The sequence below is a fragment of the Abramis brama genome (genome assembly GCF_963993115.1).
Source record: "Abramis brama genome assembly, chromosome: 21".
NCBI classification, from domain to species: Eukaryota; Metazoa; Chordata; class Actinopteri; order Cypriniformes; family Leuciscidae; genus Abramis; species Abramis brama.
Window position 1 is genome coordinate 9310946 of NC_139983.1, and position 576716 is coordinate 9887661.

General features: G+C 37.4%; 28 protein-coding genes and 1 long non-coding RNA gene across 48 annotated transcripts in view; 13 read left to right on the top strand and 16 right to left on the bottom strand.

Annotated features, from left to right (window-relative positions):
- Nucleotides 1-374: 374 nt before the first annotated feature.
- Nucleotides 375-6974, top strand: LOC311072692 (gap junction epsilon-1 protein). The gene is made up of 3 exons (XM_084097880.1): nucleotides 375-459; nucleotides 5069-5251; nucleotides 6270-6974. The coding sequence occupies exons 1-3, from the start codon at nucleotides 421-423 to the stop codon at nucleotides 6672-6674; spliced, it is 627 nt and encodes a 208-aa protein (XP_083954006.1). The 5' UTR covers nucleotides 375-420; the 3' UTR covers nucleotides 6675-6974.
- A 400-nt stretch (nucleotides 6975-7374) lies between these two features.
- hivep2b (HIVEP zinc finger 2b) lies at nucleotides 7375-25001 on the bottom strand. Of its 4 annotated transcripts, none has more exons than XM_084097134.1 (9): nucleotides 24870-24994; nucleotides 18429-18515; nucleotides 16733-16824; nucleotides 12350-16578; nucleotides 12087-12229; nucleotides 11810-11985; nucleotides 11637-11732; nucleotides 10653-11356; nucleotides 7375-9933 (listed from the first exon to the last, which is right to left on the bottom strand). In XM_084097134.1, exons 4-9 carry the CDS (start codon nucleotides 16298-16300, stop codon nucleotides 9499-9501), a joined length of 5505 nt encoding a protein of 1834 aa, XP_083953260.1. In that variant the 5' UTR covers nucleotides 16301-16578; nucleotides 16733-16824; nucleotides 18429-18515; nucleotides 24870-24994; the 3' UTR covers nucleotides 7375-9498. The 4 variants fall into 4 exon arrangements, with proteins under 4 accessions (XP_083953260.1, XP_083953261.1, XP_083953262.1 ...); XM_084097135.1 differs by lacking the exon at nucleotides 24870-24994 and adding an exon at nucleotides 18628-18649; XM_084097136.1 differs by lacking the exon at nucleotides 18429-18515 and having other exon boundaries at nucleotides 24870-25001.
- Nucleotides 25002-32659: 7658 nt separating this feature from the next.
- On the bottom strand, nucleotides 32660-48290 carry fuca2 (alpha-L-fucosidase 2). Its single transcript, XM_084096184.1, has 7 exons — nucleotides 47894-48290; nucleotides 42553-42740; nucleotides 41042-41381; nucleotides 37280-37490; nucleotides 35346-35536; nucleotides 35087-35195; nucleotides 32660-33823 (listed from the first exon to the last, which is right to left on the bottom strand). Exons 1-7 carry the CDS (start codon nucleotides 48076-48078, stop codon nucleotides 33686-33688), a joined length of 1362 nt encoding a protein of 453 aa, XP_083952310.1. The 5' UTR covers nucleotides 48079-48290; the 3' UTR covers nucleotides 32660-33685.
- Nucleotides 48291-48353: 63 nt separating this feature from the next.
- Nucleotides 48354-52814, top strand: LOC311072564 (putative deoxyribonuclease TATDN3). 3 transcript variants are annotated; one of them, XM_084097658.1, is made up of 10 exons: nucleotides 48354-48508; nucleotides 48595-48627; nucleotides 48708-48781; nucleotides 48853-48931; nucleotides 49016-49078; nucleotides 50533-50642; nucleotides 50731-50786; nucleotides 50883-50995; nucleotides 52247-52321; nucleotides 52393-52814. In XM_084097658.1, the coding sequence occupies exons 1-10, from the start codon at nucleotides 48455-48457 to the stop codon at nucleotides 52534-52536; spliced, it is 801 nt and encodes a 266-aa protein (XP_083953784.1). In that variant the 5' UTR covers nucleotides 48354-48454; the 3' UTR covers nucleotides 52537-52814. The 3 variants fall into 3 exon arrangements, with proteins under 3 accessions (XP_083953784.1, XP_083953783.1, XP_083953782.1); XM_084097657.1 differs by having other exon boundaries at nucleotides 48364-48508; nucleotides 52244-52321; XM_084097656.1 differs by having other exon boundaries at nucleotides 48373-48508; nucleotides 52241-52321.
- An 848-nt stretch (nucleotides 52815-53662) lies between these two features.
- coq8ab (coenzyme Q8A-b) lies at nucleotides 53663-67392 on the top strand. The gene is made up of 15 exons (XM_084097637.1): nucleotides 53663-53872; nucleotides 56018-56137; nucleotides 56266-56511; nucleotides 56664-56730; nucleotides 56817-56891; nucleotides 56974-57099; nucleotides 58593-58678; nucleotides 61828-61968; nucleotides 62067-62148; nucleotides 62226-62319; nucleotides 63814-63955; nucleotides 64054-64161; nucleotides 64249-64314; nucleotides 64403-64489; nucleotides 66499-67392. The coding sequence occupies exons 2-15, from the start codon at nucleotides 56033-56035 to the stop codon at nucleotides 66790-66792; spliced, it is 1719 nt and encodes a 572-aa protein (XP_083953763.1). The 5' UTR covers nucleotides 53663-53872; nucleotides 56018-56032; the 3' UTR covers nucleotides 66793-67392.
- Nucleotides 67393-67396: 4 nt separating this feature from the next.
- On the bottom strand, nucleotides 67397-76121 carry LOC311072560 (proton-coupled zinc antiporter SLC30A2-like). The gene is made up of 7 exons (XM_084097652.1): nucleotides 74898-76121; nucleotides 74578-74724; nucleotides 71122-71275; nucleotides 69728-69914; nucleotides 68526-68631; nucleotides 67753-67887; nucleotides 67397-67677 (listed from the first exon to the last, which is right to left on the bottom strand). The coding sequence occupies exons 1-7, from the start codon at nucleotides 74914-74916 to the stop codon at nucleotides 67538-67540; spliced, it is 888 nt and encodes a 295-aa protein (XP_083953778.1). The 5' UTR covers nucleotides 74917-76121; the 3' UTR covers nucleotides 67397-67537.
- On the bottom strand, nucleotides 75602-92180 carry dnajc5gb (DnaJ (Hsp40) homolog, subfamily C, member 5 gamma b). Of its 3 annotated transcripts, none has more exons than XM_084097659.1 (7): nucleotides 91969-92180; nucleotides 84688-84809; nucleotides 84284-84497; nucleotides 84026-84173; nucleotides 79429-79497; nucleotides 77257-77298; nucleotides 75602-77107 (listed from the first exon to the last, which is right to left on the bottom strand). In XM_084097659.1, the coding sequence occupies exons 2-7, from the start codon at nucleotides 84798-84800 to the stop codon at nucleotides 77061-77063; spliced, it is 633 nt and encodes a 210-aa protein (XP_083953785.1). In that variant the 5' UTR covers nucleotides 84801-84809; nucleotides 91969-92180; the 3' UTR covers nucleotides 75602-77060. The 3 variants fall into 3 exon arrangements, with proteins under 3 accessions (XP_083953785.1, XP_083953786.1, XP_083953787.1); XM_084097660.1 differs by having other exon boundaries at nucleotides 84688-84812; nucleotides 91969-92127; XM_084097661.1 differs by having other exon boundaries at nucleotides 79429-79485; nucleotides 91969-92106.
- Nucleotides 92181-92677: 497 nt separating this feature from the next.
- tp53i3 (tumor protein p53 inducible protein 3) lies at nucleotides 92678-95793 on the bottom strand. Its single transcript, XM_084097650.1, has 7 exons — nucleotides 95605-95793; nucleotides 95197-95273; nucleotides 94825-94956; nucleotides 94483-94750; nucleotides 94205-94417; nucleotides 93928-94124; nucleotides 92678-93696 (listed from the first exon to the last, which is right to left on the bottom strand). Exons 2-7 carry the CDS (start codon nucleotides 95221-95223, stop codon nucleotides 93514-93516), a joined length of 1020 nt encoding a protein of 339 aa, XP_083953776.1. The 5' UTR covers nucleotides 95224-95273; nucleotides 95605-95793; the 3' UTR covers nucleotides 92678-93513.
- A 647-nt stretch (nucleotides 95794-96440) lies between these two features.
- On the bottom strand, nucleotides 96441-103968 carry cenpo (centromere protein O). Its single transcript, XM_084097655.1, has 6 exons — nucleotides 103824-103968; nucleotides 102992-103137; nucleotides 100070-100208; nucleotides 99692-99960; nucleotides 98750-98912; nucleotides 96441-97684 (listed from the first exon to the last, which is right to left on the bottom strand). Exons 1-6 carry the CDS (start codon nucleotides 103852-103854, stop codon nucleotides 97575-97577), a joined length of 858 nt encoding a protein of 285 aa, XP_083953781.1. The 5' UTR covers nucleotides 103855-103968; the 3' UTR covers nucleotides 96441-97574.
- Nucleotides 103969-103993: 25 nt separating this feature from the next.
- slc5a6b (solute carrier family 5 member 6) lies at nucleotides 103994-118771 on the top strand. 2 transcript variants are annotated; one of them, XM_084096463.1, is made up of 16 exons: nucleotides 103994-104374; nucleotides 107672-108112; nucleotides 108242-108307; nucleotides 108409-108460; nucleotides 108545-108612; nucleotides 108837-108991; nucleotides 113308-113448; nucleotides 113536-113665; nucleotides 113781-113869; nucleotides 114493-114602; nucleotides 114770-114840; nucleotides 115845-115931; nucleotides 116294-116451; nucleotides 116546-116652; nucleotides 118123-118244; nucleotides 118324-118771. In XM_084096463.1, exons 2-16 carry the CDS (start codon nucleotides 107765-107767, stop codon nucleotides 118441-118443), a joined length of 1824 nt encoding a protein of 607 aa, XP_083952589.1. In that variant the 5' UTR covers nucleotides 103994-104374; nucleotides 107672-107764; the 3' UTR covers nucleotides 118444-118771. The 2 variants fall into 2 exon arrangements, with proteins under 2 accessions (XP_083952589.1, XP_083952590.1); XM_084096464.1 differs by having other exon boundaries at nucleotides 116549-116652.
- A 9527-nt stretch (nucleotides 118772-128298) lies between these two features.
- On the top strand, nucleotides 128299-141032 carry adgrf3a (adhesion G protein-coupled receptor F3a). 2 transcript variants are annotated; one of them, XM_084096465.1, is made up of 18 exons: nucleotides 128299-129239; nucleotides 130412-130479; nucleotides 130597-130609; nucleotides 130722-130856; nucleotides 131585-131734; nucleotides 131820-131929; nucleotides 132456-132514; nucleotides 132632-132741; nucleotides 132842-133072; nucleotides 134233-134466; nucleotides 134602-134745; nucleotides 136390-136574; nucleotides 136674-136859; nucleotides 138603-139901; nucleotides 139992-140033; nucleotides 140219-140257; nucleotides 140388-140468; nucleotides 140552-141032. In XM_084096465.1, exons 1-17 carry the CDS (start codon nucleotides 129212-129214, stop codon nucleotides 140448-140450), a joined length of 3096 nt encoding a protein of 1031 aa, XP_083952591.1. In that variant the 5' UTR covers nucleotides 128299-129211; the 3' UTR covers nucleotides 140451-140468; nucleotides 140552-141032. The 2 variants fall into 2 exon arrangements, with proteins under 2 accessions (XP_083952591.1, XP_083952592.1); XM_084096466.1 differs by lacking the exon at nucleotides 130597-130609 and having other exon boundaries at nucleotides 130412-130483.
- Nucleotides 141024-146635, bottom strand: ankrd66 (ankyrin repeat domain 66; the record flags this gene model as incomplete). Its single annotated transcript, XM_084096291.1, is given in 7 exon segments — nucleotides 141024-141147; nucleotides 141505-141518; nucleotides 141639-141739; nucleotides 141742-141778; nucleotides 141780-141852; nucleotides 142085-142247; nucleotides 146632-146635. Coding segments are annotated over 7 exon segments (516 nt in total).
- A 2686-nt stretch (nucleotides 146636-149321) lies between these two features.
- Nucleotides 149322-155075, bottom strand: tdrd6b (tudor domain containing 6b; the record flags this gene model as incomplete). The annotated part of the gene is made up of 1 exon (XM_084096292.1): nucleotides 149322-155075. The coding sequence occupies exon 1, from the start codon at nucleotides 155019-155021 to the stop codon at nucleotides 149322-149324; it is 5700 nt and encodes a 1899-aa protein (XP_083952418.1). The 5' UTR covers nucleotides 155022-155075.
- Nucleotides 155076-157220: 2145 nt separating this feature from the next.
- LOC311072330 (uncharacterized protein) lies at nucleotides 157221-160645 on the top strand. The gene is made up of 5 exons (XM_084097290.1): nucleotides 157221-157782; nucleotides 158477-158539; nucleotides 158717-158865; nucleotides 158993-159085; nucleotides 159817-160645. The coding sequence occupies exons 1-5, from the start codon at nucleotides 157689-157691 to the stop codon at nucleotides 160090-160092; spliced, it is 675 nt and encodes a 224-aa protein (XP_083953416.1). The 5' UTR covers nucleotides 157221-157688; the 3' UTR covers nucleotides 160093-160645.
- A 15638-nt stretch (nucleotides 160646-176283) lies between these two features.
- On the top strand, nucleotides 176284-198066 carry smc6 (structural maintenance of chromosomes 6). The gene is made up of 27 exons (XM_084097625.1): nucleotides 176284-176388; nucleotides 176790-176948; nucleotides 179592-179709; nucleotides 180248-180353; nucleotides 180430-180566; nucleotides 180654-180715; nucleotides 180929-181009; nucleotides 181102-181203; nucleotides 181327-181446; nucleotides 181536-181631; nucleotides 182501-182647; nucleotides 184026-184114; nucleotides 187310-187477; nucleotides 190545-190723; nucleotides 190841-191042; nucleotides 191136-191250; nucleotides 191970-192133; nucleotides 192350-192485; nucleotides 192609-192689; nucleotides 192775-192945; nucleotides 193206-193343; nucleotides 193485-193630; nucleotides 194904-195029; nucleotides 195157-195262; nucleotides 196226-196378; nucleotides 196480-196577; nucleotides 197484-198066. The coding sequence occupies exons 1-27, from the start codon at nucleotides 176374-176376 to the stop codon at nucleotides 197554-197556; spliced, it is 3288 nt and encodes a 1095-aa protein (XP_083953751.1). The 5' UTR covers nucleotides 176284-176373; the 3' UTR covers nucleotides 197557-198066.
- vsnl1b (visinin-like 1b) lies at nucleotides 197946-208484 on the bottom strand. 2 transcript variants are annotated; one of them, XM_084097664.1, is made up of 4 exons: nucleotides 208405-208484; nucleotides 204578-204744; nucleotides 202449-202664; nucleotides 197946-199649 (listed from the first exon to the last, which is right to left on the bottom strand). In XM_084097664.1, the coding sequence occupies exons 2-4, from the start codon at nucleotides 204737-204739 to the stop codon at nucleotides 199452-199454; spliced, it is 576 nt and encodes a 191-aa protein (XP_083953790.1). In that variant the 5' UTR covers nucleotides 204740-204744; nucleotides 208405-208484; the 3' UTR covers nucleotides 197946-199451. The 2 variants fall into 2 exon arrangements, with proteins under 2 accessions (XP_083953790.1, XP_083953789.1); XM_084097663.1 differs by having other exon boundaries at nucleotides 208060-208467.
- Nucleotides 208485-219404: 10920 nt separating this feature from the next.
- On the top strand, nucleotides 219405-228231 carry afg1la (AFG1 like ATPase a). Its single transcript, XM_084096467.1, has 13 exons — nucleotides 219405-219553; nucleotides 220925-221142; nucleotides 221248-221299; nucleotides 221410-221511; nucleotides 221923-222053; nucleotides 222203-222302; nucleotides 223460-223518; nucleotides 223690-223772; nucleotides 224232-224302; nucleotides 225048-225148; nucleotides 225235-225375; nucleotides 225454-225570; nucleotides 227753-228231. Exons 1-13 carry the CDS (start codon nucleotides 219445-219447, stop codon nucleotides 227879-227881), a joined length of 1413 nt encoding a protein of 470 aa, XP_083952593.1. The 5' UTR covers nucleotides 219405-219444; the 3' UTR covers nucleotides 227882-228231.
- A 1271-nt stretch (nucleotides 228232-229502) lies between these two features.
- foxo3a (forkhead box O3A) lies at nucleotides 229503-239792 on the top strand. The gene is made up of 2 exons (XM_084096621.1): nucleotides 229503-230774; nucleotides 236018-239792. Exons 1-2 carry the CDS (start codon nucleotides 230202-230204, stop codon nucleotides 237377-237379), a joined length of 1935 nt encoding a protein of 644 aa, XP_083952747.1. The 5' UTR covers nucleotides 229503-230201; the 3' UTR covers nucleotides 237380-239792.
- A 3870-nt stretch (nucleotides 239793-243662) lies between these two features.
- LOC311071753 (uncharacterized protein) lies at nucleotides 243663-274898 on the top strand (the record flags this gene model as incomplete). The annotated part of the gene is made up of 42 exons (XM_084096293.1): nucleotides 243663-243799; nucleotides 244384-244456; nucleotides 244562-244672; nucleotides 244938-245051; nucleotides 245139-245333; nucleotides 248279-248363; nucleotides 248585-248736; nucleotides 248852-249004; nucleotides 249106-249207; nucleotides 249660-249818; nucleotides 252432-252502; nucleotides 252584-252713; nucleotides 253821-254024; nucleotides 254113-254305; nucleotides 256468-256592; nucleotides 257102-257302; nucleotides 257387-257508; nucleotides 258421-258649; nucleotides 260017-260153; nucleotides 261412-261564; nucleotides 261797-261890; nucleotides 261973-262181; nucleotides 262435-262546; nucleotides 263316-263365; nucleotides 263483-263659; nucleotides 264134-264251; nucleotides 265990-266152; nucleotides 267319-267457; nucleotides 268184-268331; nucleotides 268461-268556; nucleotides 268645-268809; nucleotides 269120-269328; nucleotides 269432-269570; nucleotides 270393-270513; nucleotides 270717-270829; nucleotides 272057-272206; nucleotides 272653-272706; nucleotides 272784-272951; nucleotides 273122-273274; nucleotides 273797-273931; nucleotides 274028-274180; nucleotides 274677-274898. 42 exons carry the CDS (start codon nucleotides 243663-243665, stop codon nucleotides 274896-274898), a joined length of 5934 nt encoding a protein of 1977 aa, XP_083952419.1.
- A 508-nt stretch (nucleotides 274899-275406) lies between these two features.
- LOC311071696 lies at nucleotides 275407-276748 on the top strand. Its single transcript, XR_014603913.1, has 4 exons — nucleotides 275407-275628; nucleotides 275715-275765; nucleotides 276267-276385; nucleotides 276610-276748. It is a non-coding gene; the product is annotated as an uncharacterized lncRNA (long non-coding RNA).
- On the bottom strand, nucleotides 276748-288969 carry zbtb24 (zinc finger and BTB domain containing 24). The gene is made up of 6 exons (XM_084096185.1): nucleotides 288911-288969; nucleotides 284213-285053; nucleotides 282187-282354; nucleotides 281208-281375; nucleotides 281055-281136; nucleotides 276748-278400 (listed from the first exon to the last, which is right to left on the bottom strand). Exons 2-6 carry the CDS (start codon nucleotides 285033-285035, stop codon nucleotides 277596-277598), a joined length of 2046 nt encoding a protein of 681 aa, XP_083952311.1. The 5' UTR covers nucleotides 285036-285053; nucleotides 288911-288969; the 3' UTR covers nucleotides 276748-277595.
- Nucleotides 288970-289430: 461 nt separating this feature from the next.
- ddo (D-aspartate oxidase) lies at nucleotides 289431-292808 on the top strand. Of its 2 annotated transcripts, none has more exons than XM_084096356.1 (5): nucleotides 289431-289590; nucleotides 290809-290992; nucleotides 291121-291229; nucleotides 291312-291488; nucleotides 292243-292808. In XM_084096356.1, exons 2-5 carry the CDS (start codon nucleotides 290821-290823, stop codon nucleotides 292799-292801), a joined length of 1017 nt encoding a protein of 338 aa, XP_083952482.1. In that variant the 5' UTR covers nucleotides 289431-289590; nucleotides 290809-290820; the 3' UTR covers nucleotides 292802-292808. The 2 variants fall into 2 exon arrangements, with proteins under 2 accessions (XP_083952482.1, XP_083952483.1); XM_084096357.1 differs by having other exon boundaries at nucleotides 289434-289596.
- A 750-nt stretch (nucleotides 292809-293558) lies between these two features.
- Nucleotides 293559-299510, bottom strand: LOC311071811 (uronyl 2-sulfotransferase; the record flags this gene model as incomplete). The annotated part of the gene is made up of 8 exons (XM_084096355.1): nucleotides 299104-299510; nucleotides 298089-298126; nucleotides 297771-297926; nucleotides 297474-297553; nucleotides 296009-296162; nucleotides 295160-295257; nucleotides 294858-295015; nucleotides 293559-293830 (listed from the first exon to the last, which is right to left on the bottom strand). The coding sequence occupies exons 1-8, from the start codon at nucleotides 299321-299323 to the stop codon at nucleotides 293559-293561; spliced, it is 1176 nt and encodes a 391-aa protein (XP_083952481.1). The 5' UTR covers nucleotides 299324-299510.
- Nucleotides 299511-300314: 804 nt separating this feature from the next.
- Nucleotides 300315-405622, bottom strand: sash1b (SAM and SH3 domain containing 1b). 4 transcript variants are annotated; one of them, XM_084097617.1, is made up of 21 exons: nucleotides 405508-405622; nucleotides 404813-405393; nucleotides 323366-323494; nucleotides 322717-322764; nucleotides 322559-322608; nucleotides 319937-319974; nucleotides 318884-318970; nucleotides 318658-318770; nucleotides 318421-318522; nucleotides 315953-316085; nucleotides 315066-315451; nucleotides 314196-314270; nucleotides 313933-314076; nucleotides 313341-313473; nucleotides 311724-311893; nucleotides 311436-311645; nucleotides 309392-309542; nucleotides 307688-307819; nucleotides 304726-305441; nucleotides 302603-302734; nucleotides 300315-301150 (listed from the first exon to the last, which is right to left on the bottom strand). In XM_084097617.1, the coding sequence occupies exons 2-21, from the start codon at nucleotides 405311-405313 to the stop codon at nucleotides 301109-301111; spliced, it is 3492 nt and encodes a 1163-aa protein (XP_083953743.1). In that variant the 5' UTR covers nucleotides 405314-405393; nucleotides 405508-405622; the 3' UTR covers nucleotides 300315-301108. The 4 variants fall into 4 exon arrangements, with proteins under 4 accessions (XP_083953743.1, XP_083953744.1, XP_083953746.1 ...); XM_084097618.1 differs by lacking the exon at nucleotides 405508-405622 and having other exon boundaries at nucleotides 404813-405420; XM_084097620.1 differs by lacking the exons at nucleotides 404813-405393; nucleotides 405508-405622 and adding an exon at nucleotides 332717-332851.
- Nucleotides 405623-406724: 1102 nt separating this feature from the next.
- Nucleotides 406725-457269, bottom strand: stxbp5b (syntaxin binding protein 5b (tomosyn)). 4 transcript variants are annotated; one of them, XM_084097621.1, is made up of 28 exons: nucleotides 456753-457269; nucleotides 454072-454169; nucleotides 435647-435728; nucleotides 434819-434919; nucleotides 433479-433613; nucleotides 433263-433326; nucleotides 433093-433176; nucleotides 431202-431325; nucleotides 430100-430178; nucleotides 429638-429792; nucleotides 429193-429265; nucleotides 428971-429118; nucleotides 427965-428032; nucleotides 427748-427788; nucleotides 427206-427426; nucleotides 425638-425825; nucleotides 424643-424768; nucleotides 423965-424116; nucleotides 422965-423027; nucleotides 421321-421377; nucleotides 421190-421237; nucleotides 420244-420288; nucleotides 416501-416740; nucleotides 415354-415711; nucleotides 415105-415270; nucleotides 414255-414366; nucleotides 412305-412525; nucleotides 406725-409970 (listed from the first exon to the last, which is right to left on the bottom strand). In XM_084097621.1, exons 1-28 carry the CDS (start codon nucleotides 456897-456899, stop codon nucleotides 409929-409931), a joined length of 3438 nt encoding a protein of 1145 aa, XP_083953747.1. In that variant the 5' UTR covers nucleotides 456900-457269; the 3' UTR covers nucleotides 406725-409928. The 4 variants fall into 4 exon arrangements, with proteins under 4 accessions (XP_083953747.1, XP_083953748.1, XP_083953749.1 ...); XM_084097622.1 differs by lacking the exon at nucleotides 421321-421377; XM_084097623.1 differs by lacking the exons at nucleotides 421190-421237; nucleotides 421321-421377.
- A 33542-nt stretch (nucleotides 457270-490811) lies between these two features.
- rab32b (RAB32b, member RAS oncogene family) lies at nucleotides 490812-496348 on the bottom strand (the record flags this gene model as incomplete). Its single annotated transcript, XM_084096849.1, has 3 exons — nucleotides 490812-491511; nucleotides 494505-494782; nucleotides 496135-496348. 3 exons carry the CDS (start codon nucleotides 496346-496348, stop codon nucleotides 491374-491376), a joined length of 630 nt encoding a protein of 209 aa, XP_083952975.1. The 3' UTR covers nucleotides 490812-491373.
- Nucleotides 496349-496396: 48 nt separating this feature from the next.
- On the bottom strand, nucleotides 496397-525908 carry grm1b (glutamate receptor, metabotropic 1b). 2 transcript variants are annotated; one of them, XM_084096055.1, is made up of 9 exons: nucleotides 525843-525908; nucleotides 524493-525313; nucleotides 523122-523371; nucleotides 516736-516971; nucleotides 512265-512511; nucleotides 511911-512079; nucleotides 511652-511778; nucleotides 506286-507216; nucleotides 496397-499763 (listed from the first exon to the last, which is right to left on the bottom strand). In XM_084096055.1, exons 2-9 carry the CDS (start codon nucleotides 525211-525213, stop codon nucleotides 498938-498940), a joined length of 3507 nt encoding a protein of 1168 aa, XP_083952181.1. In that variant the 5' UTR covers nucleotides 525214-525313; nucleotides 525843-525908; the 3' UTR covers nucleotides 496397-498937. The 2 variants fall into 2 exon arrangements, with proteins under 2 accessions (XP_083952181.1, XP_083952182.1); XM_084096056.1 differs by having other exon boundaries at nucleotides 499491-499728.
- An 11034-nt stretch (nucleotides 525909-536942) lies between these two features.
- Nucleotides 536943-569864, bottom strand: LOC311071754 (NACHT, LRR and PYD domains-containing protein 3-like; the record flags this gene model as incomplete). The annotated part of the gene is made up of 8 exons (XM_084096294.1): nucleotides 536943-537475; nucleotides 537614-537660; nucleotides 538876-539037; nucleotides 543512-543685; nucleotides 562892-563065; nucleotides 564533-566458; nucleotides 567458-567619; nucleotides 569719-569864. 8 exons carry the CDS (start codon nucleotides 569862-569864, stop codon nucleotides 536943-536945), a joined length of 3324 nt encoding a protein of 1107 aa, XP_083952420.1.
- Nucleotides 569865-575111: 5247 nt separating this feature from the next.
- The window catches only part of shprh (SNF2 histone linker PHD RING helicase), a 20262-nt gene continuing 18657 nt past the window's right edge, over nucleotides 575112-576716 (top strand). For both annotated transcript variants that reach the window (XM_084097587.1, XM_084097588.1), the window contains exons 1-3: nucleotides 575112-575240; nucleotides 575783-576376; nucleotides 576497-576626. In XM_084097587.1, the coding sequence (XP_083953713.1) occupies nucleotides 575792-576376; nucleotides 576497-576626 (715 nt within the window). In that variant the 5' untranslated portion in view covers nucleotides 575112-575240; nucleotides 575783-575791. The remainder of the gene's footprint in view (nucleotides 575241-575782; nucleotides 576377-576496; nucleotides 576627-576716) is intronic.

Below are 576716 nucleotides of genomic sequence, written 5' to 3' on the forward strand. Positions count from 1 at the left end.
ACAACATCCAAAGTAGAATAAGTGATATAATAAAAACATTTACATTGTTTTGAAAACATCAGCTGTTGCATTGTTTTATTGCCATGTCTTGGTTTCTTTAATTTACTTTGTCTTACACTTTTTGTCAGCTGCTCCCCCATTATGCCTCAAAAGGCCTGTTTTTTTCTGCTGACGTAGTTGAATGGGGATTATGTGAGGAGCACATGTTCAGTTCTTTTGTTTTTGCCTTTTTGTTGTCTTTTTGTACCTCATGGGTAAATCGATGAAGGTAGAGCAGATGAAAGGGAAAATGCATTGACCGGAGCTGCACAGGTCAACAGGAACAGCAGCGTTTGAGCTGGAGCTCAGCAGAAGGACACAGGTCTGAAATGAGGGCAAAGCATTACAGAGTATTTGAACTTAAAGAAAAAAGACATTATCATGTCCTTAAACTACATCAAGAACTTTTACGAGGGATGCGTAAGTAAGACAGAACTAATGTGTGCTGGTGATGTTTTTATTTGCATTTTTCCTTTCCTTTATTATTTTTTGTTGCAAAATCAAGTTAAGTTCTCTGCATTGATTATATTCTGTTTTAATGGATGCTTTTAATTTATTGTAATAAATTAGTGACAGCCTTGCTAACAGATTTTGTGTGTGTTTGTGTGTGTGAATTTTGAGTAAACATTTGATTTCAGCAGTTTGTTTGTCTCAATTTTTGTACATATTTGCTTGAGGTCTTCTTTACTTTCAGAGTTACTTTGTCTTGTAATTCAGTACAGCCACGTTTATATGGACACCTGTATGATGAATCCGAACATAGTATTTACCGGAACACTAAATAAAGAGCGTTTATATGTCACAAAAGGGATACATATGCTTCAAAAGGGATAGTTCACTCAAAAATGAAAATGCTGTCATTAATTACTCGCCCTCAAGTCGTTCCAAACCGGTAACACTTTCATTCATCTTCGAAACACAAATGAAGATATTTTTAATGAAATCTGAGAGCTTTGTCCCTCCATTGACAACAACCACTTTGAAAAAGTTCATAAAGAGATTGTAAAACTAATCCATATGAATTGAGCTGGTTTAGTCCAAAATTTCTGAAGAGACTTGATCGCTTTATATGATGAACAGATGGAATTTAGGCTTTTATTCATATATAAACATTGATCAACAAACATAAACATTTCAACCGAACCTGGTTGACGCACAAGAAGGCTGGATCCGAAAACTCAGGCAGCTAGTCAGCGCACAAAGCTATGAAACAGTTTAATGAGTGAGCTTTGGTGAGAACTAAACAAATATTGATTTACTACAGAAGTCATTTTTTGAGGATGGCGTCCTCGCAAACTGACCAACAACCGCAACTTTTAGACACCATCTTTCTTTTTCTAGCTCAACTGTCTCCGAATGGAAAGCGCACATGATTGTGGGAAGTCAAAGGCAGTGAAGGACACATCTACTGTATGTTGTCTTCAAAAATCCATCAGATGAAGGAGAAAGGAAGGCAACATTTTTACATTTTCTGAAGCCCAAACGTGCTGTGTAACACAAGAATGAACCTCATTGGTTCTTGAGGAAGCTTAAACGTGCTGCGTTACACGATATTGAACGTCACTGGTTCTTGCTGAAGCTCAAATGTGCTGCGTAACACGAGAATGAACGTCATTGGTTCTTGCTGAAGCTCAAACGTGCTGCATAACACGAGAATTAACCTCATTGGTTCTTGAGGAAGCTTAAACGTGCTGCGTAACACGATATTGAACGTCATTGGTTCTTACAGAAGCTCAAACGTGCTGCGTAATGCGAGAACGAACCTCATTGGTTCTTGTGGAAGCTCAAACGTGCTGCGTAACACGAGAATGAATCTCATTGGTTCTTACAGAAGCTCAAACGTGCTGCGTAACACATGAATGAACCTCATTGGTTCTTACAGAAGCTCAAAAATGCTGCGTAATGCGAGAACGAACCTCATTGGTTCTTGCTGAAGCTCAAACGTGCTGCGTAACACGAGAATGAACCTCACTGGTTCTTACAGAAGCTCAAACGTGCTGCGTAATGCGAGAACGAACCTCATTGGTTCTTGTGGAAGCTCAAACGTGCTGCGTAACACGAGAATGAATCTCATTGGTTCTTACAGAAGCTCAAACGTGCTGCGTAACACAAGAATGAGCCTCATTGGTTCTTGTGGAAGTTCAAACGTGCTGCGTAACACGAGAATGAACCTCATTGGTTCTTACAGAAGCTCAAACGTGCTGCGTAACACAAGAATGAGCCTCATTGCTTCTTGCTGAAGCTCAAACGTGCTGCGTAACACGAGAATGAACCTCACTGGTTCTTACAGAAGCTCAAACGTGCTGCGTAATGCGAGAACGAACCTCATTGGTTCTTGTGGAAGTTCAAACGTGCTGCGTAACACGAGAATGAACCTCATTGCTTCTTGCTGAAGCTCAAACATGCTGCGTAACACGACAATGAACCTCATTGGTTCTTACAGAAGCTCAAACATGCTGCGTAATGCAAGAACGAACCTCATTGGTTCTTGTGGAAGTTCAAACGGGCTGCGTAATGCGAGAACGAACCTCATTGGTTCTTGCTGAAGCTCAAACGTGCTGCGTAACACATGAATGAACCTCATTGGTTCTTACAGAAGCTCAAACGTGCTGCGTAACACATGAATGAACCTCATTGGTTCTTACAGAAGCTCAAAAATGCTGCGTAATGCGAGAACGAACCTCATTGGTTCTTGTGGAAGCTCAAACGTGCTGCGTAACACGAGAATGAACCTCACTGGTTCTTACAGAAGCTCAAACGTGCTGCGTAATGCGAGAACGAACCTCATTGGTTCTTACAGAAGCTCAAACGTGCTGCGTAATGCGAGAACGAACCTCATTGGTTCTTGTGGAAGCTCAAACGTGCTGCGTAACACGAGAATGAACCTTATTGGTTCTTACAGAAGCTCAAACGTGCTGCGTAACACGAGAATGAACCTCACTGGTTCTTACAGAAGCTCAAACGTGCTGCGTAACACGAGAATGAACCTCACTGGTTCTTACAGAAGCTCAAACGTGCTGCGTAATGCGAGAACGAACCTCATTGGTTCTTGTGGAAGTTCAAACGTGCTGCGTAACACGACAATGAACCACATTGGTTCTTACAGAAGCTCAAACATGCTGCGTAATGCAAGAACGATCCTCATTGGTTCTTGTGGAAGCTCAAACATGCTGCGTAACACAAGAATGAACCTCACTGGTTCTTACAGAAGCTCAAACGATCCTCATTGGTTCTTGTGGAAGCTCAAACGTGCTGCGTAACACGAGAATGAACCTCATTGGTTCTTACAGAAGCTCAAACGTGCTGCGTAACACATGAATGAACCTCATTGGTTCTTACAGAAGCTCAAACGTGCTGCGTAATGCGAGAACGAACCTCATTGGTTCTTGTGGAAGCTCAAACGTGCTGCGTAACACGAGAATGAACCTTATTGGTTCTTACAGAAGCTCAAACGTGCTGCGTAACACGAGAATGAACCTCACTGGTTCTTACAGAAGCTCAAACGTGCTGCGTAATGCGAGAACGAACCTCATTGGTTCTTGTGGAAGTTCAAACGTGCTGCGTAACACGAGAATGAACCTCATTGCTTCTTGCTGAAGCTCAAACATGCTGCGTAACACGACAATGAACCACATTGGTTCTTACAGAAGCTCAAACATGCTGCGTAATGCAAGAACGAACCTCATTGGTTCTTGTGGAAGCTCAAACGTGCTGCGTAACACGAGAATGAACCTCATTGGTTCTTGTGGAAGCTCAAACGTGCTGCGTAACACGAGAATGAACCTCACTGGTTCTTACAGAAGCTCAAACATGCTGCGTAATGCAAGAACGAACCTCATTGGTTCTTGTGGAAGTTCAAACGTGCTGCGTAACACATGAATGAACCTCATTGGTTCTTACAGAAGCTCAAACGTGCTGCGTAACACATGAATGAACCTCATTGGTTCTTACAGAAGCTCAAACATGCTGCGTAATATGAGAATGAGCCTCACTGGTTCTTGCTGAAGCTCAAACATGCTGCGTAACGTGAGAATGAACCTCATTGCTTCTTGCAGAAGCTCAAACATGCTGCGTAACACGAGAATGAACCTCATTGCTTCTTGCTGAAGCTCAAACGTGCTGCGTAACACGAGAATGAACCTCATTGCTTCTTGCTGAAGCTCAAACATGCTGTGTAACACGAGAATGAGCCTCATTGGATCTTACAGAAGCTCAAACATGCTGCGTAACACGAGAATGAGCCTCATTGGTTTTTGCAGAAGCTCAAACGTGCAGCGTAACATGAGAATGAACCTCATTGGTTTTTGCAGAAGCTCAAACGTGCTGCATAACATGAGAATGAACCTCATTGGTTTTTGCAGAAGCTCAAGCGTGCTGCGTAACACGAGAATGAACCTCATTGCTTCTTGCTGAAGCTCAAACGTGCAGCGTAACACGAGAATGAGCCTCACTCGTTCTTGCTGAAGCTCAAATGTTCTGCATACCATGAGAATGAACCTCATTGGTTTTTGCAGAAGCTCAAACGTGCTGCGTAACACGAGAATGAGCCTCACTGGTTCTTGCTGAAGCTCAAATGTTCTGCATACCATGAGAATGAACCTCATTGGTTCTTACAGAAGCTCAAACATGCTGCGTAATGCGAGAACGAACCTCATTGGTTCTTGTGGAAGCTCAAACATGCTGCGTAACACGAGAATGAGCCTCATTGGTTCTTGCTGAAGCTCAAACGTGCTGCATAACACATGAATGAACCTCATTGGTTCTTGCTAAAGCTCAAACGTGCTGCGTAACACGAGAATGAGCCTCATTGGTTCTTGCAGAAGCTCAAACATGCTGCGTAACACATGAATGGACCTAATTGGTTCTTGATGAAGCTCAAACGTGCTGCTTCAACAACAGCATCAGCTTGTTTTGTGCATCATTGCGCCATTTCTACGTCATTGCACATGCGCAAAATTTTCCATAAAACCGATTGTAATCAGAATATACTGCTCCATGTAAACGCACCTATACTGTTTTCATTTTGTAGCTCCGGCCTCCAACTGTGATTGGTCAATTCCACACCCTGTTTTTTGGCTCCATCCGCATGTTCTTCCTGGGTGTTCTGGGATTTGCGGTTTATGGGAATGAGGCTCTTCACTTCAGCTGTGACCCCGAAAGAAGGGAGCTCAACCTCTTCTGTTACAATCAGTTCAGACCTGTAACACCCCAGGTAAAGTTTAAAGGTCATTTTTAAGATAAAAATGAAAGTCTGAAAATGGAATGTATCTCAGTTATTTATCAAAAGTCCAGTTATAAAAAGGTTGAACAGTGTTCTCAGGACAACAGTATTTTACATAAATTTCAGGTGCAGTTTAACATTTGTAATTGTATTATTCATACTCTCTGTTGGCCCAAACTATGTGTAGGTTTACCTTATCCATTTTTGTTTTTCATTACTTTTGCTCTGCATTATCATTTTTATTGTTTTATTTTATTTTAAACGAAATGCTAAAAAGCGATTGAGACTGTGACAACATGCCCCGTTATTGGGGCATTTTATTTATTTATTTTGTACACTTCCAGTCAAAAGTCTGTAATAGTTTCTGTGATGAGAAAGGTAAATTAATTGTTAAACCAGTGGTGCTTGCTTAATATGTTTGTGTAAATGTGATACACTAGCCTACCATTTAAAGTTTGGGCTACGTAAAATTAAAAAAGAAACAAAGAAAGAAATGAATATTTTACTTAGCAAGGATGCATTAAATCAATGAAAAGTGACAGTAAATACATTTATAATTTTACAAATATATATATATATATTTCAAATAAATGCTGTTCTTTTGATTTGTCTATTTATCAAATATTTTTTATTTATTTTTTACTTATTTATGTATTTATTTATTCTTTGCAGTCAAAAATGTAAGCTTACAAAATAGAAATATTCATTGGAGAAAATGTGACAACTAGCCCCAATCTATGCATCATCACACTGTAATAAAAAAAAAGTTTTATTTTAACTGTAAAATATTGTAAAAACACTACAGAAAAAAAAAAACTGATAATAGGTTAACAGTAAGTTTTATACTGTGAAATGTCCAGGTTGTTTGGTAAATATGTTTACATTTTTACTGTATTTTTTTTTTTTTACGACCACAGCTGCCAGGATTTTTTTGCAAACAATGGGAATTTTATTTTACAGTGCAATTAAGTTATGTTTTTTTTTTTTTTTTTTTTTTTTTTTTTTGCAGGTGTTTTGGGCCCTGCAGCTAGTGACGGTTCTCGTTCCAGGGGCCGTGTTTCATCTGTATGCCGCATATAAAAACATAGATCAAGAGGATATTCTGGAACGATCAACATACACAGTGTTCTACATCATTTCTGTACTGTTACGAATCGTCCTGGAGATGGCAGCATTCTGGCTCCAGAGTCGTCTCTTTGGATTCCTGGTTCATTCGCTGTACTTCTGTGACGCCAGTTCACTAGAGAAGACATTAAACTTCACCAAGTGTATGGTTCCAGAGCACTTTGAAAAGACCATCTTCCTCAGTGCAATGTACATTTTCACCATTATCACCCTGATTCTGTGTATGGCTGAGATTTTTGAAATCCTCTGCAGAAGGTTGGGCTATTTAACAAATCAATTACAATCGTAAACTTCAAAATAACAAACAAAAGAATGCAAATTTAGATAATTTTCACATCATCAAACTGCATGATTGCATGGCATCCATCCAGGTGTTTACATTATTCTCTACCTCACTGTCAATAAAACACTGTGAGACGCAGAAATAACTGTTTGTAAATATTTTGCACTATAATAATCGTATTACGTAATTTTACGTATTCTCTAACATAATCACTGCGTAATGCTGACTGTTATTTCTTTTAATACTTTTGTCATTAAACTTAATTGTATTATGTATTATTGTAGATGTATGTCATTGCAAACATTAAATCTCATTAATCACTCATGACCACATATGGAGTCTTAAATTCATTAGAAAATTCCCAATTAAATTTTTTACTGAAATTAATATATAATTTGTAATGAAAGCTGATAATGAACAATACTTATACAGCATTTATTATTCTTAGTTATTGTTGATTTAAACATTTACTAATACATTGTTAAAACCAAAAGTTGTATTTGTACAAAGGGGAATTATTACTGTAATAAATGTATTGCTCATTGTTCATGTTGGTGAATGTTAACAAATCGAGACCTTATTGTAAAGAGTTACCAAACAAAATAATGCAAAAAGAAGCATATAGTAATGTGCTAAAGTACTTTATATGGTAAAGAAGCAAAAACTTATTCTGAAACTTAAATTAAAGATGAAATTTCATTTCCTTAATCATCTGATTTGTTTATTATAATTAATACGAATATTGCATTTTGAGGTAAGAACATTGTCAACAATTTTTTATGATAGAACTTTAATATTTGTTTTTTTTTTCTTCTTTTTTTTCTCTAAAGGACATCTTGTAATCAGAGTAAAACAAAAACAAACATTTAAATAAGAAGAAATCAGCTGCCTTTATGGGCAAAACAAAAGAAACATTCATAAACTTCTATAAACGAAGACCATGTACCAGTCCAAAGATAAATAACAGTTGTAACTTCTAAAATGCCATAAACTGAAACTAGATACCTCAAAATCTTTAATATGTAATACTGTAAACATGACATGAAAGTTCCTTCAGTATAAACTCAGTTTAAATTTACCATCTCAGCATTTTTAAATACTCAGACTATTAATATAAATACCATAAACTGACTGCTACTTCATATGATATCAATATGTTTAATATGAGATAGCACTTATACCTTCTTTAAAGACATTTAAAATGACTTAGGTTAAAAATTCATACATTCAAACAGTCAGACAAGTTCACCAGACAAACCCATTCATCTGATGACAAGAAAAACCTGAAAAAAGCAACTATCCCTTCAAATATACCATTTCATTTTTGTTTACTTCTACACAAGACACTCTTCAAAAGTAATTACAGTACATGATAGCGATTATGTGTGTGTGTTTGTGTTTGTAAATATGTACGTGTGTGTATAAACATGTAAATATGTATGCATGTACTGTATGTGCACATATAATTGACTTAACAGTGACTGGAATGTTGTGTCAAGATTAATTCAATGAAAAAAAAAAAAAATCATCTAAAATGATTTAAAAGAGCTCCAATATTGATGACACGGCATTCAGTCTATCAGCTACCTAGAAAGTGCTTCAAATAGTCATCTTAATGCACAATACTTACCACTTTTTATATAATAATATGCAGATCTATATTAAAAATGCCTTGTAATGACATTTCTTTGCTTAAGTGCAGAAAAATCTAAAGTTTAAAGGAAACGAGGTATGATACATTTAGAAAAATACTATACGGTGGAGAAGGTTTAAACAAAAGGGCTTTTTAAAGAATTTATCATCAACACTTTTAGGTTCATAATCTTGAACGCTCATAATGCAGTTAAGTTATAAAGGTGCCAGCAAAAATATACAACAGCATACAAGGCAATGTCATAGCACAGCTTAATGCAATATGCAAACTTTAACATACTGTACGTAATACTGTAAGTGCAATCTCAAAAAGCAACCACGATATCTCATTTTAGTTAACCTTTATGACCACCACTATTGTTAAGTGCATAAATAGGGTACATCGAATGACTTTCTCTCTTTGAGGGATATCCAAACATCTTCTTAAAAGGCACAAGCATAAGTCAATGGAGACGATGTCAGTTAGAATTGCGATCAGTGCTTTGTATTATACTTGGGACTTGATGCACTTCCTGTAGGAATTGTTTAAATTGTCCTGTTAGATGCAGATCTGCAATTTAAATAGTTTTCAGGAAATACTGATCTAATATTTCTTTTTGCACGTATTGTTGTAAATTCAAAGCTACACATTTATAGTTAAAATTGGTATGGCAGGTATAGAGAATATGGCATGTGCATTGAAATGAATGAAAATGCGAGATGTTGTGCATATTATTTGATTCTGCCCACGTTACCAAAACTCCAAATAATCTTGGTCAGACTCCAAGGCCAAAAACACACTCTACACACAAGTTACACAAAATGATTTGTGTGCATTTTTACCCTCTGAAATGTGTCAGACTGCAATGTATAATGCTGCATGGTGGCGCTATGAGTCATTGAGTCATTCAGGTCAACTATTGAGAATTCAGCTGAGCAAGTTAGTTAAAGTTTGTTAAACTTGGCTTGTTTACAGCAGCTACCTGAATAATAACACATCCAGTTTAATGGCACAGACACTTAAAGGTAACTCTATCGCCCTTAGAGTACAGAAGAACCGCCAGTGCAACACAAGAACGCACATAAGGTATGTTCAACACAACCATTCACTATGTTTGAATACTTGCATAAAGTATGTTTCTGGTCTGAGCTTGGATTTAGTTTTACTTTTGAATGCGATTATACAATGCTTACAAAGTCAGCTTTTAGGTGGTTTATCAACGGCATCTTCAGATGTGATTCTGAGGGATGCAATAGCTTTTGCACAGATGTAGACGCTCTCCTCCTTTTTATCATCTTTGCTATGAAGGCCAGTGGAAGAGGTTGCTATTTCTCCACTGTAGGCCACTCCAGGATCTAGGACAGGGGCTGAGGTCCGGCCAGAACTAGCCGTTTCTAATATTTTCCCCTGTGGAATTGATGGGAGCGTATTTCTCTCCCCAGCAGCACCAGATATTGAAGTGGAGGGCATTCTTATCCCCCCAATAGGGATCATCGGAACAGGTGTTGGCACCTGTCCTTGAGAGTGCAAAGGCAAATGGCTGAAGATGTCTGGCAGCAGGGTTGTGGACAGATCCCTACTGCTGCATAGGCCAACAGGAACATACAGATTCTGAGGAGTATCCCCTTGATCCTGAAAAAGAAGAGAGGATAATGTTGTTCATGGTGCTGACCAGTTCATTCAGGTCTGTAAGCTATTTTCAGAAAATGAAATACAGGCATCAGACTTGGTGTAGTTTTGGTATGAACATTTGTTTTAAAGTATTTCATACTGTTATGTCATTTAGTTGCACTGCACCTGGCCTTATAGCAATATTTCAACCAAAAATTCTGCCATTATTTTGAAGGATCTTCATGCATCTTTCAATCTACACAAAGACAGCTCAAGCTGTCAAAAAGGACCAAAAAAGGCTATTTGTTTCCCACATATGTTTCAGAGAAAAACTGCATAAGAGTTATGAACGACATGAGGGTCAGTAAACAATGACTGAATTAAAATGTTTTGGGTGAACTGTGGCTTTAAGGCTGAAAACTGTAGAAATGCTACATTACAAAAACAGTTAAGAGGTGTACTCAATGGTTTTTAGACCTCACTAATATTTCTGATACAAATAAAAATGATTAGTTAACAGTTATACAAATTATAAGGTTTTGTATAAAATGTGTATAAAATTATACTCCAAAATGTATAAAAAGGCAATCTTTCCATCAGTAGAGCATGGCATTAGCAATGCCAAGATCATGGATTCAATTCCCAGAGAAAGCAAGAACTGTTAAAAATGTGTACCTTAAATGCAATACAAGTCACTTTGGATAAAAGTGTCTGCCAAATGCGTAAATGTAAAAGCATACCATTCCCACGTCTGAGTGCATTCCGATGATTGGTCTAAGGGGAGGAGCTTGAAATCTCACACTCCTTCCCGGATCCATGAGAGTCCTATGCTGATAAGATCCTCTCCGTGGAGATACGGCCCTGAGCACCCCTTTATGTCGACCCAGCGGAGACTGTGCTCGCTGCCCCGATGGGTCCGAACCTGTAAGTCTTACAGGTGACAGCTGCCGGATGGGGGAAAAGTCCCCTCTGATGCTCAGATCTCTCCTTGGAGAAATGGCCCTTAAAGGAGACGAATCACGGCATGACAACAGGTGACGTTGTGGCGAGAGATCTCCTCTTGGGGATATGTACCTCTGGCGAGGTGAATCCCAACAAGGCGACAGCAGCTGAGGTGGGCAAGACTCAAAGGAGCTGCTTGACTGCTCAAAGGTCAGATCATCTTCAATACTCTGAGAGGAAACTTCAAGCTGTTCCTTCAGTAGATTGCGGCTTGGGTCAAAATGTTTAGGGACACAACCAGACAGACATGGCTTGTTGACTGCATAGGACTGAGGACTTGTGCTTCTGGACAGCGTTTTTGGTGTAGAATCACCATCACATTCATCATCTTCATCATCGTCTGGTTCATCGTCATCAACACCATCAGAGTCTTCCACATCTGAGAACTGATGTTTAATGGCTGTTTCCAATGGCATTATGCCAGAGGACTTCTGGGTGTCATCTACACAAGCAGCAAGAGCAAAAAATGAAGATTAGCAATTTTTTCATAATTAGTATCATGTACTAAAGTTAGGCTGTAAGCTATCCTTTAAATATGCATGAAAAAGTAGTTTTCTACAGTAAAGCTATAGTATTGTCAATGAGAATCACCTACTTATAAAAAAAAAAAAAATGTCTACGGAAATGTTCCACAATTACAGTGATGCTAACACCTGCAGCTAAACTAAAAGCTTTGCTATTAGTGATACTACTGCCCAGCATTACTGAAGTAAAGTTCCTACCAGCATCCTCTGTATTGTCCATGGCTGTGGGTGAAACCCCTAGTTCAAGGCATTTTTTCATGTGAGCTTTTGACTTCATATGCTTGGTGAGATTCCCTGAAAAAAAGACAGGGGTTATTTTTCCATCCCAAACTTTTGCAGTCATCCTTGAATAAGAACATGGTAAAACCAACCTTTAGTTTTAAAAGCAAAGTTGCAGCACTTGCACATATAGGGTCTCACATCCGTGTGCGTTCGAATGTGTTTTTTGAGCATGCTTGGCTTCTTACAACGAATGCCACACTCTTCACATATATACTTTCCCCGACCACGACCCCTCACATACACATATTCCTCATTGGACTTGTACCTGATAAAAAGTGAAAAAAGAAAATAAAGAGAGCACTTTTATCAGGGGGCATTTTTACAGTCACGCATCAACATTAGCATTATCAAAGTACATATCCATACCCTCCTTCAAATATCTTCACACGGACTGGTTCTATTTGCCGTATGGTAGATGCAACATCCTCTCGTAAAGATTTGCACCTCTGGCTTATGTCTCTTATCCTCACGTCCTGTTTTGTATCTTCCTCTCTGTAGTCCGGAGTTACCTGCAATACCACAGAAGGCTCTTTGGAACAGATGGCTAAACAAATATCGGATCATCGTAAAGGTAAATATAGCATAGTAGCAAGTGGCAAATCAGCAAAAACCAACAACGGACAACATACTTGTTCTTGCTTCGGTCTCCAAGGGGTGGAGGTCACAAGTACTCCAGGCTGATGCATGGTAGCGATTGAATAAATAGTATTCTGCCTCCCCTGTTTGGATCGGAGAAGAGCAAGAACCATCCCAGTGCTAAGGTCGGGTGGGTTAGGGTTATGGCATCTCACAAACCACGAGGCATACTCAGAGAAATGTGCAACTGTTTGGGTGCTATTTGGCTTAGTGGAGTTGAGATAGCACCAGCTCACACAAGTAGTAGTGTGAAGACCTGGAAACTTGGAGAAAAGTAAAGCACCAGTGATTGCAGAGGGCATTGCACCTATTCCAGAATGATAACTAGCCATCGTGTGTTCAGGTGTTGGTTTACGCTCCATCATAGCAGTGTCTTGAGGAATTATGGCAGAAGACTGTAACTTTGGATTGCTGTAAAAGTCTTGGCTGGCCTCATCCATGTCTACTACCTCAGTGGGCTCACACAATTCTGGGGTGCTTCCTGATTTGAAACCTTTCTTGGGACTTTCTTTTTCACCTTCAAGATTTCCTAACTCGACAGCACTAAGCTCTTCAACAATCTGGCCATAAATGTTCTCATCTTTGACTCGTTTTTGCTGTTTCGCTTCAATAAAGAGTTCAATGCTACTTGCAGGTGAGAGCATGCGTTTGTTTGCTCCACCACTGGGGGCCTCTGTAGTAGAGATGGTTTTGGAGGTTAATGATAGAGGTATGCCTGTATTAAGCTTTGCTGGTGATGCCTGTGAGCTTTGCAGTAGTCGCCTTGGGTGCTCTGCCACTGGAGATAGATCACAACCTAAGATATTTTGTGGCAGGTCAATGGCAAGATTTTGACAGGAGGAAGTTTTGTGTTCTATGCACGATATAGGATTGTTTGTTTGAGAATCCAGAATTTGAGATATGCTAGTGTACGTTATGTTTCCGTAAGATGGTACTTGCATCTGAATTCTGACAGGAACTAACAAGCTGGATGTGCTTTGACTTGCTAATGCTTGGTGAGCGTGTGAAAGCACTGCTATCGTTGACAAAACATTGCCTAAACTCTGAGAACAATCTTCCTGGGGTTTTCTTAAGTTGATATAAGATTCAGATGCATTGGATTCTTCAGGTTCTTTCTTAATTAGAAGCATTATGCTATCCATGTCTTGAACATTGCAAACATTTGGTTTAACATATTGAGATGAAGCTTGCACTGAGCTATATTGTTTGTGTTGTGGAAATGGACTACCGGAAATCATAGAGTACTTCATTTTCTCAATGGATTCCTCAGGTATAAATGGTTTGCATGGTGAGGTTGTTCTCTTGCTCATTTCATCTGAGACTGTACCACCTTGCATCTCGGGTTCACCACTTAATGATGCCTGCCTAACCAAGAAGGCCCTTCTACGCTCTTTAACCTCCTCCTGCCTAGATGTAGATGAAGGAGAAAGACTGCCATAATCAAAAGACTTGCTTCGAAATTCTGGAACCTCTGAGGGTAATTTATAGGGTGCCTGCTCTGAAGCAGAACGTCTCATCTCTCTGTGATGACTTTGTGAACTACCTGGCACAGATAAGAATTCCAAAGGCTTATTAAACTCATCTGGGTTGGCCTGGCACACAATGTTAAGGGTCTCCTCTCTGTCAAGGGACTGGGAAAAACTTGAGCTGTGAGATAAATTGCTATCTTGACTCGGGCTTCTGGAGAGACTTGTGCAAGCAGATTCAAAACTAGATTCTCCAGAAGAACATTCCAACTCTGCTAATCTCAAGCGTTTCTTTTTGGGTGGTAGTTTTTCCATTGGAAACTGTGACAGGGTTTCACTCCTCTGTGGCCACTGGAACTCTTCAGTGTGTTTTTCCTTCTGCTTGACCCCTACATCCTGAACTTTTTCTGGTCTGTCAGGCTCCACAGTTACTCTAATCTCTGGAACTTGGATACTGGGCTGAGATGGTGGCTGTTTAGGCATGTGGAGTTTCTGGTGTAGAAAACCGCTGCTTCCCCATTGCCAGTCTACTCCTTCTGTTCTGTGACCCTCCATGCTATGCTCCTTTTCCATGAATTTGTAAGTGCCAATTTTGTCTAAGGGATGTGATCTAGCGTCACTTGACTTTTCTGACGAGTTTAGTTTGTTTAATGAATTTGTGTGCTGAATGACAGATATAACATTACTGCCAGCCCTTCTCTCAGTGTCAGAAAAGGCAGTGTCTAAAGTAGTTTGCTTTGTTTCAAGTTCCTCTGAGTGTCCAGAAGGCTTGACTTGGATATGAAAGTCTTCTTCCTCCATGACATTTTTGTCTTTTCTTCGTTTCCTTGTAGAATTTTCAGATAAATAACTTGAAGATATGGAACACAGATCAGCTTCTTGACAGTTTTCTGTACCCATTTTGGAATCATCTATGCTGTGAATTTTCAAGTCTGATTTTAGGCTACAAGCCAGATGAGCATAGCAGTCTGATTCTGCATGTCCTTCGTTAGCAGAGTGCTCAAACGCAGCTTGCCGCATTAGTCTTCTCATACCCATTGCACCCCTGTAGGTGACATCAGCACCTGTCAATCTTTCATCAAATGAATTACTGCTTCTTAGCCCTTCTGGTGCATTTAGATTCGAATTAGATGATGTTGGAAGAGAATTACTGCGCAAGAATACACTACTCTCTGATGCCGTTTCCAGAAAGTCAGAGCTAGGGTTTTGACATTCTTGGTAATCTTCCTCTTGGAAGGACTCTGAATCAATTTTTATTGATCGAACTAGGTCTTTTTTGCCTCTGTGAATGGAGGAGTCTGTGTCACCAGGGATCATGCCTTTGTTCAATGTTATCATGAAGCTAGATGTGGCTTCATTTACGTCTGTCATGCAAGTTTGTACAGTGATTGATTGCTTTGGCCTGGTCGTTGGTCTATAACATTTCCCAAACATAATTTCTTGATAAGATTTGGCATTCGCGCTCGACTGGTTGAACTGTTGCTCTGCACTCTCAGAACGTGAGAAGTATCCTGAATCAGTGCTGCCTTTACTGTATGAACTGGGCAGGGAAAGAGACTGATCAGAGTCTTGACTTTTCTTCTCCGAAAGCCGAAGTGCCAGTCTTTGCTTGATGGAGGAGAATTCAATCATTTGGTCCACCTGAGCAATAGCCGCAGGTGCCGACATTTCCCGGAACTGCCATAAAGATACTTTTCCTGATGACCCTGTTTCCTTTTTGACTGAAGACTGAGCAGAGCACATGGTTTCCCGTTTTGCCTGTTTCCCTCCTTTTTCTTGCACAAAACCCTCTGTGTCTTTGATATGGCTTGTTGTATCCAAGGACAAGTCCTCCACAACTTCTTCATCGGTGTCACTGCTCTGTTCAGCATCAAAACGCATCTCGCCCTCTGCCACAGTCAACTCCTCATCCATATGCTTGCTGTCTTGTTCTGAAAATGAAACCAATCCTGCTTTCACTGCATGGGTGTGAGATTTTCTGTGTTTGTAGAGGTTGCTCTTAGTTTTAAATGAGAAACCGCAAGGAATGCACGGATACGGTCGTTCGCCAGTATGAGAACGGATGTGCTTCTTTAGTACGCTGGGTTTGGCACATGCTCTCCCACAATACTGGCATACATACTTCCCAGTCTTAACAGACTTCTGCTCCTTTTTGTGAAGGCCCTCTGACAGCAGCTCATATTCCGACTGAAGATATCGTTTGTTTGGGAGAGGAACGTTCTTCCTCCTGAGCTGGATGTGACACTGTTCTCTAGATTTTGAGGTAAGAATATTTCCTGAAGCAATGACCTGTGACTCCATACCAGGAGATGGATTTACAGCTGGGGTCTGGGGTTGCTCCACAAGTCTTATTTTGTCCTCTGAGCCAGAGGATTGGCCTCTTTGGGTCATCTCGGATGGCAAGTGTTTTTCTTCATCTTTGAAACTGATAATCTGTTTGGAACGTTCCGCTTCACCTGAGGTTTTAGTAGCCTCCATTATAAGGATTTGCTAACTACAGTTGCTACATTGCCCTTGGTTTTGTGACAACGAACATCTTCTTGCTTCGATTAAAGTTTCTCACTTAACTTGGAAGTTTAATCCTTCAGTCCTTTAAACAGCTCCCTATGATTGTACAGCAGTCAGTCCACCAGCATCATTTTCAAAAATGATGAAATAATCCTTTCCATATGTTCAAGAGCATAGTTCAGTCAAGCTGTTTAAAAATGGTCTCCATCTCTACATACATTTAGGCCTGGGCACCACATCCAAATTGTCTGCAAACAGTAAAACACATGTTATCAGCAAACAAATTAAAAACATTTCAATTACTGTATAGTGAAGTATAACTTGAGTAGTATAATGAAATGTTACTTATTCATGAAACAAGTACAAAAGCCATCTTCAAGCCAAAATGGCCCATAAACTCACCATGCCCTGAGTAGAGTGTTTCTGAAGGCAGTGTGCCAGCACCATCTCTGTGTCTTTCTGGGGTTTGTGATTGATGCGAAGGTCGTCTCAAACTGTAAGGTCAGGAATTCCTCCATTAGAGAATTGACCAAAAGTACAAGTACAACAAGTACACGGCTGTGCAAGGATAATAAGGACGTATAATCTCTATTTGGAATGTTGTTGTTGCTATTCAAAGAAATCTAAAAAGAAATCTGGCTAATCCTGAAATATGAATGAATAACAATAACTCAATTATATACATTACCGTTAAAAAGTTTGGGGTCAGTAAATGTTTTTGAAAGAAATGAATACTTTTATTCAGCAAAAATGCATTAGATTGACCCTTCACAGTAAAGACATTTACAGTAAAGACATTTACAAAAGCTTTTGAAAGGATGTATCCAAATGCTCAAGATTCAGGGGAACAAATGTAAAAGATCTACCAGTGAAAAACCCCTATTGATGCACTATTCTGAATATTAGGAAGAATGTGTCTACATCAATATACAGTGTATGGTGGTTACGGGTTTAATGACTGTGTACCTCATTAACCAAACAAATATACATGTCAAGTACCCTGTAGAATGTCAAGAGAGTCTAAAGACTAGTGAATGTATCTACATCTATTTTGCAAAGCAAGACAAATGTCTGACCAAATTCCATTATATTCAAGTTAAAATTTTACTGCTCAAATAAGTCAACAGGTAGTGCCACAATATGAACAGGATATAAAACAATAATATTGCATCTTATACCACCTCTGCTCACACAATTTGATAAGACGTGCAAATATAATTACCATCTGCATACATCAGAGTGTGTATAATGAGGTTACATAAGGTTATCTGGTTCAAACCTCTTAATTAGGACATTCAAACTCTAAAGCCATTAGAGAAGAAATATCAAGCTCTGCCAGGCTATAAAACCTAAAACTGAACTTTGACATGGTCCACAATGAAGTCAAATGTTTCCCACGGGTCGAGTTAGTATCTAAACAGCCTGTCTGTCTGATGATAGCGAGCAGAGAAGAGAGTGGATGTAGGAATGACAAAACACAGCGATCAGATGTGCTTTTTTCAAGGTCAATCTCAATCCTGCATTGTCCTCAACACAATGAAGGAGGAATATGGTGGATAAACCTGTCAGAGGCTAAATGCACCTTTAAAAACTGGGCTGACAAGTGTCAATGGTGCCACAGAATTCAGTACTAAGACTTGGGGCAATGATCGCATTAAATCTGTCAAAGTAACACAATGTGAATTTATCCTTTAAGTAAAAACATCGAAACTCGTCTGTAATAGTGACCATAATACTAGAAGTATCTAAGTTTGACCTTCGATCATCCTTTAGATGATCACACATGCATCTGCATTAATTCATCCACACTACAACAACAACAACCACAGGAACATATCAAAGCCAGAGGCGGGAAAATATAACCAGACTCCAGAGAATGCCATTACGTCATATCAGCCCCCCCATGGCATCACTACCCAGCGGAATGCCTGGCATCTCATGAAATACAGCTGTGTTGCATCTTAAAACTATAACAGGCACATAGAAGAGCTTATCGTACTTCAAAAAAGCAGAGCAGTCAAGGACCGACTTTGACGAGTCACCTGCTTTTGAGTCCCAGTAAGACATATAACACACTGATTGCCATCAACCTACAAACCTGGAGTCCAAATTCAGCCTTGTCCAATGTCTCCAGTCAAATGCAGATGTTCTCATAATTCCTGCCTCCCGTATTGCTGTACATCACCTTCAAAAAAAGATAAATGTGCCAGGAATAAGTCTCAACAGTCATCCATGTCTTGCTCAATAAGAGTACATTAGAAGACCTACAGATGTAAGCGAGTCACCACAGAAAATACCTCACTGAGACGCGTATCCAGGAACAAAAATAGAAAAGGGACCCTGTGAAGGGTTATGCAACGGCCCACATTCGAGCCACTTTTGCATCAGCGCAAAGAAGTGAATGGCCATGCTGCTGTCTTACTGCTTGTGAAAAGGGACTGAAAGCAGAAAGGTTTTGAATAAAACAAAATCTAAATTGCACTGAAATAAAAGATTCAAGCTGTGTATAGAATTACATACTCTTACTATTTCTGTAATATACAGTAACTATGGCAGAGATTCTAAGAGTAGTATGATAGTACGCTATTCCGAACACATAACTGGAACTGAAAGTCCTGATAGTTGCAAAGCCAGCTATCATTAGCCATGTAGCTCATGAGTGTGATAAATGATCAGCAGCACCGTCTTAAAGTCAAAACGTCAAAACTTTTAATATAGATGCTCCTGGTTTTGTTTTACCTTATTTATTGATGCACATTATTTCAAAACCACATTTGCATTCATAATGTTTCATCAAAATGGAATAGTGCAACAGTGTCCATCCACTTTTTCAAGTGCCTTGGTTCCGGAAGTATTTTTCCATTCATTTCAAGTATTATTAAAAGAATTAAAAACTGAAAACTTAAAAACGTTTGATTTAAACAATGTATTTTAGGTTTATTATGTAACACACACACACACACACACACATAAATATTTAAGTAATTTCAGAGCGCTGGAGATTGACATTCACAGTGCTTCATGGGAGTGGGCGGTTCTTCTGATGTTTTGTTTGTTTTGATTCTCTGATTGGCTTCAAAGATTTATTTGCAGAAACATTGGTAATGTTGTTTTTCATCAGGAATTAAACTATTATAATAATTTTTACGATTATTATAAGAAAGAGCTGAAATAATGTGGGCTGATTGCTTCAACAAAAGCATATACCATAAACCTCTTAGCTCACGGTAGCTCTGTCTTTAAATGTATAATTGTATATAATAATTATTGTATATAATATTATTAAATATTATTTAAATGTATATCATAATATGTTCCCTAGTGAAAAAAAAAAAAACCTATATCAAAATGTATTTAAAATGCATTTATTTCATACTAAGTACAAAAATCGATTAACATATTTACTGATTTATAACTGCTTGAGACTTAATGATATAAATATTATAAAACTTTATTTGGAGTACATCTTTATTGCACAGTGCACATTTATTAATATTAAGCCTAAAATGTGTTTTAATATCACTATTAGTAAGGATAGTATGATCTCTGTATAATATCACTCTTTAAATGCAAGATATTTAAAGTGCTCCTAAAGTATACTTGCAATAGTTCCATTTTACCACAATCAAATATACTATTATCTTTAGTTGGACTTCAGCACTATTTCTGGAAAACTAAAGTGAATTTTAGTTGTACAAAATTAGTTGACCCAATTTAGCAGATTTTAAGTATACTAATTTAGTATACCAAAAGTACAATTGCAGGATATTTATATTACATAAATATGTAAATGTATTTGTAGCATAGCATAAAATAAATGTATTTCAAATACATTTTAGTATTTATTTTTCACTAGGGTTATCATTAAAAATCAATACCACTATGGAGAAAATGAATGGGACTTTTACTTTCGGAACCCAACTGTTACACTCCAAATCGCTCCAGCTCTGAACATTCCTTTTATGCTGACATCATGAATTCCTGTCAGTCACCATGACATCATGAATTTCCTTTCAACCACCTAACTTTCTCAACACCGCTTTTTATCCAAAATCAAGTCGTGGAAGCAAATGTGGATAGTTTTTATATGACATTTTAATACAATTTTAAGTAAACAAGTAACTGAAAGTAAGCCCTTGTTCAGGGTAGTAAATCCTCACTACCTCTCAATTGGCGTTTAACCTTGACCTTTCAACACAATACAATTTACACAGCTAAAAATACTTGACCTGCCGTGACCATCATCTTAAGTTACAGCGGGGGAAGACAACTGCACTGCATTAGAGCGGAGGGGGTCAGGATAACATGATACACTACAGATACCGTCAGTGAGTTGTAGTCTCAGTCTATTAAGTAACGTTGTAGCCTGCCAGTATTACAAAAGCAAGCATCACTATTACTATTGCTTATACTCAGAGCAAGTGATTTGATCAAACCCTTACTATTGCATTTTGGCAGGTAACTAATTTTCACTCATGCGTTCTCCGGAAAATTTAGCTTAAAATTGAGCTTAAAAAAATAACAAGTAGCCTATATCTTCCTGTGTGGTGAGGGAAATAAACTTGTTTTCCCTTTAAATTAATTTGTTCACGATTTTTCTGACCCCACTGGCAGATTTTTTCTTGTTTTAAACTTAAACTCACTTCATTTTGATGTTTTTTCAGAAAATGAAACTTAATATCGTATGTTATTTTGCTTCTTAAGAATCTTGATATAAGAATGTTTAGATATTTGTACTGGAAAACAAGATAAAATACTTGAAAATCAGAAAATCAGATATTGCAGTGTATAATTGTCATTTGTGAACAAACAACAACAACAACAACAACAACAACAACAACAAAAAACAGGGCAAACAAATCTCATAGACTTGCATTGAAGAAGGGAACCGAGCTAAAGTACCAGATTTAGGCAAGCAAGCAACCACCCACAATATACCCTACATGCTAAAAACTCACACAGAGCACTTTATAAACAGCATAACACTCAAGCAATAGTGCAACAAGTTTTGAATGGGCAACTAACACTCTATTCTTAAATAATGCTTTTTTGCTGAGTCAGGAAAGCTGTGTTTACGTCCAGTTTATGTGAAGCATTAATAGTACAGAAGCAGTCCTGAACAACAGTTTATTTATTTTCACAGTATGCAGTAATTCATCATTGTGACACGACCAGCCATTGGAGGAGGAACGTTTGCACACTATCAAATCACATGCAAATGTGCAGATTTCCGCTGGTCAGCAGACTCGTGTGGAAAAGCCGAGCAGGAGGACCCTCTGGGACAGACCATCATATTTATAGAGAGACGAGAGACTTGACCTTCAATGCTTGTGGAGGATCAGCCATTTCAGGGCAGTTCCACATATACTTAATGCAGAATATAGAAAGCTGCAGTGCCTTCTCTCTCTCTCTCTCTCTCTCTCTCTCTCTCTTTATCTATCTATCTATCTATCTATCTATCTATATCTATATCTATATCTATCTATATATATATATATATATATATATATATATATATATATATATGTATATATATATTCCTGTGATGCAAAGTTCAATTTTCAGCATCATTACTCCAGTCTTCAGTGTTGAATATATTGTCACAATAAAAGTCACTTTTGATCAATGTAATGCAACCTTGCTGAATGAAAGTATTTATTTTGTTAAAGAAAAATCTTACTGACCTCAAACTTTTGAACAGTAGCGTACATATACAAACACATATAAATAACATATAACAAGCTTTACAATGCGTTCTCCCAGAAACATACATGTACAGTACATTTATTAAAATGTCTTACTCTGCATGCCATGTTTACATATTTAAAGATCTAATATTTTAATATGAATCGTTAACTGATTAATCATCATTTTCATCAAGTGTGTGCACAAAGGTTTGATGGTTGCACTAAAAGTGTGCCATATGCAAATGGCCTTGATCTGGAAATTATACTGTAAATGTCACTCACCACGCATGTGTTGTGCAGAAATGAGGAATGTTCCCATGGCAACAAAAACGGCTATTTCTGCTGCACTTCACGTTCTTTGTCTCACATAAGTGGATATTCAATAGGCTAACAGGCATCCTCAAGTAACCCTCGTGCACCTGTGACATCACATGCTCACTAAACCCCCTCACAGCACACAGGACAGATGAGAATCTGTAGAATCCATACATAGTTCACCTGGTAACCTAAAATGGTTGATATAAAGCACTTTTTTTGAATGGTTTTAATCCAGTAACAGTACACTGCGGTAGGCTACTCTAGAAATAGATATTTAAAGGAAATGTTTAGCCAAAAATGAAAATTGTATCCTTATTTATTTATTTCCATTTTGTTCCAAACCTGTACTGTTATATTTTCTATGGAACACAAAAAGTTATATTCACACAGTTCTTTTTCATAGAAACAAAGCTCCAAAACGGGGGAAACGCCTTTAAAGCAGTCCACATCTGAAGCCATAATAGCTGGCAACAATAAAAACATTAGTAAACATTAGTTAACTTAAAGGGTTAGTTCACCCAAAAATGAAAATTCTGTCATTAATTACTCACCCTAAGACTTTCATTCATCTTTGAAACACAAATGAAGATCTTTTCAGTGAAATCTGAGAGCTTTCTGTTCCTCCGTTGACAGTCTACGCAACTACCACTTTCAAGCCCCAGAAAGGTAGTAAAGACATTCAAGTAATCCATGTGACTCCCTTGGTTTAACCTCAGTTTTATGAAGTGACACCAATGCTTTGTTTACACCCAAAAAAACCCAATAATTTACCAATTTACAAACTATTAATCTCCAACGCCTTCAGGAGAGCACCACAACCCATGCATGTTGAGTTGAACCGAGAGCAGGGGTTGTTGTGTGAACACACGTTGGCAGTAGCGTGCACAGACCTCTGCTGGGGCAGGGGCGAAATTGCGTTCCGCGGGGCACCGCAATACATGCAAAAAGGGCACTTTCGCTTTCACTATTAAAGGGGCAGTGGCTCAAGACCCCCACCCCTGCCTTTAATGCATTAACTAAAATTAGCATTTCTGTCACGTTTCAGTCCAATGATGATGAAGAAGATAAACACTTCTTGTTTTTATTGAAATAAAGTCAGCTCAGGTAATCCACAGGTGCGAGACAGAAAAAATAAACTGCATTAGACTAATAGATACTTCAAGCATTCATGTATTCCTCTTCTTAGCTTAATTGTTTACTTGTATTAAGGGATCAATTTAACAATCACCAGAAGAATTAATGTCATTAAAGTAATCTATGAAAGGTTGCCAAATTGTTCTTTCTTTTTCAAGGAGAATCTGGTTTCTCATAGCTCAAAAGGCTTCATTACATCCCTCATTTGATGTAGGCCTACATGTGTAGGGGCAGCTTTCTGTTTCCAGTTTAATCAAATTAATCTTCACGCTAGTAGACTGCAAAATCCATTTTCTGTTCTGGTCTGGTATTCTGTCACGTTTCAGTCCAATGATGACGAAGAAGATTTAAATAGAAGTGTTTTTATTTAAACAAAGTCAGCTTAGATAATCCACAGATGTGAGACAGCTTGCAAGCACAAACACATGAACAATACATGACAATAAATGTGAACTAAAGAGGAACTTAAATACACAGAGAAAATGAACTGAATACAGACAGGTGTGCTCGTTAAATTAAAGTCCACGAAAACTGATTAGTGGCGGGAAACTACAACAAAGGAAACAGGTAACTGAAGAGAAACAAACATGAAAATGAAACTAAAGCTAAACTGAACGTAATGTTGACAATTTCATTTGTAACAATATTTATTCATCTTTATTAGCATAAAAGGAGGAGCGACGACAGTGAAGGACGAAAGAGGACCAGGCCTGGATTTTACGTTGTGTTTATGTGTGTGCGGCAGTCGTCCATGAGGGGCTGCCGCTTTACTTTCGTTTTGTGTTTATTTATTTATTGAATAAAGTGTTTGTTTGTTTTAGAGGTATGGAGAAAATGTCAGGATTTTCATTTTTGGGTGATCTATTTCTGTAATGCCACAACTGTATGTCTTCAGTCCTCACAGTGCATCTTCCCAGTATTTCTCAGACTAGAGAAGGTCACAAGCTTTAGATTTTGAAATAAATGCCTTGGGTTTCTCAGTGTTATTCTGAGAACAGTGTTCTCTGATCACCATGGCAACACATGCTAAGTGCTATTTCACAGTGAATGAAGAGGCAATGAACAGGCTTCCATTGAAGTGTGCAGGACTAGAATCATATGACTCATGATCAAAACCATTATAACATGTCTAGATGAAATGAATGCATGTCCAAACATGCCCATACAAGCTCTGTTGACCAACACCACCTCGGGTGACCAAAACTATGCCAATATTTACTGTATTTAACAGTTGTTTTACACATTAATCACTCAAAGAATATTTATAAACACAACATCTCTCTTACTGGATCTCCAGAGCATCAACAGCAGCCAAAGTCCAATACGTCATGCATCCCAACCATGTGCCAGGATAAAAAGCCTTCACATTATCATGTTCAGATCGTATCTAACTCTCTCACCTGGCCAGATCTCCTCATTCAAACCCATTCAGCTCCCTCAGGTCAGGTTCCCATCCTCAGTGTATGACTGCCAAGAGTCCTATTTTACACTGACTTCTTTCTGTTAGGCACTGCTACAATCCTCTCTCACATGAGCAATTGGAAGTAAGTGGAAAATGATCATGTTTCTTGGCATTAACACGTGTCTGTTGATTGGCTGAGGGCTGATGTCCATCACCGTGACAACATGCTGCTGGCAATGGCAGCAGCCGGAGAGGAATATACACAGGGACAGAAATAGATTTCTGCTCACTCCGGAGCACCACGATCCCAGCACAGAGGAAGGGAGGGAATCTGAGACGGAAGATGAATGCAGACATAAGAAAGCAAGGACATTAGCTTAGAGTATCACACCTGCAGTGTGCCACTGCTCAATGCTTACTGTGTGTGCAGAGACCTGTTTTGGTGAACATTAGTGTGGATCACTTTGTACAATTTACTCCCGGTTTCTTAACTAGTCGCAGACTAAAATGCATGTTTGAGCTGAAAGCAACTTGCAGTGACATATCTTAAAATACATCAGTGCCATTGTTTTGTCTCAAGATGCATACCAGTAATGTTTTTTTTTCTTTTTTTCTAAAGCTAATTTATAAAAGCTTCTTAAATGCCCTAATTTAACTAAGGCTTAATCCTGACTTAATCTAAACTCTGTATGTGAAACCGGGCCTTAAAGGGATAGTTCACCCCAAAATTTAAATTTTGTCATAATTTACTCCCCCTCATGTTGTTCCAAACCTCTATGAGTTTCTTTCTTCTGCTGAACACAAAATAAGATATTATAAATAATGTTGGTAATCAAACAGTTTATGGAATCCAATGACTTCCATAGTATTTTTTTTCCTACTATGGAAATCAATGGCTACCGTCAACTCGCCCACGATCACACCATCACAAACTCGCCAGTCTGATCGATAACCAGAGGTTATGGCAGTTTAACAATGCCGCCCATGCTTGCTATTGTTAAAAAGTACCTATGTAGCCCCCTACAGTACAATATATAACAACTTAGTTAAAGCCCAAACAATAACCAGAAGTTATGGCTATACATTAAGATAATGCCGCTCCAACGCTTTCTATTACCTCAGTAACAGTAATAGTAACAGTGTGCTTGCCGATGAAAGTTTCTGTAAACAAAACAATTGTGTTTAAAAATATTCATTCATTTGCATTTCAATGATCATCTTGATTCAGGTCACAGACAGCAACAGTCATGGTTTAATGGACTAGGTCATAATTCAGTGCATTGTCTGTCATCCTGTGATTTGTAGAAGGTCAACTTGTCCAAACGGCTGAGACATTAAATCAGCAGCTTGTAGATCCAGAGCCACAGCTTCTGTGCATCTGAATATAACTGACATCAGCAAAACCTTATCATTTAGTAATCTGGCATATTTCTGAGTGAGGCAGGATATTTATGTAAAGCAACACTTGATTGAAAATGTTGCAGTTACATACCAGAACGAAGTTTGGTGGTTGGAGGGAACTAGTTGAAAAATGAGAGGGATTCGTCAGTCATTTCAGAGCAAAAAAAGATATTATCATAAACAAAAAAAATATATGTTTTTTTAAAGTAACTATTTTTGTCTTGTTTTTCAGTAAAATATCTAAACATTCTTAAATGAAGATGCATTTACTTGAGAAGCAAAATTATATCAAGTTATTTTGTGGAAAAACATAAGTGACTTTATGCTATAACAAATATATAACAAATATCCACCAGTAGGTAAGAAAAATTAAGTTGAAATAAGTTTTTTCTTACCCCAATGGCTGATATTTCTCTTGGTTTAAGTGTAAACTCACTTAATGTTGAGTTTTTATTTATAGACTTGATACTTTAATTTTGCTTTCTCAAGTATTCTTCAAGAATGTTTAGATATCTTTACTCTAAAACAAGGTAAAAACACTGGAAAAAAAATCATGTTATGGTGTTAAGTTATTTCATTCTGTTAAAAGATTATGAAAAGAAATGTAACCCCCCCCCCCCCCCCCCAAAAAAAAAACAAGAACATTCACATTTTAATTTTGTGTTGACTTGAATGTTTTCAGATGAATGTTTTAGAACGTTTTGTTTCAATTTTAGAACAGCTTACTTTTCAAATGGAATTGAATAATTAAAGAAATAATGAGGGTTAGTAACTAAAAACTATTTAGCTGAACTATTTATTTTAAAAAACAATGCATAATGCATCCCCTATACGTTTTGGTAACCATCCAGAATGAGTTTCCCCTAAGTCTAATAATGTCATTGCTTCTATGTCATATCACATGTAGTGCACAAATAGGAAGCAGGACGAAATCCCCTCGCAGACCCCCTCATTCTGTCGTACTACACGTAATGGAAGATTGGCTCTGGAACCCCAAAGGTCCTTCCTACTTTCCCTCCCAGCGGCAGACCAGACACCAGCACAAACACCATCCTGACACCTGCCAAAACAGACACAGTTGCATGTGGAAACCATGAGGAAATATGGAAAACAGACCAAAAAGGGAGTTTCACATACATGAGGAACATTCTGTTGCTAATTCTGAATTTCCCCCCTGCCGAGTGAGATGTTCATAAACAGTGCAGGACTATTCTTGGCACAACTGCCCTGAATAACTCCGATAGGGAGTTTCTGATATGGGAGCAGTGGCCACGTGTGTCTGAATGCAGCATGTGATGCTCTCCAATTCCAAAGACGGCCATAAGCAGAGCATTATGGGTAGCCACACACTCTAATACATGTCTCAAAATACAAAAGACAGAATGCATGTCCTTTACATTTTACACACATAACTTTTAAGATAAAAGTCACTTCACTAAGGGAGTTACAGAGTCAGTTCACCCACAAATGAAAATTCTCTGTCATCATTTACTCACCCTCATGTCGTTCCAAACCTGTAAGACTTTCGTTGATCTTCAGAACACAAATGAAGATCTTTTTGATGAAATCTGAGAGATTTCTGTCCCTCCATTGACAGCTACGCAACTACCACTTTGATGCTTCAAAAAGTTCATAAAGAGATTGTAAAACGTACTCGGTTACTAACGCAACCTCGGTTCTCTCTAGAGAGGGAACGAGTACTGCGTAATAGCTTACGCTAGGGGAAAAACTCTTTTCCACGAGATACTGAAGCCAAAAAATGATCCTTAATTTTATAATACTGTAAAACGCGTTGCGGCAGCAATCTCTCGTACTGCGTAATAGCTTACGCTAGGGGAACACAGTGTAAAACGCCGTGCGTGCTGAGATTCAGCAGTAAGGTCCCAAGGGCAGGTGCCCGGGGCTCATACAGTGCATAATCACATGGGACTCACTAGAATCCGGGAAGAGGGGCTAGAATAGCATCATTCCTGTAAAATGTAGTACTCTACTAAGAGTAATTATATCAAACGTTCCACACAGCCAGGGCGAAGTCGGCCTGGACTGATGAGTATTAGGGGACTTACACACTGCCCACAGAGTCATATAGTCAATCAGAGATCGATGCTCTAGCAGTTTCAGCATCCTGAGCCGATAGCATTGGGCAGAAAATACTGAGTTATTAAACCGCGAGCAGCCTAGCCTGCAGAGCGGGAACTTCTAGGTTGTAAAACCTAATAAATGTAGACGGGGAGGCCCAGCCTGCCGCCATACAGATATCTTGTAAGGCAATCCCACTAGACCAAGCCCACGACGAGGCCATGCCTCTCGTGGAGTGCGCTTTAACACCTAACGGGCACTGCAGGCCCTTAGATGTATAAGCCAGCGCTATTGCATCAACTATCCACCTTGACGTTTTGACGTGGCTAGTCCTTTAGAACGTCCGCTGAACAAAACAAAGAGCTGCTCCGTTTGCCTAAAAACGGATGAGCGAGACACGTAGGCTCTTAATGCTCTGACCGGGCAAAGGAAGCCCCTTCCTCCTCAGAAACCGGCAGGGCTGACAGGGAAATCACCTGTGCCCTAAACGGTGTGTTGAGGGATTTAGGAACATACCCGTGCCTTGGTTTGAGTATGACTCTTGAGTCATTAGGCCCAAATTCCATACACGTCGCGCTCACTGAGAGCGCTTGTAAGTCCCCCACGCGCTTCACTGAAGCGAGAGCCAGAAGAAACGCTGTCTTGACAGACAAGTGTTTTAAGTCTATTGACTGAATTGGCTCGAATGGGGCGCCTTTCATGGCTTCCAGAACCGTGGAAAGGTCCCACATGGGAACTGAGGGAGGTCTGGGAGGATTCATCCTCTTAGCTCCTCTAAGGAAGCGAATGATCAGATCGTTCCTACCCAATGACTGGCCAAGCGCTGGTTCAGCGAACGCTGCTATGGCCGCCACGTAAACTTTGAGCGTGGATGGGGCTCTGCCCTTATCCAGTAGCTCTTGTAGAAAAGAACGAACCTCCGACACACCGCAGTCTGAGGGTGATATGTCACGAGCTGTACACCAGCTAGAGAACACAGACCATTTCGAGGAATAGAGCCGCCTAGTAGACGGGCTCTAGCCTGTGTGATCGTGTTTAACACTCCCACTGGGAGGTTAACGGGTACCCGTTGATGGCCCACGCATGTAGGGACCAAAGCTCCTGGCGAGGATGCCAGATCGAGCCGTTGGCCTGCGAGAGGAGATCTCTCCTCACTGGTATCGGCCATGGGGTGGTACTCGTCAGCTGCATCAGAACTGGGAACCACGCTTGGTTCGTCCAGAACTGGGCCACGAGTAACACTGAGCATCTGGTTTCCCTGATCCGCTCTAATACCTGGGGCAGGAGCGTGAGAGGGGGAAACGCATAGAGCGGGCAGCGGGGCCAGACGTGGGCCAGCGCATCCCTGCTCTTGGAGAAAAACTCCGGACAGTAAGCGTTTTCTTGAGACGCAAACAGGTCTATCTTCGCTCTGCCGAATGTTTTCCACAGCAGTTGGACTGTCTCTGGATGTAAAGACCATTCTCCTGCTGGAACATTGTTCCTGGACAGTCTGTCTGGTCCCACATTCAAGTGACCTGGCACGTGCGCTGCTCTCAGCGAGCGCAGATTGTGCTGAGCCCAGATCAGGAGGCGTTCCGTTAGCCTGAAAAGGGCTTTGGATCTGATACCCCCTTGGTGATTTATATAAGCCACCACCGACATGTTGTCCGAACGGACCAAGACGTGGTGCCCGTTTATCTGGGGACAAAAACGCCTCAGCGCGTTGTCGACTGCCATCATTTCCAGGCAATTTATGTGTAGAAGCTTTTCCCGTTCTGACCACTGGCCGAAGAACGGTCTGCCCTCGAGCAGCGCTCCCCATCCCGAGGTTGAGGCGTCTGTAGACACCACCTTCACACTCGAGGAAGTCCCCAGGCTTACACCTGACCGGTACCAATCGGTCGCTGACCAAGGTTTCAGAGCTGAGATGCATTTCTGATCGACCTTGAGGCGCAAGAGACCGGAGGTCCACGCTCGGCGCGGCACGCACGCTTTTAGCCAGTACTGCAGTGGGCGCATGCGAAGCAGACCTAACTGAAGTACTGAAGAAGCTGAAGCCATGAGACCCAGCATCTTCTGAAACTTTTTGAGCGGCACCAGAGCGCCGTGGCGAAAAGTTTTCATCATGCGCTGAATACTGAGTCTGCGCTGTGGCGACAGTTGTGCTGTCATAGACAGCGAGTCCAGTTCTGTACCCAGAAAAGATATTTTCTGACTGGGGGACAGCGAGCTCTTCGCCCAATTGACTTTGAGACCTAAATTCTCGAGGTGATCGAGTAATATGGTCCTGTGTTCTATGAGCTCTGAGTGTGATCGAGCTAGAACCAGCCAATCGTCCAAATAATTCAGAACTCGCATACCCCGGAGGTTCAGGGGTGCGAGTGCTGCGTCCATGCACATCGTGAATGTACGAGGTGCTAGGGACAGGCCAAATGGCAGGACTGTGTATTGATATGCCTGGCCCTCGAAGGCGAATCTCAAAAACCGCCTGTGACGTGACGCTATTTGTATCTGGAAATAAGCGTCTTTCAGATCTATTGACATAAACCAGTCCCCTTGGCGAATTTGCGCAAGGATTTTCTTGGTTGTGAGCATTCTGAACCGTCGTTTCAGAAGTGCTTTGTTCAGCCATCTTAGATCTAAAATGGGTCTGAGACCCACGTCTTTTTTGGGTACCAGAAAATATCTGCTGTACATGCCCCCTTCGCTCTGAGCTTGTGATAAGGGTTCTATAGCCCCTTTGCTCAATAATTTCGCTATTTCGGCTCGAAGTAGATGTGCTACTTTCTTTTCCACCGTAGCTTCGATTCGCGCCGCTTGACGTTGCGGGCGTCGAACGAACTAGCGAATAGCCTCTCTTTATAATGTTCAGCACCCATTCTGATATCCCGGGAAGCTCTGCCCACGCGTTCGTGTGAGTAGCTAGGGGTAGAATGAAATCTGGGCCTGGGCAGACTGTATGTGCGTTGGTTTCGTTTTTACAGAAACCGTGAGACATGCAGCGTGTAGTGTTTGTGGGCACTGGGTTGTGGGCACATTCACTACATCTAGTGCATGAGTCGACTTTATTTGTGCGAGCCGTGTGTGGCGGGCTGTGCTTGTGTGTAGGAATGAGCACTGGGCAGTGGGCATTTTTACTACACTCATAACACCATCGGCCGTGGCCGGGACACCAGAAAATACACTCTTTATGGGATTTATCTGGGTCGCCGTAAAAACGGCGTTTGTGTGCAGGCAAGCAGGCTGTGTCACCGACGTTTTTACTGCAGAATACACTGGAACAGTCGCAATTACTGGAACTGAACGAGCGAAATTTTTCGGTGGAAGTCCAGCCGTGGCGGGACTTGAACACCGTTGTTTTCCTAGGCTGGCTAGGAAGACTTCGAGGCCTCAGGCTTTAACTCAATCTTTGGCCGTGGTCCACGCGGAAGGGGGCGGCGGCCGGTAGAGCGAGAGCGCTGCCTCTGTTCCCGGTTCTGACGGCGCTGCGAAGCGCTATTTCTTATCAAATGCATTGTTTCGCTTCAGAAGGCTTTTATTAACACCCTGGAGTCATATGGATTACTTTTATAATGGATGGATGCGCTTTTTTGGGCTTCAAAATATAAGTTACTATTCACTGCCATCATAAAGATTAGAAGAGCCAGGATATTTTTTTTTAAATATAACTCAGATTGTGTTCGGCTGAAAGAAGAAAGTCATATTATACACCTAGGATGGCTTGAGGGAGAGTAAATTATGGGATAATTTCATGTTTGGGTGAACTATCCCTTCAAGTATATCGGGGCATTAAGACCCAGTGTTGTTATTGCTAACTAAAACTATTAAAATTCTTGTTGAAGTAAAGCTGAGATCAATTATAAATAATACATGAAAAACCTATCTTAAAAACTTCAATGAAAATTAAAAATGTTTTCTTGGCAACTAACTGAAATAAAATAAAAAGTTTAAGTATTAAAATGACTAAAACTGAAATAAAAATAAAGATTAAATAGTATAAAAGATAAATAGAACTATTGAAAAAAAAAAACTAATAAAAATGACAGAACCACATTACCAAAATGACTAAAACTAAAATGAAAATAAAAATGTAATATGTAAAAATACAAGCTATTTCAAAATACTATAACAGTATAAATAATAAATGATCCTCTTTCTTTATCTCAGTGCACTGTACAATCATCATGTCACAGACTGCAAATTGCCTTGCAAGACACTAGCATAAAATATTGCTTTTACATATAATTATTAAAATATTTAGCTCACCTGTTTGTGTGGATATTCAGAAATATTAAAAAAAATAAATAATTTAAACGGACACAGTGATGCTAATCAAACAATTCATTTGTCAGTTTATTCATTTTAAAAGATAATTATGCACACACAAAACACCAATAATTTATCTCATGTGGTTATCAAAACACATCTGGCTTCACATCATTTTTATTTTTTTATTTTCATTCATAGATTCTTTCTTAAGAAACGATTAGCCTATATTTTTGCCAATGCAAAAGTCACCATCATGACTTTTGATTATCATGACACCATCATGTCATAGGATGAAGCAGGTGTGTAACAGAGATGGCTATTGTTAGATCGGATGGATCTCCACGTCAGAAATATCCGATCCAATGATCCTGTCAAAAGATACATATTTAGTCTATTGAATAATCTTAGTTGTGCGTGTTTAAATGCCCAGATTTTCATCTGAAATTGTCATATTTCTCTCATCTCTTATTTGTGAAGACAAACATTGCACATTCTATAAAACCCCACAATCAGTAGATTAAACAACAAAAGGAAGTAACAAGATATATAAAATGAAATAAATGATCAGATGATAAATCAAATGTGATAACTACAAAAATTACTCATGATGAATAAAAAAAACAAAGAAAATAAAACGCAACACAGGTATATGGTAGCTCTCTTGAAGTAACACACACAGGTTATTCAAAATTCTTAGATCCGTCACTATATGGTTGCTAAGGTGTTCAGAGAGATAAGTGTGTTCCTATGCGGTTGCTAGGATGTTCTGTCAGGTGGTTGCTTACTGGCCCAATAGAGTGCACCATCACATCTCCATGATCTTCTGCTTGCTAGGCTCAGGGTTTTTTCACTCGTCTTCCATGCAAAAATGTCTGATCACATAGCAAAGCAACAGCACCACACCACTTTGAGTGCCTACTAGGATACACTAGTGTGTAACAATTAAAAAATTATAAAAAAAACTAATAAAGATTATTTTTGTATGATTATTATTTAAATGTAAAAGTTGGGGGAAAACAGTGCATTCCATCTTTGGCTTCATTCGTCCTAAAAGCAGAAACTAACAGTGCCGGTATCCTCAGGTTAATTGGCACCAGTCAGTCGCAGGGTCCAAGCCCAGGAGCAGGGCATCTGACTGGGGGCCAGCTGGGGTAGATGAACCTTCAGACCTGTGGGACTCATGGACTCCCATGAGACGGACTTATAGCCAAGCAGCACCACCTGATTTGGAAAAGGTTTGAAACAAGAATAAGAACAGTTTTGCTTCAGATGTGAATGCTCTGAAACTTCTGCAAACAGTTCTAAATAATTAAGGACAGTTTTGAGTGTCGTTGTTTGTCTGGAGCTGATGTGCTACTGGCGACTAACAAACAACTCTTGCTTGTATTTACTTGTGTATTGTATGTTAATTTTTTGTTCTTCCTTGTTGTTCATTCGTCATCTTCGCTTTATTTTTCGTTCACTCTTGCATTGTGACATTCACTCTTGCATTGTATGTTCGTGCATTTTGGAGGCGGAGCAATGAAGGGAAGGGTGTGTTTGTTTATTTAAAAAAAATAAAAAAAATTTTTTTTTTTTTTTTTTTTAAATGTAATGTGATGCAAAGCTGAATTTTCAGCATCATTACTCCAGTTTTCAGTGTCACATGATCCTTCAGGAATCATTCTAATGTGCCGATTTGCTGCTTAAGAAACATTTCTGGTTATTATCAAACAGTGCTGCTTCATATTTTTGTGGAAACCGTGACACCTTTTTTTTTTAGGATTCTTTGATGAAGAGAAAGTTCCAAAGAACAGTATTTATTTGGAATAAAAACTTTTATAACATTATAAATGTCTTTACTGTCACTTTTGATCAATTTAATGCATCCTTGTTGAGTAAAATTATTAATTTATTTAAAAAAAAACCCTTTTGAACGTTAGTGTACATGGAAAAAAGAAGATAATCTGATGAGATGGCAACAGCTGCTAGTGACCCTGGACCACAAAACCAGTCACATGGGTCCATTTTTTGAAAGTGAGATTTATACATCTAAGCTGAATAAATAAGCTTTCCATTGATGTATGGTTTGTTAGGACAATATTTAGCCGAGATACAACTATTTGAAAATCTGGAATCTGAGGGTGCAAAAACATCGAAACATCAAAAGAATTTTTTTTTTTTGTTCTGTCAAAGATTTATGTTCGCGATTGTGCTGCATTCACTCACAAAAATAAATGTTTTATATATTTACGGTAGGAAATTTACAAAATATCTTCATGGAACATGATCTTTACTTAATATCCTAATGATTTTTGGCATAAAAGAAAAATAAATAATAATTTTGACCCATACAATGCATTGTTGGCTATTGCCACAAATATACTCGTGCGATTTGTGACTGGTTTTGTGATCCAGGGTCATAATATGGTTGGCAGGCTTTAAAAACAATCAATTATTCAATAAGAATCTTTTTTTAAATATAATTTCTACAATGTACATTACCTGAGTCTTGGCCGCTGACACAACAGGGTCGTTCAGAACAATGTACCCATCAGTGGGCCATGAAAGAAAAATAGCATAGATTGCTTTCTCCTTCGGATTCATTGTATACCTGTTAGGACAAAACCGAATTATACATTGATTTAAAAGCAAATAAAGGTGAAAGAGATTAAACAGAAGAAGAGAGAAACAGAGGCAAAGAAACAAACAGTTTCGCGTAACACGTTACTGTACATGAGAGAGAATTCATAATGTAACTGACCAGACTCCAGGAGTGGCAGTGTCGTTCTGAGCTCTCCATGCGCTGCTGTTGTAAATGGCTTCTCCGTTCACCTGAAGCCACTGACCAATCTGCCGCAGACGCTCCTCGAATATGGGCACGATGCGGCCGTCATGTGTGGGACCAACGTTCAACAGCATATTCCCCCCACAGGACACGGTCTCCACGAGACTCTGTAAGACAAACAGAGGACTTCTAAATGCTCGCTGCATATACATATATACACACACACTACCGTTCAAAAGTTTGGGGCCAGTAAGATTTACTTTAAGAAGAAGGGATGCATTAAATTGATTAAAAGGGACAGTAAATACATTTATAATGTTACAAAAGATTTCTATTTCAAATAAATGCTGTTCTTTTGAACTTTCTAGTCATCGAAATATCTGTATCACAGTTTCCACAAAAATATTAAAGGGGTGGTATAATGCCCTTTTCACAAGATGTAAAATAAATATCTGATGTCCCCAGAGTGTGTGTGTGTGAAGTTTTAGCTCAAAATACCCCACAGATATTTTATATAGCATGTTAAAGCAAAAACGCACCGTTTTGTGTCTGGCCCTTGAAATGCAAATGAGCTGCTGCTCCCGACGCAGAGGGCGGAGTTTCAAGAGCTCGTGTATGTTAGCAGCTCCCATTACCTCACGCAGACACACACTAAAATGTCAGTAACTGTTCTGCTTTTTATGTTCAAACCGGAGTCAGACAAAGACGGAGAGACTCAAGAAGAAGTGACAACACTTAGAATGCAACAGGACGTCTCTGAATGGTTAGTTGATGAATTTATATTGCTGATGTGGAGTTAACTATGTTCAATTAGCATATTCTGTCAGTATAATCTATAAATCGCTCGTATAGGAACTGTTGTGAGATGCACACAGAGTGACTTTCTATTGCATGTCCCCGGGGGCGGGGTTTATGCAAATTTTAGGGTTGGTGATGTCACTAACCCAGAAGGAATGTCGTGTAGTCCCTACCAGCTGTTTGTTGTAGTCCTTAAAAAACGATTTCTTCAAAAGCAAATATCTCCCTTTGCTTTGAACTTTGAGCATTGTAACTTTGCAGATGTTGTTTATGCTCAAACAGCAATATTACACACTAACTAAAGTTAGAAAAGTGAAAACATAATCAACCACCCCTTTAAAGGGATAGTTCACCCAAAAATTGAAATTAGCCCATGATTTACTCACCCTCAAGTCATCGTAGGCTCCACACGGCTCTGGGGGGTTAATAAAGGCCTTCTGAAGTGAAGCGATTTGTTTGTGTAAGAAAAATATTCATGTTTAACAAAGTTAAATTCTAGCTTCCAGCCAAACAGCCATACGCAGTCTACTTACGCCTAATGCGCAACTTACATAACTTGTGACGTCAGAAGTAGCGTAAATATCAGCAGTACTTCGCATAGTTGCGGTTTACACTTAAGTGAAATCCGTATGTTCGTTTGGCCGGAAGCTAGCTATTTTACTTTATACAGTTTTAAATATGAATATTTTTCTTACACAAACGCATCACTTCTCTTTAGAAGGCCTTTATTAACCCCCCGGAACCATATCGAGCACTTTTATGATGGACAGATGCACTTTTATGGACTTCAAAACAGAAACAGCAATTCACTGCCATTATAAAGCTTCGAAGAGCCAGGACATTTTTTAATATAACTCCGATTGTATTCCTCTGAAAGAAGAATGTCATATACACTAAGGATGACTTGAGGGTGAGTAAATCATGGGCTAATTTTCATTTTTGGGTGAACTATCCCTTTAAGCAGTATAGGCGTGTTTTTTGTAATGTGAGGGACATACCCGATAATGTCAGATCGCACATAGCAACATAACAGCAATTACGATATTATCGTAGACGATATAAATCGCACACCCCTAGTCAACTGCGTGAATGAATGTAAATGTAAAACTCACTCCTATCAGCTGTTCGGTGGTGAGGAAATCACTGAGTTTGGCCTCTCTCCTGTAGCCCCATGACTTGACATCAATGGTCATGCAGTTCTCCCACTTGTGCTTCAGCAGGTGTCCTGGGTTGTACCGATCCGAGCAGGTGTAATATCCGCCATGTTTACATATGCTGCCATATCCCCAGCGGTCATTGGTCACAACAGTGTCACGCACAGGGCTGAGAAAACACACATTTGCCATCAGTTAAGCTACATGACTTTACATACACAGTTCTAGTATGCAACTTGTTTGGTTCACTACAATGTTATTGTGAAATTAAATCAAAATGAAAGTCTTTAGTCTATGTCTGATAGCTTTGAGTTCATCTAGACTCTAGTGTACTCCAAAACATTGACAAATAAGCATTTAGGAGAAAAATGCTATTGTATGGTGCAAGGGGCAAAGTTTAGTGAGCCCCTCTGCTGGTAGATGCAGCAATTACACTATCCTGTTTCTCACGTTTCTCCATTGACGGCCATTCAAAAGTAGCCGTGTATTCTAACAAAATAAAAAAGAATGGCAAAGAGTATATAAATCACAAAATTTTAAAGCCTTATAGTAGATGTTTATTATAGCCTTATAGTAGATCAGTGATTGATTTTACAGAGGGATCTCAACTCTCTGGTGGTCTTTGGTCATTTTAAAAATTGTACATTTTGAAATTATTTGTACATTTTGAAAGTACAATCTACAGCCACAATGAAGTAGCCAATGTGTCTGTATAAATACAAATGCAAAACCTAACCTGTGTATAATACACACACACACACACACACACACACAGGGATTAAAGTGAAAAAAATTCTTCTGACTGAAATTTTTTTTTAGGCCAAGTCATATTCCTTTAACTTTTTACATAGTCGAGACCAATAGCGTTTTAAGGGGAGACGTTTTAAACCGCTTTAATATTGCCAGTAGGGGTATTTTAAAAGCTATTTTCATCTATGAAAACCAGGCAGGGAGCATGTAGGCTACTGTAGAGCACGAACGGCAGCATTGTGACTAGCTTCTGATTGATGGTGACCTAGCACTTTTTTACCATTATTGCCATATTGAAGTCTCCTGTGACATACTGTGCAAAGACACGTACCTGGCTGTTTGATTTTTTTAGTCCACGAACTAAAAGGCTTGCCATTCTCCCCCCATTTCGCTAAGCCTTCCCCTTTACTTAAACTTTCGTTAAGTAAAGGGGAAAATATTATATATAGGCAAATTATAACACATGTTTACACAAAATTTGTGTTAAAAAAAGTACTTTTCCCCTTTACTTCACATAAATTGTAAGAATATGACTAATAGTAAAGACTAGTACTAATACATAAACATTAGGCCTATGCTAAAGCTATTAAATAGCAGTCCCAAACTAGTTTTTGTTAATACAATGTTGGTATGAGCCACTACAGTCATTTAAAAATATAAAAAATAATACAAAGAAAAATAGTGGCATTTTGGGGTTAATATGGAAACGACAGTTACGATGGTGAATACACAATATTAACAATAACTATTAATGAAACATGGAAACTGCTCCTGGTGAATAGAATGAAAATCATCCCTGCATTACTTTTATTTCGGGTAATTTACAACGTAACGGCGTTGCATGCTCGTAGTTTCTTTTGCACTTGATCAGTGAGGCGATACAGCGCGCGCCGCCGCATTTGCGCGTGCAATTGAGTGTGCGCTACGAGAACAGTATAACGGCTGACAGGACAAGAACGTCCGTTTTTCTGAGGTGAAAAACTTTATTTCAGCGTACACTTATGTCACTGCCTGGTAGTTCCTATTGTGCTGGGTTTTCTGAAGTAGTCATGATTCGCCTCTCATAACATAACGCTCTAAAGTTAACACGCACGCAGAGTGGAAAAGGAGGAGCGGAGGAGAGGGGAGCAAGGATCACAGCGCAAATTTGAACTATATCGATATATTTTTTATATCGATATATCGCCCAGCCCTACCTGCATTATAAGTGTGTCCATGATAACTGAAATATAGTTCTACCTCAGCGCTCAGCTGTAGCCTGACATGCACTTTCCGTGAGCGGTAATTGAAAACCCGGAGTGGACCATCAGCGAAGTGATTACAGAATGCTTAGAGTGGAGAGAGGAACGTGCTTTTGCTCCACTCCAGGCTTTGATCACATCCCACTCAGCAGGGTGAATACACCTCGTCTTTCCTTAATTTAAGACTATTCAAACTAAAGTTAAGACATTTATTACACTATTTGAGAAATGAAAGCCTATTTACGGCCTTAAAATTATGAAAAGTGAATTTAAGACATTAAGGTAAGACTGGAACCATATTGACGGAAATCCGTCATAGACTTGCTGCAATTAACGGAAATCCGTCGTAGCGACGGAGAACTTTAATCCCTGCACACACACATACAGTGAGGAAAATAAGTATTTGAACACCCTGCTATTTTGCAAGTTCTCCCACTTGGAAATCATGGAGGGGTCTGAAATTGTCATCGTAGGGGCATGTCTACTGTGAGAGACATAATCTAAAAAAAAAAAATCCAGAAATCACAATATATGATTTTTTAACTATTTATTTGTATGATACAGCTGCAAATAAGTATTTGAACACCTGTCTATCAGCTAGAATTCTGACCCTCAAAGACCTGTTAGTCTGCCTTTAAAATGTCCACCTCCACTCCATTTATTATCCTAAATTAGATGCACCTGTTTGAGGTCGTTAGCTGCATAAAGACACCTGTCCACCCCATACAATCAGTAAGAATCCAACTACTAACTTGGCCAAGACCAAAGAGCTGTCCAAAGACACTAGAGACAAAATTGTACACCTCCACAAGGCTGGAAAGGGCTACGGGGAAATTGCCAAGCAGCTTGGTGAAAAAAGGTCCACTGTTGGAGCAATCATTAGAAAATGGAAGAAGCTAAACATGACTGTCAATCTCCCTCAGACTGGGGCTCCATGCAAGATCTCACCTCGTGGGGTCTCAATGATCCTAAGAAAGGTGAGAAATCAGCCCAGAACTACACGGGAGGAGCTGGTCAATGACCTGAAAAGAGCTGGGACCACCGTTTCCAAGGTTACTGCTGGTAATACACTAAGACGTCATGGTTTGAAATCATGCATGGCACGGAAGGTTCCCCTGCTTAAACCAGCACATGTCAAGGCCCGTCTTAAGTTTGCCAATGACCATTTGGATGATCCAGAGGAGTCATGGGAGAAAGTCATGTGGTCAGATGAGACCAAAATAGAACTTTTTGGTCATAATTCCACTTTTTTAGATTATGTCTCTCACAGTGGACATGCACCTACGATGACAATTTCAGACCCCTCCATGATTTCTAAGTGGGAGAACTTGCAAAATAGCAGGGTGTTCAAATACTTATTTTCCTCACTGTATATTAGGGGTGTGACAGGGGTGTAGTAATTATATTTAAATAAGATTTCAATAATAGTAATTAAATAATATGAAATGTTTTTTCTAATATTTTTATTATTTGAATTTGTATAAATTAGATGTGAATATTGTCTTATACCATGAAATATCCAAAATATCATTGAAAATAATTCAACCAATATTGAAATACAGTACATTCATTTCATTTAAAAATGAATGTTGACTGTTGAGGATCAAAAGTGTGACCCTTAAGGGAGAAAATGGACATTGAATTTGATATTTTTTCCTATCTGCTGCCTTTGGACCTCCTCTTGGTTTCTTGGTTTGTAATCATAACACTCATGTTAAGGTGTCCTTACCTCTCGTTATAGAGCCAGGCGAGGAACCCTGTGCTGTTCCAGTAGGTGTCGGGCGCATCTCCGTCACCATCAGACCACAGTAAGTCAGGTTTGAACTTGTTGACTATCTCGTACAGCTCAGGCAGGGTCTTGGTAGTAGGGAACACATTGGTTTTGAAGAAGTTGTTAGCATCGGCTCTGTACAGAGGGTTAAACCACTCAAACAAGGAGTGGTAAAGCCCCAGACGCAAATCACTGTGTTTCCGCAAAGCAGTGGCGATCTCATCCACCAGATCCCGCTTCGGCCCAACCGCCATGGCGTTCCAGTTCCACGAGTACTTTGAGTCCCACATCGTAAAGCCTGAGGAATTGAAACCCATGAATGAATAACTCTTTAAAATAAGGTTCATTTGTTAATATTTGTTAATGTACAATGTAATGTAACAAGTGTTACCTATTGACCTTAGTTAGTTCATTTCAGCATTTATTAATACATTATTAAAATCAAAAGTTGTATTTGTGAATGCACTATGAATGACATAAATGTCACTAGAACTTACATAAGTGAAAAAACGTTGGTCAAAAACGTGGATTTACAACTTTCAGGCGCCATCTTTATTTTTAGCTCAACTGTCACTGAATGGAAAGCGCACAGGATTGTGGGAAGTCAAAGGCAGTGAAGATACATCTATGCTGCCTTCAAAAATCCCTCAGATGAAGGTCTCTCAGGAGACAGGAAGTGAAGCTAACATTGGATTTAGGCGTGCCTTGATGCCTTCCTACATTGGAACGTGTCATCCGAAGTCAGTGGTTTTAAGCTTTCGGACGCATGTTTCAAGTATTGCGGTATGGCATATTGGTGCCTGTATATTTTAAGTTATATAATTTTAATTTCCCAATCTACTTGAACAGATAAAATCTGCATTGTATCTTGAAATGTACTAATAACCACCATAAAACATGGCCAATACTCATATATAGACAGGGCACAGGGTCATACACACAAAGACCATCAGAGTAACACAACTGAAACTAAAATACTGCAATAAACATTAACTAAATAACAGAGAATGTAACAGAAAACACCCTAATGTACAGTACAGTACAGTACATCACTGATAACCAAAAATAAAAAGAAGAAACAAAACTATTTAAAGAAAATATTATCATTCTGTATATGGTGTGTCACATAGGGGCTTCTGGAAATGGCCTTTTACTGTTTTTCACTGTAAGCTATATGGTAAACCATACTTTTTACTTCAATAAGACCATAAATTTGACAGTATTTTATAGGAAATGCACATAGAATGTGATGTTAAACCATTTATAGAAGGTATTTTACAGTTAACCAATTAACAGGTTTTTACTATGGCATTTTTACAGTATTTTTATTGTAATTATACATAATAAAAAACGGTAAAAAACGGTTAATTGGTTAACTATAAAATAACTATATAGCATTAAAATAATTAGAGTTGACAGATATGCACAAATTAAATGCATTGCAGTCTGTGCAGTCATTCCTCACAAACCTTCATGGTGTTTGGTTGTGAGCACAATATATTTGGCTCCAGACGAGGCAAAAATGTCAACCCACTCTACAGGATCAAAGAGTTCAGCGTGGAACTGAGATGCAAAGTCTGCGTAGGTGAAGCCAGGTGGATAATTCTTCTGCATAAAGTTAACATAAGATGGGTATTTCTGGCCCTGCCAGTACCACCTGTTGGAAAACAAAACTATTAAGCACAGTTAACCTCAAATATTCAAAAACACTGTCATAAAGTGACCATGGCCATTTAACTTCTTGATTAAAGAAAATAAAGCTTACTTTATAGAACGATTTGGATTATTTGCATTTCAGATATAATTTTTTAATTAAGATTATGCACATTGTAATGTATAAAAAATATAAATCTTATTACAGTATTTTTTTGCTATATAACTCAAAAGTAAACTGTCTGGAGGAGGGAAAATGTGTTCACATCATGCAATATTTTCATGGAATTAAACATGCGAAATATGATCATTTTATAAACATAGGCTTCATTGTCTTTGCATTTTTGGGGTTGTATGACCTGTTTTAATGTTATTAACTCACATTCACATTCACTACTGTAGCATTGTAAGGTATCAGATTATAGAAACATGGTACTTTGATATGCCATATTGTAGTAATGAATGATTAACATTAATGTACAATGATAATTACATGGTATTCATGGGTATTTCAAACAGTAACATGGTGTTGTACAGCATATGTGCAAAACATCACAATATTGGTAGTGCCATGATACTTTGTGGTACTTTTTATGTTATTGTCATTCACATTATGTTAGTGTCATTTATATAACTTGCCGGTCATGTGACCTGATGATATCACATCAGTTGTAATATCTTCACATATCACATATCTTACATGACTTGGATTTAGGAAATATCCTGTATTTTTAATGTTTTTTTTTAATATTAAAATGTATTTAACTTCCTGGTCATGTGACCTGATGATTGCACCTCCACTGTATTATATTCATAAACATCTGTCACACATCTTACATGCACCTGTTTTTGGGAACATGTCTGTTGATTTTATGTAATTTTTTGGAATGATTAAAATCCATTTAACTTCCTGGTCATGTGACCTGATGTTGGCAGTTGGCACACCCACTTTATTATATTAACAAACATCTCTCAAACATCTTACATGCAGTTACATGCATGTGGAAACGTGTCTTTGGTGATTTCATAACAATTTTTTAAACATTTATATATTTTGATTTAAATGTAACAATATCATATCACCTAACATCTGCAAACATATCCTATTATACATGTCTTATTTTAAGGAAATCTTATTTTGTGTGTTAATCCCAGTTCTTGAAATAATCAAATCAATTACATATTTTAATGCTTATGTTATCTAATGATGTCACATTTCATCCAGCATAACCTGTATGCCCAACTGGCAACTAACTGCCCAAACCAACTTGGATATGATTTCAAATAATCAAAAATAGATTTTGTCCACATCCATGGAACCATAGTGGAAATTTCTCTTCACTGAAAGTCGTCCATGGCTTTTAAGTACTGCAAAAACTCATGACATTTGTGCATGAACATAATGAGTAAACTTGCACCTGATGTTGGGTCTTTAAACGTATGTTTTCTGCACACAAACAAAAATATGACATAAGCAAATATTCTAAGTTTCTTTGTGAATTAAAGGTGCAGTAAGTGATTTCTGATGAACTCTGTTGAGAGCGGATTGGACCGAGCAGCACAACACACTTGTAGCCAATCAGCATTAGAGGGTGTGTCACTCACGATGGGGGAAGAGAGAGAGTGAGCCAATCAGCAGCAGGGGGCGTGTTACTCATGATGTGGGAGGAGAGAGAGTGAGCCAATCAGCAGTGGGGGGTGTGTCACTCATGATGGGGGAGGAGAGAGAGTGAGCCAATCAGCAGTGGGGGGCGTGTCACTCATGATGGGGGAGGAGAGTGAGCCAATCAGCAGTAGGGGGTGTCACTCGTGATGTGGGAGAAGAGAGAGTGAGCCAATCAGCAGTAGGGGGTGTCACTCGTGATGTGGGAGGAGAGAGAGTGAGCCAATCAGCAGTAGGGCGTGTCACTCGTGATGTGGGAGAAGAGAGAGTGAGCCAATCAGCAGTAGGGGGCGTGTCACTCATGATGGGGGAGGAGAAAGAGTGAGCCAATCAGCAGTAGGGGGTGTCACTCGTGATGTGGGAGAAGAGAGAGTGGGCCAATCAGCAGTAGGGGGCGTGTCACTCATGATGGGGGAGGAGAAAGAGTGAGCCAATCAGCAGTAGGGGGTGTCACTCGTGATGTGGGAGGAGAGAGAGTGAGTCAATCAGCAGTAGGGGGTGTCACTCGTGATGTGGGAGGAGAGAGAGTGAGCCAATCAGCAGTAGGGCGTGTCACTCGTGATGTGGGAGAAGAGAGAGTGAGCCAATCAGCAGTAGGGGGCGTGTCACTCATGATGGGGGAGGAGAAGGAGTGAGCCAATCAGCAGTGGGGGGGGGTGTCACTCATGATGGGGGAGGAGAGAGAGTGAGCCAATCAGCCGTAGGGGGCGTGTCACACATGATGGGGGAGGAGAGAGAGTGAGCCAATCAGCAGTAGGGGGCGTGTCACTCATGATGGGGGAGGAGAAAGAGTGAGCCAATCAGCAGTAGGGGGTGTCACTTGTGATGTGGGAGGAGAGAGAGTGAGCCAATCAGCAGTAGGGGGCGTGTCACTCATGATGGGGGAGGAGAAGGAGTGAGCCAATCAGCAGTGGGGGGGGGGGGTGTCACTCATGATGGGGGAGGAGAGAGAGTGAGCCAATCAGCCGTAGGGGGCGTGTCACACATGATGGGGGAGGAGAGAGAGTGAGCCAATCAGTAGCAGGGGGCGTGTCACTTGTGATGTGGGAGGAGAGAGAGTGAGCCAATCAGCAGTAGGGCGTGTCACTCGTGATGTGGGAGAAGAGAGAGTGAGCCAATCAGCCGTAGGGGGCGTGTCACTCATGATGGGGGAGGAGAGAGAGTGAGCCAATCAGCAGTAGGGGGCGTGTCACTCATGATGGGGGAGGAGAAAGAGTGAGCCAATCAGCAGTGTGTGGGGGGGGTGTCACTCATGATGGGGGAGGAGAGAGAGTGAGCCAATCAGCCGTAGGGGGCGTGCCACTCATGATGGGGGAGGAGAGAGAGTGAGCCAATCAGCAGTAGGGGGCGTGTCATTCATGATGGGGGAGGAGAGAGAGTGAGCAAGAGGGAGATTTAAAGAAAGACTGTATGAAGAGAGATGGCTGAGAGACATTACAAAAGAGAAAAGTTCAGGGCCTGGTTGCATGATACCAAAAAATGAAAATTATCCACTCTCCCTCAAGCCATCATAGGTGAATTGACTTCTTCTTTCAGTCAAACACAATCAGAGTCATACCGGTATTTAAAAATATCCTGGCTCTTCCAAGCTTTATAATGAGAGTGAATAGTACCTTAGATTTTGAAGCCCAAAAAGCACATCCATCCATCATAAAAGTAATCCATACGGCTCCAGGGGTTAATAAGGGGTTTAATAAAGCTTAATGAAGGCCTTCTGAAGCGAAGCTATGCGTTTGTGTTAAAAAAATATCCATATTTATAACTTAACTATATAAACTATAATCATTGGCTTCCGGTAACTTCCGTACGCGAGTCTAGTTCCGGCGGAAGAGTGACCTCTGACCCGACTTCCATGGGGTCCATCATCAGTCTGGTTACCGACATTCTTCAAAATATCTTCCTTTGTGTTCAGCAGAAGAAAGAATCTCATACAGGTATGGAAAAACTTGAGAGTGAGTAAATGATGACAGAATTTCCATTTTTAAGTGAACTATTCCTTAAAGTGGACCCTTAGGTTTTTTCTTGCAACCCATGTTTCACTAAGGGTACCCTTAACTTTATAACTAAGGGTTTTGCTATGTTTCACAGAACAAAGATATGTGTGTTTGTGCATTTTGGAGGCGGAACAATGAAGGGAGGGGTGTGGTTGAGTGTTTCTTAGAAATTATGCACCTTTAACATTCCTTTACTAACCGGCTTTTTGAATGAACGCATGGCGCAGAGCACAATGCACATGGTTCAAGACTGACCAGAGTCATGTACTGATCTTATTCTATCGTCCATGTGAACACTCCACTCTTTTTCAACATAATATTCTTATTTTATGCATTTATTCAGAAAAAGCCACCAAGGCCTAGACCCATTAAATTCTACAAAGTGCCAAGTTTATAGTACAATTGGCTATAGTACTACTAATAAAAATACTTTATAAGCATTTGCTTAACATAGTAATGAAATTACTTTTGTGTGAGAAAAGTCTGACAATTTAAACAGGCCTTGTGTGACACCATTAGGTCACATGACAGGGAAGTTAAATGTTTTTTTAAAAAAAAAACACATTGAGGAAGCTGATGTTGCTATATTTTAAATGTTTTGTTTAGCAGTTGACAGGTAGGCTATGTGACAGATCAGGTGAGTTCATGTAGACAACCACATCATGTGATTTGAAACAAAAACTAGTACCAAAGACACTCCAGTGAAGCATTGTGCTGCACAACACAACACCGTTTTCAACTAAAAACGTTCAACTTTTTATGAGTTTTGGCCTCTCATTTAAACGACAACAGCGTTTTGGGTAGCCTGACTACGTCAGACTTCGTACTTCACATGATCTGTCACATATCTGTTAATATGTAATGAGTAAGCTTTTTTCATTCTGAAAAAAATATGCAAAATAATAATACAAAACGGGTATGATATATTTAGGCCACATGACCCTAGCAATTTAAATAGATTTCAATAATTCAAATCTTTTTATATAAAATTAACAGACATTTTCCCAAAAAACAAATAGGCTACATGCAAGATGTGTGAGTTATATTTGTTATTATAATACAGTGTGTCTGGCAGCATCAGGTCACATGACCAGGAAGTTAAATAGATTTGAATAGTTCAAAAAATATGTCTAATCATAATTTTTTAAATCACACGGTGTAAGATATGTGGCAAGAGCTAGTGATTGAATTACATGTGGTTTGACATCTGTAGGTCAAAACAATAAGAAATTAAATAGTTTAAGCATAACACTTACATTAAACAGTTATAATAACACATTTTTAAATCATATATAAATTATATAGCTACTTTGTTTTTGACTAAATTAGTAAAAAAAAAAAAAAAAATGTTGAATCGTTACATAGAAAAGCATAATTCATGTATTCACAGAAAAAATACCTTGTATATAGTCATGCACTGTTGAATGTTTTGCACTTTTGCGACACTCCCTAACTCTGATGTCAAACTAATGTCCAATATAAAACCAGACGCAGACTTACCAGAACCATTCACTGCCAAAGCTGGGAACTGAAAACACTCCCCAGTGAATGAAAATGCCGAATTTGGCTTGATCGAACCATTCCGGTAGAGGTCTTGAATCAATTGATTCCCACGTTGGCTTGTATTGACAAAGACAGCTGCCGATCGAGAGTAAAAAAAGGGACAAAACACCCCAGTGATGCATTGTGCTGCCGCTGTCTCTTATTCACAGCGATCAAATGAGAGTTGTTTCAGATCACATGATGTGCTGTGGTTGTCTACATAAACTCACGTGATATAGCTGCCAAGTGCAAAACAAAAAGTTTAAAATACAGCAACTGTAGAAACTTCCTCATTCAGAAACCTTGAAACAAGCGCCACCACTGCGAAGGCTCGATTTATGAATATTAAGTTGGTAACACGACGTTCGCCGATGATTGGCTAAAGCAACGCTGGAGGACCTAATTAATATTCATGACAAGCCTTCGCTGTCGTGGGATTCGTCACATCCTGTTCTGTTCTAGTTTACATAGAGTGATCCGTGTGGACTGTGGTTTTCAACGATCTGAAAATATACATCTATGCAAGGATATATCGACTGTCACTGTCATATTTCTGCCGAGGATTTTGACAGTGTAAGAAAGAAAAATAGTTGCAATGTTCATAATACTATGGAACTATCTGAGAAGTTCCCTAATGATTGTGTGTTGTGTTTATTTAGGACATTGATGATGTCATTGGAGAGTCTAAAAAGGTACCTCTTTCAATCTATATTCTCTGTCAAATCTGATATCCATATTAAGAGTGCAGTAATGTTTGTTTTAATTTTTTTAGGCTGGGCTTGTTGCCCTTCTTGCTGTAGCAGAGCATGCTGGTGAATTTGAGAAAATTATACAGCTCTCACAAAGGTATGTCTTACATATTATCTTGTGTATTATTTTCAGCAAACTCAATATTAAATGGCTTTAATTTCCTATAGGTTCCCTGGATTCATTATGCCATGTCTTGGAGTTCATCCTGTCCAAGATCCAGCACAACCCAGAGGAGCCGTACCGGAGGTCTGAAACTTATGCGTATAAAGATACATTTATTTTATTCACTGTCTCACAGCTGACACGGTTTCCTTATTTTCTGCCCCACAGGATTTAGATGCTGCATTACCGCTGATTGACAAATACAAAGAGCACATTGTGGCTATTGGTGAGGTTAGACATATACTGTATGTCTAACTAGTTGTTATAAGTAGAGAATAGAGTTCTGTAAGATTTTAATCCCTTAAAGGTAGGGTAGGCAATTTCGGAGAGGCTAGCAATAGCAAGCTAGCTCTGAAAGCATAAGAACCCACCCTCTCTTCACAGCGTCTCCAAAGCCACACCTCCTTCATGAACGCGTACAGCCAGAGCAAACAAAAACGTCACGAGAGAAGGCGTTAAATTACCTCATGTCTCAATGCACATAACATTACAATAATAATGAACGTAAAAAACTTAAAGAGCTAGCTGTACCACCTGACTGCTGCAGGTTCATTTCGCTGTTGATAGTGTTGACATAGAAACACATAAATGCAAAACTGAGGACGTGAACAGCGGGTTGCCATGTCGTAATTACGGTTATGACACAGCGTGAATGCAGCATAAGCTCGTTGTTTTGGTTCAGGTGGAACTGTAAAAGGCGGCGGCTGCTGTTTGTTTGTTTGTGACTGTCTGTCTAAGGCCCCGATCACACCTAACGCATTTTTCAGGTTCGAAAACGCGAGGTGCAGAGAACTGCCCCATCACACAGAACGAGCAGTGCGCTGCGTTTTTATTTTGCCAGGCAACCACTGAAACAGCTGTCCTGTCAGTCAAGTACACGTCAAATCAGCCTTTTATTAACTTTATTTACTTTTTGTTAACATTGTGGTATTTAAGTTTCGTGAAGTCGTTAAGCTCCTGGTAACCCGCGAGGGCACCACAAGTTTATCCTCCATCATCGCACTCTCCGGGCGTTCAAGCAACTGTAGCTTTCATCACTAAAACGGAAGGCCCGCCTCTCCATTCATTCGATTGGACACAGTGGAAAAAAACGCGATGACGTCGGGGCCTTTTTCCACTCTTGAGTTTTTTTCAACAAAACGCGAGGCACATAAACAGTGCGCAGAACGCTCACTGCCATAGGAAACCATTTGAAAAAAGGCGCCTCTCTGTGATCGGGGCCTAACTCTGCATAACCTTACGAAACGCGCTGATGATGTGTGATGTCTGCGCGAGAAGCAGATGTATGGAAATACACATGTTGACAGACAGGTAGGATATCCTATCATTCCATTCGGACCGAATGCAATGATTGAACGAACATCTTTTGGTCCTGAGACTTCCACAAAAGATATATGTACATGTTTTAATATTTAGACCACTTCTATTATTAATTGCTATCTGGATGAGAAGAGAGTTTAAACCAGTATAACTAAAAAATATTTGAATTATTGCATACCCTACCTTTAATTGTCTAAAAAATTGTTTCACCACTGCATAATGCAATGAGCCGTCCAACATTTGTTGGTCAAACTTTTTGTTAATGCAGGCAAAAAACAAAGTCTTCCTCTTCCACCAGTACCTAAATTAACTATTTAGTGTTATGATGTTTTTATACATGTTTAAATATGTATCATTACATATAGGTCGGCCTGGATTTCACGCCACGTGTAGTCAACAGTGACGCTGGGAAAGACGGACAGAGACAGGTACTCATTCGACAGGCTGAAATCGCGAAACAGTTAAATCTGCCTCTGTAAGTGTCATGCTTCTGGCTTTGTATATTTGTGCACATAAAAAATGACTTTATGATCTTTCATATAGCAGTGAGTTTTGTCTGTTAGGAATGTACACTCAAGATCTGCTGGAAGACCAACCATCCATCTTTTGAAGGAGCTGGGTATGCATACATACCAAAACATGCATGACAAACAGTGCCTGCTTATTCATAAATCTGTTGCTTTTCATGATTTCAATCTTGTCTGTTTTCTATAAGGTGTAGAACATGCACTTCTTCATGCATTTGACGGAAAACCTTCGGTTGCAATGGAGGGTGTGAAAGCTGGTTATTTTTTCTCAATACCTCCATCCATTGTAAGGAGTGATCAGGTAAATATAACTTACTGTTAAAAGAATTATGTAGTGACCAAAATGTCAAACAAATAAAACCTCTTTTTTATATTTTTAAATATTTGGGCTTCTTCATTCTCAATCAAAATTTGATGAATTTATTTTTTAAAGATTTTACAAAATATATATACAGTACAGTAGGTCAAAAGTTTGGAAACATTACGTTTTTTTTATATTTTTGAAAGAAGTCTCTAATGCTTATCAAGGCTGCGTTTATTTGATCAGAAATACAGAAAAAAACAGTAATATTGTGAAATATTATTACAACTTAAAATAATAGTTTTCTATTTGAATATACTTTAAAAAACAATTTATTCCTGTGATGCAAAGCTGAATTTTCAGTATCATTACTCCAGTCTTCAGTGTCACATGTGACATCCAGTCTATCACATGATCCTTTAGAAATCATTCTAATATTCTGATTTATTATGAGTGTTGGAAACAGTTCTGCTGCCTAATATATTTGATGAATAAAAGGTTAAAAAGAACTATCACTTTTTATCAATTTAACACATCCTTGCAGAATAAAAGTATTGATTTATTTAAAAAAAAAAAAAAATACTGACCCCAAATTACTGACCAGTAGTGTATATTGTTGTTACAAAAGATTTCTATTTTCTAAAAAATTTGCTTTTTTTTTTTTTTTTTACTTTTTATCCATCAAAGTATCCTAAAAAAGTATCACAGGTTATGAAAAAATATTAAGCAGCAGAACTGTTTCCAACTTTGATAATGAATCATCATATTAGAATGATTTCTAAAGGATCATGTGATAGACTGGAGTAATGATCCTGAAAATTCAGCTTTACATCACAGAAATAAATGATAATTTAAAGTATAATAAATTGAAAAACAATTCTTTTAAATTGTAATAATATATCACAATATTACATTTTTTTTCTGTATTTTTGATCAAATAAATGCAGGCTTGATGAGCAGAAGAAACTTCTTTCAAAAACATTAAAAATAGTAATGTTTCCAAACTTTTGACCTGTACTATATATATATATATATATATATATATATATATATATATATATAATTTATATTTGTCTACAAACTAATTTCAAGCATTTAAGCGAAAGTCTTCATATGAAAATGTTCTTAAGATCTTAAGATCTTGTCCAAACGTTTAACTTGTAGTGTATATCTGTTTCTATAATTTACAATAACACCTCAGTGCATTTCTTAGTCACACATCACATGATATCCACCTTTGATAAGAAGCAGAAGCTGGTGAAGCAGGTTCCTCTGGAGAGCATGTGTTTAGAGACGGACGCTCCTGCTCTGGGACCTGAGAAGCAGGTACGGCAGCTTTTAGTTTTTCTGTCATAAACATGATTTGACGTTTATTTACATCTGTGTTTTTACTCTAGGTGAGGAATGTACCAAGGAACATCAGCATTAGTGCCGAATATATCGCCAAAATCAAAGGAATTCCCTTGGAGAAGGTCATAGAGGTCACTACCCAGAATGCCCTGCACCTGTTCCCCAAATTAAAAACATTTATCAAAGCTTGACATTAATACCGCACCTCGGCAAAGCTGCTTAAAGCTGTCCTTTAAACAAACAAATGTGCATTGTTGTGTAGAAATTAAGATCAAGAAAAAAAAAATGTTATTTTTTTCAGAAGACATTGCTTATTTTCATTTATTTGACTGAATAATCATTTGGGTGTTTTGATTCAAGATGTAGCCTATTGTTCCGATTCGGAGGACTGACTGCAAATGACCACAGTTTTTTGTTGTGATGTCAAAAAAATATTGTATCAAAAGCTGTATTAAAAACAAATACCGTATGTACAGTGGGTCTCAAACCTGTTTATGAAGTCATTGAGCAACAAGTTTACTACGAGCTAATGTAAGCATGTGAAGATTTTTGCAGCATATTTATAGGATAGTCAAAGACACCATTGTTCATTAGGGTAAATAGAAAGAAATGGAAGGCCACACAAAAAAAAGTTAGTGTAATGAAAAATAAAAACGCATAACTTGCTTTTACCAGTAGATGGCAGAAAATACAATAATAGTTCCGTCTCTAAAGTCAGGGTTGCCAAGTCCGAGGTAATTGGGCTACTTTTATTGGGCTACCCCCAATACCCCCAATTTTGACATATTGCAAAAATTATATTAGACTAAAAAGCTTGTATACATTTTTTTTATATTCTACCAGTGATAAAACTGCTAGATGTTAAGTTTTCTGATCACTACAATATAGGATAGTGTTCTTCATTTTGCATAACAGGGACTATAAAATATGGGAATGTCACATTCACAGAGAGGGCTTATATTAAGCCAGGATTGTGCCTTAGTTCAATTAAGGCATTTAAGTAGCTTTTATAAACGTGCATGAGAAAAAAAAAAACATTACTTATGTGCATCTTGAGCTACAGTCTATGATCTTGAGACATAACAACAGCACTTATTTTAAGATATGTCACTGCAAGGTGCCATATGTGCCAAGGTGCCATATGTTCAACATGTATTTTAGCCTGGGACTAGGTTTAATAAGCCTTGTTTGTGAAACCGGATATTTTGATATTTGGGAAATGGTAATTGGTCTACTTTTGGCCTATTTTTGATTGGCCTTTGGGTTAGTTTTGTAACGCAGACTTGGCAACCCTGTCCGTAGCGCCACCTGGAGGAAGAAGCGTTTAGTGAATCCGTTTTTGGCTGCCTGTAACATTTGCTGCTGTCTCAAGATCCTCACAGATTAGATCACTGTTTCCACACTGTTTCATTGCATGTCATCGTATGTTTGGACAGCTCACGGAAACTTAATGGAGTTTGAGCATAGTCTAATGTAGTTGTAGCCTATCATAAATGAAGACTTCAGTGAATGGCATTAAGGATTAAAGTAAGTCGTTTTATTGCCTTAAAAACAGCGATCTTGTAGGCGATCAGAAAGCTTTGTTTGGTCTGTTCACTTCACGCACTAATTTGTTTAATGGAGGTTGAATCTCTGTAGAATTGAACAGGGTTCGTTCTGAATCCAATGGAGAATGCATTTTTAATTTCTGAACTGCTGTAGAGTGTAGTTTATAGGCTATATGTGTATATACATTTTATTCAAAATATGAATAAAAATATAATAGTATCTCAATATAGCAGTGTTTTATATATATATATAAATAAATTGTGTATATGAGTCATTTTGTGTTTTGCCATTTATAGCAAAATTTATATATTTGTCTATATAGTTTTTTGTTGTTATTTTAGTGCTTCAATATAAATTAAACTGATTTAATGTTTAAGGATTTAGATTGCAGGGATTAAAGTTCTCCGTCGCTACGACGGATTTCCGTTAATTGCAGCAGGTCTATGACGGATTTCCGTCAATATGGTTCCAGTCTGTCCTTAATGTCTTAAATTCACTTTTAATAATTTTAAGGCCGTAAATAGGATTTCATTTCTCAAAAAGTGTAATAAATGTCTTAATTTTAGTTTGAATAGGTCTTAAATTAAGGAAAGACGAGGTGTATTCACCCTACTGAGGGGGATGTGATCAAAGCCTGGAGAAGAGCAAAAGCACGTTCCTCTCTCCATTCTAAGCGTTCTGTAATCACTTCGCTCATGGTCCACTCCGGGTTTTCAATTACCGCTCACGGAAAGTGCATGTCAGGCTACAGTTGCGCGCTGAGTTAGAATAACTATATTTCAGTTACCATGGACACACTTATAATGCAGGTAGGGCTAGGCGATATATCGATATAAAAAATATATCGATATATTTTTGAAATGCGATATGGAATTAGACCATATCGCATATATCGATATAGTTTGCGCTGTAATCCTTGCTCCCCGCGCCTCCGCTCCTCCTTTTCCACTCTGCATGCGTGTTTATTAGAGCATGTTATGAGAGGCGAATCATGACTACTTCAGAAAACCCAGCACAATAGGAACTACCAGGCAGTGACATGAGTATACGCTGAAATATAGTTTTTCACCTCAGAAAAACGGACTTTCTTGTCCTGTCAGCCGTTATACTGTTCTCGTAGCGCACACTCAATTGCACGCGCAAATGCTGCGGCGCGTGCTGTATCGCCTCACTGATCAAGCTAGTGCAAAAGAAACTACGAGCATGCAACGCCGTTACGTTGTAAATTACCCGAAATAAAAGTAATGCAGGGATTATTTTCATTCTATTCACCAGGAGCAGTTTCCATGTTTCATTAACAGTTATTGTTAATATTGTGTATTCGCCATGGTAACTGTCGTTTCCATATTAACCCCAAAATGCCACTATTTTTCTTTGTATTATTTTTTATATTTTTAAATGACTGTAGTGGCTCATACCAACTTTGTATTAACAAAAACTAGTTTGGGACTGCTATTTAATAGCTTTAGTATAGGCCTAATGTTTATTTATTACTAGTCTTTATATTCTTACAATTTATGTTAAGTAAAGGGGAAAAGTACTTGTGTGTGTTAACAAATTTTGTGTTAACGTGTTATAATTTGCCTATATATAATATTTTCCCCTTTACTTAACGAAAGTTTAAGTAAAGGGGAAGGCTTAGCGAAATGGGGGGAGAATGGCAAGCCTTTTAGTTTGTGGACTAAAAAAATCTAACAGCCAGGTACGTGTCTTTGCACAGTATGTCACAGGAGACTTCAATATGGCAATAATGGCAAAAAAGTGCTAGGTCACCATCAATCAGAAGCTAGTCACAATGCTGCCGTTCGTGCTCTACAGTAGCCTACATGCTCCCTGCCTCGTTTTCATAGATTAAAATAGTTTTTAAAATATGCCTACTGGCAATATTAAAGCGGTTTAAAACGTCTCCCCTTAAAACGCTATTGGTCTCGACTATGTAAAAAGTTAAAGGAATATGACTTGGCCTAAAAAAAAATTTCAGTCAGAAGAATTTTTTTCACTTTAATCCCTGAGATTGTATCTAAGTTAAAGTTTATTTTTTAACTGAAGCTCTTTTGTGTTTTAAGTAAAGTTTTAGTATATATATCCAAAAGCAATAGTCTGACAGTTCTTCTGCTTTTACAGCTCTGAAAGGTAACAATGGCAGCTGAAATGTTATTGATGAGGGGAATCAACAGGTTCAGAAAAGTTACACTCGGAGGTCAAAAACGAGTCCGTTTTAACACGCCTCACCTGAAAGAACAGGTAAGATTGACAAGCTGCTGTCTGAGTTGAGTTTATATCTGCCATTATTTGAAGTCAACATTTCCAAAGCTTCATCTATTTATCCAGACCAGATTTTTACTTTGTTTGTCCTGCATGCTTGGTTTCAGGATTATGACAGCCACCGAAATGCCTCCAGCTTTAGTGGCGTTGTTGAATGTGCCAGGGGTCGTGACAGGTATTTGGGGAGATCTGGACACAGGCTATTTGGAGAGATTCGTCCAGCTCAACAGCTCGTCTATGGACAGATCTGTTTATTCCATCAAGATAACAGATATTACAGTGGACTGAAAAGAGAAGGTGTCGACACAACCAAAGATGCCAAAACACCTGATTCCAGAAAACATAAGCAAATGGTATAGCACACTAAACTGTAAATTCTTGTTGATTACACAGCCCTGATTAAAAGTGTTGAAGTTCAAATATTATGGTCTGATTTACTTTTATCTTAAAGCAGTGACTATAAAAACACCTTCTCCAATTATATGTTTTACTGTTGTTTTCTCAGTTAAGTGAGAGTTCCAGAGAGAGAAAAGTGCCAGTCACAAGACTGGGAAGGCTGGTGAACTTTGGAGGTGAGATAGTGTGATTGCTTGTTTAATTAGCTAAAAAAAAGGCTTTGGCAAACAAGCAAATGCAAAATATTTCATGATTCCCACAGGTTTAGCAGTTGGACTGGGCATTGGAGCCATTGCTGAAGTCGCAAAGAAGAGTCTTACATCTGGAGGGAAATCAGGTGGGAACATGTGGTTGGTTCAGTAATTGATTGGCTGTGATTTACAAGTTGGGTTATTTTATTCCTCTCTCCTCTTTGGCAGGACAGAAAAAAGCAATTCTGGACTCAAACCCGTTCATATCAGAAGCCAATGCTGAAAGGATTGTTCGGACTCTCTGCAAAGTGAGAGGAGCCGCACTTAAACTAGGACAGATGCTCAGCATTCAGGGTGAGAGATTCCTCCAAACACATCTGTCTGTAGAGATAATGAACGTTATTACAAAAATTGTAAATTCAGTGCAAGCTAAATTATTTATTTGAAGTACCCCAGATCAGGGATGTGTCCTCTGAGGAGGCTAGGGTGGCAGTGTCTCCTCAAAGAAATTGGATGAGAAAACAATCGATATTTCAAAAATAAAACAGCATAAATATAACAAAATACGACATTTAAAAGTGTATGAATCACTTGTTTTTCTAAAGTAACACTGTCCCACAGCGACACCAGCAGGTAAAGTTACAACGGGACGCCGAGTCTATCGCACTATGATTGGTTATGAACTGTTAATTCCGCCTCTTGTTTACGTGCGAGTTCACGAATCGGTCTAAATGAACAAAATGAGGCGTTAATAGGAAGACTAATTAAAACGCCTGAAAACATGATTTTTTTGTGAGCAATTAGAAATTTAAATATTTTTTATTTAATATTTTTTAACAATTATTTTATTTTATATTACTGCCTTTAGTTATTTTAGAATAAATGTAAAACTGCGTAAAAACACTGACTTGATTAGATTTATGCTTGGTTTTAATAAATAGAACATTAATTACATAGTGTCAAAATACAAAATAGAATTGAATGAATTTACATTTGATATACAATTATTATTTATTTTTTTGTTAAACTGCAAGGACTTTGCCCAATTTTAAAACACCACTGCAATATATATATATATAATTATTATTTTATTTTTTTTATGAATAAATTCTAGAATAATTTTTTTTTTATTAGAGGTGATTGCTGATCAGGGATCTGGTCTGAAGGGATTTGGTCATTTGACTTCTGATCAGTAAATAGCAACACCCTGGTAACCACACACAACTGTTTAGCATCATAATGGCACCATTCATTTAAATTTAATTTGCCATTACTAATTTATCACAATTATTTAAAAATAGGATGGAATATGTGTTGTCAAATGCTTGTTTTTACCACTTGTTTTCTCTGATTCGGCAACTACCCTTGCCTTTGACCTGTTTGCTATACTGTTACACACAGCAGGGATTATTCCTGCTAAGAATCTGACACAAATGTCCCTCTGAAATATCATTACACCCCTTCCCCTCGACACGGTGTATGTTGCCGACTGCGTTCTGTATCTTTCCACTTGTTAAAAAAGAAAGTAGTTCCAGACAGATAGCTGATAAGGTCACATTAAGTCTCTTTTAATCTGTTGTTGTCTTTTAAAAGGGCAATAATGTATTATGTGCAATGTCATTAAGGTGTATTGTGTGCCATGTCATTGAGGTGAAGGACGCATTTAGCTGGAATATGTCACGACCCAAAATAAGAAAACCAGCTGGCCACAATAACCATGCAAAGCTTTTTTTAGTGCTTCATGCCATTCATGCTGTAAAAGTACATGTTCAGAGTTCACCTATAGCGTGTTTGCATGATCTGCTACACATTGATCTTTGGTTCTGCTCATGTTTTCTTGTCCATAGACGATGCATTCATCAACCCTCAGCTTGCAAAGATCTTTGACCGTGTTCGACAGAGCGCCGACTTCATGCCCACCCAGCAAATGATGGTATAGCCTCAAATGTGAGAGTTGAAAACACAAACCGCTTTTACATCTTAAAGTCAGTGTTGGGGATAATGCATTACAAGTAAAGTGAGTTACGTACAGTAATAAGATTACATTTTTCAAGTAATAAGTAACAGATTACTTTTAAATTTACAACAAAATATCTGAGTTACTTTTTCAAATACATATAATACAGTATATAACACAAGTTACTGTAGTTTTAAAATGAATGTGAGCATGCATTTACTCATCTCATTTGCACAGAAACATTCACTATTCCTCAAAATGAATAATATACTTTATGTATTTAATCTCACTTTATTAACCAATGTCTTTGTATGTAAAGAGAACTTTGAGAACTTTCTTCTCCTGCGTCATTTCACTAATGAAATTTTTCTTCTTCTTCTTCTTCTTATTATTGTACTTATTTCACTTTGGTGTGAAAGGGCCCAAAAGCAGAACTTTTTATTTTATTTTATTAAAAACAAACGACCAAGTCCAGCCCAGGTGAAAAAAAGTAATGTAACGCATTACTTCCCATAAGAAGTAACTAAGTAATGCAATTAGTTACTTTTTATGGAGTAATTCAATATTGTAATGCATTACTTTTAAAAGTAACTTTCCCCAACACTGCTTAAAGTCGACATTAAAAAACATTTGCAAGTTATTTAATGTCTGTAATTTGAACTTTTTTGCTGTTGAGCTGAAATTAGAAAGTAAGTTTCTTTCTTCAGCTGAACACAAAAGAAGATATATTGAAGAATGTTGGTAACCAAACAGTTGATGGACACCACTGACTTCCATAGTATTATTATTATTTTTTTCAATACTAAAGAAGTCAGTGGCTACCATTAACTGTTTGGTTACCAACATTCTTCAAAATATCTTCTTTTGTATTCACATACAGGTTTGGAACAACTTGTAAGTAATGATAAAAAGTAATGTTTTTTGGGTGAACTATCCCTTTAAGAAAGATAATCAATGAATGACTTTTAAGGCTACGTCTACATTAATCAAGATATATTTGAAAATGGCGTTTTAAAATGCTCTCCGTCCACACTATTAAATTATTAAATTTCTGTACCTGCAAAACCTGAAAAGCACTGTTTATTTTATTTCTATCTTTGTTATATTGTATTTATTTGTGCTTTTTGCTTGTAATTTGATTATTTGTTCTTATTTTATTACTGACTTTTATTACTTGTCTTTAATAATGTTTTAAATTTATATTAGGCTAGTAGTTTTAGCTCACTAGGTCGCACTCTGGCCAATCCATTTATGGTCTAAAACGCAATTACCTTCATGTTTTACAGCAGCACAGCAATTTTCAGTAAATTTCATTATACAATATGCATCACATGACTAAACATGCATCATCTTTTTCAAAGATGCATCATCTCAGTTTTAACAGTCCACACTAAATGTTTTTGCAGGGGAAAAAAAAAAGCCAAAACAGAGAAATCTGGATTGGTGTTGACGTAGCCTGAGATAATAAGGACAGCATATACAGTGAGGAAAATAAGTATTTGAACACCCTGCTATTTTGCAAGTTCTCCCACTTGGAAATCATGGAGGGGTCTGAAATTGTCATCGTAGGTGCATGTCCACTGTGAGAGACATAATCTAAAAAAAAATAATCCAGAAATCACAATATATGATTTTTTAACTATTTATTTGTATGATACAGCTGCAAATAAGTATTTGAACACCTGTCTATCAGCTAGAATTCTGACCCTCAAAGACCTGTTAGTCTGCCTTTAAAATGTCCACCTCCACTCCATTTATTATCCTAAATTAGATGCACCTGTTTGAGATCGTTAGCTGCATAAAGACACCTGTCCACCCCATACAATCAGTAAGAATCCAACTACTAACATGGCCAAGACCAAAGAGCTGTCCAAAGACACTAGAGACAAAATTGTACACCTCCACAAGGCTGGAAAGGGCTACGGGGAAATTGCCAAGCAGCTTGGTGAAAAAAGGTCCACTGTTGGAGCAATCATTAGAAAATGGAAGAAGCTAAACATGACTGTCAATCTCCCTCGGACTGGGGCTCCATGCAAGATCTCACCTCGTGGGGTCTCAATGATCCTAAGAAAGGTGAGAAATCAGCCCAGAACTACACAGGAGGAGCTGGGACCACCGTTTCCAAGGTTACTGTTGGTAATACACTAAGACGTCATGGTTTGAAATCATGCATGGCACGGAAGGTTCCCCTGCTTAAACCAGCACATGTCAAGGCCCGTCTTAAGTTTGCCAATGACCATTTGGATGATCCAGAGGAGTCATGGGAGAAAGTCATGTGGTCAGATGAGACCAAAATAGAACTTTTTGGTCATAATTCCACTAAACGTGTTTGGAGGAAGAAGAATGATGAGTACCATCCCAAGAACACCATCCCTACTGTGAAGCATGGGGGTGGTAGCATCATGCTTTGGGGGTGTTTTTCTGCACATGGGACGGCAACTGCACTGTATTAAGGAGAGGATGACCGGGGCCATGTATTGCGAGATTTTGGGGAACAACCTCCTTCCCTCAGTTAGAGCATTGAAGATGGGTCGAGGCTGGGTCTTCCAACATGACAATGACCCGAAGCACACAGCCAGGATAACCAAGGAGTGGCTCTGTAAGAAGCATATCAAGGTTCTGGCGTGGCCTAGCCAGTCTCCAGACCTAAACCCAATAGAGAATCTTTGGAGGGAGCTCAAACTCCGTGTTTCTCAGCGACAGCCCAGAAACCTGACTGATCTAGAGAAGATCCTGTGTGGAGGAGTGGGCCAAAATCCCTCCTGCAGTGTGTGCAAACCTGGTGAAAAACTACAGGAAACGTTTGACCTCTGTAATTGCAAACAAAGGCTACTGTACCAAATATTAACATTGATTTTCTCAGGTGTTCAAATACTTATTTGCAGCTGTATCATACAAATAAATAGTTAAAAAATCATACATTGTGATTTCTGGATTTTTTTTTTTAGATTATGTCTCTCACAGTGGACATGCACCTACGATGACAATTTCAGACCCCTCCATGATTTCTAAGTGGGAGAACTTGCAAAATAGCAGGGTGTTCAAATACTTATTTTCCTCACTGTAAGTTTAAAAACAAAATATGGTTTTGTTTTATGGTGTGTCACTGTTTATCATTCGGACAGAAAACAGTGGTCAGTGATCTGGGTCCAAACTGGCAGGATAAACTAGAGTACTTCGAGGAGCGTCCGTTTGCAGCGGCCTCCATCGGTCAGGTTCACCTGGCCAGAATGAAGGACGGCAGAGAAGTGGCCATGAAAATCCAGGTTCGAGAGCTGCTTTTGTCTCGTAGTGTTTCACATGTATGTGCTTTGTGCTGCCAGATCTAGGCATTAATTAATTGAACATTATTATGTGCTGTCAGTATCCAGGAGTGGCCAAAAGTATAAACAGCGACGTGAACAACCTAATGACACTCCTCAGTATCAGCAATGCTTTACCTGAAGGTATGAATTATGTTGTGTCACAATGCTTTTGATATCAGTTCTACTGTAACCGTGTCTGTCGTTCTGTTCGCGTGAAGGTTTGTTTCCTGAGCATCTCATAGAGGTCATGAGCAGGGAATTGGCTTTGGAGTGTGATTATGTACGGGAAGCCAAATGTGCCAAGAGATTCCAGTGAGTATTTGAATAACTAGATCCAAAATGTGGACCATATCTTAGCATAGTTCATTTGATATTTAAATGAGACTCAAATGAGATTTTATACTCAAAGTTTAGGCTGTAATTTTAGTATTGTTTAAATGCTATAATAATACTTTTTTTATTTTTATATTTTCAGTTTTCATTTAGTTAAGTTTGTGCTTTTGTCATTTTTTTATTTCTATTTAGCTTTATTTTAATTTTTATTATGGTTTTAATCATTTTAGTATTTCAACTTTATTTTATTTTTTTAGTTAGTTAGTTTCAACATTTCTAATATTCGTTTTGAAAATGATTTTTTTTTTAAATTAACAATATTTTGTAAAAAAATAAATGTTTGCATCACAGTAAGTGTATTGTGATTGTCAAAACATTTTGGTAACTAAACAGAATTTTATTAAGTTCCATTTCAATGACAACATGTTTCAACATGGTACAATGACTGGTAGGCCACTGTTTTTATTATTGCTTGATTTCAAATTTACAAATTTCACGATTTCAATTCAATTCAATTCTTGTGATTTGATTCCGATCTTGATTCAATATCGATTAATTTAGATAAATATTAGGTATAGTGGATACATGTTAATAGATAAAGGTTAACAATAACAACTCAAATATAAATATAATGTGTTTTTTAATTATAATAACGTAATAATATTTTAAATATATAATATGTTAATATAGTGCACATTATATTTAATTCATCATTTCAAAGCAGCTTTACAGAAAGTGCATGAGTCCACATTACAATTTAGAGTGATCTGTTATCAGAGGTAACTGTCTAAGTTATGTATTTCAGATTGTCACAGTTCGCTAAAAACGTATTAATTTAAACAATGTAATAATTTAATGCAGAAACAATGAGCTCATTGTAGTAATGAATACTTGTTTGTTAACAAATGATTATGACATTTAGAAAATAAAGCATTGGTGCAAAATTTAGCAAAATACTCCTCTCTATGGCCATATTTTTCTAGCCAATAACGTGCTATGGTCATTAAATGGCTTTCCTGGGGTAAATGTAACGTTATGTGACGTTCTCCAGCTGTTTTATTGACCATTTCCATGGGTGAAAAACACTGATTGATCGATATTATGTATTATGCATATACATTTCGGTAAGTTGTACTGTATCTTTCAACATACCTATTACTCATTCATGTTTATTTACTATTAACTAGTAGTAGTAAGAGTAGCTAAGAGATGATCGGTTCACGTGCCGCTTGAACTGAGGCGCCAGCGCCTCAAAACGGTATTTATAGTTTGAATTTCGTTATAAAATTGACAGAATTTGAGAGGTTCATATTTGTTTCATATGTAAAGTAACCTACTCTGTCTTTGTCTGTCGGTGTAAGTGTCCTCTTCTTTGCGATTTTTATCTGTGTGAGAAAATGTATGTGTGGCGTGAGAGCGTGTGAAAAGTGTAAATTGCGTGAGAGTTGGCAGCCCTGGTTAATATCATTACAGGGAGTTACTGAAGGGCCATCCTTATTTCTACGTGCCAAATGTTGTGGATGAACTGAGCAGCCAGCACGTCCTCACCACGGAGCTGGTGTCCGGTTTCCCTTTGGATAAAGCCGATGACCTGTCACAGGAACTCAAGAATGAGGTGAAGCCGGCCACACATGCTTCCAGACTGATTTAGTCTTTAAAAAGATCTTTTTGTAGTCCTGAACATTCAAAATGATCATATCTGCTCTTTGTCAGATCTGTGAGCAGATTCTGACTCTGTGTTTGCGTGAACTCTTTGAGTTTCGATACATGCAGACGGATCCCAACTGGTCCAATTTCTTCTTTGACCCACAAACACACAAGGTATTTCTCTGTTTTCATTGTATATCTGGAATTGTTTAATCTGCGTTGTTTTGATTGCAATAAGTATTGTCTGGGATTCATATGCAGGTTGCTCTGTTAGACTTTGGAGCCACTAGAGGTTTTGATGCGAGCTTCACTGATGTCTATATTGAGGTAACACTGTAAACTTTACATTCTGCATATTTTTGAAATTGTTTTATATTTAAATTTGTGACAATTCTTGAATTTTTTTCTTGATCAGATTATCAAGGCTGCTGCAGACAGGAACAAAGAGGGAGTTTTAAAACGGTCTATTGATATGAACTTTCTGACCGGATACGAGTCAAAGGTACAGTAATTCACTCCAAAGAGCCCACAGACCTAAAAATTACATGTTTCATCTGCCCAAAAAACTATATGATGGTTTTGGACGCATCATATCCTGTTAGGTCATTGCCACACACATTTTGTAGCTTGTTTGAGAGAATCCATTTGCATAGTAAACACTGAAAAATCATAAGTGTGAATGGAATTGACCCCATATTTACTGAATTATAATTTACAGGAACTTTACATAATTAACCAACAAAGGAGTCAATTTTTTTATTTATTATTTACATTATTATTATTAAATTACCATTATTTGAATTATTAATATAAATACCCAAGTTTAGTCATGAAACTCTTCCATGCAGCTGATTGGCTGTCTCGTCGCCGGTTCTGCAGACAATCATTCGCTTCTTCCTGACTATACTCCCAGTTTATTTTTCCGGCCCGACTTGATGGAGCTCAGTTCTGCCCCCCTCCTCCCCAGCACCACATGTCTAGATTTGTATGGGGTTCTTCTTTATCTTGCAGCAGCATAACCAAACCTATTTTTATTTACATTTATATTTCTCATTAACAAAATGTAGTAAATGTAAAAACAAACTACTCTGAGAGTTGTCATGACTCATGACTGAAATGTTTTCTAAATCTTAAAGTCCCCCTGTATTCAATAATTTTATCCCTAAGAACTCATCTTTGATCACCATTATGATATATATATTTTAAAAAAAATCTGTATGAAAATATTTTTTTCATGCCTTAAAATAGCTTTGATATAACTCTCCACCCTTGCTTCATTTAGTATATATGGATCCATGAATATGCAAATTGGTCATGTCTCGACTCAGGGTACGTTTACACGACAACGATATGCTTAAAATGGAGATTTTTCTTTTGAGTTTTCCGCGTACAGACGACACCATTTTCAAAACGATCCCCATTCACACGGATCCGCGAAAACGACTAAAAACGCTGTATTCTGCTGCCAGGCCATTAGATGGCGATGAAACATTAAACTGAACTCGTAATAAGCATGTGCATAACGTCATCGTCTTCACAGATTTGCGTTTTTGCTGTTTACACGGAGACCGTTTCAAAAACGTGAACTTTTATAAAAACTCATTATCAAAACTTTGCGTTTTCAGGCACCCAAAACGCTGTTGTCGTGTAAAACGAACGGCCAAAATGCATTAAAAGTTTTACGTTTTTAGTTGAAAACGGTGTCGTGTAAACAGCCCCTCGAATCACAAGAGCTTAGAATACCTGATCAACTCGCTCAACTTAGTAAACGCTACACAATGGCAAGTAGAAATACTGGTTTAATTCAGCCATGTATGTTTGAACCAGAAACTGATTCAGAAGAAGAAGTGGAATATTGAATTATACAAGTCGATGTATCACAATGGTTTTTATGCGTTTTATGTATCGCTCTCTACAACGCCGGACTTCATTATCAAACAGCTAATAATGTGTTGCTTATGTTACACAAACTATGTTCCCGTTCGCCATCTCAGAGTCAGACAACTGCCTTTTAACAATCATCAGAAACGCTTTGAACTCAGAATGTCAGTGGAGAAAGGCATATAGTCCATCATAACATCGTAATATACATCATATGCTTAATTCACCCGCTATATGCTAAATGCACATGAAAATATACTAGGATAACCTGGCGTCTCTTGAGACTCGCATGCTTCAGAGTGGTCATAGTTAATGATATACTTAAGCTCGCCCCCTTTGTGACATGATTGGTTACAAGGTAGTTTGTGACGTCAGAAACACCAGTGATTTCGAACCACATTTTTGAGACTGTCTATTTTCAATGCTGTTTTAAGGAGAAAATACTCAGCAGTGGTGTTGACTGGTGAATTTGCACATGGTTTGTCTTAAAGCATAAAAACACCACATAGACATTGTATTCCCTTATTCCTACTTGACCTCAGTTCAAATTTAGAACTGAAATTCTTAATTCAGTTCTGAATGGCGCACAACCTTGAGTGCAATTTCACTTCACTCTTTTCAACATTTCAGGCGATGAAGGACGCCCATGTGGATGCGGTGATGATCCTCGGGGAAGCATTCGCGTCAGACGAGCCGTTTGACTTCGGTTCCCAGAGCACAACGGAGCGGATCCACAGGCTGATCCCTGTGATGCTGAAGGAGCGTCTGACTCCTCCGCCGGAGGAAACCTACTCTCTGCACCGCAAGATGGGCGGCTCCTTCCTCATCTGCTCCCGCTTGAAGGCCAAGATCAGCTGCAAGAACATGTTCCACGAGGCCTACGCTAAATACTGGACAGATCGGCAAAAGGAAACTGCAAAATGAACCAGTGGGCATATCAATGTGTGTGTACCAGACAAAAATGGATTTGAAAATAATTAAATGCACTATGCTAGAATGATGAATATGCACTTTATTTGGCTTCAAGCTTAACTCAGTACGCAGTAAATGGAGGATCTTTGGCTGTGGATTATACTTGAATAATATAAGTGAAGATGTATATTTATGAACCAGGAGAAAAATGTTAACTTGTTGTTTTGTGATGTGTTGTTTGCATTTCAGTCTTGAGTAAAATATACATTTGAATTTGCAGAACCAAATATGACCTAAATTGTCAAGATGACATCAGACATAAAATCTGTCATTGTTTGAACTCATTTACTGATCGCTCATGTCGTTCTTGAGCTTCTAAAGTCAATCGTTTCATTTCTTTTACAGTCTGCATGTTCTAAACCTATGTTTTCTTTTTCTTCCATGAAAACCAAAAAGAGAAGAGGCTTATGCTGGTTTTGAAAGTTATTTTCATTAGGGTTCATAAATTTTGACCACAATGTCTGATAAACAAAATGCTGACAAAAGTGACAGTTTGTCTCTAAAACAAAATAGCATGTTCTCAGATAAAGCATATTTACATCTTGCCTTTTGAACACATAATCTTGTCACTGTGTTATTATTCTGTCTTTCAAAGTGCACAGTACAGTCCTTTAATGACACAAACGTGTGCCTTAGAAAACTATGTAAAAATGTATTAATTTATAATCATGTTTATTACACTTATTGTAATGAGGAGCTAAAATCCTATGTCAGTCCTATGTTCCTGGCACTGTAAGCAATAAGACTCCATTTGAACAGTGATATTGCTGAATCCATATTCTATCTGGAGTATTTTGGTCATGTCCATAAGCACAGTCTGTGGGCTGGTTTGCTCATCTGGAAATTAAATCATTTGTTTGGGTTAAACAACAGACATTTTTAAAGAAGCATTTAAACGTGTACATGTATTACCTATGACCGCGTGAACGGAGAGATGCGTTTCACTCGCAGTTAAAGACCACATGCGCAGACTGTGTGTAGATTTGACTCCGCCCACTGCCAGCAGAACGTCATTCACAGAGTCAAAGTCAATGCCATGCGGGACTCCTTCAGATAAAACATTAAAGGGTTAGTTCACCCAAAACCAACACGGTTACTCACTTCATGTCGTTCCAAACCCATAAGACTTTCGTTTATCTTCAGTACACAAATGAAGATCATTAAAAGATTGTAAAACTAATCCATATGGATCAAGCGTTTCATTTAGTCCAAATTTTCTGAAGAGACTGGATTGCTTTATGTGATGAACAGATTAAATTTAGGCTTTTATTCACATAAATATTGACCAGCGAGCATAAACAGAAGCTCAACCGTACTTGCTTGGCAAGCGAGAACAAACCTCATTGGTTCTTCAGGAAGCTCAAACGCGCTGCGTGACACAAGAATGAATCATTGGTTCTTGCAGAAGCTCTCTTACACAATTTTTGTAAATGTTTTACGATCTCTTTATGAACTTTGTCAAAGTGGTAGTTGTCAATGGAGGGACAGCAAGCTCTCAGATTTCTTTAAACATCATTCAGTTTTGTTTCAAATATGAATGAAAGTCTTACAGGTTTAGAATGACATGAAGATGAGTAAATGATGACAGAATTTTAATTTGTGGGTGAACGAACCATTTAACCATTAGCTTTTGTGTCAAAATTTAAGGGCATTTACAATCATATACGGATCAACTAATCACTTGCCTTCCATGAGTATTTTGAATATGTCTTTCAGGATGGTGAATGTTGTTCCGAGCACAAGTATTGAAAACAGAAAAGTACAAATTGGATCTGCTATTTTCCATTCAGGCTGTTTGGACAAAGAGACGACAGTTATGGAAGCATTTTAAATTGCATATGCAGCTGTTAAAAAGTATTTGCACATACTCTCTTAAAAATAAAGGTTCCTCAAGGGGATTTTCAAGACGATGCCATAAAAGAACCATTTTGGTTCCTCAAAGAACCTTTCAGTTTTTTTAAAGAACCATTTTTTCATAGTGTGAAGAACATTTTAAAACTCTAATGAACTATTTTTCACTATAGAAGGGGTGTCCAAACTCCAACTTCCATCAACACACCTGCCTGGAAGTTTCTGGTATGCTTAGTAAGACTTTTATTAGCTGGTTCTGGTTTGTTTAATTGTGGTTGAAGCTAAACTCTGCAGGACAGTGGCCTTCAAGGAGCATTTTGCACTATAGAGAAGCTTTTGTTCAAATTTATTGGATGTTAAAGGTTCTTCATGGAGCCATGCCAATAAAGAACCTTTTTTTGTCTCTGTTATTTTTCATGTAGGGGACATACAACATATATCAGACGCAAAACACTCAAGCTCCACAGAGAGAGGCCTCGAACTTGGTCCTCATGTTTTGGGTGCGGTAGTCTCGCGCAGCCAAACCTTCAGACTGACTGCAGAAGGACCGCCCAAGAGGACATCTGACTGACAAAAGCAACCAATCACAATTCGTTTTGCTTAGTGTCATGTTTAGGGGCGTGACAATGTAAAGTCGATGTACCCACAATAACAGACTGGCATGCAATTAATTCAAGAATGTTGTTGAAGTTTACTGCAACAATGGTGCTGGGAACTTCACATAATTTTGAAAACCCAGAATTTAGTTGATCTATCACGACGGCTTTGTTTCCAGGCGGACCGCTAAAGAACGCGACACACGTCTCACGGAAATCCTGTAGAATTCAACCAGATCAGATAATGACTGGACAGACTTTGAAACTACCAAAAACATCTACAAAAAATCATGAGTTAGTGTTAGCGTTAGTAAGGAGGAACTTTCCTGCAGCATTCGAGACACACTGATCTGATGAATCACATTAACACATTTATAAGTCTGACTAAATGTCCATAAAAGGGAAAGTCTGAGAACTTTTGTAATAGTAATGTTACTAACCCTGAAGTAGATGATAGTGGCAGCCAGCAGCACACCTAAACTTTGCAGTAAATCCCCCAGCACATGAATAAAAGCGGCCCTCACGCTGGTGTTCCTGTGCTCTTCTGTGAGGCCGTGAGAATGACCCGAGACACTGAGAGAGCTGTGAGAGTGACGGGCCGGAGACTGGTGGAGAATGAAAGCCAAACTGATGGAAACAAACATTAAAACACTGTACAGGAAGATGCCATTTCCCAGCATATGCATAATAATGAATCTAATGTGGGTCTACAAATGTTACAATCACTTAAAGAGGGACATCTTTAAGTTAACATTTTGCAAATTTAGTATTTTTGTCTTGTTTTCCATTACAAAGTCTTAAAGTCCCCCTGTGGTGAAAATCAAGTTTTTAATGTTGTTTATATGTCTATGTGGTGTTTTTAATATGCTTTAAGACAAACCATGTGCAAATTCATGAGTCAACACCATTGCTGAGTATTTTCTCTTAAAAACTGCGGTGAACCAAAGAGAGTCTCAAAAACATGGTTTCTGACGTCACAAACTACCTTGTAACCAATCATGTCAATGTGCCGGCGGGCTTTAGCATATCATTAACAGCGTTCTAGCCAGGAGAAGCCAGGTTATCCCGGTATAGTTTTTTGTTGATATGAAAAATTGGGTTGATTTATGTATGGTGTATATTACGATGTTATGATGAACTATTTGCCTTTCTCCACTGACATTCTGAGTTGTTCAAAGCGTTTCTGATGATTATGAGAAGGCATCTGTCTGACTCTGAGATGCCGAACGGTAACATGTTTCTTGTAACATAAGCAATAGCTGTTTGATAACATAGTCAACCAAAAGGATAATCATATTAATTAACCTTATGTGTCCGACGTTGTAAAGAGCGATACCATTGTGCAGTGTTTACCTCAGTAAGTTGGCCAAGTGAATCTCTGAGCTGGCGAACGAGTGGAGGCGGGGCTAATTGGCATATTTATAGAACCACATATACTAAATGAGGCAAGGGTGTAGTTACATTCAAGCAATTTTAAGGCATGGAGTTCTTTTCAAAGGAAAAAAAGGATACAATTATTGACTACAGGGGGACTTTAAATAAAGATATGTTTAAATTTTTGGGGTCAATGGGGTCAGAAAAATAAACTTGTTTTCCCTTTAAATTAAGTTTATCTTTCTGACCCCAATGGCAAGAAAAGTGAGTGGTGCAATGCAATACACAATTGCTGAAATCATTCATGCTTATCACTCAAATGGTGTAGAATGAGCTTCATGCCAAAGTTTAACATTTAGGGTTAGTGTTAATTCCCTTACCTAACTATGAGTATGAACAGTTGTAATAGTGATGCTTGATTTTACAAACACCACTAATGAAATCAAATAACATCACTCACAATATGTTGAGTGCTACAGCACATCCAGCTGTGATTATCATGACATCACTGTGTATTTCATAATCATCACTGATGATCCTCTGAACAGCAAGGAGAACGAGAACCACCGTCACAGTCCAGATGGACATAACAGACAGAAGAGCTCCTAAAACCTCTGGACAAAACAAATGACAGAAACACTGTGGAACAGTTGGCATAGTTGTTAAATGTAATTCCTAAGAAAGGAATAAACATTAGTGACATCATATAAATTTTTTTCCACATTTTGTTATGTTACACAAACTCCTCAAAATTCTACAAACAATACCCCATAATGACAACGTTTTATAAAAAAAAGAAAAAAAAAGAAAGACATTTACATAAGTATTCACAGCCATTGCCATCACACTCAAAATTGAGCTCAGGTGCCTCCTGTTTCCACTGATCATCCTTGAGATGTTTCTACAACGTGATTGGACATGATTTGGAAAGGCACACACCTGTCTATATAAGGTCCCACAGTTAACAGTGCATGTCAGAGCAATAGTGATGGCAAAATGAGACCTCGCAGCCCATTGCTTCACCCAAAGGTTCATTACTCGAAGCTTCATTCAGCATTGCTCACTAGTGACACCTAGCAACTGTGTAAAGAAATAGCAGACAAATTAATTAATTTTGAACCAATGACCAGAGCAGACATTTGTCCATTGCCTGGGTATAAAATAAAATATGTATCTTTTTCTGTCTGAATTTACTTGTGCAGAGACAACTGTCACACACACAATTAATTCATTATTCTTAAATTGTTTGGATAGTGACAGTATGAACAGCAAAAGTGACACTGTGTTGAGTGCAGTGCTTATGGTGGAGGGAGTGTAATAAAGTAAACTGCAACAGAATAGTCTGGGGTGGGAAAAGTTAAGAATTGTTTGTGGGGGGTTTTGTGCAGTGAACTGTTACTAGCTTTAGTGCAGTGTTGTGCTTATGGGACTGGGGAATTTTTTCAAGTGTGTTGGGGTTTAGACGATTCCTCTTCTTGGACAAAACCTCTCCAGCCACAGAGGATGCAGGGGAACATAAAAATGCCAGTGCCAGCTGGTATAAATGAGGACACTGATGCTTCTGTTGAGCCCAGACAGGGGAGGATTTCCTCTTTCTTGCTGGTTCCATTACCAGGAAAAAGGAAGAGGTCACAAAAAGCAAACAAATCAAAAAGGGCAATCCAAATCAAAAAGCAGTCCAGTCCAGATCCAAAAATCCAAAGCAATCCAAATAATCGTATCTAATTAATATAACAAGACTATAATATAGCTAGCTATAATTAATAATAACAATATACTATAACTATTCTAACCTGATATAATGTAATAATATACAGCCCTAACACATATATGACACAATAACGACAATGACAATGGGAGTTCTCTAACTCTCTGACTCTCTGACACTACTACAACTGCTTCTACTACTCCTAACAACACCCACAAGGTGGCACGAGTTTCGAACCCCCTTTATCCGGAAGCGACACTCAGACCGAACCGATGACGTATCCACACAAACCGAGGCCTCGTTTGTCATTAGTCACGTGATTTTCACATTAACAACAAAAGCCTCGAATCGCGGCTTCATCTGGCACGCCCATTTTTTCTCAACACAAGCTCCGACGCCTCGGTTCAAATGTCACATCACTACAGAGCACAAACCAAGCCATGAAGTCCAAGGAATTGTCTGTAGACCTCTGAGACAGGATTGTATCGAGGCACAGAATTGGGGAAGGGTACAGAAAAATGTCTGCAGCATTGAAAGTCCAAATGAGCACAGTGGCCTCCATCATCCGTAAATGGAAGAAGTTTGGAACCACCAGGACTCTTCCTAGAGCTGGCCGTCCGGCCAAACTGAGCGATCATGGGAGAAGGGCCTTAGTCAGGGAGGTGACCAAGAACCCGATAGTCACTCTGACAGAGCTCCAGCATTTCTCTGTGGAGAGAGGAGAACCTTCCAGAAGAACAACCATCTCTGCAGCGCTCCACCAATAGGGCCTGTATAGTCGAGTGGCCAGACGGAAGCCACTCCTCAGTAAAAGGCACATGACAGCCCGCCTGGAGTTTGCCAAAAGGCCTCTCAGACCAGGAGAAACAAAATTGGATTGAACTCTTTGGCCTGAATGGCAAGCATCATGTGCTGGAGAAAACCAGGCACTGCTCCTCACCTGGCCAATACCATCCCTACAGTGAAGCATGGTGGTGGCAGCATCATGCTGTGGGGATGTTTTTCAGCAGCAGGAATTGGGAGACTAGTCCGGATCGAGGGAATGATGAATGCAGCAATGTACAGAGACATCCTTGATGAAAATCTGTTCATGAGCGCTCTAGACCTCAGACTGAGGCGACGGGTCATCTTCCAACAGGACAATGACCATAAGCACACAGCCAAGATAACAAAGGAGTGGCTACGGGACAACTCTGTGAATGCCCTTGAGTGGCCCAAACAGAGCCCAGACTTGAACATCTCTGGAGAGATCTGAAAATGGCTGTGCACCGACACTTCCCATCCAACCTGACAGGGCTTGAGAGGTTCTGCAAAGAAGAATGGGAGAAACTGCCCGAAAATAGGTGTGCCAAGCTGGTAGCATCATACTCAAAAAAAACCCTAGAGACTGTAATTGGTGCCAAAGGTGATCAACAAAGTATTGAGCAAAGGCTGTGAATACTTGTGAATGTGAATGTACGTGAATATACTTTTTTATTTTTAATAAATTTGCAAAGATTTCAAAACTTCTTTCACGTTGTCATTATGGGGTATTGTTTGTAGAATTAAACAAGGAAAATAATGAATTCAATCAATTTTGGAATAAGGCTGTAACATAACAAAATGCGGAAAAAGTGAAGCGCTGTGAATACTTTCTGGATGCACTGTATATTATCGGTCAAAAGTTTGGAATTATTATTATTTATTTTAAATCTCTTCTGCTCACCAAGGCTGCATTTATTTGCAAAACTGCAAAAATGTACGTACCTCTTGATGGAAATAAATGTTGTGATGTTATTTCCATCAAGAGGTGCATACATTTTTGGTCAAGATCTTGTATTGAGAATGCAAGAGTCCAGCACTCTGTAAAGTCTCCTCCAGCACATCCCAAAGACTTTCAATGAATTTAAGGTCTGGACTCAGAGATTCATGTGTGAAAATGATTCTTCATGCTCCTCCCAACCATTCTTTCACAGTTTGAGCATGATGAATCATTGTCCTCCTGGAATATGGCCATGATGTGTCTTCCTACATGGTTGTTTAAGAAATGAAAAGCTACACACTATCAAATAGGGTTAAAATAACTGCTACCAAACATATAACATGATAGAAACATAATCACTGCAATAATAATCCAATCATAGACTCTTAAGCATTTGCCTATTTAAATCCCTTTTTTTTTTGGCCAGGCAGTGTATATATCCAGCAGACTAAAGGACCCACACACACCTGATCGATGCCATCCAAAGGTCAGATGTTTGGACGGCGGTCTGGAGGAAATCCACAGCGAGAAGAGACTGATCAAAACGCTGCCAAAGTCAGTGAGAAGATGAGCAGCATCAGTCATGATAGCGAGACTGTGAGCAGCGTAACCACCTACGAGAACACAGTACCACACACAGTCAACACAGTACCACACACAACCTGCTACAGGAGATGATAACATCTGTTACTATAGACTATTCAAGTTTGATTGGTCTCAAATGCATCTAGAAGTAACAGTATGTCTGTCTAGGTTGTTTAAACTGTGCACGTCTTATAATTCTCACCAATGACTTCTCCGATCATGAAGATCAAGCACACAGCACATGTGATGAGTAACTTTCTCCGGGCCTGTGTTTTGTCCTGGTGCTTCAAGCTTGTGTCTTTCAGGCTGTGACAATGAAAAGCGTGTGCGTCATGTTGACACTCAAACTGAGTGCTGAGGTATTCATCCTCTGAATTATCCAGCAAACTAGAGGAAAGAATCAAAACAGAATGAAGAAAGCGAGATCAAACACTTGGAATAACAGCAGAACGGGTTTGAGAGACTTACCCCAAAAGTTCAAGTGAGTCTGTCAAGGTCTTGTTCTGCTTGCTCAGCTGGACTTTCTCCAAATTCACCATGGAGGCCATTAACAAAAAATCCTTCCAAATAGTAAATTCCAAATAACTAGTGCTTGAAATTACAGGACAGATTGTTTTGAAAAGCATGCAATAAAATCGCTAGAACTTTGAAGATGAACTAATGTGAAACTTTAAGTTTCCAGTCAATTTAAAGCCATATGCCGTTCCACACGCTGCTACTATAACGTGCCGGAAAAGTTAGTTGGTGCCGTGAAACTATGTTTAGTTTTCACCAAGGTCACTTTCCAAAACTAGCGATAAAGTGAGATAAAGCTTTTGGAGGGTTTGGATAACAGATGTGTACATATAGCATTTTCACTGCTGTAAGAGCAAATTCACATGTACAAACTCACATGGAAAGCTTGAGTAGATACAATAATCGACTATTTATTAATCTTTCATAATTAATAATATAAATGAATATTGCAGCAGCAGTCATTTGCCAACAATTACAATTATAAACAAAAACATACATATACATACAGAATCGCAGACAAAACCATCCCTGAGGCTGTGCAATATTACCCCAATGAAAACAGCAACAAAATATTAATCTCTTTTATTATTAGCCGCTAAATGGCAAAATTTCAGTGGTCCTTTGAACTCAGCGGGACAGTCCGTACCTGAACCCCTGCCCTATTGATCATATGTTCATCATTTATATACATTCATTTGAAACTTTTAAAAGATTGACACCATAGTAAATGATCATGTATCATAAAATGGTTATTTAAAAGTTTGACTGAAACAAAATAAACCACATAAAATTGTCTGTTAGATAAAATGTCAATGTTTATGTACATAGAGATAATAAATTACTAATGGATTTATTGGTAACACTTTACAATAAGGTTTCATTATTAACATTAGTTAATGTATTAACTAACATAGACTAACAATGAGCAAAATATTTGTTACAGGTTTTATTCATCTTTGTTAATAAAAATATAGCTGTTCATTGTTTGTTCATGTTAGTTCACAGTGCATTAACTATGGAAGCTTGTTTCCGGCAAAGAATAAAATATAAAAAATGTAACTGCGACTTTTTATCTCACAATTCTGACTTTTTATCTCAGAATTGCATGATATAAAGTCAGAATTGTGAGATATAAACATCCGATTCTTAGATAAAAAGTCGCAATTATCTTTTAATTTTTTTATTCTGTGGAGGAAACAAGCTTCCATAATTAACTAATGTTAACAAATACAACTTTTGATTTTAATAATGTAGTAAATGTTGAAATTAACATTAATTTAGATTAATAAATTCTGTAGAAGTATTGTTCATTCTTAATTCCTGTTAACTAAAGTAGTTAACTTATGAAAACTTGTAAAGAGTTATGAATTTATTCGTTATCACTGTATTAGAATCTTAACGACTTCACATCGTACATATACAATATTAATAAAGCTTCCAAAGGCTTTGTGTTTTTAAGAATTATTGTGACGTACAGCACAGAAAGTGCATAAATCGGTTCACACTGGGGGAAAAAAAAATAGAGATATCAATAAATATGGTGTTGTTATAAAAACAGCAGATTCTTATTTTATTTGGCAACTTTTTTAGGCAAGCATGTATATGTTTGATTGTGCTCCAGATGTCATTTAAAGAGGTGCATCTGATCTGTGTGCCTCATCAAAGAAGCATTAGAAAAAGTGTTTTTGCATTAAAAATCAAGCAATGATGTAAACAGAAATAGCATTATGCGTGGAGATCAAATGATCCACATATACTGCACAGACACCGTGTGCAACACAAAGCCTTCCACTGAAACACATTTCAACAGCCGTGTGTTCATTTCTAGGACGAGGAAATCTTCAGGTTGTCATTTGCTGTGTGCTTCTGGAGCGATCAGTATAGCAGTGTCTCTATCTGCAGGAGAACACAAACTATCAGCATTTCATTGCAAAATAACCCTCAGAATCACAACTCTCTTGCCATTTTATTGCCAAAAAAGAACATTATCCAAACATCACACAGAACAGAACATGCTAATGCTAATAACTGATGCTGATATTCACCTGACTTTTCAGGAATGGGCATTCCTACAAACACAGGGTGTCCTGTTAAACAACACAAAAAAGTAAACTTTCTTTATTTATTTTTGAGACAGCATAGAACTATTACATGAGAGAGCAAAATGTTCTTGTGTTCAGTCATATGTGCAAAAAGGTAAACTAATATATATCATAGATTAATTTAAAGGCCTAAAACATTAAAACACCAATGCAAACAGACAGAATCAAGCCATACTTATAGTTGCATTGATTTCAGGTGTGCCGCTCTGGCACTTGCAACACAATTTCTTGGCCACTAGAGGCAATAGTTCAGGTCATGACTAATGCCAGAGGTTAAACCATACAAATACAAGAACAAATGAGAGAAGTGGAAAACGCCTTGATGCCAGGGGTGGGGATATAATCAAACGCCTTAAACAGAGGGAGACATATTGGATCTATTCCTTGAGGGCCACTAGTTATCCAGGTCTCAATGAAGATTTTGACCTTTCACACTTTTTGTAATTGTTCTGTATCAATAGGGACAGTGTATTGCTGTTTGTAAATGCTGACTAGTTTTTGAATGCAATAGACCCAATTGCCATTTTTGTAAACTATTCATGTTGTTTTAGAACCATCTTGACTATTGTTGAGCTTGAAGTTTCAATCTGGATTCAGGTGATTAGCTATATCCGGGTCACGGTTCTGTACACTGTGTTTTACATTTTGAGGCATAAGATGATGAGATTCAAAGAAGATTAAGTCAAGCAACCCAGGTGTCTGACATTAACCTTTTGTCTTTATGCACCTCCTGAACAGTGTCATTGTCCCAAGTTATGCGATGATAAAGTGAAGGTATGGGTGATACTGTCAGGCTGATTGGATTAGCATCTATGTATTTGAATGGCACTGTTATGCTGATAAGATGAGAAATTGGCTGACTCCTGTACTTCATTTACATGCCACCTCTATGTAAATCCCTCCCCCTTGAAAGGTATACAATGTACACTGCCATTAGTTAGACTTGATGACTGCAGCTACCGACAGCTCGTGTTCGTGTAAAGAATCCTGCTGAAGAAAGAACCAAGTCTCCTGGTCTCTGCTTTGACGAAGGAAAAGTTTCCAAGAATTATGATGTGAAACTAGCTTATTCATATTTATTGACTTTTGGTTTATGTTGTGTGGAGTACACTAGATGTTTGTAGTGGTGCCACTCCTATTTTTCCACTTGGAGATCTCTCATTTGTTCTTGTATTTGTATGGTTTAACCTCTGGCATTAGTCATGACCTGAACTATTGCCTCTAGTGGCCAAGAAATTGTGTTGCAAGTGCCAGAGTGGCACACCTGAAATCAATGCAACTTAAGTGTGGCTTGATTCTGTCTGTTTGTTACCAACACCCTGATGAAGGCCAGTGGGCCGATACGCGTTGGTGTTTTAATGTTTTAGGCCTTTAAAACAATAAAGGCTTTTTAACTTTTACATCCTACTGAGTGCCTGGACTTTTTCCTATTCTTTTTTATTAACATTTAACCCTTCCAAAAGCACCAGAGGATACAAGGGATACCAGCAGCGCTTTTAGCAGGGAAGATACAAATCTGAACCGGTCTGACTGGATCAGTAGAAAAAACCCTTAGCATTGAGCCCTGCTATATTAAAGGCACAGCTAAATGTGACATTCATTACAATGGGTTTATGTGAAGATTGAAGAGGTTTACTTAAATCAAAAGTTGTTATATTTTTAGCCTATTATTAAATGTTAAAAATGATAGCTTTCAATTTTACTGTGGATAAAATTGGCTAAAACTTAGGGAAAATTTATTTTTTTAATGGTGACATCAGTATCAGTCACAGTATCAGTGATTCATAGTGCTTAGTAAAAAGATGCTATTAAACAAATATTTAAAATATACTGTCTTTATGTTGTTTCTACATTATTTTGAAGATCCAATGTGAAATTGAGTATTACATCATAAAAATATATTAAAAACTTGTATGTTAGGTGCTATTAATCATGATTAATTACAGAAAAATGTCTAATTAATTAGTTAAATTTTTGTAATTGATTGAAAGCACTAATATATGTATATCTATATACATATATCTATATATATATTTATATGAGATGTCTAACAAATACACAAAATGACTGAACAAGTTAAATATGCATCTGTTGGAGGAAAGAATAAATATTCACCGGAATCTCCAGGCGCTGGACAGGGAATAGGCTGTCCTGTTATTACTGTGTCATTGCCTGTGTCATTGCCTGTGAATCACAAGTAACATTGTACAAGTTACAATGCGCCTTTCTTTAATAACAATTGTTCACCCAAAAATGAAAATTACCCCATAATTCACTCTCCCTCAAGCCATCCTAGGTGTATATGACTTTCTTCTTTCAGCCGAACACGAGCAGAGTTATATTTAATAATATCCTGGCTCTTCCAAGCTTTGTAATTGTAATGTTTACTCATTTGCACACTGGCTAAACTAGCTTATACAAAATAACTGGAACCCATACCGGACATTCTGAACTGGGTGTTTATTTCGGAATCTTGATTTCTGCACAATCTCAAGAGAGTACAGGGATCTTGCCCGAGGGCTACAGTGTCCCTTTGAGGACATACAGTCAGGATGTTACATCTCCCTTCTTAAGAGAAAAATGGCATTACCTAAACACACACAACATTAATTCCATGAACAGAACACTTGTGCTTAAGGCACATATAAGGAGTCTGAATACATTCTGTGGTCATTAGTGTCATTGCTGTAATGTAAACAGGTACAGGCAGCAGTTAAATTACATAAGGCGTTGGTGCAAACAAGTCAATAGTGTTCAAGTTAGAAAGCAAGGTTTTAATTTCTTGTAGGATTCAAGTAACTTGTAAGTGAACTTGTTGTTTTCTTAGTGAAAAGGCAAGACGTAACAGGCAGTCAAAGTGATTTCACAGTGTTTTCGAGGTAACAGGTAAGTAACAGGTAAGTAAACTCATTTTCTCTTGTTTTTGTTTTGTTTTAACAAGAGGCAAGTGATCAGAAAAAACAGTTGAACTACAAGTTTGTTTGTTTTTTCTATGGCAGCGATCGAGGACTTGTCTTGGCCTGGAGATGCTGCCAAACCTTGTTGTGTAGTTGGGCTGTTGTTAGTTTGCTGGTTGCGGGTGGTCCGCAGGTTCAGGTTGCAGTGATTGTGTGTTGTTGGTGTGTGTGTCTGCATGTTGTGTGTCTTTGGTGCCTCGAGCATCTCTGCTTTCGTGGAGGTGCCAGTGGTTGCATCGTAGAGTCTATCCATCTCCTGTCTGGACGTGGTTGCTCTTGTGTGTGTGTGTGTGTGTGCATGTTGTGTTACTGTTGCAGGTCTCCAGGAGCCATCCTCCTGATGGAAGTGAATAGGTTTGCCAGCAGGTAGGTGAGACAGAGGCTTGGTGCCTCTGTTGAAGTATGCTTGCTGGCGGTGTTGGCATGCCTTTCGCCTATCTTGAACGGCTTTCTGGGGTACTAGCTGTGGCTGCAGATGCCTGCTGGTCGCTGGGAGTATGGAGCGTAGTCGTCGGCTCATCAGAACGTGGGCAGGTGACTGGAGGCTGTCCACTGGAGTATTCCTGTACTCCAGCAGAGCGAGGCAGGGGTCTGTGTTCCCAGCTTGCCTTGTCCAGGATGCGCTTCACTGTCTGGACAGTCTTTTCGGCGAGGCCGTTGCTCTGTGGGTAACGCGGACTTGTGGTGGTGTGGGTGAAGTCCCACGCGTTTGTGAAGCGGCAGAACTCCTCAGAGCTGTAGCATGGTCCGTTGTCGCTGATGACTGTCTCTGCGATGCCGTGACGAGTGAACGCGGACTTGAGCTTGGCGATAACTGCAAGTGAGGTGCAGCTTGTAAGCCGCTCCATTTCAAAGAATCTACTATAGTAGTAATATGATGTGTTATCAGTTTTTTCGTCTGCATGAATGCTTTGTGGTGGTTTTTGTCCCATAGGAACTCACTGTCCTGCTTCAGTAGTTGACGTAGTGGTGCATTTATCTCGGAGAGGCGTGGTGCAAATCTGGCCAAATAGTTAATCATCCCGGATGGTTTCCAACTACCCTCTGCTTGTGGGTCGCTGCATTTCTCGTATCGCTTTCACCTTCGCCGGGTCCGGCTTGACGCCTTCACGCTAGAGCGTGTGGCCTAAGTAGCTAACCTCTGATACACCTATTTGGCATTTGTCAGGATTTAGCCTTACCCCTCTTTCTCTTGTGCGCCTCAGCATGGCCCTGAGGTTGTTGTCGTGTTCAAGCTTTGTCTTGCCGAAAACGAGTATGTCGTCGACAATGGCGGCTACACCTGGGAGGCCTTCATACGTCTCGTCCACACGCCTTTGGAATTCGTCTTGAGCTGAATTGATTCCGAACGGCAGCCTCAGGAACCTGTATCTGCTGAAAGGGGTGTTGAATGTTGTTAGCAGGGACGACTCTGTACTCAGCTTTATGGCCCAATAGCCTGATCTGGCGTCAAGGACGCTGAAGTACTTCGCTCCGGCGAGCTTTGTGCTGATGTCTTCTAAAGTTGGTAAGGGGTAGTGGGGATTTTGTAACGCCTTGTTGAGGTCTGTGTGGTCCAGGCAGACTCTCAGCTTGCCAGTCTGGGGTTTTTCTACGACTACGAGGGCGTTGACCCATTCTGTGGGCTCTGTCACTTTGCAGATCACGTTGCTCTCTTCCATCTTGTCGAGCTCCTGTTTCAGTCTATCTCGCAGAGCAATCGGTACTCTTCGTGGGGGGTATACTACTGGTGTGGTGTGCGGGTCGACATGGAGGTTGCACTCCCCTGGAAACTCTCCTATGCCCTGGAAGACTCCCTAGAATGGGAGGTGCTTTGGTGTCTACTTTGTAGAATTCAAGAACAAAGGAGGTGTTCTTTTACTTGCACCACTTCAGATGACAGGTCCCCTTCACTTTCAGGAACTCACCACCATAGCCGGAGATCTTTTGGGTGGCTGGTTTTATGGCAGTCTCTCTAAACAGTCTTTCAAATATGTGTACGGGAATGGCATTGGTCTTTGCGCCAGTGTCAGTTTTGAATTGAACTTTCTGAGTTCCGATTTCATTTTCAGCATAAGTTTGTTCGTTACATTTTCCTGTGTTTTCAGTTGTAAGTCCATCAATAAAAAGTTATACCTGCTCATCTTCAGTGTCTTCATCCACAGTGTGTCACTTTTCTTGTATGGGTGTTTGTGTGTTGCTTTGACTTGCAAAGTGATTGAGTTTTTTGCATTTCATGCACTGCTTGCCTTTGGCTGGACAGGCGCCGTCTTTGGTCACATCAGTCACATTCTCTGTGTGCTGTGGTGTTCGAAAGTATCCCCATCTCCTTGCGTTTTCTCATGGAAACGATATCTTGCGTATATCGGGTTAGACTTTGGTGTGAGATATGCGGTGTACTTATCGTAGTATGTTTTCAGTTTCTTTGCATCTTCATCTGTTAGTGTCCATGTGTTGAAAACGTCCTGTCCTTTCTCCCCGATCCATAAGAGAAGGTAGCTGCATTTGTCCTGTTCGCATTTCTCCTGTAGGGGTCCGGAGAATATTAGCTCTGCGTGCTGCTTGAAACGTCGCCACGCTTCCGGTAAATTAGCTGAATCCCAATCCATTTTGGGTGCTGGGACGCCGAAACTATCCATATTTCTGTCGGAACGTGAGTATTACAGCCTCTACTCTTGACACCATGTAATGTTTCCTCGTTTGCGCACTGGCTAAACTAGCTTATACAACATAACTGGAACGCACACCAGACATTCTGAACTGGGTGTTTATTTCGCCATCTTGATTTCTGCACAATCTCGCGAGAGTACAGGGATCTTGCCCGAGGGCTACGGTGTCTGTTACATGTGCATGTAGTTTGACTGGTTACTATTTCCTTTCCTAATGTCTGTCTGCCCTCTAGTGATTGGAAGTGTATTTTGTGTCTTATTAGGAGTAGATTCTCTACACCTGTGGACTGTGTAAGAGGAGCGTGGATATAAGGAGCCCCGTTGTTACATCTGGGAGGCTGGATTGGTGCGGCGGTCGAGTGGTGCTTGTTTTCCCCATTTCTTTTCTCCCCGAAGTTTATGTTATGATTATTGTTTATTAATAAAAACCCCATTGGACCGAGCCTTCCGTGTTGACCCTCTTTGTGTTATGGCAAGGGCCGTAACAGTGTCCCTTTGAGGACATACAGTCAGGATGTTACAGTAATGGCATTAAATAGTGACAGAGTTTGTGAAGCTCCAAAAAGCGCATCCATCCATCATAAAAATAATCCATACCGTTCCAGGGGGTTAATAAAGGCCTTCTGAAGTGAAGCGATGGGTTTTTGTAAGAAAAAGATCCATATTTTATCACTGGCTTCCGGTAACGGCCGTACGCACGTTCATGAGAGTTGAGTTCTGGCGGAAGAGTGACCTCTAACACGACGTATGATGTAGATGTAGCGTAAGCTTAGGTGAGAATAGACACATCTCGCGAAAACCATGTAACCCTCTTGTGAATGCGTGTACGGCCATTGCCAGAAGCCAGTGATTATAGTTTATAAAGTTATAAATATGGATATTTTTCTTACAACCATATTTTGCTTCACTTCAGAAGGCCTTTATTAACCCGTCGTATGGATTACTTTTATGATTACTCAAAAACTCAGTCACTATTCAATGCTAGTCATATATACCTAGGATGGCTTGAGGGAGAGTTTTTTGGGTGAACTATCCCTTTAAGCAGGCCCAAGATGGAAACTGGGAAACTTTGCAGTCTCCAAACCTGAAAACATGACTGCTCCTCACCTCCGTTCTCCTCCTCTGCCGCCAGCTCATCTGGATCCATATACTGAAAGTTTTCTTCATGCTCTGAAGCACCACATTTTCCACAACAAAAACAACAGCAGCACAAGCAGCAGCAGCACGTGAAGATCATCCCTAACGCAAGGAGCGTCTGAACAAAAAGGGATTATTATAGTGATCAAGTGCATGCAATGAGTTGTATTATTTATATAACTAAAAGCAAAGAACATAGACAGATTTGCATGCACACAAATGACTCACCTTAAACCAGCACTTGTTCATGAGGAAGTAGTATTTAACGCTGTCCTCTCCGAACTGTTCTGCAATGTAGAGGCCCATGGAGCCGTACTTGTCGTAGATCTCTCTTTTGGTGTCGTCGTGGAGGATGGTGTTGGCATTGTTGATCTCTTTGAACTTCTCTGACGCTTCTGGGTTGTTGGGGTTCTTGTCTGGATGATACTTCAGCGCCAGTTTTCTTATGGTGAGGATTTATAAAAACAAAGCCTTTCAGGGATGTTGCATTTATGATTTCCTGAACTGACATGAGTTATTTATCAAATAGAGTGCCTTATTATGGAGCAATACCCTTTTCGATTAGCTAAACATATTTGGATTGTTTTCAATAATAATTAAACAAAAGATTTGCATTATTTGAACAAACATACCGGTATGCTTTCTTAATTTCGTCAGATGTCGCTCCTTTCTCCAGGCCTAATGTCTTGTATAAACTCTCTCCAGCTCTGGACAGCTTGCGTTGAGGTTGTCTTGGATCTGCCATTGTTAAATTCTGCTAAAACAATCAAGATCAGAAGAGTCATTTTTAGTTTTCCTCTCTATTACTCAAAATAACAGAAAAACAGGACAATGGCAATGTAAACAAAATATCTGAATGTCACTGTATTAAAAAAATTAGGTTAACACTTCACAATAAAGTCCCATTAGTTAAAGGGTTAGTTCACCCAAAAATTTAAATTGTCATTAATTACTCACCCTCATGTCGTTCTAAACCCATAAGACTTCTGTCATCTTCAGAACACAAATAAAGATCTTTTAATGAAATCTGAGAGCTTTCTGTCCCTTCATTGACAGCTGCACAACTACCACTTAAATGCTTCAAAAAGTACATAAAGAGATTGTAAAACGAATCCATATGAATTGAGTGGTTTAGTCTTAATTTTCTGAAGAGACAGGATCGCTTTAAATGATGAACAGATTTAATTTAGACTTTGTTGTATAATATCAAGAAAATGCAATTACCTGCCTCCTTGTTAATTGTAGATGCATATTTAGCCAATGTATTGAATATAATGCATTGCATTCAATGTTGTTATTTATTTTTGTTTGTAAAAAATGGCTTATATTGTATTGGCATAGATGTACAGTAATTGTTCGTTATGTATATGTGTGTGTGCCTACCCATGAGAAAGAGGAGCAGAAGTGTGTGCAATTATGTGTGTGCTCAAGGACACAAAGAACTGTGGTTCTACTGTGGTTATACTCCTAGAACGTTAAAGGAAATCAGCCATCTTGGTTGAGTTTACTGGAGTTCAAGGACATGAAGAGGTGGACAGCTTGCACCTGTGAGGCCTTGAAAAGGATCTGGGAAACTTTGGGAAAGTTACAATTTATGTTCAATCAAGAGGATTAGAACCTAACCAGTGGTAAACAACAGGAGTATAAAAGACTGATGAGCTGATTGACTTGGATACTGATACGTCATTAAACCCCAGAGCCCAGAGCTGAGGACAAGAAACCCAAGTGGAAGACAAGAAGCCCAGAGCTGACTACATCTTTGATTCATAACATGATTATTATATTTTATACTTTAATGATGAAGTTTTATTTGCCTTTACATTTTTGTTTATTATAAAAAGAAAAGTAACCAATTAAAATAAGTTTAATTGATAACAAAAACTGCCTACCGAGACTTCGATTTATGGTGTTGTAAGACTTCTAAGAAGAACATACCCCAGAGAAGTCTTCTGACCAAATTATAACTGATTTTAAAAATGCTTATAATTAAGGCCAGACGCAACTTACTTTACATATACTTACTATACATTGTTCTGCAAACATAAAAGCTCAACCGCACTTGCTTGATTTGTGAGAACAAACCTTATTGGTTCTTGCAGAAGCTCAAACGTGCTGCGTAACACGAGAATGAACCTCATTGGTTCTTGCAGAAGCTCAAAGGTGATGCGTAACACGAGAATGAACCTCATTGGTTCTTGCAGAAGCTCAAACGTGCTGCGTAACACGAGAATGAACCTCACTGGTTCTTGCAGAAGCTCAAAGGTGATGCGTAACACGAGAATGAATCTCATTGGTTCTTGCAGAAGCTCAAACGTGCTGCGTAACACGAGAATGAACCTCATTGGTTCTTGCAGAAGCTCAAAGGTGATGCGTAACACGAGAATGAACCTCATTGGTTCTTGCAGAAGCTCAAACGTGCTGCGTAACACGAGAATGAACCTCACTGGTTCTTGCAGAAGCTCAAAGGTGATGCGTAACACGAGAATGAATCTCATTGGTTCTTGCAGAAGCTCAAAGGTGATGCGTAACACGAGAATGAATCTCATTGGTTCTTGCAGAAGCTCAAAGGTGATGCGTAACACGAGAATGAACCTCATTGGTTCTCGCACGTCAAGCAAACATGCTTGAGCTTCCATTTACCACAACTAATGTGTAATCTGATGAATGTTTATATGAATAAAAGCCTAAATGAAATTTGTTCATCATTTAAAGCGATTGAGTCTCTTCAGAAAATATGGACTAAACCGCTCAATTCATATGGATTCGTTTTTACGATCTCTTTATGAACGTTTTGAAGTGGCATAGCTGTCAATGAAAGTTCTCAGATTTCATCAAAAAGATCTTCATTTGTGTTCCGAAGATTAACAAAAGTCTTACGGGTTTGAAACGACATGAAGGGGAGTAATTAATAACAGATTTTTTTATTGTTGGGTGAATTATCCCTTTAATATTATTTAATGTGTTAAAGGTGCCGTAGAATGGATTATTTTATTATTTTATAATGTTTTCTGGGGTGCCCTTATAATGTTAGTATGTTTTTTAGATCAAAATTTGTTATAATTTAGAAATAAAAGGCATATTTCCTAGCCTGATTTCATCCCCTGATTTGAACACTCAGTTTGAAGGGGCGTGTCTGCTGTAAGACTTCAGTGTTGTTGCCCACTGCTGTGATTGGCTGACATGCTTGCATATGAAATATCTGGCATTACATGTAGAGCTATCTGGAAAACTTTTACTATTACAGCTTTTATACGTTTTTACTATTACAGCTATCGGGATTAACGAATCATGAGAAGTTTTTTAAGTATTTAGATCTATTCCCATCACATAAAAGGTTGCAGTGATGACCATTGAGCAGATGACAGCCTGTTGATCACGTGAATGAAGATCTTATCACTGCAACGCGATTTACTGATGCATAAACAAGATTATCTGTCTGAACTTGAACAATTACACATCAGAAATTCACATAACCCACTGGTTCTCCAGAGGCTCGGATGAAGGAGCTAAAAAAATATTTTTGTGTTCATTTGTACATCCAAACACTGAGCAACTGCCATGCTTCGTTCGCTCGTTTGCAAGCCACGATTAGGCCGCTGTCGGTAGCCTAAAAGAGGCCTAGAAATAGGGTTTCGTTCCGACAAACGGGGCACTAATTTTTCTTTTGCTCAATATGTTCAACGTTAATAAAAGATATCCAAGCAAAAAGTTCTCCACGCATTATCCTGCAGTTAATGAGAAAAGTGTATTTATTGGCGCACTATATTGACTGCGTATTGAGACATATAAAACTGTTGTGCTAGATTTTCAACCAATCAGCATCGAAAATGTAAGTAGGTCACAGCCGAAATCAAGCCAATATCACTACGCACATGTAAACATGGAGGAGGACGTAAGCAGCGCATCTTCATCTGATAGCGATCAAGCTCGATTAACACCCGTAAAGTGTATTCTTCATGTCGGAAAAGATGGTGGGAAAGGTCCGAAGCCCTTTACTGAAGTCCGATGAAAAAAAAAAAAAAAAATCAAGCAATGTGCGTAGGAATGGCTCAAAACGTCGGACACTACGGAGCTAACGTTAGCTAGTGCTAATAAACATGTTGCCCTCCTGGACAAACCGGTCTCTGATGTCCCAACAACTACGGGTTTCACCCGGCCTGCTATCGGCGTTTTATAGACAAAAAACGCTTAACTTGTGTGTGTGATGGGTAGGTTTAGGGGTCGGGTTAGTGCGTGTGTGTGTGTGAGAGAGAGAGAGAGATAGGCCGCTGTCGGTAGCCTAAAAGAGGCCTAGAAATAGGGTTTCGTTCCACCAAGTGGGGCACTACCTACTTTTTTAACATCAGAAATATATATAGATTCCTTAGGAAAAAGTTCTCCACACACAACCTTGCAGTTTTTGAGAATAATGATGCTAAAGGTGCCCATTTTGAAAAAAAGGGAAAACATAGGGAATTTTGCACTTTCAAACCTGTTTATCATATAAACCCAAAAATGCCGAATTACCACTTGAAGTACAAAATAAACCAGTTTGAAATGTGTGATATACCTGAAGTTGCTATCTAGGGACAGTAAACATGATAAGATTATCAAGAAAACTTCTACTGTAGCATTAACATCCCAATTACTTCTCATTATGTTGTTCCAATTCAAAGGTAATATTTGAGGTAAAATCTGAATAACAAATAGAATAAAGCCAAAATATAATAACAGAGCTGCCAACTCTCACGCATTCACCGTGAGACTCACGCAATTGACACTTTTCACACGAAGCAAAGAGGACATGGAGACCAACAGACTAGACAGAGCTGGGGTGCGTTTCCCGAAAGCATCGTTAGCCAACTATGGTCGCAAGTTCCCTCGTTACCAATAGAGTTCAATGGACATTGCGATGAACTTGCGACCATAGTTGGCCAACGATGCTTTCGGGAAACGCACCCCAGGTTAGTTATGATATGAAAAAAAATCTCAGCTCTCAGATTCTGTCAATTTTATTACGAAATTCGTTTTGGCGTTTGTAATTGTGACGCGACAGATCCCTAGCGGCACGTGACCCGATCATCTCTACTAGCTAATAGTAAATGAACACGAATGAACAATGTTGAAAGAAACAGTAACGTTACAGCTTACCGAAATTTATATTCTTCATACATAATATCGATCAATCAATCAAACAAAGGGGTCAATAAAACAGCTGGAGAACAATTGTCACATAACATTTACCTCAGGAAAGCCATTTAATGACCATAATATAGGCACGTTAGTTGGCTAGAAAAAGAGCTATAGAGAGTATTTTGCTAAATATGTGTACTATATTACATATTTATTATATTTGTACTTATATCATTAAATAAAGTTGTTATAATAAAAAACGCATTATATTTAATTTGAGTTATTTTTAACCTTAAATAATACTACCAGCTGATAGGGCTGTCTGTATGTATGTAGCCTATGTTTTTTTTTTCTTGAGAAAAATTAACGCCTATCTTGTGTACCTAATATTTATTCAAATGAGTCAATATTAAATCAAATCACAAGAATTTAATTGAAATCGTGAAATTTGTTTCAAGAAATTTGTAAAAAAAACAAACAAAAAAAAACACCTAGCTTACCAGAAATTGTACCATGTAACATGTTGTCACTAAACCTAATACAATTCAGTTTAGTTACTAAAATGTTTTGACAATCACAATACACTTATTGTGATGCAAGTTTTTTTTTGCACCCACCCACATCTCACTCCAAGTTAAACTCAAAAGTATACAAAAAAAAACACAATTAATGGTGAATTGTTAATTTGCATACTCGAGCAGTAACTGCACTACATGTACATATTCACAGGAATGATTATTGTAAACAAGATTTAATTTTGATTTATTTATTTACCTACCCATCTCTCTCTCGCACACACACACACACACACACACACACTAACCCGACCCCTAAACCTACCCATCACTCTCACACACACACACTAACTCGACCCCTAAACCTACCCCCCTCTCTCTCTCTCACACACACACTAACCCGACCCCTAAACCTACCCATCACACACACACAAGTCAAGCGTTTTTTGTCTATTAAACGCCGATAGCAGGCCGGGTGAAACCCGTAGTTGTTGGGACATCAGAGACCGGTTTGTCCAGGAGGGCAACATGTTTATTAGCACTAGCTAACGTTAGCTCCGTAGTGTCCGACGTTTTGAGCCATTCCTACGCACATTGCTTGATTTTTTTCCCCATCGGACTTCAGTAAAGGTAGATGGTGGACCTTTCCCACCATCTTTTCCGACATGAAGAATACACTTTACGGGTGTTAATCGAGCTTGATCGCCGCTATCAGATGAAGATGCGCTGCTTACGTCCTCCTCCATGTTTACATGTGCGTAGTGATATTGGCTTGATTTCGGCTGTGACCTACTTACATTTTCGATGCTGATTGGTTGAAAATCTAGCTCAACAGTTTTATATGTCTCAATACGCAGTCAATATAGTGCGCCAATAAATACACTTTTCTCATTAACTGCAGGATAATGCGTGGAGAACTTTTTGCTTGGATATCTTTTATTAACGTTGAACATATTAAGCAAAAGAAAAATTAGTGCCCCGTTTGTCGGAACGAAACTGAACGATACAGCTCACGTACAGCGGCCTAACGTTAGATGTCTCTCGAGGAAATATCGCGCTGGATCTAGATAACACAGTGTAAATTATCGTTAATAAAATCACTACTTACCGCTTGCGGGAATATAACGTTAGTTGAAATTGCCCCGTTCGTCAGTATGAGACGCTGAGAGAAGCCTGGCTGCTTGATATTGTTCCAGGTTAGAAAAACAGTCCGTGGTGAAATGGGCAGACCAAACTAACAATTTCGAATTAAACTGTAGCGGTATCGGATTATAGATAGATTATAGATAGATCTGCCATTTTCCCTATAATCCTCGCTTGTTTCTTCACCTGCAGAACTTCCGATGATTCGGCTGCGCAGTTCCGCCTGGCACTGAGCATGGGCTGGCATATGCAAATTTTTAGAGGCGTACATATTAATGATCCCGACTGTTGCGTCACAGTCGGTGTTATGTGGAGATTCGCCTGTTTTTCAGGGGTGTTTTTCAAAAATGAGATTTAAATAAGAAAGAGAAAACTATGGTGTTTGAGACTCACTGTATGTCATGTCCATGTACTAAACTCTTGTTATTTAACTATGCCAAGATAAATTCAATTTCACATTCTAGGGCACCTTTAACTACAATTAGCTTGCAAGATAAATTGGTTTCAGTATTTCTTTTTCTATTCATGTTCATTTTCTTTGTTAATACAAATTTGGTTCATATTAGCTCAGGTCTATTAAATAGGATAATTTTAACAGATACAACTTTTAAATGTAATAATGTATTAGTAAATGAAAAAAAAAACATTAACGAAGATTAAATGCTTTAAAAGTGTTTTACATTGTTAGTTCATGTTAACAAATAGAACCTTAATGTAAAGTGCTACCAAAAATAGCACAAGCACATTTTGTATATGACTGGATTACAGCTGTGCGAGCTTGAAGAAGAAACGACTTCACACATTGACTAAAAATCAGCAACACCCAGTGATTCGAAGGAAGACGCAAAGGTAAAAATGACATTCATACATTAAAAGTGCACCCAATTAGGGCCATTGTTTTTATATATTTTAAAACAAAATACACTTATTATTTAATAAGAGATTAAAATATGTACAGGGTTAGCAATTCATCATCAGAAAGACTAATATTGAATTTGGTGATTGCTGTATTTCCGCAAACAACATTATCACGACTAGCTATATTTTCATTTTCAGGTCATTTGCGCTTATTTGAGCTCAGGCCTGTTGTATCATAACTTGACTAAAATAATTATATACCGATTCATGAAATCGATCACTTACCGTTTAAGAAGAGAAGCTGAAGTTTGATGAAGTTGTGCGTGTATTCATTTCTGATTATATTTACAGCGTTTTTACATGAAGTTGATCATGAGCAGCAGAGTTTACTTTAGACCAGGAAGTAGGAAATAAAGTTTCTCTTACGTCAAAGTACGAAAACTCATTGCCAGAGAGCAGCCGTGAACTAGTAGGCTGTGTGTGTGTGTGTGTGTGTCACAGTTAGAAAAACCCAAGTATTTTAGTAACGTTATCTACAATTCCAGTAGGACATTATGTATCTGGGTTGGTTGACGACAAATAACACAAACGGTCTTTTTATTTTAACATAAAATTTGATATTAGTAGTAGTAGTAGTAGTAGTAGTAGAATACGATTTAACGTCCAAATGTTTCATTCCATTATCAATGTGAGGTAATGCATAGTAATTATTCAAAGATTATGAAAATGTTGCTTGATGTCAACTATGCTTTTTAGAGATCACATAGTCTGTTATCATTACATAGTAAAGCCCAATAATAAAAAACAATAAGCAATCCACATTACTTTAAAATATGAATATTTAATTAAAAATGAACTGAGTTCAAGTTTTTGTGGTTGTAATAAAAAATAGTGACAAATCCTTCCCTCACGGGTTAATTTGACCCCCATAAGAATGAATGGGAAATGGTGGGAAGTGTTTTTTTTTTTTTTTGTCCATTTAAACACACACACACACACACACACACACACACACACACACACACACACACACACACACACACACACACACACAGCATATTCAAATAAAAATTCTTCAAAGATTTACTTTTGTTTTGAACTTTTTCCCCCTGCTGTCCACCTTACTAACTCGAATTGTTGCCAAATCTGACACCTCCGTATAAATACAAACCTAAAAAATGCTCAAAATGGAAAGAAAAGTGCTCAAATATTTCCAAATAATTATTTTGAAAATGTCTAAATATATATACCTGAATGCATACCGATACTGAAGCAAACTGACTTTAAATGGGACTTCAGGATCCAGGGGAACAGTTCATTTGCTCCATATAGAGCAATAAGGCCATCTAGTGGTAAGAGTCATTTAATATCATGTTTTATTTTTTCACAAAGGTCGGCAGAGACAATGAGATTTCTTTGCTGATTTAACAGTTATTTTGTATTTTAGTGAAATAATGTGCTTATTTATATAAAAATTATTGATAAAATCTAATAATTTAGAGGAAAATAAAATAATAAAAATAACAAAATATCTCCAAAAAATGCATTAAAATATATATATATTAGTATATTTTTTAGGGCTTTGGGTCATGAAATAAATCGAAATGGAATAACAGATATTAGGAAGATTCAAACCTCTTACAACATTTGATCTCATTAATCTATTATAGGAACTTTACATTTTTTAACATTGACGACAGTTTTGTAAGTGGTCGTAAATCAAATCTGCTGATTGTTGCTCTATGAAAACGCATAGATGTTATTCTCAATGCCGCTGCACAGGGGCAGTTCGGGTGATGCTACTGACTGTATTCCATAATAATACTGTGATCAAAAGGTTCCAATTTTGATAATGATTTTCCCAATATTCTTGTTGGCCTCCATGTGTTGATGAGCCATTTCAACATCTTCCATGTTGAACATGCTGTCAATCACAGGCCGCAGAGAAGGATCTGTCGACTGGAAGTGTGGCAAAACCTGCTCGGTGAAACTCCTGACCAGCTCTGCTTTATACTAGAAATAAAGACACAATCATTCATACAAAGCGTATAACCTTTAACGCTTCAAACTGACAATTATACATCATTAAAGGAGCTAAAACAGGCCACAATTAACAGCATTATGGCTTGGAGTGACATGAGGTTTGAATAAATAATGACAGAATGGTCTCAGACCATTTTGGGGTGAACTATTTAGTCTACATCAATTTATCAATAAAAATGGTTTCTGGAAAATTCCTCTTACCTCTAAACTTCTGTTTCTGAGGAGACTGCAAAGCAGATGCCCTCTTTTCCTCAAAAGCTTGCCAAATAAGTCTCCATCTGCTGTTTTACCTCCCAATACACCATAAAGCACCCATCGTCCATCCATCGCAAGGCTACAGATGTTCTTCTCCCAAAAAGATCCACCAATGCAGTCCAGAATCACATCGGCTCCCTTCCCTAAACGAGAATACACAATTCGTTTAAATGCATTCATTGCAACGTTTAACAAAGATATTTAGTATACTAAAATGACTGACCTTCAGTGAATTGCAGCACTTTTTCTGAGAAATCCTCCTCTTTGTAATTGATTCCCACAGCTGCTCCAACCTGCTCTGCGAATGTTAACTTTTCAGGGCTCCCTGTTGTTACTACTGGAATGGCACGACATAAGCGAACCAGCTGAACGGCAGCGGTGCCGACTCCACTCGCTCCAGCGTGAATCAACACCGTCTCATTCGCCTTCACTTTGGCTAAAAAAGGGCAGCATATGGGAATATAGTGGGCATAAAAAGCATTCATAAGCTGACATTGTTACCTATGAAGTGCAGAAGTTGGTAGGCAGTCAGCCAGGCCTCAGGAAGAGCTGCGGCTTGATGAAGATTGAGGTTTGACGGGACAGGCATGATGAGTTCTTCTGGAACAGCTACATATTCTGCATAGCCGCCTCCTCCGAGTAAAGCCATTACTTTACTTCCCAGCATCCAGTTCCCCTTGACCCCAGGACCGATGTCAGCGATCACCCCGCTGGCCTCCAGTCCCAAGATTTCACTCTCTCCGGGGGGAGGTGGGTAAAGACCCTTTTTCTGTCAATTAAAATGAGCCATCAATGGGGTTGAATTTGACCAGGACTCAAACTTCGGCAGGATTTGCGCTTCACCTGTAGAAGATCAGCTCTGTTTAAAGCGGTAGCGGCGACTCTGATGAGGAGCTGCCCATCTTTGGGTTCAGGCCGAGGAACGTGTTTCACACCCAGTTTCCCAGCTTCATCAACACAAACTGCCTGCATTGACTTGGAAATGAGAAGAAATAAAAGCTGTTTATCATGCTTTTTTATTGGATTTTTGATGTCTATTTTTTAACATTATTTTATTATTTCATTTAGTTTGTTTCCCTCTGTAATACTTTGGCAATATACAAGGTTTATTATGCCAATACAGTAATATGATTGTGAATACAAAACAACAGGGGGAAAAAAAGACAATTTGAACAACTTTAAAACACTCTGGAAAACACTATAATTTCTACTTACTGTTTTCTCTTCGGACATTTGTAACATTGCGATCTAACAACACAAACAGGATATCAGCTTTCCTTTTAATTTAAGGCCTAAAATTAAAAACACAAACGTGAATTAAAAGTGAAACTTTATATCACACATAACACTGTAACGCAACGTAACTTGAGATACACACGATTGGAATGAGTGACTTTTATTTACACCAGTGTCTGATTTTCTGCGCAATTTCGACGCACATATGAACTATATCAACTATTCTGTGCGTTAACGAAAACAAAATCTACAGCACTGATCAATCATATATATATGCATATCACTGCAATATAGCTTGTTTCTGTAGTGAATGCACAAATTATGACATAACATCGTCTTTAATCTGTGTTGTCTGACTACATTAAAACTATAATTTAAACAGCTCACCTTTACATTCACTGTGGAAGAAAACAGCGACGAACTCAAATTTAGGCTTTTTATTTTTAATTGAACTAACTTAACTGAACTAACATAAAATTACTCATTTAAATCGCTGTCTTTGTTGTGAACGTAGTTGATTGGACGTTGGTCTGAACTGAACATAAACTGATGTCAAATGCTATCCTAGTACCTCCCATATTAAAAACTACTATGGCAACCAAATACCATTGTTACTATAGTGAAACTACATTCTATCGAACCACGTTCTAAAAGAACAAAACATTCTGTAAGCTTCTTTGAGCTTTGCGACGGTTTGAAGGAGATTCCAAATTAATTTACGATTCTGTAATGCTATTCCTTCAGTAGCAATAACCGAAGTAATCGTATTTTAGTGTAAACTATACTATGGAACATTATACGAGTAAATTTATATATCTCAAAATATACATAGGCTAATGCAAGGCTTAAAGTGATAGTTGACCCAAAAATGAAAATACTGGCATTCATTACCTCAAGAATATGGGTAACCAAACAATTAATGGGCCCGATTGACTTCTACAGTATGGGGGAAAAAACAATACTGTTTCAATGAAGTAAGTTCATCAACTGTTTGGTTAACAACATTCTTCAACATATCTTCATACAGTAAGAAAGAAAGAAATTCATACAGTAAATGATGACAGAATTTTCAAACGTCTTAAATGAGTTTTGAGCTATTAAATGTAGATAAGGCCTGAATTTGGTCTGAAGAGTCCAATCTTCCAGCTTTACATTGTCATTATCAACACAATAGTGATCATGTGATCGAGTGACTTTGAAACTCAAAACTCTGAAACCTGACAGAAGGAAAGACATGTTATGTTTAAGTGTCATAGCAGCAGATGAGACTAGAAAACATACGCAGCAGTTTCAGGTACAGTAAACTTGCATTCATTATGTATACACAATGTCCATACACATACATATTTTCATAAAATAAGTTAGCCTTCGAGCAATCATTGTGGTCTACAAGTTTGAAGCTTCTGAGACATTTGTGTGTTTGTAAAATAAATTCGGCTTGGAACAATCTGCATGTGTGTGCTTAACCAAAAAGAAAAAAAAAGGTTGTGTGTTCGATTTACAGTATTTGTTTCAAGAAACATCTCGAAATGACAACACAGCCAAGCATTAAGAAACCCAAGTCTTTCATTTACATGGACGTAAGACTGCTGAACCACAAAGAGGACGTCTATCTTCAAAGGAAACTACACAGCATCAGCATCAAACACAGACTCAACCTCAGACTGCTGGAGCAGGAACGACAGATCGTGCTGAAAGAGCACAAACGGCTGCTGCAATTAAAGTTTTGCGAACCATACGCGACAATAAACAACACAATGAGGACCATATCAGAGGTCAGGATGGCAAACGACCCAAAGACCCGATTCTCAAAATCTGCCCCAGCATTCAGAGCTTTGTCCTCTATTCAAACCTTTGAGGATGATAACCAACAGAGGTTTGCTAAATCAGCATCATTTTTTGTCAAGCAAGATGATTCATCTCCATCTATGATATTCACAGAGAGACTCAAAGCGTCGGAGAATGGTCAGCTATCTATTCTACAGCTGAAAAACCTGGCGTTGATCGACAGCATCTCCCAGAGAGAGCTGATGTATCAGGAAGAGTGTTACCGAGGGTATAAAGAAAGACTGAAACAACTGCAGAGAGAAAAACTACGACAGAAAATAAGGAGCTTTCTCAATACTATAGAACATATTTAACAACGTATGCTTGTGAATATGGTTGTCAGATGAATCTTTATTTGTCCTTAAGGAAATTTTGAACAAATAGATAATTCTAAATAGTTGTTTGTTTCCTCATCTGCATGCTAATCTACCTCTGACACATCTCTCTGTTATATGAGCTCATTGATAGAGCTGTCAGGTTTTTAACTGCACTATCACAGAACATTATTTACATTAAATGAATTGATTTCCTTAAGCAATGCTTCCCATCCTCTTCATGGTCAGGAGAGCCGTATGAGCTGGAGACTCCAGGAGCAGCGACTGGTTTTTCTTCCACTGTGGAGATTCCGAAATGGTTTTATCTACAAAAATAAAAGCAAACATACACAAAATTAATGTAAACTCAGTTCCTTTTCTTTTTTCAAATCTTTAAATAAAGAAAGTGCATGCTTTGGATTAAACTGTGTCCGCCCTTATTGCCAAATGAACGTAAGCACATACATTTACCCTAAAACAACTTCATAATCTGATAAGCACTTCATTTGATTTAAATTTTTTAGTGCATGAAAAATAGCAGATACAAATGGTTTGTAATCTCACACTTCATCCCAGCCCATGTAAGAATAATATCCATTCAATGTTTAACAGACCCTGAGTGATTTTACTGAAAATTGTTTCATATTAAAGAGGTAGTCCCTCCATTGAAAGTCCAGGTAACAGGCTTGTGAAATGAATCAAGTGGTTTAATCCAAGACTTGTTAAGGGATATGATTACTTTATATGATGGACAGATTTCATCTAAACAATGATCGACACACATACACAGAGCACATCATATATGGTAAAGACATGTGTGATGCATGGAACCGATGAGGTTTGTTTGTTCTAGCACGTGATGCACATGTATCATGAGTTTCCATGTACCATATGCATGTGTATATGAGAATAAAGCATTAGCAAATGTGTTCATCACATGAATCGATTGCGTCTCTTCACAAGCCTTGGATTAAACCGCTTGACTCATTTTACAATGCTTTATGATCTTCTAAGTTTTGGTTACCTGAACCTTCAATGGAGGGACAGAAATCTCTCAGGTTTCCTTGTGTTTCGAAGATTAACCAAAGACTTACAGGTTTGGAACGACCTGAAGGTGAGTATATGATGACAGAATTAAAAAAAAATTGGGGGTGAACTGTCCCTTTAAATAATTCATAATAATATGTTCTGTTAAATTTGCATCTATTTTATCCAAAATGACTTATATCACATATCACACAAGCAACACATTTTTTTTTGTCAGTTCATGCATTCCTTGTTGCTAGTGTCATGCTCTACTGTTTGAGCTACAGGAATGTTCTCTTCCAAGCGAGAAATCGTAAGCGCGGGTCAAGCTTAGCCCGGGTCAATTAAATTGCGATGTGCCGTACCTTCACTCTCAATGCTGACACGTGTTGGGAGACATTGTGTGAGATCTCCATACTCCAGTGAGCACAGAACAGCTTTGGGAGTCTCTCCTTGTTCTGTACACATGAGCACGAGAATATTGCACAGCTGATTGCTCTCCATCACCTCCACCGAACCAACGAGTTCCTGTGGCAAAGACAGGAGAGAATGCAAGGATGCATTAAATTGATCAAAAAGATTTACAAAAGATTTCCAATTCAAATAAATGCTGTTCTTTTGAACTTTCGATTAATCAAAAAATCTATTCACTGAAAAACTGTATCACCATTTCTACAAAAAATATTCAGCATTAAAGTCACCAAAACTGACAATTCTTCTTTTTTATGGAATCTTTTTTTTTTTATAAATGATTTATCCGTGCATATCACAATTTAAAAATAATATGCCCTCATAATCTTTCATCAAAATAACTTCCCCTCCCTCTTGCAGTGATATCTCTTCTCTGACTCGAAGAAGGGACAACCTGTCACTCACATGAGATACACCAATAGCAAACCACAACCATCCAATCAATTCCTGATGGACAAAGTCAAGTCCCGCCCTACATTTTTATTGTTTGAGAAGCTGTTTCACTCGGATATACTTCACATTAGGGAAGCAGCAAATCATTATTTTAGAATGGTAATTTCAGCTTTGCGCCACAGGAATAAATTACATTCTAAAATATATGTTAAAATAGAAAACATTATTGTTTTTACTATACGTTGATTAAATACATGTAGCCTTGGTGAGCATAAGAGAGCATGTACTTTATTCCTGTGAATGATATATATATATATATATATATATATATATATATACTGTATATGTATATGTATATATATATATATATATATATATATATATATATATACAGTTTATACATAAATATGTATAAAAAAAGAAAAAATCTATATATAAAATACCTTGACGAGGGAAACCTGCTGTCTGCGACCAGCTAAAGCATTGAGGTTCTGGCTGAGGGTTTGCAGGAAGGCTTTCAGGTCTTTCTGCAGGTTCTGTTTGGCAAAACTCTCGAGTGGTAATGACGGTGGGATGTTATGCCGGGAGATCTGCACGGTGCGCGTCAGATCAAGCTCCATGTTATATGTGTCCAAATACACACCCTCAAAAGCTGTGTGAAAAGACACACAAACACTTTTCCCTTCCTTACACTCCACCAAATCATAGCCACCTAATAAAAATAAATTAAAAAACAGAACATACAATCAGGCCTAAACAGAAGCATGATCAATCTAGGACTGATCAATATCACCATTAAAACGAGATGTGAATATAATTACCAATTAAGTGATGAGCACGCTGAAGGTCTTTCAACTGCATTTTCCAAGCAGTTAACAAAGACTGCTGCATTTCTATGAGGCCGCCAGCATCATCATCATCTTGTAAAGGAAGATCTTTGCTGATTTTATCTTTAAGGATCTGCCATACAATGACAATAAGTTTACAGTAAGGCCCATTTACACCAAGAATAACTAAAGATAATTATATTAGCATTCACACCGTCGCACAGTACACCTTGTGTTTGCTATAAGCACGTGCTGCAGTTGCCATCTGCCGCTTTAAAAGTTCGAGTGGTTTCTGATTGGTTATGAATGTTGTTAATGTTCATGAGCTGGAAAAAAAATCGTTCTAAAAGTGAATCCAATGATAACGTTTATCTGTGTTGTTTGATTCATTACAGTTGTGTGTTGTGAACATCACTATTATCATAGAATTAGAACCATTATTAACATTTTAGAGGTCAATCATGACAACTCTCTGAATAGTTTTAGCATGTTATTGAATATGGCAGTGTTAATGTATTTGGGCTTGGTGGACTAGATCTGGGGCCTGTTTCAACAAGGAGGTTCAACCAACTCTGAGTTAAAACTTGAACTCTTGAGTTGACTTACCCTGAGATGGGAAACTCTGAGTTTTCGGTTTCAGAACAGCTGAAATTAGTTAGTTCAATCAACTCTGAGTTGACTGAGTTAAGCGCGTGCACCACAACTATAAAAAGCCATTATCAATGGAGCACAGATATTATGAGTCACCATGGCAACAGCGCCAGACAAAAAGAGGTCTTCATATTTCTTCACATTTTAATTACTGTTATACAGTGATGAGTGTAATTAATTACCAAGTAATCTAAATACTGTAATTTAATTAAAGGGATTACTCTTAATTCTTCTGTAATTTAAAGTTAAATCTGATGTAATTGTATTAGACTATAGAACAATTCTGTATAGGCTATTTAACATACATTTTTAAAAGTTATATTTTTAATGTAACCTTCTCCCTCTACACACTTTGGTCAATTCAATAATAATTCATGCAATTGTATATTGTTTATTTGAAAGCATTAAAAGTGCAGTTTCTTGTCTCTCCTTGTATTGTTCAAGTGGTTAAGGTTGATATGGGATTTAGTAATTAGTAATAAGTAGACCAATAATTTCTAAAGATAGTCATTATTGCATTAATCTAATTACACAGTTGAAGATGTCATTTATAGTTAGTAATACAAGTAACTTGCCCAACTGTTATAATATCAGAGGTGAAACTGGAAGAACAGTTTGTTATTCAACCTAATTTTAATTTTCATGTGGAGCAATCCTGCAGGCATTAAAAGAACATGGCAGCAGCTGAAATTTAAATATAAACACATAATTCAGTCAAGTAAGGCTTGAGCATATCATGGGTGTAGGCTACCTGACTTTACAAACATGTGGCATATTAAATAACCAAAGCATCCAGTGTCTAGCAGTGCAGCAGCATTTTTGGCTGAGGGAATTCCTGGACGGACTTCAGAGCCAGTCCCAAAGATCCAAGGGCCTTCATAAAATGTAAGAGGTTTACATATGTGTTATTTTTTATATAGGCTATGTTTGATATTTCCATTTATTTTACTTTGGGTTAGGATTTTTGTTGGTCCCAACAGATTCTGATGGTAATATCTGTCTTTTGGAGCCTCCTGTCCCAACAGAACCCCAGGCAGTTGTAAGTCGACAACTCAATACACCAGAAATTATGACAAATAGTGTTATAAAGTGTACTCGACCAAATGCTCATCACATGGGGATAAAGAGTTTCTGCTGCCACAGAAAGGCCTACAGAGGTAATGTTAACATTATGTGTCTACACATCAAACAAGCTACACATTCACATTTTTATGTGGAGTAGCCTATAGAATCTAAGTTTAAATCTAAGTATAAACGGGTATTCTTATCTCTCCGCGCCCCCAGAGTGTGGAAGAACAGCAGGAGGACGGTCCATCAACTTCTGGTGCACAGACGAACACAGTTCAGTGATTTCCAGTAAATGCCACAGTTTAATTCTGTAGAATTTGTTTAGAACTACATTATGTAACTCTAATCTACTACTGTGTTTTCAGTTGCCAGTTAAGGAGTTATATAGACTTCATCTTATTAAAAATAAAAAAAATAGCAATATTTTATTTATTAATAAAAGATTAATTTTATTAATAAAAATGTACTGAAAGAATGAATGAGGTGTTTAAACACCACTTCCTCTTTAAAAAAGGGGAGGAGACCGAAAGAAACTCTGGGTTAGGTTCACAGAGTAAGTTACCATGGTAACTGACTCCGAGTATAAGTTACCTCTCTTTCTGAAACAGGCTTGACTTACTCTGCTTTCTCAGGTTTAACATACCTCCCATTCTGAAACAGAAAACTCAGAGTTTCCCTCATTTCAGGGTTAACATACTCAGAGTTTTCACTTAACCTCCTTTCTGAAACAGGCCCCTGCTATGCTGCTGTTGTTGTTGATGATTATTGCTGCTGCTGCAGAGCAAGTATGGACTTGCTCAACAGACACACTACTGCATATATAGACATACTGTACAAAAATCACATTGCAGATCTAGGCAGGTGGAGCTGGGGAGCTGGAGGGTTTCATAAGAATTCTGATGGCGCACTGCAGGACTAGCTTACAGCAAACAATGGACCAGACCATTTAAATGTTCTCATTGGCTGCAGGATCAATAGAGGCCAATCAGCTTGAGCCATGCAGTAATGATGTGATTGCTTGCAGATTGCATGTAAAGGACATATCAGCCTGCACCCTCAAGAGTTTCATGACTGAATTAGATATTTATGCTACTCAGTAACTACATTAAAAACTAAATTTTTACATTTTCTACCAAATATCAAAGAGAAAGTCAGATATTAGATCAATGTCTCTTTACTATTTCAAAGCAGTCTTACTTTGATGGCGTCTGTCTGACGTTTGAGTTGATCTCTTTTGGCACGGAGGGTCAGAGATTTGACCTTGAGCATCTCTAACCTCTCAGACTGATGCTGGTCCTGCTGTCTCATACCTCTCTCTAAAGCCATCAGGTGATTCAGAACACCTGATATATGACATGACACATAAACACAGGGTGCATTAAAAAAAATTACAGAGTAAGTGAAAATATGCTTACACCACCAGACAAAGGTTCGGACATAGCTACTCATTTTTAGTAGGAATATTTTCCGCATTGTAGAATAATTGTCAAAATAAAAATAAAAAGTCATCAAAACTATAATAATGATGAATTCATTCAAATTTTTCTCACCTTAGAAGTTATCATATTTTAATAAGAGAAAATTAAATGAGATTAATCATCTTTTATGGATTATTATGAAAAATGATGTAGAAGACTTTGATGTCCGGATGAAGAACATATATATTTATTAACTCTTTATGAATTGGATTAAACTGACTGAACAGAATCTGTAAAACAAAACAAGTGACATTTTGACTGTAGTGTAATGTTACTTGTTGATGCATTTACTTTTTTTGTCAATGTATTAAAGTGAGTTGCGTTGTATAACCCTGTAACAGTGTCTGCCATATTAATTCCAGGCATGTAAGCATACACTTAAAAATCAAAACGTTTTTGTGACATCTAGAAAATAATAGAAAAGAAGAATAAATTTAGTCATGCGTGTCCATAAGGTATACACTACTGTAAGTAGCCTAACACATACAAGCTGTTTTCAAAACGTCTTGCTATATGACACATTTAGATGTTAACAAACTGCCTAAGTTTACCGTGCTCCATTGGTTCCATTTGGCTGTCCATTACTATGTTCTTGACGCGCGAATATTTTACTTTTGCTTATTTTGTTTCTTTGTAAATCGAATGTTTGGAATTATGGCGCGCTGTTGTGTCACGTGTCACCTCGGAAGCTAAAACACAAACCGCGCTCTAGAGCGTCATCACTGCGCCCTGTTTGCGCAGCCACGTAAGCTGGGTTCATTACTACGCTCTATTTTTCCCCACGTGGATGCATTTTTTATTGTAATGCGAATATTATTATTTCAAATAAATTTTATATCGAAAAAGAAAAAAACAGCTGCATATGTGTGTGGTGGGAAACACGTTAACTATCACTGAGTATAGATCGTAAATTGTAAGGTGCACAGGTGTTTGACTGTGACAAAGTGGCTCCGTCAGTCAGTAACCTTCAGGCGTGATGGCAACTGTAACACACTAGGAGGAGTGTATTAGTGCAACACTGACAGTGATTCTACTGTCTGTCTGTCGCGCGGATGACACATGAAGTGTATGAAGCTCCATCTGATCTGATTGACTACTTTAGGTAAGAACACCAGCATGTGGAGCAAACATGTAACGCACTAGTTGTGCTTGTGTTGATGAGGAACACAGCATGCGTCCAACAACTAACCAACGATAACAAGGAAGTGAAATTACATTTCACTAACTAATGGTAGGGATAACTGGGTAGATCATTCTAGATCAGTAAATGCTAACATATTTACACTTTTACATGAATTATGGTCCAAGGGAGTGCATTTGGGGTAAAGTTGAAATTGCAATCTAGTACAACTGCCAGGAACTGTTAACCCTGCAGTGGTAGGGAAGTGTTTCACCATCCTTTATTAACCCCTTGGACTCCTAAAAAAACATGCTAATACCATCGCACTGTGATGGTACTTTAAAATGACCGTACTCTTTAGAGTATTACTGTTGGGTTTAGAAAATTATATTTTCTCTGTATAGAATTTGATATATACATACATACATGCATACATACATATATGTAAATGTAGTTTAAAGTCCACATGAAATCAAAATTGACCATATTTACTTTGTTCGCCTAAATTGATCGTTTTGTGCTGAACAATTCATCCATGCAAGTCAATCCACACAAAAAAAAAATTTTGGCTACATAATCTTTAATCAAAATCTGAAAATGCCCCTCCCCTCTGCATTGGAGGACCTTCACTGATGACGTAGGTTTGAGGACTTGGGTTGGGAAACGCTTAACCACTCCCCTCAAACTGTTAGTCTGCTATGAGCGAGAGATGGAGAGGAGGAGCGCTAGAGTAAAACCCTGCCCTCTGTTCAATATTCCTTTTCACTGGGAAATACGTCACAACACTGGAGAAAAGTCGTTTGCAACTTCCGGTTCACGCAGACTTTAAATCTTTCTTGACAGTCTCACTTTGAGATCTGAGGTTGTTAAATGATGTTATACACCTGCATTTAAGCCATTAATCTGTGCAATTTTAACATACAGAAAAATATAATAATTGCTGATTTTTGCAATACAGCACATTTGAATTGAGATCCACCAATCAGACAAAGTACTGTAGACATGGTATTTAAAATAAATATTATTGATGCTAATTCAGGTCACAATTCACAGTACTTAAAGGTAGTGTAGGTAGGGTTGTTATAAAAAACTTTTTTCCAAATTTGTTTAAACTTTTTATATATATCAATGCATAATTAAAATGTAAGTACTCTGATAAAAAGAGTATAAAAATCGAGTGACTCTAGACCGTTTAATCTGTATTAAACACAGCTCATTATTTCCATTCGGGACGAAACAAAGGATTGGCTTAGGAGACTGTCACTCTCTCGCAACCATGGCAACCACCCTTTTGCCACACAGGATCTGCCCATATGCGCGCGCACCCGTTTGATTTGAGGAATTCAAGAGGCACGGAACCTAGGAATAGCAAAACAATGGCAGAGAAAGAGCAATCAAAAATTCACATTACCGGCATATGCAGTTAGCGAAGGCAAACAAGGCAAAAAAGGAAGACAGTACTAGAAAAGGAAATGAACAAAAAGTCTTTGAATAAAACGCGTGTCAATATCCTCGGACCCTAGTTGCACGGCCTCTTGCACGACCTCCTCTGCTTCGCCCTCGACCCCGGACCTGTCCTCGAGCTGACGATGCGGTAGCAGTACTTGTCTCTGGAGTGTAGTCCTCATCAGAGTCAACAATGCTTTCATCATGGAAACTCTTACATGCAGAACACCATAAATGTTATGAATCTTACACGAAATTCATCTTCATCACAGTGTAAATGATTGTAATGGAAAAACGTGTATCATGCAACCTGTTTTTAGCTTTGCCTTATAGATAACTAGCTCGTTAGCGAATCAAAAAATATATATTTTAAACTTTACCAATATCAATATGCTAGCCTGATAGTGAGTACTAAAATACATCTTATTTGTTTATCTTCATAATGATAAAGTTCGATTTTTTTTATTACATGTGATTCTGACATGATGTCACTACATGCACTGCGCTCCTTCCTCTCTGCTGGTCTCAGGTAAATAATGCGTCTTCAGCTCAGCGGTCGGCGTCGCGCGTTCATGTGTTTTGGGGGCGTGGCTTTGGAAGGAGCCCAGAAGGGAGGGGGTGGAGTGAATGGAAATAATGAGCTGTCTTTAAAACAGTCGTGAGAGGTCTACAGACACTCGATTTTTATACTTTCTTTTTCAGAGAACTTACATTTTAATTATGTTTTGATATATAAATAAAGTTTAAACAAATTTGGAAAAGAAGTTTTTTATAAAAATCCATTTATACAATACCTTTAATGGGATGACATAGATTGTTTGCTCCCGAAGTCATTATTTTATTAGGCCTATGTGACATATTTCCAAGGGAAGAGGATATTCAATGAGTTAAAATGGAGGCTGGGATGTGATTTTATTAAATGGGAATTGTGAAAAATATGTTTCTGTACTACTAATTGGTTGAACTTTAACTAAGGGTTAAAAATAAGAGAAATTGGTGATGCAATTCTGCACAATAATACCAGCTATGTGTTATAGAATGGGGTCCTTTTTGATTTCATGTTGACGTTGGGTAGGTGCACAGTCAGTCATATTTCGCCATTTCCAGATTTTTCGAATACTTTCTTGCTTCAATTGAAATTCATCTCAGAGCTGCTTGGTTTGATTCAAGGCATCCAAAAACGCCTAGAACTAAGGCCACTAAAAAGTGGGCAGTAACTGTGCTGTGGTATAGTGGTACTTTCTTAAAGTCACAATGAAAACGAAGTAGAGACAGATGTAACTTGCATCCGAGATTATGCGAAAAGAAAAAATGTAGGGCGGGACCTTGATTCTAAGCATCAGTTGTTGATTGGATGGATTTTGAGATGTGGGCCTGGCAGTCAAAAGCAGAGGCAGACAAACGTGAACTTGCAGGCGAGTTTTAAGCGGACTAAGACCTGCAAACGTCACCAGAGAGAAGTCCAGACTAGAAGTTAAAAAAATGAAATGCAAACATGGATGAATCGTTCACAAAAAGATCTGTAACATGCATTTTGTAAAATAGATAGGCGTGAATTTTCATTTAATGTTGACTTTAAGCAGACTAAATTATTGCAAAAGTTTTCATCAGAAGGTCTAGTTATAAAATGTTGATTATACAAATAAGACGTATACAAGTATGAAATGTTCACCAACACATAACATGCATTTGAAAAATAGATGCCAACTTTAAATGTCAACATACTAGCATAACATGAAATCCTAACCTGATTGAGTAAGTACTGAATGTTCTATCTGTGTGTGTGTGTGTGTGTGTGTGTGCATGTGTGTGTGTGTGTGTGACATGTTTCAGGTCGTCATCAGATTTGGAGGCCGATGGCTTTGACCTTTGTCCTGATCACGCAACAGAGACTTTAATATCACGCTTCATGCCTGAAGTCTCAGTATGGATCCATCGGCACCCAAGTACTTCACTATTATTGATTATGTGATATTTGCGTTGCTGTTGGTGGCCTCCATGTCCATCGGGCTGTACTACGCCTTCACCGGAGGTCGCCAGAGCACCACGCGAGAGTTTCTGTTCGCAGACAGGAGTATGAAGTGCCTGCCGCTCTCTCTGTCTCTCATGGCCACCTTCCAGTCGGCTGTGGCCGTCATTGGCACGCCGGCTGAAGTCTACACCAATGGCACGCAGTACTGGTTCATAGGCTGCTCTTATATTCTGGGTCTCCTGATACCAGCACACATTTTCATTCCTGTGTTCTACAGACTGCATCTCACCAGTGTTTATCAGGTACACATATTATTTAGAGACCACCCTAGTAACCCCATAACAACACTCTAGGCGAGTTTTTGCACCGCTAACCTGTTCTTTTGTCATTGATGCCTTTATTAAACATGCCCACGTCTCATTCGCCTGCAGTATTTGGAGCTGCGCTTCTGTAAAGCCGTCCGTATATGTGGCACTGTTACATTTATTTTTCAGATGGTAAGCTCTAGCATCTCTGTTGTGAAATAAAGTTTCCATTTTTGCATATTTAATGCATTCAATGGCTCACTGTGTGGTTACTGTGTGGGTCTTTTTTGCAGGTCATTTATGTGGGTGTTGGCATCTATACACCGGCTCTTGCACTGAATGCAGGTAATGTTGCAACAAATTTCCAATAAATATTAACATTATATTTAATACATAAATGTCTCTGCTTTGACATATGTCTGTCTCTAGTTACTGGTTTTCACTTATGGGGAGCAGTACTGGCAACTGGGTTAGTCTGCACTCTATATACGGCACTGGTAAGATCTTCTTTTTTTTTTAGTTATTTAAGGTCAACACGATATGAATTTACTTTACAGATTACATACAATTCATCAGTGCATGAAAAATGTCTGTCTTTGTAAACTTTCATCAGCTTGCACTACATCTAAACATTTATACGTCAATCCATTTTAATTTGCTAGTTTGTTTTCATTGTCTGAAAGAAGTTGTAATGATTTTAGCACGTTTGTCCTCCTGGTAGGGTGGGCTGAAGGCCGTGGTGTGGACCGATGTTTTTCAGACAGTAGTCATGTTTACTGGTCAGCTGGCCGTCATCATTGTGGGCGTTCAGCAGGCTGGTGGTCTGTCTGAGGCCTGGGTTAAAGTCAGAGACGGTGGACGCATCTCTGGCTTCGAGTAAGTTCACTTGAACTGGTTTGGTGTGGCTGGCATTGCACATTTAACCATAAGGTTGCTCCAGAGCGAGTCACTTTGGATAAATGCATCTATTGAATCAGGGGAAGCCAGGGCCCCCTAAATATGACGATGATCCCCTTTTGAGGTTATGCCCTCCTTTTAATATTTACTTTGTGTTAAGTTGGCAGTTAACCTTTTTATTATTATTAAAGGGATAGTTCACCATTCTGTCATCATTTACAGCCACATCCATTTCACTCTGTATCCCAAGACTGGTTGCTTACTGAATCTAAGCAGGGCTGGTCAGTCCCTGGGTGGGAGATGTCCTGGGAAAACCAGGTTGCTGCTGGAAGAGGTGTTAGTGAGGCCAGTAGGGGGCGCTCACCCTGTGGTCTGTATGGGTCCTAACGCCCCAGTATAGTGACGGGGACAATATACTGTAACAAGCACCACAATTCGGATGAGACGTTAAACCGAAGACCTGACTCTCTGTGGTCATTACAAATCCCATGGCACTTCTCGTAGGGGTGGGTGTAGGGGCAACCCTGGGAGTAGGGGTGTAAGGAGGGGGTAACACGGGAGTAGGGGTGTAACCCTGGTGTCCTGGCCAAATTCCCTCCATTTGGCCCTTATCAATCATGGCCTCCTCATCACCCCCATCCACTGAATTGGCTCGATCACTGTAGCTGGTGTGTGGTGAGCGCACTGTGGCTGCTGTTACTTTATCTGGGATGCTGCAAACAACTGGTGGTTGAGGAGAGAACCCTGACATGATTGTAAAGGGCTTTGAGTGTACATTAGTACATATGAAAGTGCTATATAAATGCTTCATTCATTCATTCATTCATTTACTCACCCTCAAGTTGTTCCAAACCTGTATGAATGTCTTTCTTCTGCTGAACACAAAGGAAGACATTTTTGAAGAATGTTGGGAACCAACCAGTTGATGGACCCCATTGACTTCCATAGTATTTTTTTTCCATACTGTGGAAGTCAATGGGGTCCATCAACTGTCTGGTTACCCATATTCTTCAAAATATCTTCTTTTGTGTTCAGCAGAAGAGAGAAATTCATACAGGTTTGGAACAACTTGAGGGTGAGTAAATGATGACAGAATTTACATTTTTGGGAGAACCATCCTTATAATGTTAGATAAATTTAAATGTATATATGTGACACTGGACCACAAAACCAGTCAATGACATGGGTATCACATGGGTCAATTTTTTAAATTGAGATTTATGCATCACATGAAAGCTGAATAAATAAGCTTTCCATTGATGTATGGTTTGTTAGGACAGGACAATGTTTGGCCGATATACAACTATTTGAATATCTGGAATCTGAGGGTGCAAAAAAATCGAAACATTGAGAAAATCGCCTTTAAAGTTGTCAATTTATGTTTGTGTTTATGCTGCATTCACTCACAAAAATAAATGCTTTATATATTTACGGTAGGAAATGTACAACATATCTTCATGGAACATGATCTTTACCTAATATCCTAATGATTTTTGGCATAAAAGAAAAATCAATAATTTTGACCTATACAATGTATTGTTGGCTATTGCCACAAATATACCCGTGCGACTTGTGACTGGTTTTGTGATCCAGGGTCACATATATTATACCATTTTTCACAATATTGTTCCAAAGCAGATAAACTATTTTCTACTGATAAAACTAGGTCTGTTATAAATAATAAATGTTTAAATAAATATTAGTGCTGTCAAATCGATATATATATTTACACACGCATATATAATAAATAAGTTAATAATTAAAATAATTGTGATGTTCATCTCATAATTTCTATCTGGCTGAAATTTGAAATTGGTCAATGTGTTAAATTATTACATTAATTTAATATCTTAGTGTAATGTGTTAACTTTTACCTTCCCTAACAAATATATTTTCTGCTTCTATTTTTATTGAGGTTAAAAATCCCTGTACTAAATGACTTCTCGCTTTAACACCAAATTTTGACTTTGAGACATTTCTAAATTTAGACATCTTCCGACTGCCTCAGCACATGTGTAGTTAAACGAACTGAAAGTATTAAATCTAGACATGTAACTCATCCAGAGGGTTGTTCCATAAAAGACGCTTAGAAAAGCGGGGATTAAACTCCAAATCCGGACTTGAATGAGCCTAACAAATAAGTTGGGGCTAAAGTGGTTCCATAAAAGGTAATTGAAGTTCACGCAATCTCACTAATTTGATCCAGGTTTATCAAGTCTAGATAATTGCGTGTGCACGCGTTTCTGAAGCAGCCCTAGAGGTCGATCGTGGATCAAATCGATCCACCATCAAACAGCGTATATTATGTTTTATGCCTTTGTGACGTTTTTTTTTTCCTCAGTGCAAAACGTACATTTTACAGTTATATTCTCCATCTGTAAATGTTAGAAAGTCATGCAAATGTATCCATTTTGCTGCTAATCTTCATATTGAACGAGCGCTGCTGCGCGCATGCGCGCCAAATAGGAGCGCAATCTGACTAAAATATACATTTTGCTTGGAAAATTAATATGCGATATTTTATAACACTAGAAATATCTTCTAATTATAATAATTTATCTTTAGGATGTTGGATAAGTTGCAGTGAACTTCTAGCGAACAGAAGTACTTCAGTGAACAGAAGTAGCCTAATTCAGGGAAGATTTTTTTTTAAGAAACTAAATATATAAAGATAATATAGTTTTGGGTATAGGACCTATGCTACTTAATAAAGATGATGTATACTTATTTAGAATGCTGAGAATTACAGCTTTTAATGCAATAATTTTTTGGAGAAAGCAAGAATCCCCAGTTTTAAATGAGTAGATGTAATTTCTAAAGTACATTATGGAGAGGATAACATGAAATTAAGAGCAAATGTATACATTTTGAAAAGATATGTGCAACTCTAAAATCAAAGAATATTCCATAAAATAAAGGAATATATATTAGCCTACATTAACTACATTTTTATATAACCCTCCCTCCCTTTTATTTCTAGTTATTTGTTATTTTATTTATTTACTTATTTAATATTGAATATTTGATATTCAAATAATATTACTTGAATAACTATTAGGAATTATGTGTCATTATAAGAGTTTGATATAAATATGTGAATGTTAAATTTTTATTCATATTTATTTATTGTTTTTTGTCTTTTACCCCTTAAATCATATGTAAAAGTGTCTAACTATGTACTTTTTGGTTATTGTTCTAATCATGTGTGTTGGTGGGTATTATCACAAAAGAAAAAAAGTAGAAGGAAAAATAAGGAATATTTATTGGGGGAAAATATGATGTATTGATGAACTGTCAATTTGTATAATTGTGTTAAATGTGTTTGAATTGAAAGACACAATAAAGTACATTTTATATATATATATATATATATATATATATATATATATATATATATATATATATATATATATATATATGCAAAAATATTTGTTATTTGGACATTAGATGTGCCTTATTTAGAATTTTAAACCTATAAGTGTATTTTTATGATAGCAATAACTGTAAAGGGACTATTGTAATGGGGTAAATCAAATGTAGGCTAATATACTGTTACTAAGCTCAGATTCATCTTACCAGTTAAAATTTATACTGTGCTTTTGTAATTATTTATTTTTTATTTTGTGATTTTTAACTTCTGCATTACACATTACAAAGCTTATATTGTGTTCTAATGTTCTTCTAATAATCATAAACATGTACTACAGCTGCCAAACAAAACCAGAGAGAAATGTATTCATAAATCTTTAAAACAATCTAATTAAATCTTGGGCACAAAACATTCAGCCAGTAAAAAAAGAAAACCTGTAGTATATATATTATATTTAGGCCTATATATATATATATATATATATATATATATATATATATATATATATATATATATATATATAGGTCTATCTCGTCTAATTTATCATTGTAGCCTTATTTAAGTTGATTTTCTGTATACTGGGTATTTATTTTTGGACTAATAGTGGTTAATAAAGTCCAATAATGGCATGAGAGAGTGTCAGAGGATCTGTGTAACAACTGAGGCTTAGCCTGACAGTTAGCCTGCCCTGGACCAGGCTAGTTTCCCAGCATAAGTTGCCAGGGTAACTGAGTTTGAACTATTTTAAGTTTGCTTTATGAAACAGAATCCACCGACAATAAGTCTGACTAACCAAAATAAGCCTGGCTTGTATTCTAATCTTGTTTTATGGAACAACCCTCTGTACTGTTTGTGCTACAGACATGAATGATATTGTGTTGATACTCAAAGTCATTTCTCCAGTTGACTGACTCTGTCTGTTCAGCCTGAATCCTGACCCAACGGTGAGACACACGTTCTGGACGTTAGGTGTTGGAGGAGTGTTCCTGATGCTGTCTCTCTATGGAGTGAACCAGGCTCAGGTTCAGAGGTACCTCAGTTCTCGCACGGAGAAAGAAGCCGTCATGTAAGCGCTCCTTTTACCAGACCCCAAAGACTCTCAGATGAACTTTAGAGCTGTCCTTCTTACTTATGTGTCGTAATTCTCGTGCAGGTCCTGCTATATGGTGTTTCCGTGTCTTCAGGTGGCCTTAATGCTCAGTTGTCTCATGGGGCTGGTCATGTACGCTTGCTACGGTAACAACAGCCCTTTAGAACAGCAGTACATCACATCCAAAGACCAGGTCAGCAGCACCAAACTAGTACCACATTTACAGTGATCTTATAGTTGAACGACAGACTGCATATATAGCTCCTGAATGGAATAGTGAATTTCTATGATGTTCTTTGACTATATAGATGGTGCTCTACTTTGTCATGGACATGTTACAAAACTTCCCTGGACTTCCTGGATTGTTTGTGGCGTGTTTGTTCAGTGCATCTCTCAGGTAACATTATTAACCCGCAATCATATTTCACAAATCATATTTAAGTAAAAGAAAAACGACTATTATAGTAAGAATCTAATGGAAATGGTCAATGAGAATGATTTTGAATAATCAAAATGCCCCCCAAAAATAATGAAATGCAAAATGATCTGCTAAATGCATAAATGTAAATATTCAGATGTAATTTATTGCTGTGATCAAAGCTGAGTTTTTTTAATCATCATTACTCCAGTCTTCAGTGTCACATGATCCTTCAGAAATCATTCTAATATGATGATTTGAGAGTCAAGAAACATTAAGTATTATTAATGTTGAAGAGTTAAGCTGCTTCGTATGTTTGTAGAAAATTGATTCTGAAAATGATTCTTTGATGAATAGAAAGTTCAAAAGTAAATTTATTTGAAATTGATATTTCCATTAATATATTAATGGATCAATTTAATATCTCAAACTTTTAAATGGTAGTGCATATTCATGCAAATCTGCTTTGTTTACTTTTGTCTCTATAATAAACTTACATTCTGCTAAAGACAATTGTCGGTACACAAGCATGCTTAAAAAAATTCAAAAAAGTAAACTTTATTTGTAAAATAAAATGCAAATGTTCTCATTCTCATTCACAGTACAATATCCTCAGCGTTGAACTCACTGGCCACGGTGACCATAATGGATCTGATCAAACCCCATTACTCAATGACGGAGGCCAGAGCCACTCTGCTCTCGAAGATGCTGGGTGAGACATTATCTTGAATGTTTAGCTCTTTATTTGAAATGATTTCTGTCTTCCCACTGATGCACAATGATAGAATATGTTTCATCTGATTTCCCCTTTTGCTCAAAGTGATCAAATGAAGCTTTCAGTGAGCATGTTTATAATGGATGATTATATTCCTCATCCAGCCGTATCATATGGGATTATATGTCTGGCTATGGCTTATGTCGTCCATTTGATGAACAGTTCAGTTCTTCAGGTAAGCATACATGCTTTTATAAGCGCTGATGAATTATTGCTGTAATCAGCTTATTTTAAGAAATCAAAAATGTATCCTGTCTGTGTAAATTAAAAAAACATTAATTCTTATTAAAGCTACAAAAGTGATTCAGTCAAGAGCAGTGAGAGATTTTCTCTCTTTTGTTGTTTGATTAACATTAATGACAGACGTCAGCAGGTTTATTAGGCTGCTGTCACTTTAAGACCAAATGCATGGATCCAATATACTGTTACACATGCGTTTTCTTTCTCAACTGTTTACGTTCACTTAAGACATAAGTGACTGTGTTTACTAGGATACTTCGAAAGACGGGCATTTTGACACATAAGTGTGTGTATTTAATCGTTGAAGCCCAATTTGGTGCCAAAAAAAACTATTCAGTACTCGCATACTCTATATTCAGCGGCTTAACAATCTCACAGCGAGCACATATAGCGAAATAAGTTCTCTTTCGCTGCTTACTGCGCTTCAACTGTTTAAAATCACTTGTTTTTAAACTACAATGCTTAAAAATGCACAATTCTGACTCTTTTCAGAATTGCGAGTTTATAAACGTTCATCTTGTTAGAACGATTGCTTTGTACACTGGGTTAATAAAAAGGTGAGATTTTAAAACGGTTTCTTCTCATTTCAATGTTTCATGTTCCCATCTTTATTTATTTAGTGAAAATCTGGGTAATAAGTGAAACACTATCCCTTAAATGTCCACTTAGTTTGAACTTGTTCATTCGTCTGGCCTGAAAAATCGGCTTGCTTGGAACTACTTCTTCACAGAAACTTTGCGGTTTAATGAGATAATAATTTTTTTTTACGCGAATCAATCATGTAAAAAGCAGAATAATGTACATCCAGACGTTTGTTATCGCAAAATAAACCAGATAATACAAGACCCGGCACAATCATCCTGTCAGGGTTTGTTTTGCGATAACAAACGTCTGGATGTCATCGCTTACTTAACCTCTAGTTGTGTGTTTCGCTTCCAGGCTGCTCTCAGTATCTTCGGGATGGTTGGTGGGCCACTGCTCGGCCTGTTCTGTCTCGGCATCTTTTTCCCATGCGCCAATAGCATTGTAAGTCCATTCTTTCAGTTCATCAAACCATCCGAATTGTTTTTTCTATTGATTGTGAGTTTCTATCTCACAATTCTGAGTTTATTTCTCGCAATTCCAAGTTTACATCTTGCCATTCTGACTTTTTTCTTGCAATTGTGATTTTATATCTCAAAATTCTGACTTTATTTCTTGCAATTCAGAGTTTTTACTCACAATTTTGACTTTTTTTTTTCCACAATTCCGAGTTTAGCTATAAGATCTGAATTGCGAGATTTGTGAGATAAAATGTCATAATTAATTACCTTTTATGTTTTTATTCTGATGTGGAAATAAGCCTAAATCATTTTTTACATTTTTGACGTTTTCTCTTTCTCATTCAGGGAGCTGTAACGGGACTTGCTGCAGGTCTGCTCATAGCTTTCTGGGTTGGCATTGGTGGCTTTTTGTCTCGGATGTCCAGTTCTGCAGTTCCTCCATTCAACTCTACTAACACAGTAGCAGCCGGCCCTGACAACATCACCATCATAGATGCTGCCAGGTGAGATCCGTAGATCTTGTAGATCCGTACCATGCAGTGTAATGTAGAAGCATCTGTTGAGGGAATGAATTGAAATGCTTTGTCTGTTTTTCAGCAGACCTGTAGGGCTGCATGGCTTCTACTCTCTGTCCTACATGTGGTACAGTGCGCTCAACTCCTCCACTGTGGTGCTTGTCGGACTCATTATCAGCTTCATGACAGGTGAGAAACATTCACCTCAAGAGCTTCTGATAGTATTATTACAGCGCGAATTAGCATCTGGTTTAAGACATGCTTTTTTGTGGGTGGTAAATAATGGTAGCCTGGTAATACCAAACTCTGCTACTTCGCTTTGCTTCGTACACAGAGTCTGGCATGGCATAATTGAAAAGCGTTTTCTTTCTCACAGGGGAGCGCTTGTCTGAAGTTTAAAATCATTGGTTACCCGTAAGCCAATCACATAACGTTTGGTTATGGCGTGTGTTAAGCGCATGCTCAGCCGCATCTAACTTCCACTGTAAACACATGTATGATGCGAAAACAAAACCATCGCGCGAAATACCAGAGTGAACATGGCTGTGAACGACTTTTGCAGATTATGTGAAGTAAAACTACGCATCCACGGTACAATCAGCGTCTACGTCACGGCTCTCAGCCCGCCCTCTGTTCATTGATTGGCCGGCTGTTTTGAGGCCGGAGGAAAACGGGGAAAACGGTCACTATCTCAGACTGAGTACAGAAGCGAACTGAAATTGAGCGGAAGTACGAAGTCTGACGTAGTCAGGCTAAAATAATGGCGCAAATACCAGTAAATTGACTAGCGCAAACCTTAGTAAATCACCCTGTATGATTGATTTAAATACTCTCCTCTTATAAATGTAAGTCTGAAAGGGAAACTCCTACAAATGCATATGCAATAAGATCAGCCACAAAAATAACCCTGTTCACACCTTTTCAGCACTAATTTGTCACTGCTTGTCTTTAGTAAATTCAGATGTTTTTTAACGCCAAAAGAGGGTTTGCATTGGCGTAAGCTGTTAGTAAACCTGGCCTTTAGTCTTGTGGACTAGATTTTCAATAGAGAAATCACACGCTTGGATTCGGAAAGGCCTAGCAACCACTCCGTAGCAACCAGTGTTATGGTTAACTCAAACTATTAAAAATAGTGTAAATTGAACACTTTACAATAAGGTCTCATTAGTTAACATTAGTAAATGCATTAACTAACATGAACTAATAAAAAGCAATATATTTTTAAAATAATTTATATTAATGTTAGTAAAGGTTAGTTAGCTAATGTTAACAAATGAAATCTTATTGTAAAGTGTTAGCATAAAGCTGAAATAAAAAAATGAAAAACATAAATATTAGAGTGGTTTCCTTGACAACTAACTGAAAAAAAATTGTTGAAGTTGTGAAATGACTAAAACTAGCAATATAAAAAAAACTAATAAAATTAAAAGTGACAAAAGAACTTAAAATTGCTCAAATTAAAATGCTAAAAATAAAATCAAAATACTAAAATAACACTGATAAATAAAAACTGTGGCGACCACCTGCTACAACACCCTCGCATTGTTGTGTTGAGTGTTACAATGGGCAAGCATCATTCACATCTTCAGAAAACGTAAAAATACATTTTTTATTATTTATTTTTATATATATATATGCAAAACATTTTCTACTGCAAAGGCCGAACAAAAGGAGACGATGTGGCGTCTGGCACAGTGTATCCGGTGGTGAGAACCGCACGTTCCCTTCTGCACAAGCTTGTGGAGCCGAGCGCTTGCTGCACGTCCCATCCTCAACACAAGGTAAGGCGCTACTGTGACTCCACAATAAAATGCCTTGATGCTTTGGGTGATTTTACTGTAGTAAAACTGCTTCTGGCAGATTGATGGTCATAAAGAAATAAATGGGAACGTAAATGAGGATGCTGGAACACAGGAAGAGACAGAAACATTTCTCCCATCAAACCCAGTGTCTCCTGTGGAGCAAGAGACCTCTGTGTAGCAGAAATGCCATAAGTGCTCTGTGCTCTAGTGATAAGTATTGTAAATATTTTGTATATTGATGGTGTCGTTAATGCTAATTACAGAGATGTGTAAGAGTTCAGTTTGACTGTAATTATGTTGAAGAGAGAATTGTGCCTGGGTGTACATTTTTATAATGGACTGTATATTTCTGTCACGTTTGTATTCTTTTGTATGTGTAGCTGCTGTATACAAAACCAATGAAAGCTATTTTACAGCATGCACTAAAATGTTAATATCTGTAAAGATGTAAAGTACAAATGCAGTGTTCTGCAAATCAACTTTTCTAATAAAACACGTGTGCATTATGTGCCGCTGCTGTTGTGGGTGAATCTCTCTGGTCTGGCTTATATTTCACCCTAAAATTAAAATAGGACCATTAGCATTTTTTCCCATTGTGACATTAAAATACAAATAAACAACACAATCCAAATTAATAAATTTTTGTTTTCATATTACATGAATCACATGTTTCATGTTATGGTAATGGGAATTATGGAAGAAAATGTGCTTAATTATCGTCAAAATAAAGATACAATGCAAAAAAGTAAAATGTAATGTCTTATTTATTTATTATTTTAGTCAGTTTGATTTTGGGGTGAAATATGACCTGGACTTGTTACAGAAACAATGTTTATTTCCTAGATGAATGAAGATTTTTATATATATATATATATCTCAAATAGGCTAATGCTTAAAAGTATATGACTGGATCATGATTGCAGTGATTATTATGTTTCTATCATGTTATATGTTTGGCAACAGTTCTTCTAACTCTAATTGATGGAGTTTGTAGCTTTTCATTTCTTGAACAACCATGTAGGAAAACACATCATGGCCATATTCCAGGAGGACCATGTCAAGGTTCATCAGACTCAAACTGTGAAAGAATGGTTGGGAGGAGCATGAATAATCATTTTCACACATGAATTGGTGGAAATAACATCACAGCATTTATTTCCATGAAGAGATGCATCATTTTTTGGTCAAGATCTTGTATTGAGAATGCAAGAGTCCAGCACTCTGTAAAGTCTCCTCCAGCACATCCCAAAGACTTTCAATGAATTTAAGGATTCAGGATTCGGAGATGCCAATTCATGTGTGAAAATGATTCTTCATGCTCCTCCCAACCATTCTTTCACAGTTTGAGTCTGATGAATCTTGACATTGTCCTCCTGGAATATGGCCATGATGGAATCATGATGGTCTTCCTACAGGGTTGTTTAAGAAATGAAAAGCTACACACTACATCAATTTGAGTTAGAAGATGATAGAATGATAGAAACATACTAATCACTGTAATAATGATCCAATCATAGACTCTTAAGCATTTGCCTCTTTAAATTCAAAAAGCGACTTTATTTTGGCTTTAAAAAGTATATGCACTATATATAATTTTATCTAAAAACTAATGCAAGTATCTTCCCAATTTCAAGCCTCTGCATTGTCATTGTTTTGGTGGTTCTTACATGTGACCAGCAGATGTCTCCAGTGTGTGAAATCCAGAAAGGCCCCACATGTGCCTAACATTGCACTGTAACAATGAAAAGATACCCAAGGAACCATTTGGGGTTTCTCGAATTGCTACATCGGTAACACCTCTAGACCCATTTTGAAGACAGACAGAAAAGGATAAGTTCCCGTAACATCTCTGAAGACAGAACTCTGAATCAAAGTGAAAATAGAAGGAAAATGCAGTGGTTTATTAAAGCAGATTGTAGGTTTCATGGTCAGATGCTCAGCTGAGATGTCGTAAATGCAACTTTATAAATAGACAAATGTCACGCTGACATTTCAGAATGCCATTTCTTGGCTAAATGTCAGTTCTCTTACTGAAGAACGGAGAGCTGACGGTGGCAGTCCAAAGAGTCTAAATCACATGATAGCCATCAGGAAGGAACTTCCTGTTAAATGAAGCTTTCAGCAGCACTTTCTTGTCCAACAACAGTCTTAGAATTAAAGGTTCAAAAGGAATTTTTCGCAGCGATGTCATAGAAGAACCATTTTTGGTTCCCCAAAGAACCTTCCATGGAACTGTTCTAAAAGAACCATTTTTTCTTAGTGTGAAGACCATTTTAATAAATAAAGAACCTTTTGTGCAAAGGCAAGGTTCTTAACGTTCACCACATAGAGAGCCGATAAATAATCTTTATTTTTAAGAGTGAATGTTGCCTATAAAGGGAACAGATACTGACTTAAAGACACAGCAACCACGGGTCAGAGCCTTTTCTGTTCAACCTTTAATCATTTTTATTACTATGCTATTTAAAATGTGTGCATAATTTGCAGAATACACTCACATGGCACCATAAACTAGTCAAAGCAGAAGATACCGTGACAGTAACAGCCCGAGTCCTCACAACATGTAGTGTTCCTTTTATTCAGATTAGATTTTGTCTTGTGTTTCTCTGATAGATTTGCATTGTAAAATAGATGCATGTTGTAATGATGCGGTTTTGCATGTACAAGCTCAATGGAAAGCCGTTTTTAAAGTACCAGAAAAAAAAACATCCTCACAGCATTTTCTTGGCTATTTAAGGGATTAAGACAAAACACTTTCTCTTAATCCCTTAAACAGCATAAGGAAAATCTCATCTGCATTTACATGTTTTCAGAGTGCTGACTACTGTAAACATAGTGTTTATTCTGGATCATCCCAGAGCTTTTCCTTGCCAATTCCTGTTTCCTCACCGGGGCTCGTGTCAAGCTCTGGTCTTTGTCCGGCTGCTTTATAACATATGGATTATGAAAAACACTAAACAAATACATTGAACTTACATCTGCCCCAAAGTAACCAGACCACCATAGGAAAACTTTTGATCTCGAACTTCTCCTTAGTTGTTAAAGTCAGCTTAAAATAAAAATTGACCATATTTATTTTCTTCTACATGTATTGCATATCTGTGCATGCATTTTATACATATATATACACATATATACATATACACATATATACATATATGTATGAAGAGTTCAGATGCAAAAGCCTCTACTGTATGTGCCATCTGAAATTTTCTTCTTGAATGATCATTTTTATCAAGCTCGTATATTTAAGTTCAGTAGTTTCACTTAAATGACAATTAATAGGAAATTTTCATTGCTATTTAAGTGAAATTACTGAACTTAAATATACGAGCTTGATAAAAATGATCATTCAAGAAGAAAATTATAATATATAGAAAATATATATATATAAAATGCATGCACAGATATGCAATACATGAATATATATATATATATATATATATGAATATGAATATATATGAATATGAATATATATGAATATGAATATATATGAATATGAATATATATGAATATGAATATATATGAATATGAATATATATGAATATGAATATATATGAATATGAATATATATGAATATGAATATATATGAATATGAATATATATGAATATGAATATATATGAATATATATACATACATACATACATACATACATACATACATATACACACACACACACACACTATGCAAGTAATTGTTACTACAAATAAGCATGAAACATTTCTGCCTTGTCAGTTTTTAAACCAGGGTTTCCCAAATTGCAGGAGGTTTGTGAAAGTTAGATAAGCTAATCATTAATTAAATCATAAAAAATGTAAAATTTAAAAATAAAAACAACCAAAATAAAACGCTTATAAAATATTCAATCTTTTTTTAGTTTGTTTACCTGTATGTCATGTGACCATTAACGGACATAAGAGAACCGGTAATGTGTCCTTAAATTATTGAAATATTAACTTGAGCAAAATGAAATATTTCAGGACTGCAAATAATTTGGCTGACAAAAAAGTTTGGAAAACGGATAAATAATTTTTCTAGTTTGAGTTTGACACAATTTAATAAACTAACAAACAAATGTTCCTGTTATTATTAATATGACAATGTTTTGAATATGCACAAAAGCAACAGTAAGAAGCATGTAGTATCTGCCAATAATTTATTGTTGTAATCCGTTATCACAAAAAAAAATCATAAAATGCCATGAGAAGCAAACATCAGTAGGCTTCATTTCATAAAAATTATGAGGGAATGCAAAGTAAGATGCAAATACAGCTGTACTATTTTGAGCAGTGTTTGTGAGCATCGATTATATCTTGTACTTTTGTTTATATACTGTAAATGAATGAGCCTGCTGTTGACCGGGTCTGTTTCCTTGAGGGTTGATTCCCCAAACAACTGAATTTTACTGGTATTCAAACTAGCATCTGATGGACACAATGTTTCAACACAATGTTTCAATCAAACAAATGAACAAACTTTTGACCAAAAGGCTTCTGCTTAAATCCTTGAAACGAGCTTTTTACACAATAATAAATAGTGCCTCCAAGTGAGTTGGATATTTTTTTGTTTTTTGTTTTTTTATGGTTTTGATGACTTCACCATTATTCAAAAGTGTTGGAAAATGATGTAAAGAAAGTAAAAGATTAGATGTGTTCAAACTTTTCTTTCCTCAACTTTTGTAGCCAAAGAACTGAACCAAACCAGGTTAGAAAACAAAACCTGCTGGAATTTTTTCAAAATAAATAGCTAGACCAGATAAAGTTTATTACATGACCATGAGGAGTAAATGTTGCAAGTTAGCAAAAAAAAATGCAAATAAAGAATGCTGTCCTGGAGATATGAGATAAGCCGAGTCATCTGTGGGTTTCGCAGGGCAGAATTGTGTCTTTGCTAAATAAATAAAATTTACATTCTAACAAATCAGATGACGTGAATGACCAGGAAGTTCACGGTGTTGCTCCCTGAGAAGGCGAAAAATGCTAATAAAGCAAGCAAATATGTCAGTATAGTAAGAAAATGTGAGTGGTGTTTGCACATGAAGAAAAAAAAACACCAAAATTGTTATCTTACATCAGCAGGTTTACTTCTATAAAAAAAAACAATGACAATAGTTTCCTGTTGCATATATCCTATATATTGTAAACGTCATTGCTGTGAGTTAGTATAAACACACACACTGGATCTATGGCAAAACCAGAACAACTGCCACAGTTTTTTTTGCCACACTGGTAAGAGGTTGTTTTACGCTATTCTTACAATGGAATTATAGCTACGAAAGAAATTAAGCATGACTAAAAAAAAAACACTCTTAGGGCAGGTGTGGTGAAGAGATGAGTCCCACCTCAGGACCCAAGCAATCCGATTGGTTCAGAGCTATAGATTGTGAAATTAAACATTTCTTGTTCTTATTGGGTTTTTTTATAGTTGGCCTACATATACAATTTAATTACACAATAGCTGTCTGTCTTTCTGTAAAGCTGTGTGTACTGTGAAAAGCGCTATACAAATAAATATAATACTTGATGGTAAAAAACTACTAAACTACCTGCTTAAAATGTTTTTACAAACTGCTTTTATCTTGTTCATAGCAGTGGGATTTAGCTGTAGGCCTATATAGCAGTGGGATTTAGCTGTAGGCCTATATAGCAGTGGGATTTAGCTGTAGGCCTATATAGCAGCGGGATTTAGCATGCTACATAAAGCTAAAACAGCTCACGTTAGCTAGAACAAGTTATCATGAGAACAACTTTAGATCAGGCATTCTACTGGGGTCCAAAGGTGGGACTCGCCTGTGCGCACAGAATGCTGTTAAAAACGTAAGACGCAGGTCAGTAGAATGAAAAAAGCGCAAGATCTAGACACGTGTTTTTTTTTTAAAAGTTGAACTTGTTTTAAAAGGGCTATTCGTAGAATTCAGAAACCCTTGAGCCGTTAAATAAACTGCAGCAAGCAACTTGTTCACACTTGGTTAAAACGAACTCTGGTGCGATTGCAATGTTAGTGCGGTTCATTTGAATAACTTGTAGTTGAATAACTTTCACACTTGTAGTTCGGTTCTTTTGGTCCTAACCAAAAAAGAAAATAATACATTTAGTCCTGGTTCGCTTAGCATTTACATTGTCATTTTTAACTCTGAACCTAAAGATAGAAAATAAAAAGTGGCTTTTATGACGTATATTTTGCGACAGAACTTGTTGAACATCCAAAACACTGCTGTGTCCTGGGCTATACGAGTACATATGATGTTCGACAAATTCCGTCGTAAAATATACACCATGAAAGCAGGGTTTTTGTTTTGTTTTGTATCTTTAGGTTCAGTGTTAAAAATTACTGTGTGAATGTTAAGTGTTTACTTTTTGGTCTGGACAAAAAGAACCAAGAGAACCGAACTACGAGTGTGAACACCCTCTTAGCCTACAGCTCGGGCTCACACTCGTGCACTATAGGAATGGACAATACCACTAATTTTGTTTAGGATACAATACTTTCAAAGTCCAATATCGTTGTTATCGATAACGATAACTCTAAACTGAACTTCAATTATTACTAAGAATAAAATGGGTAATGATACCCACTGAATATTATATCTGAAAGGCATTTTAACATTTAATATGCCTTAATTGCAAATTATTATTTGTTTACACATGGTTAAAATATGTTTACGATAGTGGTCTGCCAGTGACAGGTTGTTGCACCCTGTGATCCATCCAACTAACGTTCAATTTAAAGGCACACTATGTAATTTTTCGCCACTAGAGGTCGTTTATTCAAAACAAAGGTGTAGCTGGATGACGCTTGATTTCGTGGAATCATGGGAGTTGTTGTCTTCACCTCTAAAGCCGGTGGAGAATACGACGGGACTCATGCAGAAATCATATTCATTTTCTCTCAATGAATGTATCCAAACAGTTGCTCACCCTTCTAATAAAACACATAATATATATAAGCTTCTTTGGTGTTTCCATGGTTTCTACAAAATAAAACCAGAAATCGAGGGTAACGCGGGTATGACACGGTCCGTGTCCTGGTTAAAACTGCTTATTTAAACTTTCTTAGATACATTTGGGATAATGTTAGTGTACAAATCAACAAAATATATAACATTTTCTAGTGGTTTTTAGATATTTTGATCCAAAAATCGTACATAGTGTGCCTTTAAATAAATTGAATTGCACAAACTATGTACAGTTTTAATTTGTTTATTGTGAAATAACACAAACTAATGAATACATATGTTTGTTTGTCCTCTGATAAGCATTGTTCTGGGCTGAGTTTACCAAAAGCAACATGTGAATAAGCTGATTGCAAAGATGGAAGTGGTTTCTTATTATGGTTTAAAGAAACGCAGCCTGTTCAGCAGTAAGCGAACACTTTCTGTGGTTGATTGGTTCTTGCAATTGCGTGTGAGCAAGAAATAGTTCTATCCGAAACAGGTGTTGTGGCGGGGTTGGGTAACTGGGGTTAGGATTTGGCAATCAAGTAGCAGCTTCAAAAACTGAAGTGGGTGTAATAATTTGATGGGGAGTTCAGGTCAGGCACAACACCGGCTCGAGTCCTTCACATTAAAATCAGTCTACAGGCTTTCTTAGACAACCTAGGAAGTCAGGAAAGTTTAGTTTTTTAAGATTCATTACAAGCGGTTCACACATTAACTTGAGCGTCGCGTATGCTGTGTTTTGCTCGAGACCAGAGTGCGAATTACCCCACCATAATTGGGGGGTACTGCTCCTTCACTTCTTCTATGACCATCATGGTCCACTACCATATCAATCCCCACCGTGATCGCCAAGTGCAACATGTGTTGTGCAACACATATACAAGGTCTAAACATGCGACAAACTGATAATCAGTAGGCTACAGAATATCTCATTGTTATTATATATCCAAAAGAGAACTGTTTTGATCAATCCCAAAAGTTAGAAGTTAAGTGCACTGAAATACCATTCTAATTACTAGTAAAAGTAATACCTTTACAAGAAGCCTGTTGCCTATTTCAGGGCTTTCCTGGCTCAAAATGAGGCGGAGCTGGTAAAATCATAATAATGTATTTTAATAATAAGATAATTAAATGTGTATTTTTTTGTAGATCATCATATAGCCTAATGTGTTTCCCACATTTTTTTGTTGGTGGAGCTTGGTATCTCTAGGGGGGTCCAGGGGCATGCCCCCCCCCCCGGAAGAAAATTTTGTACATTTTAAAGATAAATTCATTAATCTGGTGCACTTTGAGTCACCCGAATCCACTATTAAAAATAAATAATCCACCCGCAAACCGCCCATATTCTTTGATTTAGATATCTGCATCTGATCATCACATTACAATTATTCAAATTCTTAGTGTTAAGCATGATAATATGGTAACATATCACACTGAAGTAGGCTGCTTTAAAATTAACATTTATTTAAAATAAAAGTTCTTCTTTTGGCAAAATTACATTTCCTTAATAGCCTAAACAGAGGCTTTACTCCCTTCAAACTTAAATTGTCAATGTTTCATTACATCACTGTTTGAAAACACTCAGAATAATTTTTTGTACCTTTATAAAGGGCATTTTCCCCTAATTTTATTAAATGTATGCTCCATCTTTCATTTCAAATTCTTAAATTTGATAAATATATTCAATTAAAATAAATAGACACTAGGCTGTTACCAATAAAATTAAATAATTTACATTGAAAAATAACTGTATTAAATTAATTATTAATTATTTTAAATATTTTTGAATATACAATAAGGAATGTTGAAAAGAATGATACTTTATGAAACTAGCATTTTGTCATTCAACATTGACACTTGCTTGAGAAGTTGAAGTCGTTCTCTATCTCCGTTGCTTCTAGCCATGGTGGTTAAAAATGGTACGGTCCACAATAGGGGTGTCTGAAATCGCTTTACATTAAAATGTTCCTACAGTGAAAATAGGAGTTGACTTGTATTGTAACTGTAATTATATTTTTTCACAATATCAGAAAAATTATCTGACCCCCCCAAAACTGATATTTCTGTCCCTTTGGGGTACTATAGGGGTAATTCGAACTATGTAACCCCTGTAATTCGAACTATGCTCGAGACGATGCAAAAGATGCCAGCGCAATGGTTAAAGACATCCATCTAGAGCAGTGTTTCCCAACCCTGTTCCTGGAGGCACACCAATATCACCAGAGATTGTCTTCTTATGGGGAGATGAATGGCTCTTACCATTGGAGAAAGCGTAACGACCAACTTGGATCAGCCTATCATACAATGGATGTGACATCAGTGGCCAGCATACAGTTTTACAGTTTCTTGTCTATTGGCGTGTTCGTCTTGTGAATAATGTTCTATATTTGGTTGTTATATCGCTAATAAACGTACAGTACTGCAGTGTTTGTGGAATATGCTTTACTGAGCGAAAAAAAAAAAAAAAAAAGCACATATTTCTCACTACTGTGCGCATTTATGCACTGCCCACTAATCTTAAAACCTTATTCAAGATTAGATTTGAATCTGTTCATTAAATAACTGCTTTATTGGGCATACATAGCAGTGGTACTAGTCACTAAAATGTAATTGTAATTTAATTGTTGAAATCTGGAAGCCATAGAAAGAATACATTTATTTTTTTAAATCGTTTTATTTTGTTTACCTTCATTCATCAAAAAGCGTTTTCGTTAGGCATACACTGCAGTCATAAATCATTACAATTTGTTGAAACCTGGAAGCCATAGAGAGAACACATCGTTATTTTGTTTACTTTTTTCATTAAACAACAATATAATACAATATTTATAATTAATAAATAATCTAATTTTTTTTCATTAAAATGCATTATATCAGCATCATAGACCTTGACAGTCATAGTCATTCAAGTCTTATTATACTTGGTAAAACCTGAAAGCCAAAGAAAACATCGATATTGTTTATTTTCTTAAGACAATATACAATATCACTCAATATTTAATGCCATGAATGAGTCGCACATTCCCTACTCTGCCTTATCTTAAAAAAATATCATTTTTATCAAGGGAAAATCTACATATAGTTCCCAACAAAAGTATTGTTTATTGTAAAACATTAGATCAGTGAACAGGCTGTTAATTCATTAAATAAACTATTTCCATACAAAAGTTGTTTATTCAGCATAGTGAAGCCTCTCCTCCATTGATATCCATTTAAAAAAGAAAAGACCTCTTGTCTCCTTCCCTGCGTATCGACAAAGTCACAGCTTTAGCTTTTTTTGGCTAAAGGTTGCAGGCTTGACTTCCAGTGGTTTGGCCAAAACTACACGTTTTCAAATTCTTTCTCATCAAACACACTTGATTCAACTCACCAGTTAGTACACACTCCAAGACCAGATATATATGAGTCAGATGTGGGAGACATCCAAAATGTGCAGTGTTGGAGTGCCTCCAGGAACAGGGCTGGAAAACACTGATCTAGAGTGCATTTACATTGAAAAATAACAGAAAAGTAGCGCAGTGGAATGGAAAAACACGTCCTGTGTGAACGGCCCGAGAAATTATTTTCACGATTTGTTATCACAACTTTTTTCTTCTGTCAGATCAACTTGGATTCACTAATGTTTCTCAAATAACTCATCATATTTTTAGTTTTTGTTGATTAAACCAAATCTCTTGCTTTGTATTAACTCATTTTTAGATTCAATGAACTTAATTTTAAGGCAAGCAGATAACTTGCTTAAGTTAAACCAGCAATAATTTTTTACAGTGCATCACACAGTAGGCTGTATTTTTAATCGAGAGGAGGCATTTTTTATGGTGGAGAATAATTTGAATCAAGTCTCTGATGCTTTTGAGTCATGTGACCTGAATAATGCAAATCAGGATGGTTATTGGGAAAATCCGTTGACTGGGATATCATTCCTTCCTCTCAGTCTGTCTGTATGGACACTCGTAACTTTTTTTAATGAAGTGCGATTAAATTACGGGCTGAATCCAGAGGTTAATAATGCTGTCAGGATTTACAAGCAAAAGAGGTACGTCAAAACGCTTAAAGGTTTCTAGCCAGTTTTCTTCATTTCAGCTCCATGTATCAGGACACATTTAATGTTTTTGAAATAAGTCTCTTATGCTCACATTTATTTGATCCAAAATACAGTAAAAACAGTAATATTGTGAAATATTATTACAGTATAAAATAACTGTTTTCTATTTGAATGTATTTAAAATGTAATTGATTTCTGTGATGACAAAGCTGAACATCATTACTCCAGTCTTCACTGTCAACTAATCATTCTAATATGATGATTTGCTGCTCAGTTATGAATAACGTTTCTTGTTATTATGTTGAAAATGTTGTGGAAAACATGATAAATGTTTTCAGGATTCTTTGTCGGAAAAGTTAAAGAAAGTTGATAGAAAGTTTTTCCATTTCGATTGAAAGTTATATTTATTTGAAATGGAATATTTTGCGTTGTTGCTGAATAAAATAATTAATATTTATTTTTTATCTTATTTAACCCCAAATTTAACTTTTGGCCATAAATATTATTATCATAGTCAATGATGATAATTATAGTTTCATAGTATCATGAAAATCTATCATACAGTAGTTTTCACAAAAATATGAAGCAGCTGTTTTCAACATTGATAATATTAATAAATATTTCTTGAGCAGAAAATCAGCATATTATAATGATTTCCGAAGGATCATGTGACACAGAAGACTGGAGTCATGATGCTGAAATTTCAACTAGAAATAAATTACATTTGAGAATATATTCAAATAGAAAACAGTTCTTTTAAATTGTATTAATATTTTTCATAATATTACTGTTTTTACTGTATCTTTGATCAAATAAATGTAGCCTTGGTGGGCAGAAGAGACTTTTTTAACAAACAAATTCCAAACTTTTGATTGGTAGTGTATCTGAATGCATATTGTTGTCGTCAATTTATTATTTAAAAAAGTCAACTTTGCTTTCACTTCTTGAAACCCTCGCTGTTCCAGTTTGTTCTATTCTGAATGATGTTTGAAACTTTCATTTAGCACTTCTCGCGCTATTGCCTCCTTAAGATGAATCTCTTGTTGTATTCCTCATTTGCAAGTCGCTTTGGATAAATGTGTGTGATAAATGAATAAATGTAAATGTGTTGCCTGATTGACGTCACTGATACGTTCATGACTGCGCTCTGTTCCATTCACCAGAAATTGATGGCACAAAAATGAAATTGTCTAAAGGCTTCATTCTCATTTTTCTGGCATTGATTTTTAAGGTGGGTTGATATATATATATATATATATATATATATTTTTTTTTTTTTTTTTCAAAGTTCTTTAGTTATACAAACAATTTATAAGTATTAACTCTTTTACACATTTTTGATTGATAGGTTGCTGTGGCAGGTAATATATAGATTTTTTTTCTGCTCATCAATAATAATCTATTGAATACATAATCGTTTTTTTGTTTTTTTATCATCGTCAAACTGAATACTGTCACAATGCTTCATTCCAGATAATTCCACAAAGGTGTACTTGCTTGAGCTTGAATTTGAGAAATCAGTGAATCCCAATGTAACTGAGCATCTGGGAACGCTTACACGAATAAATGTGAACAATGCGATTGTAACAGAACTCACCTGGACAACAGGTAAACAAACATAGAATGCTTGAAATTACACAACACCACCACTAAGAAAAAGTACATTGGGCTGTTCAATGTTTTCCTTAAGAGTGCCGATAAAAAAAGAACATTTAAAAAGGGTCTTTCCTGTTGTGCGGTAGCATTTAATTGTAAAAATGTAAATACTGCTGTAATTTTAAGGATGTATTTCTGTAAAAATGAATAAGACTTTCAGCATTATGCTCTGATCAAGTTCAGAAACATCAACATTAATAATGATAACTTATTAGTTGGCTTGCATTGATGACGTTAAAACTCATATTTTTAAGCATCTTTGAAATGTTGAAATTATCAAACTGATTTATGTATTGATCAAACAAGACGGAATGGTTGTAGATGAAAAAAAATAAAAAATGATGTCAGTTCCTGGAGGATGATGTCCAATAGTCTATAATGATGGAAAATGATTTCTATAGTTAGGAAAAACCTATAAATTGATAGTTCGTTTACCAACTTCACCCCAATGTTCACTTAAATTGATATTGAAAAAAGAAAACTAATATGATTTATGAAATGGTCTTTTTAAATTAGGGTTTAATTCAATATATTATGGGTACATGAAAATGTTATGCATAAGGGGAATGATCCAAAAATTGATTTAACAAAAATAAATTTTATGGACAATTGTTGCATTTCTGATCAATCAATTGGTGACATTACGGAAGAAAAAAAAAATCAAATGTGCTTGTTTGCAGATTGCACACTGAATGAGATGCAGAAGGCTTGTTCATGTATGCCACAATACACATGGAGTGAGGACATATGCAAAACGTATGCCTGCTGCAAAGGCGAGGCCTGCATGATAAAAGTTAATGACACTGCTGTCTGTCTGTCTGAAAAAAGAGGTAGAGTATTGTTTGATATGGGCACAGGATTTCTTAATGATTTCTTAAATGTTTATTGAATGCTGTAATTATTTTTTTTGTCCAGTAAGCATCAATGGAACTACTACACTGAATGATACTTACAAGATATTACTTGATTCAAGCAAAAAACAAAATTCTGAATACAAGAGAACGGAAAATGACGTAATTATTATGGTATGTACTGCTGAAAATCCACCCAACACTTAAGAAAATGTGTTTGTATGTTTTGTAATAATTTTAACAAGCAAGATGAAAAGAAAATATGGCACACAGATTTAAGTCCATACATGACATTATATTAAAGATTATGCTTCTAACATACTTTCACCAGATTTTTTTCATTATGGTATTTTATGTTTTACATTTTATATTGTTTAGTTAATGTTTATTACATCATTATTGTGTTAAGTCTATGTGTCTTCTAGCCATTGTTTATGGAAATGAAAAATATGATTAACTTTAAGTCATCATTCCCTTTTGCCTGCATGTATTATGGTGGTAGGCCTGCGTTTCAAGGTTCAAATCAGCTTTAAGTAGTCCATAAAGTATGAACTGTAAAATATACAGGCAACAAACTGTCATCCTGCAAAGACTAAAAACATAATGTAGTTTTTTTTTTTTAGTTTGATTTAATTTCATCAATAGAAATACTTAAACTGTTTGTACATATACCTTACCTGCATGTTTTCATTTCTTTTAGTTAAAAACACATTTCAGCACATTGAAATATTTTGATTCTCTGATTATCAACGGTTACAGGTAATCATGATAACAAGCACCTCTGGCAGCTACTGTTTCTTGCTCTTTCTACACACATAAAACATTAGAAATAGCTAAAAGACAGAAAATGTAGTTACGTTTCCCATTTATTTAAAGGTATGGCAGTGTGATTGTAGATTTTACGGTGCAGTTACTTGGTTCAGTCAACTCTACAGATCTTGTGAAAGTAATCAAGCCACTGGATAATTCTGAGCTGACAACAACAGGTAACCTATTTATTTATTGTGAACTCTCTCTAACTTTTTACACACCATTAAGCGATAAAGAAGAGTTTGTTACAGTCACATCTTGTTATTTTCTCCAAAGGCCTCGTCACTATTTTCGTACCTCCGGACCAACCGATTGATATAGGCTCCTCTCAAAATATAACTTGTACTCCACCAGAAGAACTCGGAGAGGTACAGTGGTACTTGACAAATGTCCAGAATAAAACAACAGAGATCACGTCAGGAAAGGAGGCCGACCTGAAAAACGACACCACCTCCACCCCGACAAAGGACATTCTTAATCTAACGGACATTTCAGGAAGCTGGAAAGGTATGTTTCTGCACACATAATTAAGATGCTTAATGCTAAAATATTTAGATAATTCAATCTGAGTTGGCTAATTTCAGTGTAAAAGTGATGTCTTGTTTCAGTAGCTATGCTTACATCTTCCTATTTTTATATGAATTTTGGGTTATCGCATAAAAAAAAAAAACGCTGGATGGAAACACTATGCACATAAATTCTACAAAAGCACATAAAAAAAAATGGATGTGCTCAATTGAGGTGGATAATTTTATTGTCCAATAAGAAGACATGCGAATAAACTGGAAACACAAACACATTATCTGCGTCTCAATTCAGAGGCTGCATCCTTCTTCAAATGCGTCCTTAGCTTAGCGGGCAATGAGGGATACAACAGATGGATCCTTTGTGGCCTTGCCTACCCCAGAATTCATTGCGCGCTGGTGACTAGAGATTTTGTTTTTTAAATAAATTGCCGATTAAACTTTTAAATCTAAGTATTGGGTTTTAACTTACTAAAATATCTAATGATACAAATGTAAAATAATAATAATAATAATAATATATATATATTATGTATTACTAAGATGCGATTTTATAATTTATACTCTTTATTATGTACAGAAATGGACCAAGGTAAAATATTTAGATAGGGTGTGAACCCGGTTTTGTTTTCAGACAGTTGAATATAACCAAAGTCCCTTTACAAGTCATTTCACTCGGCGGCCATCTTTGAAACACCTCTCGGGCATGCAAGTGAATGGGGAAATCTCTTTGAATGGGGAAACATCAAATTCTCCAAAACTGTTCGCCAAGCTTACGATTCAATTTTATATTTGAAATCAACAGTGAAATCTGACAACAACTGTCTCATACATTGTTTCCAAACGCTCAAATCATGACAGAAAACAACATTTTTTCAGGCAAACTTCCATTTTTATTACAGATATTTTGCACCAGTTTCCCAGGAAGGCAAATTTTGGATGTAAACGGCACTTTATTAGCAAATGTTTAATGCTATATTCCAATTTTTGTTAAATTCGCAACTTTGGATGGAAACATTCTAGTGTTAAAATCTTTATCCAGTTATGGGGGTAATATGCAGAATCATTTATTTCTATGTTGATTTGTCTGAGAAATGTAAATCCTGACCATTAAAGTCTGTCTGTCTATCTATCTACCTATAGGAACACTTACATGCGTGTACACAATTGGGTCCATAAAACACACAGCAAGTAAAAAGTTGGACATAGCACTTTTGCCAGAAATTCAGGCCATGAGCAACCCCCAATTTCCTGACTGTAGTAATGCTAAAACAATAACGGTTACAATTGTAATTGAGTGTAGGATTTCTGACGACAACGAAAATTACAATGTTACATGGAACACTGCTCTTCCTGATTTGACACAAAAAGATCCAGGTAAGCATATCTCATTACCATTTTTGCTCTCTCAGTGTAAACACAACCAGCATAAACAATGTGATGAAAAGATAAAATATCTATGTTTTTTACACACTTGATGATAAACAATTTTCATATCACTGCATTCTTTAGGAATCCAGAATACTTACCAAGCAGAGGCGACTATAGTTTGTAGAAATATGGAGGAGACAGTTTATGTTAACTGTACATTCACAAACAATAGATCTAGATCAAAAAGAAACAGAACGGCGAATGTTCAGATCCCTATCATTCAACGTAAGTGTTGGTGTTTAACTATTTTCTTAATTCTATATCTTTTAAAGTTGCAGACAATAATTCAAAAGTGAAGTGTGTGATTTTTTTTGATTTTTTTTTAATCGACTAGTACAATACAGCAACATTGATTCAGTTAATAGTGTGAGTTTGGGGACAAGTCAAGTAAGTTAGTCTGACCAGTGGTGGGTGGAAGTAGACATGTTTGGGACAACTCTTGGGGGAAAAACCTTTTTTTAGAATAAAAAATGGTGCTAATGGTTCAGAAATGAACCACTTCACCTTATGAATTTATATTTATTTATATATATATATATATATATATATATATATATATATATATATATATATATATATATATATATATATATATATATATATATATATATATATATATATATATATATATTATATTATATATATATTTAGTACAGGTCAAAAGTTTGTAAACATTACTATTTGTAATGTTTTTGAAAGAAGTTTCTTCTGCTCATCAAGCCTGCATTTATTTGATCAAAAATACAGAAAAAAAATAAATGTAATATTGTGATATATTATTACAATTTAAAATGATTGGTTTTCAATTTATTATACTTTAAATTATCATTTATTTCTGTGATGCAAAGCTGAATTTTCAGGATCATTACTCCAGTCTTCAGTGTCACATGATCCTTTAGAAATCATTCTAATATTCATCATAAATATAATGATATAAATCATATACACACACACACATATATATATATATATACACATATATATATATATATATATATATATATATATATATATATATATATATATATATATATATATATATATATATATATATATATATATATATATATAACTATTAAATTAGGAAATTATGAGATACTAAGTCATAATTAAAGTATGAGGAAAAAGTTGAAAATATTGACTTTGTATATGTAATATCATCAATCTTTTATCTCATGAATTAGTATCTCATCATTTTGACTTTTTATATTATAATTATCACTTACCAAACTATGATCTTGTTTTTCGTATGTGGTGGAAATGGGCTTTCATACCTGTATGACTTTTTTTTTCGTCTTTGGACAATTGTGAAGGACACTCAGGGCGCTCTTTTCCATACAATAGGTGTTTCAAGCTCCAAAATGTCGAAAAACTACAAAAATATATCTTCCGAATCCATACGACAACACTTAAGTCATTATTCACTGATAATCTTGATCACTGTCACTGTTAAAGTACTGACTACAGAAACAACATTTGAGAGCTTTGGTGGAAGATGAATGACGTTCAGACTGTTCATTACATAAAGCTATTGTATGACTTGGAATTACTGTTGTGGTGCTTTTTTGTCATTTTAAAATTTCACTTTCACTTATATGGAAAAGAGTGGCTAGGATATTATTCAAAAAACGTCCTCTGGAGAAAGTCATTCAGGTTTATAACAGCATTGTGGTGATTAAATGGGGACACACATTTCATTTTTGAGTGAACTAATGCTATTGGATGTGGGTGAACAGCTGAATTATTTTGCTTCTTCCAAACAGATGCATATTATACTTACTAAAACCTAGTGAATGTTTTCTGATTTATAATTGTGAAAACAAAAATGACAAGAAAAACAAATCTGTCAATTTTCATTCCTTAATACAGCCACATCAACATACTGTGCAGAAGAGAATGGCTGGCCCAACACAAAAAGCAATTACAGTGCCAGCAAGTATTGTGACAACAATGCTGTTGGTTTGAAAACGAGAGCATGCAATGGCAAAGTCTGGGGAAAGGAAATCTCTTCTTGTGTGAATGGTGACCTGAATGGCATTGAAAAGGATGTACAGGTATCACTCTTTTATATTCATTTACCCATTCCTCATTGCTGGCCAGATTTTCTTAGTACTAAACACTTGATTTCTTATTTTTTTTTACCTTCATAACAGGATTTAAATAAAGGTATTGGCTTCATTAAGGACAATGCCATAGACATTTTCACACGCATAAAGGAATCGACCACCAGGAAAACATTCAACGCATATGCAAATATTAATGTATCTGTAAATATTTTAGGAGTCATGAATAATATATCTATACGCCAGTCAAATCAATGGAATGATACTGTCCTACCTGTAAGTATGTTTTCTCTCTAGATTTTCTAAACCTCTTATTAATTTTTTATTCTTCTTTAAACCTTTAGTAATATTTAACCTAGGGTTGGGTCCCGTTCACATTTTAAACGGTACCCACAAGTACCTTTTTTCGGTACTTAAGGCATGTTTACCTCAATAACTGTAAATTAAAAGTAATTTATAGACGTGTTATTGACACTATGCCAGAGCTGCCTTGGTTGCTGTCTGCCATTGTTTGTGATGTTTGTATATTCATAAAAAACCCATACACACACATACGTGTGTGTGTGTGTGTGTGTGTGTGTGTGTGTGTGTGTGTGTGTGTGTGTGTGTCTATATATATATATATATATATATATATATATATATATATATATATATATATATATATATATATATATATATATATATATATATATATATATATATATATATATTTCGATTCGATTCAATACTGATTATTTTGGATATCAGGTACAATACATGGCAAATTTTCTCAAGGAAAACAAATCTCTTAACTAATGCTGTAAACTATGGGAGTCAGTTGTAGCCTATAGGCTTCATTAGCCTACTATAATATTGAAGGTAAAAATGTACTGTTTATTTCATGCTATAACTGGTATTATTAAGGTGGAAGAGAAGATCATGTGCTGCTGCTTCTCTTGAGCTGCAAACGGTATTTATGTTTTTGAATTTAGTAAGAAAATGGACGTAATTTGAAATCTGAGACTTTGTTTCATATCATTAGTAACAAAGCACAAAGATTATTGCAATTTATTGGATGGGATGCGCGCTACAATGTTCCATTCATTCATCAACTGAAAACCGGATGACTAGCATAATCGATTCTTGGGATTTAAGAATCGATATTTTTTTACCCAGCCCTAGTAAATGCTGATGTACTTCAGAGTCTCTCAAAACAGCTCTGGAGATGAAGTTCATGCATTCATGCCAGTGATTGAAAAACACTGCGAGCGGCACGCGTGCTTTAGTGTGTGTGGTAAATGAAACCGCGCGTCTGTGCCATTCATTCACACAGAGACATGCAGAACATGCAAGATTCGTATTTAAATGTCTTACTCTCACGTCCAGATGCGTTCTCATGTACCAAATTTTGGCACCGATTGATTTAATGTGAATCAGTACTCCGTAGTACCGACCCAATTCGGTCGGTGTCTTTTAAAGTACAGAGTTCTGTACCCAACCCTAAATTGACCCACATCTAAACATTTCCAGTTCAGGAACAGGGTTATTTTTTCTGATCTATTACAATAAATTGGAGTAACAACCCATGTGAAAAATGTCATAGAACTTTTCAAATTGGCAAACATCTCAAATAATTTACAGTCTTAACATTTGTGCAATTATCACAATTGTTTTATGGGACTCTATTGCATGTATGCTAAATGTATTAAACTCACCCAAAAACATTTACTTCATGCTTCAAAACTTGGCCAATGCCACCAAAATGAAACTTTTTTGTTTGTTTTTTGTTTTTGCCATTGTGTGATCTACTGGTCAAAATGTTTAGATACTTTTTTCACCATGGCGGTCAACCCTGGAAATGTTTAGACAAAACTGATGTCTATCACTTTCATTTGTATGATTACAGTATTTTTTTTTTTATCTTGTAGCATGTAAAGTCCCTTTCACTTCAATTCATCGTTCATTCAAAATGACAATTAATCAAATTCCTCTGTTCAAAGTCTAATCGCATTTCACTTTCTTGTTTTTACATTGCAGGACTTTGTCAGCTCTGCAAGCAATGTTCTGAACGATACAGGAGCCTGGAAAAACCCTCAAAACGACAACACAAATTTATCTGTAACATATCTAAAGACTATTGAGGAAATAGTGAACAACACAAATCTGTCCTCGAATGCTGCTCAGAAGTATGGAAACGTTGAACTGCAGCACTGTAATGGCCCTTGCAACTCCTTCAATGCCAGCGTCACAACAGACGGTGGGGTTATTGTCGTAGGATTCCGGAACCTTCATGAAATTTTACCACAACCCAAGTTGCAAGAAAACACCACCTCAGAGACCACCATCTTGTCAGTTACCACTGTAAATAATACCAGTGCGACTAAAGTTTTTCTGAGGTTCGATTATTCTAAAACAAGACTGCCAAATCATGAAATGTATTGTGTTTTCTGGGATGAAAATAAGACTGAGTGGTCTAAAAAAGGGTGTGAATGGGGTGGTGCGGACCGTCCAGAGTTATGCACATGTGACCACAACTCTGCGTTCACCATACTGATGTCCAAAAATGAAGTGACCCTTCCCTACATGGATACACTGACCTACGTTGGCTTAGGAATATCAATCGTTTCACTTGTTCTGTGTTTAATCATTGAGATTTTGATATGGGATACAGTTGTAAAATCAGACATCTCCAATTTTCGGCATGTAGCCATATTCAACATCTGTTTATGCTTGCTGTTTGCACACTGTGGATTTTTAGCATCAGCTGAACCTAAGAAGATCCCCCAATGGTGCAACATTATCACATTAGTCAAACACTTTTTTTTCCTAGCCGTCTTCTTCTGGATGCTGTGCTTGAGTTTTGTGATTCTTCACCAAATAATATTTGTCTTTGACCATCTGCGGAAAAGGGTTTTTTGGGGATTGTCTATCACTCTTGGTTACGTATGCCCAATATTATGTGTGGCAACAACCTACATTACATTTGAAAATGGTAAAGAGGGTCGATACTATTCCGAAAAGACTTGCTGGCTCGTTTATGAGGGTATGTTGAAGGGCTCCATCTATGCTTTTATCCTTCCTGTCGGAACTATTGTGTTTATAAACTTGTTCACCTTGGTTGTGGTGATCATGAAGATAGTAACCCCTACTGTGTCAGAGGCAAAGGCACGGGACGAAAAGGATGTTGCCAAGAGTATGATTAAGACAATAGTCTTCCTAAGCCCTATCCTCGGAATAACTTGGATCATTGGATTTTTTATAATGTATCTTGACCTTACAAAGAAACCTTGGGCCCAAATCGTGAACTACACATTTACAGTACTTAATTCACTACAGGTGAGGGTCAAGCATCAAACACTATCTACTTATGTACTCATACTGCATTCATGCATGTCCTTTAAAATATCTTATTGTATTTCATTACAGGGCTTTTTCATACTGCTGACAAACTGCTTTGGAGAGAAAAAGGTAACTATGCCCACTACGTGCCCTCAATATGATTGTTTTTAGGAATTAAGGATGAAAATATAACATTTTAACCACTTTAATTTTGCTTACTGGACCATTACTGAACAAATTTGCTAGCACAAGATTTCAGTCTATGAAACCTTTACAGTGATGCTCAAAATGTGCATATTTGATTTTCTCCAAAGGTTCGTGATGCACTTCGGAAGCGTTTCGGAGGTTCCAAGGTTAGTGCGTGCAAAGGAAATATACACTTTTACAGATGCAAACTGCATCACAAACACAAATATTATATTATATTATTTAATATACATATAGTAAACACCGTGCTAATATTCTCACATTTTCTTACATTAGCCATCAGCACATTCTAAAAGTGAAAGCTCGACAAAAGCAACATATTCGATTAAAAATAAATAAAGATTGAAGAGATTTAAGGTAAGTTGCATTTGTGTTGCTGAGAATATTTTTATTTCGTGTCTACATATTTTGTTCTAATGTTGTTTTTTATCCCAAATCAGCATGTGAATGGTTTAGTCGGTGCATTCTAGAAGTACCGAAAGAGAAAACATGGAATACGAGGAAACTTTTCATGGATTAAATTGTCACATTCAATGCAGATTAAAATAGTTATAAAGAGTTCATTGTTTTCTAAAACACTGTAAATTTATGATATTGTACTTCAGAGGATAATATATATCGATGTAGTTATGTTAGTTTACTGTGTTATGAATGCATTTAGATTTCTGTTGGTGAGTGGCTAATTTTTCTTTCTAAAAATGGCATATTTAATTTTATGTATATTCATGGAAGTGTATTAATGCTTTTGTTTCTACATCGACTACTTGGTATAAATATAAAACTGGTGACAGTCGTAAATGAATGTAAATTTTAGCATGCAATTTTACTGTCCTTTATATTTCATTTAGATGCACAGCAAATAAAGCATATTCGTTTGTATTTTTGCTCTCATGGCATAATAAAACCTACTTTTTAATTGTTTTTTCCTTGCAGTCTGGTTTCTTTTTGCTTCTGTTCCCATTCTTCATCAGTATCATCTAAGGGCAGTCCATGTAATGTTGCCATTTGCCAAAGGTTTCTGTTCTCAATCTCTGCCCTGAAAATACAGGGAACACCACGTTATTAAATGCCTAACATCACAAATCTAGTCCACACATCAACAGAACATAGTACAGAATATACCAGAAAAATAATATAAAGTGAGTACAAACTTTATTTGACCTCTAATTCTAAGAGTCAATCCAAGGAGGACTGATTATATGACAAATATAGTTAAGAAATATAGTTAAAAATACTGGGTTATATTAGATAACTACATGGTTTAAGGTAAGGTACAGGGTTAGTACCTAGTTATTACCCATTTCTGTAATAATTACTGTAAGTATAATCGTATAGGACTGTAAAATAAAGTGCTACCCACACTTCTGCTTAGAGATATCTTGCTTTTAAATACCTCTGAACAAAACTCTATTAAATATCATACTATTAATTAAATTATATCATAAAGTCAAACACATAACTGGATGTCAAAAGTGTAATGGCCAATTTGAGGGGTAACAAAGCTACTAAATGCAAAAATCATCATACTTTAAGAAAATGAACGCATTCTTCATGTCCATAGATTTGAGCAATCCTGACAGGTTTATCCCCAGGGTCCTCCTCGTCTAAAGGGAGATGTGGGAGTCGTATACGGCTAGTCTTCCAGACTCCGCTGCAAAGTGTGCAGCCAGCCATCCATCCATTATCCGTCCTCAAACAAGCCCTTGCTCCATTTTCAATCAGTATCCAATCCAAACCACTTCTGTTTGGCCTTAGACAAGATCAGAGCTTAGCATCACACAACTGGGTGAATCTCAAGACATCAAGTCCAGAGGTCACACTTCACCTCGATTCAACATTCATTTTCATGACCTTCACAGGACACACTACTAGTCTACACTAGCATTACTAAGTTTAAGTTATGATAATGATCACTCCTTTAAACATTTAGCAAAAAAAGCAATTAACATTTAGAATGGCACTTTTTTTATAACCTGCCTGTGGACAGTGCCAAGTGCAGCGGCGTCTCCTTGTTCCAGTCCAAGTCTTTCTGATTAGGGTCACATGAATGTTTCACAATTTCTTCCACTAGATCATAATCACTAGCAGCTGCTGCCTCAGTAACTGTCTTTTTTTTTTTCCCCGGTACATTAAAAACTTAGAAATAATGAAACTGCAATTTGGATTACATGCTCTTGTTGCTGTTTGCACATGTACATCAAAGACTTGCAACTTGTCACCACAGCAACATGACCGCAGCTTTTTCCTCTAGAAAGAACTGTATAAACAAACATTTAAATTCTATTTTAAAACTATCCACTGTATAATTGTAATGAGATGTCAATCAAGATTTCACTGTCTTTAAATTACTGTTCAGAATAAGTTAAGCTGCATGTCATACATGTGATAGTCTTTTTTTTTTTGCACAGGTAATTGACCAATCAGAGCCATTTGTGATAATTGGGTATCTAATCATTCCATAGTGATTTCTTGGGCGGATTTCTGTCAGATATTTCGCCCAAATTGATGCATTTAAACGATTATGCGTTATGTACAAATGTTTTAGACAAAGAAAAAAAAAATGCTCATGGCATCTGAATACTACTCGAAGGCTTTTTGAGCCGCATTGCGCCCCCTCGAAATAGAACCTCGTTTGTCTCATGCATTCATTTTCAGGTGTCATGGTGCAACTTTTAGTGCACACTAAAATATTCAAAACTACAGCAAAACCATCTATATGAACAGTTTTTATTCCAACAAATTATTCAAACACGAAGAAAAATTAATACAAACCATTTCACAAAAAGAGAGAAAAAAAAAAAACTCCCATCACACATGTACCCCAAGTGAACACCACAACTGGGTGAAGGGAGGGCAGAATTAAGGTCCAAAATACTTGTACTTTCTGTACAACCATCATTAAATTCACAAACACTTGTGTAAAAAAAAAAAAAAAAAAAAGATTATCAAGGATAAACTACGGTATCAACAAAACACAATGCAATCAGACAAGCTTCATGCTGCGTTTTAAAATGACAATAAACATGGCAAATACAATCTCTGATCTTTCACAGGCTTAGTTGTCCACTTGAAACAATGTTTTGTTAGTTGCACAATTTTCCCCATGGGAAAAAAAAAATGGATTATACCTTTCCATAATAAATAGTTTAAAATTTTACTCATTTGAAGATGCACTTAGAGTCACACGAGTCTTCAGTGCAAACCTATAATGTAACAAAAAAAAGGGCGGGGAAGTTATCAGTAAGGATTACTGAATATAAAAAATAAAATAAAAACAAAACAAAAGAGGAATACCATAGGTACGATTTTTTTTTCTAAACTAGCAACCCAATCTGAACTTCTGCTTGGTGTCATCGGGATGCCTGTTGAAAAATAAGCAAAGTAAAAAAATAATCAACCATGGACAACTAAAGGCTGGAATACACAACTCGACTTTTAAAATCTGAATAGATTTAAAAAGTAGTGTAATGTATTCCAGCCTTAAAGTACTCATCAAGAGAAATTAGGTGGATGGATAGGGGCTAAAAAAGCCTAAAAAAAATTAATTGCCCTTAAAGGGATAGTTCACTTTGAAATTAAATTTTGGTATGTTTTAGCTTACCTCAAGGGCATCCAAGATGTAGGTGTCTTTGTTTCTGCAGTAGTTTCAATTTTGATATTATTTGATATTTGATATTTTTGATATCTGCGGAAACAAAGACACCTACATCTTGGATGCCCTTGAGGTAAGCTTAAACATACAAAAATTTAATTTCAAAGTGAACTATCCCTTTAAAGGGATAGTTCACCCAAAAATGAAAATTAGCCCATTATTTACTCACCCTCAAGTCATCCTAGGTGTGTATGACATTCTTCTTTCAGACAAATACAATCGGAGTTATATTAAAAACAAAATGACCTGGCTCTTCCAAGCTATAATGGCACTGAATGGACTGTTTCGGTTTTGAAGTCCATAAAAGTATCTATCCACATAAAAGTGCTCAAAGCGGCTCCAGTGGGTTAATAAAGGTCTTCTGAAGACAAGTGATGTGTTTGTGTGAGAAAAATATCTGTATTTAAAACACTAGCAGCGCCAGCCCAGGATTTTGATTGTAGGTGGGCCTCCAGATAACTGAATGGGCCAGTTAAAATAAGCCAAAAAAAAAAAAAAACCCAGGTTCCCCTTCATCTCCGTTTCAGCGCTTTACTGCGGCATTGAGAACAGCGACTCAGTAGCCTACCTGAATTTAATGTGTAATTAAGCATCGGTAAAAAAAACAAAAAAAACAAAACACTTTAATACAATTACAATTAAAATTTCATTTCATTTATTGTTTAATAAAATTATAGGCCTATTATTTTTAGTTTATTAACAGCAACAACAACAACACGCACTTCTCTGCATATCTTCAGACGAAATCAAGATATCTGACAAAACAATGAAGATATTTTACAAACCAACTGCCAAGGATGTGCAAATAGTTCCTCAGAGGCAAGCGCCAGGGCTCAAAAGTAAAAATTGATCACTATAATTTATATAATTCAAATTCAAAATATAAATGCACAATATAAGTTACTGAAGACAAGAGTTCTGGTGCAAGCATACCGATGTGTTTCTTGCTGAATTGAAATGAAAACAAGCTCCTTTGCTTAGCTAAGAGCTACCATCTGTTAGAGCTTAGATCGCTGATCACTGAGTTTCAGTTAATTTATGCATTATACATTATGTATTATATTACAACACATATAGTAGGCCTACAGACTCTCTATTTGTACAAATTGCTGCACATTCATTTACTTTTGAATTTTGCACACATAAGTTGAAAGGAATTTGTTTGTGCATAGTAAAACATATCTGCAACATTTATCAAGTTCACTGATAATTGTGCGTGCATTTATTAATTATTATCTTAATGAATAATGTAACAAGGACAAATTATGTAAACTGCGTTGTTTATTTAGAATGGAATGGATCGCAAATGCATCCGAATGAAGAAAGGTACAAAAACAGTAGAAAATGGGGGGCCCAATGGTAGCGCCGCGGCTGATTTAAAACTAGCGACTAAAATAACTAGCTTTCAGCAGACGGTCATCGATTTACAGCGAAAGAGTAACCCTTGACCTGATGCACAACGTAATGACACAACCAACGTAATGAACGTGCAAACGGAAAAAGCAACAAAAACAAAACAAAAACACCATTAGAAGACTAAAAAGATTTTTTTAAAGAAATGTCAGAGGAGCTTGAGTTTGTTGCCCAGCCCTGTTTGTTTGAACCGCGAGAGGCATCAAAGATTACGCTACTCCTACGTCAAACATTGTCAAGTGTTACTCTTTTAGCTTAAAGGAGAGCCAGAGCGCCTGACAAAGTAAATTTAAAAGTGCTGGCTAATGCTAATTGTAAATTTTCTAAGATTATTATTCACATCGGCACTAATGATGTTCGACTCCGCCAGTCGGAGATCACCAAAATTAACGTTAAAGAGGTGTGTGAACTCGCAAGTATGATGTCAGGCACTGTAATTTGCTCTGGCCCCCTTCCTGTTCAAAGGAGTGATGAGATACTTAGCCAGCCAGCCATTGAGTGAGGACAATCTACTAAGTGGTGTCTGCAAAATAATATAGAATTCATAGACAATTGGAAAAGTTTCTGGGGCAGACCTGACCTGTTGAAAAGAGATGGTATTCATCCCTCCTTGGATGGTGCTGCTCTTCTCTCTAGTAATATGGCACATGGTCTTAGAGCTCAAACATGAATTGGGGTTCAGGTCAGGAAGCAGACAGACTGGCTAAACCGACTGTCTGCTACCTGTCTCACGTCACCAAGGTCAGATACATCTCATCACATAGAGCCTCTTTCACCTAGCTATCATCATATAGAGGCTGTGTCTGTTCTCCGAATTAGGACATACAAAAATCTTCTAAACCCATCTAAGGGTTAAAATTTAACTGATGTTCAACAAATAAGAAACGGATATAATACAAATGAGCAAATTATAAAACTTGGGTTGCTGAATATTCTATCCCTTACTTCAAAAGCACTTGTTAATGATATGATTACAGACTATAACCTAGATGTGCTGTGTCTGACAGAAACCTGGCTAAAACCAAACGATTACATTACTCCATTCCACAAGATTACGTTTATAAACATTAACCTTGTCTGAAAGGCAAAGGGGGAGGTGTTGCTGTAATTTATTACTATTTAATACTATTTTCAGAATTACTAAGAAGTCTAGTTTCAAATATAATTATTTTGAAGTGTTGGTGCTTAATATAGCAATATATAGTGTAAATGATAAATCACTTTTGAGATTTGTGCTGGCTACTGTATACTGTATACAGGCCACCAGGGCACCATAAAGATTTTAATCAAAGAATTTGCTGATTTTCTATCAGAGCTAGTACTGGTTGCAGATAAAGTCATAATTGTTGGTGATTTTAATATACAGTACATGTAGAAAACGAAAAAGATGCATTGGGATTGGCATTTAAAGACGTTCTTAACTCTATTGGAGTAAGACAACATGTCAGGACCTACTCATTGTCGTAATCATACCCTAGATCTAATATTATCACATGGAATAGATGTTGATGCCGTTGAAATTCTGCAGCAGAGCGAAGACATCTCAGATCATTATCTAGTCTCGTGTAAACTTCATTTAGCCAAGGCTGCAAAGCTGACTCCGTGTAACAAATATGTTAGACCTATCACTTCTGCCACTAAAGACTGCTTTAATAATAATCTTCCTGATCACTTTCATCATCTCAGCATCCCAGATAGCTTAGAAGAACTCGATATTGCGACAAACTTTTAACTCTTTTCCAGCACTTTAGACACAGTTGCTCTGTTGCACTTTAAGAAGATTAAAGAAAATAGTCCAACACCGTGGTACAACGAGCACACTCGGGCCCTTAAGAGAGCAGCCAGAAAAATGGAGCGCAACTGGAAGAAAACAAAACTAGAGTTATTTCGCTTTTCATGGAAAGAGAACTCGATTGCATACAGAGAGGCCTTAAAAGCTGCTAGATCTGCTTATTTTTCAACCCTGTTAGGAGATAAACAAATAAAATAAACAAAACCCTAGGTATTTATTTGAAACAGTGGCTAAACTAACAAAAAATAAAGCTTCAAGCCCAGAAATTTCCAAGCAACAGCAGTAATGACTTTATGAACTTCTTCACTTACAAGATTGATAATATCAGGGAGAAAATTATAACTATGCAACCGTCTACTACAGTATCGCATCAAGGAGTGCACAATAGTCTCCCTAAGGAAAAAATTTGATTCATTCATTGCTATAGAAGAGGAAGAATTCATTAAACTCGTTAAATCATCTAAATCGACATGCATGTTAGACCCTATACCGACTAAGCTACTAAAAGAGATGCTTCCAGAGGTCATAGATCCTCTTCTTAATATCATTAATTCATCTTTGTCATTAGGATACGTACAAAAAACTTTTAAGCTGGCTATAATTAAACCGCTTGTTAAAAAAAAACTTAACTTGATCGTACAGAATTGGTCAATTACAGGCCGATCTCGAATCTACCCTTTCTGTCAAAGATACTAGAAAAGGCAGTATCTTCACAACTATGTTCCATTTTTCCATCTTAAAAATATATCTAAATTACATCATGTTCTCATTGACAAATGCAGAACATTAAGTTCATGCGTTCATGATATCAAGGCTAGATTATTGTAATGCTCTTATGGGTGGTTGTCTTGCACGCTTAATAAATTACAGCTGGTCCAAAACGCAGCAGCTCGAGTTCTTACCAGGAAGTATGACCATATTAGCCCCGTTCTGTCCACACTGCATTGGCTCCCTATTAAACATCGTCCCTATTAAACATCGTATACATTTTAAAATAGTGCTGATTACTTACAAAGCACTAAATGGTTTAGCTCCACAGTACTTGAGCGAGCTCTTAACGCATTAATAGTCCTTCACGTCTATTGCGATCTCAAAATTCCGGCCAGTTAATAATACCTAGAATATCAAAATCAACTGCTGGCGGTATATCATTTTCCCATTTAGCACCAAAACTTTGGAACAGTCTTCCTAACATTGTCTGGGAAGCAGACACACTCTGTCAGTTCAAAGCTAGACTAAAAACATCTCTTTGACCTAGCATTCACAGAACAAATTATAGACTTCTATAATTCAGTGTTAGGCTGCAAAGATTAGGTCAGCCGGAACCGGAAACACTTCCCATAAATCCTGATGTACTCGTTACATCATAAGAATGTTAGGTCTACGCTAATATTAGTCTGTTTATCCTGAGTCTTTACCGCAGTCTGCCGGATCCAGGCCGTATCCAGATCTGATGAAGGACCTGCGCCTGGACATGACGACAATGCAGTCCTGAAGTGTCAACCAGTCTCTCCCCTGTGAAGGCCTCCCTCCCCTCCCTTTACCTCTCTACAGATAAAGCGTTGTCAGGATAATTCTGGTTCGCGTGGCTAAGCGGAAGCGATAAAAATTCTGTATTATACATTTTAAAGCCAGACAAGTAGTTTATTAAGGGTTGGTTTGTAGGGAAGGACTACACGCTTGCGCACTACACACATATATTCAAACGCACATACCTATAGACTGAACTCGTAATACACATGTGCACGCCATCAGCGTTCTCACAGGTTTGCGTTTTTAAAGTTTGCGCAGAGAGAACTTAAGAGTTTTGTTAAAACGGTGTCGTGTTAGCGGCCCCTAAGTTAATAACTAATGATTGTTGCGAGGGAGGTGAATCAATCAAAACTAACTTTAGCTGGACAATAACTTTATTCTAGAGCTGATATTAAGCCAAAACAATCTGTTACTTTAATTTCCTATTATCACTGTAAGGCCGCTTTGGAACAATCTACATTGTTAAAAGCGCTATATAAATGAAGATGACTTGACTTGACTTGCGTACGGCTGTCTGCCGGAAGCTAGTTATTTTAGTCAATAAAGTTTTAAATATGGATATGTTTTACATGAACACATCACTTCACTTCAAAAGGCCTTTATTAACCCACTGGAGCAGTGTGGATTACTTTTATCATAGATGGATGCACTTATGGACTTTCACTGCCATTATAAAGCTTGGAAGAGCCATTTTTTAATATAACTCTGATTGTATTCGTCTAAAAGAAGGTCATATACACCAAGGGTGGCTTGAAGGTTAGTAAATCATGGGGTAATTTTAATTTTTGGCTGAACTATTTTGTTGAAGATTGTCACAAATTTACGAACCTTTTTCAGAATAGTCCATATCTTTGCCATTTTCCACAGTATGCAGCAGCATTGGCTCAGCTGATCCAACAGGAACTCCATCGTCAGGTTCATGACAAACTTTTTGAATTTCTAAAACTGAATTTGTCTTTGTAGAATCATTAGCAATGATATCTCCAAGCTGATCATTCACCTTGTTTTCAGGTACATCATGCAATTCACCATTTACTACTAACAGTTCGATTCTATTACCTCCATGTTGTCCATCACAATGAGGTTCAGTTGTGTGATTTTCCGTTAAGACTGCAAGATTCACACTTGTTTTATCCTCTGAAATAGGTTGATCTACAGATGCTGATGCAGTGTGACTTTCCTCTGTTGCGATTGAAAGGTTCACACTTGTTTTATCCTCTGAAACAGGTTGATCTACAGATGTTGATGCAGTGTGATTTTCCTCTGTTGCGATTGAAAGGTTCACACTTGTTTTATCCTCTGAAACAGGTTGATCTACAGATGTTGATGCAGTGTGATTTTCCTCTGTTGTGATTGAAAGGTTCACACTGGTTTTATCATCTGAAACAGACTGATCTACAGATGTTGATGCAGTGGGTTTTTCATGGAATTCAATCACCTCTGCAGAGTTCTGATTATGTTGTGCAGAATTACTCAAAAACTTTGCCATGTGCTCATTTACAAGACATTGTGGAGACTCAACTTTAACATAATACGGAGGGCTGTTAGGGTCCAGCATATTAGCAATGCACTGCACAGTTACTTTCAGAGGTTTATCCACTACAAGCTCATAGAATTTATCGGTAGCTACACTGTCGCACGATCCGGATGATAGATCAAATCCTTCTAACTGACACAGAAAAGCTTGAGCTGGACTTTGCAGCAAGTCATAAGGTAGTGCTTTAACAGAGCCTTCACTGATTTCCGACTCATTTCCGAAGTCAACAAATAGGACAGAAACAGTGTTTTTGCATTTATTAACAACCTGTGCACGATACCACATTTGATCATCGCAAAAACGAGCCAAGCACAGGTTTCCAGGATCCAAATTATCCAGCAGAATTGGCTGCGTCTCACTAGAGTTTCCAAATTCTTGGGCAACGTGGGTGATTTGGTCAAGTATTTCAGAGTTTGAAAACTGGCACCAGAAATAATTTGGTCCAACAATGCATGATGCAAAAGCTTCAACCGTCTGTCCTAAAGACACATCTGGTTTCTTGAAGAGCAGCTGGAATGTCTCCATCACAGGTTTGGAAACTGCCAGTAATGCATTCAAATCTAAATGATCACTTAACGAATCTGATGAGCTGGGAGTCATTTTAACTTCCCAAGTGATGACATCATCTTTGATAAACTTGCAAGAGAGAATATTCTCCCCAGCATCACCAAATAATTTTTTGAAGAGAAATATCTGTTCCTTCATTTCGTCTATTCCCTGAGTCTTGAATCGATCATCTACACTACAGCTGCAGTGAATGCTGAACCTTGGGTACATCAGTAGCAGATCATCAAGTTGGCGAATTCCAAGGGGAGATACAGTTGCCTCATTTCCAAAATCTATGAATTCTACCTGAATCTTGCCATTTGCAGTTGTATCCTTCACAATGGCACGATACCAGGAACCATCTTCAGAAAACATGGCCTTAACCAAACTTCCCTGCTGAAAACTGAATGCATTCCTTTCATCTTTCTCAGATGGCTGCGGGGAATTCAATAGCTCGCTGAGGGAGAATAATGTATTCTCATCCATTGCCAGTTGCACAAAAAAACTTGTCAGGCTGTTGATGTGAGAAATATACACTTCAGACACTGTACCTGGTTGTATCACACGAGGAGGAAGATCTCCAACTTGAGGTAAACACTGCACTGATAGTTCAGGAACCACGGTGTGTCCATCTTCTTCAGTAGACGCTGGGCTTGTAATGCTTTGGTCTTGGGTCATGGTTGCAACACATTCTAACTGACAACCATCATGGTGCTGTAATCGATCTTCTTGATTGGATTCATTTTGAGAAATCTGTGACTCAAAGTTGATAAGTTCAGGGTTAACATTTGATGGTCTTGTACTAGAATTAAGCTTGGGAGTTTTAGCGATCTGAACAGTTTCAGAGCTTGTTACTCCAAAATTGTCTTTACCTAAAGAGGGTTTTGTTTTAGCGGCCACTCTCACATTGCTAAAGACTTGAGGTCTGGGGTCACACCAGTAATCTTTCATAAGATCATTAACAATAAGCCCCTTGCTTTCAACAAGAACGCTATACATAGGACACTTTGAAAGGTCAGAGGACATTACAGTGTTCCGAATAGTCACTTTTAAAGGCTCATCCACCAGAAGCTCAAAAAATGTATCAGTTGCAGCGTCACTCCAAGTGCCATCTACGGACCCCAAAGCTTCTAACTGACAAAGAAATGCTTGTGGTGGGCTTTCCAGGAGCTTGGTGGGCAGGAACTTAATGAAGTTCAGATCAATTTCAGACTCATTTCCATAATCTATAAAAAGAACAGAGACCGTTTTATCATGTATATTGATAACCTGTGCACGGTACCACTGCTGGTCAGAAAAGCATGCTATGCACAGTCCTCCTTGGCGTAACTGATCTGGCTGAATTGGTTGAGTTCGACTACAGTTTCCAATTTCTTGTGCAAGCAGAGAGACTTTGTCAAGTTCCTCTGAGTTTTTGAACTGGCACCAGAAGTAATTTGGTCCGTCAATAGATGAAGCATATGATTCTACAATTTGACCTTGAATTATAGCTGGTTCCTTGAATGTTAACGGCTGGGTATCTTCATTGCAGCGCATTTGCGATTCAGTTTGAGCACCTGATTTGAGAGCAGTATTAAACAAAGGACCTTCCAATACAACACCATGGTGTTCTAAACTGACAAGCCAAGCAGATGTGTCCTCTTGGATAAACTTACATTGAATTTTCTTCTCACCATTTTCACCTGCTGACTTTTTGAAAGTCAAAATCTCTTCCTGGGTCCAATCACCTTTTTTTCTTTTCCTACCATCCTCAAGTATGCAACAAATACTGAGCCTGGGGGTGCTAAGAAACTGCTTGCCAAGTTGCCTAATTTTAAGGGGCAGAAGTGTTGCCTCATTCCCAAAATCAATAAACTGCACTTGAACTATGCCATCTCTCTTGTTTTGAACAACAGCACGATACCAGGCCCCATCAGCAGGATATTCAGCTTTCACCAGGTCACCTGACTGCAACAAGTTTAGTTCAACTTGTGCATCACTTAACTGACCAGAATTAAGTTTGTCGAGAATAGAAAATATTTCATCTTCATCACTTGTCAATTGTACAAAAAAACTTGACGGACTATTACAGTGTGAAACATAGATGTCTGAAACATATCCTGCATCCAAGGCTTTAGAGGGAAGATCAGTGAGCTTTGGATAACAAGTTACCTGTTGCTGTAAAACATTAGGCCTAGCACTACTGTGTCCACTTATTTGACTAGTAACAGACTGGAAGTTTTGTTCCAATGTACCTTGAAAAACTGGTTTCACGGAAGTTTTCTCATGTGCTTGTGATGCAGTGCTTAAATTATTTCTTACCCCTCTAGACTCAACTCCTGAAGACTCCTTGAAAGTACTAGCCTTATCGGTTCCTTTGCCAATGTTTCTTTTGGTCTTGTCCGACTGCTCTTGAATTTTTAAGTTGAGGTTTGTTTTCTCATCATACATTTCCACTGATAGTTTGCCTGAGGAATTTTGTTTCACGATGACAGTGAACATGCAGTCTGTAGCGTAGTTTTTAAACCACTCATTAATCTCACATGGCTCAGGTAATGTTACATTAAAAAGTTCAAACTGAACAGCCTGAATGGGAGTGGATGCAATCGCACTAGCGTTTGGGGGAAATGGTAGAATATCACATTTATCCAAAACCACCAAGTCACCATAGTCTACAAATTGGACAAGTATGTTTGGATGCGTTGATTCAATTTGTCCTCTGTGCCACTGCCCATCTGTGTATTTAGCAAGACACATCATCTTAGGGGAAATTGAAAACTTTGCTTGTGGTCGCTTGCGGCACAGTTGTTGAATATCTTTGGTCATTTTCCTGACCGTATCAGTATTTTGTGCAAAATGGCCAAAGAACTGGTTTGCACTTTGGACACATGTTATTTGTACCTTATCCTTTGCGCCCACTTCAATTTTAGGTGGTGAATCAACATATGAATCAGTCTGAAGGAGTGGAGCTGCACCAATATTCAGTGAGTGCCTTCCCTCTGCAGGTTGTAGGTTTTCTTCAGATTTGGAAGGTCTCACTACCGAGACATTTTCAAGAGAACTGGAGCATCTGGTTAAATCGGGTGAATGGAGAGAATGTAAAGACACATTTCTGTCATGCATATATTTGCATGTCACTTTGTTTAGAGTCTCAAGAGTTGGGTCACCACAAATCCTCTCCGTCACTGACAAACACTGCTCTCTGTGGCCAAATGTGGTGTTCACATTTACATTGTCATTTACATAAAGCGTTATATGATAGACATCCTCTTTCACACTGTGATGCTCAAATTTCCCAACAAGGATTTTATTGAGTACAACAGACTTCAGATAATCTATCTGATCAGTCCTCCATCCAACTCCTTTGTCAATGACACCATGTAGAGAGCATGCATAGGTGATAACTGGCAATTGGAAGAACCTTGCAGACAAGGGTCTGATATTGCAGAGTTTAACAAAATCTCCAATTCCATAATCGACATGAAAGACCTTGACAACATCAGAGATGTTGTTCTGCTGAAGTACAGATCGATACCAATTGCCATCACTTCCTTTGGTTGCACATGGAGACCCATCAGACAGCGGCATTGGCATCTGAGCAGAGAATGCATCTTCATAGTATTCGTGGAGCTGATCACTTAATTTCTTGAGCTCATGTGAAAAGACATGCAGTTTGCAAAAGATCCTCAATGGATGAACAACTTGTGTTACAGTTACAATCTCAATTGTTCCAGGCAACAACTCTGGATTCAAGTATTGATGCAACTTGTCAGGGTCACTGGCATGCTCCTGCTGACCATTTGTAATCGCAATGTTTGTCTGTATGGAAGGATTTCTTGGCAAATCCAGTGAATGCATTACAAGGCTTTTAAAGTCTTCATTAAGCATCTTTCTAGCAAATCCAAGTTCATACATTTCTTTGGATATGCTTGGAATGTCAAGGAGAACAATTCTGGAAGGCATTATCACATCCTGAACACATCCAGATATCTTTTTCCCACACAAAGATCTGATGAACTCTGAAGCGGCCTGAGACCATGCACTCTCAAGACATAGAGGTGATGCACTGGCCAGAATACAAAGCTCTACTTTGGGAGGTAGACTGCAAAGGTTGTGTGGACATTTTGTCAAGACTTTGCTTGAGGTCCAAAGTAATTTACCATCATCAATTAGGAACACCTTGTATTCATGTTTAGATTTTGAAAGTATCCTTGCTCTGTGCCAAGCTCTGTCTTCATATACTAAACATACTTCTCCAGGATCGCCTTCAAAAGTTTGCTGCTGTTTCTTAAGGGCTTCAATGTCTTTTTTTAGTTGTTGATATACATCAATGGCCTCTTGTCCATGATTTAAATTCCCTCCAAATTCCACTAAGATAGTGTGTTGGTTTAAAGTGACTCTTGTGATATGAACAGTCGTATTGGATCCAACTTCTGGCAAACCAGGAATTGAACACATCTTGATTGAGAATCTTGCCTTTCCAAATGGTTAAAGATCATAAATGGGGAAAATCTGAAGAATGAAAAATAAGAACTTATTAAAAGTTCACCCAAAAATAAGTCATTTACTCCTTTACAAACTCCATATAAAGTTATTTTCTTTTTTTAAATGGAACAAAGCCTAAACTTAGGTGTTATATTGTTATATTTGCAAGAAAGATTTAAACTATGAAATGTTACCTCAAAAAAAAATTAAGTGATAAAGAAAAACAATTTCTTCATCCTGTACATTACAATCTCTCTACTATGGAAGCTTGTTTCCGAAACGGAATACTTTTTCTTCTTTTCTTTTTTTTTTACAGATAATTGCGACTGACAATTCCGACTTCTCACAACTGTAAGTTTACATCTCACAATTCACTGACTTTTTAAACTTGCAATTGCATGAAATAAAGTCAGAATTGCAAGACCGTCTAATTCTGAAGGGAAAAAAGTAAAAATTGTGAGATTCTGATTAGTCTTTTTTCCTTCAGAATTAGACTTTGACCCAATTGTGAGTTATAAAGTCAGAATTGTATTACTCATCTTTAACTTAAAACTCATCTTTGATCACCAAAATTACATTTAAACATTTTTTTCCTGTGAAACATTCTTCATGTCTTAAAACAGCTATATTGTAACTCTAGACCCTTGCTTCATTTAGTATTAGGGGTGGAGGACAAAAAAAATTAAATCATTAAAAAAAGTTGACATTACAGTGTTATTAAGTAGTGGTCGACCAATATTGTTTGTTTTTTTTAGGTGATGGAGATAGATAAAGTTTGTGCGCACTGGGAATCATATTTTTACAAATAAAGACAAGGTAACACTTATTTTACATGCAGCATACAGTGAAAATGACAGTGGACATAGTTTGACATCAAGGGTTCAAAGTTTGTCGACCATGCGTCAACAGTGAAGCTGAACTCTCTTGTCCGCATTCAAATCACACACAGAGTAACGTGTTCATGCAGGCTGCAAATGCCTACTTCAGAATATCTGACAGCTAAATTCAACTAAAGACCTATTCGCACGGGATTAGTATTATCTGGGGACCACGTGTGATTTAGAAATTACCCACCCACATCTGAATTTCATTCGCACAGGATAAGCAAAGCCTGTGATTTTACTGACTTATCTCCTGGATATGATGTCAATAGGCTATTGCTTGGAAATGTCTCATCTAGGGTTGGGAACTGAAAATCGGTTCTTATCCAAAACCATTAGTGTTTTTGAAAATCCTAAGTTTCAGTCCCAAAAACCCGTGTGTGGGCGAAGTGCTGGGAGCTTATTTAATAGCAACGTCTCACCTCATGAATATTAAAATAGAAATGAAAGCACTGGCCCCGCGCTCCTCATATACGTTTTGCGTCAGATATCAACGCAGAGAGAGAGAGAGAGAGAGAGAGAGAGATGCTCGATTAATCTTTAAGCGATCTCGATTCAAACACCCACGCAATCTTATTCCTAAATGACTAAAACTTCACACTTTCAAATCTGTTTGCATTGTCGTTTAGAGAACAAATGTCAATATATATGAAACAGCTTTACTTTCAGTCTTTTCAACAACACAGTATCGATATTTCTGTATTACAAATATCCAAATGATCACAGAAGTACTGAGATAAGTTTATTGTTGGAGAATTTTCCTTGATTCATGTCTAAGTATCATGTAATGAAAATGACAAGCATGAAAAAATAGGTCTGAAAAAGATGAGAGAATGGAAAAATACCCAGACATGCAGAGTGTCGAAATACTGTATGAAACAAAGCACCATTATGTGAGGTTTGACCAATAGAGAAGACATGTCTAACTGTGCCAAGGTCACCAGGCGTGACAGAGGGGAAGAGATAGATTTGAGGGTGCCCAATGGGCACCTAGCGATAAGAAAAAGTATAAGACATGAACACTGGCCACTGTAACTTTAGATGTCCGGATGGGCAGCCGGCTTCTCACTTTGTTGCTAGTCAATAAAGTTAATTCTTCTGACCTGGAACCTCGACTCTGAGAAACTTCTTTGAGACCTGAACCAAAAAGAACTATGAATTTGCCACAACAGGGGTTGCGACATTCGTCTGTTATAGGACAACTTAGTTTGAATAAAATTAATATTTGTGTACACTGTAAAAAGTAATTGCTGAATCTACTTAAGAACAACTAGTGAATTTAACTTACTTTGGAAAATTTGTTGATTTAACTTGATTAGACTTTGTACTCTGAACTTTTAGGTGGATACTAAACAAATCTAGTACATTGTACTTAAGATTGTTAAGTGTATTGTACTAAAGGCATGTTCACACTATTGCAAACTTCTTAAGCACAGAATTTGCTAATAATAATAATAATCCTAATAATAATGAAATGAATAAACATTTTAGTAAATACCCTACAATTAGAAACGGTTGTTAAGTTTATACACACACACACACACACACACACGTGCGCGCGCGCGTGCACACGTGCGTGTGTTTTTTCCTTTGCACTAAATAACTTGGAAACTACTAAGATTAAAGCTTATTGGCAAGCCCATTTGCTGCTGCTGTGTCACAATCCATTATATTTTTATTAACAGATATATTTACTGCCCTTTATTGGTTAAGTTTAAGCCATGATTAAATAAATGCATTTTCGTCTCGCGCATGCGCAATGGGAAGGTTTGGTTATTGTTTGAACTTGAAGACGACAATCAACGAAGAAGAACTTCAGCTCGCTCGTGTTCGGGATGCAACAGCAAAATTAGGTAAGCTATTTATAAACCTCAATGTCATTGTATTGCTTATAAAAACGTAAATAAATGTAATTAGATTCTCACGTAAGTGGAAAAGGCATAAGTTAACTGTTACTTAAGTAGTTTTATGTCGAAATAATGAGACCAGCTGAGAGACCAGTGGCTTAACTTACTAGCTAGGTTGCAAAAATCGATTTTTACTGAACACTTTTTATGTAACTTAAAGTTTGTAAGCTATTTTACTCGGTTGTAAGTTCGGGGTTTATCATTATGTAAAAACCTGCGCGGCCTACTTTACGAACATTCTTTCTAGAACGTTCGATGCTCACGTGTCGTTCGTTCACATGGAAATGATCAACAGTTAAGAAAGCGTCACTAACAAGTAATTATTACCTTATTATTTTTGTCTTTTTCTTTTGTGTATGCTTATTTTGGAGACTTAATTGGTGCACTGAACGTGCAAGTTCTGCTTGTTTTCCTGTGAAAAGAGGTCTCAGCTGTTGAAACACTTTAGATTAAAACATGGAAGCTAACGTTACTCTAGAAGTACTCCGATTCCATATGTCTACAAAGTTTGTCTGTGTTCATTAAAATAATTAAATGCACTAAGAATGTACTTAATAAAAAATCATTAACATAAGGTACATGGTAGCCAATCCAGTTCATGTGATAACATCCTTTTGATATTTTACTGCCCACTTTGCAGTTTTGAGGAGCTTTGCTGTGAAGAATAGTGGAAAGGTGGCCAGCCCTCTTCACTCAGAGTCAGGTGAGTAAATATTCCTGTCTTTATTGTTTTCCTATATAATTTAATCTTCAACATTTTCAAAGCAAGTTGATCATTAACCACTTTTGATGTTTAATTTATACTCTGACATTTCAGTGAAAAGTGCTTAATGTCAGTTTGTCCTACTTTTTTTGTTTTTGTTTTTTTGGATCCTGGCAGAGTTTAGTCTTGTATTTGGCAAAAAACGTCAAACTGAATTCTTTCAAGAACTGGACCGATTCACTCTACGTTTCATCGATATCTTCTGGGCTAAAGGTGGAGACATTGGCTCCAGACTTAAGAAGATATTGCAGCAGATTGAAAATAAAGTAAGCTCCTCGACATATTACAATTATTTTCCGATAGCAAAACAACTGTTACCTTTGCTGTTTTTGTTTGCTCTTTGTTGTGTTAGTGTCATGAGCGTTATTTAATATACATTTTATAATTTTGCAGAAATCCAACATCAATGCGGTACGATCAGCCGTTCTTCATGGCCTACCACTCCTCCAAGGAGAGGACCCTTCTGATTTTTACAAGATAAATTTTGTAAGTATTTTCTTCTCTGATGTTATTCTTATTTAAAAGGCAAACTGTTCTTCAAACAGTTTTGACATCTGGCAAGAAGAGTAATGAAGGCAAGATAAAACAGTCAGACACAGAAACAAAGTAAGGGATAGAGAAAATAATTAAGAAATTAGAGGAAAAAAGACACAAGATACATTTTATATTACATAAAGAAATTAATGAAAAACAGTTGTAAGAAAGACAATTTTTTTTGTGTGTTATTTTTAATTTGTATAGCTGGGCTTCAGTTTTATTTGTCTTTTCATGCAGTGGTTTGATGCATGTATTCCTCCCTGCATCCACTGCTGTGTCCTGTTTGAAAGGGCCTTTACATTTAGTGATTTTAATGCACTTTGTGATTTTATCTGTGAAAAGCGCTTTATAAATACATTTTACTTACTTACTTTTACTTAGACATAATACAGTGTTATTAATTTAGTTTCATGCTTTAATTAGAATATGTGCTCTTAAAGGGATAGTTCACCCAAAAATAAAAATTGTCATCATTTACTCACCCTCATGTTGTTCCAAACCTGTATGAGTTTCTTTCTTTCTGCTGAATGTACAGCAGAAGAAAGAAACTCATACAGGTTTGGAACAACATAAGGGTGAGTAAATGATGATATAATTCTTTTTGGGTGAACTATCCCTTTAAAATAAGTTTTGTGGCTTGATTTGACCTCATTTTTGTTATATGCTATTCCCATTTTTAGGACTGTGATGACAATGAAGATATTTCCCACACTGAAAAAGGCATTCTTACAGTGATTCCAAAGGGCTCTGCAACCATACCCTACTCCCTGCATCTTGATGCCACAACAACAGCAGTCATTTTGGAAGGTACAGTGGTTGTGGATGAACATGAAAATATTCCACAAGCAATTTGTTTGCTCTTTGGACTAATTTATGCTCTAAACTTATCCTGCAACACTGAAGAGCACATTCGACTTCATACAGAGAGTGATTTTGTCCATTGGCCAAAATTTTAAAGAGAACTGTAGTAGGAAATGTGTCCTGTACTAAACTTACAGACTTGTAAGCTCTCCTTTTGACCACTTTATAAAGATGTTAAAAACATTGATCTTTTTATTGTCTTTTTGTTTTCCTGAGTGCAGTATGTGCTTTTTTTTTCTTCTAAAATGTTGTAGTGGGCCATGTTGATTGGCATGCCTTAAGTAATGTCTCAAATTAATATTGTTTTATGGAGCAAATAAACATTCTAGTGTTGTGCCAAATCTGCTGTCTGTCTTTGTATTCTTAACTTAGAATTTTGAGTAGAACTTGCTTGAGAAATTTAAGGCAATCAGTTTCCACATATTCCTCTAGTAAAATGAACAAGCAGACATGTTCAAATAACTGTTTTGTTTAAGTTCACCTTACTTAAATCTGTAAGTTGCCTAAACTTTTGAAATTGAGTTACCTCTACTCAAGTTTTATGGTAATCTGTACAAATGTGCAAGTTAACTCTACAAAGTAATAGAGAGTAGTATCAAATCAAACATTATGACCTAATTCACTTGAAAATTTTGAGGCAATCAGTTTCCACAGCTTTTCTAAGTAAAGTCAACTTATTACTTTTTACAGTGTAGTGTTCAATGTTGTTATCAATAGAGATACGCGGATGGGGTATTAGTTCATCCGCAACCGCATCACAAAACTCATCCGTACCAACGTTTTTTGACCAGATTTCAAAGCCACACCCGCCCGCCATCCGCTGATTGTTGTGCGGTCTATGGACGATGCAATGCTCTGCTGATGCGAGCCGCAAGAAAGCCCTTGTCTGTTCTAGAAAGGATGCAGCAAAGATATTTAATGCTAATGTATGAGGCATAGACCTATGCTGAGTTTCATTCATTTACGATGAGATGCGCTCTAGTTCAACTTCACAATGCAATGCAAGTGAACGCGGCGCATCGGAGCCTCGATGTCACGGTTATTATATTGTCTCCTTTTTATTTATTAAATACATGCAATTGGTTGATGAAACATTTATTAAAATTAAGATACAATTTGTACAAAATGAAATTCACTTTAAAGAAAGGCTTTCTACAAAGCAAAACTTAAGTGGTAAAAATCATGTCTGACGATTTACAAAACAAAACTTCATTAAGTGGTAAAAACCATGTCTCCCGATTGCAAATGTTCATTGCTAATGTTTATTATTGCAAATGTTTTTCATTTGTTTAATAAATCTCATAATGATGGCACATCACTATATCATAGCTTTTATTTCTATCCCAAATGATTGGCGGTCGGTCAAGGGGTAGGCTCACTTGGCAAAGAATCAAATACAGTTGGAAACGACGAGGACCATTAATAACACAGACTGTTAACAACTGTTTTTAATTAGCATTTAAACATTCTCTATGATAAAAAATGTTTGTAAAAAATATTTTAATAACACGGTTTTGGCGTTCTTCTTTTGTGTTCAGCAGAAAAAAGAAATTCATACAGGTTTGAAACAACTTGAGGGTGAGTAAATGATGACAGAATTTTAATTTTTAGGCGAACTATCCCTTTAAGATCACAGTTATTACAGCAATTATTACAGATGACTAGAGGTCACCAGGTAATGCTTATCCCGTGTGAATAGGGCTTTAGTCTGCAAGGTATGTGAAATGAAATGTTTATTAAATATTCAAAGATTTGTTTCAATGATATATGCGGATTTGCTATATGCTGACAGTAAATGACAAAGTATTACAGTGTAACAGTGATATTTTTTCATTTACAGTTTACTTTGTTTACAAGTTCTATCTGAATCTAGTAACGTTTTAGACAAAACGGTTAAAAAAAGCCATAACTAGGTAATGAAGACGGAGAAGGGGAGCGCTGTGTGCTCAGTAGGGCTGGGGCGGTTACCGCATTACCGCAATCACATGATGCCTACCGCGGGTCTGAGCTCGTCACCGTCATCACCGCAAAAAAAAAAAAAAAAAAAAAAACATTGGCCTGCACGTGTTCACAGCTTACAGCCCTACGCGAACAAACAGTTATGAGAAAACTGTGTAAAAAAGTGTAAAAGAATATTAGAACATTTCATTAGTTAAAAAAAAATAATCACTTTTGTATCTTTAATATGAATCAATTTAATTCATACAGTGAAGACTATACAGTGTTTTATTTTTACATTTGATTATTACATTTCTGTAGTATTTCTGACACGTTAAAGGAGCCGTATGTAAGATTGTGGCCAAAACTGGTACTGCAATCACTTTCAAATTACTGTAGAGCGGTGTATCCCCTCCCCCTCCCCCCTGACTCGAGGTTGCCAGATAGGCTGCAGGATCCAGCACGAACGTTTGTAGCTGCAGCTGTGGTAACTATAGCAGAGCTGGCAACCCGGATGCTGAAACACTACTGACTTCGTGATTGGTAGATAGGTGGAGGGTGGAGCATCAGGCCAAAACACAACATGACAACATCAACATCAGTTTAGGGCTGCAACTTCACTTTTTAAATGACAATATCCTGGCCGGACTACTGTTATCAGTGATATAAGTATTTGAAATGAAAATGATTTCTTAATGTCTAGTGACATATCAGGGCCATTTTATGATTAATTGAAATACATTTCTTACATACAGCTCCTTTAAATAAACCTAGGCAACTGTACCTGAAAAACTTTAATTTGTATAATTTTTTTCTAGGGTATTTGTCCTATTGTTTGCAATTTGCTTCTTTGTTCCTATTTTTATTATCAAAAATAAAATTGCCTGCTTTGCTTTATTACAGAAGACTGCCAGTCATGCATATAATGATTGCAGTCATCTTAATTTTGGTTTGGCTAAAATTGTAAGAAACACTTCAGTTTTTTTAATTCAGTGAGATTTTTCTTCTAGACCTATTAAACAGTCAAATAGTAAAAGTAACAACAGTAAACAAGAATCAAATCTATGCATATATCAAATTGAAATTTGATTCAAAATCAAATAATCAAATTTTTTATCAAATCGTGAGGTACCAAAAGATTCCCACCCCTATTTAGGAGTAAACTTTAACTCTATGATGGTTAAATTTAGCAGTTAATCCACGAATCGCATGCATGCCGAACCGTGGGGCCTGATCCGTAGGGATCACAGATTAACTGCGATCTGTTCCACCCCTACTAATTAGATACATTTACTTAATAGACAGCCTTGTTTTTATATCCCCATTATACTCTCTGTTGTCAGCGTTTCTTTGTCTGGACAAACACTGTACACACGCTGCCTGGTCTCGGAGCATTTTTATGAGTTTGAGTACGTGAGCTCAGTATCGGGACCGATACCGTGAATCCCTAGTAAAAAGCTAATGAAGTAATTGCAGACCTAGTAGTTAGGGTGGCACTCTTAAAGCCCATTCACACCAAGAACAATAACTATAAAGATAAATATAATAGTAACTACAGTATATAAGTGTCCACACCAATGAACGATAACAGTTCATTCAAAGTAGGGATAAAATATCGTTATCGCGATAATAGTACATGCGATATCCATATCGCAGAGAGGTGCGATAAATTGCATTTATTTTATGTGCCAAGCATTTGTGTGATGCATGCATGGGTTGTTTATCCAAATTCAACCAATCAAATGGGGCCTTACTATCTTTATACCTGCCTCCCCAGTAGGTGCTATTATGCTATTGGATAGATCGGGCCCAAAGAGGAACCTAGTGGCTCAGAGCAGAGAGTGGAAAATAAAAACTAATGGCGGGAGTAGAGACAAGCGAGGAAAATGACAACAATGAAGAACCTGTGCCTAAAAAGAACTGTACGTCTGAAATATGGCAATATTTTGGCTTCAATAGAGAAGACGACAAACGCAAGTACTATGAAAGGGGCCGTTCACTTATCGCGTCTAAAAATGCATGGAAAGCAGACCGCCACCTCCTTTCCACAAGCGCTTGCGTCTGTTGTTGCTATGCAACCATGACCTGCGTGAGCTTGCGGAATTCTGAAAAGTTGAGATGTTCTCATCTCGTCGCAGCATAGGCGGGCCTGGAAAAATGTTCTTCCATTTTGAGCGCGTTTGCTGCGCGCCTGCATTTGAAATAACGAATTTGCACGCGCAAAAAAAAGCGATATGTGAACATACTGTAAGTGTCACTAAGTCGTGCCGAAAAGTTTTGGCCACGTCGAGAGGAAACTAATCTCCAGTCATCTGGAACGCAATCTCAGGGAGCTATATGAAGACTTAAAAGTAAGCCCAAATCTACCAAAACTGCTACGAAATGCCAAGAAACAATAACAGAGTCTCACAGACAACCATTAATAAAAGTTTCATGTGTAACATTAACTCCTTATGAAAAAACTGAGATATTCTTCTGAAGATCAGAAGAATATCTATTAGCCTACCTGTTTATTTTAGTATGATCATTTCATATATAGCCTAAATGGTTAATTTTTTTTTATAAAAATTGCATTTCTCTAGGGAAATGTTATATCGCAAGAAATATCGTAATACTCAATATCGTATATCGCATATTTTCCCAGTATCGTGCAGCCCTAATTCAAAGCATGTACTGCAGTTTTGTCATCTGTCACTTTAAATGCTGGAGCTCTTTAAAGCAGAATGGATTCTGATTGGTTGTCAGTGTTTTTCTCATTCATTAGCTGGAAAAAAAAAAATTTACAAATAAAAATTGCTCTGAAAGTGATTCCATGATATTGTTTCTCTGTGCCGTTATCATTATAGTTGTGTGTGGACTCTACTATTCTTTTATATTTAGCAGGGCTGGTCCGAATACCATTTTTTGAGCTTCGAAGCTTCGGCAGTAATGAAGATCGAATATTCGAAGCTTCGGAGAGAGGGTGCTGAACATATTCTTCTCTCTAATAAAGGCAGGAATCTCTGTGTGTGTGTCTGTCCGTTTGCATTTTGATTATTTCGAGAACCGTTCAACCAATCGACTTCACAAGGGAGTGCAGTGTCGCATTTAGCAATATACAGCAGAGTCCTGCACGGGTCCGATTTTGTAAATCCGCACCCGCCCGTACCCGCAGTGCTTCAAACCGCATCCGACCCGTTAACCGTCAACAGCACTAATTAAAATCCGCACCCGACCCGCTTAAAATAGAACCGACACCCGACCCGCACCCGAAATAAAATCACATTATAGCCACAATTACAAAAATGTTTATTGCCAGGTCATACAGAAATTATAACGACAATTAACACAAGGACAACTTCAGCCGAAGCGGTCAAAAGGCCGGTAGGAGAACATGGCAAACGTTACCACAAAACTGAATAGCCTAACAGACGCGGCTACAACACTATATCTGCCACGTAATTTCGTCTAGCCTACATCTGACAATTTTGGGTTCAAACACGCCCTGCACACCACATACACATACTGAACAGTGTTAAATTTGAAAAATACTGTTCGATAGAACTGCTTGGTTTGTTACCACAGTTATCTGCGTGCTTCCTCAGCGATTAAGTTCCACATTTGCGGCTATCCAACACGAAAATGCATGCAGCAAAGCCTTTCACAATATTGTTTTCTTCAGATAACTCCAAATTTCTCCCACACACTGGACTTGACTTTTGATGACGTATTATCGACAACTTTACAATCTCCACACTAGCTATTCTTTTCTTCAACTCCAGCATCCATCTCGACTGCTGCAAGCAGATCGCACGCGCGGTTATGAGGAATTTTTAAAAGTGAAAGTAGCCTAGGTAAGTTAACGTTATAGATTATGGGAGGGCGTGGGCACAAATAAACTGATGTGGATTTTAAATTATTTTATCAACTTGAAATACAGGAATATTTTTGCATGTTCCTAAAAATATGCAAATATTTTTACGTTTGCATGTGATCGTTTTAAACCCGTGTTTAGCCCGTGTCCGACCCGACCCGCACCCGTATCCGACACAGTTGGATATTTTTCACCCGTTTGAGCAAAATTTCACCCGTTTGAGTACCCGCGGCTACCCGAACCCGTGCAGGACTCTAATATACAGTGGTGTGAAAAAGTGTTTGCCCCCTTGGTAAATATGATCAAATATGGCTGTAAAAAAATAAATCTGCATTTTTAATTTTTTTAAAAAATTGTAAAAATCTAACCTTTCATTGAAGTAAAATAATTGAAAGTGGGGGGGGGGGGTATTTAATAAAAGTACTTTTATTAAATAAAAGTACTTTTATTAAATACTTTTTGCAACCTCTTTTTTCCAAGATAACTGCTCTGAGTCGTCTTCTATAATGCCTGATGAGTTTGGAGAACACCTGACAAGAGATCAGAGACCATTCATCCATACAGAATCTCTCCATCCTGTTCTCCGTTATAAGATTTCTAGAACAGGCTGTCAGGTTTAGATTTTTTATCTGTTGGTATTTGATCGAATCCGTGATGCCATGTATCTGAATAAGATGTCCAGGACCTCTGGCAGAAAATTAGGCCCACAGCATTAAAGATACAGCAGAGTATTTCATTTTACACATGGGGTACTTTTTTATCCCTGTGTGCACCAAACCCATCTTAAGTGTTTGCTGCCAAAAAAGCTAATGTTTTTGTTTCATCTGACCATAGAACATTTGAAAAGTAACTGACACTACTGGAACTTCAAACGGGATGGGTTCTATAAATCTATGTTTATAATTGACAACATTGACCCCACTTTTTCTTTGTCTTTAGAAAACATTATATTTAGTTTTAATAATATAATATTATTATTAAATATAATTAATAATATTTAGAAAGAACACTATATTATAAATTTAATTTTAGCTAAATTCCATATACATAAGTGTATGTACAATAAATCCCAACCTTTGTTTTTGTTTCTTGAAAAAGAAATACAAATATATAAAGACTCTTTCATTCCCACAATAAAAAAGCAATTAAAACTGTTTCTGAATTCTTTGATATTTTTATATAATGTTTACAATTTTCTTACAATTGATTGATTGAGTCCTTACATGCACTTCGTGGGGCACACTAGCACACACACGCAAGGTCTCTCGCTCCCTCTCTATACACTTTCTTCCCCCGGTAGAATCCACAGCTAGATCAATGAGAAGTCCTATGATTACAACGACCATCATTTGAAGTGTCACACAGTTCTGAAATTATCGTACATTATAGGATTTTTACCATTATTGATCGTACATCGTACAGAGGTCAAAATTATCGTTCAAATACGATAATTATCGTACATCTGGCAACACTGCAGCAACAGCTCATTTGCATTTAAAGGGATAGCCTACACTAAACCTGCACGTTGATCTCAGACCCAAAAAGTGACAATTTAAACATGCTTTAAAAAATATGTTGGGTATTTTGAGCTAAAACTTCACATACACACGTTGGGGACAGAGACGTATTTTACATCTTGTGAAAAGGGACATAAAAGGTGCCCTTTAAATATTTTTAAAGAATTAGTAAGAAGTCACGTTGATTCTAATGACAGAAGTGAGAGGGAGAGAATTTTTCAGGAGTGACTTTTTACTGCGCAGAGTCGAAGTGCTCCCAACTTCAAGTGCTATTCCGCCATACATTATAGTTATCCTTTTTACCCGCTTAGAAAAGCACCACGTTTTATTTTGTGTCACCATACTTGGTCGTGTAACTGTATTTAACCCTCTGATGGTCTTTATTTATGTCTACACTCTGGGTTTTGGGGTCTCTAGAGACCCCAGAAAATAACATTTAATTTTGTAACAAGATAAGGGCGATTCCACAGTATCTGTCCACAAGGGGTGTAATGAACAATATTAGGGGTGTAACGATACACCAATGCCACGGTTCGGTTCATATCACGGTTTTGGAGCCACGGTTCGGTTCGGTTCGGTTCTGTTTGCTGTGGGGGCAGGGTTCATGGCAGGGCACCAGCAATAATAACACTAGATTCACTTTTAACTTAATAAAAACAACAACAACAACAATAATCTAACTTATTAACTTTAACTTTATTAACTTAACTTTATACAGTGGCTTCACGTTTTCTTTAGAGCAGTTAGCACACCTGAGTTAACTAAAATGAAATAAATGCCTCCACTGACTAGTCAGAAATAAACTGCACACCTGAGTAGGGTTGCCAACTTCAGAAAAGGAAAATGCGGGACAATCGTGGTTCTTTATAGGAAAACGAGGGACACTCAAAATATTTGTACTGTATCGCACAATGTACATAATTTCAGTGTCTGCAAACTGTAGTTAAGTATATGTTTAAAAGGTTATCAGACAAACACATTTGTATTGCTTAACCTATTTATGTACAATTTAATTCTAAAAATAATTTTAATGTCATACAAACAAAATGTCACATTACAAACAAACCACCATTCAAAATAACAGCATTTATCTGAAATAGAAAGCTTTTTTAACATTATACATAGGCCTACAGTTCAAAAGTTTGAGGTTAGTAAGAGAATTTTTTTTGGGAAAGAAATTAAAGAAAGTAATTGCCTACTTTTATTCAGCAAGGATGCATTAGGCTAATCAAAAGTGACAGTAAATTATAGTGTTACACAAGCTTTCTATTTCAAATAAATCTATTATGATCTTTACATTCTTCAAAGAATCCTGGGGGAAAAAACAAAACAGTTTTAAACATTAATAATAATCAGAAATATTTTGCGAGCATATTATTCCCTCAGGTAGATTTCATGTTTTCTTGCGTGGCTGGATGTTGGACTCATGAACAATAATCACGTTGTTTGCATTCGCCAAAATTGATTTGCCGAAATCAAAACGTGGACAGTGAGAATTACCGTTAGCGCGAGACGAGTCCGGCTTGAAGCGGAAGCGACCAGACGGCAGAGGATTATGTTCGCAAATCAAACAATGATTTGTCTCAAAACGATGATTAAAAAAAGCTGTGATATGTCATATTGGATGATGACGGTGTCGGTGATCATTCTCAAGTGTCGTGATCAGCACTGCTGCTGTTGTATCAGTCAGTGGTTGTGACCGGAGGGTCTTCAATCTCAATATGCCGCGGAGTTGCCATCCTGAAGTGCGTATGTAAACTCCCGAGCGTGATCGATCACCCAAATCACGTGACATGCATTTTATTTAGTAAATAATATTTAGTAAAACTACAGCTCTTATTAGTTGTTAAAAGTGTACTCATTAATAACTATTTAATCAAATGTCAAGGAAGAAAAAAATAGTTTTGTGACAAAGTGATGTGAGAGTTGGGCCGGGGCAGCAGGGGGCGGGGCGCGTTCGGTTCGACATGAGAGTATCGCGGTTCGAACCGTGGCTGTTGTATCGCGGTTTTTCGGTTCGGTTCGAATATCGTTACACCCCTAAACAATATAGATTGAATAATACCCAGTTGTTGTCATTTTTTTTATTTTTAGTTAACTATTTTGTTAAAGATAGATGTAAGAAATAATAAAGTTACTTTTATCCCACTAGGCCTTGGCATTATCGTGTAATGAGACTTTATTTTATTTCCGTCCCCAGAAATTGCGGATGTCACGGTGGGACATTCAGTGCATCTGGATTTTTCCTAAGTCATTTCTTTCATTTCCTTTAATAAAATCCTGAATTTTGGCGCAAAACATTTATTTTGGTGTGTCTTCTACAAAATACTACTACTAACACTGAAAGTAGAATTCCCTTAATCCACCACGATGCAATGGAAACATTTACTAACGTTCGTTACACTTTCTGTCCAAGCAGTTACGCACGTTAAACTATGATTCTAAAGGAAGCGGAGATATAATTTTTCCATGTAGTTCTATCAGTAGCATAACGATACAACCATCTTGTGTGGGTTAAATTCTCATATGCGTTGCTACATGATAAATTGTTAATAAATCGGGATAAAACAGGGGCCGAGATTTTCTGTCCAAAAATCATAACGCTCGAACATTTTATTCTGGCGCTGAATTTCCATCTCCTAATGTCTCAAAGGTTCTCATCAAAGAAATAAGATTGTCTAGGTCACGGTTGCTCTGCGTGTGAGAAAGTGTTAACAGGATTTCACGGATTTCGACGAATGTGGGTAAGTTTGTGGATTCTGTCCAAAAGGTTACGAACGTTAAAATGATACGAACGTGGTAAACTTTGGTTAAGTAAACATTAAATAGGATCATTGTGGTGAGAAAGGATAAAAGAGTGTGCAAGTCGGATGATTGCGAGTGGTTTCGGACCGAAAGCGTCGTTCATCGTGAAAGAGCATGCATGAATGGTGGTTTTATACATTTTGACAGATTCTGCACATCTTGTTCGTAACTTAGACGGAAATTTTCAGTCTGTCCAACTTCCAACGTTGTTTTCTGCGTATTTTTGACTCAATAAGCTGTTCATGAAAGTCAACATCGTCAATGACATTTTTCTGTGTTTTTTTTGTTTGTTTTTTTGATGATTTTTTTTTTCTGTCCAATGTTCGTAAGAATATAGCTTAGGCTGACGAAGTTAACACGTTAATAGTGCGTTAACACAATCTGTATGATCTTTAAATTTGATAGTATGATGACAGGTTATTTTAATGTGTTATGAACTTGTTCTATTCTTGTTCTATTCTATGCCAGTTTTCATGAAATGGTATTATTTTGTGTTACAAAGGCAATCTTGCAGGATTGTTTAATTTTTTCCGTCCCCGTTACACACGTTATAACTTAGCACACTTGTAGGAGTTCCTTTGTCTTCTACATTTGGCAAATAAATTAGAAAAATATACCTGTGGTATTTGTTAGTAATTTTGCTGGCTTTCAGTTTATGAACATACCAGACTCAAAAATGCACCTTTAAGTTTATAGAACAGATAATATTAGATGGCCACCCTGCCTGCATGGAAGTCCTATTACCAGTTTTGTGAACTATACACAACGCATGACTCATAACTATACCAAATTAGGAACAAAGTAAAACATGAACTGGGATTCAACCAGATTTTATTAAACTGAATTAGATTAAGTACACTTTCTGCTTGAACTTACATTGTTTTTCCGTCCATGTTACATACGTTAAATTTGACATCAACTCAACACTGATCAAAGTTTACTAGTTTACCATTGCCAGATTTATCCTGCCTTTCACACAGCTGTACCCCAGGTTTTCTCAGGATGTTAACCTGAGGACAATGGCTTTCTCCATGAAGATTGATTTTTGCAGGCTGTTGTCCTTGCAGTTATTCCTATGGGCGATTCCTAAACTGTGGAATCGCCCATAATAGTTTTTTTTTTTTTACAAATGTAATTTTATTCTGTTTGTTAATGTTTTTACTCAACATTTGTGCAGTTTTTGGAGAATTTATGATATTTTTTAAATTTCTATAAATAAATAAATAAATATTTAAATAGCCTTTTTACAAAAAAAACAGCATTTGATGTAAAATTCACTTTATAAAAGACCCAGATTTCTAACTTTCATTCATGGGGATAACATGGATGATTTTAAATGGTTTAATGTAACATTTTTGCCCATTTTTTGGAAAATGCAGTTTTAAAATAAAAAATAATAATTTTAACCACTAGATGGCTATAGAGCTCCAGTATATGCTATTTGCTATTAGACTACCTGAAAGATATCTTTTCACAAGTTGGATTCAGTTGGATTCATATCTAAATATTATAAAATCACAATTATAACAAAAATAAAATATTTTTGTCAAAGTTTAGCATTTTTTTGTACCAAAAAACCCCCCAGTTTTTCAATAATGTTACATTATGATTAGAATCAAACCTGAACAAAATGTTACAAAGAGAAATGTTGGAGTCTTAAGATTTTATCATTTATTTCAATCATTTATTTTTAATCTAATTCTAGATTCTAGACACACACAATTGCGTGTGTGTGTGTGTGTGTGTGTCTGAGAGATAAAGAGAGAGAGAGTGTGTGAGTACACATTGTCGATGTGCCAGTGTCACCACTTTATATTTGAAGTGGTTTAGCATTTTGGATGATTTTATTTGACAAATTATAGCCTTACAAATGTTCCTGTGTGTGTGTGTATGTGTGTGTGTGTGTGTGTGTGTGTGTGTGTGTGTGTTTACATTTTCAATGTGTCAGTGTCACCAATTTATTTTTGTGGTGGTACTGCATTTTGGATGATTTTATTTGACAAATTATAGCCTTACAAATGTTCCTGTGTGTGTGTGTGTGTGTGTGTGTGTGTGTGTGTGTGTGTGTGCGTGCGTGTGTGTGTGTGAGAGAGAGTGTGCGAGTACACATTGTCGGTGTCAGTGTCACCACTTTATATTTGTGTTGGTTCTGCATTTTGGATGATTTTATTTGACAAATTATAGCCTTACAAATGTGTGTGTGTGTGTGTGTGTGTGTGTGTGTGTGTGTGTGTGAGAGAGTACACATTGTCGATGTCAGTGTGACCACTTTATATTTGTGTTGGTTCTGCATTTTGGATGATTTTATTTGACAAATTATAGCCTTACAAGTGTGTGTGTGTGTGTGTGTGTGTGTGTGTGTGTGTGTGTGTGTGTGTGTGTGTGTGTGTGTGTGTGTGTGTGTGTGTGTGTGTGTGTGTGTGTGTACGTGTGTGTGTGTACATTTTCAATGTGTCAGTGTCACCAATTTATTTTTGTGGTGGTATTGCATTTTGGATGATTTTATTTTACAAATGATAAGAGAACAGTTTTTATAGTCTCAAAAATGTATTCCTCTATATGTGTGTGTGTGTGTGTGTGTGTGTATACACGTGTTGTGAGCAATATAATTTAGCATTGTGGATGTTTTTTGCATTGGTGGAAGTGTGCCACTTTATTTGTGCCATTTCTGTCGATGTGTTCTGCGTTGTTTCTGATTTTGATGATGAATTTTGTCTATTTTGATTGCGGGGTCTCCAGAGACCCCGAAGACCACGAGTGTCACAATTTTTGTCACGCTAACATAAAAACAGATATCATTCCACTTTATTTTTTTTTTTGTAGATCTAGAAAGTGTTGAGAGCCGTAGAAGGTTTCATACCATTTGGACAAAGGGAACATTTTTTTTAATTTGAGCAAAAGTCATTTGGGGTCCCAAAAGACCCCATAAACCATCAGAGGGTTAAATAGGGAAAATGTGGAGGTGTTTGGTTGCTTCTAGCTTCATCTGTTTGGTCCCTAATGAATGAACTGGGCTAAGCTAAGTGCTATCAAAGGGTCGCCGCGCGCCAGAGCGATTGAATGCACGCACTGAGACGAGTGAGATATGCATCAACTCGTCTTAGTTAAGGGAATAACATAGTTTAATATGAAAAAACGGTGGAGTATCCCTTTAATCTGCGCACGCGTGCTCTACACTGCAGAAAAAGCACTGATCTCCACAGCGATATTCTGTTATACAGCCAGCCAGTGTTTCTTCACAAGACACTTGTGGTGTTTGTGTGACTAAATCTGTTTCTAAATGAGTTTCACTGTTCTATATATTGAAGTTTAAGTTTACCAGTTTTCATGATGTGAATCAGTTGAAAATGGCCGCGACTCTGGAGGACTTGGAGTTAAGCTTTTCTTTGAGAAAAGAACAAAGAACAGCACTTAAGTCATTCTTAAAGATGTGTTCGTAGTTTTGCTGACCAGATACAGCAAAAGTTTAATCTACTAGCTCCGCTGGTGGGAAAACACTCTGGTTGTAGCGCTATCCTATTGTGGGCAGAGGGAATTTGAAAGACAACCGTTTATCCGGCCCCTCGGATTGAGCCCTGCCAATGGTGAGTTGCCAGAGACCTAACATCTTGATAGGTCTGGCTTGCCAGGCTACATTTTTGGTAAAAACGATGAGAATGAATGAGGGAGGAGATTGCTGGATGACAGGCTTTTGTTTGAATAAGAAATTAATGTATGAAATCCAAATTTTAATATAGCCTTATAAATAACCTGTGAAATTTATTTATTTTTGGCTAGTAGAAGTTCTGAATTAGGCGGTAACTTAAATTTTGTAGCCAAATTGGCCGGTGGATGAAAAAGTTCATTTCAATCTCTCTCTCTCTCTCTCTCTCTCTCTCTATATATATATATAAACTTTTAACCATCTCTTCTCTTTCTCTGTAGTTTCTCAAATGAGAATAACTGATGATTAATCATCACAATTATAACTGAGCAAAATAATCGTGATTATCAGTTTAACCATTATCGTGCAGCCCTAACGGCAAAATGCAATCAAGGATTGAAAAATAAATAAATAAAAATATCGAACACTCGAATTTAATCGTGACAGCCCTACAATAATCATATTATACTGAATGACACAGTGCTACTTTCAGAGTATGGATTACCATTGGTTTCGAAATTTCATTGGTCCATGAACCCATGGATCATGCGGATTCACTGAGATCACCCCCCAGCTCTCTATGGTTTTTAGCTGATCTCTGATCAGTTTTATACATTTGTAGACGTTTTAATGGGCCATTTGTATAATTTACAAGGAATAGGCTAATAGTAGTTAATTTGGTCTCTTACTGGCCTGTTTAGAGCAAACAAAACAAGCATTGGAAATTGATAAATGAACATAATAGTTAATGCTATTAGTTAATTACATTTAATACTTTAAATACAACATTTACAATGGGTTTTTTGTGCATGTTTGACTTGTGTTTGTTGCATTTCCACTGTTTTGACCAGCAGGGGTCACCAGCGTGTGGCGTTTCAAACGCTTCGAAACAGCGAATCATTTTGGGAAGCAAAATCGGTTAAATCGATTCGAAGCTTTGAAAATCTTCGTTTCTCCAATCACGAATTCTCATATGCAATAAAATAAAGAAAAATATAATTTCTTCTTTATTAAAAGTAATAAATAAGTAAAAGGTTGCGCTCATGCTGATAATATAGCTTTTCACCTCGACGATAAATATCGTCACGTTTTAATATCGCGTCACACCCCTAATTCAAGTTAATTAAATCATTTTTAAATAGACTGCATCTTATTTTGTTTAGTTGTCGAATCAGAATCGAAGGAGAATTGATTCTCAATTTATCCAGAATTGTGCAGCTCAAAAATATAATACAGGCCATAACACAAAAATACAAAAACAAATCAAATGTTAGTCATCCTGGTGATGACGCATAAAATAAGCATAGGCTATGCTGTGGACCAGATTGAAAAACAAACAAAAATAACAAAATAAATCCTGAGTATGCAGGTCTTAAAAGTACAACAGAGGGAAGCCACAGCCATACAACCACGACTAAATTAAGCAATAGGACTTAAAATTATTAATTTAGCTGCATGCCTTTATCCAGTTAAAGATATTGGGCCTTATTCAATGGCTCATAAATCAAGCCTTTGGGTTTTGAACCTAAACACTGTTTTAATTGGTTAATTCGATCGCGTACTTGAAACAAACGATGAATTTGTCTATAAAAACTTACCAAACATGAATTTCTCCCCATCGTTTACGTGGATGCCACGACTGACTGATTTTACAGCGCTTATAGTCAACTGAGAACAAACGCCATTAAAAAACGCCACTGTGTTTTAACGAATCAAACACGTGTACGTCGATTGAGAGAGCGCGAAAAAATAAGATCGCGCGTCACGTGACCAACGCGTGATTTGAACGCTGGAGAACAATCATCTAATCCTAATAAAACATTATTCTTGGAAAAATGGGAAAATATTTTTACAAGAATAGATTCCCAAAAACACTTCCAAACTTTTACGTTTTTCATAAGGAACTCATTACTTTATCGTTAAAATTAATGAAGAAAAAGAATGCCTTAATCTTTGATAGAGGATCTTAAACTTGCTGCTTAAACTTAAAACTTTTTTTTACAGTCTATGCTGAAAACCCCAAGTCTTTTATTTATTGATTTATTATTAATTGAATGTTTTTTTTTTATTATTTCTTCATTTTACTTCATTATTTATTTATATGTTCTTTATCTTGCAATGCTTGTCTGTTCTCTGAAGACATTTCATATTTTGTACCAGGCCATTTATGTTTATATTTTTCAATAAAAGTTCTAATCCAAATGATAATTTTACAATATAATCTAGTTTAAATACGAATTGTTAATCGGCCTCAAAATTAATAAATGCAAAAATTGTCTTTTCCTCAAAAACACCAGTTACTTTATATATATAACTGTACAATAGCCACAGTGTTATCGACAAATAATCATAGAAAATAACTCTGTTTGTAGGAAATCCATGACTAGTATGACTAGTAAATCCATGAGTAGTAAAATTCTATTTTAACAAAAAAAGAAAAAAGGTTAATGTGGTAATTTGCTATCAGGAGGATATTCTACTAAATACGTTAACGGACATATTTTGCCTATTGGTGGGCTGGGCAGAAGTTTTGCAGTCATTTTCAGAGGGTGGAGTTTGTTGTAGCTGCGCGCTGTCTGTCAACCAGGAAGTCCTCAATAAGACATATTTCACTTTCCAGATGCAAAGGAATGGCGTAAGTACAATCATATTCATCATTAATTTAATGCAATTTATGCGCTATTAAACTGTGTGTACTTATGCGAAAGCGATTCTGATGTGCTGTTCACCTGTTCATCCATGTCAGTTGATTTATGTCACGGTAGTTGTTGTTGGCATATTTCCAAGTGCATGTGTTTCCTCTTTGTGTTGCAGTATCTGTTGTTATTAATGGATTTCAGTGACATTTTAAAATCGTTTCTGACATCAAGTATGAAGTACGTTGCTTTTGCCTGCATAAAGCTGTGCAGAATTAATGGATAGGTTAAGTGGATAAAATATTTTTGACAGCACGAATCAGATGCATGCTGTTATCTGTGATGTGTTTCTGTGAAATAGCATATAATAGTACAGTATGTCCTTTCTGCTTTCTTCTAGTTTGGGCATCTTTCTGCCATGAATAAGAGGAAATCTTGTGCTCACAATGTTGTAAAACCCTCTAAGACTCCTAGGACAGATTGTAAAACGCATGTACAGGATGAGGAGGAGGTTGATGAGGAAGATGGAATCCAGCAAGATCACTCACTCTCTTCTTCGGTCAGTTTAATGATTTCCTGAACAGAACCTGATAGTGACAATGGTGCATTCATAATGAACATTACTGTGACAGTTCTGGTCCAAATAACATTTATCCAGATGTGTAAAGAGTACCTGAAAACCATTCTTGAGTAAAAGTACAGAAAAATGTCCTTACACCGAAAATGATATTACATTACAAGTTACAAGTCACCTGTTCGTTCCAATGCGATCTGATTTTAACAGTATTAAAGTATTTTACTCGTTCTGAGCATAGGCTCAAAGATGCACAATTTCTCAACAACTGAGAGACACGCCAGTGAAAAACAAGAAACAGTTGTTTTGTGAGGAGAGTAATCACATGTTCACAAAACTGAACACCTCAAAATTCTAATAAATCAAGGTTGACAGAACAGCCTCAGTTAAGTCTCAGTTTAGTTCAAGTGCTCAAAAATGATTAGCCCATGATTTACTCACCCTCAAGTCATCCTAGGTGTTTATGACTTTCTTCTTTCAGACAAACACAATCAGAGTTAAATAAAAAAAATGTCCTGGCTCTTCCAAGTTTTATAATGGCAGTGAATGGCCGGTTTCTGTTTTGAAGTCCATAAAAATGCATCCATCGTGCAAATCCAAAAGTAATAATCCAAACGGCTCCGGGGGGTTAATAAAGGCCTTCTGAAGCGAAGCGATGCGTTTGTTTGTGTAAGAAAAATAGTCATATTTAACACGTTATAAAGTAAAATTATAGCTTCCGGCCAAATGGCCATACGCAGTCTACTTGCGTCTAAAGCATAACTTGTGACGTTGGAAGTAGCGTAGTGCGTCATGGCGTAGCGTAGATATCAGCAGAACGTCGCATTACTCGCATAGTTGCGGTTTACACTTAAGTTAAATTTTACTTTACTTTATTTTACTTTATAAAGTTTTAAATATGGATATTTTTCTTACACAAACGCATTGCTTCACTTCAGAAGGCCTTTATTAGCCCCCCAGAGCCATATCGAGCACTTTTATTATGGATGGATGCACTTTTATGGACTTCACTGCCATTATAAAGCTACATTCACTAGCCTTGTTGTCAAGTTTGGGTGAGTAAGGACAAAATGCACAAGAGATACTGTGCGTTCACACCGCCGCCGGCGAGAACGTCAAAGTGGCCGGAAGTCATTCGGCGGCGAGCTCCGGTGAGGGCGGTGAGAGCGGCGAGGAGAGTTTAAGTCAGGTCAACTTTATGGTAATGAGCTATGCCGCGGTTCGGCGGCAACCAATCAGAATGTAGAAGTCCTCCGCTTGAGAGGATTCCAGAGAACGCAGTCCTGTAAATTTTGGTTCCGACCACATTAGTTTCCAAGCAAAATAGGGGAGAGGTTGATCATGTGAATTGGATAAGAATGCTTGTTTTTCAGTGGGAATGCAAATTAGATTAGCATTTAACCATGAACACAAAAGCCACACCAGACTAATGGCTTTTAATTGGTTTATTTCGTTAGCAAACATGTCACTATAATTGTTGAAGTCCTCGTGAACCGGATGTTGCAAACGACTTTTCTCCAGTGTGACGTATTTCCAAATGTAACAGAATATTGAACAGAGGGCGGGGTTTTACTTTAGCGCTCCTCCTCTCCATCTCTCGCTCATAGCAGACTATCGGTTTGAGGGTAGTGGTTAAGCGGAAGTAACTTTTCAGATTTTGATTAAAGATTACCACGGCAAACAATTTTTTTCTGTGTATTAACTTGCACAGATTAATTGTTCACCACAAGACTAGTAATATGGGCTAACAAAGTAAATAGGGTCAATTTTAATTTCATGCCGACTTTTAAGTTCTTTCCATCGATCAATTTCTTAGTTTCACATTTAAAAGATTCCATGAGGTTAACTTATACCCTACTTGGTCAGTCTGCACAAATAACGATCAACATGTGTGTTTGCTTTGCAGCCCCTTTAAATAAAGTTGAAAAAAAGACCAAGCATTCGTTATACGTCAGAGCATCAGAGCGTCCATAAATCTTTCTATGGCGTCGTTGGTAGGGCGGCGAGAACGACTTTTGCCGCTCTCGTCGGCGGAGGTGTGAACGCACAGATAGGGTGCTTCTCATTTCTTATGTGTGCATCCTCGTTTCCATTCCTCGCTTCCTTTCCTTGCCGTCTTAGCTCCATCCCCTTAGGAAGCGAGGGAAGGCTACACTTGTGTATCCTTGCTCATGACTCCTCAGGAAGCTTTCTCACTCCTTGCCTCCTCATGGCGCAATTAGAGAATTGAGATGTCCTTCAAGATGACTGAGTTTGATCGGTTTCCAGGTCAAAGGCTGGAGGACGGAGGAGCGAGGAAACAAGGAAGCATCAATTTTAGTATTGAGAAGCACCCATAGTACCTTCAACGCCTAGTAGATAGTAAAATCACTTCTTTTGTAGCAGAAATAAACTGCTGCAGAAGAAAATAGGTGATGTGCAAAATGTAAGGAGTAATTGCATTACTCATCACAGATGTATTGGAGTAAAAAGTACATATGCTTATTCAAAAATGTAGCCAAGTAGAGAGTAAAAGTAATGTTGATGCTCAGTAAAACTACAAAGTAGCCAAAAAGATACTTAAGTACTGCAACTGATTACATTTACTTAAATACTTTACGCCACTGCATTTATCTTGTGCTGTTTCAGAGTGCCGGAGACATCGGCGTGATAGAAAGTATCACTTTAAGGAACTTTATGAGCCACCATTCGCTTGGACCTTTCAAATTTGGACCAAATGTCAACTTCATTGTTGGGAACAATGGAAGTAAGAATTTCTTTAATTCAAATTTATATAATATGAATTATTTGAATGTACAATACCAGTCAAACATTTGGAGACACTGGAAAGCATTTAAAATAAATTGTGCCTATATATTTTTTAATGGCTGTTATTGGAGCAGATTGTGAAGGAAATGCTTATTTCATAGTTTTGATGACTTGACTTTACTGCTGTGTTAAGTGTGCAAAATACTTACAAAATGATGGGTGGATGTGTTCAGACTGTATAAATAAGTGGTTCTCAACCCTTTTGACTCCCAAGTCCCCACTTTGTCCGAGACAATATTCAAAGGCCCTCCTATCTAAGCTGATATGTACCTCTGTTTAATGTTTTGCATATTTATTTTAAGTGTTTTTTTAGCATTTTAATTAAGATTGTTATATACCGGTAACTAAATTTAAATAATTTTTAAGAGTGGGTGCTGCCCCCCTAGTTGAGAACCACTGGTATAAATGTCTCAAAAACATGAAAGTATTAACAATGTTCACTCTTTCCTCAATGTATTTTGTAATGCTACTCTAAGCTGGGAAAAGTGCCATTCTGACAGCACTTATAGTGGGTCTTGGTGGAAAAGCAACTACAACCAATAGAGGAACATCTTTGAAAGGCTTTGTGAAATATGGAGAGAGGTTAGTGTATTTTAAGGAAAGAAGCACTGATATATCTGTATATTATAAAATAATGTATTGATCCTTTTGTTTACAGTTCTGCAGACATTAAAGTGAAATTAAAAAACAGAGGAAACGACCCTTATAAAGGTGACATTTATGGAGACAGCATCTGCATTGAGCATCGGATCTCAAGTGATGGTTGCAGGACTTGTAAAATCAAGAGTAAAATTGGTAATAGCATGACTTCTGTCGACAGGTTTTATCAGAAACGGCTTCCTTCTCTGTTCACACATATATTGAGATTTGCTCTAATTTTAGGGCATGTCATTTCCACAAAGAAGGAGGAGTTAACTGCTATACTGGATCATTTTGGCATCCAGGTACTTTTTGTATAAAAAACCAGCTCGCATATAGTGCAATTTTTATAAAAGATTTCATGTTCTTTTACCTATTTGTAAGTAATTATTTTTGGTGACATTTTGGCACAGGTCTGCATCAGTCAATTTAGTTAAAAATCTAGTTGTAATAATTTTGTTGTTTAAAGCAAAGCACACAAATCTGTAATGTCTTTATTTCTGTATTTCATATTACAGGTTGACAATCCTGTGTCAGTCCTTAATCAAGAAATGAGTAAACAGTTCCTGCATTCAAAAAGCGAAGCGGACAAGTATAAGGTGATTTATTTTTCATATACCATACACCAGTATTTAAAGCAGTGATATACATCTAACTACTTTCATGCTTTTCATCTTTTTTTTCCCTGAAGTTTTTCATGAAAGCAACTCTTCTGGAGCAAATGAAAAGAGACTACATTCACATCAAGCAGACTAAAGCCTTGACACGTGACCAGGTGGAAAGACAAGAGGAAGTGAGGCTTTACTCATATGCTAATTCATTAGTCATGTATCACCCTTAGTGTTTTTCACACTTATCTACCCACAATGCACCACTGTGGTAACATCACACATATGTCATATCTCTATATTTTTAGTGTCTCAAAGATCTCAGGCAGTTGTTCTTGCAAAAGAAAGAAAGATATGAACGCTTGTCGTCGCTCGACGATATGAGACAGACTCTAGAGGAGCTGAAAAAGAAGATGGTGTGGTGTTTGGTGCGTTATTTTAGTGTATCTTACTGAAGTGTGAAAAATTCTCTGTTAGAGAGTCTCTGTTAAACAGTGTCTCTGTTTGTTGGTTATAGGTGAGGGAGAAGGAGAGACAAGTTGAACAGCTGAAGGAACAAATTGAAAAAGAAGAGTCTGATTGTAAAAATGAAGAAAAACTGCAGCTCTGTCAGGTTTGTGTGATTAGTTGTATTGATTTGGGTTTGTTTTATAGTTTTTAGTACCAGTTAAACATCATTGTCAAAGGTGAAGTGTTTTAATTGATGATTGTTACATGTTGCATATAGCTATATACAAAAAGAAACAATTAACTTCTTAAGAAAAAAAATCTACTGACCCCAAACAGCAGTGTGTATATATATGTATATATATGAAGACCTCAGATGCAAAAGCCTCTAAAGCCACCTATGTCAAAAATGATAATAATATTGAGTGAATGCTCTCCACACATAGTAGCCTATACGTTCATCAAATACTTTCACTTCAAACCCACTAAATCCCAGCCTCAGCCCATTCAGAAATGCCTGTACTTGGGTATAAACCTATACATAGGAGCCTGATAAAAATGTTAATATTAAAGAAAAACATTAGACAGACTTCGAGCCTTTTGCATCTGAAGTCTTCATATATATTCATAACAGTATATACACACACTACCGTTTGGGGTCAGTAGATTTTTTTTATTTTATTCAGCAAGGACATTTATAATGTTACAAAAGATTACCATTTTAAATAAATTTATATTCGTCAAGAATATAGAGCAATCCTGAATCCAAGAATCCTGGAGCATACAGCATTTAGAATGAGTTCTGAAAGATCATGTGACACATGAAGTCTGGAGTAATGATGCTGAAAATTCAGCTTTGCATCACAGGAATACATTACATTTAAAAAATATAGTTTTTTTTCTGTATATTTGATCTCATAAATGCAGTCTTGGTGACCGTAAAATACTTATTTCAGAAATATTAACAAATCTTACCAACCCCAAACATTAGTAGTCATTTTTTTAAAAAAATGTAAAAGTCTTTTTGCTTTTCAGAACAAAGTTTCCACTGCTGAGAAGAGATTGCAGGACATCCAGATGAAGCTTTGCACGCTTAGAGAAGAGCAGGAACAATTGGCAGAGGAGAGCCATAAAATGAAGGAGGAAATTAAAGTCAAAACAAAAGCACAGAAAAATCAGGAGGTGAGATGTCTTTGTTTTCTCTTTCTGTTTGTTATTGCTTCTTCCAATAAAATCATAAATTGACACATGCTCACATGTATATTTTAATATCTCAAGCTACATAATACCTGCCTTTTGTTTTGATGAAGACTTGCATCTCTCCACAGTTAGAATAAGCATTTAACATAACAACTGAGCAACTTTGCCTGTTTGTAGTATTTGTTATTCTTAAAGGAATATTTCACCCAAAAATTAAAATTCTTCCTTTTGGCATTGTTCTGTGGATCACAAATGATGTTTTGAAGAGCGTTTGTACTTTTTTTGCCCATGCGGTGAAAACATAAAGTGACAAGGGGCTGTCAATAGTTCTACATCATCGCACCATAGGCCCCTCCCACTGGCATTCGGTCACTTAATGGCTAACATTTGCCTACACTGGATGTGAACGTTGTGTCGCGATACAGTATACAGATGCGTGGTCAGTTTCTGACATAATACACGCAATTGAGTCTGTCGACAATAGGACAAATGGAATAGGCAAAGAACGTTAGCTGTGACGCGTTCAATTTAAATAGCTCAAGGATCCCAGTGTCAGGAAAAAGTGGATAGTTTAATCGTCGGAGGATTATATATTATATGTTTGTTCGGAGCGTTTTGTAAACGAGCCCAAGGCACAATGTAATGGAGAGTTTGCAAAGAAACTTTAAAAATAATTAAAAAATCCTTGACATGACCCCTTTAAATAATGGCAAAAGACTAAAAATATTGCTCAACACATGTATGGACTACTTTTATGCAGTTTGTTTGTCAGCTCAAGTCATTCGCTTTCTTTCTGAATGGAAAAGAGCAATGTGAACCATCTCATTTTGTGTTGAAAAAGAAGAAAGTTTTATGGGTTTGGAAAGATCTGATGTAGAGTAAATGATTATACGGTTTTAATTTCTGGGTGAAATATAACTTTAAGTTAGCTGCTTGCTTAAAGGTGCTCTAAGTGATGTTGGGTGACGTCACTTCTTGTTGACGTTAAAAGTATTGTCAAACAAAATGGAGGCTAGCTAGACCCTCCCTCCTCCTCATCCGCGCACTAACCCCCCAAACCCCACCCCAAATCCTTCTTGTCAGTTATTGGCTGAAACGGTTTGTTATGTTTCGTGGTGCAGGTTAGCCCAGTTTGTTTTTCTTGTTGTTTGTGGAACCTGGGCTGTCTACAGAGACCGTGTTTTTTTTACAGTTTGTTCAGGGGACAGGCAGCTAGCGGATGGTGAGGAGATGTTTGCTGTATGTGTCAAAAAAATTTTGACCTAAAAAACGCGTGACATCGCTTAGAGCACCTTTAAAGCAGGGTCCTTGTTGATTTCTGAAGAGTTTGTATAGGTTTTTTAGATTGCCAGTTTTTCAGGTGGTTTACTTCCGCGCTGAGAATAAATTGAAACAATTAGAAAAGGAGCAATGCCTTCTTCAGGAGAGAATTCACAAAATAAGTCATGGGTGAGTCCATTTGTTGAGGGAACACCTCTAATTTTAGGCTTTCTGTTTTTCAAATTTGATGACAGTATGTTTCATGTCATACTGTAGGGCGTTTTCACACCTATCTCATTTGAAGAGTTTGGTCAAGAACCGGTTGCATTTTCTTCCTTAGTTCAGTTCGTTTAGGCATACAGTGAGGAAAATAAGTATTTGAACACCCTGCTATTTTGCAAGTTCTCCCACTTAGAAATCATGGAGGGGTCTGAAATTGTCATCATAGGTGCATGTCCACTGTGAGAGACATAATCTAAAAAAAAAAATCCAGAAATCACAATGTATGATTTTTTAACTATTTATTTGTATGATACAGCTGCAAATAAGTATTTGAACACCTGAGAAAATCAATGTTAATATTTGGTACAGTAGCCTTTGTTTGCAATTACAGAGGTCAAACGTTTCCTGTAGTTTTTCACCAGGTTTGCACACACTGCAGGAGGGATTTTGGCCCACTCCTCCACACAGGATCTTCTCTAGATCAGTCAGGTTTCTGGGCTGTCGCTGAGAAACACGGAGTTTGAGCTCCCTCCAAAGATTCTCTATTGGGTTTAGGTCTGGAGACTGGCTAGGCCACGCCAGAACCTTGATATGCTTCTTACAGAGCCACTCCTTGGTTATCCTGGCTGTGTGCTTCGGGTCATTGTCATGTTGGAAGACCCAGCCTCGACCCATCTTCAATGCTCTAACTGAGGGAAGGAGGTTGTTCCCCAAAATCTCGCAATACATGGCCCCGGTCATCCTCTCCTTAATACAGTGCAGTCGCCCTGTCCCATGTGCAGAAAAACACCCCCAAAGCATGATGCTACCACCCCCATGCTTCACAGTAGGGATGGTGTTCTTGGGATGGTACTCATCATTCTTCTTCCTCCAAACACGTTTAGTGGAATTATGACCAAAAAGTTCTATTTTGGTCTCATCTGACCACATGACTTTCTCCCATGACTCCACTGGATCATCCAAATGGTCATTGGCAAACTTAAGACGGGCCTTGACATGTGCTGGTTTAAGCAGGGGAACCTTCCGTGCCATGCATGATTTCAAACCATGACGTCTTAGTGTATTGCCAACAGTAACCTTGGAAACGGTGGTCCCAGCTCTTTTCAGGTCATTGACCAGCTCCTCCCATGTAGTTCTGGGCTGATTTCTCACCTTTCTTAGGATCATTGAGACCCCACGAGGTGAGATCTTGCATGGAGCCCCAGTCCGAGGGAGATTGACAGTCATGTTTAGCTTCTTCCATTTTCTAATGATTGCTCCAACAGTGGACCTTTTTTCACCAAGCTGCTTGGCAATTTCCCCGTAGCCCTTTCCAGCCTTGTTGAGGTGTACAATTTTGTCTCTAGTGTCTTTGGACAGCTCTTTGGTCTTGGCCATGTTAGTAGTTGGATTCTTACTGATTGTATGGGGTGGACAGGTGTCTTTATGCAGCTAACGACCTCAAACAGGTGCATCTAATTTAGGATAATAAATGGAGTGGAGGTGGACATTTTAAAGGCAGACTAACAGGTCTTTGAGGGTCAGAATTCTAGCTGATAGACAGGTGTTCAAATACTTATTTGCAGCTGTATCATACAAATAAATAGTTAAAAAATCATATATTGTGATTTCTGGATTATTATTTTTTTTGATTATGTCTCTCACAGTGGACATGCACCTACGATGACAATTTCAGACCCCTCTATGATTTCCAAGTGGGAGAACTTGCAAAATAGCAGGGTGTTCAAATACTTATTTTCCTCTTATTGGTAATACTGCAAATACTTATTGGCAATCGCACTCGGATCCGCACCAAAACAATCACTCCGAGATCGCCAATTGAAAACGATCTCTGGGGTGGTTTGGTTGAGGTGAGAAAGCAATCTGACCCAACGGATCAACAAACCAAGCGGTATCACAATTCATAATAGGAAAAGTTCAGTAATTTCACTTAAATGACAATTAATAGGTAATCTTCATTGCCATTTAAGTGAAATTACTGAACTTAAATATACGAGCTTGATAAAAATGATCATTCTAGAAGAAAATTCCAGATGGCACTTAGAGGCTTTTGCATCTGAACTCTTCAAATGTTGTTTTTTCATGGAATTTTACAAAATAAATAGATACATTTATTAATTAATTAATTTAATTAATTAATAATTAATTACTTAAAGGATTAGTTCACCTCAAAATGAAAATTTCCTGATAATTTACTCACCCCAATGCCATCCAAGATGTCCATGTCTTTCTTTCTTCAGTGGAAAATAAATTAAGTATTTTGAGGAAAACATTTCAGGATTTTTCTACACACAATGGACTTCAGTGGCAACCAGAATGTTGAAGTGCTTCAAAGGGCTCTGCACGATCCCAGTCGAGAAATAAGGGTCTTATCTAGCGAAATGATCGGTCATTTTCTAAAAAATAAATAAATAATTATATACTTTTTAACCACAATTGTTTTTCTTGTGCTGGTCTGCGACGTGCCACATATTACGTCATCACGTTGCGTGGCGTGTCGCAGACAAGCACAAGACGAACAATTGTGGTTAAAAAGTATATAAATTTAAAAAAATTTTAGAAAATGACCGATCATTTCGCTAGATAAGATCCTTATTTCTGGGATTGTGCAGATCCCTTTGAAGCACTTCCTAGCCCTTTGAAACTGCATTGACTTGACCTTCAGCATTCTGGTTGCCATTGAAGTCCATTGTGTGTAGAAAAATCCTGAAATGTTTTCCTCAAAAAACTTAATTTCTTTCCCGCTGAAGAAAGAAAGACATGGACATCTTGGATGGCATTGGGGTGAGTAAATTATCAGGAATTTTTTTATTTTGAGGTGAACTAATCCTTAAAGTAATTATTTCAGAATAAACTGGTGCATTTAATTGTTGTTTTATTGAATTCTTTATTTATTGAAGTATTTCATTTTGAGTAATTTGGTCCTCCATAACACGTGACATGGTACACTTTGAAATGTTGCCTTGTGAAAAGTGAATGAACCAAGAAGAAAATGCTTCATTGTAACAAATTAAGTCCCTGTTTCGGAAAAAAGCAAATGATCTACAGGTCTGAAAACGCCCATAGTTTGTTCATTTGTTCTACAGTATCTACAGGATTCAAATGAATATGTAGTTAAAGTAATAAACTAATTTGACAATGCTGTCAATGTCACGTTTTTAGCAGTGGCAGAAGAAGTCATGAGACTGAGCACGCACAGCATCTAAAAAAAATATCTACCTTCAAAAAACAACTGGAAGAGCTTGAGACAGAGTCCAGCGCTCTGAATCAAGAGATTAAGGACAAACAACAAGCTCTGTTTAAAGGAAGAGAGGAATATGATAAACTGAGGTAAAGTCTGGCAACTGTATTATTTATGGGGCTTGTGCCTTTAATTGACTGGACAGTGAGGAGGAAGACAGGAATGTGGTGGGACACAAGGCATATTCAAACGTTACGTGAACCGCTGCAGTACAGCTTCCACAAAGTCTTAAAATGTACCTAAAATGTAAAAAAATTCACCATCTTTTGTGATTTAAACAATATTTTATATTGTAAAAATATTCTAAGTTGCAAAAACATCTTCTGTACTTCCAGAAGTAGCGATAAGAGTAAAATGTAGTGAAGTCTGTCAAATTATGATTTTTTTTCATTTGTGTAAAAATGTGTGACAGAACCAGCTTGACTTGCCCAAGTGAAGAAAAAAAATTACCAAAATGTATTTGAAATACATTTATATTCTACTGAGTATACTACAAAAACATTAACATATGTATGTACTTAATATAAATACCCTACAATTGTACTTTTGGCATACTAAATTGAAATACTTAAAGTGCCCCTATTATGCTATTTTAAAGTTTCCTAATGTTGTTTTGGAGTTTACATGCATCAAAGGTCAAAGGTTTCATTTCCTCATAATATACATTTGCACATCACCACATTTATTCAACCCGAACCTCCATCGCAAGGACGACTCGAGCAGGACGTTTCTCAGTGATAGATACTTAGTTTGAGGAACATTATGAGATGTTGCAACTGTAATTCCTCACCATCAGCATTAACAAGTGCATGTCCATCAACAAACTGATTATTTTACTTGTACTAATTTATTTACAGAGTATTTTTTCTAATTTATTGCGGTGAACATGTGGAAACTGTATCAATAACAGTGCATGCATTAGACGAGCTCTAGCGTGAATGACTGATGTAACATTAGTTGGTAAAACAAATCTTGCTCCATGCTTAATCTTTCCTCAAAGTAGTGAGAACGACAGGCAATCTGAATTAATAGACAGTTATAGGTAATAGTGGCAACTGTCTAGCAGAAGTATTTCAGTAAGACAGTGAGAATGTCAGCAGGAGACCTACACAATATAAAACTGAAACTAAGCATTTTGAACACTATCTTTCAAGAGCAAGCGGTGTGCGAATCCTACCCTGAACTCCAAGATTTGAGAAGCAAAATAAGTAAAGTGTCGTAAGTAAAATAAAGGGCAAAGAGCAAAAGTTTAGAATTATACTGCTGTGGTATCGTGGTAAAGATGAATTTTGACCACTCGTCACATGCTCGTCCTTGCGCAGTGGAAAAAAACTGGCTTTACCTTCACATTGTAGAGCACAGCGTGTTCTCGACATGATGCTGTCCAGTATCCACAGGAATCAGCTGCAGGTTTGAGGGGGTTCAAGTCTTCCCTGGTGTCTGTGCGTGCAATAAGTGGATGGGCAATATGCTAATGTTTCATCTTGACGTCACAACGAAACGGCTTATGACTCGTTTGAAAACGATTCATTTCATTGACTCAGAGTCAACTCTTACTTTTGAAAGACAATAACTTTATATACAGTGCACTTTCAGATTTAAAACTTTGCAGTATGTTTTCATTCACTTGTAGCTATGTTACACACTACGTGAAAGGTCAAAAATCCATAATAGGGGCCCTTTAAAGTCTGCTAAATTAGAACAAACTAATTTTGTTCTTAATGCATTTTAGTTATCCAGAAATAGTGCTGAGGTCCAACTAAAGATATACTTAAAGGGGTCATATAATGCCATTTTTGTACAAGCTAAAATGATTCTTTGGGGTCTAAATTAAAAGTTTGTAATATACTTTAATTAAAAATTCTCATTAGTATTGTAAGAAAACACTAATTTTACCTGGTCAAAAACAGCTCTGTTTTCAGCACGCCGTTTAAGTGCATGTGTCTTTAAATGATAATGAGCTTTGCTCACCCCGCCCCTCTGTTCTGTGCGTACACCGTAACACAATAACACAATAACCATAACGTGTTGTTCATTATAAACATGGGATTATGAATTATATTGAGAACGTTGTATATAGAAAACATGCCGTAATGTACCTTGAGTGTAAACAGCCGCATTTATCGTGAAGCGTGCAGCAAGCGATTTGCAAAGATTAATATAAAGATTAATATAAAGGTTAATAAAACGTTACACTCACTTCAGTTATTCTGGAGGTGCAGCAGGAACACAAATAGTTGGTACCGATCCTTTTTTCAGGAGCAGCTTCTTAGCAAAACCAGCTTTATACTGACCCTCGTTTGTAAAGCAGTCTGGTGTGTGAAATGATTCGCGCAAACATGAAAGCATTGACGTTGATCGTGGGGAATATTCCCTTCGAAAACAAACTCAGCCACTGGGTCTTCAGCGGTTCGGATTTAGGAACATCAAAATGACTGCCGTGTTCTTTATTACACCCAAGAACAGAACACCACAATCGCTTAGACGCCATTCTGCTGTGACCGCGCGGACTTTGATTGACAGCTCGCTCACAAGCGAGGGCGGGTCTGTGTTGAAACGCTGCTGTCAATCAACAATCGTGGGAGGGGCGTCGATTTGATACAGGGGAAAACATAAGAAGATTTAAAAAAAAAACACTGGATGGATTTTTATCATTTTATGATGGTTGTGTACAGGCACTGCCAACACACATTTCAGTACAATCAACTTGTAAAAGTGCATGCACCATTATATGACACCTTTAAGTATATTTGATTGTGCTAAAATGAAACTATTGCAAATATACTTTAGGTACACTTTAAATATCTTGCATTTAAAGAGTGATATTATACAGAGATCATACTATCCTTACTAATAGTGATATTAAAATACTTTCTTAGGCTTAATATGCTTAATATTGGCTTTAATATATGCTTTAGGCTTAATATGCTTAATATGCCAATAAAGAGGTCCTCCAAATAAAGTTTGATGATAATATTTATATCAGTAAGTTTTAAGCGATATGTCAGTAAATATGTTAATGTATTTGTAGTATACTTGGTATGGAAATAAATGGATTTTAAATACATTTTGGTATAGGTTTTTTCACTAGGGTGATCCTTATTTCTTGCAGTATTTTGATATATTACAGTATTGGAGTTTTTCTTATTTTTTTAGCATGGAGGAAAAAAACATCCAGGTCTCTCTGGAGTTCAAACTGAAGAGAAAAAAGCAGCTAATGGCCAGCAGATCCAACAGACTGAAACGGTTTGGTGATCACATGCCAGAATTGTTGGAGTCTATCGACAAAGCCTTCGCTCAGGGGCGATTCATCAAGAAACCTGTGGGACCAATAGGTGAGAGGCACGCCGACTCTTCAGATGATTCACTGAAATCTTAAACACAAAACAAGTCATTATTCACCTTTGTTGTTGAATTTACCATTAATAAAATGTTTTTTTCTTCTTCGCTAGGTGCATGCATCAGCCTAAAGGATCCCAGTTTAGCCGTGGCTGTGGAGAGTTGCTTAATAAGTTTCATCAAAACCTTTTGCTGTGACAATTACAGGGACGAAAAAGTCCTGCAAGGACTGATGTCATCATATTTCCCAAAAGGCAGTAGGCCTCAGATAATCGTGTGCCCATTCACAGACCGTGTTTATAACGTTCAAGGCCGGTAAGAAATATTTGTGTCCAGAAATGGGAGTTTCTGGAGACCGAGGTCTTATGCATGTACGGTAATTATGACGTTTCTCTGTTTTCTTGTCAGTGGAGTCAATCATCCTGAGTTTCCATCAGTGCTGGACTGCCTCAATGTCGAGAACCCTGTGATAATAAACTGCCTCATTGATATGAGGGGCATTGAGTGCATTCTGATTATCAAAGTAAGTCGACAGCAAATGTTTTTATGCAAAACCATGCTTTTTCATTGCAGATTTAGTATAGTAATGAAAAAAATATATATACTGTATCTTATGCTCACAAAGGCTGCATTTATTTAATCAAATATACAGTAAAAATCATGACAACTCTGGCAAAGGTGGAGGGTTTTAGACGAACTCTGAAAGCACGCTGCAAACTACTATAGTGAATGATAACCAGCCATTTAAATGTTGAGCAAGCAAGCTCATTGGCTGCAGATGTGACATGAACCAATCAGCTTGTGCCAATTAGTTAATGTTGCAAAAACCATCAGCTTGATTTAGGGACCCATCAGCCTGCGGCATATAGAGTTTCATGACAGAACTATGTATTAATATTGTGAAATATTACTACAATGTAATATAATTGTTTTCTATTTTATTTCACATGATCCTTCATAAATCATTCTAATATGCTGATTTAGTGTTCAATTATTCACAATTATTATTGATAATATTGATATTCAAATTGTAGTAATATTTCACAGTATTACTGTTTTTACTGTATTTTTCTTAAGATAAATTCAGCCTTGTGTACTGTAAGAGACTTCTTTTAAAAACAACAAAACTTTTGAGCGCATGTTTATGTGTATTATATATATATATATATTTTTTTTTTTTTTATAAAATGTTATTGTTGGTTTTTTGTTACTTGATTTGAGACCCTGTTTTTTCTAAAAAAGGACCATGCTCGTGCAAGGAAAGTAATGCAGGGTTCGACACCGCCGAAGAATTGCCGTGAAGCCTTCACTGCAGGTGGTGATCATGTGTACTACAATCGGTCTTACACCCCTGACAAGGAAGTACTGGTCAAATATCTTGGTGGTGACCCAGAAGCAGAAATACGGCAAGTGCAATCTTCATAAATATAATAATCTTTCATCAAGCTGCATTTTTTTTTCTTCATTTACTAGCTCAAGTCTGTAAGGCTCGAGGAGACAGCAGACTGCAGAAAGAAACAGAGACACAAGAGACAACACAGAGATAGCAGACTCCAGAGGGATATTCGTGATCTAAGGCAAACGATGCTTGAATATATTTGTTCTTCTCTATTGATTCACAGCCTAGTGGAGTCAGAGCTGGAGAACAATCAGGCTCAGCTTTTACGGTTCCAGCTTCACTTGAGCTCTGTAAAGGAGGACATTCAGTTGATGGAGGAGAAGTTGCGTAGTGTCATCAGGGCCTGCAAAACAAATCAGGTACTGAACTGCACAGGCTACACCATTATGCCATCCAAATTCACTTCTCTTGTTATTCCATGTCCAAACATACCTGCGTAATTGATGCTGGCTTTAATTTAAACTTTATTTTTCGGTTTTTAGCAATGCATAAATGAGGTTAAAGCTTCTATAACAGAACTTGAGAACATTGAAGAGGCACAGGCTGAGGACATCAGCTCCCTGGTGAGATGTCTATGAATATAATACAGGCTAAAAAAAAAATCATTTTTATAATTTTATGATAATATGTGATTTGTCAAATGTACAGGAAGAAGATATACAAGAGAATGAGCAGAAGATCGAATCAGAGACGAAAAATGTGAAAGAGGCTCGAGACGAATTAAAGAATCATGAGAAAGAGCTCATAAATATTAATCAGAAGTATAAAGATGTGAAAAATAAAATGGAGCAACTGTCAGATGAGACAGAACAACTGAAGGTGAGAGACAGCATTGGGTGATCGGTGTACATCGCAACACTTAACTTAAATATTATAGAATTAAAGACTTGATTGAAGAATTGACAAATATTGTTTCCTTGCCACTATTGGTGGTATCAGTAAAACTATTACCGCTGGGTTCTTACAGTCATAAAAAACTCTTTTGATTTGAATTATTTCTGACTCTAGCATTAAAACCCCTAAGTGTCTTGTGCAAAAAAAAAAAAGTGATTCATGAAAGATGTATTTTTCTTGACTAGGAGGAGCAAGTGAAGGCAGAGACTGTGTGCAGTAAACTTGATCAAACCATGAAGGTCTTGGAGAAGAAACTCGAGGATCATCAGGCCAATATTCAGGCCATGAAAGACGAGCTGTCACTCAGAGAGGACGAAACACAGGTATTCACTCCATTTTTTTCTGCCGTATAATATAATACTTAGAATTGTTCTGCCATAAGAAAATGTACACATTGTTCATCCAAACAGCAGTACAGTGACATATTGGACTTGTTAATTGTCTGGAAATTGTTTGTTGTGTAGGACTGTGAAGCCAAAGCCAAAGAAATCTGTCCTGTGCGACAGCAGGTAGAACAGAGTGCCAGAAGTATTGATGTTGAGATCACACGCCTGCGACAAAAAATCACTACGCAAGAGAGCAGCCACGGTGACAAGGAACAAGTTATCCGGTATGCAAGGCAGTGGTTAATAGGATGTTCCAGGTTCAATATAAATTAAAGGGGACCTATTATGCCCTTTTTCAAAGTCTTGATTTTGTTTTTGGGGTCTACTAGAATAGGTTTTCATGCTTAAATGTTCAAAAAAGTAAGAAATGGAGTAATAAGTGCTAATAAGTGCATTAATGCTAGTTATTTCGCTATAAATTACGGACATGGCATCTGAGGACTATTTCTCATTTTTCTCAGTTATTTCGCTTTATTTCTAGATTCAATCATAGGCTCGTTCTTCTGTACTAGAGCATGTTCGCACATGCGCACTCTTCAAAAATGACGCTTTAAATCTCTAGACAAACCTAAAAGTCGTGAATGACATTTGTATGTATTCTAAATAAAGTGAGTGTCAGCTTGCTTATTTTGCTGAGTCTTTATTGGAGTTATTTATTGGATTATTTACAAGGATTTATTGAGTCCACATGTCATGCAAACAAGAAACTATGCTTCTAACCACAGGTTGAGAAATGTCGTTCCAAACACACAACTTTGCGATGCTGTTTGCGAATGTTCGTTGGAACTATGGTTTCGGGAAACACCAACTCGTTGAAGTATGCTGATAACGACAGAACTTGCGACCATAGTTGGCTAACGACGCTTTTTGGAAACGCACCCCTGTTTAGTTCCAGTCTTTTATGTGCTCTGATTGGTCAGCTGGAGCAGTGTGTTGTGATTGGTCAGCCGCTTAAAGCGTGTTTTGGAAATGTCCCGCCCCTTACCACAAACCAAGTTTCAACACACTACTAACTAACTCAACCAGGCCCCACCCCTTTATATTGCATATGCCTTTGGCAGGAATTATTATAATGAGGAATATTGTGACGTGTTCGTTCCTGGAAGAAAACTCAAGACTACAATAGAGGCGTTTCAGGGAGTTCAGAAACTGATATAAACTGATATAGAGAATAACTCTCTTTGGAGTGATTTTGTGCTTTGCAACTTTGCAGACCTTTTTCATGCTCAACATTACACACTAAAGAAAGTGGAAAATGTAAAAAAGCATAATAGGCCCTCTTTAAGACATTTCGTCCCAATTTTCCAAACAATTTTTTTTTTTAACTGGTTATGTAACATACATTTAATGGAAATGGAAATAAATCATGTCAGCGTTTAAAAGAATATACTGTATGTGAAGCCTGTATTTATTTTTATTTTTTTCAATTGATTAATTTTTATTTATTTTTTTAATCAAATCTGTAATAAATTGACAAATATCTTCTTCTTTTTTCAGAGAGTACGCAGAAGCTCACAGTAATTACAAAAGCAAATCCAGCCAGCTGAGGGATCTCAGGAAGTTTATTGATCGTCTCGACAACATCATGATTGACCGTCAGGACCGATACAAATCACTGCGACGGTAACTTACTTAGGCTCCAACTGTGACTGTGACTCCAACTGTGACTTAACAGTGACTGTCCTTTATGTTTGCAGGTTTGAACACAACAGTAGTTTGCATCTGTTTGAATTGTGTGTTGTTTCGTCAGGTCACTCTCTGTGAGGTGCAAGCTGTACTTCAACAACTTCATGATGCAGCTGCACTGCTGTGGCTCGATGATATTTGACCACGTCGCTGAAACCCTGTCCATTTCAGTAAGTTACATTTTCCCATCTTGCTTGTTTTACTCAAATGCTTGACTGTTTCAAATGAATCTTTCTCAACTAATAGGATGAATCTCGTGAAAACGTGTCAATGGTCATGTTTTTTTTTTTTCTTCTCTAAAGTCAGAAGTAAAAAGAGTTTTTGTACCATTAAGATGTTTTGCATTGTAACATTATTTCCATGGATATTAAGTAAATTTTCCCCTAAATTCTTGGTACTACTGTATAGTGTAATGCATCCAGATGTTTTACTTCTGAGTTTTTCTATATATTCTAAATATTCTCATTACTGAAAAAAAAGCATTTTATTTTGTGATTTTATAAAGCATAAATTAAGTACAACAAATACTAAAATGATGAGTAAATAAATACTTGACAATATTTACACAATACTGTAGAGAATGCTTTTTCTGCATCACAGAGATACATTAAATGTTTTGACATTCAAGAAGTCTCTTATGCTTATCAAGGCTGCATTTATTGATTAAAAATACAGGAAAACAGTGATATTATGAAATATCTTTCAATTTAAAATAACTGTCTTCTATTAATGTAATATTAATGTAAATTATTCCTGTGATGGCAAAGCTGAATTTTCAGCATCATTACTCCAGTCTTCAGTGTCACATGATCCATCCTAAATATGCTGATTTGCTGCTCAATAAATATTTCTTATTGTCAATGTTGAAAAAAGTTTTTATTGAAAACTGATTCAATTTTCTTTTTCAGGATTCTTTGATGAATAGAAAGTTAAAAGAACATAATTTATTTGAAAAAATAAATTGTAACATTTTTGTCTTTACTTTCTTTGATCATTTTAATGAATCCTTGCTCTTTCTTTAAAAAATAATCTTACTGACCTCAAACTGGTATGTAATGGAAGTAACCTAACCCTAACCCTGAATGCTAGTATCTGGGTTCTTTTGTCATGTTTGTTAAATTGTTTTTTCCCAGGTGAAACCACCAGGTCAGGAAAAAAACAACGTCAGTGACATGCGTTCCCTCTCGGGAGGAGAGCGCTCTTTCTCCACTGTCTGTTTCATTCTGGCACTCTGGGAAATTACTGAGTCACCCTTCCGGTGCCTAGACGAATTTGACGTTTATATGGTACGTGCCTATATAATGACTTTGAGGACCTGTGTCATGTGTTGAACATTAGTATTTCATAAATAAAGGAAGGTTTACTAAAGCTCTTTTGTGTTTTCAAGGATATGCACAATCGCAGCATTTCAATGAACATGCTTGTGGCGCTTTCAGAACGTCAACATCTGCGGCAGTTCATCTTCATCACCCCTCAGTCCACCAGGTAGAAAAATAAAAGTCCTCAGACTGTTATAAGGTTAATCTCACTGAAACGTCTCTGATTGATCTCACCCCAAAAACCAAACAAAGAATTAAGATTTTGAATTAACAAAAAAATTCTAAATTTTAAACAAAGTCATTTAAATAATTGGCATACGTAAAAAAGGGGCAAGGCCTGGTTGAGTTAGTTTGTAGTGTGTTGAAACTCGCGGCTATGGTAAGGGGCGTGACATTTCCAAAACACGCCTAAAGTGGTTGACCAATTACAACACACTGGTCCAACTGACCAATCAGAGCACATTGCGCTTTTCGGAAGGAGGGGCTTCATAGAGACTTGAAATGATCAGGGCTGCGTTTCACAAAAGAGTCGTGGGCTAAGTTGATTGTAGAAACCAATGGTGGCAATGGTTTTACAATCTTTGGGAAAAACAGCCCTTAGTGTTACTGACAGACTGAGAAGTGAGGTGCTGCAACAATGTCAGATATGTGAAAAATAAAGTGTTTTTTGAACATTCAAGCATGAAAACCTATTATAGTAGACCCCAAAAACACAAGACCCCAAAGACCACAATCTTTGCCTAAAGCCGGTTTCTTGACTACTTGCTGAACTAGTGCTTGCTTAAATCATTTGCAGACTTTAGTTAATCAAATGCGTAATTGTAAACTGAGCAAATAACAAGCCAAAAGCGTATTATTCCTGTAATGAGAACAATTTCTTTGAAATGCCAATTTTCGCCCGGGGTCTCATTTGTTAAGATGCTCATAATGTGTTGCATTCAAAGTCATTTTGAGATCCAAAACACTGCCTGTCCAGGCAGCACTGAATTCTAAAGTTGATATAGTGTTATTATATTAAGTTTTTATACATATTATATATAAATATTAATGGGGTTTTTTCATTATCTTTCAGCCATCTGCCTAAAAGTGCCAATATTACAATCCACCAGCTTCAGGATCCAGAGAAAGTAGCAGAGGAGGAGTGAGATGTGCGATAGGCATTGCCTGGAGAGACTGTACTTAGAAGTTTGCAAAGTTTATATGCCATGCCTGTACAGTTTGTTATGCGTTTGCTTTTATTTATTTTTAAAGAACGTTTTATGGTTCTAGTTCCTTTGCAAAGGACGTTTTAAAATTTCATATGTGTGATTGTGAACAGTCAGTTCAGTCATCTTGCTTCATTCAGAGCATTTCGTGTTCATCTGGTCCTTTGGGAAAAGAAAAAAGGAGGTTCAGTTTTTGTTAGCACCTGTTCATGACGGTTTGAGTATGTTTACAGCTAGTATTTGTCAGTTTAAGCCAGCATCCTCTGTAATGAACCACAATGCTTTTCCTAGTTATTTCATTTGTGGTCACACACGACTAAGCACCTGCATTCTGAAAACAACCCATAGATAGTTTATTGATTTTAATCACAATGTCTTCAGTGCAACTGTTACATACCGAGCTTAAGACATGCCACAAATAAAACACAAACCTCATATTACACAATTAAATGACTGCTTGAATTTGGCTTTACCGTATTAGGTACAAATATTTACAGGGCAAAGATATACACTATTTATTGGGCATTTGCATTTTACAAAGATCTCTCTATTCTCCGTCAAAGGTATTGACGCTATCCTGAGTGTCACAGGAGGTGAAAGGGTTGCAAAAAATCTGGGATGCCATATATTTATGTACTTCTCCGGAGAACATAAAATATGGAGGATACAAAATTTTGAGAGTAAATTAAAGAGGGTACTGTGTAGCTAAAAATCATTATTTGAAATGTTGAGAACTCGAGTAGAAATATTGTTTTACAAAAAAAACGCAGCACACTAAGAATAAATGTGTACCAAACCCATTCTGGATAAGGTTTTGTTGTAATACTAGGGGAAGTGGATCTATTACTAAACGCCCTCCAGGGAAAATTCACTTAAAATGTTATATTGCCCGTTCTGTATTATTACTGAAAACAATTTCATAGGCAACCATTCATGCATGTGACAGTGATACCGCGCAAAGTAAAAAAAGAGCATATCGCAATAAGAACGATGTTAGTGGTCGTTTAATGTTTGAAAAAGAAGCTTTTGTTTTATACTGGTTATTATGTCCTTGTGTCAGTGCAAAATATGGTGAAACCAGCAGAAGCCAATGGCAGATGCAAATAATGCAAAATTTCAACAAAGATGGAGGCAGGGCTGGAACGTGTGTCTTACTGAAAGCTTTTACAACACAAATGGTAAGTCTTTTAAGAGGAAACATGCACCCAAGGGAGGACATCTAATGGATAGATGAGTAACAAATGTAAATCTCACACATTAGTATTGTTATTGACACTATCGTTTATATAAGGCCTCCCTTGTATTATTTGTCAAGGTTGCCAAAATGAAGAGAGAGTAGGTTTTACACTTAGGACATGCATGCAAATAACTTACATTTATATTCTCAAGTACAAGCACGTTTGGAAGGAGGGCTGCATAAACCTCTCCACCCTCCTTAATTTTGAGTATTGATGTTCAACACTGATTTCATCGTAACATTTAGTGTGACACATTTCGATTTCGGTAACCCAAATTACTGCGTGAAATACAGCAGTAAACGTAGTGTGTGTGATAGGAAGTATTGCAGCTAGAAATGAAATACGGTGGAGCACTTCACTGACGATGAATGCGTGAAAACAACTGGACTTGTCTGATTTAAACGTCTCACGTTGTTGCATGTTGGAAATTAAATGGATATACTCTAAACTCTTTAGCATTTAACATTCTCATGCATACTAGTTGTTCAATCACAAGAAGAAAGTTCATTTAAAAGTAGTCCAAACATGTTACTCTTGTGGAAATGAGAGTGGAAACAGATAACTCGATCAGTCCGGAGCATGCTAGCATGCGCAGCCTCACTTCTGCATGTCGCACTGCAAGAGCAGTACGATGGATGGGTCGCTCTTGGCGGCTTCTTTGAACTCATCTAGTGAGATCTGGTCGTCGTTGTTTTTATCCATCTTGCTAAAGATCCGATCCACTCTTTGCTCTGGTGTCAGACCGTCCTCGTTCATCTTCATCATTATCACGGTTCCGACCATTTTATAAATAGCCTTCACACAGAGGGGAGAAAAGACTCAGGTTTAATGGCATGAGAAGGCTTTAAGATTCCGATATACACAATCAGAGCATCATTCTTATAAAGTTGAAGTGTGTGATTTCTGTGCTACTGGCATCACCAAACATATTAGGTCGTGTTTATGACGTCAGGTGCTTTCAAGTCACTTTCGTCAGAGCAAGATGGTGGTGTACCTTCTCTTAAGGTTCCCTTTCGAAGTGGAACTTCAACACTGTGTCTTGGATTGAAGCTATGGGGAACGCCAGTGTCTGAAGCACATGTGACAAACAAGCCAATTTTATTGGCCAACGACAGTCCATGACGTAAATAACGGAGCACCTGTGAGTATTAGACGGTGCCTATAATACACTTCATCAGCTTTTTTGTCTTCTTTTGTCATGTTTGTATGGGCGTGTATAATAAACACTGTTGGAGGAAACTGGATGTGCACCATTATGATGCATTCATCGTAATAAGCTCTGTTCCTGTTTGATTCTCTCCCGAGGGATAGGAATCCAGCGTTTACACAAGCGTTTTCGGCCCTCGATGGAGCTAGAGGCACTCAGTTATGCGTTCACAGTCTCATTTGATTCTCAATAGATTGATAGGAATTTAGTGTTTGGCTCTAGAGGGAGTTGAATGCATTCTTTGTGTCTACCCACTCTCTCTTGGCGATTGAGAGTCGATCGTCTACACCTCGCTTGGCCAAGACGGCAGGGCGGGATAGATCAGCGGGATTGTAGGCGAAGCATGGGAGGAGTCTTACAGTAAGTATTTCCCTTTTTGGGCTTCTACTGTCAGCTCTGTTGCTTTCATGTCAGTTCAGGAAGCCACTCTGTGGCCACTTCTGACCTGAATGATTAATGTGGCATGAACATGTGACATATGTGAGTATGCCCCAATTGAAGAGTTGTTTGCGAGATATATCTCTCCTGGTGCTGCATCCTCTTTGAAGGCTTCTGCCTTGCCAATGGAGCGAGTGTGTTTGCCTCTCAAGGAAGCTGAATGCACTCACTGTGTGAAGCCGCAGTGAGGCCCCTGTTTCTGATAAAGCAACGTAGCGATCGTGGGGTCACAGGTGGGCAGAGAAGAAGCAGAAGTTATTAAATTGGTCCGTCTCCTCTGCTTACCACCTTGCGGCTCATGGCAAGGCATATATGGCCCCCACACCATGAATTCCACTCAGCAGTGCTGCTGGAACGTTGCTTACGCTGAGGCTGGGGTCTGCCTTCATGGACCTAAACCACAGAGCATGAACTAACGCTAAAAGTGTGAGTTGCAAAAAAGTTGTTACGCTATCTTATCTGGTCTAGATTACTGCTGGGGTTCAGCATGCTGCTCTGGGCCCTCTGTCCAGGGTCAGATTGATGGAATGTAAAGGACCTCATTATACAGACTCTACATTACCATTCATGGCCCCCCAAGGTGAGAGTGGCGTTAATCTGTAGTTGTGGGCACAGGTTTATTGTCTCTGGCATCTCTCTTGGTCCACTCCAATATCCTGAAGTGTCTTTTTCCAGGGTTAAACTATATTCTCCTATGTTCTATGTAAATATATACTCCCCTATGTTAGGGTCTAAAGTAGAATTGTACGTTCCCTTATAAATGGTTGCTTGGGATACCCCTTTAGGGTTGATGCAGGGTGAACAGAGTTATGTAAGGCAGTATAGATTCCCTCTACTTCGTTTACCTCCCTTCCCAACTACTGTTGGGTCTTGAAGAAGGGATGTATACTCTCTTTCGGATGGGTGTTTTATAGGCCTCTCTAGTATGACCCAGGTAGTTCGCCTGATAAAGAGCATTCCTTCTTGTTATTTTGCACTCAAGTGAATGGAGTCTTTTATGGATCCTGGAAAAGTACCCTAATTGTTCCAGAGCATTTAAATAGAGCTGGAGCTCCCCTGCGGTTTCCCTAGGGGTTGGAGTTTGATGACAATAATCTTTGGCAACTATATTTTGCCACTCTCATATTTGCATCCCTTTGGATGAAAATTTTCATTGCATTCCCCCTGGAATTAGTGGTAATATCCAAGCTTGTAGATACTCCCTAAGCCTAAGGGCTGTGTCAAGGCAAAGAAGCTGACATAGCTGAGCCATTTATTCCTTAGAGCTCTGCTCTTGGCTGACGACCTCCCTGCTAGGGAGGGAGGAAGTTTGTAAAGGCCAGGACTTCGCTTGTTATAAGAGCATAGAAGCTTGAGTATTTTCTATTATTTGAAGATAGTGGCTCAGGGAGTGGTACCACTTGACAATCTACAGTATATGAGTCTATATGCGCTCTTGATTGACGCTCTGATTCCGGCTAAGTAATCCGTAGAGTCAACTTATACTATGCCCATTATGCTTTTGCATATTCACAACTTAATAAGACAAGCATTCCTTCAGCATGGTGTCGTGGGTATTTGTTCCCCATTGCGTCAATCCAAGATTTACTGTTGAAGATCCACTTCAAAAGGAAATGTCTCAGGTTACAACTGTAAGCATGGTTACATTCGTAACCTGAGACGTTTTTAACTCTACTTCCAGAAAATGAAGAACAAAGAATGTGCATCAGGTGTGTTTTGCTTTTTATGTTTTTTAATTCTTTTAGGAAGCCAATGTAAATTTGATTGTTACATTTTATATAATATATAATATAATATTAGGCTACATATAATATTTTGCTCTTTGTTGTTTTTTTTGTTTTTTTTATGTTGACAGTACTGTTGTACAAAACAAATTGTGGAAAGTGTTTATTTAAACACAGGTTCATCCAGTGGCATTCGTTTCATGCAAATAAACCAATTTTTGGTACCTCTATAATCTCCAGCATCTCCACTCGAGTGATCTTGCCATCTCCATCCAGGTCATACATGTTGAAAGCCCAGTTGAGCTTTTGCTCAAAGCTTCCCCGTGACGTGATGGACAGGGCGCAGATGAACTCTCTGAAATCGATAGTGCCGTCACTATTCTTATCAAAGGTCCTGAATGCATGCTGCGCAAACTTTGATGCGTCACCATAAGGAAAGAACTGCAAGGGAAAAAAACAAAGATTTTAGTCCGTTGATTGGTTTGGCAATGTTTCGCTTAAATTAGTAATGATGGTCTTTGATTAAATAATGATCTTTCATTCAATTTTAAAGTTTAAAGCCCCACCTAGTGAATCTGGACAGACTGGGTTTCTTAGAAATTGCTGTGATATGTTAAAAGAATAGTTCACCCAAAACTGCATGAAAATAATTCTTCATGCAGTTATTTTTGACAGTATATCTCTATATTTCATAGTGACTTTGGCTGTCAAGCTCCAAAAAGCACAACATTTAGCACTATATTCCAAGTCTTCTGAAGTCAAATAATAGCTTTGTTTGTGTTAGAGTCCAATTTAGTTTAGTTATTCACCGAAAATCTTCCTCTCTGCTGCAGTCAAAGGGCCAGATTTACTAAACAGGGTAAATTAGCAAGATAGCGCAATTCCATAAAAGCGCAGATGGGAGTGTAAAGTTCTGCACATGATCTACTGATGACGATGCGCAAATGAAAGAACACAGACGCAGCCGGATCACCAACGCAATCTACAAAGAGCAGTGCAAATTAGCGTCTGGTTTAAGACATGCCTTTTGTGTGTTAAATAATGGCTCAAATACCAGTAAACTGACTAGCGCAAACCTTTGTAAATCACCTTGCATGATTGATTTAAATACTCTCCCCCCCATACATTTTGCACCTGTAAGGGAAACTCCTACAAATGCGTATGCAATAAGATCAGCCACAAAAATAACCCTGTCCATGCCTTTTCAGGACAGATTTTTCACTGCGTGTCTAAATCCTGACCAAAAGACGGTTTGCTCTGGCACAAGCTGTTAGTATATCTGGCACAAAGAGTATTAGTGAATACTCGCTTACATTTTAGTCACAAAGCTCTCATGTGGCTTTAGATGTCTTGGGATACTTAATATCACATGTCATTCAACTACTTTCATGGTGCTTTTCTGTCTTTTTGGAGCTTGGTAGCTGTGGTCACTATGACTTGTCATTGTATGAAAAGTTCTGCTTAACGTCTGTCCACATACAGCTTTGGATTGACGTGAATAATGACAGCAGTTTTATTTTTTGAGTGAACTGTTCCTTTAAGAGGGATTTGTGTATGTTTATTGATTTTCATGTCTGATTTTTCTATAGCAGGCACAGCAGGTTCTGTTCTTTGCTTCAGGTCCATTCCATGGCAATTCATTAAAAAATAACTGGCCGCCGCACAACGGGTAGATTGAGAGTCCTCACATCTCACAATGTCACAGTTGTTCTATGAATAACATTTCACAGACTGCAGCTTTGATGGTACTTTGTGCTTAACTCTACTGTCTTCAGTTAAACATACTGTCACAGTCACTCTTTTTTGTTAGCTTTCTCCTTTTTACTGACCTTTAAAAAAAAATCCAACTATATATACATATATGTATAGTTGGATAGGGGATAAGATAAAACCAACACACCTCTCTTAAACATGAATTATGATTTGAGGAACCATTCATGTCTTGAGGGCAAACGCTGCTGGAAGAGTTAACTGCCCAATTTCAAAGGGACAATACATCCCAAAATAAACATTCTGTAATAATTTACTCAACCACATGCTGTTCCAAACATGTATGACTTTCTTTCTTCACCAGAACACAAAAGGCAATAATTTGAAGAACGTTGGTAAATTGGGAAGAATTGCAGCTCATTTTATATGGACACATAAAACACAGAGACATTTCTCAAAATATAAGCTTTTTTGTTGAACAGAAGACAGACATTCATACACATTTAGAACAGGATGAGGGCTTGTAAATGATGACAGAATTTTCATTTTTGGGTGAACTATCGCTTTAAGTCCCAAGTATGCGCACCAATAATAGTGATGTTTGACTTGTTGAAATGCTAGACTAAACGCCCATGGTCTCTCACCTTAACATAGAGCTGCTGAAACTCATCCAGGTTTAGTCGACCGCTGGGACAGTCTTTCAGGAAGCCCTTGTACCATTGCTTGAGCTCATGTTCATTAAACTCTGTGTTCTTCACAAGGTCCTCCATCACCTCAGGGGTCAGTTTGCTGTTCTGTTTTCCCATGATTACTGCATAGGAAATAAATGATATGGTGATAGAAAGTTCTCCAAAGTAGTTCTATAGTGGTGTTTTAATTAGAGAGTGTTAATGGTTACACTACAGCATCTCTGACAGCTGCCCTGTTCCTGAATAGTGAATTTGAGTCTGAACTGTAATCTATCTATATGCACTGATCCCACAATGGAGCAACAACGTAAACTGTCACAAAATAATCTTTTTTGATTAGCAGTTGATCGTATGTGTTAAAGGCCAATGATGATTATATCAGCATTTGGTCATCAAAAACCTGCATTGATAAATCTATTGATATAGAGGCTGATATATACATAATACTTTCTAAATTTATTTATACATTCTAAACTTAATGATAGAAATATATACACTGTAGAAAATGATTTTTTTTAGGAGTATCGTACAGGAAAATACTATTAAAATACCCATTTTTTTCAGTATGAAGTTAGCACTTATTTTAAACAATATTTATCCAAAAATCACTCAAAATATTAGAAAATGTGTGCATTGAAAAGGCTGTCCGAATATTTTGGAATTGACACTTCCAATATCTTGGCAATATCTATGTCGATTTTTTTTTAGAAATATTATTGCAATTTAAAAAAATGTTTTTCTATTTTAATATATTTTAAAATGTAATTTATTCCTGTGATCAAAGCTGAATTTTCAGCATCATTACTCCAGTCTTCAGTGTCACATGATCCTTCAGAAATCATTCTAATATGATGATTTATTATCAATGTTGGAAATAGGTATGCTGCTTAATATTTTTGAGTGATAGTTAAGATTTATATGTTTAGAAAAGATTTGTATTTTAAATAAATGCTGTTCTTCTTAACTTTTTATTCATCAATGAATCCTGAAAAAAGTATCACAGGTTCCCAAAAAAATATTAAGCAGCACAACTGTTTCCAACATTGATAATAAATCAGCATATTAGAATGATTTCTGAATGATCATGTGACACTGAAGACTGGAGTAATGATGCTGAAAATTCAGCTTTGCATCACAGAAATAAATTATATCTTAAAGTACACTGTAAAAAATGATCGCAATTTTAACGGTAAAAGACTGTAAAAATGCTACAGTGAAAAACTGTTAATTGGTTAACAGAAAGTAACTGTGATAGATCTAATGGTACATTAAATACCGTTAAATTTACAGTTTTTGAAAGTGAAAAAGAACAACTCATTGTATAATTTACAGTGAATTCCCACAATTCCCTGTGTGACACTTCACATTTGTTGTATTTTTGTTGAAATAACTATGTTTCTTCATAGTTTTCTTCGTTTTTTTCCTAATCAGTTATGTACATTAGGGTTTTATGTTACATTTAATGTTGTTAAATTAATGTTTATTGCATTTTTAAAATTTCATGTGTGTTACCGTGATGGTGTTTAATGTTTGTGTGAATGACACTGTGCAGCTTCTATAGTATTAACTTTCTTGTAGAAGAGCTGCTTGTGATGAGCTTTGATTCATCATGTGACTATCATCACTGCTGTGATTGGTGGTTATCAGTGTATTATGGTACAAAACAGATATTAATACTTCAATAGGACTAAATTAACATTATATCAGATAATAAAATACGGTTTATTACTGTAAATTTTAAGTTAAGTCTGTAAAACCAATAACGGGTTGCTACCGTATTTTTGACTGTAAAGTTCTGGCAACCACAGCTGCCGTTTTTTTACCGTAAAAATCACGGTTAAATTTTTTACAGTTTTAAAATAGAAAATTATTATTTTAAATTGTAGTAATATTTCACAACATTACTGGTTTTTTTCTGTATTTTTGATCAAATAAATGCAGGCTTGATGAGCATAAGAGACTTCTTTCAAAAACTAGTAATGTTTCCTAACTTTAGATAGATAGATATCTATTATAGTAAATATAGTATGAAAGAAGCCAATATGTTTGTGCATATCATGAACTGTTATTAAATTATGATCACATATTAATTAAATTGGCCTGTGCTGTTCTAGATGTGGTTATCAGCATTGACCATTAAAAAAAAAGCCTATTGATCGACCATTACCCAATATAGGCCTACATAAAGGAAAAGAACATGATGTCATGCATAGTAAATGTAAATGATTTCAAATATGAATTCAAATGTATATTTGCAACTAGCTCCACAAAATAATGGTACACAATGTACAAGTTATAAAAATATGAACACAAGGATGTCAAGTGAGATCAGATCATTGCAATCAGCCAGACTGTGTTGTGTTTCTCTAAATAGATCACAGTCACAAGAGTTTATGTGTAAAAATGGGCATCAGGTAAAATAGGCTACAAACGGGGAGGGGTTGGAGAGGAGCTTTTTATTTCCATGTGGAGTGTCTAGTCTGTATTTGCAGCTTCTCCTGCATCAAATGTGCCGAGCGACTGAGCATGAAAAACCGAGCAGCCTCGAACACATTTTCTAAGAATGCAGCTTTGATTAAAGAGACTCAGGAATTATTACCCACGTCCCAATCGTCATTCTTATGTAATAGCACTGGGGCTTTTTCGAGCACCAATGGCTGAACGAATGACCTTGAGAAGGGAAACCACTGGGAAGCGATGCAGAAAAATGATCCATGATCCTAAACGGAGGAATTAAAGGTCTTAATGACGAAGATCTGTTGAAGAGCACAGTGTCACCATCTGTGCGTTTGGTTAACATGCCATTAATTCTACATCTCGTCAGCCCGAGCCTTTTGATGTGACAGAATATGAGTAGAACATGATTTGTATATAGGCTACATATAACCAACCCTACTATAACATATAGCATCCCATTTTGAATCTTTCAAATGTGTTTTAATGTTGCACCAGTGTGAATGTGGACCACTCCGACAGACCGCAGAGAAAAGACGCAGTCCCTTTTTGCACTGCGCTCAAATCGCATAATAAATCTCTCAAGTGAAGCTGAGAAACATCAGTGCATCTCTTAAATTCATTACACAACACCATAGGTTTGTCCATTAACAGAGAGTAACAAGTAACCACTAAGCTTTCGTAACAGTGGCTGTCAGGGCTTTAAATGCATCAAATATACAGTTTTTAATTCAAGCGTAATACACCCTTAACCTGCGCAGAGTGTTCTATAATCAGGCCATGTAATGCATGCGAGAGAACCTTTTCATTCAGTCACATGCAGGCATTAATTCATTCACTCACTCACTCATTCATCCCTGGCGCCTGTTAGATCGTTTCGATGCATTAAATGGCAAAAGCAGAAAATTAAACAAACACGACCACGACCGCGACCGCACATTAATATCTCACAGCTGCATAAACACGCATGCATCGCCTCTTACCTTCAAGTAACGCGTTAGAGGCTAATTGAAATGTGCTGGTGCTCGCAACCCGTCAGCTTTTGCGTGTGTCGAACCCAAATTCCTCGGATTCGTCGCGTTTACTGGACGCCAAATAACGCGTAAAGGTGATTCCAGCTGACACGAGCCCGCTTCCGTCTGTGTGTGTGCGCTATGCGACGCAAGACATGCGGCATGCAGCGAGCATCACCACCACACCACTGCTGCTCCTCGCGTGCGTTTGCGCAAATTGTATGCTTGCAACCCTGCTCTTAGGGGGCTCGTGTCAGTAAACACTCTATTAACCATCGTATGCATGCGTATCTATTGGTCAAGGGTCTTTATTACCTATTGTGAAAGGCTCCGTGTGCTGTATGTTCTTTATGTTCGGGCTCCCAGAGACCCCAGTGCGTTGTCTGTAGGAATAATAATAGTTATTTTGAAGCCAACCTTTTTATATACTTCCTTATTCTTTAAATATGCTCATCTGACCTAGTTAAAATCCAGAAGAGAGATAGTAGGCTATTCATGTTTTGTTACATAGGCGCACACTTATAGAAATGTGACGAATCCAATAACGTTGTTTCAATTAGTAGAAAATTCAGTAAAAAAAAGAAAAAAAGAGGTAAAAGGAAACAGCTGGCAGGTGCATAAGGTCCAATCAGAGAATCTCAGCATGTGTAAATGCATTTATGTTTTAGAGCTGGAGTATCAGAGACCCCAAACATACACAATGTTTTTTAATGGGTGTTTGAAACATAAATTGCAGTTGCATTAAGAAATAGGTTTTTTTTAAGCTAATAAAAAACACATTTAGAAAACCTAAAACGTGGCTTTTAGTTTATACAAAGATACTAAGTGATTTCTAAAAGGCTAATGCACCAGAGATAATTCATGTGTGGTTTTAAAAATCATCAAGTCATATCTCTTGGTTAATCACTTGCAAACATGGTCTGTTACTTTTTTCAGTCTTGCCTAATTAAGCAATTGGAAAACTGTTGTGTATATCATTTTGCTCAAATTAATTTTAATTGGCTTCAACATTTCAAGTAAATTTCATTGGAAATGGTACCTCTGTTTTCACAGTCAACAAAAGATTCAAGTCAAGCCAAATGTATTTGTATTTATTTACAGAAAGTCATGATGTTAATTATATCAGGGGTGTCCAAAGTTGGGGACACTGTACTACAGAGGGCCACTGTAGGTCCTGAGGGCCACTGTACTACAGAGTTTAGCTCCAACTTGCCTCAACACACCTGCCTGGAAGCTTCTATCCCAGACAGCAACATTGTCGGCCCAGATCCGGGCCACATCTGGTACATGTGGATTCCATGCGTACCAGATGTGGGCCGGATCTGGGCCGACATTGTAGCTGTCTGGGATAGGTCACCGTGATATTTGCCAAGACATGTTCCTATAAACATATTTTGGTGATCTTAGAACAACATTCCTACAAAAACATAGTCCTAATCCTTTCCCTCTAAACCCTATACCCATAAGTTATCCCTAAAATCCGAGGGAAATTATAGGTGAATAACACTGATGTAGAAGCACCTAAACTTGCTTGTAAGCCTAAACTTGACATAAACTGTAAACTTGTCCCTCAAATCTGATTGATAGATTGGAATGTTGTTCCAGGATCAACAAAGATGTTGAGGAACATGTTGCACTTGGTGAAATCACATTCACCAGAGCTGGGTCTCATTTCGAAGGCTGAGTCCTCCAGAGGTCACATTTTGAAGGCTGCTTCGTTTCAGTAAACTGACCACTACATTCCAAAAGAAATCACAACAATTTATGCTTCCCATAGGAATAACAGTCAATTTTATAATGGTTACTGTTCTGAAATTAGGCATCCTTTATGACATATGCGGCCAACAAATGCAACCTCCGAGGATGCAGCCTTCGAAATGAGACACAGCTCAAGGTTCTAGTATGCCTAGTAAACTTGATCAGCTGGTTCTGGTGTGTTTAATTGGAGTTAATTGGAGACAGTGGCCCTCCAGGAGCAGGATTGGACATCCTATAAAAATTGGACGTTTTATATTTTCATCATAGGCGCATTTAGCAGATTAGAGCTGGATGAAAATATAGTTACATTTTGAGATGATATAAACAATCAAGCAGTTGAGATTTGCTTAAGAGGATTTATTGCTTTACATGAGTATACAGTAGGTAGTACGTATACTATGCATGTAAAGTACGATGTATATATCCAACTTATTCTGTCACCATTTACTCAACCTCATATCATTCCAAACCTGTTCATCCTTGTGTGAAATAAAGAAGTTTTCTTGCAGGACGTCCACGCTGCTCTTTTCTATACAGTGAAGGTGAATGGTGACCACGTCTGTCCACTTTTAATTTTTGATGACTGTGCCTTTAAGATGTCTGATACTGAAATTTAAATAATGAGTCAATGCATCATCAATTCTTCCTCCACAACGTGTTTTTTATCTTACCCTGATTCACTATGCCTATTATAAGTTATATTTTAGATCGGTTGGGATGGTTTTTGCAGGAAAGTGCGTACATACATCACTCAGCTGTGCGTGTCTTGTCATATCCATAAATAGAGAAAAGTAGCTCCGGCTACTTTGACGCGTGTATGACGTGGGAGTGTCATAGGTTAGTTGTCACAACAAGCGAGAAATGTTGACATGCATGGAGCAGCTAAATCTCAATCCTCCGGGGAATCACCCTTTTTAAACAAAAGCCGAACAGAGGAGCGTCTTCTGGCAAAAAGAGCACGTAATAAAACCAGAATCAACATTGGCTTGGCTTTCCGGAGATGGTGAGAACTGAGGGATTTCAACTGTTGTAAAAGCGACGCAGAGATGGCGTTTTTACTCAGGTGATGAGTAAGGTATTTTATTAAACAGATAAATTGCCATATGTAGCTCTCTGGAGTTCATTGTAAAGCATTATCTATTGTGAAGGGTCATATTCATCGGCACAGTCACGCAGAGCCGAAGCACAACCAAAACAATGTTCTTCCGCAAAATGCATGCAGTTTTGTTTTTTAAACGCTAGAGGGCCAAAAGTTACATAGTGTACCTTTAAACATGACTGTAATGCATTCCTAAGTAATAATATGAATAAATGAATAATTCACTCAGGAACCCCGTATAGAAATGATTGAATCAACAAATTTAGATAAAATGTGAAGTAAGACATTTGTTTTAATCTTTCAATGTGGTAGCAGGGCAAGTCCCAGTGTCAGTCATTTATGTTAATATCACTCCTCAAATGCAAAGCATTGTTATCAGTCTCCTGTGAGAAAAAGTTAAGTATTTATTTAATGCATTAAAAGTTTACATGCTTCCAGCACCAGCATTTGAGCCCAGCTTGATCCTCGTTGATGAACCAGACAACAACATCCACCAATCACGTGGACTGATCCTGCTCTGTGGTGGTCTGACGTCATGAGGATGAAAAACATTTGGAGAAAAAAGGAAAAATCTGCTTCCCCCCCTGATGTAACCCAGCCTGTATTCTGTCTATTTCTGCTTGTGTTCTCGTCACCGATAAAGCAAGGCTTCCTGAGCAGAGATGCAGGGTGAAGGGACTGGCCTGCTCTCGCTGCAGGTGCGTCTGCATGAGTGAAACTCACAGGACCTTAGTGAATCACTGGGGTTCACTGAATCTGACGGCTGTGCTGAATAATCCTCGGGATCCGGTGACTCAGCTGGGTTTACTGAAGTCAAGAGGAATCAAGTTTGGTGAAGAAAACAGTGAAGTCAGGAGAAGGCACAGTGCTTTCATATGAATTACATTGGAAGCACCATATCATTAACACATTCACTCATTATATTGTCATATTTCATGCCTGTATGACTTTCTATCTTCTGTGAAAACACAAAGAAAATATTTCAAAAATCACCTCAGTGCTTTTGGCCATAGAATGGAAGTCAATGAGGTCCAGTGTTGTTTTGACCCCATATCCTCCCGAAATAGTTTTTTCTTTAATGGATGTTAATGGAGCAAAGCCTTGACTACGCTGAATAAACTGCTTTTGTGAGGAAATAGCTTATCATTTAATTAACTGACAGCCCATAGGCTAATCTTCAACAAGTTTGCTCTTAAACAATTGTTTTGAATTGATCTGTTTTTAGAGTAGTTTACGCCGAAAAACAAAATGCTGTTTTATAGGAAAATATAAGGATAATTGTGTGACAGGTACGATTCAGTTTATGGCACTTCTCATTCATATCTATGGTATCCGCAAACAGTGATTGACTGTCGCACAATTCTGAAGAAATTCAATGACGTCAAGGCTGCACTGAAAAAACAATGAGTAAAGTTGACTGACTTTTTCTTTTCCAAGTTTTTGCATGCAGATTTTTAAAGTAAATTTCACTTATGGAATTAAGTCAAATTACAGTAACAAAGAAAATAAGTAACTTTAACTTGACCAGTTAAAATTTGTTGAATAATTTCTACTTAGTTGAAGTTTACTTTGCTAAAACTTTACTTTTTTACTCAAACAATATAACACTAAGCCACACTTTTATGCTTTACTCTCAATATCTAAGTAACAATACAGTAAATATTGAATAGGTAACATAATATGAAAGAAGAAATGTGGTACTGACCCAAACAGGGAGATCTCAATAGTCACAATAACGGTAACATTCGTTGGATCATTTTTGAGTATGAATGTGTCATTTTGAGCTGAGTAGTACTGTCACAAAACAGTAAGTTATAAACCAAACAACAAAAACAACGACAAAATAGTTAAATACCAATACAGCTAGAAAACAGTGAAAAATGCAACCTTATTAATTATTCATGCCCCATTGCATGATGGGAACACCAGTATCAGAAAGTTGAATAGGTTTTTCTTCATTTTAAAATGTTGATTATTTTTTTGCAAGCTAAAATTGAGTACTAATATAGAATTTAGTTGTTTTTTTTTTAAATTCTTGCCTGAACTAACTTTTCAGGTAGAAATCATATTAGTTTTTTCTGTAGCATTTACTTTGCCACAGAATCCTTTAGCCGTTGTGTTTTTTCCAATGGTAGAGCCACGGACCCTCGTATCTCCCAATAATGAGACCATCTCTGCTTCAGCAGCTTCACGTGGCAATGTGCTGAATGATGTCAAGTACAGGAATGGTGCATTGTTGGAAATACCCATGCTGACATTATTCTTGCCTTCAGCTGCCAGTGGGAGAATCAAGCTTTCAGTATACATACAGCCATAATGTCTAACTGAAGAAGGTACTCAGCCGGGTCAGATGACTTAATCAATAAGAGACGTGATGGATGAATGCAGCAGCTGCTTTAAAGAGCAGTGTGGACACATAGAAACAGGGTGATGCATAGATGACATAAAATCAATTTTGACCTTCACATTTGAAAATGTGGTTGTCAGGGTGTTGCTATGTTGTTGTTTATGTGTTGCTATGCAATTGCTATGGTGTTTAGATTGTTCTGGTTGCTAGGTGGCCAGAAAAGAGTCTGATATTCTGGTCTGAATATGTCTTTTCTTTAGTGCACATCAATCTGAATTTTCAGGTGAAAGTTTCATCATTTATAAAAACAGACATTGCAGAAAATGGCATACCAGTTCTGTACATAGTTTTTAGAAGGAATAACCTTAAATGCTTTTCTCTCCTTTTCTCCATAACCGTCATTGCCGGGAGAGACTCAATGGCGTGTGATGTGGTTCTGCCACGCTTGTGGCCCGGGATCATTCCTGTCTGGCTGGGGACGAATGAGCCGGTCAATGAAGCTGATTGCATTTCACTCCTGTTGTCTAGCCTTTGTGCTGAATCCACAAGAGCACACGTTAGATCTATAGACAACAAACAGAGACTATTGACATGATGGGTTACTGGCCATTAGGCTTCACTCTGTCAAAATGTGCTACTAACTAAATTTTTTTGAGTAGGGGGGAATTCAAATGTATGACTACCAGTAATGGAAATTTCTACAGTGAATACTTGTGCTCCATTGTCAATTATTTTGTGCACTCTGAAACTCTTTATAAGTGCAATCTGCATAAAATGAATCTTAAACATTCAAATTCAGTCAGCTCAAGCATTTGCAAAAGCAAATGCAAATTAATCGGTTCAAGGGAATCGTAAACATCAAATTGTCAGTAATAACTATAAAGAGGCTTGGGGTGAATCTCATAAAATAAAAGTAATTAAAAGACATAAAATAGTTTTCTACTGTACAAACATGTAAAAATACATTCCAGTTTTGCCTCAATCGCTTTGGCTCAATTCTTAAATAAGTTTTTTTTTCTCAAAACAATAAGTTCAGATCTCTGGACAATTAGTTTCTTGTTCACATCAGATTTGAATTTCGTATTGACTTACAGTCGCTTTGGTGCATTTCTCAGATCACAACTGAAATTCTCAAAACGTGTTCAACCTCCACATCATCTAGTCACTTGTGCACATCATAAAAGCAATTTCTCATTGTTTTGAATCAAATTGCAATACATTAAGTTGTCTGCTGTTTCCTACATTATCAACTGCTTATGTCATGTTGCTCAAAATGTATTATACTGGTTCTCTGTTAGTCTGACCCCTCAAAGCATCTAGGAATTAGTTCATTGCATAAGTCATTAAGTGCTAAATGGTTGAACTGTTCTCATAATGCATCAAGTATATTTTCTATGCATTTCCATTAGACTTTTGATGATTGATGATTTGCAGAGGTGAATAATGAATTTCCTTAATGAAGGGAAATGCAAAGCATTTGATCAATCAATGATCAACCAGTTCTCTAAAATAGCTCAGAGATGGATGCATGAATCTTCAATTGGAAAGCAAATGCATAGAGCATAACAAAGAGTTGAAATTTCTTAGAATGAAAGAACAACAATGATCAGGGTCAACAGCCGGGAAGAAGAATTGGATGAAGGATGTGTGGTGGAAGGGTACGGAGGCAAAACAGAGGAAGTTTCTGATGAAATAAGAACCACTATTGAGGACCGTGTTCTCAATCATGACCTTACAATGGCCGAGGCGGGTCAAAAGGTGCAACCGAATGTTGGGAGAACAACCATTTCCTCAATCATTTGAACATTTCGTAGACAGAACAGGTGTGTATTTTGACAATGTTATCTGTATACTATAATAGTGTATACTTATTGTAATGCTTCTTATTACTAGCATTTTTACACTTGGCATATTACACATGCATTTGACAGTGTGTAATAAATACACTTTACACTTTATACAGATACATTCTATATCACACACACAAGTGTGTGTGTTATATACAGTGGAGTCTTGTCTTTATCACAATGGCATAGTACTGTAATTTGTTGCCAGACCAACTGTAAAAGCTGTGAATCCTGTCCAGTCTCTTGCAATCAATATCCCACAGAATAATGTGTAAATTTATACTGTTAAAATTGATATGCCATACAGGAAAAGTGCAGTCTTGTGCATTTTCAATCATTGTCCTCAAAATTATAGCCATAGTTTACATCTGAAAATACACACAGAGTAGCCTACACTGTTATATTGACAATGTGGCTAAACAATTTGACTATCTTGTTTGTGAACAATGGTGCAAGGACTTGTCATTTTGATGGCACTGATATCTTCATTGATATAAAGACACTGAGAAGAACAAGTAACAGGCTTTTGCAGTTAATCCATTGTGTGGTGCTGTTTAGTTTGTGTGGATTATGTCAGAAATAAACTTACTGGTTTGCAAATGTTACGGATGATTCGAGAAAGTACCAAAGCGACTGAGAAAAACAAAGCAAATTGCATTTGTTTTGGCACATGTGCATGTCATGAAACAGGAGAGGAGACACCGAGGTAAACATCATAGGTCTTTATTTACAGGTTGGTTGTGATCTCTTGGATCATCAAACAGGTAAGTGAAGAGCATAAGCAGTTAGTCTCACTTAACCGACAAGTCTTTTGCTTGGCAGGATGGACAATGAACATCAGGTCTGAAGGAATGAGTAGCTTGAAGAGGATAAAGAAGGTACTTCAAGGTGTGTAGTCAGGTAAGTCCACCCTCGCAAAGAGATTGACGGGATCCTGTGTGTGTGTGTGTGTGTGTGTGTGTGAGAGAGAGAGAGAGAGAGAGAGAGAGAGAGAGTAGTGCTGAAGTTGACAGAGATTGTGACAGTGCAAAAAAGTACAATTGTCCACGATTTGCACAATAACTAGTTTTGTCGATCAAAATGTTTTGTTGATGAACAGATGAGCTGATCTCAGTGAAACTGTCAAACTCTTAACAACTTCTAAACATTCTTTTATCATGTGAGCCTTTCACATGCAAAATGATCCATTCACAATCTGTCAGACATGCATGTATATTCCATAAATATCTGACATGTAATGTTTGTAATGTCTGCTAAATTGGCAAATGACCTGCCATTGTAATAAATAGGAATCATACAAATCTTAAATTTGCGGCAACACTTTACAAAAAGGTTCATTAGTTAACATTAGTTAACTTCATTAGTTAACATGAACTATGCATGAACAATACTTCTCCAGCATTTATTAATCTTAGTTAATATTAATTTCAACATTTACTAATAAGTTATTAAAATCAAAGGTTGTATTTGTTAACATTAGATAATGCACTGTGAACTAACATGAACAAACAATGTTCATAAAACAGCTGTATTTTTATCAACTAACATTAACAAAGTTGAACTAATATAGTAGCAAATGTATTGCCTATTGTTAGTTCATGTTAGTTAATACATTATATAAATACAAACCTTATTCTAAATTTTACCGAATTTGCCACCAGCACAATCACTATACCATTTTTGATCATGGAGGAACGTCACAACCCTAAAAAGCAGCTGCTACAGTACTGTACTGTAATACATTTGTATTTATACAGTACATTTATAAAGTAAAATGAAAATTCAGACAGACAGACAGACAGACATATAGATAGATAAATGACAGACAGACAGATAGATAGATAGATAGATAGATAGATAGATAGATAGATAGATAGATAGATAGATAGATAGATAGATAGAATTAAATGGGTTTTGGTGATCAAATGTGGCTAAACAAACAGTGAGATAAATATTGAATATGCAATATGTTCATTTTTATAAACAAGCTTTTCTTACAGTTGCATTTTTAGACTCTCATTAACTCTCATTAACATGGCAGTTAATTATAATTACCTAGTCGAGCTGCTGCCTGTGACGTGTATTTTTCTTCAGTAACGCCCTCCCCAAACATGCATAGATCTAAAGAAGGCTTCAGTCGTCTCTCTAGACTAAAGCATTGAGTGAAGGGGAAGACAAGTGATTTTGCCATGGATACAAACACATAAACATCCATCTCCCTCACGGCTTTCAGCATGCTCCTGCATTAAGTAGCTACGGACACTGGCTCTTTGAGAATGAAAGCACAGCTAAAACTCTTCTCACCTTATCTTCCAGTCAAGGGCAAAGTAGGTGAGAATATGTCAAAAAAAGATGAAGATGCATGCAAAAGGTGAAGGAGGAGACCTTTAGTTGCTGCTGAATGAACTCGGATCATCATCATCCACAGTAAGCTAAGCGAATGGCAACGCATGTCATAAAGCCAGAGCGTGTGTTACAGTGTGGATGATGCGGCACAGTCGCGGGCCTTCAGGCTCCAGGAGCTCAGTGGTTGTCATGGCAACAGGCATCCAGATCCTGGGCTGCTTCCCATCACATGTTCATAAAACATTCTTCCGTAAAGATAATATAATGCCAGAGGTGGATGGGGTGATGGGATTATAGGCTGCTGGCTGTCATTATACATACGTCAACATTAACTGTATTATTCAATGAGAGCATCTCATTATGAAATCCTTCCAAAACATGCAAGATAAAACATGCAAACATGTTGCAAAACATGCAACACGGACACACACACACATCATACTAACATGGCTATTGTTTTATTTAATAATTAAGTGAAGAAACAGCACTGCATTGAAAAAATTAAGAAATCAAGAATAAACTTAACGGGCCCTATTTTAACAATCTGAAACGCAAGTGTCAAAGCGCAAAGCGCAAGTAACTTTGTGGGCGGGTCTTGGCGCTGTTGCTATTTTCCCAGCGGGATAAATGACTCTTGCGCCAGGCGCAAATCTAAAATGGGTTGGTCTGAAGTAGCTTCATTATTCATAGGTGTGGTTTGGGCGTAACGTGAAATAAACCAATCAGAGCATCATCTCACATTCCCTTTAAGAGCAGACGCGCTTTGTTCTAAAGCGGATTCCTATTATAACGGCGGATTTGCCAGACGCGCGCCAGGAGCTGTTCACAGCCAAGGAGAGCAACGCTCTCGTCAGGGACGTTGGGGATGGAGAAACCCACCCAAATTAACTTCGGTTAAAAAGGTGTATGATAATTTGGGTAAATGTGTAAGCTAGATGTATGCTTTTATAATAAATTGTCTATGCGCGTTGTGCACACGCTACATTGATTATGGCCAAGCATGCGCCCTTAAATTAGCATATGAATAACATGCACAACGCGCCACTGACTTTAAACTATTTTTTCCTGGTTAGTGGCGCAATTGTTTTCTAAACCTGCAAAATAGCATGAAGGAACGTTTGCGCCGGAACACGCCTCCTTTTTTGCGCTGAACCGCCCAGGGAGCGCAAGTTCATTCCCTAGTTTAGCGACCTGCTTCTGTGGAGGGAAAAACGCGCTTTGCAAAATAGGAATGATACATGCGTCAGTGTACAAAGTCAATTGCGCTGGGTGCAAGATAGGGCCCAACGTAAGGAAGGTAAAAGTACAAATTACAAACCAGGTAGGAAGCTATTTATGAGTATTGAAGAGAGTTTGTGGTATCTTTATTTTTTTAGAAATACAATATTGTTCAGAGAGTAATTATGTTTTTTCAGTGAACAATAACATACACCTAGGGGAGATGGTCCTCACTGCAGAACACGAAATCCAGGGGGAGGAGTTGGATCCAGATCCAACTCCTCCCACCTTACATATACCTAAACCTACCCATCTCCACCCCTTAGATCTGGATCCAACTCCGCCCCCTGGATCTCGTGTACTGCAGTGAGGTGCTACTGATGTGAATAACATGGGCATAACAAAATGTGAAAATCTCGTTTAGTTAATGTTAACCACAGACTTTGTTTTACTTAACCTTTAAAAACACATAGAAAATTATTGAGGAAATGATAATTCTCTTTCAGGTTTTTCCGGTTGTAATGTCTGCATTTAAATGCATGTGTAGCTTGACAGGGGAAGGCCGTCTCAGCTTATGAATATAAATTAGGTCAATCTGACGTTGCTCGCTGGTGGAGCGGAAATAAGAGTCACGTCAAAAGTTAATTATCCATGAGTCGTACGGCCCCTTACACAAAGACCACGCCCATTCCCACTGTTCAGAGCGCCCTTTCAATAAAGCTTCCGCAGTTTGAATCATCATGGCAGCCGGCGAAGCGCCCTTGGTGGCGCTTGGACTTCAGTTCTGTATGAAAAACAAGCTTCTGTCGAAGTCAACTTTGCCTAGTATTATCAGCTGTATTAGAAGAGGTAAGGGTTTTCTTGACAAGTGAATGACAGTAATGTTTTATATGAAAAATGTCGTTATGTTGACTTTTGACACTGACATGACAACCTGACAAGACAAGAACACCCAGTTTTTGACTTTAGATAAATAAGAGAAATGTAAATCGATGTATGTATGTACAGTACGGTATGTATGCATGTGTGTGTGTGTGTGTGTGTGTGTGTGTGTGTGTGTGTGTGTGTGTGTGTGTGTGTGTGTGTGTGTGTGTGTGTGTGTGTATATGTATATGTGTGTGTGTGTGTGTGTGTGTGTATGTGTATGTGTATGTGTGTGTGTGTATGTATGTTCAGTACGGTACAGTATGTATGTATTTACAGTATGTATGTGTATGTGTGTGTGTGTGTGTGTGTGTATGTATGTATGTATGTATGTTCAGTACGGTATATGTATGTACAGTATGTATGTATGTATGTACAGTATGTATGTATTTACAGTATGTATGTATGTGTGTACAGTATGTGTATATGTGTGTGTGTATGTATGTATTTACTGTATGTATGTATGTATGTATGTTCAGTACGGTATATGTATGTACAGTATGTATGTATGTATTTACAGTATGTATGTATTTACAGTATGTATGTATGTATGTACAGTATGTATGTATGTGTGTACAGTATGTGTATATGTGTGTATGTATGTATTTACAGTATGTATGTATGTATGTATGCATGCATGTTCAGTACGGTATATGTATTTACAGTATGTATGTATTTACAGTATGTATGTACAGTATGTATGTATGTACAGTATGTATGTATGTGTGTACAGTATGTGTATATGTGTCTCACACACACACACACACACACACATATATATGTATATATATGCACACATGTATACGCCTAGTTGTCAGGCTTTTTGTTTCTCAGGGTGTTTATTACATTTAAATCACGTTTGACAACTTCACCAAACCAGACATTTTTATAATACTATTATCTTGAGGACGTAGTCTTGAACTCCATTTGTATGTAGTTGAACTTGACTCTTGTCGGTATGTGTCAGTGTGTTTTTTTTTTTGTTTACGCATTTTGTACTGAAATTATAATAATAATATAATTTTAGTTTGTTGGACAGAATTCACATACATTACAGTTTTAAAAAATGTAAACTCTTGAAAAATGTAACTCTTGATTCAAAACCTTGTAGTTAATGAGATATAACCTTCTTGACAACTAGCCCCTAGTCTCTCCTAAAACTGATGTTAAATAAGAAGAAAGTTGACAGTGTTCCTTTAATATTTACATATAACCAAGAGAAATAGACATGTTGCAGTCATGCAGATCAACACATGCACTCTTGTTTAACTCATGAAACACTTTTCTATCCTGAAGGGCTTGCCACAAGTGTGCTGTCTCAGACCGTTGAAGAGCCCAGCGCCACGACCTCTCCAAGCAGCAGTTTTGGCGGACCCTTGGAGCATTACAACAGTCTTATTCGAGATGGACAGTTACGAGAAGATCTGCAGCAAAGGGCTGTTATGGAAAAACTGGAACAGATGCAAAAGAATCTTCGAGGGTACAGCAATGACCGCTCATCGCTTTTTTCAAAGGTAAACTGGCCTAAATCCGCCGACATATACCCTGCAGATACTTTGAAAGTGTTTTTTAACTAATTCTAACTTATACTGTATATGTTTTTGATTCTTTTCTAACAGTTCTTCTCCCAGAGAAAGCCACCAAAAGGTTATTACATATATGGAGACGTTGGTAAGTTTTGCATTGTTATGTCGTGGCTGTCACATAGTGTCAGATAAACTTTATTGTACTGGAAATTAATTGCTCAGTTCTGATATCAATGTGAATTTCCTCAATTACAGGCACAGGAAAAACTATGGTTATGGACATGTTTTATAATCATGTAGAGACAGAGAAGAAAAAAAGGGTCCATTTTCATGGATTCATGTTGGATGTACATAAACGTAAGTTTGTTATGACTGTTCTTTTTAAGTTTAGTTTTTAATAAGATTCGTTAGACTTTTAATATACCTGAACTCTATTAATGTTTGTGCACTGATAATTCTGGTTATTTTATAATCATTTATGTATTTATTGTTTTTACTGTAACTTTATTTAATACATTATTTATGACTACCCCATAACATCTGGCATTTATTAAACTCCCAGCGCAACATATTTTTATTATCATATATTATTTTTTAAACAGAAGCCAGAAATTGATACAAGGTCCATCATTCAATATATATTAAAAAATGTTTGAGGGACTGAAATATTCCTGGAGCCCAAAAATGACCCATGTATGATTAAACGGATGCCAAAATAGTAAAGTTCCCATTATCTGCTCTCACTCAGATAGAGTCATGTTTATGTAGGAATCCATCGGCTCAAGCAAAGTTTACCCAAAAGAAAAGTGGGTAAAATGGCAAAGGCGTACGATCCTATCGCTCCGGTTGCAGAAGAAATCAGTGAGGAAGCCTGCCTTCTGTGTTTTGATGAGTTTCAGGTGAATGTTTAACTTTGTAATTGTATCGTTGCAATCTAATCAAGCTTTGTGATCGCTTCAGTGTGCTGAGATCTTCCTAAGTTATCAGAGAATACAGAGAATAAACAGTATTGATTTTTAAGGTTTCTTTTGCTTTCTCTGTTCATTAGGTCACTGACATCGCAGATGCCATGATCCTTAAGCAGCTCTTTGAGAACCTCTTCCTTAAAGGGGTTGTTGTTGTTGCCACGTCCAACCGGCCTCCTGACGGTATGAAGCAAATAATCAAGAGTCAAAATATTGATATGTTGTCACTGGAGTGTATGTAGGTGTTATACACTTTCATTCGGGTGTATGGGTGACATAGTTGCTTGTAATAATCAAGACTCTTTGGAAAGCCTATTATCATTTCTTCAGTGTGTTGCGTTTGCAAGTTTGATTTATGAACCACCAATAGCTATGTTTCCATTTACCTATTTTTATGCGAATTTTGGGATATTGCACAAAAAAAAACGGTTAGAAATGCCAAGATGCATATAAATTAGAAAAATGTGTATAAAAACGTATGCGCTCAATTGAGGCAGATCTTTTTTTTAATCCGATGAGTATACATGCGTATAAACTACGATTAAAACACATTTACCAAATTAATCCCTTGATGTGCAACAAAAAAACTGACTTTGACTCAACAGAGGATGTGTTTGGACAACAGGACTAACCAGCAGATCAGTTTCATCACACAGCATTTCAAATGTTGGTTTGGTCACTCTGAAATGCCTGAGCCAAAGTCTGCCATCAAAATGATTTGGTATAATTACCTCTCAGAACTGTCTCACACGATTGCGTTCCCAAACATCAGGCATCTGAACGCAAGATAAATGACATTGCCTTTCGTCTGTGTGCTCTGAGGCGCAAGTCATTTATGATGTACTGTAGAAAAAAAACAAAAAAACAGTGGCTTCCGCGATTGAAGTGAAGGGAAAGTTTGGCAAACTATACTTGGAATTTGTCCTCTGTATTTAACCCATCACACATTAGGTGTAGTGAACACACACACACACACACACACACACACTGCAGTAGCCAGAGCAGTGGACAGACATTTTTGCTGAAGCGCCCGGGGAGCGATTGCGGGCAACCTTCGGGTTACAAGTCCGACTGTCTAACCATTAGGCCACAACTTCCATTTTTAATAAAGACATTTTGCACGAATTTCCCTGGAAGTGACTATTTTCTTCAAGAGAACACATCAACTGTGCTTTATTTGCAAATATTTTATACTATATTACAATCTTGCACATAAGTTAAATCCACAACTTTAGATGGAAACATAGCTAGTGACTGTCCTAGCATCACAGAAGTGCAGTTTTCTTTCTGCTTACCTTCCAAATTCCAGTTTGTACTGAGAACAATATCTTGTTTTACAGATCTGTACAAAAACGGATTGCAGAGGGTGAACTTTGTGCCATTCATAGCTGTGCTAAAGGTAAGCACTTCAGCATTGTTTATTATCTAATACATTTAGCGCTGTGTTCATTGCTCTTACTTGCTGTACTTGATGCCCTTGTTGAACTTGATAATGATAATGCCTGTTGATTTTGTTCTTTTCTGTTGGAAGTACTGCATGTAATTCACTGATCAAATGTCTTTTAAACAGGAGTATTGCCAAACACTACGCTTGGATTCTGGAATAGATTATCGGAGAAGAAATTGCCCTGCAGCCGGGAAACTCGTCTACCTGTGAGTAAATGCATTATGTTGTACAAAATGAGATGTTACCGCATTAGTTTAGAGCAGTTTAGTTACGCAAGTTGACTAATTCTTTACAAGACATGCATCTTTAAATTGATTCCAAGAGTATTTAAAGCTGTGTAATAAAGTGTAATTTCTGCGTCACTAGCATTACCAAACAGGGTTTCAAAAATAATCATAGTCTTCAAACAATCCAAACTTGCAACATTATATGAGACTGTTGCTTGGGCCAGTCAGGAAGCGCCGCTTTTCGAATATCCTCATATGAATTACATCCTTATATTAGCCTCTTTATATTAAGATGGAATAGGAATAAGTATTTAACATCCAAAACATGTCATGCTTCTGCCTGAACAGTGAGTATTAGCCCTTTGACTAAGTATCTGTGAATAAACAAAGTTGTATTATGAAGTGATGAATTATTTATCAAATGTTTTTTTGATTTAGTTCCAGTGAACCCGATGTTGATGCAACACTCGACAAGCTGTTTGATGAGATGGCCTTTAAACAGAATGACAGTAAGTTGGTTGCTGATGTGTTCTCTGAAGAACACAAAACAGACTTGTTTAAAGCCCCTTTCACACAGAGATTCCGGAAAATACACGGATAAAGTGATCCGGGATCGTTTGATTTTGGTTCATTCACACTGCTAGTGATTTTCCGGAATCAGAGAGTGCGTTCACACACAACCTGTAAAAATCCCGTAAAGACACGTGACATGTATCTCAGCAGCGTCTTAAGTTTGCTTATGAGCTGAGATTTCTCTCTCGACAAACTACGCTTGTGCATTTTTTTTCTCTGATTCTATCATAAACTTGCGCATTACGTACCGTTTCACTAGCTGGTGAACGATCCCGGCTTCAGCGTCATCACTACGACACAGCATTATTACGGCTTTTGTTCACACAGCGCACGTTCCGGGACTGAGCACGGCAATGTTACTAGGTCCCCAACACGGCATCGATGCCGGCATCAATCCCGGGTCGTGTTTGCGTTCACACAGAAGGCATTCTGGCAATTTCCCGGCAATTTGATCATCAGGATCATCGCGCTGTGTGAAAGGGCTTAAGTAGCTGATTGTGGATCAGTAAAAACACCCTATCAAAAGAATTTCTAATGACAGACCATTAGATGTCATAGTTCTACAGATGTGAATGTGAGTTGCCATTATATGTTTCAAAGTAATTGCATCCAAAAAAAATGTACCAGCCATGAAACTTTTTGTTATGCATATTTGATTCAGGTTCATTTTGTTTATCACAGTTACCCGACCCAGATCTCTAAAGGTACATGGAAGGATACTGACGCTTGACAAAGCATGCGGGACCATAGCAGACTGCACCTTTGAGGAGCTGTGTGACCGGGTAAGCTTGTGTTTTCCATGCCAACTCACATTCAGTCATTAAAATGAACTATAATCGGTGAGTCTTGTGTTGTTTTTAACTCTTAGCCTATAGGAGCCAGTGACTACCTGGAGATGTCTGCTGTGTTTGACACAGTTTTCATCCGAAACATTCCTCTGCTTACTTTGAACAAGAAGACGCAGGCCAGACGCTTCATAACTCTCATTGACGCACTATATGAGCACAAGGTAAGTCGTGAAACACTTGTGATTTTTGTTGGAAGGTCTTGAAGGAACCTCTGACGGTTTGGTGGAATATCTCCACAGGTTCGTGTGGTGCTTCTGGCAGAAGCTCCATTAGATGAGCTGTTTGTTTGTGAGCATCACGAAGATCATGATCATCACGACACTCATGTTTTATTGGATGACCTGGGCATTTCAAGGGTAATTTACAAATCATTTTCTATTTAAATTCTTTGAGAATGAAAAACGAAAAAAGAAAAAAAAATTGCAAGCTAAATTTTGCCATTAGAATTTTATCATTAATTAAATTGTATATATATATATATATACATATATGCTTTTGAGTTATAGGATTTTTTTGTAATACAACTATGTCATAATTATTCAACGCTGCTGTTTTTAAGTTTCTTATTTGTATGGTACAAAATTGTGTTAAAGCACAATAAAGCCTTTGGAAACTCTAAAACAAAACTGAATTAGCTTGTGCTGTTACACACTCATATATATATATATATATTTATTATTTAGCCCATGCATGTACTAAAGTTCAGTAGCAAATATGGCCAAGTCAAAAGAGCTATCACAAAAGTTATAGAGAACAAATTGTTTTATTACATTAGAAAGTCTGTGGCTACAAGATTTCCAAAACACTAAAAGTTCCTAGAGACTCAGCTGGCAGCCTTATTCATAAGTTTAATATTTGTTGTACCAGAAAATCTTTGAGGGTGTTGAAGAAAATATATTTACACAATATTATTAAAGGGAATAAAATGTTTGATTAGAGCAACTGAGAAAAACCCTCAATTTACTATCAAGACTTGCAAGATGACCAAGATGACCTTAGATAACCTTTCAGGGCATAAGAAGAGCACTAGACAAGCACGACCTTCATGTTGGGACATCTTGCCAAATGCCACTCTTGACCAAGAAGAACATAAAAGGACAACTTGAATATGCTAAAATTCATTTGAATAGACCTGTGGAGTTCTGGAAGAATGTTTTATTAAGTGATGTGACGAAACTGGAACTTTTTGGACCCAGCGGTATGTCTGGTGCAAAAAAGGCAAAGCTTATGAGCAGAAGAACACCATCTCTGTGGTCAAACATGGAGGCGGTCCAGTCTTGTTATGGAGGAGCTTTGCTGTTGCAAGAAGTGGAAATCTTGAGTGTATGAAGGACATCATGAATTCTTTGAAGTAAGCCATTTTGGCAAAGATGGTGATGTCTTCGGTGCAGAGACTGAAGCTTGATGATCAATGGACTTTCCTGCAGGACAGCCATCCGTATACATCCAAATCTACTGAAGCTTGGTTCAGGGATCAGTCGTAAGATGTTCTTGAGTGGCCTCTACGGTCTTCAGATTTAAATCTGAATTTGAAGAAAGCAGTGGTAACGTGAAAACCAAAGATTATCAGTGATCTGGAAGCTTTTTCAAGCGAGGAATGGGCCAAGATTGCAGTAGAGACGTGACAGAAGCTTCTAAGCACTTACTGGCAGCGTTTATTGGCGGTTATAAAGAATAAAAGATTCTCCACAAAGTTTGAATTTTGGGTGTTGAATAATTTTGAACACAAATGTTTAGAGCCAATTCGATTTTTTGTTCCTTTTCTCAACAACTTTACGTTCTCAAGAGTCACTCATGTGTATTAATAAAATTTCTATAATAGTTTACTGATGCCTTCGTTGAATTGTTTTCATAAAATGTTGTTCTTGGCAGCAAAATGTCTTGCAGGTCAAGGGCATTGAATCATTTTGAATGCAACTGTATTTCATTTTAATTTGCTGCTCAAGAAACATTTCTTCTCATTATTTATCAATGTCGGAAATAGTTATGTGGCTAAATATTTTTTATAGACACAGTAATACATTCTTTTCAGGATCCTTTGATGAACAGAAAGTTCAAAAGCAACAGCATTTATTAAATAGAAATCTTTTGTAATGGCAAAAATGTCTTTACTGTCACTTTTGATTAATTTAACGCATCCTTGCTGAACAAAAGTATTAGTTTAATTAAAAGAAAAATCTTACTGACCCTAGTAAAACATATTTTGACCAAATTCCATCCCATGAACTAAAAATATGAAGAAAATAGAAGATATATTTTGATAAAATAAAATGAAGACTATTTTTGTTTCTATTACCAAACCAAATTACCAAAGATTTTTTTTCATTTTTATGGTAAAATATCTAAACATCATGTTACTGCATGCAATTTAATGCTAATGACACTGTTGAGAATGTTCAGATTCGTTACGGTTGGTGGCGTGTGATTAATTGTCTTTAAAATGTCACTGCATGAACCTACAAACGGTAGATATTTAAATATTTGAACTGTGTAGTTAATCTCTTCACATTGATTTGATTATCTCTTTTAATGTGTCAGGATTCAGGCAGCTCGCTGGCGATCTTCACAGGAGAGGAGGAGGTGTTCGCCTTCCAGAGGACGCTCTCTCGACTCACTGAGATGCAAACAGAGGAGTACTGGGTTGCAGGAGAGCGGAGCTCTAAGTAGCTTTTATCATTACTAACTCCATATACAGCAGCCATCTCAGCTATCATAAGACTCAGCCTCTCGTGAGGTCTTGGGATCAACTCCATTTTGATTTGGTGAGGATTGTATTGTATTTTAATCAGAACTGTATGGTATATTGCTGCACTTTATAAACGCACATGCAAAAATGAACATGACACTTGAAAGATGGGCAGGTTTGTAGGAATCTGGATGCAAATCTGCCGAAGATATGTTTTAAAATCAGCCTGCCTTTTTGGTTTGTAAAATGTTTTATTGACAACCTATATTGTCAAATTATTGATATGCAACCTATTTAAGATTAATGCTTGCATTAAAATTATTTTAACTTATTGATGTCTGATTGTTTGGAAGCTTTCTATAGTGCTTTTGTTTCAGGAATGTGTATGAATTTGGTTAATTCATTATTGTTTGTGTCCATAAGAGAATATTAGTCATGTATATTTAGGTGTAAGGAAGGAGACATGGTAACTTAGACCTAGAGATTCATTTATTCATTGGTGATGCTTGCTAAGCCAAGCTCATACTTATAATTTGGGGTTTGTTCAAATCCATAATTCTAAGTATTACGTTTTGGTGTTTATCTTACCTGTGCAACACATCGTGCATGAATGATACTTCAAATTGTGTGGCTTGTTGATGAGAAGTGTGCTATTACTATCTTTTGTGATCACTCATGCCTGCTACAGACTGTGTGTGATTTCATTACAAATCACACTGTACAACATGGATCTATGGATCTGTACGATATATCATGTGACCTATTGAATCGTAGGCTACGACACAAGTCATGTTAGTACAGAAGAATAAAACATCATCAGCATGCACTAGTGGTAAACAAATAGAGCAAGATGAATCACACTTTTGCAATTGTGGTTTTTATGTGTGCTGAAAAAGAGGAGGAAGCAAAAAGAGAATATGGACGCGGTCATGGCTAGGGAAAAGAGGCCGACTTGGCATGCCAATTTTGCAAATGGAGCTTGAGGTAAGTAGTTTTAAGTTTTAGTTCCATGCTGTGCTGATCAATATGCCATTTCATGTTGCATTTTAATTGGCTAGTCAGTAGATGTAGGTCGCAGCATGTGTTTATGTTTTAAATCAAGTAAACTTATGTGAGATAGACAAGAGCAAAGGAAATTCTAATATGATTCTAAGATGATCTAAGATTTACCTTTCATGTCATCTGCTACAATATGCTTATTTTAAATAAACACACACACACATATATATATATATAAATGCTCTTAATGGCCATAAAACAGGTTAAATTTTAAATGCACAATGTAATTTGTTTTTTCTTTTGGTATAAAAATATGAGATTCTCTGTTTTTGTGGCAGGTTTTGAGATTCACCCAGTCACATTTTCTTCAGAGGATGAACACATTTAGTTGCATTCTATTGCAATGCTCTTAGCCTGTCTAGAAGCCATTTATTGGAGAGAGTGTATGAAATAAGAGCTCTTGATGGCATATCTGTGTAATGTGCAGATGACGTGCGTGGCAGTGGATTGTGAGCTTCAGCTCGGCTCTCCGGCCCTTTAAGAAGCAGTTCCTCTGACTGGGTCCAGGGGGCGCACGATCTGTGTGTTACTGTTCTTTTCTTTAGTTTGCAGCGGAGCAGCAGCGCATTAGGGGCTTTGGTAGTGCTGGATCGCCCGGGTTGCGGGACGCAACGTCCTGCTCCGACATGGAACAGGGATCATGGAGGTTTATAGGGAAAAGCGGCGCGTTCGGTAGGACTTATTCGTGTTGATTTGCGGAGGGACGGATGTGGAGGTATGGCTTGATGATTTGAGGATACTTTCGCGAACGTACAGCCTTTCTGATCGCTTTAAATCAAAGATTTTTTTTTTTTAAGACGGCAGCTGCGTTCTGAAACGAAGTATCTTTTACATCATGATGTAATGTTACAATGTAACACGCTCGCAGTGCGACGTCATGCAACAATGTAACAAATTCGAGCGTCCGCTCTGTTACAGTCTTTATGCTTTTTGAACCGCGGAAGCTTTATTAAACGAGCATTTTCGCTGGTTTATTTGTTGTCCTACGGACTCTTAAAACTAACCAAATCGAGCGAGATTCCCATACGAATCCGTCTATATGTTGTAAGCGGACATAATGCACTTCAACGCATTTGTAAATATTCCTAAACATCTCATAACATAAATTCGATTCTCGAAGTGTCCCGCATTGAAATGTGGACTCTAGAAGTGATCCATTAATGGCATGCACGAGGGCACTGCTGCCGTTGTGTTCAGAAAAGCCGTCCATTTATATCATTCATTTGAAGGAGTCGAGAAAATATGGCAGATGAGATAGATAAGCCCTCGGCTGTGGACGTGGACGTCGACATAGACCCTGATTTCGAGCCCCAAAAAAGGCCCAGGTCTTGCACCTGGCCTCTGCCCAGACCGGAGTCCAATGCTGGCAAAGCAGAACCAGGAGAGGTGGGGATCATTCCCGAGGAAGAGGTGGATGAAAATGGCACTGATGATGCTTGTGCATCTGGTGACATTACAGGCGCATCAAAGCCCGTCAGTGTCACAGAAGGAAATGAGAGTTCTGCTGCTCTTGCCATAGAAACCAATGCTGCTTTCAGCGATAAAGACACCTATGGCTCTCCTGTTTCTTCCCAGCATGCTCTGCCCTCCGCCTGCAGCGACTCCGGCATCAATGGTCTGATTCCTCAGCAGCCCAGAAAATCCTCTGCCCGCAGGAACGCCTGGGGAAACTATTCCTACGCAGACCTCATCACTCAAGCCATCGAGAGCACGCCTGAGAAGAGGCTGACATTGGCCCAGATTTATGATTGGATGGTCCGGAATGTGCCATATTTCAAGGACAAAGGTGACAGCAACAGCTCTGCGGGATGGAAGGTACGTCAGGTCAAAGAGACGGCTTGGCTTTTAACCTTGACTTGCTTATCAGTAGTGTTTATGTTTGTAATGTATGTATCCATTTGTTGCAGGCAGACTTTTGTAACGTAGTGCTTCATGGCCTTATAAAAACGATGCTTGTATTTTTACAGGGTGGTAAAATGGCACAGATGCTGGAAATGTGGACTACTAGTCGTGTCATGTGTGGTTTGCTGATTAAGTAATGCTGCGTTCATGCCAAAGGGTGTAACAGCAGATACATTGAGAAAGGTGCCACTGATAAACAGGACCTTTTAAATGACCCCTTGCCTTATAATTTCCAAGCACTGAAGCTTGATAAAAAACATAGTAGCTATATAGCCAGTATCTATAATATTACCAATAATCATTTATTGTATCATCAATATGATCGCACTTCCATGAATTGATTGGATATCTCTCTTTTTTTTTTTGAGCGTTGGCATTTGCAACGCTCTCTTCTCTTGTCAATGTTTGATTTCAGGGATTAGCTTGGCCTGGAAAAACATGGAATCAAGTCTAATGAGTGCTCTTGGTATAGCTAGCTGCATTTGAATTAGAGAAAAACCTCAGGAAATCCCTGTGCAATCCCGCAGATGTAATGCTGGTGAACTGCTGTTGTGCAGATATTACATTTTAGAAAGATGATTCGGCAGCTTCACAAACAAGCTATGCCAAGTGCATTGTAAATGCTTGTTATTTTTTATATGATTTTCATAGGCCTATAATATGCATAATTATTTGAATCAGTCTCGAGTCAAAGTTGTTTCATTTGAAATTTCACTGAAACCAATTCTGTAGTCCATAGTAACATGTAAGTTAGTCGGCAAAACTGAATGTTTTTTAAATCCTTTCAATTTGCTAAAGCATACATTTTGGTACTTCAAAGAAAAAAGGTCCGTTCTTCCTACCAATCAGATTTTAGGAACAGATAAAGCCATCCTGCAGAGTGTTTGCATCTGCCTGCCACTGAATGAGGAAAAAAGAGAAACCATAGGAATATCATCAGTGTCAGGGTTTCTATTGGCTGTTTGGTCCCCACCTCCACTTTCTATTGGCTCTCGGGTACAGCATAAGAAGCAATCAGCTGACTGGAAACTATGTAGGTCAGTGTGTAGCAACGTGTGAAGAGCTTTGGTGTTTGACTCTGAGATACAGCATTGTGTGTAAACTGGCAGCGCTCCAGTGCTGTTCTGAGTGGTGCTTTGCTCAAAAGGGACTGCATCATGGCTTTCAGATGATTTCAGCCCTTATTTTCATCCATTATAGTTATGGTCCTGTGTGGATTTAATTCAATAGAAAGCGATACCACAGAATTTAAAAATATGATTTTCATTGCTAAATTTACAGTCTCTGACACTCTATTTAATGAAATGGGCTACTAATATGAGCATTTTATAAGCGGGTAAATCTGTTTTTATCTTTTGTCTTTCCCCTCAAATTCATGTTATCGTAATGCTGAACCCTCATTATATATCAATATTAAGCTAATTTTTCAGTGTAATGCTGAAAATGTGAGATATTTAAATTATGAAGTGCATTTGTACAAATGTAAGTATGCATCATGGTGGTATTTGCTCAACTGAGTTTAACTTGTTAAATGTTTTCCTCACATTGCAGTAATCAGGATAAAAATTGTTAATTGTCACAATGCAAAAATAGGCTTCATTTTGAGCATGACATTTAGTTTTCTTCTTTTGAAGTGAATTGAAGTGAATCTGCAATTTTATATATTTTTTTTATTTGTGTGATTTACTCTTTGGCTGCATAAAGTCACAGGGAAATATGGGGTTCTGGTGGCCTACAGGTTAATGATCAAGCCTCTTAATGCTAAACTTCCAGATTTAGTGCCCAATGTGGGTGAGCTGTGTCTGTTGCACTTGTGCCCTTATTCAAGTTGCTTAACCTTAAGATGATTGAGAAGAGCTGTAGCTGAATTTGCCATTTCGGGAGATACTTTTCTTCCATCATTATAGTCAAAGCAGGTCAGAACAGCACTACTTCATCTCGATTTCTTTTTTGAAGTCTTAGATGAGAATTTTCAAGAACATTAGAATATTATAAACATAGATGTGTGTGAAATGATTTTGATTGCAACTGCAGAAAAAGCTAACATGGATCAAATAAACATTAAAACTGGTTTGATCACTGATTCAGTTTGTCATTGAAGATACTGTTCTCATTGTAAGCCTACACTGTAAAAAAATTGCTGTAGTTATGCAGCTGTTTGCCAGTAACTTACTGTAGATTTAAATTTGTTATTTACTGGCAACAGTTTGTTCAAAGTTAAATTAACATTAAACATTAACAAGTCTTTGTCTTTACAGAATAAAACTATAAAATAACAATCTAATGCAAAGCATTCTGGGAACCAGAAATCTTCATCAACCTTTTTCTGTTTTTTTTCCTTCAGATTTTGGTTCCCAGAATGCTTTGCATGAGGCTGTTATTTTAGTTTTATTCTGTAAAGATAAAGACTTGTTAATGTTTAATGTTCATTTAATTTTGAACAAATTGTTGCCAGTAAATAACATCAATTTAAATCTACAGTAAGTTACTGGCAAGTAGCTGCCAGTAATACTGTAATTTCTACAGATTTTTCTAACAGTGTAGTTTGTAATGATCTGTTTTGTAATCAATGTGTGATTGTCAACAAACAATCTGATGCGTGTGTCTTAGATTAGATTCTCAATCCAATCAAATCAGTTAGCCAGCTTAACAAAGCAAAAAAGGAGAACTGCTTATACATGTTGTTCTTAGAATAGGAAAAAGTTCTGTCACGGATTAAATCCAGTAATCCAGTAGGCTTGAAGCAAAGGCATTAATGGAAGTGTAGTGTCATTCACTCTTTTGAGAAGTTCAAAGGTCAGTAAAGTGATGTTCACGGGATAATGTTGAGTAGAGACCAGCTTTCTTCAAATGTTTCAGGCACAGCATTGGTAAATTCACACCATTTTGTCAGACTGCTTGACTTCATCAAAAAGGAAACCCATTTCTCGCTTGTGAGTTTTATCACATCTCCTGATGCTGCATTATGGATTGCTGTACCTTCTGTGCTGCAGTCCACATTAATGCAGCTTCACTGCGCTGCACTCTTAAACTTTGTACATGATTGAGGAATTCTCGCTCTGCTTTCTCTGCACTGGAAAAATACATTGTTAGATGCGTAGCTTGAACTAGAATAATGTCATATTACTGTCTTGAGAAAATCTTGGTCAGCAAATGTTAAGTTATCCAACAGCTTTACATACAGTAGCAGGCTTTGTGTAGGGTGGTTTGTAAATGTCTATTCAGAGCTCCAAAATGTAACAATTTTGTTCGTGATTGCACTGGAGTACCTACAAAATTGCCTGTTTTCTCATGCATGCATATTTGAAATGTCAAAAGCCGAACCCTCAAAGTTACCCAGTTGAACTGCACAGCGCGGACCAATTATCTCGAAAGCCCAATGGACAGCACAGAGTGCGTTGATTTACTTGAAGTCTGGTCTTGACCACACAGCCCAGACCAATTTGAACAGTGTGAGAAATTCAAATGGGCAACCTCCCTTTTTCTGTTTTCTGTATTTTCTCTGGACTGGTGTCTCTTTGTTAAAAGTGAGAACTACAATTAAGAATTATTGTTACACAGTTTTCAGCCGTACACTGGTTACATCACTTGCCCACCGTGGCACCGCCCAACAACACCCCCCACCATTATGATTTTTTTTTTTTTATAGCAAAAAAATAATTTAGTTCAGTTGGAGAAAAGCATTTGCTCAATTCAGCGTGAACCGAACGAGAGTCGCAGCAAAGATCAGCAGCAGGAGTCACATTTCATTTATCAGCATGGTGAATGCTGTGCTTATTCGTTTTGTTAATAAAGCCGTCTTACTAGTTTTGTTAGTAAAAGTTCTGTTTAAAGGATTATTTCACTTCAGAATTAAAAAATTTCTTTAGTCGAAAATAAATTTAAAGTTTTTGAGGGAAACATTCCAGTTTTTTTCTCAGACTTCAAGTAGACTTCAATGGGGTACCACGGTTTGAAGGTCCAAATTGCAGTTTTAATGCAGCTTCAAAGGGCTCTACAGGGTCCCAGCCGAGGAATAAGGGTTTTATCTAGCAAAAGGAAGGGTCATTTTCTAAAAAAAAAAAAATACATATACATACATGCATGCATACATGCATTCTTTTTAACCACAAATGCCCGTCTTGCACGTCCACGACTTCATGCATTACGTAATCACGTTGGAAAGGTCAGGCTGTAACCTTATGTAGGCAGAAAATGTGGGGTAGGGTGAAAAACTAAATTTTTTAATTCTGAAGTGAACTAATCCTTTAATATAAGCGAGTTTGTCATTGTACTGTTTTGTTTTGTTTTGTTTTTCATTTTGAATAATAATGAACCCACCATTCAAGCAAATGTCGCTCCAAATTGCCGTTTATTTGAAAGTGTAAGTAAAATGCACATGGCCACACTGGCATTCATAAGTGATTTAAAATCAAGGTGGAAAAGAGGGAAAAAATCCTATGTCCTTCCCCCTGTACCCATACCGGTATTACTGGTGTTATCACACATCGATTACCCTATGGCAGGGATGAGCAACTTCGGTCCTGGAGGGCCAATGTCCTACAGAGTTTAGCTCCAACCCTAATCAAAGACACCTGAACAAGCTAATCAAGGTCCTCAGGATTACTAGAAAGTTACAGGCAGGTGATTTTTTTCAGGGTTGGAGCTAAACTCTGTAGGACAGTGGCCCTCCAGGACCGAAGTTGCCCATCCCTGCCCTATGGAAACCACAAATGCCTAGTTGTTAATTAGTTGCGATATACACAACAGCATTGAAATGGAAATAAGGATTGATTGATTGATTGATTGATTGATTGATTGATTGATTTTATTTGTTCACTTACTAACTTGTGTAAACTCATTGAAAGTTATTGAGTTATGCTTTACTTTTTTTTTTTTTAACAAAACACATGGACCCTATTGGTCAGAGGGGTCACATGACTCTTCAGTCTCTGAGTAAAGCAATCAAGTCAAAGTGGCATTGTTCCTTACTCAGCATTATGCACTATTGATTCCAAGATTATTTGGCCACTATCTAACATTAGGCCATTATTCTGCTTTTTAAAGGCCAATTGGTTAATGAATAAAGCTGAGGGATTTAAAACAAGCTGTATACATGTATGTTTTAAGCATGTCTTATGATGCACAGCTCACCATCTACTCTTCTCTTTTCACAGAACTCAATACGACATAATCTGTCACTCCACAGTCGCTTTGTCCGGGTCCAAAATGAAGGAACAGGAAAGAGTTCATGGTGGATGGTCAATCCTGATGGCGGAAAAGGGGGAAAAGCCCCACGGAGACGTGCAGTTTCCATGGACAACAGTAATAAGCTCATCAAGAGCGCCCGTGGCCGTGCCGCAAAGAAAAAGGCAGCTCTTCAGGCTACTCAGGACGGAAGCTCAGAGAGTTCCTCCAGCCTGTCCAAATGGACCGGCAGCCCGACCTCCCGCAGTAGCGACGAGCTCGATGCTTGGACAGATTTCCGTTCTCGCACTAATTCCAATGCCAGCACCCTAAGCGGACGCCTTTCTCCGATTCTGGCCAACCTCGAGATGGACGAAGTTCCTGACGACGACTCTCCCCTATCGCCCATGCTGTACTCCAGCCCTAGTAGTATGTCTCCATCCACCGGGCTGACCGAACTGCCCCGTCTAGCTGACCTTGCAGGAACCATGAACCTCAACGATGGCCTCTCCGATAACCTAATGGACGACCTTCTAGACAACATCAGCTTGACAGCTTCCCAGTCTCCAGGTCAAGATGAGAGTGGGGCCAACCTCCAGGGAAGCCCTGTGTTTACCTTCAGCTGCTCTGGGAGCAGTCTGGCAATTCCCACTGGCAGCTATGGCACTAACTCCATGTTCAGCCCTCCGTCTGTCACCGCCCTGAGGCAGTCTCCAATGCAAACAATCCAGGAAAACAAGCAGGCTACGTTCTCCTGCGGTTCCCTCTTTAGCGAACAGAGTCTGCAGGACTTGCTCAGCTCCGAGTCCAACAGTCGCAGCGATGTCCTTCTTACCCAGTCTGACCCACTTATGTCACAAGCCAGTGCCTCCCTTTCCTCCCAGAATGCCCGTCGCAGTGCGCTGTTGCTGCGTAATGATCCCATGATGTCCAACCAGGCTGGGCCTGGAGGACAAGCAGGGCTCAAGAAGGCTTCGCCATCTGGATGGCGGATGAACTGCAGCGAGTCAGACTACCAAAGCTTGATGAAGCAGCGTCTCCAACAGTCTCCCTTCAGAAGCACATCTATGCAGCTCAACTCCTCTGATTCGTTGTTGGCAGGTCTCAATGGCAGCGTTTCCTCGGTTCAATTGGCATCTCAGGACCGATTCCCATCTGAATTGGATCTTGAGGCATTAAGTGGGAGTTTCGATTGCGACATGGACGCCATCACTCGCAACGATCTGATGGATGCCGATGGCCTGGAGTTCAGCTTCGATTCCCATCTTATCTCCTCTCAGAATGCTAACCTGACTTCAGAGAGCTTCTCCAGAACCAAACGAACCTCCTCCCAAAGCTGGGTACCAGGTTGATCCGGCCAGGCCCAGGAATGTAGGGACGGACTGAACACCGCATTTGAGCCAACTGTCCACTGTAAAGCAACTGTACATTATGCTGTAGAAAAGCTATTTGACATCCATTGGAATCAGTTTGAGTTAACGTCAATGATTTACCCAGTCGGTGTTGTAGTTTTGTGTTTTGTATTGTCATGATTGAGGCTGGTTTAATGGACGTTGTAAAGTGTTTCAACCGATTTAACCTTGAAGAGCTTGCAGGTTAATCTAATTGCCAGTGACTAGGTAATGAACTCTGCTGCTGGAATATGGTAGGTGTAGTATCGTAAACAAAAGGTTGTCTATATATGAAGACTTGAAGGTCAGTAGTACTTCCCTTAGGCCATCTAGAATACAAAATCCCTGAATCCACCACTGTGTATGAGGGTGCCTGCACACTAGAGAAAGCTCTTACAAATGCATTTGAGAGTGTGGAAAGAGTTGGGTCAGTTTGACAACCAAGTAAGAATCTTGAATTCTCTAGTACCTACGACAGAAACTGGTACCTGCGACTGGCATTGCAGTGAAAGTTAAAATATTCTCAACTTTTGGTCGTCACTTTGGCAAACCCTAACGATACGTTATCCCAATTGGAATCAAGTCTAGTCTGTACTCTAGTCTGAAGGTGCCCTTAGTTTGTTGTAATTTATTGTAACCGTAATGAAGATTAATAGATTTCCAGTCCTCACATTGAAACAAACACTTGCCTTTTGCCAAACGTGTCCTCTACTGGACAATTGCAACAATGGCCTGTTTACAATACGAACTATTGAGAATGTTTTTCGTTGTCCGAAAAAATGGCCATGAAAAAGCTGTCTGTTTTTCAGATTATGTTTCATAAAACTGAAAAGGGGAAGTTATTGTGTTTTTGTGAAACCAGTGAGCATAATGTATCCTTGACTCCTTTTATGGAAAAGTGAACTATGATGATAAGCTATGTATTTAGTGTTCTGCTGTATGAAACTAGTTTGTCAGTGTTTCCCATGGATTTCCTAACAAAACCTGTGCATTTATCCTGCTCGAGTTCTTGAACACGAGCATCTCAATCACCCCTAAACCGCTTTCACTTCCGATGTCAACCATTTTAGAATAGATTATGAGCTATATATTTGTATTTTTGTATGTGTTCATACACTCACACACATAGGGCCTCATTCATGAAGTAATTGCTGTATAAATTATTTATAAAATCTGAGTAGTTCATTTGGAAAACAAAATTTTGTTCATTAATTGATACTTTCAATTCGATTAGTGATTATGTGTGCATATATACTGTACAGTCTGTATACATGCAACCATTTACGTTGCCTAAATCATAGATTTCTGTTGTACTTGTATTTCATAAATGAGGCCCATGGTGCATATGTGTATGTGCTGTACACTGAATATGTGTGCGTGTGTTTACACATAAATATTGGATTTATTCTAAACATAAGGTATATTAACAGTTATAAATTTTGGAACGCTGATTAAGGACCACTAGATGTTTGTGTATTTGTAGCAGGAAAAAAATTAAGCTAAGAGCATTTGGTGCTAAGTGAAATTGTGTTGGGTCAGTTAATATGGCTGGCATGTTACTTTCTTAGCATTTATGTGTACCTTTCTACACAATGGCTGGTGCTAGTAGAACGTGTCCATCAGTTGTTACGGCAGTGTGTTTGAAGCATCCTAACACTTTTAAAATGAAAGGCAGCCACATTGTAGTATATGGATAAGCTATGTAAGAAAGCACCTACGTTGTACTGTATTTCACTGTTGATCTTGAACATGCCAGACAACCAAATTTGAGGCTGCTGAAAAATAATGCTATTACTATAAACTATTCAGTCTGATGAAATAGTAGTGCCATTCAGGGACAACTTGCAGTCGTTTTCAATAGTTGTAACCTAATGTTGTTTTAACATCACAGTCGAATGTACCTTTTGTTAAGGTCAGTTTCACACCCAGAATTTTCATAAGCCTCTTATAAGCAATGCTTTTTTATAATCTGCTTTTTATAATCAGCTGAAGTCACAGAATTTAAGATGACTATAAAAAGTTGATTGTGCTGTGTTTACCTTTGTTTACTTACTGTAATTTCACATTGTGTAATCCGTTTCAGCATCATCAAAAAGCTTTTAATTCTTGGTTTTCATATTCTTTGGGTAAGATCATTGTACTTCACGAAATAACTACTACAATTTTTATTCATTTTGAATTGTAATCTTTACGAAGGAATTAACATGAATTGTGAAGACGTAATCTGCGTGTGTAGCACCTCACACCACAGTTGGCCGTTAGTTAGCATCCACTCAATGTTTGCTTGACTTTATCTGTGTATTTCCATTTTGGATAATGTAAACAAGGTAGTGCAAGGCAAGGTGCATGTAAATAAAGCTTGTATTACACAATATATTTCTCTAGTCTTTATTTTAATATGTCATAAGCAACTGATTTAATGCTTGTGCGTCTGTCTGGTCAAACTGATCACTTTTTGCAAAAAAACATGCAATGTGCCCTAAAATTCTAAAGCCACACAGTATATTGAAAATTTGTGTACAATTTAATCTGGACATTTTTGTTATTCCAAGTGAATGTATTAATTTAGTCATAGCTACTGGTTTCAGTGGAATCCTGATCAAGGGGCTCTTGTTGGCAAACATCCTCTCATTTATTTGATTTTAGTGGCACAGTTTACTGTGGATCATGACTTTAAAGGGATATTTCACCCAAAAATGTAATTTGTCATACTCACATCGTACGTCAATTTGGCATACGTACTCACCCTCATGTTGTTCCAAACCTGTATGAATTTCTTTCTTCTGCTGAACACAAAATATGATATTTTGAAGAATGTTGGTAATCAAACAGTTGACGGTAGCCTAGCCATTGACATCCATAGTAGTAAAAAAAAATGTATGGAAGTCAATGGCTACAGTCAACTGTTTGGTTTTAATCATATATATATATATATATATATATATATATATATATATATATATATATATATATATATATATATCTAGCAGAGGGCCATGGAGACCCATTCATTTTTCTGGATGTTTCAACTGCTCCTATCACAACTTTTTTATATATATATTTAGCTAATATATGTTAAAACATTATAAAATACATTACAAATCAGTATTTTTGTGAAAGGTTAGAATTGTTTGAAGTGTCTGTTTTTGCAATAATGCCACATACATTTGCAAAAATATAATTAAAATGCCACTAAAAAAACCTAAGAGTCAGATTCTATTCACAAATTGTATTTATTTCAATAAACCAAATGTAAAAAATTTACATTTAGAATAAGAAATTATAAAAAAAATATATGTAAATAAAACCAATAGCAATAAGCAGAAATGAGGAGTGTGTGTGTTTGTGTGTACATGTTTTTCTATCCCGGTGGGGACTTCAACCTGAAAGCACACAGACTCATGGGGACTCGTGTCACAGTGGGGACCTAAATTGAGTTCCCCATGAGTACACAAGCTTATAAATCATACAGAATGAGTTTTTTTGTAAATGTAAAAATGCAGAAAGTTTTCTGTGATGGGTAGGTTTAGGGGTAGGGGTAGTGTAAGGAGATAGAATATACAGTTTGTACAGTGCAAAAAACCATTAAGTCTATGGAGAGTCCCCACAAAGATAGTGAACCAGATGTGTGTGTGTGTGTGTGTGTGTGTGTGTGTGTGCGCGTGTGTGTGTTAGGTCTCACCCCTTTGGGTGAGACAAATTTTTTTCTGCATTTGTGGCTGATTTTTTTTGCCAAATTCTATACAAATGCTGTCTGTTACAGTCACGTGTGTGTGTGTGAGAGAGAGAGAGAGAGAGAGAGAGAGAGAGAGAGAAAGAGTGTGAGTGTGAGTGAGCATGTTTGTTCCACACTGCATTTGTGCTCTAGAACCAGGCCTTCATTTCTGTGTGAAAGTTTTCAGATTATTCTAGATTTATTGATTTTATTGAAAAACGAAAAATAAAAAAACTCACAAAATCTTATGCCACTGAGATTAATGGATTTTTTTTTTTTATATGAGGAAATATCAAAAGGAGTCCATATGAGGGTTAATGAAAACCCTGTTTACTTTCCAGGAGATATAGCTAAAATACAGTTGAAAAAGAACAAGTCCAAACTATGCTCTAGTCTTGGCTATTTGGCTTAAAGGAATAGTTCACTTCATAATGAAAATTCTGTCATCATTTACTCACCCTCAAGTTGTTTTAAACCTGTATGAATGTCTTTCTTCTGCTGAACACAAAGGAAGATGTCGTAACCAGACAGTTGATGGACCCCATTGACTTCCATAGTAGAAAAAAAATAAATACTATGGAAATCAATGGGGTCCATCAACTGTTTGGTTACCGACATTCTTCAAAATATCTTCCTTTGTGTTCAGCAGAAGAAAGAAACTCAACTAAAACAGGTTTGAAACAACTTGAGGGTGAGTAAATGATGACAGAATTTTCATTTTGAAGTGAACTATTCCCTTTTTAAACTTGTTTATCAAAGGCCATAAAGTTATCTTTGGTTTTCGTATTTGCTCAAATATCATGTACATTGACTGTTTTCTCACCCCATTTTCTTCCTGTTATGCCTCAGTTTTATCACTTTAAAAATAACCTCCAGAGCATGATGTATCCAACACTGTTCTTTTACAGTAAGTGTGATGCGACTGAGGTGTTTGATTTACACTGAACAGTTTTGCTTTCCGATAACAACTCATTTTCCCCAAAAGGTTTTGGGTTTTGTAACATGGCTTCTAAACACGCTCCCAAAGTGACAAAGTCTGTGAATGACAGAAGAGATTGTTGGTGTCTGGACAGTTTCATTTCAACCCAGACTTAACAAGAGGGTTCAAACCTTTGTCAGTCTTTTTTTCTCTCTAGCTTTTGCTTTTCCCTCTATGAAGGGCATCCAGATTGTCTATGGTTACCAAGGAGATGATGTGTCTTTTGAAAATGTATGAAATGTAGCCCCTGTTTGTTGTTTGATTGCTGATTTATTTTATTTTTTAATTAGTGTGTATTCATGCACGTGTAGCAATCACGCTCATTCATATTCGCTGTACAATCAGTGGGATTGATTGTGTTAAGAAAATCATTCATAATGTTTTACTGCTCTCTGCAGGGAGGAAAACAACCCCCTAGTGACAATAGCTGTAAAATGTGTCCCGAGCCCTTGTGCACTCATTGGTGGGATGGCACCTTGGTGATGATCTCTCATTGGCTACCGGCTGCTTTTGCCACGAACCAATCGGAGCTCCTGTATCCAAGTCAACTTGGAATGTTGTGCTATTTAAATCCAGAGAAGGTGGATCTGATTTATTAAATTATACATTGAGAATCAACTGATTGAAATTATTCTTGCTGTATAGGTTTAAAGTGACAATATATATTATAAATATCTGACTGTCTGTCTGTATATCTATCTTTAAATATCTCTGTCTGCCTGCCTGCCTGTCTGTCTGTCTACCTGTTTGTCTGCCTACCTGTCTGTCTGTCTTTAAATATCTCTGTCTGTCTAAGGCTTGACTAACTCGGTCAATGAGAAGCTGTTTGGGGTCTTGTAATTAGTATAAGGACTATTTCATGTGAAATCAAGTAAATAAAAAAGATGCTGTTCATGACTTCATAGAGCTGACAGGTCTGTCCTCTTTGCTTGTGTCAGCACAATACAAATGAGTCACTTGTCTGAGTTTTCATCGCCATCTGCAGGTTAAAAGCCACATTTAGGCCTACATGTAGACTCACTATATAGTACCTTCAATGAAATTTGCTGCACACAAGTTAATTTTAACACAATACTATTATTTTGTATTAAGATTTACTGAACGTGCCTAGGAATGCTACTGGAAATTCTAATGGGGAAAAAAAATCTAATAACAGTAGGCTACAATACTCGTTTATTCTTTTAAGGATTCTAATTTGAGCCCTTTAATATATTAACTGCGTGCGTGCGTGCGTGCGTGTGTGTGTGTTTAACAAACCTTGCTTGAGTTCAGATTTGTAGCTGTGATTTACCGCTATTCATTTGAAGTGCGCGTCTGTTTCTATAACAACTGCGTTGCGCCAAACACTCCGACACAAATACTGGAGCAAAAGTTTGGAACGTATCTCACTCTTATAAAGTTCTTTTCATTTGCATTCTTTTAAAGATTTTTTCTATCTATTGAATCAGACTTGTTCTAAATGCAACTAATACAGTCAGCTTTACAGCTGCAAGGACAGAACAGAACGACTGCATGAGTTTCTGAGCACAAACTGGGATTGTGAATTGAAGATGTCACAGATATATAGACTCGGCTCTTCGGTGAAGGTGGAGCAGCTGCAACAAGAACTATCCGCTCAGATTCAGGCTCTGAGGACAGAGATCGAGGACAATAAGATGTTACATCAAATATCCTCAAAACCATACAGGTAAGACCGCTGAAATAGGGTTCTTATAGGGATAGTTCACCCAAAAATTAAAATTTTGTCTCTATTAACTCACCCTCATGTTGTTCCAAACCTGTGAGTTTCTTTCTTCTGCTGAACACAAATAAAGATATTGTAAAGGATGTTGGAAACCAAACAGCTGATGAACCCCATTGACTTCCATAGGCGACTGTGGGGTATAAGCTTGTTTCCGCCACAGAATAAAAATGAAATAAAAAAGGTGTGAGTTTTTATCTCACAATTCTTACTGTTTACTCACAATCCCCCCAAAAAAGTCCCCCAAAAAAGTCAAAAGTCGCAATTATCTTTTAAATTATTTTATTCCATGACAGATACAAGCTTTCATGGCTACTATACTAGTAAATGATGACAAAACCTTCAATTTTGTGCGAACTAACCCTTAACTCCTATAACTTTCATTAATGAGTCATTATCAAACATTAATTGAATTATGTAATGCTTAACATTAATGTTCATTCACATGCTCAAAAATGCCATGGAACTTGATTCACCATTCATATTTTGTATCCAGTAGACCAAACTGTTACTCTTGCCAAATTTTTCAGCTCTGTCCATATTCCAAAAGATGTGTCTTACTTTCGTATGGAGAGGCAGCAGGTGCTCCTTAAAGCTCTGCAAGTGAGTTTGAACAGTTATTTGAGTTCTTAATAAGTCTTTTAATCTCCTGCATCTGTTTATTTGACATCCTTTGTTGTCGTTGTTGCAAATGACCTGTGACTTTAGGTTTCGTCCACAAAGCCTGTTGTGTCTCAAGCAGAAGTGGCCGAGAGAGAGATGGAGAGCTGTCTGACACAAGAGCACACACCTGACGCTCTGCCCTTACTGCTGCATCAGGTCACTTATGAGCTGTTTTATTGTGCTTCTTTCATAACTGATTAATGACATGAACTGATTCAACACTGAACTGACTGAACTCAACACTGAACTCTTGTCTTTTTTTAGAGCTGCTTTGCATCAGAATTTGCATCTGTTATTTTCCTGTTTATTCACTGTAAAGCTGCTTTGGAAGAATCTGTATTGTATAAAGTCATATATAACTAACACAATTATAATCTTGTATTAAAAGCATTTCTGAAAATATTGGCTCCTTTCTTAACAGTTTTACACAGATCAAACGTATAAACTGGCACGGTGCAAATACCAGCTGATGCTGAGATGGAGGAGATTCGGTCGCCATTCCACTGTCTTGGAGAAACTATATCCTCAATATAAAGTAATCTAAAATTCTGCATTTTAGAATATTTTCATGCATTCAGTGGCAAAAGGAATCTATTAATCCTGTCCCCATTGCTTTGTGTAGAAACAGATCACACATTTAAGCAATGAATTTGAGGACTCTGTGCACCGGGCACGTCGCCTTGCCGTGTCCAGAGAGAAGGTCCTGGCAGGTGTGGAGAGCCCCGTCGCTGTGCTCACACAGGAAGATGTCCTCATTTACCTCCAGTGGCTTATTTGCCATCTGCACTCCATCAAAAGCATCTTCAACTTTCTGCATGTGAGAATACATAAGAACACTGGGTAACACTTTAGTTTGAGGACCAATTCTCACTATTTACTAGTTGCTTATTAGCCTGGATATTACTAGCATTTTGGCTGTTTATTAGTACTTATAAAGCACATATTAATGCCTTATTCTGCATAACCATATTCTATATCCCTTAATCCCACCCAATACCTAAACTTAACCACTTACTAACTATTAAAGGGATAGTCCCAAAAATGAAAATTGTGTCATCATTTACTCACCCTCATGTTGTTCCAAACCTGTATGAGTTCCTTTCTTCTGCTGAACACAAAAGAAGATATTATAGAGAATGTTGGTAACCAGACAGTTGACGGTAGCCATAAGCTGGGTTTACATCCAAACGGGAAGCAAATCTTTTCAAAGTTCACAAAAACAAATGCGTTTTCATCAAGTTGTTCGAGCTAATGACAGTGGTATTGGTAACCTAGAAACCAACAGTAAATAAAGCACCATCAGCAGAAACAGCCGAATAGTCACGTGGGTTTAATGTTCGCTACGTCAGAATTTATTTGGCAAATGTGTTTCCATCTCCCATTATTCGTATTAGCTCTTTTTCGCACAAGTCAAAAACCAACTCAAGCGAATTTTTCAGAAACTTGCCCTTTCCATCACTCATTTCGTATGCAATACTTCAAAATGCACATAAAAACAGGGTGATGAAAACATAGCTACTGATTTTTTTCCAGTCAATGACTATAGTCAACTGTTTAATTACTAACATTCTTTAAAATATCTTTTGTGTTCAACAGAAGAAAGAAACTATTACAGGTTTGGAACAACTGACAAAATGACACATTTTTGGGGTTAACTATCCTTTTAACAAGCAGTATATTAGGAGTTCACTGAGGTAAAAATCGTAATTAATAGTGAATATGTGTTCTTCAAACTAAAGTGTGACCGAACACTGTAGAAAGTGGTAACTTGCCATTTCTACCTGATTTAACCACTCAAAATGAGTTTTGTTGGTATAAAAGGTTCAGATTTTGGTTGGTTCAGTGAGGTTATATAATTTTTTTAAACCAGTTAATTTACCAATTTTCAATGAATGTAACCAAATAGTCAAGACTGGCTGTCAGGATTCAGAGAGGGGGGTTCCAGACGCAGAATGAGCAGGGGAATGATATTTATTAACAAAAGACACAGTACAAGATCTGTGAGATGGGAGGTCCGAACAATTAGGCCAGGGCAGAAACAACTGGAGAACAGGCTGGTCTGGGAAGAGACAGCTCCAGACACTATAGCAACAAGGCAACAGCTTGAGGAACCAGAGGCTTGGCACAGAGAGATGTAACTGCTGAAGCACCAGAGCTGGCTGCCAGGTCAAAGAGAGTCAACGACCAGGGAGGACACAAGAAGCAGGGCAGGAACCAAGACAAGACAAGACTAGAGACAAGACAACATGAGATAAACAGAAACAAGAACAAAAAAAATTAAAAAAAATAAAAAAAACAGGCAAAACTATGACTAGAGAATTAACAGGAATTAGAAAAGAAAGAAATAAGAGAAATAGAATTTCTTGAAATAAATTTGCCACAAGAGGAGAAATTAATTCTAGAAATAAATTACTGTATAAATTACTAGTATCTGTAAAACCGCATTTTTCCATCTTAAAAATATATCTAAATTACGTCATATGCTCTCAATGACAAATGCGGAACAATTAGTTCATGCGTTCATGACATCAAAGCTAGATTATTGTAATGCTCTTATGGGTGGTTGCCCTGCACGCTTAATAAATAAACTACAGCTAGTTCAAAACGCAGCAGCTTGAGTTCTTACTAGAACCAGCAAGTATGACCATATTAGCCCAGTTCTGTCAACACTGTATTGGCTCCCTATTAAACATCGTATAGATTTAAAAATATTGCTGATTACTTACAAAGCACTAAATGGTTTAGCTCTGCAGTGAGTGAGCTCTTAACGCATTATAGTCCTTCACGTCTATTGCGATCTCAAAATTCCGGCCAGTTGATACACGGACGCGATAAATAATTATGTATTATACATTTTTAAGGCCAGACAAGTAGTTTGTTGAGGGCTGATTTGTAAAGAAGGACTACACGCCTGCACACATTTCAAACGTGCACTGAACACGTGATGCGCATGTGCGCGACGTCGGTGTTTGCGCAGAGATAACTGATAATCGCTTGCAGCCTTGCACCTTGGAACCTATTTCCGGGAGTGCGTTCTCGAGCCACCAGGCACTGTTTTGTGCAGATGGGCGGCCGGAGCGCGTTGAGGGTTTTTTGTTAGAACGGTGTCGTGTTAGCGGCCCCTAAGTTAATAACTAATGATCTTTGCAACAGAAGTGAATCAATCAATCAAACTAACTTTAGCTGGACAATAACTTTATCCTAGAGCTGCTGTAAAGCCAAAACAATCTCTGTTACTAAAAATTTCCTATTATCACTGTAAAGCTATATAAATGAAGGTGACTTGACTTGACAAAACAGACAAGACTGTCAGGGCAGAATCCTGACACTAGGGGAGAACAAATGTAAAAGCAGTAAGAATTCTGAATTCTTTAATTCTGAGTCCTAATACACTCTAAAAAGAAATTCAGTTGACCTATAAATGTTAAAAATAAAATCTGATTTACTTATTTAATTACAAATTTAAGTTGCAAACATTATTTTGATGAGTTCTGTTGACATAAAATTGATCACTACATAAATTTAATATTATGTCATTTAAACTCAAATTTCTGTGTCAATTGATTTTTTCAATAACTTAATGAAATTGTCTTGATAACTGGGCAGTGGATTTCTATTTAGCATATTTTGCATAGGCCTGGATGAGGAGAGTAATGTTGAAATTAAGTGTTATTTTATGGTTAGGTTGTGTGTGGCTTCATGAAGGTATACACTACACAGAGCAATGACTGTGCTGTTTTCGTTTTTATTATTTGGTTGTAGGTTCTTCATTATCTCCCTTCGACCGAGTGGAATGAGGATCAGATGTCCAGCGCTGTAGATTTGACATCTCCTGCATATTTTGCTGGTAATGAATGTTATCTATCTATCTATCTATCTATCTATCTATCTATCTATCTATCTATCTATCTATCTATCTATCTATCTATCTATCTATCTATCTATCTATCTATCTATCTATCTATCTATCTAGATCTTTTTCATGCTCAAACAGCAACATTACACACTAAAAGAAAGTTTAAAATGTGAGATCTTTAACTGATAGCTACTCTGTTTTTGAGCCATTAGGAGAATTTGTATCAATGTCAGAGGTCCCCTTGCACTCGACCAATATAGAGGATTTTAAAGCGCAGCTGGACTTCCTCCTGTCACATTACAACATCCAATATGATAGCAGCACCATCAAGACAGCTGGAGATGAAATGGAGCTTTTTAGTCTGGTAACCCTAATCAAATTACTTCAATGATATCTAAAAGATTCTACAACATGATGAATTCTTGTGCATTATGAAAATTGTTACTGTCAATAATGTGATTTGTTTCTATTTTATGTAGGTTAGTTACCTGTTTCAGACTGCTTTTAAAAACCAGGAGGAGATGAAGACCTTCTTGCAGTACGACAGCACTGAAGCGGCAGAGAGGAAGTTTGGGAGAAAGAGTCCGAACATGGCGCTCAGAAAAGAGTCCAACTGGATTCCGCATATACAGGTGAGACAAGCCAACTGTATTTTTTATATGTGATCATTTATGAACTATGTGATGGAATATGATATCTAAGCTCTATTGTGCCTCCTGTGGGAAACAAACAGATGAAACCAAAGCGAGATCCTTGGCAACAAAAACAAATAGCCAAACTCAAGGAGCTCAGATCAATGGATGAACTTCTCCAGATGCACAGCAAGTTCCTGGAGGTGAATGGGTGAAATTGCCACTCATATATTAATTATTTCATATATACTAAACTTTTTGTCAGGTTTGCTTTGGTTAATGTCAGTATTAGTTCAATCGCACTGAAGTTTGTCAGAGCACATTATATCGGCAACACTTTACAATAAGGTTCCATTTGTTAACTTTAGTTAACTACATTAGTAAACATGAACTAACAATTAAAAACTTCTAAAGCATTTATTAATTTTAATAAATGTTAATTACATTATTTACTAATACATTATTAAAATCAAAAGTTGTATCTTTAAATATTATTTTTAATGGACCTGAGCTGAAATTATCTAACAATGATGAATAAATTCTGCAACAAATGCATGGCTCATTGTTAGTTAATATTAGCTAATGAATTAACCAAAGTTACACTACTATACTCCAACATTACAATAATGGTCTTGTTTTGCACTTTCTTCTAAAGGAGTCAGATCTTCATAAAGTGATTGATGCTTTGAAGCATTACACTGCATCTGTTCGTCAGCCAGAAAGACCCTCAAAACCTCCATCCATCAGCACAGAAACTCTCAAAGAATCTTCTGCTATATGGAAAAGCATTTATAACACAACAAACATGCCTCAGGTGAACATCTGTGTGAATAGTAAATTATATTCTCCAAGTCAACTGTTACGTAACATGGTAGTGGAAATAGCACGAAGATGAAGGATGATTTTGAAAATAGTCTTAAATGTCAAAACTCAGGAACCAGGAGAAAACCACACTTAACATGAACGAGAACGGACGAAGACTGAGGGAGAACACAGGGTCTAAATACACAGGGTGCTTCTCAATTCTTATTTGTGCATCCTCTTTTGCGGGGAAGGCTGCAAGGAAAGAAAAGGAGGACGGAGGAATCGAAGGAAAGCTTATACATTGGAATACTTGATCACTCGAGCTTCACTTCACAGCATCATCAGCAGCTCTCAAAGGATCTGCCCTTATGTTGTTAAAGTTTGATTATTTAAGAAATTCATAATAAATAATAATAAAGCAAGATACCCTGTTGAAATATGTGAGATATGTGGTTAATTTAAACTGCAAAGGTAAAGAATAAATTAAAATTATTGTGACAGATGTGAAGGGGGAGGAGAATTTATTTGTGCGTCACGTTTAGGCGATAAAACTCTTCCGGAAAGGATACACCCGTGTATCCTTGCTTATGGCTCCTCAGGATGCCTCCTCACTCCTCGTTCCTCGCCTCTTCGCGGTGCAATTAGAGAATTGAGATGTCCTTCAAGATGGCTGAACTCGATCGGTTTCCGGGTCATAGAATGGAGGACGGAGGAGCGAGGAAACGAGGAGGGATATTGAGAAGCACCCACAGAGCAAACAAAAAGAACTAAATTAGATAATTAACAGGAGACAGGTGAAGGAGATGACTAATTAGACAGACTGGGGAAAACCAAAAACACTATGAAACAAGGGAGACAGTTCATACATGTAACATCAACATGAATTTTACTTTTTAAATACGTGTTCCTGGTCTTGTTATGAACAATTCTTTGGTGCACATTGTTCACAAGTTGGGAAGCGTGTTTTCACCACAAAACAAAAGATAAAAAAGGTAATTGTGACTTTAAAAAAAGATTTTTCTCCCAGTTATGAGTATATATCTTACAATTCTAAATTTATCTCTTGCAATTCAGAATTTATAACTTGCAATTGCAAGTTTATATCTTATATCTAAGTTCAGAATTGTAAAAAAAAAAAAAAAAAGAGTCAGAATTGCTAAATATAAATTCAATTCTAAACTCGGAATTGCAAGACATAAGTCAGAATTGCGAGAAATAAAGTCAGAATTGCTAGATAAAAACTCGGAATTGTGAGAAATGAAGTCAGAATTGAGAGAAATAAAGTCAGAATTGTGAGATTAAAAACTCGGAGCTGCGAGAAATAAAGTCAGAATTACGAGAAAAAAGTCAGAATTGTGAGATAAAAACTTGGAATTGCGAGAAATAAGGTCAGAAGAATTGCGAGAAATAAAATCAGGATAGTGAGATATAAACTCGGAATTGTGAGAAAAAAGGCAGAATTGCGAGAAATAAAGTCAGAATTGCGAGAAATAAAGTTAGAATTGTGAGAAAAAGGCAGAATTGCGAGAAACAAAGTCAGAATTGCGAGATAACTCAGAATTGTGAGAAATAAAGGCAGAATTGCTAGATAAAAACTCGGAATTGCGAGAAATGAAGTCAGAATTGAGAGAAATAAAGTCAGAATTGTGAGATTAAAAACTCGGAGCTGCGAGAAATAAAGTCAGAATTATGAGAAAAAAGTCAGAATTGTGAGATAAAAACTTGGAATTGCGAGAAATAAGGTCAGAAGAATTGTGAGAAATAAAATCAGGATAGTGAGATATAAACTCGGAATTGTGAGAAAAAAGGCAGAATTGCGAGAAATAAAGTCAGAATTGCGAGAAATAAAGTTAGAATTGTGAGAAAAAGGCAGAATTGCGAGAAACAAAGTCAGAATTGCGAGATAACTCAGAATTGCGAGAAATAAAGGCAGAATTGCGAGAAAAAGGCAGAATTGTGAGATATAAACTTGGAATTGCGAGAAACAGTCAAAATTGCGAGATAACTCGGAATTGCGAGAAGTAAAGTCAGAATTGCGAAAAAAAAGTCAGAATTGTGAGATAAAAACTCGGAATTGTGAGAAAAAAAGGCAGAATTGCGAGAAATAAAGTCGGAAGAATTGCGAGAAATAAAGTCAGAATTGCAAGAAATAAAGTCAGAATTGCGAGAAGTAAAGTTAGAATTGTGAGTAAAAAGGCAGAATTGCGAGAAACAAAGTCAGAATTGCGAGATAACTCGGAATTGCGAGAAATAAAGGCAGAATTGCGAGAAAAAGGCACAATTGTGAGATATAAACTTGGAATTGAGAGAAATAAAGTCAGAATTGCTAGAAAAGGGCAGAATTGCAAGATTTAAACTTAGAATTGTGAGAAATAAAGTCAGAATATTGAGATATAAACTCTGAATTGTGAGAAAAAAGTCAGAATTGCGCAATATAAACTTGGAATTGTGAAAAACAATTCATAATTGCGAGATATAAACTCGGAATTGCAAGAAATTACGTCAGAATTGCAAGAAATAAAGGTAGAATTGTGAGAAAAAGACAGAATTGCGAGATATAAATTTGGAATTGCGAGTTTATTTTTTATTGTGTGCTCATTATTTTCCTCTTTTTTTTCTCCAGGTGGCCACTGGACAGGTTTCTCATTTATCTAAATATGCAGATCAGAAATGCTCTGAGAAAAAGAATAAAGGGTAATTTTCCAAACACCAAACTGTGTCTATAATGTGTGTTAGGGTTTCTTTTAACAACTCTTTGTCTCCTAACTGTTCTAGTCAAAGCAGCAGTGCTTTTCCGCATGAGAAGTATGAAGACACTGAAGAAGCTGACAAGGAGCCTATAACAGTCAGAGGAGCTTATGAATCTTTAATCTACCTGAGACATCTCCGGATCAGAGAACTCAAGGTAAAACTCAGCCAAAAACTGTCATGAGAGATGTGAAAGGTTTGAGAGATTTTGGTCTTTCCTATAAAAGCACCAAAATGTACATGTAAGTATTATCACACTTTTTTAGATGTGTACCTTTTTTGGACATGTACTATGGTAATACAATAATTTGTTGAAAGTCTATCATGCAAATACATAACCATTATACATAATAAAACTTGTTTTGGTCATTCACTATACTGATACTATGGTTTCCTGCTTTTTTTTTTTGTAATATATAATTTTATTATTATTACAGACAAAACATACAAATGAGTACTTCCTTAGATAGGAAAAACATTATTTAGTATATAATTTTTGGTATATAAACTATGAATTATTATTATTATTAAGCTGTTCAATAGGTTGGTAAGTTTTTTTATGTTTTTATAAGAAGTCATCAGTCTCATCAATCAGTTTAAAATGACTGGTTTGAATTGTAATATATTTTAAATTGTAATTTATTCATGTGATCAAAGCTGAATTTTCAGCATCATTACTTCAGTCTTCAGTGTCACATGATCCTTCTGAAATCATTCTAATATGCTGATTTGATGCTCAAGAAACATTTCTTATTATTATCAATGTTGAAACCTATGGAAGCTTTTTTTCCGCCATGGAATAAAACAATTGCGACTTTTTATCTCACAATTCTGATTTCATATCTCAAGAATAGCATTTATTTGAAATCAAAGTCTTCTGTAAAATTATAAATGTCTTTATTGTCACTTTTGGTCAATTTATTGCATCCTTGCTGAATAAAAATATGAATTTATTTTAAAATATATATATTACTGACCACAAGCTTGTGAACGTAGTAGGTCTGTGGCTTAAAATTACCATAAATCAGGAGAATTATGACCATACCCTACTAAATTCTTTGTTTTGGTAAAAAAAAATAAGTTCATAGGTTAATTTTTCAAGAGGTAAGAAACTTTTTTCTGGTGTCACATTTGAAATGCTTTTCTGAAAATACCAGGGTATTACCATCACAGTGCTGTTTTGCATGGGTTATTTCTCCTACTATATGGGCTTTACTCACTTAAATACTGTTTTTTATTGAGTCCTGGCCTCTTGTTTGTGTAGCGCACTTGTTTGAGCATGCTGAACTACCTGCGGTCAGTGGAGAGGACTCTGGCGATGGACACCGCGGGTCTGGAGCTGGTCGGAGGAGATCTGGTGAGAAGGATGGAGGAGACGGGCTGGATGAGTGCTGCTAGAAGACACGATAGCTCTACTGGAGCTCTTGGATCAAATCACTTCATCTACAACAGTCTGGTTGACCATAAGGTTCCTAACTTGCAGATTCACCCAGTGTTTTATGGAAAAACCAATGCAATGTGAAAGGCAGAGAGGGTAAATCTCTGTTCTGTTTTAGGTTCACTTTGCCGAGTTTATGGAGTTTCCCGAGGTGGAAAACCTCCATGATTACTACAGCACAGATGGGAGCTGCATCCACACGCAGGACCAGCGGGGTCTCTACATCATCTATGACGTGGCCCTGGTGGACCTGCAAGAGTTGGAGCAACATCTGCTGCTCACTGCGTCTCATTTCATACAGAGGAGCAGAGGTCAGGGCAGATGTTTCCCCCCTCCCCTTAATTATGCTCATTTTCCAATATCATATACAATTCAAGTAAAGTTTATTTGTATAGCGCTTTAACAACACTCAGGGTCCTATTTTAACGATCTAAGCCCATGGTCTAAAGCGCAAGTGCACTTAGAGCGTGTCCGAATCCACTTTTACTATTTTGACGAACTGAAAAATTCTCTTAATGAGTAATGGGTGTGTTTTGGGCGCAACGTGATAAACCAGTCAGAGTGTCATCTCCCATTCCCTTTAAAAGCTAGTTGCACTCACGCTCACTATTTACATGGCGGAATTTGATAGTGGAAAGACTGAACTCTTCTCCAGAGAGGAAACGGAAGCACACAAGTAGACCATCTACTGTATAAGCAGAGTATACATGTGTAATGGACCCGCCTGTAGACTCATTTGACTAACGTGCTCTATAAATAACAAAAAAAAATATTGCGCCAGCCATTGACTTTAGACCAGGTTTCAGTTGGTCAATGGCGCAGTATTTTTCAGTTGCCTCAAAATAACAACGCGCCAACAATGCGCCTGAACACACCTCTTTTCAGACCAGCACACCCATGGGCGCATAAATGGGTGCAAATGCATTTGCTATTAACCCTCTGGGGACCAAGCTGTTTTTGGGGTCCTTGAGATGTTCTGACATGCCTTGACATTTGTGCTTTTTTCAGTTATTTATAAACATGTTAATGGCAAAGGTGTAAATTCACTCTATATAGCACAAACAGGGCTACCATAATATGCGAGCAACGTGTATGTAGATGTTTGTATTTTTAAGAGAATAATGTTTATGCGTGGTTATTGGAAAAAATTAAAATGAAAGTTGCTGAATTAAGACCACAAAACACATATTAAATATGTGTCCACAAGTCTTTTGACTAATGGATGTTGTCCATTTGAGTTCTAGCTTCAAAATGATGTAAAAATAGTCTTGCTTTATCGTTCACAAAAAAAAATACATTGATTTAAATGGTGTAAAACAGGTTTTGCTTGGAAAGCCAATATGCGAGGGGGAGGAGTGGTTTACACCTTAGATTATGAATGTCCCACCCACTCTGCATAATGATGAGCCATTCACTCAGGTGTGAAACTGACTGAGCCACAATGCAAGGACAAAAGATGTATTTAGAAGAAGACTTATATTGACCATTTAAGATTTCGCTTACATCTCTCTTATAAATATGTTTTGCTATTTTATTAAAAATGTTACAATTACAACAATAATTACAATTTCAACAATATTTCAAGTGTACTCTTTCTTTGTAAAAAAAAGAAGAAAAAAAAGATTATAGGCCTACATTTTATCATATGTATTCATTAGTTTGAATATAGCCAACATTGGAACATCTAACATCTTAGTCTATGAATTTATTTTTGACAAAAATAGTATTTTTTTTGCAGTTTAATATAGTTTACATTTTGCAATGATACAAGCAATCAAGCAGTTGAGATTTGCAACATACTATACATTGATATATGTGAGTGTGCTGTACAGCATGTATGCGGATAAGGTTGGATATACTAATATATCCAACTTTTTAATAAAGAGCTAGGCGATAATATAGTTACATTTTGCAAGGAAATAAAAAATCAGGCAGTTGATTTGCTATATAGTATTTATCACTTTACGTGAGTGTATTGTATGTTTGCGGACAAGGTTGGATATAACATATATCCAATTTTATATATAGAGCTGTGCCAAATATAGTTTATATTTTTTGATACAAACAATCACGCAACCAAGATTTGCTCTATAGTATTGCTTTACATGAGTGTATTGTATGTATGCAGGTAAAGTAGGATCTATATATCAAACTTGTTTCAACTGTTTATAACTGATATGTTCACTTATATTGCAAACATTAAAAAATCAATTAACTTAAACTTATGACAACTCATTTTACTTGATAACCAGAACAATTTCCAAGTGATAAAGGATATTTAACAAGAAAACAATGTAGGTCGGGACTGTTTTTTTATCCTTTGGGAATTCATGGTGAAAAGTGTTTCTATAATGTATGTTAGGTGATTCATATTTTAGTACGATGACACAGAGCTGCCATAACTAAGAAGTTTAAAGACACCTTTAGTTTGTAATCTGTGTTTCACAATTGTCATTTCATGTTGTTCTGTCAGAATCACGTGCATCTGATGGATCTGGAGGAGAACTTCACTCTCTGGCTAGAATGGATGTGGATCGGTTGGCTGTACTTTTAGACATATGGACATGTGAAACAGAATTTCTGGAGCACAAAATACAGGTATGTGATGTGTGACTGCAATTCAGTGTAATTTTAATGATACTGTACACTACCGTTCAAATGTTTGGGATTGTTTAATGCTTTTAAAAGGAGCTCAGCCAGGCTGCTTTTATTTGATCAAATACAGATTAAAAACAGTAATAATGTGAACTTGTTTTCTATTGTAATATATTTTTAAAATGTAATTTATTCCTGTGATGCAAAGCTGAATTTTCAGTGTCACATGATCCTTCAGAAATCATTCTAATACGCTGATTTGCTGTTCAAGAAACATTTCTTATTATTATCAATGTTGAAAACAGTTGTGCTGCTTCATATTTTTGTGGAAACTAAGGTACATTTTTCCAGAACAGCATTTATTTCAAATAGAATATAAATGTATTTACTGTCACTTTCACAATTTAATGCATCATTGCTAAAATTAGAATTATATATTTCTTTCAAATTACTTCCCCAAACTTTTGAACAGAAGTGCATGTCAATGATAAAATGCCGTCTTGTATTTACAGCTCTTGAATTGCTATTTGGAGGCGTATCAGCATGTCACAGATCCAGAGGAACAGTTCAGATTGGCTCAGGTCATCACAGATGTCATGCACAGAAGGCCACAGATTGATTTTACTGCTGGATATTTTGTTCGAGCTTACAGGGACACGATCGTCTGCCTCCACAGCCACCAACAGCTTATCAAACTAGTGCTGAACAACCATGTAACCAAGCATTTGCTGTTTAATCATGTTTAGCCCACCTAAAATGTCAGACTATTTTATTCTCTGATGTTTCCTGAACGTTAGATTGATGAGCAGCGGCAGTATCTCGAGAGAATATGGAGGGAGGGACAGAATGGTTGTCCTAGTGAATACGGCCTGCCACCAAACTGCATCCCTAAACATTTGGTATCAGTCGGTGGAAGCAGGTAAAGATTAAAATAATCAATCGTAAATTCAGCATAACTCAAATTAACTGTTTACTTTAGTAAAGAGGACCTATTATGCTTTTTGTTTTTACATTTTCAACTTTCTTTAGTGTGTAATGTTTCTGTTTGAGCATGAAAACAGTCTGCAAAGTTACAAAGCACAAAAGTCACTCCAAAAGGAGTTATTGCTATATCAGTAAGCACTGTTTCTGAACTTCCTGATTGTAGTCTTGAGTTTTCATCTGGGAAAGTATGTCACGATATTCCTCATTTAAAGAATTCGCAAAATAAATGAGGTGAGGCCTGGTTGAGTAAGTTAGTAGTGTGTTGAAACTCACAGTTATGGTAAGGGGCGGGACATTTCTGAAACACGCTGGAAGCGGTTGACCAATCACAACACACTGGTCCAGCCGACCAATCAGAGAGCATATTGCCCTTTTCAGGAGGAGGGGCTTCATAGAGACCGAAACTAAACAGAGTGTTTCTGACAGACTGGGAAGAGAGGTGCTGCTACAATATAAAATATGTGACAAACCATGTTTTCAACATCTAAGCATGAAAACCGATTCTAATAACCGATTCTTATTTAGCACAGTACTTGTAATTCCTGTACTTTAAATAATTGAGCGTGACGCTAGCAATGCCAAATTCATGTGTTTGATTCCCATTTGATTGCATTTGATTGGGAATGCAATGTAAGTACAGTGGATAAAATCATCTGCCAAATGCATACTTCTAAATATAAATGACTGCATGTAATGGATAAATGCAGACCTTTTATTCTTGTTAAATATGATATCACATTAAGGGATGCATCACAAAATGAATTGCAAATCTTATTTTAAATCTAAATCTAAAAGCATAAAAGGCAAAACACTTGTTTTAGGGTGTGTCTTTGTGCCTTCTTTGCAGGCCTTCTTTGAAGAGTGTGTATTTTTTAGAGATACACCCCTCATTGTGTTTGGCGTCTCGGCTGTACGAGGATCTTGAGCGGTCCTGTACTGAACTATTTGAGCTGCACAGAGCGAAAACACCATCTCAGAGAGTCAACCTTGAGCAAAGGCTCTTGAAAACGGCCCTGCATCGTTGGCACATGCTTGCAGCTCCTGGCACCACCTACAGTTCTCAGATCCAGAGAGACGTATGTGTCTTTTTTTTGTGCTCCAAATAAGCTGAGATGCCACTGTCAAACTTGCTGTAACGTTTAGGGGGGAAATAAAAGGAAAAGTGCTTTATTAATCTTAATGTATTAATGAGAGAAATTTCAGTACAGCATCAGCCAGACACAGCTTCTGTTTTATTTAAAGAGGGTCATGAATTGAGAAATAAAATTTTCCATGATCTTTTGACGCATAAGAGGTCATTGTACTATTAAAAATATCCTGCAAGTTTCAGAACTCAAAACTTCCTTGTTAGTCCAAAAACAGCTTTTATTGAAACCAATCTGCTCAAACGACTCGTTTTACATTTTGTATCAGTATGATGTATGTCATAGTGCGACGAAAGACCGCCTCTGCAGAAGATCAACGCCTACTTCCACATCATTGCCTCTTTAGCCCCGCCCACCACTTCATGGATGTCATGTAGTAAATACGAGACAGACGCAAACACAGGATTTCTCACGCAACAATTTTTTTTTTAACATGTGTCACTATTGCCTTGTTTGTTACAGATCGTTTGAAATGTATTCACTTTACTGAAAAGTATGAACAATGAATATAAGAAGCGATGGTCATTAATTCATATTTTGTTATCATTTGTCAACTATAACTGTGGTAACTCCAAGTACTTTAACTTTATTTGCCATATAAATTGGTAAATGTTTCAACTATGTAACTATGTAAACACATTCTGTAGCGTCTTCGTTTCAATACTAAAATAATGTTATAATATACAATACTATCTCAAAAATACATAAGGAATAAATATAAATATAGATAATTAATTACCAAGATGTCGCAGCCTTGGTATTTGAGGTGTAGGTTTGTCTTCTGATTCAGGGTCAGACTCTGGCTCAATGTATAGCGAACATCGGAAGTTTTCAAAACAATTCTACAAGTGTGATGGCGGGGACGTTGAAAATTATTTTAATGTGCAAAACTAACTCAATCATAGCAATGGGCGTTTACTTTCAAGTCTTGAAAATTACGCCTATCAAAACAAGAGTGTTTCAAAGAGAGGGTCAAAAATAGCCTAATCTAAATCAGGATGTTTTTGTTGTAAAAATTTTGCTAACATTATAAGTGGACCTTATAATGAACATTCACATTTATTTTTTAAAATGCAGTTCATGACCTCCTTTAAGAGTATGCAGTGATTAACATTTTGAGCAGTAGTATTCAACATTGATGTCGCACTTTCAATCCAGCAAGTGGCATCTATTTATCAACTAACAAAGAAATAAATAAGGTTGTTCTGCATTATTTATCCAATTTTGTGTTAAATGTTCATTTGTTCATTCATCCTTTAAGAGGTGCCTGATACAGTCAGTGTTCTGTATTGTTTCAGTTGTTCTCAGATGGGTTCATGGAAGATCCTGTTCTGGTCAGAGAGCTGGGAATGTCCGTTGTGAGATCTTCCGAGGAACAGGAGAGGAAACAAGGCAAAGACAGACAGTTGTTCATGCTGAAGATGTTCTGCACATTGTTAGAGCTCGTCACACTCCGCCACCGCATCATTGAATCAGCTTCAGAAACTGAACACCTGTCCCAGTTGAGTTGGAAAGCAATATTGCTGAGCAGTTAAAATTTTCCTTGATTTTTTTCCTTGATTCCTTGAAACTTGGATGCAAAAATGGTTCATTACTTAATTTCCACAATGAAGGATGGGGCAGAAATAGCTTAAGCCGGTTTGGCAGAAATTACAGCATGCAAATCGACTGTTTAATTATTCATTAGTCAGAGAGGGTGGAAAATGATCATGAAAAATCTAATCATGTTTTTGGAACATAAGTGGACCTCAGTGAGGAAAAAAGATGAAAAATGTATAATGTGGCTTGTTGCATTTTGAGATTATTTTCATGACAGTTAAACCTATAAATATATATAATATATAAATATATATTAGTGCTCCTAAAAATGACTAAATAATTGCATATTTTTCATCATATCAACCTTAATGTTTTTTATATATTTTTATATTGCTATACTTTCACATTGAATCTCCAAAGTAATGTAAAAACAACATAAAGATGATAGATGTGAAATATTTTTAATGCCATTTTTTCACTAAGCACTCTGAATCACTGATACTGCACTGATAGTGATCACAGTATATTGATGTCTCTATTAAATTGATTTTTTTCCTCAATATTATCCATTAATTGTAGCCATTAAACGTTATGGTAAAATTGAAAGCTATCAATTGTAACATTTAATAGGCTATAAAAAATAACAACTTTTAATTTAAGTGAACTTAAAACATTCTTCACATAATCCCATTGTAATAAATGTCACATTTAGCTGTACCTTTAATATATCAGTGGTCAATGCTAAGGATTTTTTCTACCGGTTCAGATTTTTACCTACCCTGCTAAAATGCACAAAAAAGTTAAGTTATTGTTTTCATTGTTTTTGACCCATGTAACCTTGTAAACAGCACTTTTTAGGTTTAACCGGTAAATATACAGAAATTGAATAATCAAACACTGGATAAATTATAAATTGAATATAGATTAATCCTTATTAAAGCTTAATATAGTTATTCAGTCAAGAGCAGTGCTCGTTTAGGGTGTTTGTTCACAGACAGTGAATATGTATATATACACACACACACAATTATATTTTATACAATTACATATTTTTTTGCTGCCTTTAATCTTTCCTTCAAATGATGACTGAAAAAACAGCTGAAATGATCTAACTCTCAGCTGAATGTCTTTTTCTTTCTGTCATGTCGCTCTAGATTATATAAATCAGTGGCCAGAGTGATGGGCTTTGATGATGTTCATTTGTACATGCGGCCGGTGCAGTTTGAGTTTGCTGTGAGGAAAGAGACTCCAAAACAACTTCCCTTGTTCATCACCGCCCTCCAGGACGACAAACAGAATGCGGACAGGTAAAAGTCTGCAGGACCAATATTGACCTGTCATGCAGATTATCAGAATCTGTTGTAGTGTGTTTATAAGGTTTGTTGCTGCCTAAATGCTGTAATTAGTGATAGCTTTTAAGGTTTGTATATCTATTACTATTTCTCAATATATCAAATTATAAGTCCTCTTGCACCATTGGTTCCGAATGTGTAAAATCTAGTTGATTTTAGTTTATCCCATTCCCTTCCTGTTTCATAGGTTTGTCCCAAACAGCCTGCCTCTGTGTGTTCAGGAACTTGATGAGAGTCATATGGGCAAATTTAGCTTTCAATCTAACGAAGCAGTTCTACAGGTAATCACATGATTTATAATTGTTATGCACATTATTTTTGTTCAGCATATGAATCATTTGACTCTTTGTCTCTGTGCATCAGCTCATGAATCAGTCCAGCTTGGAGAACCTGCATGTGGTTCTGGTGTGTCAGGTGGTTCAGAAGAATGCTCTGATTGGAGCGCTTAAACAAGCGTCCTTGTGCTATAGGATAGAGAAGCTGGATCAGTCCTTAGATACAGACCTGCCATTGCAGCATGAGGGATCGACTTCCTCTGAAACCAGGAGACGTGCCTTTGCTACTAGAAACAGGTCTACATGCATGAAGAAAATTAAACTTTTCAGAAAGATTTTAGTGTCGATTTAATGCAAAAGATATTCTGATTTTAAATACTTTACAGTGTTTTATGCTCGTATATGTTTTTCTGCCTTTAATTTATGTTAATTGAAATAAACAGAAATCACTGTTCTTACAGTTCTTATTTATATTCTTAATAGAAAATACAATGCAATGGTTTGTGAGATTCACCCATATGTAAAATGTGAAATGTTTGTTGTAATTCAGGCTTGCAGGTGCTTTTGTGTCCATTCAGCTGGAGAAAGTGGGAGTTCGAGATGAAATGCTGAATGCATTTATAAAGAAGAAAGAACAGACGAGTTCGCTGAAGCTAAGCTCTGTATGTAAGCATTAGAGCTGCACGATTAATTGTTAATAATTACAATCTCGATTCAAACACCCACACGATCTTATTCCTAAATGACAACGCTTTGTCTGTGTCTATTAAACCTTTGACAAACCTGTGTTGAATTAAACCTGTGTTTGCACTGCAGCTGAACCAGAGAGAGTTGTCATGTATCAAACAGCTTCACAAACAGTATTTTCAACCACACAGTATTATTATTTCCATGGTAGAAATATTCAAATTATCACAGAATTACTGCCATAAAAGTTTTTAGTTTGGATATAAACACTGAGGTATATGGTAGCAAACAGAATAAAGTAAACCCCCTTTTGAAAGTAACTTAAAAAAATAAATAAATATCAATTACATAGTTACACCAGTAGATGGCGACCAGTGGCTGATAAAAAATGTGTTTGTCATTGAATCATTCGTTCAAGAGATTCGTTGACAAACGCTGATTCATCCAGTTATGAAACAAGTCAAGTCTTTGAGTAAGTCATTGAATCATTCATTCAAACCATTTTTTTTATATATATATATTTAAATATTCTGTAGCAATTAACATTTTGTCAGAACCTCTAGTAAATTGCATGTTATTTTGTCTACTCAGAATTGTGGGAGAATCATGATCTCTATTTAAAACAAAAAAAAACATGATTCTCTATCCAGAATCGTGCAGCTCTAGTAAGCGTTAAGAGAAAACTGATATTAATTTCTCAATTAAATGGAAATGTTCCTTATTCCTTCATTCTTCTCTCAAAAGGAAGAAGTGTCCAGGATCAAGAGGAAACTGATTCTGGAGTTCTGTCACAAGTAGGCTTCGTCACAGAATTATGTTTCCCACATTTTATTTTCTATAAAAGGAGGAAATGACCCCAAATCTTTATATTACAGTGTTCTTTGCTCTAGGACTGGTTATGTCTCTTTCAGATTTAACATGCGAATGTCACAGAGTTGTGTCCGAGGGCAGGTGGTTGCTCTTTGCCACAGTTTCACTTCACTGCTCCACGAGGTGCCACATATCCGCGACAATCACTTTGTGATGGGAACACCCAACGAAACCAGATCAGACGTGCAGTCAGAGGACAGATTGTGTCCTGATCCAAGGTGAAGCATATAGAAGAAAATACATACAAAGAGTTCCAGTTTAATGTGATGTTGAATCTTAGACGAACGATTTAGACAACGAATTCATGTGCTTAATGAGCTTCAAAACCTTTTGAGCTTTTAAACATTTTGATCATTTGGCTTTTGCTTAAATGCTTGAACATTTAGTTTTGTAGACAAATAAATTGTTTAACAAGTAATTTTGTTAATGTATGAGTTGGGCTGAATAGTGAATGATAAACAATTAAGTGTCAAAGGATGTCAAAATGACAAACAGTGGTAACTATTAAGAAACAAAAATAAAACGTAAATGTATATTTCATAGTTTTGATGGATTTCGTATCATAAAAAATTTGGAAAATGCATGCAAAACTAAATGCACAAATAAATACCTAAATGCATAAATAAATATATAGTCATTTCTTTTCACAATGTAAATGCCTTTCTAAATCAAAACTGCTTCTGGCTGTTCAGGACATTTCAGCCTCGTCCCAGAAGACTGTTAACAGCCGATGGAAAGACTCTAGTGAACCTGTGGTTCATCCCTCATTATACAGAAGTGCTGCTCATGTTCAGAACTCTGGAGGAGAAGGTGAGAAATGCATCTGTGACTAATAAACATGGCATAGTGTCCCATTTCTCATTAAAACACAGGGGCCCCAAAAAGTGTTTGCATATTTAAAGTTGAAGTATGTATTTTTATGATAAAAAAAAAAAAATGACATTCCCTTAACCCAGTTTATTGTTCATTGACTGCTATTAGTTTGCCATCCATGGGTTTATCCCCCCCCAAAATTGTAAACATTGAGCCTCCCATGCACCATCAGAACATTGAGAGTTTGGGGCATGTAGCAGGCGGAGCCAGAGGGTGTTTAGCTGGTGTGGGACCACGACTGATGTGTGTCACATGAGAAAGATTCAGCTCCGGTTACAGAATTGCCAGCAAATATTTAAAGATTAAACAGGTCATGAACAAGTCAAAGAGAAACAAAGCATTGCAATACTGTCCGCTACAATGGATGCTTCAATACATCATCATCGTGCACCCACTGAATACCAGTTTATAATGTTTACTTTGACGTGTCCAGTGTTGAGGTAGAGAGCCTTAAACAGTTGCAGATATGTACGTTGGATGGGTTTATTATAAGTGAGATGCTTGCATTCGCTCTATATAGAGTTTTAGTCTACTTTACTTACTCAGGACACATAGCAACACAGCTACAAATATTTCTAAGATGTTGGACCTTTTATTGAGAGTAGCCTAATTTGACCTGTTGAGTCATGCCTTCACAAGCACCTAAGAGTTGTGTTTGTAGTGTTTGAGTTGGGGGAAGCGTGACGCGTTTGCAAAATAAGCTGTATTTTTGTAATTCCGCTAGTACCACTAGTGTCGCGGAAACTACATACTTTACCTTTACACCACAACTTAAAGTATAACTATAGATTATACTTCCACATTTTTGTATCCCCGCCCACGGACAGTCAGATCAGCAGAGGGTTATTAACAGAGCAGTTATTGTAAGGGTAGATTTATCACTGAAAATGTTATCATACTATGTCTAGTCTTTAAACAGCATTATGGTCAAATTGAACACTATGGCAACAGCTTTCTTACCTGCATGCGACTGTCGACTTATTTTTGGATTCCACACGTCAGTTCTGCCTCTAACCCGAAAAAGAGCGCAGTCAACCACGGACACAAGGATCAACTCAAAAATGGCCTTTCAATAAACTTGTTTCAGGCTTAGTTGGTTTACAGTGTGTTGACATCCATTCCATTCAATTTTACATGATTAGAACAGCTTTCCAACAGATGAACTTAGTTTGAAGTTAGATAAGTGACTTGAAACAGTAGTTAGCCATTTCAGTAGAAAAAGTTTCCTTAAATTCAAATTAGGTTGATAACCTTCAGAAATCAGAATAAAATACCTGATTATAATCAAACATTTGACATCCTATGCATTAACACATGTATACACTCTTTTAAGTACACATATGAACCATATGCACTCTAATGCAACAATATCATACACAATATAAGCTATAAATATCTCTTATGGTTCAAATAACACACAAGATGGCATTTATCTGAATATAAATTGGCAATTAAGCTTGTTCAAACACTGTCACCTTACCAGCAGCGTCTCGGGTTGACTAATCACTGATGTGCATCCGATTTCTGTCATCCTCATACACTCATAACTCTTTTCAGCCACGTAATCCTTTCCTCAGAAGAGACATTGTGCAATTGTACACTCATCGTGCAGGCTGCTTAATGTGTTTGAATCAGCCGGTGTTTTTTAACGGATGTATGGATGTTCTTGTTACAGGAATGTCACCAGGCTCTTCAGAACACACTGCAGATTATTTCAGCTCTTCATGACATTGTCTATTACCTGGTGAGCTTTGCTCGACTGGGGAATCCAAACACTTCCTTCAGTCCCGACAGCGCTCAGAGGCTCACAGCGGACTGGGGCGGCTTAGAGAGCATCGGTATATGATAATTCTGTAAAACAAACAGTGGTGTGGCTCATATTCAGCTTAAAGGGGTCCTATTATGCTTTTTCACTTTTTCAACTTTAGTTAGTGTGTAATTTTTCTGTTTGAGCATTAAAAAAATCTGCAAGGTTACAAAGGTCAATGTCGACTCCAAAGGGAGATATTTTATTTAACAGAATCCCCTTTCCAAGAACTACAACGAATGGCTCGTTTGGACTACTATGCGGTTTTCTGGGTCTTATGAAGTCACAATGTTACTCATTTAAATAACCCACGCCTTTGGAATACACAAAAAAGGGGACGAGGCCTGGCTGAGCTGCATTAGAGAAGACAGTGATGTCGTTGCTATGTCAAAGAAACACTGTTTGTTTTGACCTTCCTAAGGCTGACAAACGGTTACATTTTATTTTAAACATTGTTCCTGAACATTCAAACCCCAATGTTTATCTGCTCTGCACATTTTATGGAGAACAGCTTGTTTTCTGTTGCTTTTGTAAGCTCTTGCTTTTGTAAGATGGGTCAACACTCCCTAGGAAAATTAACCATGGTTTTGTGATCGATTACTGTTTGTATAACCATAGTTTTCCGACAAATATCACAATTAAATGGCGGATAACATTGTATTTATAATGTATAAGAAAATAACAAGAAACATACCACTCTGAATCGTCCTGTGAAATCCGTGCTTGTGTCTGTGCATGAAATCCGTTCTGCACGATCCTCTTGTTAACATTGTCAGGGTCTGAATCAGACGTGAATTGGTTTGAAATTGACACCATCCGTATTCATATTTAAACTAGAGCTGAACTCGCAGTGATGGAGGGGCGGGGCATTTCCCAAACATGATTGTGCCAATCACAACACACTAGGCCAACACACTTGAAACCAAAAACTAAACTGCGCGTTCGAGACAGATTGGGGAGAGAGGTGCTATAATAATGTAAAATATGTGAAAAATAATGTGTTTTTTTGACCAATCAAGCATGAAAACATGTACAACTACACCCTAATTCTAAACATTCTAGTACACCCCAAAAACAAAATCAAAACTTTGTTAAAGGGCATAATAGGACCCCTTTAAAATATTCACTGTACAGTTTTTGCTGATATTGTGCGACTTCCAGCCCAGTGTTTCCTTACGCTCTGATGTTTGTCCAAAGGGGCTGAACTGTGGGACGTCCAGCGACAGATTGACTCTCTCTGTGAGCCCAGAAGTTCAGAGAATGTCGGGCGGCTCCTGCAGCTACACAGGGATGTGCTCTTCCTGCGCTTCGATACCGCAGTGCGCTACATGATCAGGTGCTTGTAAATGACAGATTTCACAGCATTAGTCTCAATGGCAAATAATAACCTTTGAGATGATGTAGAGGAGAACTTTTGTGAAAAATCTTAAAATGCATGTTACTGTCACGTTTTGAGTATTCATGTCTGTTTCTAGGTTGGTTTTAGTTCTGTTCTCTATCAGTTTGTCACCATGGTGTCTGATTTGATTAGAGTTTGAGTTCAGGTGTTTCTAGTTAATTAGTCTCAATTAATTATGTAACTTTTATATTCATGTTGGTTTCATACATTTTTTAAATGTTTTTTTTTTTTTGTGCTTCCACTGAAGTGGTATAACTATAAGGTAAAAAAAATATATATTATAAAATAATATATAATCACATTTGAATGTATACAGTATTATTATTACAAAAACATTTAAAAAAAAATTCAAGGTAAAATTATTTGTAAAAATATATTAACATTAGTTGTCTTTTGCAGGTTTTTTCATATGACAACCTGAATTAACCTTTTAAAACACTACCCCCCCCCCCCCCCCCCCCCCCCCCACTTATTTTAGTGTCATTGAGATACATAGTTTTTATTTTTATATTTCCTTTTACATTTTAATTTGAAAGTTTTAGTAATTTTGTTGTGTGTTTTTGTCTTTTTTATGTTTTATTTTTAAAATGTCGGTATAGTTTTTGTTTTTATAAAGTTAAACCAAATGAAAACGCAGTATTTCCATTCTTGTCTCTTCACAAGGGAGGCGTTCCTCTCCTCTGGAAACCTCTCGGCCTATCAGAGCGTGAGTGAAAACATGAGCCACGCCCTCCCTATCATGAGTGACAGCGCGCTGAGAGGAGCCAGTTTCCTCCCTGTTCCTCAGCCATTAGATCCGGCCTGCCTTCTGGTGAGAGACCACCAGGCCTGTCCAGCATCTACATGCTCATCCTTCACTAGTGTTTAAAAGCATCACAGAATGTACTTCATGAAGCTGGTTGATTCCAGCAGGTTCTGCTTATTTTACATGTGGTTTCAGGCCCAAAAATGGTATCCATGGAGATCTTTTCTTGCAATCCATGGATCGCACCCTTTCATCATATGGGACGTCTCGCAGATTGAGCATTGCATGCAGGTGTGTAACTTTGCAAATGCTTTTTGTTTTTTAGTCTTCATCTGTTTTATTAGCATTAGGATCATGCAATCCTTTGGTTTTTTTGTAGCTCTGCCTCTGTGATCTGAATGACCGCTGTAGAATGGAGGCTAATGGGGCGATACTGGGCGTATCTTTGATCATTGATGATGTGCTCAGTAGTGGAAGAGATGCAGCGCCCCTCCGGCTACAGACCACAGGAGACCCCGACATCACCGCGACGTCTGATAGAGAAGTACTTCAGAAATTGAAATGAAGCCAAACGCTACAAGAAGTTAATTTGGAATGAAAGGAAGAGAAATTCAAAGCGTGGAGATATTGAGATGTTAATCCTGCATTCATGTTAGCTCAAACAGTAGAGCATGTTTTTAACAACACCAAGGTCATGGGTTTCATTCCCAGGGAATGCATGAGCTAAAATAATGTATACCTTGAATGCAGTGTAATTCACTTTGGATAAAAGCAAATACAGTGATCTATGTATATTCAGTTTGCTCATACATCTCTGTTTGGTGAAGCACATTTATCTCATTGTCATCTTTCAGGTCCTTAATGAAAACATGGAAAATGAGGAGAGAAAAATGGAAGTTGCGTCTAAAACTCAAGACCCCGTACAGTCCCTGATGAACCAACGGGGATTTTTACTGCTCTGGAAGCAGATGGAAGTTTTTAAAGAGAGCTGGACTCAACGACAGATGGGTGTTGAGACAATAAACAGCCCTGCACAGTTTAAACACTTCTCTCAGCTTTACAGGTCATGAACATTTCAGCACTATTTCAAACACTCACTCTTTCATAATAGTTTGTGGTGAAACAAATATGTATGTGTTAACCTGCCCCATGATCTTGTGTTTTAGGGTGGAGATTTACTTTCCCAGCATGCAAGCTCTGGCCCAGCAGATGGAGAAGGAGAAGGAATATGAGATTGTGCTATCTCAGACTCAGTCTGTCCTCCCACCACCTGGAGCAGCAGAAGTTGACGTCAAAGCATGGCAGGTACTGTATGTGAACCAGGGTTATTATCATTTACTAAAACTCAATTTAAGTTGAAATAAAATAAAATGAAATATAAATATTAGATGACAACTGGAAAGGATGTCTTGGCAACTGGAAATAAAATGGAATAAATCTTAAATAAAAATAAATTGAACCTACATAGTAATATAAAAAAAAACTAATAAAAAGGACAAAAGAACATGTATTGTGTACAAAATATTAAAAAAAAAAATGAAAATAAAAAATGAAAAAATAAATACAAGCTAATTCTAAATATTAATAAAAACTATAATAGTATATTATTATAAATTATTATAGTATATAAAGTTGACTCACTAAAATTAATAACTGGAAATGAATTAAAACTTAACTCAATTAAAATGGAAATAAAAATAAACAAACCTCAATAGTAATATATAAATAAAAAAAATGACAAAAGCACAAAATTACTAAAAAGAAAACTGAAAATATTAAAAATATTCATAAAAACTATTAGTATAAGAATTATAAATTGTATATAAAGTTGAAGTACTAAAATTATTAACTATAAATAAAAAATAAAAAATAAAATCTAAATAGTACTATTAAAAAGACCTAATAGTTTGAAACACTGGGATCTATAAAGCAAAGATCTGAACAATCATCAGATTAATATTCTGTGGCTACGAAACCAAACAGCCATGATGCGTTCTTAAAAGTAAAAAAAAATTATACATCCTTAATAGTCAGGCCGCCTTTTGACAGTTCATTGATGTGATTATTTTGATTGATATCTTTGGCATAGTCCACATGAGGCCGGTATGTTTGCTGTGTTTGTTGTAGTTACTGAGACTCTTGGAGATCACGGAGTGTGACATGATCCGAGCGCTTCAGAAGAGGATTAACAGTGAAGTGACTCTGGTGATGTCGGAGCGCTCGCGGCACGACCCGGGACTCCCCACAGGTACACAGCAGCCTCTGCATGAACCCAGAGGAGATCACAGAGCACTATGGGAGGACTGATTCTCCCTGGAGGCTGTCTCTAGAAAGACAATAAACTTCATCACAGCTGTCCTATATTTAGGATATTATAATATTTTCATCTCAACAAAACAGTAGTCCTTTGTTCATCCCAAACTTCTTCTGCTGTCTTCACATGTACTGAAGAACTGTGGAAACGGCCATCAATGAAACACAGTGTCTCTCTAGAGAGACCTCAGATCGTGGAGGATTTCATCCAGCGGTTGATGAACGGTGCTGAGGGTGAGACCGATGGACAGGTAAATATTTCTCACTAAAAACAAAGGTTCCTAATAGGGGCTTTTCACAGCCATGCCATTGAAGAACCATTTTTGTTCCCCAAAAAACCTTTCAGTAAATTCAGTTATTGAAAGAACCATTGATTTCTTAGTGTGAAGAACATTTTAAAGTGCCTCCATTTCAGTTATTTTAAAGGTTCCTAATTTAAAGGTTCTATAATAGGTTTACATGCATCCAAGATCCAAAAACCCTTTAATTTTCTCATAATATACATTGCAGCATCACCTCTTTTCTCACAGTGTCTGAAACGGTTGATAAAGGATCCAGTCTCTCTAAACCCCTACTTTCCGAGAGCCTCCTGTGATCTGATTGGTCAGATGGCCCAGTCTGTTGTGACTGGAGTACAGCTTACAGCATGTGTTGGAAACTAAACGCCCATTACCATTTCTGAATTTCAGCCTTGGAAGATTTCCTCACTAGGCCTGTCGCAATAATTACTATATTGACTTATTGCACGATATATCTTGACATTACCTAAAATTTTTGGTGGCACGATAATTTGCCCATTATGCTTATATAAAAACGAATGTCACCAACATTTTAGGCGATCACGCTGCCTCTGTCATCTCATCTGCTCTTTGTGTTTTATACAGTATAAAACTGTATAAAGTTTTTTTATACAGCACGGCTGTGATTGTGACAGCATCTTCCCGACAATTCGACAACACGCACCCAACTCCTCTAGTTTCAGCTACAACTACAGTGTTTGAGGGCAGGTCAAAGTAAATGTTGTTACTGAGCAGCCAATGAAGACCAAAGGCTGGCATTATGCAAATGTGTTACACACCTACGTAGGTTCATGCAGGAAGTAAGACTTGACTTGCAGATGACTAATTTCAGGCAGTTCAGAATCTATTCTTTCTTTTAGGACTCCATTTGTCGTGCACTTTGATCTTTAAAACTTTGCAGACCTTTTACATTCACAAACAGCTATATTACCCAATACATGAAAGGTAATATCCAAAAAGCATAATGGGGCACTTTAATAATCTAAAGAACACTTTTCTTCTATAAAAAACCTTTTGTGAAATGGAAAGTTTCTAGGGATGTTAAAGGTTCTAAATGGAACCATCAATGCCAATTCAGAACCGTGATTTTAAAGAGTGTAGCGCTATGATAGCGTTGTTCAATCTCATGACCGATATGCCGTGTAATAGTCTGAAATATAAATATGAATTATTTTCTAGGTGACGTTCTCCAGCACTCATCTGCAGGAGTGTTTGACTGAACTGGCTTGTGCTGTAATGAGTCGTGAGCGGAGCGTCTTCCAGAGCTATTCTCAGTTTTATGAGCACATCCTTCAACAGCAGGAACAACTACTCTACCAGAGAGAGCAGGTACGTCTAGAAATTTTGGGGTCGGTACGTTTTTTAAATGTATTTTAAGTCTCTTATGATCACCAAGACTGCATCTATTTGATCAAAATACAGTAAAAACTAATAAATGTAAAATGTTTTAAAATGTAATTTATTCCTGTGATGCCAAGCTGAATTTTCAGCATCATTTCTCCAGACTTCAGTGTCACATGATCCTTCAGAAATCATTCTAATATGCTGATTTGCAGCTCAAAAATAATTTCTTATTATTGGCAATGTTGAAAACAGTCGTTCTGTGGAAACCGTGATACATTTTTTAGGATTCTTTAATGATTAGAAAGTTCAAAAGGCACCTCATTTATTTGAAATAGAAATCTTTTGTAAATCTATTAGTGAAGTGAGAGATTCAGCAGAGCTGCAGCAAGATGCACGTATCTATCTCAACTGTGAACAATCTGTTTCCGCAGGACATTAAAGAACTAGAAGCCGAAGAAATGCAGGCCAGTGACCCCTACAGAAAGGTAAACTCGTGTTTGTGCATATAGTACCATATAGCATATAGTAACTCTGCATGACCAGTAAACATGTCTAATCTCAGGTGGCGGACGTGTGTCGGGGGATGATGATTGACATCACCGCTCTGCGTGCCAGAGTAAGTCAGCTGGAGGAGGAGAAGAGAAGCTTAGGTCAACATCTCAACCTCAAACACAGAGAACGCTATGACACGCTGGTCCGCCAGCTCTTTTCCTCAAGTGTTCTTTTGAAGGTGTGTAAGCCTGATCTGAAGACCCCATCAAATGCTCAGACATGCATAGGTTTCAGTGTTGACATATGGACTAAATCCATTTAAGTTTGATTTTTTTATTTCATAAAATCATTAAAACATGCAATGGTTTGTGTGACGTCAGCTGGCTCAACTCTCTGTGCCGCCCACAGTCACGTCTTGACAAATACCACATGAATATGGACCAAGATGTGCGACAGCTGGTGAGCAGCGTGAGGAAGGAAGGCGTGGACAGAATCATCAAACTGAAAAATAAATTGTCCTCCACTAATGATAATGAGACCCTCATTCACACACTTCAGGAGGTGAACTGCTAGAATGAGCTTTGTTATAAAGGAGTAGTTGTTGGTGTATCTATCTATCTATATATGATCATATTTTCTTGCCATTACTGTAATGTGAAAAAATATCACTTTAAATTGTATATATATAAAGTACAGTTGGAAATATAATGGTATGTTTTGTAATTGGGCAATGTTCTGCTCGGTTTGGCCATTCATGTGGACATGAGATGAGTTATTGTGTAAAACCGAAGTTAGATGATCTACTTCACAGTAGTAGATTGTTCTGAAAAAAGAGCTTGCTACTTATTATTATAATAATTATATAATTATTTACATTACAGTAATGTTATGTTGGGGGAAATGTGCTTAATTGTCATGAAAGTAATGTTGATATGCAGAAAATCTAAATTGGTCTGTATAAAATCGGTTTGTTTTCTTTGTGCAAAATATCATTTCCAATTTTTGTCTGATTTTTAGGGTGAAATGTGACTTGGAACGTTCTTTGCGACATTGATCCTACAGTATTATCTTTGTTTTATTCAGAAAGAGGTATTAGAAGATCTTCATGCAGAGAATAGCAAGCTGGCTGGGCTTCTGTGTAAACTGAGAACCTTTAGCCACTGGAGGCTGGTGGTCGGTCAGGAGAAACTGCAAAAAGAGCTGCTGCAGTGGCAACTGGTATTAATAACATGTTTAATAATCCCAGGCATTGCTTCATCGTTTCTCCTCCTCTTTTGCCTGTAGTAATGCTGAATGTTGCTCCTGTGTGTCCAGAATGAGGTGTCATGTAAAACTGAAGCACTTAAATTGAAGATGATCTCAGAGCAGCAGGAGATTGTTCAGAAACAAGAGCTTGATGCTGTGAAGGAGGCCATGCTACAGTGTAAGAGTGACTATGAGCAGATCAGGAGACAGATCATTCAGCAGGTACGACCCTGAGGCTTCTCATCTACATGTCCATTCTTTGGTGAAGACAAAGACAGGTATCTGAAATATACTGTAATTATGATGCTTCCAGAGTGATGTGGATTAAAAATGAACTTAGTTATGATTTCAGTCCAGGATTTTAAAAAGTACTGAGAAATTATACTTAAGTTAAAGTATAGTTACAAATAGTTTACTCAGTTAAAAAAAGTCTAAGTACCTACCCCCCCAGATAAAAATGTAAATGTGTACCTTGAATGCAAAGGTGCTTTGGAAAAAGGGTCTGCTAAATGTAAAATGTTATGAGAAACAATTTAAGTCTAAATTAAGTCATGTAGACTTAAGTCTACATGATATTGTAATGAAGTAAAACGTATTATTTTTATCTTGTAAATGTAAAAGTTCAAGTATTCTGTCTTAACAGAACTCAAGCGAAGTACAGATTCCACAGCATAATACTAAGTCTAGTAGTGAAGTATAGTAGACTCCTCTGTTTCAGTCTCAGAAGCTGCAGGACGTGGAGCATCGCTTTACACAAGACGCACAAAGCCGACAGGAGCTGGAGAGCCTGAAGAGGCAGAGCCTGGAGCAGCTGCAGGAAGACGTGGAGGACAGAGACAGTCAACTCAGGACTCTGAGCGCACAACTCGAGAAACACAGCAAAGAGACGGAGCTACGGCAACAGCGCAGACACAAGCAAATCAAACAAGCGAGTCCATAAAACCAACTTCACCGTTTCATCATCAAAATGAAACCATTTAAAATATTGTTAAAGTCTTGATTGTAAAAGAGCACTCTTAGAAAAAGGTTCAATGGGGTTCTACCCAGACAGCAACATAGAGTCGATCTTCCACACGTGCCAGATGTGGGCCGGATCTGGGCCGACACCATGTTGCTGTCTGGGTATATAGGACTCACCCTAGGGTTCTTGAGATAGTTTTAAAGAACCTTTTATGCCAAAAAGGCTCTCTATAAAGAGAAATGTCTTAAATGATTGCATGTTTAAAGGGTTATTTATTTATTTATTTTTCTAATTGGTGTTTACAATCCAATGAATTCAAACAAATTAAAAATGAATTAAAACTAAATTCATAAAATGATCCCATGATGGGAACCCCTAAAAAGTTATATATACTGTATGAAGTGCCTGACAGAACCTGACCTTTAGCATTTTATATAGAGCCTTTTCTTCTAAGAGTTTGGCGCTAACAGTGGGTCTGATTCCCAGGGAATGTATGAACTGATGAAATGTAAACCTTTACTGCAATATTAGTCGTTTTGGATAAAAGCGTTTGCCAAATGCAAAAATGTTAATGATTGTATTTTGAAGGTGAGAGGTCAGCTTCATCAGGAGCGGAGCCTGAAACATGAGGCGTTCCAACAGGTGGACAAACTACAAAGTCAGATGCACAATTTTGAGGCAGCATTGTGTAAATCTACATTCGCTTCAGGTGCTCACAATAATACTGTTTTTATTGGACATTTTTAGAATTAAGGAAACATTTTTATTCATGTCAATTACTTGTTCATGCTTCAGGACGCCAAAGCTCCTCCTCGAGAAGGCTACATTTAAGAAACGCATCGGCAGGTAAATCAATTTTCAATTTAAAGTACTATACTTTATTGGCATGATTGAGTTTACAGTATTGCCAAAGCATTATACACAAAACAAGTAATGGCAACAAAAATATGCAATTTAACAATAAAAAATATTAATAAAAACAATCTAAAAAAAATAATATATATATATATATATATATAGTATATTAGTGCTGTCTAATCGATTAATCACATCTAACATAGAAGTTTGTGCTTATTTGTGTGTGTGTATATATATATATTTGTGTGTATACTGTATATATACATACACAAATAAGCAAAACTTTTATGTTAAATGCGATTAATTGATTAGACAGCACTACTACTACTATATATATGTATATATATATATATATATACAGTACATATACACAGACCCTGTATTATATGCATGTAGATGTCTGATTATATTGCTCAAGGCAGTAGTTCACTTCGAGTCATTTTCTCTGTATCTTTTTGCATCTACACAAAGAGACTTGTTGTATTGCAGGTTTGCTCAGGAACAACTCAGTTATGTCTACAAACAGTAGCTTTATAAACATAACCGATGACATGAACACTGAATCTGGTTGGATAGAGTCTTGGACACCTCTGGATAGACCCAAAACAGTGAGTTAATTGATTCTGTAGTAAAAGTCATTTAACGTCAACCATTACAGGAATAGTTCGCCTAAAAATTAAATGATTTCTTCTTCATTCACTCATGTCTTTCCAACCCCTCTTGACTGTCCCTTTAAATACAATTCTGATCATATAACAAAGAACATCAGTTATGTGGTATGAATTTAATTTGTAATTTTTTTTTTTTTACATTCCATTGTTCTAATTCACAGAATTGCAGTCGTCTTCGTCTGGACATTTCAGAGGCGCTGTTGCCCAGTCTTCCTGATGGAATCGCATCTTCTAACCAACAGTCATACCAGAATCTTAGATTGGGTCACAAGTAAATGATCTGAAACCACACAAACTGACACCTTTTGAGACTTTTATTGATAGAGATTGTAGAGAGAAGACAGGATATTAGTGGAGAGAATGGAGGTAGTTGGAAGTTGGATCTGAACACGTCTTCCACTTTTACTTGTGTCCAGACTCCATTCTAGCCTAAATGGCCCTGACAGGTCTGATTATTTGTAATTAAAACTGTGCATTAATCAAAACGTAATGTTTAACCATTATTTGGTGAATATCACATTTCACCACAAAATCCATATACATTTTGACCATGAAGATTGTTTGTATAATTTCCATGACACATTTCAATTTCATTTCATTAACTTACTTTAACTGACATACAAATGTATTGAAACTAAATAGACATTTTAAAAATAATAAAAATGACAAAAACATAAAATTAAAAACTAATGATGTCAACACATTTACATGATTTTATAAATAAAAATTATATGTGCAATATAATTTTTTATTGCATTACAGTAAAGAATATGAAATAATCATTTATATGACTTTTTTGCATTACAGAAATTACAGTGAATGTTTTTGCATTATGGCAATAAGCATTGGTTAGAAAAACTCTTGCCTTTGAGCCAAAGTTACTGACATGCTGGACAATTACTCTTAAATAAATTGATTTTGGACAAATACATTTCAAGTTGTATGTATGTGAACCATTTATTATCTTTAAAAACAGTTTAATAATGGTTATACTTCATGATCCATATTGCAGCCATTATCTAAAAAAAAGATGTTTCTGCTTATTCTCAATCAGCTTTACTGTATTAAAATATAACCATTTGCATCCAAAGAGAACAAGCGTCAGCACTGTGAGCGAGTCCTAAAGGGTTTAAACGGTTGTGTGGGTTCAGTTTTGCGGGGTCATGCTGGTGGTGTAGAGGTATGAGACCGTTCCCGCCTGGATCTGGAAGGTTTGACCCTGAATCTGATGGCTGGGGATCTGCTCGCTGGTCTGGCTGATGGAGATGGGCTGCCCGCTCTGACTGCTGACGTGAATGCCTCCTGTTGGACTCGGCCGGCCGGGATTCGCCGAGGTTTCGGACAGCTGGTGGATCACCTGTAGCTGCTGTGGAGCTCCGTGGTGAACCTGCAGTTGCTCCATGGCTTCTTTGGTCAGCGTGATGACGTGCATTTGCTCCGGCTGCCCGCTGCTCACTTGACTTCCCAAGACGCTGATGGTTTGGATCTGAGCGCTGCCGTCTAACCCGTCCGGTGCGACCAGTGCCAGGTTTTGTGGTTGGGTGAGAAGGGTGAGACCCTGTTCCACTGAAGTGTCTTCTGCGGTGATGATGCTGATAGCTTGATCCTGACCCAGGTTGATGTTTTCCACCTCGCTGGTCACCACCAGCTGGATTTCCTGCTCGCCGTGGGTGGGAAGTTGGTACGGCTGGAGTTGGAGGATGTTGTGCATTTCTTCGGCCCCTGATGTGGCCTGCACCTCCGCGGGGCCCGTGCTCTCAGCTTCTCCTGGTTGACGCTCTTTGTTGTGAGTCTTGGTGTGAGCTTTAAGGTTGTCCAGTCGGGCAAACGACAGGTTGCAGACAGAACACGTGAAGGGCTTTTTACCCGTGTGAGACGCCACGTGACGCCGCCTGGCACTGGGGTCCGAGAAGGTCTTATCGCAGACATTGCAGACGTATGGCTTCTCTCCTCTGGATGACAAGAAAGTTTTTTTTTTAAACATGCAAATATTTAACATTAAAACTAGGGCTGTCAAAGTTAGCGCGTTAATAACGCGTTAACGCAAAATCATATTAACGGCACTAATTTTTTTAACGCGCGATTAACGCAGCGCGTATTTTCTGTTTGACCCGTGGCCCAACCCCTAGTTGGAGAAATGGAGATACACAGTGTTGCCAACTTAGCGACATTGCAGACCCATTTAGCGATTTTTTTTCCCTTCAACAAGCGCCCAAACCTTATTTAGTTTCTGAGAATCTACCGGTAATGCCGGTACTGCTCTACCAGCACGCGCGCGCGCGCCTCTCTCTCTCTCTCTCTCTCTCTCTCTCTCTGCGTCTCGCGCGGAGGAGCAGCTCTTTAATTCACAGATATTATGTTGCTTCTCTAATTTTACAAGTATAGCCGAAATCAGAGCACAGATATTGTCTTTATCTTATGTGTATTTGATTTCACCAGACGACGGCTCGATTATCAGAATTTTTGTGCAGATTAACTTAACATCTTAGAAGGAAGAGCTGGTTATGTCTTAATGGGTCGCGTTTCAGTCACCATTTCAAATTCATTCCGTTGACAACAGAAACAGTAAAATATACCAATGAAAACATTTTTATTGAGAATTTAGCTTCATCAAAATGGGCACAGAGAAAGACAAACTACAATGTAATAATAAATAATTAATGAAGCCTACATTTAGCATTTTTAGAAGAGCTGCCCCTGTCATGCAAAAATCTAAACATGTTTGTGTTAGTAAATTGCTCAGTGCAAAGAAAGAGAAGTAGTGGTAACCTGGCATTTTTTTGTTCTTTCTACATGTCTAATAGACATGAACAAGTTCTTTGAAAAACATCTATGACCTTTGAAACATGTCTCCTCCTTATGCTCTATATTGACTATGGTTTCAATAATAAACATACATTTGCATAAAGCATCTATTTATCCATGCCCACGTTGATTAGAGTATTACAAACTTGAAAAGTATTAATTTAAGGTACATTTAGAACAAATAAAAAAACGTGCGATTAAATGCGATTAATCGCGAGTTAACTCATGACAATCATGCGATTAATCGCGATTAAAAATTTTAATCGATTGACAGCCCTAATTAAAACGCAATACACTATAGGCAAAAACATTATTTCATGCACTGGTCAGTTTTGAGATTTTGTTCCAGACTAGTGGAAAGAAAACATCCACAAATCACTTTGATTGTTTATTTTATTGCACTTTATCTATTTGCATCCGCAGATTTCAATTACAATACATATCTTTGAAGGCCGTTCCATCAAAGTATTTTTCAGAAATCTCCACTTAAGCAGCTTTACATCCACTAAACTTTACAGGTTTATTCCTATCTATATTCTCAAGGTTTTTACTGAGCTGTGTGTTTATTTATAATTTGTCTGATTTATATTCACTTCTGATTTGGGGAAGTTCCAATCAAAAAGTCTGAAACAAATCCTTTCAAAGGATGATCATTATCCATCAGTTTGTCTGAATGAGCTGTAAAATGTCTTTTGTCCGGATAATAACAGATAATAGCTTGGTATTTTAATGTGATATGGTGTATCAAGAATATCTATGGCAAGAGCTCTTTTCAGTCGCTGCATTCTTTTCCTACTGATTATTTTCTTGTTTTCTTTTATATTCTGCTGTAACAGTATGAAAAAGGACAACATATCCTGCGCATTTGTGGTCTGTTCTCCTGATTTCATTTACGATATATCCCATGAATAATTCAATGGAATGCACTAGGAATCTCTTGTTTTTCTCCCCAAATCCTCACGTCTCTTTCCAGGTTTGTATTCACACGGATGCTTAAAATATATTTGTCTCCCCTTTTCACTTCTAATCCATATTAACAGTGTTTACTGGAGTATTTCTAACGCAGGTAAATACAATTTATTGTGTTTACTCAATGTTCTAAATGAACATGTTTGATGTACTTTACATAATACAGACATATATTACTACAGTGATATTTAACACACCTGTAATATTTCTGCAGAAATAATCAAGTTTTTGGGGTTATTCATGGTCTGTTGAAAGTACTTTGTTAATGCCTTTTCACTTTTAAATTTATTTTTCACTTTTAAATTTCACTTTAAATTTTAAAGGTGGATAACATTTTATTACACCGTCTATTTGCATCTGTAGATTTTAATTACAATACATATATTTAAAGGCCAAAAATCTCCACTTCAGCAGCTTTACATAAACCAAACTTTACAGTTTTATTTCTATCTATATTGATATTCTAAAGGTTTTTTACAGAGGGGTTTGTTTTATTTCTAAAGATATGGTGAATATGTATTCTTTTTCCGGCTGTTGACAGTATTTTCTGATTTATGTGTGAGTGATAAAGAGATATCAAAAATATGTAAAAAAAAACCTTATGTCAACAAAATGACAAGAATTTATCCAATGATCAGATTTCTGTTCTGGAAATGTATGTGCAAATTAGTGCATATTTAATTACACAATGCCTCATTTGCATATTTAAACAATATTTCAGAAAACTTAATGTAATCAGTCAACTAGGGAAGTAAGGTGATATCTATCAGTTTTATTTTGTTTCCTCTATTTACCGGCGGTGTCTTAATATGTTAACATGTTGATTTCTGACCTGTGTATCCTGATGTGTGTCTGCAACGTGCTCTTGGCTGTGAAACACTTCCCACAGATTTCACATGTAAACGGCTTCTCACCTGAAATGATAACACAGGTGTTCATACAGCACAGATATGCAAACTGCTATGAAGTGTGATCTGTTTGTTACCAGTATGAGTTCTCAGGTGCTTCTTCAGTTGAGCTGCATCCATAAATTTATGATGACATTGCGCACACTCAGGTAAAGCTTTTCCCGTGTGAACGCGGTAATGGCTTTTCAGCTGCCGCTTCTGACTGAAGCTTTTCCCACACTGGTCACAACTGAAAGATTTATTCTCTGTGGAAAGAAAATGGAGAATTTTATAGACCATCAGGCAGTATATATTCAGTTATTTGAATATATACTATGGTGTTTTGGTCATGTACTGTACCATGATATGACCAATGTTGTTGTTTTTTTTGTAAATTTGCCATTGCATTACCATGGGCTTTTGGACATCATGTATTATGATCATACTGAACTATGGTGTCCTTACAGACAAATATGGTCATCAAAATGTACCATGCTTTACAATAAAATGCTGTGGTATACCATCACATGGTACAACTTCATAAAATTGAGGTTAAACGACTGGAGTCACATGGATTGCTTTAGTGATGTCTTTACTATCTTTCTGGGGTTTGAAAGTGGTAGTTGCGTAGCTGTCAATGGTGGGACAAAAAGCTCTCAGATTTCATCAAAAAGATCTTCATTTGCGTTCCAAAGATGACCGAAAGTCTTACGGGATTGAGGGTGAGTAATTAATGTCAGAATTTTTATTTTTGGGGTGAACTATCCCAGGTAGCAACATATGTCGGCCCAGATCCAGCCCACATTTGGTACACCCAGATTCCACACGGCCCAGATGTGGGCCGGATCTGGGCCGACACTATGTTGCTGTCTGGGATCCTTTTAAGTGTCACATGACCGTCAGAAATCAATTGCTGCTATAGAAACTTTTCTTATTATAAAATACATCTTTAGTAACATTCTAAATGTCTTTACTGTCATATTTGATTAATTTAATGCATCTTTGCTGGATAAAAGCATTTTAGTCTTAACCCAAACTATTGAATTGTCATGTATAAGTAGTTGTGAAGTCCCTCACCTGCGTGTAGGTTCATGTGCTCCAGTAGGGAGTGTTTGGTGGACAGCGCTTTGGAGCATATTGTGCAGATGAAGGGCTTTTCTCCCGTGTGCATGCGCTGATGAACCAAAAGAGTGTGTTTCTGGGTGAAACCCTTCCCACAAACACTGCATCTGAACGGTTTTTCACCTGCATAAAAAGAAGTCACTTTATATTGAGATTTCCAATGGACACGTGACCGTCACCACGCTTATTCTAAGTCTTTTCACAGACTCTGATGACGCATTTCCACAGTTATTAAAATCCTAAATCTATCAACGTTTTTTTTTTACATTTTCTAAACACTATCTTGTGTTATAACGCATTGGCGTTAAATGGTAGAAAAACGGTAAATGCTACTGAGTGAGTGTTTGTAATAACAAGGGAGTGACAGCAAATTTCTTTCTCTCTTCTGACCAATGTAGCTAATCAATCTCTCAATCATTTTGTTCTTCCTTTTTTGGAAAGTCAAAACGCTATCGTGGATTTTCTTTTTCACAAATGGAGTAAATGGGAACACAAAAATATATAATTTTTTCACATTAGCCTATGACGACTTCCGCTTCTAAGAACCCCAGAAATGTGAAAAGGGTCTAAAAGAGTCTTAAAGGGGTCATCGGATACAAAATTCACTTTTATATGATGTTTGCATATAAATGTGTCTTTGCAGTGAGTGGACAAAACCACCATACAATGAAAATAATTCATTCACTCTGAGCCATTTTCTGAGCAATATGATGTCATATTGATGATGCTCCGCCCACGACCACTGACGGACTGTCCCGTATTAGCATATTTCTGCCCTCAGCCATTTGTATAGTGTCAGTCAAGGCAGCACTTTACCTGTCTTGTGTGGACACGCCCCATGGAAGAGAGGGGTGGGGTGAGCAGTTGCTCATTATCATTTAAAGAGATATGCACCGAAATGGGTCGCTGTGAACAGAGCTGTTTTTGAGGAGGTAAAAAGGGTGTTGTTTTACACAACAATTGAGGAATTTTAACCAAAGTATCATAAAGAATCATACCAACTTGTGGAAAATGGGCATCCGCTGACCCCCCTTTAAAGGGGCTATATGCGTTTTTCTGAAATTTAAACTCGCGACTGACACCTGTGGCCAAAAAACAGAACTGCTCTTCCTTTCTGCTCGCTCTCGCAGAGCGCGCTCGTACGTGCACACTTCACAAGTCATCTGCTGCAAGGAGGTCAACATTATGTTTACTGAGGTAAGAACAGTCAAAATACATATATTGTTTGAGATAAGTGTTCTCTTATCATCCATTGCACTGCTTGCGAGTGTAGGCTACTTGCTGACTAGCGGTGGTGGCAGAGTGATCTGAAACGTTTAACATGAACGCGCTTGACGTCACATCCGCAGACAGCGCGGGAAAAATCCGACCCGACAGAAAATAGGAAAAATAGGATACAGGCTTATAGGTGCACCCACTGTGAGCGGACAAGGTGTCAGTATGCTCATCAGGAGATGTTTGAGTCATAAATGGTAAAATAAAAAGGCTATTGTTACGTTTATTTTGGGGAAAAAGTTGCATATAGCCCCTTTAAAGTCCCCGTGAACCGGAAGTTGCAAACGACTTTTCTCCAGTCTTTCACAGTTCCTCCTGAACCAAAACCACGGGCGCACTGACCTGTTGCAGATTCATTTCAGCGTTGATAGTGTTGCCATTGAAACGCATAAAGTCACAAACCGTTCCAAATTACAGTAGTAATGGTGTGAACGCAGCAGTCAGGTGGTACAGGTCAGTGCTCTTTAAGTTGTTCTCGTTCATTATTATTGCAATATTATGTGCTTTGAGACAGAGGTAATTTAACACTGTCTCTCATGGCGTTTTTGTTTGCTCCCTGCTGTGAGCGTTCATGTGTTTTGAAGGAGGCGTGGCTTTGGAGACGCTCTGAAGGGAGGGTGGGATCTCATGCTTTCAGAGCTAGCTTGCTATTTCTATTTGTTACTATTTAGTCGGTTATTTAGTATAATAAAAAAATGAGGCACACCTGTATGAGTTCGTTGATGTATCTTCAGAAACAGATGGTTTTTATAAACCTTCCCACACTCGTCACATCTGGCCTCTGTGTCCGGGTACTTCCTCTTTCGCCCTCTCTTCCCCGGCTCCTTGCGTTCAGTCAGATTGTCTCCTAACCTGTACCCCTTCAGTTTGACAGGCTGCCGTATTTTGCGCTTGCTGTGACGGGGTCTGTCCTCCTCTCTGGGGTTGTAGTCGCTGTCACTTAAGTCTCTTGGAGGTGAAGTGGGATCTAAGAGAGGTTCTGTGGGCTCTTGAGCCTGTGCTGGTAAACCGCTCTCTGGATTCTCTGTCTGGATTGAATCCTGAGTGTACATGCTCTTTTTCGGGCGCCCTCTTTTACGCTTTGCCTGTATGCATTCATCAACACCTTCTCCCACATTTTCAACCGTTGAACTGTCCTTTTGAAGGTCCTTGTGGGCTTTGAGCAGATCTGGGATGTCCAGAAAGCGGGCCATGTCAAACAGCTGCTCAGAGCTACTTTGGTCCACCAACACATTTGCGCTGTAGATGAACTCAAGCACGGCCGAGAAGGTTTTCGCAGACATGCCATCCAGCTTATACACCGACTGGCTTACCTGATCTTCAGCAGTGAACATCACTGAGAAATATTCACTGCTCGCTGCTAAAAGAGCCTTGTGTGCCTTGAAGTGGACGTCTTCTACGATAAGGGTTGTGTCACAAAGCAGTTCACTTCTTCTGAGTTTGTCAAATTTATGCAGGATAGTGTCCTTGTGTGTTTTTGAATGCAGGGCGAGGACAGGTGATGCTGGCGGGAGAGACGGCGCAGACATGGTGCTGTTACAGCGAATCTAAAAAGGAAAAGGTTTTAACACATCTTTTACGTTTGCAATTTAGCAGTGGTTTTAAATGGGCATCAGGTGGTGAACAACACAATTCCAAACCCATATTTAATGTATAGTTTGCGTGATATCATATTTCATATTTTCTTTTTCTGTGAATAGTCTTGTTCACGGTTTTTGAAGATGAGGGCATGTCAAACAACCTGTCCATGTTGGCATCTGTCTAATTTGACTAGCTTCTACCAAGTAACATAAACTTGGACACACAGTCTGACCTAAAATAAAAGATATGGGAAGCATTTTCTTCTTCCCTTTAAATACCTATTTATTTACATTTACATGCATTTAGCAGATGCTTTTAATATTCATAATATATTGTAAGTACACAAGTCACCAAAATATATAACACTGTTATAGTGTTTTTTGTTGTTGTTGTTGATATTTTAATACAAAAATCTTACATATTGTGCCTTTAAATGCCCTAATTGAACTAAAGCCTAATCTTGGCTTAATCTAAACCCTGTCTGTGAAACCAGGCCTTAATAATACAAATGATATAAAAGGCCTACTTAAGTGGTTTAAAAAGAGTACACTTTCTTCACATAATTTATACTTTTAAATCACACTTTGTAACAATGTTTTAAGTATTCTGAGTCATTGTTTTAATCTTTTACACTTTGATGTATTAAACATACTAAAGCACATGTAAAGTTGTACATGTAGTGCTATTCAATATTACATTTACAGTTAATATATTTTATATTTTCTAAATTGCAGCTTTATCATTAAAAATGTGTAGTTATTATAAATGGGTCATTGACGAATAAGGTTTTTAAAAGTGTAAAAGAAAAACATTAATCGAGATATAATTAATTTAAAAGCATTTTTTTAGTTTTACTAAGTGTTAACAATGAGATTATGTGGTTTTTACAATCAATTAACACTGCTAAGGTCATTTTTTACAAGATGGACAAAATTTGTCACTAAAAAAGTAATTCGGTTTAACCATGAATATTTCTAAAATTATTAATTTGCAGATAATTATTCATGAAAAAAACTGATTTGACATTGATGTTGAGATAGTATATAGTGTGTACCATGGAATAAATATAAAATAACATTATCACTGATCTCATAAATGTAATCATTTTATTGGACTACTCTAAACCCTCCTACATATTCAAGTAAAACATTGCACAGGGAAATGACAAAAGGGTAAATGTAGAAAAAAAAGCCTACTCTGCTTTATATTATTATTGTAGTTCCTTTAGTTATTAAAAACAATATTATTCTATTTAAATATTTACTATATATCGGTTTTACCGAATGACCAAGGCTGGTTATACCGAATGACTATGTCTGCTGCCCTTGACATTATGAATATTTAAGACAATACACAGACAAAAATAGTTACAAAAGCACATTTTATTTTTAATATAATGTTAATGTAAAAAAGTACATCAAACATGAAAACATTTGTCAGGACCACTATCATCAAATACGATTGACAATTAGCATTAGGACTGGCGGTCTGATTCTGTTCTAGGCGAGAACTCCCTGTGCATCCGTGCAGCCTAGCATGGATAAGAGCAGGGAGAGCAGCAATAACCTCCCTTAGGGTAAACAGAACAGAACCAACATGAATGTACAGCAGATATCATTAATTTAATATTTTAATGTACAACATAATTCGAGAATTTAGTCTTGATTCAAAGGGGAATCAGAATGCAAAATCCTGACTGACGAGAGGAGCTGAGGATGGAGGAGGGTAATTAGCTCCTGAGAAACGCGATGGCTGCTGATAATACTGAAGGAGCTTATATATGTATACTACTACTACTACTACTACTAATAATATAATATTGGCAGGTGTTCCTAATAAGCCGATTGTATGCATTGTAACAGTGTTATGATGCAATTACTACTATATATAGTATTATAATAATAGTAATAATAATAATTAAATAATATAAATAATAAAACAAATTATACTTTTCTCTTCTTTTGGCAAGTATCTCTTCTTTTTTAACAGGATCAGTTTTGATTCTTTCCCAGTTAGCAAGCTGCTTTTTCCTTATTTGATAAAGGCACCTGTAAAAGTAAAATTCAGTCAGAATGATGTAATAATATACTCTGTACATTTCCTATTGATAAAATGATAAAATATTTATTTATTCCAGATATGTACAAATATGACCTACATACATTGCTGTCATTCATTCAACCAAATTTTCGGTATTACCGAATGACAATATTTTCAAACAATGCTAACAGGCTGATATCTAGCTAGCTAGCAAGTTAGCTGGCTAGCTAGCTAGCAAAAAGATAATCAGACATTTTATATTTAGTCCAAGTTTTTAAAATATTACAACATTTTCCATGTTTTATAGCGGTTGTACCGAATGACCTGATATTTCCAGACATGCGTATAAGCAAGCAAAAACATGAATTTTTCAAATAGTTAAGAGTGAGTTACTTACTTTGCTTCACGACCGTGTGGTCCTTTGCAGGTGTCTGAATGAATGATGTCACATCCTGTCACATGATATTGACCACATGACTTTATCCAAAATGGTGCCTTTATATCGGTTACTCCAGATGACATCAATGAAATTCATTTTTCCGGACATTCTTTCTCATAACAAAGCAATGACTTCTACACACAATTTTAATACCATTTTGCACTACGTTGATATATAATGTTACAAAATCATGCCAGAATAAAAAATATGTATAAATTTATCACATTTTAAGATATTTTAATCACAAATGAAATGGCTGTATTGGCCTTCGGACATTTAAACCGAATGACCTTTTGACACTTCAAAATCAAAATGTAGTAAAATATAATTAAAACCTTTTGGATTCAATAAAAGAGATAAAGTTGTACTACCTTATAAACTTTGGATGTCATATCTTTGTTTTTTATTATTATTATTAAGGCCTTTGGACAAAAAAATTACCCGTCACGTCATTGACCCAAATATATTTCAATAATTTTTTTTACAAAAAAACAAACAAACAAAAAAAACCATTAAAGTATGTTTTAGTTAAATAAAATGCTTGTCAGTACATTTTGGCAGTACTCTAAAATTCTGCTAATTGCATTTAATAGCATATACACACAATCAAGCGTCCAAAAACATTATTAAATTTGCACTTTACAGTACATTCTTTTAAAGTAGGACTATTATTTGCGTAATAAGTACTCCTTTAAAAAAAGAAAAAAAAGAAGAAGAAGCTAAAATCAAGTATATTTTCACCCATCAGACCAACATTTTTGGGTTGTGCGAGACCGTTGTGACCAACCAGTCAGGAACCATGTACCATATAAATCCATGGTGGTGCATTCTTTGTAGAACCATGTAAATTTTTCTTTTACTGTCTATGGTAAATCCTGGTAATCATTCAAAACCAAAGTCTATATTAAAGGACAATGGCATTTCCGTTTTCACGCCTAAAACTGTATGTAAGCATTGCATTTTTTGACACATTGTCACAAAGATGTCTGTCACTGTATCATGCACTGCATGCGGTCTGCAGCTGTAAACACAAGTATGCTGTAGAATCTCACACTGCGTTTTGTACAAAAGGGTTACACACACACGTGCGCGCGCACTGTAAATCTTCATGTATATCTATGTCAAAGGTCTTTGATCACAGTAATAAAAGAATAAACTGGTTTAAAACCAGCGCCATGTGTAGCAACAAAGAGCTCCTTTGTTTTCCCTTCTAAAACACGCTCATGGCTAAAAGGCTGGCGCTAATCAGTAAATCACAATGTTTATTCTGCGAAACGCACTTGAAATAATAATTATACTACTCCCTAAAGACTATAATGTACGATTAAGCTTTCAGGACCTTACCTTAAAGGAACCGTTTCAGGACAGCCACATCTCGCGAGAATTAGCCTACGTTCCGTGATTTCAGGATCCATCACAGAAGTAGGCAGATAGAACATTATTGGGTAGAAAGGCAGCATTGCTAGCATTGTGGCGTGGTTACCATTTTTAAAAGCGCAAGAGATTTCATGTAATCATATTATATAGATTGTAAGAGCACTTTTCATATTTGCCTCCTTAGATTGCTGCATGCATTTAAAAGATTTCCCGTCCTGGGATTTGAGGATTTGAAGGAAGATTCGTCTGTGGGCCTCGATGCGCCCCCTGGAGGAACAGAAACATTTGTCACCCAGTGTTGTGTTTGCAAACAGCGCCTCTGTTCTGATGGCGAAGCATTACACACGAACAAAAATAGCCCTTTATTTATAACTGAAGGAATTAAAAAGATTGGACTGAAAGATTAACTGTGTATAATGTTGTTCCGTTAGCAGTTGTACACTAACTCGTATGTTAAATATTCGCATCTGTGCTTCAGCATCCCCTCAAAATAAGACACTCCATTTCCCATGATGCGTTTTAAATAGGACAAACATAACAGTCCCAGTCAGTGTCGTCCTTCTTATACTGTCTATGGTGTCGTCCCGGAGTGTGTCAAAAAATCCACAGACTCTGTTTGTTACCGCAGGTTTACCACAAGGCTGGAGGTATTGGTAAATGTGTGATCGAAATATGTGCACCTGCTGTAACATGCTGTGTGAGATGTATTTTAAATACTGTAACTGAAATAGTAGGCTACTTGTTCGTTTTAAATTGTTAAATTTAACCTTAGTTTCTAAATCTGTATTGAACTTTATTATTACCGCTTCTTATTACTGCTATGGCAGCTGTAGGCCTGATTTCTAAAAATGTTTAAGCTATTATGGTTGCTGTATGAAAAGAAAAGTATGTTTATTATTATTATTATAATTATATTGGATACTAAGACTGTTTAAAAAAAGTGATTCGTTGCATAATATATTTAGACTATAATAGTCAGGTAAGTAGGACCCCAGTCTGTCGTTTATTGACTTTGTTGGCACAAAATCTGATTTTATGTTTGTCTTGCATGGTTGTAAATGTCTCTGTATTGTGTGAAAGGGAATATATTTTTTGGTAACACTTTACAATAAGGTTCATTAGTTAACATTAGTTAACTACATTATGAACTGTACATATACAGCATTTATTAATCTGTGTTAATGTTAATTTCAACATTTACTAATACTTCATTAAAATGTTGTTAACATTAGTTAATGCACTGTGAACTAACAATGAACAGTTGTTACCATTTTTTTTTTTGTTAGCTTTAAAAAACACACGAATAACAACATTGTGAACGGTAATAAAATCAGCAAGCTTCTTCAGTAACAATTGATATAAAAATGTATATTTTGATGGCTGCTATTAAATGTGTTTATTAAATGTTGTAAACCTCAAACAAATCGCATTTAAATGTTACATTTGTAAATATTTAATGATGTTCTGACCAGGGAGTGCATAAGGTATTGTAATTGTATTAAAGTGAATAAATACTAGGCCTATATTGAGTTGGGCTGTGAATCAATTAATTTTTAATCAAGTTAATTACATCATCCCCAGTTTCACAAACGAGGCTTAAGCCTAAAACACATGTTTGAGCTGTTTTAACTGAAAGCACCTTGCACTGACATATCTTAAAATAGTTTGTCTCAAGATGCACACCAGTAATGTTTTTTTCTAAGGCACGTTTATAAAAAAACTACTTAAATGTCCTAACTGAACTAAGGCCTAATCCTGGCTGTTTGTGAAACAGGGCCTAAATGATAATAATTGCAGTTAATTATAGATCAATATTTGCAGAGGCGTTTATTAGCTCACTAAAGCATCTCTTCTGGATCTTGTAGTTGAGCTGAGAGATGAAGCGTGTGAAAGTGCTGGTGGTCGGAGCAGGTGTGGTGGGTTTATCCACGGCAGTGTGTGTTGCTGGGACGCTTCCACACTGTTCTGTAACTGTTGTTGCTGAGAAGTTCTCGCCCGACACCACCAGTGATGGAGCTGCTGGAATCCTCCTAGCCACTGAGTTTCCTGGTGAGATGAACACTGACAGATGCAGCAAATTTGCCATTGTATTGTGTGTTTGAGGTTATGCCCTTTTTATCTTTTAGGCCCGTCTATGTAAAACGGTCAAATTGATTATTATTGAACTCTTTTACTAGACATCCCTCTTGAACGGCAACGGCGTTGGTTCAAGGAGTCATTTGATCATCTTCTGGCCATCGCAGATTCCCCACAAGCGGGAGATGCTGGCGTGTACTTGAGCTCCGGGTAAAACCCTAGTGATCACACTAAAAGATAATGTATTGATGTGGTTTTCATTTATCATAATCTCAACATTGCATCCTCTTAGGTACCACGTTTTCAAGGATGTACCCTGCGACAAAAAGCCCTACTGGGCAGATTTGGTATTTGGATTCAGATACATGACGGATCATGAAATGAAGCGTTTCCCTAATCATAAGTTTGGACAAGCGTTCACCACATTAAAGTGTGAATGTCTGAGCTACTTGCCATGGCTGGAAAAAAGGTACTAAAAAGTTTTATATAATTCATGTAATGGACCCTTTTCACAGACTGTAATGACAAGTTCTCTTATTAACATCATAAAACTTAGCCAAGTTTTTTATATAATTATTTTTTTTTTTAAATGATGTACATTTATAACACTATACTTTGTGTAATATTGGCATTAAATTACAGAAAACTGTTTGAAGTCCACATGAAATCAAAATTTCATCAGATTTTCTGTCCAATCAAATGCTCTCTAGAATCTAAAGCGTCCCGCCCCCTACATTATAAATAGACGCTGAAGCTGCTTGCTAAAATCAATCACTTGTTCACACATTTACTATTTTCTACATGGTGAATGGCACATAGTGCACTATATAGGGGATAGGGAACGATTCAGACCATGTAAATATGCTTTCTATTGGGGCAAATGAAGTCTGGTTTCACGTTAGCGTCATGTGAACCGCCATAGTCAGTGGGCCTTTAACGCTGCTGTGTGAGTGTTTCTAATATGGCTGAGGGAGTCTTCTTTCTCTTTTCTGTCAATATTTTCTCCTGTTTTGGAAAGTCATAGAAAAGCTGTCATGTATTTTTTCTTGGTAACACAAAAATGATTATATAGAAAATGATTGAAGTTTACCCAACTATGATAACTTCTACATCTGAGAACCCCAGACATGTAAAAAGGGTCCATTTTTAAAACAAATATAAAGACTACAAGGGTAAAGTGTATACTAAATAAATCAGTAATGTTCATCTATATTTCCCAATAGGTTTAGAGTAGCTGGAGGTCAGATCCTTCATGAAAAGGTGACTGATCTTCATAAAATGGCCCTGAATTACGATGCCATCATGAACTGCTCAGGTGTCGGCTCACGTTTTTTGGTGAATGATGATGAGGTCTATCCAGTTCGAGGACAAATGTTGACGCTTAACGCTCCTTGGCTGAAGAACTTCGTAAGAGATGGAGATGGCAAGACCTACATCTACCCTGGAGTGAGGTACGTCAACATTGGAGGCACGCGGCAGGAGGGCGACTGGCGTATGGAGGTGGATAAAGAGGACAGCGAGGGGATCCTGGAGCGCTGCATTCGACTGGAACCGTCCCTGCGAGCGGCTCAGGTGATGGGGGAGTGGGTGGGACTGCGGCCAGGCAGGGCTAACCTGCGGGTGGAGCGCGAATATCTGTCTGTACAGGGCCGTCAGGTGCCTCTGGTGCACAACTACGGCCATGGAGGCTGTGGTGTTACTCTGAGCTGGGGGACGGCACTGGACGCGCTCGATCTGCTGAGACAGAGTCTGTGCGAAAAACCACCTCTAGCCAGACTGTGAATCTCATGTGTCTTACACTTATATTGAAGTTTTAGACTTGATTTGATATGATTTTCATACTGATATCTTTGCATTTGTGCATGAGAAATAGCACTTTCATGTTAATAATAGATCAATCATGAAAAAAAGATCAATCTGATGTCATTTTGCATCGAAAATATTTATCAAAATGATTGATTTCTGTATTACTCAATTTTTTTGATCATTTCTACATGTCATCAGTTTATAGGATGTTTTCAATTAGGAGGTAAAATGTATTTAATCTTGAAGATAAAATGTGTAAAATGTTCAATGTTGAAATATATTTAAATTCTATAAGTGAGTGTTTGAAAATCGTCTTTATTTGTGCTATTCAAACTTCACCTTTGACTACTTTAACTATACATGAACAAATTGTCAGTGTGACACTAAATATTTTTATGAAGAATATTGTCTTACCATTAATGCTGTCAAGTGTCTTATTTTCCACTAAACAGAAGTACTCTTCATAAGCATATCAAATGATCTCTAAATTCATTCATTTTATTATTAAGGGAAACAACAGTTGCAATGTGACCAATATGTTTTAAAATTGTTCAAAGAATCATAAAAAGGAACAAATTATTAAAATTTGTTAAATATTCAACAATCTAAGAATACTAATGACAACATTTAGTGTAACTGTTTTTTTTACAGATAAAACATAAGAAATGCTGATAATTTTCAAGCTTTATCCAGTTGCATGGTTCACCTGAATGATTTTAGATTATATCTGATCTCAGGTCTGTTGGGTCCAGTCGAGCGAGTCTTCTGGTTCCTCTTCCTCCAGTTCCCCCTGTAGGTCCTTCCTCTGAATCACACTAGAATAATGTCTGGAGGGTTGTGGGCCTGTTCTCAGACCGATCTTCCTCTTGGTGAGGTGGAACTGAGCTTTGACGAAGTTGTAGAATTTGTACTCGTACTCCATGCGCTGATAAAGCACCTGCAGGGCCTCTAGATTAGGAGTCTGTTTGTGGACGGTGCCCGTCATGTTCCCCAGCTTCCTGTATTCTGAACCGAGACAGACACGGAGCCACATCAATTATTTTTAATAAAGCTTAAGCCATCATCTCACCATCATCGAGTCTGTCTGTGATTACATGAAGGATTACATGAAGAAACAGAAAAAAACTGAGACAGACTAAATTCAGTAGAACTGCGACAACGTCTCCAAGACGCTTGAAGAAGCCTAAAAGCAAAGCTACCTGAGAAGTGCAAGTGTCCCTCTGACAAAGGCTGTTTTAAACGCAAAGGGTGGTCACACCAAATATTGATTTGATTTAGTTAGTTAATTGATCAATAAAATCTATTTATGACATTATTTTTTGAAAGCATCCTCACTTCACAGCATTTTTATGCAAGTGCCTACAACTTTTCACACTACTGTAACTTCCCAGATGGACTCGATGATGGTGAGATCATCTTCTATCTCACGATTGGTCATCTTTTTTTCTGGGACAGCCCAAAATCATACATAAGGCTGTGGCTGGAAGTCAGTTATAGGCTAGTTCTTGCGTTTCTGCTCGTCTCTTCTCTTCTCTTTGTTCTGTTCTTGTTGTTTCTCTTTCCTTCAGTGATTCTGTTTGTTAACAGCAGGTGTTCATCACTAATGTTCAATCATCACTTGATAAATCACTTAATTATCTAACACTGGATTTTACTGTGTGATTGGTATTGGTCTTGGAGGTCTATATAATTATATTTTTTAATATTAAGTTAAATAATTGAAAAAAAATACAACATTTATTGAAATACTTTTTGTATTTTTAAGTAATTTCACTTAATATAAAAATGTATTTTTTATACAATTATATAATTTATATAAAATGATATAAATTATATTTATATTTATTAAAATGTTTAAGTAATTTTTTTGTATTTATTAATATAATTTCTGAGCAACATTTCAGATACTGCCATGCATTAAATAATTAAATTAATTAAAATGTGCAAAAAGGTTATTAAAATGGTGGCAATTTTTTTTTTTTTAAATGGTGACCAGTCAAATCATTATGCAAAATTATATGAAAGGTCTTACCTGGACTTTTGTAGATGTTCAAGACGTCAGAGAAGAAGTGTGGAAGGAGTCTCTCCAGCAGAAGCAACACATCCTGAAGTTCCTCCAACACCCCTACCAGCAGGTAATGATCCAGAACATTCTGCTTGGCCATTTCCAGCGCCCACAAACTCGGCTCTCTAGGTCATTACAGATTATTGATCAGTTCCAGTGATCACTCATGGGAATCTATTGATTCAGAGTTGATAAAAAATGCTGGAACCATTAAAAATGAATCACATAAGATGTACAGTAGCAGTAACGTCCGGATATAAATATATCACCTGCACTGAGGATGCTGCCCACAGAAATATGGGATAATGTAGAAGAGCCGGGGATTGGAGCATTCTGGGTAGCTTTCCAAGATGCATGTGCTGATGTCCTTTGGTCCAGAAGAACATTTACATATATGCATTTAACAGACACTTTTAGTCAAAGCAACTTACAAAAAGAAGAACAAAAGCAATCTGTCAAAGAGCCAACATTAACATTTCAGTTAGTTACATCAGTGCTATTAAACTGATTTGGTTGTTGAACTGGAACTGAAGCTCTGAGAACAGTCGTTTGTTTATATATTCATCCACAAGGGGTCTGAACTATGGGGTCATTCATCTAAGTCTCCAACCAAAGACCCACGCCTGGCTATTTCCTGCTGCTATGCAAACAAATCCAGAACATTCCAGGGAAAGTTGCAAAAAATGAACAAATGAAAATTACTATTTGAACAGAAATCATGGATACCCATGCATGTGATGTATGTGATGAATATGACTGCATTGGTATCTTTAGAGAAACTGTAAAAGTCTAGTTGTGTTTCCCCCGGTGATGTCATACTGTATGTACATACACTGCCTGTAAACGATTACCACATGTCACACTAATAAATGACAGGAAAACCAGCAGCACAGTCAGTCTCACACTAAATATAGACTGAGTAAACCATGTTCATAAACGCTGCCTGCTGAGTTGTGAAGGAAGCATTCATCATGCGTATCACACAGAGCTGTACAGACTTCATTTAGGACAGTAATAGTTCATTCAATGCTCATTCACTCAGTTCTCTGTTTCTCTAACCTCGCTTGGAGATACTAACTTACTTTCTTAAGAAACACGTTTGTTTTTAAAGCTCTTACTAAGTATCTTTCGTCGTCTTTCATCGCAGGGGTTCGTACGACGTGATTCTCTTCCCCTCTCCAGTCGCCGAACCGCCGGAAGAAATAATTGGATAAGAATCGGTTGATCGGATCTCTGATGATGTTGATGTGTGCGGGCTCATCCGTTCTAAACCTGATTACAGTAGAGAGAGGAATCATATTCAAATATCCATTATTTTATCTCTGTTAATTAAGGCCCGTTCACACCAAGGAGGATAACGATAAAGATGTAAGTTTACAAATCGTTCTAGATTTAAACAAATAGCAGAGTCCACATCACAACTATAATGATAATGACATTATAGGAACGATATCGTTGGATTCACTTTTTAGAAAGACATTGACAGCCAATCAGAATCCATCCTGCTTTAAAGAGGTCAAGCACTGATCTGACTGTACTGACACTGTTGTATGAGAACTGAACTGAGTTGGGCGGCGACAGTTTTTTGTTATAATTGATGATCTTTACAACGGAACTGAATCAACACTGAACTGACTTCAGCTAAACAACAGCCTGTTATCACTGTAAAGCTGCTTTGAAACAATCTGTATTGTATAAAGCACTATGTAAATAAAGGTGATTTGGCTTGACTTGTAATAATGATGTAATGGAGCAAATAAAGATGATTTCGGGAGTTGATTTCATCGACTCCTACGGTGGGAGTCAGGAATCGGAGTAGACTGCGGAAAATGCAGAATCGAACACCCCTACTGAACTGAGGAAAAGTTGATTCTTAAAACTATTTTTTTTCCAATTGAAATAAATGTATGTTTTCTCTTTATACATACAAGTGCTCCTTTTTATTTTATTTTTTGAGCGTTTCAGTTCTTATGTGTCATACGAACGAGAATGGCCCAATCTTGAGTCTTGTTTATCAACTGTCGTGAAAATTACCTCAGATGACAGTGTTATTAACAGTGATAGTGTTAATATTACCATAATATTGTTGCAGATTAGACTGATTGTTTAGTATTGTTTAGCTCTTTAGCGGAAGCTTTAGGTAAAATTCAAATCAATATTGTCTAAGTATTAAAGGGGATACTTCACCCAAAAATGAATATTCTGTCATCATTTACTCACCCTCAAGTTATTAATTTAAATAGATATTTAGAAGAATGTTGGTAACCAGACAGTTGATGGACCCCATTGGCCCATAAACTGTTCGGTTATCCATATTCTTCACTCTATCTTCTTTTGTGTTCAGCAGAAGAAAGAAATTCATACAGGTTTGGAACAACTTGAGGTTGAATAAATGATGACAGAATTTTCATTTTTGGGTGAACTATTTATCAATTAATTTGATAAGTAGTCGTAAGTGAGCTAATGTAGGTACAGTCATTTCACCAGTTTATCTTGCAATAATGACTGCACTGTACATTAACTTATATAAAAGAAGCATCAACTTACCTAAATAATAAAAAATAATAATAATAATAATAATACCTGCTAAAGTTGAGAAAATGCACATGTCGGGTGTAAAGAAATGGCTGAGGAGTTGTGCTGATGTTTCTAATGAGATTTTCCTACATGGGAATGAAAGGAGAACAGTTAAAATTAACCATTGATGGTTTAATCGTGGCTGAAATACACTGGAATAATAATGATGAAATAATTAAATGGCAGCTACGCAGAAAAAAGGAACATTCACATTTTTAGGTATCAACTTCACTGGCCAAGCAGACACAATTATCGACCAGAACTAGTCATCTCATCATCATTTGCAGCATTGTTTTTAAGTACCTGTTCACGTTTGGTGAGTCTGGTCTTGTTGTGAATATCAGAGGAGATGAGTGTGAACTGATGTCTGTCCGCCAACATGCGCAGCAACAAAACTATAGTGCGACTTCCACACTTACCAACCCTGTTATACACAACCTGACTTGGGAAAGGTAAAGCCTGCAACAGAGGAAAAAACTTAGTATTCAAAGAGTGTCTGCTTCAGAACAATCTTACATTATGGTGGAATGAAAATGGATTTGCATCAGTTGTGTAAGATATAAGTAACAGATGAGATTCAAGCACTCAAATCTTGTAGTATATGACATGCAGTGCTCTTACTCTGGGTGCTAAAGGTCCATGGTCACCAGACAATCTCCCTAAAAAGTTGAAAATAATCATCAAAAATGTATCTGTGGATATATTTGTGCATCCTGAACATTACAAATAGCTTTGTATACCAAATGTGTCCAAATGTTCAGTCCACCCACTATCATAACTGATAATCTCACATTTCTTAAGTTTAATGTGTATAATATTTGTAGAGTTTAAAGCTTGCATGCTGCAATGTGAGAGTGATATCTTTTAAAAGGTTATTCCACCCTTCCATCCAGCTGTCAGTTTTGGTGACTGCTGTCATTGTAGGACGAGTGAATGAAGAGTCCCGCACAATGAAAGGCCTCATATCATCCAGTTAACATGGACTCCTGTGGAATTCACTGTGGGTCTCACGAGCCAAGAACAACACTGAGTATGGACTCATAGTGGAGACAGGAAACTTTGACAGTCTGCTCTTTATGAACCTTGACAACCATTAGGTACATTCAATTAGTTAGAAATGTCATGAAACTGTTTATATTCATATTTCAGTGGAAGCAACAACTGAACTGTTACTGTTAGAGCCGCTTATTATATAATAAAAAAGTTCTTTAAAAAAGGTGCCATAGTTTTTAAAAGTTTAAAGGTATTTATGAGGTTTTGAGTCAAAATCCAATTACACTAAGCTTGTTTACTCTAGCAGTGCATTTATTTGTTAAAACACTGACAGTAGTTCAAATCATTAAATTAGGATAAATTCTAGTCTCACTTATAACTCTTGAATAAACAAGTGGACAAAAAAAAAAAAAATATATACATTAGTGAATTCAATTTGCTATACATTAAGGACAAGAGTAATTTTCTTACAGTCAGTCTCATGTTGGAGAAAGCTGTATCATGTGTTACTGTCGGCTATTGTAGCCTAATATACAATATAACAATAGCCAACTACAGTAACACATAGGACAGCTTTCCCTAATAATAGTCTTCTTCATTGTGACAACTTACCCCATGCCTTCTGAAATGTTTGAGGTCTTACCTATATAATATCCCACATCCAGCAGGATTTTTGGTGCTCCTCCGTTGAACTGATACAACACAGACCCCAGACAGAATATGAGGAGAGCGGTCAGACAGAAGCTCAAATCCCGGCGCGAGACTCGGAGCAGAACCACCGCGAGCCAGTTCTCCCTCCGGCTCCTCGCGCGCATGTAACCGGTCAAGTGTTTATGAGAGGGATGATTTCGAAAAGTCATCATATTCTCATGAGAGAATTTTACTCATCCATCTGATGATCAACACACACCGATATCATTTCGGTCTGAAAGCAGTAGAAAAGTCTCCATGTGCTCAGGTCAGATTTTCTCTGTAAACGTATCATGATGTGGCGGTGTTTGACCTGCAGGTGTGTGTGCAGTCAGTGCCAGAGACACGGTCCCACTGGACCCTCATTCGAGACAGGGTTAGTTTAGCTGCAGGTCGGGGGAATGGGCGTGCCGAGAGGAGGAGTGCCGAAAGGTGAATTGCTACAGAAATGATCCCCTAACCCGGTGGTTCTCAAACCTGTGTGGCCACGCCCCTTTTAAACTTTTTTTTTAAAAAATGAATAATAAATTAATAATAATAATAATCTAAAAAAAAAAAATACATCAGTTAGGTTTAGGGTTAGGATAAAAAACATTTAACTCTTTACATATGAGCTAATTAAATAGTATTCATTTGTAACTATAATAACAGTATATAATACAATATATAGCCTAATAGTTTTTTATTAACTATAATAGTTTGCAAATGTTTTTTTAAGTACTTTATTACTGTAAATAAAAACTCCTGTTATAAACAATAAAGCTGTTTGAATGAAACAATGAATCTCTTATTTACATTTTGAGTGATTTCCGCACATGGTGACTCTAAAACGCCTATGATTGGCCATTGCATCCATGCGCTCAACTGTGAACACAAACACAGTATAAGTAGTTTTACACAAACACAATGTAAGTCATTTTGTTTCATTACTGAATAATACTATATTGTGTCATCTAGTCCCACGGATTTGACCGTACTCGAAAAAAGTATAAAAATGTCCAAGTCCGTGTACAAATTCACTCAAGTGTGACAAGTCTGAGTTTGAGAACCCCGACTCTATTATTTACATACTATATTACACAACTTACATTTCCAACAGGTCTATACTAATCTTAGAAGTTGATGTAAAATCAACTGTGTGTATACATATAAAATGAATCAAAGTTTTTAACTAATCAAAAGCTTTATTAGTTTTTAAACACATCTCTGAAAATACATTTACAAACATTCAGTTCATTCACACCAACTTGCATTAGCCCATAACAGAACAGAACCCTTCTTTACCCCATAACAGAACGTTATTGATTAAAATATGTAGCCTATGTAAATTTTTACAAGCAAAAATTATCAAATAAGTCCTATATTACAGCAGGAAATAAATATGTTTTGAAATCAATATGAACATTACTCAAAATATAAGACAATGCAGTTTACAGAGAAAATGCTTTTTTAGTTTGGGCAGATAACAAAATAATATAAAAACTGCTTCTATTAAAATAAAATATCAATATAATGATGATCTATCCAAAACAAATGACAGCAAAAATAGGTTTCACTCAGATGAACTATTATATACATTTTCAAAGGCAACATTTATGGTTTCCACAAACTCCTAAAGAATTTGGAACTGGTGCCTTTTGATCATAACAGATTAAATTTGATTCAAAACCAATCGTTCTTCAGTGTCCACTAGTGGAGGTTTCAAATGAAACCACAAATACATGTCAGACTACTTCAGTTTCTACTGTGCTGTCTCAAGCCTAAAAGGACAGGTGAAGAGAAGTTTGAATTAGAAAAAAACTTTCAGGTGAATCAAAAGCATGTCAAATTCCACTAGGAGAGTCAGTGATTCATGATCTTTAAACTTCCGGAGTCAGCTGGGTTTATAATCGATCAGCTGGTATTATCCTAAGCCTCTCCCACAGTTCAGGAATCAGGACGATGTTGTCCAGAAGTGCTCAAGGGATCACACATATCTCTGACAATCCTCTCAATGGGATCTGTGACATACGAAAGAAAGTCAAAGTCAGACACGTTTATAAAGAATGTGCAACTGACCCTTTTCACAGACAGTGATGAAGCGTTTACACAGATCAACATCACAAATCTAGTAAAGTTTTTCATATGTTCATTATAACACTATAACGTTACTTAACTTAAAAATTAACATGGCTGCAAGGGTGTTTCTAATGAAACGGCAAATTTCAATATTTCTCTCAATATTTTTTCCCTCTTGGAGAGTCATGGAAATACTATCATGGATTTTTTCCTTTTGCTATTAGTGCAAAAATGACATTTGCTGATGTCTCCCGTTCACCACTATAAAAGTTTACCCAACTATGACGATTTCCGCTTCGGAGAACCCCAGAAATGTGAAAAGGGTGCATTGACACTCATTGGGTCTCATTCATGAAACACGAGCAGAACGAATTTTTGTGTAAATCGTGTGTAAAGTGGTTCTGGCGTAAATTTTCGGATTCATTAAAATGTTCGTATTTCCCAAATGTTAGTTGGTACGAAAGAAATCTACACCTGCTCCCAGCCACGCGTAAATAGTACGTTTAACATCCGAACGTTTTGCTCATTAATAAACTGCATTTTAATTCAACGTAATCGGGTACATATTTACACAGCATTTTGAAAAAGTATTATATATAGTAATTACATACGGTTTTTCTTTTTACTTGTATTACGAGAGCCAGTAATAGCATCTGCAAAAGGAACACAAGTCCACAAGTTTTTTTTTATTTTTTTATATTCAAGCTGTTTTTTTTTTGTTTTGTTTTTTACAAGTCCGCAAGTTACAAGTGTTGCAGTCAAGCTTCATGTCGAACCATTTTCTTTTCACTTCTGGGACTGTTCGATTAAAAGATGAAACTCCATTAACTGCATCTGTAATATGCTGCCAAGCATTTTTACCTAAAGCATGTAGCCTATTACCTAAAAAAATCCTTTTTTTTTAGGACCTGATACGCCACTATGTACGCTTGAAAATAAAATGTGGCGTTTTGAATGAACTTCTGATAATAAAACTTCAATTTCTGCATCTGAGAAATTTCTCTTCTTCATTCGCTTTTTTTTTTTTTTTTCTTCCAAAATTATACATGTAATAATACAATAGCATTCGCTTTTGAGAAGACATGTTGAAATCCTTCGTTTCGTGTCATAATATGATGCCCATATATAGCTGTCAGTCGGTTTTAATTGGCGGGATTTATGGTAATTGAGAATGAGCGTGCACGCGCGTCCCATTTACGAGTGATTGGAATTCATTAACCCACACACACATTTCACTATCAAATCTGACGTTTACGAAGTATTTGTGAATCAGGAGAAGAATTTTCGGGAATGTCTCTTTACGCGCAAATCACTCACATATTTACTCGTATATTTACGAATGTTTCATGAATGAGACCCATTGACTGTATGGCGTCACGAGACAGGACACTCACTGCTGTACGATGCTGCTTTAGAAGGCGTTGGACTCTTGTCTGATCAATCAGAATGGCAATGTCACCCAAAGGTTTGTCCAGATCTTCAGAATATCTCTGGATCAGAGAGAAAGGCACTCCGTAACGGCCATGCTGAAAGAAAGACAAGAAAGATCAATAAACTATAGTACTTTGTATAGTACTTTACAACACTAGCCAAGGCCATTGTGTCACAGTAGAAACTAAATAGATGGAAAAACAAACTAAATAGATGGAACAACAGCAAAATACAGAAAACTGCAACAACTACATTGCCAAGCCCTTGTGTGAGGGGATTATGAGATAGCTGCAACTTTAGTCAAAGAAAAATCCCTGTTTTGTTTTCAGACAGTTGAATATAACCAACGTCCCTTTAAGACAAGTCATTTCACTCGGCGGCCATCTTTGAAACGCCTCTCCGGCATGCAAGTGCAGCTTCTCTTTGAATGGGGAAACATCAAATTCTCCAAAACTGTTCACCAAGCTTACGATTAAATTTCATATTTGAAATCACCAACGAAATCTGACAACAACTGTCTCATACATTTTGTTTCTAAACGCTCTAATCATGACAGAAAACTAAATTTTTCTGGCTGGATCAAGCTAATGTGCATGTGCAGTGGAAGCTCGCGTCTGACTGTTTCTATAGGAACCGGAGCTCCTAACAGCAAATGCAGTGATGTGATGACTTTACCAATCGGCCATTGGCTCTTATTTAGAAGGCGGGACTTATTCCACCATGTTGAGCGTTCCCCATTCAAAACAATACGAGTGATGCGTCTTGTGTTATTCTATAGTCTTTGGTCAAAGTCCCTTTCAAGGAAAGTCTGTTCACTCGGCGGCCATATTTGCAACGCCTCCGGGCAGCTATTTCGGGCATTCAATGTCCTATCTATTTGAATGGGTGAATCCTGAAATCTCAAAAACTGCTTGCTGAACTCACAATTAAATAACATATTTCAAATCAGCAATAAAATCTCACATTAACTGTCCAATAAATGTTGTTTCTTATGCTCAAATAGCGTTAAAAAAGTTGGGAACCAAAGCTTGAAATGGCAGCTGCAGTGATGTTGTGATTTTACCAATCAGCGATTGGCTCTTTTACTTAGAAGGCGGGACTATTCCGCCATATTGCACGCGAGAATACACTTTTTTTTTTTAATTGACAAAGATGAAATTTTCTGGAGCGCATGTGTCGACCGCCTGCGTTCGCTCGCTATTTAAATAGAGTATACTTTGAAAGGCTAAGGGTCACATCCTTGACGATCAAAACAGACCGAAGACAATAAGTGTAACATTTTGTTTTATGAAATAATTGCACTATATTTTGTTTCAATAATATGTATTCTTTAACATTTTATATTTAGAAGTACTAAACAATATTTACCTCTAAATTATGCACCATTTATTTCTATATAATACAAATGCTGGAATAGTTAAACAATTTTTTTCAATTTTTCCAATTAATGCAGTGTGTTCAAATTAAATATATGTCTGTGCATTCTCTAGATGCTGAGTATTTTCAGACATAATTACTTACTTTTATTAGGTTTTGGTTTTTACAGAGCCTCTAAAGGGACATTGGTGGTGGAAAAAAATATGAGATGGGAGGAAAAATAATGTCAATGCTTTTGCATTCTCTCCCCCGAGAAACTTTGTATTGCTCGCAAAACCTTTTGACCTTGTTTGCGAACAAAAAGCATCGACAAATATCTTTTCCTCAAATATCTCATATTTTTTCTCTTCACACTGTCCCTTTAGGGGCTCCGTACAAACACAGACACAAAATCTTCATTGTGGCTGATTTGCAGATTGTACCCCATACAATAGTTCTGTATTTTCATATTTCCCATTTTTTTCCTATCACAAGTGTGACTATTTTCAAAGATTATTTACCCTTTTTTAATCATCCATAATTTTTTTGTGTTCACACACCAAGAGCGACATAAGTCATCAAGTTTTGTACCATTCCAATAAAGTAAAAAAAATAAAAATTCTAAATGCATTACTTTTCAGTCTAAATGACCAAAAACCACCAGAGGGTTATCTGCAAAGACAACATCTGTAATATATAACATTAATCAAGTCAGAAAAAAACCAGATACCTTGTCAGAATATGGCTCATCTGTGAGGTCGATGCCATCAGAGCATAACTTTTCCTCCACTAAAGTCTCCAGGTTGGCCATTTTCCCAGAATGAACTTTCTTGGCCGGTCTGTAAATGAGTGACTTGGAGTTCCTGGGACCTTCCTGGCCAGAGTTCGTCTTAGACGATGTGCTTGTGGAAACCTCATTTCTCCCGACGCCAGTGTCCCTGCTCTTTAATAACGGCAGTGGAAGAGGTTTTGGAGGAATCGGTGGTTTCATGCGCTGTGTGCTTGGAGGACGATCATCTACAGGAACCTCTTCATACTCCACCACTGAAACGCTTGAGGACGGCTGGGCTCCATATACAATCTCTTCAGACTCAACATTCTCCTGTACTTGACTTGAAGTCTCCTCAATACTGTCAGACAATTTTCTGTGCAGATGAAGTTCCTCTACTGAGAGGTAACGCTTCAACAGCTCAGTTGGACTAGACTGATGATCCAAGGCGCCACAGCTGCGACTCAGGGGTTTTCCTCCGAGGATGTAGTGATTCCTTCCCAGATGAAGATCCTGCATGGAGTCGACCTGCAGTGGAAGTGGAAGGTCCGGTCTGGTTTTTGGGCTCAACCTGCTGGAATGGCAGAGGGGTGGGATGGGAAACTCAGGGGAGGAGAGATGGCTGGACTCAAAGCCTGATGAGGACCTGCTTAAATGAGACGTCTTTTTGCCTTTGCCTACAAGAAGATTCACGTGAAGAAGATGTGATTCAACATGACAACAAAACACAGTTAAAAATTTGTCATACGAGTTCGAAACGACACAACTGGAAATATATATATATATATATATATATATATATATATATATATATATATATATATATATATATATATATATTTTTTTTTTTTATCATACACTACCAAGTTTAGGGAAATTAATACTTTTATTCAGCAAGTATGCATTCAATTGATCAAAAGTTACAGTTAAGATTTATAATGTTACAAAAGATTTCTTTTTCAAATGTGCTGTTCTTTTTAACTTTCTATTCATCAGTTTTCAACATTGATAATAATCATAAATGTTTCTTGAGCAGCATATTTGAATGATTTCTGAAGAATCATGTGACACTGAAGACTGGAGTAATGATGCTGAAAATTCAGCTTGGCATCACAGGAATAAATTACACTTTAAAATGTATTTAAATAGAAAGTTTTACTGTATTTTTGATCAAATAAATGCAGGCATGGTGAGCATAAGAGACTTCTTTAAAAAAACATTAAACAAATCTTTTAAACATCAGCATTTTTCCTTGAGACAGATCATAGACTGACGGAAAAGATCATGCAAAGAGAAACTGATTGGTTGTGCATAGTGATGAAATATATAGTTTAAGAGTGAACAGAATGCACTGGATGGAAAAGGAGAGGAGCAGACAGGAATAAGCAGGCGATTCAGATGAAGAGATCATAGAGTATTTTATTCCATAGCTTCTGTAATGACATTGACTGACATCTCTCCCTCGGTCAGTGACACACACACACAGAGCTCAGTCGGATCCATGTACATGGATTCTGTACGCTTTTTTTTTTAGCCACAGTTGCAAAGAACATGTAAGACATTTGTGGATGAATCTTACAAAATCTTAAGGACATTTCCGGGTCATATGTAATCCCAAAATCAAAGAAATAAATGAAAAGTTACATTTTGCTTAACAAAAACGATCACTCCGTTATGAACTTCTTGCACTGTGAGATTGTCATTAAACACCCTCAAACTGTAAAAAAAAAAAAAAGTCACTATTAATGTAATGCAATTTTTTTTAAATAATTAATAATCTAATATAATTATATCTGATTAAACTAAACTATCTATTTTAATTCATAATATTATAATATTATTAATACTTTTAGACAATTTCAATTCTATTAATTTTTATGTTAGTATTAAATAATATTATAAAAATTAGTATTAATGTATTAAAGTATTAACACGGCTGTAGTGTACTGCTTTAATTTATAGTTAATTTAAAAAAAAACCAGTGTATTATAATAATGACAAGTACCACTAAAAATAATAGTTATCACAAAAACTGTAATGAGAATTTTCCATTTAAATAGTCATTTAGCATTTATATAAACACACATTTGAGTGGGAAATGTGTTTAATATATATATATGAAAAAAGAAGAATTGGCTTAAAACAGGCCTTTTCTTTTAATTCTGTATTTTTCCGAGTTGATTTTGGGGTGAAATGTGACCTGGACATGTTTTCATGAGTTTCACTCTTTATTTAAGACTGAATACCTCAAGACATTTTGATGTCATCGCAGCTATGATTGTATCTCTCGTCTCTAACTGTGGAGCAAGATGTATAGACTTTTTTTTGTTTTGTAAATATATCTACTTTAGTCTCATATGTTTGCATATCACAAATGATTTTTAGGCACATTTAAAGATATTGTGCAACATCATAGTATTTCTTACTAGAAAAATATACACACACAAACAGCAACGTCTCGCAAGCACAAGCAAAAAAAATAATAATAATGACATCGTCAACTCTTCACAAGGGCTATTGACATGAGCATGTTATGACTAGTGTTCTTTTGTTCGTCTAAACCAAAGCAAATGATATTGAACATTTATGTGATCAGAATTTCAAGCTGTAACAGTGAATAATATTGATTTAGGACCAAACTTCTTCACTCTTTTTGGTTCAACACAAATTCAGCAAATCACGCAACACGGTAGAAAGTCGGTTCTCGAATGGAAATGGGACTGAAGTGAAATCTCAATGCAAAGTCACGTCACGAGTAACTGATGCCGTGGATGAGAGATGCTCTGGTCCGCTGAATGCTGGGAATGAAAGCAGACGTCGTCCTCACGGAAGAGAGACGAGTGAAAGCAGAAGACCATGCAGAGATCACAGACAGGAGGAAGAGGAGGGCTGGAGAGTCACAGGTGAGGAAGGCTGTCATTACCGTTCTCCAGGTTCTCGTTGCTCTCGTAACAGCCCGAGTCTCGAGGAGAGTCTCCTGGCGGGACGCTGCCCTCGGACAGAAGCTTCTCTTGAGAGTCTCCGGATGATCCCTCGCGCTCCGGGTCACTGTTACCTGAACAAAAAACACCATTTTAGTTCTTTACTAAAAGATATGATGCTCATGAAGTCTAAAATGTGGTCGGGATTTGGTTCGATTTTATTATTTTGGTATGACTGATAATTATTTTTGAATATATGCTGTAGGCGCAATTCACATGTAACATTATAAGCTTTTTCTGTTACATATTGTATGAAATTAAATGTTGGATATGGCCTATAATAAATATTTGCAATGCATGTAGTTCATATAAATGCATTTACATGCTTTATGATGCATACATAGCAAAGCAAAAAAAATAAAATAATAATTGACAAACCAAATCATACGCTTAAATTAAAATTGTATGTAATACATTTAATGTAGGAGGGACAAAGTAACATTCATCTGAAATTTAGCTTCTTAACTTAACTTTTTTCTCTCACAAAAAAAAATTGTTTGAGAGCAAACATTAATTTTTAATTTAATACACTGTTTTAGGAGTATTTTAATGAGAAATAAACATATGTATCTGGGTATTTTACAGTGATATATTTTTATATCCACTTACTGACTGACATTTTTAGGTGAATTTTGAAGTAAATATTATGTAAAATATTTGTAAAAAATATTTTTTATTTTGTATATATAAATATATATTATTAAATAAACCATATTTACAATTATAAATATTTACCAATAGTAAAAATACCTATCGTTGAAATTCTTTTAAATTTCTTTTATGCTCACCAAGGCTGCATCAAAAATACAGTAATATTGTAAAGAATTGTTAAAAATTGTTTAAAATATCTCTTTTCTATTGAAATACATTTTAAAATGTGATTTATTTCTGTGATGGTAACTCTGAATTTTCAGCTTCATTACTCCAGTCTCACATGATCCTACAGAAATCATTCTAATATGATGATTTGGTGTCCAAGAAACATTTATTTGTTTCATGATTCTTTGATGAAGCATTTATTTGAAATAGAAATATTTGATAACATTATGTCTTTACAGTCACCTTTGCTGTATTGCTGAATAAAATAATTTATTTCTTTATTTCAAAACTTAAATGGTAAACAATAGTATATATAAGACTTTTATAGAGACTTATAAATTCTTTTAGTGACTTAAATATGGTGCAGACATATTTCTAATTAATTCTATTGGTAGCACTGTTAAAAACCGGTTAATCGGGCGGGACAGTAAAATATCGCTCAGTAGGCATGTTTACATGGACACTTTTTGTTTCAATTGGAATTAAATCATTCTGATTGAATCCGAACTAGTGTTTACATGAAGGCTAAATAAAGTGATCTTGTTGATGTGTGTGTTTATATGTCACAAGCTTCAAAATCGGATTGAAACTTTTGACATTCGGTTTTCAATCCGATCAGGTGTTTACATGTCCTATCGAACGGATTAGAAAAGGTTTATCCCACCTCTTTCACTCGGTTTGGGAATTTTTATTCCAATTGAGGTGTTTACATGAAGCATTTTCATTCGGATTGGACTTTTAAAGCAATTGTAATCAGAATGCAACGCTCCATGTAAACGCACCTTGTGTGTGTGTGTGTGTGTGTGTGTTTGCAGTCGGCCTCTCACTGTCACACTCCTGCAGAAGCTCCACGGCGGTGAGCAGGACGGCTCTATGCTGAGGATCTCTGATGTTCAGCTCGTCCAGATCTTCCTCCTCCAACAGCTTAAACGTATCCAGATCCTCATAGCCGTTAAACAGGAACGTGGGCATGTGCTCCTGCAGGACGATGAACCAGGGTTATTATTGTGTATTAGAACTATATATATATATATATATATATATATATATATATATATATATATATATATATATATATATATATATATATATATATATACACACACTCACCTAAAGGATTATTAGGAACACCATACTAATACTGTGTTTGACCCCCTTTCGCCTTCAGAACTGCCTTAATTCTATGTGGCATTGATTCAACAAGGTGCTGAAAGCATTCTTTAGAAATGTTGGCCCATATTGATAGGATAGCATCTTGCAGTTGATGGAGATTTGTGGGATGCACAACCAGGGCACGAAGCTCCCGTTCCACCACATCCCAAAGATGCTCTATTGGGTTGAGATCTGGTGACTGTGGGGACCATTTTAGTACAGTGAACTCATTGTCATGTTCAAGAAACCAATTTGAAATGATTCGAGCTTTGTGACATGGTGCATTATCCTGCTGGAAGTAGCCATCAGAGGATGGGTACATGGTGGTCATAAAGGGATGGACATGGTCAGAAACAATGCTCAGGTAGGCCGTGGCATTTAAACAATGCCCAATTGGCACTAAGGTGTGCCAAGAAAACATCCCCCACACCATTACACCACCACCACCAGCCTGCACAGTGGTAACAAGGCATGATGGATCCATGTTCTCATTCTGTTTACGCCAAATTCTGACTCTACCATCTGAATGTCTCAACAGAAATCGAGACTCATCAGACCAGGCAACATTTTTCCAGTCTTCAACTGTCCAATTTTGGTGAGCTTGTGCAAATTGTAGCCTCTTTTTCCTATTTGTAGTGGAGATGAGTGGTACCCGGTGGGGTCTTCTGCTGTTGTAGCCCATCCGCCTCAAGGTTGTGCGTGTTGTGGCTTCACAAATGCTTTGCTGCATACCTCGGTTGTAATGAGTGGTTATTTCAGTCAAAGTTGCTCTTCTATCAGCTTGAATCAGTCGGCCCATTCTCCTCTGACCTCTAGCATCAACAAGGCTTTTTCGCCCACAGGACTGCCGCATACTGGATGTTTTTCCCTTTTCACACCATTCTTTGAAAACCCTAGAAATGGTTTTGCGTGAAAATCCCAGTAACTGAGCAGATTGTGAAATACTCAGACCGGCCCGTCTGGCACCAACAACCATGCCACGCTCAAAATTGCTTAAATCACCTTTCTTTCCCATTCTGACATTCAGTTTGGAGTTCAGGAGATTGTCTTGACCAGGACCACACCCCTAAATGCATTGAAGCAACTGCCATGTGATTGGTTGATTAGATAATTGCATTAATGAGAAATTGAACAGGTGTTCCTAATAATCCTTTAGGTGAGTGTGTATATATATATATATATATCAATATATTTATATACTATAATAGTGTATAAATAATACTAAAATAACACTACTTAACTATATTAACATGAATTAATAATGAACTGCACTTCTACAGCATTTATTAATCATTTACATTTAATAATACATTATTAAAATCAAAAGTTGTATTTGTTAACATTAGTAAATGCACTGTGAACTAACAAACAATGAACGACTGTATTTTTTATTAACTAACGTTAACAAATATTAATAAATACTGCAACAAATGTATTGCTCAGTTAGTTCATGTTAGTAAATACATTAACTAATGTTAACAAATGAGACCTTATTGTAAAGTGTTACCGAAATATGAGATGGAATAAGTCATTGCTTTTGCGTTCCCTTGCAAAAACTTTTGTGTTCGCAAGCAAAACTTTTGTGTTCTTTGTGAGCGAACGCAACAGCATTACCAAATCATTTTCCCTCCCATCTCATATTTTTTTGTCTTCACACTGTCCCGACCTCTGGGACTCCGTAGTAAGGAACTGTGTTTTTGTAGTTTAAAGAGACATTACTTTGAGATTGATGCGCTCCAGAAGCTCCTCTACAGAGGTCGGTTTGGGAGGATGGCTCTTCCTCCTCTTCTTCACACTGCGTTTGGGTTTCTCCTCTTCCTCGTTTAGCGTCTCCACGTAGATGAACTTAAATGTTCCCACCTTGTTATTCAGCAGCCCCATCCACGTGCCCATGGGCGGCTTACTGATGACGTCAATCATATCTCCTCTCTGCAAGGCAAACGCATGCTTTAGATGCAGAGCAAAGGAAGCTGATGGTGTGTTTATTCATGAGAAAGCAGCTGTGACCTTGAGTTTGAGGGAGTCGGTGTCGTACGGGCTCGGGGTGAAGTCTGTGTGTACGAGAGCGCGGCCACAGAACGGTCCTCTGTACGGCAGCTCGTCTTCATCACCGTCTTCTGATTTCACACTCTCTCGGTTGCTGGTGGACGAATCTGTGGTGCTGACCGTCTGACCGCCTGCGAAAACAACTAATGCTTTAAACACGTCTACTGACAAAAAGTACCATGGATCAACCCTGGTATTCTTTGAAGTACTGCGTAAATACCGTGGTATATGAATACGGTAATCATTTAGTACCATTTCAGAGTATGGTCTGATACCATAAGGGATTTTTTTTCCCCCCGGTTTTTAATCCATATTTATAAATTCTGGTCAATTCTGTACTAGACTATAACAAGTCTTTAAATTTCAATTTCTTCCCAAAAATAAATAAATAAATAATACAAAAGAAATATATAATATATTTCATGTCAGTTTATACGATAAGCAGATGTGTAATAAGTTAAATAATATACAGTCAGCAAGTCATTTTCACAAAATAATTCAATTATAACACCAATTATAACATCACCCTGTCAGGTTTATTTTGCATGATGACCAGCATGCTTGTATATTATCTATTAATCTACTCTGTTATATTCTATTGTTATATTATACTTTCATTATACATTCAGTATTCGTTATACTTTATTATTTTATACATTTTCTGTTGTTTTAGTATTGATTATATACTATTATAATATATAATACTGTATTTATTATTGTATAACATTTTTAAATAGATTTTGTATTTCAGTTTTGATTTTAATCTTAGATTATTATTTTTTAATTTTTTAATTCTTCTATTTAAATTAAACTATATATTTTTATATATAATATATATACATATATATAATTATATATTAAACAGTTTTATTTCTACTAATTTTAGTTTTATTTCAGTTTTTTTGCCAGGGCAAAATTTATAATTTTTCGTTTTGTAATGAAAACGCTTTTTAATAGCTTTAGTTTTAGTAAACAAAAACACAGTATTATACATATCTATTATTCATAATTTTTTGTAATTTTGTTATGTGCTTTTGTCATTTGAATTTCTTTACTATTTCTTTAATTTATTTTTATTTCTGTTTTAGTTTGAGCCATTTTAGTAATTATTTCAATTTAAATAGATTTTATTTCAGTTATTTTTTAATAGTTTTAGTTAACAATAACACCACTGTATTATACATATCTTTTATTCGTAATTTTTCAGTAATTTTGTTATGTACTTTTTTTCATGAAGTCATGAATCATTTTTTATTATTTTTATTTGAGTTTTAGTCATTTTAGTACTTTTTTTTTTTAATAGCTTTACTTGACAATAACAACTCTGTATTATACTTTTATACACCTTTTGGCTCTTTAATATTTGAATGAAAACATAATACATAAAAACATAGAATGGCCATTTATGGGATGATCATTGTTTCCTATTTGGCTATTATATTATATTTTTATATTTTGTACATATATATACTTTAATAAGGTTTAATATTATAAAGTCTATATTTGTTTATTTTATCTGACACTTTCATAAATGTGCTTTGCACAAGTGTAGTGAAGCATTTCCACACACACACTTACTCATGGAGCTCTGACCGCTGAGGGAGCTCCTCAAACTCTCCACTGATCCTCCAGCCTTGAGTTTGGGTTTCTCCAGAGAGTCTGTGTCGGTGTGAGGAGACTGAGGGCTGCTGGGAGCTCTGCTGGGGCTTGACTGAGTCAAACACAACACACTGAAATCAATACCATGGCCAACAGAAGGCGCTAGATACACAGAAATCAAGTTGTAATGAATGAAAGCAAATTCTACAGGTGCTGACTCAAATGTAATTTGGTTCCAAGATAAATGGTGTTTGCCAAGTCAAGCATCACTATTACTGTTGCTCAGATTGGAGTAAGATATCTGAACAACTTCCTAACCCTAGGTTTTAGTGTTTAAGGAAGCAGACTTCATGAATTTTGCTTGGTGGATAAAAAATGACAAACACTTTGACAATCAGTTAGTAACTAGCCCAAACACCCTAGCATCATGGCATACACAAACTGGATAAGACAATACACAAATTCTGCTTCGACAAAAATGACAGATTTGCTATATTGGAATTGCTAAAATTGTTACTCAGTAGTCCCTTCAGTAATCTGCATTATACATGAATCCTCATCACACAGTCACCTGCTCTGATGGAGAGGGATTATATTTCTTGGATATGCGTTTCCTCATGGTCTCTTTAACAGATTTCACCTTCTTCCCCAGAGAGATACGGGAAGGTGTTGGAGATCTGGATGCGTCTCTCATGCTGATGTTGCCGTTTTCATTCTGCAAGACAGACATGACAGAATACACAACTTCAAAATCATAAAAACGCCATGCAAGAAGCTGAATAGATTTTGAAATAGATTTTATGACTATTTTGCCGTTTTCCAATGTGTCCTTACTGTGGGGTCAAAGCTGCTGTTGCCCATGTACACAGATCGGCTTGTGAGATCAAATCCTCCAAAGCTACAGGTCCTCTGTGACACAAAGAATAGAGTTCGAAAAGCGAAATCTGGCTCAAGTTATATCTTTACATTTAAATCTTGACAATACAAGTTACATTTTCAGTGAATAATGACTTAAATTACATCTATTCTTCACATAAAAAAATAATTTTTTTTTTTTACATTTTGGAGCTTAAAGTCACCCTGACACATGGAAAATATAATAATATAAAATATAATAATCAAATAAAACCTAATATATATTATTATTATTATTATTTCCATTTTGGAGCTTGACATCCCCCTAGAACAAATATGTATATATATATGTATAATAAAATAAAATAAAATTTTAAAAGACAAAACGTTGTGGTGGATAAAAAATAAAATAAAACAAAACAAAACACAATACCTATACTCACTCCATTAGATGGGCTCAGGGCTCGTCAAAAAATAAAATGAAATAAAAAAAAATAAAAACAAATAACAACTATAAATAACACAAAACAAAACACAGTACTTGTACTCACTCCATGGTAGTTAGAGGGGCTCAGAGCTCATAATTTTCTTTTAATAATAATAACATAAATAAATAAATAAATAAATAAATAAATAAATAAATAAATAACAAAACAAAACAAAAAACAAAACAAAACAAAACAAAACAAAACAAAACAAAACAAAAAACACAAAACACAAAACACAAAACAAAACACAGTACTTGCACTCCATGGTAGTTAGAGGGGCTCAGAGCTCATAATTTTTTTTTACTAATAATAATGATAATAAACAAAACAAAACACAAAACAAAGCAGTGCTTATACTCACTCCATGGTAGTTCGAGGGGCTCAGGGCTCGTCTCATCTCCCCGTCGGTCACAGAGCGGGACATCCTGGGCTCGACTTCACCGTCTGCCTCAGAGAAGGAGGAACCGCTGCCTGCGTCCAGCCCAGACACTGCTCCGCCGGGTCCAGACGCCGGCTCCGGCCCCTGACTGCTGCTGGACTTACTGAAGAGCTTGTGGCTGCTGTAGGTGTCTAAGCTGCTGGACGAGGGAGACGTGGTCAGACTGTCCGAGTCTCTGTCCAGAGACAGCTGTTCATGAAGCATGAAGCTCAGGCCGTCACCCTGAGACACGGCAAGACGTTTGTGCACCCCAGAGTAGAGAGAGAAGCCCTCCTCGCCCGACGGGAACGCTTCAGGACTCACAGGGTCTGGAGGAGAAACAAAGCAAGTCAACCTGAAAACTATTGACCCCATTTACTTTCTCAATACACTTTTCTGGTCTCAGTGCATGCTTGAGCCTCCTGTCCTTTCCTGTTTTTGGTTCGTTTACATGTCTTTGGTCCGTGTTGCGTTCATATTTCACTCGTACCGCACCAGAGTTTGTTTGGAAAAGGACTGAGACACATCTTTTCAGCGATCTCGCTCCACTTGTTTGGTTTTGCACCAGAGTTCGGATGGCAGCGTTCACACTTCTTCAAATGAACCGCACTAACAGAGCAATCTCACCAGAGTTCGTTTTAATCAAATCAAACATGCCAATTGTGAAACTCGAATTCACTCCACAGTGATTTTTCTATTACTGTTAAAAATGGTCTTATCCTACAGTAGATGTTCTGCATACATCTGCACAGCTATGTACATTTCAGGTGTGATGTGTGACATGAGTATGTATGATTGTGAAAAGTTAATGAAACGCATTCATATCTCACCTTTTGATCCGTGTTTTTTGGCCTCATCAATTCTGATTAACTTCTTTCTCACACGTCGAGTTGAATTAACGAGTTTATGAAGTCGGCGAAAGGTGATGGACTCTTCCAGCTCGTCCTCCGACTGTTCTCTCGACTGTACAAATAATAAACCATAGAAAACGAGATAAATAACAACAACAAAATAAAACAATAACAAAATACATAGAGAAAACACCAAAATATAAAATATTAGAAAATAAAAACAAAACGTATAACAATAAAAAAATTAAATATCAAATCAAATAATATAAAAATAAATATAAAATAAAACAAAATTAAATTAATTAAAATAAATAAAAATATAAATTAAATAAAACACAATATAAAATAAGAATACAAATAATACAATAAAAGGTACTTTACATGTAATGGAAAGTATTTTGACTCATTATTGACCACATACTTTCAGTGGTCTTTAGTATATGGTAAACAAAAAATTCCCCACATGCAAACTATAAAAACAGGTGATGTGAAGTGAACAGAGAGGCTGTAAACAGACTCATTTACTTCAACATGTAAACTTGTCCTGCAACATTTGTGCTCCAGACATGAATAATTCCTCAAATATGAGTTATTACAGAGAGGTGTGCTGCTACTTTACTAAGGGATGCGTTTTCACCTGTTGGACGATAAAAAATGTGAAACAAATATCCCACACAAATAGATCTGAAGACCAGATTATCACAGACTTGAGCGCGCAAGACTCTTTTCTCGCTTAGTTTCCAGCAGGTAGAGACGTATTTCTCAGAAACATCTGTTTTAGCGGCAAACGGGTTCGGCTCAGAAACCACGCGCAGAAGAGACAGCCACATCTCACCTTAAATTACTCATCGTTTATGGTTCATAAATGTGAGCACTGTGTAGTCCTTGCCACAGTTCAGACCCACAGAAGATCACAAGACCTGAAATAAACCCGGTGAAATGTCAAATACAGTCAGTGTGAGACTATTAAGAGTCTGCTAACGTCTGTTATAAACGGCTCTTGTGTGCAAGTCTGAGAACTGAACATTTCAGACAAACTATTTCAGCGGGTGGGATGTTATGTAATTGGCATCTGTAAAATTCTATTGTCATCGATGAAAACACAGACACTATAATAACTGGTCAGCACTGAGAACGTTGAATCCCTCACATAAAAGCATTATGGAGGTACCATGGTACAATAATGATACGAATTCGGACAGAGCTCACCAAGCTTGAACTTGTGAAATCCGAAGCTTCTTCGCATGAGCTTGCGTTTGGCGGTCTCCTGTGTTCGCATGTGTTTGAATACAAGTCAGTTGAATGAAAAGTGGTTTTAGAGGGTTGTTCATATGTCTAACCTTAAAAGCAATAATAATTCACGAGTTCACACGTACATGAAATCAGATGTAGTAATTTATGCGTACTTGGCGTGCAGTTTTTTGTGCTGCTCCGAGCTCGAAATTTGGCCCGAACCCAGAGTACTCCCCCTTTTACTGGGATAGAAACCAGCCAAGAGTTTTTTTACTCAAGAAACACTAAATATATATATACTTTATATATAAAGGCTAATGTTTTATGAATTTGAAGAAGAGTCTTAGTTCTCGAGTCATAGCAATACTGTCTTAAATAGCCTGTGCATACTAGCACTTCATCTTTAATAACATGAGATTTTGTCTAAATGACAGAAAAAAACTGAGCACCCACATAGCTACAGTAAACTTTATCACCCCTAAATTGAAGAAAATGTAACGCAATACGTACAGTATGTCCTAAATTCTCAGAAATTTCCGGGTCAAAAACCTCGTAAGTCCATTTCAAGCTTGATTTTGGTAAAATGTTAATAATTTCATTATTAAATGACTCATGCAAGTGTCCGGCCTTCTATAAAGCTACAATTTCAACTTTGACAATGCAGCGTTTAATTATTTAATAAAAATACAGTGTTTTTTCCTTTTCCTGTAGAGTTTTTGGAGATACGAGGTTTCCGCCCGACAGAGACGAACAGTGATGCTTGTCTTAGCGAACACAATAACTATAATCGAAAAGCACCAAATTCGTTTTTCACAGAATGCACCAAATGGTAAACGGCGGCTCTGTCCAGTGGAATTGGTGGAATGGCTCCTGCATCCCAGCGCCTTAATCACACAATCCCTGCACAAAAGAGCTGCTGGGCCGCTGAAGAGAGAGCAGCCCTGCATTCAACCGGCCAAAAACGCACAATGGGGGGTTACAGCATTGAGTGGATGAATAGGACCCTGCCTGGAGGCCCAGAGGGGCCGTGGTTCATCTCTAGTACATGATGGGGGGATGGAGGGGTGACAAATCCCACAGATAGCAGGTGAAAACCCTGCTGTGAGTGTCTATAGACAGAAGATCTGCCAATAAACAAGTTCATCACAACAAACAAGGATCTGGCACGTGAGAACGTCTCATTGGCAAACGCAGAAGGTGACTGGGAAACTTACATTACAGTAGGAGGATTCGGGCATGGAGGGACTGGGTGTGTCGGTCCAATTGGTCGTGTCCACGCTGTTGGGCTGCTTGTTCTGCATTTCGTATTCCTTCAGCTGAGGGACAGTAAAATGCATGTTAGCGAATGTTTGGGGGAGTAAAATCAAGTCCCACTGTTTTTATTGAGCATTCTGTTATCTTGTAAATGCATCACATTATGAAAGCAAAATGGGCTGTGAACCATTTCATACCCGAGCCAAGGCTTCCTCCACGGTGATCATCTTCTCCTTCACCATCATCATCAGCTGGATGCGTTCTTCATCGCTCATCGTGATCTCACTGGCCACAAAGCCAGGATCCTCCCCTGTAGACCAGAGGTCAAAGGTCATACATATCATCTCAAGCAATGTTACATCTAAATTTAATCTTCTAGATATGAAGATCTAATGAAATTGTGATTAGAAATGGGTGAAGAACCTTTCGGTAGCGCTCGAACGCTCCCTTTCTGTGCCTTGCGGAAGTTTTGCCAGAACGATTTGTTTTTCTTTCTGTCCCATCTCCCTGCTGTTAGAAACAAAGTTTTAAACTCAGCAAATGTTTTAACTGCATGTTTCAAGAACATACGAGGCAAAAAAATAAATAAAAATGTACATTGTTTTTTTTCCATGATCTTAAAAGACTATCTTAAAGAGTTTTGTAGACAAATATTAGTGTGCCTAAAAAATGCTGTTCTTTTGGAATTTCTATACATGAAAGAATCCTGAAGGAAAAGGTATCACTATGATATGACTATGAAAATGTACTCAACATGAAGCACCACAACTAGTTTCAACATTGATAATAATAATAATAATAATAATACATGTTTCTTGAGCAGTAAATCATCATATTAGAATGATTTTTGAATTATCATGTGACACTGAAGACTGGAGTAATGATGCTAGAATTCAGCTTTGCATCACAGGAATAAATTACATTTTGAAATATATTCAAATAGAAATAATTATTAAATTGTAATAATATCTCGCTGTTTTTACTGGTATTTTTGATCAAATAAATTATCAAAGAGTGACCATAAGAGACTTCTTTAAAAAACATTAAACACTCTTACTATCTAACAAACTCTTGAACAGCAATATAACTGAAAAAAATTATCATTTGGATCAGCGAAAGGAAAAAAAACGTGAACTCCTTCAACCGTGTGTAAAATCATCCCAGGATGCACCACATGAAGTTCATAGAGAAGTAGAACATAGTCATACTAAGAAAAGAGTATGAATGTCTAAACATCTGACTGACATGTGTTTTTTAAAGGGTTCACATGACTTAAAAAGAGTTCATAAATAATTGTATAGTGCATTTACAAAATAATGCTGTTTAGCCAATTAAGCATTTTTATGCAAAACAAAAATGTAGACTCACTCTTGACTTTTTCCAATTTTAAATCTCCCTGATACTCCCAGGTTTTAACCCCGATTTAACTAGCTTTTAGACAACAATAAATCAACAAACACAAAACATGTTACTTACCGGATCCGTCTTCAGAGCTGGACTTGTTCATTGACTGCCTGTAAGTAAAAGTACAAATATGCATGAACTCCAGCAAAAGTGTCTCCGTCAAAACATCGTCACACAGTCTCATCTCACCTGCTCTCCCACATTATTTTCTTCATGTTCAACCCCTATCCATTCATTTGTAGTAATCTGTCTGTCCTAACTGGTGTCCATGTTGGCAGTGGATTAGACTCAGCCGTCTGTCAGAGCGAATAAAGACACATGCTGCTGTCGGCCGGCACGCCACACCACACCTCACAGCAACAATGGAGGCTTTTTCACGCACCGGAGGGGTTTTAGAGTGACAGAGCGCTCACATGGCTTGTAAATTCCTGTTCCCCTCTCTTTATTTGTCTTTCTCTCAGCTGACGGGTGCTGCTGATTTTAGCATGTACCTGAGATATCTTTAGCCTAGGGCTGGGCGATATGACCAAAAACTTATATCATGATATGAGTCATTTTATTTCACAGTAATGATATATAGTATCACGTTATAGTTACTTTTGCTTTAAATAGAGTTTTTATATAAAAATTTCCATTGAAATTTCATAAATCTCAATTTCAGTGCCACAAACAACTAGTACTAGCCTAACATAAGTAAAAAAAAAACAAATGCTCAAGCTCACTGAAGACAAGAAAACAGTCAGTGATAAAATAGGGACAAAGAAACTAATTACAAGCAATGGGACAAAAAACCTACAATAGAACAAAGAAACAAATGAAATAGACCTACCAGAAAACCTCAAGCACTAAATAAGGAATACTACATAAATTGTTGTAATCAAATTCACTGTGTAAATTAAATATACATTTACTCTTATTAAAGTTACAGAAGCGATTCAGTCAAGATCAATGAGATTGTTTGATTAACATTAATGACACAGACAGCAGCAGGTTTACTGTCACTTTAAGACCGAATACACAGATCAAATATACTGTTACACATGCACTTTCTTTCTCAACTCGGTTTACGTTCTTACAGCATAAATGACTGTGTTTACAAGTATAATTGTGTGTACATCACCCACCCCTAGACAGATACATTCAAAACTGCAAACAAATGTGTCTTCATTCATCATGTTAAACAATTTATAGTAATGATATTTTAAATACACATTGACATTAAAAATAACATTGATCATTAACTAAACTATCAGCTGTTTACAGCACAATATAATAGAATTTATTTGCGTCACCTATTATAAAACAGAGAGTAGTATGAGTTTACAGTAGGGTTCAAAAGTTTGGAGTCAATAACAGTTTTAAATGTTTTTTAAAGAAGTCTCTTAAGCTCAACAAGGCTGCATTTATTGAATCAATAAGAGAGTAAAAAAGTAATATTGTGAAATATTGTGATTATTCTTGATTATCTGATTATTCTGATTATGTTAAAAATCAGTGATCACTGTTTTGCTGCTTAATATTTTTGTGGAAACTGTGATGCAGTTTGAAATAGAAATCTTTTGATACATTACAAATGTCTTTTCTGTCCCTTATGGTCAATTTAATGCATCCTTGCCAAATAAAAACATTAAACATTCTTTCACAAAAAACAAACAAAAACTATCGACTCCAAACTTGGTACAAGTATGACTAATGTGCAACTTTTGGCTAATATTATATATGTTATGTAGGCTAATATATAACATTTATGTATTAATTGCTTTTTGTATTTCCAATGTGTGAACAGCTTGTAACACAATGTAATAATGGTTTTAATAATAAAAGCCTGTAGACTGATTTTTATGTGAAGGACTCGGGTCGGTTTTGCAGGGAAAATCCAAAGGTTGTGATGGTTGTGCTCACATCTAGAAAACCTCTCTCTTTCATTCAGTGACACATGAAATGAATGCATATACAATGTTCAAGATAATACGTTGCTAGCTGCAGTTTACTTAACGGCCACCGGTGTCGCTAATAACAAGGGTTTATGAATTTTACATAATAGCGCCGTTAAACTAATGAAAATATTACTTGGTGAACTTTTTTTTTTTTTTTACTAATTACCATGGATTATTTTTATTGAATTTAGGTGCTATTTATAAATGCAATAAACCCTGAGACATTTTTCCATCATTTTACAATTATTTAGGGGAGTTTCACCATATAAAATCCTTTAAATAAGGTAAAATCACTGTACCATGTGGTGTTGTGAAGTTTAACGGTTTATTTCACAATAATTTTGACCATGTCTCATCCAATCAGAATGCAGTTCATATTGTGAATAATGAAACAAAAATAACTAAATTGACTCGTGCATTACGTGTATTAACATGCTGATGGTAGTGATTCAGATTATATCTCATCCGGTGGACAATGAAAGGAAGGAAAAAGAGAAATGAGGAAAAAAGGGGTCAACAGGAAATACATGCATCATCTCCAATGTCCTGATGGCCGGATGGGTTTCATTGTCGAGTAACTCTCAGGGCTGCAGGGTCTTATTTAGGAATGTCCAGGAACTCAAAATATCGTATTATTTCTCGTTATGGAATCTTAAACATTTGCATCTAGAAAGTCCCATAATCATGTTCTTGAAACGAGCACAGTTTGCAAATTCTGGTTTGAGAAACGCTAAAAATGCAACAAGACGTCATGTACCTTCTCTCGACCTCAGGTGTGGACACGGCGCTAGACAGCCCCAATGACTCCTGGGAGGGTAAATAAAGACATTTTAGACTCTTAACAGCAAATAAAGAGTGCCTTTCCCACAAAAGCACCAGTTCCTGGATGGGTCACTCTGTGATTAATCCACCCACCTGGATTTCCAACCGCAGCTGAAGGGATGTTGTTGATTCAGCCTTTGCCTGAGAAACAAAGTCACGCAGCAAGTTAAACAAAACACTCAATGACAAACTGTTCATTCCTTCAGTCTCTGATAACATTATCTTGCCGAAACCACATGACACATCTCACCATCATTTTCATTGTGAAGCAATATTTATAAGTATATATCAGTGTATGTGGCAGTGGTGTTTTAAAACGAGGAGGCAAAGTCCTCACATTTTGAGCAAATCAGCATATGAATGATTAGAATATAGAATATTAGAATATATTTTAGAGAATGAGGAATATAGAAGACTTCTGAAGGATCATGTGACAATGAAGACTGGAGTAATGATGTTGAAAATTCAGCTTTGCATCACAGGAGTAAATTACATTTTAAAACATATTCAAATAGAAAACAGTTATTTTAAATTGTAATATATTTTCACAATATTCCTATTTTTACTATATTTTTGTTCAAATAAATGCAGTCTTGGTGAGAAAAACATAAAACATAAAAAAGCATCTTACCAACCCCAAACTTAGTAGTGTACGGTAGTGTAGGTGGAGTTTATTGAAAAAATAAAAGGATTCAGAAGTGCACAATAAGCCCTTAAACAGAAGCTTATGCGAGTGTTTTACCGTCTCTGCTTCTTGAGCCACTCTGCGTTTGCGTAACTCCTCCATTCTGTCGCACACTTCGCTGTAAGACGTGCTGTAATACTCTGAATACTCTTGGGCCAGGTCCTCAATGTTACCCAGAGAGCCATCCTACAACACACAAACAATGCACTTATTATTTGCAGTTTGAAAACAGCAGTGTGGAAAAAAACTGCATTTATAATCATTGCAAAACTGTGACGGATATCCAGTTCTCAGATCAAACCACACTCAAAAGAGTAGCTTTGTGCCTTTGAAAGCTGTTTCAGATAGACTCCAAGGGCCCTGTCATAGACCATGTGCAATGTAGGGCCAGGCGTCGCACGCAAGTGTTTTTTACTAGTTTCAGCCCGACGCAGTTATCATTTTCACGTCCTGCGCCACTTTGTTTAAATAGCAGATGCATTTGCGCCCATTTGTGCGCCCATGGGAATGCTGGTCTGAAAACGAGGTGTGTTCTGGCGCATTGTTGGCGCATTGCTATTTTGAGGCAACTGAAAAATACTACACCATCAACTGAAACCTGGTCTAAAGTCAATGGCGCAATATTTTTTTATTTATTTAAAGAGCGCGTTAGCAATGTGCGCCTATAGGCGGGTCCACAACGCATGTACACTTTGTCCTGTAGAGGGTTTGCTTGCGCACTTTAACCTCACGCATGAGCAGATCCGTTTCCTCGCTAGAGAAGCGTTCAGTTTTTCCGCTTGTAAATTCCGTCATGCAAATAGCGAATCTGCCATGGCGCGAGCGCAACTGGCTTTTAAAGAGAATGGGAGATGAGACTCGTATCGGTTTACTATTTAGTCATTTTAGGTTTCAGAAGGGTGCACACGAGCGCCCCCTTTGCGGTCGATATGCGCCCTCAATGCACTATTGCCAAGCCCACAAGACACTTTATGTCTGATTACAGTCAATATCCTGCTGGCCTTCATCATACTGCAGAAATACCTCTGGGATCAACAGATCCATGAAAGGAGAAGCCCAAACTCAATATTCACGGTCAGAAGAATTCAACTTTCTCTCAGCATGTCTTCCTGGTATTGTATGACACACAGAGACATGACCTCTCTTGTAAACTTAGAGAGCCTGAGGTCAAAGCATCATCTCAAGATCTGCAAGCTCATCTCCTAAAAAATTCCCTCAAATATTTTTAGCACACTGAAGTTTTAGTCAACTATGTCACCCATATATGCAAAGCACACAATGTACTTTAGTGGTGATGGGAAAGTTTTGGGATGCAGGGAATAGAAGAATGACTAAGTTTACAAGATTAAACGATGAGAAAAAAAACAAAAAAAAACATTATAAATGTTCTTCTAATACAAATACTCTCAGTTGAACTCAGTGTGAAATGCTGTTGAAATGACCCAAGGCACTGACAAAACACATTTGACATTAAAACAATGACATTTAAAAGGCTACCATGTATTTTCATTATTCAGGTCAGTTGACAAAATATCAAGAAACATCTCCCCAGGAGTAATATCAAATCAAATATCAAATCAAATGTGACATTCAATGTAAAGTGAATCCAAATAGAGTACTTTCACTGTGCAAATATTTATAAAAAGACAACAAAAAATGCTGAAGACATTGGATGCAGGCTAAAGAGGACATATTTAGACATTGACTAACAGCCACACAATTCATAATAATTAAATATTATTATTAATATGATTACATTTAATTATTATTATTATTATTATTATTATATAAAATAGTGAATAATATATATTTTTTATTATTATTAAAATAAAATAAAATGTTGAAGACAGGATGCATGTTTAAGAGGACTAATTTAGTTATATAATTTACTAATAATATTAATAATAGTAATTAAATATAAATAAATATTAAACATGATATAGCTATTAAATCAATATTATTATTAAATTATATATTAAATATATTATATTACATTACAAAATAAATAATGTATTTTATTTAATAAATAAAATAAAATAAAATAAAATAAAATATAAAACCTTTACATAAAAAAAATAAAACCTTTCTGGAAGACACATAAACACTCACAAACTTACCAAGATATTCATCAGGTCAGCCCATACATATGAAAAACTGTCTGTCGTGCTCAAGTCCCCACAAATTTCTTGATCAGTGTTTGTTTCATTATCCATAGTCAAAAATATAACACTGCTCCAAATATAAGACTAGAGTTTTAAAGGAACATCCTTACAGAAAGCGAGAAGGCAAGAGCCAAATGTTGTTCATCCTGTCTTGAGATGGGATAAACATAATGCCTCACTCATGGGCAAATTATTGAAGTGAAAAGCACAAATCTGGAAAGTCTTCTGGCTTTAACGCTCCTGCTGTCCAACAATCAAACCACAGCCAACTGGAGTCAAACAGCATGAGATTTAGTTACAACACTTAAAGCAGCCAATGAAACTTGTAAACAAACCAAACGGAACGAAGTGGAGAAAACGAGATTCACTCCAGTTCTTTTAGAAAAACCTTTAAGCTTTCCCTTAATGCTCTCCTGCACGAGTGCAAAAGCCCCTAAAGTCTGTCCGGGTCTCCATGCACCTGCGCGCTCATCGCTGATGTTCACAGACACTGAGCAGCTTATTGAGGGTGATTAATATTCCACAGACTGAGCAGCGCTGTGCTGGAGGAAGTGACACTTCCAAAGACTCAACTTGGCTCAGATTTACATGCATCAATGAGCCCTCAGAGACGTCCATTCAACACCCCGACAGCCTTCCAAGACATAAACAAGGAAATTCATTATAAAAACAAACACCTCAAGCTAAATAAGATATACAGATAATAGTTTAACTGATGAGTAGGTCTATATGTTAATGTCTTTAATAATGTCATTAGCATCACTATTATGACTGTTCATACTTATTAATGATTGAAGATTAAAGAGATATTTATCTGACAAACACTTTACAGTACTTTAGATCCTGCAGTTTGTTGAGGAGATGTGTGTTGTTAATCCTCTATGTGATCAGACTTAAGATTTTCACTTGATTTTAACCACCTTGCATTACCCAGAATACACAAAAAAAACTAGCAAACACCTAGAACACTGTATCAATTACAAATCAATGCACTAATAGGATTTAGAATAACTTTTAGAGTAGCAAGTGGACAGCAATGACAGCAAAAACACTCAAATTAGCAACTGCTTAGCAACGACCTAGCAACCATTTACAACATCCTAGCAACAACTGCTGGCAAACACCACTCGCATTTTATGAAAAAAAAAAAAAACCTTTAGTTGCATTTACTTTAACTATAATTGATGTGAATATTTAATAAGGTTATTAAACCCTTAGTAGTAATGTAAAATAAATCTAACACTTCAAATGAACTTATATGATGCAGTTTTACTTTAAATAAATTTGTTTAGGCTTGGAGTTTATAAATTTTTTTTTTTTTTTTTTTGCTTTATACTTATATTTTTATTCCTGCTCTAAATACTGGTAAATTTAAAGGATTTGTTGATGAGTGAGGGAAACTGAAATACATGTTTAGAGTGTTTATAATGTTTGCAAACATTTCATTGTATTTACATTATTTATTATTTACATTTATTTACATTATTTCTGAATGACCCAAATCTACCAAAACTGCTAACGAAATGCCAAGTAACAATAACAGAGTCTCACAGACAACCATTAATCAAAGTGTTGCATGTGTAATGTTAAACTCCTTATGATATCAGAAGAAGGATCAGAAGAATATCTATTAGCCTACCTGTTTATTTTAGTATGATCATTACATATATAAATGATTTTTTTTTTAAAACGTAATAAAAATAGCATTTCTCTAGGGAAATGTTATATCACAAGAAATATCGTTATCGCAATACTCAACAACAATATCGCATATCGCATATTTTCCCAGTATCGTGCAGCCCTATTTTACGGTTTGTGATGCAGCTGCTGTCAGATTCGATACAGCTGACTGCTTCATCTTTTAACAGAAGTTTCTTTGCAAACTCTCCATAACACTGTACCTCGTCTACAAAACGAAATGCTCCGAACAAACATATAATTCTCCGACGTGATTCAGAAAGCCATTAAAACAAACCATCAACTTGTTTCCGGTGCTGGGATCCTTCTGAAATCTTTACAGAGACGCAAACGAGCTGTTTAAAATGGGACGCGTCAAAGCAAACGTTCTTTCACTCTTCCATTTGTTCTGTTGTCTCAACCGTCTCAATTTCATGCAGTATGTCAGAAACTGAACGCGCATCTGTATTCTGTATCCAGTGTAGACAGCGTCAGTGATTATAATGGGTTCTATTTGCTTTTGACGCTCACATCCAGCGTAGGCAAAGGTCAGCTGTTAAACGACTGAATGCCAGTGGGCGGGGCCTATGGTGTGACGCTGTAAAACTATTCGTCGATGTCTTGCTCTGGAGGTGGTCATATGCAAATGTATTCGCCCGTGTGACATCACAGATCCCGCAATGTCAAAACGAGCTGTTTTCGGAGCTTGATTTAATGAATGCTTTTGTTTATAATGAGAAGGACATTTTAAGCAATGCAACTTGCAGGATGTTTTAATGCTACAAAGAACTATGTCAAAATATCAAGGCACATTTTATTACTCTTGTCAAACCAGCTACTAGCTGAATTAGAAAATATGCATCCCATAACTAGTGTGTTTAGCACTGTCCAGATGGTTTAACACACTCATTCTGGTCTTTTATAGTTATACTGAGGTTTATGCTCTTTCTGTATTCTCACAGACACGGTCTAAAAGTAGAGTGACCACTGTGAAACTCTGACCCACTGTTTGTGTTTCTTTCCCCACAGTCCTCCAAAAAAATAAGGAAAAAACATGGGAGATAAACATGGGAGATCTCTTTTCAAATAATCAAACATGTCTTGGGTTAGACTGTAAACTGTAATTTGCTAAAAATGGCTCAAATGCAGTGTCTTCTTCAAGAAAATTCTGTAATTTAATATCGACGAATGCAGAGCAGATCTGAGGCACAGAATAGATTCTTATACTCGTGAGACGCTTCCTTCATCGGGCTGAAAACATGCGCATTCCTCCACCGCGAGAGGCACAGGGGTCTCGTGGTCGCGCTCTCTGTGACTGGCTCGACTGTCCTCGAAGAGAGAACCATTCATTTGTTAAGTGACATGCCCTCCAGTCAAAGCTGCGCGAAATCTGGCCACTTTTCATCAGTTAAGAAAGGCAGCGATGCTGAAGAGAAAAGCTCTGTGACGGGACGTCTCTGATCTGAACACAGCCGGCCTGTGATAAACACTTTATTATGGTTCAATCACATGATCTGCTCGCTGTCTCCTATGTGCAGCCTTTTCATTGCATGAAAACAGCAATTTTCAAGCAATAAAAAAGAGCTATGAGCAGTGAAGCCACATGTATGTGCATGAATGTGATCATAACAGCATATCAATTATGCACAGAAGAGAGAACTCTCACAAACCTTATGAACAAAAAACAATATATATATATATATATATATATATATATATATATATATATATTATATTATATTATATATATATATATATATATATATATATATATATATATATTATATATATATATATATATATATATATATATATATATATATATATATTACATTATATTACATATGTTATATTATATATGTAATATTAACATATATTGTGTTTAATTTTTATATATTTTATTTATTCTCAATTGCGATTGTCATTGGATTCGAATATTTATTTTAATGATTTTTTTTTTCCAATCATGGTAATTAACAATTTGGGAAGAACATATGCTTAATTGTCATTAAAAAAAAATAATAATAAAAAATCACAAATTAAATGAATAATCCTATAAGTAGACAGAGCAATATAAATGATTTCTTTTGATTATGGTGTTAAATGTGACCTGGATATGTTCTTGCCAGGTTTTGAGAGAATCACTCTTATATAATCCACTATTAAGTATTATGTTAATCACCTTGAATGAATGTTAAGTATTACCTTCTACATAATATAAATGCAAATCTGAACAGAAACGCGCCAGCTAGTGCAAAATTAATTCAAACATTACATCAAACATCTCAAGCCACTAGTGGGACAGGAGCATGACATTCTACTGTAGTTAAAAGGGTTTTAAATGAGGTGCAATGTCACATCACCCAGGGAACATATCATGGGCTCAAGGGTCTCAGCATGTGTCGGGACGAGCAGCAGCTCATTTATCTTCTCCTCTCTGTGTACAGGCCGCTCTGTTGCCCTCCTCATTAACCAGGGAACCCTGGGCATGATGAATGAGATGACGGGGGTGAGGGGGGATTACACCCGCTATAATGGCTCCAATTCCCCGGGTTATCTGTCTGAATGACTGCACGGGTAGCCGAGGGTCACGCCACGTTCACCTCAATTAGTTTTCAACAGCTCCTGGGAGACGATATCTCTGAAGGGAATGTGTCTGTCGCATCGATTACACTTCATACAGGCTACATGAAGCTACATCAGCTGATTGATTACTTTAACAATTATTACAAGTATTATACGTTTTTTATATAATAAAGTGCCCCTATTATGCTATTTTAAAGTCTCCGAATGATGTTTTGGAGGTCCTCTACAACAGGTTTACATGCATCAAAAGGTCAAAAAACTGTTTAATTTCCTCATAATATACATTGAACATCACCACATTTTTCAATGATTCTCAAACGACTTGAAGGTTGAATCATTCTCTCTAAATCTCTCCTTTCCATGAGCTACTCTGCTCTGATTGGTCAGATGGCACAGTCCGTTGTGATTGGTATACCGTGTACAGCGCCTGTCGGAAATTAACGGCAATTACCATTACTGAACTTCAGCTCCATCCAGAGGCTCCTATGTACATTCAACATGTAAAGACAGTAATGAACAATGACGTCGATTTTACCATATCAATCTGAGCGCGAGTCCGATGATGAAACATTGAAAGATCTAGTCATTCAACCCAAACCTCCATGGCAAGGATGACTTACACTGAGTGTATCACTGCAATACACGTCCTGTTCGAGGTACATTATGAGATGTTGCAACTGTAATTCCTCACTATCAGCATTAACAAGTGCATGTTCATCAACAAACCGATGTGTAAATCAATTTTGTTTTCTGGAATAATGCAGTATTTATTATAAATGATTCATCCATGCACATCATTATGTTTTTTAAATTCTTGAGCCCTTGTAATCTTTAATCAAAATAACTTCCTTCCCTCTGGCAATGACATCTCTTCTCTGATGATGTGTTTACCGGCATGAGGGCGGGGCAACCTGTCACTCACATGAGATCGACCAATAGCAAACCACGTCCATCCAATCAATTTCCCATTGACAAAATCAAGTCCCGCCCTACATTTTTTCCTTGATCAAGAAACTGTTTGAGTTGGAAATACGTCACAAAAGGGAAGAAAAGGCTATCGCAACTTCCATTTTATGCCGACTTTTAATATGCACTAATTTGCGTACATTTCCAGAACAAAAATCTAACATTGGATAAAGCCAAGTTCAAAATTCTTGGTGCTTAAAGCTGGGTGCACACTGTACGATCTGGCCATCTAAGACACATTTCACAACTCCTACAAGATTCCTCTGTTCCTATGCTAAAATCTGTAGTCTTTGATCGCTAGTTTGACATGTTCGTATCAAACTTAACCCCTGATGAAATTCTGGCAGTGTCTGAGGTTTTGAGGCACAGTCCTATAGTGTGGCTTCTCCTACGACAACCGAAGTAGAATAGAAGCCCAGAACCTGATCATGCAATTAGTGGGACAACAACAAACCACCATTTGCTCCTCACACACGTTCTTCGTTTTTGCCTGTAGTGTCTCGCCTTAAAGGGACAGTTCACCCAAAAATGGAAATTCTGTCATTAATTACTATGCAGATACCACTTTTGAAGTTAAACCACAGGAGTCACATGGATTTCTTTAATGATGTCTTTAACTTACATACACACACACACACACACACACACACACACACACACACACACACACACACACACACACACACACACACACACGCTCCATGAAGCAGCCGGGACACGTTCTGGCTCTGGGAAACAGGAAATGACACAACCAGGAAATCTCAACGTTACATTCAGCTGCATCACTGTCATTGATTATCCCACACACAAATGTGGAGGGAGAAAGTCTTAAAGTTTATAATTGATGAGTATGTTCTGCAGCTGGAGTGTGAGGAGTTTCTGTTTCTCTCGCCCTGCCTGGAGTCCACGAACTGAAACGTTTACGCCAAACAGTCTCTTTAATCAAGTCCATATACTCTGATCTGATCCCTGTCTGTTTCTCAGCCTTCATGCTTTTACTTCAACACTCTTCATTCATTTCATCATCTTCAAGCATATATATTATTCATTCACTCATTATTCTCAACAGCGATTCTCATTACCATAATAAACTTAAAACATGCACAAATACAATTCAATTTATTGAAATGGGCATGTATTAAAGCAGTACACCAAACACTAAAAGTAAAGCAAGTACTGTTGGTTGAAATATTAATATAATTTTCAAACAGACATCTCAAAAAGTTTTTCTATTTATGAGAGAAATGGAAAAATAAAAGGTTAAGGGCCAAATTTCTTATTTACAAAACAAAATAACTCTCATTTTGTGACACATCTTGCCTTACAAGATGGATGTTCACACAGTTTGTGGTGCTTATCTGAGCAACAGCAACTGAATAAACGACAACATCTCCTGCAACATAACCAAAGCTTTACCTTCCTGATAAACAGAGCAGACTGGGGCTAGTTGTCACATGGGAAGAACTCGGAAAGTCTATATTTCATTAGCTATCCGTTTTTTTCTTTCAACAGAGTAAATGTCAGAATGGAGCATCTTTTAAACGTTATAAATGTGTCCGTGCTAAGAAGATAAGTAGATGCAAGAAGGAAAATATAACTCACAATTCAGTTTGCAAATACATATAAGAGAGAAGACCAATTGGAATTCAGTATGCAAATGCTGAGCATCCTAAGGCAAGTCCATAGGATTTCAAACTTTATTCTTAAATTTCTTAAACCATATAACCATCAAAACATAATCTAAAGCTGAAATGATCTATACAATAATCTGTAAATGTTTAAAAAGTTTAGGCTGAATTAATTGTACAAGATTAAACAGTTAAAAACATAAAACAAACTAACCAGAAAGTTTGAGCAATATCAACAGAGAGCATCTAATGATCTTCAAAAGCATTGACATCATATTCACACAAGTGTGTTAATTCACTTAAAGCATCATGATAGTTAGAATATGTCCATTCACAAGTTCCCTTGGAGAACAAAGTAAAACACCCTTTGAAAAGTCACACACACTCACCATTGGTCTCCAGTCTAACATGCGGCTCCTCTGTGTTCAACAAGCTCAATTTGACTGCTGAAACTTTCCCTGGACGCTCAGAGAACAATACACACGCCGCTGTGAACGGAGGACTGAGCAAATGACATGAAATATACTGCAGGGTGGAGCTCTCTCTCTCTCTCTCTCTCTCTCTCTCCAGCTGCGGGACAGTCAGCGCAGTTAAATAAACTCCCTCCTGTGCTTTAAAATGTGTGTCTGTGAGGCTGATGGGGCAGAAGCAGATAAGATTACCCTGACAAAAGCTGAACAGATCTCTTATTATCAGCACGGGTAAAAAGATATGACCCTTATGCTGCTGACGGGAGGAAATCGAATTCAGGAGGGGACAGAAAAACAGTATGTTTTATACGAGGAACCTGTGCGTGCTTGAACAGATGAATGACAGATATTAGGGTGAGTCTCACAAATAAATGTCAGGTTTATACTTTCCTCAAAATTGATATATATATATATATATATATATATATATATATATATATATATATATATTTTTTTGCAATTATATATTTATATAACCAATTTATATTTTGAATGAAGAAACTTAAGCCTAACATAACAATTAAGAACATATTCCACATTCTTTAATTACTGTCAAAGATTGTAAAGCATATATAAAACACAATATAGTATGACTTGCATAATATAATAGAATATAATATAAAATAATACAAAAAATATTGAGTATGACTTGTCAAAAATAGGCTTTATCTTCTTCAAGTTTTTTTTTCTTTTTGGTTTGAAAGTAAAACATGATTAATATAATATAATATAATAAATATAATATAATACTAAAATATTGAATTTGACCTGTGAAAAAATAGCTCTTTAAATAAAATATAATTTCATGTTTTTTTGTTGTTGTTATTTGAGAGTAAAATAAGGCTTGTATAATATAATATAATATAATATAATATAATATAATATAATATAATATAATATAATATATTGAGTATGACTTGTGAAAAAATAGCTTTATCTTCTTAATGCAAATTATAATTTCCAATTTTTTTTATCTTTTTGATTTGAGAGAAAATAGGACTTCCATAAAATAATAATATAATATAAAATATGAAAAATAGGCTTTATGTTTTTTATGCAAAATATAATTTGCAGTTTTTTTATTTTTGGTTTATAAGTTTTAAAAAAATTAAACAAACTACCACTTATATATTTCTTGACAGTATTTGTGAGATTGACCAAATAGGGAATAGGGAACCAAATATTCTTACTACTAACTGGTTGGTGAACAAGCTCAAAGACTCAAAGACGCAGAGCACTAAACGCCAGTAGATGGCATCAGACAGCATGAGTTTGACATCACTGTGAATTACAAGAGGTTTGTCTGGACAGCAGTATTATCTCAAACAATCTCATGAAACTGATGAAAACCCTTACAAAAACCATAAATACCATGGTAAATGAATACAGTAATTATTCAGTACCATGGTATATATTAAAAAGTACCAGTACAAATCACGTGCCTCATGGATTAAATGTGTCCTGTAACTTCACACATGATTTTTCACCTGGTGAACAGCTACATGTACAGTAGGTCTGTGTAGACACCTACACTGATTATAATGAGAGTGATCTATCTGTTGTGTCATGTTGTTCTCTCTCCAATATCACAAACTTACAGCACTATCGATCTGTGAGACTGTACGAGGAAGTGACTGCGAGTCTGTCAGTGGGTTCTGACATCATTAGATCAGTAGCAGTGCACATTACAGTCAGGAGCAGATGGCCGGTCGGGGGTCTGCATCATGTCTGTGTGTATTTGTGGACGGCGGGCACATGCCTGAGGGCGCAGAGATAGGCGAGTGCCAGAAAGGGCATTTTTGCGCACCGGTGCACCGGCAGAGAAACTGAGCCTGTCTGTCCGCATCTCTCCTCACTGGCTGGCTGAACTCACTCACAGTCACAGTACCGCACCAGTTCAGAAAACTGCACTCTGGACCACTGGATATATGATTTCTGTTTGTCACATAAAAAGGCAAAATAGGTTGCAAAAAGGATTTCTGCATTAAGTATTTTGATACTTTGAAACTTACTTCACAACTGATAAAAATGTAGTATGAATGTAATCCGGACGTACTGTACAACATCCGCCATGTCGTTATCATGTGACCTACATCGTCAGTTGCGTTGTTCACTTCTATTCACAAATCCGCCAGGTGTATGATAGGGCCTATAGTGTTATATAGAATGGAAGTAGGCATATTCGTAGGCATTGTCTTTGTCTTTATGAGTCAAAACTGCCTGTTTACTTTTCCAAGTTTCAGATAGTGATTGGCACAACTGGCACAAGACACTCTGTCTAACATTGGACGTGGACTTCAGGGAGAGAGAATGCGGCCCCTTAGTGAGAGTCACAGAATCCCACAGCTCCGGCATGGTGAACACAGAGTGATTCACAAGTCCTTGACTTTTTGTTTGTTCCATCCAGTCAAGCGAGAACACACATGCGACTCATGCCCATAACAGCTATCACTCAAAATCTAGCGTGATGCTTCCGGATATCTGGTTCTCTTGGGGTCGTAAGCGCCATGTTGGTCATGTTGGGTGATTGTGTGAACTCAGCATGACCCTCTGTGTCTGAATAGCCGAAAGCATGTCCAACGGGGGCGCAGCTGTGCAAAGTAAATTCATTCAGCATATTTATTTAGTCTTTGCATTATGTAGCTTTAATTTTGCCCTCTTGAAAAATCAGGGCTGATTCAGAGGTTTGCCAGATGTTTCGACGTTCCAGCATCTCACACAATTACACCAATCAACTTTTCTGTGCCAATCAATCTACTAATTACAATTTACGAATGCTTTTTCTCTCATATCTGCATGTAATTTTGTCACCGGTTTAAAACAAACACACACCATATAAATATCAGCAATGCAAGTGACACAGCATTTACACCCCATTTTACTTCCGTAATGTGAAATATTTAAAATAGTGATATTCAACAGTGAAAAATATAAAGTCTTGATTTTGTTTTTGGGGTCTACTAGAATACGTTTTCATACTTGGATGTGCACAAAAAAACCCCATTATTTTTCCCATATTTAACATTGTTGCAGCACCTCTCTTCCCAGTCAGTCAGAAACGCTCTGTTTAGTTCCGGTCTCTATGAAGCCCCTCCTTCCGAAAAGCAGAATGTGTTCTGATTGGACTTGTGTGTTGTGATTAGTCAACGACTCCGAGCGTGTTTGGGAGATGTCCCGCCCCTTACCATAACCGTGAGTTTTAACGCACTACTAACTCCATTCAACCTGGCCTCGCCACTTTATTTTGCGTATACCTTAGGCAGGAATTATTTAAATAAGGAATATTGTGATGTGTTCGTTCCCAGAAGAAAACTCAAGACTACAATGGAGGCGTTTCAGGGAGTTCAGAGTGCACTGATATAGAGAATAACTCCCTTTGGAGTGACTTTGTGCTTTGCAGATTTTTATATGCTCAAACAGCAACATTACACACTAAAGCAAGTTGAAAATGTAAAAAGCATAATAGGCCCTCTTTAACCACCACTACTGTGGGAACTATTGGCAATATTACAGAAAGCATTACCTAAAACTGACCATAGATATTTGGCTATATGACCTTGGTGACATCAGCTGAGCAGGAAATTCATTTCAGAGGTGGAGCATTTTGACAAAAACCTTTTTCCCCATTGGAATAACGTGCAAAGATCAATTGTGCACAATAGCATCAGGAACCTGTATTTAGAAAGTAACAACACAGTTAATTTCACGTTGATGTTAATAGTGACAAATGACACATTCATGATACTCCCAGCGGACACATATTCTGTGGGATATAAAGTGAACAGACTGTAAATAAGATGAGCGATGTGTTTAAGACACTGCCTCAGCTTGAACCGTGATGACCTCCTGGGCAGCAGGCCGGCGTCTGCATGGCCCGTCTAACAAGGACAGACAGCTAAGTGAATTTTGACAGGTCTCTAGAGGCACATGGGGTTAAACAGACGCGTCTCTTTGTAGCCAGCTGTCACTCACCAATGCGCTCCTGTCACATGATAAACCAGCACGCTGACACACACTGCCAGCTCCAAAACACTGGAGCCAAAACACTTAAAGGCCCCCGAACTCAAAATTTACGTTTTTTAGCTTTTAGCATGAATATGTTAGCCTTAAGGTTATGAATAAGCTGGTGTGTTCCAAAACAATGACAACATTCGCATTTAGGAGATATAAGCATTCAAAACTTACAGTCTCTCACTTCCGCTAAAATGGATCACGGATTTTTATGACATCACCGCAGACCTTAGTTTCTCATCACATCTTCAGTCCAATCAAATGCTCTCTAGAATCTGAAGTGTTTCAGGGGAAATTACGTCAACACATCATACAAAGCTATGCGTTCCAAGACACTTGGCAGTGGGCTTTTAAATAATTTCCAATAAAATGAGATAAAACTATGCCTGATGTGTTTACACATGTAAATAAAAACATAAAATATAATGCAATATGGGTCTTCAAATCTGAAAACAATATCATAATCTTGGAACAATATCAAGACTGACTTCCATGTACTGTAGATGAACAACAAGAAAATAGTCCTGAAGCTAAATTATTCTAGATGTTGCTATACTATGTGTATTTTTAGCATGTTTACATATTTTATGTCAAGGTATCATGTGATGCACCATTGTGCATGATGCGCTTTGTGTTAAAGTTTATTACTTACACTTAAAGAGTATGTCCAAATCACTAACCCTTCAAAATGGACAATAGCAGCACCACAAGAGAATTATTATTAGAGATAATGTTTCCTATATGCTATCTGATGGTCACATGATTCTGCTCTGCCAAAGACTGAGTGGAATAGAAGCCTAGTAAACCACAGAGGAACAGCCTATAGCAGCATAGTCATACATATATAATGGCTCATAATTTCTTTAAGAAACACGTCTCAAAGACTCAACCTTGTGACTCGCATTTTTCCACATCATTGCCCGGCTCACTGGATTCAGTTACCATGACACTACAATCCCACGAATCCTTCAACAGGCAGACAGAACCAGACTATCACATTTCATCTATGTCCTCATGCTAAAAAATACCCTTTTTCCTTTCTAAACTCTGAACTTTCTTTTAAACACTGTTTAATTTAGAGGAGCGCCGTTGTGATGTTTAATTACCTACGGGTGAGTGATCTAAAATTCCTATGGACACGATCCGCCAAACATCGGTCTGCAGGGTTTTAGGCATGCTATCATCTCAAAGAAAACATCTCAGAGCTCTCACTTGCTGATAAAGTCAATAAAGGTGACTGGTGACTGACCCACATAAAGCTGGCCCACCTCAGAGTAACAAGTGCATCTATTGTGAAAGTCCTAATTAAGATTTAATCAGTTCCTCTAAACTGCCTGCAGACGTTCCCTCAGAGACCCGGAGCTACACCACTGAAGCATGACCTGAAGTCATCTATACGATAACAAATCCGGCAGGTGACCTTACCTTCAACCAAAGCAGCTGTCGTGAAAGAGTGTAATCCATTAAATCTAGTATTAATCTCATCTAACAAACCTAAGCAGACCAAAGTGAATTTAAAGAAGGACTTTGCTTTAGAATAACATGAACTTGAGTCTGTTTTGATTTGGGGATCATATATTACACAATGGCACAGGAAGGAACTGTAATACTTGCAATAATAAAGAAAATTAAAGGGATAGTTCACCCTGCGTCCTCTTGGGTTAAACGCTGAATCCGCTGCTCCCAGCGCTGACCTCTCTCTGCCATCTCACTGTTGACGCTCCTGATGGTTTGACTTCGCTCCTCTGGGCTTGTCCTTTCCAGCACACTGCCTCTGACACCTTGATCTTTTACTTAGAAATGTTCTAGGGATCATTTTTACCGCTTACACAGCAACACATCATACGCATCCCAGCAGATTCATCACCAGCACCTGAATTCCTGACAACCTGTAGATAGTAGCCTCCATAGCAGTCTTATACTCCCTACACTCTCAAAATAAATGTACAAAAAACCCCCAAAAAAAACTCGGAAGGGACATCTTTGTACTTATTTACCCCTAAAAGATTCATAATAGTACATTAATGCCTCGTTTCAACCGAGCGGTAAGGTAGAGTACAGGACAGTACGCAGTTTTTGCTGTTTCCCTTGTCAGAAGTTGTGACTGTTCCCCTAATTCCGAACCGTACACCACTTTTTTGGGACCCTTCCGTTGGAGCTAGACTCACTGCAGAACGTTGATTGGTTGACAGAGAATCACTTGCTAGTGCTAGCAGGGAAATAACAAAACAAGAGGCGCCATTTCTTAATACAGTTGAAACACGTTAGTGTTTCTTCTTGTGACAAACAGCCACATGCCGAGAAGCAAGAACAAGATCTGCTGTGTGTCCTCCATTGATGTTTACTGTGTCGCTTTTTTTCTTCGCACAAGAATGTAATCGATCGCTACTTTCCGGCATACACCATGCCTATCAAGTAAGGGTACTGTTGGTGGTGGAAAGGCTAGCCAGATCAGGGTTTACCGTCCCGAATCATACTGTACTGTAGGCATTTGGGTTTATGTTACAACTCCAAGCTACTAATAAGCCTTTCAGATGAATCTGTATGTTAACTGTATATTATTACACTGCCGTTCAAAAGTTTGGGATCGGTAAGATTTTTAATGTTTTTAAAATAAGTCTCTTCTGACTTGTACGCATGACATGCGTGATTTAGTAAAAAGAGGGAACAAATTATTATATTGTGCGCATCTTAAAACAAGAGAAGGAATTATTAATTCGTGGCCACAATATACATATTTTTGTCCACATGTCATGTGCATGGCTCTTTGACTTGAATGATCAAAAGTGAAGATTTCCAAGGCAAACATTTTTTCTTTATAGTAATCTGCAGTGATGAACAGCGCACAACAAAAACAGGAACATTCATTAAGAAAGTAAATAGGGTCCATTATGAATTCATGTTGATTATAAGTCTCATAGTTATAACTCTTCTGGATGACTTGCTTTACACGATGTTAATTAAAAAACAACAACAAAACAATTAAGCGTCTTTTGTCTTCACACATCACGTACATCAGACACTAGACAGATGCGACATCGCATCCAATAATGAAGGAGTCAAAGCTGTGCTGCTGGCATTCAATACGCATCATGAATCATGAAATAGATTGATTTTTCAGTCGATGTGGGCCAGCCCTTCCCCTCCCTCCCCATGTGGCCAATTTAAGGCTGGTTGCCCAAGTGTCAGGTTTTCACTGCTTTCTGCCCCGTCAATAAGATTCAGCTCAGAGTCTGAGTCTCCACCAACACAAGAGCCCGTTTCCCCCGCCGCAGCACCGCAAGTGCTTAAAACCATCCTGAAAACTTGCTGACACAGAAAACCGCCTTTCTTCACTCAGAACATTTAATAAGACAGTCACCCTGAGAACGTATAAAAGGAAATCCAATCTAACATCATCACTATAAAAATGATATATTCCAGCACTGAATCATGTCGCTCATGCTGCAGGAGCGGCAAAGATGCAAATTAAAAACATAATCATTAGAGGAACAACATTTAAAGGTGTAGTTTGGGTTTTACTAATATCCAATCGCACAATTAAAACCGAGCCAATCTGAATCCCACTGCAGTCAGATCAGTGTTGGTAAGAGCTCTGCTGGGTCTCACCTTATTTAATGAGTGTCTCCGTATCCCAATCCAATCTTCAATGAGAGCAGCACCGCCGGGCAGATTGATATCTCAATTACCCAGCTGCGCTCCATTTATCTTCCTCTTGTCCGTTTACTTCCTCTCCTCTCACACCATCCCTTTCTAAATTACCTCTGCTCTCACTTCATAGCTGTTCCTCCCATTTCCAAAAGCTTTTTATTTTCCTGTTCCAGTGTAATTTCTCGTTCAGAGTCACAGACGAAGAACAAAGCAGCAGAACAGAGAAGAACATTTCTGAAATTTTGCAGCAAATTCTTAAAGAAAGCAATAAAAACTGTAAAAAAAGCTGATGCTTTAATTTTTTAAGTAAAATCAACTTGGCTGTTTAAGTTAAATTACATTAGGTCAGTTGACTTAAAAAAAAAAGTGTTGAATTTTAAATAACTAATAAAAAGTTGAAAATTGCTTAACTTATTTTAATGAGTTAAAGCAATGTAAAAACATATGTTGTCATAACTTATTGATCATCATTTTTTACAGTGTATGATTAAATACATAAATGCTCCGTTAATAGTTAAAATTATATATATATATATATATATATATATATATATATATATATATATATATATATATATACACACACACACACACACACACACACACACATATACATATATATATATGTGTGTGTGTGTGTGAGTGCGTGTGTATGTATGTGATTATATATAATTATATGAATTCATATTATTAATATTATGAAGAAAACTCTTCTGCCAAGTAATAGTTCAGTAGTTCAACACTACTATTTACAGTTGATTAATGCCTCAACTTGTTGCCTGATATATAAAATATAAATATTTTGTCAAAGGTATCCATTTATCACCATTTTAATTTTGTAGTCCAATCAGATTTTGGAACTATCCAAGTGGTAATTCTATTCTTTAGGTGGAGACTTGGCTAAGCAAACAGAGAAGCTGATGAAAAGCAAATGGGAGAGGAGAGTTAACTTTGATAAGATTTATGCTTCCCCTCATACTGAGAGAATATTCCTCCTCAGTTCAGGGATATTAGCTTTCAGCTTTAGCGAATCATCACAAACACACAAAATCACCCCATTGAAACCACACGCAAGGCCTCAGACTTACTGTCTGCTGGGTTTAGAAGCCAGTCAAGGATATTTTGGATGGCTGCTTCCTGAAGAGCAGCTTAATAACATCCTTGTCAGCCAGTTTCCTCTCATTTCTCATTTTCTAATAAAAATGCTCAATTTGCATTTGGGTACAGAAAGCCAGATTCACAGCAGAACTCAGTATGACATGAATGCTGAATCAGACAAACCCCAGGGCACACAAAGAGAAAAAAAAAGAAAGAAAATTGGGTTGTTATTGATCTTGGTTAAACAGTTAAACTTTAATGGCAAGTTAGTGGTGTTGTAGGTGGACTAAATCAAGTGACCTCAAATGTAAAGGACGATAAAAAACAAACATCATGCAAAAAGGCAAAGATTTAACCACAAACAGAGAAGGAAAAAAGAAACATCCCAAAAAAGCCTCCAATTCAAGAACTACCCTTTATTAATGAAATGCTAAAAGTGCAAAAAAGTACAAGAAAAAGTTGTAAATATCATTGAGGCAATAAAAACAAACAGAAAGTATGCAATATTTCATTTAAAGCACCTCATTCAGAGGTCAACTAGGTCCATCAGCAGAATGAACATTTTGTCAAATCGTTCTTGTGTACTGTAAATGGTTTGAAATGAATGCAACAATTTAGACAATAATGTTTTATGAATGCTTTACACAAAATTCATGCTAATGTTTCTTGAATGGGACAGTGTCATATTCGCACCAGGCTTTTTAAAAATGGCGGGTGCTGGTGTTTCGTATGGCAAGAGTTCGGCCAATCAGATTACACTATGTCACTTGTAGTTCCTATTGTGCTGGGTTAGACCCGACTCTGAAGTAGGAGCTAATTTAGTTCCCCCAAAAGGCGTTCCTAGAACTAAAATCGTTCCAGTCCTGCGGTAAAAAAGGAACTTCCGCCATTAGTTATGAAAACGTCCCTATTATTATACATCTGTGTGTCGATCCAGGATGCAAAACTGATTATTTTATCAGTATAACATTCCTTTAAAACAAGCATCCCTCACAGTCTGATGAAAATGCCTCAAGTTATCTATGCTGAACATGACAAAACTGTGTTCAGGCCAAACTAGGATACCAGAGATGGAGAAAAGTGACAGGAAAAACAAGACAGCTACTGAAACAGATGCTCCCTTTCACACCACAGAATGAGTGAGAAAGTACAAAACACCAGAATCGTCTTTCAGGACATCTGGGACAGTCTGCAAACACAGAGTACAGACAGTGAAGGTGTTTGTTCACAATGCAAGCTTAATGCAAAGTTAAATGCATTTGTACTAGTTCCTCGATGTGTAAAATCAAAATAAAACAGCATTTGCGACCCATTTAACTTACATAATGTGACTTATTTGAGTAAAACAGGCCTCAACGTAACATTTTGGACGTCATAGGAGAAAATAGAGCGTGCAGTGTGTGTCCCGAGGGAGTGTCACCTTGTGATCGGCACACAGAAAGTATGCTGAGGCCACAGCTGTGTAATTATCACTCTTTCCACTAGGATGCTCTCAGTGGTTTGCGATCCACTGAAAAACAAAATCTGGATTTTTTTGGAAAAACAAAAGGTAAGAGGAGAAACAAATCGGATGTGATGGCTTTTCAGTGACCATTCATCAATGTGACAGGCCGTCACAGTCAGTGTACGGAAGAAGATTCTTGGGGCAAACCTCAAGCCATCTGAGCGCAAACCACTAGTGCAGGACAGAGAAACACAGCAAAACAAGCGGAAACGCAGATCGGGACTTAATTAAAGAGAAGAGACAGAAGTCAAAGACTGTTTCTGTCCACTTCTGTTATTGTTACTGCTATTCTGTTATTACTTTTTGGTACTATTTTATATATTTATGTATGCATGTATAGTTTGGGGTTGGTAAGAATTTTTAAAAACGTTTTTTTAAAAGAAATCTCTTTTGCTCACCAAGAGTGCCTTTATTTGATCAAAAATACAGTAAAACAGCAATATTGGGAAGTTTCTTTTTGAATATATTTTAAGATGTAATTAATTCCTGTGATGCAAAGCTGAATTCTGGCATCATTACTCCAGTCTTCAGTGTCACATGATCCTTCAGAAATCATTCTAATATGATGATTTGTTGCTCAAGAAACATTTCTTATTATTATCAATGTTGAAAACAATAATTACAATATGCAATCTGTTTCAAATAATGTGTCAGTTTTTGTTATTTTGTTCAGTTAAGTCAAGTCACCTTTATTTTAAATAGCACTTTTTACAATACAGATTGTTTCAAATCAGCTTTACAGTGATAACAGGAAAATAATGCAACAAAGATCTAGAATAAAATAGTGTCATAGTCCAGCTTAAAGGAATAGTTCACTTAAAAATGTAAATTCTGCCATCATTTACTCACCCTCAAGTTGTTTCAAACCTGTATGAATTTCTTTCTTCTGCTGAACACAAAAAAAATACATTTTGAAGAATGTCGGTAACCAAACAGTTGATGGACCCCATTGACTTCCAAAGTAGGAAAAAAAAAAAAAAACTATGTAAGTCAATGGGGTCATTATAGGAGATAAACTGTAAATAGACTACACAATCATGATTTGTAATAATGTTTGTGTTTTTTATGTTATGCGCACATGATCAAAGTAAAAGGAAATAATGAGGGTTGTGTAATTAGGCATGTGCAGAAGATGCTGACTCTCTTGATATGCTCTGAATCTGGCTGCAGATTTGTGATTAGTGTAATTAATTTCCATGAAATACATGTTTTCCCTGCCAACATATAGAGCTAATGCCATAAAAAATTAACTGCCCTGTGAATAATAAACCTCAACTCAGGCTTCTGGGCAACTTGAGCACTTTTAATAGGGCGCATGGGAGCTATTTGACCTTGAGTGTTAACATGAATATTTTTTAGGGTTTCTGCGGCAACACTTTGGCCATTAAGTGCTTCTTTTTTTTTGGCCATGATAGAAGCGCTTAAGAGCGAGCGGGTGGGTTTATATAATTCCTCTGATGCTACTAAGGTTTTTATGCGTGTCATATTTCCCCATAGCCATCTCATTTATTTAACTGTGGGGGAAAGACACACTCAAAATGAGATGATGGCAATACAACAGCACATTTTCATTACACTAGTACACATAACCAAAACAAACATCTTCAGCTTCAACTGCTTCACTTTCCACATTCAATATTCATCAGATTCCACAACAGCATAAAAGGCTTTCTGACAATAATTAAACTAGATGGCACATTAACTGTAAAAAAAGATCTTGCATCCATATCTGCATATCCTGATAACAGAGATTGTTCTGATTTTTTTCAAGTATTTGGGATTTTTTTCTACCCTTTTCTTTCTTTTTTTTTTTTTTATCTGCTGGAAGCCACAAAAGAATTGTTTGTTGTTTGGCAGTGGTAATAATAATGAGCTCATTAACATATGAACGCCCATCCTCAGTCAACTCTGATAAACAAGCTGGTCTGCAGAGGTCATTTACATATTCATTTACATATAAAATTGCACTTGGCATTTAGGAGATGCATTTATCCATGGTTTATTTGACAACTAGATTAGAAAGCAAGTCTAGAGTCAGAGAGGTAAGTGTAAAGAGTTTTCAAGTAGCAGTTTTTGGAAATGTCTCATCTTGCCTTGACTGATATTCATGCCAAATCAATGTTTCTGGAAGGATGCGTCCACATGATGCACTGAGCAGCTAAATGTCAACGGGCAAGACACGCTACCATCTCAACGCATTTGAACTCTTGTTTGCCCTGTTCATCAGGGGCTGCGGTGCAGTCGACTGCTTTCAGATTTCAAGTGTGATCTTGTATATATTGCACACATGCACACTCACCAGAGTTTGCTTAAAATAGGTGATTTTGTGTCTTTTTCAGTTTGTTGTAAGAAACGGTATAAATTTTGTTAATGAAAACTATGACGAAAAATGTTTGTTCGACAGCCCTTTTTAAACTGTGCAACATGCAATATCATTGAAGAAAAAGATTAGTCTAAAATGTAGTTAAAAAATAACTTGAAAATACGGACGAACAAGTAAACAAGAGTTTAAGAGTTTAACTTCCAGAGTTTAACAAGAGTAACAAGAGTTTAACTTCCAGTAAGCTGGAGTTCTGCGATCTCCATTTGAAATATTCTGCTTATGAAAGAGTCATTCAGGCTATACAGGCTACATTTGAAAACAGCGTTTTCATTTCAAAACGGTCCAAGTCCACACTAGAAAGTCCACACTTTCCAAAAGTTGCTCATCCACATTAACATCTGAATGCTTATATCACCTTACTACGCATGCTTAAAACATACTAAAATTTAACAAGATGATACAGAGAAAGCAGTATGAAGACTGCACAAAGGAACGTTTCTCTTTAGCAACACTATTAAAGTATATAGCAGGCATACGAATGCCAATATAACAATAGATAGCCTATCTACTATGGGTACAATCTGCATCACAAGACTAAACATGCATCATCGTTTTCAAATACCTCCATTTTCAAAGTCCACACTACAACGCAAAAACAGCGCTTTTACATTTATCCACTAGGCTAGGGAGAGCATTTTAAAAATGCTCTGTCTTCATTGACAAAAGCGCTGTCTCAATGTGGACGGCAGGCCAAAATGGAGAGAAATATGTGACTAAATCTGTGATCAAACCTTCTCAGTAACAAGAACTGAGACTGTGGATGCTCATATGCAACCTCTGTGCGTCTTTTTAGCTGCTAATAATAGAAAAACATTTAAGCAATTTGGAATTACTATTAGGAATTTCACTGTTTTAGATTTATGTTTTTTTCATAATGAAGAGAGTGTGTTAATTTATATGATAAATAGCCTAATAAATCACTATATATGAGGTCAAATAAACCATGAGTTGATATTCTCTTTTTTTTTTTTTGCTTATAGGTGAAAGTGCAAACTTTCTGATAAAATGTAAAATGAATTTCTCAAATGAAAACAATTGTTGCGATAATAATTTTGAACAAAATAATCGTGATTATCAATTTAACCACTATGTAGCACGAAAATGTGACTATGTTTTCATTGACTAAAACTAGGGGGTCTTATTTATGCACAACATGTTATGGTCTTCGTTATATGGGATAACATATTAATAAACACAATTTTTAAAGAATCTGTAACTAAAATTACATGATCCTCCAGGAAGTTAAATCATTTTGGAGGCTAAAATCATTTGTCACTAAAACATTCAATTCTGTTTGATCAAATTGCACAAATGATATCGACATTTCAAAAGATTTTTTTTACAAAACAACAAAATTACCTTTTAGCTGAAGAGAGTTTAAAATGTACTGCAGAACAGAAATGACCACCAGACAGTCATTGAAGGACACATGGAGATAAAGTTTCATTAGAAACGTCAAATCTGCTTTATATGGCAGCATCTGAGCCGCCCACAACAGAAATGACAAACAGCCACACGGGAAAGAAATGACTGTAAATCGTGTTATTGTGTTTATGCCTCTGTGCAGGACAGCGGAGTTCATATAAATCACTGACCATATAAAATAAAGCTAAAGTCCTTCTGCATGAGAGTCACTTATAAGAGCCCTCTGAGTTTTTCAGTCACATGCACATCCAACAATAGACAAATTCAACCACACTGTAAAACATTATTCTTTTAAGTTGTAAAAAAGACACAAAAAATACTATTTCAGTCTTATTACTTCCAAAATTCATGTTTAATTCAATGCCGTTTCTTTGAAACAAGTTTTACTTATAAGTTTCGCAAATAATTACAAAGTAAATCCTGCAGCATATGTTTTTCAGTGCAAATTTAAAGAGCTCCAAGCGTCTGTTATTTTCACAAAGAACAGTAAGCGTAGCCTGTTCTCTGTTTGCTAAAATAACAAAAAATCCTTTTCCTAGACATATCCTGCGATTCCTCCATTCCCATAAGCCCACGTAGCCCTAGCCACGACCTCTCTCCTTTTCTGGCAGGGTTGCAATTTCACGTTGCAGGGCACCAAGGTCGTTTCACCTCTAGGGACGGAGTGAAAGCCGTATCAGCAAGTGCCATCAGCGTTGTTTGTGAAATGTCTGAAGCTCAGAGGGCCACGGGTCTGTGAACCAGCAGCCCCACCAAATGTTCCCGCTCCAGGGTTTGTTTAAGGCCCCGAGGGGGTCCGCACATGCGAACAGTCCGTACATACAGTTCAGGACTACATGGATGTCAGGATTGTGGCAGGTGCACAGCCTTTAGCACTGGATAAATGGCTCGATTTACTGTATTCAAAATTAGCAGCTGAATCAAATATATAACCAGATAACTCCAACCTGAAATGATCATAAGAAACCACAAGACTAGGGCAACAACATACTCTGGATAGACCTGGATAGTTTACACCTTACTGAGGACAGAAGGTACTTTGCAAGAAAGACCCCGGAGAGGGCATACCCACCACAGTAAAGCAAATATCTCTAAACTCTTAAAAACCTTTATTACCTTTTGGTTTACTTCTGTGGGAAGGAGACCTTTGTACCAGTCGCACTGAGACATTTCAAATGATACCAAACATGTATAGCGTTGTATGATGATTGTTCACATTAAACCATATAGATTTTTGGGTGAATTTCAGATGATCTCAGCATGTGGAGAGAAGAGATGGGGGAAGAGGGGGTTAATTATGATGGGGATGCTAATTTTGTTCAAATGTTTTGTTCAAAGTTCAAATGATAATTTCCAGAAACATCCTTTTTTCTTTCTCCAAGAGTAGCCCTTCTCTAAACCAGACGGATCAGCACCTTACAGTTTTTCCAGTCTTAAAGTTTGAGTAAATTATGGGATAATTTAAATTTTTGGGCGAACTAACCCTTAACGCAAACATAACAAACACAACTCTTACAGATGCTTGTGAAGGCATGACTCAACAGGTAAAAGTAGGCTACTTTAAATAAAAGGTCCAACATATTAGGAAAATTTGTAGCTGTGTTGATGAGTAATCAAATGAGTTACTCGACAAAAGTGCATTATTGTTACTTAGCAACAGCATTTTTGACAAAAGCTGTCCAATCCGTTATAAGGAATGTTTTAAGTAGTAACCAATAAAAATATGTTTTACAATACCACTGTGGCTGGTATACAAGGCAAAGTCACCCGCCACTTTGAAAAAGTACCCACCAATGGCGGGTGCTAATTTCCCACCCTGCTGTCTACACTGGACACGTCAGAGTAAACATTATAAACTGCTACAAAACATGATGATGATGTATTGCAATACCTTTTGACTAGTAACCAAAAGTCCAAATCATAGTCTTTGCTGCACCAATTTAACTGATATAAATTCTAGTGTAGAACATTGCATAGAAACTGTGTCTATTCCTCGTTTAGTGAGATCAAATAATAAATTTACTGCAGGATCTAGGAAAAATCTAATTGTTATTAAAACAGAAAATGTTGCTATTAGTAAACAAAAACAATTTCTAAAGCTAGGTCTTCTAAACATTAGATCACTCACACCTAAGGCAGTTATTGTAAATTAAATAGTCACAGATAATAGCTTTGATGTACTTTGCCTTACTGAAACATGGCTTAAACCAAATGATTATTTCGGTCTAAATGAGTCTACCCCAGCAGGATACTCCTATAAGCTTGAGCCCCGTCTGATTGGTCGTGGCGGCGGTGTTGCAACAATCTATAGAGATATTCTCAATGTTACTCAGAAAACGGGTTATAAGTTTATTTCGTTTGAAGTACTTGTACTAAATGTTACGCTCTTAGATGTTAGAAAAACTTCCCTATTATCTCTAGCCTTGGTTACCGTATATAGACCGCCTGGGCCTTACGCTGATTTCCTAAAACAGATTTTCTCTGAGACCTATTAGTCAATGTCGATAAAGCATTAATTGTTGGAGATTTTAACATACACGTAGATAATCCAAATGATGCGTTAGGGGCTGCGTTTACAGATTTATTAAACTCCTTTGGGGTCAAAGCAAAACGTTACCGGACCAACTCATCGTTTTAATCATACACTCGATTTAATTATATCACATGGAACCGATCCAACCGATATAGATATCATTCCACAAAGTGATGATGTCACTGACCATTACATGGTAACTTGCATATTACGTACTCCTGTAATATATCATGCTGCGCCGCGTTATCGATCAGGCAGAACAATCCTTCCATCCACCTTAGATAATTTTTCAAATTGCTTATCTGATCTGTCTCAGCTGCTCAGTGAACCCAAACAAACAGATGAACTAGAGGAATTAACTAGCACTATGAGCACCATTCTCTCTGGAACACTGGATATTGTTGCACCCATTAGATTAAAAAAGGTCAGAGCGAAAAGTAAAGCACCATGGTACAACAATACTACGCATGTTCTAAAGAGAGAAACCCGTAATTAAGAGCGTAAATGGAAACAAACTAATTTAGATGTCTTTAGAATCGCATGGAAAGACAGTATGTCACGTTATAAAAAGGCCCTTAAAGCGGCCAGGGCTGAGCACCTACGCAAACTAATAGAAAAACAACCAAAACAATCCTAGGTTTTTATTTAGCACCGTGGCTAGACTAACAAATAAACAGATGTCACCTGAACAAAATATTACGTTACAGTTTAGTAGTAATGATTTCATGAAGTTCTTCACTGAGAAAATAGAAAACATCAGAACCACAATTGTAAACGTTCAATCCTCAACCGCACCTTATAATTCAGCCTCAATTATCACGACGCAAGAACAATTACAGTGCTTTACAACTATAGAACAAAAAGAGTTAAATAAACTTATCACTTCATCTAAAACAACAACATGTTTATTAGATCCTATACCAACTAAACTACTGAAAGAAGTGTTACCTATAGTGGAAGAGCCTCTCCTCAATATTATTAACTCATCTTTATCTTTAGGTCATGTTCCAAGAACATTTAAACTGGCAGTTATAAAACCTCTCATTAAGAAACCACAATTAGACCCGCATAATCTAGCAAATTATAGACCCATTTCAAATCTTCCTTTTAAGTCTAAAATACTAGAAAAAGTGGTGTCCGCTCAACTGGGCTCTTTCTTGCAAGAAAATGACATCTATGAAAAGTTTCAGTCTGGATTCAGACCGCATCATAGCACTGAAACTGCGCTCGTTAAAATTACAAATGATTTACTTTTAGCATCTGACCAAGGCTGTATCTCAATACTAGTTTTACTTGATCTTAGTGCTGCGTTCGATACTATAGATCACACAATACTCTTAGATCGACTACAAAATTATACTGGTGTTCAAGGACAAGCATTAAGTTGGTTCAGATCATACTTATCTGACCGCTACCATTTTGTCTATTTAAATGGAGAAAAATCGATCATAACTTCAGTAAACTATGGAGTGCCGCAGGGATCTGTGTTAGGCCCACTGTTATTCTCAATATATATGCTGCCACTTGGAAATATTATAAGGAAACATGGAATTAGTTTCCATTGTTATGCTGATGACACTCAAATCTATATTTCATCACAGCCAGATGAAAACGCTAAATTATCCAATTTGACAGAGTGTGTTAAAGATATAAAAGATTGGATGACGCGCAATTTTCTTTTATTAAATCCAGACAAGACAGAGGTACTAATCATCGGTTTAAAAAAACGCCCACAAAACCTCTCACACTACAACTTTAACATAGTAGGATGTCCTGTTACTTTATCCTCTACAGTAAAAGACCTAGGTGTTATACTAGACTGCAACCTGTCTTTTGAAAATCATATTTCATATGTTACAAGAACAGCCTTTTTCCACCTTAGAAACATTGCTAAGCTACAGGGTACGTAACATGCTATCAGTTTCTGATGCAGAAAAATTAGTTCATGCATTCATGACCTCGAGACTAGATTACTGTAATGCTTTATTAGCCGGTTGTCCTGTATCCTCAATAAACAAGCTACAGTTAGTCCAAAATGCCGCCGCTAGAGTTCTTACTAGATCAAGAAAATATGATCATATAACACCAATTTTATCATCACTACATTGGTTACCTATAAAGTTCCGTATTAATTACAAGGTATTGTTACTGACTTATAAAGCCCTAAATGGTTTAGCTCCAGTCTATTTAACGGATCTTCTATCACCCTATAATCCATCGCGCTCTTTAAGATCACTAAATTCGAGGCTTTTGGTCATACCTAGGATATCCAGATCCACCAAAGGAGGGAGAGCATTTTCACATTTAGCTCCAAAACTCTGGAATAGTCTTCCTGATACTGTTCGTTGCTCAGACTCGCTCTCCCAGTTTAAAACTAGATTAAAGACGCATCTCTTCAGCCAGGCATTAATATAATACTTTTAATCTTACAGTTACTGTAAATCCAACCTCTAGTTCATAAACGCCAGAGGAGAACTGGTCACCTGATGGAGTTTTTCGGTTCCTTGCCACTGTTGCCTTTGGCTTGCTCAGTTGGGGATATTTGGGATATTTAATTTAATTAATCAATCAACAATACTATTGATCAGCATTACCAAACGTGGACGTTTTCCACTAGAAACAAGCATTGATGTATTATTTTAATTTAATACTGTGAAGCTGCTTTGATACAATCTGTATTGTGAAAAGCGCTATATAAATAAACTTGACTTGACTTGACTATTGATGCATCGTTCGCTTGACGTGTTCATGACCCGTTTAACCTAAATGCAGAAATGTTTGTGCAAAATGCTAAATTGGTCTTGCACTCCTGGACCCGGAGCTGAATGTGTTTTCTCACAGATCTGAGCGGAGCGCTCTCAATGTTCTGATGGTGTTTGGGAGGCTCAATGTTTACACTTTTGGGGGGGATAAACCCATGAATGGCAAACTAATAGCAGTCAATGAACAATAAACTCAGTTAAGAGAATGTATTTTAATATAAAAAAAATCTAATATTATTAACCTTTCAACTGGACTTTGAATTAAGAAAAGAAAGCAGGCCAGTTTTGAGATGCACATGCTGTTTACTTGGGAACACGGAAAAGCAGCTTGGGCTCTATAAATGATGGATGAGAATGGAGGGCTGAAGTCTCCATTACTGTCCCTTGAATAGAGGAACACAGAAGCTTTTCTTCAGGAGCACAAGATGAGCAGCTCCTGTCACGCTCCGACATGAACACCTCTGATCACAGTCACAGCGATGAGCAGTGAATGGAGGTGAGAGCTAGAGGTGTAAGAACACCGTTAAAAATGGAAAATGCCATCACGCCTGCTACAATGTTATAACATCACGTTCTAAAGTAAATGCTGAGATATAATATAAACAGACATTTTTGTGCATTAAAGGAATAATTTTTTCATATACTCATATACTCTTATCTCATTTCAAATCCATATGACTTTTTCAGTGTAACAAAAAGGAGAGAATTAGCAGTGTATTTATTAGGCTTGGGTATCATTTGAATTTTAAGGGGTCGTATTATTCTTTTTCACTTTTTCAACTTTAGTTAGCGTGTAATGTTTCTGTTTGTGCATAAAAAAAGATCTGCAAGGTTACAAAGCTCAAAGTCCATTCCAAAGAGAGATTTTATTTAACAGAATCCACTGTCCAAGAACTACAACGAACGGCTCGTTTGGACTTCAACGCGATTTTTCCGGGCTTTGTGAAGTCATAATGTTCCTCATTTAAATAATCCGCGCCCATGGAATACGCAGAAAAGCGGATGAGGCCTGGTTGAGCTGCTGCTATGCTATTTTTTCCACAACTCATTTGTTTGACCTTCCTAAGGCTGACAAACTTAGAGTAGTTCAAATTTATTTTAAACACTGTTCCTGAACATTATAATCCCAATGTACATCTTATTATTTGTAGTTGCGTTTTCTATTAAAAATTCCAATTATAAGTTTTATGTTGCTGCTACGCTCGCCTGCTAGCCAACATTAGTGTTGATATAGTGTTGTTTACTATAGCTTTTGTAAGCTCTCGCTTTTGTAAGGCTGTCCACCCCTTAGGAAATTAACCATGGTTTTGTGATCGATTACTGTTTGTATTACCATAGTTTTCTGACAAATATCATGATTAAATGGTGTAACATCATATCTAAAATGTATAAGAAAATTTAAAAAAAACCATTCCACTCTGAACGTCTTGTGAAATCCGTGCTTGCAAAGCCTGTGCATTAAAATCCGTTCTGGACGATCCTCTTGTTTGTTAACATTGTCAGGGTCTGAATCAGACGTGAATAAGTTTGAAATTGCCACCATCCATATTATTTACACTAGAGCAGAACTCGCAGTGATGGACATTTGCGGGACATTTCCCGAACACACGCTAACACACTGGGCCAGCTAACCAATCACAGCACATGTCATATTTCGGAAGGAGGGACTTCATCGAAACCGGAACAAATCAACGTGTTCGGGAGAACCTACATGTAAAATAACACTGCATAATTTTCTTTTTATATATAAAATATAGATTAATCCTTATTAAAGTTAAAGTTATTCAGTCAAGATCATGAGTGATTTTCTTTTTCTTTTGTTCTTTGATTAACAGTAATGACACAGACGGCAGCAGGTTTAATAGTCTGCTGTTATTTAGAGAACTAATGCACAGATCCAATATACTGTTACACATGCATTTTCGTTTCTCAACAAAACCGACTGTGTTTCCGAGGATATTTTGACAATTTTTTATGTCTGTTCAAGCACAAGGAGATGCGAAAGAGAACTCAATTCAGTATGACAGGTGGCTTTTGAGTTGCCAAATTGAGTTCTCCCCATTTGATTCCAACAGTACATAAGAGATAAAGTTATAGGTGAGTAAATTTTTGGGTATACCTTAACAACTGCATTGCAACACACTAGCAACCACCCTGAGTAGCCTAGCAACATGCTAGCAACCAGCCAAAATACCTTTACAACAACATAGCAACACCAACACCCTTGCATCCAACCAGAACACCATAGCAGTCTGTCTGTCTGTATTTCTGACTGTCTGTTTGTCTGATTGCAGGCCCCAGACTCTATGGTCTTCAAACCCTCCAAACTTCAAGCTATTTTAAACTACTTCCAACTTTCTGTTCAGGCTTTCTCAAGCCAACATTTGATCTATTAATGTTAATAATAATGTTTTGGAATTGGTAATGTGATCATAATCTCAACCTGTCTATTAAATATGCACTTTATATAGATCGGGCTTATCTCTACCAACTGCTGCATGGTGTCAATGAATAAGGCACAATTTCTGTTTTCAAATATTACAATTGATATTTAAAGGGGTGGTTGATTATGATTTAACTTTTCTAACTTTAGTTGGTGTCTAATGTTGCTGTTTAAGCATAAACAACATCTGCAAAGTTACGACGCTCAAAGTTCAAAGCAAAGGGAGATATTTTCTTTTAAAGAAATTGCTTTTTAAGGACTACAACAAACGGCTGATAGGGACTACACAACATTCCTCCCAGGTTAGTGACATCACAAACCCTAAAATTTACATAAACTCCGCCCCCAGAACACGATTTATAGATTAATCAAGACAGAACATGCTAATCAATGACTAGAAGATAACTATAAGCTACATAAAGTCATCAACTAACTATTCAGACATGTTTTCTACATGTTGTCACTTCTTCTTGAGTCTCTCCATAATTGTCTGACTCCGGTTTGAAAATACAGTGCATGTCTGTGTGAGGTAAAAGGACACAAGTTGTTGTAGCGCTGCCCACTGTGCGGGAGCAGCAGCTCATTTGCATTTAAAGGGACAGACACAAAACGGTGCGTTTTTGCTCACCCTCAAAAAGAGACAATTTTAACATTTTATTTACAAGACGAGGTATTTTGAGCTAAAACTTCACTTACACACTCTGGGGACATCAGAGATTTATTTTACATCTTGTGAAAAGGGCTGAATATTAAAACATGTACATCTTCTGTGGAAGACATAGGTCCAAAAATGTTTGTCCAATCACTGCATTCGGTCAAGTACATGTGTGTGCATCTGAAATGCTAGTTAAATTGTATTAGTAGGGGTGGGAATCTTTTACCATCTCACGATTCGATTCGATTCCGATTCTTGAGGCCACGATTCGATTCAAAATCGATTTTCGATTCAAAAAGATTTTCGATTCAAAACAATTCGATTTTATTCATAATGATTTCTAATCAGGTTTCTGATCATGATCTACTCTCATCTGCTTTGCAATACAGAATGACAAACGGAGACATTAAAGTGTCTTTTTCACATTTATTAAGTTCAATTCTCAGGGAAGTGCCTTTTATCAAAAACATTGAAAAAATATTTTTACTTGGTACTTTTAAAGCAAAGTATTTATGATGACCCATAACGAATTTACTTCCAATACTTCCTATATTAATTGTATTAATAAAACAAATGGAAGTGATTTGGCAAGTCAACTGTAAGGTTACATTTGCCAGCATATGTCCCAACATTGCTGAGAACCAACAGGAAAATAAATGTGTGCCTGTACTAGCAGCATACTTGTAGTAAATTAATACAAACTTCAGCATATTCTGAATCTCTAGCATTTAATAATAGACTTCTAACCAACATCCTCTTGTTATTTCCAATGAGCAATATAATCCTTCAGACAAAAAAAAAACATTTTGCTGTAGCAAATTCACAAACAGTTTTCGTTCAAAAATATAGAATTATGTACCAGAAGCTATCATAACATATAATGCTTGTGGACTTATGCATATTCTGAATAATTAAAGTCGCTCTTGACTTATACACAACTAAATAATAAAGAGTTATGACTTGAAATGTTTGCTGTATACCACAATCAAAAATAGCAAAGAAAGTGAATGAACATTCTGCAGAGAGTAACTTACAGTCAAAATGTAACTTTTTGTGACTGGCATTGCACATATTGCATACAGATCAGATCGGTTTACACAGCATATTGATGTGAAAACTAAACAATACAGAAATTAGCTCTCATACAAAAAAAATACTAAATAGATCACAATGAAATTGCCAATGTTCCATACGTTAGCTTTTAACGAAGACATTCTCTGGTGCCGTTCGGATTTGGCGCTCAGCCATCATGCGTCTGTTATGTGCGCGTCTCTGTTGTGCACGCCACAGACTGTCCGCGCACTGCACGTCCGCTTCAGAGTTCCGCCTTTTGCGTTCCTTCAATGTTACGTTATTAGATTTTTTTTTTTTTTTTTTTTAGAAAATCGATTTTTGACATTTGTGAATCGATTCAGAATCGTCCACGTCCCGAATCGCGATTCATCTAAGAATCGATTTTTTTCCCCACCCCTATGTATTAGCATATAAAACATATATTATATTAGCCACATCTATAGCATTAGCATTAAAAAATCCTTAAATCTTGTTGATCACTAGTCTTACATGCAATGCTAACACCACATCAGAACTATGATGCTGGTATATATATAGATATATAATGTTTTTTTTTTTTTTCTTGAACTGAATTTCATAAATTATCTCTATGATTTTAAACATGGTCTGGTGCATCACATGCCACACATAATATTTCTGCATGAACATTCACAATATATTCAGAAAGCCTCATCATAATAGCCTTCGGCTAGACTTAGAGGAGGAAAGGGAGTGGAGTAGAAAACAGAATCACGAACAATCATGACCTAATGTTCACGTCCTCAACAGTCTTCACAGTGCACCGCATTGCAGACACAGTGGAAGAGATTTGGCATCCTGCAGACATCAGCTGCTTTTCATTTCAGGGCCTCATGGGTAATTTTAGCACAGGCACACATGATTCGTCCAAGCTGATGTATGTTTGTTTTCACTCTCTCAAGCTGTAATTGGTTACAAACAAGTGAGGACAGAGCACAGCGGGAGGCAGAATTAGTCGGAGGGCGTTGTGCACTCACACTCATAAGGGCAAATTGGAGAGAACGGAGACCTGTAAGACCTCTCAGACTCCAGAGAGTCCGACCAGAGAACAGAAGTGTGACTAAACTGAAAACACACCAATTATTCTCAGCGGGGCGCTGAAAACTCAGATAGGATTAAAGGATTTCAGAGTAACCAAAACACAAACCATACAGACGAATCCTACAATATACTGTAGTATTCCATGTGCTTTCAGGTCAGGTTTTACATTTGGATGTCACTTAATCCTAATTTCCAACAAAAACGTCACAACAGATAAAGAAAAGGCAACATTCAAAGAGAGCATAAATTGTTACAGAAACATACAGAATGTAAAATAAATAAATAAGGGTACAGATGCAAGACACAGTTCAAAGTATATTTTATTAAGTACATAAAAAAGTATAAATGCGCTATTTGTAGAATTCAGAAACCCCAGTTATAAGCGACACCGGTGGCTGTTAAGTGAACTGCTCACACTCGTACACAAGTAGACCCCGAAGCCGCCGCCAGGCGCCGCCATTTGCGCCATTTAGAATTTCAGCCGCCGCCAGCCAATAATTTCGTAAGCCAAATTGAGCCGCCATCTGATAAAGTTTGGCTGAGCCGGCTAGAATTATTTGCATCAAATAATAATTCTATCACATAGAGACATACACACACGAAATATAAACAATACATGAGATCTATTTTCTCACTGGATTCATAACAGCACAGTCTTGTGCTCGTTGCTACGATACACAGACTCACAGTGAATTGACGACCAATTAAAATTGCTCGTTTTCCATACAGAAGAAGCGATGCATTTTTTTCTCGCACTGAGGTGAAATGGTGGAAAGAAGCAAGCAAGGTAATTTTGATCTCACTTCTCACATACTTTCCTAATTCCTACTTACTTTTTTTTTTAACTTAGGCCTACCCAGACTTTTGTTCAGGGCACGGTTGCACAAACACCTGAATCAAAGATTGATGTTATGAACCAAATATTCTGGAACGGAGATTTATAGCACTGAACGTGATATTACTGCAGTAACAAACCACCGTTTCTAATTCACGACGCATGCTTCAGTGTAAATTGAAGTGAAATGTGCAAAACTTTGTCCAAAATAATACTGATAACAGTGTGTGTTTATATTAAGGCGAGACACGGCAGGCATCGTTTTTTTTTTTTTACTGGTCAATTTTGAGATTTTTGGATATTTGTCTTCAATAACATGTCTTCTTTCAGACTTGTGGTGAAAAAAAGTCCGAAATACACATTTAGGTCTTTATTTTACTACACTTCGTCTGTTTGCGTCTGTAGATTTCTCATAAATTCAACAAAATTTTGCGTTCTTAATCAACATACTTCTCCGCGATCTCTGCCGTCACCCTCTCACATGCACCGTTAGGAAGCTCTCTCTCTTCTGTACAATTCTGTTGGATCCAAATATGGATCACTTGCTCCTTCAAGGTGTAATATGATAAGCTTCATCCATGATAATGCCAAGTTATTGTATACAACTTAGCCTACATACATTTAGCCTAAACACAACACATTGTAGGCTATTTGAAAATGTTTAGTAGCATACAGACTACAAAATAAATATGTACATACGTTGTGAAAGTAAAATCTGGTGTTTTCTTTATTACATTGTATTGCATTTTGTAGAAATATAGTGTAAAATATAGTGTAAGCCATGCATTGCTTGGAAATATTGAGATCTAGTAAATCAGTATAACATAGACATCTGTAGACATGAAGTGGCAGCTTCAGCCATTTGCAGCTATGAAAAGTTTGGCGGCTGCAGCAGCCATTTAGGTTTTGGCTGAGCCGGCTAGCCAGCCAATAACTTCATCAGCCAGCCATTATTCTCAAAACAAATGGCTTCGGGCTCTATACACAAGTAACAAGACTTTTCCTTTTCCTTTCCGTTCTTTGCTTAAGAGAAGCTGGAAATACCTTTGTAGCGATATACTTTTAATGAACATCCAGACACCATTCACGCTGCTGAGAGCGATGTTTAGATGAGCATGTAAATATTAGGGGTGTAACGGTTCTCTGTAAAAAATCCCGCGATTCGACACAGACTTGCACTGGTTAATCTCAAATCTGACGACGCATCTATAATATGGTTGGTTGAAAATAACAATGCGTAAAAAAACAAACAGACAGAGTTTGGCTAATGTATGTTTCTGACAATGGATACACATTCTGGCATCCCAATACATTACAACATTTTTGGGAAAAAACAGTGACTCTTTGTAAACTTTGTTCAATGCGAGTGCCGTATGCTCTACTATGACCAGTCATTTACGATTCGAGGTTAGAAGGTTACCATTGTTTTTAAGCCTTGCCAATTTAAACATCCAAGAGCAAGAAGACGCGATGAGAACTCTGTTATGTCTAAAGTGAACGTAAACAGCCATGAAAGACAATGCATACATCAGTATCAGTGTATTGGATCAGTGAGTGCATTATGTCTTAAAGTGACAGCGGCTTAATATTCCTGCTGTCTGTGTTTTTAATGTGAATGAAACAACAAAAGTTAAGGATCACTGCTCTTGATTGTATAAATTAAAGATGAATTCTTAAAGTTACAAAAGCTATTCAGTGAAATATGCAATGTTATTTTACATTTGATTACTTTATTCAATTTCTGTACCTGAAAACTAATGTTAGACCTACCTGAAAAGCAGTGTTTATTTTATTTGTATCTTTGCTCTATTGTATTTATTTGTTCTTATTTTCTTTATTTTTATTTGACAGAAGTGGATTTTTCCCCTGAACATAGCACATTTCGAGCCGCACCGAAACGGGTGATTACACCGGTGACCATAAAAAATTAGTCTACATGCTTTTATAGACAATCTATGAAGACAGGGAAGGTCTCCCTTTTTACGTTTCATTACAGGCGGTTGACACATTGGCAATAAAATAGCGATTATATGAAAATTCTTACATATAGCCCCTTTAGAGGATTATTATTATCGAATTGTTGCCCCTAAATTGTAAATTCATCTCCTATCAAAGCTTTTGTAACTAATCCACCATCTTCAACAAAATATTTCAAAAATATTTCAAGAGTTACTAAAAAAAGGCACAGGACTAATAAGACATGCAAAAATATTCCAATTAAACTCGTAGATATTGCAATGTAGTGCAGGTGACTTATACTGCACAAATTAATTGTATTCAGATGAGGAGGGAGAGCACATCATGAATATTCATCTGGTGAAAATGGGCCAGAAAGATAATTGTGCCGGCAGATGCACCAAACACCAAATCTAAAACACAATATATACATCTTGTTGAACACACAAGACCCAAAAGCACAAAACAATATACTCTTTGACTGCCTTTCGGATGCAAAAGCATCAGGTTTTCTTAGCATTATTTCCATGAAATTAGATGCATACAAAACAATATACATGTACTCAAAACTGACTTTTTACATTTGGTATTTGGTATTTGACAGAAAAAGTCTACAAGCCCATAACAACAGACCTTTTCAGCTCTATTATTCAAAAATAATCCAAGCGATTCAAATTTTGTAGCACACAAACGGCTTTTGCCGGAAAGATTTACATAAAAATAACATACATTCTACTGTAATTTGAAGTCTGTAAAGGACTAACCCAGATTTTCTGCACGGATGAGCTGCATTTAAGAATCAATGTCATTATCTACATGCGGTCAATGGAGGAGGGGACAATGGCCTTTTTATAACCGTTTTAAAAGCATTATTGAAATGTCACTTACTACAGACAAAAACTGCCAACGTGCATTTTTAATTAAACATTGTCATATGAGCAAGCAGATAGCAATAATACTGATTTAAGGTTTACAAACCTTTAGTGCACAAAATGCCACTAAAAGTAATAATAACTTGTAGTTGGTTAACAGCTGTGACAGATTCAGTTAAGAGTTAAGAGTCATCAGACTGATGTCTATGTTCTGTGAGTCATACAGAGACCAGAGTATCGTAGAGACTTCACTGGAAAAAAAAAAAGATTTGATTGATTAGTCAGGTAACATTTTCCATTACTTTAACTCATCAACATTATTTTAGTGTCATTGTATCAAAGCTTGCTTAACCAGAGAATAAATAATTATCTTAATTTAAAGATAATTGTGATTTTTTTATCTCATAATTCTGACTCTTTCTTCCTCACAATTACGAGTTTACATCTCGCAATTCAGAATTTTCTCGCAATTCTGAAATTTCTTCTCACAATTACGAGTTGTTCTCAGAACTGCAAAATAAACTCGTAATTGTGAGAAGAAATTTCAAAATTGCAATATAGTCGCAATTAACTTTTCTTTTTATTATTTAGTGGAAATAAGGTTCCATATCACTGAGATACCATTATATTTTTAATTAGTTTTTATGTTTGCTGTTTTAATTTAAGTTTTATTTAAAGTTTTAGTAATTTTTCTAAATTAAAGAGCTTATTAGTTTTTTTAAATTAAATATCTCATTATATTATTTATTAATTTGTATTTAAGGAAGCACTTCAATTTTTTCTAATTTCTAACATTTCTTATTATAGTAAATAAAGTTAAACTAAATGAAAATGAAAAATGTTGCTAAAATTTCCCATATTTTATTTTATTTCAGTTCAAATTTCTTTCACTTCAAGTAATTTTTTTTTTTTTTAGTGTTTTAGTTTTAGTTAACTATAATAACCCTGCTCATCAAAATAATTTAACCAACTTCATTTATTTATTTATTTTGCTTTAAGCGATGTCACACGTTTTTTAGGCCAAAACATTTTTTGTCACATACAGAAAACATCTCCTCACTATCCGCTAGCTGCCTGTCCCATGAACACACTGTAAAAAAACGTGGTCTCTGTAGACAGCCCAGGCTCCACAAACGGCAACAAAAACAAACTGGCCCAGCCTGGACCATGAAACATAGCAAACAGTATTCCAGCCAATAAACGACAAGAATGATATGGGGGTGGGGTTTGGGGGGTTAGTGCGCGTGCACATGAAGGGGGGTGGGGAGTGGAGGAGAGAGAAGCATGAAGAGGGAAGTTAGCTAGAGGAGAGATGTCCTAGACAACGACAATGACTAACGTTAGAATTATATTCTCTTGAATTTTGATATGGCCGACACACGACCAAAGAGACGACGTTCCAACAGCAAAGAAGAGGGAAAAGGAGAAGGAACGCGCAAAGACCCGAATTTACAACGGAAAAGCCTGTTTCAGGAAGCATGGAAGGGAGGGGGAGGGGACAGGATGAGGAGGAGGGAGGGTCGAGCTAGCCTCCGTTTTGTTTGACAATACTTCGAACGTCAACAAGAAGTGACGTCACCCAACATCGCTTAGAGCACCTTTAAGTTATACGAGATTCAACAGCAAATTGTACAGCCAATTAGATTATACTTAACTTAAGACAGCAACTTAGTTTCAAAGTAAAAGTAGGTGGACATTTTTGTTGATGGTTGATGTTAATGTTGCAACCCTAGTAACAACCCTAGCAACTGCATAGCAACACCCTGGGAACCGCCCACAACAAACTAGCACTGTGACATGGTTCTCCTCTTGAGCAAAGTCAAACAGTCCATAAGTCTGCGATTTAGTACTGGAACATTACATACACGACACTGCATTATAGGAAAGACTGTACTGGTTCTCACAGGTGAATCACGCAGCACTGCGGGCATCTCCATCCAAAACTGCTCCGTTCGGCCTGATTCACCCTCATTATGCCATATGCACTCCTGAAAGAACTCACTCATCTACACTCATTAAGCTGTGAGCCATCGGCCAGGTCACCCCGCAACCCAAAGGTGAGCGGGCATGCTGGGTAAAAGCAGCTGTCAATGCAACACAGCATGTTCCCTGAGAAGTTAGATGGGCTGTCTGCATGCATGCTCCTGGCGACAACCAGAAAAAAGAAAAACTACTGTTACTGACAGAGAACTGTTGGCACGGATTTGCAATGAATGAAATAATCCTTTTTCGGCAACCTGAAATTATTCTTAAAAATAATAAGGAAAAATCTGACGCTCACCCACAACAGCACATTCATTAGAGAAGGACAAACATCGTGTTTTTAACAGTCGATCAGTCATCCCTAACAGTGAGGTTAGAAGAGCAGGCTCTAAAGGCTTGAGTCGCATTAGGTTCACTTTAATGGGATAATTCATCCAAAAAAGAAAGTTCTGCCATCTCAACCGTGTTGTTCCAAACCCGTGACTTTTTCACCCATGTAACACAAGACGAGATGTTTTAAAGAACAACCAAGCTGCACTTTCACACGGCCAAGATTGAAAATTGACCAAAAAGCATCATGAAAGTAAGGTCTGGACAAAAAAACCCCCAAAACATTAATTCCTGGTAGGCTTAGCTTTCACATTGGCATTTTAACACCAAGCCTAAAGACACCGTACCTAAAGCAGGGATATGTTCACAACCTGATTTGGTCGGCTTTCAGTAAACTTATATTTCCCGACGGAACTTATCAAACATCCAAAACAATGCTGTGTTCTGGCCTAAATGCGCTCGTTATGTGTGCGTAGCCGACATATGATGGTAATTTGACCAGCTGATAACTCGTGAAGAGCTTGTGTAAAGGAGTAAAAACAGCGACAGTAATCCCTCCGTCACACACACAAACGAAGATCTGCTGTGAGGAGACGCGATTCTGATGCCTGTACCGAACTGTGATGGGCAACATCTCGATTATGATTAGAAAAAACAGGTGCTTGAGCATTCTGGCCTTTTTGGGGTCGCATCTAGTGACATCACATCCTGTTTTTGGTTCGTTTACATGTCTTTTCTTTGGTCAGTGTTGTGTTCATATTTCAGTCGAACCACACCAGAGTTCATCTGGAAGCGGACCGAGACACATCTTTTCAACGGTCACGGTCTGCTTGTTTGGTGTGCACCAGGGTTCGGATGGCAGCATTTACACTTATTCAAATGAACCACACTAACAGAGCAATCGCACCAGTTCATTTTAATTGAGCCAAACATGAACACACCCTAAGATAATATGTGAACTACATTCCAAGCACTCATTCATATTTTCATGGTGCATCAATAAAAGTTTGACATCAAATGCTATTGGTTCTCAAATGTTCTGTCACATGGCGCCAAACCTGGTGGGAAACATGAGTAAATGATGACAGCATGTCATCCCCAGCTGTTTCAGCAGGGGGAAAATAATGAAAATTGCTCAATTGCTATGATGCTAAGATGTTGTGTGCAGTTGTCAGGATGTTTCTATGTGGTTGCTAGGGTACTCTAGGTGGTTGTTAAGTGGCTACTTATAGGTCCAAGTCAAAAGAGTCCAGATATGGTTCAAGTCCCTCCTTCAGAGCTTTTGTTTTTTTGCACCTGATTCAAGCCGCATGATTTGAGCACACATTCATGTCTGTTGCTCCAATGGACAAGTTTACATTTACATTTCTGCATTAAGCAGACACTTTTATCCAAAGAGACTTACGATACAAGGTTAATTTAAACTCTAAAATGTAATGCCTCTAACCCTATGCATGAAGAATAGTAACAGCGATGGTTATCAAAAACCGCTAATGAAAATCATGAATGTCATTTCTTTTCTCATGTGTGATGAGTGGGAAATGCCATTTTACATTTTATTTATCACTTTATCTAATTAAGAGGACGACCCCCCTGTCCACCCACCTCCCCACGAGATAACTAATGATTGCTGCGCTTTGACGTGTCGCTAAGTGACAGATCTGGGCGCAATTTACCGTCAACTCAAGCTGTGGATCTGCCCTAATGAGTGTTTAATCAGCGCTGGTGTGAGAGAAGCTCCCTGAGGCCTTCCACTCGTGTTTCTACCACCAATACGCTTTAATTTATCACCAATTAATGCAGCTTCCCGCCAGCAGCGTCCCCGTGTTCAACATGCCTGTCTTTACGTCATCATCGTAAACCCACCTGACAGCTGTCCGTCAACATCAACAGCCGGCTGACAGAAGATGATGCAGAGGAGGAAAAAAGAGCCCAGTTGGCACAACACATAACAAATGACAGATGCAGAATCACGGTGATCAGTGAGAGGACAGATGGAAGACGAGATGGGACGGGGTCATAGGATGGGGTGGACGAACAATGTCATACACGTTAATTCAGCCGATCCCATGAGGTGAGGCAGGACCCGCGTTGTCAATTACAACATCAATAATTAAAATAGTTGTAGGTCCCATTAGCAGGGATGTACTTCCATGAATAGTTAATGATCCTTGCAGGCACTTTCACCGCGTGCCCCTTCGAGGTAAAGTACACTCTGTTGGAGACAGAAATAGGGCCGATCGGGTGCCAACATCATGGCAACCTCTCAGGAACCTGCAGTTGGGTCGCTGATGAAAACCTGCCATCCTGAAAGCCAGTGACAGTCCTGCTTTGTGCTATTTTTACATCCAGATGCTCAGCGTTTAGAAACTGAAACCTTGTTCTCTGTATATGTAAGCACAGGAAAGTGAAGAACTTCATCGCACAGAAACATGGGTGAATCTCAAGAAATCTCTAAAGAACATGTCTGGGTCATATTTCACCCCTAGCCTAAATAAAAAGAAAGGAATAAGAAATAATATTTTGCACACAAAAGAAGAGGTTTTTTTTGCATAATAATGACATTTTCATGACAATTATATGGACCCACCCTCCAAATACTCATTATCATAATAATTAGGCAATAAATCAGCTGATATTGATATTATATCAATACAGGGTGTTAACCTGGTGCTTAAAGGATAACTGTCGCCAAAATGCAACCTAGGGTCTTTTTGTGAATCTACCCGAGGCAAACTTTCATTTAAAAGCATAATTACAATGGAAACGCCACTTTTAAGTTTGACCGTTTTTTCGTTTTCGGTCAAATTGCCTCTTGAATGGGAGTGAATGGGGCACTTCTATGATAGCATCAAAAATCGATATTTTAAAACACTAAGAAGGCTGGACACAACATGAAACTTTGCTCGAAGTATCACCAGGGGCTCTACATATGAACTCGAGCATTGAGAACATTGTGTACACAGAGTTTACTAAAAAGAAAGATTTTGAACAACCAAATAGTCGATCTCCGAATGCGATTGAACTGACTCTGAATTTTAGTATTGTTTCTTATATGAGGATGGTTTTTCAAATACAAGGTCAATATTGATTTTCACTAATGACAAAACAACAAATTATCCGTGAATTTATATGGAACTAAGCTTTAGGAGCTTTCCATCTTTACTCTCCTCCCTGTTATATTGCATTTGGAGATCGAATTTTATATCTATATCTATATATCTATATATACTGTATATACACATAGACCGTTTCTTTCGAGTCAAACATCTTTATCTGCACAGGACCCATCATCAACAAAAACATGCCGTGTTATTTGGAAACCTCTCCCCTCTCAGACCCATTAAGCCCCATGTGAACAGAATTTCACTTACAGATGGATGAAATGGGTTTCAGAGACAATGCAGATGAGATTTTGCATTAGAGCAGAATTAAGCCTCACCAAAGCAAGGACGATGAGATTACAGACGCCGACTCATGCTGGCCTACAAAGAACGGGGGAAATTCTCTCAGCACACAAACATCAGCTTAGATATGTACTGTACTGCTACTGCTGAAGTGATTATATCAACCACACCAGACCAGTAAATCTGTGCAGTGCGATCTGTGCTTTCCAGACACAAACCCGCCCCAGATTAACAGAGCGGGCGGCTGCACTCCAAAACGTATAGCAATCGACAATCGAGTTTATTTGAGCAGGTCAGAAATGGATAGGGTGACAGAACAGAAACTGGTTTTACTTTGGAAATCAAGTAGTGACCCAAAACAGAAGCAAAACAGTGTTTCATTTAAACATAAGAATGTACTAAAAAATAAAACTGTATTAATATTACAGATGTCAATGATGAGGGCAACCTTTCCATGTTGGCATCAGTCCATTATGACTAGCTTCTACAAAGCAACAGAATTTGCATAAAAATATTGTACATCAAAAAAATAAATGGCAACTTGTGAAGATATCCTTACTAAGCATGGTCATTGTTATAGTATAGATTGCATCTCTCCAGATGCTCTAGGTAAGCCTGTACAAACTCCTCTTGCATGGATTAGAAAGATTAAGACATTTCTAAAGAATGAATTTCATATCATTGTCTTACTTGTCTGAACAGCTGTCGCAGGCATTGAGATGCAACGCTCACGAAGACACAATCTAATCCTCCTTTGTCTTCAAATCCCGATTAAGAAACTTCTGAGATCTCGTCCGTATTCAACAAAGTCCAGTTTAAGATGCACATACATTTCCAGCTGACATCACAAAACCATCTTTCTTTCCAACTCTTCTTCACCAACCACCTCGATTCTGAAATACTTGCTTTTCACCATCCAGTTGATTACTGATATTTTCTCAAATTGAAATGCGAAACAGGATATTCAGAACGTACTAAAGTAAAATGGGTTTCAAATGTTTCACATTGACTTTTTGTTGTTGTTTGAGTTTAGTTTAACTTGCATTTAAACCAGAATTATGTCAGGAGTCACACATTAGTTAAATCACTCATGTGGAAATAGCAACAAAGATGTGGAATTTAAATTGTACTTTTTTTGGTGGTACTCTGAGCGTCAATTTGAGTTATTAAATGTGATATTTCCAGGTGTGCAGGTCTGGTGTCATTAGCTTGTGTTTGGGCTGTCCCGCCTGCCATCTGGATTGTCTGGGATTATCCCGAAATGACTGACCCACACAAATCCTTTCCTCAGTTTTAATATAGTGAGATTTGAACTCTTATCACAACAGAACTACCTGACAACCTAGGGCTGTCGTGCTTATTGATTAATAGCCTTATCGTGGTCTTTTGATCTAATCGCAATTATTTGATATAACTGCATTAACTATGCAGTTTAAATTTCAATCACATTTTGCCAAACACTATACAAAAACACAGTTGTAAAGTACATAAGATAGTCTTTATTTATATAAAATGAAGGTTTGTGGGTTTAATCAGACTGCATTATATTATATTATATTATATTATATTATATTATATTATATTATATTATATTAACAGAAATATTACTATTAATTTTCACAGTAGTAAAGTAAATCATATGTACCTATTTGTTTTATTATATTATATAGGATTTTAAGTCTAAAAACAATATTGTACGTGGTGACATGAACAAAACTGTATTAAATCGACAATTAATCGTTACCACACAATTCAAGATCGTCCAAGAACCTAAATTCAAAATTCAAGAACCTAAAAGGCAAAAAAACACTGTGACTGTACCTGACGATACTTGCAGCTCAAAACACACAATCCCTAATATGAGGGATCCCCTGTAGTCAATAATTTTATCCATTAAAACTCATCTTTGATCCCCAAATTACATATTTTAACTTTTTTTCCCTGGATAAAAAATTCTTCATGCCTAAAATAGCTTGAATGTAACTCTACACCCTTGCCTCATTAAGTACGCTCTTCTATGAATATGCAAATGAGCCCCGCCTCCACTCACTCACACCAGCTCAGAGATCCACTCGTTGACGATCACTCGTTGACGTGATTGGTTACAAGGTAGTTTGTGACGTCAGAAACACCAGCGATTTCAAACCGTGTTTTTGAGACTGTCTTTGGTTCACTGCAGTTTTAAAGAGAAAATACTCAGCAATGGTGCTGACCTTATGAATTTGCACATGGTTTGTCTTAAACCATATTAAAAACACCACATAGACATAAAAACAAAATGAAAAGCTTGATTTTCACCACAGGGGGACTTTAACAAGTTCTACATTTTGCCTTACATTTTCTTAACCTTACATTTGAAAATCTTAACTGAAATGGGTTGCAAATGCTGTAATCTAGCAAAGAACTGCCACTTCGAGGGGAAGAGACTGCCTGAACGACATGTAAAACAACCAACCGCAGTATGTTTTGCTTTATGTTTAATGGTATTTAAAAATTAGGCAAACTGTGGTTGGTCGCTTAACATTTTTTCCCGTCTAAGTAGGCAGTTTTATCTGAAATAGATTCATATTAGATCTATCTTCATGACGGTTGTACAGATTTTTTTTTTTTTTACAGATAATAGTGCATAGATTTTGAGATCAGAATATCTGTCAATCTAAAAGTAATTTTAAGTATGCGACTGATTAAAGTGTAACAGACTTTTGTCTTCAAATGTTAAGAAACATTTCCTACTAAAGCAAAAGCATATCCATATCAGACTGGTGGAAGTGGCCTTGGACAGCAACATGCCCAGTGCATTATGGGTGTTGAAGTTTTCCAACCTATTTGGCAAAAGGGAAAACAACAGCCTTTTTCTGTTTTCTCAGGTAGCACATATTTCAAACATTTTTCCACCTTTCTGCTATATAGGCAGCCAAGTTTTATTGAAAGCCCATTTTGCTAGCAGTGAAGTACTGCTTTAAGTCATAGACATAAAACTAATGATTGGAAAACAAAGCAGAATTTACAGTTCTACTAATAGTTTACGTGATGCAACTAAGTATTTTTTAAAGATTTGACACCCTTAGCCAGAAAAACTACCTGTTTTATGATTAGTTCTCCATAAAAACTCTCACTGAATCAACCTGCTACCTTATAAACTATACCTATGTAAACTATCCTGCGACTACAATTATATTTCCAATCGGAATAAAACGTGACGTCTGAGACTGAGACTATTTGGACATAAACGTGATGTGCCGACTTTATTTAGCCACTTAAGCACTTATTCACTTCCTGAATTCCTCTGAATCACACCAGCAGCTGTTTCCACACGGGGATTACTGTGCTCAAAGACCTATTTGCATTTGTTTAGCTCTTAGAAGAGTTAAGCTCCCTCCACCCCGCAATCAAAATGCAAATCCAAATTGATATGAAGCGTAACCAATGGGAATTCCATGCATTAGACTGGGGAAAGAGGGACGAGAGGCCATTTCTGAACTTTTCTTGATCTGTAATGCTTCAACTGTCCATCATGGACTAACTGAAAAAGAGTGCTGCAGGAATGAGTCCTAAAACCCAGAAACGATTTCTTCCGGTTCAATCATTCTGAAGTCAATGGGGGTTTTTAATAGGGTTTTGGTAACAAGCTCAAGATATTTTCACGTTTTATTCTACCACATAAAATACATCACTAATACCTCACTTATTATTTTTTTAAGCTTTATGTCTCTCGAAAAAAGGTGTCTAAATGTGACCTACAGAGGTTGTCAGGGACATTAAACATCATCATGCCGAACAGGAAAACGCACTTTCACAGCCTAATTTTTATAAACGCACTCTTGCAAACTACTTTTGTTGGTCGCAAAGCTTAATTTCTACAATAATCCAAATGCCAATGGAAAAATCCCATTGTCCTGAAGGAAAAATCCTAAAATCCTATTTTTGTCGAGGGAACCAGAGTCATGCTAACTTCTAGATTGGCCTACAAAAATACGTCATCCCTGCAGCACTCTATACTGTTTTAAATGCTGACCAGCGTGCAACAGCCTCAAAAGCTTCCATTTCAAACACATAGACATCTCAAAAACAGTCCTTTATAAGAAAAACAAAATTATTCCAGATTTATAGCTTTTCTGAAGAAAACACGAGTGGTGCCAACCCAAAGGTGTGGCTATACAGTTGCTATGGTGTTCTGAAAAGACATTAACATGCTGTGCTGTTGCTAAGGTGTTCTTAGTGGTTACCAGGGCATTGCTAAGCACTTGCTGAGATGTTGGCATTTATATTGACAAAAAATAAGATGAAATTCTGATACACACATGCATGTATATATTAAAAAAGAATGTGTTATTTATATATAACATATTTATATATAATATATATAATACTGTATATAAATATATATACAGTTTATACATGCAAATATTTCTTAAATATATACATGCATGTGTGTATATATACAAAATTATTATACACAGTACACACACATATATTATATAAACACAAACTTTTATTTTGGATGTGATTAATCGCGATTAATCGTTTCACAGCCCTAATTGGTGACGAACAGACGGCAGAGCAACAACTCACTGCATAATGGAGCCAATAGAATGCAGTTATAACGCCGCCAAAATTCAAGATATCAGGGCAAAAATGCCCATGTATGAGTTTTTGTCTCACTTATATCATGATATAATTAAGCAATATCACACAAGCGCAATATCACGCGAGTGGCGTTTTTGTCACGAACAGCAAGTTGTGTGAATAACTGTTGTGCGTCTCCGAGCAACACACTGCAGTGCTTTGTGTTTGAATGAATCAGCGTTTTGAATGAATCAAATGAATAAATGACTTACTCATTTAGACATTCACCGCCACATACTACTAAACTTTCTTACAGTATCATTTCATTAATATATATATATATATATATATATATATATATATATATATATATATATATATATATATATATATATCTTAATAAAAAAAAACAATAGAAGTATAGTTCACCCAAAAATGAAAATTCTGTCATCATTTACTCACCCTCATGGCCACTGAAGCCTAAAAGTGTGTGTAATAAATTCTGTTGAATCAAATGAAATATATTTTTTTCTAAAGCTTCTTTTTGTAATGTCTATTTGATGCTTTTCTCATTTAACACAATAATGACTTTAAATTATCTTTTGGAGTAATTTCTTAGCCAAATTTGATGTGCAATTAATTAGCGTTTATTAGATTAATCACATCATGTAATTAATTAGATACAATTTAAATTGCTTGACAGCCCTACTAACAATAAAAAAGTTTTTCTTACATTTTCTTAATAAAAAACAGTAAAGATTTCACAGCAAAATGGCACATGAACCACGACCTGAAGAGAGCGTTTTTACAAGTATACTAAAATATCTTTTACTTGCTAAAAAAAGTATTAACTATCAATCAGATGACAGAAGGCATGTACACTGTGTACAGAATATTTTTCAGTAAAGTTGATCATATTAGAGGCCTTAGAAATTCCTGTATCAAATATGATACAGTAGGCTTTATAGGGTTAAGTACATTGAAACGTGTTGAAATTTAAACTGAGCTGACCCACTTTGAATTTGGAGGACTATCTATTTAAAACATCATCAGGATCCGGTAGGTTATAGCATATCTCTAAAATAAACAATGAGGAACCTTGCGATATACAATTTTTAGACCCAACAATGAATCTGTCATAACTCTGGGCAGGATAAACAAGCTCTCCCCTCACTGTCCCGATTCCATCACAGTAAATATCACATAATTTATCGAAATGTTTCTCTTTAATGTGGCCTGGTTCGTTTTCAGCCCCACTGTGCTGAACGCAGCATTTGTTCTTGATGAAACGCAGGCTGCACATCTGCAAATCTCAGATTCCAATCCGGTGAGCAACTGAAGACTGCTCAATTGGAGCCGAATAGGAGTCAAAGTGTCACCGATGTGTACAGAAGTACGGGTGGCCATTTATAATTCAGCAGCTCCAGTTTGGCAAACAGAGACAGCAGGGGTACGTCAGTGAGGGGGAACATGACAGAAAATCCCTGTCGCGATGAAAAAAACGATGAGAGGTCACGCGTCGCGCCTGCATCCATCTACATAATTATGTCAGAGTCGTGTGATGACATCTGGAGGATCTGCAGATGTTTCAACAAGTCATTATGAGAGCAATTGGAAAGCATGAAATTAAAATAGTCCAGTGGTTGGTTTATGAAGGTAAAGAATGATTCAAATGACATGGAAAGTGGTGGTTGCAATTCTCAAATCACATGCAATAAACCTGATGTCTGTCACTCAGTCCCAGAGTACATGTGGTACAGTTATTTATAAAACTCTTAGCTCTTGTTCGACCATTATAATCTCTGACCCGTGCCATCCAAAACTCAAAAGACACTAACAGCAGGCAAATCTGCATTTAATCTGCTACGCTTTACATAAGTACATACATGCCAAAATGTTAGAAAACAATGCATTTTAATCCCCAGACATCCTATGGCAAGCCGTTTTAACTTTTATTAATTTCCAGGATATGCTCTTAACTGTTGATATCAAGAATTACATTTTTGATATCAACAATTACATTTTTGATATCAACAATTTCATTTTTGATATCAACAATTTACTTGTTGTTATCAAAAATGTTGTTGATATCAAAAATTTACTTGTTGTTATCAAAAATGTTGTTGATATCCAAAATTTAATTGTTGATATCAAAAATGTTGTTGATATCAAAAATGTAATTGTTGATATCAACAATTTAATTGTCGATATCTGTAATTATATTTTCACTAGTGAAATGTCACCATAGGCTGCCATTCAAAATCAATTGTTGATATCAAGAATTGATTTCTTACTAGCAGAAATAAATTTTGATATCAATAATTACATTGTTACTAGTAAAAATGCGAATTACTGATATCAATAATTCAATTGTCACTACTTGAAATGTCTATTCTTGATATCAACAATTGAATTGCTACTAGTAAAATTTTTCATTTTTGATATCTGAAAATGTATTTCTGATATCAATATTATTTCAGATATCTAAAATGGCTTTCTTACTAGTAACAATCACATTCATGATATCAGAAATTAACATTGTCACTAGGGAAAACTGAATTGTTGATATCAAAAATGAACATTGTTACTAGTAGCAATTCAATTGTTGATATCAAGAATAGACATTTCAACTAGTGACAGTTTAATTCTTAATATCAAAAATAAAGGTTTTTACTAGTAAGAATTGTATTTCTGATATGTGAAACTGGAATTTTAACAAGTAAGAAATCAATTCTTGATATCAACAATGGATTTTGAATGGCAGCCTATGGTGACATTTCACTAGTGAAATTGCAGATATCAAGAATTATAGTTTTTACTAGTTGAAATTAAATTGTTGATATAAAGAATTAGCATTGTTACTAGTGGAAATGTAATTTCTGATATCAAAAATTGCCATTGTTATAGTAGAAATCTAATTCCTGATATCAATAACTATCATTTTAACTAGTAAAAATTTAATTGTTGACATCAAGAATTAGTATCCTGGAAATGAATAAAAGTTAAAACGGCTTGCCATAGACATCCTATGTATATGTATATGTATATGTATATGTATATGTATGTATGTATGTACTGTATGTATGTATGTATGAGCTATATATATATATATATAGCACTGCAATGGGTTTGCAACTTAGCATTGAGTTTCTCCATGCACAAATAAATCTGGATGAAGTTAGAACCATATAAGTTAGACCAACATCTTTTAAGAATCTTTTCACGCTATGTGACCTGTATCAGATCAAGTCGAGACACTCGGTGAGGTCGGATTCCCGCACGCGGCCTGTGGGAACAGCTGCTGTCGATCAGATGGTTAAAATGTCTGAGGATTCGTGTATACTGCAGTATATAAACACCTCAACGGCAGTGATAAGTGATAGTAGCAACAAAACATGTCCTGCTATGGTTACTGCTATTATAATGACACACACAACATAAGCTCTCAATTAGAGAAAAGACAAGAGAGGATCAACATGAATCTAAAGTGACCTCATTTATTTTCCTAATAAATGTCCCTGGTCTAATTTTGCGCATTATTCAAAATAAAAAATAAAAAAATGAAATAAGGATTTATAATCAGTCATCAAAATGAAAGATAAATAAAACCTAATCCTCAACAAGCCACTTGATAAGTGTCATTCATCTCCAAAACTTGACCTCTAAAATGTATTGAAAATGTTGCAATACTAAAATTGCAAGCACACAACAAAATTACTAAAACTTTAATACAATTTAAGAAATAATAGAAAATAAAGAATACATTAATACAATATAAATAATACAATTTAAACAGAAAATATAACAATAAAAGCCAATTCAGAATATTAATAATGCCATAATAATAAAAAAATAAATGAGACCCTTTCATGTCAAACCCAAAACTTCTGTGCAAATACTGTAAGATTCTGAATAAAAACAATGGTTGTAGTTAGGGCTGCACGATTTGGGGAAAATGCCATATTGCGATTATTGAGGACAATATTGTGATATGCGATTGCAATATAATAAACAAATGGTTTCATGAGTCAACTTGCTTGGTTCTCAATGCACACACAGATTAGTGATAATGCTGAAATGTTTCTCAACTCAAACTAGCAACAACAACTAAATGCACAGTGTTTTCGAATTAAAATAATATTTTTTACAAAATTAAATAATAACATCTTTGCATTACTGCAAACTTGTGTAACGGCGTATATGGGCATCATGTCTCATGCCAAGCAGTCCGTTATGGAGTCGGTGATTTACGTTTACTTACTTTTTTATAGATTTATATTAGTTTATAATGTAATAATTTCACAGCTAATCTCCAAATGAATGTAGAGACAACATAAAGATATATATTTACAGTATATTTTAAATACTTGTTTATTGGCATCTTTTTATGAATGAAGGTCAGTATCACTGATACTAATACAGCCATTGATGTCTGGATGAAAATAACTTTTTTTTGACAACATACAGCATCACTAAATATTGTGAAGGAAAATATGCAGGCTGGATCAATCTTTAATGTACTGTACTTGGCTGTATGGGAACAGCCAATTCAGAGAAAGATCATATTCATCCAATTCCTCCTTCACATCTCAAAAGTTTGAGATCAGCATAAAATAAAAGCCATCAACATTTCATTTCACCTTTGCCAAATTTGTGCCATGAACAGTGAAGCAAAGGTGATTTTAGTAGCACCTGAGGTGAGACTTGACCTCAGTGAACCAGAAAGACAACAGAAAGCGTGCAGAAACCCCACTGAGGTTTATCAGAATCGAGACATGGTTAATGATGACCCCACACAAAGCAGCAACACCCGACCAATTAACCCATAGCAGGCCTGCCTCAGTTCATTACCGTTTCATGAGATCTAAAGTGCCATACGTTATGTGTTGTGAACATCAGATGAATGTGACCTTTATTTCCTGCTGTGCCTGAAGATGGAGGAAAGCGGGTCATGTGATCTGCTGTAGTTCATGCACAGGCGTTGAGAATGACCTCTTGCTTTGTGAATGTGCAATTACTCTATGCACGTCCTGGCATATCTTGTGTGTGATGCAATAAAAATGGTCATGTACATTAATTTATATCAGCCAAATAGGTTGACACTTGACAGTGATCTATAATTTGTAATATCATGAGAGAATTTGTTTAAACTGGTTTATAGAACTGGTTTCCACAAGCTGTTCTGATCCTGACAGACTAGAAGATGGAAAAAAACGACAAAGGGCACATCAGATATGTTGGAATGAATCATGACATTGATGAGTGAACATGCAACTCAACAGTGGCATCTGATGAAAGCTAAACCAGATCCTCAACACATGTGATCATACAGATGGATTGAAATGCACATTTAGATCAGCATGTACAGATCAGATACCCTGTCATTTGTGTTCTCTTCAATATGAAACATTTCCTTTCCAACGCTTCATGACAGACAGATTAAACAATATTTTGCTTTTTTAAATGGTATATTTTTTAGACACAAAGTAAATTTACCTTTAATTAATTCACAAAAAATACCTTTATCAGTTTTTATAAATTTTAGTGAATTTGCAAAAATAACATGAATTAGATTCCAGTTAGCTTGTTTTTTATGGAAGAATAGAATTTCAATTAAATTCATGAAATTTAAATCAATTTAAATTGTTGTAGAAACAAGATGCAGCATTGTAGAATTCAAATGTAAAAGAGGATTTAGAATTAAAATGAAATTAAAAATTTAAGACAAGCAAAGTTTGTGGGCAAAAAAAAAAAGTTCAATTGAAAAAGCCTTGTTTGGTTTTTGAAGAAATTTTAAAAACAAAAAATAAAAAGAGAGACAAAAAAGAGAGATAGATGTGACAAAAATATATGAAGTTGAATTAATGAATAAAATAAAATCACTTTGAGACTACAATTGGGTCACACAAAAATGACTTAATTCCATGATGTTGACATTACAAGAATAAATTGTGTTTGTTTAACTTGATTAACTGATTCAAGTGAGACATGTAGGCCTACATGATTAAACCATGTAAATCCAACAAACTTTTTTTCTGGATGGATGGATGGATGGATGGATGGATGGATGGATGGATGGATGGATGGATGGATGGATGGATGGATGGATGGATGGATGGATGGATGGATGGATGGATGGATGGATGGATGGATGGATGGATGGATGGATGGATGGATGGATGGATGGACATACAGAGCGACAGATAGACAGAGAGACAGACAGACAGACATATAGAGCGACAGATAGACAGACAGACAGATAGATAGATACAGATAGATACGATAAAAAGATAGATATACAGACAATAGTGTAAGTGTAAGTGTGTGTTCATTTCAATTTCCAAATTGTCTCAATAGCTATTATGAAACTGCATTATAAAAACAAGTCCATCCTGCTCACTACTGTTTCAGAATAGACCAGGATTAAAATCCCATATCGCCCCAAGTCTCACATGTGCCCCCAAAGCGTTTACATCTTCTAATTCCCCATGACATGCGCAGGACTGTGCTGTAATCACAGAGACTAAAAGACCATGAGACGCATCGGTGCTGACAGCTCCTTCAACAGCTCAAGAGCTCCAGGATCGATCGGAGTCTCTGTGCATTATCAGTGCTCTCGAGGTGCGAAAGTCTCCTCACAGTACAGCTGCACTCGTGATGTGTGTGTGTAAAGGGCTGTAAAGGGCTGATGAAAGGAAAAGGCCATGCAGGAAAGAGGCTGTAAACAAGAGCGTCCGATTGGCTGTTGGAAGAGCTCTCCAGCGGGCAGCACAAGAGCACTTGAGAGCGCAATTACTGCCAGAAATGATTCAGGATTCACAGCGGCCCCAAAACAACTATGACCTGAAATACTGAAGGCTTCGTTTCGCCTTAATTAATGGAATATGAGTGGACATTACAGTAATGATGGACATTTATCACTAATAAATCTTTGTAATGATTTATTTACATCAAATTTGTGTCAAGTCATTTTGTAAATGCATTCAATTGCTTAACAATTGTGCATTTCAGAGGAGGTTTTTACAGCTTATAAAACCAAGTTCTATTCTTATCAAAAGACCAAAAAGATCAAAAACAAACGGATTAAAAGACAGATTAAAAAGCACAAACATAAAAGGTAGAAAGATTGAAAAACAAATTACAAGATAGATAAAAAACACAAACAAACTACGAGGTAGAAAGATATAAAACCACAAGATAGAAAGGTATAAAAACAAACAAACAACAAGGTAGAAAAATAAAAAAAATTACAAGGTAAAAAGATAAATAAAACAAACAAACTACAAGGTAGAAAGATAAAACAAAAAAAAATGTAGGAAGATAAAAAACAAACAAACTACTAGGCACAAAGATAAAAAAAAACAAAAACTAGGCTAAATGGTAAAAAAGATAAAAAACAAAAAAAGGTAGAAAGAAAACAAACAAAAGGTAGAAATATTAAAACAAATGATTAAATACTAAATATTAAAAATAAATATTAGCTAAAAAAAAGGTAGAATAAACATATATAAAAACAAAAACTACAGGGTAGAAAGATAAAAAAACCTACAAGGTACAGAAATTGATAAAAACAAGTTACAAGATACAAAATATAAAACAAACAAACAAGGTAGAAAGTTAAATTAGAATAAAATGAAATTAGAATAAGTGTCTGTGACCCACAGCTGCACTATTAATCATTAAATGTTTGCGAACTCGATTCAAACACCCACGAGATCTCATTCCTAAATGACAACGACACAAACAGTCTTTCAACCACACAGTATCATTATTTCCATCTTACAAATATTCCAATCGTATAGATTACATTGTTACACCAGTAGGTGGTAACAATTATTTAATGACATAAGTAAAAATATAATAAATATGTAATATAGTGCTCAGCAAAATCTCCTCTCTAGCTATTTTTTCTATTCAATTAACATGCTATGGTCGTTAAATGGCTTTCCTGAGGTAAATGTAACTTTATGTGACATAATTGTTCTCCTGCTGTTATATTGACCTCTGTCCGTGGTTGAAAAACACTAATTGGTCGATATTATGTATACTTTCGGTAAGTTGTACTGCATCTTTAAATAAAAAAGTAACAGATGATCGAACCGAGCACTTGACTTCAACGTGCACTTGAACTGAGGCGCTCAGCGATCTGTCACGTCACATTTACAAGCGCCAAACGTATTTTTGTCTGAATTTCGTAATAAAATTGACGGAATCTAAGAGCTGAGAATTAGTTTAATATTAAAAGTACCTCTTTGCTCCGCAATTTTTCTGTGCGTGAGAAAATGGATGTGTGGCGTCGCGTGAGAGCGTGTGAAAAGTGTCAATTGCGTGAGTCTCACGCTCAGTGCGTGAGAGTTAGCAGCCCTGTGAATGATTCTTTCAAGAGATTCGTTCAAAACGCTGATTCATTCTGTAATGAATCAAGTGAAGTATGAGTCATTGAATCATTTTTAAAAAATAATTCAGATTAATTAAACATTTTAAATAGACAGCATCTAATATTTTGTCAGATCCTTTTGTAAATTACATGTTATTTTGTTTAATTGTCTGTTCAGAATCGTGGGAGAATCATGACCTCTATTTGAACCAAAACTAATGTGTGATTCTCAATTTATCCAGAATCGTGCAACAGCAATAAGCAACAACCAACGAAACCATCCTGAACACTATGGCAAGTGTTTAGCAAAATGCTAAAACCAATCAGAAGAGATAAGCAACTGCATATCATCACCTTAGCAACCAGCCACAATAAAATCATTTAAAGGGATACTTCAGGATTTAGCACTAAGCTTTGTATTAGTAGAAAACCTGTAGTATTTTCGAATTACCTTACTTTCTACCCTCATATCCCCCTGAGACGAGAGATTTATGTATTTTTTGTCTGGAAAAAATCCTCCGTTGACGCAAAAATCGTCATTTAGCGTCATCGGAGGATTTTTTGGCCAGAGCCTAAAGACTACAGCCAGTAGTAGGGGCTGTCCCACATGTTTTCAACCTGCCCATAGAGGGTGGGATCTCACTCACAGAATGTACACACAGTGTCAGCCATCTTTTTTTGGAAGCTAAGCTAGCAGGCTCTTGTTCTGTGGAGAAAGCTGAGTAGTAGGGGTTACCATCCTCTTTTTTTTCCGGACATGTCCGGCCGTCACGATCGTCCAAAATGTCCGGGATTCGGCTTTTGCTTTCTGCAGTCGCCATTCATTGTTTACATGCACACCTCTTGTTTCAATCTAACTGAATTCATTCCGACTGGTGAATCTGAATGTAGTGTTTACATGAACGCTAAACAAGTGATCGGTTGATGTGCGTTTTAACATTGCTAAGAAAATTCCACCTCCGTGGTGAGAGATAGCCCACGAGACCGGTGCGTCTCAGAGGTGTCGCTCATCGGTAATCACGCCACCGGCCTCTCATCGTTCTCCCGCGCCCCTCAGTCTCGTCCTGATCGCCACAGTAAACATAATGAATGGCGACTGTAGAACGCAAAACCCGAATCCCGGACATTTTGGGCGATCTCGAAATACCGGGCAGACTCGAGTTGTCACGGAAACTCACTAGTAACGTTAGCCTAGCCTTGTTGTTTAACTGCTGCGCGCTCTTACCGGTAGGCGTGGCTTGGGAGTGGCCTATAGGGCAGCGAAGCAAGTGCATTCTGGGAGTTGTTGTCTTTCATCCACATAAGCCAAAAATACATTTTCTGGCTTTTCTCAGTCTAGAAAGCTCCAAATTCAAAAATAATTTCACATTTCTTCTACATAAATGACCCATTTTAAATACACGTTCATCTTTCCAGAGGTGAAATATCCCTTTAAAGACAATCATCTGGCTGACAGCTTGTGTTAAATTATGGTAAAATGAACTGAAAAGTTCAGCTGTTTTAGTGCAAGAATATTATCAAGATTTAAATTTATAATGTGTCATTTCATACACCCAAGAGTAGAGTCTTTAGTTTTTCGTGCAAGGCACATTTCTAACAGAAAACACATTTGCAGTCTACTCGGAAATCTGCAAGCACACAGAAATTTATACCGTCTGCTTGGGTTTAGACACACCCGCTCAATCTTGAATCTATAACCCGTCTGCTACAAACTTCATCAGGAGCTGACTGAAGCAGAGGAGAGCTGTTTCTAATAAATACTGGGTCCTAAAACATGGTGATCGATTCTCTTTGGCTCAAAGCAGGACAGTAATTGGTTCCCTGCTGCAAAATGATAAACGTATGCTGACCGAGTGCATCTCGTCTCATCTGATTGGGTTTTAAACATGTAACGCTCATAATTCAACATGATTTTCTGTCATGGAGTGTGTAAAATTCTGAAATGATTGATAATCGTGATGATTTATTGCAATGGGGCCTGTTGCGGAGACACAGCAGTAAACATGTAAAAGTGTAAACGCGTAAAAGCTATGTCCTCTGAAAATGTGTTTCAGATTGAATTGAAGATAAAAATCCAATTCACTATAAACAATTGCACTATATATTTTACTTCTTGCCCTCTCATATAAAACCATTGCTGAATGCTGGAACAATAGCATTTGTGGCATTAGCCTAACCACAAAAACACATTTAAACTAGTCCATCTTTTGTCCATATAAAAGAAAATATAGGCTACATATTACTTCAAAAGTACTGCAGGTAAATAATATACAGTGGGGGAAATAATTATTTGATCCCCTGCTGATTTTGAATCCAGAAAAAAACACATTATATAAATGTTATAAATTGATTTGCATTTCAGTAAGTGAAATAAGTATTTGATCCCCGAGCAAAGCATGCCTTAGTACTTGGTGGAGAAACCCTTGTTGGCAAGCACAAAGGTAAGACGTTTCTTGTAGTTGGTCACCAGGTTTGCACACATCTCATACTCTGTTGAACACAAAACAAACTACAAATACACAAAAAAACAAGTAGCCTACTAAACAGTAGACATAACCCATTGAATTCCATAGTAGTAAAAAAAAAAATGTAAGTCTATGGAAGTCAATGGGGTCCATCAACTGTCTGGTTACTAACATTCTTTAAAATATCCTCTTTTGTGTTCAGCAGGAGAAAGAAACTCGTACAGGTTTGGAACAACACGAGGGTTAGCAAATTATGACAGAATTTTCATTTTTGGGAGAACTATCCCTTTAAATTCCCACCCACAAATTCTAAATGTGTTTCTGAAACCCACATTTTTCCTAAAAGAAAAATAAAATAGACTCAAAATTATTTTATATGTTAAATATAATTCTGCTGATCAAGCATAACTTGTATTGAACCTGGCATATTCCTTTAAACATTTTGAATCTACTTGGCTGTTTGATCAAAATGGTTCTTCTGAAAAATCAACCTGAAATATGGACAAAAGGCTAAAAGTTATCAATATATAAATCTTTTAGCCCTAAAGACCATTCATGGAAGGTCCAGCATCTCTTAGACAAATTAAATGACGCTCTATAATGCAACCTCCACAAATCTTGTGCATTATGCATGATGGTGAACCATCTGTTAATATTCTAAAGCTCATGGTAAAAATTATCCCGACATGAAGCTCTTATGTAAAAGAACGAAAACATTTCCCTTTTAAGCACTTTAATAAAGCACTCAAATTTGTAAAGAATTAACAAAAGAAACCAGAAAGCGTACATGCCGATAAGAGTGTCAGCAGGTCTGCAGCTCTCTGACCATGAAGGTCTGTGGGATAAATCAGGTGCATTTGCAGAGCGACCAACAACAGTTACTCCATAAAAGCTTCCATTAAACAGTGCTCAAGCATGCATAAAGAATAGCGGAGCGTGTCACATAGTGCTGCACTGACGTTTAACTAGTACCATGACCGCCTTCGACTCTAGTGGCAGATTTGTTTGCCTGGAAGACTAATTCTCCTGATACAGCATATTAACATGAAAACAAAAATAGCTTGAGCTGAGAACACAGTTTCTGAATGTGATCAAGGTCACAGTAGCACGACTCATGGAGAGAGAGAGAGAGAGAGAGAGAGAGAGAGAGAGAGAGAGAGAGAGAGAGAGAGAGAGAGAGAGGTGCGATGAGGCGTGACAGCTGGTGCGAACATGGCTGGACCCATTCTCTTTCTTCCGAAGAAAAGATGGAAAAAACGGCCCCTTAAAACATTTTTTTTTAAATTAATGACAACTCAAAAATGACAGATAGAATGACAGACAGATACATAAAACACTAGCAGACAGACAGATGGATAGATAGAAGGATAGACAGACAGATGGATAGATAGAAGGATAGACAGACAGAGATAGATAGATAGATAGATAGATAGATAGATAGATAGATAGATAGATAGATAGATAGATAGATAGACGAATAGATAGATAGAAGGATAGATAGATAGATAGATAGATAGATAGATAGATAGATAGATAGATAGATAGATAGATAGATAGATAGATAGATAGATAGATAGATAGATAGATAGATAGATAGACAGACAGACAGACAGACACTCCATGTCATTCCATTCAATGTAACTTCGTGTGGCTTTGGCCAATTCAAATTCACGCTCATGTATTGAACTCTTCAGTTCTGAATTGTGTCTGGTATAGTCAGTCAGTTACATCACCGTTCATCTCTTCATTCAGCGGACACATGGGTTGGTTCCGACCGAGAGAGCTTCTCAAATCACACAAAACCACCATTCTCCAGCGTTATTACAGGTGCACAACATAGCTTCCCCTCTTTTGTGCGTTTCTAATGACATTTCCGCTTCAGCTTTTACCTTCTTTGCACCCACAAATTACCAGCATCTCACGCTTTCACAGGCCCTCACGACAGCGGCACAGAAACGCCTTCCCTTTCAAGTCTTTCCGCTTTAATTGCGAGCCATGTGACTCGCGTGCGTCTGTGAGCCGACGCGAGCGCGGCTATTCTCTCAGCCTGATTGAAATGCAGCGCACAGCGTCTAGACGCCGGGACCAGCTTTAGCATTGTTCAGAGCAGAATGGCCACAGAAAATGGCTGATTTGTGAACATCCAAGCAGGGGAAGAGGAGGACGTCGCAGGGGTTATGATGATGCGGCCTCATGGGTTATGGTGCGGTAATCCATCCAGCGAGGCTGTGAATGTGACCTTCACATAGTGAGTGCTTCAGTAAGCTTAAAAATAATAATATATACGATGTCTGTCTCCACTCAGAGAGAAATATTTTTGTTTGTATAGATTAATCCTTCACCATTAAGTCTTTTATCACGTCTGGTCACATAGAAGACCTCATTTCCCCTCTGGAGATTTAGGTCAGAGAGACAGTGGCTTTAGAATAATGAATTATGAAATAATGCGTTGTTGTTTATTGAAGCTTGTTATACATTCATAAGGCATTTCAATGAATTTTATCAGAGTTATATAAGGCAGCGGCGGTAGTTGAGCATGAGTTAATGTAATGCTTTTCCATCTGAAGCAATGCTAATGTTGATTTTGCCATGGAACTATCACCAAACAAGTCTCTCAAACACAATGAGATGAGTCAATGCATGAGTCAATGCACTTTTGAACTTTTCAGTATAGCCGTCTTTAAAAAAAAAACAAAAAACAAATTACTTTTATGTTGCAAACTGAGCTGGGACACAAGAAAACAAAACAGAACAAAATAAAATAAAATAAAATAACAATAGTAAAATGTTTTATAACCATAAAACTGTTTTATAAACATAAGAGAAGCCTTCATTTTGAAATTATTTTTTATTCATCCAAATAAATAGCCATTTCAAACTAATCAGGACTAATATGAATCAGAAAAATATGATACCAAACATAAAGTAATTAAAATTCATTAAAGGAATAGGCTAGTTCACTTCAAAATGTAAATTCTGTCATCATTTACTCACTCTCAAGTTGTTTCAAACCTGTATGAATTTCTCTCTTCTGTTGAACACAAAGGAAGATATTTTGAAGAATGTCGGTAACCAAACAGTTGATGGACCCCATTGACTTCCATAGTATATTTTTTTCCTACTATGGAAGTCAATGGGGTACATCAGGGGCCACCAAACTTTTTTCTCTGGGGACCACATTATTGTTCCTGACAGTGATGGGGGGCCGGGTCAGCTATATAACATTTGGAATTGTATGACCCAGACCAAAATGACCACCAGCAGGCCTCATTGTGTAGTAGAGATTACTAGCCTGGCACAGCCATCCCCACTACTATATCCACACTACTATATCAACACTTGATTCCTGGCACATATTTGTTTATCTTTACTAGTGGTTTGCAAAAGTAGTAATCAAGTCTTCACACTTTGTTTTAATTAAAGTTTATTCTTCACTTTAAAAATAATCGTTGGTCCACTGTTCTTTGAAAACTCTGCACTCTCTATTAGGGGTGGAACGGTACACAGAAGTCAAGGTTCGGTACATATCTCGGTTCAGACATCACGGTTCGGTACGAGTTCGGTACAATGGAGGGAAAAGCAAAACAAAAATGCAGAAGGCTTGTGCATGTCTCAGGCTGTACCACCAAAGGAAAATAAATTACTTAAGCCTTGTATTTTTTTTAAATAAGTTTTATTAATAAAGTAAAGGCATAGAACCAGTTTATTTGTAGTGCACTGACAATAGTTTTATATAATTAGTTTATTAATTAAATTAATAAAAAGACAAAAAGACCTTGAGATATGTTTGGTAATTGTACCTGAATGAACTGAAAATTAATTTGCTACATTTCAGATTAATATATTTGTTTTCCTTAAAATTTTAATTCACACTTTGCAGTTTGAATGATGTCCTGTATAAACTAAATGACAGAGTATGTTTTTATGTTTCCACTGTTCGATCGCGCCCGCGCCTCACTCACTCACACACAAACAAATATAAGTAAACACTTTGCGACTTTTTCGATCACGCCCACACCTCACTCTCAACATAGGCTATTCCAGCATTGCAATCTTTACATCGCAGCCTGCTTCAGAGCTAAGGCGGAGCTACAGATTAGGAGTCCCTAAAGAACTCGTGTATCTAACAGTAGTTCCGCATTGCATTAATTAATTTGCACGCAAGTTTTATTTATATTTATATAATAGGCCATGACAACTTTTGGGGATTGCCTCATAGGGCCGGTTCAAGTAGTGGGGGGCAGAGGGGCTGGGGGGCCAGTCAAAAGGGGGTGGCGGGCCTGAGTCGGCCCGCGGGCCTTAGTTTGGTGACCCATGGGGTACATAATGGGGTCTGGTTGCTGACATTCTTCAAAATATCTTCTTTTGTGTTCAGCAGACATCGCAAAAATCATTTTTTATTTGATTATGCTGTTCGCAATGCTTCACTGGATTGTAGTTCTTTCGTTCACTAAAACCGACAAGTACACAGTCTTGTACCTTTGTCTTTTTATCCAACTTTTTTGCTTCAAATCAGAGTTTGTAGTGTTGTGATTCACCTTGTAGCTGATTGACTTGGTTCGTGGCTTATTACTCTTTAACAAAGACTCATTTCAAATATTCCATGGGAAAAATAAATGAATAAAATACTGCCGCTAAAAAGGGGACGGGCACTGTTGCACTCTATTGGCGATTGGCTCTTCTGTTTAGAAGGCGGGACTTATTCTGCCATATTGTGTGTTGCACTTTCTCACATTCATAGTATTTACAGAACTGAATGAACACTGAACTGACTTAAGCTGAACAATGACACTGTTTTCTTTTAGAGCTGCTGTAGAGCAGAAATGAACTGTTTGGATCATTGCATCATTTTCCTGTTATCACTGCAAAGCTGCTTTAAAACAATCTGTATATCTAAAGTCTTTGGTATTTCTAACCTATAGCTTAACCATCACTCTGCAGCCTTACAACCGCCTTCACAATCCATTTGCCTTGAAAGAGTTAAGAGCATTAGCACTAAAAATCAATTTCTCTATGGAGAAAATGCATGGGATTTTAACTTCCGGACCCCGAATGCAGCGCTCCATAAAGCTTGTCTTCCCACATGATACATGAAGATATACTGGTCTGTCATTCATGCAGCTTATCCAATGAAGCACAGTTTATCAAATAACTTCCCTTTTGCTGACGTTCAGCTTTCCAGAACTGCAACAGATATACTGTAGATGCACAACTTTTCTTTTGACCTACATCTTCATATCGCCTGTGGTCTCAAGAGACAAAATCTACATGAAAAGCACATTGCTGCTCCCTCTCGCTCAACACTGAGCATGTTCTACAGGCAACATTTCAATGTGTGTGTCAGGAGATGTGACAAAAGAGGAGGATATATATCTGGATGCAAGAACAAGGTTTTGGTTTCCATTAGTGTGTGTGTGTGTGTGTGGAGGTGAACAGAGGACAGGTGGTGGGCTAAGAGTGCTGTGTGTTGAGTAGAGGTGCGAGACGGGCCCGTATGCCCGCCAGACGGCTCAATTTTCCCGTCTTGAGCTCCCATTTGGGAATTTGATTGCACAAGGAACGTGTGTGTTTACTAGGGTTGAGAATCAGTTCCATCTTTCAAAACAGACTGCAACTGAGTCATTTTTTTTATTAAAAAAATGCAAAACGCATTCTAGGGTTAGTTTGAAGTAATTAGAATTTGTTTTATATAAAATAAATCAAAGACAGACCGATCAGCACAGAGCAGAAGTTAATTTTCTTCCCAGGTATTTTTATATTGCTTTGCAGTACAAATATCTAAGCATTCTTTTAAAGTCCCCCTGGTGAAAAGCAAGCTTTTAAATGCTGTTTATATGTCTGTGTGGTGTTTTTAATATGTTTAAGACAAACCATGTGCAAATTCACAAGTCGGCACCATTGCTGAGTATTTTCTCCTTAAAACTGCAGTGAACCAAAGAGAGTCTCAAAATCATGGTTTGAAATCGCTGATGTTTCTGACGTCACAAACTACTATACCTTGTAACCAAATCACGTCAACGAGTGGATCTCTGAGCTGGTGTGAGTGTAAATACAAAATACAAAGTAAGAAATACAACTGATATCTGGCCATTTTGAGAAAATAAAATAGCCAATAACGTGCCTGGTTAGTTGATAAACCCATTAATCCAGTTCAAAATCTAAATCACAGGATTGCTATTGGAAAATAATCATTGTTTTATCTTAAAATTTCTCATTTGGAATTGTATTATGTGTATATTGCATTATACCAACCACCATTCAGCATAGTGTTTGGATCAGTATCACATCGGTTCGCCACTAAAAGCAACACAAGTCTCAAGGCATGTCCTTATTTAGCTAACTAGACAGCACATCCATTACAACTCAAACCGCTTAGAGGAGCGTCTCATCTTATGGAAAATTTCTTTGTGCCAAGGAAGGGTTCTCAACGGGACGGACGTGCCATGTGCACGTCCCACATGCGAAGAGAATGTTCTGTCCGTCCCAGCAAGAGAAGCCGTGGCCGCATTATGGCTGCACATTCTGCTCGCCTTCCAGCTAAATCATACGGAGACCCCAGGCATTCCTGTTGTCATGGTTACGTGGCCTAAACCAGCAGGAAGGGAGCATATGAGCCGGCTTAGATGGGAAGAGAGGAAGAGGTGTGAGGGAGAAGTGTCGGACAAAGCCGATTACTTTCTCTCCTTCAAGCCGCCACAGCGCTGATGTGAAGGTGTGACAGTGCAAACGCTCAGTGCAGATGCAGTGTAATCCCTTAAAAGCATGATCACTTTAGAAAAGAGAACTTCTAACAGATCAAAAACCACCACAGTGTGTCAAATTTCATTTATTTATTTTTTTTTACTTGGAACCTACTTCAAAGTTTGCGTTCTTGAGCCACCAAACACCGTTGATGTGCAAATGAACAGCCAGAACGCATTAAGTTTTCTGTTTTCAGTTAGAACAGTGTCGTGTTAGCGGCCCCTAAGTTAATAACTAATGATCTTTGCAACGGAAGTGAATCAATCAAAAACATACTTTAGCTGGATAATATCTTTTTTCTAGAGCTGCTGTAAAGCCAAACAATCTCTGTTTCTTTTATTTCCTATTATCACTGTAAAGCTGCTTTGAAACTACCCTGGTAATCCAGAGTTCTCACAAGGGCACAAGTTGAATTTGCTCAGCGAGTTACTCTGGCGTAGAGTAATGATGCTCATTAAATATGCCCCTCGATCTGACCTGCACCAATCACATCGGGTTATCTGATATAGGCGGGCCAGAGGCGAGCTAAACAGATGACGACAGCGCTGTGACGTCGAAGTCATTAGTAAACATTGCAAGATGGCTATGGAGGAACACCAGTTGTTTGAAACGGCTTTGGCCGCTATAATGAACGAGTTAGACTTGGCTTTTTATCTAAAACAGGAACAGAAGACGCCGTTCGAATCGTTCCTTTGCAAGAAGGACGTTTTTGCTGTTTTGCTGACCGGATACGGCAAGAGTCTAATCTACCAGTTAGCTCCGCTGGTAGCTGGGGTTTATTGTTGTGATTGGTCGTAGTGTTATCCAATTGCGTGCAGTGAGATTTTCAAATGCATGCTTGGTGCCGCCCCTCGAGCTGGCCGATTTTCATTAGTCGACGCCAGACCATTAATCTTTTATATTTAGGTCTGGACTTCCAGGCTACTTTGAAACAATCTGTATAGTTAAAAGTGCTATATAAATGAAGGTGACTTGACTTGCTTGTAAATGCCAGATGGCAAAAAACAAAATTCTAAATATTACTAAAAACTAGGGATACACCATATCATTATTGGCCGATATTTGTTCATTTTTAATGTTATCGTTATCGGCCCAATAAAAATATTTGGGCGATATCTTAAAGCCGATAAATAATGGATTATTTCCTTCAGCTGAAGCACTTCAGATACGCACTGTTCGCCATGATGGTTTCGAATTGCTTGAAATATGTTTGAAAAAAGGAAAATACAGTTAAGTGCAACACAAGTCATATAAGCTATATTAAATTATAACGAGAACATGATTATAATTGTGTGCTTGGGACATGGATTTTAATGGTGAGACGTTTGTTTTTGCAATCAGGCTCTCAAAAATTATATAAAAACTTGGATTTAGATTTTTCTGCAAATATATTGGTTATCGGCTTTCAAATATAAATAATTATCGGTATCGTCCATATTTTTTTATATCGGTGCATCCCTACTAAAAACTATAATAGTATACTACAAATATACAAATTAAATCACCAATATTGTGCATCACTAGGTCTGTTCTTATCTAAGGGTATTGCCATCAAAAAAATATATGACAAAAAATTCAAATACTGAACTCATGGCGCAAATTTAGTTACAAATGAGGCGAGTATTACTGTGAGGGTAAATCCTTCCTTACACACAACAGCTCAGGCTGGCATTATTATTCTGTGAAGAATGGGGGTCAAACACGGCATGAGCTCTACACCTCACAAACGGCCTTCTGAAAAGACACACACAGCTGTCAGCTGTGAGGAACCGAGGGGCCGCGGGCCCCATTCACAGATTAGCTTCTGCTGGACACCTCCTGTCTGAAAGACCTTGATACTCTCAAGAGGAGCCGCAAACTACGGGACGATCGGTTTCTCTGAAAGACGGCGGTACAGTACAGATGAGCGCTCTATTGTTTTGGAAGTGGCAGCGGGGATTTGTCCAATTGGAGGGTTTTGTATGACAGGACACTTCCCTGGGGCCCTGGCTCTTGGAGACAAAGGAAAATATTTACATGTGAATTCAGCGGTAAAGTACGTTACGGACACTGAGCAGGGTTGTCTTCTCCATCACATGTGAGTTATGTTTCGGAATATCGAGTGTAAAATGAACACTGACTGATATCCCACTGAACAAAATGAGCCTGGGATGTGAGCAGAAAAGGCGAATATCGCACATTTAGTGCCTGTTGCGGCCCCCAAAAGAAGTGGAAAGGTGATTTGACAAGTGGAATATAATGAAAATGACAATGAAATTGGATGCTGAAAGCTTCCCAAAAAAGCTACAATAAAAAGATGAAACCAACCGAACATGACTATAAAAAAAGCTAATTTTAAGAAAGAAAATACTTGTTAAACTTGATTAATTGAAATTAAATATGTATATTTAAATAAATGTGATATATAATAATTAGGCAAATAAATGCAAACAAAAGCTCATAAGGTATTTAGATTTTATTTTACATTTATGTCTTTGGCAGAAACTTTTAGGCTATCTGCTACTGCACTGACTCAGCATCACAATTTTTGTCAGTTCATGCATTCCCTGAGAATTAAACCCATGACCTTTGTGTTGCTAGCGCTAATTTTTGCGTGTATTTAGTAAATCCTGACAGTAGTTTTTTAACGCCAAAAGAGGGTTTGCGCTGGCGCAAGCTGTTAGTAAATCTGGCCCTTAATCTTAACTCTTGAGTCTCAAAAGAGAAAGCCGTTTTCATGTCATCTTAACAGTGCTGAAGCACTCACGGCTGTAAGTGGATGGATTTGGCAGTAGATTAACTCGACTCTTTACAGCCAGAGATGTGCTGGACATCAACTGTGTCCGTCCGCCGGATATAATGGCCGTCTGCCAGCGGAAACCAGAGGCACTACAGAAGGGAGATAACAGCTTTCACCCAAGTGGAAAGGATTTGTTAGTCCACAAAATAACTTCTTATTATGATCTTCCACTCTGGTATAATGATCCCTGTGTGACTGTGATCATTATGTGAACTGTCAATATCAACTTCAGCAAACAACTTGGGACTTAGCCTTCTTTTACAAGCAATTAAACTATGACTTTTAATTAAAAGGCTGATAGTTAGGGAAGCTTGTTTCCACAACTGAATAAAAAAGGTAATTTCAACTTTTTATCTCACAATTCTGACTTTTTTTCCCCTCGCAATTCTGACATTTTTTCTCATTTTTTCCAGAACTGCGTAATATAAACTCGCAATTGCGAGTTATAAAGTCAGAATTTTGAGATAAAAAGTCGCAATTACCTTTTTATTATTAATATTCAGTGGCGGAAACAAGTTTCCACAGATAGTTGATCACATTTGACAAAATATTTTGAAAGCAAACATTTAATTCCCAATAGCAAACACCCATTGATTAATTGTACTATAAAATGTACTATAAGAGCAGAAACGTCATAAAATGGGTCTATTTTGGGTCGAAAATGACACGGTCTTTAAGCATGTTTGTTGTGTGTAGTACAAATGTATAGGTGTTTGAGGGTTGTTAAATAGCGACTCTTGTGTTGAAGAGCTCTTCTGAGCAGCCAGCCAGTAACATCACGACACACAGCTGTGTTTGCTCGGCATTAAAGAGGATCTCCATCCCATCTGTCTCCTCATAAAACTAAAACAGATGCTGAACATGGAGCTAAATGGCCCAGCCTCTGAACAATTACCAACTAAAAGGGTGTGCACAACATTATAACTTATGTGTATGTTTGGTGTATTCAAACTCAAAAATGTACAGAGAGCAAAATACTTAAGATTCACTCCCTGAATGACATTACTATGCAAAGCAAGAATAAAGTAGCTTCAGTGTTTGGAAACAATCAAATCAACTCCCAGTAGGACTGGGCCGTATGACTATATATAAATGCTCTATCGTTTAAACTTCAAAAATGGGCTATTTCACAAATAACAGTTTAGTATTCAAATAAAGACAAATGTATTACACACACACACACACACACATTTCTTCATTCATTAGTTTATCCAAAAAAATTACCACCATGGTTATTTAGTACCATTATTGTGGTTACCATTATTAACTCATACTGTGACAAAGAGTTTGGTCCTAAGGGACATTATAAACTTGCCTGGTATCGTAACACAGTGAACCGAAGTAGTCTGTCATATCTCAATCAAACACATCCACTCCAGCTCGGGCTGTTAGGTCATTTACAACAATCCTTTATTATATTAACTGTTTTACTAACACAGTAAAACCGTAACGCCGCACGTGCCTGTTCAAAGCATCCATGCAGAAAGACAGAGGCCGACAGCAACATAAATTGATTGTGCGACGAAGCAAATAATGAAAAAGACAGCCACCATCAAATGGCATATCCCAATTTCCCATAATGCCTTTGGATCAGTTACATCCATCAAAGATGGTCCATCAAGATCGATTTAATGCAGAGTATGTTCTACAAATTAATCTATAGGCTAATCTTTACTCCAGCGTTGTTGTGATGACTGTACACATCATGGTTTCTATTTTTGGTCATAATGGTAGTACTTGGGTACCAGCATAACCCAAGCCATTTCCAGAGCAGGCCTTTGCAAAAATGGCTAATTTAAGTAAACATGCAGATGATATGAGGCAAAATTATAACTAATCAATTAGGATATTACCAATTGATATTACTAGATATTACTACTATAAATGTATTTTGCTTCCAGGGTAGTCTAGCAACTCTCCATTGACTTCCGAGCTGCAAAAACCTAAATTGGGTCAGGCCAATCACATCGTGTATAGAGTAGGCGGGGCGGGCTTAACATAATGGCGACAGAGTTGCGACGGTTTCCTGCTACTTGAAAACAAAGAAAGGCGGCTGCTGCTGGAGAACAGTCTTTCGAATCGGCTTTGGCCACGACTCTGGAGGACTTGGGAGTTAAGTTTTTCTTTGAGAAAAGAGCAAAGAACGGCACTTAAGTCATTCTTAAAAAGAGGAAGATGTGTTCGTAGTTTTGCCGGCCAGATACGGCAAAAGTTGAATCTATCAACTAACGTTAGCTCCGCTGTTGGGAAAACGCTCTGGTTGGTTGTAGCGCTGTCCTATTGCGTGCAGAGGGAATTTGAAAGACAGCCATTTATCCCGCCCCTCGGATTGAGCCGTGTCTATGGTGAGTTGCCAGACCTAACATCTTGATGTAGGTCTGGCTTGCCAGGCTATGATATTACAGTTCTTCTTACAGTTTATAATTATCAAAAATAACCAGTTAGTGGCACTAAAAGCACGTTTATTTTATCGAAAACAGATGAATGTGAATCTAGCAACATATTATTACGTTCGTTGGTTGTACTGCAGGAGTTTGGAAATTAAAAATCTGATGAATGGCACTAAAAGGTTAACGCTTGAACTCTTTCACGTTTGAAAATAACATAGCACCTACACTAAACCCAACCGGTAGAGTCAACAAAAGCTAAAGTGGGATAAAAACACATTTGCTGAAGCAACCATGCCATTTTAGCTGCTTCTACAAGTCGTCGAGCTCTACGATTGTGACGTATCACGGGAATCACACCCGAGCGCGGTAACACTTTATTTTACGGTGCCCTTGATACAGAGTAATTACTTAATTAGGTACTTAGTAATAGACGTTGTAATAACATGTAACAAAATGTACTTAACATGTAACTAAGTTATGGAACAGCCTGTACTTACAGATTGTAATTACACACATGTAATAGGCAGCTACTGTTACACATGTGTAACAAGCCGAGTTGGATAAGGTTTATAGATACACATGAAGTACACTTAAGTACATTCTTGATACACTTTATTTTACGTAGCTTATACCTGTGTAATATTATGTAATTACAATGTAATTATGAAACTACTGCATGCATTTAAGCTGTGAACTAGTGAGTAAAATCAAACTAAGGCAGAGATGGATATGGTATGTATACACAAAGTACACTTAAGTACATTCTTGATACACTTTATTTTACGTAGCTTATACCTGTGTAATATTATGTAATTACAATGTAATTAGGAAACTACTGCATGCATTTAAGCTGTGAACTAGTGAGTAAAATCAAACTAAGGCAGAGATGGATAAGGTATGTATACACAAAGTACACTTAAGTACATTCTTGATACACTTTATTTTACGTAGCTTATCCCTGTGTAATATTATGTAATTACAATGTAATTAGGAAGCTAATGCATGTATTTAAGCTGTGAACTAGTGGGTTAATTCAGATGGATAACATATGTAGATACACAGGAAGTGCACTTAAGTACAATCTTGATACACTTTATTTTATGTTACATACAAGTAATGTTACAGAACATACACATTTACCATGTGTAACTGCAGACCTTAGTAGCCTAACAAATTTAAGTACTTGTTGTTACATTGCGTTATACTAAGTACTTTCTTACATAATTACAGTGTACCAAGTCCGTAACACGTATTTAACAGACTCGGCTTGTTACACATGTGTAACAGTAGCTGCCTATTACATGTGCGTAATTACAATCTGTAAGTACAGGCTGTTCCATAACTTAGTTACATGTTAAGTACATTTTGTTACATGTTATTACAAAGTCTATTACTAAGTAATTAATTAAGTAATTACTCTGTATCAAGGGCACCGTAAAATAAAGTGTTACCCCGAGCGCTCCGCATCGCAAGTGCAAATACGAGCTACCGAACAAGTTTAGTACGTCAGACGGCCTGTTTACACCTGGTCATTTCATGCGTTTTTACTGATCGGATAGCTATCTGATTTGTTAAAACGGTTACATTTACACTTGCCCACATTATGTGTCGCCGTAAAACGAATATAAATCCGATCTTCAATTCCCGTGCTATATGCAAATTTCACGTCAGCGAAAGCAACACATATGAGCTTGCATTTGATTTATCATCAGCTAGTTTCAAGATTAAAGACCACAATAGGAGAGAGAGCGGCATCAGCACTGGTAAGATCATTTAGTCTCACTACATTTAATGAAGATGATTGTTTTGAGCGTCTGCGACTTACTTTGTTTCATTTGCAGCTGTTTGCGCGTTGGCTTTCAGAAGAGATACACAGCAATTCATCTGCCGTCATATCTGGATATAACGTCATATGGCCTATAACACGCTCTTACACTTTTATTTGTTTTATATTTTGGGAGGAGTAAAATCTACATGTGGTTTCAACAACCAGATGCATTTACACTTTCGTCTGGAATGCTTCTCAGACCACCTTTTGAAGTGGTTTAAGTGATCAGATTTAAATCTGTCTCAAAAGAGCTTCAGAGGGCATTTACACCTGGTCTTTTCACGATCGGATAGCTATCCGATCAGAGAAAACGCATGAAGTGTCCAGGTGTAAAGAGGCCCAGAGAAGCCTAACATATGGAACTGGTTATGTAGGTAAACGTCAAAATGTATTAGTTTTCAAAACATGCACTGTAACATTATTGATGTAACATCACTAGTATTGAGAGTGTTACAGCACTATAGTAAATGTATTTTGAGATCATAATATAGTATTGTGCAAGGAATCACGCAAAAATAAGTCTTTATTAATCTATAATCTGCCCCTGTAATCATAATTTGTCTTCCTTTCAGATGGAAAGTGCGTTGAATTGAATGTATAGGTATGTTTTTGGAGTTTTGCAGAAATGTAGGTACAGTTTTTCCGATGAGCCTGGGTTGTCATTTTAAAGGCAACATGGACATCAGAAACCACTTCTGATGATGCAACTAAGTTGAGCAGATATTATGCAAATGTGCAGTGATGTGAAAACCAGTGGGAGTTTCGAAAGCGGAGGTCATCTGATGATAACAGTTAGATATTATAGTCAAGTAGGAATGCCAATAGTTGCATTTGGAACTTATTAACTTATTCTGGAAAACAAAATCAAATGCAAATCATTAGATCAGTTTTACAGAGGCATGTTTATTTGATATCACTCTGCTTTCACATGCAGCAGGAACCAAATGTAACTTTGGACCACTGACAATACTGTTGAGACTCGATTCAACATACCGCACAAGGAAAGATGACTAGCTTCTACTTCGCACCATCTTAAGACTTAAGAAAAACAGCTCTATAATGTCCAATCAGACGTATAAGTGGGTCTAAAGAGCTGCTGTTGTTGTAAGGCCATAAGTTCATGTGAAATAACGCTCATATTGGGTGGTAATCCTTCAAAATCCATTAATCTTAAAGCGTTCGGGTCACAGCTGTGAGTTTGGATCACCCCTCACCCTCGGGTCACCCAGAGATCAAAATGCACCTCCATTCAGAGAAGCAAGAAAAAACATTTATTTGAGCTCAGAAATTAAGGAGTGAATTTAATTCTGTAGTACAATGTGGGACGAGTTAAGTGCCAACCAAAGGATAAGGGGTTGGTTAAAAAACAAAACTTAAATACAAAATCTTCTCAAAAGAGCTCTGATGTCCCTCCATAGAGTGTCTCTGTCAGACTTGTTCAGAAAACACATCTCTGATGCCCACTCCGCTCCGCTCTGTCCCAGCTTAAAACTGACAGGAGAACAGATTTACTCTGATTTAAAAACAGCAAAGACTCCAAAACATGATGTAGTTCGTCCTGAAAAGGACGGGCCATTCGAGGAAACTTCTAAAATGTCTCTGCGCCCGCTGCCAGACAGAAACCTGAGAGAAATGTTCAAAATCACAAAAACCCTTTGCTCAGATCTAATAAAAGGTCAGCGGTGACTCATGAAACGCTTTCCAGAATGCTGCACTTTACAGATTGTGCATGAATCTTTCATGAACATTATCCAGCGGAGAATCAGTGAACTTCTGTTCTCTCCATCCAAAGAAAATGCAGATCTGCATGGAAGTCATCTGGCATAATATTAAAAATCACTCCAAAAGCAAAGTCATCAGTTACTCACCCTGTGTTGTTGGAAAACACAAAATAAGCAAATCAAGTTGCAATGCATTTAATAACATTAACTGTCAGTCAAGCTCCAAAATGCCACTTCTATGATGAACAGAACTAAATGCAACTCATGTAGATGATGATTGATGAGGAATGTTTTGTGTTTTACAACCTCTAATGACCTACATAGATTGAAAATCAAAAACTGAACTGGACAAAATAAAGTCCAGCTGTATTTTTTCTATGGAGCCCCTAAAGGGACATGGTGAAGAAAACAAAATGAGAATGGAGGAAACATTATTTGTCAATGCTTTTGCGTTCTCTCACAAATGTTTTGCATTCCCCCGAGAAACCTTGCTTTCGCTCGCAAAGAACACAAAGGTTTTGCGAGGGAATGCAAAGTTTCTCGGAGGAATGCAAAAGATTTGCGAGAGAATGCAAAAGCATTGACTTATTATTTTTCCTCCCATCTAATTTTTTCCCCACCATTTCCCTTTAGGGGCTCCGTATTTTTAGTGAATATCCCGTTTACTTCACAAATCAGTCTCATTGAAGATTTGTTGTGCAGTAAAAACTAATTTAAATGTGTAAAACTGTCCCTAAATGTTTTATGGTTGGAAAATTTATGCCTTAAACTCCCCTTAGTTAGGCATTTCGTAACACGGCTCATATATGATGTACAAAAAACGATTTAGCAACCGCCCAGCGTGCCGAAATCCCACATGGATCCGAAAATGAGATCTGAAAAGCCAAAACAACAAAGCTCCAAAACACAGCTTAACCAGATTAGTGGCTTTGTCAGAAAATATAGTTTCAACAATATAGCTCAGAAGGCAAAACAGCACGTCAACAAGCCGGGCGATTTGAAGAGATATTAATATAAAAGGTGAGGGATTAGTTATGCATTGAAGTACAATAGGGTTAGCTGTGAGTTCAACCTGAGCAATTTCCTAAAGTATAGTTGCACAAAGCACTTCAACCTCAAGTTAAAAGTGTGCCATGTAGAATAAAAATCAGGATGCTGCTTCGTAAATGGAAAGAGACAGGCTCCTTCTGACTCACTAATGAGGCCAGAAAGAATATGCAATTGATGCCTTGATCCCTCTTGCCACATGCCACAAGGACCTGCTCACCCTGACCAGACAGGATTCATCCGTTGTGACACGCGCTTCGGTTACACAAGCTTTTTTTGGAAAGACTAGTTTGGAAAAGAGCATTTCATCTAAGCATATGCCAGCACAGCACCTCCATTCATAATGCAGTCAGACAGAATACGAGCAGCGTTTACAATCAAGTTCATACATGATCTACTTCGCCAGACACAAATGTTACAGCTAATCCTACTGTACTTCAATGCATAACTCATCCCTCACCTTTTATATTAGTATCTCTTCAAATCGCCCGGCTTGTTGACGTGCTGTTTTGCCTTCTGAGCTATATTGTTGAAATTATATTTTCTGACAAAGCCACTAATCTGGTTAAGCTGTGTTTTAGAGCTTTGTTGTTTTGGCTTTTCAGATCTCGTTTACGGATCGAGGTGGGCTGTCGGCACGCTAGGCTGTTGCTAAATCATTTTTGTACTAGTGATGGGAAGTTCGGATCATTTTACTGACTCTCTTGTTCGATCTCGTTCATCAAAATGAACAAATCTTTTTTCGAGTCATTTCGTTCATTGAAGGGGCTTTAAATGTTATACTTTTAACAGGCAAATTCCCCGAACACATCCACCTACGCAATCTTGATTAAGAAATCATTATAATGCAGTCAAAAATAATTTACAGGGAACATAAATAATGACTTTACCTTCCGAGTCTTTCGTTCATTTGTCACGTGACAAACGCAATGAACGTTCATGAACGACTCATCACTATGTTGTACATCATATGTGAGTCGATTGGTCGATCGGATCACAAGTGGTTGACGCTAAATACCGGTGTAAACAGGGTCTAAAACATTTTCCACTTTCGACCACTTCCAGAGGTACAGTAGTCGAAAACACATTCGACTGAATTCCTTTCGTGGTGTAGACGCTCATGTGGTCAAAACATGGTTGAACGGCCACAAAAGACGCCTAATCTCCGCCTACTGACTTAATGCTTAAACATTATTCTCTGTATGTTTTTCCGTTGTCTCCTTTCACGTTCATATGTAAATTGCATGAGCTTGTTTCATCCATTAGATCGAAAGATCTGAAAAAGCCCATATATTTTCCCGCCTATAGACCATCCCCTAGAAGAAATCAGGACAGAAGTGGTTGAAAGTGGACAAAAGAGACAGATTCAAACACCAGGTGTAAACGGGTGCGTTTCTCCCTCGTCTTCTTGTGATCCGATCGACCAAAACACCAGGTGTAAACAGGGCCTTTGTCACTCCATAGAATACCAAAGGAGAATTTTTAGAGAAATTTCACTCACAGTTCATTCACACTCATGATATATATATATCATAAAGGCGCTTATATGACTCTATATGCACTATATAGACTCTATATGACTCTATACTCTTATATGCACTACCCAAGTAGCTTTGTTTGAGGCACAGAACAACATTTAAAGACCTTGTTTAATAAACATATTCACCATAGTTTTCAAATATCATTCTTCATTCAGCATAATCATTGTATTTATGACATATGCAAGGGCTAATGGCGTTTGCTGTCCTGGACGTCAAACCTGGAATGACTTCTAAAGACAATTTTTAACCATGGACACAAATAAGATTTCAGAGCTTTGGCGAAGAAGAAGATTGTCATATTACGGTCACTATGAAATGTTGTTGTAAAAGAATCTGCAAGAATATTCTTCAAAAGAAAAAAAAAATCCATTTCCATTTTGAGTTTCCACAAGTAAATAATTTTAGGGTGAACTATTTGTTTAAGCCCTAAATGTGATGTTAACAAATTCTTCTCAGTCCACAGGTATGCTTTAGAAAAAGTCTGGAAAACCACAAATACATGTTTAAAACAAGCTTGCTCAAGCGCACTACATTGCTAGTTGCAGCATAAATTCGTCTTAATTTGCAAGACAATTTGAGAGGCAGCAGTTCACATACTGTGAAACCAAGGAAGCAAGTGAAAACATTTTAAAAGTGGGCCACTCTTTACAAATGCAAATGGCAGTAATGATAATGAGGGCTTTGGCATCACATGAGACATTAAATGGCTCTCTAAGCTCAAAGCACGATGAAGCCATCTGTCACCAGAGACTCGTCGCAGATAAATGTGCTGATAAGACAGCAGAATGGAAACACGACTCGGACGAGAACAGAAGCGGTGGTGGAGTCCAGTGACAGAGGCACGGCAACCAACCGCTCCAGAGCCGCACTGCTACAGGTCGATACGCCGCTGAATGGTGCACTGTTTAAATCCCAGTCTGCTAATGAAGCAGACCTTATCATGTGCATTGTAATAACATGAATTTATTACAATTATTTTAGAATTGTTACTTATAAAATGTGGGGCTGTAAAATGTGCAAAAAACAGTGGTTATCATTCAGGATTGTGTGTGTGAAATCAATGTTTTCACGAAAAAAATCATGATTCATCAATAAGTTTCGTTTTAAATTTGATTCCAAATTTATGAAAAAATGTAGGAACAACTGAAATCACACGTATGCAAAAAAATTCTAGGGGGTCTTTCGGTCTAACGTGTTAAGATGAAATTTTATAAATAGGCTAAATATTTAATCTTAAACATAATTCATCAATATACTGCCCCGCCAAAAAAAAAAGTTTCTGTTTGGGTTTAAATAGGCAAATGCTTAAGAGTTTGTTCACATTTGTAGTCCGGTTAACTTGGTTCGTTTGGTCTGGACCAAAAAAAAACAAAACAAAAAACATTTAGTCCTGGTCCGCTTAGCGTTCAGATTAGCATTTTTATCACCGAACCAAATGATACCAAACCTAAATGCATAGGGATACATTCAAAACCTGATTGGTCGGCTTTTATGACGTATTGTCTATTTCGCGACGGAACTTACCGAATATTCAAAACAATGCTGTGTTCTGGGCTAAATGCACTCGTGTTATGTAGGTAGCCGACATATGCATCTTCCTGTTTTTGGTTCATTTACTGACCAACAGTGTTGTGTTCATATTTCATCAAACCGCACCAGAGTTCATTTGGAAGCGGACTGAGGGCGCTTTCACACTAGCACTTTTGGTGCGCACCCGGGTTCGAATGACATCATAGTTCGGTTCGTTTGGATGATGTGAACGCTGTTTTCCGAACTCGGGTGCGCACCCGCAAACCGTACTCGAGTCCGCTTAAAAAGGTGGTCTGGGGTACGGTTCATGTGAACTCGGGTACGGTTCGCTACTGATATGAACGCAATCGTACCAAATCGCGGAAGTGAACCGCTATTGATGACGTATAATGTGGTGCGTGTGTTTAACAACTGTAAAAGGGTCTATACGCTTACCATGACGAAAAGCGGGATTGACGCACTGCAAGCAGAGAGATGATTTCTGCTTGCCTCCACAAAAATTGTCTTCGGCGGACATCCCGCTGTCTTTGGAACGGTTTTAATACTTTTGCGGCAGACAGACGCAAGTGTGTTTCTGTATCTTTTCTTTGAAAACAAAACCAAAGGTTAAAAAAAAGAAGAACAAATGTGAAGCGAGCAATTCTATCCATTTTGACGCCTTTTCATAGCGGTTACCAAGCAACACGAGTAGGCTACTCGCCAGCTGCAGCTTGATGATGCAAGCGTACCACGCGGTTCGGATACAAATAATATAATGTGAACACAGTCCATCGGGGGCAGGGGGAGGGGGGAGCAATCGAACTCGGGTTCGGAACAGGCAATCGAACCAAGTGTGAGAGCACCCTGAGACTCATCTTTTCAGCGGTCTCAGTCCGCTTGTTTGGTGCGCACCAGGGTTTGGTGGCAGCGTTCACACTTGTTCAAATGACCCGCACCAACAGAGCAATCGCACCAGAGTTCGTTTTAATCCAACCAAACATGCCAAGTGTGAACACACCCTAAGAGTCTATGATTGGATCATTATTGCAGTGATGATTATGCTTCTATCATGTTATATGTTTGGCAACAGTTCTTCTAACTCTAATTGATGGAGTGTGTAGCTTTTCATTTCTTAAACAACCATGTAGGAAGACACATCATGGCCATAGTCCAGGAGGACAATGTCAAGGTTCATCAGACTCAAACTGTGAAAGAATGGTTGGGAGGAGTCCAGACCTTAAATTCATTGAAAGTCTTTGGGATGTGCTTGAAGAGACTTTACCTGTAATCTGGATCTGTATTACAGGTGTTTATTGCTTTTGAACTTGTTTTGAGGATGGCACTTTTGGAATTGCTTGAGGATCTTGCTTTTTGCTCTATCTTTTTAGGCGAGAACACGTCTTTAGAAAGCTCCTAGTTTGCTGAGAGTGACGAAAGAAAAGGGTGTGCAAAAAAGGCCTTATATGGACATGGTTTGGGTCTGTTTTATGCAAATTACTGACCTCAGGCACGCAGTCGCTCATTTAGAAAACTCCATCATTAATGTTCGAAGAAGGTTCAGAACAAATTCATGTGCGTATGCACAAGTTATCGTGAGAAGTTCTCCTATGTGTATAAATACGAAAAATTCATTTTCTCAATCAGTATTTTTGTCTTGTTTTCTGGTAAAAACATCAAAATTGTATACAATAAAAAGCCTGCGAAGAACATATCTTGAATTAAGTTTCATTTTTATAGTTTTAAGCATGGATATCACTAAATTGTTAGAATTATGTAAAAACAAGAAAAAACTACTTCCTAAAAGTTAAAAAAAAATTAATTAGGAATACATTTTATGAAAACAAATGTTAATATGCTATTTTCCTTTTACAGTATACATCTAGTTAAGGATGTTTATTTGTACTTTATTTGGAAAACAAGCCAAATAAACAGTGAATGTTTGAAATGATCAAACATTATAAGCATTTGTTTGCGCTTTATACAGTTTAATCCACATTGCACAATAAAGTTATTTGAATGAAACATCACTTCTATAAATCCAAATCTGAATCAGCCAAGTGCAATTACTTGAGGAAATGTTTGTAAAACCTTAAACGTGCATTGCATTAGCCTGCCTATTATTTAAAAGCCCTTAACCATCAGATGATGTTAACTGTACAGTAAATAACTCTTTTAATAGCATTCGGTGTAGATAATGGATTACAGTCCTTGCTCTCTGGGTTATCGATTAGAGCGGAGACTCGCTTGCTCTCAAAGCCCTGGAGTGCACTAATGAATAACGACTTCAATTAAGGTTGTCTAATAATCCAACGTCTCCAGCTGGATAAAATCATCCGACTTGGGAAGCATCAAGCATGCCACTACAATACTACACTTGACCAACAAGACGTTAGAAATAAGATTATGATTACTCAGCAGTTTGATTTGAACATTTCCCGAGCATCTCTACATGTCAAAGTACATGACACACACTTATGTATCATATTACATACTGCTCTTTTCTTTGGATTGAGATCAACCTATACATGCAATTTATCCACCCAAGACAATGTGATACCTAATTATACCAATGTTCACTGTGCTACCACTCCAAGCAACAATATTTTGACTTTTTGAGATTTTAAGCATGGGTCAAAAAGCAGAATTGGGCATTCAGCCTAGAGTCGGCCAAATGTTTAAGCGAATCTGGAGTAAATATTATAAGGTAATTCAGCATTTGCAGTTCAGAAATTGTGTTTACATCCTATTTGCTATCATTAAATCTGCTTGATGCTGGTCAACCACTGAAAGAAAATATAATATAAAATATAATAATAGATGACATTTACAAGGCCTTTTGCAGACACAACTTCCCTTGGACGTTTATTACCCCAAAAACGAGACTAAACACACACACACACACACACACACACACACACACACACACACAAGGTGGGTAAATTTCAAGCCAACGGGTAACCTTTCAAGGAAGGAATAAAATGTCAGCATCTCTGCTGCAAAACAAAGAGATTGTGCAAACATTTTCAGGTGATGTGACAGGAACAATAATGACGTAAAGGTTAGCACTCACTTTGTACGAGTAGGGCATTATGCTCAGGTCTATTCCATCCTTCACCAGCTTATCCCTTATCATTATCTTCAGCTTGAGTTTAGGATACACCACCGGCTCCTTGTGGTTCTCTAGTGCTTTGGTTTCATTGGAGAGTCCAATCCTGGGACTGTCCCAGGTAGAATTGACCCATGACTTGGTGCATTTCTGTTTGCACTCACTATTTTGAGGCATGTTCGGGTATGTGCCATGTGGAAGGGGTTCCAGAGTGAAATACAGTCCTGGTGCCACCTTCTTGTCCTCATCTCGGAGTCTCTCCACGGCCCGGAGGACCTTTTCCCGGTGGTGTGGTGTGATGACACCGATGGCATCCAGGTCAGGGTCTCCTATCTGTTTGCACACCTCCAGGTCATCATACCCATTGTCAATAAAGGACTCCACATACTGACACAGCTGGAGGGTTTTCAGCCACTCATAGACGATAGTGGGTCCGTTGTTCATCATTCCCAAATCACTGGACATTCCCAAAGTCCATGTGATACATTCTTCACATCTTCAGTGCTGTATGTCAATCCATCATTAGTAAACAAGACTTTCCAGTGCTGAATTCACGATCAAAAGGCAGAAAAAAACGATTACATTCCCACAAACAGATGAAGAAATACTAAATCTCATATGCATCTATGTAAACAAAGTTTAAAGTGCATCAAATTTACCTCAATACCTTGATAACTTGCCCTGTCATATCAGACATGAAATGCATGCAAGGTTTGGCATACGAAAATGGTTAAAATCCCGTCGCAAAAGTGTATATTTCATAACATATCCGATCTTCTTGGAGTCTCACAGCTTGTAAGTTGGAGATAGACGCTTGTTTCTTTTCAGCGGATTCACTTTGGACCTCAGAGCATCAGATCATCACTGTCTGAAACGCCGTCCGTATCCAGTGTCAGTGAGAGTCGCTTTCTTCCGCGCGTCGGTTTATTTTCCATTGATCGGATCCTTAAATAAACACAGAAAAAAGGAAAACAAAGGAGATGCAGCTGCCGCTGAGCACCGTTCCAGGCAGACTGAGAGAGTTTAAGTAATTCAACGGAGCGCTAGACGCCAAATTGAAGTTTCCCTCCCCTTGATGAGCCGTTCGTAGTTGCTCTGGTTGATTTTGGATCCCCCTGCAGGCCGTATGAGGAACTGCAGCGCTAATTAGACCGTCAGTCCAACGGAGGAGGTCAAAGTGCTCTACATCACTTATTGTTTAATGGCTGACAAAAAAAAAAAAAAAAAAAAAAAAAAAACGGTTTTTATGAACAGAGCATTATCAGTTGCCCAAATGGCCTAATCGCCCAATAAAGAACACACAGGCAGATTTTGACAGTTTTATCTGAAATTGTATACACACATTTTATTGTTTAAATAGGCCTAGGCTATTAGTATTTTTTTTTACTGAGATAAGTAAAAAATAAGAGTCATGGTAGCAATTTGAGTTGGAACAAAAGGAGTTTGTTAATTTGTATGTTAAATCAATGGTTAATTGCTATAAAATATCAGCTTTAGTGCATTTCTAAGACTTGAAATAATGGGTAAGGCAACATTGAAACTGACTTTGGTTAAGGCTGTCAATAATGTCATTATTCGCATCTAACATAAAGGTTTGTGTTTTTTATATGTGTGTGTACAAATATGTGTATATATATATGTGTGTGTGTATATATATGTGTATCTATCAATCCATCCATCCATCCATCTATGTGTGTGTGTGTATATATATATATATATATATATATAAACGTTTCTAGTTTATATTCAGATTATACATGTATTTCTTATATTTAGTAAGGGGTAAAATATCTGTGTAATGAACTAGAGTTGTAAAACTGTGACATCTAGTGGCCAGATTATGCAAAATGAAGTGTGGAATCAAAACGGCTGGAAATAAATCTTTCTGTTACATTTATTTTCCATTGCACAGTTATGTCTATAAACATGTTTCCTAAATTGTTGGGTGGCAGCAGATTAAGACAAACATTCATGTGAAAGTCTGATTAATAAAACTGTACAAGAAGTCGGCTATGATGAGAGAACCTACAACCTCACGGAGAATCAAACCCAAGAACTCCTAGAACCGAGCCTCTTCAAGGACAGTGCTTCAGGAGTTCAGCTAGGCATGTTCAAATGATGTTCATGGAAACTCAAAGAACAATGCTGTGAGTATTCTCGCCTTCATAATAACCAATAAAAGAGATGAAATATATCTCACTAGCAGGACTAAAGAAAAAAAGCCAAAATATAATGTATATGGATGTTTCAAGTTTGTAAACACGATATCATGCTGCCTTTTGTGCAAGAGAAATCAGAGGACAGACAGTACAGGGATGGCCAATGATTTCAGATTCTTCAGGTCGTCTTTCCTTCCTTAAGCAGATGGCTCACCATAAAAGGTTTCATGTTTGATTCAGTGAGAATATATACATAACCAGTTTATTTAGTATCTTAAAATGTGCCCTTTCATTCCAAATAATAGAAAAAAAGTAATAATTTGTAAATTATATCATTAAACTGGCAATGAGGACAAATCTGAGAGTGTGAGCCACCTCATTTACACTTAGCATCTGTCTTAGTTTGTTCCTTCTTGAAGAAAACAAAGAACAATACCAACTACAAAAATATTAATAATAAAATGACTCTGATGTCAATATAATATTAAACATGTAAGACCACATGAAAAATATATGAAGCAAGCTGGATTAGATTTTCAGTTGGTCAACATTGAAAATGGCTATTTTGGTAGATATTTACACAAACACCATGGCAACAGAAGGAGTGGTTTGCCATGTATGTGTATATATGTGTGTGTGTGTGTGTCATGACACTTATGTTTTAAATTATAAGGAACATGAGAAAAACTTCCACAGCAAAGCAACTCTTTTTGGTCTAGTCAGATCACTTTGACCAGCACTCTCAAGTTTGTCTTCAGAAGTATTCATATTTACAACATTTGGCAGCAATGTGACAAACAAAACGAAACAGGAGGAAAATAACAAGCGTCGACAGATTTGACGGACGCCCCGAATTCAACACAAATAGCAGCAATTTCTTGCACCTCATAAATAAGAAAACACACTTAAAGAAAACATATGCTTTCAAATATATTGTATCTTTAGTTTATATATAAACGTGAGCATACACATACTCTTGCATACATGTATGTTCACGAACACACACGTATACGCACACGAGTCGAGGTTAGCATATATTCATGGGTCGCAAAGCAAAGGCAGAAGGTAACCCCCTCTCGACGACACGTGTCCGAGGGGTGCTGCTGATCGAGAGTATGAGTTGCATTGAACATTGAGTGGTCACTTCCACTGCAGCAACAAACACAGAGATAGATATATTCACCTCTCTGTGAGGATGACAAACTCATGCACTAGTCCATCCAAAAAGACTTCTTAGAAAATACACGGAGAAAATCCATTCGTCGTGTACTTCGGATGAGGAGGTCACCCGGTGCTGTACTGAGTCCCCCATAAGCCGCGAGGTTCCTTGCATCGTGGGAAATGGGGAAGAGGAACCTGTTTTGCATATGAAGAGTCAGTACTCTCGTCCGTAGGAGGGTTTCTGACATGTCGATCATCACAAGGCACATAATTCAAGATCATGCCTCACACTTCCCAACTCTCGCTCGCGTTCCCTCCTTCAGAACAAAAATAATTGATGCTCTTCGGATCTCTGTCCGTATATAACCAGCAAACATTCAGCAGTTATTCACACAGGTGTAAACGGTTGAGAGCATGTCGGGGTCACATTTCACCACCAGAAATCGGAAAAATACTAAATTAGACTTTGTTTACAGAAAACAAAGCCTTTTTCGTAAACGTAAAAAAAATAATAATAATAATTTAAATGAAATATTTATGCATCCCGGTAGTATTTGTACTGTTAAATTTGTTTATGCCTTTAAAATATTTTTTATTTATGCTAAATATTTTGTCTTTTTAATTCTGGGGTGAAATATGAGCCAGACATGTTTCTGTGAGATTCACCTATGCGTTCTTTACATCTTTATACATTTAAAATGAACATCGTTCTCCAGTGTCAGCGCAGCGTATAGTGTACATCAAAGTCAGAGCTCTTCCCTAAAAGCTCTTTTGAGACCTGATCAGTGTAAACCGATACGTCCTTTAGACGAAAGAACCAACAATATGATCAGCTTCACTGCCCGGGCCTGTCTGCAATTTCATATGGCAAAATAATCACATGATATGTGGTAAATACAGCAACTTCCAGCCCTTTAGAGGTGAAATTAAATGGTACTTTCATCACACCTTATGTAAGACAATCCGGCCTTTTCCATAGCTAACATGATTACTGAGTGAATCTCATGAAATTAAGGTTACGTTTCACCCTAAAATCAAAATGAACAAGAAATGTTTTGCTTAAAGAACACACCTGCCTCCTAAATATAGCATTTCCTTTATGCAAAATATTGATTTTGGGGTGAAATATTTTCATGAGATTCACTCTACTTCGTAAAAACAAAAAAAAAGCACTAATTCCCTAAATGAAATCACTAGACATGCAATCTTTTCTTGCTCTAGTGACAGATTATCAGAAGCATTAAGCTTGGCAATGCAGACATTAGACCTCCTTCTGTCAGCTGTATGTCCCTCTGACCCGTTTCATTCACACAGTCCTTTTTTGGAGTTTCTTTGCAGATAGAATGGCAGTGAAAATGACAGCGTGGCGGATGAAGGTATGAGACAGGGGGCAGCACCAGTGACGGACCCCCTCTCCCAACGCCAAGACAAGATACGCGGAGAGGAAAACTCAACTGCCACCGAGAAGAGAAGGAAATCCCACCCTGATGCGTTTCGCCTGTCCCATTCCTTCCCCTCCTGTCTCCTCTTGTCTTTCCGCAGCTCCTCAGCTCGAGGCAATGCCGCGTGACGAGAGTGGCAGTCTCTGGACATCACAGAGAGAGAGAGAGAGCGAGAGAGAGAGAGAGAGAGAGAGAGAGAGAGAGAGAGAGAGAGAGAGAGAGAGAGAGAGAGAGATACAGGAAGAGAAGATAGAAACAGAGGAGAGATGATGGATCTGCTGTCTTCACAGGAAGGTCCGCTGACTCCCTGCAGGGACCTCAGAGCTGGTACCATTTCTTGTCCTTGTATTTCAGCATTATCTGGTGAAGAAAGACAGATGGTTTACCCTCAGTGAAACAAATTATCCAACACAAATATCGTTTGGCGTCTCAAAACCTAGTGCCTACCTACTACTGCCAACCAACCTACTCAATATCAACACACAACGAAAGTAAATATCAGTCCCAGCGGGAGCTTTTCAGATTTTTGTGGCCTAAAATGTCTGAATTTGCTGCCGCTTTCTCAAAAATTGTGGTGATACTGTATCTGCAGCATTCTTGCTTTGCAGTGAAAACCCACCAATGATCATGATGTATTTAGTTTCAGTGACAGTGAGAGTACAATTACATGTTAACACTTAATTATAGGGGTGTAAATCGGACAGTTCATCGCGATACGATACGATATCGATTCTCTCAGCCAGCGATACGATATTTGCCGATACCTCAAAAAATTCTGCGATACTATTATGATTCGATTCAGGGCTACATCGATCGATTAATCGATATTTTGATATTATGTTCACACAACCACGTTTTTATTAACTCACAAATGTAACCAAAATATATAACATGAACGTTTAATTAAACTCTTTGAAAATTGCACACCCTCTCCCAATTGGGACATTTACAACAGAAGAGGTCATTTGCAAGTACTTTCTTGTTCATTTTCATAAATCATGTATTATTATTTTTTTTTATTGAGCATTCCAAGTAATATCAATCAAACTGCAGCTGGGTTGTTTTGATTAATAATAATAATAACTTTTAAAAAAAAACAGGTAAATTACAAAATTAAAGTGTTTTTATATATTAAAAGTTAGTTTTTTTTAGCAGAGCAGATACATTCACATTTCATGTTTCTGAGTTAAACAAAACCAAGTAATTGCTATGATAAAGTTAATTACTCAAATTGTGGTTCTGGTCTCACATACATTAATTACATATATAATTAAAATTGAAATCTTTTTAAAATAACAAAAACTATAACAAAAATGTATTTGAAAGACAAATGCCTTCGACATAGCAATACATGGTTCAATGTCTCACTGAGTGACAATTAAAATAATGTGTTTTTCATGGGTTGATTGCAATCCTGAGAAAACACTCCTTAAAATATAAATGATTTCTGTAAATCCAGTGGTCAAATGCTGTGTGGTCTATCAATTTTCCATGTAATTATAGCTACCTGACAAATGGCTGGTCTAATTTAAGCAATAGGCTTTTTATTTTTTTAGAAAGGAACATTTAAAACATAAAAAAGAAGAATTAGGGAGAAACAATAAATTATGAATGATTTACTGCCATTGTGTGAATGAAATGTAGTCATGTAATCAATAAAAAAGTAACTTTTTTATTGATTACATGATTAAATTTCATTCACACAATGGCAGTAAATAATTCATAATGTATTTATTGTAGTCAGAATTCTATGGACTTTGTCCACAATGCAATGTGTAACAGGCTGGACATTTTAAACCAATAAAGCCCAATACTAGCTAGGAAAGAACAACATGCTAGCAGAAGATTAACATTTAGGAAGAATTTTAATAGATATATAAAATCTATTTAAAAAAAAATCAACATTTTCATGTCCATATATTCATGTTCAAGTTTGAGGGACAAACTAATTTATGATTTTACACATTAAAAAATATTGTATTTTATGTCAAAGAGAAATGTACATAAAATGTAAATGTATATACTAATACTTAAATTTAATAAATACTAATACTTACTAATTGCTAATTTATAAATATATATGTAACCTTTCAAAACTTTTATTTCAAAGTGAAGTTGAGAAAACATGACCATGGGAATTTGCTTTTGAATTAGTAAAAATATTAAATCAATGATTCGTAAGTACTAGTCATCATGACTTTTTGTTATTAGGGGTACATCTATGCATAAATAAACCATGTGGCATAAAAGTTGATTTTATGAAAAATATTGCAGTACTTAATGGGGATATAAACTGCAGCTGTGTCTCTCTTGCAGCTTTTGGAAGGCAACAGGTTTAAATGGCAATAGGCAAGTGTATGTTGTGAAGAATGATTGGGAGATATCATTCAGTATTAAATCTTACCCTATCTGTCGCTCAAATGAGCCTTGAGACAGAAATGTTCTTTTCTTTTTAAACACTCGTATAAAACCAGGTGTCCTGGTGCTTCGCATAGGTGCAAACCACAACGGAGTTCACTGCAATGCAGTGGCAGGACACTTGAACGTGTACAGTTTTTTTTTTTAGCTAATATTGCTTTCCCCCCTTTCAGGTTTGCATTTTTTTGCAGAACAGTTGCGGAAACAAGAAAAAAAATGCAAGCTTGCTTGATTTTGCATGAAATTTGCATGTTGAATCGCAAGTGATCATCTCACATCATGTGCGTGTTTGGAGAAGGAGTCTGCGCTGGACATCATGGCTGCTGTCCTCTCCTCCAGCTCGCCTAGTTTCTGCCCTCTCTCATCCAGAGCTATCCTCGCCCGTGCCAACTCTCCCACCACACCTGACGCCGCCCCCTTCATGCCCTCCATGCCACCTGGACCTGGGATGTGCTGCGCCAGGCTGCGTGAAGCCTTCCCAGCAGTCACCTCTCCAACTGTAGACCAGAACAAAACGAGAGATCTTGAAACTAGGCACATTTCTGACCGTATCAGTTTTAAAGTATGAAAAGACACACCTAAAATGAGTATTTGCCAAAGTAGGGTTTTTATAACAACAGTGCTGAAATTGTTATTATAAATTGTTCTTTATTTGTTACATACATATGATGTAATGTAGTGGAATGTTTTTCTTAGTTCCTCATCCCAGAAATAGAACCAACAAGGAATTATGGACATACACGCATAATAAAAAATATAATATAGAACAAATTTAATATAATAAAATATCAAGAAATGTGTGAATAAAATAGAAAAATGAATATAGGATATAGTAGGGGAACGAATACATGAGAATAAAACAATTCTGCATTACATTATTGAGGATTTGGAGTGAAATCTGCTTAATTGCCATGAAAATAATATTGTGTAATAAAAATCTTATTGTGCCTAAAAACACAATCCTAAAATAGGTTTCATTTGATTTTGGGATGAAATATGGCTGGACATCTTTTTGTGAGATTCATTATATTGTACACTCTTAAAAAAGTTTTTTTTTGTTTGTTTTTTTTGCCATCAATAGGTCCTTTCACACAATAAATATGGTAAATTATCATAATATTACCAGACTTGCTTTTCACTTGTTGTCTTTTTACCATTAAGATACAATTCACACATCAGAACCAAAATTCTGGTAAACTGTTTGATGTCAATCAATAGAAATGACCTTTAAACGCTGCACAGTTTTCTTCATCCGAAAAATGAGAAGTGCTTTAGATACAGTCCAATCTGAAATTTTCTGACTTCTGAATGACAGGCGTAAGGAGCTGATCGTACAGAACATGATTTTGTTTTGTCTATGTTTGGAGCGACTGATGCACGTGTCCGTAAACACCATTGGTCCTCTTCTACAAGTAACCTTTCCTTGACGAACATCCGTTATTAAACAGATTAATTTGATTAATTTTGGCAACTACGCAAATATATTGAACTGTTCAAGCTGAAATACGATGTTATCGCGATCAGTGAGCCGAGAGCACACATACACGGTTTGTTTGCGGACTCGCACATGCCTAGTGCGACGTCATCTTTACCTTCATTACAATCGTCATCCATCAACACTTTATTAGCGACACTGGTTTTCATTATCCAACTGAGAGATGTAATTTGCGTATCCTAAATTCATGAAGTGGTTGGGTGTTTTGAACCGCAGTTCAGTCTGTATTTCTCACAGCGCAATGAGAAATGGCTTGGGCTGCTCCAAAACAAACACAGAAGACGTACAAGAGAGGTGGTGCTTTAATTTTTTTATTTAATGTATTAATAATAAAAATAATGAATTATATTCATATATTTAAATACATTTTAAGTTATCTCACGGCCCCCCTGGAGGATCACTGAGCCCCCCGGTTGAGAACCACTGTTTTAGATGTCTACATATTCAACAAGAAGCTGATTAGCTTAATCAGACGTTTTAATTAGTGAGATATCTAAAACGTGTGTAAGTGTACTGAACATTGAAATGTTTTATTATTAAATTTTTTTTAAATTTTGATTTAATATGGACATGGATATTGGACAAAATGAACATTTGAATGAAAACAGTATAGATATCAGCCAAAATAATTATCAACAATCAGAATTTTTACTACAGAGCGCTTCTTCTATTTAGTGATTTAAGAAACATTGATAGCATATTGTACGTGTAAATGACAGATTAATACTTACACAGGTCCTCTCTGTCCAAGGACTGAGCGCCGCCTCCAAATAAGCCCTTGAAGAACCCTCTGTTCGGAGCCTCTGGTGTCTCCACTGGGGTAAACAGCTCTCCAAGCATCTCCTGCAAAAATGAGCACCTCAAAATAAATGGATATGAAGACTGATGTAATACACCCTATGTCACCCAAAGGCACTGCAAATAAAACCACTTTTAAGGTGCTTTGGTTCCTTGAAGGATTTTTCCCATTCATTTTCTACATTCTTCAATAGAGACAAGCCATGAACCGCTCCAAGATTAATCACATTTCAAACTTTGATTACAAGCAAAAAAAGCTTTTGAAAAATTAGAAACAAGACAGACAGACTGTGTGTATGAAGGAATTTGTCTATCCTTTTTAGAGCATATCAAATCTTTGCCGTCTCCATTAACTGATTGACTGTCTACACTGCACTATCATATTGTATTATTATTGTATTGTTGTGGGGTTTTGTTTGTTTATTTGATTGATTGTTGTCCGGAAAATTCAATAAATAAATCATTAACACAATGGTAAAACTACGTCAGTATAGTCATTCATTATAAATAATATTACTATATGTCATTACAAAACAACATAGAACAACCTATTTCATTCACAAAGCTTCATGGTAACATCAACGTCTTTGGTAATCTGTGTGAAGATTATCATTTTTGAGCAAAATAACTGCAATCAGTTTAACCATCATCATGCAGCCATAGCCTGAATTAAAAGGTTTATATGTTGTCGCTAAAAATCACTTTTTATGTATACAATGAATGGGATTTTAATAGGGCATACAACATCCTGCACACATAAAACAATAATGTGCACATTCTGACCTGCAGGTTATCACAGGTTTCCTGGCTATAGGTGATTCTTTGGATCTCAGTGGGCGATGTGAGGTACAGGGCCTGGCCTTGGTTTGAGAAACAGAAGGTTCTGGCTATCCTCATGTCCGTCAGAGGAAGGTAGTTCACATCCAGCAGTGGCCGCAGGCTGGGCAAACTGAAAACAGATGGCTTACAGGTTTAGGAAGAAAAGAGGAAAAGAATATTCAGTGGCATTGAATGGAAGGTCTTTCACATTACCTGAGGGTCATGATGTGGCCATTGGCACAGAAACAGGCCAAGCCGACCCCGGAGGTCATCGTCACCACATCAGCTCTAAGCACGAAGGAGGCTTCAGTGATGTTGTGCTCGTAGACGCAGTTTTGGGAGGGCAGCGCCACGACCTTTGCCTGTTTCTCTGAGCAAACCACGATGTACTGACAGTCCTGGTTCTCCTGAGATGAAGGAGGAGAGGTGGGTCGGCGTCTCCGTGGCGGTTCTCTCTCTTCCTCAGGGGCGTTAGGCTCATACCAGGGCTCATAAACGTGGGGCAGAAGGGTCCCGCTGGCATCCAGTTGGCCCATGCGCAGAATGCCTCCTTTCAAGCGCACTACTGAACCTGTGAAGGCCAAAAAGTGTATGTTTCTATCAATAGTGATTTCCACAATGCGTAAAAGCAGATAGCAGTCATAAAAAGGGAACTTACAGTATAATGTGGAGTGTCACGGATTTTGGCAAAATTTGGATGAATAAATCAAAAGTAGGACTGTAAACTTAATCAAATCACAATATGGACAAGTGTCTGTGAATATTAAAGCGCAAAATGACAGCTATTTAAATATTAAGTCTGTATGTGTTGCAGAGCAGTTTTGTCTACTGCACAAGTTTTCAACATTTCATTTGATAAAACTATCGCAAGATACACACATAAACTTCTCTACAAACTGCCAAAATGTAAATTTGGTTTAACCAATACTAACAATAATAATTATACAGTTTATTAAAACATTGTTTTTTAAGGAATATAAAAAAAATTCATCCATGTTTTAATTTAAACAGTAAACCGCTGTTGTGCAGCAATTTGCTTGCCAACATTTTTATTTGTGTACATCTGAGTTACCACTGTTTTTGATTTAAAAAAAAAAAAATAATATTTTTTTTTAAATCAAAAATACAGAATTAAAATAACCTAATAACAAACACAGAATTTCAGGGGGAAATTCATAGGGCACAATTATTAAAAGTTGAATAAACATGAAATTGTTACAATTTTTATGAAGTAAATTGATTAGACATCTGTTTTTAATGGAATACAGAAAATTGAAGAAAAAAATAACAACAGAAAACAGCATATGGGAAAAAATAAAATTCCACTCATTTTTACATTCAGATGTAAAGCAAGTCTTACCACAGAAAGAGACGCCCACGGGCTGTTGCATCCTCTGCTCTGGCGTGGAGGGCACATTGAGGGTGATGGCCATCATGCCGCCCAATGAGGTGCCCACCCACAGGCTGGGCACTGCCAACGTCTCACTCTTCTTGGAAAGGGAGTCACAGAAGTATAAGGAGGAAACGACCTCACGTGACTCTCTGTCAATGCTGGTCACGCTGGAGCTGCGCGAGCGGCTGAACGAGTTGTCCCTGGCATCTGAGAACCATCAGGGACAAAAAGACAACAGAAGTGGACAATTAACATGACCCCATCAAGTAAAATCAAGTCTGAGCCACCTCACGACACCTGAAACCCAAAGCGGTTCATACAGTATATTAATGATATTCTTATAAAATGTGTTTTATGTGCAGCATTAATATAAACTTTACATTTCAGTTATATGTAGTGAGGAATGAGTAAAACATACAGGTACTGGACACAAACCGTTGCAATGAAATCACACATTCACACAAAATTACTGTTATAGGTTTGCCAGAAATATATCTGAATGCATCTGAGTGTCTGAGAGTCAAATGAAACCACAAAACAATGTTCTGTAGCTGGTGACTGCTAGTTTTGTGGTTTCATTTGACTCTCAGACACTTGCATTCAGATATATTTCTGGCAAACCTATAACAGTAATTTTAGTATAAATGCAAATTCTAAAAGCAATGAATCTCATCAAAACTGACAAGAACAGGTCTGGCTCATGTTTCACCCCAAAATTGAAAGAATATCGATTTCGAAATTATGAATAAAATAATTATTAATACAAATAATTATACATAACAGCAGAGTTTGTTGTACTGAATATATTCTAACTTTAATCGTGAAATCATAAGATTTTCTTCTTTTGAATTTGCTGTGAAACATGACTCTTGATGAAGCTTATTGGTCTGTGAGATTCACCTGTAAAATGTCTGCAATTGGTTAGTAAATCACACAATAACAGCTCATAAAAGTCAATAGCTAAACAAAGACAGAGAAGTAAATATGTCACGGGTTATTGCTGGTCTGATCATTGTAGACTACCAGCTGAAAAATATAAAGAGTGCTACGATCACATCATTAGGAATCGAAGGATTACACAGCAATTGTGAACAGTATTATGAGGTCAAAATCCATAATCTGCTTTGTTTCGGGATGATGTAAGAATTTTTTGTGCAGCTTGTGTGTTGCACTAAGAATATTAAACAATCTGTAATCAGTTTAAAATAAAACTGTGAAAAAAGGTGAGGAATTAAACATTAGTTGCATCATCATCCAAGACAACAGACAAACTGCACACGGTAAGCTCCAGTGAGTTAGTATGAACCAGTCCAAATCAGGTCAGGTCAGCCTGTAACAAGGCCACTCACTGAGGTCACATAGTGAGGTCTCACGGAAAGACGCTGTGTGTTTCCTCTTCATTTCCCTCACACAACTCTGTTGTTTCTTAATAGGGAGAGAGCAGTGACGGCGTACCCTCCTTTCTACACGCAGAACAGTAAGCATAAAGTTTAACTTGCAAGCTCATGTATAAATTGCACCTAAATACATTTGTACCAACATTCATGCATGCAAGTCTACAATCTATATAGACCTATAGGTCTACAATACCTGGAGTACCTCTGAGATTACGTAGGATTTAAAGTTTGCCTGCAAAAAATACTGCATTTATTATTGTAGTAACAGCTATTTTAGATTGATTCAAACTCGACTGGTTCATTTTCAGACCTTTACTGTCTAAGTAGGCGGTTCTAGGCCAGAATAAGCTATAAACCAGGCCAGATTTCACAGAGATAGTCTATGCAGACTACTGACTATAATAATTTAGATAATATAGGTAGACACTAGGGGTTGCAGACTAGTCGACTAGGGTGACCACCGTCAAACAAACCAAATGTGGGACGATTATAAGTTTGAGTGGGACAATGTGGGACATGTTACCAACACTAAAACATAACCTGAAACTGTTATATAATGTCTATCTAACTTAATAAAAACATTTGTATTCTGCCTTTCAGCTTATAAAAGTTCTTTGTTCTTTAGTCCCTTCCAGAAAAGACCATTACATCACAATGTAACATAACATGTCTTTATTTTACGTCATTTAAATTCAACATCACTGAGCCCAAAGGCAGCAGGCATCATGCAAATAACTTTTTTTGAAACAGTTCTGACCAAGTCCAACTAAAATCCAACAAAATAAACAATGAACAAATAAAATATGAAACAACATGAAATTAGATCCTTGACAGTCTTATATCTTAAGAGTATATTGAACTAAAAACTCTTTTAGAAAAAGACTTAAAAAACTTTTTTAGAAAGGATGTGAATTAAAACAACCACAGCAGGCAACAGGTTGATCAATTCTGTTAAATAAACATTTTAATTGACCGAATTATCCATTTGACAGGGAACACATGGAACGAATCACCGGTCCACATTTTGATTGACAGCCGTCACAACCAACTAGTGACCATGTTTACTCCTTTCCTTTCAACCATTGAATAGGATTTTAAAAAACGGCTGTTGTATTTGTACTTCTGACGAAGCGCAGTGAAAAACTACGCTGCAAAAAGAATAAAGAAAATGCTTTCTTAAAAAGGCAAAAGAAATCATGCACGTTTTCTTAATATGATAATTAAAAACCAATAGACTGATGAAAATGCGGGACATTTTCTCAATATGCGACGTGCGGGACAAGGGGTGAAAATGCTGTGCGGTGCAACACAAAGCGGGACGGGGTGGTCACCCTATAGTCGACTAGTTGACATGACGCTTTAAGCTTGACGTCGACTAGTCGCTGATCATGGCCTATAGAGGGCGCAACAGGATAAGAAACCTTTGAAGTCCACTTTTACGCTTCCAACGGTTAAAATTACTAATAAATGTATCCTCTGAGAGCGTGCCACAAGATATGTTTGATTATACCATCTGGATGCTCAAAATGAAACGGGTGAACGCACGTTTTAAACAGTTTATTGTACATGTAAGTTAATCGCTGTTCTAAATGGGCTGCTGCATTGTAACACACACATACAGACAGTAGCTCAGACCTCACGCGCAGATCACACGCACACAGAAACATTCAGTAGCACAGAAATGTGTTGTCAACACTCTTCTGTGATTTATCAATAAAATAGCTTAGAAACTGAAAAGTTCTAGTATATATTTCTTAGTAACTTAAACCTACAGCTTCACTATTAGAAGAGAGACGATGCCAGGTAGATTTAATTCACACGCAATCGCTCTCTCATTAATGCATTCATATACAGGTAATCTTTACTGTGCTACTTTATTTGAATCTGATTTAGAATGAGCAGAAATCTGTGAGAAATGTAACGACCCAAAGACAAAAGAACTGATAAAGATTGTTATGTAGGAGCTTGTGGGCAGCGCTGTGTCAATATGCCATAGCTGTGCACAAGGCAACCCGCATTCAAGTCTCAGCTTGAGGCTTATTTGTTCATTAATAAAGTCATCAGCGACAAGTCCAGTAATATAAATTTCGACTTTCGAAAATCTGAAGTCGTTCAACCCCTAGTAAGCAGTGATGCAGCTCATTAGGGGTACACAGTATTAGTACATACCGCTACTTCAAGAGCTGCCCTTTCAATCTGATGACAAGTGCTGCTTAAAATAACGCCCAGTTTACATAAGCGTGGAAGACAATGATCACCTGCAAAAGATGCACAGCTACTCCTAGAAACTAAAGTGAGAGAACAAATGCTTACCATCTTTCTGATCAGCAATCATGTTAATTTTCCGGGATATCTTAGCTGGAAAAAAGAAAACATTGTTCTGAACATAAAATCAAAGCCGTTCATTTCTGGGAAATCATTGTTACTAAAATGTTAAGTAAGGATGAATCAACAGGTTTAAGAAGACAGAAATAAGCAGGTTATGATTAAGTTGGAGGATCATGATGTAGAATAAAGCTACAGAGCAGCCATGAGCCCATCAGCAGCCTTAAAAAGAGACATTTGTTTATTTAGTGAGTTACACTCAGAAGCAAATTGATCATGCACAGAAAATTACATTGAGATTAGTGGCAATGAAACCAGCACCGATCCAGAGTCAGAACACCATGAGCCTCATTTCTCTCTGACATTGTGTGTGTGTGTGTGTGTAATCGCCCACGTCTAGATCTATGATTTCAGATGTTCAGTAGAAATCTGTGAGTAAACATACGATTCAAAATCAGAGATATGTTAAAAGTCTAACATCATTTCCATTGCCCTGTGTATTTTTACCCTTGAAACGCAGCAGAGCAGAGTAAAAGCCTGTAATGTTAAACAAGGTTAGAAAAAGCATTCCTGCAGGAGATTCAATTTTGATATTATGAGAATAAAAACATTTTAATTCTTAAAACATGTGCAACATTTACAATCCATTTCACGGGGAAAAAAAATCACGAAAATATTTTTCTCCTTAGAGTAACATCAGGATATACACAGTACATTAAGAAAGTTGACTTTGTAAAAAGTTAAACTGGTCCACCATTTTTTGCCGCACTTAACCACCAAGCAACAGATGCACGAAGCTCAAGTTCATCTCTACTATGCACTTAAGCAAACCCACTTTAATTTGTTTGGTTAGTTCATTTGGTTAGTGCACAAGAGCCCATTAGCACAGAAACTGAGAGACCCAGACTGCCGTAATATGAACATTATACAGTACCAAAGTCATTGGCAACAGTCTTGGATATCCGCTTGCTTTTGGACATCACTGTAAAATGTGTTGAAAAGAACCAAATCAAAGAAAATAAAGGCTTTTCTAAGACAGAAAATGGGTGTGTAAATGTAATGTACCCTTGTCAATGAACTTGTGTTTGCTGTCTTCATCAGAATTGCATGGTGAACCGGAGCCTATAGCAACAACACAGTCTGCATAATAATGTGATACAGCCAATGGGGTCTTATGTAACTTTTGGCAACTATCTGCATATCAAAGTCGAATTCCTTGTAAATGAAATTTCCTTGGTCAGCACACCTGACTTGAATTCTGACGACGCTTGCAGAATTGTTTTAATTTTTCGCTGTGCTAAAGACTTTTCAACTATAATGGAGCTTCACATTCAATGCTCTGGCATTGCAGTATTTATCAATATGTCTGTCTTTAAGTTGCAGTGTGTAACTTCTGCCTCACCAAAAGGAACTTCCAGAGGATAAGAATGATTACCATAAGACCCTGGAAATCCAGAGTTCTCGCGAGAGCACAAGTTGAATTTGCTCAGCGAGTTACTCTGGTGTCGAGTAATGATGCTCATTAAATATGCCCCTCGATCTGAGCTGCACCAATCACATCGGGTTATCTGATATAGGCGGGCCAGAGGCGAGCTAAACAGATGACGACAGCGCTGTGACGTCGAAGTCATTAGTAAACATTGCAAGATGGCTATGGAGGAACACCAGTTGTTTGAAACGGCTTTGGCCGCTACAATGAACGAGTTAGACTTGGCTTTTAATCTAAAACAGGAACAGAAGACGCCGCTCGAATCGTTCCTTTGCAAGAAGGACGTTTTTGCTGTTTCGCCGACCGGATACGGCAAGAGTATAATCAGAGAATGTCTAATAAGGTTAGCTCCGCTGGTAGCTGGGGTTTATTGTTGTGATTGGTCGTAGTGTTATCCAATTGCGTGCAGTGAGATTTTCAAATGCACGCTTGGTGCCGCCCCTCGAGCTGGCCGATTTTCATTAGTCGACGCCAGACCATTAATCGTTTAGATTTAGGTCTGGATTTCCAGGCTAACAGTTCACACAAACATTTTGTCTTTCATAAACTCACCCTCATGTTCATCTAATCCTATAGATGCAAGCTGCACTTTTCAAATTCAGTGAAAGTAAATCTTACGTAATAAGAAAATGAATAATAACTTATGGTCTAATATTGTATAGTGTCAAAAGACTTGAAATATAGACAAATTTTAGTATTTTTTCATTTTTGAGCTTGATTTGTTTGTTTGTTGTTGTATGTCATGCCAGCTTCCGTGGCCATTTTCTTGGTTAGAAAAATGTATAGAAGATCTAATATCAGGTTTTTAAAATGTTTTTGCTAAAAACTCTAAAAAATTTCTTCCAGAGTGTTAACTACATAAAAAAAGGTTTCTGACAGGGTTAACACCAGCACAATATATATATAATAAAACATGCTTCAGGGATAAAGGATTTTGACAAAAAGAACATGTTTTCTGGAGCTTGGCAGTATAAAATGAAAGTGGGTGGTGGTTTATCAAAAACAAACACTTTCTGCCTAAGGTCTCCTTTTATTTTTCACGAAAGAAAGAAACACGTGTTTGGAACAACACAAGGGCGAGTAAATCATGACAAAAGCTTAATTTTTTGAGTGAACTGTTCCTTTAAAGGTCTGTCAATCATCTCATTATAAAACTACCATTAATTCATGCTCTTCATGTTTTACCAGTAAATCCTGTCATATAATGAGGGCATCTTTACCTGAAGTTGGTGATTTACATCTCTCCTCTGGGGTGGCTGATGCATCATTACCATCACAAAAACCTGTTGAAAACAAACATGTCTAAACCAAACAGCCAGATGGACTTCATACAGGAAACATCACATAACACTTAAAACTAATAAATAAATGTAAAAAAATATACTATAGTGTTAAACAACGACAAAAAGAAGAATGCAGACAGATATAAAGAGAAGGACAAGACCTTTGATGAGTGCCATGTGACTTACTGAGGTAAGAAGAATGAAGCTTTTTCACAGATTCAGAATAAAAGTTAGAGAGGCCGGACATGCAAGACTTCTTATGCTGAGTGTCTTTACGAAACCACAGAGAGAGACGAATATTGAAAGGGTGAGACAAAACAATGACACAAAATCAAATGAACAGCTGAAAGGCCTTTGAACTCCTAGATTCCAGAGACTGGATTCAGGACCGTTTGGACGCATTTGTTCTGCTTTATCATTTTCAATAAATGAGTGAGGTAAAAAAAATATGCCAGTTCATACAATTCAAACCACAATAACCCCATGTAAGAGCAATAGCAATAGTTCACTGTAACAAAATCAAAAATTGCTTCATCAAACACTACTTATAATTGGTATTGGTCAGATTTTCTGTATTAAATCATCGCTAACAATAATGTAAAATATCACATGGGCCATAAATTCAGTCTGTTGGCATCTGTGTATTTCAAAGACTGAAACTCAGATGAGTGAACAACTAAAAGAACATGCAAAGACAAGGGAGAGAAAAGAACAAACATCGGCGCTCCTGTTTTTTGAGCATATGGATCAGATGATTTTCTAAGATCAGGAGCAGATGGTTCCTCGACTAGAGATGACCACCTGCAGGAGCATCATGGTTCGTAGACTGACACTGCTCATAATGAGCATGTGCTTTACTTTTATCAGAGAGAAAGTGATACACATAGACTGACAACATGCAGAGGTTATGATTATTAGTATGAAGATTTCTGTTCACCTGCCGAAGGCTGTCTGGCTTTGCGGGGTGAGCGTGGCTGTCTGTGGTGAGGATCTGTTGAGCCGTACAACTCGGCTGTGCTCATGTTCAGAAGAAGTGTTTTCTGAAGATAATCAACCACTGCAAGTCCGTTACCATTGCCAAATGCAACTCTGTAAAACACATGACAGATATACACTTTGGGTCAAAAGCTTGGAATCATTAAGATTTTTTTTGCGTTTGAAAGTCTCATCTGCTCACCAAGGCTGCATATGTTTAATCGAAAATGTATTTTAAATTGTGAGTTATTCCTGTAATGGCAAAGCTGAATTTTCAGCATCATTACATCATTACAGTCTTTAGTGTCACATTATCTTTCAGAAATTATTCTAATATGCTGATTTGCTGCTCAATAAAAAATTTTGTGAATGGCCATTTTTATGGCCAGTTACATTTGTGCATTTCAATAGTGTTCAAATACAGTTCAAATTCCACTAAAATAATACTTAATTATCATAATTAGGAACAATTATTCAAGTACTTTACATGCCTGCTAGGCTTAGATTTGATGGATCATGACACATAAAACTTGTCTGAAAGATAATGAACAGCTGTTGTGGAAGGAAAGCATTTTTAATTGCTCAGTAAACACATCATAGGTGCAGTAAATGAGTTTGTGTTGTCGTTTTGTGGACCTACAGGCCATATGCAGAGTTGACAGCCAGGCTGGTGATCTGTTGTGGCGGCTCCCCGCTGACCCACACCAGCTGAATGAGCAGCTCCACCTGGTAACCCGGAGACTGTTTGAGAGGAGAACTCCTGACTCTGGCCAAATAGGACAAAGGACACAATTAATTATATGCTAATATAAACACAGACCATGTCATTCATAAGGATCTTTCTCACAGCCAGACATTTGAGCAAAATAAATAAATAAATCTGGTTCACATCATAGTAAATGTTGTTGGAAAGGCCATATTAAAGGATGAAAATTAGCCCATGATTTACTGACCCTCAAGTCATAGGTGTATATTCTTCTTTCAGACGAATACAATCGGAGTTATCTAAAAAAATTTAGCGAAGCGATGCGCTTGTGTAAGAAAAACATTCATATTTAAAACTTTATAATCTAAAATAACTAGCTTCCAGCCAAACGAACATACAGATTCCACTTATGTCTACAGCGCAACAGTACAAGTAATGTGCCGTACTGTTGATATTTATGCTACGCCATGACGCACTACGCTACTTCCGACGCCACAAGTTGCGCAAGTTGCACTTTAGGAGTAAGTAGACTGTGTATGGCCTTCAGCCGGAAGCTAGAATTTTACTTTGTAACGTGTTAAATATGAATTTTTTTCTTACACAAACTCATTGCTTTGCTTCAGAAGGCCTTTATTAACCCCCCAGAGCAGTGTGGAGCACTTTTATGATGGATAGATGCACTTGTATGGACTTCAAAACAGAAATTCCATTCACTGCCATTATAAAGCATGGAAGAGCCAGGACATTTTTTTTATATAACTCCGATTGTATTCGTCTGAAAGAAGAATGTCATATTATACACCTAGGATGACTTGAAGGTGAGCAAATCATGGGCTAATTAAAATTTTTGGGTTAACTATCCCTTTAAGGTTTTGTTTAGTTGTTTTGACATGCCGTTTAGGGGCGGGTAAATGTGAAACTGATTGTACTTGAGACAGGGCACGTTATCTCGCAGGCCGTCTGAGGAGTTGTTGCTGCTGGTGGAGGGGTGGGACTGAGGCAGGCTGGTCTGAGGGCTGGATGATGTTCCTGGGGTGGAAACGGCAGACGCCTGCTCTCCTCCGCCCTCAGGAGACTCCACTTCATTCATTTCACACTGCATACGGACCTCCAGCAGCTACACACCAGAAAAACTTTCATTAACTCTGCACACAGATTTATATAAACATATGCATAGATCCGCATGTCTATAAATGGATCTAATTTTTCTCTTTTATTTTATTTTTTATCATTTGGTAACATTAAACACTACCGTTCAAAAGTTTGGGGTCAGTAAGAATTTTTATTTTATTTTTTGGGGGAAAGAAATAATAGAAATCAATACTTTTATTTGTCAAGGGATTCAAGGATGATTTAAATTGATAAAAAGTTCCAGTAAAGACATTTATAATGTTACAAAAGATTATATTTCAAATAAATGCTGTTCTTTTGAACTTTATATTCATCAAAGAATCCTGATAAAAATTGTACTCAACTGTTTTCAACATTGATAATAATAATGAATGTTTTTTTGAGCATCAAATCTGCGTATTAGAATGATTTCTGAAGGATCATGTGACACTGAAGACTGGAGTAATGATGCTGAAAATTCAGCTTTTAATCACAGGAATAAATTACATTTTAAAATATATTCAAATAGAAAATAGTTATTTTAAATTGCTGGGGGGGTTTTTTTATCAAATAAATGCAGCCTTGGTGAGCAGTAAAAACATTAAATATCTTACTTATCCAAAACTTTTGACTGGTAGTGTATGTCTAGAAATACTAAATATATTAGCATCATCTTGTTGGGGTATTTTTTTTAGAGATGACTGTTTTGTCAAATGACTATATATTTGCTTAAATTATTTATATACATTATTAAAATGTTTTAATAAGTAAAAAAACAAATTGTATATACAAATCTACACAAAATTCATTTATAATTGAGCAATCTCTTGGGGAGCCTTAATATTATATAACACTGCTAATCAGGACAGGAAGATATTTTCCAGGCATGAAAGGATGAAGGAGAGTGTTACCCGCTGTTAATTACATTTGTAATATTTATGTGAAGTTACTTCTACATTAATTTATTCAGTCCTTCAGTGTGAAACCTACCTCATTAAAAAAAGCAAGGTTTTTAGGATTAATAACCATAAATATGTGAGGGCTTTACTCGTTTGTGTGGATTCAGCATATGGTAGTTTAACTGTTGGAAATCATGTGTCAAAACAACTTAATGCTTATGAAACATCCTGCAGTGTGCATACTAAACTCAGTCTAAAACGGCTTTCAACAGCATTCTTCTAATTGCATTATAATCACCATGCAGTGTTTTAGGACCTCATATTAATATTAATCATTTGTCACACATAGTTGGACCATTTAAAATGAAATCGTGAAATAAAAGATTAAAAGTGGTGAAGAATGAATTAAATGGTGACCAGCTACATCATCTGAAATTTAAATCAAATCTTGTACACATATAAACGTCCTGTATTAAAATGGGTCAGACCTGGACCACTTCAGTGGTGACTTCCTGTTTGCTGAACCTGTAGACGATGACGTGAGCTGATACTCCAGCCACACAGAGCACACGACTCTCTGGACACCAAGACACGATCTGGATGGCGAACGGATCTTCATCCACAATGTCAGTGCTGGATTTCTCCTCTTTACTACGGGGCTTCTCAAACACCTTTGCTGTTTTTAGCTTATACAAAACCTGCAGCATTACTGACAGACACAACAGAGCAAATTTGTTACCAATTCTCTTTATGAGCTGTTGTTAATCATTTTTGTTTTAAATAAATGATTAGCAGATACAATCTGCAATTTGAATTTGGGGAGCATCTGGATGTAGACAAGTAAAAATGTCTTAAATGTAGCTGAGAATGCTTTACTCTTTTTAGTCAAATAAAAAACATCTATTATTTGGACATCTGCAGAAATATCCTGCGCAGATTCTGTGTGCATATTTTTCCAACTCAAAACATTGCCATAGAACCTACATGTGACATCAAAAGTAAGTGTTTGTTTTCTAAGACAGAAACTCACATGCTGAGGCGTCCCAAAACTTGATCGATCCATCAGCATGCCTGGTGTTTCAGGAAGAAAGAAAGAAACCAATAACAACCCTGAAATACTGGCTCTGCATTAAAAAGCATTTCACTTCCAACAAGCATAAAAGGTGTCCCTCGCTAATCCAATTATTAAACGTGAAAAGGCTTCGGAACAGCAAAGAGTTTATGTATGTGTGTGAGAGATCACTTACCCAGTGATAATGATCTCTGAGAAACTTAGTGTTCCCTGGCCCCAGTTACCTCCACTTACTGGCCATTCCTGCATAAACACAGATTTGTATCAGTCACATAGGACTATCCTTTTTTTTCTTTTTTTTAAAAAAAGGACCTATTATGCTTTTGTACATTATTAATGTATTTAATAAAGTTAATTATTAGCTTTCTTTAGTGTGTAATGTTGCGGTTTGAGCATAAAAAAGCTCTGTAAAGTTCCAAAGTCCCTCCAGAGGGAGTTAAGTGAAGAGCACACTGAGTCCGAAATTCACATCCGAAATTTGCGCACGTTAAAAAATAAATACGACCTCACGTTATGTCAATCACGCTTGCACACTGCCTCCGAAACTTTCGTCCGTCATAAAAAAAATAGGATCAGGTTCGATTTTCTGCGTTTTTCGCATCCGTAGCAAGCATTTCGAATGGTGTTTTGACAATTCAGAGCCACCGAATCAATAATACGAAAAAAAGCATGCGAAAATTTCGGACTTTATTCTCTATTTCAGTGCGCATTGATTCTGAACTCCCTGAAACGCCTTCCATTGTAGTCTTGAGTTTTCTTCCCCGGAATGAACACATCACAATATTTCTCATTTAAATTATTCCTGCCAAAGGCATACGCAATATAAAGGGGCGGGGCCTGCTTGAGTTAGTTAGTAGTGTGTTGAAACGTGTGGTTATTGTAAGGGGCGGGACATCTCCCAAACACGCTCGAAGCGGTTAACCAATCACAGCACACTGGACCAACTGACCAATCAGAGCACATTGTGCTTTTCAGAAGGAGGGGCTTCATAGAGACCGGAACTAAACAGAGTGTTTCTGACAGACTGGGAAGAGAGGTGTTGCAACAATGTTAAACATGTAAAAAATAATGTGTTCTTTTTTAAACCTTCAAGAATGAAAACCTATTCTAGTAGACCCCAAAACGAAATCAAAACTTTGTAAAAGGGCATAATAGGTCCTCAGCGGAGGGCAGAACGTTACCTTCTTACTGAAGCCCTGTCTTTTTTGTTTGGAGCCCACTGAGTAAAGTGCAGGAATGATTTCAGCAGGACAGTCCGCATAATATTCGCAGCAGGTCACCGGAGACTCGTGGATGGACAGAGGATACGGATTCTCAAAGATCGGATACCTGCACAGAGAGCTGTTTAGAAATCAACTGTGCACAAAAGATTAGAGTGTCTCTCCCTTTTGGCATTTTCTCACCCAATCTGTGCAAGGTCAATAACAACCAAATCCTTCTCCAGCAGGACAACAACAGCATAAGGCTCCTGGAAATCTGTGGAGGTACAGAAGGAAGAGTTATTGTAAAACTTAGATGAGACATCTTTACAAAATACCATCTATTTTTCCTAGTGAAAAACTGATTGATGATTTAAATGATTTAATAACTATATTTTATTGCATTTTAGTGCTTGCATTAAAGTTTAATCTACTTTGCAACAACTGTTTGGTCCAAATTACAGTTCATTAGATGAAAAAAAAAAAATCATTATATCGCCCAGCCAAACATTCAGCACTTTGTCTAATTTCGTCAAGATTTAAAGATAACGAAAGAACCTTTTATTTTTGCCTCTTGTTTTTAAAGGCACTGCTGAATATACAGTAAATGTTATGGGAAAATCCAGCGATAGGTGGGGCAGTGACTTGCCGTTTGGATATGGGGTTTCACACAGCGTAAGGAAATCCACTATGGAGTAGTCCATCTCCAGCACTGCAGTGCTTTTCCCATGCATCACAGTCAGACAGGCTCGTCTACCCACTGTATCATATGACAAACCTCCACACAGTATCATGAATGGTTCCCTTAACAAAACAAATGAACAAATCTCAATTTTCCATGATGCAAAGGGAAGCCAAGCCGGAAATAAAACAAATGAGTGCTTCATTCAGAAGGAGTGGAATTAAGAAAATGATTAAATGTAGAACTAGACTTTCATATCCAAAAATAATTGTCATATTAGCTTTATATTTTATGTCAGTCTTCTGTAAATCATCATGTCATCCCTATAAAACCCTTAAAACAGAAGCCAGACAGTCTCTCGCAATGCAACGCATTTAAGTCCAATGCATCATGCTCTGTTTGCTTCCTAAATGCAACCCGGAGCCTTACCCTGCCCTGGTAGTTTTGTACTCCACTTTCAAGATGGGTTTGCAAGGCTCCGGCTTCTTTCCATCCTTGGGCTGTTTACCTGGGAGAGAATATTGCATGTTAAACAAGGTGTGCATATAAATATACCTTCACTTATTTATTTTTTTCTCTTTGCTTTTTATCTCCAGTATCTGTGTATTTTAATCATGGGAACAACGATAAAATAGAGGGCAGGAACCTTTAAGCACCTGTTGGTTTGTAATTTGATTCCAAAAAATGATTGTTGGTACAACTTTCAGCAACAGTATAGAGACACAACTCTTTGACACATTAAGGTGGCTTATCCCACATGTCCCTTATTTGAACTGAATTATTCATCTTTTTAAAACTAACAATAAAAAACATTTCTGATGATTCATTTCTATGGACAGATTCAGTCTGAGTTTCTTCAAAATCATGATGCATTTGTAAAAAGATTGTTTTGCTCCGCCCCTATTAAGGATATGGATTTATTAAACTCCTGCGGTCGCTTTGTTTCTTATCAGTGCGAAAAAGACTCAAAATACTCAGTCGATTTTGGTCACACAGATAAGTGTTGTATTTTGTACCAACATCAGCAAGCTTCTACATGAACATGGTAAAATGAAAAAGCAAACACCTTGAAAATGACAGGTATGTTGAACAGGAACTGTTTCAGGAATGGCCCAATGGTGTGTGACTGCTCAAGTCTCTGTCTTTAGATCAGTGTGCTCAATAATGTGCCTTTTTGTCTTTCATTATGTATATTTGTATTGTGTAGTGTTGTTTTATGGCCTTATTTCAGTGACTTAATTTATTTATTTTGTTTCACAAACCAAGAATAAACGTAATTTTCTCAAAACTACAAAGTTTTACATACATGCTGCTCACATATTGTAGCAGAGTTTACTGAAGAAGTGTAAACACAGAACATTGATGCGTTTGAGAAACCTGTTCAAAAACAAGCATTTCCAGTTCATTTGTGCTGCTAGTGGCACACAAATGACAGAATTCACCTCTACGGTTCTTTGATATTTATTCTGTGCACCCTGAAGCGCTCAACCTGAGGAACTTGGAACAAGAGTTTGTTTAGGCAGAAGCTTACCATGCGGTGTAATGATCTGGGCAGGCTTGGCAGGAATGCGTACATTCCATGTGGTAAGTGTGCCATCTGAGTGACTGCACACAAACTGTTTCCCCTCATGATGCCAAGCCACCGAGTGGATCGCCTACAGGCCAAACAAAGGATGAGTAATCAACCACAAGAAAACCAGGTCAGGCAAACTACGGTTCATGTGTTGTGACAGTAATTATGAATCGACAATAATAAACATAACAACAACAAAAAACCAACATCTTAGTTCTGTTCTGTTCTTCTGGAATAACTTACTTCCTGTAGACTAGAGTTGTTCATTTAAGTACTCTGCACACCACTTTGACATAGGTATTTCACCATAAACAGCATTTATGTAATTTTATGATGTGAAGGACAAATTACCACCAAAAATGATGTCACAACTAATCCTAAAATTAAAAATGTGTACAGTTGTTATTGAAGTAGTTTATTGTGTTAATGTGAATAATTATTGCAGTTATTGTTTTCATGATCAATCACTGCTGTCACATCTGAGTACCAGGACTCCAGACTAACATTTGAGAACAGTAGCACAGATGCCACTAATTTCTTTAGTGATTATGATTTTTAATCATAAAAGGTAATTTAATGTAAAAAATGTTTTTATTGTTTTGCATTATTAAGTTGCAGTAACTAATAATATTACATGATTATTTCTTGGAAATGCACATTTGAGTTGAGATGCAAAAAAAAAAAAAAAAACTATTCTTAACAATAGTAACGTAAAAAAAAATGATATATATAAAATAATATATATATATATATATATATATATATATATATATATATATATATATATATATATAATAATTTTTTTTGGTCATGGCATTAAAAAAAAAATCATCTAACTTGGATAATTGTTAGAGTTTTGAAATGGTGCAAAAATGTGAAGCACTTAAAAGTCCTTGAAAAAAGTGCAAAAGGTTGTACTTTCAAAAGGTTGAAATGAATAATGTAAAAACATTCGACTATGGTTACAGTTAGCGTTAATACATTAAATCCATGGTGAATGTTGGTGATTTGTGGACTGAAAAGCCTTCTATAACGCGTTCATGACACTTGAAATAGTTAACCCTGGGTCCTTCTAAACCACAGATAAACTGAATCCTGTGTTATCTTGCTTCACGTTTCACACTGCTCATAATTTACCCGGGGATAACAATTAATCCTGGGTATTCATAAGCTGATGTTTCACATTGTACAGTCCCTAACCCTGGGTTAACATTCTTATTTGCATATTTTCAATGGTCAGTGTCACTGATTGGGTGAACACAGCACGCGACCTGTTTACATAAAAGCTCTAACAGTGCACATCCTCATATTGCCGACTGTACTATCGAGTTTACACTGAATGGATACTTCGGACTATAAAAGGTAAGAATGAAACGGTCTCTTCTTCACTGAAATTGTCATGTTTTCTGTCAGCATTTGACATTTTTCCTCTCAAACGCTGAATTTACTGTTTATATACAATGTGCAGTGTTTCTATGACTATACAAAGCACGCAAATATGTACGCGATTGGTTGTCTGTTGCGTAGCATCTAGCTTTAACATTCTAACACCGCATCATGTCACACTGTACAAGTTTGGCATCACAATGCGGGGTTAACACCACAAAAGCAGTGCTAACCCTGCTCCGGAGCAATTTAGTCGCACCGGCAAGAAAAAAGGTAGCAAAATGAGATCATTTGGTCGTAGTCTGGAGCCCTGTCGAGTGCTTGGAGTATGTCCTATACTGAAAAATGTCCTATTTTTAAATATCTGTTTGTCCTTATATATATATAAAAACCTTGACCTCAGAATCTGAGATTCAATCAGAATGCAGGGAGGCAACTGCACTCTACAATAACAATGTCTCACCTCGTCATAGTTGTACCGATAGTCAGCCTTCTTCGATTTCAAGTCCCACAGCACAACTATGCCACACTCAAAACCAATTAAAAGCTGCAAAAAAAGAAACAAAACTTTTCTGAAATGGTGCAAACTAAAAGCTGAGCAATCAGGAAATACTGTATATTTAATCTTCATACTTTCCCTTCGTCCATGGGGTTATCGCTGATATGAACTACAGGTCCAGGGTGAGACTTTGAGGAACTGTTGAAGAGAGGTGACAGTTTATGAGGAAAGTGTTTTGACAAAAAGAAAGGTTGTATGCAAAGATCATGTGTGTAAATATTTGAGCATAAGACATTTAATTAGAATCACTGGAGTTCATGGTGTCTATACATGGAGAGTCAGACCCTTACAGTTCAATGGCTTTGTTCCACATGATGACATAGCCTGAGAGGGTGAAGGACTCCACATTGACGATGTGAATGTTCCCTCTTTCCGTGCCCACGTAGAGCCATTTACTCTGAAACGGCAAATGGCAAAACGTGATCCTGCCAAAAGACAAAGAGAGAACTGACCTTAATCAAAGTGAAATACTCACTGCGATTATCTCATACGATAGTGAACATTTGACTGATTTGTGTGTCGTGACGCATTAAGGATGAAATGGCAATAACAGCAGAGTGAAATCTGGCAAAGCGAATGAGTCACGTTTGATAAATCAACTGGTATTACCGTGGACGACTGTGCATTACTGCCATTGTGTGTCTTGTGAATGGGACAGCAATCAAGTCTATACGCACTTGAGAACACTGTCCTGCCCTCTTGTCTCTGAACAAACATTCATTTCAATCCTTTATTCTGGGTTGGTCTGCTGATTAACAGTCAAATGGGCTCTTTGCCCAGGTAAAGGCCAACTTTTGCATTTTCTGAAGAAAACGTTGGAGGTGTTTGCCTATGCAAACCTTGCTGCAACAATGCTAGAGTATTTTAGGTGGTCACTGGGGTGTTGGTTTTAAGGTTTTTAGAGATAGCATGTTGCTAGGATGTTTTGAATAAACCCTTAATCCCAAATACGAGCAATAGTAACAGTTAAGACGGCACGATTTGGAGAAAAAAAAATCAAATTGCAACTTTTCTGGGGGAAAAAAACCCCAGTTTTGTTGTGCTTGTTTGTAGGGCTGCTAATTTTGGTCAAAAATGTGTGATTATATATGAATATGGCTACAAAATTATTATTATTTTATAAAAATATAAAAATTACTTAATATAAACAAAATAAGAAATACTACTAATACGACTTGTCATATTTTACTGTAAAAAAATAATATAATAATAATAATAATATTTTACATTACAACTTATAATATTTACAATAATAATATTTATGACTGTCTTAATTCCTTTAATTCCTTTTTTTAAACGTCAAACCATCGAAAACAGCAGGTTTTCTTTTCTTTTAAAGCTTTTTTTTTAATGATAAGTGCTTCTCAATACAAGTTTGGGAAGATGACTGGCGTATGTTGCGTTCCCAAAAGCACATTAAAGCGACCAAATGCAGAGCAGATGCACAGATGGAGTTTGTGAGGAACAGCATTTACTGTGAACCAAGCTGCTCTGAGACACTGCAAACACCGCTGGGTAATGAACTGCTCACATGTAAAAGAACACGTTGCCACACTTCACTCTGAAACACGCAGCGCATATATTTATTTAATGTAGAGGTGCATGGTTTATGTGTATGCAGAATGCTTACCTCTCCCGATTAAATTTAAGAGAATGGAGAATGGCAGGAAGTTTTTGCCTCAGATTCCACAAATGAATACTGTCATCTGCCAAAGCACTAACCAGCGCCCCCTATGGACCAAACACACACACAAAAAGAGAGCTCTAAATCTGTAAGTCACAACATATTGAACATATTATTTATTTTAAATGATTAAATATTAAACCAAAAGCTACAGACAATGACAGGAAGAGGGATAAAACCAAGAGAGAAAGTAAAGGCCCGTTCACACCAAGGACGATAACTATAAAGATAACGATAAAGATGTAGTTCTAAAAATCGTTCTCCATATTAAAGAATAGCAGAGTTCACACCACAACTATAACGATAAAGATATGAGGAACAATATCATTGGGATCACTTTCAGAGTGTTTTTTTTTTCCAGCTGTAGAACGATAAAACACTGACAGCCAATCAGAATCCACTCGACTAGCAAATAGTGTAACAAAATTACCTGAGGTATCCAGCTCTAGTTTCGACAACATTGTATTGCTTCCTTTGAAGTTGCAGTGAAAAAGGCGTTGTATAGCTATATATATATATAAAGGTGTTGACTAGGCGTTGTTTTTATTCCACTATTGACTTCGTAAGCTAAATTCACTGTTAGATTAGATCGATTACTCTAGACTAGCTAGATTCACTGTTTAGATGCGCTCGAAACGTAGCATGCTGAGGACATCTGCTGGTGAAAGACGTGTAAATGCAACAAACTGCTGTAATCGTATTGAATATATAGTTATTGTTATCGGGCCTTAAGAAAGATGAAATGACCATACAGATGGACAGAGCAGAACTCACTTCATTGACGAGAAACTCCAGCTGGATGACAGCAGATCCGCTCTCATGCTGGCAGTAACACTCCACTCCTGCTCGGCCGAATCTGCAGGCTCAGTTAAGGTACATACACCACTGAACACCTCAGAGTACCTGTCAAATGTGCTTAATCCAGAATACCATTATTGTATAAAATGCATTGCAAAATTAAAGGGATATTTCACTCAAACAGTAACATTGTCATCATTCACTCACCCTCATGTAATTCCAACAACAGCAGTATTTTTTATTTTGCTTTTGAGATGAGATTTTAGGCCGAATTCAATACGATGAAACTGGCTGGTGATTTTTCCCGCCAAGGGGAAGAAAAAAAAAAATCACCATAAAAGCAATCCATATGCTTTCAAGTCTTCATAAGTCATACAATGTCTTTGTGTGAAGAACAGGCTCAAATTTATATTATTCTTACATGTGTTTACAACAAACAGCACTGATTAATGCATGTCAAATTTGAGAGAGATATTCGAGAGCTACTTCTTGGAGCTTTACAGTAAAAACAATCACTTTTATTTGAACAGAAAATAGCTCCAACTTTCTTACCATGATTCCCCTTTTGTGTTTCAAAAAAGAAAGAAAATAATACAGAGTTGGACTATAATAGAGAGACTACATACTGTACTGTAGGACTATTTAAATGAACTGCAAAAAGTCACAGCACCTAAATATATGCATATACAATCATATACATTTTAACATTAAAACCTTGCTGAGAAAATGTTTTCATGTCATGTTTCTTCTCAACTTACACATAGACAACACAAAAACAATGCAAGTAAACCAAACAGGGTGCAGCACTAAAGGGAATCTGTGTTCGCAGAGGACTCTGCGTCATATTACCGAGGGTCTTGTCCATTGACTTAACTAAAAGGATTATAGTAAGTCCCTAATCAGAGTCTTAAGTCTTGTCTGTGAATGCTGTTTCAGCCCTCTGGAGTACAGCACTCTAACTGCTCCCATAAACCCCTTCTCCAGCAGGACAACAGCGACAGTCTCCAGTCAAACAGTCATTCATATTCATCAGCACTGTGCTGCATTGCATGCTTTCTATGTGCATTTAGAAACAAATGCGAGTACTGTTTCATATCAGTTTGCAGATTCCAGGGCTTCACAATGGGTGAAGAAACTGTTGTGTTGTTGTGCGTTTACACCCACAAGAGCTCTTTATATTCTCTGTTAGATTGTAATATCTTTAAAAAAATCCCAAATAAAACATCCAGATACTTTAGTTTAGAGCTTTAATTCAACGTCTGTATAATGCAAAATACAATACTGGCGAGTAAAAAGAGGCTCTCGCTATAGCAATAACCTCAGATTAGAAAGCTTCATATCTCCCGAATGAAAACACTGCAAAACAACATATGGACACTGTATGTTGTTACCTCAGGACATCTAACACACTTCTAATGTCAGGGAAGGAATTCTGAAATAGTTGACACTATAAACAGGAAATGGGTTTCTCATCCGTATTGAATCAGCGGTTTCCTGCAGCAATGTACTAATTTCCTCTTGAGTAACTTGCAATTGTGAAAAAATATAAGACCTGAGAGCCCTAAAAGAACACACCCAGCTAACAGTATGTGAAGCTTTACGGTGTCTGATATGTTAGCTTTGTGCTGTTCAGTCACATACCTGTACGTCCTACCCCTTCCAGCTAACGTATCTCTGTTAAACGGATCAATTATGGTAAGCAACATTGGTAGGGCTGTGCTCAGGAAGAGAGCCATTACACTGAAGATAAACTCACCTTGCTGACACAACGGTTTGCGAACAAGACAGCACCAGAGATTACAAGAGGGCAATAAACTAAGAACAAGACAAAACTAATGCATGCCCTACGCATCTAGTCTTGTTAATATTTCACTGTAACACGGCCTCTCTATGAAATGCACTTGAGATTCACAGAGCAGAAACTTACAATTAAGCCCTATTGGGATGGTAATTGTTTCTCATGTGGATGTCTGTAAAAAATAAATTTGCATGGGACCTCAGTGAACAACTCATGCATTCGGATGGCAAATTATTCACGGTGGAGGAGCTAGTTTTGTAATCCTATACGAACCCGGGAACACGCTGCTCACGTGGTCAGTCGCATGATTGTCCGCTGTTAAATAAAATATAATACGAATAAATTCATATTTAATTTAATAAAAGGAAAACAATGTCCTATTTATTATTTAATTATCTAAATCTCCTGTTTAAAAATAGAAAGCCAGACACGCTATATTTGAAATGGTTTTCTGTTTTGCATTAGGCCCATTTCAAAATAAGGGGATGTCATTTGAAAAATATGGAAATTAGCAAAATCAAGTTAATGCAGCCGCTTATTTACATGAGGTTAACATAAAGCTGCTTGGTTTACATTTTTAATGTATATAATTATATATAATATTTTACAATTGTATTGCATGTATTGCTGCCACAATAACAGTCCATTTTAAATGATTACGTGTTTTTTTCCTCTTTCTCCCTTTTTTGTTCTTAACAGCTCCACTCGCTGAGGTAGAGTGGTGATGAAATATTATTCGTTTAAATACTTTCCAGCATTTCATACATATTTAAAGGGACATTGTGTAGGAATTTCTCCCATCTAGCGGTGAAATAGTATTTTGCATTCAAACAAATAGTGCTCTCCAGCGCCTCGCATTTTCAAATGCGTGTTGCATCTACGGTAGCCGTTATGTACCAAAAAGCTATGACAGGATGTCTTATAATAGCACTTCATCGAGTTTTCCTTCGGGTGAACTGGTTTGTTATTTCAAACAAACTGCAACTTGACACAACGAACAAACGAATGTTACAGTTTTGAACAAACAAAACTTACAACCTTGTTTTTAGGGCCTTCTCTACTTTACTCAATAGCTGCTATTCATCAAAGAGTCTGTTTAACTTTTAACTATAAATGTTCTACTGTCTATATAATAAAGTTCACAACCAAGCAATGAAAAAAAGCTGAATTTCGCGGTATTATTATAGGCTATACCAATATACACAACAATAAAATGTGGTAAAAAAAATACACAAAACATATTCAACAACAAATCATTTAAATGTAATGATATTCAGAACAGAACAAGAATGAAAAAAATAACTATAAACAAGCCAAAATGAAATACTTTATAAGCGAAAGTGAAAGTAAGCTGCGTTAGGCTCACGTAACTCTCTAATTAGAATCAAAATGTTTCAACATTTGCGATGTATTTGGATGGTAAACTATTCTTTATTATAGGCTTTGTACTTCACTCACGTTCCAATAGCGACGGAAAAATCATCCTCTTCACACGCGCAAAAATGGTACGAATTGTACTAGGCTACTGACTATATTCAGAGCAGTGGAATTTTTATATGTTAGGTTGACTATTTTATTATGGCTATAATGAACAGGCTGCAATGTCAAGATGTGTGTGTGTGTGTGTGTGTGTGTGTAGGCGGGTGCGGGCGCGATCGAACAGTGGAAGCATGAAAACATAGGCTACTCTGTCATTTTGTTCAGGACATCTACGGATATTATTTATTTATAAATGTATAATTAAACTTGTTTAAATGTACAGTTTGGTGTTGTTTTGTTTTTTAAAGATATCCTAATACAATAAATGCATTAATCTCTCAATTGGGTATTTATCATTAAAGATATAGAGTTTGGAATCTATTTGACCGCTTGCGGCAGTTCTAGTAGTTATGGAATTCTGGCACTTCTAGTGTTAAGACCGTAACATTGACTTACCTGTCGAGAAGAAAGCAGGCAACTTCAGCATCTCTTTTGAAAGCTTTCTCCTGCATTAGCTATCCCGACATTAACCCTTGTTTTTTGTAATCTCCGGTCACGATTCCTTTTACGGTCTATTTTGGACTTTTCGGACGACGAGGACTCCTTATCCTGTGACGCAGCATATGTATGAATGAACGGTGTATAAATAACCATACAGTGCAGCCTTTTAAACTTGCCGCGGCAGTGACAAGCGCCTCTCTCTGCTCTGCTCCTCCGCTTCTGCTGGCTTCAGTCACGTGACGCTGGCTCTGAACGAAAACGCGTTGTGGAAACGCGTTGGCTTAGTACTTTTTGTCCCTCTCTGCTATTATAGTTTTTCAAGATGGCGGAACTACATGGAAGCCTCCGTGGACCTACCCGTCCCATGTATATAAAGATAATAAATTCTTCATTTACGAGGATAAGTCAGATAATTAGCAGAGGTATTTGTATACCATTGAGGACATATTTATGAATAAAAATAGTAATTTTAGATAATAAAATACCTAAAAACCTACACATTGTCCCTTTAAAATGCATGAAAATTACAGTGAAGCACAACAGTTATTATGGTGCTCGGGAGTGGTCAAAAAGGATTTAAACAGGGAATTTTTAATTGATCTCCTCTTGTAAACTCGGCACGGCAATTAAAATTACCACAGGACCTTGATGTTCGTCAAAAAACAGTAGGTAATTCAGCCGGGGATGTTTACACGGTTGGTGGGAGAAAAACTGACATTCTGGATTCGGACAGCAATAAAATCACAGACTAGCCCCTGTAAATGTTGAAAATACCTCACATCCCCATGAGAAACAATTACCGTATGAATAGTGCTTTAGTCAGCCACTATTATATTGGTGTCAAATCCCTAACCTACAGTACCTATTGTTTTTTTATTTATAACCTTGTGTATTTCAAATTCAGTGAGTAACAAGGCACCACTAAATCATAGTGGTGAGCTTTTTTTAAGTCGATGGAGCCCTAGGCAGCCCTATATTATAGAGGAAATATGAGAAATACATGAGATATTATGGGTATGGACAATTTGTCAGGCCATTATGGTGCACCATATTTGTTATGACAAATAATCAATACTAATATAAATTGTATATTATAGTATAGCACATATTATAAATCCAAAATTGGTTTAGTCTGTGGTATAGAAAAGAGATCACAACCTTTAAAAATCACTTAATAATGCTTATTTGAAGTAAAACCAGAAGTAAAAATTATTCTAATGACAGAGGAACGATCAGTGATTTTCCTTACAGAAAAACCAACTGAATTTCGCATGTACAAAAACACAAGAGAAATACATACTTTGCACATAGTGAAATCCATGTGATCACGTCAACGTCATCACATGTGGAAAACATGGGAAATTCATGTGGTTTTTCTGTAAGTACCATAGCAAAAGATTAGGCCTATAATGCTTTCAACGAAAAAAAAAATAGGCATTATTATCTGCTTCCGATATCAGCCCAATCAGTGAACAATGATTCAACGACATAAAGTGAAACTACTACAGGTGTTTTTCATTGCACGTTTTTCAATCTAAAAAAATCTTTCCGTTTTTATTTTTTAACCAAATTATATGGTAGTCAGAGGTGGAAGGCAGGGGGCCAGATTTTTTAAAGGTTTCAAAGCTTCTCTGATGATGTGTTTTGACCGTTTCAGCATCTGTTTCATGCACGCAACAGTGGCGTAGCCACGAGGGGGCCTGGGTGGGCCTAGGCCCCCTCATTTACATGTCCGGCCCCCTCAGATTTTTGATTGCTTAAAATAAAATAATAAAAATAAGAAATTGTTGATATGTTAGTCTAATTGATAGATTGACCAATCAAAATACTGCGCGGTAAAATGCGGCTGTTTTCAAACTTGATTTGACGTGTTGTGCGTAACCTACTCTGTCATCTTCGCGTGAGAGTTCATGCGGTGCCGGTGACAATGGCAGCGTTGTGCAAAGTACAATATTACACACAAAAAGATGAGCGAGAAGGAGAAAATAAGCCATCTACATCTGAGCTTGCTTCAGCTTACTACAAGACGACAGCGAGTGAAGCGGCTAGGAGACAGAAACGTGCATATTTCATCACAGGAATAGCGGTGAGACTTCACGACTCAGATCGGCACAATGCGCAATGACTTGTTTGCAATTGATGAACCGCCTTCACAACCCGTGCAGTTGTATATGAAGAGTTTGATACCTCCTGAACTTTTTGGACGGCGATCAGCTGTAAAATGGCTTGGTCCTAGTAAATTGATATACTGTATATATATGTGTGTATATATACAGTGAGGAAAATAAGTATTTGAACACCCTGCTATTTTGCAAGTTCTCCCACTTAGAAATCATGGAGGGGTCTGAAATTGTCATCGTAGGTGCATGTCCACTGTGAGAGACATAATCTAAAAAAAAAAATCCAGAAATCACAATGTATGATTTTTTAAACTATTTATTTGTATGATACAGCTGCAAATAAGTATTTGAACACCTGAGAAAATCAATGTTAATATTTGGTACAGTAGCCTTTGTTTGCAATTACAGAGGTCAAACGTTTCCTGTAGTTTTTCACCAGGTTTGCACACACTGCAGGAGGGATTTTGGCCCACTCCTCCACACAGATCTTCTCTAGATCAGTCAGGTTTCTGGGCTGTCGCTGAGAAACACGGAGTTTGAGCTCTCTCCAAAGATTCTCTATTGGGTTTAGGTCTGGAGACTGGCTAGGCCACGCCAGAACCTTGATATGCTTCTTACAGAGCCACTCCTTGGTTATCCTGGCTGTGTGCTTCGGGTCATTGTCATGTTGGAAGACCCAGCCTCGACCCATCTTCAATGCTCTAACTGAGGGAAGGAGGTTGTTCCCCAAAATCTCGCAATACATGGCCCCGGTCATCCTCTCCTTAATACAGTGCAGTCGCCCTGTCCCATGTGCAGAAAAACACCCCCAAAGCATGATGCTACCACCCCCATGCTTCACAGTAGGAATGGTGTTCTTGGGATGGTACTCATCATTCTTTTTCCTCCAAACACGTTTAGTGGAATTATGACAAAAAAGTTCTATTTTGGTCTCATCTGACCACATGACTTTCTCCCATGACTCCTCTGGATCATCCAAATGGTCATTGGCAAACTTAAGACGGGCCTTGACATGTGCTGGTTTAAGCAGGGGAACCTTCCGTGCCATGCATGATTCCATGCATGACGTCTTAGTGTATTACCAACAGTAACCTTGGAAACGGTGGTCCCAGCTCTTTTCAGGTCATTGACCAGCTCCTCCCGTGTAGTTCTGGGCTGATTTCTCACCTTTCTTAGGATCATTGAGACCCCACGAGGTGAGATCTTGCATGGAGCCCCAGTCCGAGGGAGATTGACAGTCATGTTTAGCTTCTTCCACTTTCTAATTATTGCTCCAACAGTGGACCTTTTTTCACCAAGCTGCTTGGCAATTTCCCCGTAGCCCTTTCCAGCCTTGTGGAGGTGTACAATTTTGTCTCTAGTGTCTTTGGACAGCTCTTTGGTCTTGGCCATGTTAGTAGTTGGATTCTTACTGATTGTATGGGGTGGACAGGTGTCTTTATGCAGCTAACGACCTCAAACAGGTGCATCTAATTTAGGATAATAAATGGAGTGGAGGTGGACATTTTAAAGGCAGACTAACAGGTCTTTGAGGGTCAGAATTCTAGCTGATAGACAGGTGTTCAAATACTTATTTGCAGCTGTATCATACAAATAAATAGTTAAAAAATCATATATTGTGATTTCTGGATTTTTTTTTTTAGATTATGTCTCTCACAGTGGACATGCACCTACGATGACAATTTCAGACCCCTCCATGATTTCCAAGTGGGAGAACTTGCAAAATAGCAGGGTGTTCAAATACTTATTTTCCTCAGTGTATATATATATGTCCACACTATATATATATATATATATATATATATATATATATATATATATATATATATATATATACACATATTAGTTGCCCCCTCATTTTAAGATGGGCCCCCCCAAAAATAAAATTCTGGCTACGCCCCTGGCACGCAACCTGGATAAGATTCAAAAGGTAAACATGCCAGCAATGTGAAACAATAATGATGCAATGAGTATCAATATGTACAATTTGTTCGTTGGAAAAAACGGGAACATGACTAAATGAATTTCTAAAAATCAAAAATTAAATTTGAGTTTCTGGGTAAATAAAAACTTGAATTTCAGTTACTGTAAAAAAAATAATAATTCAGTGCATTGTAGCGTTTTGCTCTCTCTCACATCCCATGTCTTAATCCCCTGATGGGAAACCAAACAGGGATGTTTACACAGCAGGATTGCCTATACCATATTTGGCAAATGGACTGAATAAATAATGGAGGGCTGTTATAAATAAGTTGCAGTGGACCACAGACTCATTATTTATTCATAAGTGTAAGCATCAGGTCCTTGACCAGCCAGTTTCTCCTCAGCTCATGCTCTCTGTGACGCTGGATCAGAGCCCAGGGTCAGACACTCTCCACGTTCCATGGGAGCCGGAGACCAACCCAACAAACAGATCGCTGTTCGATTCTATTACTGAATATCTTGATCACCACAAAACCAACATGTGATGTTTTATTAACAAAGTTCGGGAGGAGCACGTTCAAATGATCTACTCAATCAGCACGAAAGGAGGCTTATATATATTTAGCCTACTCACCTATGTTCCTCAACATTTTGTTCTGCATCCCCCCACCACCCCGACTCCTCACTCTCAGCCGGTTCCCATCCCAGCCTTGCCTTAGAGCCCTCCCCTCGGACAGCACAACAAATACCCAAACTCTTTTACTCTATCTGATTATTTGTATGTGTGAACACGTGAAACACTCTGTCAGAAGAGACATAGAAATCACAGAAGTCAAGATAAATGCAACGATACATAAGTCACAAGTATATATATATATATGTGTGTGTGTATGTGTGTATATATGTATATATATACACATACATATATATACATATATATACACACACACATATATATATATATACACACATATGCCATCATTGTTAATGCATATAACTAAGAAAACAAAATGTACTAGTGAACAAAAATATTTTTGGCAACTGAAATTAAAATACAAAAAAATGCAAGCAAAATAACTAATTTAAACAGTATGCTAAACTAAACTGCAGTTACAATGTGCACTTCATTATGAACAAAAACTGTGCAAAATGTATTTTCCCTATATTTTCTATATATGACTACTACTTTGTTGCACACTGGTGAATTATTGTTGAATTTAAATTCAACTATAAATATACATTTATATACATTTAACATTATGTGGAGAAAAGACAACTGACTGGTTGTGTTAAATGTCAGTCAAACTATCGAAGAGGGCAGTCCTTGGCCAGAAAACACCATAGGCTGGATTGTGTCTAACCTAAAACAGACCATCCACTAAACACAGGCTTGAGATAAATGCTGGAAAAGATAATTATGTGTGCAAATGTCAGGACCAGGATTCACTCAAATTAAACAAACATTCCAGCTGGGTTCGAGACTAGGGACACTTTACAATGAGTAAACACAAAAATCGCTGTCTGTAGTGCAGAACTTTACTGATCTATGGTGTTTCATCTGTATAAAACAGCCTAAGACACAAAGCTGGTGCTCTTCTGTACACATTCTTTAACTTTTCCATTGCTTTTCATTTGTTTTCATGACAATTTCTCAAAGTAATTAATACAATTTAACTTCATTGTAAAATAATCTATGCTGATTTAACTCAAAAGAATCTAAGGCAGTGCAATAATATTCATCCTGACGATCAGCAGACTTCTTTCTTTCTTTCTTTGGATTTTGGGGTGAAATATGACCTGGATGAGTTCTTGACAGGTTTCATGAGATTCACCCTAAAATCCTTCTGATTAATATTCAATATTTACATGTCTTGCAACACGGTTCAAGTGCTATAATGTACAAGCGAACAGAGCTCTGTAACGTTTAGGAAATCCACACAAAAGTTGTACTTTCTAAAGCGTCAAATTGCCGACCACAATGGATGACTCACTTCAAACAACAGGGGTTTCCGCTGAGAGCAAACAGCCGTGCAATCTGATAAGGGTGCTGTCATTCTATATGCCCTAATAATACAGGCCCAAGTGCAAAAGATTACAATGCAGCTGAAGCAGACAAACTTGTCAACGGTCCTTGCAACCGCTGACATTTGTTTCTGCAAACTGAACAGTGCCAACAAGGCAGTAACCCAGCTCTGAAAAGAGAGAACAAAGAGGAGAAGAGCAAAACAGAGAGGAGATGAGATAATGGAGAAGATGACTAGTCAGAGAACTGTCCACACATGTAGGTTTTGCACAGCACAAGGTTGTACATCTATAAAAAACTGTCATCAGAGCATAATTAAAATTCGGTCTCTCTAGCCAAGTATGCTTGAGTAGTTCATTAAAGGAGACTTAAATATATTTAATGAAAAACACAATTAACTAGAAAACGAAAGCAAGTTCATCAAGACTAACTTTGATTGTTGGTTTAACAAAGTCTTGCCTGAAAGCTACATTTACGAGATTATATACGCCTCAGAGTGCAAGGACGCTGATAGGTTGTTGCTAAATTTTTCCCAGTGGTTGCTAGGGTGTTGCTAGGTAGGTGTTCTTGTTGCTAAGGTGTTGATAGGCAGTTGCTAATATTATAGACAGAGACAGATAGATAATGGCATTTTTAGGTGGCTTTTAATATGCTCTGAATGGTTGCTAGGACACTGTTAGATAGATATTGAAAATATTAAGATCTAATATCCTCCAATCTACAGAAGAATCTTGCATCCTTCTCCAACATGCTTCTGAAAACAGATATACACATAGCACACTAATGACAAGCTCTTTGCGCAATGAAAAAAAAAAAAAAAAACACATAAAATTATAGAGCTATTTGACTCCACGGCTTGCACTCTGCCTCCCTGTCCAAGCCGAACTCGAGCCATTAGTAGGTTTCAGAGTGATAAAGTAGAGATAGGATCTGTCCAAACAAGATTAAGAACAGTAATCAAACAGGCCCTGGGTGCCTTAAACAAACTGGAGGAGTCTCAAATGGCCGTTATTTAAAGCACTTGGAGTTGGATGCTGCCAACAGCAGCCTACAAGAAGAGCAGAGAGGAGAGGGTCATAGATCACAGGGCAATCAACACTGAAACAGCGCTGATGATACTAAAAATAGCACTAATCAATTCAATTTATACAGCGCTGGAGCCTAATAAAAAATTCTTCGAGCATGAATTGTAAGGCGTCGCTGGCTGTGTAAATAAGCATGTAGAGAGCTGAAGATGATATCGGTTTTCAGCAAACAGTTCTTGGGTGGCACTTCCTCATTCAGATTCTTAACGTTTCTTAAAGACCCACTGTGGTGAAAATCAAGTTTTTAATGTTGTTTATGTGTCTTTGTGGTGTTATTTTAATATGACAAACCATGTGCAAATTCATAAGTCAACACCATTGCTGAGTATTTTCTCTTTAAAACTGCAGTGAACCAAAGAGGGTTGTCAGACAGTCAGTCTCAAAAACTCGGTTTGAATTCGTTGGTGTTTCTGACGTCACAAACTACCTTGTAACCAATCACAATAAAGTGACAACAAATTTCTAAGATATTCTTCTAGATGGCTCAGGAGTACCAACCTTTTGGATGTAATTTTTCAACCACCAGGTAAAAACATCATAACTTACAAGAAAACTAACAACAGGGCTCCAGACTGTGAACAAAGTGTTGCATTTTGCGACATGTTTTCTTGTCGGTGCAACTAAATTTTGTTAAGAGTACGACCACCACGTTACCCGACCGATAAGAGCTGCCATTTCTGTCGCTTATGAAAAATATTAAACAGCAATAAAACGAAAGTGGAACAAATCCGTAGTTCTTGTCTGAGCTGCACAGCGAGGACCGTTTATCACCTCGCAGCGGCAGCAATATTACAGCGCAGCGCGAGCTCAGAACAGGTGTACTCGCGGGGCAGATCATGATCAAGCGACACCGTTACTACACAGACAGCGCTGGGAGATCCACTGAGAAAAATCTTTTGAATTAGTATTAATACATCGCTGCGAGATCTAGTGAGAAGCATTCAAATTCAGTGCAGAATTATCTGTTATATAAATCATAGATATCAGATCAAACAGAGCTTACACAGAAACCAGGAGAAACATTGTGCCATGAACGAACAAGTTATAGAAGGCTTTTCCGTCCACAAATCACCAACATTCACCATGGATTTAATGCAGTAACGCAAACTGTAACCATGGTATTGTGGCAGAAATAGTCACATGTTTTTAGATTATTAATTTCAGGGTTCATGCAAACTTTTGAATGTGATTTAAATGTTCAAGGATTTTCAAGTGCTTCACACTTTTTCCAGCACTTCAAAGCTCTAAATATTATCCAATTTAAATAAAAAATGTATTGTGATGACCAAAAATATTTATTACTACATTTTTCCCAATAAAAATTTGTGTTTTACATGTTAGGATAATCAAAGTTAATTTGATCTGCATCAACTCAAGCTCAGTGCTTTACTGTCAAATGTGCATTTCTAAGAAATAAACGTAATTTTATTAGTTACTGCACTTATTAATGCAAAAACAACAGTAATTTTATAATTAATTTACCTTTATGATTAAAAATCCCCCCACTCTCCAGCACTACCAGATCAGGTACTAGTGCCAGCATCTGTAAAACTTAGTGGCCCCGGTGCTACTGCTCTCAACTGTTAGTCTGGAGCCCTGGAACCACCAGATTGATGGAACCTGATGGAACCTGCTAAGTTTTCCTGCACCGATCTTGGTAGGAAGTTCTGTGAAATTCTGTGAAATAGACTTAATTATGTTAAACAGAGCTGAGATTACTACATTCTTGTTGGAAGATGAAAGCCAAACAAATAATATTGAATAAACGTACATAAGTAATAGATGTTTACCTCCTGCACATTTGTAAAGATTCCTTTTCACAAGAAGTCACCTGATTTGAGATATTTATGTCTGTAGGGCTGTGCCGGTGTTGTGCCGAATTTCGACCCCCGCCAAATTATTACCCCCCTAAGTATCGGTAGGTTTAGGATTAGTTGTGGGGGAGGGGTTAGGATTAGGCAATCAGGTACTGACTTCAACGAGGGGAGTAATAATTTGGCAGGGGGTCGAAATTCGGCACAACACCGGTAAACTTGACAACCGAGTTAGCCGAGTTAGCCGTCAGAGTAGCACCGGCGGTGGTTCGCCAAAACAATTTTTTGTATGTGAATGCTGTTTTACATTAATATTATGACACGAGTGAAGCAAAAAGCTTTGTTTACAAAATAAATAATAGGTTAGCAATTAAATGTTACATCGCAGCCATGGAAAAGTTTGAATTCATGACGAATGAGAGAGTTGTACATGAGCCCATAAATTTAAACTTTGTCGGCTTTGAATTCTGGTTTGCGATCTGGTCACCCGATTATCAGCGAATTTAACAATATTCCATTAGTTATTCCATATAGAAAGCTTGAATTGTCTACTTTTAAACAAGACAATTCAAAACGAAAATAAACCGACTAGCATATATGCTTCTATTCTGTATGAAGTGTGCATTTCTCTCTATATAGGCGCGTTCACTGCGAAGATGACGAGTCAGCATCGTCAAACATTCATGATCATTAATTTTGCCGGTTCTTTGTGACAGCCGTTACGTGCGTTACTGGCAGCGTCACCATCTGGTTACATGAACGCGTCACCACCGCATCAGCACCAGAACATGGAGATTTTATTTTAGAGAATAATCGCACAACCTATTAGAAACTCTATGATTAAATCAACTAATCGAATATTCAAAAATCGTGACTCATCCCTCCATGGAATCTCTTGTTTCTTTTCCCATATCGGCACTCGCGTCTCACCCATTTCCAAAGGGGATTATAAACATTTCTTCCTTTGTTCGCTTTTAATTAGGCCTATTATTTTCATATTCTTTACTGTGGTAAAGTAGAAAAAACGCTGTAGGACAGATAGCCTACATTTTTACTTGTACGTCAAATTCTTTTTAACACAGTTTGTGCTTGTTATTAGACATATGGCAATTAGTAAGGCGCGTCAAGTTTATTTGTAAAGCGCATTTCATAGGCATGGGTGATTTTAGTTTGGCTTTCTCTGGCAGCGCAATATCAAACACAGCCTAAATGCCTTGCCCTTGTGGAAGATAAAATTCGCTCTTCATACCTTTTACAACAAGTAGAAAACATGAAGATATCAGAAAAGAGATCGATGATCTCTTTGTTTGCTCAAAGCGCAGAGCGGTAGGCTATATCACGCGTCTTTGTGTGGAAATATAAATGAAAGTTTTTTTTTTTTTAAATAGATTCAACTTTATTATATTATTTAAGTTACCAGCATTTACTGATATTTATTTCAATGCTTTACAGTGTGTTGTTTCTTTGTTTGTTTTATATTTCAAAACAACCCCCCAACCACCACACCACCGCGGTGGTAAAAAACTGCCACCGTCACAGCCCTATGTCTGACAAACATATAGATCACAAACATGCAGAATAAGTTACACTCCAAAGTTTAATATTTTACATTATATTGAATATGGTAAATGGACTGCATTTATATATAAATGGACTGCATTTATATAGCGCTTTCACAGACCTATGGCCACCAAAGCGCTTTACATTTAGCCTCACATTCACCCATTCACTCACGGCGGTGTCAGCCATGCAAGGCGCCATCCAGCTCGTCGGGAGCAGCTGGGGTTAGGTGTCTTGCTCATGGACACCTCGACACTTGGTCAGGTGGAACCGGGGATTGAGCCACCAACCTTCCGGTTTTAGACAACCCACATGAACCACTGAGCCACTGCCGCCCCCAGTATGTCTAAGTATCTAATATCCAAGTATGGACTATAAATAGTAACATTTGTCCTAACAAACACTTATACTTATAACCCACAGCAGCAGAGACTAACTCCAGCATTCATACACTAATTCTACATTCATCAGCTTATTACAAAATTCATCATCATGAACAAATTTTGCAGCACAATCTACACTAAATTATATAGTTCACTTAAAATAAAAAACAGAACTAGTATATCAAATGTACTCTTCAGGTCCCATGAGGAATGTTCTGGCTTCGTAATCTAGTCACAAGCTTTTTAACCCTATGACAGAATCACCTGACTTGTTGAAGTCATTACACATCAACTGACTTGTTGAAGTCCTTACACATTATGCAGTAGGCCTACACATATTTAGTGAGATGGCTGCAAAATAAGAAAAGATGAAAGAAAGTTGCATTCTAAAGCAAAAGAAGGCAACTTCCTCATTTGGTAAACCACAGTGGTTTGCGGTGCTTCTAAGGAGAGGTTCCTTCAAATGTGATGCTTGACTCAGACTTTTTGCACAAATCTTTTTGTGTCTTAAACACAGAAGATTCTGATTTCATTATGGTCTAAACAAGTATCATAAAGAACAAATATACATTCAACTTAAAAGCTTAATAAATCACTGCATGTTTAACACACTAAAATAAAAAAGTCCGTGTTTCACCATGCACAAAACCTCATCAGATCACAGAGCATAATCAGAACAAAAAGCAAACAAGAATCAATTTGTGAATTATTCATGCATAAAACCTCAAAAACGTTTGCTCCTTAGCACTGCACTTTGTATAAACACTACCAAGCAAAGGCGAGACTGCATATTAAAGAGCTCTTCACTGTTTTTATGCCGCCAAACAACTTAAACAAACTGCTAGTTCTTATTAAAAAAACTCCTGCATGTCCTGCAATGCTTCTGAACACACAGATTGAGACACAAGGGACCAATCATGTAAAATTAGATATTTACTGTTAGTAAACACCTTATTGAGTTTGTGTCTGCTGAGATGTGGCGGTGTTCCCCAATGCTGGGGGCAATGAGGCAAATCGATACATCTGTCTTTTGATAAATAGCCCAATCGACTGAATGACAGTAAGCCCATCACCTCTTGCTGCACATTAACACATCCAGGCAACAGCTGAGCATGAGGACTGAGCCAATCAACTCCACTATACACGACAGAGAAAACTGACCTGGCGGATGGCTAGTGACTTTCCACAAGGACAAAATGCCATTGATAAAGTGCAATCCACTGCACACAGTTACAAAAGCATCATACCAGTGCACTCCTACTCTCAAAATTAAAATCTGACAACGCCAAGTCTGGCCTTGCAACCGTGCAACATTAGTAGGGATGGGCGGTATAACTTACATTATATAGAGCTTATGCACCACAGAAACAAGCACGCATTCATCTTTCGAATTTTGTGTTTGAACTTCTGTTTTTGCTGTAGCTCTGTATATTTATATGGCATCACTGTTGAAGAGTATTTAAGCTGGTGAAGTGGATTTACTTATAATAGAGTTAACGAAAGTTATCACGAGCATTATAATGTTTGAAGCAGATGTCATAACAAATGCCAGTAGACTGGTGTGTTCACACTTGTAGTTAATTCTCTTGTTTTCTTTTGGTCTGGAACAAAAAAGAAATAATACATTTAGGGCCCTATCTTACACCCAGCGCAATGCAGCGCGATCCCACGATGCAAGCGTTTTTTGCTAGTTTCTTTTAAGTGTTCATTTTTAATTTTAAGTGTGAACACACCCTAAAACGAACAGTTTATTCATAAATCCGTAAAATCTTACCTACATGCTGTGGCAATACAAACCGGAAGACAGAACACAATGAGCGCAGCGCTGAAAAGCGGCGGGGCTATATGAGGATTATAAAAGGGCTTGCGTAGACTAGTCGGGTAATTGACTACGTCAACCACTAGTGGCGCTGTCGAAAGCCATCGATTACTTGAGCACGCAATAACCATAACTACAAAGTTATTGCGTGTCAATTTACAATGTGTTATTTCAGCAAAGTTAAATACAAAATAACATACAATGAAAGAGACGTAATTGTTGCAAACTTTGGGCTGTCAATTAATAAACACTTGTTGACATAAAAAAAATGTATGTCTTTTTTAAAACCGTAACAAAAAACACGAGTAGTCGAGTAACTAGGGTATTGTCTTGACAAGTCTCCAACTAGAAAAGGAAATAGGAAATCAATCATGCAACCCCTAATATATATGTCACGTTAATGGTGTTTTTCACAAAATAGATGATGACATGAAATACATTTGGGAAGTAGACATGCTATACTCGAGAACTAAGCTATTCTAAATGTTTTTTTATTATTATTATTGTGCATTCAGTTTTAATGACTACATATTAAAGGACAAACTCAAGAAACGTTTAAATGTATCACACTGCAGAGTGATTTAAAAACAAAGGAAGGGAAGGTCAAAAAATTATGTGACCATTTACTGAACATAAGATGTACACTAAAATATCTATTAACCCACGAGAGTCGTGCAGAATCTTAACCAGCTAACAGATTTCTACTATTGCACCACCCAGCTGTACTTTATAGCCATGTTTCCTTTGACAGAAATGTGTATATCTGATTCTGAACATGAAAACACTCAGTAATAAGCAGGAGCAGCTTGGCTGAGTGTGTGTGTCTCTAACAGACGTGCACAGCAGGACTGGCGATGTTTCCAGCACGTGCGAGGTGGCATTCTGGCAGCACCAATGATGAGACGAGCTCTGCAACATATGGCAACAGAGCTGCTCATGCCACAGTGGATATCATTAATGAGTGCAGCTTCTCTCGGGATAAAGACCCTGCTTCTAGGAGATGTGCCTCTGAAATGAGGCTGCTCAAATTACATGACTCTGAGAAACTGGCTTCTTTGATTTTTACCGCCTGGAATCAACTGAACTTCTCACTGATGACTGAGCATAATAAGCACAACTTTTAAAATGCTCAATGTTTATTTTGATTTTTAGTCAAGCAATGGAGGTACTCTAGATATGCACAGGCCAATGTATATCTGAGAATGTCGCCATTGGCCAATAACTCCGCCTACTCGTCTGAATAATAAAGTGTGAACATTTAAAAACATACTAACAGCACTGAGAATAAATGTATTTTTAATTAAAACAAAATACTGCTGTTTATATTATAAAAGCAATGAGTCACATGGTTTATACCACAAGGGTGTTTTACCAAAATAAAACATCATTATTGCCTTAATGTCATATTTATATCAGCCACCCTGCCTTCTAGATATTGGCATCAACATCGGTCACTGAGTAACACACATCAGTCAATCAATAATACTAGGCATGTTGATTTCTATGCATGTTTTGATCATGTTCAAGCTAATTCCCACAGGCTTGGGTGTCTTTCCTTTAGTTTTCCTTTAGTTCCGTTGAGCCAGTAGCTCCTATGATGGTTCTCTAGTGTAAATATTCATATCTCCTGGGTGAACAGCAAGGCTCTTAGAAGCTTATTTGCCAAAGGATGTTTTGTATTTTGCAACTTATGTAATCAAATGTTGGAATTTAGGAATAAATGAGCCGCACATTCCGCAAAATTACTATGCAACAATACTTCCAACACAGAAGGGTGGGAGGACTGCCTTTGTTTAGATATACACAAACAACGCATCCACATTTGACACTTTTTTCTTCTTCTACTGTAAGTGAGTTAGGCTAGCTATGTTGCCAGCTCTTCATAAAAAAGGATACAGTCTTAGGGCTCCACTCTGTGTGCCAATAGCCAGAATTTTCTGTACAGGGTCAAAAGCCATGGAGGAGGGTTGATAGGGAAAGCCATGTCGCAGTGTCTGTGAAGCAGAACATGATTTGCATTAAACTACAAACATGACAATGGAGTTCTTAAAGGAATAGTTCACACATAAAATGAAAGTTCTTATTCACATTTTGATCTAAACCTGTGTTGACCACGTCTATCAAGTGCCCTATATTCTAAGTCTTTAGAAGCAACTTTGATGAGAAACTGACAGAAATTTAAGTTGTTATTGGCTGATAACCTTCCCTGTGACCAAACACAATGCACCGATGCAAAGATGTGAATTGGATAATAAAATTTAAAGCAATTTTTTAGAAAATAACCTATAATCCAATCTGTCCCTCATACAGCCTCAGAAGACTAGAATATTAAGCACTTTTACCATACTTTTATTGTTACTTTTATCATGTTATTATATGTAAAAGATCTAAGTGAAGATATACAAAAATTCTCCATTTCTGTTCCATTGGAAACACTATACATGAAGGTCAGTAAATAACAATAATTTTAATTTTTTAGGCAAACTTAAACTTTCCTTTGGAAAATTGTATGCCTGACAGAAAACATCATTCCATGTCAATAATCTCTAAAAGACTTGAGCAAAGAAAACACAATGTTAGTTAAACATTGCATATGCGGAAACATCCTTAGGTCAGTGCATAATCATCATGATACTTTGAGTCAATATACATGAGGTAAACAAAGAAAAATATATAACAAACAATATATCAAGCCATGTGGAGGAATACAAACAACGAATAACAATTCAGAAAACACAAATCATTAAAAGTCAGCAATGCCTTTCTTTTTTTATCAGCGATAAGAACTTCAAAGTAGTCAAATGCTTACTAAAGTTAAAGTAATACTGTGTGTATGTAAATAATAACTGGGTCTGAACAGGGTGCGGGATTGTTTTGAACACAATTTTAAATGTTCCTGAAAGTTCTGCTGCCACAACGCATAATTCTTAAAAGCACAAACATTATTTAACATTTGAAAAGTTAAAAAGTTGCAATTACAGTATATTCACAGTTTATCAAATTGAAATTACTAAATATTTTTAAATATCTATATTTTTGTTAAATAGTTTTAGTTATATTTTCTCATATTTATTTTGTTATTTTGTTTCTGCAAGGTCATAATTTAATTGTATTATAATAGGGCAATTCTGTCAAATCGACAAAATTTCAGAAATTTCCCCAGCTCAAATTTTTTGATTTTGTTAATATTTTTTTCTGAAGAAAGAAGAGCATAAATAGTGATGAAAGCCAAAATATTAAAAGTCATGGATGTATATTTAGGGAGTTATCCATTGTTTTGTCGAGGGGGTCAAAATGACAATTTTCAACTGAGATTTGGAACAAGGGGGTAAAAATGACTTTAGAGAAAATGGCAGCATCGTTATTCTTTTACACTTGGTCTATTAGTAAAATCTGTTGAATTTAACAATCTTTTTGGCATTATGTGCCAATGGTGACATTTCCAAAATGGGAAAAAGGCACTTATTTAGTTTTTTGCCCAAAGTTTGCATGCCTGTAACTCAATCTCTTAATATCCTTTTAGATTCTAATTCTCAACAAACTTTTCTTTTGGTATTTTTGTACTTTTAGGTCATTTTGACCCCTCTATACAAAATAGCCTAGTGGATTACTCACTAAATATACATCCATGACATTTTATATTTTGGCTTTCTTCTTAATTTATGTATGTCTTTACTTTCAACAGAAAAAAAGATAGGTATTTCCTGACAGACATGTTTGACATAAATTAGTCTGTCATTCTACCTCATACTAACTTAAATCAGTTTCCCTCCTTCCATAATAACCAACATTAGATGATGACTATGATAAAGATCCACCATACACAGTGACACTCAATAATATTACAATTACATTGAATCAATATAAATAAATAAATGGCAATCAAATAATAATAAAATAATAGTATTTCTTATTTAAAAATAGTATTTTATTCATTATTATCATTATTAACATCAATATGTAACCTTTTTTTAATAATTATTAAATATTATTTTTAATTATAAAATATTTAAAAATATATTAAATAATCATTAGTTTGGTTCCTACGATTTTCAACAGCCAGTGAATTAGAACATAAACCATGCATTCACACTGTTATGTTTTAAAATCCGAATTAAACTGCTAGACAAGACATTAAGCACAGGTATTTCTTGACAGACGAGACTGACACGCCTTTAGGGCATGACAGAAATTAGCCTGTCATTTAAAATGACTCATACTAACTTGAATCAGTATCTCTCGTTGAAAAAGTAATTATAGAGTAAATGAATTCGTCTTAAACACCGAACACCGATTAGTCAACAGTCAACTCGGACGTCACACGAGTGATTTATCTCGATGGACCGACCTCTGGGTGATTATTCCAGTCGGTGACGGTTAAAAAAACGAGTGTGTGTGATTAAACCGACTGTGATGCGAGTTGAAAACCATCGACCCTTGGCGAGCTGCTTTTAAATGCACAAGAATATCATTAATATTGAGGCGAGTTGGCGCCACTCACATCCACACACAACACACACACACACACACACACACACACTCAGCCCCCTGTATGAGATCACAGTAACTAATCCCACCTTGCAGAGCTGGAAATGCTCTGACTGCAGGGTCTCCTGAATCAAGTCATTCTCCCTGCTTCCCGATGGAGGGGACGCGGCAGCGGAGGAGGAAGAGGAGGACGCAGTCAAACCGTCCAACACCTTCCTGATATTAAACTTCTTCATATTACCTCCAGCAAATGCAAAACGAAGGCAGAATGTGCATGAACAGAGCGAGCATAAACCGAAGGTGGCGAAAACAGCCACACAAGCGCACTGTTGTTGATGTCTCACATGTCAGGCAGTGTTGTCATCCCGTCTCGTGCCCGAGCGAATGTCATAATCCCACGCTTTCCTAAACAAGGCCGCCGGGTCGAAATGTCACTTCTTTTTCATTTTAATCGCGACGCAGACAGCGTAATCCAGTTAGATTTGGTCAATCTCGCTGTGTTCCGTTCCCTCCCCTCGGCTGGTTCCCCCCACTGCTAACGCGGAAACGCAGAGCGCTGCAATCCCCGCGACGAGTCTGCGCTGTCGACGCGACACCCGGATGTGTAGGAGACGCGCCGCTGCGGCGCACTGACTCAGGATCAGTGCGATTGGTCTATGACAGTTATCTAAAATAACCTTCAGCAAAGTCAACAGTACGAACATTAGAGGAGGATTATGATGAAGATGAGAGCAATCACCCACCGTGATGATGATGGCTTTCCTCGGTTTTATTTTTGTACACTCAATAATAGCCTAATACAATTTTATTGAATCACGAATGGTAATGAAATAATAATGAAACAATTATATTTATTTTTAAACAATTAGCTATTATTATCAAACAATATTAATAAACAAATATTATATTAATTTGGTATTATTATTATTATTATTATTATTATATTTAACAATATTTAATAATAAAAAAATACTTTTTTGCTGCTCAAAAAAACATTTATTATCATTATCAATGTTGAAAACAGTTGTGCTGCTTAATATTTGTGGATAAACTGGTCATTCTTTTTAGGATTCTTTAAAAAATATATATTTATAACAGTTTTTACAAAGATAAAACAGATCAAAGTCTCACAAAAAGGTATACAAAAAGTATGCTATACATAAAATAAACAAACAAAGGAAAAATATCTTTTTTTAAAAGACCCCCACCCAAACCCACACCAAAAAAATATATATACTTTTTAATTGTATATTTAAATTGAAGTAGTTGTCGCAATAGGAATCTGCCATCCTATAGTCTATTATAGCCTATTGTACTATAATAAAATGAACAACATAAGCAAAGAACAAGTCATGAAACAGCAACATATAGAAATATCCATTCATATCCAAATATCCATGTAACAATGTTCGTAGGACGGAAGGAAGAAGACAGGGTCGGCGTACTGAGGATCGTGGGGTTTTATTATTTCTCTCTGATCAAAATCAACATAAAGCGCACTGTAAAAAATTAAACCGTGATTTTTACGGTAAAAAAACGGCAGCTGTGGTTGCCAGTACTTTACCGTCAAAAATACGGTAGCAACGTTATTGGTTTTACAGACTTAACTTAAAATTTACAGTAATGAACCGTATTTTATTATCTGATATAATGTGAATTTACCATCCTATTGAAGTATTAATTTCTGTTTTGTACCATTGTAATACACTGATAACCACCAATCACAGCAGTGACGAGAATCACATGATCAGTCAAAGCTCATCACAAGCAGCTCTTCCACAAAAAAGATAATACTAATATATAGAAGCTGCACAGTGTCATTCACACACACACTAAACACCATCACGGTAACACACATGAAATTTTTAAAATGCAATAAACATTAATTTAACAACATTAAATGTAACATAAAACCCTAATGTACATAACTGATTAGAAAAAACGAAGAAGTTATTTCAACAAAAATACATCAAATGTGAAGTGTCACACAGGGAATTGTGGGAATGTCAATTTACGTTTTTTCGCTGTAAATTATACAATGAGTTGTTCTTTTTCACTTTCAAAAACTGTAAATTTAACGGTATTTTACAGTAAAATTACATTAAATGTACCATTAGATCTATCACAGTTATTTACCGTATATAGTACGGAAACTTTGTTAACCAATTAACAGTTTTTCACTGTAGCATTTTTACAGTCTTTTACCGTTAAAATTACGATATTTTTTTACAGTGCGTGCGCACACTTTACAATTTAATATACCACTGGATTAATATACCACTGTTGTGGGCCTATTTTTCTGCTGGAGGTCCTGGACTTCTTATTCAGATACATGGCATCGTGGATTCTATCAAATATCAACGGATAAAAAAATTCAAACCGGGCGGCTTCTGCTAGAAATCTTATAATGGGCCGTGGTTGGATCTTCCATCAGGACAACGATCCAAAACAAACATCAAAATCAACACAAAAATGTGTTTCGGAGCACAAAAAGCATCTGCCATGAGCGTCCCAGTTCCCTGACCCGATGAGTGGAGTGAACTGAAGAGAAGAAGCACCAACATGGATCTGGGAATCTGAAGGATCTGGAGAGATTCTGTATGAAGGAATGATCGCTGATCTCTTGTCAGGTGTTCTCCAAACTCATCAGGCATTATAGGAGAAGACTCAGAGCTGTATAAATAATTGTGGCCAACGTGTTTTGGAGAAAAACATTTATTTCATAATGTGGTTTCCCCCCCAATTTGAATTCTTTTACTTCAATGAAAGGTTAGAATTTTGCCAATTTTTTGAACGAAAGATCAAATTCTTTGAATGAAAGATTTATTTTTTACAGCCATTTTTGATCATATTTACCGGGGGTATGAACACTTTCCGTACCCACTGTATATATACAGACCCTTTCCAAAAAATTAGAATATCATGGAAAAGTTTATTTATTTCCATAATTCCATTCAAAACATTAAACTTCCATAGATTATAGATTCAGGGCCCACAACTTAAACGATTTCAAGTATTTAGTTGTTTATTTGTACATAATTTGGGCTTCAACCCACGAAAACAGGATTTCAAAAAATTTGAATATTACATGAAATCACACAGTAATTACACAGTGATACCATGGTCATTGAACCAGGTTTTGGTTCTTTTGGCAGTGTGGGCAGGTGCAAATCCTGCTGGAAAATGAAGTCAGCATCTCCATAAAGCTTGTCTGCTGAAGGAAGCATGAAGTGCTCTGAAAATGTCCTGGTAGACGGCTGCGTTGAGTGGACAGCGCAGTGGACCAACACCAGCCGATGACATGGCTCCCCAAACCAACACAGACTGTGGAAACTTCACACTGGACTTCAAGCATCTTGGATTGTGTGCCTCTCCATTCTTCCTCCAGACTCTGGGACCTTGGTTTCCAAATGAGATGCAAAATTTGCTCTTATCAGAAAAGAGCACTTTGGTCCACTGTGCTTTATTAAATCCAGAGTCAACGCAGCCATCTAGCTAAATCTGCAGGACAGTGGACGCTGAGGGCCAGAGTAAACCATCACTGCTTTAAATAACGCAGAACATAAGCTGACCCGACTGTCCATTAAACAACTTCATTTGAATGGTTTGTGTTTTTTGTTTTACTTTCAGACCAGGACTGCAGAACGCCTGACGATGGGATGTTGAGACTTTTTCCTCTGGTTGAGATCTTCTGTTCATCTTCTGTTCATGTACTGTAGGGTACAACTGAACAAACTGTTTCAACGAGGAAGAAAAACACACGTTTTTTTGACGGCCTGCTTATGGGGCGGGCAACTAGCGGATCGTTAGGAAAGATTAGATGAATGTGATCTTTTTTTGGGGGGGGGCCTGAAATCACTGATACAACCTTTAAGATGCAAATAAGAGATGAGTCGCCCGCCAACTTCTAGAAACAGCCTGAATTGTAATCTTTCATTTTCTTTTTTTTTTTCTTCTTTTTTTTCATGATAATAACATAAAATGAGAAAATAACTATGGGTAACATTTCATATAACATTAAAACACAATAAAACCGTTAAATAATTTAAAATATTTACAATCTGCACGTCGAGATGAGCTTCAGTTCACGAGCTTCAGTTGGCGCCTCCATGATCTGCTATATTTGCCATTGATTCAAATTAAGATAGCCTACAATTTAAATACAAAACGAAATTCACTTTAAAGAAAGGCTTTCTACAAAAAAATAAAAAGATCTTTCTATTCATCAAAGAATCCTAAAAAATGTACGTCCACAAATCAGAAACATTCACGGTGGATTTAATGTAGTAGGCTAAACACTAACTGTCACCATGGAAGTTTGGCAGGACTAAAATGCTTTCAAGTAGGCTACATCACATATATTTTCTAGCACTTCAAAACTCAAATATGATCATATATTTAAATGTTATTTTTAATGTGATGACCAAAACATTATTTTGTTCATCCTTCAAATACCCCCATTTATAAAACTAAAAGTTACTAGATGTAGGGGGGAAAAAACACTTATTTAAAAATAAAAAAGACATTAATTTCCACTCTCAAATATTTATTTTTTAATCGTTTTGCTTTTGAATTATTTCGACATGAATAAAATTGCTGCCCTCAAATGTTAACCTGGAGTCTTGCAAACTTAAAATAAAACTAAAATAAAATAAAATAAACCTTTGTTTATAACTAGGCTATAGCCTAGGCCTGCTACAATAATAGCCTACATTTCATTTTTTATAAGGAGCGGTTTTTGTTTTATATGCTGCTAAGAAGACACCCCAGAAGATGGGTCAAGTATAGCTCCATCATTGTTCAAAGTAAAAAAAAAAGATCATACTTTATGATGTTAGTTTTAATGAAAGAAAAAAATAAATAAATAAATAAAAATCAAGGGAATTTCTCTGGCATTTCTTTCTTTTTGCTGTATCGAAAACATACCGAACCGTGCCTGTCACCACTGTATCGTATTGAACCGAACCGCGAATTTTGTGAACCGTTACATGCCTAATATATAATTCTAATTTCAATTGTTATAATATTTTACAATATTACTGTTTGTTGTTGTATTTTTCAAAACTTGAAACTTGTGTGTGTGTGTGTGTGTGTGTGTGTGTGTGTGTGTGTGTGTGTGTGTGAGAGAGAGAGAGAGAGAGAGAGTGAGTAAGCCTATATCAAACAAGTAGCCCTCTAGACTGAGAAAGTATTAATTTGTTTAGAAAAACTACTGACCCCATACTTTTGAATGGTATAGTTTGTTTCATTACACTACATTTATTCATTTAACATACACTTTATTGACTTAGAAATTAAGAAAATGACAATTTATGTTATATGAATTTATGTTTCAATATGTGGTATCGTCAGGTTTTTATACCTCAAATTAAAACCCAAGAGACTTATTTCAAAAAACATTTAAAAATCCAGCTGACACACACACACAAGTTTCAAGTTTTGAAAAATACAACAACAAACAGTAATATTGTAAAATATTATAACAATTGAATTTATAATTATATAGGTTCATGGGTGTCGGAAGGGGAAAAAAAGTGGGTGGGTCCTCCCCCAGAAAAATGTTACTGGAGTAAATACCATTTCATGCAGTCCACTCTGGAATGGAAATTGTCAGGGTTCTGTCACTTCTGTCTGGTCTATTTCTTGGTTTTGTGACAGAGCCCTGACACTCGTATGTTATCTTGTCTGTGCTTTGTTTCATGTGCTTCCATGTCTTGTTTTTGTCTTGTACTGTGTAGCACGCAGTTCGTTTCACTAGCTGTGTGCTTTTGTTTTGTGTGAACACGTGGCTTATGAGTTTTCTCATTAGCTGCGTGTTCATGTCTTTTGTTGGGGTCTTTTGTTGGGGTACATGGCTGATGATTGTTTGCTGGCCATGTGCTCATGTGTTTATGTTTGGTGTGAGCACATGGCTTGTCATGTATGTTTCATTGTGCCATGTGCTCTCCAGTTGATTGTCTAGCCCCTCCCATCTTGTTACCTGATTATTAGTTCATTTTCCCCACCTGTCCTCCCTCGTTACCTGCTTTGTTTGTGCTCCCTATTTATTCTCCTTGTGTCTTCAGTCCTGTGCTGGATCGTTGTCATACGCCGTGTGTTTCCCTGCTGTGTGCTTCAGTCAAGTCAAGTCAAGTCAAGTCAAGTCAAGTCAAGTCAAGTCAAGTCAAGTCAAGTCAAGTCAAGTCAAGTCAAGTCAAGTCAAGTCAAGTCAAGTCAAGTCAAGTCAAGTCAAGTCAAGTCAAGTCAAGTCAAGTCTAGTCTAAGTCTAAGTCTGTCTTGTTTTCCCCCTCGGGGTAGTTTTTGTTTGTTTTTTGTTTTAGTTTGTGATATATTGAATAAAAGCCCTTTTTCTTGCAATTGAGTCCTCGCTCCCTTCACTCAACCTGACAGGAAATGGTTGCCGCCTCGGGAATACGGTAATTAAAATGGAGAAAACAAATATTTAATCTTTTAAATCATGTAGTATTCTAAATATTATTATTATAATACTATTTTTATGAGCTCAGACATTTTTTCATTCAGAAATTATTTCAACATTATACTTTCATACATTGAAGAAAATGATAGACCGGCATTACATTTACAGATGGTCTAACCAGAATAGAAAATATCCGCAGGCTATCATGTCTTGCTCTACGATGTAGCTGGCAAGACTTTCAACTAATTCACCAACGTCAGTTTTTGCATTTTTTGATACCAGTGACACACAGAGATCCGTTACGAATGTACAAATAGCGAGTATCTCTGTGATTTGGAATTCGTCACTACATTCACGCAACACATCCAGAACTTTTCTGAGGATTACGCCGATCGGCTCTTTGCCGTTAAAAAACATGGGCGTTACATCAGGTCATGACTTTATCAAGCCTCTTACGTCATCCATTTCATTTTTGAGATTTGTCACACGTTTGGTATCCTGCGCACAATCGTTTTTCATACCACACGCAGCGTCGATGATCCTGTGCATCAGGCCAACCATCTGACCTCTAAAATGATCTTTAAACATACAGTCTAGCATAGCTCTTAAACGACACTCTTTCCCCGTGGCACACTCACATGCCGGATGATACTTGTGCCCCGCATCGCCAGAACTCAACAGGGAGTCGCTCTCCATCAGGTTTTGCGTCGTCATTTTTTCAGCTTTTCGAAGAGTCTCCTGAATCTCCTGGAATGTTCCTGGAATCTCTTGAGTGAGTCCTTGCGGCACAGTCGTCCAGGGTTAATGCTCGGAAGTTTGTGGGTCAAAAGTTTGCGTCAGGCTCAGACAAACAGGACTTTCAACTTTTGATCAATGAGATGATGCAGTAGCGCAGCAGTCCGAGGCTAGTAGAGCTAGAGTAGAGCGTGCGATGTCCTGAAATATTTATCAGGCTGAGGTCCACCCCTCGCCCCGCTGGAGGGGGTGAATAGGGGGTTGTCATCTTCACATCTCCGCGCTGCTGTTTTGGCGCGCATTATGGAAGTTTGAATCGTTCGAGTCATACACACAAGTGCAGCGATGGAGCGCGTGAACACGAGCAGTGTGAGAGGATTCATGAGATCTTGCGACGATCTGACTGAGAAGATTTGCTGTTTAATACAGAAGACACTCATCAAGAAGTACTTGAGCAGGTATAAAAACCTATTTTATGTGTGGTTTAAAGAATAGAATAAAAAATAGGCATTTCTATAATAAAAGTATTTCTCTCTCACTATGGACAATCCCATGCATGCCAAACTATCATTTGGCATAACTAATCATTATCAACATATTTTTTGATAAAAGAGTTCCAAATGACACTTATTTTTGAGCCCCACACTTTTAAGCGCTCCAAAGTTCACTTTGTCCACAAAAAGGAACTTTGTCTAGCCTTAATTTACTGAAGGCTATGGATGTTAGGTAAATATGTTTATTAAATTAATTCACAATATGTACACATTCATTATTAATATGATGAAAATGGCTGTTATTTGTTTCTTCTCCTCTCACATTAAATCACATGTATTATATAGGCCTATTTTAAGTTCAAAATGGTGAAATTAGAAAAAAGTTGATTATTTTTGTCGTTGTATTCTGTCAAATATGAAATGTTTAGTTTAGCTACTTGCACCTTATCTGGCACTTTATGACCGTTATCAGCTATTATCAGATACTATTGTCCTAACATAGACTATTGTTTTAACTCTGGTTTAACCTGCTGTGCGTCTGTTCACCGGCCATCATGTGCTCTAACACCTGCAGCATCAGCCGGTTCATTGACTTTGGTTGCCATATTCATGAGCTTATCTGACCTTTGAAAAAGTGAATGTTTGAACTCTGGTGTATGCTAAATGAAAACAGGCGAACGGGTGTATGAATGTGTCTACAGGTGTATCTAACCCTAACAACTAATGACCAACTTTATTTTTGCTATTGTACATATATTTTACTCTTCTATTTGTCTTTGGTTAGCACAGCTGGAGAAGAACAACAGGGAGGTTGGAAGACACAGTAGAGGAACTACAGAATAAATATGGAGAGAAAACTGCATTAAAAAGGATCAAGTCCATAGTGAAAAAAATCAGAAAAAAGAATATCAAACGTAGGAAAAGATTTATAATTTACTTTGTTAGTAGTCAGTATGTTTCTCAATAAGCTTTACTATAATGTTTACATGTTTTGGTTGTGTATTTAATTGTTAATTTTTTAACAGATGGTGACGTTCAAACGCTGAGCATTCAAACACATTCTGGAAACATGACAAATCAACAGCCTAACAACCTTCCACAACGACGGCATAATAATTCTACATCATTCGGACAGCCATTAATTCAGAACCCTAATCGGCTTAACTTAACAATTGACCAGAAGAATGGTGGGACAATAGTTGCTACAATCATGGTAGAAAAAACAATATATGGTGATGTTAACATCAGTGCGGTGAGTGTCTGATAATTTAAGAAAGTAGGAGTAGGCGATATCTAACTGTAGATTGTGAACATTCCACTATCCGTTTATTTGGGGTCAGATGTTAGTAGGTATTAGTTAATAACAACCAAAAACTTTAAATCAACATGAAGCCATTAATAAAATATGGCATAATTACATTTTACAATTACAGTACAATGACTTCCATAATATTTTATTTTATTTTATTTACAAATTTACAAAGTTGCGCGTTGTGAGTGAGATGTTAGAGAAATCTGGTTGCACTATGCCTGAAACTTAGTCATCAACATCTAAACTAAACATTATCATGGTTTAGTTGTATTTCAAATCACTGTTTTTTCTTGATGAATGATCTTGTTTAATCGTGTATTCAGTCCATATTGATCAGGTTGATATTTGTAGAAATAAGCAAAAAGAACAAGTTAATGGCCTTGTGTCAGACTTTGTGACACTTAACTTTTTATTCTAACTTTGAAAAGTGTAATACAGTATTTGATTTTTACACATGCAGTGTTTTTCGCCAACTGGCCTACCCCTGAAGTTATGACTTCTGAAGGCCTAGATCTTAATATCTGCTAACTCTTTATTGTGATGCCCCCAACATATATTGTATTCTAATATTACTTATTCCAACCCTACCAGTCCACTAATACTCTACTAACACTAATGAGAGTTTACTTTACACACTCTGACTCTCACAAGCGAGTTAGTGGACATGCAGGTGCAACACTACTATAGTCAACAACCAAATTATGACTTAAAACCGTTTTAAGTATTACATTAAAATGGCGTAATTGACAAAAATTGTAAATTATGATAAGTCGAAATTATGACTTAAAAAGTTTAAATGATGACGTACTAAATTGAAATTATGATAAATAAAGTAAATATTCCATAGTGAAATTTTCTAAATTCAATATATTTGTATTTGTGAAAATGATTCAGTACTGAAACAGCATTTACATATCTTCTGCTTGTTTCTGCAGTTCGTGTAGGCCTCTAAGACTATGAATAACTAAAAATGATTATTGATGAACTTGAATAACTTGAATTTTATTGTCTTCCCATACCGGGAGTTGAACCCGGGCCGCCTGGGTGAAAACCAGGAATCCTAACCGCTAGACCATATGGGAGGCGTTGATATTGCCCCGGCACATTTGAAAAGGCTGCACTGCACGGTACAATATAATGCAGGATCATAGTTATGCAGGAGAAGTTTTAATTAAATTCAAATTTAATTTATCGGTATGTAAATAAATATCGGGATAGCTTTTCCCAGGTGGAAAGAGCTAATGAAGGAGAAAGAGGGACGCTGTAGGTGCCTGCTTTCTTCTCGACGGGTAAGTCAAAGGTACGGTCTAAATGACAAGCTTGGTTGTGTAAATCATTATATAGGCGGCATGACGGTAGAACATGTACAATTAAACTCGATGAAGCGCTATCGGAAGACATGTTGTCATAGATTCTTGACACAACACGCATTTGAAAAAGCGAGTAGATGGGAGGACTAACTTGTAGGTTCTTTAACAAAAAGCCTACAAAATCGAGGAGGTCAAAGGGCATGCTTCCTGCTATAGCTCTCCCCAAAGTCTGTTCATGCGGCCACCATCAACAAATACTAACATTTGAAACTTGTACATGTATTTTGAGTAGATAAACGATAGTATATTCTCCGAAATGTTTTTGCACTGATTAAGGATAGTTCGGGAGATACAAGTAAAAAGGATCTTATACGATCTTATACTTAAACTTTGAATTAAGACGATGTGTGATTTTTACTTATCACACATTGCGTCTCTCAAATTGTGTGGTGATTTTCCAAATGATACAACTTAGTCTAAATAAGAGCAATGTGAAGTCCTCGGATTTCTTAAAAACAACGCAGCAGCAAAACATTGTGACAAACTTTGACAACATGTTTCATGTTGTATGGACAAAAGATCTAAGACGCCTAAGTACAGTTTTTCAACAATCTAAAGTTTTTGGACAGACGCTGTTTAGTAACAATAATACATAAATCTTCTAAGAAGATAAATAGAAGATATGATTTTAATAAAACTTTAAACTTTTAAGGTTATGCTTTTAAATGAATTTGAACAGTTAGTATAAAACTCTGGATGTAGTATGCTCTGAAACACAGACTAGATTTACTGTGACATTGTCCCCCCCGAGACTCATCTGTTATGTCGCCCTGTATCCTGAAGCTTCAGTTCACACTGTAGTTTATCACTGAAGGGTCTGGGGGTGTTATGTTTATGACAACTTAAACTATTTGCTTTTTTGGATCGTTTTTATCATTGCATAAAGAACCACTTCGGCTCTCTGGAAATGTAAGGTGTTTTTATTTAGCTAAAACTTTGTTTACATTTTATTAAATTATTTATTTATTTCATTTTGAAAATGTAGTTTTCTGTGATGGTCCTGTTTAGGTGTATGGGATAGCTATGGAAAGCCCCCACCATAAAAATTGAAACCCCCAGATGGACAAAAAAATGCTGGTTGAATCTTTTTCATATAAATGAGATTTAAGACGACCAAGTACATTGTTTAATAACAATTGTACTTTAGGTCACCGTTAAGCAAAATAATTTATATCATACAGTAATCTTCTAAAAGATAAATAGAAGATATGAATGTATTCAAACTTTAAAATTTTAATTTAATCAGTCTTTTAAAATATCTAATGTAAACGTTTAAGGTTATGCTTTGAAATGAATTTAGTATGGAAAGGCGTTAGCAGACTAACATGACATACGCTCTGACACGATGCACAGAGTCTGTCACCCGATATCCTGAAGCTATCATTATTGTCAAGTAACTTCTTTCTCAGTGCTGATCGGAAGGACCTTATAAGCAGCCTATCAGTGGGACAGTCTCTAAATGTTCTCATGGTTGCTCTCTCTGAAGATAGACCTATGTTGTTGTCATTTTCTCACAGATACAACTTAAGAAATTACTGAACATTTCACAGGCGTGAGATGACTTGTGACGCTTCAAATTATTTTACATACCCATGATAAATAAAAAAATATACTTTAAGTTCAAGTCAAATTTTTCCACAGACCATCGTTGTAGAATATTTGTTTTTATTAAGACTTTTAATAATTTATTTAAAACATCTTTTATTTTGAAAAGATATCATTTAAACTTTTAAGATTTTACTTTGAAGTAAATTCAACACAACAATGTCTCATCCCATCACTGAATACATTCCTCTGAGACGCTGGTGTGAGAGAGAACCACTCTGTGATTTATGTTAACTCTCTCTCACACACACACACACACACACACACGCACACACACGCGGCTCCTTTACTTTTTGACACACATACATTAGAGGCGCCTATGTTTTGAGACAGTTTTGTTTATCTAAAACTGAAATACTTGGTTCGGTAGATTTTATAAGTATTTCATTATATATTTTTTTTCAACTTTAGTTTAATTATTTTTGTGACCCATTCGTATGGACAATGATGTGTTAGGAGTCACTTCTTCAACTCTCTCTAAAATCTCTCTCTCTCTCAAAGGTTAATCCCATGACCTCAGTCGGGAAGTTCAACCCATCAATCATAAAGGTCACCGGAAGTTCAACCTGTCAAAAGGTCAAAGTCATTAAAGGGATACTTCACCTCTGGGAAGATGAATGTGTATTTAAAATAGGTCATTTAAGTAGAAGAAATGTGAAGAAATTTTTGAATTTGGAGGTTTCTAGACTAAGAAAACCCAGAAAATGTATTTTTGGCTTATGTGGATGAAAGACAACAACTCCCAGAATGCACTTGCTTCGCTGCCTTAGGAGGCCACGCCTACCGGTAAGAGTGCGCAGTTGAAAACAACAAGGCTAGCCTACGTGATGAGTTTGCCAGGGATTTGCCAGGGAGGGATCTCTAGAGATCGCCCAAAATGTCCGGGATTCGGCTTTTGCGTTCTACAGTCGCCATTCATTCATCATGTTTACTGTGGCGAGCAGGACGAGGCTGACGGCCGCGGGAGAACGGCGCGAGGCCGGTGGCGTCATTGCTGAGACGCGCCGGGTCTACCATCTCTCACGGAGGAGCGGGAATTTTCTTAGCAAGGGTAAAATGCACATCAACCGATCACTTGTTTAGCGTTCATGTAAACACTACATTCAGATTCACCAATCGGAATGAATTCAGTTAGATTGAAACAAAAGGTGTGCATAAAAAGCTGAATCCCGGACATTTTGAACGATCTCGCCCGCTGGACAAGTCCGGGAAAAGGAAGATGGTAACCCGTACTTAGGCCTACTCAGCTTTCTCCTACTATTCAGCTTTCTCCACAGAACAAGAGCCTGCTAGCTTAGCTTCCAAAGAAAGACGGCTGACACTGTGTTCTATGAGTGAGATCCCACCTCCTATGGGCGGGCTGAAAACATGCGGAACAACGCCATCTACTGGCTGTAGTCTTTAGCCTCTGGTCAGAAAATCCTCCGATGACGCAAAATGACGATTTTTGCGTCATTGGAGGATTTTTTCCAGACAAAAAAATACATAAATCTCTTATCTCAGGGGGATATGAGGGTGGAAAGCATGGTAATTCGAAAATACTACAGGTTTTCTACTAATACAAAGCTTAATGCTAAATCCTGAAGTATCCCTTTAATCATTTTGACACAAGGTGCCTGGTACATACTACTCAGCGGAGTTTAATTTATTAGGGAATTCCCTAATAATTGGATTTGACTGACAGCGTCTCTGAAAAGCAAACAGACAAATGCGCTGAATCAGAGACGGTAAAAGTAAGTGGGTCCAATATCATTGGTCTTAAAAAGTGGGTGGGTCTTGTCCCACCCATATACAATGGTTCCGACGCCCATGACTACTTACTCACCGCTCGTCTCCCAGCTCCCTCTCTCAGTACAGACCTCGATGAACCACGCCCACCATGCCACATACCCCCACCGCCCGACTCAGGCCAGGGAGCCATTCCAGGGGATCTGCCAATATCCTTTAGTTAAAGTTAAGTCAAATAAAAACGAGCCGTGCCTAGTCGATCAAGCAGCTCATCAACCCGCGGCATTGGATAGGCGTCGAATTTCGACACATACTTTATCTCCCGGTGCAAATTCTCGTAGTCTGGTCCCCCTGTCATATAACCGGCTCTTTGTGTTCTGGGCCTGTAGCAAATTCTCCATTGAAAGCCGCCCCTAAGTGTTGCAATAATCCACACAGAATTTCACAGAGCCGTTGGTTTTAGGGACTAAAACTATCGGGCTTGCCCAATCACTGTGGGCTGCTTTTATTACCCCCATGTCTAGCATTGCGTCTAATTCCGTCTGAACTACCTTTTTTTGTGTTCAGGTAACCGATATGGCCGGCTGTGGACCACGACACCCGGCTCTGTCTCAATGTGGTGCTGAATGAGATTCGTTCGACCGGGAAGGGACGAGAACACGTCTGCAAAATTTGCTTGCAACCTTGCTATGTCAGTGAGTTGCAACGGCGAGAGGTGATCTCCCCCCAGGGCCAGAGCAACAGATTGGGTTTTGGTACTCACTTCTGGTCCGAGATCCTCCTCTCCCATCACTGTCGTTGCTAACATCACTGATTCCGCCTCAGTCCACTTTTTTAGGAGGTTGAGGTGACATATTTGACGTGCCCCGTTCCTATCCGACCGAATCACCACATAATTGAGATCTCCAACACGTTGTGTGACCTCTAATGGTCCTTGCCACTTAGCAAGTAACTTTGAGGTAGACGTGGGTAATAAGTACTTTATCTCCCGGTGCAAATTCTCGTAGTCTGGTCCCCCTGTCATACAACCGGCTCTGTGTGTTCTGGGCCTGTAGCAAATTCTCCACTGAAAGCCGCCCCAAAGTGTTAAGTTTTGCTCTCAGGTAACATACTGAATTTCGATTTTACTCTTAGTTAGTTAGTTAGTTTTTCTTTTATTGTCACTTAGTCACAAGTACCAGCGAAATTAGCCATCAACCTGTCCATACAAACATACATACAAGGAAGACAGAGCATTAAGGAAAAAAAATACAGCATAACATGAGGAAAGATGAGGAGAAAAAAAACGCAACCCCCAGACTATGCTCCTGTAAGGAGTACAGTTTGGGAACAGTAAAAAACACCTCAGCAACATTAGCACATAATCAGTACACAACATGAACACACAAGACTTGCAACAGGGGAGGGGAGTGGGGGATGGAGGTAACCCAGCACAGGCAAGCAGCCATCCGGTCCTGCAGCCATTTCGGCGCTGGTCACAGACCCGCCTGTCAGACTGGTGGTACAAAGCGTCGAAGGCGAGGGATGGGGGATGGGGGATGGGGGATGGGGGATGGGGGGTGATTGCATATCTGTATATATATGTAAGAGTTCGTGTATGTGTAGGCCTGGAGCAGGGGCAGATTAAGGTGGTCAGGGGCCCCTAGGCTGCTCTTTGTGTGAATCCCAGATCCCCCCCCCCCCCCCAAAAAAAAACTTTTAATATATTCAAATTTTGTCAAGAATTATAAAAAATGTGCAATAAGCTCATAATTTGTGCTAAAATAGTCTAAATGTTTAGTTTTAAAAAGCTGGTTATGTCTATTTTGATGTTTCTGCTCAAGTTCAGCAGACAGTGGTTCGGGTTTGTTCCGATCAGAGCTCGTGAGCGGAGAACGCATTTCTGAATAGCCTATTCCGCTCCGCTCGCTCATTCCGCAGGGTCGCTCGCTCAACCCAGAATGGCCTGAGCCTGGTTCGAAAATATGTGGAATAAGGGCTGCCTCCGACTAAATTTTAAGCCATTCATTTAAGCCATTCGTGGACAAATCGCCCCTTTATATTAATTTAATTACTTAGGCTATATACCCTATAGGAGTGTTTACGTAATATAGCCGCACTTAAGCGCACGACCGCACGCATAAAGCTTGCCACAAAGAACCGGTAAAAGTAATGATTATGAATGTGTCTACAATAGCAAGGATACATTTAATTATTTATTAATAAATTGGTGTTTTCTGTGTCGCTGCAAAAATGAAGTTGATGATGCGGATTCGCCATGAACGCCAGAGAGAAATGCATATTTCATATGGATTACATAATCAGAGAGTAGCCTATTTCTTTTGGTTTTGAATATTTTCGTTTAAAAATGGACATTTCAAGCTTTCTATAATAGCTTACAAATAGCTTCTATAATAGCTAACAAATTTCTATATTTCTCAAATCTGTGAGGCACAAGCTGAGTTTCGGCGCCCTCCAGTTCACGTGCAATGCAAGTGATCGTGTCGGCGCCTTATTACATTGTCTGCTATATATTTGCTTCTTATTTATTAAATACAGGCAATTGGTTGATAACACATTGATCAAAATTAAGATACAATTTATACAAAACGAAAATCTTTTTAAAAGAGACTTTCTACAAAACAAAACTCAGTGAAATGGTCAAAATCATGTTTTACCCATCCATGTCTCCAGACACATTGCGCATCTCATGATGTATCATATCTTTCTCATGCTGTATGCTCACTGCATGCTCATTTTCATAATCAACATTGATAAAATTAAAAAACATAATGACGTCACATATTTTCCAACCCAGCCCTCAGTCCTGTTGCAACACTTGTTGTTTAGGTAGGCTACCTTAAACGCGCACGTGCAGTCTCGGAGTCATCGCTGCAACCAGGAGATGAAGAGAGCTGAGATCCACATCACCTAGCACATCTTAGTCTTTGCCACCCCAGGATGCTAGCGCGGCTAGCGCAGCTAGCGCGATCAGCGCCGTTGCTAGGAGGGCGCCAGCGCCTCTGCCTCACGAGTGGATGATAGTCCTGAAGACGCCTAGCAATGGTATACCTTTAGTGGTAGTATACCTTTAGTTAAGTTATACCTTAAGAGTCTTCGTAGCGCGCTAAGAGACAGCGTTATCGTGAAACGCAGCCCAGGTATGATGCGTATGATGCGTAATGGAGATTCCAAAGCGCTCTTCTTTGGTCAGAACCATGGAGAGCGATCGCAGATAGGACCGTCCTATGCACCGAAACCTTTAACAATGCAACAAAATATTTATAGAGCATCAAGCTATTAAAATCTATATTATGTATACGCACAGATAATATAACAGTATATTAGTCAGTAATTTTTATTAGGTTAAACAGTGATTGGATAACTTTTTTAATTTAAGGCCCACCCACAATTGGTCTGGCCCATCCAAAACTGGAATCCTGGCGCCGTGCCTTCGCGCTTAAGTTAATTAAAAATAAATAAATAAATAAATAAATAAATAAAAATAAAAAAATCTGGCCAATCCGAGGCTGCAGCCTACGCAAGCCTGTGCATTAATCTAACTCTGTGCCTGGAGAGTCGCTACGCCTGGCATCCTAATCTAGGTGCCTCAGTTCGCAGGATGTCATAGCGATACACAGCAGTTGTCATGGAGACAACCTTGATCAGGTCCCAGACAGAGTCAACAATAGACCTTTCTCACAACTTCCGTATTTGTGACCGGAAATACGCAATCGTCGTGGTAATCTACTTCCTCCGCAGTCAAGGCAACATAAACAAATGGCGCAAGCAACTAGCAAGAGCTATTGACACGCTAATGATCTGTCATTTTAGTTAACAGTTCAGTAACAGTTAGCCTCGCTCTCTACTTACCTTGATGTTTATGGACAAATTTCTTGTGGAAAATTTTTTACTTTTTATTTGTTTTTTTCTTTTTGGTGACGGAGTTTTCCTCCACGAGTCGTCACATCAGCAAATGTAATATTTGGCAAATCCGTTAATGAAGTTGTGTAGACTCTTTGATCCATTTTAAACTTGCCCGGGTTTATGTTTTTCTGGTGTGTTGACGCTTGACAGGAACTCCGCTTCCACAACGATTACGTATTTCCGGTTATTGTGAGAAAGGTCTATCAGCAGGTGTCTGTGGGGAGTGGGGGAAGGAACGCAAGAGCGTCTCACTGCAGTGCTCTTCCGGGTGAGTTGTTGTTCCAGCAGCAGCCTCGTCCAAGGCCAGTGCTGGTAGAGGGGGGGCCGAAAGCAGATAAGATAGGGGTTGTTTGGTCTTGGGACGAGTAGCCGCATTCCAATTTACACAGCTCCTGGTCCATATTGGTCTCCGAAATGATCCATTTGCCTTTGCAAAGCTGTGAGCTTCTCCATGATGTTATCCATATTGTGGTTCATAGTCACAGTCTGAGTGCTGACAGCTCTGCCCACTGCTTCAATCATGACGGGCAGCCTTGTGGGGTTTTGGACAGCTGTCACCGTCTTCTTAATTCCTCGATAAACCAGGGCAATGCCTAATCCAAACAGCAGAAAACCTGTCATCATGGTTCCGAATAGGTACATATCTTCAATGTCCTCCACGGAAAGAGCTGCCAGACACACGACCCGCCACCTCTCCCACGCGTCCATCGTGTAGCCAGCTGCGAACGTTCCGGCAGGGCAGTCAGGTTCCCCCGAACCCAAACTTCTCGTCTAGAAGATGGTGTCAATTGCGTTGAGAGACCAGTTGATCAAATCCATAATTTCTTAGTTTGGAGAGCAGTGCGGAGAGAGTCTCTCAAAGTACAAGACAGTAAACTAGACGAGACAAGAGCAGCAAAGCAGGGGAGATAAGGGAGAGGAGGGAAAGAAAATGCGACCGCCTTCGTTGAGAGCCAAAGAAGATATACTCTCAGATGGTCCGTCCTCCCAAGCCTCTCGCATGACGTCAAGCACCCCGTGTGGTTGACGCCCATACAGAAGTTCAAAGGGGAAAACCCTGTGGAGGCTTGTGGGACCTCTCTCACAGCGAATAACAGGGGTTCCAGCCATTTATCCCAATTTTTGGCGTCTTCATGAACGAACTTCCGAATCATGGTTTTTAAAGTGCGATTAAATCATTCGACCAAGCCGTCTGTTTGTGGGTGATAGACGCTGGTTCGAACGGATTTAATGCCCAATAATTCGTACATTTCGCGAATTGTATGTGACATACAGTAAACGTTGTGCCTTGATCAGTGAGAATCTCCTTCAGGATTCCCACTCGGGAGATTAAACGGAACATAGTGTCCGCCACACTTTTTGCTGAAATGCTGCGGAGCGCTACTGCTTCAGGGTATCGTGTTGTATAATCCACCAGGACTAATGCAAAACAATGCCCTTGTGCGGATCGTTCTAATGGCCTGATGAGGTCCATACCAATTCTCTCGAAGGGGACCTGCATGAGAGGGAGTGTGTGCAAAGGTGCTTTTGGAGTGGCCAGTGGGCAGTGACCAGTAACACCTGGTCGACAATCTGGTCCACGTCGCTTCCCTTGACCACCAGCCATCTGCGGCATGCGTCCCGGAGCTGCTGAGCCATCACAAAGGGCCGGCCACTCTCACCCAGCTCTAGCGACCTGAACCACTGGCGATGTTGTTCAGAGGTGAGGCCGACCCGCTGGAGGATGGCTCTCTTCAGGTCTTTGTAGACCAGGAGATTCTGGACCGGTAACTGCTGGGCCGCTCTCTGCGCCTCCCTCATCAGCAGGGGAATGAGGCGCACTGGCCAGTGATCTTGAGCCCACCCACAGGCCTTGGCAGACTTCTCGAACAAGTCCAGGAATGCCTCCGGGTCATCCTGGGGCCCCATTTTCGTGAGAGGCAGGTGCGTGTGTGGGCCTGGTGCAGCGGCTGCTGTTAGACTCTCTGTCCAAACCTCCCAGTCCACCCAGCTCCGGAACAGCTCGCGGTCCTCTTGCCCTGGACAAGGGTTCAGAACCGGCGCTCCTGGTCTCCCGCATGTCCAGCAACGCCTTGTGGTGTTCTTGGTTGAGTCCTGCGAGCGATTGTATGATGTCCGCAAATGGCAAGGCTGACGGAGTCTGCATGATGGCAGCGGCACTCTTCTTACCTCCCGGGTTTCGGCACCAGTGTAACAATGTTCGTGGGATGGAAGGAAGAAGACAGGGTCGGCGTACTGAGGATCGTGGGGTTTTACATACATAAAGTGTATTTACATACATAAAATCAACATAAAGCGTGCACACACTGAGCTGCAGGTAAACTCTTCTTAATTAACACAATAGAATATTCTTTCCAGGCTTTCTCCAGCGATCCCAACACCCACGAGTCCTGAGTTAGTGTTTCTCTCTTACAGCCAATGATCCTCAGTGGCTTTATGCGATCTCTCCGCGCCAATTACTGCAACGAGACACAGGTGTTTGTCATTATGCACTTGACCTACTTACTCACTGCGTCTCCCAGCTCTCTCTCTCAGTGCAGACCTCATTGAACCACGCCCACCTCGCCACAATATCCATTCATTGTTTGGACAACAGATGTAATTGACTGTATAAAGCTTTACACATTGCAGCTTTCACTGATAACAATGTGGCAATTTGCCTCCACCTAAATGTGCAAAAAATACTCCACCTATACGTACAAAAAAAAAAAAAAAAAAAAAAATCATGTCTTCTGTGTTTTTAGTTTGACAGAATTCTCAAAAATATAATTCAGTTTTGATGGCAACTACTTGCAACTGGACTATTGTTTAATATGCCAGTATACTTATTATTATATACTTATATTAATTATTTTTTACATTTGTTATATTTACATACATTTACAACAAATTTCATTTGAGTTATGGGATTTTGTAGTTTCAAACTAGTTGTTTGTATCTAGTTATTTTTGGATGAAATTAATGGATGTTTTTGTTTTAGTTTTTTGTTTTGTTTTGTTAATGTGTAATTTGTATTTTGTGGAAAAGATTTTTTGTTTTAAAAAAAAGATTCAAGCTCAAAGTGCTTTAGAAAAGAGGCAATTAAGGCAATAAAGAGTGAGTATAACCAGTGATTGAAAATTGTTGAGTAAGTTACTCTAAAAAAAGTAATGAATTAGTTTCTAATTACATCTTCAACAGAGTAATTTCATTACTGTACTAATTGCCCTTTCTAAAAAGTATTGCACTTATTACTAATTACCTTCTAAAAACTCATGACCAGTTGAACAATACAAGGATAGACATGAAACTGTTCTTTTAATTCTTTAAAATAAATAATGTGAAATTGCATAAATTATTCCTGAACTGACCAAAGTATTTAAAGGGAGAAGGTTACATAAAAAAAATACATTTTAATATTAGTTATATGTTAGACAGTTGAATGCTTGATTCTGATTGTTTGACGAATGTAGGCTAGGATAAAGTAGTTCCAGGCAGGTCTTGACCGCATTACAGTTCCATATCACTTCACCAAATGATTTCAGTTATTTAAAAGGTCCTTACAGACTACAACAACAAAATAACCAAAACCCACAACTGGTAGACGCACAGACTGCGGTAATTCACACGCTTAATCTCTCTGTCACTTGCCCTGTGCAAATACCCACACTTGCAGTCTTTGCATTTGACCACTTGCCAACTTACCTGACGTATTTCCTGTATTTGAACCAAGTGTTCAAGTAGGCGTGAAGACTGCAAGTGAGTGTAGAACTTTTGATTACCCGATGGGACAAAAAAATGCAAGTTTTTACAGAGCTTTATTTTGATTCTCAAAATTTTGCATTTTAAAATAAACTTCTAAATGCCTAGTCCCTATATGTAACAGAAGACAGTTTTAAATTGTGGTGCTTCTAATTAAGTGATAAAAAGCAGTTGCAAATGTTGTACAAACTACACATAGCTTGCTCATCTTTGCACCAATAAAATGTACAACACTTTATGTTTTACTACCAAATTATATGTAATATCTAATTAATTTAACTTACAGTGAATGTTTTCCTCAACATCTCGTGATTTTGGGGCACTTAAGTTCTCAAACATAAAGCATTATGGGATACGCTTAGCCTCGAATACCGCTCCAAAGTGTCATTCGAGATAGGCCCATACCAAATCGCACACTTCATATGCACTTTCAGTCTTGTGGACTTACAATGGCTGCCTCTTGCGCGTTTCCATCAAGTCCATGAGACCGTAGGGTGTCCCATTTGTCATTTCAGAAGAGCGCCCCTTTTGTGGTCGATATGCGTCCTCTCAAGTGGCCAAGACCGCAAGTGTGGGTATTTGGACAGGGCATCTGTCTCTCTCTCCAGCTGTTTCTCAATGCATTCTTGTCTGTACTTGTGTTCTTGTGGACTTATGAAACGTCATCAGTCCTTGCCCAAGTACTGTTCCAATTCAAAGTTCACATCTAAGTACAGTGCAAATCCCTGGATGTGTTCTTGATCTGCCCCTTTTATCGAGGAAGCCTCGAGAGGTGACTTGTGCGGACTTGAGACAGCAGGTATCCCAGAATGCATCTCGCACCAACCAGCAAGCGTCAATAGCGGACGAGAAAACCCACGTAATTTAAAAATACTACTGTTATTGTGTCATGAAATGTAGTTTTAAGAGTTTTTCAAGCGATAATGTAGTTGTTTAAAGCTCAAATCTGCAGTTTATTATAAATTTATAGCGCCTATTTGAAAACTGTATCTGCGGTTTCGGAGTTGTGAGATCCAGGCGATAACCCACCCTGGCGCTGATGTCTCTGTAGTGGTTAAACATGAGATATAATTCGTCTTGTGTAGCTCTAATGGACGATCTTTGTTCTTATGAATCTATAACGTTTCCTTGGCAAATCGTTTTGGCTGAAGGCAAAGTGAAGTTTCATAACTTTATAAATAAAGGCTATTTAACTTTACCGTTGTAGAGCGCTGACTTTTTATGTTGGACTGAATTGTTTGCTTTATTGCTTATTGTAGCCTATAGCTTCTTATAACTATTATTGATCATTAAAACTGACATTTAACAAAAAGAGACAGGGTTGTGTTTTATGCCATATTTCATTTTATTACAGTGAAGATAATCAGAGTATAGGCTACATATGCACATATCGCCTAAACCACATAGCCTATGTTTAATATTTTTTAAAATGTAGGCTAAACAAAAAAAGGCAAGGTTGTGTTTTACATTTAGTTTTGTTATAAATATAGCCTATGCAGTGAAGATAATCAATGTAAGCCTACTTGTTGCCTGAACCACATTTGTGTGGCTATTAATATGTTTAAGATTTTTTAAATGAAAACGAAAAGAGGCAGAGTGGTGTTTTATAACATATTTCGTATTATTGTTGCCTAAAATAGAGATAACCAGCCAGCGCTAGTGACGCTATCAAGAACGCTGCTGTTCCATTTGAAGAATGACCAACTTTAGTGTCATCTCATCCTCGGGATCCTTATCCTGAGTCGAACTTGCCAAGTCCGAACTTTGCGTACTTGGTATTTGAGAACTCGCTTTGCATGCTGGGATTTTGGGTTATGGGAGCGACGAAACGCTGAGAGGAGTTTGAGTTTTTTTGTCTTTCTATTTTTCTTACTTTCTGTTTTCTTTTGCTTTGTGTATAAATTGATTAATTTAATATCGAGTGTTGTTATTTAATTTTCAGTGTCGGGAAGTTTTAGATTTCGTGGCGGAGGCCTGAGATGGAGGCTCGCCAAAGTGGGGGTGTCTCCTCACTCTCGCTCCGCCATAGACGCGGTGGTGGAAGACGTTGCGCTGTTGGTGAACAAATTGGATACGAAAATATAATTGCAGCGTCAATGATGAACAAAGCTGTGGTGGTTTTCCTTAAAGATGAAAGTTTGGTGAGTAAATTAATTGAAACTGGCATTTGGGTAAATGGAGCGTGTTGTTTCACCGTTTGTGTCACAATCTGTTAAGAGTCACGATTTCTAGTGCCCCCCTTCATATTAAACAGTGACATTGTTGAGGTTTGGAAAAATCAGAGAAAAAGAAACTCAACTGGTAGCGTAGTTGGTAATCGTGCGGAAAAGAGAGAAAATTTGTGTGTGAGAGGATGGTGATAAGGAAGATGAAGAGCGTCTAGTTACCAAAGGTTCTGACAAATGATGCACAAAAAACTGGGCAGATTTTTTTTGTTGTTGTCCCAGTTAACTGATACTACTGATGAACAAGATGACATGGAGGATGATGATAACTTTTCAGAAGCATAAGATATTCCAACCTATTCTTTCTCAAATTGGTGAAGATTAATGACTCCTTGGATGCGACATTTGGAAAAAACTATTGAGATTAGAGAAAAAACATGTAATGAAATTGAGAAGAAAAATGGCCCTTGAAAAAGTTTGAACAACTCCTTAATGATGAAGTCACTTGGGGTGTTTTCTCTGTCTTATTTCTTGAGCTTTCCTTTCTTTCAATGGGGAGTATTAAGATATAGGAACAATTAACATTAATGGAGGAAGGGATGGTAAAAGAAGAGCAGCGTTGAAAGAATATATTGAAAATAAGGATATGGACATAATTGTCTTACAAGAGACAAATAGTGACATAATGAGATAGAATGTAAAAGTGCTGGGGAGGGCTTTTTTTTTTAAAGCATGGCTCTAATAATAAGGGTGGTGTTGTTATTTTGTTCTCAAAGAAAATTAGCATGACTCTTGTATCAAGAAATTAATTAGAGAATTTTGGGTGATGACTGGAATTGTACATTAGATTTTACCAGAATGGAGATAACCATGTCCTCTTTCTGCTACTTGTTTAAATAATGTAATAAGCAATTTTGATTTGTGTGATGTTTGGAGATTACAACATCCGGTAGAAAAACAATATAGCCTACTTGGTGTAAGTCTTCAAGTGACCACATCAGCTTTGCTAGGTTAGATAGTTTTTATATTGATAAAGACTGGTGTAATAGAATTTTAAAGGCCTGTATTTACCCGAATGGTTTTTCAGATCATCATTTATGTATGACTGTTTTTCATTTACAAAAGATAAGATGTCATAGTTATTATTGGCATTTTAATGTAAAATTGCTGATGCTTTCTGTTGTGAAAAATGTAATTTATTTTGGGCAAAATGGAGAGAGCGAATGACTGATTTTGCTAATGTTGTGCATTGGTGCGATGTAGGAAAAGCACACATGATTTTTTTTGTCAAAATTATACAGCTAATGCAAATTATTATTATTGTAAAAAAAAAACTGTTATGGAATTAGAAAATGAAATCCAATCAATTGAAAGAAGGATAATTAAGCGAAATGGTGAATCAACTGAAACACTGAATGAAAAAAGGAAAGCTTTGGCCTCACTTTTTCATGAATGAGCTAAGGGAGCTTTAATAAGAGCTCGTTTCCTTTCTCTAAGAGATCCATCTGATGCACCAAGTTCTTTCCAAGTTTTGAGGGAAGGAGCACGGAAGTCAATGCTACATTTAAAGATATCAGATGGAACTGTGACAACTAATCCTAAAGAAATTAGATAAATGGTTATTGATTTTTATACAGAACTCTTTTCAGACGGTCCCTGTGACATTGGCTGTATGGATGACCTTTTTAAAGATTTACCAAAGTTGACTGATAAACAGAGGAATCAACTGGAATGTGAAATTGATATTGATGAAATAACAAAAGGCTGTTAACCAGCTATCCATTGGATGTGCACCTGGAATTGATGAACTTCCAGCTGAGTTTTATAAACAGTTTTGGTACTTATTAAAAGACGATTTGCTTGAGGTTTTTAAATCATCTTTCAGGAAAAAAGAACTGCATGCCAACAAGCTGTAGAAGAGCCGATTTGTCTTTGTTACCAAAGAAAGGTGATCTTGGTCTGTTAAAGAACTGGAGACGAGTGGCAATTTTGGGTATGACTATAAAATCTTAGCGATATGTCTTTCAAATAGATTACAATTGTATTTAGAACATATAGTAAATGGTTATCAATCTTATTGTATTCCTGACAGAACTATAATGGATAACATCTTTCTTGTTCGTGGTTTAATATATTGCAAAAAGAGATGGTTGGTGACAATATTGGAATATTTGCAGTTGATAAAGAAAAGGCATTTGATTCAGTCACTTTTATTTGTTTAGTTCCCTTAAAGCTTTTGGTTTTGGTGATCTTTTTATTTCATGAATCAAACGCTTATATTCTGGTGTTTCTACCATGTTAAAGGTTGGAGGAGGGCTAAGCCAACCAGTGTCAGTACGTAGACAAGGCCGTCCTTTGTCAGGTATGTTATATTCTTTAGCCATCGAACCGTTGCTTCGTCATTTGGGAAAATTTTTTGGATGGCTTTCTAATTGATGGACAAAAAGCTAAACCTACGTTTTCTGCCTTTGCTGATGACATTACTGTGTTAATTAAAAGCAAAACAGATGTGTTTGTTTTAAAATAAGTTTTAAAGAAGTATGAAAATGTAAAGTGAAGGTTTTTATTTTAGGAAATTGGTCTGGAGAAGAGCCACCAGCCTTGTGAAATGGGGTAAAGAAGGCCTGAAAATATTGGGTATATTTATTTAGGAACTGATAAATATATTCAGAAGAACTGGGAAGGAATGATAAGATGTGTGACCGTTTGTCACGGTGGACATGGGTGATGCCTCAGTTATCATTTAGGCGGAGGCAAACAATCTGGCTGCTTCAGCACTTTGGCATAAACTAAATGTGTTGAATCCACCTGATGAAGTAGTTCATTTACAACAAAAGAATATAAATGACTTCTTTTGGCCGGGTCAGCACTGGGTAAAGTCTGCTATTTTATATTAACCAGTCAGTGAAGGTGGACAAGGCTTAATAGATATAAAAAGCAGAATCAAGGCTTTCAGGCTGCAGGCAGCACAGAAGTTGCTGTACTCTGGAAAAATCTGTTAGACTGAGACAGCTTGTTCCTTAATACGCAGTATGAATTGGTTTAAATATGATTTTAATTTGTTTTTAATCAGTCTGAAAGACATTGAATGGAAGGATTTTTCTCATCAATTTCGAAAGTGTGGAATTCTGTTTTTCAAGTAAAGAGAGATTCAAACCTTGAAGGTTGGATGGAAAAAATGAACCACTCTTTAACAACCCCATAATAAATGTGTTGGAAATGAGAAGTTTGCAAACTTCATTGGCGAGAGCAGAATGCACATGTCTGTCTAATCTAAAGAATGGAAACAAGTGGAAAAATCCCCAAGAATTGAGTTGACATTAAGACTGTGAAATTTATGGAAAAAATAATGAAGGATTTTTTTTCAGTTCTTCCTTCAATCCAGACAAAGTATAAAAGAAAAAAGCAGTGGTAAACGAGGATGAAATTAAAGTTTTTCTAAATTTCAGATTTCTATAATGGAAAAAAAGGATCACGTCTTGTTTTCTGTGAACACTGAATGTGTTTGAAGACATTTCAACGAAAGCTTTGTATTTATCATGTGTGAAAGTCTCTCATTCACTGAACTGAAGAGTTGTAAAGAATCAAAGTGGTTGGATCTGTTTGGGCAAGTCTCATCTCCTATGATGTTGGAAGTCCCTGTATAAGTCACCCATTGAAAAACTGCAGATCTTCAGTGGAGGATTCAGCAATTGTGACGAATAGATATTTGGCACGTGTTGACCCACTGTGGGGAAAAATGTTCTTTTTGTGGTCATGAAGAAACTCTAAAGCATCTATTTTTAGATTGTTCTAGGTTAGATGGTTTGTTTCAGATTTTAAAGAGGTGGCTTATAACACTTGGAGAAGATATGGATGAAAATATAATTATATTTGACCCAAAGTATGTTGCCACAGATTCTCTTTAATTTTTTGGTAAATTGGTAAAGCAAAGCTGGCAATATGGATTACAAGGAAAAATAAGCAGAAGGATAGTGGAACGACTGTACCTGGAGTTATTTTAAAGGCTTTTTGTTTCTGCAAGGATTAAAGCAGAGGTTGGAAGTTAATTAAAAATTTGGTTGCAAATTAGTGAGTTTTGGGGACAGGCAGAAGTGTTGTGTGTGTAGTTGATCAAGAGGAGATTTTATTCCTAAATCTGTATTTTTTTTTATGTAAATTTTTTGTGAATGTATTGATGTTAATGTAAGTTCTGTTCTAGTCTATAGGCTAATGCAATTGCATCAATTTCTGGAGATTATCATCGCTGGCAACAGTTTTCTTTTTGAGACATGAGTGATACTGAGTTTATCAGATCATCTGGGAGCCTTGGTCTGGGTACAAAATATTCTCATTGAATCCCGTGGGAGACTCATTTGGCACTTCCCACCTGTAACGGCTGGTGTCACTGTTTCCGGATGCTTCCGGAGGGTCGAACCTTCGCCAAAGAGAAGAGGGTCTCCTCTCAGTGTCTCAAGAGTTTAATGTTGTAATTTACAATCCAACGCTAGTGTGTAAAAATGCTAAATAATACATTTGCAATCATTTTTATATTGGTTGCATCATCACGTTATAGAACTGCACATTCTGGAGAAATTGAGATTTATGATTTATTTATTTATTTTCAAATACAAATCACGATTCTGAACAAACAATTAAACAAAATAACATGTAATTAACTAGAGGTTCTGACAAAATGTTAATTGCTGCAGTCTACTTAAAATGTTTAATTAATAATGAATTATTTTAAAAAAATGGTTTGATTCAATGACTCACTCATAAATACTTGACTTGTTTCATTACTGGATGAATCAGAGTTTTTAAACAAATCTCTTCAATGAATGATTCAATGACAAATACATTTTTAAGTCATTTATAACAATGTAATTGATACAATTATTTGAAGCGCCAAGATTCAAAAGGATTTGCTCTTTTGATCAATTTCATAGACATATAGTCACACAGTGTTTATATCCGAACTATAAACTTTTATTCCAGTAGTTCTGTGATCATTTTAATATTTGTAACAGAAATAACAATTCTGTGATGTTGAAAAGACTGTTTGTGAAGCTGTTTCATACCTTAAAGGTTAATAGACATAGCTGAATCGAGATCCCGATCTTTAACGATTAATCATGCAGTTCTTTATAATAGCTTCAAACTAATCTCAACTGTACTTTTTTACATTTGAGTTTTTAACATTTTTACTATATATTGTGGCCAAAAGACAAACCTGTTTAATTTTTGCAACAAACAAAGTCAGATAAACTATTACAGCACATTTTACTACAGCACAAATAGGCTACTGGGCTTCCTGAAAGCACTGAATTAAAGGACAGTATGTGTTTCACCCTCTAGATGGTGCCATAATCATTCTTAGATGCCCAAATTAACATTGCCAAAAATGAGGTTCAGAGGTTCCTCATATGCTGGATTTTAAATGAAAAGAAAACAATCACTATATCCAAAAAGACAATTATTTATTTATAGCATCATCAGCAATATTCTGTAATGTTTTTTTTTTCTTTGTGCAGTAGTGAAAATTATTTTGCATATTTTCAATTTAAGTATTATCAAAATACATTATCAGCATAGCATTTATGAAATTTTTTCATACACCTTTTTTTTAAAGCCTAAAACTTATTTTTGCTTATGAAAATCCCATATTTTAATGTCAACCCCAACATTTAATGGCTTATCAAGCACAAAAACACAACTGAAGTGCAGAAAGGTCTTGTTGGTTTGCAGTAGAATAATTTTCAACGCAGCTCTTCATGCATCCTGTGGATTCTCTTCTGTCCAGCATCCCTCCTTGTGCGATTCTCAGTCTCCGTACGTCAGCAAAGTCATCATCCGCTTCTCCATGAGGGCCATCTGCTCTCACACATGGAGCTGCCGCTTTACCCACCAGACACAAATGCAGTGCCTTTTGTGTCCTTTGACACAGTTTGTTAGGGGTAAGCTGTCTTGTGTCCAGGGAAAAGTTGATGGGAATATGTAGTAAATTATTTATGATCCGATTTATGATCCGAAAAAGACCGGAAAGGGTTTGATATTCAGAAATTAATTTGCCCCTAAATTTCGTTGACACTTTGGATGACAATGGCAATGAGACCAATACAATAGTATTTAAATTTGTATTTGTCACTGACACACTTTACCCCACAGATACCAGTTTGGGTTTTATTTAATAATTCATTGATTTTTAGCCAGACAGTTTTCATGGTTTATACATTAGAAAGTCTCTAACATGTATAAAATATGTATCATGTATGTGTGTGTATATATATATATATATATATATATATATATACATATATATATATATATATATATATATATACATACATACATACATTTAGTTAATAAAAATACTATTTTAGCTCAGGTCCATTTATAAAATGCAAATAAATCAAGCATTGCGTTAGTTCTGGCAGGTCATGTCAGTCAAACTCACATCAGCTGACTCTCAGCTGATCCACGTCTACCAATAGGGATACGATGCCATCACAGCATCCCTATATAAGGTCCATTCAGTATTATCAGCAGCTTTATTGCATTGTTTAGGAGCTAGTACCCTCCTCCATCCCCAGCTCCTCTCGTTCAGTCAGGACTTGGCATTCTGAAATTCCTCTTCAATTCAGACTCAGTTTTCTTGAATTATGTTGTTACATTAAATTTTTGAACATTAATGATATCGGCAATACATTTATGTTGGTTCTGTTCTGTTTACCCTAAGGGGGGTTATTGCTGCTCTTATTCATGCTAGGCTGCATAGATGTGCGGGAGTTCTCGCCCAGAACAGAATCATAAACCGCAAATCCAAACTGTATGCTAATTTGTCTATAATCTTTGACGATAGTGGTCCTGTCAGAACTGATGTTAACAAATGGAACCTTATAGTAAAGTGTTACCAAAATTCTATTTAATAAACTTTTTTTCATTAAATAATTCTATAAAAACCACTGACACATCTTAACCACTCTCTCCAAGTGGATAAATTGCTCTTTGTCTCAGATTAGGCAAAGCAACCTAAGCCATATGAGAAATGTGTCATTGGCTGACATTAATGCTAATCAAAATTAAATAAACTTCTGAATTCTAAAGTTTTTGAAATATATTATACATGTAATATTTTTGTGCTTATTATTTTAGTATTTCCTACAGATATTCCTTCACTCTGCCTCTGAAACTAGGTCTGAAGTAGGACACAGGCTGCTTTCTGTTTTTCCTCTTAGCAAAATATCCACTTCAAATGCAATCAGAAACAGTTATAATGCATGTGCATCCATCAGAGCAGAACATTTCAAGCAGTATGAATCAGTCACATTTGATACAAAGTACCAAAGAAAATCTTAAAATTTTATGTGCTGAGATTAATTATAAAGACTGCTCTACCAGGACAGATGTATTCACTCCACAATATTTGTAAACAACTGCAGCGGAGGGGCTCAAATAAGTGGTATGTAGAACAGATCCCTAGACGCACACCAAGGACGCTACAAAGTAAAACTACGGGACAGTGCGGAACAGATGGGAGAGTAAAAATATCTGCCCTCCTATACGCACCATGTCAGCAAAAACCTGCCTTCAGGCTCAGCGTTCGCATAATTGACTCAGAATAAGACCACGACAGTAATGAGAGAGACCAGAACGAGACCAGCACAGTAATGAGAGAGACCAGAACGAGACCAGCACAGTAATGAGAGAGACCAGAACGAGACCAGCACAGTGGTGAGAGAGACCAGAACGAGACCAGCACAGTAATGGGAGAGACCAGAACGAGACCAGCACAGTAATGGGAGAGACCAGAACGAGACCAGCACAGTGATGAGAGAGACCGGAACGAGACCAGCACAGTAATGAGAGAGACCAGAACGAGACCAGCACAGTGATGAGAGAGACCAGAATCAGACAGCACAGTAATGAGAGAGACCAGATGAGAGAGACCAGAACGAGACCAGCACAGTAATGGGAGAGACCAGAACGAGACCACCAATGAGACCAGCACAGTGATGAGAGAGACCAGAACGAGACCAGCACAGTAATGAGAGAGACCAGAACGAGACCAGCACAGTAATGAGAGAGACCAGAACGAGACCAGCACAGTGATGAGAGAGACCAGAACGAGACCAGCACAGTGATGAGAGAGACCAGAACGAGACCAGCACAGTAATGAGAGAGACCAGAACGAGACCAGCACAGTAATGAGAGAGACCAGAACGAGACCAGCACAGTGATGAGAGAGACCAGAACGAGACCAGCACAGTGATGAGAGAGACCAGAACGAGACCAGCACAGTAATGAGAGAGACCAGAATCAGACCAGCACAGTGATGAGAGAGACCGGAACGAGACCAGCACAGTAATGAGAGAGACCAGAACGAGACCAGCACAGTGATGAGAGAGACCAGAACGAGACCAGCACAGTGATGAGAGAGACCAGAATCAGACCAGCACAGTGATGAGAGAGACCGGAACGAGACCAGCACAGTAATGAGAGAGACCAGAACGAGACCAGCACAGTGATGAGAGAGACCAGAACGAGACCAGCACAGTGATGAGAGAGACCAGAATCAGACCAGCACAGTGATGAGAGAGACCGGAACGAGACCAGCACAGTAATGAGAGAGACCAGAACGAGACCAGCACAGTGATGAGAGAGACCAGAATCAGACAGCACAGTAATGAGAGAGACCAGATGAGAGAGACCAGAACGAGACCAGCACAGTAATGGGAGAGACCAGAACGAGACCACCAATGAGACCAGCACAGTAATGAGAGAGACCAGAACGAGACCAGCACAGTAATGGGAGAGACCAGAACGAGACCACCAATGAGACCAGCACAGTGATGAGAGAGACCAGAATGAGACCAGCACAGTAATGAGAGAGACCAGAACGAGACCAGCACAGTAATGGGAGAGACCAGAACGAGACCAGCACAGTGATGAGAGAGACCAGAATGAGACCAGCACAGTAATGAGAGAGACCAGAACGAGACCAGCACAGTAATGAGAGAGACCAGAACGAGACCAGCACAGTGATGAGAGAGACCAGAATGAGACCAGCACAGTGATGAGAGAGACCAGAATCAGACAGCACAGTAATGAGAGAGACCAGATGAGAGAGACCAGAACGAGACCAGCACAGTAATGGGAGAGACCAGAACGAGACCACCAATGAGACCAGCACAGTAATGAGAGAGACCAGAACGAGACCAGCACAGTAATGGGAGAGACCAGAACGAGACCACCAATGAGACCAGCACAGTGATGAGAGAGACCAGAATGAGACCAGCACAGTAATGAGAGAGACCAGAATGAGACCAGCACAGTAATGAGAGAGACCAGAACGAGTAATGAGAGAGACCAGAACGAGACCAGCACAGTAATGAGAGAGACCAGAACGAGACCAGCACAGTGATGAGAGAGACCAGAATCAGACAGCACAGTAATGAGAGAGACCAGATGAGAGAGACCAGAACGAGACCAGCACAGTAATGGGAGAGACCAGAACGAGACCACCAATGAGACCAGCACAGTAATGAGAGAGACCAGAACGAGACCAGCACAGTAATGGGAGAGACCAGAACGAGACCACCAATGAGACCAGCACAGTGATGAGAGAGACCAGAATGAGACCAGCACAGTAATGAGAGAGACCAGAACGAGACCAGCACAGTGATGAGAGAGACCAGAATGAGACCAGCACAGTAATGAGAGAGACCAGAACGAGACCAGCACAGTAATGAGAGAGACCAGAACGAGACCACCAATGAGACCAGCACAGTGATGAGAGAGACCAGAATGAGACCAGCACAGTAATGGGAGAGACCAGAACGAGACCAGCACAGTGATGAGAGAGACCAGAATGAGACCAGCACAGTAATGAGAGAGACCAGAACGAGACCAGCACAGTGATGAGTCCACTGTAAATAATCCACTTTCTACTGAATTTTTCAAAGAATCACAACTCATCTTTATCAAAACACAATGATGCAACAGTGCCTTCTCGTTTGCTCACAATACTCACATGGAAATCTGCCAGAATATGTAAACGCGCTACACCTGTACAACCTGTCTGGCAGCGCTAACAGATGGGAAGTGCTTTGGGCCTAGATGGGAACATTTCTTGTGCCTCTGGGGGAACACAATGCATTGCGCACCATCAGACCTGTACTACTTGATGATACGAGCACATAAACACATTCAAACCCGCTCTTCCATCCACAGAATTCAGAATCTGCTGGCAGCTGATGCCTACAGTCAGTCCAGGCTGGTATGGAGGCTTGAACACAGTATTGTTTGCTCAATATAGTACAGATCTCTAGGGGGAGTATCAGAACGCCAGAGTTCTTAACATTCCCTCAAAAATGCACAGCAAAAATGGGTCATGCTCGGAACTGTTTCCTATTTCTGTGACATCAGCCGTTGTGTATGGAAGCTCCCCTTTTGTGTTTGATCGCTCCCTTGACCTGGATAAATAATCATTGTATGAGGGATATTTCACTTCTACATTTTATATATTTGATTATTTAATAAACTGGATAAATAGGGCAGGGCATTGGCCTATATTAGAGTCTGTTTTCTAACTTCTCAATTAAGTTTGCAGAAATGTCTGAAAATGATGCACTGAAATGGAAATTCTGATTTATTTGTCAAATAATGTAAAAAGAGCTTTAAGATCACAGATTTATTAATATGCGATCTGACTATATTCTGAGGCATTTACGCTTGATGGGACAACAGAGAGACTCTACGGCCTGATGAATTTTATCCTGAAGATACTTTTATTTTTTTATCAACTTATTTCGATTTTTTTTCCCAAACCCATTCTCTCCATATTGCTATTTTCCAAATAAACAAATTAACAGTTCTGACAAAATATAGGCCATGTCCCTGTGCACAGTTCTTTCTGAAGAGAGAAACATAATGAATCTGGCATCTTGACAGTATTTCTGTTCACTTGATGAATTGTTTTAGGCGTACAGCGTAAGTGTGTACAGCGGATCTCAGTTAGTTTCCTTCCCTGCTAATGTATTTAATAACCAGTAAGCATGTAGCGGATTAGCAGTGAAAATGAGACGCATCGCCACAAGGGTATTTATTAGATACTCATCATGGTACTCGATCATGGCCCCAAAATTGTTCAGACGAGTATTAATCATTGAAAATAAAATACAAATACATCTAAAATACAAATTTCAAAATGATATACTGTACAGAAAGAATGATATACTAGAGGTGGACTATAAAATCAGCAGCAGGCAGAATTGGTCTTTGTCTGCTGTTTCAGGTTTATCTGCATGGTCTGCTCTTCTTTCACTGACTCCTCATGGGTCTTGAGAATGTGCTTCACGAGGAATTTAGCAGCTTCATCCACATTGATATCCTCCTAAAACAAACACAACAGACAAAACACAAAACTTTTATTTTAATTTAATTTTAAATCTAGGTGGACAAGTAGTGACATAATTGTATATTTTGGATCATATTTTGTATTGGCTCATCAGTGTGTATATATATATATATATATATATATATATATATATATATATATATATATATATATATATATTAGTTCAAAAATGAAAATATATCAAATTAAGTTTTATGACATTCCAATAAATAAATACAAATTGTTGTAATTATGTGAATTAAGTAGTATGAAAAAACCCTGGTTCCGTGAAGGTTGAAAAACATCTCAGGTTCCCCTGAGATGAACCTGAGAATGAACCTGAGAATGAATTCCCCAGGATGAATCCCCTGAATTCCCTGAGAAGGGGAAAGAGACACTGCGTCATGGAGTTGACACTATGGGGATGCCCTCAGCGTCACTGGTGTCTGAGCATGTGTACTAAACACTCCAATTTTATTGGTTTACGGCAGTCTATGATGTCAAAAGCTCTAATAACGTGCATGCTATGTCAATACTTAGACAAAGCTCTTAGGGAGTAGCTTATCAAAGAGAGTAAATCAACTACAACCTTCAATGTACCACTACTTCAAAGGGGGAGAATATCACCTCCACTTTCATCAGAGGAGAGAGTGGCATAAAATAAATGCCAAAACTCTTGCCATTGCAACTCAACCTCTAGGGAAACTGCAGGGGAGCTTAAGCTCTACTTATTCACCTTAAAGTCATACGGAAAGAGTGATTAACCCTATTTGAGCAAAGAAACTATCCAGGAACCACTAGGAGACTCCATACACTCATCTGATCAGAGTGCGGAGTTTCGTGAATACCTATCACAATTCTATCCTTCCTGCTCTACCTCACGGGTATGTTGAGGGCAGTTCATGTTTTTGCTTAAGTGCTCAAACCCTTAGTAATTAGTCATTCAGACTATTTACTACTTCTGCCTCTCCAAGAGAGAGCCTAATCCTTAGTCCTACTCAGGGAAGCAATGCAATGCATAATGCAGTATGCCCATTAATTCTCATTACCCAGACTCTAGGCCCCAAGTAAGCTGCAGGGGAGCTTGAGCCCTACTTTGAGACATCAATGTAACTGGGGGAGAGCAGCTCGAACCCTGCCTTGAGTAAAAGTGCTCTACCTAAGATCCACTACAGCTAGCGCCTCATTTTTTTCTTTCTTTCTTTTAACACCAGACCATATGTGACAGCTAACAAGCAGGGACGCATCACAAGTGGACTTTCTCTATGTATTAGCATTGTGGACCATAGTAGAGCACACTTTCAAAAGGGTAACAATATCCCTACTTCAAGCCACAATATTAATTGGAAACAGAGGTAAACGAAACAGGGGGAATCTTGTGAATTGCCCATTGTAGTTCTGTCCACCCTGTATCTTTAAGAGCAGATTAGGTAAGGAAGCCTGCCAAATGCTAAAAACTTAGCCTTACAGGCCACAACCTTCACTATTTCTGCCCTTCCAAGGGGGAGCCTAGTCCTTATTCCTGTTCAACAAAGGAGGGAGAGTGAGAGCAGGGCATTATACAGTGTGCCCACTACCCCTGTTACCCAGACTCTAACCCCCAGGAAACTGCAGGGGAGTTAAGGTTCTACTTCAAAACCCCAATATAACTGGGGAAGAACAGCTGAAACCTGCCTTGAATAACGGTGTCACGGTCACCAGCTGGAGTGCCCTGGTTGTTCACTAGAGGGCACTCCACCCCAGACAACTGCCACTCAGTTTTGGACTTCTTTTCCCATCATCCTTTGCCCAGGCTCATTAGCACTCATTGCCTTCAGCTGTTGCTCATTAGCCTTGTTCACTCTGTCTATAAAAGCTTGGTCAATTCAGTCATTCATTGTTAATTATTGCCATATGTCACTCTACAATTCTGAGCGTTTCCTTGTTTCATGTCTTTTTTATTTTATTTATTTACTTTTTTTCACTTCCTGTCCGTTATTCTGGAATACCCTTTTGTCTGTGTTTATTCCCCTGTTGTTATTGTTTCGATTGATTGCCTGTGTGTTAGATCTTTTGCCTGTTTCTGGATTACGTCTTTGGATTACCCTTCAATAAATTCTGCATTTGGATCCTCACCTTTCGTGTCTGTGTGCAGTATGTGAAAAGTCACACAACCTAAATTATATGACAGATAACAAGGAAGGATGCCAAAGGGCGAACCACCTTTACTCATTAGTACTGTCACCATGGTCTAACACCTAACCAAAGGGGAGCCATATTCCTGCTTCAGAACCCAACAATAGTTGGGGAAGGAGGTAAATAAAGCATGGTTCATTCACCATGCTCTACCCTAAGGGTACTTAAGCAGCTATCACAAATTTAGCAAGCAAGGCTGCTTAGAGCTGCTGCTCCTCCGAGAGGGAAGCCTACTTCTGTACTTTGCCAAATAGGAAGGGCATAATGCAATGTGCCCAGTAACTCCTACCCAGGCTGTAATCCAAAAGGAGCCGCAGGGGAGCTCAGGCCCTACTTAAAACCCCAATGTCATCGGGGGAGAGCAGCTCATAACTGCTATAGCCAGCAATTAGTTTAAGTAGAGTAGATTCAGAATCCAATAATAATGGGGAGTTAGATAAACGAAAGATAGGGAGATGTGAATTTCCGCAGTTCTGTTCAACTTGCTCTTCCTTCAAGGGGAAGCCTACTCCTCTATATTAACCATAGAGGGAGAAAATGAAAGCAGTGCATAATATAGTGTGCCCAAAAACTTATGATCACCTAGGCTCCAACCCGAGGGTGCCACCGGGGAGCTTGAGTCCTACTTAGAAAACCCTGCTCATGATGTCATAGACTGCCATCAGCCAGTAAAATGGCCGTGCTTGGTACACTTGTTCACCATAGCGCCAACTCAATGATGCTGCCTCAAAGTTCCACTTCAAAAGGGAACCCCAGCTTCCTATCCTAAATGTATAGTCTAAATATGGAAACTTGCATGATAAAAATCCAGTCACCTTTGCTGATGTCTGAAACCATCCAATAAAACCCTTCTCCTGGCAGATGTTCTCCAAAAGAGAGGTATTCCTCTGGCACAATTTAGTCTCATCACATTTATTGGCCAGTAGAACAGTAGGGATTGGACAGCCATTTTTCAACATTACTTGGCAATCAAGTTCATGTTTCCAGTTCAGCGCTCCATCCAATGTTGACCCGTTTGTCACGTCATACATAACAAATGCACCACTGCATCCCTTGAAGTACACTCGGTTCAGTCCCCTCACACGCTCTTGACCTAAATAAATAACAGCAAATAAAAACATTTTTAAAGCAAATTATGGTCCCAATTCTCCAGTTTCATGGAAAAACAGACACTGATCAGCTTACTTGCATTTCGGATATCATGTAATTGTTGCCTGGTGCTTTGTACTCAATAAATATGAAAGTGAAACTGTGCCATGATTTTTTTTTTTTTTTTTTTTTTTACAAGTGTTTAATTTCTGTCTTATTCTGCTCCTATTAAACATCGTATATATTTTAAAATATTGCTGACTACTTACAAAGCACTAAATGGTTTTGCTCCCCAGTACTTGAGCGAGCTCTTAACACATTATAGTCCTTCACGTCTACTGCAATCTCAAAACCCTGGTCAGTTGATAATATCTAGAATATCAAAATCAACTGCAGGCGGTAGATCCTTCCTATTTAGCACCTAAACTCTGGAACAGTCTTCCTAACATTGTCCGGGAAGCAAACACACTCTGTCAGTTTAAATCTAGACTAAAAACGCATCTCTTTTACCTGGCATTCATATAGAACATTATACATTTCTATTATTCAAATCAGTTAAATGATTATTAGGCTGCATAGATTAGGACAGCCGGAACCGGGGACACTTCCTATAACACCGGACATACTCGTTACATCATAAGAAGAATGGCTTCTACGCTAATGTTAGTCTTGTTTATTCCTATGTTTACTGAAGTCAGCCGGATCCGGGCCGTATCCAGATCAGATGGTGGACCTGCACCTGGACCCATCCACAACGCATCCCTGAAGTGCCAGCCTCATCATCCCTGTGAACTCCTCATCGTCACGACAGCCATCGGCACTGATCCTCAACAAACTCGTCTCCATACCGGCGTGACTCCGACTTCCAACCAGATGGAACTGGATAAATATTCTGAATGTTCCGATCCAGTCTGACTTTTGACCTGCAATGCTGCCTGGATCATAATCATACACTGTTCGCTCGTTGCCCAGAGGAGAACTGGCCCCGACTGAGCCTGGTTTCTCCCAAGGTTTTTTTCTCCATTCTGTCACCTGATGGAGTTTTGGTTCCTTGCCACGGTTGCCCTGGCTTTTGGCTTGCTTAGTTGGGGACAATTAATATTCAACAATATTATTGATCTGCCTTACTTAATGTGGACGATGACGCAATTTTCTTCTAGAAACAAACTTTGTTGTATTATTTTCATGTTCGCTATATAAATAAAAGTGACTTGACTTGATTCCATTTTTCTCATGATGCACATTAACATGATTAGTTTTATGCACTGATGATCTATTATGACAAATCAAAATAACAAATGTAATCTACATAATTCTATTAAAATAATTTTGTTTAAACAAGGTAATACGACTTACCTGCTATATCCCAAAGCTGTAATCTCACCCGTGTGTGACTATCCCAATCGATCACCTTCATAGAAAAATCCACACCTATAGTCACTTTCAACTCCTCGTAGAATTGATTTCTCACATATCGTTTGACAAAGCTGGTTTTCCCAACTTTATGGTCTCCAATCACTAAAATTTTAAATAAATGTTCAGTGAATCTTAATTCTGAGTCTCCTGACATTTTCCTTGGATAGTTCTAACAAATCTCATCTGCAACAAATGACCTAGTTCAGGTTTATTCTGCCGTTGAAATCCCTCTCTTGTTTTCCAACTACCTAACACAGACAGTTTCCATACCAGCATCAAAACGATAAAACAAAGTTACATAAAACAAATAAGTCACATAAAAGGTATAAAAGGCCATTTTGAGCATTTCAAATGCAAAAAACATGCATAAAGTGACAGTGAGACGGACGGGTGTTGTAGACAGTTCTTTAACATTGTCACATGAAAGCAACAACTAGTCACATTTTGGGAAATTATTAACTAAACACCTACTGCAGTAACAACCCTGAGAGCTTATTAACATTGTACAATATTTAACATAAACCCAATAAAACATGCTCACTATTATAAGCAATTCTGACAAATACAGAACTATACTGTATATTTAATCTGTAGAAACATGTAGTTCATCTACATCTACAGTATGCAATAGGACACCGATGATTCTTTTCAAAAATATAATAGCACAAATGTTTAAAGATAAACAATAGTTTCAAGACTATAGTATGCAATCTGACAAGATCAGAAACAAACACATATTGCATTGCAAAAGAAAAAAAAAACGTACAGCATAATCATTAATATCTAAAAGTTACAACAACTTTCTATAATTGCATAAAAAGTTACAATTCTATTAATAATAATAATTTAGTAACCATCAGGTCATAGAGAACTTAAATGGTCATAACAACACGAGGATATAACTGTCTACGGGTATGAGGCACACATATGAGGACTCATGATACATTCTGGTGAAACTGCCGTCGGTGGCCCTGTTGAGCATTAGGGGTTCTTGAATCTTCATTAACACACTATCTGTATGAAGCATATAAGTATTCGGAACTGATATGAAAACTTTCAACCAACAATAAAGAGAAGTTACTAAATACAGGCATTGAAACTGAAAGATCAATATTGTCTACTGAAAAGGTCTATGTAATAATACAAACTCTGGCTTTAAGTTATGACCATTTAAATCCAAAGCTATAAATATTTACATTACTTCATAACTGTACAAAATCACACATAAATGGAAGACAATTAATATATACACTTTCTATTGTACTTCAAACACACAAACTATACAAAAATTACATAAAAATAATACAGCATGGAAAAATACAGTTAATATTGACATTGGCACTTAAACTCTATTAATTGCTACTTTGTACTTGTAGGCATTGGTTATCTACACTTAGTTTACAGCATACATACACTGCATGATGTGATGCTTTAACTAGACCTAAAACTGTTTGATAATCATGTTCATTTAATACAGTCTCAGTTTTAAAATCTAGTTTATAAAAGTCATGTAGACTGATTGTATAAAACACATAAAACACATAAAACATTAAATTGTCACTCATAAGAGTCACTGCACATTTTTAAAATTTCTAAATCTTCAGCTTCTTCTAAATTTTCTGCTACAATGGTTATTTTCTGCTGGTCCTTTAGATATTTTGATCTATAATTAAAAGCTTAAACAGCGCAGAATATACAGCATTACAATGACTGGTGTTGTTTTCATGTCAACTACTGCTGCCATACTAAAGCAAGTGATAGTGACAGAAATCAAAGGGATCCTGCATGTTTGGGTTTCTGCTTTTACTCAATCCAGCATTGACATTAAGGTCCAAAATTAACTTTCTTTTTCTTTCTTTTTTTGGCCACACCTGCCAATTGTGGGTGAATTGTGAAAATGTACCTGCTATATATAAAATCATAAAAAAAATATTTCATTGCTTGAAAAAACAAAAAATAAAACAAAAAAACCCCACACATTTTATTTCAGTTGGTTGCCAAGACAAACATTTCCTATTTTAATTTAGTTTAACTTGAAGTTTAACTAGCTACTATAATAACTCAAATAAAAACGATATAAATGCATAAAAAGCAACTAATATAAATTTCAAAACACAACAAAATTACCAAAACTTTAAAATGGAAAGTTAAACATTTATTGAAAAATAAAAACTAATTAAAATTATATATCAATAACTTTTTTGGCCACACCTGTCAGTTGTGGGTAAATTGAGAATATTTAATGGCCATTAAACAGTAGGCTATTTTGTTTTATTGTTGGTTATTGTAAAATAAAGCTAAAATGATACAACATTTTTGTTACTTGAAATAAAATAAACATTAACTGAAATAAAATAAAATAAAATAAATAAAAAATGTAAACTTTTTTTATTTCAGCTGGTCGAAGAGTAATAATACAAACTATAATAGTATACCAATGATACTAAAATAGCAAACACTGGCTCATTGAAAATAAATACATTGTGCACAAGCTTCTCCATGCCTATATGAAACTTTAAAAGATGTACTGGCAAAATTTGACTTGCATTTGGCACTTGTTAATTTTGGACCCTGGTCAACATACATCCACTTCCATACAGTTTCTTTAAATGCTCTGCTATCAAACAAATATAATATTAAAGCTCTCCAGTGCAAGCGACTTAAGTCACACCATTGTACAAACTAGTAGCTATTATTTCACAATAGCTGACATGATCTCTTAAAATAAATGTGTTTCAATGTTTCAAAGGGTCGAGGAGCTTTGCTTAAAGTCTCTGAGAATGACGGACGCGTACGTCACACTCGGCGGCGTGCATAAGATGGATTCAGACACCGGGGAGTTGGGAACGGGGCTGCCCGAGCCGAGAGAATCACGAAACGGAGAAGGTGGCATCAGATCCAGAGAGTCCTCCATTGACATTTTGATCTGTACCAACTCCTCCTCATCATGGATCTGTGCATTGTCATACATGTAGCCATGAAGAAGTCCAAACTGCTCATTTTCATCCTCCTCCAAAGGGGAGACAGGCTCGTCTGGGTAAGCACCCAGTTGCATGGGCAAAATCGGATGTGGATGCAATGTTTGGGGTTGAAGCGGCAGCATCACCCTGTTGCCTGGCTCAGGCAGGATTATGATCTCATCCAGATCAGGTATGAACTTGACCATCTCTTGCTGAAAGTGGTCTGCAATAACATGTTGGGGGAAAACACTGTTTTTTTGTGGCACGTGTTGCTCAGAAGTGTAAAAAGTCAGATGGGGGCCCACCTCCTTCATAGGCTTGCTAACAGGCGACAGCCTGAGAGCCATCAGAGGAGGACTGCCCGAGGGATTGTATCTTATCGGGTCGCCCTCGTCCTCCTCGGCTACATTGTATAGAGTCTTGGTGCTTAAATCGGAAAACTCCATGCCTGGGTTATTGTAGGTATTAGTTAGGGGTTTGATGACAGCCGTCTGATTGGATCCGGCTTCCTGCCTCTTCACATGTACAGACAGTCTGTGCCACATGTGTTCCCCTTTCGGAGGATGTCTTGAACCTGGTTCAGACCATGACACAGACTTTCCATTAGAACTATGAACAAAATAAAGACGACTGTTATTTCACAGGAACCGAGAAAGGTGAACACAAGAACAACATTTCTCGTTCGTGTAAAAAAAAAGTTTGAACAAGCAAAAATTATGCTGAATATTATTATTATTATTATTATTCAGACATCTAGAGTATCCTTACAACATTTATGTTTACAGGTGGGTGGAAATCTTATATGACCAAAATCCTAAATCACAGAATAATTAATTTTATATTACATAATGATTTACAGTGGGGACCAAAAGTCTAAAACTAACTTAAATGTGGTATTTTTCCACATAAACCTGGATCATGTGACTCTTTGTACAGACAGTCAGACGTTTTTCTATTAAATGCTCATTGGAACATGGAGAATATGATCATCAGGTTTTGTTCAAATCAGCTCCAGTCCCGATGTCATTAAAGGGATAGTTCACCCAGATGAAAATTATTCCTGATTTAGAAGTCCAAAAAATCATAAAAGTAATCCATACTACTCCAGGGGGTTAATAAAGGCCTTCTGAAGTGAAGCGATGGGTTTTTGTAAAATATAATTTTATATTTTCACAATAGAAAAATATCCATATTTAAAACTTTATAAACTAAAATATCTAGCTTCCGGCAGATGGCCTACACAATTCGACTTGAGCCTAACTTCTGATGCGATGTATGACGTAGGATGTAGCATAAGCTTAGACGCCTCTTGCAGTTCAAACAAACAGGGCTGGGCAACAAACTCAGGCTCCTCTTTTCTTGTATCGAAATCTTCCAATATTTCTTTAAAAAATTCTTGTTATAGACTATCCTTTGTGCTTCCGCGTTCGTCAGTGCGTCATGTCAGAGGTTACTCTTTTGGCATAAGTCGATTTGCATAGGCTGTCTGCTGGCAGCTTCTTATTATAGTTTCTAAAAAATTAAATATGGATATTTTTCTTACAAAAATGCATCGCTTCACTTCAGAAGGACTTTATTAACCCCCTGGAGCTGTGTGGATATTTTTAATGATGGATGGATGCACTTTTTTGGACTTCAAAATCAGGAGCTCCATTTACTTCCATTATAAAGCTTGGAAGAGCAAGGATATTTTTTAATATAACTTGAGGGTGAGTAAATAATGGTTTTCATTTTTGGGTGAACTATCCCTTTAAAGTAAAACCAAACACTAAAAGATTCAGAAATTTGTGGAAAATTCAATTAAACTTTTCACTCAAAGATTACGCTAATTAGTCGCAAACTCATCACACATACAATTTGGGTGAGAAATTATGCCCAAACGATCGTTTAAAGTCATTATTAATTGTGTTAAATGAGAAAAGCAACAAATAGACATTACAAAAATTAGAAAGAAATATTTTATTTGATTTAACATAGAATTTATTACACATACATTTTTAGGCTACAACAGCCATGATTTTTTTCAGGAGCTGCATCTGAATTGGTATTGAGATATCTTTGAAGACCAAAACAGTTTGGTTACCAACATTCTTCAAAATATCTTCCTTTATGTTGCACAAAAGAAAGAAAGTCATACAGATTTGAAACAACATGAGGGCGAGTAGCCTAAATGTAGGCTAAACAAACAATTTTCCTTTTTGGGCAAACTATCCCCAGTATTTGAAATAATTTTTTTAATGAAATGAAACTATAAAAGCGAAATGCATATAAGTTGCGAGTTATGCATATAACTACTAGTCCGCTGAACTAAACGTAAAGGGACCAGCCACAAATTATCCCCATGTTTTCAAGGGAGCAATAGCCCCTGGCTTAAAGCTGCTGCGGTAAGCACGGACTGAGCCACCGTCACCGCAGTGACATCTAGTCAGTAAAACTGAACAAACGTGTGCAGCGGTGCCCAACTGGCCACCACACAAATGTCCTCTACAGACACCCCTCTAAATAGCGCCCATGATGTCGTCATGCCTCTTGACGGCAGAGCCAACACTTCACTCTTGTATGCACTCTTCTCTTACAGTGCATGGAGATCACCAATGTGCTTCGCTGACACCAGTGCCAGCAGCTGTTTTATAAGACATCATCCTTATATCCGAGGATTCTAATGGCTCAAATGGTGGTTCACAAATAGCCTCCAGAACTACAATCAGGTCCCATGATGGCAGCATTGATTTTGTAACAGGCCATAGACACCACACACAAGAAACTGAATGGCAAGCAGGTGCACACTTGCCGCAGCAACATTAATGCCCTCATGACAGACCGAAATGGCCGCCAAGTAAATTTTCAGCGTGGAATGGGAGCGACCTTCCTCCAGTAATTCTCAATATTCCCGCAATTAGGCATTAATAAGGCAACAAAGATCTTCGCCCGCACCACTCTTCAAATATGCACATAAAGCCCCCTTGTCGACAGCGGCCTTGTGCTCTGTGGCCACAACATTGATTGTGAGCCCCGCTGCCTTCAGATTCTCCCTCTCAGCGTGTAGGCTCATTGAGACCACAGTTCTGGCTGAGGGTGTAGAATCTGCCCCCGCTGTCTGAGACAGCAGGGAAGACACCATGGTGTCCCTGACAGCAATGTTACGATACTTGCGCACCATGTCTTTGCTGGCCAGCAAGGGGCCACTAAAATCAGAACCTGACAGAACCTGCTGACGCACTTTGTCTAGCATGGGCTGTTTCAGCTCTGTCGCTGACCACTCCCCATTTATAGAGCTCCCCATCCATGTAGTTACACATCTGTCGTCACCACTATACGTGACGTAACCCTGCCCAGGGAGATTCCCTCTCTCAACAGATTCCCAGGGGATCGGAGCTCAAATGTTGCGTGGCATTCAGCCCAGTCCTCAGGAATGCAGGCATAAAGAGGAGACCCAGCCGAATGACCGCTATCATTGAGGCCATGAGCCCCAGCAGTCTCAACACTTTACATACTGACAGCATAGCTGTGTTCTGTCCTGAATCTATTCCTAAACCGAGATACGAAATCTGCTGATTTAGACCCAGGGAGCTCTTCTTGAGATTTATTAAGAAACCCAGAGCTCATAAATCGGAGACAAGTGCTTGCGCTTGCAACACTGCACTGTCTGTAGCCAGGAGAAGCTCATCTAAATACGCAAACACTCTCATGCCCTGATGACGCAGCAGAGCCAATGCCGCTTCTGCACATTTCGTAAATATGCAGGGTGCTAGGGACAGCTCGAATGGCAGGACCTGGAATCCGTATGCAGTCCCCTTGAAGGAGGACCTCAGGAATTTTTTGTGCCCTGGGCGGATTGTGATATGGAAATATGCATCGGTCAAATCCACCAATGTATACCATTCCCGAGGACACAGAGAGCATAGCAGGTGACGTACTGTACGCATTTTGAACTTGTAACATCTGAGATGCTTGTTCAACTGCTGTAAATCTAGGATAGGGTGCAAGCCCTCACTTTTCTTTGGGAAGATCTGACTTTGCTAGCTTTAATCTAAATCACTATCATTCGCAAAACACGCTAGCCTTCCACTAGCCTGTTAATATGCCATCCGTATTTGCCGTCTTTTTTTGCTCGCGCCTTTTCGAGTCCATCAAACAACTGTGGTGAGTAGGATCAGTTAACAAACATGGTGAGTCATGTCTTCTCCTATTATTTTCACTTGCACTTCATGTCACATTTATAGTATAGCCTTCTCTGTCTAAAATTAACAATAAAGAGGTGTGTGAACTTGCAAGTACGATGTCAGGCACTGTAATTTGCTCTGGCCCCCTTCCTGTTCAAAGGAGTGATGAGATACTTAGTAGACTGTCCTAACTCAATGGCTGGCTGGCTAAGTGGTGTCCGCAAAACAAATAAAAACAAATATAATGCAGATGAGCAAATGATAAAGCTCGGGTTGCTGAATATTCGATCCCTTTCTTCAAAAGCACTTATTGTTAATGATATGATTACAGACCATAACCTAGATGTGCTGTGTTTGACAGAAACTTGGGTAAAACCAGACAATTACATTACTTTAAATGAGTCCACCCTGCAAGATTACTGCTATAAACATGAGGCTCGTTTAAAAGGAAAAGGGGGAGGTATTGCTGTAATGTATAGCAATATCTTCAGTATTACTCAGAAGTCTAGTTTCAAATATAATTCTTTTGAAGTGGTGGTGCTTTCTCTAGCGTAAGTGATATATCCTGTTTGACATTTGTGCTGGCTACTGTATACAGGCCACCAGGGCACCATACAGATTTTATCAAAGAATTTGCTGATTTTCTATCAGAGTTAGTACTGGCTGTAGATAAAGTCCTAATTGTTGGTGATTTTAATCCATGTAGATAATGAAAATGACGCAATGGGATTAGCATTTACAGACATTCTAAACTCTATTGGAGTTAGACAACACGTGTCAGGACCTACTCATTGTCGTAATCATACTTTAGATCTAATATTGTCACATGGAATTAATGTTGATGCCACTGAAATTCTGTAGCAGAGCGATGACATCTCAGATCATTATTTAATCTTGTGTATACTTAATTTAGCCAAGGTTGCAAAGCCGACTCTGTGTTATAAATATTGTAGAACTATCACCTCTGCCACTAAAGATTGCTTTATAAATAATCTTCCTGATCAGTTTCATCTCCTCAGCATGCCAGATAGCTTAGAACTCGATGTTGCAGTAGAAATTATTGACTCTCTCTTTTCCAGCACTTTAGACACAGTTGCTCCATTGCGCTTAAAAAAGATTAAAAGAAATAGTCCATGTGAACAATATCACATGAGTAGCAGTGCGATATCGCTCTATATCAGCATTGGTGTGATTCGGCCGTAAGCAATCACAATTGCGTTTATAGAACAGTTTGATGGCACAATTGTGTAAATAAATAAGAAACAACAACAGTGTCTTTAAAACCCCTCTTCTGTACAGAACTACTTCCTTCCAACCACAGATTAAAATCTCAAGTTGACAGTTTAACAGTTGAGCCCAAGCCTCCGTTACTAAGTCTAAAACGTAACTTTAGAACTTCGTTAAAGCTTATTGTATTATGTAGAGTATTATGAGAGAGAGAGAGAGAGAGAGAGAGAGACAGAGAGAGAGAGAGAGAGAGAGAGAGAGAGAGATCGACTAAGCGAGTGAATTACATGCATCTAGCTGATATTCTTCAGGTCAATCTTATATTCATTATAATCACAAAATCAGTGTGAATGCCCACTGATGAATATGAATGAATATCTTTGTCTTTGTCCTTTTAACAGTTAAAGGGATTTTACATGACCGCATTAGTCAATTAATTTTTTGGTTGCTTTTTATAAGGTGTAGTTTAAAGTAAAAATAACGTCTAACAAACTTGCTACTGACTCACTCATAAAGACAGTCTTTGCTGCCTAACTTTAACACACTGAACGGCCGCTGATGGCCTTGAGCTCACATGTCCGCAAACATCTAAACAAATTGTCAAATAGGCGCTATGTTAGTCACATATTTGAGATCTAAATAACTACATTCTCTCACAGAACAACAGTTGTATTTGTAAAATTATAGTGGGTTTGCTCATCCGCCATGACAATCAGTGTGAGTAATGCTGCAAGTGGTGTGATACAAAAGGTGAAACTGCTTCTTTGGTGATACTGGTAGAATATCGCATGGCTGGAGAAGGCTCTTAGCCAATCAGATTCGAGAACCAGTGTATATAAATATAAAATTAAAAATTAGCAAATTAAAAAAATTACATTAAAAAAATAGCAAATAGCAGCATTTCTACTAATACACTCAGACTTTTGGTCCCCACTTTATATCACAAAATACATTACAAATAAAAGGAACTTCAGCTTATTTGATTATTTTCCCATTTTATTTGGAATTTGATGGACTCAAACCAAACACCAGATTATTCATAACAAATTAATTAATCTGGCATCAGTGCACAAACAGCTTCGTATAATGGGACATTTGAATTGAAAAAATACTTGTAAAACAGTATTTTAACAGTAACAGTAAAACTAATATTATAAAACAATTAGTAGCAACTCTAAATTCTGACCACAGCTGTTGCAAAACAGCATATATACATAATATGATCTATATTAAATGCAACAAGTTGCAACCGTAAACAACTAGTTGCAGAGGTTATACATATCTTGACTTGTTTGTGACAAGTCCTTCTCTGTATTTTTGCTTTACTTTTTTGTAATATATTACATATATATTAGAAATATATTTACTGTGGAATAAAAATTATAGCAAAATCTTTTTCCAGCTGACACATTCCTTCCATTATCTGATATTCACCATGAAAACTCCAGCAACTCAATAATTGGTTGTAGAAGAATAATAACTCTTGCACTTGCCATTACATACATCTAAAGCTACTATAGTCACACAGTCTCTCTCAGCCCTGCTGCTTAGAAGCCCCTGGGTGTGCAGGTTTTAATTGTAGTTGACCTGAAATTCACAAGATGTCTGAGAGAGCCGTTAATTGAGTAAGCTCCTGGAAATGGCATGATCCTGAGGTCTGGAGAGAATTACAGGACTGGATCCATGGGCTCTAGTGCAACAGGACGGAGAGAGACTGCGCTAATGCTGCTGAGCTACTTACTTGGCATTTCCAGATGCGTTCTTCTTACGTTTGAACATGTTTAGTAGGCTGTTGCTCCTGCAAGCAATTTTTCCATCGCCCACATGCATACGCACCACATCGGAGGTGGTGAACGCGCTGCGTACGTTCCTCTCGGGTTTAGCGAGTATTATGTACATTTTTGGCGTGAACATGCAGCCGAGAGCCACCGTCACGCTGAGACTCACAGAGAAGGACGTGGTGATGATCTTGTAGTTGGAGCCGAAGTAAATCGGCACAAAGGCCAACCAGATAATACAGGTGGTGTACATGGTGAAGGCAATGTACTTTGCCTCGTTAAAGTTGGCAGGGACATTGCGAGTTTTAAACGCATAATAGGTGCAGCTGAGAATGAGCAAGCCATTATAGCCCAGTGGTGCCACCATGCCTACATTACTGGTATTGCATATTAGAAACACTTCTCGAATACTGGGGTAGGACTTAATAGGCTCTGGAGGCTCCAAGATGATCAACGTGACCTCCAAAGTCAGTTGCACGCTGATGAGGATGAATGCGATCACCACTTGCGCCCAGGCACTCATGAAGCGAGGTTTACGTGTGCATATCTTCTTTTTGCTGCCGGCCAGAATGCGAGCAATGCGGTTGGTCTTGGTGACGAGAGCCGAGTAGCACATGGAGGCAGAGAGGCCAACGAGGAGGCGCTGTAGGTAACAGGAGGCTAGGGTGGGACGGGCGATGAGAGTGAAAGGGCAAATGTAACCCAGGAAGATGCCAGCCAGGATGATGTAGCAAAGTTCACGGCTGGAGGACTTGACGACTGGCGTGTCTCGGTACAGTATGAAGATGAAGGTGACAAAACTGGTCACTAGGATGCCCAGACATGAAAAGACGACAGCAGCAATGGATTCAGGATGACTCCACTCCAGGTAGCGCAGGGGAAGTGGCTCACAGACTGAAGAGACAAGACAAAATTATTATATCAATGTGAGAGTATGAACAATACATGAAATTAGTATTAAAATTGTTAGTTAGGCAAGCATCACTATTATTATTGCTGTACTATTGTAGTACTCGAGACCACTTTTTGAAGGTCTCAGTCTTGTCTAGGTATCAACCGCATTTGTAATTGTACTAGGTCTCATCTCGGTCTCAGACCAATAGGACTCTGGATTTTATTTCAAGAACAGTCAAGACCACAACTGCAGGGACATCATTTAATTTCCTGTGCATTGTCAGATTTATTTTACATGCTCTACATAGTGTATTATTCTAACTATATACACTGTTATTGTTATACTATTCTAATTTTATTAAATATAAGACATTTCTCATTTATCTGTCAGATGAAATTGCAGAGTGCTGGTCTGGTCAGGTCTTGTCTTGGTCTCAACCCCTCAAGTCTTGATCTTGGTCTCACACTCAGGTCTTGGTTTAGGTGATCTTGACTACAACACTATACTGTGCTATTAGCGGTGTGCAATTAATTTTCTAAGCATCAAACTTTCCATTTTGTCTGGTGTACAATTAAGTGACCAAAAGAATCCTGATTTACACTGAAGGGGGGGAGCCGAACCAAAAAAACAGATCAGAAAATCCTAGGAAACCACTTTGAATAGCAACTGCATAGCAACACACACAAAAAAAGTGTACCAGTAACCACCTAGCAATGCCGTAGGCAACTACTCAGAAATGCACCAAACCCCACTCAGAACATGGGACATTAAGTAACCACCTAGCAATCCCCTAGCAACCTCATAGCAATGCACAAAAAACAAAACCACATAGCAACATCCTGGCAAACGCCCACAAATTTTTTGAATGTGTTCTGTTGATTTAGACCAGTAAGCAACCACCTAGCAATGTCCTAGCAACTCTTTTGAACACCCTAGCAACTGCATGGAAATGCACCAAAACCTCAAAAATAACAATTATGAACATTCTAGCAACTGCATAACAATACACTTAAATGTTTCAGAACAACTTTTAACCACATAGCTGTCATGAAACAGAAGGATTCACACAGGTAAAGTAATCAACAGGTTTATTTGCAGAAGTATGTGATCACAACGATGGAAGCAGGTGAGTAACTGATGAATATAGTGTTCAGGATGGATATCTGGATGAGTAATGGTCTTATCTGTTGCAGGTTCGGAAAAGGAGATCGAGGCAGATGAATGAAGACGGATGAAGGAGGAGGAAGAGGAGCAGGCGGAGGGCTGGCAACAGGAGTGGGTGAAGGACGGGAGAAGGCGGGCAGAAATTCAAGAAGTCTACCCGGAGAGGGAGGGAGGGAGGGAGGGCGGGTCCTGGAGGCTGACGAGGACGTGGTTAGGAGGGACCAGAGGCCTCCAGGGCGGATCGGCCATCGTGGCCTTTCCATGGGAGTCCGGCTTGGCCACTATGGCCAGGGACCTATAGCCCCCCCAAAAAATTTCTTGGGTGGAGTTATGGGCTTACGCTCAGGCTCAGGAACAGACTCAGGAACAGGTCTGGAACAGGAATAGCCTCTGACGTGGCGACGGCCATCTTGGTCGGGGACGAGGGCTCAGGCGTGGCATGAAGCTCAGGCTTGACAGGCATGACGTGAAGAAGCTCAGGCTTGACGTGAAGAAGATCTGGAAGGGTGGTCTCAACGTGAAGAAGATCTGGAAGGGCGGTCTGGATGGGATGAGACTCTGGAAGGGTGGTCTCGGCAGGACGAGTCCCTGGAAGGGTGGCCTCGGTGGGACGAGACCCTGAAAGGGTGACCTCGGCGGAATGAGACCCTGGAAGGGTGGCTTGTGGGCTGAAGCGGGCTCAGGAACCGGCAGCGAAATCTCAGGCACGGCTGACATGGCGTGAACAGTCTCTGGCTCGGCAGGTATGACGTGAAGACATTCAAATGGTGTGGCGAGGAAGAGGTGATGGTGGTTGAGTGGCGATGTAATCATCAGCCTCACCCACGGTGAAGGCTAAACCACTCCACAACAGCACATGATCCCTGGTTTTGCGGCTGAAGCTGGCTGGTGCAGAGGATCGTCCAGTCCAAGCCCAAACACGTTCTTTAGGACATCAGCTGTCCAGTTGACCTGGTGTGAAATTTCTAGGAAATCTTTCACATAATTCGATCGGACAGCCATCCTGGAAACAAATGATCAGACGATCGGTTGGTTTTTGATGGATGCGGGAAACGCCCATATTTTATGTTTATGGTCTGGTCTTCTGTCATGAAACAGAAGGATTCACACAAGTAAAGTAATCAACAGGTTTATTTGGAGAAGTATGTGATCGCAACGATGGAAGCAGGTGAGTAACTGATGAATATAGTGTTCAGGATGGATATCTGGATGAGTAATGGTGGAAAGAAATGGAGATCGAGGCAGATGACTGAAGACGGACGAAGGAAGCAGGATGACTGAAGACGGACGAAGGAAGCAGGATGACTGAAGACAAATCGTTCGCGCAGGTAAGTGTTCTTTGAGGGAACGACAAGACCAGACAATGGTGAACTGCAGTGGGAAGAGTTATATAGTGCTGGATGATGATCAGTGAAGATTGGTGACAGGTGACAGCCATCTCTGTGATTGGGAAGTGCATGCAGGTGAGGGCCAGGGAGGATGATGGGAAATGTAGTGAGGAGGTGGTGACTAGCTGGTGACCGTGACAATACCAATGCCCTGGCAACTGCATAACAACACACTTAAATGTTTCTGAACACCTTTTAACCACATAGCAATGCCCTGGCAACCTCTAAAAAAATTGGGGCTGTTTTCTTTTAAAAATGGGGCCAAGACACCTGCAGAGCTTTTTCTCATTTTACTGTGGACTCAAATTATTCATAAGATGTGATGCATTATGAATGTATGCCTCCACCAATATGCAAACACTTTAAGAGGCCAACAGGAGATTGAGCGTACATTGTTGAATATGAAATAAAAATGACAAAAGCGTTCACTTCGCATTGCTGCGTGTCTTTGTAGGACTGGCCATCTGAGTGTGGCCAGCTCGCTTATGCACCAAGTGCTAAAGTAGGTTTCCAGCTCACCTAAAAATAAACAGCACCTCCACTAAGGGAACGGCCATAAGAAAGAACCAAGCCAAAGGAGACTTGAGAGACTGCAGCAGGAGAGAGGAAATGAATGCTTCCTCATTACCAAAACCAGAATTCATGAAAGCTAGACCCTTTTACGAAAGATTAAAACTCAAGGACACAACCATTTACATCTAGCAGGATATGAAAAACTTCCTAAAAGATAAATAAAATTCATATTTTTCAGCATTCCTGACATTGCCGCATGGGTTTTTCTTGAGCTATGGTGAATCTGTGCATTACGGCAGAAACATATATGGAACTATAGAGAGAACTAATGAAAAATACATTGCTAGGACACTCTAAGCTGCTGCATTGACATTGACCATCATAGTGTATGAAAATAGGCCAGAGAAGTAGGCAGTGAAGTAGGGCTGTCACAGGCGATAAGTTGTACGGCACAAGCAATCTGTAAAAATGATAAATGGCCTTCAGGAGTCATGGGAAACCTTTTGAAAATAGGACAGTGAAGGTCTCTTAAATAGCCAAATCAGTAATAATGCAAGACTTGGAGAATAATCCTCTGCATGGGTGTTTGATGCTTTGATTCAGACATTTTCTTTTGACTTCAAAACTCAAAACCGATTAAAGTGAATTACCAAAACTCTGGGCAAAAGCACCATAGATAAATCTTTAAGTACTGGATTTTGACATTTTCTGAAGAAATTTTCTGTGCTTGTCCATTCAAAAGTCACCACAGTAAGTCTGATTGCTTAGAAAAATAATATTACACCTCTCCTCAACAAGCCTGATAGAATAAATGCTGACAGACAATGGATTGTTTTAAGATGCAGACTAGCTTATATATTTGAATATTTAGTTTTAAACATTCAAATGAAGACCGGTTGATTGTCACATAATTTCCCTTTAGTGTCTCCATTATTTCTCTAAGACAACTACGAGACTAAACAGAGAACTTTTGGAGACTTTTGCTGAAGTCTCTTGACTCTCAGATTTGCATTTATTTATTTATTGCTAAGAAAAAGACCTTAGTAATCTCATATGTCTCTTCAACAGCTTGAAAAGAGATCTCAACCTCAACAAGAAACTAAGATACTTAAGCTTTTAATCTGAGTCTTCAATACGACCTCATAGATTTCTCATCAAATTCTTCCAAGATCAAATTTTCTAAGCTATACTATGCAGATTCATTTTATACAGTAGATTTATACTTCTGCTTGGTCCACTATAGTCACTATTAGTATCTATTTTTACTTCTCCTGAGGAATTTTAGGAGAAACATCTGACAGAGTGAAATCTGACCACATTAAACAAAATAATTATTGCAATAAAATGATGACTATTGCAAATGAAGTACCGTGCAGTTCTTCGTCTGGCCACCATCCCAGCTCACAGGCTTTGCAGGTGAACTCATCCTGGACATATTCATTGTCCTTGCAGGCTGTACAAATCCAACAACAGCTCACCTCCCCTTTCCTGATCACCTGTGAGGACACATTACACACATTTCCCCAGTGGACTAAAGTTTCTTTAAGAAGGAGCAACTTAAAATAACGGCAACAATACAAATGCATCTACATGAGGGTTTTTAAATGCTAATAAATATACAAACTTACCTTGATCTCTCCTTTGGAGCAGGGCTCACTGCAGACAGATCGGACCATCTCACTGCGGTTCATCTGGATCATATAATCATCAATACTCAGAATGCCTTCATGCCACGAGCCGACGTTTATATAGTCATAGACTCCAGGCTCTACATGCTGCAGGTTCATAATGTCATACCTTCAAAAAAGAAAGACACAAAGTTATTTCCAGAAATTCCTGCAAGTGAGTGTTTGCTGAAGCCAGGCCATTGGACATATTGGATGCAACTCCACTGTGGTTTAAAAATTAATTAATAGCTATTTTTGTGTTATTCATTTAGTGCATAAAATGTAGCTTTATGTAGGCCAGTAAGTAAGACTGACCTGCCTGGCGAGTCCCCGTTTTCATCGAACCACACATCTTCTCCAGACACACCAGTAAAGGAGGTCTTGAGGAGAAAGTCTAGCAGTTTGCTGCCATCAATGGGGTCCATCGCCTCACAAAGTCCCTTGTAACCCGGGCACAAGTACTCATGCATATCATGAAGGCCGTGAGCCATGGCATAGATGGCATTAATGACGAACCCCATCTTACTGTCCTGGACATAGTTATCCTCAAGGCTTTCATAACCTGAGAGAATCAGCAAACCAAACAGCAATTATTAGAGCATCACTACGAAACAAATTGAGCGTCTTAGTCAACATAAAACAACATTTGCAACCCAATTTACTTCCTTATATATCTAAACACCTTTTTGACTATTGGTTAACATTGTCCAACAGCCTGCATGGCCTAAGTGATGTTAGCTGAAAAGGAAAGTCTTTTTATACAGACAATGAAGACAAATAGTTTTTCTTTGGAATATCGTGCACAGTAAAACCAGAAACATGCATTAAGAAAGTAAATAGGGTCCATTTTGATTTCATATTGACTACACTAAATCATTTAGCAATACCTGCATATTCTACAAAATAATTATTCCACTTTTACTGAAATGAAAATCACTGTTACAAAAAACCCCCACTGTAACAGTTCAGCCATATTTTCCGACCACATTTTAAATATAATTTTTGAGCACTTGAAAGGGAACGATAGGGTGTCCAGAGACACATTATTATTCCAAAGCCACGGGCGACAGGACAGTAAGTTCTTTCTATTTCCATTGGACAGTGAATCAAAAGACAGCAGCATTAAAACAGAAGATCAAAGGAAATGCTTGTTGCCATGGCGAAGCAAACCATTTATGTAACCAAACTCAGCATTGAATTAGTAATGGTCATGATGTTGACATTATTATTAATTGAGCAAGGAAATTAATTATTCATCCATGTTCTCATTCTTGCCCGCCTCCCTCAAGCAAATGTAAATGTGGCTGACAATTGAAAAAAAAGGTCGCTGTATTGATTCAAAGGAACGGGCAATGTCAAAGGACACCCTATCGGATCATTATCTGGTGATCTGTAACAAGCCAGCAGGAAGCAGTATCAGGCACCGTATGATATATATGATGATTTTGAAGATTAAGAAACACATTTTCAAAGAAAACTCTCATCATAACATGGCTCTCACATTACACATGTGTAAAATAAAGGGCATTGCAGCAAGCAACGGGCGAAAGCTAAAACCTAGGCATGCTTCGCTGAAAATGCTGTCTTAGTTGATCCCTCATTTTAAATGGGCACAAACCATAAGAAAGGAGTGACACTTTGAGGACAAACTGAAACATTAAATCCATGTTTTATTAATGATAGAGGCAGATTGCGAGAAGGATTTCTCAGTGTTTCTTACACCCTCGCTCTCTATTCAATCATTTATGTGCAAAAACAACATATTTTCTATGGTATGTCAAAGGTTTGTTTCCATGCAAAGAGAAATATTTAGGACAGAAGGTCTCAGTAAAGATATGATACTGTGCTATGATATTTCAACTCAAATATCCTCCCAGCATATAAAAATGTATCATCAAATCTCATTATCATTACGAATAAAATCATTACGATAATCAGATAAAAATGTTTGAAATGTATACGAATGTGTTTTACTTTAACTTTAACTTTCTAACACATTTTTGACATTTTGTAATATTTTACTTTTTAGGAGTAAATAAATAAGTAGTCTGCATATACCTGTAGGCCTATTATGGCCCCATTTACCATGTTTAAAATTCTGTGTAAATTTTGCTGGATTATAATGTGTCCCACTATTATTTGTGTCAAAAATAGTGAACAACAAAACACCAAACACTCTAAAATTCTTCCACCACAGTCACAGTATGACATCGATACAGTGTTTTTTGTTTTTTTTGTTTTTTGTGTGTGCATATTTAGCAGATGCATGTTGTAAGTGGAGCCAAATCTATAGAAATAAGAAGCGTGACCTCTTTATTTCTTCTCTCTGAAGGCTCTGATTAATATTAGCACAAGCAACTAAAAATGTTTGGAGCTTAAAAAAGTTCCCCATGCAGCATAGCCAACTGGCATGAGAGATCTAGTTAATGTTATTGGGATATACAGTAAAGTTAAAACCAAAGTGCCCTTACAGATGCCAATATTTTGGGGATAAACATCCCAATAACTTCATATATTAGAGGTCAACCGATATACAGTGCTGCTTTGTGACCTTATTGACAATAGTAAAGGACATTCTTTTCTAATAACCTTTACTAGTGATCCGAAATAGTAGAAAAAGACTTATGTTTTATACGGACACAGAATCACACAGCATAATTTACTTTAAGTTCATATGGTTGTACAATATCAGTCGACCTCTATCTATATTTCTGAAGTGAGGTGTCTCCACGTTAGCTCTTCAGAAAAATATTCACTTACCATCTTGGAGTTCTAGACAAAGAAATAATAACAGAACAACACACTATGACTATTTCTCTGTTTGATTATTTGTAACAGTTTTCATTTTGGCTTTATGTTCGTTGCACAGAGTTAAAATTATAATTTTGCTTCAAAATCATTTGACCAATGAAAGTTCACCTCTTGCCTAAAACAACTAAAAAAATAAAAAATAAAATAAAAATTAAATAGCAAAGCAATGCTGTAAAAAACACAGACATATATGGACAACTAACATGAAAATAGCATAAAATAAGATAATAAAGTGAGTGGCATGCTTCCCTGTATTTATAATGGCACTTAAATAAGTTGTACAAAGGTTCAAAAAATGTATTATCACGTTAAAATATTTATTGCATTGTGAAACAAGATGTGGCTGCAAATGCAGAAAAAAGTCAGGTGTCATTTTGACAACATGCTGAGTGTTGTCTTTAAATAAATAAATATCTTATGTTAATAAATATCAACCCAGCCAGCCAGAAATGTGCCATAAAAAGAGTTAATTTACCTAGATCACCTTTTTCAGTCAGCAGAGAATGTTTCAAAGATACAAAAAGAGCAAAAAACACAAAAATATGCCTTTAAATGAGTATAAACCTAATAAGCAAGTATTTTATTTTCTTCTGTTTTGGGAAATAACAGCTATACTGTAGCATGCAAAATGGGTCATTCCTGTTCTGCAGTACAGTTTTTTAACTTTTCTTTCAAATCTATATGCTTGTTGCAATTGCAATTTAAGAAGATATGTTTATAAAACATACTCTGGTCAGACACTTTAATAACTAGAAAATTAACAGCATGGCTAAGATGAGAGCTAAAGCTTGTCATTGCTCAGTGAAGTATTGACTAGTAAACATGGACTGTAATTTAATCAAACAGGATGAAAAACAAAACATGATATTTAAGAAATATAGTAGAAATGACCAGGTAAATTGTTGGGCAGGTTTTTATAATAACTAGCTGCAAAGAGTTAGGCCATTTAAGATGATTAGCTTAAGATGATTATATAGATAATTTTTAGGCTATATAATAGGCAATAACGAGTACGGAGCCCACATTAGTTTGATATTATGAGCGCATCTGAAAAATAGCAAATAGCGGAGGAACTGCTGCATGTCCTAAACATGAGCCATGCTTTATATTAAGAACTTCAAAATAATTGTTAAGATATAGTTAACGTGGCTTGCCCTGTCAGATGCTCTGACAGATACTTGCGCTGTTTAATGCAGTGTTTTCCTCAGTGCATAACTTACATTTTACAGGTATATTCTCCATCTGTAAATGTTAGAAAGTCATGCAAATATTTAAATTTTGCTATCAGGAGTGGACGAGTCTCCTCATTTGCAAAAGAATAGTACAATAATTTTGGTAAATATGTTTTGCTGGACATTAAATGTGCCGCATGTACATTTTTAAACCTACAAGTAGTGCATTTTCATTATAGCAGTAACTGTAAAGTGACTATTGTAATGGGGTAATCAAATGTGGGCTAATATAATTACTAAACTCAGATGAGTGAATGTGTTCCTCCTACCGGTTAAAAGTTTCACAATTCACTATCACCATTCAGCCCAAAAATACAGAGATATTTTTTTTTCTTTTTTTTTTTTGTCCATACCACAGAGCCCTAAAGAGGATCACATGGTCATAATAGTGAAAAAATATCTGCTTTATTCACAGAAAATTATAGAGGGCAAAGGATAAAGGATAATATTAGGAAAAAAACAAAAACGTAACTGATTACTAATTAAAACAATACCTAGAAGCTTGACACAGTTCAATTAGAGAAAGGAAAATATGAAGAAATACCTGGAATATTTCTAAATATTTTTTTTCCCCCATTTGAGAAATTAGTACATATGAGTCTTTAATTGTGATACTTTAATAAAAGAAAACTAACTCATATGAATTCATTAATATTTTATCTAATATTAGGTCATCTATGATGGGGACATGGAAATGTACTGCATAGGAATGACCCATATACAGCCTCTCTCACTCCTCATACCTGAGCAGTTCTTCTTATAATTCGTGTTTTCTTGTGGGTGTCCCGGGAGGCGACACTGGAAACGATACTGCCAGAATTCAGCAAACCAGGGGTTTCTATTGTTGGTGTTGAGGCGTAACTTCAGGTAGTAGTCATCAAAGGACGTGACCTCGGCTGACTGAAGCTTTATAGTGATGCCACCAACAGCTTCCTGCTCGTAGCCCTCCACGACCTCATCTCGGTCTGCCCAGCCATCACTGAAGGAAACCCGTCACAAAATTACCACCAACTTCCTTTTCAATCTCTCACCTACAATGCCTAAATAACACTGATGCTCGAGTGCATTGACCTACTTTGGCATAGACTCAGTAATGCTTACAATGCTTACTCTGTATTATAAGTTTCATCATTAGAGCATAAGTAATAAGATGATGGCTGCCAGCAGATTGGTGTAATCTTCTCTGAAAAAAATGCTAGGAGGTAATAAGTTAAATAGTGTGCAACTAGATGCCTCTGCAATGCATAAACTGCTGGCATATCAAAATAGCATGAAAACGTTTACATAGCAGGCGGTAGTCTATATTAGGCCAGCATTGGTCCAAGTTTTTTTTTTTTAGTCCATTCTTGCTTGAACCGTGAACGTGTGTTGCGCTTGAGTTCATAATGAAGGTATCTTTCTGTGGTCATGGCAATATCAGCACCATCTGCCTCTCAGCATCTTCCTGGCAGAGCGCCAAAGACTGACTATTATTAGTTGACACTTCATATTTCACAGATGACAACAATTTACCAGCAGCTGACAAGCATTGTGTCTTCTCAATGTATTACCAAAAAAATTAATAAAAAAATACCATAATCAAGTGTTTCTTCAACTTTAGGCACTTTTATGTCCCAGGGGATGATTTTAATTTAGATTTTTAGGTCAAATTAAATCTGTCTTGGAAAGTTTTTGACATGTCATATGTGAAAAACGTTTTTTTTTTTTCTCAATTCTTATAGACTAACTAACTAACAGACAGCTAACTTTCTATATAAACTGAAGTTAGTTTAACACTGAATAAAAATACAATATAAACTGACCTCAAGTTTTACCATTTTAAGAATAACTGCAAACACTGCAGTTTTATATATATATAATATAATTTGAAACATCATGGAAGATGCATTAGATCTGCGATCTGCGTTATTTTAAAGCTACACTATGTAACTTTTTCTTGTTCAAAATGGGATGGGATGGTGCTGCTCTTCTCTCTAGTAATATGGCACATAGTCTTAGAGCTCAAACATTAATTGGGGTTCAGGTCAGGAAGCAGACAGACTGACTAAACTGACCGTCTGCTAGCTGTCTCATGTCACTGAGGTCAGATAAATCTCATCACACAGAGACTCTTTCACCTAGATATCATCATATAGAGACTGTTCCCCGAATTAGGAAATAGAAAAAAAATTAATTGATCAACAAATAAAAAACAGATATAATACAAATGAACAAATGATTTTTGCTGAATATTCGATCCCTTACTTCAAAAGCACTTTGTTAATGATATGATCACAGATTGTAACCTAGATGTGCTGTGTTTGACAGAAACCTGGCTAAAACCAAACGATTACATTACTTTAAATGAGTCTACCCCGCAAGATTACTGTTATAAACATGAGCCTCGTCTGAAAGGCAAAGGGGGAGGTATTGCTGTAATTTATAGCAATATCTGCAGTATTACTCAGAAGTCTAGTTTCAAATATAATTCTTTTGAAGTGTTGGTGCTTAATATAGCAATATATAGTGTAAATGATAAATCACATTTGAGATTTGTGCTGGCTACTGTATACTGTATACAGGCCACCAGGGCACCATACAGACTTTATCAAATAATTTGCTAATTTTCTATCAGAGTTAGTACTGGCTGCAGATAAAGTCGTAATTGTTGGTGATTTTAATATACATGTAGATAATGAAAAAGATGCACTGGGATTGGCATTTAAAGACATTCTGAACTCTATTGGAGTTAGACAACACGTGTCAGGACCTACTCATTGTCGTAATCACAATCTAGATCTAATATTATCACATGGAATCAATGTTGATGCTGTTGAAATTCTGCAGCAGAGCGATGACATCTCAGATCATTATCTAGTCTTGTGTATACTTAATTTAGCCAAGGTTGCAAAGCCAACTCTGTGTTACAAATATATTAGACCTATCACTTCTGCTACTAAAGATTGCTTTATTAATAACATTCCTGATCAGTTTCATCTCCTCAGCATTCCAGATAGCTTAGAAGAACTCGATATTGCGACAGAAACTTTTGACTCTCTCTTTTCCAGCACTTTAGACACAGTTGCTCCTTTGCGCTTAAAGAAGATTAAAGGAAATAGTCCAACGCCGTGGTACAACGAGCACACTCGGGCCCTTAAGAGAGCAGCCAGAAAAATGGAGCGCAACTGGAAGAAAACAAAACTAGAGGTATTTCGCATTTCATGGAAAGAGAGCACAATTGCGTACAGAGAGGCCTTAAAAGCTGCTAGATCTGCTTATTTTTCAGCCCTTTAAGAAGAAAATAAACAAAACCCTAGGTATTTATTTGAAACAGTGGCTAAATTAACGAAAAATAAAGCTTCAACCCCAGACGTTTCCAAGCAGCACAGCAGTAATGACTTTATGAACTTCTTCACTTACAAGATTGATAATATCAGGGAGAAAACTATAACTATGCAACCGTCTACTACCTCTTCTTAATATCATTAATTCATCTTTGTCATTAGGATACGTACCTAAAACCTTTAAGCTGGCTATGATTAAACCGCTTGTTAAAAAAACGCAACTTGATCGTACAGAATTAGTCAATTACAGACCGATCTCAAATTTACCTTTTCTGTCAAAGATACTAGAAAAGGCAGTATCTTCACAACTGTGTTCCTTTTTAGAAAGAAATGGTATCTGCAAGGATTTCCAGTCAGGATTTAGACTGTACCATAGTACTGAGACAGTCACAAATGATTTGCCCTTATCATCCGATTGTGGTTGTATCTCGCTATTAGTGTTACTCGATCTTAGTGCTGCATTTAATACTATTGACCACAACATTCTTTTAAATAGACTTGTTGGCATTAGTGGAATTGCATTAGCATGGTTTAAATCATACTTATCTGACCGTTATCAGTTTGTAGCAGTAAATGAAGACATCTTATCGATCACAAGTTCAGTATGGCATACCACAAGGTTCAGTACTAGGACCGTTGCTGTTCACTCTGTACATGCTACCCTTGGGAGATATCATTAGGAAGCATGGAATTAGTTTTCACTGTTATGCTGATGATACGCAGCTCTATATTTCTTCATGCCCTGACGAAACTTACCAATTCACAAAATTAACAGAATGCATAGCTGATATAAAAAACTGGATGACTAATAATTTCCTACTTAACTCTGAAAAAACAGAGATTCTAATTATTGGACAAAAAACTTCCTCACGTAATAACCTAGAATACTGTCTAACATTTGATGGCTGCTCTGTCAAGTCTTCGTCGTCGGCTAGGAACCTGGGTGTGCTCTTTGATACCAATCTATCATTTGAAAGTCACGTTTCTAGTATCTGTAAAACCGCATTCTTCCATCTTAAAAATATATCTAAATTACATCATATGCTCTCAATGACAAATGCAGAACAATTAGTTTGTTCATCAAGTCTAGATTATTGTAATGCTCTTATGGGTGGTTGTCCTGCACTCTTAATAAATAAACTACAGCTGGTCCAAAACGCAGCAACTAGAGTTACTAGAGTACTAGAACCAGAAAGTATGACCATATTAGCCGAGTTCTGTCAACACTGCATTGGCTCCCTAAACATTGTATACATTTTAAAATATTGCTGATTACTTACAAATCACTAAATGGTTTAGCTCCACAGTACTTGAGTGAGCTCTTAACGCATTATAGTCCTTCACGTCTATTGCGATCTCAAAATTCTGGCCAGTTGATAATACCTAGAATGTCAAAATCGACTGCTGGCAGTAGATCCTTTTCCTATTTAGCACCAAAACTCTGGAACAGTCTTCCTAACATTGTCCGGGAAGCAGACACACTCTGTCAGTTCAAATCTCTTTGACCTAGCATACACATAACATAACTTCTATAATTCAATGTTAAGATGCATAGATTAGGTCAGCCGGAACCGGGAACACTCCCCATAAATCCTGATGTACTTGTTACATTATAAGAAGAAAGGCGTCTATGCTAATATTAGTCTCTCTGTTTATCCCGAGGTTTCCAGGCCGTATCCAGGCCGTATCCAGATCTGATGAAGGACCTGCGCCTGGACACGACGACAACGCAGTCCGGAAGTGTCAACTAGTCTCTCCCCTGTGAAGGCCCCTTCTCCTTCTCTTTACCTCTGTACAGATAAAACGTTGTGAAAATAGTTCCGGTTCACATGGCTACGCGGAAGCGGCCCCTAAGTTAATAACTAATGATCTTTGCAACGGAAATGAATCGATCGACAATAACTTTATTCTAGAGCTGCTGTAAAGCCAAAACAATCTCTGTTACTTTAATTTCCTATTATCACTGTAAAGCTGCTTTGAAACAGTCCATATTGTTAAAAGCGCTATATAAATGACTTGACTTGACAAAAATAACAAAAATTGAAATAATGAGTCAATACATCATCAACATTTCTTCCAAAACGTGAGTCACTAAGATAAGCTTATTATACGTGTTTACATTTTAGACCTGTCGGGATGTTTTTGCGGGAATTTGCGTACATACGTCACTCGCCCGTGCATGTCTCATGGCGTAGGAGTGGCGTACACTGACAAAAAAGGTAACCTAAAATGATAACATCTAAATTAATTTATTTAATAATTTATTCCAAGTCAAAAATAGTATTTGATATTGTTGTATCAACCTAAATCCATTAGTTTATACCAACAAAATTATTTTTTATGGGTTAAATCAAGTAAAAAAAAAAAACACCATCTCTTTAAGGTGGACAATTTCAGGTTACCACTTTTTACAGTGATATGTTAGCTCTCAACGAGTGAGAAAGTTTAAAAGCAGATAATTCTCAAACCTCGAACAGGGAATCACCCATTTTAAACAAGCGCCGAACAGAGGAAGAATGCAACAGAGCTTGTAATAAAACAAGAATCAACATTGGCTTGGCATTTTTGGAGATGGGATTTGAAATGTAAAAGCGACACAGAGATGGCTTATTTATTACTCAATAGGTGAGTATGGTATTTTATTGAACAGATAAATTCCAATATGTAGCTCTCTAAAGGAGTTCATTGCAAAGCATTATCTACTGTAAAGGGTCATTTCATTATGGTTGTTGTGGTGTTGGGTAATTTCTTTTCAAGGAAGTACCGTGTCTATTAACGGGTAAAGCTACAGTAACGTCTTCAGCTTGTCAGCTTGAGATCCTTTCCATCTAAACTGGTTATATCTCTTAATGTGCTGTATGTATGTTTTTGACTACATTGAAGAATAAAAAGACCATAATTTGAAACAACTCTGGTGGAAGACAGTGACTGGATCTAAAACCTTCAGATGACACGCAGATTGTATCCACGCTTTTTGTAAGTTACCAAACTCGTGTTCAGAAAAGAGCGGCTCTCTTTCACTGTACAACGTTATAGAAAAATATGTGTTTTTGTCTCTTTGGAATGTAGTGAGGTAAAAACAGTTTTCCCGAAATAAAAATACTCTGATAAACCACACCAAAGAGAACTGTAGCTCTCTGATTCAAGTGGTGCTTTTTAATTTGAATACTCAACTATAGTTTATAACCTAAATATTTACATCTAATTTTACCTTTAAAAACTTAGACATGTCATGTGTCTTAAATTAGAATTTACTAAATTGAAATTTTTTCGTCATTTTTAGTTTTAGGGGGTTTCTAAAAGTGTCTCAAATCCATCATTCATCTCAAATAGCCTACATAACATTAAAACTGAATAATTTTAATTGATGCTGTGTACACACTTTTAACTAGTCAAATCAGCCTGGTGTGACTAGTATGTCTTTCAGTAAATAACTAAAGTATATGGCTATGAACTAGCCTCCTTTAAAACTGTCTCCTTGACCTAGAATAAAGCAGCCTTGGCCAATTGATGTTCCTCTTTTCACTTCATAGAGACTGCACTGGCATCAAGACAGAGGTTTGAAATACTTTACATCAACAAGAGAGGGTTCTGCAGAGCAAAAAAATAAATAAAAAAAACCTATGGGACAGTCATCCATCATTTTAATATCTTATTAATAGAAACCTGCAGCATCAGGAAATCATGATAATTTCTAAGCAGAATAGATCGCTTTATGAAACTATCAAGGATTATGCTTTAATTCCTTTAAATGTCCTTAATGTCCCTACACATTTCATTAAATTAAAAACTAAACACATAGTCACCTTCCGATGAGGAGGAATTCTCCAGTTACACCAAGGCGTCTCATGGCCATGAGGAGACCACGAACAGTCATTCCCTCGCAGAAACAGACCACCACACGAGCTTTGGGCAGACGCTCTCGAAGTTTTCTCAGCAGCCGGTCGAAGTGTTTCTCCCCAGCGTTGCTGTAGATCTTGTCAGAGTGTGCGATACACAGACCCTCCTGAGATACCAGTTCCTTAAAGGCCTCCATCCCACTCTCACCATAGTTCCCTGAAGAACGAACACCAACACAAGAGCATCTGCATCAGAGCTTCTCTCATTACCTCGATCCAGCTCACCTGGGACTGCAGTGAAAATGCAGTGAGATGGACAACTTAACAGCATCTTCAGAAGGTCTTAAAATCAGATGAACAATGCAAACTGACTTTAGCTTAACTTATTAACACCCGGTTTCACAGACAAGGCTTAAACTAGTCCCAGATTAAAGTGCATATTTGAGCTGTTTTAAAGCAACTTGCACTGAGATATCTTAAATCAGTGCCATTGTTTTGTCTCAAGATGCATACCACTGTTACTCAAAAAGTACAATATCATGTCAAGGGTGAGTGAAAAATATTAATGATTAAAGAGAATGAAAGAATAAACAAACAAATTAATGAACGAACCAACGCACAACACAAATAATGAACGACTGACTTGAGTGAATGAATGACGAATGAACAACTGAAAGAACAAATTAACACTGAATGAATGAACGAACTAACAAAATAATGACTGAAGGAATTAAGCAAATGAATGAATGAAACTACAGATTATAACACAGGCATTTATTTAATTGAATGATTTGAGAGCTCAGCTTGTGACCCTGATTGTGCTTTCAAATGCTGTTAAGAAGATTACAGTTTTACTTTTTAATCACAGATTGGGTTACATTTGGAATAATGGGCTGTGCTTGATATGAGACCAATATCAATCTCTTGATAATGATATGGTGATTAAAAAGTCTGTTAAAAATGTCTTGCAGTTTTGACCCTGCATGGTTCCAGTGATATTTGATCAGATCATTTCATGCTATTTAAATGTTTCTCTTGGACACCAATGAGACTATGGAAAGCAAATAGAAAAGTTAAATTCACAGTTTCTCCTCAGCAAAAGTTTCAGAATAGATCTTAACATGTCAAACCATGCTCCGATTTGATTTCAATACAAAACATTTCTTATCAAATTCTTCCAAAATCAAATGATCTAAGCTACTACACACATTCATTTGATAGTTATATACTCTTGTTTTACATCAAAATGTGTCTATTTTATTTCTCAGGAGAAACATCTTGATACTTCAGAATTCCAGGTCATACAGTATCCTGAGCTTCAGAAGAGCTATAACTCACCCTCAGTGTGAACGGCTGACACATACGTCCAGTTGTAGCGTTTCACAATGTCCAGGAGTGCTCTGGCCTGAAGAGTGTCAGAGGGCACGACCCTAAGGAAGTACTTAAAGAGGGTTTTATCACTCAGATCAATGCTTGTAGCCGAGTACGCAATCTGAGGGATGTTGAAGAGCTGCAGCAGGTTCTGAACTTGAATGGCCACTGAGCTGGATCCAGGTCCGATCACCCCAGCGATGGGCTTTTTGGTGGCCGGCGGCTGAGCAGAAAGATTTCCCTCAACACACCACTTCAACCCGTCTCTGTCATCACGGATGGAAATGAGAGAGTCTCTTATGAACTCAATACTCTGTTCCAAAGCCACTGATGAGTACCAGCAGGAGTCCCTGATCTCACAACCCAGAGTGATGTTGGGAAGAAGGTTGGGATCAGCGTTTATTCTATCGAGCGTGTGGAACATCGCTTCCACTCTTTGGATCCCGTACTGTTCCCTGATCTCACCGCACTTTCTCTCCGAGACCTTCTCTGCCGCCGGTTGATGATGGACAGAAAACAGAGCGCCGATGATGATATCGCCATCCATCCTTGCCACCGAGCGGGACGCTGCCCTGGGTATCACTGACATCTGATTTACATCAGCTGATGAGATGGGATGGGTACAAAACAATAAGACTGAAAGACACAAAATAATAATGACATTTATTCTCAGCATCATCGTCATCATGGTGTCAGATGTCTTCACTTCAAATCAGCTCCATCTTGCTGGTAAGAGACAGAGATATTTGTTGCATTCCAGTCCAGCCATGATGATCCAAACAGCTTCCCTGCAGAATAAAGACAAGAATTAATCACTTCATATCGCATTCTTGCAGCATCATACAGATAAAAAAAACTGTAAATGGTTTGTTCTTTTATAATTCATGCCAGTAGATTAAAGTCACTAAATTGTGGATTGCGTTGAACCAGAAATTAATTTTGTCAAGAGCGATTCAATCATAGTGAAAGTATATCATGATGCTTTGTAGATTATTTCTGATACAGATAGTTGATATTCATAAACAATATAAATGCACATCATCCTAGATATCTGCCATGGCCATGACATTTCTGAATCAAATATATATATTGAAACAGCTGGAGGAAAAAGAAGTTTCGATCTGAACAGGTCAGAGTTTCCTCAAAATTGCACCATGTGCCTGTAGACGAGCTGTTCTGTGTTATAATTTAACAAAAATATAATACCTGGTATAACAGCCGGCATGCAATAATTGCAAACAGGACATTAGTTTAGTGATCTGACTGATGTATATCTGTGTCATGCATTCAGTGCTCATTTAATCTGCTCATTCTCACCTGAAATCACAGCGTGTGTCGTCACATCTCTCTCCTGAGCTGCTGGAGCACAAACTGAGCCTCCCGTTTTCATCCTCCAACATGAGCGCAGGAACCTCCTCCTTTAGCATCACTTCATGTGAAAGCAGGTCAAACACCAGACACAGACACAAATACAGAGAAATTTTTTTTTAATCAAGTATGATATCTGTATGAGCATCTTGTTGCAATGAAGAAAATTAAACAAAAATGTGTTTCTATTATGTTTACTTCAGTTATATTAGGCTATATGAAGGCAGCCAGAAAAGTAGGCTACTGCAAGATTATCCAGATCTCATTTCCAGATAACTCCACAAAACATCTTCAAAAAGAAACAGATACACTCAGAAATGCACAGAAGTAACACAATTAGGGTTTGTAAGGAGACACTAATGATGCAGAACAGGAGGAGATATATTACATATTACAGTGTGCAGAATGTACAGACATTCAGACACTATGAATGTTTTGTGAACTATCCCTTATGTAGGCTACTGCCTTGAATTACTTTGAATTTATTGTCTTATTTTTTGTATCTTAATTTATTTGTTGTGCTTGATGCATGTATCCCCTGTGCTTTTTGTTCAATAAAAAAAAACAAAAAAACATTCAGACACTCCATTTCATTAAGCGGGTGACAGAGACCCCTAGTGGTGAGATGAACGAAATGCACTGGATGCCACATTCATTTGACCTTGAAACATCAAACCATCCCATCACTGATTCTGGAGACATGAGACAAAACATGTCCCACAGTTTCACCTGTTATTAGATTTTAAAACAAAATGTCCACTTTGAAATGAATCAGATGATCACAAGAATGTTCTTAACACAAATGTACCATTTAATTTGATTTTATAATAGTGATATTACATAATCACTCACTACCCCAAAACCTTCTGTCTTCAGACCACAATTCAATAACACTTTACTTTATATCTTGACAGAAGAAGGTTTATTTTTTAAAGGTTTCACAGCCGTGTCTCTACATTTTCAGAAGTGCTGTAAACTGAATAATACCGGTTGTGCAATATTGTCCATGACTTCTAAAACAGCATTTTTGTTGTTGTTGGTACAAACTCAAAAAATAGATCATTCCAAAACGAATGTTTTAGAGCAAATGTGCAAAGATTAGCCAATGGGCTGTCAATTCATTAAACGATAAGCTATTTCCTCACAAAAGCAGTTTATTCAGCATAGTGAAGCCTCTCCTCCATTTACATCAATAAAAAAATAAATAAAAAAGCCCTCGTCTCCCATGCGTACCACAGGCTTGACGTTTTTTCGGCTAAGGTTGCAGGCTTGCCTTCAAGTGACTTTGTATCTGTGTCCCAATTCAGAGGCTGCATCCTTCAAAAGTCGCAAAGGTCGGACCAAGCATTGTTAAATGGAGACAAGAGCAATCAGCTTTTTTCGGCTAAGGTTGCAGGCCTGCCTTTAAGTGGCTTTGCATCAGTTGTACACTCGTTATTGCAGTGCATTATGGGATTGAATGAGTGCACTCAATAATGTCCACTATGGTTTCAGACACCTCTACAAATGGCTGTCCCCTCAAATAGTGTCCTATTTAAAGATATAGGGGGGCGATTTCAGACACCTTCATCTTTAATCACCTTAATTCCTTAATATTCCTCCAGGTGGCGCTCAGAGAATCAGAAAGACAAAACTCTTGTTCAGCTGCATTCAAACGTCTTAAAGAACACAATAGAAGACTGTGGTGTGTCTTAGACGGAAGTCAATGTGTGTGTTCTATAGTACATAAACAATAAAGAGATTATAGCTGTTAGTGGTTGATTATTGAGATGTATTCTTCAAAGAGTGGTACAAGAGGATGTGGTGCTAATCCTTCAAGAGTCACTCTCAATCTGTCTGTCTATAAAGCCTATAAAAAACATGTATTTCATGTATTTTCATGTATTTTACTACACTTCAGCTTGAGATTCTTATTGGTCATTTTTTAGGTTTCTTTACCTAACCCAAGTCTCTGAGATTCTGACACCTTGTACTTCTGGAGACTCAAAACGTAGGTTGCAGCTCTGGAAAATGGTGGCACTGAAGACTAAAGGGTTCCTGATAGTTTTACACTTAATTCTTCTCCTTAATTCTTAATTATTTTGCAGTTAACGTGTCTTTTCTTCTCCACCTGTTTTTGTCTGACCCTAATGAGCATTTCACTGTTCAATGGTCATGAATTAACTGCAATTTCTAGTATTGCATTAGTATTGCATCCTTCTCATGGGCATTTAATAATTTTTGAATGTTTTAATTAAATCTCTTATTTGTCTTATTTTATCCATAAAAGAAAATATGCCTAATAATCATGCACACCTGAATATAAGGTGTTTTTCATTTCCAGCCTTCATGAACAATTATATATCACTTATAAATTATTAAATACAAAATGAATAGTAGTTTGAACTACTACTGGAATGTGGTTTGGAATTGGTAAAATGTGCCTGGAAAAAAATATGATCAGAAACTCAACGTGCCTAATAATTCCGCACACACTGTATAGAGCTCGGGATCGTTGCGTCACGCCGCAATGCATTGTGGGAATCACGGTACGGAAGTAGATGTACTGTATAGTAGCGTATAGTAGGCAGTAGGTAACGTTGATCATTTGGTCATTAATTTAGGTTATTTTTTGGAAAATGGTTCAGTATTGCTGTATTGTGAACTGCTGTAATCGGTCTCATGATCGACAGGGCAAACGCCTCATAAATCATATTAGTTTTCCCTATATGGCTTTGGTCGCCGCTGGTCGTCAACCGGACGAAAACAGTGGATTATTGCACGTATAATAAATAACTCCTGAAGTGTAACAAACCCACATAGACAAGCTTCGTAGCTCACAGAATCTGACAAGTGTGTGTGTGTGTCACCACTGATGCTTGGTTCACGGTGCGAACGATTGTTTTCTCCGCGTTTACTTTGTAGATCTGCAGATCTTGCACTCATCCATTTGTGAACTGCAAGTGAGCCTCCAGTGACAGGTTCTACTTTTCTAAAAGTGTCTACTTTTAAACAAACAATTCAAAACGAAAGAAAACAGACAGCTCTCTGCTTATGTAAGTTAATCCGTATGCAATTTGCATTTCTCTCTGGCGCGTTCACTTAACTTACAGCGAAGATCGCCAATCAGCATCGTCAACCTCATCTTTGCAGCCGACTGTGACAAAAAAAACCCATTTGTTTATTAAACAATTAAAATGTGTGTGTGAATGTTGTTGCCGAGGGCACAGGAAATTGTAAATCCGGCTCTGGGGTGCGTTTCCCGAAAGCATCGTTGGCCAACTATGGTCGCAAGTTCATCGCAATGTCCATTGAACTCTATTGGTAACGAGGGAACTTGCGACCATAGTTGGCTAACGATGCTTTCGGGAAACGCACCCCTGGATCGGAGGTGTAAGCGCTCACTCCACAGACCAGGTAGGAACATATCAGGGAAACTGAGGCTTGGTATTAGCCTACTCCAGACTTTATTCATAGGGATCAATTCGCCTATAATCTAATTTGTTTTTTAAGTAGCGTTGTTTGGCTTCATTATTAAGTTTGTAAGTATACGGTATAGCCAACTTTTTTTGTCACGGCCCATAACTTTTTCTCTTTCTTTCTCGGTGCCGGTGGAGACCGGTCGGCTACGCTATTACTTTATTCCGAACGCTTCTGCGTTGCCTCTAAAATGGCCGCCGTTACCCACAATGCATCATTCCATAACGTCTACGCCCGAGCTCTATAGACCTTATGCGCCAGAGAAAGGAGATCCATCTTTAGAATATTGTCTTTCATGAAGTGAAATAAATGCAATATTTGTACTGCTTAATACAGCATCTGTTTGTACAAGAATAAAGTTCAACAAATTGTATTTAGTGGGATCTATGTTTTTTATCAGTTTTATTTTGATAAACATGACACAATATAACATTACAATTACATGAAAAGAGCTTTTACTGTTTTAAAAACACGGATTTGTGAGCATTAGTGAGCATGATTTGTGAGAATTTGTGAGAGGAAAAACAAAAATAAAAAAACAGATATAATACAGATGTATAAAGCTCGGGTTGGTGAATATACGATCCCTTTCTTCAAAAGCACATTGTAAATGATATGATTACAGATCATAATCTGATGTGTTGTATTTCTTCAGATCAAACTCATCCAGCCCCTCTGATATCTGAAGCATGTAGGCTATTGTTGAGCAGTGGGATGGAGAGTGATTCTCTGATTTCAAAAACTCCTGAATCCCTCTGAACAGAGTCTGATCCTTTATTTCCAGCAGACAAAGGAACAGATTGATGCATCTGTCAGCTGAGAGATGTTCATTTATGATTATGTCTTTGATGTATATTGTGTGCCTCTCTGCATGGTCTCTGTTCACACTGTGTGTGTCAGTAGATCCTGTAAGAGTCTCTGATTGGACTCCAGTGAGAAGCCCAGCAGGAACCGCAGGAAAACATCCAGGTGTGCATTTTTCCTCCACAAGCATTTCTTAACTGCTACTACTATAAGCTCAGACAGAGATTTTTTCCACTGATATTCTTTATTCAGAAACAACTTTCTTTTTTTTTTACATGTGAGTAAAACAGAAAGAAAGCAGCAGATGTATGAAAGCACAGATGTATGAAACAGTAGATTTTCCTCTGATGAATCACAGATTCTTAAAGATCTCAGTGCAAATCCCAGAATACACTGAGGCATCAGTGACATCTATACCACTCTCTCTCAGGTCCTCCTCATAGAACATCACATTGCCCTTCATCAGCTGATTGAAAGCCAGTTCAGCCAGTTTCACAATCATGTCTCTGTTGGAGTTTCTCTGGATCTCGTTCATCATACTTCTGATTCCTCATGCTGATCTGAGTCAGCAGGAAGTGGATGTACTGTACATTTCAGTCAGAGTTTATCAAGTCAAGTCAAGTGCTTATTTATTGTCATTCTTCTATATAACAGGTATACATTATGGCGTTTCTTCAGGCCCATGGTGCAACACATTACCCAAAACCACATAAGTGCAAATACTTAAAACAACAAAAATACGTATACAAATACGTATACATATACATACAGATGCTCCTATACCTTCTGCCCGATGGCAGAAGGGTGAACAATCCATGAAAGGGGTGAGAGGGGTCGTTCGCAATACGAATGGCTTTGCGGATACAACGGTTGTTGAATAAAGCATCTATAGTAGGTAAAGAGGTCCCAATGATCTTTTCCGCTGTCCTCACAATCCGCTGTAGAGTTTTGCGGTCGGAGGCTGTGCAGTTCCCGTACCACACAGTAAGACAGCTGGTCAGGACGCTCTCTATTGTCCCTCTATAGAAGGAGGTGAGAATGGGAGGAGGAAGTCTGGCTCTCCTCAGCCTCCGCAGAAAGTGGACATGCTGCTGGGCCTTGTTGACTAGGCATGTGGTGTTAAGAGTCCAGGAGAAGTCCTCTGACATGTGCACACCAAGAAACTTTTGACTTTTGAAAGAGCTTTTGACTCTTTCCACGCTTGTTCCATTGATGTGCAGTGGTGACTGATCCGCTTGGGTTCTCCTGAAGTCAACAATCATCTCTTTAGTCTTATCAACATTAAGAGATAAATTGTTGTCTCTACGCCATACTGCGAGTTGGTACACCTCCTCCCTATACGCTGACTCATCGTTGTTGCTGATGAGACCCACAACTGTAGTATTGTCAGCAAACTTGAGCATGTGATTAGAAGTAAACTTAGCAGCACAGTCATGGGTCAGCAGGGTGAACAGCAGAGGACTAAGCACACAACCCTGGGGGGCACCGGTGTTCAGTGTGATGGTGTTTTGCACTGTTGTAACATTGCGGTTGAAAAATAGGAGGAAGCAGGATCCACGTGCAGCACATTTTATTAAACAAACTCAAAACTTGACAAAGACAAACTCAGACTAGGGAACAGGACTCAGGAACAGAACAACCAACATACAACATCAAGAACTCACAAAGACTGAAACTAGACACAGGGCTTAAATACACAGGCAAACAAGCTAAACAAGATAACAAGGGGGCATGGCTAATTAGAAACACCTGAGGAGACTAATAAACAAGAAAAACTAAGGACTACAAAACATGGCACAGGACAGGAATTGACAAAAGTCCACACAAGACAAGGGGAACACAAGACAGCAATCATAAAAACTGTCATCCTGTTTCAGGAGGTTTTGAAGCACAGTGGCTGAGATCCAGAAGATATGTGACACATGATGTGGAGGCTTCTTGATCTTCTAAAGTGTGAAATGATTCTGCTGGCTTGATGCTCGTCATTGATTCTCTTCCTGAAATATTCCTCATTCTGAGGATCATTGAATCCCTGCAATACCACTTACAAACATAAAAAATGCTTCCAATAAAATAAATATTATTGGAAGCCCCCGATAATGGTTGGCATATAATGGCAGATTTACTGAATTACATCAGTGGGCTCGTGTTTTACCTGACAGACTACAATCCCTTAGACATATATGATTTTTTTTTTAGAGAGAACATTGTGAATAAATAAGTTTGCTGGAGCTCCCCTTCCTGAAAGTGTTCTTAACAGTGAACTTTCCAAAGTGTGTTGTGCATGTGTCACTTGTATATGCCAGATTTCAACAAAAATTAAAATAGCCTAAAAAAAAATGTTTCCTCATATGGATTCTGGTCCTGAATATTTATCATGAACATATTTACATATAATTATTTTGTTTCATGATAATGCATATAAAGCTAAACTGAGGTGCACAGCTTTTCAACACTAATTCTGTTTACAAATTTGAAGACTGTTTCAAAATGAAACAGGCAAAGGAAACTGTCACGGGTTGTGAGGTGATATCAAACGCATTTCGAAGAAGATAATAGTAGACAATGAAGTCATTACTCAGTCTTGAGGTTTGTTTGTTTGTTGCTTGTTAATGCAAATTAAACTTTATAATTCAAGAGTATTTTTAGTTATTTAGTCTCTGTGTCTTTTAACAGCGTGCATTTGTGTGAATCTTCTCCAGTTCTGTTGCTTTAAATCAGCAGATGGACAGCAGAAATCCAATGACAGCAATAAGACTGATCCAGCAGAATTACATTATGACATGGTTCAAATTGTTTCATTTGCATTAGTATTTTTGGCACTTAATATAATTGTGAATAATTAACATTAACACATGGACGATAAGAAGTGGAGTGTTAAATCAGCGTTTGACACTGCCAAAATGAAATTGAGTATGGGTCCTTTATAACTTACTCAGACATCTATGGTTTAGTTTAAACTGCAGGGGAAATTAGATATTTTCAAACTCCAAGTCAAAGGTGACCCGATTTGATTTTTCTGTTTAGACTACAGGGTTTCACTTTATTTTGGTGGTCCCTTTAACACATTCTGTTGACTGTAAGTGAGATTACACCTACAGTACATGTCTACTAACTCTCATTAGAGTGTTCGGTGGTAGGGTTCGGGTTAGAATAAGTTGACATAGTTACTTATAGTCAGTAGAATGACTGTTGGAGGACCATCACAGTAAAGAGTTAGCAGATTTACTGATACTCTAATGAGAGTTAGTTGACATGTAGTTGCTAAGTTACTTATAGGCAACAGAATGTTCAAAAAGGACCATCAAAATAAAGTGTTATATGTAAGCATATCTACATTGCCCGTCATCTCGAGGGCAGTATTTAGAGGTAACCCCCTACAGAGACATGAGAGAGGTCACTTCTACATCGCTCCAGGCCCCTGTACAAGCCACTGATAACCTGTGTTCATTGTCATCAATGCATTAAATGTCTTGATGCAACCTGCCTGACATACAGTACAAAATGGATAACGAAAAATACATCCATTTTGATTGTTTTTATTGGGCCTGATTTGAACAATCTCATTTTAATTCAGAAATTCAGAGTTGTTTTCGACCAGGCTTGTGATAACCAGATTTTATGTGTTTCTTTTCCTCTTCATACTATAAAAACTTATAGATAAGCGTGGATAGATTTTTGCTGCTTGATTGAACAAACACTTTTTGCTGAAGTCACCTTTGGCTTGTCACTGGGAGTTGTAAATGTATATTTTTTATGTAAAGAGACTGTTAAGTAATATATACTGCAAAGAGCACAACACAAATAACACAAACACACATGACTTTCCCTAAGCACTTCCCTTTGGAGGAATCCCTGCAGCCATTATGAGGTACAATCCATTTCGTCAAGTGGGTGAGGACAGTTTATGTGGACAGACCCTCAACTACTCGATTTTGACAGAGAAAGCGAGTCGACTCAAATGTACTCTTTAGGCAGCTCTGTCTGTCATGTTTTGAGTTTGTTTGTTCATGTTTAGAATATGTTTTTTTATCTGTTTTTTGTTCATGTTTGAGTTTGGTTAGTTTTCTAATGTGTTAATCAGTTCTGGCTTCCTCCGTTCCCTGCTTGTTTATTTCTATGGTTACTGATTGATTTCGTATTCTGTGCAGGTGTATCTAGTTAACTAGCTCCTTTGTTTGCTTAAGTCCTGTGATAAGTCCTGTTCAGTTGTCTGTTATTGTTGCGTTTAAGAGTTTTTTCTGTCCTGAGTTCTATGTATCTTGAGTTAAAATAAACTAAAAATTGCTTGTGTTTAGATCCTGCATTCAACTTGATTTGCAACCCACCGTGACAATCTCCCAAAATGCAACGTCACAGGAGATCGTGTTTAACTTACCTCCACCCCACACAACTCTAGTGAATGCTATATGAATTATTATTATACTTCTTGCTACTGTACCTTAAGACACAGTAGCCTTTGTTTTTATAGTCATAGTTGGAAGATGGAAAGTATGGAAATAAGAGATGGAAGGAATTTTGTGTTGGAAGGGCATAAGTGAAAGTGGATCGCAGTCCAGTACAGTGAAATCACATTATACTCACTCAGGGTCAGAGGTCACTGCTCCATTACTGACGGTGCATCCCAATTTGCATACTATCCATCCTAAATAGTATTCGAAAATAGAATTAGTACGTCCCAAATCGTAGTATGTTGAAATGAGAATTCCAAATGTGTTGAAGTGCCGTCTACGGTTAGCTCCGCCCCATGATTATTAACCGAGCGGTATTTAGAGTATATAAAGGGAATCCCTAGATTAGCGGGATATCGCGCCATTATTGCGTTATTTGGGCTTCATGGTTGCCGATGTTGTGCCGAATTTCGACCCCCGCCAAATTATTTCCCCCCTAGTATTGGTAGGTTTAGGATTAGTTGTGGGGGAGGGGTTAGGATTAGGGGTGGGGTTAGGATTAGGCAATCAGGTACTGACTTCAACGAGGGGGGTAATAATTTGGCAGGGGGTCGAAATTCGGCACAACAAAGGATTGGTTTGCTGGATATTTGAGGGGAAGTCCCGCTGGTCAGCCTGTAAATTGGGCATTTAAACGCGACATGGTCTCGACGTTTTGTTTTGTTTGTTTTGTTTTTGGTTGCGTTTGGTGATTTTTGTTTTCTTGTTGTTTTGTGTTCATCAGCTCATATTATGAGGTTTATGATTTATTTATTTATTTTCTAAATTCTTTTTGATTTATTCATATTTTTGTAATTGTCTCCCTTGGCTTATTTTGTTTAGTGTTATTTGTTTTGGTTTGGCTTACATTTAGATTTGGAGCCTTAGATTAATTTATTATTTGTTTTGTACTTTTGCCTTTGTTGCCGGTAAGCGACATTTAATTTATTTAGGCAAACGAAGGCAAACATTTCAGTATATTTGCAATGTACTTCGCACTCGACTGTATTGCAAAACCACACAGCTACGTGCAGAAATTCCTGAGAAGAGGAGGGGGAATAATGACAGTGGGCGGGTTTTTGTGTGACATCGACCTGTGAATGCAGACACGATGGCTGGATTGCGTTTACATTACACTGAGATCTGATCACAATGCGTCATTGACTACCTCCAAACCTGGACACGCTAATCGGATAACATTCCGATCAGAAGCGCGTTTACACTTCTCTTTTCAATATGTATGTGGACAACATCCGGATACAGGTCGAATGTTAATGCCAAGTGTAAACGTAGCCATAGTGAGTGTGAGCTGTGTTCTTCTTACAATGGGTTTGTCACAGTTCAGTTTATTTAGTTTGGACTTTTAGTTTTTATTTATTAGTTTTCTATCTTCCTTTGATCACTTTCACACTCCTTTGTTTCTATGGCAACGTCATTATGAGTTTGTTCTTTTCAGTTGTATTTGATTAATTACCTTGTTTAGCCTTATTCTGTCTACTATTTAAGTTCGTCCTTCACAGTCATTCAGTGTCTGGTCACATTTGCGTTTGATCTGTTTTTCTTTTGCCCTATTTTGGATTGTCTTATGGATTATTATGAAATATTACTTGTGATCTTCATCATCTGCCTCTTCATTCTGTTCCTGCACACCTTGCTGACAGGGTGCTTGATGAGGGATTGACACTGTGAGGTGTGCCAGGTTAGTATTCTGGTGATTGTGAATGATTGGGTGAAGGTGAAGGACCTGTGGCTGATGGCATGCTGGCTGAATCTGTGACACTTGCTTAATTTGTGTTCATAACCATTAAATTAAAATTTAAAACCGAGAAGAAGAATACCACATGATAAAAAGTGTACATCATTTTATGTATTTATTTTTTGTATCTTGAAGCTCGAGCTAAGCAGGATCTTGTGCATAGCGCCATCAGCATCCCATTATGATTACATGAAGCATGAAGAGTATGAATACACTACAGGTGATTAACGAATATTTTTAAACCATCCACCAAATTATTATTTCGTTCTTACAGTGTAGCGAGTTAACAAAAATCCCACCTCAGTGCATTATTAAGTAAAACACATTAAGCTGATTTAATGCCTAAAAATAACAATATTTTACCTTACCCATATAATTTTTATTTAATTTTCATTTTAACATTCTCTCTATATTTTAGTGTTTTTAATCACATAATGATTTAAAAAAAAAAAAAAAAAGTATATAATTACAACCAGTGTGAAATAAATGTCAAAAGCAGGAAAAAGAACTCCACTTATTCAAATTCATGTGAGTTAAATACAGAGATAATGTGAGTGTGTTTCTTTCTCTCAACTGCATGTGTGACTCACTAGAAGCCATTTAATCTTGTAGTAGAGACACTGGACAATTAAAATAAACCCCAAATCCAGCATAGAGCGGTTCAGTGAATGCAGTGTGGAATGTGTGTAAGTGTGTGAGTGTGTGTGTGTCAGAGACACTGTAGAAAGACAGAATTCCAGCTGGCCAGTTCAGATAAACTCCTACTCTGTTAGAAGGATATGAAGGGGCAGGTATGACTTTTCTCTTATTATTGTGTCTGACAGTGAATCTGTTTTCAAAACAGTTCAGACTCCAAGACTTTTCATTGTATCCAAATAAACTGTCATAACTCCATCCTTTCCTGCTGATTCCTTTATATGCCACTGATATATCAGCTCGCTCACTCCATTCAGCCTCCCAGTAACAGCATCCAGTCAGACTCTCTCTACACAAAACCTGACACCATTCTTCAAATCTCTCTGAATTATCAGGATACAGCTGATCCTCTGAAACATGTGTCATCTTTCTGTTCTCCTCAGACAGAGTGAGAAGAGAGTTTGCTGTGTGTAAATCCAATGTGAGATCACATGCATCTGAACACAAGATAAATTGTAACATTAATAACAACAAAACAACCACTATTAAGGTTTGTGTGTGTGTGTGTGTGTGTGTGTGTGTGTGTGTGTGTGTGTGTGTGTGTGTGTGTGTGTGTGTGTGTGTGTGTGACCTACATTTCAGTGGTCCTGTTGTAATCCTGAACTCTCCTGCATGATCCACACTATAAAAACAAAAGACATCACACTCATTTTACATAAAAAATGATTACCATATTATAGAATATATACGTAGATGGTTGTTCATGCTCATATTTTACATGATCTATTGTGGTTGACAATGATAAAGTTACACTTTGTCAGTGTCAGAAGATCAGCTAGTGTGTTGCATGTTTGCACTAGTAGTTTAGTGTTAGTACTCTTCCTTCTGTTTATATGGTTCATGGGCATTTGTATTATCACCCACCATACAGTTTTCAACTAGTTCACCTGGGCTTAACTTTGCTATTCATAATAAAGAACTACCCTTGTGTATATGAGCTCTTTTGCTTTGGCTTAGTAGTCTTGCAGGGTGCCATCACATGCAGGGATGAGGTGGCCTGACCAGCAGCATTGTAAGCCCCAGCAGCGAGAGCAGCTGTTGTCTCACAGGTGCTGGACTGGAGCTGTGGATGAACCCACCAGGTGGCATGCACCGCAACTGCACACTCCACCTGGGGAATCCCCATGAACCCCCTGACCGCCCCACCATCAACGGTAGCGAGAGAAGAAAAACTTTTTACGCAGATTTCTGCATCTTTGAAGTTCTATATTGGCGCCAATATGCTTCCTTACTGCCAAAGTCTGTTAATGATAATGAGATAATGATGGATCATAATAATCACACAAAACAAACAATATTGTTAGGTTTTGTGTGATTATTATGATCCATCATTATACTGAAACAAATGAATATGAATGACAAAATAAGTTTAAATAAAGAGTATTCTTAAATGTATAGCCTTTGTGTAAATGTATGCATGTTGGCGTGTGTGCATGTGTGTGCGTGTATGCATCCACATTACCGCTCTTGTGCGGCCACCACTCGGGCCGTCACATTCCCCCCCCCTTCAGGAATCTCGCCAGAATCTTCTCGGTCCCTCACAAGGTCAAACATAATTTCTGCTCATTTAGACTGTGATCTCTTAGCCTGTATTTGGGATCTGTTTTTCTTTCAGCCTCTCTGACAGCAATGATAATTTACTTTCTAGAGCAGCAACAACCTTTGAATTGATGTTTTGGGATCAGAGACTTGATTATGTTGCTCAGATGCTGCTGTTCAGTCACAGAGTTCAAGACGTATTTTTTTTTTCTATGATCTATGTACACATTTTCAATTATTTTATAATGCACACATGTCCAAACACACATGACAGGATGATTGTTCATGTTAAACATACTTAAGTTTGTCCAGTCTGTAGTTTGGATCAGAGAGCAGCTTGACTAGTGATTGTCCTGGGTGATTGAAGCTCAGATCCAGCTCTCTCAGGTGTGAGGGGTTTGAACTCAGAGCTGAAGCCAGATAATAACAGCCTTCCTCTGTCACCATACAGCGAGATAATCTACACACACACACAAAATTAAGATAACATGATTGTGACATTACAAATGATCAAGTTCAAGCCCTCAACATGCAAATATATTTACATCTGTTTTAGTGACCTTTAGTGATTTGGCGATGTTTTGTTAGTATAATAGATATGGGGAAAAAACACAGAAGTGTTATTCAGATATAAATTTTTTTGTCTTAATATTACTTGCAGTCTTTTTTGTGCATCCATTTCAGTTTATAGAAGGGGCACATGTCAGGATCACATGATGGGGTCAGGGAAACACATGACAAAACCAGAAACATAACTGTGAAATAGAAAATGAAAGACATAAAAACCTAAATGTGATACATAACCCCCAAAACCAAATGTGACAGATACTTAAATTATGTTGGTGGAGTTGGAGAGGTGGAGGGATGCCGAAGCAAGGTGAGCAACTGCTAATATGCTCCAGCAGTTACTTGCCAGATTAGATCATTTTCACTCCTCCCGAAGTAGAGTTTAGGAATTTCATATAATAACAAAATGAATTAAACAATGAGCTAAATGTGAAAATAAACTTGCAGCTGTGTAGCCTGTTTTCCTTGTTTATTATTCTGAGCACCAGTAGTCCACTTTCATTAAATAATTTTTGTTAGGTATATGGCCAATTGCATTTATGCAATATAATGGAGCCAAACCTGAGAAGGGAGTCCAGAAGATCCCACAGCGTTCTGGAACACATAATTTATGTAGCTGTAATTCATAGGTGAGCTTATTGTCAATGAGCATGCACATGCACCTTATTTACGAATTAAAGGTACAATATGTACCATTTTTGTATCAAAATATCCAAAAACCACTTGCACAGTTTTATATATTTCTTTCAAATGTGTACTTACATTATCCTAAATGTTTCCAAGAATTTGTAAATTCAGAGAAATTCACAATTTTAACCCCCTGGGGTTGGCGGTATCGCTGGCGATACCAGCTTGCTTTTTTTCTTATCAGTTCAAAAGAGATTCAAAAATACTCATTCAAATTTCAAATACTCAAAAACAAATTTCACACATCAATCGATCCTGTTAAGTGTGTATTATTTTTGTGTATACTCACAATAAAAACAAAGTGTTGTGCTTTTTGAAAAAATAAAGAAAAATAAACATGATGCGAGTTCTGCCTACTCTGTGTCAGTGAAGTCAATTCTGAAACGCATCCGAAAATGAACTGTAACTCAGCGAATACTCAGTCAAACAGGCATACAGACACACAGGCATGAAGCTTGAATTCTCTTCTTTTAAATTAAGTAATTTTTATAAAAAACAAATATTCACAGTTTATGTAATATGTATGAAAAGAGAGAGATGTCAGTCGTTCTCATCTCAGCTCATTAAGTTTTAATGTGACTCTGCCCACGGAGAGCGTGCGCTATTCAAACGCAAATGTGAGGCGATCCATACAAACCTGTGAAATGCCCACATCAGCTGGATAACACACTTCACTTTCAGACTCATGTACTTTACGATGCTGTGAGGAATAATACTATCTTGATAATAATCCTGGAAAATTTACCTCAGAAGTGCTGGAAGTTTCATTTCGAGGAGCAAACAGATCCGGCTGAGGAATAGGTCAGTTCTATATCTGCTTTGTTCTAATCGCAAGTGTCTGTACGCAAAAAGACTGTTTAAATATGAATCGCGTTTCTGTGTATGAATGAATGAACGCACAGATGCGCGCTGTTGTGGAGCTACTACAGCTGGCAAAAATACTGTTTAAAAATGAATCGCGTTTTTGTGTGTGAATGAATGAACAGCTTTTACCAAACTCTATTGCTATACTGAGATGAGTAAAAATCGACTACAAAATCGGATAGATTATAAAGTTTTTACAGTAAAATACTGCCACATCAAATAAGCTTATAATGTTGCCAATTTCTGCTCATATGAATTGAATTACGTATGATAAAATGTATACTTTAGTTTTTACAAAGAAAGATTACACTGGAAATATTGTTACAATTTTAAATGTTGTTGTAATTGTATAACCTTTTTAATAAAAAAATAATAATAAAAAATATATATATAAAAGGATAGATGTAAAGGTCATCATAAGCCTTCTCTTTAAATAATTTTATTATGCTTTATTAGTGACACATTTGGGTAGAGAATATATTCAAAATCTGAAAATACAGTATGAGAACAATTAACTGCACAATTACTAGAAATGTTTACCTTGGATATTATACAATTTGCAAGCACAATTTGTGGAAAAACAACAACAACTGTGAACCAATTATATATATATATATATATATATATATATATATATATATATATATATATATATATATATTGTCCTTGCATTCTTTCTTGTGGCTCAGTCACACACCTGAATGAAAGGCTCATTAAGTATGCAGCCTCATTATGCGGGCCCCATTGTCTCCTCAGGTGTGAATCACGCCCACCTGCATATTGCCTTTCCAAACAAAAAGTGTGTTACAAAATTTAAATCAATGTATTGTTTTATGTGAACGATTAGGCAGGATGTTTTTCACATCATTTTGAAGAAAAAACTCTAGGCGACAAAATGCATTATTCAGAAGTCTTATTGAAACATATTTAGTATGTGTTTTGTGGCCTTATTTCAGAAATTTTCATTTTTATTTTTTTCAATAACCATGCATAAACATTATTTTCTCAAAAATACAAACATGTACATACATGTTGCTCACATATTATGGTAGCCCTGTTTGTACTAAATAGAGTGTAATTATACCTTTGCCATTAATATGTTTATAAGCATCTGAAAAAAGCACAAATGTAAGGGCATGTCAGAACATCTCAAGGACCCCAAAAACACCTTAGACCCCAGAGGGTTAAATAGTGCCCGTCCCTTGTCACTTATCGCCTACCAATGACGTAATATCCGTGTTATCCCTGGTTTCTGCTTGTACTGCCATAGTAACCATGGCAATAGACGTGGACAACTGCATTACGTCTAGCAGTAGCAACACGCTCACGCTGTTGTTGTTTCGTTCAAACATTTTGGACCATGACAAGCAGACTTTGGGTAGAAAAGTAGAAATAAAAGAGGATCAATATCGGCGTGGCATTTTCGAGATGCCGAGAGCTCCATGTCAAACTTGGACTAGACAGAGCTTCACGACTTGACAGAGAGACGCTGCTCTTGCATGCACTTTATAGACAGGTGAGCAAATGTACATAAAACGAATCAATGTTATATAGCTCAGCATGATGAAATGTTAGATTATGATAAGTATGTTATTCTAATGTTGATCTAGCTTATTGCTAGTCTCATATAGCCAACAAACTAACACATAGAATAACATCATAACTTTCAACACACTCAAGTGCAGTTTAGTATGATAGTGTAATGTTAGACAAAGTGAAACAGCCCTGCATTACCTCACAAGTTTAATTCGTCAAATAAACTGACCTGTACCACTTGCGGGCAGTTCGGTAAAATGAAATGTCCTTATTCCTTTATATCCGCGGGACTCGCGTGTGGCGCTGATATCTGTCTCTAATTAGCAATCGCGCCCTGCTCCGTACCACAGTCATGTTAAAAAACATGAATGTTTTCACTCATCCATAAACATCATTAGATCCATCTGCATGACGACAAGTTCCATGATTCCGCTTATCACTGCGTCATCAATCTACGCCTTTGTTATTGTAAGAGGTTAGCGACCCCTAGCAGCGATAAAAATGACATTTTGTAGCTTTAATGCAATTCCTTAACATACATGAACAAAAAGGGAACTGGAGCGCTACTGAAATCCCTTGTATCCTCCGGTGCTCTTGGAAGGGTAGTAATAATTGAAAAAAACGTAGGAAATAATCCAAGTCCAGGCACTCAGTAGATACAAAAAGTAATACAAAACACTTTATTAGAGGGCTAAAAAATGTAAAAAACACCAACGCGTATCGGCCCACTGGCCTTCATCAGGGTGTTAGTGACAAACAAACAGGACCTTAACATACATGTTTAACTATCAAATTTGAGATTTATGAAGCATTTGTGAATCCAAAGGAGAGTTTTTGGGAAGGTCCATTTTACATACAAATTACTCAGAATTTACTTCTATAAATTAAGTAATAAGCATATATTTATGAAAGTTTCATGAATGAGGCCCAGTGTGTTCAGATTCCTGTAACTCTGATTTTAATTAAAAATAGTAAAAAATATTTTAAATAAAATGGATTTAATGTACAATTGTTTTATCCACAGATCACTGATTACAGGTTTAGGTTCATAGGGAGTAATTCTGGGTTCAGTGTTTTACTCATTGTCACAGTTTTGAAGGAGCAGAATTTATCTCAGTAACAGTTTCTGTTCATCTCCCTGAATACAGACAAAAGCAAAAACAAATTGAAAGTCTTAAGACTGGGGTCTACTGATTCATTGCAAACACCCAGGAGATCGGGACCAGAGCAGAGAGCATCTTTAATTTCAAAAACAAGTTAATCTTTATTGTTTTTATTACCTCAGTATGTTGAGTTGACAGTGTAAACTCTTCAGTCCATCAGACAGAAGCTTCACCCCTGAATCATACAGGTCATTGCGACTTAAGTCCAGCTCTCTCAGTGAGGAGTTTGATGATTGTAGAGATGAAGACAAACTTTCACAGCACTGATCAGTGAGATTACAGCTTGTCAATCTAAACAGATCAGAGTAGAAATACCGAAAAGAAAATGACAAATTATTTATATTTGTACTTTGTGTACAGAAGTGGTGTTACACTACTGCAACAATGTATGTGCACCAGTGGCATGGAGTAGTGTTCTGAAATGAGGAGGCAAAGTCCTCACAGTTTTTTTAAATGTTTTCTTTATATATAAATCAAATGTAAATTCATGCCCCAGTTACACTTATTGTCACATTTTCCTGGTTAAACATAAACATAACATTAAAAAAAGATAAACCCAATACAATTCTAGCAGTTTATACTTTTTCTCTTTTTAGGGACATTTGATTTTTCCATCTAGACTTTCAGGACTTTCGGTTTGCTGACTGCCCAAGGCAGGAAAAGGACTGACTCATCAGACTGATGAGTATTATTTGTGCAAATACTTTTTATTTCTATGGACTTAGAGAATAATGTGTTGAGGCCAATAAGCCTATTCATGGACTTCTATTATTGGGACTATTTTGTTGGAGTTTATAAAAGGGTAAACAGTTTGTGTTTTGTTTGGAATTACCTTCTAGCAAATGAGTAAAAGGGAACAATACAACCAAATTCTCCCTGTGAAAATGATTCAACCCTTTCATTAACCCCTTAACTGTCAACATAACGTCTCAGGTTACAAATGTAACCTTTGTTCCCTGAGAACAGGGAACGAGACAATACGTCATCGACGTTATGGGGAATCGCCTCAGCGTGACCAATGACTGAAGTACCTGTGGAAACCCGCCAATCGCATTGGCCCGCGTCAGCCGTGACGTGACGCCCTGGCGTGCCCAGGAAGTATAAATAGAGCGCCCAGAGAACATGTCATCCTCTTTGTCTGAAGGGACTGAGCAAGCAGAACCGAAAGCATGGCAGGGAGACGTATTGTCTCGTTCCCTGTTCTCAGGGAACAAAGGTTACATTTGTAACCTGAGACGTTCCCTTTCGAAGGGAACCTCGACAATACGTCATCGACGTTATGGGGAACGCTGTACCCACGCCGCCATGCTAAGGGGATGCCTGACCACTACCATAACCCAGGTAACAGCCCCTACTGCTCACACGTCAGGCTAACAGTAGCACTTTTCTCCCTAGGGCCAACGCCGAGCTTTAGCTCAAAGCCTGGATACCGCATCAAGAAAGGGGTTCCTTAAAGGGAGTACAGCCCTGAGAAAAGGCTCTGGCCTGCTACTTTCGGGAGGCAAAGTTGACCCCCATCCCAGGGAGGCTATCACATATATATAGATTTTTTTTAGCCAACAACCTGTATGTATGTGGAAGCTTCAGCAGTACGACTCTCATATAGAGAGGAAGCCTAGCACATATATCAGAAATACAATAAGTATATGGAGGCCTCAGCAATACGACCCTCATATGGAGAGGAAGCCTACTACATATACTGACAAAAAACTAGCTTGCTATTTGCATGAAGGCCTCAGCAGGATGACTCTAAAAGTAGAGGAAGCCTGAAACATGCCATATGTACTAGGCTCAATAAGTATATGGAGGCCTCAGCAATACGACCCTCATATGGAGAGGAAGCCTACTACATATACTGACAAAAAACTAGCTTGCTATTTGCATGAAGGCCTCAGCAGGATGACTCTAAAAGTAGAGGAAGCCTGAAACATGCAATATATATATGGAGGCCTCAGCAGTACGACTCTCATAAGGAGAGGAAGCCTAACACACATACTAACAATAACTAGCCCGCCTAAGCTCAATAAGTATATGGAGGCCTCAGCAATACGACCCTCATATGGAGAGGAAGCCTACTACATATACTGACAAAAAACTAGCTTGCTATTTGCATGAAGGCCTCAGCAGGATGACTCTAAAAGTAGAGGAAGCCTGAAACATGCAATATGTATATGGAGGCCTCAGCAGTACGACTCTCATAGGGAGAGGAAGCCTAACACACATACTAACAATAACTAGCCCGCCTAGGCTCAATAAGTATATGGAGGCCTCAGCAATACGACCCTCATATGGAGAGGAAGCCTACTACATACAGTACCAGTCAAAAGTTTGGAAACACTACTATTTTTAATGCTTTTGCAAGAAGTCTCTTATGCTCATCAAGCCTGCAGTTAAAAAAACAAAAAAACAAAAAAAAACAGTAATATTATGAAATATTATTACAATTTAAAATAATGGTTCTCTTTTTTAATATACTTTAAAATGTAATTAGGGGTTCAAGCACGAAGTGCTGAAACCCTATTGTAATTGCCCTGATTTTTAGGGGTTCAAGCACGAAGTGCTGAAACCCTATTGTAATTGTACTGATTTTTATTATTATTATTATTATTATTATTATTTTCCCCTTAAACGCATCGTGCAGACCAAACCGTAAGAGCTGGAACCTTGAAACTTGGCCAAATGGTAGTCCTCAATTTGGGGAGAACCTATAAAAGTATGACCCCGATTGGCCCATAGGTGGCGCTATAGCAACCAAAAGCGCAAAACTGCTCATAACTACTAGACCGTATGTCGTAGACTCAAGTGTCTTATATCATTGGAAAGCTGGACGCCTGACGAACAAAACGTATATCTCCGATTTCATTTCCGCCATGATAGATTTTCCGCCATTTTGAATTTTGTCAAAAACCTACTTTTGCGAACTAGTCCTAGGTTTTTCGCCCGATCGGAACCAATCCAGTGCAGAAATGTTCTCTTGAGTCTGATTATCAAAAACTATCGAAAAAAAGTTGAAATTTCGATTCACGGACGCTAAGGGGCGCCAAAACGTACGTCGTGGGCAGGGCCTATTTTACTAAAATGGCTATAACTCCAGAAGTAAATGAGGTATCTTCACCAAACTTGGTACACATGTGTAAGAGGTCAATCTGAGGTCACAGTAAAAAAACCGCGGCGATTGGCCACATGGTGGCGCTATAACATGAAAAAAACATAAAACAGGCTATAACCACCTGACCGTTAGTCCGATTGACTTGAAAATTGGTATGCAGTGTCTTGGTCCAAGGTGCCATGTATGTGTATGAGGACATTGGCGTATCTCAAAAAACATGGCCGCCATCGGCCAATGAAATTTGAGCACCTATTAGACAAGGTTAACGGAGGCCGATCGGAACGAAACTCGATGGGCATGTTCGACTCAAGGCCCTAGAGGTCTGTAAGAATTTTGAAAGAAATCGGCCACTAGTTGGCGCTAACGAGTTTTATGGCTCTGTAATCACGTGGTGTTACAAATATCCACACAATATGCATATCATTTGATAGATCTCCTCATCCTGAACAACTTTGCCTCAAGAACCATTGCTGTCAATCAAACCGTTCATTAAATATTCGCAAACATGTTAAAAACCTACTTTTGCGAACTAGTCCTAGGTTTTTCGCCCGATCGGAACCAGACCAGTCTAGGACAATTCTCTGGACTCTCTAGATCAAAAACTATCAAAAAAAAGTTGAACTTTTGCATTTGGATGGCTCTAATAGGGTCATTTATAAAATGGGCGTGTCAAAATACATTAAAAAGCCTATAAATCCTAAATAAAAACTCAGAACTTCACAAAAAGTGGTCAGCATATGTGACATAACATCATTAACAAGCATGAAAAATTCTATGGAGATCGGACGATAGGTGGCGCTATAACTGTTAAAAAGCTTTAAAATCATATATTTCCTATGGTAAACTGCCTGTATTGGCTGTAAATGGTCTTTTCCATCTCTGATCATATAATTTTCATATCATAATGTTCAAAACTAGTGCAATACAATTCTCTGGACTCACTAGATCAATAATTGTCAGAAAAAGTTGAACTACTTCATTTGGATAGCTATAATAGGTTCACTTCAAAATCTGGCCTTTACCAAGTGTCCCCGAAAGCCTATATCTCTTTAATCAATGCTCAGACCTTCTTAAAAACAAGTCAGAACGTGTGAAATATCACCCTGAACAAGCATGAAAATTTTCAGACAGATCGGACAAAATTTGCCTCTATAACAGTTAAAAAGGTGAAAATGATATGAATTAATGGCATGTTAAGCCAATAAGTGGTATTTTACTGCCCCCCGCTGTTTAAAATAGTCATTTTCTCATATTGGTATTGGTATCAGCCATGGTAAATCATGATAAATGATGGTGTGTGTGTGTGTGTGTGTGTGTGTGTGTGTGTGTGTGTGTGTGTGTGTGTGTGTGTGTGTGTGGTACAAATATAACAAAGGTTTTATTTTCCAACATGAAAACAAACATAACAGAGTGCTAGTGCACAAACAATAACCGACAATGATAATGGATGAGAGGGGAACTTAAATACACAGATCAAGACAAGGACAACAGGTGACGGTTATGATGATGAGGAGCAGGTGATGATGAGGAGGGTGATGAGGAGCAGGTGCAGGTGATGACGACAGATAGTGAATGTGATGAAGACAGAAGGTGAATGTGATGAAGGTGAATGTGACACCAATATCACTAAAACATTTGTGTGTGTGTGTGTGTGTGTGTGTGTGTGTGTGTGTGTGTGTAGCATTATTGTGTGTAGCATATGTAGCAAGTATGCATTATTGAGTTAACATGGAAACACTGGTTTGCTTTAGTGCAGAAAACTGGTCAAAATCATGAGGTTTAAAGTGAAAGTGAGCCAATAAGTGGTCTTCTACTGCCCTCTGCTGGCCATTCTACTTATTAATTAAATTTTTCCACATGTGCTTGCATTTATACTTGAATACACACTAAAAATCACTTATATAGCAATAACTATTATAACACAATCATATTTTGTCAGTGTTAATCACTTTATTTGCACTGACACTTCAAATAATTGCTAGTAATGTGGTAAATCATGGTAAATCATGGTTAACTATGCTGTGTGTGTGTGTCTGTGTGTGTGTGTGTGTGTGTGTGTGTGTGTGTGTGTGTGTGTGTGTGTGTGTGTGTGTGTGTGTGTGTGTGTGTAAGCATGCATTGAGTTAACATGGATAAACTGGTTTGCTTTAGTGCAGAAAACTGGTTTAAAGTGAAAGTGAGCCAATAAGTGGTCTTCTACTGCCCTCTGCTGGCCATTCTACTTATTAATGAAATATTTCAACATGTGCTTGCATTCATACTTGAATACACACTAAAAAAATCACTTATATAGCAATAACTTTTATAACACAATCATATTTTGTCAGTGTTAATCACTTTATTTGCACTGACACTTCAAATAATTGCTAGTAATGTGATAAATCAGGCTAGAAACATGGTAAATCAAAGTAAATAATACTAGATTGTCGTTTATCTCCTGGTAAATAATACTAGAACGTGGTATATCATGGTAAATCATGGTTAACTAAACTGTGTGTGTATGTGTGTGTGTGTGTGTGTGTGTGTGTGTGTGTGTAAGCATGCATTGAGTTAACATGGAAAAACTGGTTTGCTTTAGTGCAGAAAACTGGTTTAAAGTGAAAGTGAGCCAATAAGTGGTCTTCTAGTGCCCTCTGCTGGCCATTCTACTCAATAATGAAATATTTTAAGTCAAGTCAAGTCAAGTCAAGTATATTTGTATAGCGCTTTTCACAATACAGATTGTATCAAAGCAGCTTCACAGTATTAAATTAAAATAATACAACAAGGTTTGTTTCTAGTGGAATTTATTGATAAAATCAAATTAGATATCCCCAGAATATCCCCAACTGAGCAAGCCAAAGGCAACAGTGGCAAGGAACCGAAAAACTCCATCAAGTGACCTAATAGTGTCCTAAAACTCCATCAGGTGACCCAATGGAGAAAAAAAAAACCTTGGGAGAACCCAGGCTCAGTCGGGGGCCAGTTCTCCTCTGGCGTTTATTAACTAGAGGCCGGATTGTAATTTGAACTGTAAGATTAAAAATATTATATGAATGCCTGGCTGAAGAGATGCGACTTTAATCTAGTTTTAAACTGGGAGAGCGAGTCTGAGCAACGAACAGTATCAGGAAGGCTATTCCAGAGTTTTGGAGCTTTTACATGTGCTTTTGCATTCATACTTGGACACACACTAAAAATCACGTATATAACTAACTATTATAACACAATAATATTTTGTCAGTGTTCATCACCTCATTTGCACTGACACTTCACATAATTGCTAGTAATGTGGTTAATCATGCTAGAAACATTGTAAATCATAGTAAATAATACTGAAATGAGGTGTATCAAGGTAAATCATGCTAGAATCCTAATAAATCATTCTGGAACATGGTATATGATAGTAAATCATGCTAGAATCATATTAAATAATTCTAGAATGTGGCAAATCGTTGTGGGAGGAGCCTATTTTACTCAAATGGCTATAACTCAAGAAGTAAATGAGATATCTTCACCAAACTCAGTACACATGTGTATGGGTTCAATTTGAGGTCACAGTAAACAATTTTATGGAGATCGGACCATAGGTGGCGCTATAACTGTTAAAAAGCTTTAAAACCATATATATCCCATGGCAAATTGCCTGTATTGGCTGTAAATGGTCTTTTCCATCTATTATGTCAGTGGTTACATGCTTGCTAAATAAATCTTAATAACTTTTGATGCTTTTGTGCTTAAATGCCTTAAAGGCCTTAACTGCTTGAACCCCGATAAATGCTGCTTGCAGCTTTAATTATTAGGGGTTCAAGCACGAAGTGCTGAACACCTATTGTAATTGTACTGATTTTTATTATTATTATTATTATTATTCTTCTCCGCTAAAACGCATCGTGCAGCCCAAACCGTAAGTGCTGGAGACTTGAAACTTTGTCAGATGGTAGTACAAAAATCGAGGAAAGGTTCAGAGAGTATGACCCCGATTGGCCCATAGGTGGCGCTATAGCGACCAAACGCGCGAAACTGGTCATAACTCCTAGACCGTATGTCCTAGACTCAAGTGTCTTATATCAATGGAATCCAGACCTCATGGCGAACAAAACGTATATCTCCGATTTCATTTCCGGTATGCAAATTTTTCCGCCATTTTGAATTTTGTCAAAAACCTACTTTTGCAAACTAGTCCTAGGTTTTTCGCCCGATCGGAACCAAACCAGTGCAGAAATGTTCTCTGGAGTCTGAAGATCAATAATTATCGAAAAAACGTCGATATTTCGATTCAAAGTCGCTAGGGGGCTCAAAATGAACGTTGTGGGAGGAGCCTATTTTACTAAAATGGCTATAACTCAAAAAGTAAATGAGATAGCTTCACCAAACTTGGTACACATATGTAGGAGTTCAATCTGGGGTCACAGTAAAAAAATCACAACGATTAAACACTAGGTGGCGCTATAACATGAAAGAAACATGAAAAGGGCTATAACCACCTGACTGTTAGTCTGATTGACTTGAAAATTGGTATGCAGTGTCTTGGTCCAAGGTGCCATGTATGTCTATGAGGACATTGACGTATCTCAAAAAACATGGCCGCCATTGGCCAATGAAGTCGAGCACCTATTAGACAAGGTTAACGGAGGCCGATTGGAACGAAACTCGGTGGGCATGTTCGACTCATGGCCCTAGAGGTCTGTAAAATTTTTGAAAGAAATCGGCCACTAGTTGGCGCTAACGAGTTTTATGGCTCTGTAATCACGTGGTGTTACACTTATAGTCACATTATGCATATCATTTGATAGATCTACTCATGCTGAACAACTTTGCCTCAAGAACCATTGCTGTCAATCAAACCGTTCATTAAATATTCGTGAACATGTTAAAAACCTACTTTTGCGAACTAGTCCTAGGTTTTTCGCCCGATCGGAACCAGACCAGTCTAGGGCAATTCTCTGGACTCTCTAGATCAATAATTATCGAAAAAAAGAAGAAAATTTTGCTTTTGTTTGGCTATAACATGATCATTTAGAAAATGGGCGTGTCAAAATACACTCAAACGTTTATAAATCATAAATAAAAACTCAGAACTTTACAAAAATTGATGAGCACATGTGACATAACATGCTAAAGAAGCATGGGAATTTTTATGGAGATTGGACCATAGGTGGCGCTATAACTGTTAAAAAGCTTTAAAACAATATATATTCTATGGTAAATTGCCTGTATTGGCTGTAAATGGTGTTTTCCATTTATGATCTTATAATTTTCAAATCATAATATTCAAATCTAGTGCAGTACAATTCTCTGGACTCTCTAGATCAATAATTATCAGAAAAAGTATAACTTCTTCATTTGGATGGCTATAATAGGGTCACTTTAATATGTAGCCTTGACCAAGTGTCCCCAAAAGCCTATATCTTTTAAATATCTTTCAGATCTAGTCAGAACATGTTACTCTTAACAAGCATGAAAAATTTCAGACAGATCGGACAAAATTTGCCTCTATAACAGTTAAAAAGGTAAAAATGATATAACATGGCATATTAAGCCAAAAAGTGGTATTGTACTGCCCCCTGCTGTCATTTCATCATACTACGCCCTAATATTGTTATATAATTCATATTTATACTTTATAAAATCATTATTTTAACATTTACAATCACATTTTGTCAAAATGCATCTATTGGAGTGTTACTATTGACAATTGTTTTACATTTAGAAAACGAAAGTAAAACCTTGTCCGCCATTTAGGCCACGCCCCCCCAGTACAAATTCACTCATAACTCGAAAACGGAAAGTGGCCGCGCGCTCAAATTTTGATGGTAAGGACCTCTCCGGGCTCTTGATCGAAACGTAGCGTCGCGGGCCTCGGGAGCGCGCCCCCCCCACGGAACGCTAGTCCGCGGGACCCCCGACTTTGAACGGCCGTAACTCCCGAACCAGATCACCCCGAACCTTGTGTGAGGGCTCATTGGAAAGGGCCCATCCTTGGCTAGCTTCGATTCAAATGTGGTGTAATTTGCCCTCGGCATTCCAGAGAAAACTGCTCCAAAAGACATGCCTTTGAATGGTCATAGCTCCCGGCCCCAATCGCCCAAAAACACTGTGATGGTCTCATTCAACAGGGCTCCTCAAGCACTATCTATGCTCTGAGGTTTAGAATTTTTCGCCATCTGGTTCCCGAGATATAAGTGAAAAAACTAATTCCCATTCATTCACTTCAATTGTAAGATGGAGGCTGTAATTCCACTGTTGTCAACTAGAGGGAGCAGCAGTATTAGACATAGTATTAATCTTTTTATCAGCTTTCAGCTTTGGCCAACAAGCAAATGCTTAAAGCTATTTATTATTATTATTACTGATAATACAGATCACAAAGAAATATGTGAAAATGGTTAGACCATTAAAAGATATTTTCACAATAACATCCCAAAAACATTGAAAACATATTTGTCTTTGTGTGTGTGTGTCTGTGTGTGTCTGTGTGTGTAAGCATGCTTAATGGAAAGAACATGGTAAAACTGCTTTGTTTTACTGGTGGATAAAAAAGTCTTTCAAATGAAAGTGAGTCAATTAGTGGTCTTCTACTGCCCTCTGCAGGACATTCTACTTATAAAAATATTTTTACCTGTGCTTTTGCATACATTTTTAGACTATATAAAATTGCTTGCATGAAAATCACCTATTATAACACAATCATGTTTTGTCAGTTTATCACTTCATTTGTACTGAGCTCTCAGTTTGAACAATTCTGCTTCTCAGTGATTAATTTGAAATCTGAAAATGGTGTTATACGGAGGAGATTTGCAATTATCATTTTGTTACCTATCTTTAATTTAAAATATCTACATCTACAACCAAATGTGTTTGCATGTGTGTGTTGAAGCATGGTTACTGTATTAAGTATTATTGTTTAAGTATTATTGTTTTCATTTACATTTTAACCACCAGAAGACCACTCATTGCTTCATTCTGCTTACTAAAATATTATTTTCCAGTTAGTTTCCATTTGAAATATTGTTTAAACTTTATAAAATCATTAAAATAACATTTCAAATCATATTTTGTCTGTTTATAAATCCCACAGACTCACATTGGCTGCAATACTAATGTTTTTGAAAGACACAGACCTGAGAGTCTAATCTTTGTGTATTGTGCATATAGTATTGATATTATTACTATTGCAAATCATGTTATTGTAACTCATATCTTAACAGAATATTATTTGTCATTTTAATTCTTTATTTCTTAATTGTTTTTTTCTGATTACTACAGATATTATCAACAAAGATATCAACTACACCTTCACTTTTAATATTGATAAGCTGCACACACAGCGCAATCACACACCCACTAATGCATTCAAATAAATGTAATCTTACTGTGCTACTTTATTTGTACATGATTAGAATGAACAGACATCTAAGAATATTTTTCTTCTTTTGTTAAAGCCATTTCAGACTACAAGTAAGCATTATATTACTAATCAACTATTTTAAAGGTGCCATACAATTGAAAACTGTATTTATCTTGGCATAGTTGAATGGTAAGAGTTCTGGACAAGGAACTGACATACCGTGAGCCTCAAACACCATTGTTTCCTCCTTCATGTGTAAATCTCCTGTTTGCAAAAGACCGCTGAAAAATGAGTGAATTACAGCATAACACCGACTGTGACGTTGGAGTCGGGATCATTCATATTTATACCCCCCCAATTTGCATATACCAGCCCATGTTCTAGGCCAGGCAGTGTTAACGTGGACCTGCACAGCCGAATCATCAGAAGTTCTGCAGGTATTGTGAAGAAGCAAGCAAGGACAATAGTGAAAATGTCAGATCATGGATATAAATGTTATGTTCGAGGCTGTGCTGCGGATTTCAGAACTTTTCATTCCCTTCCCACAAAAGAGAACTGCCAACAGGCATGGTTGATTTTTACAACAGGATACCTTACCATTTTAATTCAAAGCTGTTAGTTTGCTCTGCCCATTTCACCACTGACAGTTTTTCTAACCTGGGACAATATCAAGCAGGTTTCGCTCATCGTTTGATACTGAAGAAGGGGGCAGTTCCAACTAATGTTATATTTCCATTACAACCCCTACCGCAAGCAGAAAGTAACGTTAGTGATTTTATCCACTACTTGACTGTTGAAGACATTTCTGTTTCAGAGATATCATAGAACAATTTAAAATATATCAATGCATTCTACGGCACCTTTAAAATAATTATTTAAAATGGAGATCAGGCCAAACATCACTAAAACATGAAAAGGGCTATAACCACCTGACCATTAGTTTGATTGACTTTAAAATTGGCATGCAATGTTTTGGTCCAAGGTGCCATGTATGTCTATGCCGCCATAGGCCAATAAAGTTTGTGCACCTCTTAGACAAGGTTAACAATGGTCGATCGGAACGAAACTCGGTGGGCATGTTCGACTCGTGGCCCTAGAGGTCTGTAAGAATTTTGAAAGAAATCGGCCACTAGTTGACGCTAACAGGTTTTACGGCTTTGTAATCACGTGATGCATGTCATTTGATAGATCTCCTCATACTGAACAACTTTGCCTCAAAAACTACTGCTGTCAATTAATTTGTTCATTAAATACTTGCGATTATGTTAAAAACCTACTTTTGCGAACTAGTCCTATGTTTTTCACCCGATCGGAAATATATCAGTGCAGTACAATTCTCTGGACTCTCTAGATCAATAATTATATAAAAAACTTAAACTTTACCCATTGGGTAGCCATAATAGGATCATTTAGAAAATGTGTATGGCAAAAAACACTCAAAAGCCTGTAAATCCTAAACGAAAACTCAGACAACTCACTATGCTTAAAGACCCTAAATGCTTGAACCCCGCTAAATGCTGCTTGCAGCTTTAATTATTATTATTATTCTTCCCTAAAACGCATCGTGCAGCCAAAACCGTAAGGCCTAGAGACGTGATACTTGGTCAAATGGTAGTAGTATTGCTCGCTACTCAGATACACGGACTTAGCCAAATCGGCCCATAGGTGGCGCTACAGCGACCAAAAGCGCAAAACTGCTCAGAACTCCTAGACCGTATGTCGTAGACTCAAGTGTCTTATATCATTGGAAAGCTGGATGCCTGACGAACAAAACGTATATCTCCGATTTCATTTCCGCCATGATAGATTTTCCGCCATTTTGAATTTTGCCAAAAACCTACTTTTGCGAACTAGTCCTAGGTTTTTCGCCCGATCGGAACCAAACCAGTACAGAAATGTTCTCTGGAGTCTGAATATCAATAATTATCGAAAAAAAGTTGAAATTTCGATTCACGGACGCTAAGGGGCGCCAAAACGTACGTTGTGGGAGGGGCCTATTTTACTAAAATGGCTATAACTCCAGAAGTAAATGAGGTATCTTCACCAAACTCGGTACACATGTGTAAGAGGTCAATCTGAGGTCACAGTAAAAAAATCGCGGCGATTGGCCACATGGTGGCGCTATAACATGAAAAAAACATAAAACAGGCTTTAACCACCTGACCGTTAGTCCGATTGACTTGAAAATTGGTATGCAGTGTCTTGGCCCAAGGTGTCATGTATGTCTATGAGGACATTGGTGTATCTCAAAAAACATGGCCGCCATCGGCCAATGAAGTTTGAGCACCTATTAGACAAGGTTAACGGAGGCCGATCGGAACGAAACTCGATGGGCATGTTCAACTCATAGCCCTAGAGGTCTGTAAGAATTTTGAAAGAAATCGGCCACTAGTTGGCGCTAACGAGTTTTACGGCTCTGTAATCACGTGGTGTTACAAATATCCACACAATATGCATATCATTTGATAGATCTCCTCATCCTGAACAACTTTGCCTCAAGAACCATTGCTGTCAATCAAACTGTTCATTAATTATTCATTAATATGTTAAAAACCTACTTTTGCGAACTAGTCCTAGGTTTTTCGCCCGATCGGAACCAGACCAGTCTAGGACAATTCTCTGGACTCTCTAGATCAATAATTATCAAAAAAAAGTTGAACTTTTGCATTTGGATGGCTGTAATGGGGTCATTCATAAAATGGGCGTGTCAAAATACATTAAAAAGCCTATAAATCCTAAATAAAAACTCAGAACTTCACAAAAATTGGTCAGCATATGTGACATAACATCATTAACAAGCATGAAAAATTCTATGGAGATCGGACGATAGGTGGCGCTATAACTGTTAAAAAGCTTTAAAATCATATATTTCCTATGGTAAACTGCCTGTATTGGCTGTAAATGGTCTTTTCCATCTCTGATCATATAATTTTCATATCATAATGTTCAAAACTAGTGCAATACAATTCTCTGGACTCACTAGATCAATAATTGTCAGAAAAAGTTGAACTACTTCATTTGGATAGCTATAATAGGTTCACTTCAAAATCTGGCCTTTACCAAGTGTCCCCGAAAGCCTATATCTCTTTAATCAATGCTCAGACCTTCTTAAAAACAAGTCAGAACGTGTGAAATATCACCCTGAACAAGCATGAAAATTTTCAGACAGATCGGACAAAATTTGCCTCTATAACAGTTAAAAAGGTGAAAATGATATGAATTAATGGCATGTTAAGCCAATAAGTGGTATTTTACTGCCCCCTGCTGTTTAAAATAGTCATTTTCTCATATTGGTATTGGTATCAGCCATGGTAAATCATGATAAATGATGGTGTGTGTGTGTGTGTGTGTGTGTGTGTGTGTGTGTGGTACAAATATAACAAAGGTTTTATTTTCCAACATGAAAACAAACATAACAGAGTGCTAGTGCACAAACAATAACCGACAATGATAATGGATGAGAGGGGAACTTAAATACACAGATCAAGACAAGGACAACAGGTGACGGTTATGATGATGAGGAGCAGGTGATGATGAGGAGGGTGATGAGGAGCAGGTGCAGGTGATGACGACAGATGGTGAATGTGATGAAGACAGAAGGTGAATGTGATGAAGGTGAATGTGACACCAATATCACTGAAACATTTGTGTGTGTGTGTGTGTGTGTGTGTGTGTGTGTGGCATTATTGTGTGTAGCATATGTAGCAAGTATGCATTATTGAGTTAACATGGAAACACTGGTTTGCTTTAGTGCAGAAAACTGGTCAAAATCATGAGGTTTAAAGTGAAAGTGAGCCAATAAGTGGTCTTCTAGTGCCCTCTGCTGGCCATTCTACTTATTAATTAAATATTTCCACATGTGCTTGCATTTATACTTGAATACACACTAAAAATATATAGCAATAACTATTATAACACAATCATATTTTGTCAGTGTTAATCACTTTATTTGCACTGACACTTCAAATAATTGCTAGTAATGTGATAAATCAGGCTAGAAACATGGTAAATCAAAGTAAATAATACTAGATTGTCGTTTATCTCCTGGTAAATAATACTAGAACGTGGTATATCATGGTAAATCATGGTTAACTATGCTGTGTGTGTGTGTGTGTGTGTGTGTGTGTGTGTGTGTGTGTGTGTGTGTGTGTGTGTAAGCATGCATTGAGTTAACATGGAAAAACTGGTTTGCTTTAGTGCAGAAAACTGGTTTAAAGTGAAAGTGAGCCAATAAGTGGTCTTCTAGTGCCCTCTGCTGGCCATTCTACTTAATAATGAAATATTTTACATGTGCTTTTGCATTCATACTTGGACACACACTAAAAATCACGTATATAACTAACTATTATAACACAATAATATTTTGTCAGTGTTCATCACCTCATTTGCACTGACACTTCACATAATTGCTAGTAATGTGGTTAATCATGCTAGAAACATTGTAAATCATAGTAAATAATACTGAAATGAGGTGTATCAAGGTAAATCATGCTAGAATCCTAATAAATCATTCTGGAACATGGTATATGATAGTAAATCATGCTAGAATCATATTAAATAATTCTTGAATGTGGCAAATCGTTGTGGGAGGAGCCTATTTTACTCAAATGGCTATAACTCAAGAAGTAAATGAGATATCTTCACCAAAATCAGTACACATGTGTATGGGTTCAATTTGAGGTCACAATAAACAATTTTATGGAGATCGGACCATAGGTGGCGCTATAACTGTTAAAAAGCTTTAAAACCATATATATCCCATGGCAATTTGCCTGTATTGGCTGTAAATGGTCTTTTCCATCTATTATGTCAGTGGTTACATGCTTGCTAAATAAATCTTAATGACTTTTGATGCTTTTGTGCTTAAATGCCTTAAAGGCCTTAACTGCTTGAACCCCGATAAATGCTGCTTGCAGCTTTAATTTATTTTTGTGATGCAAAGCTGAATTTTCATCAGCAAGTACTCCAGTCTTTGGTGTCTTATGATCCTTCAGAAATCATTCTAATATGATAATTTGATACTCAGTTATTATCAATGATGGAAACAGTTGTGCTGTTTAATATATTTTTTTGGAATACTTTTTTCAGGGTTCATTGATGAGTAAAACGTTAACAGCATTTATTCATAAAAACAGCATTTATTCAAAATAAAAACATTTCTAACAATATAAATCGTTACCATCACCTTTTATCAATTTAACGCATTCTTGTTGAATTAAAGTACTAATTTCTTTTTTTTTAAAAAGTTATTGTTCCCAAATTTTTGAACGGTAGTGTATATTGTTACAAAAGATTTCTATTCTAAATAAATACAGTTCTTTTTAACTTTTTATTCATCAAATAATCCTGAAAAAAGTATCTCAGGTTATAAAAAAATATTAAGCAGCACAACTGTTTCCAACATTGATCATAAATCAGCATATTAGAATGATTTCTGAAGGATCATAAGACACCAAAGACTGGAGTACTTGCTGATGAAAATTCAGCTTTGCATCACAAAAATAAATTACATTTTAAAGTATATTAAAAAAGAGAACCATTATTTTAAATTGTAATAATATTTCATAATATTACTGTTTTTTTTTTTTTTGTTGTTTTTTTTTAACTGCAGGCTTGATGAACATAAGAGACTTCTTTCAAAAGCATTAAAAATAGTAGTGTTTCCAAACTTTTGACTGGTACTGTATACTGTTAAAAGCTAGCTTATTATAAGCTATGAGGACTTGCAATGTCTAAATTAATATCATAACCAGGAACGCCTGGTGAGGCCTGTAACCTGGCAACCATAGCATGTGCCCATGATCAGGAAGGCCAGATGAGGCCTGTAACCTGAAAGTCACAATACGTGGGAGCTCACATTCAGGAAGGCCTGATGAGGCCTGCAACCTGACATGTGGAAGCTCACAACCAGTGAGGCCTATACCCTAGCGACCACAGTGAGTGGGAGCTCACATTCAGGAAGGCCTGGTGAGGCCTGCAACCTGACATGTGAAAGCTCATAACCAAGAAGGCAGAGGAGGCCTGAAGCCTGGTGACCACCGTATGTGGGAGCTCATAGGAAGGCCTAGTGAGGCCTATGACCTGATAACCACAGTATGTGGGAGCTCATATTCAACCACAGTATGTAGGAGCTCACACTCAACCACAGTATGTGAGAGCTCATACTCAGGAAGGCCTAATGAGGCCTATGACCTGATAACCACAGTATGTGGGGGCTCATATTCAACCACAGTATGTGGGAGCTCATACTCAACCACCGTATGTGGGAGCTCATACTCAGGAAGGCCTAGTGAGGCCTATGACCTGATAACCACAGTATGTGGGAGCTCACATTCAGGAAGGCCTGGTGAGGCCTATAACCTGATAACCACAGTATGTGGGAGCTTATATTCAACCACAGTATGTGGGAGCTCATATTCAGGAAGGCCATTTGAAGCCTATTACCTGAACACCACATATGTTTTTATTTTATTTATTTTAATTCCTCAGAATTAAATGCATCAAAAACACTGGATAAGTGAAACACGGTCTGGATGGTAGGCTGAATTAAAATATCTAAATTCTTAAAGTCAGATAATATTCCATCATTTTAATTCCATAGAATTAAATGCAGCCATAATCACCAGACAATACTGTTTTAATATTTATCTATACGTTCTCGTAATCTACACACTGCCTCGGCAAACGCGAGATTCGAGCCGTTTAAAATAAATTTGGCTTTCATCCCTCGAGAAGAAAGTCAACAGGTGCGAGGTTGAAACGTCCGACAGCGCACGGATGCACGCGCGCCGAGATATTTCTCAATGAACACTGCAGCACCCTCAGGAGCTGACTGTGAATGCCTCGCACCCAAACAGTATTATTTCACAGACACCAAACGCAAAGGTCGTGTGAATCACCAGGTGCGAGAAACCTCTCGCACGGGTAAACGCACTTCCTATATGTTTTCTTAGCTTTCTCCATAATAACCAACTTACAGCACTCAGTAAATCAGTCCCTGAAGACGAAAAGAGGATGACATGTTCTCTGGGCGCTCTATTTATACTTCCTGGGCACGCCAGGGCGTCACGTCACGGCTGACGCAGGCCAATGCGATTGGCGGGTTTCCACAGGTACTTCAGTCATTGGTCACGCTGAGGCGATTCCCCATAACGTCGATGACGTATTGTCGAGGTTCCCTTCGAAAGGGAACCAACATATATTTAGAAAGCCAACACTTTTCATTAACCCCTTAACTGTCAACATAACGTCTCAGGTTACAAATGTAACCTTTGTTCCCTGAGAACAGGGAACGAGACAATACGTTATGGGGAATCGCCTCAGCGTGACCAATGACTGAAGTACCTGTGGAAACCCGCCAATCGCATTGGCCCGCGTCAAGAGTTTACAGTTCAACTCAGAATTATGACTGTTATTAATATGGATATATATATACGCTCAAATCTATAAAAACAAAAATAAAAATATTATGAATATAATTTTTAAATGTATACAAATATTATGTGAATGTAGTATAAAAACTTATAGCCACTATTAAACTGAAGCCACAAGTCTGCTCATGCTTCATTTCAAATCTGAGAATGGTATCTCTATATTTAACATTTTCTAAGATCATGTCAGGGGAGTTTTTAGAAAACACTGATAAGATACTACTTATATATTTTATTGACCTTTAAACACCCATTTGCAGTCTATTGTCTAATGTCTGGCGAGGAGAACTGGACAATTCATGTTCTTTTGTTCTTACTCAATGAACCTTTCACACTTCTGCGATGAATGAGACTGAATCTTCATTATTCTTTTATCGTTATTCTTTTATTTGTATTCAACCATTATTAGCCTTTTTCTGCATCGCATGGCTTGCCCATCAACACCACTTTCATCCCCCTATACATTAATCCACCTATTAGTCTTTCTAGAAAACAAACAAAAAAGTATTCTGTTTTTGAATTGTGAATGAGCTTACACGTGCACCCTATTTACTAATGATTGCAATTCATTAACATACACGTTTAACTATGAAATCCAAGGTTTATGAAGCATTTGTGAATCCAGAGGAGAGTTTTCGGGAAGTTCCATTTTACGTGCAAATTACTCAGAATTTACTCATATATTTATGAAAGTGTCATGAATGAGGCCCATTGTGTTCAGATTCCTATAACTCTACTTTAAATAAAATTATTCAAAAAATATATATAAAAAATAAAATAATTTTAAATAAAATGGATTGTACAATTGTTTTATCCACAGATCACTAGGGGGTGTAACAATATATCATGTCACAATAAATCGCAATACAAAAATGCATCAATATGCATTGTAGATGGTGACAATATATATTGTGTATACAGTAGTTTACAAAAAAATTAGTGTCAGTACTACATTAAATATAATGTTGAATATAATGTATAATAATGCAATGGGGAATATTTGTGTGTCCTGATAATGCCAAATGTCTTATGTTACCAGTAAAAAGTGGCCTACACTATTTTAAATATATCTAGTCAGTGACAGAGTGCAAGCATATTCGTCTAAAATAATTCTGTATTTTCAGCTTCAGAATCATGAATATTTTTATTCTGGTGTCTCTATTGTCCTGTGCATTAGGTTTCCAGCACCAAGTCTAAGCCTATTCACTTACACCCACAATGTAATATCAAATTTAGCATTTTAATCAATAGTAAAAAAAAATTGCTAACCTTTTATTATATGTCTTGGAGTATCGCAATGATATCATATTGTGAATTCAGTACCGTGATATGTATCGAATCATGACATGAGGCTATCGTTACACCCCTACAGATCACTGATTACAGGTTTAGGTTCATATGGAGTAATTCTGGGTTCAGTGTTTTATTTAGTGTCACAGTGCTGATGGAGCAGAAATGATCAGGTAATAGGTCCGGTTTATCTCATTATTATACAGACAAAAGTAAAAACTAATTGAAAGTCTTAAGACTGGGGTCTACTGATTCATTGCAAACACCCAGGAGATCGGGACCAGAGCAGAAGGCATCTTAAAAAAAAAAAACAAGTGAATCTTTATTGGTTTTATTACCTCAGTATGTTGATTTGACAGTGTGAACTCTTCAGTCCATCAGATAGAAGCTTCACTCCTGAATCATGCAGGTCATTACGACTCAGGTCCAACTCTCCAAGTGAGGAGTTTGATGATTGTAGAGATGAAGACAAACTTTCACAGCACTGATCAGTGAGATTACAGTCAGCAAGTCTATAAACACAGGGTTAAATATGGCTCAGTAAAGAGATGTAGGTTATTAAGTCATGATCACTTAATTATCTTGTCATCTCAACATAGCAGCACTCATTTGTCTCAAAATACCAATTCAAGGTAACAAAAGCCATATAATTGCAATATAGCTACATAATGCTGCATAGGTTAATGGGGTTTAACATTGATCTGGGACTGAAACTGAAATAGCTCTATTTCTTTCATCAATAAACCACTTCAAATTAGTGTCCAACAGTTGACAAATAAGCTACAATCGTCATAGACATTATAGTGCTTCTGAACATGTGATCAATTTCTCTGCCAGCCAACTCAAGGTACTGGGATGCCTGCATGATAGTAGAATGATGTTTGATAAATGCTAAATAAAAATAGTTTGTGGCTGACCACAGCAATAGTGAGTGATGTTCAGTTTTTGTCTTGTGTTTAATTAAGTCAAATTATGTCAAAAGCTCAAGAACAACTGCTGTTGATATCACAAAATATCATGTTGATATCACAAGAAAAGATGGCAGGAAATAATGCTAAGGCCTTTTTGTTTTTCTCTAATGAACTTACATTATTATAAACTGACTTGAGATATAATATAGTCATATATTTGACACAGGCAAATCTCTGATTGCTGAAATCAATTGATTTATTTTCCAAAGCAACTGATTCTACACAACAGTGCAGTAATTTGTATGAAATGAAATAAGAGATCATCACATATAAGAATGACAGCCATTGTTCTTGAACTAATGCAATAACCCCATAAAAAGGTTGCAGGTTCGATTCTCAATACCGGCAGGAAATGACTAAGGTGCCCTTGAGCAATCGATCCTGGGTGCTTCAGGAAATGTTTGCCCACTGCTCAAGGTGTGTATCCATGGTTTGAAGTGTGTGTGTGTGTGTGTGTGTGTGTGTGAGTGTGTGTGTGTGTGTGTGTGTGTGTGTGTGTGTGTGTGTGTGTGTGTGTGTGTGTGTGTGTGTGTGTGTGTGTGTGTGTGTGTGTGTGTGTTCACTACTTACTGCTCCTAATGTGTATGCACTAACTTGGATGGGTTAAATGCAGAGGACAAATTCTGAGTATGGGTTACCGTACTTGGCCTTCATGTCAAATCACTTCACTTCAATAAATTACTTTATCATTCAAGTCCTGATCATTCATCTTCCATTTTTAACATGGTCTCTGTCTTTTACTGCCTGCATACTATTCAACTTTTCTGGATTCCTGACTTGGATTTTGATTTATTTTATTTAGGCTGTTGTTGTTTTTTTCTGCATAAATTTTCCTTTTAAAAGAGTTTGATGTACCATCAAACAAACTGACTTACAGAACTCAAACTTGTCCAAAAAGGCTGCAAAATAAGCTTTATCTGATGTTGTTGGTTTTGTAAAGGATGCAATTCATAAGGATGAATATATTTAGACATTACTGGACACACAATCACATAAATTTATACTCACAGAGCTTTTTGGCATTTCAACACAGCTGGTATCAGTCTCCTTCTTCCCTCATCCGATGTGTTGTATGTCTTCAGATCAAACTCATCCAGCCCCTCTGATATCTGAAGCATGTAGGCTATTGTTGAGCAGTGGGATGGAGAAAGTTTCTTCAATGAGCGATTCTCTGATTTTACAAACTCCTGAATCTCTCTGTACAGAGTCTGATCATTCATTTCCAGCAGAAAGTGGAAGAGATTGATGCACCTGTCAGCTGAGAGACATTCATCACCCATGATTTTGTCTTTAATGTACTTTATGACTCTCTTGATGGTCTCTGAGCTGTTCACTTTGTGTGTCAGTAGATCCTGTAAGAGTCTCTGATTGGACTCCAGTGAGACGCCCAGCAGGAACCGCAGGAAGAGATCCTGGTGTCCATTTTCACTCTGTAAGGATTTATTAACTGCTGCTTTTAGTAGTTCATGCAGAAGAAAGCTTTCCCAGATGTTCCAGTTACATCCATTCAGGAACAAATTCAGTGATGTTGTACTCTTGACTACATTCAAGTAAAATACAAAGAAAGCAGCTAGAAACTCTTGAAAGCTCAGATGTATGAAGCAATAGACTTTCCTCTGATGAATCACAGATTCCTCCTTAAACATCCCAGAATATAATGAGGCGTCAGTGATGTCTATGCCGCTCTCTCTCAGGTCCTCCTCATAGAACATCACATTGCCCTTCATCAGCTGATTGAAAGCCAGTTCAGCCAGTTTCACAATCATGTCTCTGTTGGACTGCAGGAGTTTCTCTGGATCTCGTTCATCATACTTCTGATTCCTCATGCTGATCTGAGTCAGCAGGAAGTGGATGTACATTTCAGTCAGAGTTTGAGGGATTTCTGCACTGTCATTCTGTTTCAGGAGGTTTTGAAGCACAGTGGCTGAGATCAAGCAGAAGACGGGTATGTGACACATAATATGGAGACTTTTTGATCTTCTAATATGTGAAATAATTCTGCTGGCTTGATGCTCATCATTGATTCTCTTCCTGAAATATTCCTCCTTCTGAGGCCCGTTGAATCCCTGAATTTCTGTCAGACGGTTGATGTATTTTGAGGGGATCTGATTGGCTGCGGCTGGTCTGGACGTGATCCAGATGAGAGCAGAGGGAAGCAGCTCTCCTCTGATGAGGTTTGTCATCAACACATCCACTGATGAAGACTCATTCACATCACAAACTTTTTCAATGTCTGAAAACATCAGTGTAATTCTGCTTTCATCCAGACCATCAAAGATGAACACAACTTTACACTCCTCATAAGTCTTTAAGTCCAGATCTTTAAGTTCAGGATGAAAGTCCAGCAGAAGTTTGTGAAGACTGTACTGGTGATCTTTAATCAAGTTCAGCTCTCGAAATGGAAGCACAAACATGAAATCTACATCCTGATTGGCTTTTCCCTCGGTCCAGTCTAGAATTAACTTCTGCACAGAGACGGTTTTTCCAATTCCAGTGATGCCTTTAGTAAGAACAGTCTTGATTTTGTCTTTCTCACAACCTGATTCATGTAAGGATTTAAAGATGTCATTGCAGTAGATTGGAGTGTCATGTGTTTTCTCCATCTGTTTTTCATTCACTCCTTCACTCTCTCCCTCTATGATGTAGAGCTGTATGTAGATCCTGTTCATGAGGGTTTGATTCTTTTCCAGTTGTATTCCTTCCAATAAGCTCTCATACTTGTTCTTCATAATGGTTTTGTGTTGGTCTTTGACTCTCTGCAGGACATCATCTAATGTTTGGTGAGAATCATGCTGCAGGTCTGTAGTCTTCTCCAGCAGTGTGAGTGTCCGAAGGGCTGCTTCTGTGTCGTGCCACCCCATGAGGTTCCGACAGTAGGAGACAAAGTGAGTCAGGTAGAACATCACTAAACATATCACGCCATCTCTCTTCACTCTGCAAAAACAATGAGACAAACAGAAAAATGGTGAAAAAGCTTTTAAAATAGAAAAAAACATTAAAATGTTCCAATACACCAAACCTTAAACTCTAATATGAAATGGCACATTTACACAGAAGTGTCAGTTCAAGCAGCATTCCGCTAGCTGTCTAGAAACAACTCCACTTTGGTAGAAGACATCACACAAATGACTGCTTTTTTTCTGTACACTGACTCCTTTAGATTCTTGAATAATTTTCTATATTATGCAAAGTTTGCCAAGGATTACAGAGGATTCTGATGAGTGAGTTGATAATACTATGCAAGCCTGAGGCACGTATTGGAAATATACTTTTTATGACTACTGTTATTAAATAACATTTTATTAAAACCTTTCTGTTAAATTTTACTATATTTTATTGTGCATGCAGATTATATTTTAAGATGTTAAGTGAAATCGAGTTTATAAAACTTCTATATTGTTTCTATCTGTTTATTCTATCTATATATTTTAGACATGTAGAACTTATCCACGTTTGTGCATCAATGTCTGTAATGTGTGCTGTAGGTGCAAAACTTTTATGAATCTTATCCAAGATGTAGGCAACTCAATGTTGGTCAGCACAAATGCAAGCACAAAAGTGTATTAAAAAAAAACATAAACACAAGTAATCCAAGAACAAAAGTATAACAAACGACAAACAACAACTGAAGCACACAGGTTTAAATAGACAGGTTAACAAGGGGCTTATGAGGGACAGGTGTTGGTGATTTGATGTCATGGGAACTAATGAGGGTAACTACGGCGACAAACAAGGTACAAGGCATCACAGGAACCAAACACAGGAAGTGAACACAGAAACAATGGGAACTAAGAATACACTTCAACATGAAAGTCCTTACAAAACACAAGACACAGCACAGGGATCGTGACAATAATCAAAAAATAAACATTAAGAAATTGTTCGCTTTGATCTTATGTGGTCAACATCCTCGTTTATCATGTTTATACTCACTCAGGGTCAGTGTTCACTTCTCCATCACTGAGATCAGGGGGGTTCTTCATGAATCCGTTACTGTTCACAGACACACTGCTGGGTTCTGGAGATGGTACTTTATGTGTGTAAACATCCTCATCCTCCTCTCTCTTTTCACAAAGACTCGTGTTACAGGCAGTGCTGTTAGAAAACCAAGAAAGAATAGAGGGGAAAAAATTAAATAGAAACACTATATATATACAGTATAATCTAATCTAATATATATATAAATATATATATATATATATATATATATATATATATATATATATATATATATTAGTGCTGTCAATCGATTAAAAAAATTACTAAATAATTGCACATTTAATATATAATAAATAAGGTGGTTCCAGCTGTGGCTGGCATAATAGCTAAAAGGCATAACTCGCCATGGCATAACTCGCCATGCTTATAGTGAACCCTTGGTTTTTCTAGTTGATGTGATCCTAATGATGTGAGTGATCTCTTAGGTTTATATTTAGTGAGCATATCTGCAATGTATTGAGGTCCTAGGCCATTGAGTGATTTATATACCAGTAATAATACTTTAAAATCAATCCTAAATCTAACTGGGAGCCAGTGTAAAGACCTGAGGACTGGTGTGATATGTTAATATTTTCTGGTTCTGCTCAGAATCCTGGCGTTCTGTATGAGCTGCAACTGTCTTATGGTCTTTTTGGGAAGGCCAGTGAGGAGTCCATTACAATAATCCACCCTGCTGGTGATGAAAACATGAACAAGTTTTTCTAAGTCTTGTCTGGAAACAAAACATCTAATTATTGCAATATTTCTGAGATGATAGTATGCTGATTTAGTTATTGCTTTGACATGACTACTGAAACTAAGGTCTGACTCCAGAATCACACCAAGATTCATGACTTGATTTTTAGTTGTTTGACCCCTAGCATCAAGGTATGCGTTCACCTTGAGAACTTTGAACCTGAGAAACGCAATGGCTTCAGTTTTGTCTTTGTTTAACTGAAGAAAGTTTTGCCAAATCCAACTGTTGACTTCATCAGTGCATTGGCACAGGGAGTCAATGGGGCTGTAATCCTACTGTTATATTATAAAAGCACATAGGTAAAATATTTAGCATTGCATTACTAACATATTTAAAGATAGAATCATTTTATTTATTCAATGAATACATGATTAGAATTCCACATCCCATGTAAATAGATAATATTTAGCATAAGCAATACCAGAGGAGGATCAGCTCTACCAGTCTGATTCCCTCTCAAGGTTTTTTCCCTTTGACACCTAAACATCTTATGGTGTTTTTTTTTTTTTCTTGCCACAGGAACCTTTGGTTTGCTTGCTGGGGGCTTTAAGACGTTACATTTATATTTAGCAGACATTAAAGGGATCGTTCACCAAAAAATACAGGTCATACAGATTTGGAATGACATGACGGTGAAGAAATGATAACATAATTTTCATTTTTGGGTTACAGTATATTCCCTCTAATGCATAATTTTCTATAAAGCAGTCTCTAATATTTATCTCTGTTATTTAGTCTCTAGTTTCTGTTCTAAAGCTCATTCAGATTATTCACATACAGATCTTCTCTTCTAATGTTGTAAATTATGAATTTCGCTGATAATTTTACTTCTGTTAATAACTGTCTGGACCAATTCATATTATATCTCCATCTAGATTTAGATTTTACTGACATTTAAGTCACATAAATACAAGTCACAGAAAATTATCTTCTACATTAAAAATTTCAGAACCTTCCTCAGCTCATCGAAGAACCGCTATCTTAAAAAAAATGTCTCATTACAGCACTAGAGGAGTGTTACGTTTTGGTTGAAGCAGAGGAGGAAGCAGGATCCAAGTGCAGTAGTCTTTTATTAAATAAAGTCAAAACTTCACATATACAAACGCAAACTCAGGACTGAGACTCGGAACAGAACAACCACCATGGTGCAACAAAATAAGAACTGACCAAGACTGAACTAAACACAGGGCTTAAATACACAGACAGACAAGCTAAACAAAGGGGCGTGGCTAATCAGAAACACCTGAGGAAACTAATCAACATAACGGGGAACTGCTAAACAAAGGACAAGACAGGGGAACACAGACATGAATCATGACAAGGAGTTAAACGGGTAGTTCACCCAGAAATTTCATTTACTCACCCTCAAGGTGTTCCAAACCTATATGAGTTTTTTTCTTCTTTTGTCTGAATTTTAATTTTTGGGTGAACTATCCCTTTAAATTATGTTTATACTCACTCAGGGTCAGAGGTCACTGCTCCATCACTGAGATCAGGGGAGTTCTTCATGGATCTGTCACTCTTCATAGACACACAGCTGGGTTCTGGAGATGCTACTTTATGAGTGTGAACATTCTCCTCCTCTCTCTTCTCAATGAGACTCATTTTACAGGCAGTGCTGTAGAAATAAACAATAAAAATACACTGAATTGACTGAAAAACAATGTTATGGATTGACCAAAAAGATACACAGATTCTGCTACCCTGATGTGCTCATTTAATTGCTAAGAAATCACTAATCACACTAAATTATTATAGTCCTCGAATATGAAACCGATAAAACACATTTTACAAGATAGTTAAGCTTCTTTGTCATTTTTCTGTGTGACGGCAGATTAGTATCAGTTTTCTCTCTTGATGTAGTTCATGTGTTTCCTTTCACAAAATGAAACAGTTTTACTTGTGAACTAGAACTTGACTGAACCAGTTTCTATTTTCTCAAGAAAAAGGGTAGCAGAAAAACAATGTTGGTCATTTATCAACAATGCACAGGTAAACCAGTTGTCTTCGTTTCTGCATATGTCACACACACAAAGACGGAACAGGATCACACAAACATTCTGATCTCACAATCTCACTTTATTTCTCATTATTGCATCTTTACCGTATCTCATAAATGTTGATGTAGCAGCACAGATTCAACCTTCTTTTTGTGTGTTTGGTTTTTGGTTGCATCCTTGGATATAAAGTCACAGCTGTTAAGTATGAAGTCACAATTTCCTTTTAAGGAATTTCCATAGTTTAGTGGTAGATAGAAAAGCAAGATGTGGGAGCATCAAAAGAGTTATTTGTACGAACATTAGATCTTGAGATTGTGATGTTTACAAGTTCTTAATTTCGCAAAATGCAGTCAGTCTGCTGAAATAGTTTTACTTTTGTCAGAAACTGGCTGAATTGGTTTCTATTTTCTTAAGAACAAGGTGGGCCAAATTCATGAAAATCTTCTCAAGAAAGAAGATAAAAGTTCTAAGGAGACATTCTAAGAAGAACATAAGAATGTTCCTAAGTGCAATTCAGTTCTCAAATATTTTCTTAAAAATGTGTTGCTTCAAGCTCAAGTATAAACAACATGCAAACTGGCACAATAGACTGAAAATGTAACAACGACAAAAACAACAACCAAAATTAAATCTGCAACAACCCAGTCTCAGTTTCTTTCAAATTTCATATTTAGTTCAATGCATCAAGTAATGTTAACATGCTAAACATGTATCAATACATTTATAATTAATACTGAACAAAATTAATAAATGATATAATATTGTTAGGTCAGGTTTCCTAATGACTGTTGACAAATTGTAAAAGGTATTGTAAAGTTAGTGAAAAGTGTTATTCTAACATTCATATTAGTAATATCCATATTATTATTTTTAATACTAAAATGAATACTAATCTCTTTATACATTTAAGCAAATTCAATTAATATTTTTTTTAAATTGAATGCAAGTGCAAATATTATGAGACCTAAACATCATTTGTTTTAGAGTCACTGTCACACAGGCACGTTTGAGCTTCCATTTTTGCATAATACGCTCCAGGTAAAGCGTAAAACACGTAACAGGCAAATAAACGTATGTCAGGTATTTTTTGCAAAAACTGAGCAAAACAGTATAAAAGTATATAAAGTTGTATTCAAAGTCTTCTGAAGCCATATGATATCTTTACGTGAAGAACGGATCTTAATGTTTTAATCACTGAAATTATCCCGCTGCTCCGTGAATGCACGCAGTCATTTCTCATTCAAAAGATACACTCGACTCTTTAGCATGACGCAATCAGTCACGAGATACACGAGAGCCAATGCCATTTTACAATCAAAGCTGATGTAGCGTTTCTTCCGGTGGCAACTTTTGATTTTGAATGTGTGCATGATCTACGGCAGATGGAGACGGTGATACTTTTGGGTCTTTTCTTCACACAAATCAATAGTTTGGCCTTGGAACACTAGGAATATTTGTACTTTTTGAATATATTGTGCCTGTAGTCGTATTTGCCTGTTATATCCTGTGTTTTATATCACATAATACTCAAATATCATAATACACAGATTGAGTATGATCCAGTTTACGGCACTTCTCATTCACTTCTATGGTATCTGCAAACAGTGACTGACTGCCACACAATTCTGAACGAAATTCAATGACGTCAAGGCTGTAATGTGATTGGTTATCAAGGCACATGTGATCCAAGTTGGCCGCTACGCTTTCTCCAATGGTAGAGCCATGAACCCTCGTATCTCCCAATAATAAGACCATCTCTGCTATAGTAGTGTTTGACTTCATGCGGCGCTGCGCAGACCAATTAGCGTCAGACTCAAAGCAGTACATGCCGGTTAGAAATGTTGTCCGACTTGAGACAGCGCCGACGCCAAGCCACTGTGATGTATGGCTTTAAAGTACTATAGGGCTCACACACACAGACATCACACCTCGCACTCACACCTACAGGCAATTTTGGATTCAGGATACGTTCTTGTTGTGAGGTGACAGCACTACCCACTGAGCCACAAATTATGTTTTATCAGCAGGTATTTGGTATGGAAAGCTATCAAGAAAAAACGAACAAAAAAATGAAGTATCTCAAAACGGACTAACCTTACAGTAGATTATGACAAATACATACACATGCTACATTTAATAATCAATGATGCATGAGAATGATCCCAGAAATGTGTCCATTCAAACCTACCTCTGTCTCAACAATGAAGAACATCAAAGACAAACTTCATTCAGTTCATAAATTCTTCAAACAGCTTCTTCTGAGGTTGTTCACGTTCTTTCTTTCACAAAATAGAGTCAGGCTGATTAAATAGTTTCACTTATTTAATAAACTGGCTGAACCAGTTTCTATTTTCATAAGAAAAACAGGAGCAAAAAAAAAAACAAAAAAAAAAAACATTGTTTTCTTTTTCTGCATATGTCCACCTGTAAATCAGGCTTGTGACATGATATAGTTAAAGCATTATTATAAGTGTTTCAACAATGTCCTGTCTTAGAAGACACAAGCACACACTTACTGTACACATAGCATATGTTTTCCTCTCAAATTTACCACAAAATTCCCTTTAAAATAAGCCGGTGCCAAAGTATAGCACACGGATATGCATATATCTATAATGGCTAAAGTAGGCTATTATTAATTTACTTCAAGGTACTTTAAAGAATGTCATAGTATTACCATGGTATATGTAATGGTAACAGTAAGTGTTTTGATCGTAATATGTAGGTTCAGTTGGCTGTGTGTCTTTCTCATGTGTATCCCTGTAAGTTTTCAATTAAAGACTGTTTCAAGGATCTCTTGCCTTTGTGAGCGACAGCCAACTGTGACAGATGCATTTGCAGGTTTGATTTTATTGGATTGTAGTTAAGTGTTCACTTCATTAAGCGCTCTTTTAGTCATGTTCACACAGCAGCAGAAAGAGTCCTGTTGTTTTAGAGTGCTAATACAGTTACATTGACACACAGTTCGGTTATTAACAAACGTTACAGCAACAAATTGTCATCTTCTACCACGTACCCGTCAGGTTTTTTTTTTTTTTTTGGTTCGAAATGTAATCTTCAAACTCAAAAGGCTTTCAGAGTACATGTATGATCTTGCACCAGTGTTACTTATTGATATTTAATTTAGTCAAGGTCACTGTTTACAGGGAGTATTTGTGCTGTCTGGAGAAAAGGGGGTCTACACCTATTATTCGTTCACACAGTCATAAATACAGTATGCAAGCTGTTGTATGAAAAATAAAATTTGAGAATCACACATGATTAGATAGCTGTCAAACACTGACAGTGTGAATAGCACTATACCACTATCCCAGTGTTTCACCTCTGTCTCTCTTATCTGACACCCTCATTTCAGTTCATGGAGCTCTCTCCTATGAGCTGATGATCTAAATCAGGACTGAGAACTGCATTACTTGGTTTACAGAGTGAGAAACTGCTCCCTAACAATGCTTCAGCTGTTCAAATAATTGAATCACACAACGATTCAGGCGATTTTGCTTGTTTGACCAACTTAAATCAAAAATCCGATTCAAAAGTAGTTCATACAGAGTTGCTAATTCTGATTCTAAACAGTCGACAAATCCAGAACATAAAGGATTTCAGACTAGTTTGTATTAACTTCTGTCAAGCATCTGTAGAATAACAAACATCATGTTTTCTTGAGCTCTGAAACCTCCAGCACAGGCAAATATTAACCTGGACTGGCCTTTAAAATTTACAAAGAATAATGGCTATTTAAGAATATTTTAATCTCTATCATTTTACCTGGCTGCCATCTATGAGTTATGTTTATGGTTGCTGACCATCCCGTCCGGAAGCCAAGCTTTTCTGGGACCTTGGCAGAGGTGGAAAGATGGCACAAGCGGATTGGTTCATGTCGCAAGTAATTAAAGCTGTGAATATCATTGATATCATGGCATGTTTTCTACAGATGTAGCACCAGTATTGCCCAACATGGCATTGCATTATGCCTACAAGACACGTACTGACACAAGACGAGTCTGACAGTGAATCAGGGATCTGACAGTCTGACTACAAATGGAGAGTCATGTTTCCTGAATAAATGCAGTCAAAAAAGAGGCTGTATTCTAAATGTTAAACTTCCTCTCAGGTGTTGTTCATTAAAAATTTTAACCTTGCAAGGAATCTCAGCAGCTGAACAAACCAACATCTAATATTGAGAAATCTGTTTACTGATTAAACAATTTATTGCTTTATTAAACTTTTTATTAATTACTGTCATTTACTGGCTTCTTTCAGGGTGACCGGGTAATGTGTCTTGGTCTCTTTTATATGATTAGTCTATACATTGTGTATGATAGATTTAACTCATACATAGTCTTTGCTAAACTCTGTGAATGGCATTGCTTTTGTGATGTTTTATTACTATAGGCATAATCTACACATGGAAATATAAATTTTGTGTTACGTTAAACAGTCGTCGCCTATACAATCATTTTTGTAGTGTCATAATTATTATTTTTATTATTTTTTATTATAATATTATAATTATTACATCCATACACAATGATATATTGCCTAATCATTCTCAGTCTGAATAATCTAGAAAATAATTCTAAACAAACTCTTAACATTAGCAAAATATTCAAAAGGTATGAATACAGATATCTGCAGAAGCACCAAGTCCATCATAATTAGCCTACAGATTATAATATTTCTACTTCCACGTCACCCAATTTTTCAAACCATTTAATATCTACCTAAAGATATTAGGGTGTAGGCTATATGAAACATGAGTAGAAGAGTCCCATAGTCGGCTGAAAAAGGCTGTTTAGCGCCATCTGGTGTTTGAGATATTGCAGTGCATTGGCATTGTTTTGGTTCAGACTGACGTCGCTTCCTGTATTTTAAATATGGCGGAGAAACGCATGAAAATGTCGCGCTGGTTTTGGAGCTTATAAAAGTTATTTTAGGACATATATTTGCTGCTGTCAAGAACACGTCCCAAAGCAAAACAAAGGTATATTTCGACTGCTGATGAAGCGGTATACTGATAGTCAGTAATCTGCAGCGTTTGACTGAATGAATGGAATATATAATTTCATTTCTGATATTGTTTATTTACACTGACGTCCTACGGAATTCTTTTCAATTTACTTTTTAAAAAAATCATGCATTTGTTTATTATTCAACTAACTGCATTAGTGTCGTAACGTCAGCATGTTACCACAATTGTTTGTGTGCAGAATTAAATAGAATTAAAGCTGCAGTCTGACATATTGCAGTGTAATATAGTGCAGAGTACGTGATTTTGTAAAGGACAGAATGTGTGTAGTTTTGTAACTGTAAGAGATTTTTGTTTGAACATCTGTACATTTGTGTTTTTATTTGCACTATGTATCTTAACAACTGATATAATACTCCTATACTGTTTCAAATTGAAGTGGTGTGTAATTCTGCTCATGCTTGCTGTTACATTTAGTCTCATTTAATTTGAAGCATTTTAATTCAAAACGGTAAATAAATAGGATAATTAAACTTTGTGTCATCGTATCTCTGCAGGTTTCCACCATGAGCAGCCGGAGGAAACGTGCGCCGCCGGTGCGCATGGACGAGGAGGCCAAGAGGAGACTGGAGTGGAATATGCTTGAAGATCGGAAAAATGAAGGAGATAGTGAAGACATTCAGGAGTCAATCCCAACACCGTCGGACAGCTGTCAGCCTGGACCAGTGCTTGAGAGCAGCCTGGAAGAGGAAAGCCGGTGTTTTATATCTTCTGCAGGCACAGATGAAGGACCATCAGAAGAGCGTCCAAGCTGCTCCATACAGGATTCTCTTCCAGATACCATAGAACTGAATGTGATCCCCCTTTCTGCTCTCGAACAGGGGTGGAACGCACTGATTGGAGAGTTTGACCTGTATCCAAAGATTCCTTTTGTGCTCGGAGACGATTCCTTCTGCCTGCAGAAAACAGGTGACAATCTAAGTCTGAGTCTGGATAGTCATGAATTGGAGGTTGAGACAGGCAGAAATGGTCCTCTCTGCCCTGTGCCGATTGAATGTTCCTGTGGTGGAAAATTGTTGGAGGATCTGGATTGGCTACAGAAAAGAAAGGTCATTAAATTGTGCCATGCTTCAGGAGATGAATCAGTAAAGGTGTGTATTTCAAAATCATCAGGATTGAGCACGGTTTTGTGACTGGATTCAATGCTCTCATCATTGAAACGTAACATTAACGAATCACTGTGTTTTCTCTCCATTTGCTTTTTTGAACAGCTGAAAATCTTTCTTCTCGAATCAGGATTGGGCAGACCAGAATTCCTCAGTGAAGGAAATGGGCGCATTAAAAAAGCCAATCAGCTTCTGCAGAAATTAATGGAATTCTTCTATGACTTCATCATCCCCGGTAATCTTCAATATAATTTTAATATGCCACCATTTAGATTCCCAGCAAAAAGTGAGTGGGTTGCATCAAAATTACATTATTTGTTATTTT

Excerpts from the sequence above, each read along its gene's own strand:
- stxbp5b (XM_084097621.1), bottom strand. The coding sequence starts at position 456,899 with ATGAAGAAGTTTAATATCAGGAAGGTGTTGGACGGTTTGACTGCGTCC. Across the intron at positions 431,326-433,092 it reads ATCGGTACAACTATGACGAG|GCGATCCACTCGGTGGCTTG; the intron begins GTGAGACATTGT and ends TTTGGCCTGTAG. Across the intron at positions 424,117-424,642 it reads GTCAACTCTGCATATGGCCT|AGTTGCATTTGGCAATGGTA; the intron begins GTAGGTCCACAA and ends TGTGTTTTACAG.
- fuca2 (XM_084096184.1), bottom strand. The coding sequence starts at position 48,078 with ATGCATCACTGGGGTGTTTTGTCCCTTTTTTTACTCTCGATCGGCAGC. Across the intron at positions 42,741-47,893 it reads TTTGGCAGTGAATGGTTCTG|GTGGTACTGGCAGGGCCAGA; the intron begins GTAAGTCTGCGT and ends GTTTTCCAACAG. Across the intron at positions 33,824-35,086 it reads TGTCAGCGGCCAAGACTCAG|GTGGTGCTGCTTGGCTATAA; the intron begins GTAATGTACATT and ends TTTCCAAATCAG.
- dnajc5gb (XM_084097659.1), bottom strand. The coding sequence starts at position 84,800 with ATGGCAGATCCAAGACAACCTCAACGCAAGCTGTCCAGAGCTGGAGAG. Across the intron at positions 84,498-84,687 it reads GAAATTAAGAAAGCATACCG|AAAACTGGCGCTGAAGTATC; the intron begins GTATGTTTGTTC and ends CCTCACCATAAG. Across the intron at positions 79,498-84,025 it reads GGCAGAGGAGGAGAACGGAG|GCAATGACACAGGCAATGAC; the intron begins GTGAGGAGCAGT and ends TGTGATTCACAG.
- hivep2b (XM_084097136.1), bottom strand. The coding sequence starts at position 16,300 with ATGGAGGCTACTAAAACCTCAGGTGAAGCGGAACGTTCCAAACAGATT. Across the intron at positions 11,986-12,086 it reads GTGAAGATATTTGAAGGAGG|GTACAAGTCCAATGAGGAAT; the intron begins GTATGGATATGT and ends ACTTTTTATCAG. Across the intron at positions 11,357-11,636 it reads GGACAATACAGAGGATGCTG|ATGACACCCAGAAGTCCTCT; the intron begins GTAGGAACTTTA and ends CTGCTTGTGTAG.
- adgrf3a (XM_084096465.1), top strand. The coding sequence starts at position 129,212 with ATGCTGTCAGGATTTACAAGCAAAAGAG. Across the intron at positions 130,857-131,584 it reads AGAACTCACCTGGACAACAG|ATTGCACACTGAATGAGATG; the intron begins GTAAACAAACAT and ends GCTTGTTTGCAG. Across the intron at positions 132,742-132,841 it reads TTCTGAGCTGACAACAACAG|GCCTCGTCACTATTTTCGTA; the intron begins GTAACCTATTTA and ends TTTTCTCCAAAG.
- ddo (XM_084096356.1), top strand. The coding sequence starts at position 290,821 with ATGAAGCGTGTGAAAGTGCTGGTGGTCGGAGCAGGTGTGGTGGGTTTA. Across the intron at positions 290,993-291,120 it reads CCTAGCCACTGAGTTTCCTG|ACATCCCTCTTGAACGGCAA; the intron begins GTGAGATGAACA and ends CTCTTTTACTAG. Across the intron at positions 291,489-292,242 it reads TTGCCATGGCTGGAAAAAAG|GTTTAGAGTAGCTGGAGGTC; the intron begins GTACTAAAAAGT and ends ATTTCCCAATAG.
- slc5a6b (XM_084096463.1), top strand. The coding sequence starts at position 107,765 with ATGGATCCATCGGCACCCAAGTACTTCACTATTATTGATTATGTGATA. Across the intron at positions 108,308-108,408 it reads TTACATTTATTTTTCAGATG|GTCATTTATGTGGGTGTTGG; the intron begins GTAAGCTCTAGC and ends TCTTTTTTGCAG. Across the intron at positions 108,461-108,544 it reads GGCTCTTGCACTGAATGCAG|TTACTGGTTTTCACTTATGG; the intron begins GTAATGTTGCAA and ends GTCTGTCTCTAG.
- coq8ab (XM_084097637.1), top strand. The coding sequence starts at position 56,033 with ATGGCAGCTGAAATGTTATTGATGAGGGGAATCAACAGGTTCAGAAAA. Across the intron at positions 56,731-56,816 it reads AAGGCTGGTGAACTTTGGAG|GTTTAGCAGTTGGACTGGGC; the intron begins GTGAGATAGTGT and ends TGATTCCCACAG. Across the intron at positions 58,679-61,827 it reads TGCCCACCCAGCAAATGATG|AAAACAGTGGTCAGTGATCT; the intron begins GTATAGCCTCAA and ends TCATTCGGACAG.
- zbtb24 (XM_084096185.1), bottom strand. The coding sequence starts at position 285,035 with ATGTCTGCGCCGTCTCTCCCGCCAGCATCACCTGTCCTCGCCCTGCAT. Across the intron at positions 281,376-282,186 it reads GCACATGAACCTACACGCAG|AGAATAAATCTTTCAGTTGT; the intron begins GTGAGGGACTTC and ends TTCTTTCCACAG. Across the intron at positions 281,137-281,207 it reads GCACCTGAGAACTCATACTG|GTGAGAAGCCGTTTACATGT; the intron begins GTAACAAACAGA and ends TTATCATTTCAG.
- foxo3a (XM_084096621.1), top strand. The coding sequence starts at position 230,202 with ATGGCAGATGAGATAGATAAGCCCTCGGCTGTGGACGTGGACGTCGAC. Across the intron at positions 230,775-236,017 it reads ACAGCTCTGCGGGATGGAAG|AACTCAATACGACATAATCT; the intron begins GTACGTCAGGTC and ends CTCTTTTCACAG.
- smc6 (XM_084097625.1), top strand. Across the intron at positions 180,567-180,653 it reads TAAAATCAAGAGTAAAATTG|GGCATGTCATTTCCACAAAG; the intron begins GTAATAGCATGA and ends CTCTAATTTTAG. Across the intron at positions 196,578-197,483 it reads ATCACCCCTCAGTCCACCAG|CCATCTGCCTAAAAGTGCCA; the intron begins GTAGAAAAATAA and ends ATTATCTTTCAG.
- cenpo (XM_084097655.1), bottom strand. The coding sequence starts at position 103,854 with ATGGACAGCCAAATGGAACCAATGGAGCACG. Across the intron at positions 100,209-102,991 it reads GTCAGACAGACGCCATCAAA|ATCCTTAAAGATAAAATCAG; the intron begins GTAAGACTGCTT and ends ATTGTATGGCAG. Across the intron at positions 97,685-98,749 it reads TGTCAGCATTGAGAGTGAAG|ATAAAACCATTTCGGAATCT; the intron begins GTACGGCACATC and ends TTATTTTTGTAG.
- tp53i3 (XM_084097650.1), bottom strand. The coding sequence starts at position 95,223 with ATGTTACAAATGTCCGAAGAGAAAACA. Across the intron at positions 94,957-95,196 it reads AAATGTCCGAAGAGAAAACA|TCAATGCAGGCAGTTTGTGT; the intron begins GTAAGTAGAAAT and ends CTCATTTCCAAG. Across the intron at positions 93,697-93,927 it reads TCAGAAACAGAAGTTTAGAG|TATAAAGCAGAGCTGGTCAG; the intron begins GTAAGAGGAATT and ends CTTTATTTCTAG.
- LOC311072330 (XM_084097290.1), top strand. The coding sequence starts at position 157,689 with ATGGGAAGGTTTGGTTATTGTTTGAACTTGAAGACGACAATCAACGAA. Across the intron at positions 158,866-158,992 it reads TGCAGCAGATTGAAAATAAA|AAATCCAACATCAATGCGGT; the intron begins GTAAGCTCCTCG and ends ATAATTTTGCAG. Across the intron at positions 159,086-159,816 it reads ATTTTTACAAGATAAATTTT|GACTGTGATGACAATGAAGA; the intron begins GTAAGTATTTTC and ends TCCCATTTTTAG.
- LOC311072564 (XM_084097656.1), top strand. The coding sequence starts at position 48,455 with ATGCAAGGATATATCGACTGTCACTGTCATATTTCTGCCGAGGATTTT. Across the intron at positions 48,509-48,594 it reads CTGCCGAGGATTTTGACAGT|GACATTGATGATGTCATTGG; the intron begins GTAAGAAAGAAA and ends GTGTTTATTTAG. Across the intron at positions 50,787-50,882 it reads CCATCTTTTGAAGGAGCTGG|GTGTAGAACATGCACTTCTT; the intron begins GTATGCATACAT and ends GTTTTCTATAAG.
- LOC311072692 (XM_084097880.1), top strand. The coding sequence starts at position 421 with ATGTCCTTAAACTACATCAAGAACTTTTACGAGGGATGC. Across the intron at positions 460-5,068 it reads AGAACTTTTACGAGGGATGC|CTCCGGCCTCCAACTGTGAT; the intron begins GTAAGTAAGACA and ends TTCATTTTGTAG. Across the intron at positions 5,252-6,269 it reads TCAGACCTGTAACACCCCAG|GTGTTTTGGGCCCTGCAGCT; the intron begins GTAAAGTTTAAA and ends TTTTTTTTGCAG.
- LOC311072560 (XM_084097652.1), bottom strand. Across the intron at positions 68,632-69,727 it reads CCACTATCATCTACTTCAGG|CCTGAATGGAAAATAGCAGA; the intron begins GTTAGTAACATT and ends TTGTCCAAACAG. Across the intron at positions 67,678-67,752 it reads CTCCGTTCACGCGGTCATAG|ATGAGCAAACCAGCCCACAG; the intron begins GTAATACATGTA and ends TTTAATTTCCAG.
- afg1la (XM_084096467.1), top strand. The coding sequence starts at position 219,445 with ATGGCAGCCGGCGAAGCGCCCTTGGTGGCGCTTGGACTTCAGTTCTGT. Across the intron at positions 221,143-221,247 it reads GCTCATCGCTTTTTTCAAAG|TTCTTCTCCCAGAGAAAGCC; the intron begins GTAAACTGGCCT and ends CTTTTCTAACAG. Across the intron at positions 225,376-225,453 it reads ACGCACTATATGAGCACAAG|GTTCGTGTGGTGCTTCTGGC; the intron begins GTAAGTCGTGAA and ends ATATCTCCACAG.
- grm1b (XM_084096055.1), bottom strand. The coding sequence starts at position 525,213 with ATGATGACGATGATGCTGAGAATAAATGTCATTATTATTTTGTGTCTT. Across the intron at positions 512,512-516,735 it reads TTATAAGAAGAACTGCTCAG|GTTATGAAAGCCTTGAGGAT; the intron begins GTATGAGGAGTG and ends TGATTCTCTCAG. Across the intron at positions 511,779-511,910 it reads GCTCCAAAGGAGAGATCAAG|GTGATCAGGAAAGGGGAGGT; the intron begins GTAAGTTTGTAT and ends GTGTCCTCACAG.
- sash1b (XM_084097617.1), bottom strand. The coding sequence starts at position 405,313 with ATGTCCAGTGATTTGGGAATGATGAACAACGGACCCACTATCGTCTAT. Across the intron at positions 314,077-314,195 it reads ACAGCAGCTTTGACCCCACA|AATGAAAACGGCAACATCAG; the intron begins GTAAGGACACAT and ends TCTGTCTTGCAG. Across the intron at positions 305,442-307,687 it reads CAACGAGAACCTGGAGAACG|GCAAAGGCAAAAAGACGTCT; the intron begins GTAATGACAGCC and ends ATCTTCTTGTAG.
- vsnl1b (XM_084097664.1), bottom strand. The coding sequence starts at position 204,739 with ATGGGAAAACAGAACAGCAAACTGACCCCTGAGGTGATGGAGGACCTT. Across the intron at positions 202,665-204,577 it reads TTCAGCAGCTCTATGTTAAG|TTCTTTCCTTATGGTGACGC; the intron begins GTGAGAGACCAT and ends TTTCCCTTGCAG. Across the intron at positions 199,650-202,448 it reads AGATGCTGGAGATTATAGAG|GCTATTTATAAAATGGTCGG; the intron begins GTACCAAAAATT and ends CTCTGTGTGAAG.